This window comes from Rhinolophus sinicus, linkage group LG10, assembly GCF_036562045.2.
Source record: "Rhinolophus sinicus isolate RSC01 linkage group LG10, ASM3656204v1, whole genome shotgun sequence".
In the NCBI taxonomy this organism is placed as follows: Eukaryota; Metazoa; Chordata; class Mammalia; order Chiroptera; family Rhinolophidae; genus Rhinolophus; species Rhinolophus sinicus.
This window is the reverse complement of record NC_133759.1, coordinates 6,958,425-7,497,339: the sequence shown is the minus strand read 5'-3', so window position 1 is coordinate 7,497,339 and position 538,915 is coordinate 6,958,425. Positions and strand designations below refer to the sequence as shown.

Below are 538,915 nucleotides of genomic sequence, written 5' to 3'. Positions count from 1 at the left end.
AATGAAAAATGATAGCTTACACCTCTTGAGTGCTTACTACGTTCCAGGCTCTCTTATAAGTATGTGACACCTAATAACTCATTTAATCCTCATAACAATCCCATATGGTTAGTATTGATGTCTTCATTCTAATTTTACAGGCGAGGAAACAAACAGCAGTTTAGTAACTTACCTAATGTCAGAAAGCCAGTAATCTGCAGAGTGTGGCTTTAAATCAGGCAGCCAGGTGTTAGGGCCACATATTCAACCTCTAGAGCAGGCTGATTGTCTGAAAGAACACTGGACTTAGTTGAAAGCCCTGGTTTGAGGTCTGGCTCTGCTGCTTTCTAGCTGTGTAACCTTAGGAAGTTAAGCTTCAGTCCCCTTATTTATAAACATGAGATAATACAGTCACCAACCTCTGTCATAGTCACTGTTAGGGTGACCTAGAGATAGTATACTGAGGTAGTTAAACTTGGACTCTGGACCTAGACTCCCTGTGTACAAATCTGCGCACTGATACTTAAAAGTTATGTGAGCTTATGAAAGATATTTAATCTCTCTGTACCTCAGTTTCCTCAACTGTAAAATGGATAATAATGGTACCTACCTCATTAGGGTTGTTATGTGAATCAAATGTGTTAAAATACATAAAGTGCTGGGCGGCCGGTTAGCTCAGTTGGTTAGAGCGCAATACTCATAACACCCAGGTCGCCAATTCGATTCCCACGTGGGGCAGTGAGCTGTGCCCTCCACAACTAGACTGAAAAAAACGACTTGACTTGGAGCTGATAGGTCCTGGAAAAACATACTCCACAATTTAAAACAATGTTTTTGTAAAGTGCTTAGGTTGGTGCCTATTAATAATATTAATAATGTTAATAATATTAATTAACTAATACCCAGACTCCAAAGTAGAGTCTACCATTGCAAGCTTGAATTCATTCATCCAACAGATGTTGACTGAGTATCTGCACATCAGAAAGGGCCACACGGGAACACTTGGATGAAGATGAATAAAATAGATTTCCTGTCCTGGTGAATTAGCATTTCTTCACACCAAAACCCACAGATTCTGTCTAGGCATGAACTTAACTGTTGTAGGAAAACACATAGGTGGGAGCTAAACAAAAAGTTACATTGGTCCTTCCTGCTGCCTGGAGTAGCCTGCCCCAAAGCCTGTCCCAGGCTTCATAAATGGAATTGGCTTTGAGCTCCTTGCAAGTCATATGACTAGGGAAATTCAAAAATGTTGGAATCCTCCATTCCCCAATAGAGTCACCATGTTACATGTATCCCAAGCTAGACACCTAGGAGTCAGTCTCTATTATTCCCTTCTTTCTCCCCTCTCAGGCCTACCAGATGCTGCTGCTGCCTCAGAAATGTTTTCATCAGCACTGATGCTCTTCTGGGTCAGTCTCTTTTCCCTGTAAACTGCCACAGCTACCTCCAAGCCCTCCCTCCGCCCCTACTTCAGTCCAAGTGTCACAACTTCGGCACCACCCCCTCCAATTCATACACATCCTCCTGCACCCCTTATACACCTCTCTATTACAACACCCCCCACATACATGGTAATTATTTGTGTGAATGTGGATCTGCCCTAATAGATAGTTTCTCGATGTGCAGGTTCATTCTGTTTCCCCACCTCCAGTAGGAAAGAACATTCCTTCGTGCTCCATAGTAACCAGGGTGGAAAACATAAATCCCAGCATCTCAGGGTTAGAAAGGATCTTAGCACACATCCAGTCTCATGTGTAAGGATATATTCTTGAGGCTCTATAAGTTCACAATAAGACATCTTAAGAGTTATCCAAAAAGAAAGGTTATCCAATATATTTATGATCCATGAAAAGCATGCTATTTATTCATCCAAATTTTGACCAAAATGTTGGGCAGCACACAGACATGAGCAGAGCCCAGTGGCTTACCATTAGAAACTTCCCTCTGGTTTTAACATAAACTTCTTCAGTGGCTTTCCATTGCATTAAAATCCTGAGAATGGCTTTCAAGACTCTCTCTCTCTGTCTCTCTCTCTCTCCCTCTTCCCTCATCATCTGCCTTATTTCTCACTGTGCCCAGCATCACCTGCCTTCTTTGTATCTTGAATTTTCCGCTCTCAGGACCTTCCTCATGCTATTTCCTCTGCCTATCCTAATGTGTAGGTAATATGATTTTCTGCATACAAAATTTGGGAAGATCTACAAATTATTAGAATTAATAATACAGTTCAGCTAGATTACTGGATACAAAATTAATATACAGAAAGGAAGAGCATTCCTGTATACCACTGATCAATTACAAAAGGTGATAGAAAAAAAATCTCAAACAACAAAAGAACAAGACAAACAAATGAGAAACAGAAACTCATAGACACAGACAATAGTTTAGTGGTTACCAGAGGGTAAGGGGGGTGGGGGTGGGGGGTGGGAGATGAAGGTAAGGGGGATCAAATATATGGTGATGGAAGGAGAACTGACTCTGGGTGATGAACACACAATGGGATTTATAGATGATGTAATACAGAATTGTACACCTGAAATCTATGTAATTTTACTAACAATTGTCACCCCAATAAATTTAATTTTAAAAAAAAAATCTCATTCACTACAATGAAACAGTAAAATCAATATGGTACCTAGGAATAAACCCAACAATAGGGTTGTAAGACTCCTATAAAAAGAATATTTTTTTAAATTATGAAACTTTACAACTTCGAGAAGAAAGTATAGGGAGGTATCTTGATGCTTTCAAGGTAGGAATCTCTGGTTGAACTTACCTGGTACCAATAGCTTGTCAAATAAATACACAATTTTTACATACCAATTTTTGTCATAATGTATGATGTTTATGTTAGAATTCCATGAGGAGAGGAAAATATAATTACATGGTTTAGAACTTGAATAGGGTAGGGTCATAGAATTTGAGTCAGAAGGGTTTTTGGGGGTCACTTGGCCCAAACCTTTTTCAGATGAGGTGAGACACATTGAAGACCCACAAAAAAGTAGCAGAAGCCATACTTGAACTCATATTCTGACTCTCAGGAGGGTGTTTGTCACATCCACTCCTTTCATCTTTAAAATGGCGTAGCACAGTGATGCGGCAAATGTTATAGACTAACAACTCAAAAGCCCCTGCTACCTCCTACTTTGGTGACTGGACATTTAAAACACCCACTTGCCCAGACTCCTTTGCAGTTGGGATGGCTATGTGTCTCACCAGATGAAGCTTGCAGGTAAACTTTTATAAAAAAAAAAAATCTCAGCTGCATTTCTTCCACCTCCCTGGAATATGGACACAATGCCTCGAAGTGAAGCAGCCATCTTAAGACAATAGGACAAAAGCCATGAGCTGAGGGTGAACAGTAGAAAAATAGGTGGAGACTAAGTCCTTAACATCCTCCAGCAGCTACATTAATCTTTGACTGCCCACATCTGGACTTCCTATAAAGTGAGAAAAGTAATCCTTGTATCTTAAAGCCATCATTAGTCAATAAATCTCCATTGGTGTAAGCCACCATTAGTCTTTGTTATTTGCGAAATGCAGTCCCACCTTGTAAATGGAGTAAAAGCCCTAGACTACAAATTGAGGAGCCCCATTACAATCCCAGCTCTGCCAGGAACAAGTTGTGTGGCCTTGGGCAAGCCATTTTCCATCCCTGGGCCTCAGGTTCCTCATCTCTACCCGGGGAAGTAGAACAAGATGGTCTCTTCACCGCTTGCTTTCTGTGCTCTCACTCACCGTGCACACTGTGTAGCATGCAGTATGGGACTTCCTTGCCCTCGAAACAAGACTACTTCTTTCAAAGCTCACTAAGTGTTTCCTTGTTCCTGTGACCTCAGGACTAATTGCAAGGGCCTGTCCCTTTTGAGTGGATGTGATAAAACACGTACCTTTGGGGCTTCCCTAAACGTGAGGTCTCCCTCTCTAAGTCCCCGTCCTCTCTTCCTTTGGTTAGTTTCACTTACATACCCTTAGAGAGCACAAAGTGGTTCTACTCTAAAATTGATGGAACTCTGTGCCCACCTCTGCCTAACCCGCTGTGTAATTTCTCCTCTAGGGGCCTCAAATCCATTATTGTGAAATGAGAGGTTTGCAGACCTTCAAAGGGCCCTTCACACCCTGGGCATTCTCGACTCAGTTACACCATTTGAATTTCATCTTACTTTGGGATAGTGTGACCCGGTTTCTAAGTGCTTTCCTCTCTGGTATTGCAGGTTAGGCTTTCTGTAACTCTGACATAGGCAGGGCTAATATTATCATCCCTGTTTTGAAGTTAAGGACACAGATCCAGGCGTGTGGAGCAATATGCCCCAAATCACACAACTACCGTGTTTCCCCAAAAATAAGACCTAAGTGGAAAATAAGCCTAGCATGATTTTTCAGGATGACATCCCCTGAACATATGCCCTAACGCGTCTTTTGGAGCAAAAATTAATATAAGACCTGGTCTTATTTTCAGGGAAACACGGTAGTAATTGGTAGATCTGGGACTGGAAACCACATCTTTGATTCCTTGTTCAGTGCCCTTTGCACTACACCTTGATCTATCTGTCTCTCTCTCTCTCTCTCTCTCTCTCTCTCTCTCTCTCTCCCCTCTCTTTCTTTTTTCTCTCCAGAATCCACTTCCTGGCTACAAGTCATAACTGCTCTCAGCTGTGACATCAAGACTGCTCACTGTAATGCCCTTAGTTCCAGGCACTTAGCAGGCTCAGCAGATACCTGGCTTTGCCCCAGTTCTTCTTCCATCCTCCATTCTGAGACTTCAGTCCCAATAAAGTCTCCTAGTTTCTTCTCAACTCTAACTCCAAGCATCATATGCCATCTAGAGCTCCACTGGGGATCTCAACATTGCGAACCAGAACCCAGCCCATGTGCTTGAGACAACTCTCACTTTGGTGCTCCATCCAACCTCTCGTTTGACATCTGAAGTCCCTAAAGCGATGAGACACGGTCAGAGAAGATGCAAACTGCAAGGCCTTTGAGATTTTCCAGTCCAAAGGCCAAGCAGAAATTGTAAATGAGGAAGCTGATGAGTCATACTAATATAAAAGAGTGGGGTGGGCGCTGTGAGGAGCAGGGGGGCACAACTCCAGCCAATTGTTGCCAGTTGCTGGAAATGTGGGCCCAGGGTGGTCAGAGAAGATGGAGCCACGTTTTTATGTGCAGTAGCCTGGTTGTTGAGTGTCAGCCACTAATTAAACATTTTTTAAAACACTGCAAGGGCCGAATACACCAGTGACTCTTGGCATGCCAAGGTCCAAACACTTCACCCCACAGATAAAGAGGCCAGCATCCTGCAGCACATCAGCAGGAGAGAGGGAGGAGGACCCAAACCTCAGATCTTCCGTTCACAGCTCCCCTTTAGTCACTCAGAAGCTGGAACTTTGTCCTATTCCACAAGCCTCTAGTGAGTGCCTGCTCTAGGAAAGATGTTGTGAGAGGAGACAAAGATGAAGGGATTCTTTTAAAAGATGCCCACCTTAGTTCCTTGTCATTCCTTTACGTCATTTGGAATCAAACATTTAGCAGGTTGGGACAAACTAACTTATATTTAGGAGGGAGCTGCATGTGTTCTTAGAATTTCTGTGGGCACAATCCACACGGACTGAGTTAGGATTCAGGGGACTTTGCAGGGGAGTATTTTCTAAACTTTTTATTTGGAAATAATTTCAAACTTATTAAAAAGTTACAATAAAAAATAGTACATAGAACTCTCATATACCCTTTACCAAGATTCACCTCTTTTAAACATTTTGCCCATTTTCTTTTGTGCTACATACACATACCACACACAAATATTTTTGGAGCCATTTGAGTGTCGATCTCATACATTATGGTTTTTTAACCCTTCTGTGTGTATTTCCAATAATAAGGACATTTCTTATAACCACAACACAGCTATCAACCTCAGTAAATTTAACATTGACCCAAGAGTTCTATCTTACCTACCATCCATATGCCAGTTTTGTCAATTGACCCAATAATGTCCCTTGGAGCATTCTGTTTTCTCCTCCAGAATAGGATCCAGTCCAGGGTCAGAAATCACATTTGGTTGTTATATCTCTGTAGTTTCCATTAATGAAACATTTTCACAGCCTTTTTGTGGGGGTGTATGTGTATGCGTGTGTTTTAGAACATTAACATTTCTGACAAATACAGGTCACATTCTTTTTTTCACTAGAATGTGTCTCATTTCAGGTGTCTGATGTTTTCTCATGGTTAGACTCAGGTTATGTGTCCCAATCTGGAATACCACATAAGTGAGGGCATGTCCTCAGAACATCGTATCAGGAAGCATGTGGTTAATTTTGATTATCGTCTGATTTCTCCAATGTATTCTTACTATCTTTTCCCTTGCAACTAATAAACAATCTGTGGAGAGACACTTTAGACATGCTTATATTCTGCTCCTCATGCAAACTATACCCTAGATTTAGCATCCATGATGATTTTTGCCCAAACCAGTCTTTACTGTGATAGTTGAACAGTGATGATTTTCCACTCCACTTCTCCCTCCACATTTACCTGTTGGCACTAAGCATTTTGCTGCAAACCATGTGCACCCCACTTCTCAAAGGGTGCAGTTTTTATCTCTATCAAGGTAAGGAGATCTGGAATTCCACTAGAAAACAGTCATTTATGTCTCATGGCAGTAAAGGGAAAGGAGAGAGCCTGCCTTTCCTGGTTGTTGAGAGCAGACGAAGGGTGAACTGGGACAGTCACTCCGAGGGTTCCAGATAAAGGAGCGGAGACCTTCAGAGAAGCAAAGTGCACAGAGGCATGTGCAGGGACTTTGCACAGGGTCAGTTTCCAATTCTGTCTCTTCCCCTCACCTGCCTAGTGACCTCCAGCTGCTCGCCTCACTTCTCGTGGGCCTGTTTCCTAACTTGTAATGTGGAATAATTCTTACCTTAGAGGCTCATTGGGAAGATTAAAGGAAACAATATGCTCATATCTTGAGAGGTGTGTATTACATAGACTATGGGGAAATTATGAATTGTTTCATGTCAACAAATGTCTACTGAAAACCTGCCATGTACCAAGGCACTGTGCTTGGAGTCAGAAACTAAATAAATCAGCCCTCACGAAGCTCACAATCCAGAGGAAGAAAAAGACAAACTTAATTCCATTCCCAGATATTTACGCAACAAAATGAAAACGTACATTCCACACAAAGATTTGTTCAAGAATGTTCATGGCACCTTTCTTCTTAAGAGCCCCAAACTGGAAATAGGCATGGCATCCATCAACAGATGAGTGGGTAAACAATTGTCCATCCAGACAGTAGAATACTACTGAGCACTACAGAGGAACAAACTGCTGCTTTTACGTAACACATCTGAACCTCGAAAACGTGCTGAGTGGAAGAAGTCTTACGCAAGAGTACATACCATATGACTTCATTTATAGGAACTTCAGAAGCAGACAAAACAGGAAAAACCATCAGAAGAGTGGCTGCCTGTGATGAAAACAGGCGAGGGGGTTGCTGGGAAGGACAGGAGGGAACTTTCTGAGTGACGAGACAATGTTGTATATGTCCTTAGAGGTTGGATCACACAGGTGTATGTGCTTGCCCGAATTCAACACATGTACACTTCAGATTTGTGTATTTCATTGTATATAAATGTCACATCAACACAGAAAAAATTTTTTAAAGACTGAACTCTGATTAATGGCATACATTCTCAAAGTATTTAGGGTGAAGCTTACTAATGCCTATAATTTACTTTGAAATGTATCAGAAATAATTTGGATTAGTAGAATTATGGGAAGATGGGTAGATATCTTATAAAAGAAGTATTTAGTGTGAATGGTAGAACCAAGATGCTGGATAAATGGCTATTAATTGTAAAATTCTTCCAACTTGGCTGTACATTTGAAATGTTTCATAATAAAACCTTGGGGAAAAGACAATGTTACAGTTCAAGTTGCACTTTGATAAAACGGTGCTTCAGAGAAATAATCAGCTTTCTCTTCTGTGAGAACAGAAGGGGAGAGACGGGGCAGGGGTCAAGGTGAGTCTCAGAGAGGAGTTCTAGGAAATGGGCCTGAAACATAAGATTTTAAAGCAGAGGTGGGGGAAAGGGCATCCCAGTAGAAAAAACAGGGCAGCGGGAAAATGCAAGGCACTTTTGGGAAGCTGCAAGTGAGCAGAGAGAATTTGGGGGCAAAGTGGCAAGAGAGGAAGCCGGTGAGCTGAATTGGGCCCACGATGGGATGCCCTTAACAGGCAGACAAGGGCATCTGGTGATGACTCAATAAACAGTGGGAAGCCACTGAGCACGTGCGTGTGTGTGTGTGTGTGTGTGTGTGTGTGTGTGTGTGTGTAAGGCTTTGTCATCCAGTAGAGGAAGGTGAGGATGTGGCGACCAGCAGTGGGGAAAACAAGGCTTGTGGTAAAATTTTCTACTGTTTTTATTACCAAACTGGCAATTTTTGTGACAGAAAAATAGTCAAGACATGACCTTTTCAGAGGTGAGAAGTCTTTAAATGAGTCAGGAAGCTAATTCAGTTGGTCCCAATTCCCAGCTCTCTGGGAACTTTGATCTCCCTAAAGACTTCCTGTTCCCTTTGAAGCTCTAGGCCATCCACTGACCTTCCCTCTGGCCCTCAGCCACAGGCCAGATGCAATTCACTCTCAGGGCCCTTCAGAAAGATGGGAAACCCAGTTTCGAGTCCTGCTTTAGCTACCTTCCCTCTCTGCACCCCAGACTCCTCATCTGTGAGTTGGTTGTGTTGGCTGCTTGTCCTCCATGCTTCTCCAGTTTCAAGGCTGCTCTACTTGGTCTTCTTGCAAGCAGCCTCCCAGGCTCTCTAGCAAATGCTCATTTTTCCCTTGACTTGCAGACGTCTTTCTGGTCATAGCCTCCACGGTCTTCCCTGTCTTCCCTCTTTCCTCCACATGGGTATCACTGCAGTGTCCAGCTCCAGCTCCTGGCTGATCTGGACTGGGGCTTAAAAGAGCCTGCTGGCAGGTCAGGAGTCTCTAAGCCTCAGGCTAAAGATGTGAAAGGAGTAACAAGTCCCACCTCCCTGGGTTGTGGGGAAGAACAAGAAAATGGGAAAATCCATAGCCATCTGAAAAGCTGTGTGTCACCAGTGAGTGGCATCAAAAGGTCTCACCAGTTGAACACAGCACCTTGAGCTGAGCTGCTGCTGAGCTCCCGGATGGCTCAGTTGGTTGGAGCGCGTCCTCTCAACTACAAGGTTGCCAGTTGGACTCCCGCAAGGGATGGTGGGCTGTGTCCCCTGCAACTAGCAATGGCAACTGGACCTGGACCTGAGCTGCGCCCTCCACAACTAAGATTGAAAGGACAACAACTTGACTTGGAAAAAGTCCTGGAAGTACACACTGTTCCCCAATAAAGTCCTGTGCCCCTTCCCCAATAAAAATCTTTAAAAACAAAAAGAGAATTTTCTTCTAAAAAAAAAAAAAGGTCTCACCCGGTATAGGAGAGAGACATCGTCTGCTGCTATGATTGTCTGCTGCTATGATCAGAGGTCATCTCTCCAGGCCTCGGCTCCCAAGTGTGGCTTCCAACGCTCTCTGAGCAGGCAGCCCATGCACCTTTAGCCTTCTGTGGATACACCCAGCAGCACCCTTTGTGGGTTCAATAAAAGCTTTGGAAGAATGCAGCTCAGATGCCACTCCCAGGAGGCGTTCCCTGACTCTCCTGGGGGAAGGGGTTCATGTTCTGGGGTGATGTGTTCGCCAGATGGTGATTGCCTTTTGCCCTGGTCTGGGACACTTCTGAGTCCTCTGCAGTGTGTGGCGCTGTCTTCACTGGGTCCCTTGAACAGACAACACGGGAGCAGGACTACTGGATCCTCACGGGAGGCTGGGTCCCTTGGGTCCCAATCAGCCTTTGCGAGCCCTTGAGTTGTGGTCAGGCCAACCTTCCCACCCTCAGTGTCTGTGGTGATTTAAAATGTGTTAAAAAATTCTTTGACACTTTTCCCTTTCAAAGGTGGGGTCGAATTCCTCTCCTCTTGGATGTGCGCCAGATGTACAATGTGGCAGAAGCAATGCTATGAGTTTGAAGGCCAAGCCATAAAAGGTTACAGCTTCCTCGTGGCTCCTTTCTCTCCGATTGCTCACTCTGGGGGTAGTCAGTCATCACGTCCTTAGGATAGTGCTGTGGAGAAGCCCCTGGGAGGGAAATGAGTTCTCCCACCAAAGCCAGGCCAGCTTGCCAGGCGTGTGCGTGAGCCATTGTGGAAGGGGGATCCCTCAGATGACTGAGCCCTGGCCAGCGCATGACTGCAACACTTGAGACCACGCCAGCACAGACCAGCCAAGCCAGTCTCGAATTCCTGATCCACAGAAACTATGAGAGATCATAAACATTTTTTGTTGAACTAAGCTACTAAGTTTTGAGGTAATTTGTAGCACAGCAGTAGATAAATGAGGCATCATCCTTCTCTCCACTGTCTCTCTCTAGGCTCCCTATGCTCCAGCCAAACTGAACCACGCACTGTTCAAAACAGCACATTTTTTCTGAGTATCTGCTGTGCGTCTACCCAGGCCACACACAGGGGATGTGGCAGAGAGCGGGCCAGACCAGTGTGGCCTCTGTCTTCATGGCTCACGCACTCCAAAGGTTTATAGATCCTGCTTTGGCTCATAGTGTGTCCCCCATCCAGAAAGCTCACCCCAGCCCACCCTTTCTAACTACATTCTGAACATTTTTGAACTGACCTTTCTTCTTCAGAGCTGCACCCAAATGTTGTCTCCTCCATCGTGAGGCCTTTTCTGATTGTCCCACTGGAAATGCTCTTTCTATCTCTGAACCTCTATGATGCTTTATCTCAGTATGGCCACTGAACATCTTCTGCCTTGTAGTATTATGATTATTTATGTTCATAACCTCCCTAATAGCTGACGTAGGTGCTTTGGAGTGGATGTCGTATTTGTACAGAACTAGTGGACAAAGTGCCATGTGCATAATTGGCATTCCAGAAATGTACCTTATGCAAATGGACACGTGAATGACTTGATCCTCATATAACAAAGACAAGCTAAGTGCCAACAGAGAACAACAAATGCAAAGCTATGAAGGATAGAGGGAGGGAGGAGAGTCCATGCCACTGGGAGAAAGAGCAAGAAAGATACATGAACTAAACTCTGTTATAGATTCTAATAATGTTAATCATGCAACACCTCTGGGATTCTTCTCCTAGGCATGTACTTAGCAGAAATAGATGCATGTGTCCAAAAAAAAAAAAAAAACTTCTAAAATGTTCAGGGCATCTTAAAATGTTCAGAGCCTCATAACAGGCAAAAACTAGAACTAACTTAAAACGCCACAAAGGAAAGAAACTGGACACAAAAGAGTTCATAAATATAAAAATAAGCGATTCCATTTATACAGCATTCAAAGCAGGCAGAATGAATCTATGGTGATAGAATTTAGAACAAGATTATCTCTGGGGTGAAGGTATTGCCTAGGGCCAAGGAGCAGGAGGGAATTTCCTGGGGTGCTGAACTTTCTTGATGTGGGTTGTGGTTAAGTGGGTGTATCCACAGGTAAAATTAATTGAGCTGCACACATATTGTGTTTTACTGTATGTAAATTATATCTTAATCAAACAAAACAAATAAAACATTAGTAACTTTGTGCTCAGCCTGGTGTCTGTCATAGGAGAGACCCATAACACACACATGCTGCGTAAATTAATCAAATCACATCAACCAATAGACCTCATCCTGTTTTAGCTTCTGATTCAGACACCAATTCCGACATGTTTTTTCCCCACACCAGCACGCAAGTGCCCTACAAGTCAATTCAATTCTCACACTGGAGATAGCATCAGATCCCACAGGTTAAGGACTCAATCCTACAGGACTGACTGACCCCCACCCTCTTCAGATGCCAGTCACAAGTCTAGGTTGTCATCTGTGCTTCTGATCGACCAGCTATAGATCGGAGGTTCCAACAGTCCCCTTCTTGGGTTCGATTAATTTGCTAGAGCAACTGACAGAACTCAGGAAAACATTTTACTTACGAGATCACTGGTTTACAATAAAAAGGATATACAAGCATAATTCAGAACAGCCAGATGGAAGAGACGCACAGGGCAAAGTACGTGGGGAGGTTCTCAGGGCTTCCATGCCTCTGAGAGCACTACTTTCCTGGCATTTCCACAAAGCTCTCTGGGTTTGGGGTTTTTATGTAACCAGCCTTATAGGCATGATTGATTAAATCATTGGCCACTAGTGATTGATTCTACCTCCCACCCCTGTTCCCTCCCCTTGAAGGTCAGGGGGTGGGACTGAAAGATCCAACAGTTCAGTTTCCCTGGTAACCAACTTCCATCCTTAGGTGCTTTCCAAAAGTCCCTGCATTATCTAAATTCAGGTGTAGTTGAAGGGGATTTGTTAAGACTATCAAGACACCTTTATCACTCTTATCACTTAGTAAATTCCAAGGGTTTTAGGAGCTTTGTGCCAGGAACAGGGAAGAAGACCAAATATATATTTATTACAAACCACAATATCACAGTGGAAAGTCTCAGTGGGAGGCGGGATTTCAAACAAGTACTGAGCAGCATTTTACTTGCCAAACTTACCGGATGAAGTAAAACTTATCTTCCTTGTTTAAGAAAGAAAGGAAGAAAGGAAGGAAGGAAGAACGAGAAGAAAGCAAGACAAGGCCAAAATGGAGTCACTTTTGCTAAGTCATGTCACCAAACTGAAACTTAATAACAAACCTAATTGCAGTTTCAGCCTCTCCCAGGAGTGGAATTTTATACCAATTCCTCTGGAATTTCCTGATCAACAGGAAAGTGAGGTCATCTGCCTGATAAGACCCCTGCCTTCCCCTAAGGGAAGGTGTCCTTGCCTGAACTAATTCACTCTTAACTTCGTCTCACCCTCTTTCTGCCTATAAAAACTTTCCACCTTGTACAACTGTCATGCAGGGTCCCAGTTCCCGCTCCCCACATAAAAACACAGGATATGGTGAGGCCAAAAGGAACAACAGAGCCCCAGATAGGGGAGTCATACCATTATATTCTCGATGGCGGCTGGTCAAGACCCAGGAAGTAGGATCAACATTATCCACAATGTAACCTGCTTGCTAACTGCACTTGCTAGGTGCAATCCACACTCCACTTCTCCGCCAACAAACCAACCCCTAGCGTAGCCATGGCAGTTACATTAGTGGCTAATGGCTAACTGATTACAGTTGATGGCCACCCAGCCACAGTGGATGACCATCTGATTACAGCTGATGGCCAACTAATAACCGAGCCAGCACCTTTCCACATGAGGCCAAGAACCTGGAAACTGCTCTCTGGGTCTCTGTCCCCACAACAACTAATCAGAGTGCGCTTCTAGTTGCTGAATGTGATGCAGCCTGGTTCATGAACCACTTAATAAAGCCAACTAGATCTTCAAATTTACTTGGCTGAATTTTGTTCTTTTGCATGTTCCTCAATGATAGAGTGGGCATTCAAGCATTAAACTCTTAACATTTTCTTTTAAGTTGTAGTAAAATACACATAATATAAAATTACCATTTTAATCATTTTAAGTGTACAGGTCAGTGACATTAAGTACAATCACATTTTTTGTGCAACCAGAACAGCTATCCATCTTGAGAACTTTTCATCAGCTGTAGCCAGTTAGCCAATTAGCCACTGATAAACTGCCGTGACTGCGTTGGTTGGAGAGTTAGTCGGTTGGCAGGCAGAAAAGCCGATGGCAGGTTGCAGGTCATGTGGCTCCAGCCTCCAGTGAGACTTCCCTATGACTCCCCTACCTATGACTCTGTGGGTGTTCCTTTTTGGCCTCGCCACATCCCGCGTTCTTATGTGGGGAGCAGGACTAGAGACCCCGCAGGCCGCCCCGCACGACACCTTCCTTGAAGGCTTGGGCCCTGACTCCATCTCTCCCCTGGGTAAGAGTAGATAGACTATGTCTTCTCTACACAGAAAAGGGATATAATCTTTGGACAACACCCTTTCTTGGCCTGGAAAGTCCATCATAAGGTGCAAGTAAGCACAGCATGATGAATATAGACAATAATATTGTACTATAACTATATAATGTGATAAATATCATTGTATCAGCAATCATATTACAATATATAAGTGTATCATAGTAACAGATTGTACAGCTTAAACTTACACAATGTTACTCATCAAATTTGTTCTATTAAAGAAAAATAAATCGTAAAAATTAAGAAGAAAGTGTGGGGGCAGGTAAATCGGAGGAGATGAACTCAGGGAGTCTGAGGTCATAGCCAAGAACACACATCTGACTCCTGTGTCATGACAGGCCACGCCCCTCCCTGCCCAAGCCGGTTGGGTAAAAGCCACCTCCAGGCATTCCTCCTGGTACATGTCACCCCAGCACTGATGTCAGTGGGGAAATCCCAGGTAATCGGCACTCACGTGCAGGACCCAGCCTACAGAGAGGGACAAAGCTACCTGGTTTGGCTCTCCAGGGCACTCAGGTGACAAAAACACTGACAGGGGCATGGTTAAGGATTTATGTATGGAAGGAAGTCCCTGTCCCAGAGAACTTGGCTGACATCCACAGGGTGCCATGCAGCAGCCATGTTCTGTACCTACCTGTCCCAGGCCTGAGACCCACAGAAGTGCTCAGAAGCCTTCCTTAAAAGCTTGGGAGAGAAGCCTGGCATTATACATTCCAAAGTCACCCTGCATTTGAGCTCCAGTCCTGCCTCCTTCTTATGAGCTGTGAGGCCTTCAGATGGTGTATGAAACCAGTATGCCCTTGGTAAGTGGGATCAGGGATCCTATCATTATCGTTTCAGCTCTATCGGCAGGGACAGTAGGTCCACCATGGAAGCTTGTGGTTTTTGTCACCTACAATATGCAAAAGAGCAGAAAAGACTCATGGAAAGGAACACAGTCACCAGGGCCATTCTCAGCAGTCAGAAGCAGGTCTCGCCCAGGTCACTTGCTCAAGCTGGGGACGTGTCTCCCTAATTTAGACTGGAAAGTCACTGAGAGGACCCTGTTCAGCCAGTGGGCAAGAAAAATACTCACATTTTGTTCCAAGACAGAATCTCAGGGGGGTGCACTCACTGTGATTCCTCTGACTTCTCCTTGGGCTCTGGGGATGTTGGTTATATCCTCAAGAATAAAGCACTGAGCAAGGACTTTGGGGTCAAAGCATCCAGCCATGAGCACTAGTTCTGACACTAGTGGGTGACCTTCAGCAAGTCAGTTAAACTGTAAAGCCCAAGTTCCTCATCTAGAAATCAAGCAGCCATAAACCCTCCATCTCACAGGGTTAGTGAGAGGATCATGGGAGATAACACGTGAAAGCACTTTGTAGATGACGGAATTCTACACATATGATAGGAGTTACTATTACTAAGTAGCTCCATAGCCAGGTGTTCTGGATTCTGCAATTGGCCCTGCCCCTACTCAGGGTAAGTCCCTTCCCCTCTCTGCCCATTTAAATAGTTGGGCTAGAAGAGGTTCCCTGTTTGATCAAGTCTGACGGTCAATGGTGATCATGGGGGAAATGCAGGGGATGTGAACCTTGCGTGGGAGAGCCACGCGAGGCAAACGAACAGCAGCAACCAGCGTTGAATGACCAAAGGAAGTGACCCCCATGCCGATATGGCATGGAGCCAAGCTTCTGGCAGTGCTGGATTTAAGCGGGGAGGCCCCAACTAGTCAGTCTCAGTTTCCTGAGCAGCTCCAGAACAAAGCGTACCCCCTGAGCAGAAGGCCAAACCCAGGGCAAGGCCTATGTCCCTGCTGCTTGGAAGGGCCACTCTGAGCAGGACCGGTGTCTGCAGGCCAGGCAGACGTTATGTCATTCATGCATCTGGAAACCACAGACCCGCCCTCTCGGGTCCCCAGAGGCTCTCCTGCTCTCTGGCCAGGATCCCTGAGTTCCGTTCTCTCTGTATCCCCAACCCTTCACATTTCAGGCTCCCAAAGAACTGAGTCAGGACCTCCTGGGCTTCCATCCAAGCAGCTAGTTCTAAATTCCCCCACCCCCTTGTCCCTTGGGAGTAAACAATATAACCTCAAACAAAGACCATGGCCTCAGCCTTGAGGAAAATACTGGGCCATGTTGAGTGCTATGTTTGCCATTCATTTCTTCATACCCACACTTTGCTCCACGATAGAACCTGCAGGGGTTATGTTTATTGTAATTCTCCTGTCCCTTCTCTGGGCTTCCAGGCACCATGAATGTTACTCACATTCACCAGGTCAGTAGGGTAGTGGAGCAGGTGTGTTTTAAGATCCCAGCTCTGCCCCCTTATTTAAAAAAAAAAAATTTGGAGGGGCCACCGGATGGTTCAGTTGGTTGCCAACAAGTTTGCCGGTTTGATTCCCACAGGGGATGGTGGGCTGCGCCCCTCTGCAACTAAAGATTGAAAACAGCAACTGGACTTGGAACTGAGCTGCGCCCTCCACCACTAGATTGAAGGACAACTACTTGGAGCTGATGGGCCCTGGAGAAACACACTGTTCCCCAATAAAATTTATTTAAAAAAATTTTTTTTTTAATTTTTCAATTACAGTTGACATATGTACAATATATTAGTTTCAGGTATGAGCTTGGCCCCCTTATTAACTGACAAGTCTCTCAGTCTCTCTGAACCTTAGCTTCTTTGTCTACAAAATAGGGTGGATGATATTGACATCACTCAGTTGTGGTGAGGGTGATATGACTCAGGGCATGTCAGGCAGTCAGGGCACGTTAGATGGCTGCATGCAATGGATGCTCAACAGAGATGACCTTCCTGCTCTCCCTCCCCCTTCCCTTGAACCTCCGTCCTCTGGCCCTGGAGGCTTGCTCCAGCTCTGATTGCCCAGCCTCACCACCGCAGCATCTGATTCAGCAGTCCTGAGCCAGATCCTGAGACGTGTGGTTCTCACAACCCCCCAGGGGCGGCCCAGAGGCCACATTTTGAGCACCACTGTGTTAGACAAAGTGTGTTCGGCCCTCATCTCCCTTTCGAGAAGATGAGGGACTGTGCCCTCTACTCTCAGCCTCGCACACAGGGGAGCTCTGGGATGGACTTGTCAAACATGAAGGACTTCAAGTGTTTATTGGCATGTAATTGACGTACCGTAAAATTCACCTATTTTAAGTGTACAATTTGATGACTTTTAAGATATTTACAGAATTGTGTAATCATCTCCACAAACCAGTTTTAGAACATTCCCACCACCCCCAAAATTTCCCCTGGGCCCATCTGCGGGCAATCCCCATGTCCACCCCCAGCTCCAGGCAACCACTGGTCTGCTTTCTGTCTCTAAGATTGTCTTTTCTAGAAATTTCACATATGCGGACTCATACAATATGTAGTCATTTGTGTCTGGTTCCTTCAATCAGCGTAACATTTTTGAGGTTCCTGTGTTAGGAGTTCGGGCCTTTTCACTGCTTACTAGCCATTGTGTGGGGCGTATCCCAGGTGGTTTATCCACTCACCAATGGTGGACATTTGAGTTGTTTCCAGTGTTGATATTATGAACAATGCTTCTATGAACTTTCATGTACAAGCTGTTGTGGGGACATGCTTTGTTCTCAAATGCTGTTTTTAAAGGTAAACCATAACTTATCAGGTACCCCCCACGCTTCAGGGGGTCTGTGGCCAATGTTAGAAGTGTGAGCAAGAGATCCACTCCACAGGGCTAAGGGGGGGCCCCAGCCTCTGCTTCTGCTGCCAGCAGCCAACCCGTTGAGATCAAACTCAGACCCCTCCCTAGGCCCTGCCAACCATGGCCTCAGCTTACCTACTTGTCATCACCCTTCCTCTCATTACCCCAAATGTTATTCTTTGATTTAGAGCTGGTGATTAAAGGATTTTGCCTTTCAATTAAATTAAACTGCTCACAGCAGCCAGCAGGGAAGAGAATGAAAACAGCATTGACCCAGATCTCTTGCAAGTCCTAGGGCTTCTCATCCTTCCTAAGCATCACTAGGCCTGGGTTGTCCCGCCACCTGGATGAGGAACTGTCTGGTCCAAAGGTAATATCCTCTCTATGTGCACAGTGGTCAGAACCAAACGAGGACCCAGACACTGGCCTCCTACCCCAAAGCCCCCTGATTCTTTGCTGCTATTCTGCTCCCCTGGCATGGTAGGCTTCATGTCGAAAACACCTAGACTCTGTTCCTTATATCTCAGGGACATCCCAGCTGCTGTGCGGGGAAAGTATTTTTCCTGCTCACTTTGGAGCTCTTCCATCTGTCACACGAGGGAGGCACCAGTGCTGTTATTCTATAAACATAGACTGTCTCTTGCAAGGGCCCCAAAGGAATCAATAAAGCAAAGGCTGACTGTCTAAGACCCTGTGCCCTGAGCCAGTGCCCATCTCCAGTTCCAGGAAACCTCTCCCGGGTTTGGGCAGTTTCTGGGCTCAAATCTTAGGCCACGCTACTTGGTAGAGGAGGTTCTGGCCTCAGACCCCAAAGATCTGGGTTTGTGTTTCTGTTTGGACTTGTGGCAGCAGTGACCTTGGGGTCTTTAATGAGGGTGATGCTTTCCATCCTGCCTGCCTCCAGGGACAGCTGAGGGAACAGGAAGAAATACACGGGGTGGATCTTCTGCGGAAGCTCCGAGGGGCTAAGTTGGCCCCAGGTCAGAAGGATTCAGAGAGTGGGAAGACTTTGCTCCTGGCCCAATTGAGGGGGAAACAGGGGTGCTTTCAGGGAAACAGGCTTTCAGGAACTGCCATCATTGACTTGCTCCTCAGATTGGCCAAGTCAAACAGTGGCCCTGTGCCAAGAATTAAAGAGGTGCATCAAAGCGGTGGATTAAAGTTGTGTTTTTAATGTAGTATTGAGAGGTTGAATGACTTAGGCTGAAACTGTTGGGAAATGCTTGTGTATATAGCATGGAAAGGATTATAACAAGTGAATAAGAACAAAGGCCCGGCGTGTGACTCCCAGCCCTGCCACCTACTAGCTGTGTGCCATCTACCTTAGGCAAATTACTGAACATCTCTGGGCCTCAGTTTTCTTATCTATAAAATGGGAGGAATCATCTCACAAGGTTACTGTGAAAATTTAGTGAGTGAATATATGTAAAGTTCTTAGCTCATTAGCTAACAATAACTATGCCCAAAGTGGCAATTTTCTTGTTCATGTTTTATTTTAAATAAAGCATTTTCTGAGTGCCTGCTAGCCATTCAATCATGCATTGGTTTGTGCATTCATTTGTTCATTCAACAGAAACTTTCAAGCACCAGAATCTACGAAATGCGCTAGAAAAAAGAAAGATTTATAAAATGCTTGACCATTTTCAATGCCCTTTTAAATGCATTGCCTTGTTTTACCTTCCCTCATCCTTCAAGACAAGACAAAGGAAACAGAGGCTCTGAAGATGTGGTGATTTGCCCAAGATACCAACTAAAAAGTGCCACCACAGACTGAAACTCAGGTCTTCAGGCATTAAATCCAGTTGACTTTACAGGACACCTCACTGCCAGGACGGGGTAATTAATCCGTGAGTAAGATGGGGCCCCTCTCTGCAAGTCTCCATAACTCACGCTCCCAGAACGCTGGACACCTCCCCTCATTGTCGCCTTTCCTCAGTGCCCTATTGTTCAGACTCACTTCCGTTTTCTAGGAGCCTGCCCGGAACAGGTACTGCATCTGGACGGTGCCCATGTCCATCTGGGTTCTTAGTTGCCAACTGTGGAGCAGGGCCCAGGTCACAGGTGGTGCCCCAGCTGCAAAGAGACTGAGAAAGCAAAGGTCTGGCTTCTATCTGGAGGAGAGGGACTCAGAGTGGGGGAGTCCCAAGCACAGGGGAGTGCTCATAGTTTGGGGTATCCAAAGAGAATGCCACGTGTGCTGTGTCCTGGCCTGAATCTGAATCTGGGTAGATGGGAGACCTATGTACCTTTAGCCCTAATGACAGAGGAAGGAATCCTTCCGGCACAGCCTTAGCACCCTGATGGGGCTCAGAGCCAGGATCCAAGACTTCTTATGGTGATGGAGGCCTTCCAGCTGGTCCTGCCCGGAAGGCCTCACCCTGCATAGGCAGAGACAAAAAGCCTCCTGGCCTTGCCCTGCCCAGCTGCATGGGCAGGATTCACGGAGTCTGGCCACCCCCAGGTGCTGTGGGGCCTCAATACTGAGGGGCAGGGTGTGGCTCCTGCTGGGACACCAGCTTGGGGAAGAGTCACTGAGTCCTACGTTGAGCGTTCCAACAAACAGGGCCCAGCCAAGCTGTGGGTCCATGGAGTAACCCCCCGCCCCATACTCAGGTACCCTAAAAAGTACACAACTCCTCTACCCACCTCAGCTTCTCTAAGATAAACTCTATAGAGAATAGGGAGAGCCAGAGAAACATGAAAAGAATGAGAGAAATGGCAGCTAGGATGAACATAAAATAACCGCATGGACAAGCCTGTGGGGAGGAGGTGCTGTTGGGGTGTGTGAGAAAGCTTTGCAGGGGGAGGATGGAACGGGGTGAAAAGGACCGGCAGGAGTTTGCTTGCAAAGCAGGGGGGAAAGGTGTTTCACATGAGGGAACAGTGAGTTCAGGGACACAGAGCTGTGAACAGGCAAATCACTGAGGAACGCTGAGATTGGCTGGACTAGATGATGGACGGGGGCAGGAAGCAGGCAGAAAAGGCCAGCAGGGCTAAACGGAACATGAGACCTTGCTGTGACCTTCATACAGAAACCAAATTGCTTGGGAAGTAGGCAGGTTTGCATTTGAGAGAGAAATTAGCATATGTGCGGAGAGTTATAGCTGTGTACAGAGTGTCAGCTCTATGCCCAGTGGCATTTTCTCTGCATCACACAATGTGCACATTTTGCAGATGGGGACGTGTCACAGAGCCATGGTTTTTCCATGGTACTAACCCCATGTGAGCAAGGAGCAGGTCAGAAGAGACCTTGGCAGAGCCACACCAGCCCCTTGAGGGTGAGGACTCCTGTCACGTGAAAGGAAGCAAGTTGCAGCTTATGAAAGAGTTCTGTCTTCTGATCTTAAGATTTAAAACCTGGTTCCCCTCTCTGGGTCACTGGAGCACCACCTAAGGTCACAACACCTAGCACCTGAAATGGGCCACCTATTAAGGAATCCCCAGGCTGAAGCTTGTTGGAGGTAGGGTCCACGTACTTGGCAGATACTCGTAATAGCTGTTGGATGAAGTTTTCTGTAAATAATTCTTTTGGTTGTCTCCTGGCTTCAGCCAACACCTTTAGGATGTAACTTTCAGCCTCTCGGGGTCACCAAAGTCAAGTAGAAAAGGAAGGGGCTCCATCCACATACCAAAGAGACTTCCCCAGCAGATGACTCAGGGAGGGAAGACTTCCTGGAGTGAGAGAGGCCTAGGTGACCCAACTAGGGAGGGTAGGAGTGGAGTGGGAGTGGGAGGTGAGCTGGGTGGCAGGAGGGAGGCCACCTGGGGAGGCTACTCAGAGGAAAGAATGTCAGCTCCTCACCTCTCATGCCATGTTTCCTCATCCATGACAGGCAGGTTCTCATAGCTGCCTCAGCAGTCTTCTCTGAGGTCATGCTGTCTGGAGAGGGGAGGGAGAGGAAAGGAAGCAGCCCTGCCTGAGCCAGGGGATGACCCAGGTCCTCTGCTGGGCGGTCACTCTGTACCTTCTCGCTATGCATCAGCCTCAGCGGGTTGCCTGTGCCTGTTTACCCATTTACAAAATGGGCTCAGGAATGGCATTTACCTTATAGGGCTTCTTGAGGACTCGGTGTGAGATGACTTTTGTCATGATTGGATTTTGCCTGTTGTTTTTGTACTCATGTGGAGGAGAGAAGAACCAGACAAAGAACCTGCTGTACTCTAGGTACTGGATTTATGATAATCACACCTGGGCTTTGTGAGTACTTACCGGAACTGTTCTAAATACCTTACACGGGTAAGTCATTTCATTCGCAAACCACCCTGCTATTATCCGCATTTTGCAGATAATGACTCTGAGGTTTCCGTCCACCCATCCCCTCATCCGCTCAGTCGCTTGCCAAATACTGTGTTCACCAGGGGCTCAGTAGCCTGGGCCTTGGGTCAGCCCACACGCATCATCCTGCTTAGACATCCGAGCCAGCCAGATGTCTGGGCAGGTCTCAGAGCCTCCAGACCTGTCGCCGCACCCTGTTTAGCCCGGCCTGGCCACCTTCCCTACCCCGCTGGGTAGCTCAGGAGCTGCTGAGGCTTGCTATTCTTTCCCTGCACGCCCAGCTATTTGGGTGCTGGTAAATGACAGGCCAGTGAGGAGATGCAGCTTCCACTGGCCCAATTGCCCTTGCCCTCCAGGTGCAGTACAGGTGTGGGCAGGGAGCAGGGGACAGAAGGGTGACATCGGGCTCAGAATTGCTGAGACTGGACTACGGCTGAATCTTGGCATTAACTCATCTAGAACTGGGGTCAGGACAACAAAATACCAGTGCTTGTCCAGCTGGACCCAGAGAGAGTCATGCCATCCTTGGAACCTGGAGCTGTCCTCCGCCCAGGTACAGGGACAATTTATCTCATTCTTCAAAGTTAAATCAAGGGGTTCCACCTTCTCTTATTCTGACCTATTCATTCAGGACCTATCACGAGCCCAAGAAAGGGAGGGAAATCAGGACATAAATTCCCAGCATAAATTAGAACATTAAGTCTCATGGGAATTCAGCAATGTTGCAGTCACCCAGAGGTGGCTTCTGGGCTCAAGAAGCTGAAGCCCAAATCCGGAACTAAAAGCCCAAGAGGGGCGGCCTATCCCAGACCTCAGCAAGTCAGAGACACGAGGCAGCTGCTTTTCCCACCGCCCTGTGCTGCTTTGTGTGGGAGGAAGGAAATGTCCTACGTGAAAGTACTTCTAACACAAAAAGAAGGCAAAAATAGGTAAAGAATGCATAAAAGACCCTGAAAATTATCTCCCCCCCCTCCAGGGATCCCTGTGCTCCTTGGTAGGGCAGGCCCAGCATCCTGCAAAAGGAGACAATGGGTCAGGCCGCAGGGTACTTTGTCTCTTCTAGACCCTTTCCTATGGGCCTCTTTACTCCTGGCCTTCTGCACACTCAGGGGTGCAGCCTTCCCCCCTCCTCCCCTGCATGCTCACGCTGGTATCCATGGAAACTCCACCTACCCTGTAACCTGTCAGTCCCATTCACCAGCTTGCAGCCAGAGACCAGGCCTTGACAGTGAGATGGTGGGGGGTAGGGCAGAAGTGACACTGTTGGAGGCTGGGCCCTCATTTTCCTGTGTGGGTGGCCACAGGAGTTCCCGGAGAAGCCTGGAAAGGCCGACACAAAGCTTTGTCCCAGTCACTCACTCCAAAGCTCACCAAGGTCTTCTTGTAACATCCCTTTCTGACTTTGCACCAGTCAGCCACTCTCCAGAAACAGGCTTAGGAGTGTGCGTCAGGAAGGCGGCTTGGAGGCGAGAGGAGAAAGTGAGAAAAGTGTGTTGTCCGAGCCCATCCTTTCTAGATCAGACCTCTAGAGTCCAGAGAAGTTACGCATTTTGCTCAGGGTCACACAGCTAGTTAGTGGCAGAGCCAGAAACGGGATGTAGGCCGTCTTATTTCTTGATTAGAATCTAGCAATTGGTCAGGACCATCCAAGGGGGAAGGGGCCTGGCACTGAAAAGATTGAGACGGATCCCACCCTGTGTCACCCAAAATAAACCACGAATGAAATGTAAAGACACCCAAAAAAAGACCTGATGTTTTTCCATGATGACTACTTTCATGTATTTATTAAAAATATACAGTGATAATCCACCCTCCAGCCCCCCCTTTCTGTTTCCCCTTTTGGTGCCTTTGCTTTGTGGACAATGAAGCACGTGCTTGGTCTCGGCCATTGGGAGCTGCTACCTGAACAAGGAAAAGCTCCAGCTTTGCCTGCACTCAGGGCAGGCGGGATGCCCTTCAGTGCAGCTGGAAGTCACGGCGGAGTGGGGGGCTCCTGCAGAGCTCCCAGCTCCTCCCAGCTAATGTTTCTGAGAAAGGAAAGCGGGAAGGCAGATGATTGAGGCCAACCCGAGGCACCATCGCCATCTGGTGGGATGCCCGGACTAGGGCAGCGGTCGCGGCAGCAAGCCCCGCCCCGCGGAATGAGAGAACAAAGGAAGCCTGTGGCTGGAGGTTCCAGGCAGGGCGATTTGCCCGCAGAAGAGCTGACCCGCTGTGTCCATCCCTGGAAAGGGCTGCCTCCTGGAAAGGGGTGCGCTCCCTCTCCTGGGAGTGGGCAAGCAGGGAGCCCTAGACTGGGCTTTACACGACTTCCAGGCGCCATCACTTGGAAATCAGAACGGCTGAGGTCTTAGGAGCTTAGAATTTTCTAGGTAACCCCCACTGCCAAGCCTACCGCCAGGTCAGTCACAGAGGCTGTTACTGCCTCGCTCCCTGTCGCTCCTCCTACCCCACCCCTGTGGGCAGCCTTTGTTCACCAAGGTCAGCAGTGACTTTCTGGCCGGCGGCGGAGCTTTGCCTTCTCTCTAATCCTCCCGGGGGCTCCACTCCCTGCCCTTGTCCTGCTGCTGACACGCTGTCCTCCCGCAGCTAGCTCTGCTTCCCCGCCCCCACGGCCCCCACTAGGACCTCTCTTCTATAGCTGTCCCTTTAACTGCCATTTGGATGCTTGGGATAAGTTGCTGTCACCAGCCTGGATATTTCTCTGGAGCACCCCTCACGTTCATCACTGAAAACCCAGGCATCCGGACAGGTCACTGTCCAGTCCACCCACCCCAAAAACACAGGAGCTCAGAACCCGTGTCCTCTTCAAACATTTTCTTTTCAAATAATTTCATACTTAGAGTCCCAAGGATAGTACAAAGAACTCCCTTATACCCTTTATCAAGTCATTAATTTTTCATATGTCCCATTTGCTTTCACCTCTCTGTTCTTATCTCTTACACACACACTTACATCGTGGTTTTTTTTTGTAATTAAACCATTTGGAAATACAAAATAGTCCTTAATCTTAACTTCAATGTATTGTTTCCTGAGACTAAGGATATTCTCCTTATATCATTATCAAATTCAGAAAATTTAACATTGAAACAATATTTTAGCCTAATCAAGTCCATATTTCAGTTTTGTCAATTGTCCCCAAAAATGTCCATCACAGCACTTACTTGGTTTGGTCCAGGATGCCACATTTCATTGTCATGTCTCGAGTCTCCTTTAATCTGGAACAGTCCCTCACCCTCTTTGTCCAATATGACGTCGACATAAGAAACGTCCAAACTTGCAGAGAATTTTTGAGTATGAGTCAAAACTGACGACATTGCTGGGAAGATCTCAAATGCTATGAAGAATGATAGTTTGCAGTTTCTTTTATGCATTTTAAATTAAGGAGGACACATAAGGAAAATTACATAAAAGTGGGAGAAAGCAAGGCAGGGATTGGATTACAAAATAGTTAAGATTATGTGCTCTCTTGAGGGTGGTTGCGCCTTCCAGGGGGATTACTTCTGGCATCTCAAAGGTGTGTTAACCTAGATGCACAGAAACAATGGACAGGGCTGGCTCTTAACACCTTCCTCTAAAGAAGCTACCTGCATGGGGTATGACTATGCACCATGACTTGTCCAGTTAGAAGCTTATGATTTACTACAGCACCCCTTTTCATCCCCAAGATGTTTGAAGTTCTCCATGATTAAAAAAACAAAGTCATCTTGTATTAGGTTGGTGCAAAAGTAATTGCAATTTTTGCAATTACATTTAACCTTTTAAACCGCAGTTATTTTTGCACCAACCTAATAGAAATCATAAATATACACGTACACAACAAATGACAAAAAAATCCTATACACAATGAATACTTGGGTCTTGGCTTAGTTTTTCATACATGAACTAGAAAGGTGTGTGTCATATTAAATAATTTGGACAAAAAATGAGTTCATGGTGCAGAAATAATGTTGAAGAATTTAAGTAAAACCTCATCTTGAAAGGTTGAGAAAAAGCATATCTAAACATTTTATGTACAGATATTACTTATGTGCATAAATTAAATATGTATAGATATTACATATGTACTTAAATATGTAGATATTAATTACAAGTAGATAGCTATTTTCACCATAAAACCTAGTTTGTGTGGTCAAATTAATCAAAACCTTTTAATCTCATTAGGAATGAGGAATCTTTGGGAAGGTACTCTAATGTGGGATAAGAGTACAGCCATGTATGTCAACTGTAATTGAAAAAGAAATTATTTTTTAAAACTTAAGAGTATGGCCATACGGTTTTAGATGCAGTTGAAAGTCATCTCTGGGTACATACTCTATGCACTCTCAAAAAAACCATCTGGCAGAGGAAATGGGCTGCTAGGTGAGGGAGAGCTCGAGGGCCTTTGGTACTGCGGACGCAGTCTGTCTTCATAACATTGAAACACGTTAACAGTAATACTCACTGGAGATGGGTATTACGGGGACTTCCTTTTCCTCATATATTTTTTAAAGGCTGGAATACCTTGAGTACAGTTGCAAATCAGAAGGGAACACAATGTCTAAACGAAGCTTGATTTCAGATGGGACGATGGGTGAACTGTTTTAGACGTTAGCACTTGCTACGTGTATGGAAGATTTAATGTATACAGCAAGGAAGACACGTTCTTTTCGATCCCAGACGCCGCTGCATCTTGCAATGCTTTTGCTCCAGTGTTTGGATATTTGGGCAGTAACGCCCCAGCACCACACTTCCCAGTTTCTGTGGCTGTGTGGGCCCATGACTTAACCACCAACTGTCCTATTTCATTCTGTAGCAGCCTGTCTGGCTCCTTCAGAACACAATCTACCCTCCTATCTCCTTTAGGGCCCTTCCTTTGGGCTGATGCTTAATCCATATGAACTGAGATTTTATAAGGGAACGTCAGTGGTTCAGGTAAGCTCCTGCGGTCCCTACTTCATCTTGCAAACCAACCTGAATCACGAGTTTGTTTTTGGACTCAGAGTAATAACTGGAGGTCACTCCAGCATCCCTGAAGCCAGGCCACGTGACAGCCCTTTGGCCTCTTGAGGAAATGAGCCTGCCCCAGGCACTGGTTTTAGAAAGTGTGGTCCCAGAACCTTAAAGGGAAACACAATTCTCTGAATCTATCAAGAATTAGACAGAGAGCATGGGTTTAAGATTGTTTTTATTTTCAGAGCCTGCAACAGTTGGTTAGCAATACTAGCTAAGCTGGTACAATCTGAGGCCATCCCACCTCCCTTTTCAGGGATTCAACAAACAGAATCCCTACAAACAACATTAGAGACCAATTGAAATGTGTCTCAATGTGTGGAGAAAGGTCTTCTCCCTCTCCCCTCCTGCTCCCCTATTCCCCACGTACTTTTTCTAACAAGATTGTTTTATAGCCAAATGCAACTCAAACCCATTAACGCGACAACCAGTCATCTCCAGTATCACTGGTTCCCTCCCCACCCCCAGAATAGGAAGCCGAGGCAAGAGGGGAGAAAACAAACTTGGCTACCCCTCAATGGAGCAAAGATGGTGAGGAGGCCGGCGCCTGAGGGTGGGGAGCAGGAAGCAAACAGGCCTGTCCACACTCAATCAAGTCAGCCCCAGCTCCCAGACGGGAGGTGTTCCTTTGAGACCCCTACTTCCATGGGGTTAGATGAGGAGGCAGCTAATCGGTGATGATGCACCACTCCGTCCCTCAAATTAAAACATGATAAACTCCGAGTTTTACCCTCAAACTCTCTGACGCTGCCTCCTGAGAAACACATTCCACAGATATCTCTATGCTAGGACCCACTCCCTTCTCTTAATGCTCAGGGCTCCCAGCCTCTCTCCCCATCCTTGGATGGGCCAGCCAACACTGATTTAATCCTCCTTGACTCATAAAATGACTATTTTTAGAAAATTCAAAGCTATCAGAGTATCCGAGTAATAGGAAGATACTCAGTGTATACTCCCCTCCCCCATCCCAGAGCCCACCCATCCCTGACACCTCTAGTCTGGGATATCTATGCTACCATGTCCCAACACTGACCTGGGGGTGGCCCAATGGAAGCTGCCAGAAGTGCTTTCCTGTGACTCCTATACCAGCCAACATCACAGAGAACTGGGGCAAAAACGAGCAGGGTCACTCCCCTGACCCCCCAAACAAATCTCAATGGCCTTTGAGGTAGGTCTGGGAGGTGTAGCTTATGTCCTGGAGCCAAGGCCGAGTCCAGTGCCCGCTCCCACCAGTACCTCAGTCCTTTAAATAGCAGCAGCCCCAGTACCACAGCACCTCCTGGGGGTGACAGAGCTCCTAGTTCTGCAAAGAAGACAAGTTTGCCTCTCCTTCCCCTCCCCATTTTTAATTAAAAGCAGAGGTAGTCCTTGGGGTGATGGCAGTATTGTGAATCAACGAAGCAGTTAAATTAAGTCTCCAGGAGTTAAAAAAAAATAATAAAATAAAGTGATTGATGAGGTTGAATAAATTAAAGACATGGGTTATCCCACGAAGACCATCTTCTTCCCAGGCTGTCTTTGGTATTTGGCCAACAGCATTTCCGTCTGTTATTTCTGCACTTCCACTCTCCTACCCCTCCCCTCTTGAGGAGCCGCGCCCAAGGCGCCCCGCGTGATTCCTCCAGCTGTGGGATGAGCTGCCAGAATATCCTGACTTGGTGCTCGGACGTGTGCTGTGGCACGTGACAACCTTGGCAGACTGTCCTGATGCAGGGACGGAAGGGGCGTAGCCAGCAGGAGGCTCTGGGCTCCAACCCTGGGAGTGTGGCAGGTGGGTTTAAGGCAGGAAGCCCCAGGCCCTCTCTCCAAATGTCACACAGCTGGCCCCTTCGCTCTCTTCTCTGCAGCAGAGGAGGGTGGGGGAGGGCCGGCTGCTGTCCTCAGAGCTTCTTCAGGCGGCTGTACATCTCCCTCTTGCTCTTCTCCCCGGCCCAGGTCCGGCTCTTGGTACGGAACTTCTTCAGGTCTTCTTTAAAGTCCTCGTGATGCATGGGCCGGTAGCTGGGGGGCTCACAGTGGGACTGGGGGACAAGAGCGGGTGAGGTCAGGGCACCTCTGCCTCCCTCCCCGCTGGGGCTGCGAGGCTGGGAGCAGTGGTGCAGACCTGGTCGGTGGGTTCTAGGGCCTCATGCAGGGCAAATCCCCAGGGCCCCTGGCAGAAAACCACGACCACCAGACAGATCCACCTGTCCACCCTGGGCTCTCCAGAGAGCCCATCTTACCTGGCACTTCAGAAAGAACTCCTTGTATCCGCCCTTCAGGACATACAGCTCAGGGTAGTGGAGTCGGGGGTACTCATTACCAAGTCGATCTCGCTCTCTCACGTAGCGGCACCTGGGAAGGGGGCCACAGCAAAGTGAGCTCTTCCCGACGACCACGCGGCCAAAGCAGTGCCGGTGGCGGAAGTACTCCTGACACACTTTCCCAACTCTGCATTCATTCATGGAAACAATCAGGGCTGACTTCTGTGTTCCCGGCCAAGTGTGATCTTTAGAACAGTGGCAGAGCCGGTGTCACTGCTTGTATTGGTAGGTAAATGGTCTCTTCCCCAAATTCCCTTTTCCAAGTTAAACAGCCCTGCCCAGCACCCTCCCTGGCACCACCCGCATGCCATCTGCAGTGACAGCCTAAGCCAGCTTCCCACTCATCTCCACCCTGCCACATCCCCAACCTCCTCTGCCGTGTCCCCCTTTCTTCCTGTGGCTTCTCCACAGGCTGAGCCTGCTCCTGCCTCAGGGCAGCTGCTCCGTCCTATGCCTGGACTGAATATTCTGCCCTGGCTGGTGGCTCCTTACTGCCCAACCCTTGGTACGAAAGCCAAAGTCTTTAACAGTGGCCGACACCTTGTGACCCCCATTCTCCCTCACTCCGCTGCAGCCACTGCGGCCCCCTTGCTGTTCCTCCACGCTGCCCGGGAGCTCCCACCTCTGGTCTTCTTTTTCTCAGAAGCACCTTCTAACATATTGCATACTTTACATATTTATGATGTGGCCTGCCTCCTGCCTCCTGCCTCCTCTGAAATGTAAGCCCCTGGAAGGCAGGGATTTATCTGTTTTGTCCACTATTCTCCCCAGTACCTGGGACGGTATCTGGCACAGGAGAGGTAAGTGTCTGTAGAGTGAATACTTCCACTCGAGAATGGACCTCAGGTCTTGTTCAAACCCCACCTCCTGCTCATGGCTTTGTACTAGTGCAGGGCTAGTACTAGTCCTCATCCTTAGGAGACAGCTGCCGAAGGAAGGACCTGGGGAGACGGCCACACACGCCAAGTTCCTGCTGGAGTCGTATGTGTGCCAATGTGGCAAATGTTAACTGATGAAATCAAGTCAAGCACGTGCCTCTTTCTGAGCTTTGAAATGGTTCAAATAAAAAGGGGGCCCAAGAACAGGGCCCTGGGGAGTCTCTCTCGGACCATGCCAGTGGCAGCTGCATTCCTCCCAGCCTACCTTGCTAACCATTGTCCAGCACTTGTCACACTCACCTGTCTCCCTACTGGGACCCTCCCCCCACCCCTGCAGCAGGCGCCCCAGTCCTGCTCACTGCTGTACCTTCACTGCCTCAGTAGAACCTGACATATTCCAGGCGTGCAGTCCTTTCTCAAGGGACACAGATGACAGCTGCGCAGCTGTCTGGCCCCTCCCCTAGCTTTTCAGTATCATCCTTCACTTCTGAGCACGTTTTTCAGCCCCAGTCCTGTCAGCATTAGTGAGAGCGTGGAGCCTCAGAATATCGCTTTAAATCTTAAGTCAGTGTTGTTTTATTGTAATTATACTTCCGCCTATTTTGGTATAAAATAGATCTTCAGGTAATAAATTATAACAGGGCGTTAGATACCAAAACCCGAACAGAGATTCGTGCTAATAAGGGGTATGTGTGGGGGGCAGTTCTCACACCCAATGTTGCAATAACGTGAATGTATATAACCCACTCCTTTTGCAAACATGGGCTTGACAAGTGTTTGAAACATCAAGTTTCACTGTGAGTTCACACTTTTCCGGCATTTGCATATACAGCAACCACATCATACTGAAGGCTGTCACTTGAGAACAGCAGCCCCACGGGTAGAACTAAGGACAGTGAGGGAAACTGTAAGAGCCAGAGTTTAACTCAATATAAAGAAGGTTAAACAGCGAGCCACGCCCCACAGTGGCAAGGACTAACTCAGGAGTGGGGGCAATGGCGCAGAGGCCAGCTCCCAGGGGGTACTGCACAAGCAACTCTAGCTCCACAGCCAGGCTGGACGGAACAAGCCCGCAAGCCTCTCCCAGCTGAAACTGTCACATCAGGCCGAGAAACTGCTCTAGGAAGCTGTTCGTGACATCAAGCAATTGCTAAATAGAGGAGAATTTGAGAAGACATCTATTGCATGTCAATTCACACTATGACAAAACCGTGTGTTTCCAGGCCACGTGTGCAGACTATGGCAGGGCAGTGACGTGTGACACGCAGCAGGATGCTCCGAGGACATGCCACACACCACACGCCACCACGTCCCACAGAAGCACCAGTTCGGGCAAAACTCACATGCGAGGGCCTCGCTCGGAAGAAAACTCGCAGTGGAACACCACGATGACACGCTTGCCGTCCGCGGGCACGATGGGCTTCTTGAGTAAGAAGTCCTCCACCTCTTCTTCCATGTGCAAGTTCACCGCACCCTGTGAAGGTACCACAGACACTTGGTACCTGCAGGTCTCACGCTCGCAGGAACAACTGAGAGGTATCTTTAAACGGGCACGATGCAGACTTTCTGAATACTTTTGGTGAACTTGGGGACTTTCAAAAGCCGTAAGACAGTGGCAAACCCTAACATTGTATTAAAAGTATTCCCGTACCATATTTGAACACTATTTCATTGGTGAACAGCCGAAAACGCACAGTTACTTTCTTCCTGGGAAAGTGTATCCCAACACCCTTCTCCACCAGGTAGCTTAACTCCACCACGTTGCCGGAGAGCCCTGGGGTGTTCAGGCCTGGCTGAAATCAGTGGTAGCACCTCCATGTGCCCTTGCTGGTAATGGTGTGAGGGCCAGAACAGGAATGCCTGCTGTACAAGGTGGCAGAGAGTAGTGGAGGCCAGGGGCATTCCCTCAGGGCACAGGGAGTCAAAAGCCTCTCCCATACTGCTCGCTTACTTCTCATAACCAGCATATGAGCTAAGCAGCAGCCAGGTGTCACCACCCTCCTTTTTAAAAGTCCCAGAGGCCGTCTAGCGCTCCTTCTAAGCCTCCTACCATAGCAGGGCTCACCAGCAAGCCTCAGGAACCCGTACCTTGATGTGGCCGCCCTCATATTCATATGGGTATCGGCAGTCAATGATAACAAACTCTTTAATGAGGTTCGCAAACTTGCCATTCAAAACAGATGCCATCTGTGGAGAGAAAGCCCAGGAGAGTCAGCTTTGGTGGCCAGAACAGCTAGATTCAAATATTCCACGTGAGGAAGCTTCCAAAAGGATGACTTACAATTTCTGGAGAGATGTACTTTAAATCCTGATGCTTCCCGGCAACTGTATGAAAGAGATAACCCTTAAAAAAGAGAGACAGACACTTAGCAAATCTGAAAGCCCATAAATATCAACACAACATTTATACTGCTTCCCTGCTTGGCAAGAGGCAGCATTAAAAACAACAAGCTTTAATCTAATAGGTCATGCTAGTTACTTGTCTAGGCCCTTCATTAATGTCCCAGCATTTGATTTTTGCACAAACCTATAAGGCATATTACTCCCATTTCCAGATGTTAAAGCCCACTAGTCTGCCAGATCTGAATACAGAGAACTCAGGTAATTTCCTTTCCTCTTGCTTTTTTGTTATGAATCCTTATCTCAGTCGCAAAACTGTAACGAACACTTAAAAACACAGTGAGAAATGCACTTCGCTCATGTACTGAGCACCTACTATGCCCAGAACGGTGCTAGGATTGGAGATGGGAAAAATGAGACCCGGCCTGGTCTTGAGGGGGAAGATGGGCACACCAGCAATTACTCATTGTGGCAAGTGCCCGAATCAAGAGCTCACCCATCCCCATGGCCATGTGCAGGGTCAAAAAGTTAGCTAAGTAATGAACAGAAGATTGGTCTGATAACCTTCAAGGCATATGTGGCTAAACAAGCAGCTGCTGCCCCACCCTCATATTCACCATAGCTCAAAGGTGCCAACTCCGCCCCACAGCAAAACCACTGGCCACCAGCAGATCTCCCTCTGCACTGCCCCGGGGGCGTTTCCCTCAATGGCCTAGCTCTTCTGGACAATGGAGGAATTCAGTCTCAGAAAACCTTTTTTAGTTTCCCCCTTCTTCTGCCTCCCCCCACCCCCACTCCGGTTCAAGCCGTTGTTTCTCAGTCTAGTTGTGTAGGACACAGCTCCCTGGCCCATGCTGGTGTTATGAGCCTTGCACTCCCCCGGCTGAAGCAGTCGGCCGGCCGCTCATGGTAGCCCACGGTAGCCCACAGTAGCCCACAGCAGATCACGCCTACCTCCGACTGCTCACAGCAACCCAGCTCCAGGGAGAGCTGTTATTCACAATCTTAGCTGTAGAGGGCGCAGCTCACTGGCCCATGTGGGGATCGAACCCGCAAACTCTGTGTTAGGAACACGGCGCTCCAACCACCTGAGCCACCTTATTTCTCCTTATTTATACTTTTCTATATAATTTTTGTAATCAGAAACACAGCTCCCAGAAAGCCTGGCCCTGGGTTGAAGTCACAGTGGCCCGTGAGCAGCTTCCTACTGAAAACCTCTGATCAGCACCAGTAAGGTCTACAGTCCCAGAGACCAAATTATATTTGATCATGAGTTTGTTTCCTTATCTTTAAAAATTTCAAACCCCAGAAGCCACCTCAAGAAAGGAGGCAGGCTGAGGGGTTCTAGGTAACCCCCACCAGCTGTGCATCACAGCCAGAGGCTTGCATCTGCTTGCAATTACCTTGGAGAAGTCTCCTATAAGGTCCCTTGGGTCATTATCCAAAATGTTCTCAATGGTCCCTTTTGGGGAAGACACCAGGGATAAAGACTGATGTAGAATCTGTAACAAATCAAAGGGAGAAAATGAGGCCAGGGTTCTGAACTGGACTTTTGAAAACACTCACCTGGAACATGTCATACGGAGGAGACTAAAATGTTAATGTCTCTATTTAGCAAATATAGATTTTTCGTATTTGATGGAATCTTCACTGAAAAAAACGGGTTGCTGACTAGGTGTATTATTTCAGTGTCTAACTGAATTGCTCTGAAACTGTTTTCTTTTCTTTTTTAAAAAAGAGGGATTAAAAGTAAGGCTAAGTCTAAAACTGTATTTCTGAGTTCAATTCACTGAGAAGCTCTAGGACTGCCACGAGCACCCCTAGAGGACAGTGTGGTCTTTAAATGCTATTTTCCACTAAGAGGAACCAGGATTTTCAAAAGTGATTGACTCCAGGTTAGAACAAGACAGCTATCAGACCTCTAACGGTATATCAAAAGGGCTAATTGTGGGGAGGTAAGAATTTCTTCAGCATTAAATATAAATAAAAAGATTGATAAGTTGAAATACATTTAAAAATCAAGAAATTCTGTTCATCAAAAGAATATTAGGAGAAAAGGCAAGGCCGAATGGGAAGATTCATCCAATAAAAATTCATTTCTGAATATATATACAGTACCCCCACAAAAGAGACAACCCAGTAGAAAAATGGGCAAAAAATCTTGAATAAGTAACCCAGGGAGGAAAATGTAGGCGCAAGAAAAATGACGATTAGGGGAATGCAAATTAAAACCAGACATCATACACTCACCAGAATGGTTAAAGGGATGGACAGACACCAAATACTGGTAAGGATGTGGGAGAAATGGAACTTGCACACACTGTTGTAAGCACAAACACTTTGGAAAACTATTTGGCTGCATGTTCTAAAGCTAAACACACGAGTAGCCTAGGACCAGCATTTCCATGAGAAATTAAAGTGTATGTTTACAAAAAAGAAAAAACAGTTTATAGCAGCTTTATTCATAGTAACCAAAAGCTATGAACAAATGACCCAAATGTCAATCAATAGTAGAACAGAAAATTGACAGTCTGTTCACGCAATGAAACACGACACAGCAATGAAAAAGAAATACCCCATGGATATACACGACAGGTGATTCTCACATAGACAATGCTGAGCAAGAGTATCCAGACATAAAAAGCAAAACTCAGTGACAGTGTCTGAGGCCAGGTCAGCGTTACCGAGGGTGGAGGCACAGGAGGGGCTCTGGGCCGCTAATGCTCTTTCTTGATCACAGCTGTATTGAGGGGAGTGTGTTCACGTTGTGAAAATTCACCGAGACAGATACACTTACTCGCATGCTTCTCAGTATGTACGGTAAAACACTGCAGTAAGTTCTATTTTGAAAACAAAACCTCAGGAACCAAACTGAGAGGAGTCAGACGTCACAGATCACCTTTGGAAACCCTGGTTAAGTGAAGTAATGAATCCAGGCAACAAGCCTCAGTGGCTGCCTAGCACACTGCACCTCTGGATCAAAGTGAACAAAATCACCCGTGAAATATTCTGGCCGAAGAAATGGAACCTGAATTTGATGGAGCCTATCAAGAGTCTGGGTTTATGGGTAATAGAGGGGAGAGAAGACAAGGTTGGAAGATGCTATGGGACTGTGCAAACCACTGTAGGACACGTCACCTGAGTTCTTCAACAAATAAATTGCAAGAGGGAAACAAAAAGATGGGGCACAGGAACCCAAATAACAAGAGACCTATCAACCAACTGCAATGTACAGACCTTATTGGATCCAGATTTGAAGAAACAGATAGGTATTTAGGAGACAACTGGGGATGATAGTAAGAAAATAAAAAGGCAAATCCCAAATATGGCAAGAGTAAAATGAAATGAATCTTCTTAAATATAGATACATAAACTAGAAGCTTTCTGAAAGGCAACTTATTGACATGTATACAACACAAAGTTTCATAAACGTTCCTGCCCTTTAACCTAGAATTCCACTTGTAATTAGAAGAAATAAAATGGTTGTAAAGTGTTAGGCACCTAGAGCAGATTATACAATGTAAGGCACCAGGCCTAGATGTTTTCTTGGCTGGGATCTAGCTAACCTTTTAAGACAACTGGTATTTTCTCAAACCTTTTCATGCTACAGAAAACATGGGCAGTTTGCTAGTTTCTTTTATAATGCTTAATACCAAACCGTACAATGAAGGAAAAACAGGTATAAATAAAAAGCAATTCTAAGTAAGCCAAACATGACATTTCAAGAAGCAAGATTAGTTTTAAAATCAGGAAACAGACCACAATATATAAACTAGTTAATAAAATGGAGTAATCACAGCTGGGATACAATGTTTTCAAGGCTTTAGTTCATAGAATAAACAGAATTAAGTAATGCAAAAGAGCAGAGGACTTAAGCCCAGGGAACCAAGACTCTTTAACGATAGATTCCTCATCCAAAGAAACGGCTAATGGTCAATAAGAAATGAAGAGATGCTCGGTCTCCCCCTGGAGTCAAGAAATAGACACGAGGTACCACTTTTCACACATCAAAACAGCAAGACCTTCTAGGAAGGATAACATATGACGCTGGGGAGATTTTGGAGAAATGTGTCAATTCATGTTTCTCGTAGACATATGCATTGCTGACTCGTTTTAGAAGGTAGATATAGTGAGTGTACACAGCATTTACCTGAGCAACCCCACTTATTCCCCCCAAAATGAACCTGCAAGGATGGTAAATACTGTAGCTGTTTATAGTGTTAAAAAATCGGAAACAATCTAAATGTTAATCAACAGAAAAATAGCACAGCCATAAAGATTCTCATGCAGCTTTTTAAAAATAATTTACAATTGTCTACTGACCTACAGAGATGTTCATGATCTACTAGTAGAGAAAGTTTCAAAATAACAGGAAATCACATACAACTATGAGAAATGCCATTCATTAACTTGGGTGATTAGAAAGAAATACTGAACCTAACACCAAAGAGGATACATATTTTTTTTTAAGTACAGATGAAGCTTTTATAAAAAATTTTTTAGGCTACACACAAGAGGTCTGAATTAAATAAATGAAAATAAAGGAACCAAAATACCTAAAACTAAGTGACAATGAAAAACACTGTAAAGTTGCAAGACAAATCTAAAGTAATTGGGACACTTATAGATCTAAATAGATCAGGGAAAGAAGATTAAAATAAATGAGTTTAGCCTAAGATTCATGAAGCTGGAGATAGCAACACAGTAAACCCATCACTCTACTCCAGCCAACACCACGAGAAAAATAATGGCCCCATCAGCAAGCGGGGAGCTTAGATGTCTGCCCCTGCCCAGCTGTAACCAAGTGCCCAGTCTCTGCTCCACTGCGATGGTGTGAGTGGGAGCCTTGAACTTGCCTCCTGCCCAGTACCAGTGAAGCTTGCCTCCCCTCTAGGTATCGTTCCAAGGGAGGCTGTGTTGGGGAACCAGAGCTTCCATCCGCACCTGCCCTGCAGTGCCTGAGGCCTAATAAAACAGATTTACCTGGACCACAGTCTCGTGATACCCAAGATATACAGACAGAATTGAAAAATCACTTGTCATACCCAAAACTAGGAAAATCTCAACTTGAACAGGAAAAGACAATCAACAGAAACCAACAACACCACACAGATGTCGGAATTATCTGAGGATTTTAAAGCAGTTTTCATAAAACCGCTTCAACAGGCAATCACAAACATGCTTGAAACAAATGAGAAACACAAAGCAAGTCTCAGCAAAGACAAAGAACCCAATGGAAATTTTAGAACTGGAACATTCCCTCGGGCAAAAAGGAAGCCACAGAACCCACCTCCTGAGGCTTCTCTGGACTGGCTGCCTCTTCGGGACTGGCCCGAACCATGCTCTTCCTCCGCTTCGTGTTTCCAGGCGGGGACTCCTCTTGAGATCGGTCAGGTCTTTTCAACATTGACCGTTGGGTGGAGCTACATGGGGAAGGGGAGTCAAACAGCTTGCATCGATTGCCCTTTGGGGGGAAAAAGAGAGAACCATCTTTCATTACGACCTGCTCACTTGCATGGTAAAGAGAATGGACCTAGGGCTCCGTGGGACGGTTTAAATTCACCCTAAATTAGGAAACAGATGCTGCCCATTCACCTTGTTCCGCCAACTCTTGTAGGGCCTGGCACCGAGCAGACTAAGTAACTGGGACCCCACGAACAGGTACTAGGCTGACATTCTATGGAGGTGAGGAAGACAAGCCACACCCTGAAAAAGCTTCCTGTCTACACAGACCCTAAGAACCAAACAACTGTCACCTCTCAGGCACAACACACCTCTGGCTTCCTCTGCCCCTGTGTGGTTACGTGCACCTTGCTCGAGCATCTCAAACAGATTTTAATACCCCACCTAAACCCAGAAAAGACGTGAGGTAGATTATACTATAAAACAGAGCTAGTAAGGTAGTTCAAACAGTTAAGAGTGTAAGTTTGGGGGGTGTGGGGGTCCGCAGAGGAGCAGGACTTTCGAAATTGTGTTCAGAAGTCTTTCTCCCTATTTGGGTCTTTTTAAGACTCATTTCCCAGAGCCTTGAGGGCAGCCTATCTGACCGGTGGAGACCATGTGACTTCAGCTCTCTACACTCATCCCAGCCTGTCGGTGACTCGGTGTGCCTCGCTCGGCCAGGCATTCCTATGCAGAATGTCCTTTCATACCCCAGGGAGCCAGTCCTTTCCAAGGCCAAATTCAATGCTGCCTCTTCTCTGAAATGTTCCTGATAGTTCCCAGTGGAGTGTGTCACACCCACATGGCATCTCCCAGAGACCAAGGCTTTTCTTCTTTTTCTGAAGTTTATTTCAATGGAACGTTGTTCAGAAAAGCAAGACCAGAGATTTTTCTTTTTACCTAGAAGAACTGGAAGCATTTTTTGGAAGAGGGCCCATTGCTTTCAACAGCAGGGTCTCAGAGGCAATTGTGAGCTTCTCAAGGGCAGAAACCACAACCCCCACATAGGCTCCGGCGACTGTGAACCTGAGTAACTGCCTGTGGAAGGAAAATGCCCACTGTGAAGGGCCCACAGTACTCTACTAGTGACTTGAAATCCACTGTATCAAACTGATGGCCATTTTCCAAGCATTCTCATATTGTGTACAATTTTGTCTTTCAAAAGGACCTAGTAAATTTACTCATAACATTCGTATTGGGGTAGCCTATTTCTTCAAATCTATGCCCATTAACCTACGATAATTTGTAAGTGGCCTTAAGACTACAGTTCATTTGTCCCATATTTGCAGTTCAGGGGCACTGATAGTTACAATGTATGTACAGCTAAGGCTGTGTAACTCTGAACTTGTAGTGTGACAATACAGAACTTTCCCTAGGCGTTTGCATAATAAATTAGATGTACCTGTGTAGGCAGACTTGCTTTTAACCTTCCATTTGAAAGTATCTCTCATGGAAACATGAGTCTATATTATATTGATAGGATGGGTATTTTCCCGGAAAAAAATATAAACATTCTGTGAGTTACCGTTGTTTGTCAAGTGTTGTGCTAGGTGCTCTGAAATATAAATAAACGAGGATGATTTAAAAAAGTTTTTAGACTAAAGGTTTCAGATTAAAAAGACTTGTTTCAAACTAGCTGAACACTATAGCTAGAAACAACTCTGGTCCCTCCTAATTGACACTCCTTATTTCATAGAACAGGAAACTTGCAGACAGAAAAAGTGCATCCCACAAGGTCAGTTTGTAGGTAGCTGAGGTGGGGTCTAAAACCCAGGTCCTGTCATTCCATTCAACTTACGGCTGGCTGTACCCAGCTAACGTGGCAGTTTTGACGGCACAGCTACACCATATGGTACCAGATGTGATGAAGATAGGAGACAGGCTCTCCACACTGCAGGCACTTAACACAGACACACACACACACACAGACACACACACACACACAACCCCCAACAAAATCAAGGAGCAACCTTAAGAGTATCTCTCAAACTGCAAACCTTGGTGTCATTCTCATGGCTTCTCCTTTACCTCTATCCCACCCAAATAGCAGTAATTTTAATTTATGAAGAATCCTTCAATCTGTTCCCTCCTCCCCATGAGTCAGAGTTTTCAGCACTTTTCTGAATGGCCACAGCAGGCTCCTAAGTGGCCTATTTGCGACTGACCCCTCCACTCTTCCAGTTAACACATCCATTCTCCAGGAATCCTAACATTCTTGGGACACCAAGTCCAAACCCCTTAGAATTGGCAGACAACTCACACCCATCATAATCTTGCCCCCCTCTCCCGCCCCCCACACAGGCCCCAACCTCCAGCTTCACTGGGTTCCTGCTGTGTCTTCAAACGAATTGTTCTTTCATAAGAACATCCTGCCCCCAACAAGCTCCCACATACTCTGAGCCCCTGCTGGAACATACTCTCTTTGGGGGATCCACCCCCACCTTGCTCACAGCACTCAGGTGGACACTCCTGCCATTGCCATGTCTACAATGCCCACCTATTAAAATGGGACACACACGACTACATGCTGAGTTTAACAAGTCCACTCTCACAAGACAAGCTGCTGTCTGCTTCACCACTGACGGCTTAATGGAAAAATAACCCACTTCCTGTTGCCTTACTGCTATAAATGTGAAGTTTTAATACTGGGGCTGAATTAAACCAAGCTGTAACGGAGGATGACAGTGGAGGCAAACCCTATTTAGGGCAAGACAACACACAGGTTATAAAAATGACAAATTAAGGCCACTGACTAGAAGCAAAGTCTCAATGTGGAAGCACAGGCTGAGGGTTGGTTCATCTAGCAACCCCACGAATTCCTGGCGGAAGCGAGTGTTGGTGGCCATAGCAAGCTGGCTGCCCCTTCTCAAAATGAGACAACCTCTCAGATCCAGGTGAAACTGAAGTCCAGAGTAGGGCTCTGCTTGGCAAAGGTGTTGTTGAAGCAGAGCTTCTGTTGGCCATGTGAGGACCTGGAACCAACCAGAAGTGAGTCATCCAAGCCTACACTTACGCTGTTAACAGTTACAACCAAACAGCTCAGTCAAGGGCAATTCTAATTTAAATAAAGCAAGAGAAATACAAATGTCTGTCCTAAGCTTAAAGGGACTATGTAAGAACTGTGTGGGTAAGTCTATACAGGAGAAATGGAAAAACACAGAATACATAGGCCTCTCGAGCTTTGCCTTTGCTCGGCGCCCACGCCAATCCCTTTGGAGTGTACTATGTCTTCTAATAAACTATTCTTCCACCACTTTATTTTAAAAACAAACAAACAAACAAACAAACCATAAATATATAAAACCTCAATTATCGACAGGTAATCCTTTTAGCACCCTTAAGCTCCAAAATAATCCTAAACTCCATGTGGGGAATACCTACAAGTAAAATATGATCTTTGAGTGGAAAACAGGTAAAGCAGTGTTCCAGATGTTTGGCAGACTTTGTGTTCAAATACTGAAAACATGGGCAAAATGACAAAATAAGAGTTAGAAAGATGAGAGCCAGAGACCCAGGGAGAGCAGCCAGCCAGCTCCAAACTTGCAAACGCAGCCCTAATTGCTCAGGGTACCCACGTGGGTGTGTGCCCCTCAGCGGCTTCTGAGGGAGATGCTGTGTTTTGAGGCGAACCAAGGCCCCAGCCAGTGAACTCTGCCTCACCCAGTGCCACATCCCACGCTAGCCGCACCTGCAGCCACAGCTTGGAATGCGAAGGTGCCATCAATCACTGTCACTTGTGAGGAACCTCAAGCTGCTTCTTGGTTCCCCTTGTGCAGCATCACTTCCTGGGTGACCACCCGGCCCTCCCTTCCCATACACTGGTATTACTCTCCAACTTTCTGCGCCTTCACTCATCTTTCTGGCTCAAAAACAGCTCTAAGGAAACTTGCTAGCTCCTGCAGTGGCCATCTCAGCTCTGCTGAAGTCCTGTAATGCAAAACAGGGTGTTCCTTGTCCGCATTTAAGAACAAGACTAATTAATTCCTCTTCAAATGAAGCTTTACTGTCCCAACCTGTCAACCAGTCCATAATATCTATCAGGGCTTTGCGTCTCCTTATTCTAGTAATTGTTCTCTGAACGTGCTGTAGTCTTTCCACATTCTCTCAAAATTAAACATGGTGATCCAGCATGTTCTCTCCTTCCCATTCAGAACAGGGCAGGGCTAGCATCTCCCTTTTCTGTTCCGGGCCAGGGATCTCCAGTGAACACCCCTGAGGAAGAGCAGCTGTGTCTGCGGCAGGGCCACCGGCTGGGCGGAGGGGTGTGGATGGTCCTGCAGCAGAAGTCTTTCTCTTTAAGCTGCCTAAGATCATTCCTTTTGTCAGCTACAGATTGTTCACTCATGAAGCTGTCACTTAAAATCTAAGCCAATACCACATCTTACGTAATTTAAGAAGAACCGAATTTCTTAAATTCAGTTTAGCAGATATGCTCCAGTGATCTTAAACCAGAAGTTACCGGAGGTCAGGCTTGTACAGAAAGGACACTGACTGACCTAGAATGGTTGGGATGAACTAGAAATTGTGAAAACAAAAACTGCATCTACATGGCCCAGATTTCTTCACACACCAATAAGGACAAAAAAACTTGAAAAAACAGTGTGCATTAACACCAGAAAACACTAGTGACCAGTCAAGGCCCAGAGACCTAAAGACAGAATCTCAAATGAAACAATGTTTGATTCCTGGGGTGATGTGAGCAGAAGGGTTAGTTTCCGTTTAGTCTGGTCCACTCTGTCCCAGAGGCCCAATCACTCAAGGCTCCCTCTACATACACTGGAACTACTTACCAGGTTTGTAGTTCTTCTCATGACAAGGGGAGCGGTCCAGAGGCTTGCCATGCAGGACGGGGTCTCTTCATCATTCTAAAGAAAGAGAAAAACGTGTTATGAAGATCCATTAGAGATGAGCATGAGTTTCAATGCTTTAGGTATGATTTGGCCCAAAGAATACCAGACAGGAGAGGAGAGGGAGCATCTAATGTTTGCCGCTCTTCCCCGCTCCCCGACATTTTAAGGTGAGAAGAGAATCACACTTTATAGTTGTTATCTGAACATAGCTAAAAGTACCCCGGCCCTGTGTGGAAGGAGGTATCCTCAGCGCTTCAGCTTTAGGCTGTGTGGCTGCTAGCCTACTGTTCTTGTTTCACGTCTCTTGCACAAAAATAGACTATGAGCTCCTTCGGGGTAAGAAGGGACATATCAGTGTCTTCTTTTGAAGTCCCCACAGGATTTAGTCAGGCTAGAAGCACAGTCTCAATAAATTCTCACCAAATGAACAAAAAATATGAGCCAACTCAAGCCCTGGGGAATCGCTGTACTTTTTCACATGACTTCTCCAGGGGTAGTTAGTGGAATGGATAGGAAAACACACATGGTACCTTCAGATTCTCTCCATCGAGAAGGTCCATGAAGCCATCATCCTCATCAGACAAAGTGGCAGCCACAGGTGATTGGGGCATAAAAAGAGGAATGAAATTTCCTGGTTCGCTATTATCTCTTTCATTTGAGGAAAGCTACGAGACAAAATTCATGGCTTGTTAATAAATGATTAATTTTGATTTCCTTGGATGGGTCACTAGTTTTTATGAGGAAAATATACTACATTTGTTATAAGAAGTAAAATTTTAGCAGCAACTAATCAAAGGAATCTGAATCCGAAGGCTATAAATGATGTGAAGTCCACACAAAGACCTGAGTCAGGCCAAGTAGCCTTTACAAGGAATTCTTCCCAGAAGCAATTTGTGTCACAGTGGGATCTGGGAATAGCCTCTGGTGAAACACAAGCTTTGTTTTATCAGACGATTGTAATCGGTGAACACAGAACAATATGAAGTCATGATAATATAACCTGCTGAAATGAGGAAGGGTGAGAAGACAGTCTCCCTGGAGATGACAAAATGGCCTAGAGAATGCTTATGTTACTCCAATTCTGACAGAGGAAAATAAAGGGTGGCCTGGCTCTACAAAAATCTAAAATCTATCCTAGTTCTTTAGACTTAGAATCTAAATGACAGCTGCTCAGTTTCTAACTGAGGAATGACTTGTGCCAGACATTATGATATAATCTTTACACGTACATTCCCATTTAAGCTTCACAACACACTAAAGGTAAGCCTTTTCTTACTGAAATCAGAAAACGAATGCTTAATCAAGGTTACCAAGATCACACAGCTCAGTTGTTGGACTCCAAAGCCCAAGCTTTTCTCCCCACTACACTCTCTACAAGAGAACATACCTGGACTAAAAATGGGGTATCACATTAGGCCACCCTATCTTGATTCTGGGGGAAAACCCCATTATAGAACTAGTATGTATTTAATATAGAAAATTTAAACCACTCATAAATCTACCCTCTAGAGATAAATACTACTGATACGAGCATTGCTGTATTGTATTTCTTTTCCACGTGCTTTTTCAAAGCCAGGTAAAAAGTTCAGAGATAGATTTTTCTTTTCTCCCACAGTAACAAGGTGGTCCCAACGTGAGTCCTACGAACATCCTTCAAATCCAAATCCCTTTGGGGCATGAGTGCATTAATCCTCAAGTGGCCCTTTGGTTTTCTGGGCGGGTCACTCACCTAGGAATCCTGTCTGCAGCTGGCCTACTCTGGTTCAGAAACTAGCTCTCATCACAACACACAAATTCCGGGCTGTTCCTGACCCTCCCCAAGTGCACCTGAGCACGCCCTGGGCACACTGGCAGTTTTGCAGCCAGCAAAACCCAGGGGTAGGTGACTCTATTGTGGGGCGACACCCTCTGAATGCTCACGCCATGTTAGAACATCAGTTTTTGTGACCTAAGGCCTCAGATCCCCAGGTGCAGATCTGCTATAGAAAATGACAGACAAATCTCTGGACAGGACCTAATTCTTTCTCCAAGATTCCTACACCAAGAAGCCATTAGAGGAAAGATAGATGGCACTTGGAGACTAAAAGCAAAGATACAAAACACCCTCTGACATGATCAAAAGCCAAACTGGAAAGATTAACACTGGCTTTCTTTCAGTTTGCACCCTCACTAGCTACAATTAGGGATGGCCAAGAGATCACAGGAAACGCTAGCTTCAAGCACACGTACACTAAACATACTTAGTTTGGTGACCCAGCTGTCAACGGGTTACTGTGTACTTGGGAATCAGGAGGTTGTTAAATCCTAGTCTTCTGTGTATCTGTGTCCTTTGGCAACACTTTCCCAATCTGTAAAATGGAGGAGGGCCAGCTACTTCACAGGCTTATGAAGATTAAAGACAAGAAAACAGAAAAGTGCTCTGTGCAAATGCTGGACAGCAATACTGGCGGAACCCACACCTTAGACTACCAGTCAGTCTGGAAAGTTGCATTTTCAGATGCAAGTTCCCAGGAAAACCTGGACACCAGGTGGTCATTTTGCTCAAGTTGGGCCTCTCTAGTCTATAGCTGTCAGATCACCAGTAGGAAACTCTAAAAGTAGTGACAGTCTCTATCTGGCAAATAAATAACCCTGGGGCAAGTGGACTCAAATGCTTTCAAGCAGCCTACCGGCAGTGGGTTCACTGAAATCCACAACGGTTCTTAATAAACCACCTTTGGGAAAAGCCAAGTGCTCTCTGCTCTCTTCCCGTTCTGGGAAGTACCTCTTAGCACTTAGGATGCATTGTGAAAGAGCAAGTTTTAAGTAAGACATATAATCGCACCATACACACAGAAGAATGACCCAGAATGCCTGCAGATTATTTCCCCAGAATCAACCGGGTCAAATAAGCCTTGCTCAAGTCTAATATTATTTCAAACATACCACCTCTCACTCTGCTTCTACCTCTCTGTTCTGCAGACACAGCAAAACACCAAAAATGTGACCATCTAATTTCAAAAGACAAAGTCAAGGTAAAGACAGCGAGAGCTACTAGAATGTCTTCAACTCCAGGTTAAAGAAGGTGCTTTAATTCTCTTCCCACCAGGAACTTCCCTATGAAAGCCCGAGCACATACCATCCGAGCTGGGGCAGAGTTCTGCCTCTGTGTGAAGAGATCTTTACCCTCCTCAACTCCATGAGAGTGCAGGCAGCCACGAGACGCAGGTCTGATTGGCTTCTTAAACTCAAAGGCTTCCTGCAAGACAGTAGAGTCGAAACATCTTCCGCTGTCCATAGAAACCAGCGCTGGGGCCTCAGCTATAGCTTAGATGAGACAGACAAGGGAGCAGGCACTGATCACCTTCGTAACTGCCTCCAAACTAAGGGTTTACCAACTTCTGATCTAACTCCAACACTGGATCTGTGTAATGAAGAATGTCAATGACTCTGTCAACAGCTAACTTCTAATGCGGCACTTTTTCTCTCACCACACTTTATTTCCTAACAAACACGTGAGTAGCTGCCAAATACACAAAACACTGAGTTATAAGCTGAATCAACAACTTTCTGAAACCTAAAGCAAAGTCCTTTCAATAACTGTGAACGGGAGCTAAAACTTTTCACTCTAGATTTATGTTTGAGGGCTTTATATTTTCCACCTTCTTCCTTCCAACAGGAGATCATTTTTTTCCACTTAAAATTATTGTATTCCATACTAAAAGCAATAGGGAACAAAAAACTACTGGTTTACAACATGGACGAATCTCACATAACGCTGAGTGAAAGAAGTGAGAAGTGATAGAATACACACCGTATGATTCCATTTACTTAAATTTTAAAAGCACTCATAATCCCCTTACCCTAAAATATCCACTTAAGAACTCGTTACTAAGTGCTCAGAACGGTAACCACTAATATCAGAGTACTGTATATGTCAACACAGGACAGTACTTTCTGTGTATTAGCTCATTAACCATCAACTACAGCCTCATCAACACCACTTTACAGAAGACAAAATTAGTCCTTACAGGTTAAGTGATTTCCCTAAGATCTGGCTTCACGGCCAGACAGGACGACTCCAGAGTGAAAGCTCTTTAACCTCTGCCATTTCCCCTCCAGAACAAAGCTCCAAGCAGAGAAGCCAAGTTCGGAGGGGTGCGGGGATGGGAGTGGGGCTGGATCAGGCATGGGTACAGGTTTGGACTGTTTGGTAGAAAGCACTACACAGAGGCTGACACAGCCTTCCAAGCACTCAAGGCAGGCACCCATTTCTGTACCCTTCCTCAGGACACCGCACAGGTTGTTAGAGGAATCATTGGGAGAGTTCGTGGAGGCAGCAGGTTTTATACTAAGTCTGGAAGACTGTAAGGATTGTGAACTATGGCATTTTATCAGGGAATGGAAAAGGGGAGAGAATAGATATGGAAATATAGTGAGAAAGGAGACTGGAAAAGCTGAGCTAATTCATTTAACTATTTTGATGCCCACTCTGTGCAAGGCACCCTGCCAGGTGTGAGAGAAAAGCTAGGCCAAGGCATTCTTGGACTTTTGGGTGGACAACCACAAGCTCCCCCTGTAAGCTACCACTTCAGTTACTCTGAAATTCCCTGGGACTTGTTAGCTCTGTTCTTTCAAATACCGGCAAGCAGCCTTTTCCTAACTTACAACTCACCCCAGGGTCAATGTAAAAAGGAAAGGAGTGCCGGCCTGGTGGCTCAGGTGGTTGGAGCACCATGCTCCTAACGCCAGGTGGCCGTGCCCCTAACTCTGAAGTTGTGGGTTCGATTCCCACCTGGGCCAGTGAGCTGCGCCCTCCACAGCTAAGATTGTGAACAACAGCTCTCCCTGGAGCTGGGCAGCCGTGAGCTGCCGGAGGTTGGCGTGGGCTGCTGTGTGCTGCCATGAGCGGCCAGCAGCCGGCGAGAGCTGCTGTGAGCAGCGGACGGACAACTTGGGGGGGGAGTACATGGCTCATAATACCAGCATGGGCCAGGGAGCTGTGTCCTACACAACTAGACTGAGAAACAACTGCTTAAACCAGGGGGGGGGGGGGAGAGAAGGGGGGACAAAAAAAAGGAAAGGAAGGCCTGGGCAGAACCTTCCAGATAAACTATTCATGGATATAATTACTCCTAAGAGCTACCATCTGTGCAACTCCTACCTGTCAGGAACCATTTGAAATGCTTTATCTACCTTATCTCATTTAATTCCTACAACAGTTCTACAAAGTAGGGTTACTCCTATTTCATAAAGAAACAAAGAAACCTAAAAAAAGAACTCGCCAAGATCACACATCTAGAAAGCAGCAGGATTCAAATCCAAGTTTCTCTGACTCCAACTTTGATGAAAGTTTAGTCTCCCAGAAAGCAGCCCAGACACTTATCTGTAAGCCAATGACACGTGTGGGTTTTACCTCTGCCCTAGGTTAGTAAGAACATGCCACACTCACGTTTTCCTTGTTCTCATCCTGGTCCATCAACAGAAAGACATCATGGTCAAGAGAATCAGAATGGCTCCTCTTCAGCGCTGGGCTACACCCCAAGAGCTTTTGCTATCAAAGTGAAAAAGGAATTAGGGTACATAAGTAAAAATCCAATGGCAACTCAGTTCTCAAATGCAAAAAAAAAAAAAATGGCGGTGATAGAAGGCCTAGCTCCTCACATACCACAGTAAATGTGGCCAGGCCTCTAGCTTGTCAGAACACAAGATATAAGTTCCCACTATATGGGAATTTAACCCCGCAAGGTTGCCAACCCCCACATAACATCATTTGCATAAAAGAACCCCTCCTAGTTTGATAAAACTCTGATAATTAGAGATGATGGGGAAAGCCCACAAGAGGCAATTATTGAAGCTTTAGGAGTATTTGAGTGCTTATGAGTGAGGAAAAGCATTGTCTAAATTAAGGTCTACCATCAAAGTCATGCTGGTATCTAATCGGCAAACAATAGGTATTAGTTCAAATTAAACAAGGGAAATAACTTACAGGTAGGGAATTTATTCTCCTCATAGGATTTTCAAGGCTGCAATGAAATCAGAAGGTAAATAATGACAATAAAGCAAAGAGGTAGTCATATCAGAAGATGCAGTGTCTAACCTACAGTTTGGAGGGTAGTCAAACCTTCCCATTTTAGGCAAGATGGAAGAACAGATTTCTGATGCTGTCCTATTCTCACAAGCACACCTAACACTGGGCTTCAAGGTGAAAAAAACAAACCCAGGTCTTCTCTTAAAATATACACATTCTCTTAAGGCTGTTAGAGTGGGGCAAGAGCTTGGTGAGACGCAAACAGAACATCAAATTACAGCTGTAATAAAGGAAGGGAAGTTCTGAAAACTGCTGACACACACTACTGATTCTCGAAAGATACCAGACTGTTTATAGGATCCAGTTCTACTTGGGACAGCTAAATCCAGAGCGCCAGTCCAGAGCACAACAAATTTCATTTAAAAAATTTAAAAAGTTGTTTCCAAGCATATTTAAAAGCAGTGAGTACATACTTTTCTTTACTGTCCAAGGGCCCAGGAGAATCCAGACAGAAACCTGTGGGAAATAAAAATGTCTCTCAGGAAGTACTACATGAAACACTACTTTGCTATTTAAATAAATAAATAAAATTCGTAGCACTGTTTCTCTGAGCCAGTCAACAAAAACTCAAGGCTTGGACAGTTTGCCAGAATTGAAATTGAGTCCCTACTTGATTGTCAAAAACTTCATATTTGCACAAGTCTCAATATTTCCTGTAGAGCTACCAATCCCCCTTTCCTACTTGCCAATACCATCAAGGAAAACAGGATTTGAAGAGAGTAATTAATCCGAACCTTCTCATGATTGTTTGGTTATTCAGGTAGAGGTTACCCAGTAACTTTCTTTGAGTTCCAACCATGGAAAGAAAAGGTAGGGCCAGTTTTCTGAAATAGTTTTGATTTCAAATAGTTTATCTTGTCAGATCATATGCATAACTTGGGGATTTAGGAAATACAATTACGTCATGACAAGCAAGGCAAGTATTTGTTGCCTTCAACAAAATAACACCAAGTGAGGTGCCCATCTCCCGAAAGGTAGCAGGTGGAGGAGACACGGCTCAGCGCCATCCAGACTCACCAGAGCCAGACTAGCACACACCTTTCCTCCCTGATGTCTAGCTAGCCTGACAAGGAAGTTAGCTGTTAACTCCTGACTAATGTTCTCCCTTGCCACAATGCCACATAAAGTTCCTAGGTGAAAGCACATTTCCTTAAATGCCAAGGACTGCTCCCCACCCAGCAGACACACGATAAATGTGGAGGACTTAAAACAATACCTGAATCAGTTGACTCAGAGGAGCCCATTCTCTGCAAACTGTTGTTTCTCACCTCCAGTGGCTGTTCATACTCACTAAAACCAAAAGAAAGAATTCTCTCTGGATTTCTAGCACATAACTAAAAGGTTACATACAGGACACAGGCCATGAGGTTAGCAAGTAGCCAGGCTACCATCAACTATCATTACTTCTAGACCACACCACAGAACACTGTGCCATCCAGAACACCCAGTTAGCTGGCACTTAAGCATGAAAGATGAGAAAGGAGTGGGTGGGTTGGCCTGGCCTGGGTCACATTGCAGGATAGGACGATGATGAATGTTGGTGTATTTCCTAAAATGAGAGCATGTGCTCTAGGTACTGTGCTAGGAGAAGGGATGAAAAATAGGCCAAGTTCCTGCTTTTAAGAGGTTGGAAAACCCACACATGTGCTCACTTAGGATATGAGATGTCCAAGATAGAAGAGAAAGCAGCTTCACCACAAACACTGTGGGACGTATTTTCTTTCTCTCTCTCTCTCTTTTTTTTTTTTTTTTTTTGCTATAAAGAGAAGTCCAGAGAGCTTTTGAGTATGGAAAGTTGAGTAAAAAGGCCTGGCTTTAGGAATGCATGGGGTGGACATCAGGAAGGTGCAGGGGGGCGAGGGATTGCCATGATTTTGCACAAAGCCCAGGATAGAAAATGCCACGTCCCTTTGTTGAGAAGGAACAAAGCTCACAGGAAACTAAGATCCGGGCGAGGTAATTCTAATTCAGCGAAGGGGGAAGTGAGAGCCTAGGAGGGCCTGCTTTTCCCGCGTGGGGGTAGATTTCAAAGAGCTTCCTGGGACAGCGACAGAAGAAGAGTACAGGGCAATCCGAAAGGGGTGGCTAAGGTGGGGAGCTGGGGCCGCCCCCATACCCTAGCAGGCCTGGCTCGGGACTGAGGGTGGCCCTGGAGGGTCCGAACGGCCTCTCCCGCCCAACATTCCGCCTGGGGGGAGGGTGCACATGGTGAGCCCCCGCCAGACGGGGCCGCCCCCAAGTGGCGAAGAGGTCTGGCCCTTCTCCAGGCCTGATCACCCCAAGAACGGTCTGGGAGGCCAGCGGTCTGCGGCACCGTTCATCTGTCCCTCCTCACCTGCCCAGCCCCTGCAGCTGATCCATGGTGACCGTCAGGTTGGTGACAGGCGACAGGCCTCCGGCGGCTGTAGCGCCAAACAGCGCTTTCACGACGGGCTGTGGCGTGGGAGGGGGGCTGCAGGCGAAGAGCAGGCGGCGGCGGTGCTGGGGCTCCGGGCCCAGTTCCATGGCTGCACCAGGCCTCCCAGGGCTCCCGCTCTCTCTTTCTCCGCCTCCGCCGTGCCCGCCCCGCCCCGCCGGCACTGGCCTCGGCCGCGCGCCCCGCCGCCGACGCCCGCGGGTCAAACACAAACACGACCCCGCGGTTCAGGGGCGCGGCTGCCGCGGGCAAGCTGCGCGGACGGGCGGGTGTCCGGACCCGGCAGGCGCCAGCCACATACACGGGTGCTTCCCTCTCACCCCGCGAGGCCAGCGGGCAGGCGGGCGACCGCAACCTGAAGATTAAATCCAAACAAACGCGGCAGGTCGGGAAGGGAGAGAGCCGAGAGGCAACGGCCCGGGCTCTCACTCTCTTCGCTTCTCTCTCACTCCCTTGCCCAGCCCAGGATCTCAAAGAACCAAGTCGACTTTCACCTCCCGGCTGAGCTGTCGCTGCCAAGAGAAGGCCTTTCGCGGTAATAGCTGCTCACTGGAGACCGCCGCTGCCCCGCCTCCCTTTCCTAGTTGGCGCCAAACGGAATCCACCAATCAATAAGAAACTTCTCCTCCTTGCTCCCGAATGGCAGCTAGGCTGGACCAATAAGAGTGGGAAGGAGGAAGCAGCTCGTGGGACTCTGCGAAGTCACCCGCTTTCCGAAAGGGGCGGGGACTAAGGGAGACCCGAGCTGATCCGAGGGAGATGGGGCTCAGAGGTCAATGAAAACTCCCAGGAGGACCTGCGAGACGCCGGTCGAGACCCAAAGGCCGCTCTTACCGGTTGCATGCTGGGAAACGTAGTTCCCACCCCGCGCGGCAAGCCATTCACCTACCCTCGTTGCGCTACGGCTGCATCGCACCCCCACACCGGCCGCCCCCCCACACACGCTGAGGGAATGTGGAGGCTGGAGAAGGCCGTCGGGCCACAGGAGGCCAGGCCGAGCCCAGCCTTGGCTCGACCTATAACCTTGCAGTATTGTGGGCCTCTCTCTTTCGACCTGGGCCTCCACGCCCCAATTTTATAACGAGGAGGGGAACTGAATACTCGGGGACCCGAGTACTGGGCGCTGCCCCGCCCCCAACGCCAGGTCCCAATTCCAAAGCGCTAACGCTCACGTCAAGCAGGCAATTGAAGACCCTAAGGGCTGTGCTGGCCTCGAACTGCTGACCGCACAAGACTTGAACTCTACGGCCTGGACTGTGGGGCTCAGCATTCTTTGCTCAACTCCATTTTAGCTCTTACTATATTTTCTGAGAATTATTTCCTTCTCTCCCACCCTTTTCTTAACCGAGGAGCTCCTAGATAGCAATACCATATATTTAATAATAGCGAAGACTTATATAGTGCTTATATGCCAGACACTGTTCCAAGTGCTTTATTCATTCATTCCTTAAAACTGCTATGAAAGAGGAATTATCCCCATTTTGCAAGTGACCCTAATTACTTTTCTATCCCCTGCACCAGTGACGGCTCCTACAATGACTGATTTTATAAGAGGTGTATAGGTACAGCAATCAGGCTGCAAGAAGACTTGTCTTCAGACAGCATGTTTAGAGAAAAAAAAACTAGACTGTGTATTTACTTTAGGTGTCTGGTGATTGTGACCACTACCTCTGTTTAGGGGCTACCATTAAATTCATTAAATTTAATGTTTCTTTCAAAAGCTTTTGCTTTCAAAGGTTTGTATTATACACATAATGCAAAATAATTATAGCCTTAGAAAGTATATATATATATACATATATATGTATATATATATTTAGAGATAAGTATAATTTTAAAAATCATCTGTTCAAATATATGGTGATGGAAGGAGAATTGACTCTGGGTGGTGAACACACAATGGGATTTATAGATGATGTAATACAGAGTTGTACACCTGAAATCTATGTAATTTTACTAACAATTGTCACCCCAATAAATTTAAATTTTAAAAAAGTCATCTGTAATTCTACCATCTTCAAAGAAAAAACTGTCAACATTTTGAACTTTTTATATGTGTGTGCATTGTAAATATGCAATCAATATTTGTTTCATGGTTAAAGGAATGGAAAGTCCTCCCTTCTTGCCTGAGCAGACATTCCCTGAGTGGGATGACCCAAGGGGATTAACATACCAAAGCATTTCCACCAGTAGGTCCAAATATTGGAATACAAACTTGGTGTCAGAAATGTCAGAGAACCTTTTTTTTTTTTTTTCCTTTTTAAAGGTTGAAGTGTTGAGTGTGATATTTTATTATGTTTGGGGCCATCTTCAATTGTGAAATGGCGTGAAAGGAAAAGCATAACTTAACTAAACTCTTTTCCCCATTCACTTAGGCATACTCTCACTACGGGAAGGGAAGAGTCTTGCACTGTGAATTGGAAGGTCTGAGTTCTAATTGCTTGTGCCTTGGGGCAAGTCAATTTTTGCCCATTCATTCATTCATTCATTCATTCATTCTCTACTGCCAGCCGACCAGTTTGCTAGATCCAAACAGTCAATACTTCTTTGGAGAACGCCGGGCCATCCTCCTCGCCCCCATACCCACTTCACTCAGCTAACCCCCACCCTTCCCAGGAAAGTTCTACCCTCAGATACCCTAACTGATAACATTGTCCTGTTATTATCCACCTTTCAGGCACCCCATGTTTACTTTTGTTTCTGTGATTATTTAATCGGGGTGAGTCAGCCCGAATGACTGAACCTAAAAGGATAAGGACCCTGCCTTTCCTTTTCTCTAGTACCACCCAGTGCCTGGTTGGGAGACCCCTCAGTACATATGGATTGAATACGTGCTGCAGAGAAAAAGTGGAAATTCTTTGAGAGTGTTTAGTAAGGGAATCTGATAAGGAATCCCTGCGGAAGTGACCAGTAAGGAAGTCCTAAGGATGTGGAAGAGAGTGCTCTGGGCATAGGGATTTGCCCTAAGCAAGGCCTCTGAGGCTAGAAGGAGTCCCCAGTGTGTGGCAGAAAGCAAGCAGTAGAGGAGGTTGGGGAGGCCCAGACTCTGCGGGGCTTTGGAGATGGCATTCTGGAACTTGAACTTTATCTCAAGGACAATGGGAAACAATGGCAAGGTTTACATTTACATGTTTAGAAGATAACCCTGGCTCCAGAGCAGAGAGTTGATTAGAGAGTGACGAGGGTGGCACTGGCACGCTAGTTTGAAAGGGATCCTACAAGATCCAACTATGAGATGGTGGCCACTTGAAGATGATGCAGAGGGGAAAAGCAGGCGTCACTTTCCACTTGTGAGTGGTGACAGAGGTGGACTACAGCTGTGTTTTTCAGTGAGGTACCCCAGCAGAGCTCCTGGCTCTTCCCTGCCACTCCCTGGTAACCACAAAAACTTGGCTTTTAAATCTGCATTATATATTGGAGTGCCCTGTATATTTTGTTTGGAGAAGGCATTCCCCTTGTTAAAAACAAAAGCAAAAAAATCCAAAAAACCCAAACTTTCCCATTAATTTATCAGACTTATTTTCTGTAGAAAAAGAAACATCTCTTTTTTTATTTAATGTTTTACGTGTGCCCATTTTCCTTTCAAAACAATGGCTGACAGGCTGAAGATGAAAACCTTTGGCTCAGAACACTAGTTCCTTCACAGTGAGGCACACTGCGTCACCTCCTTTTTCCCCCAAAAGCACTCAAGCTCCAGCTGCGACCACCCCGCCCTTCCAGAAGCCTCAGGCTATTTAATCCTCTCAGTTGTCACAGTTCCCACGGTCTGCTGTGCCTCCCCTCACTGTGTGCACTACTTGAAATACTTTCCTCCATTAAACTTCTGAAAAATTTCTCTCCTATCTCCTTCTGCTTTGTGAACTTTAGTATTTGGCTCCTTATCACAGTTCCTGCATTCATTCATTCAGCAAATGTTTATTCATTGCGCACTGAGACAAACCCAGTGCTTGAAATAAAATCCCACAATTCCTACCCGGGAGGCTCACATCGGCCAAATACTATCTCACAGAACATTCCTTATAATAATGGAACCATCACCGTGATAATTGCTCTGATAATTTGTGGAGGGTTGGTGGAACCTGGAGGAGGGGAAGGGGGTGGAGATGGGAAAGGCTGGAGGGCTGGAAGAGGGGGGACTTCCCAGAGGAGATTAAAGCTGCTGAAGCTTGAAGGCTGGAAAAGGGGAATTTGAGGCGAGCGAGGTGGGGCGCTTTCTTCCGAAAGGGCCCTCAGAAGTCAGGTAGCGAGCAGAGCATTTTCTGGAAATGACTTCTCAGTCCTAGGAATGGGCACATGGAGTGGTTGTGAGGGACCCAACTGGAAAGGAGGGATAACTCTTGAAGGACTTAGACTGAAAGGTTCAGCTTCATCCTGTGGAGGGTGAGGAGGGTGGGTGATACAGGATCAGAATTGCCGCGGGGTGGATCAATGAGGGTGAGTGGGGAAGCCTGAGGAACAAGGAGGGGGCTAGCTAAAGAGTCCTGGGTGAGAAAACCTGACTGAGGAGGAGGGCCTCAGCAACAGGAGAAAGGGAGGGACTTCCGGAGTCAGAAAGGAGGAGGAGCTCAGTGGAGTTTGATAATTGAGAGTTGCAGGGGGGAGGGGAGGGAGCAGTCAGAAGGATTCCTATGACTTAAGCACCTGGGTTGGCAGGACCATTATTTCAACAACAGGCAGCACAGTTCTTGGAGGAATTTGATGAACTCAGTTTTGTTTTTGTGTACTGTCTGGGATTGGCAAAAAGATCTGGGGTTCATTAGCCTGAGGATGGTAATGTCCACTGAGGGTATGCAAAGAGTGTTTTAGAAGACTTCATCTGGGGAGCATCTGAAGCCTGGATGTAGCAAGAGAGGCCCATGAAGGTGGTGCTGGGGAAAGAACCAAAGGGAGGGAGTAGCCAATCCATGATCCAGAAGTGCACTGAAGGTTGCCAAATGGAAGTCATATAAGTGGGAGGTGAGGAAGTAGCCATAGGAAAGCTCAGAAGGCAAGCGATGGCACAGAAGGTACAGTACGCTTCCGATTCATGCATGAACCAAAAAGCACGTAGACGAACGTTCATAGCCACATTATTCATTTTAGCCCCAAGCAGAGAACAACTCAAATGCCAATCAACAATAGAATGGGTAAATAGAGGTTCTTTAGGAAAGAACTACCCACACTCCTCACAATCGATGAGGAACATAAGCCAAAACCAGAAGAGGACATGCTATTTAATTCCATTGACATAAAGTTTTTAAAAATAGGAAGTCCTGCTTTTTTATCCTTGGAGATAGAAATTAGGGTACTGGTTATCTTTGGGGTGGGTGGTGACTGGAAAAGGACCTGAGGAAGACTTTTGGGAACTTGCCACATTTTTTCTTGATCTGGGTAGTGGTTATGTGAATGTGTTCACTCTGGAAATTCACTGAGCTACACACTCATGATTTGTTTGCTTTTCTGTATGAATAGTATACTTCAATGACATGTTTGTTAATAGTAAAAATTTCCCTTGACCCCACTTTACCCTCCAGCTGTACTCCTTCCCTTCACAGTAAACAAAAAAGTTGTCTCGAATTTCTCTCCTCCCATTTTTCTCTTGAACCCACTGCAATCAGACATTCAACCTCCCTACTCCACAGAAATGGCCTTTGGCAAGTTCTCCAGGGATCTTCATTTTGCTGAATCCAGTGTCCAAACGCTCACCTTGTCTTACTCTGCTCAGCAGCCACCCATGACAGCACTGGATACAGTTGATCACTCCCTTCTAGAAACATTTGCTTCACAGAGCTTTCAGGACACCATTCTCCAGATTTCCCCCCTCTCTCCAGTTGCTCCTTAAAAAAGATGCTATAGAGAGGTTATGATGGAGGAAATTATTTGGCCCCCCAAGGGTGGCAACCAGGCATAGGGATAAAGAACCGCCGTGGATCTCCTGGATAAGCTCTTCTGGGGCATCACGACCTGTTGCCCAGCAGCAGCATAGAGCCTGGCTCATAGTGATAAAGAAAAATGTTTGTGGAGTGAATGAAGACGAAGAATTTGAATGTTATCCTGAAGTCAGAGGCTTATAAGGGTGTCTGAGAACCCATCTTTCCTCCTCCACTTCCCCATGGAAGATGGACTGGATTTATGGCTTGGGGTGGTGAGGCAGGTCCCTAAGGTCCCTTTTCTCTCCTGAAAAGATTGAGGATTTTTCGGCTACTTTTCCCCTTGGTGGGTACTGGTGTAGCACCAGAGGTGGCCGCCAGAGGGCACTTGTTTCCCAGGAGAATATTCTTCTAGAAAGAACCGAGGCGTTTTGGGAGAAAAGACAGCTATAATTAGAGGGACTTGGACCGGAAGCTAAGCACATGTGAAAAACTGAATGCGTGGCAATTGTTGGGGATCTGTTTTCAAGGCCTTTTGCAGGGTGCGACATGCTCAGGGCCAGGAGCCCCAACCCTTTGTTGTTAGCCTCTGCCGGTCCTTTATCTTACGTGTCAGCTTCTTGACCACTATGGGTCTGTTTTACCCCTCAGGAAAATGGGAGGAATGACCCCTGATCAGTCTACCACTTAGAGGCATTAGCAAGAGAGAACAAAGCACGTAGTGTAAATACTTTTTGGGAGTTTGAAATAACTGTACTGAAAAAATGCAAGGGATTGCTGATCCTCGCTCGCGGTCCCCCACGCTCGTCCTGTGCTAATGTGACACTGTTGAGTGTGTGACACTGCAGTCATGTACACTACTGCAAGTGAGTTCCCAGCACTGGGCATTCTGGGAGAGGTGATTCCCCAGCAGGTAGAGGTGATGAAGCCCAAGTTAGGTCAGAGGCAGCAGAGGGCAGGGAAAGCCACAGGGCAATAGAGAGCCACAGTAGGTTCTGGAGCAGGGGGACAGAGGGCTTCATCTCAAAGGGTCAAGTTTACTTATGAGGTTTCCTGGGGTCCTCCTCTGGAAGTCAGAGATCCTGGGGAGCAGCTGAGCTCTTTTTAACAACTTACACCTGAGTGCTGTGCCCCCCCCCACACACAGAATGTGCTAGAAGAAGAGGAAACACGGTGTTGGAGGCTGGAGACCAGCAAGCTGGACTTGTGGTATCATTGTCCTGTCCCAGTCTTTCTCAATCCTGGGCCTCTGGGAGGTGAAATTGTTCCTGGGGTTGCCTCCCATCCTGGTTGAGTTAGAGCCTCTTGCACCATCCTGCTGTTAGCTGGTTGACAAATGCCCACATTAGGCAAGGTGGCGTGTTGGGGGGGATGGCAGGTGGGGAGAAGGGGTCATGGTTTTCCGGACTTATTCTTTTTCAGCCCTGAGTCACACAGGGCACTCGTGATCAGAAGGGCTCTGTACTTGGTTTAATGCTCCATTCTCGAGGTCTTAAAATTCTAAAAACAATTTGAACAAGAACGCCATATTTTCATTCTGCAACTTATATAGCTGGTCCTGGCCAGTGGTAGCTCCATATTTCCCACGACACACGAAGGAGGCCTGGAAATCACTCTGAGAGCAACTCATTTCCCTCTATACTTGTCTAAAGTCTCCCGGTAGTCTTTGCCCCCAGCCTTGAGCAGCTGGAGGGCAAGGGACAGCCACAGGAGGTGGCATAGGGCGGAAGGGGACTGCCAGTCTAGCCCTTCAATGCCCAGTGCAGCAGGTGAAAAAGCTGAGTCTCCAGCGCCTCTTCATGCAATGGGCTGCAGGACAGCTGCAGGGCCGGCCAGGGTGCTGCTACTGGGTGGGGTCAGGGCTGAGGGGGCCAGGGAGCCCATCTGAGAGAGATAGGAAACCCCAGATTCAGCCAGGGAAAACTCCAAACTGGAGCCAGAGTTCTGGGTCCTGCCATCAACTTCGACTTGGCCAAGACCTCCCTCCCAGGGCCACGTCCCACCCTGGGCCCCAGTTTCCTCCCGTGCCAAATGAGTGTGGTGGCCACCCCTGCCACGCCCTCCTCACAGGAGTACTGTGAGCTCAGAGGAGGTGGGTGCACAGGAACCCTTTGTTCCCTGAAGGACCACACACAGGTCACATCCTTGGACTTAGAAGGCCAGACTCTGTAGACATAACACAGCCACCATGAGGCTGTGTGTTGGGGAGTACAGGACACACGTGGCCCAGGTTCTGCCCACAGTGTTGTTACCATGACAGTCCCAGGGATAAGTGTTAGGGTTGCTGCTTTGGTGACAGGATGGGCCCCAGGGGCCCCACTCAGTGCTATTGCCATTGGCAAATTCCTTGGAAGAAAACACTTCAGTGAGGTTGCCTGTGAGCACACAGGTGACCATCCTGGCAGGGGCTCAGTGCCCAATGGAGAGAGACCCCGCTTCACAGGCTGCAGCGGCAGGAGGGGGATCCAGCTGGTCTCTTACTTATGCCAGGGGTTCACACCACACCGCGTGGCTCCCATCAGCCTCAGCCCGACCCTCTACACAGTCCCTGCCACCCATCAGCCCTCCTGGTCTCCCTCCTCGTCCAATCAGAGCTCCCCAGGCTCTTCCCTCGTGCTGCTGGTTTAATCAAGGAGATGGTTTGAATATTTCGAAGATTTATGTGCAATTTTATTACCTCTGCTGTTAGCAGACATGGGAACATAACCTGGGATGTTGACACCTGAAAGAGGGGGGCAAAGAGAGGGAGGCTGAGGACACAGAGAGGATTTGGGGTCCCTGGAATCCTGGAGACCTGGCTCCTCCAATGCTCTCAGGCCCCGTAACTGTACTCTTCACCCCCCTCAAAAAAAAAAAAAATCACATAGCTACATCTTATATGTTTGAACAAATCAGTGAATTTAGTCAATTGTTTGAATGGATTATTGGGAAATTGATGTTTGGTCAGTGACTCCAGGAGATTCTTTTTACCCAATTGATTTCCTTCAAGTGTCGCTGGCACCCCTTGTGCTGGGTAATGTCCTACCTGGGCTGGTTCTGTCATAGGCTCCTCCGGAGTTTGGGAGTCCCAGCCTTTGCAACCTCCTGACTCCCCTACCCCCTCTGCCGTACTCAGGCTGCAAACAAGCCCTCCGTTTTCTGCTCTGGACCCTCCCTAAGACCCTTGGGGACCACTGTCCCCTCTCCTCTGTCACTGCTTCCAACACTGCCCCCTCCCCACCTGTCTCCTCATAGGCCCTGCTGGCCACATGCCTTTGTTCAGGCTGGGCCCAGGCCATGGTTCTCTCTTCCATCTCATGTTGACCCTCCTCCCAGATTCCTCCCCTGCTCTGGCCTCTGTCTGTTACCTTCTTCATGACTTCTTGTGAGGTAGGGGCAGCATTGGTCATGCCTGAACTAGAGTGGCATTGCCACCATAGCTTCACTGTCACCTCAGGGCTGCATGTCTGCCGGACCAGCCGTGTGAAGTTCCAATAGCAGTTCCACCCTCGACCCAAATGATGAGACCTGGCCCTTGGCATCTTACCCTGGCAGTAACAAAAAGGATGGACGGAGGGTGGGGGCCTGGGACATAGAGGGGCCAGGGAAAGCTGGGCCTGGGGTGGAGGCAGAGTACAGAAAGGGACCCCATCCCAGACCTGGCCTCCTCTGGGGGTTCTACAACAGGGGAGGGGAAGGAAAACACAGACCATGTTCTCAGCTGGGATTTTATTGGGTTGGACCAGAGCAGTCCTCAGTGAACGGTTCGAGAAGGGCCTGAGATGGGGACTACAGGACGGGAGTGGTCAACAGAGTTGGCTCCAGGCACTCAGAGCCATCTCAGAAAGCCTTGGACACATGCATTCAGAATGACTACTTTGGATGTATCCATTTGAAATTTTTCATCTTGTGTAAGAATTTTCTTTGGCCTCTGTGGGCTCACATGGCCTGTGGGAGGGGGAGTCAGAGATAGTTGGCATTAGCCAGGGCTAGGGCCTTGGGGCTGGGAGGGTAGGATGGTCCCACTGAGGGTCAAGGTCTAGTATCCTCTAGTATCCTCTCTTCCCTAGGAGGAGGGACAAGAGTGGAGGGTCCAGAGGAGACTGGCAGCAAGGAAATGTTTCAGACTGGCCAGGAGGCTTGGAGGACTGTTCAGCTCTGTTCTGGGCTTGCTGTGTGACCCTGGGCATATTACTTAACCTCTCTGAGCTTTGGTTTTCTCTCCAAGTTAGTGTCTCTACCAGCTCTGATGTTTCTATTGTCCTAAGGCATTGGTTCACAAACTTCGTTGTGCATCAGAATCATTGCAGGGCTCATTAAAAGACAGATTGCTGGGCCCCCACCCCCGGAGTTTCTGAGTCAGTAGGTCTGGAGGGAGGCCCAAGAATTTCCATTTCTAGCAAGTTCCTGGGGGTGCTGATGCTGATGGTCTGGGGCCCACACTTTGAGAACCACTGTTTTAAAGTTTCCTGGGTAACTGCCAGATTATTTATTTTTAGGTTTTAGTTTCCTCACTGTAAAAGTGAATGTTTCTGTGTAGTGTGTACCATGAGTGACCACATGTTTGAAATCTGTAATCCCAGTTCCACTTGCTGATGATACAATCCCCCAGACACTTATTCCTCAGAAGGCCAGTCTGAGTTCAGTCCCGACCCCTGCCAGAGAGATCAGGCTGTGAGGGTGTGGCATGGCTCAGTACCTTACAGAATCTTCCCAGCTGATTTCCATGGACAGACAAGGATGGGAACTCCCTGCCTTGTGGAGACTGAGACTCAGGGTATAGAGTGGTTTGCTCAGGTCACCACAGAGGAGAACAAGGGCTCAGCTAGGAGTCACCTTCTCTGGGTCACTGCTTTCAGGCTCTCAGAAGACTCCTCAGGGCCTGGGAAGAGTGTAGAGGCGCCCAAGATGCCTGTTGAGCAAGTGACAGTCCAGCCCTCCAGCCCTTGCCCTTTATTCTGAAACCTCCCAGCCTGAGTTATGGCTTCTGGGCCCTCTGCCCCTCTGCCCCTTCCCCAGGGGTTTGCTCGTCGCTGCAGACTCTGGGATTCTCAGGTGTGCACGCAGCTGAGGCCCTGCTCATCAGGTCTGAAGCAACACCAGCAGTTTCCCACTTGCTGTGAGAGAGAACAAGTTCAGACCATGGCCACTTGCTTGGTGTAGAAGCAGGGAACACTGGGCTCCTGGAGCAGACCTAGTGGAAGAACAAAGCCAGGGATTCACCGTACAGCCTTGAGATGGGACAGAGCTGGAGTCTGAGGACCTTACCCCAGTGTCCTTGAAGGGCCACTGCTCAGGAGTGGGATTCCCCACCTTGCACTTTGTCTCTTTTATGGTGACGGTCAGTAACTGGGGTTGTGTCCTGTCAAGCAAAGAGACAGTAGGAATCTGAGCCCTCCATAGTTAGCATGTCCATCTGTGAAGGGCACCCAGAGAGCATCGCAGCAGGTGGGGAAGTCAGGGCCTGGAAAGACCCCTGCCACTATCCACCAGCTCCAAACTGAGGTCCAGAGAAGAGAAGCAAATTAGCTGATGCCACACAATCAAGAGTGGCAGAGCAAGGACTTAAAGCCAGGTTCATATTATCCCCATGTTCGGTACTATTTCCACATGTCATGTCACCCATCATACCAGCTGGAAAAACCTTCAGAAAAGTGCAGAGCACTGCCCGAGGAAATGGAAACTGAGGCCCAGAGAGGCTAGCTCCCCCAGCCTATCGGGCAGCAAAACCTTTAGCCCAGTATTCCCTTCAGGTTGTCTGGCTGGGGTGGGCTTGCCCTGGGCCATGCTCCTTTTCATCCAGTCTGGCTAGGGCTGAGCTTCCAGAACACCAAAGGCATACTCTTAGATTGACACTTGGCCTCTGTGACTCATGTCTGAGGAAACAGGTGGTCCCGTCCTGGGGAAAAACCTGACACTAAAGACAGGGTTGGGGAGCTGTCTCCCATCCTGGGGTTGGGTGGGGGGTTCATCACAAAGAATGCCAGCTTGGGGTGACATTGGGGCCGACTTCCTGGAGAGGCTGACTCTGAGTGGAAATGTGACAGGGGCCTACGGCAGTGGACAGTGTTTCTGGCAAGGAGACAGGGCACAGGTCCCAAGCTTGCACAGGTGCATGTGTCTGTGGGGGACAGTGGCCTAGAGCCATCGCAGAGGAAGGAGACCTGACCTTGACCTCACTCACAGAAACTCTGGGAGGGCAGGACTTAGCAGTGAACTTGTGCTTACTCACTGTAATGTTTGTCCCCATGCAAACACTGCAGGGCATATAATTCCCATTCTACAGATGAGGACATCAAGGCCCAGAAAAACAAAGTGACTTGCTCAAAGTCATGCAGCTAGTAAACAATGATGCTTGGGACCCCCCACTTCAAGTCTCCTGGCAGTACAATCTTGCAGGTGAAAGAAAGGTGGAAGTGGGAATTGTCCAATCTGGGCTGGCCCTGAGTCTGGTGCCCTCTCTGACCACAGGGTGTAAGCACATTCTGTCTCTGAATGTGCCTCTGCCTCCATCCAATGCATGGTGGGCATTCCAGTCCCCAGTTTTTGCACAAGAACACTGTGGCTCAGGGAGGGGAGGCAACTTGCCAGAAGTGCAGGTTGAGCCACCTATGCCACCAGGGCCATGCCATGGCACCACTTTTCCTTAGCTGCTTTGCAGAGTTGGCAGTCCACCTGGGGTCCGCTGCAGGGGGTGAACTGTCCGCTTGGTATTTCATGAGCACATGCTCAGCAGTGTCAAGTACAGGTACAGGTACAGCATGCATGCTCACTGCTGCTGTAGTCCTCACAGGTCTCCAGGCAGACCTCCCTGGACTCATTTTATAGCAGAGGGAGGCACAGGGAGATGAAGTAACAAGACCAAGAACAAAAGAGCAAGTTGAGCTGTCTTACATCAGATTGTTTCCCTCTGATCCTGTAGGGGTCACATGTATCCATTGTAAGGTAGGGAGATTCCTGCCGTGGTTAGACTTGAGAGCTTCCCCCAACGCCCAGCATACGATTTGAGATTCTGTAATAAAATATTTTTCTTAAGCGGCCCCTAAGTTCCCCCTCAGAGCTTTATTTGTTTTAAGTTGATCCTGTAAAAATGTGAACAAAGGGTCCAAAGGGTCTTTGGGGACCATCTTGTACAAAACCCTCATTTTAGAGGATTCTGACTCCCTGAGAGATGGCAGCTCATGACCTAAGAAGCCCCAATTTCCCTACCTCCTGTGTTTACTTCTGAAATATTAACCCAAGAGCTCACATTGATAATGTACTAACACTGAACACACACCATATCGCATTTGACCTACACAATAATTCTATAAACAGGACATTGTATTATTATTTGTGTTTTACAGATGAGAAAATTGAGGCGCAGAGTGAGTACACAGGTGCCCAAGGCCACACAGCTGGTTGTGGCAGGGCTGAGACCAGAACCCAGGCAGCTGGGTGCGGGAGCCTGAGCTTTTTAACTGCCAAGCCCTGTGACCATGGCCTTTGGGCACAGAGGGAAAGTGGCCTGCCCACAAAGACAGAGCCTGAGGATGGATGTGGTGTTCCCTGAGAGGATGACCAAACTGTCCACAAGTCCTTTATTTTAGATAAGCTGGCCAACCTGATGAAGGTCATCCCAAGGGCAAGCAAGCCTGAGGGATTGGGTACCTCGACCAGGGCCCACTGGGTTCTTCAGGCTCCAGGGCTCTGGAGAAGGAATGGAGAGAGGCAGCTAAAGTGGGTCTTGTTCCAGATGTGGAAGGGATTCCAGAGTGAGGAGGGGGCCTCCAGCATCTGCTAATCTGCAGAAGGCCTCCCAGAGCTCTTGGCAGCCTCAATGGACCACACTCCCTGACCACACTGTGACAAGCTGAGTCCAGCTCTCAAGACCTGATGTGAAATCTTCACTTTTTCTTTTTTTCCCTTTCTGATCTAGAATCGCCTAGAATGTTCTGATCACCTTGTCAATGAGATAAGACATTGTGAAAAAGGCAAACTGGGTCTGAGTCAGTCTCCCTACCTCACGTGGCAGACACCCACCTACACGTACCCAGTCCTGGATAGGGCTCACTTCTGGAAGCTGGGCAGCCTGGCCCCGGTGCTGTGGCCCAGAGAGGGCAGCCGAGCCCCCTGGATCCACACTTCTGACTTGCAGCAGAGGACCTGCAGAAGCCTCTTGGGCTCTGGCTGATGCCAAGTGAGAGGAGTGTGCAGTGTTGGCCGAGGCAGAATGTTCCCTTCAGCCAGTGGGGGAAAGGGCTCTGAGTGTGCTGGATCTGACCAGAGGAATGCAGGACCGGGCAGGTCTCAAGCCCAGTCTAAGGACTAACACTGATACCTACGTCTCTCCCAGTTTGGCTCTTGGGGACCCTGAAGCCAACTAAAAAAGGTGAAGGGTCCAGGAGAGCTTTTAGGGGTGGCCCTCCTCCCAACCGCTATAAAGGACCTGATGTGCAAGCCCTACTTGATCAAGAGGCCCCTGGGGCAATACATGGACTATGAAACCAAGTTGCACCAAGGCCCATTTCTCCTTCCTTTTCCCAAGGCTGAGTGTGCAACCAGCAGCATTCATCCAGGCTGCCACCTTCCAAGGGGCCCTGTCCAAGTCCCAAAGAGTCCCACAGGCCAACAAACTACTCCAGGTCTCAGGGCCATATGGCCATTCCAAAGACCAGCTACTACTAGAATTTTCCTCATGGCCTCTGGACCCCTTTATTACTTTGGCCCAATATCTCTCCCAGCTGTGCTCTCTCCACTTCCCAGCACCTGCTACTCCAGCCTGGTGTCTCAATGAGAGCTCTGGACAGGGAGTCATTTGGGGTCAAATCAGAGGAGACTTCCTAAAGGCTGTGGAAGCAAAGAGGAGGAGGTTGCTGTCTTTGGTTAGAGGTCAGGGAAGCCTTCCTAAGGTGACGGGCCTACCGAGCAGGGGAATCAGGTGCTGATGGGAGGAGGAGCAGGAAGATCAGAGAGACCTGCGTGGTTAGGGGTGTGTGGCAGCCTGACACCTGGACACGCAGGGCTGCAGGTAAGGGCAAGGGGAGCGACAAGACTCCAGGCCCTGATGCCAGCCCGGGGGTGCCGGCTCCTGAAGGGTAGGGTGAATTGGCCAAATCAGCAGTTTGAAGGAGCCCCGAGACAGTGGTGTGGAGGATGCACTGCGGTCTGGGGAGAGCCTGGAGCCTGGAGAAGGTGGAGTCTGGAGGTTATGGCCTCACATCAGAGGAGAGAAGATGGTGGTAGGCGGCAGGGCAGGGACAGTGTCCCCAGGAAGAAGAAGGAGCAGGTGGGGTGCTCCCCTGGCTTTTACCTCACCAAAATAGCAGGCTAGGTGGCTCAGTGGGGACATATTCATGGGAATCTTGAATTCAGAGATACAGACCAGTTGATATCTGTCCATGAGAACTGGTGTTCTGAGAGGGGATGTCCGCAGGGAGATGTGAGGCCTGGGGAGAGCGGCAGCCCAGGATGCCACTCTGCAAGCCCTCCACACTACAGGGAGGGTCCTGGGAGGAGACAGAGAAGGAGCCACCAGGAGAGCGGCTTCAAGGGGCAACGGGGTGGGGGCAGTTTCAGGAGGACAGAGGGGTCATCAGCATCTGGGTGGATAAAGACAAGGCTTGAGAGTGGCCACTGGATCCAGTGAGGGCTGGCCAGCCTGCAGTGACCTTGATTGTGAGAGAGAGCGGTGGGTCAATGTAGTTATAGATAACACTTCCTCAGGCTTGGCTGGGGAGAGGCCAGGGCCACAGGCCACGTCTGGTGGGAGCTGGGGACAGTTTTAGACTAAAAAGCAGTGGAGAAGAATCTAGGAGAGGGGAGACAGATGCAACTGAGCCCCATCAGAACTGGCTGAGGGCTGGGTCTTGAGGACAGGATGGTGTGGCCTTGAAAGTCTTCCCTGGGATTGGCTGGGTGGGTAAGGCTCTAGAGGGAGGATGGTTACTGTCAGTCATGAATTATACGTTAACTGAGTGCCAGGCAGTGTCCAGAGCTGGGGATTTGGTGGCAAATACACTACACGACCCTGATTGCTGAGGAGGCCACGGTGGGGAAAAGGATGTAGGACAGGCGCCTGGCTTCCTTCCTCTCCCGGAGGACTCAACTCTCTTGAGAAACCCTAGCCAAAACTCCCCGGTGGGGCCCAGGAGAGGCTGAGGCATTGTTAGGGAGATGGAGAAACCATTTCTTCACTTACACAGGAGGCAGACCTTGTCCACTGCCCAGCAAGCCCCATGAGGCAACAGCAAGGGCTGAAGCAAGCCCCAGCCCACATCCTGGCAGGTGGCCAGTGGTGGGCAGTTCAGGAAGGCACCTGGTTGGGCATAAAGGAGGGTCCTGCAGGCTGGGAGGAGGCACACTTGGGGACCATGGAGACCCAGGGCGGCAGCCCCTCCTTGAGGCGGTGGTCACTGTTGCTACTGCTGCTGGGCCTGGCCATGCCTCCAGCCACTGCCCAGACCCTCACCTACAGAGAGGCCGTGCTCCGTGCCGTGGATGGCTTCAACCAGCGGTCCTCAGAAGCTAGTCTCTACCGCCTCCTGGAGCTAGACCAGCAGCCTGACGGAGTGAGTTGGGGAAAGGGGCTGGGGAGGGAGGCCCTGCTTCCACCAGATGCAACCGTACTGCCACTCCTTTTGCTAATTCTGGACCTCTTATCAGGAAGGCACTTCTCTCGTTAAGTAGGATCCTGCCTCTTCCAGGAAGCCTTCCAAAGCTGTGTACCTTCCCAGTATGACAGCTTCCTGCCTTAGAATCTCTACTATGTGGAGAGGTGACCCCCACACCTGCATTCAGGCTTCAGGGACTTCTGGGAATTCCAGGGACAAGAATGGGGTCACTGATTCTGGGATGTGACTTCCCTGTTTTAAGTCTCCTCTGCAATCCATTGTCTCCCACACAGGAAAGGGCTCTGCTCAGCCCTGAGGTTCCAGTGGCAATGTCTTTTCTCCAGGAGGCCCCCAATTTCCCTCAGCCCCCTTAGAGATTGTCTGAGGTTCTCTCCTGCTCTCTGTATGTTTGGTGAGGGCAGGAATGGGCTCTGTCCTCCTCACCTCTGTGCCTCAGCACCAAGCTCAGTGCCAGGCACACAGTAGGAGCTGCTGAAAAGCCGCTCTCTTGGTGGTGGGGGGGGGCAGGGAGACAGATCAGAGATGGCAAGCAGGAGCCCAGCCCATTCTCCCCGCTTTCTCCCCTGGCTAGGATGAGAACCCAAACATCCCGAAGCTTGTGAGCTTCACGGTGAAGGAGACTGTGTGTCCCAGGAGGCCGCGGGGGACACGGCAGCTAACGGAGCAGTGTGACTTCAAGGAGAATGGGGTGAGGCTGGGGACTGGGGTGTGGGGGTGCTGGCGGATGCCTCCCAAGATGCTGAACAATTTTCAGACCCTGGCACTGGGGTGAGGCTGGGAGGTTATGGCTCGGGCTTCCAGTTTGACCTTGAGCCTCCCCTTTTTAGCTGGTGAAACAGTGTGTGGGGACAGTCACTCTGGACCAGGTCGATGGCTACTTTGACATTCGCTGTGAGGAGGTGAGTGGCCCCTTCTGGGTTGCAGGGTCTGACGGGCCATGGTGCATGGAACTTCCTATGGACCAGTTAACCACTGCCCCATCCAGGGCTGAGAAAGCCCCTTCTATCCTGAGCTCTTCCCTCAACCTGCGCCCCAAGCGGACTGGCTCTGCAATCCCTTAGAGCAGTGGTGCTCAAAGTGTGGTCCTCACCTGGGAACTTGTCAGAAATGCAAATTCTCAGTCCCCAGTTAGAATCTGAGTGGAGCCCAGCAGTTTGAATTGAACAAGTCCTGCAGAGGATTCTGACTCTTGCTGAAGCTTGAGAGCCAGTGACTTAGAGTTTTGAGCTTTTCGCTCATGCTCCAGTCTCAGCTTTGCTGTGCTGGGCTTTGTGACCCTGGGAACCCCTCGTCATCTCTGGGCCTCAGTTTCCTCATCTGTTTATGGCTGTAGGGACTTAGCATATGCTCCAGAGTTCATAGCCAGAGGGTGAACTGGGGCCCCAAGGCTCTTAGGGTGGCCCAGGAAGGGAGGTGTCTAGGGGGGAGGGGTCTTGACCTTGGATCCAGGCTCCACAAGGAACCTGTTTCCTCCTGGTACACAGCTCCAGAACGTCAAAATCGGCGGCCGGCTTCGCGAACTCATACGGAACGGTGGGCGGAAGATTGGCCAAGGGATTGAAAACATTGGCAAGAGAATCAAAGATTTTTTTTCAAATGTTGAGCCCGGGGAAGGGTCCTCCTAAGGGCCTGCTTTGCCCTGGCTCAGGTACTGGATTCTGAAAAATAAATTCTTGTAAAAGCAACTTCCTTCAGGCTTCAATTTCACTTGTCTTGCCTCCTCCCACTTAATGTGACAGAGTTTGGGAGGGTGTGTGTGTGTGTGTGTGTGTGTGTGTGTGTGTGTGTGTAGAAGCTGACCCCAAGTTGTCCCAGGCTTGGCCCTGGGGTGATTATGGTTAGTTTGCATACGAAGGCAGCTGGAGGGACAATGCTGGTGTCTTTAGGAATCCACTAACCCTGGGAGGGGCAGCCCCTTCCTAGTCAACAAGGTCCCATGTGTCAGATACAGAAACTAAAAAATGTGGTTAACATTGGACCACTTACATTTAATGTAGTCAGTGACATATTTGGAATATAACCTAATACCTGTAGCTCTTTCTTATTTCTTCAGTTTGTACTTCATTTTTCCCTCTCTCCTTTTTTGCCTTCTTTTGGATTGTTTTTACGATTCTGTTTTATGTCTATTTTCAGCTTACTATTTATACTTCTGTTTAAAATATTTTTAAGTGGTTGTCCTAGGGTTTTAATTAATTACACCTGTATCAAATAACATTATCACTTCATCATGTAGTATTAGGATCTTCTAACAACAACACTGCCCAATGTTTTCCACAAAAACAATGTCCTGTTAGTTAGCAAACCAAAAGATGCCATTTTAGTGCTTCTGCCTCTGTGTTATCAATGGTCTACGGGAGTGACTGATAAATCACAGCAAGACTCAGAGGCCTGTTTGCCAAGCAGTTTCTTGAAACAATGTGGGTGGGCTCGTAAAACTGAATCCCTCTGGCAGTCAAAGAAAACATGCTGCATTTTATAAAGTAAAGAACTCCATGTTCCTTGCACTAAAACTTCCATTGTGTGCCAAACTTGTAACACCCGTTGAAAGATGGTCCTTGTTTGTCTTATAGTAAAAAGAGGCTCACTCCGCTGGGCTCTGGCCCTAAGTGTCCCGCATGGGATCTTTGACCCCTTCTCTCCAGAATAATGGTGGAGTTCAAGGCTGTCTTTTGCAGGTTATAAATGTGCTGTTTCAGCCAACGCTAGCCTTACGATGGTCCTGAAACCAGTTTGTGTCATGTTTCATTTGGAGCACATTCCACACAGCCAGGGAACTGAGCCTGCTGAATGCATTGTGGAAACGGATGTGTTAAGCAGGAGTGACACTTCTCCTGACTGTAAGGGATGCTGCCACTGGGGAAAGGCCATGGTTAGGAAGGACAACGGCAGTGGGACAGGTGCACAAGTGGGAGCCCAGCCACATGGTGGCAGTAACGCAGCACAGAAGGCAAGGGTGGTGGGGGCAGAGATCACCACGCACCAACTAGAGAGCTGGTAGGTGCAGAGGTGCTTAAGGAAACCACCCAGCAGCCTGGACAACTGCTCTCCCTCAGGCCAGTTAGTCTTAAAGAGCCTTTAAATTTACAAGTGTCGGTGACTGACTATACTGACCGGAGCCTGCAGAAGGATGTAGCCACTAGGCAATGGTCCCCCTGTGGCTATGGACACAGCATTTGTCTAGCAGTGCCACCTGGTATAGACCATCTGATATGCAATTACTGGCTTGTCATTGGGCTTTAGTGGACATTGAGAGACTAACCGAGCAAGAGCAGGTATTGTTATGCCCTGACATCCTTATCTGGTGATGGGTATAAAGTGACCCTCCTGGAGCACAAGCCTGGGAGGCTTGTGAACAGCCGCTCAGATGCCATCTCCCAGTCATTCCCCCATCTCTCTTAGGAGAGTGTTGATGAGGTATGCAACTCTCTGCCCCGGCTCCCCACCACCTCCGAGGGTACAGCTATGGACTATAAACCACTCAATTGCAGTCTAGAATTGGCTTCTCAGCAAGAGTGTGTCCTACCATTTGTGATAGAGTCATCCGGTCCTTTCTATTTTGGTGTCCCTTTATATAAGGGCTTGGGGAGCTGGCACCTTTGGCTACTTTTCCTCTTGCTATCTATATAAGTAAGTAATAAACTGCCAGATCTAAAAAGGATTCCATGTTACTTAACCTGACAAATCTGTCAGACCTTTGGCTGGGTCCTGTGCTTGACATATGTCACAATAGATTGGATACAGAAGCAGAAGGGAATCCAGCTTTTTCTATCAAGTTGCACATTAAAGAAATTTACAAAAATGTAAAACAATGCCTCTTTTATCACTAAATTTTTAAAGGAAAATACAGATAGTTTTCATAAAAATATAGTATGTATGTTAACAAGTGATGGATTTGTTATTTCTTTTTTTTTATTGGGGAAGGGGAACAGGACTTTATTGGGGAACAGTGTGTACTTCCAGGACTGTTTTCCAAGTCAAGTTGTTATCCTTTCAATCTTAGTTGTGGAGGGTGCCGTTCAGCTTCAAGTTGTTGTCCTTTCAGTCTTAGTTGTGGGGGCTGCAGCTCAGCTCCAGGTCCAGTTGCCATTTTCTAGTTGCAGGGAGCACAGCCCACCATCCCTTGCGGGAGTCGAACTGGCAACCTTGTGGTTGAGAGGACGCACTCCAACCAACTGAGCCATCTGGGAGCTCAGTGGCAGCTCAGCTCAAGGTGCCGTGTTCAATCTTAGTTGCAGGGGGCGGAGCCCACCATCCATTGCAGGACTCGAGGAATTGAACTGGCAACCTTGTGGTTGAGAGCCCACTGGCCCATGTGGGAATCGAACTGGCATCCTTCGGAGTTAGGAGCATGGAGCTCTAACCGCCTGAGCCACCAGGCCAGCCCAAGTTTAGCACTTTTATGTATACTTGTTAGCCATACATATATCACATGTCTTCCTTTTTGATGTGTCTGTTCAAATTTTGGCCCATTTTTTATTGGGTGTTTGTGTTTATATTATTGAGTTGTGGGAGCTCTTTATATATCCAGGATACTAGTCCTTTGTCATATATTTGCTTTGTGAATATTTTGTCTAGTCTGGAGCTTGCCTATTTGTTTTCTTAATGTCTTTTGATGAGCAGAAGTTTTTACATTTTGATGAAATCTAATTTATTAGCTTTTTAAAAATGTTGCTGCCTAAGAAATCCTTGCTTACCGCCAAGTTGTGAATGAAGATAGTCTACATTTTCTTTTAGAAATTTTATAATTGTAGCTTTACGTTTAGGTGATTTCTTTCTTTTTCTTTCTCTCTTTTTCAGGGAGGGGTATTATAATGGAACACAAAGTGCTTATAGGATGGGATGATGGGGAAGAGAGCTTGAGGAGGGGCCAGAGAGGGCACTGGAGGGGCTCCTTGCTGCGTCTGCTGCTTTCCCAACTACCATGGAGATGAGCATAGAACCTTCTGAAGTCAACTCAAGTTACTGTCACTGATTCCCTACCCTCCGCTTCCCTGGGTAAGGGAGGCACCCCCATTACCCCACCCCACTTCTGCACAGTTTTAACATCTTAAGGGGTCTGCATTTAGAGGCCACTCCCATGAGGCTTTGTGAGGGTGTTCTCCCAGAATTCCTGGTTTTCTGTAGCTGCTTCCGTCATCGTTCCCTCCTCTCCCCTGCTTTGGTGTCCCTACTTTACCCAGTTTCAGAGGGTCCTTTATACCCTGACCCAGTGATACTTCTTTCTAGGCCTTGGGGTAAGAGGTGGGAATTAAGGCCCCCAGAACTGGCTCCCCTAATTTGCATGCTGGGTTCTAGGGTAAGCCTCCAGGAGAGGAGGAGAGGAGGCTGGGGATGAGGCGCAGGCATTTATGAGTCTTAAAGGGACCATGGGCTCTCAGAACCTCAGAATCCAGGACTCATAGTCCTTGGGAGCTCCTGGAGTACTGGGATGAAGGTGAGGTCATATGAGGCATCCAGGGCTCTCGTTTGGGGAGGTGGATCCCACTCTGCACCCTGACGTTGGGTGACTCAAGGGCCCAGCTTCCCCAGGGCCATGTATGTTCAAGAAGAATAAGCCTGAGGGAGAATTTGTGGAATGAGGAATTCATGGGAGAGTGAATTTGGAGATTCCAGTTCCCGAGGATTTTGTGTGGTGAGAGGCTGACAGGTGAGAAAATGTGAGTGTTCTAATAGATGTTGTGAAGAGGTCTGTCTTAAAATACCCATATTTTGCTGGATTTCTGTCACCTGTTCTCAAGCTAAATCTATACTGCTTATATTTTTAATTTGGTATATTTTAATGATAAGTGTTTTATTTGATTTTAAGCAAAATACACAAATGCAGAAATAGAACATGAATATACTTGATTTCAGGTTAAAGCAAATACATACTGTCACCTTCCGTACATACTCATTTTTAAACTTTGGAAGTCACCCTTTTGTAGGAAATAATGGTCAGATGGAACTAGATCTGTGTCTGGGAGACACTAGTTGCATAACACATGGTGTCTATTAGGCTATTTTTTCACCGTCACACTTATCGTAGGAAGATGACCAGTGCCTGAAGTCCAGTCCCGGGCTCCGTCATTTCTGCTCCATTCCTTGTCCACTCTGAGTTCTCTGACAGCCATGAAGTCTTTAAAGCTGCAATTTCTGTTCCTGTGATTCTATGTCGTTTCTGTTGAACCAGCTGGAAGGGCACTGGGGTCACTTTCGTGTACGTGATAGTCTCTGAATGCACATGAGCATTGTCAGTACGGGTGTGTAAAACACGCGTGTCGGCTACGAGGAGCAGTCAGCAGGACGCGAGTGGGCCGAGAAGCCTCACTCACAAGGTCACTTTAGCTCCCCCACTGCAAACCCATCAGTTGAATTTGGGTGCATTTTTAAAGCCATAGCCAGCAGGAGACGGGAGGGCAGGTTTCACCGGGGAAGAGCAGGAAGGCCTTTTTACTACCCGGGGTTTTGCTCCAGGGTTGGTGCTGCTCCCCTCCCGTGTGCCTCCTGGGTCCACACTGCAGTCTGTAGTGCTTTGGTCACGCGTGCACTCAATGCTCCCGTCACCCCGGCCCGACCAGGTGGCGTGGTGCCTTAGGCACCCATATTCAGTAGGGCTGTAAAAATCGGAGTCTCTCCCCTCTGAAAATTCCCCAGCATGCTCAGACAGGCACATAAGGCCTTTCGTTCCCCTCGGGGACAGGGAAACTTGGTGGCCCTCAGAGCAGCTGCGGTTGGGGTAGGAGGAAGGGAGTGCCCGGGAATGTGGAGAACGCTGGTCTGCCAGAAGCGAGGCTCTGCATTCTCACATGTGAGTGGCTGCCTGGGGCTCAGCCAAGGACTCTGGAGCGCTTTCACCCCACAGGCAGCTCTTCAGCATTGCTGACATTGAGTTCAGCTTTGGTGACACCTTGGCCGAGGATCACCTTTCGGCCAGGCTGCAGGGCTGGCTGTCCCAACATTCTTCCCTTTTCCCCTGGAAGAGAGTGAGCAACCACCAAGGCCACACCCAGGGGCTTGTTTCAGTCCTACCCCTCACCACGCAGCCTACAAACTTTTATCAACAGGTGGGACAATGGCTCCATGGGGTGAGAACACATTATATCCCTGGAACTGGCTCTTTTCTTCCAGAAAGCCTTGTCTTTATGACAGCTCCCATCCTCACCACCAGAACTGAGCATGCAGGATGCTTAGGACCCCTGGTGGATTGCCTGTCCCCAAGGAAAGAAGAGAGACAAGAAAAAACTCAAATATGTGATGTGGGTAACAGTAGCATGCCAGTCTTACCGATGAGGAAATTAAAACAGAAATGTAGGTAATTGGCCCATGTTCTCACAACTAATAATTGATGGTGTGTGATTCAGCCTGGGATGCAGGAATTTGGGTCGAAGGGCTTATTCTGTTCAGTTCCTTGCCCACAAGCAACCTAGTCCTTCACATTCCTTTGGTCTCCTAAAATTGAATTCTGGGACACAAGACGTAGGTGTTCGCTGCATTGGACCCATCTGCAGACACCTTCCACGCGGATTCTGAGGTGGAAACCTCCATGACAAGGCACTGCAGAGAGTACCTGGTGGAAACCTGTGCTTCCAGTGCCTAGAAAGGCCCTTCTGGCTTAGAGTTCCTTGTCACGGGGGCTAGGGGTGGGAGGGAAGGAGGAGAAGGGGTGCACGCCTCTGCCACAGCAGAAGTATCCACTAAACTGCTAGGACTGACTGGGTCACTTTGAGCTTCTCATGAGGGCAGATGGCCGGGAAAAGAAAGGAGCTATCTTGCTCACGTAGGTAATTGACCCTGATTATCATGCGTTGCTGAGATTGCTGCTCCCCAAAGGGGAAGGAACAATACATCTGAGCCCAGGGGCTTCTCTGGTGTGCTTCCATACCCAGGGACAACCATCAGTGGGCACTCGCAGTAATCAGCTCTTCGCCAAGGTGAAACCCCTTAGAGATAAGGTCTGTGTTTCCCCAGTAGGTAAGCATCTTAGACCTGTAAATGCTGGCTCTGGGGGAAGGAATTTAATATGGTACGTAAAGGATGGCGATAATAAGACTCAATTGTGGCCTCAGGTCTACTCGCAGTATGGGGAATGTGTTTTTCTCCCCACTAATCTGCTTACATTGAGTCTTCACTAGAGATCAAGGCCCACCAGGAATTTGCTTGGCTCTGTGATATGCACGTGCACGACCAGGGGTGGACAGCCGTGGACCACTTCTGTGTCCCGTCTCTGTCGTCTTGGCCACATTCTTACCCTGACGCTGCACCCAGGAGAAACCCCAGAGCTCCTTACTCCATGTCTCTTATGCTCCTCCCAGGAGCTCCTCTGCTTGTTCAATGCAGGAAGCCCTTCTGGCGATGTGCAAATCTGGACCCACAAAAGAATTCAGTCTCCCTGGTGAATGCTTGACAATGGATGATGGAAACAAGTAGGCACACACCCAGCCTCCTGGCCTCTGGTGGGAGGCAGAGGCCCTCCAGCTAGATTGAGGCCCGTTGTGCACAGTGGTGACGGGCTCACTACCCCATGCTTGGGTTGGCTTTCTCTTCCATTTTACTTCCCCAGTCCCTCCACTCCTGTTTCCTGAGATCCTATTCCGTCCTGCCTGTCAGGAACTTTATATTAGTGACTATGAATTCTACTTATCTTGAACCAGTCCCTGTCTACTCACCACTTCCTTAACATTTAAGTATGTTCAGATTATTACCATTCTGAAAAAATGGTAATCCCATTTTCTAATTCTAATCCCATTTTCTCTCCAGCCACCGTATCTTTTCTTTAACAAACTGGGAAGTAATCCCATTATTCACTCTTTCCTCGTCCCACACATTCCTCAAACCTCTCCAGTCTTGTTTCTGTCCCCACCGCTTAGTGCACAGTATGCTGACAGCACTTATGATCTTTGTTTTTAATCCCCCTTTTCCCCTCAGTCTTTGTTTCTTGCAGCCCCAACAGAATTTGATTACTTTTTTCTTATTCAAACCTTTTCCCTAGACTCTCGATTTTTTCAGCTTCATAATCACCATCAGCTTTCTATAAGATACTTCACAGCTAGGTGCTGGATTCGCTCACATCCATCCCCTCCCTCTTCCTTTTCCTGCTTTGCTTGCCAATCACATCCCTTCCCTTCCCTTCAATCTCTAGTCATTTCACTTTGCTCAGTCACCAAGGACACCTTCTCTGTGACGGCCACATAGGTAGGGACTGAGGGAGACATGGAGCGAGAAATACTCAGAGGGACAGAGTTTTAAGGACTAGATAGGAGACCTGGAGGCATACTAATGGAATAATGACTTCAGGGTACCCCTCTGAGGCTGGTTTTGTATAGATGTAGAGTTGATTTATATGGGAACAATAAAGAGGTATTTTACCCACTTTTAAGACCGTGATTGTGTCCTTTGTGGTAAGGTAACAGATTGTACCAGATATCATACTAACAGAAAAGCAGGGTATTCTATCCTTTTCATCCATTATATTTGAGAACTGACAAAGGCTCCATGTGTGCTCTAACAACAGGGGTCCAAAGTTTGGGGGAGGGTGGGCACAGTAATCTCTGCTTTAGCAGTTATTCTGGCAATCTTTAGCATTCCTTCGTTTGTAAATGAATTGTTCTGATTTCTGTCTTCATGTTTACCTGGTGTTCTCCATGTATGCGTGTCTGTGCCAAATTTTCCCATTTTTGTAGACACCAGTTATATTGGATTAGAGGTCCATCCTACTCCGGTATGACTTCATCGTAACTCATTACATCTGCAATGACCCTACTTCCAAATAAGGTCACATTTTGAGGGACTGTAGGTTAGGACATACGGGTTTTTGAGGGTCACAGTTCAGTTTATAATACCCCGTTTCCCCGAAAATAAGACCTAGCTGGACAATCAGCTTTAATGTGGCTTTTGGATCAAAAATTAATATAAAAAATCATACTACATTATATATATTATATATTATATTCTAAGACCCAGTCTTATATTATAGTAAAATAAGACCCCCATTTTTGCTCCAAAAGATATATTAGAGCTGATTGTCTGGCTAAGTCTTATTTTTGGGGAAACACGGTAGGTATGAAATGGTACCTTTGGGACATTGACTTGTCATGGAAATGGACACCAATGATTCACACCTCCTGGTATCCATGCTTTTATACAGGCCCTTCCCACATGGACTCCGTGCTTGGCCGTGTGACTTGCTTTGACCAAAGGGATGTTAACAAACATGACACAAGCAGAAACTTCATAAGCTTGTGAATGGAGGCCTGCCCTCTTCATGGTATGAAGCAGCTCAGAATGAAAGACCACGTTGGACCCACTGCTGAATGCAGCCACGTGAGTGAGTCCAAGTTAGACCAGTGGGATTACCCCGCCAATGCAAAGACACATATGAATAAATCATTATTGTTTCAAGCCACTAAATTTTGAGGCGGTTCGTCATACAATTGATAACTGTCATCCTCAGCTACAGCAGAGACAGGGCTACCTTTAGTGGCTTTGTGGACATCAGAAAAATATGAGTCATAAAAACATGCCTCTACTGGGCAGATACACCTTTATTCAAATAAAAGGTGCCCCTTCCTTCAGGATGCAGCCCTGTGCCAGGTGCACAGCACGGATTTGAGCCCACACTCAGCGCTGTCCCAGGGGGCCTTTCTGCATGACGCAAGCCGCACACTGTGTGTGAACCTCCTGGAGCTTGCTACACAATTCTCTCTCTGCTTAGCAGAGAGGGAAACTTGGCTTCAGGACAGGTTCAAGTACTCCAGGACAGAGAGAAAGAAGGCACGTGCAGGTGAGGCTCCCAGCGGGAGGATTCGGGAGGTGCTGACTTGTATTGAGAAGACAGGCCACATGTCGCTTATACCGAGTCCCTGCATTTTTCAGGCATGTCAATTAGGCAAGCTCCTCCTTGAAAAAGGATGAATAGTTTTCAGAAAAAAGAGGAGCCATCATCCCTCTGACCCGGCCATGAACATTCCAGAGAAGAGGTAGCTAGAGAGTTAGGTTCTAGAGGCAGCGGCAGTGAGAAGCTAGGCCCCCAGGCAGGTGGCAGTGGCTAGCAGAGATGGCACCATGGGCCCCAGGCCTCTCGGGTCCCAGGAGAAAGCTCTGGACCAGAGGGCTAAGAGAAAGGATGGGCAACGCCCCCAGTCTTCCAGACCCACAGGCCTGCATCAGGCTGGTCCAGGGCCTCCTGGTCCGGCTGCGCAGTGGATGCCGCCCTCGGGACTGTAGCGCACGGGGCCACAGCGCAACTGGGGCTCCTCTTCCTCGTACCAGCGCCGCTCACTGAAGTCAGGGAAGAAGGCTGCAATCTCTCTACTGGCTGAAACCACAGAGTCTATAAGAGGAAGTAAAGAAGAGAAGGGATTCTAATAGGGAGTGTTGAAGGGAGGCAAGAGACGGCAGAGTCAGGTTCAGAAACCTGAGCCTCTACTTCCCTTGTCTGCCCCTCAGTCCTGGGGCCACATCTGCTGAGAAAGCCACAAGGCCAGAAATACAACTGGGGGAAAAGCTCACTGGAAAGACCTGACTCTCAACCCCAGCACATGGCCCGCGCACCGACCCCAAACCATCCTCCTGTTTATGGCTGTGGACAGGGGAGGCCGACTCACCAGAGCCATGGGTGGTGTTCCGGGTGTCGGTGAGGCCAAAACTCCCACGAATTGAATCTGGGGCCACATGGCGTGCTCGAAACACTCTGGTGGGTCCCATTAGCGACCTCCAGAGCTGGATGGCATCCTTGTGGGCAAGGATGTAGGCTCGGATTGGCCCACTGTGAACAAAAGGAGCTCATGGCAGGAATCTGGCTATCGGATTTAGGGGGCATGCCATGAGCAGGGCAGAGATAAAGGCACACTGTACGTCCTGAGAGTTTTCTTGCCTTTTCTAGTAGCTGAGTACCAATGCTGCTTCAAATAGAAGGTGATGGTGGGGGAGGGGGGGGCTACTGCTGATGTACTAGGAAGCCACAGAGATCAGCAGAGTTGCTAGGCAGCATTCAGCAACACTTTTATAGCCACTGGATTGGTGACCACCCTGGGACAGGTGGCCAACAGATCAGTGTTGGCTAGTCAGAGCCCCAAGCCCACGTTTCTTTGGACACTTGACACTGATTACAACTTTACAGAGTGACAAATGAAATTAATGAATCTATACAGGAGTCAGGGAGAGAGGTGTCTTAGTAGATAAAGATGCTGGAACCAAAATTAGAAGTACCTGGCCATGAACTCCACCAGCCGCTGATAGAAAAAACGCCCTGCAAAAAGACAACCTTCATCAAGACCCTGGTGCCCAAGAGAACTTGTAGTACTTCTGTCTCCTAACATGGAGTGATAAAAACTTCTAGAGAAAAGCACAAGGACCTTAGAGACTGACATACCTGGCTCTGCCACTTAAAACCTTTGCAATTTTGGGGGAGTCACTGACTTCCTTAACTCAGTTTCCTAATCTGTGTACTGGGGACATAACACAACCTACCTCGTAGGGCTGTTGGAAGAATGAGATGAAATCATGAGCATTAGGAAATGTCTGACACAGTGAACATTTACTAAATGTTAATTACTGATGTTATCAGGACATAAAACTAAGTTTCTGGTTGGGACTGTGAGGTCGAACCTTCCTAGAAAATATAAAAAACAAGAACCTGATAATCATGAAAAGTTTGTATATCAACAGAGACTTTAGAAGACTGGCTACAATTTTACGGTCGCAAGTAGAGAGCCTGCCTTTGTGTGTCCAGGTAAAGCCTCTTGGGATCAGAAGGCTGTTGATCCTACCTTCATGCTCTTGGTAAAACCTCTGGCAATCTTCTTTTCTCCACAGAAGTTCTCTCATTCGTACAATAAGGAACTTGTTGCTCAGAATCTGCTGATGAACAGCCTGGGAAAACACCACAAAGATAAAAATCAGTCAAAAGGACCATCTGAGTGAACAGGAGACTCGGGCTGACTCAAAGAATCGCGAGGACCCATCGGAGCCCAGGACTTGAGTCTGTCCGTGTGGATCAGAAGAGAAGGTGAGGTGAAGACCTTCAGTCACGTGACCAGAGTGTGTGCGTTGGGTGGAGGGGGCAGGAAGTGCCGTGTTTGCCCCCCATCCTACAGCCCCTTGAGCGCAAGCCTACAGGAAGTAGCACTCAGACCACCATGAGTCTCCTGATAGTGGTCCTGCATTGAGTTTCTCCCACTCTCTGAACCATCACACCTGATAAATTAAAAACACCATAATTTATATGTTACACACTGATCAGAAGCTTCTGAGTTGTTATTCATGGAATGAAGTGCAACCACTTTAGTCCCCTGCTCAAGGCTGCACTTTCTTGCCCTCCGCCTCTTCCGATTCTCTCATCCCACCAGCCCAGCCCACCCGTGCCCCCCCCCCCCAACTCACACACAGTCCTGCCTCAGCACCTCCCTGCGGTGGCACACCTACCCTCCTGTGCATCAGCGGAAGTCCACCTTCCCTTAGTGGCCTGTCCTAGTTCCAACACACACAGGCCACGTTCCCGAAGGCTCTGCTCTTCCCCACAGTGGGCTGGCTTAGCAGGACTGCTAGTACTTACTCAACTGTTGTAGGCAGAATGCCAAAATGACCCTCACCGAGCCCCACTGAGATCCTACCCTAATCTCCAGGACTGTGAATATAATGCAGTGTCATTGGTACATTACACGACAAAAGGGATTTTGCAGGTGTAATTAAGGTCACTATCAGTTGACTTTGCTTTAATCAAAAGGGAGATTATCCAGATGGGCCTATTTAATGACATGAGCTCTTTAAAAGCAGACTTTTATCTGGCTGGGAGTTTAAGTCAGTTTTGTGGCATTCGATGCCCTGTTGCTGTCTTGAAGATGGAGGGGGCCATCTGATAAAGAATGTGAGTGGTCCCTAGAGATAGTAGGCCCCACCTAAAGGCAAGGACATGGGGACCTCAGTCCTATAACCACAGAAATCGAATTCTGCCAGCAACCCAAATGAGTTTGGGAGTGGATTCTTTCCCATACTCTCCAGATTGGGCCCAGTCAGCTGATACCTTGTCTTTGGCCTTGTGAGACCCTAAGGAGAGAACCCAGCCAAGCCTACTATACCTCAGATTCTAACACTGTGAAATAATAAATGTTTTTTAAATTACTAAATTTGTGGTAACTTTTTATGTTTAACAATAGAAAACTAATATACATACACTGTCTTGAGATTGGTTATTCTTAATACTGTATTGGATCCTATTATTTTATATGTGCCCCCATTCTCCAAAAGATTTTTAGTCTCCTTAGGGTCTGAGTCCATGGCTCCTAGCTTTGCCTCCGTGGCATCTAACACAGGATTGTGTTGTCAGTCTTCACAAGTGGCCCTGTGGCACCTGAAGCAGAAGTAGTGCCCAGGGTATATAGAGCAGAGGCTTAGGATTCGTTCTTACCTCCAGAATCAGTGGGTGAGCGACCGCATCAGGCTTGATCAGGGCCAGAGTAAGCTGGAGAGCCTGAGGGCTTCGCAAGATTGAGGTCATCTCGCTCCTGCCACCAGAGCTGGATTAGGGACCCACTGGTGCTGCACTCCCCACCATCCAACTCAGCCTTGCAAGTCAACCAGTGCTGTCACTCCTGACACCCATAAAGCACATGACAGTTACACAGTAAAACTGTATACATTGTTACTAATTACATGTGTACGTTGTGTTTAATGGCCATTTGGACTCATGGGATTGAGGGAAGGGACTGGTAGAAGAGGCATTCAGGTTGCCCTGTGGAGTACATTACCTGTGACTGCAGCTTATGAGTTACCCATTCAAGAGAAATTCAAGTTTAAACAGTACCTAGCTCTCCAATATTCCCTTCCCTTCCTAACTGTCCTTGGTGTTCTCAAGAGGATTTAGTTTACACTTCCCAACAGCCAGGCCACAAGGGCAGACTGTGTTTCCACTCCAAAGGCCCTCTATCCCATAGTGCTTGCCCATCACTTCTAGAATTGGAAGACTGGACAAGAATTGTGATGTTGCCAGGATACCAGAAAGTATGCTGGGTACCATCTCTTAGCTACTCTTACAGATAGTCCTCAATGGCACAGCCTGCAGACATGCAACTCTAAGGTTGGGGACTGGGTGCAACCATGTTGTATCTGAAGCAGCTGACACAAAGGTGTTTGATTAATTTTATAAATGAACCTATATAATCTTATTCTATTCATATTTGTATTTCTAGTGTCTAGCATGGTATAAGAGCTCAATAAATAATTATGGAAATGATATAAAGCATATAGAAGTATTTTATAAACTGAACTAAGAGAATTTGAGGGCTCTTCCAACTATGAAATTATAGCTGCATGTGAGAAACTGATCATCTCTGCAGGACGTAGGACTAGGTCTCAAAAGATGACCTGGTGGAACCCCTATTTGCCAACCAATAGAGAAGGCTTCCATGAACACACACGGGGCAGTCTGGACAACACTGTCCTTTTTCTTAGCCCACAAGTTGCCTGACAGTCACATCAAAGGTGGTGTTATGCCAAGGTCTCTTCTACTCAGGTCCTTTCTGTAGGTTTCAGCTAGATGCGCCACTCGAACCACAAAGCTAAGCCCCGTCTAACCAGTATAAGATCAGCCATCCCAATCTCCCTAATATCCCAGGTAGTAACCCAAAAGCAAGTGGAATCTTTGCCATGTATCTAGGGAGACGTCTTTGACACCTCCCCTCCCTCACCGTCCATATCCACCAGCAAAGTTCTGGCAGTTTTATGTAACCAGCACATCTCAAACAAATCCACACAATTCTCTCCCTCTCAACTGCCATCACCCGAGTCTAGGACACCACCCTCCCTCCCTGGACTTCTGCAACAGTCTCCATCTCTCCTCTTGCCACCCTCTACTATCTGTTCTCCACACAGCAGCCAGAGTGAACTAAAAATGCAAACTGCATCATGTCACTCCCCTCCTTAACCCTTTAAAGTATGATAAAACCCCAAATCCTTATCGTGGCCTACTAGGCTTTGCGTGATCCCATCCCTGCATCCCTCTGGAGCCTCATTTGGAACCCCCCACTCCTGAACTTTCTTTTTCTCCAGCCTCGTGGGCCTTACAGCTCCAAGACTTTCTGGCCTGACAGCCTTTGTGGGAGTTTTCCCAGCCAGGAGGTGCTTCCTCTGGTTTCCTCCTACTCCCACTAGGTCTTACTCACTTTTGTAACACTTTCTCATGGCTCCTTGCACATTTTCTTCAGCTCCTTCTTCCCCATGAAAGCAGGGGGTCTGTTTTGCTCACCATGTATCCTCAGTACCTCCGGAGAGTGCCTGCCACGTAGCTGGCTCGCAACAGTATTTGTTGCACCAACGAATGAATGATCCAGCTATTCGAAGGCCAGGCCGCTAGGGGCCCTCCAGGAGAGGACCTGATTCCTTTCCTAATGCCAGCTAAGTCATGGCTGTCTTGGCTCTTTACAAAAAATGACGACAGCTCGAGAAACCTGCTCAACTTAAAGGTCACTCCATCAGAGAATTACAAATTTTAGAAGCTGCCTGGACATGTGTCCCCACACCTGAGGCACCCATCCCTCTGCTTCCGGGAAGGCAGCAGGCAAGCCCCTAGTCCTCGCCTGCGCTGCGGGGACCTGCAGCCCCTCAATTCAGCCATCGCCCCACAACACCTGACGCCCCGCCCTCTAGCCCCCCAGGCTCACAGTCTCATCTCTTGACACCATCCCCTCGCCCCCTCTCCACTTCTCCAGGCCTGCAGCTGAGCGACGCCTGCCTCTTGGAATCAGGAACCATAGCCCACCCCAGATTCTGGGCTATTCGGAGCCCGGTCCAGCTGGAGTCCGGGTCCACCTGGTCGTCCCGCCGCGGGCCCCGGCCACCAGGCGCCGTGCTAGCTAAGCGGTGCGGCCCGAGCGGGGTCCTTCAGGCGTTCGGCCGGGCAGCGCCCCCGGTCCTTGCGGGGAGGCTGTGGGCCGAGCCGGACGCGGCGGGGGGCGGTGCGTGAGCCCTGCGAGGCGAGCGTGCTGTCACATCCGCCCGGGCTCACGGCCGGGACAGGTTGCAGCAGGAGGGCCGACTACCGGCGGCCCTTGTCTCTCTCCGGCACTCGCCCGAGACCGGACGAGAGGACGAAGCCGCTTCGGGGGCGGGAGGAAAACCGCCCCTCCGAGCCTAGCTTGGGCGCCCTCATGCGGAAAGGAGGACGAGGCCGGGATGCACAGAGAAGAAAGGATGGGCGATCCAGGTGGCAGCCTGGCAGAGGGCAATGCCTTCAGCGGGGCCACCAGAATGCTGCTTGCCTGACTCGATCTCTCTAATTCTCTGCCTCGCACGAGATTGGTGCCCAGTATTTGTCAGAGGTACGCGGAGGACAGAGGCAGGCAGCCGCTGAAAACCTTTGGAGTTCGCAGCGAGTACATAGACACGAGGGAGCATAGCTAATGAGGGCTTGGTGAGGGAGGATTCTTAGCTGGAGTCCAGGTGTACGTAGGGCGTGAGGGCAACTAGTCGTAAGGGCCTTGAATGTGCCGCTAAGGAATTTGAGCAGCAGGTTGTGAAATGGGTTACCCCGGAGTCTATTGAAGCAGCCCAAGGGGGGAAGACTAAGTACTCCTGGTGCGTAGTCTAATGTATGGAGAGGGTACAGCTGTGGCAGGTTGAATAGGTGGTAATTTTTTTTCTTGAAGGGAATCACTGAATTTGAGAAGAGAAAATAAACGAGAACTGTCATCAATTTAAATATTTATTATTATTTTATTATTAGTTTCAGGTGTACAAAACAATGTAACAGACATTTATACCCCTCACAAAGTATAAATGTACCCCCAAGCTACTACCCCTCTGACATCACACACAGCCATTACATTTCCACTGTCTCCCTTCCTTACGCTGTAGTCCACATCCTATGACTATATGTATATATACATTAAATTGTAGTTGACATTCTTTATTACTATTTTTAACTGATTCTAGTGCCTGCATACAGGTGTTGTACTCCTGGAATGTTGGAAGGAGGGTCTGTGGTTCCAGCAGCTTGTTTCCACACGGTGTCTTTAGGAAAGCCCGCTTCTCACCTGTCTGGCTGGTGAAGGCACAGCTCCATTTCTGTCTTCATAGGAGGAGAGTAAATTTACCATGTGCCACTGACCAGACATCTGTTTTTAGTTTTATTTTCCAAGGGCACCAGCTCCAATTGTATTTTCTACCTTTATCTTTATTAACATGCCTTTGGACTACAGGGACTTTGCCCATTCTTAGAACCATGGCAATTAATTCCCCTTCTGTCTCTGTCTCACACACACACTGTAGAAGGCTTTGTCTGCATTTTATAGTTGCTTTGATCATCTCAACAACAACAATAGTGAAAGTAAGAACAAATGCAATTTTAGGAGAAAACCCAGTAAATAACACCGTTTTGCTGAGCTTGTGCTCAGAACCAACAGAAATAGAAGAATGGCAGGCAGGTGGAGGCCAAATATCAGCTCAATACTGATGGAGCTGTTGGAGAACATAGTGTGAGCGCCAAATGCACCTGTCTTCTAACTCTGCTCCCCAAGTTCAATGCCGAGTCTCTTAATAAGTCTCAAAACAACAGCAACAACAAAAAGAATCTAAATAGTTAACAAGACAATAAAATGATCACAGCATTGCCCCACAGCCACAAAACTTAAAAAGCAGGCCAATCCCCAGTTCCTAGCAGATACCAGGCAAAGTTTTGTCCTTGGAAACCTGTCAAAAGACCCTGATACTCAGTGATACCTGAGGGAAGGGGAGTGGGCTGAAAACATCTTGATTCAGTTTCACTGGGACTCCAATAATTCTATACCAGTTGTTCAGAGTCTCCAACTTGTGAGTCTAAACTCAGTTGGAAGAATGACCCATTAAGAGATGAATTATGACCTATGTTCATTGTATCCTGAGGGGCATATACCAGTGTCTAGTCTTGTTTCTAGACAGTGGTATTTAAGATGATACTGCCCTCTTGCAGTGTTCATTTATAGCAGTGGCAGCCCTAAGCGGGTCTTCTTTGATAACCAGGTCTTTCTTTTTCATCCAACATTTTCAAGATTTTAATATCATTTCCCCGCTGGGTCCTCTTTCTGGCACCCCAGGGCTGCTTTGAGGGTGAGCTCTACTGACAGAACTTCCCCAGCCCGCTGTGAGCCGTCTTCATTGGCCACTGCCCTCTGCTGTTGAGTTACTCAGGCCCAGGACAACTGAGAATCACTTTCGGTAGATTTTTTAGCTGAAGCTGCTGTTCTTCTAAAGTTTGTTCCCCCAGGGACCCAGTGAGAATTGAGAACTCTGCCGTGTGTCCCTCAAGACACTGTCCTCAGCTTCTAGGTGTGTCAAAAAAGGAGTAGCATTTCTTTTAGACACTTTTCTTCTGGCATTTTCCTCTGCTGTTCCCTTCCTCCTTTCCAGAAGGCTTACAGAGTTTCTAACATTTTATTGGAGAGAAGAGAGGCCCATGGAGCTGGCTCTTTGCTAGGCTGCAGAGAGGGGAGGAAATGAGTCTCTTTAAGATGACCTCTTAAGAAAATCTGCCTTCCTTTGTTTTCTTTCTTCACTGCTCCTAATCTGATAGAGCAGGTTTCCAAAGCTCTGCTTTTCTTCCTGCACTTCCTGAGCATATGTGATTCCTGAAGACAATGTTCCAGGCCCAGGCTTTCTCATTACGTTCTTAACCTTTGTGGCTGTGGTCATTTCATTGAATGTTTTTTCTACTTCAGTCTAAGAAGATGGCATATTTTATTTGAAATAAGGGCACTGTATTTTTGTTGTTGTTATAAGTAGAACCCACCACCTTTTTACAATTGAAGCTGCTGTGTAAATCTCAGAGCTATAAAACCACGGCCAGAGTTATTGACAAATTGATGAGTAGGTAGAGAGTGACTCTTTATGTAAAAAAGAAAAATGCAGGAGTTCCACAAGTTTTGTCCTTTGGCCGTGAGTTTAGCTCAGAACAGCATAAGGGATGGAATGTGGGCCTGCTAGGCTGGGACTAACAATTTAAAGTTCAGAGCTTACACACTTGTGTCCTTAGCATATGTGGAACTTAATTGTGGTTTAAAGCCCCTGGCCTATCAAACTAGCTAAAAAAAAAAAAGCACAACAGTAGTAAAGAACCAAATAATTGTTTTGCCCCTGATATGTACAAGACCTATCCAGGGAAAGCCTTCCCTATACAGGGAAAGTCAACTCTGTGCCTCAGCAGAGCCTTTCACTGAGATCCCTGCTGCTGCTTAGACTCTGCAGGGGCCCCACAAGGGAATGCAGAGAAGGTCAAGGCCAGTGCTGGTATAGTTAAGGGTCAGACTGCAAACTATTGTGCGCTAAGGCCCAGACCTTAGCCCTTACCTGCTAAAACCATAGTGTTTGCATAAGGAGGGTGCCTTTGCTGGCCCATGTGACCAGCACTGGCTCAGGTCTTCATTCATCCCTGCCTGTAGATAAAATCAGATTTATAGAAACACTTGCCTATGAACAACATGGCCAACATTGAACATGACCAGCCTGGAAAGTGTTAAATGCCACAAGCATTGGTCCCATCACATCATAGCCTCAACATATGGTGATGTTGTGAGCCACACCTTTCCCACCTGGTCTCTCTTTTTTTCATTCTCTGCCATATCAGCAGATCTTAACATTCCTTTGAATAAAACTTATCCTCCACCCCTGTCCAAGGGCAGAGCCTACTCCTGTCAAACTTCCAACACAGAGCAGCAGAACCTGTGGGCCACTGGTTCCCAAGCTGAGGGAGAGAAGAAGGGGCCAAGCTATACCTGCCTGGCTTTCTGTACGCTTCACATACACCTATGTGTTATTTCCTCATCAGTTAATGTGTGCATGTGTATATAAGTGTGTCCCCAACACCATAACCAAAAGTTTTATACAGGGATCTAAGCATGCAATTCGTTCTAATAGAATCCTCACTGTGGAGTTACGTGAAAGTCTCTAAGCCACAGTTACTTTGTCTATGAAATGAGGTTGTACTTGAGTTTGTTGTGAAACTTAAATAAGTTAGGGCTTGTAAGGATTTAGAAACCTTACTGTGGCAAGGCACTTCTCCAGGTATTGTGCTCAGTAAGTTTTCTTCAAATAAAATTCTGAATTTCTTAGGATATGGTTAAAATTTCTCAAACCAGATCCCGATGTAGTGAAAGCCATGTCACTCACATGACACATATTCAGCTCAATAATGATCAAAGTCTTCATGTTGTAACTATTGCTGCTCTGGGGAAACCTATTCCCTCGTTTAGATTTCTGTGGTCACAATCTATACAAGAACAGAAGGAACCCATGGCACACGTTATATAGTTTTGGGATGAGAACATAGAATAGCTGATATTTTTAAAAGATTCTTATTAATCAAGAACATTATTTGCCAGCCAGATTTTTCTCCTGAGAATCATTTATTGAAGAGGCAAATCAATGAGTTTGATCCTAATCAAAGGTTTTCTGTAGCTCTAGCGCTCTCCTCTAATGGGAATATACTTGAAGAGACAGCCGTTACGTTTCACTTGGTCATCTGCGGACTCAGCAACTTCTATAAGGCTTCATGGGAAGTTCAGGAGTTTTCCTGCAAAATAAATATCTGCTTAGAGAAATCAAATTTGGGGAAATTAAGAGAAAAATTACCACACTGGTAACTACACCCAGAATCCAGCAGGAGGAATGCCAAACAATTATTCTGTGAATTAAGGCAGGATAGAGACATCCTAATTTCATTGAAGAAGGAAAAAAGCACAAGAGTGGAAGTGGGCAGAGGAGCGCTAAGAATGCCTCTGTGAGCCTTTCGGACCCCAGGAGAGCCGTGGGGCAGCAAAGGTGGAGGGCAGTCATAAAACTTAAGTTACAATCCAGGAACGTGGACTGTCTCTCCATTTATTTCTATGCTTTTAAATATCCTTTGAGTTTTAAAGTTTTCAGAAGTCTTGAGTGTTTTTAATTCTTACATAGGTTAATTTCCAGATACTTCATAGTTTTTGTTTCTATTTTATTTTCCAGTTGGGTGTTACTGCTGTAGACATGTTATCAATTCTGTAGGTTGATCATGCATCCAGCAGAATTTCAGAACCCCCTTAGCAGTGTTAATGGTCTGTGATTCAACCATCCCTAGATCGCTGATTATAGTATCTTCATTTTTGTCTTAGGCAGACTGAAGTGCCATCTTGTAAACAGACAAAAAAACGGAAAGGCTCAAATAAAATAAAAAGTTCATTGCTTGTTCATGTGCTGGTCCCTGGGGCAGATGCCTTGCATTGGAGGTGTCTTCCAGCCAGTGGTTCAGGGACAGGCTTTGGGATGGTTCATTTTTCATGTCAACTTGTCAGGACCACAGTGCCCAGATAGTTGGTCAAACATTTTGAATATTTCTGTGAAGGTGTTTTTGGATGAGATTAACATTTAAATCAGTGGACTTGGAGTAAAGCACATTGCCCTCCACAATGTGGGTGGGCCTTATCCAATCAATTGAAGGCCTGGATAGAAGAAGAGACTGACTTCCCCAAGCAAAAAGAAATTCTGCCAGAAAGCAGCCTTTGGACACCATTCTATGGATATCCTTAAGTTTAAAAGCATCTCTTCGAAGTTACAAGTTTGAAATGGACATAAGACCAGAGGTTTATTTGACAAGGGTTATGGTCCAGATATAAGAGGAAAGGATTCAGCAGGATTTTCTATGAATTAGCCCAAATCAAAAGAATCTGACAGAAATAGAGCTCATATGTGGTCTCTTTACAATTACCCCAAATCACAAAAATGTCTAAATCTCTTTACGATTTCTCCTTAATGGAACTAGAAAACATTCAGGTTATAGACCTCCAAGTGAGTAATATGTATGCTGGTCTATAAATCAGATGAGCCTTGTAAATTAATTGAGATCGTGTCAGGAGATATTGTCATACAATTATCACAAAATTGTATAATTGTCATTCTATCTGCTTTACCTTCCACCTTCTTTATTTTCTCTTCCAAGATGATTTGTCCCAGTCCCATTTCCATGCCTCCTAACACTATACTAGTCTTTATAGCATCAGTTGAGCTCTTGCTTTGGCCCTGCGACCCTAAATTCAAAGACACAATATCTAGAACAGGGCTAAGTGAGGCCTGGCCCATTCACTTTCAGAATAACCACCACTTCCAATTAGGGTTTTTTTCTCAACATCCCAGAAATTGGACATGGCAGGGAAGAAAAGGGGTGGAATAGGTGTTCTTTACTGCTAAATTATCAAACCAAAATACATTTCTTTCCCCAGAAGATGTTATTTTTAAGATGGCTGGGAAATTTTGAACATGAAGTACTTATTAGACGATGACAGGAACTAGTTAGGTGTAAAATAACATTGTTGGTGTGTAAGGAAGTGTCCGCTCTGAAGTATGGAGGAGTGAAATGATGTAATGTCTGAGATTTGTGTTAATAAATTTCAGCCAAAAAAAAAAAAGAAGAAAAATAGCAGAGGAAGGTAATGTGGCAAACACTTTGCACATTGAAGACTCTACACGATAGGCATATGAGGTTTATTATACTGTTGTGTCTAATTTTATGTATGCTTGAAAATTTTCATAACAAAATACTTAAAACCCCCTACAACACTGAGCTCTTAACTCTATCTGGTTTACTCCTAAAAATTAGAAATAAAAGTGACTTTACTTACACATGGTCCATCGTGCAGTTTCGTTATATTAAGCCCTTCATATCTGAAAGCAATTATATTTTGAAATGATTATTTTTGCTCTATGAGACATCATAATTTATGACTAAGTTTTACTTGATAACCTTTAGCTAAGTCTGAGAAGGAAACATTCTGCTAATAGTGAATTCTTATTTAATATATATTTTTAAAAAATATCTACTATGTAGATCTTTATTTTCAAGGAGATTGAATGTATAAAACATACTCAGCCCTAAATCAAATATAGAAAATTCAAAATAATCTTGAATATTTAAGTAGAAATACAGACTATTAGAAAGAAAATGTGCAATAAAATTAAAGTATGCATTTGATGAAAGTTAAGAAATAAAGTGACCTTAAAGAAATAAAGGTGATTATAAGGGAACAATTGTACATCAACAAATTAGATAACCTAGATGAAATGGAAAACAGTTTGGTGGTTCCACCAAAAGTTACACATAACATTACCATATGACTCAGCAAATTCCACTCCTAGCTATATACCCCAAAACACCGAAAACAGATGCTCAAATAAATACTTGTACATAGATGTTCATAGCAGCATTATTCACAATAGCTAAAAGGTAGAAACAACCCAAATGCCTATTAATGGATAAATGAAAACCAAATTGTGGTATGTATATATAATAGAATATCATGTGAATTTCACTTCAATTAAACATATTCGAGTAGATTCATCACTATGAGACCTTTGGTGAAATCAAGTCATGCCCAGAAAAACAATTTGTTGCTAGAAGACCTGCAAAATACTAAAGAAAGTCTTTCAGGTAAAATAAGAGGACACTAGACAGAAACTCAAATTCACATGAAGAAATAAAGAGAACCAGTAAAGGTAACTACACTGGAAAATATAAAAGACAGTACTTTTGTCTGTAAATCTTTTTTCTTCTATCTGATTTAAAAGACAACTGTACAAAATAGTAATTATAAATCTGCGTTGATGGGCATACAATGTATAGAGACGTGATTTGCATGAGAACAGTACAAAGAAGGGTGGATGGAATGGAGCTCTATAAGAGCAAAGTTTTTAAAATACGTTTGTAATTAATTTGGTGTTAATTCAAACTATATTATTAGGAGTAAAAATTTTACTTGCAATCCCCATGGTAACTGCTAAGAAAATAATTCAAAAATAGAGTCAAAGTGAGTTCTTTGGAAGCCGTCTCTCACGTATCTCCAGCCCTGAGTCTAGATATTGTGAATCCCCCAAGATGTGCATTCTGATTGTCAGACATCTGTACCAGTGATGGAGGCCGACACCAAAGTTGTTTACCTCACAACTCTTTCATGGGTTCTAGCATAATTTTTGCTATTTATGCAGCCAGAAATGCAAAAAAGTCCCATCCTGCCCAGCCAACATCTCTTATCCTGACCAAGATTTATTATTTCTTTTAAGGAGAAACCAAGAAGAGGAAGGGGAGAAAGGCATACATTTACCTACTCTCACGTCTTTGCTTTTCCTTTCTCTTAAGATATTGGACTTAATCTCTAATCTTAGTTACCTAAGGTTGTGGCTTTTCTCCTTAAAGGAGAACACAGATGTCGAGGAATCCCCCCATATCTAGAAGGCAGCTTCCTTGATGAAAACCTCTGTGCCTCACTATCTCTCTTGGACCAGAGAATTGGGCATTTTCCATGAGTATCACCCAAAACTTGTAACACATGATGGGCCCAAAGACTAAACTATATACCGGACTGAAAGCTAAAGAAAGTTGTTTGGGAGAATAATATTCATTCACAGATCAATCAATGAGCCGCTGGGAAGATTCTTCACCCAGCTCCCTCCTGTTCTCCATCAGTCTGTGGCCTGAGGGACTTGAGGATAACCTTCAGGTATGAATACTGTGGCTACTTGCTACTGAGTTCATTCTACTGGATCCTTGTCCAGGCCAGGTACAGCCCCCTCACCTCAGTGGATTTCTGTGTCTGCACTGTGCGAATGGGATCAAATGAGCGTGGAAGGAATGGAGGCGCAAACAGTGGTGTGGTCTGTGAGGGAAGCTCTAACCAGTAGGAAGCGTTCTGGGAGGTCCTTCCTATCCTGTGGGGCCACCTTTAGCCTCCTGACTTGAGAGGAAAAAGAATAAAAGCAAGACTTACAGAATGTTGAAGCACAGATGACATTCACCATTGTAGGTAACCTGGTCGCTGCCACATATGGGTTCACTTGGCTTGATGTAGGAGAAAAACCAGCACTGGTTTATGCTGTGGATGCACTTGACCTAAAGGTGAGACATAGACTGCTGCTTTAGATGCCTTCCTCCAGGTCCTCTGACTGTTATTGCTGGTAGTGGGGCAGGGGGTGGAATAAGGAGCAGCAGACCAGGAGTTGGGAGAGCAGGCTTCAGACGCCTCAGTGTTTGACTCCTGGCACTTTCCACCAACAATACGATACGATACGATACAATACGTAACATAACAGATAATCTGTGGACTTCCCAGTCTGAGCTATAAATTTCTTATTAGTGAAAATCCCTGTCCTACCAACCGCAAATTGATTGTTAGGTTACAGAGGGGAAAATGTCTTTCAAGGTTAAAATTTCCTTATGAACATTACTGAGTAACTTGTATGTGGTGCTTCTGACAGCAGTGGGCTCAAACTTATGTAGAAGGAAGGGGACAAAGTGAATACATTGTGGGACCTTGGTGTGTGGCGGTAGGATGTATGTCTTGGTACATCCCAGCTGCAAGAATGTCCCCTGCAGCATAAGACAGACCTGAATTGGAGCCATGACTTCATCATCCATTTAACGATGCAAAATACTTGCCTTCTATCTCACAAGAGACTTGTATGAACGGGTTGGGATAATGAATGGGAAGAGGGCTCAGGCACATATGAAATGTGCTACACAGAGTTGATGACTCAGCTTTTATTGTGGCGTTATTCCCAGGCAAGTCCCCTCTGGTCCCCACCTCCCCCCATCTCCCAGAAGAAAGATGGGGGCTATCAAGGAAACTGATTTTCTCCCGATTCCTGTTCTTGGGAACCAAGGAAGCAGAACTCACCTTTGTGTCTTCTAAGGGAGCCCCTTCGCCTGTGGGAAGAGGGAACTCTAGAAGACAAAACATTCAGAAGAGTTGTTGCTCTGTCTTCTGCCCTTAGGGAAAATAGCTAGGATGAAGGAGACCCCCCCCCACCCCACCCCCACCCCACCCTGTCAGCACACAGGAAGCGCCAGATCCCATCAGAAGAGGCTGCAAGTCCTCTTTGATGCATGATGCCCTCTAAAGAAGTGAAGACTCCCAAAACTTCTTCCCCTCCCCCTCAGGTAAAATGGAGATCTCCTGGCTCTACCGCTTTACAGGTAAATAACAGCTTCTGCAATCCTTCTCAGCTATTTTCAGAAAACACCCTATAAGTTACAAATTACCATGAAATAGTTATATTGAGATACCTTAAAAGATGCTGGGTTTCGTTAAAACTTTCATAATCTTGATCCAAAACAGTCTTAGCAATTATTCATATATATAATATTATATATAATGATATAGTTATTATAATATATACTATAATCTGATGTAACTATTGTAATATATAATAAGTGTAATATATCATCGGCTCTATTTTATGTGTATCAGCTTTATTAAGATATAATTCACATAACAAAGAATTCACCTATTTAAAGTGTACAGTTCATTGGTTTTTTAGTATATTCAGTTGTGCAGCTATTACCACAATCAGTTTTAGAACATTTTCATATTTCCAGAGAGACACCCTGTACCCATCAGCAGTCACTTCTCATTCCTCCCTCAACACCTGTTCCCTTCCTTCCCGCTCCCCAGACAACCACTAATTTGTTTTCTGTCCTTTCTGGAAACCGTATAAATGGAATCATACAATATGTAGTCTTTTGTGTTATTTCTTTCACTTAGCATGTTTTAAAGGTTTATCCATGTTATAGCATGCATTAGTACTTCATTCCTTTTTATAATTAAATAATATTCCACTGTATGTATATCTCATATTTTATTTATTCATTAACCAGTTAATGGACATTTTCGTTGTTTTCACTGTTTGGCTATTATGAGAAGAGCTGCTGTGAACATTCAACTACACATTTTTGTGTGGCCATGTGTTTTCATTTCTCTTGGGTATATACCTAAGAGTGGAATTGCTGGATCATATGATGACCTTTTGAGGAATTACCAGACTATTTTCCAAAGCAGCTGCACCATTTTACATGCCACCAGCAGTATATGAGGGGTCCAATTTCTCCAGGTTTTTGCTACCACCATTTGCTATTATCTCTTTTTGATTCTAGCCATCCTAGTGGGTATGAAGTGGCATCTCATTATGGTTTTGATATATATTTCTCTACTGACCAATGGTGGTGAGCATGTTTGCATGTGCTTATTGGCCATTTGTGTATCTTCTGTGGAGTAATATCTATTCAGATACTTTGCCTGTTTAAAAATTTTTTGGCTTATTTGTCTTTTTGTTATTGAGTTGTAAGAATTCTTTATGTATTCTGGATAATAGTTCATTATCAGATATTCGCTTTACAAATAATTTCTCCCATTCTCTGGGTAGTCTTTTCACTTTACTGATATCTTTGTTAGTATCATTTGAATCACTAAAGTTTTTTTTGTTTTGATGAAGTCCAGTTTACCTATTTTTTTCTTTTGTTCCTTCTGCCTTTGGTATCATATTTAAGAAGGCTTTGCCTAACCTAAGGTCATGAAAATTCATTCATATTTTCTTCTAATAGTTTTACAATTTTAGCTCTTACATTCAGTTCTGTGATCCATTTTGAGTTAATTTTTGTCTCTGACATGAGAGAGGGGTCCAGTTCATTCTTTTGCATGTGAATATCCAGTTGTCCCAGCATTTGTTGAAAAGACAATTCTTCATCAAATTGTTTTGGAACCTTGTTAAAATTAATTCACCCTAAAAGTAAGATCTTTTTCCCCCCTAGATTCTCAATACTATGCTATTGATCTATATTTCTATCCTTATGCTAATGTCTAGATATCATCAGAGGGATTAAATTTGATAGGGAAGGGAAGGTGTGACGTAATAAGAAATATATTTTTGGTCTCTGTCACCAGATCTTGGCACACAGCTCCTAAAACTCCTGTGATTTCCTGAGCAACAAGAGAGAGTGTCTTTTGTTATTCATAATAAGCCCTTTTCAATCCCACACCTGAGTTTCTGCTGGTAAATGACTCTTGGAGGATGGGGGCTGGTTGCCAGAAGAACCAGCTCTGTGGTTAGAGGGTTGGAATTTTCAGCCCCACCGCTCAACTTGTGGGGAGGGAAGCGGGGCTGGAGGTAGAGTTAATCACCAATGGCCAATGATTTAATCAATCGTGCCTTCAAAATGGATCCTCCATAAAAACCCTAAATGAAAGGGTTTGGAGAGCTTCCAGGCTGGTGAACACAGTGAGGTATGGGAGAGAGTATGGAATCCCTTTGCCTCTTTCCACATACCTTACCCTGTGCATTGCTTCCATTTGGCTATTCCTGAGTTGTGTCCTTTATAATAAGCTGGTAATTGTAAGTAAAACACTTTCCTGAGTTCTGTGAGCCATTCCAGCAAATTATTGAACCTGAAGAGGGAGTCATGGGAACTGCTGATTTATAGCCAGTCAGTCAGAAGTACTGGAGGCCCAGACTTGTGATTGGTGTCTGAAGTAGGGCACAGTCTTGTGGGACTGAGTCCTTAACCTGTGGGGTCTGTGCTAATGCCAGATAGTGAGGGTCGTAATTGAATTAAATTACAGGACACCCGATGGTGTCCACAGAAAACTGGAGAATTACTTGGTGTGGAAACCCCACATATTTGGTATCAGAAGTGTTGTAAACAGAAGGAAATAGTTTTTTCTTTAGTAAAGGAAGGAAAAGGTTTTTTCCCATCAGATATGAGAAGCATGACAAATAGTTTTCAATTTCTTACAGAGCCTCTTAAATGTGAGAGTCTTGGGGGGGGGAAATATACATATATATATATATATTTTTTTTTTTTTTTTGAAAAAATATTTTCAGTGAGAGAGAGCAACAGTGGAAAGTAAGAGATTGAAGGCAAATGAGAAAGAATTTCAGAGTCCAAATGGAAGAAGAATGTGTGGAGACCTTCAGAGATTTCCTACAGTTGGCCATGAACACTGTTTACTCTAAAACCGGCCATTAACCAGAATGATATTTGAGTCTACTTCCATAGAGCCTAATCAAGTTCTTTTTGGGTTGAAGAAATGTAAATATATAGATTCTGGAAACGAACTTTCTAAGATTTGAACATCCTGGATGGTGACCAGGTATTTTGAAACATTCAATGGTCTTGGATTTGGAAGACTTGGATTCAACTCCCAGCTTTGATACCAACGACATTGTGTGAATCTTTCTTTTGGGGAGTTTTAGCTTCTACATCTGTAACATGAGGAATTGGGATTAAATAAACCTGAATGGCACTTCCACTTCTACCTCTAATTTCCCCCATGATCCTGGGTATACTGTAGAAAATGTGGGCAGAGCAAGGATATGTAACTCACCAACTGCAAAGGCAGCCCATGTGGAGATGATCAGAGCAAGGATGGCATTCAAGAAGGCCCCCTTCATGTTGGCGAAAGCTGTGGAAATGTGCAGCTTTTGATAGTAGGACAGAAAATCCAACGTGAAGTACAAATTGTCACAGTGATGTCTCCTTCTTGGTTCATTGACCAAGAAACAAAGTCTACATACCTCAAGTTTGTTCTTTCCTCAGGTGACTTGGAACAAATTCTGCTGGATGCAATTGAATTGCTTAATTCATTTGCCTAGAATAATTAAACATTAGAAAAAAAGGATCTCAAACATAGAATTTTAGAAGATGCCAGAAAAAAAAGTCGTAAAGAATATCTGCAAGCGATCCTTTGATAAAGAATAAGCATCAAGAATTTTTCAAAGAAATGTTTAAAAGTTGGTATTTATCTCTGAGGTAAGAAGGGCGGGCACTCACACCCATATCCCTAATCTTCCATAATGTTATTACTTTGGTGTTAATATTTAGTGTCTTTGCATAGAATTAACCCCTGGTCGTTCATAGAATGTAAAAGAATTTACAAGACTCTACAAAAGTAAGAAAAGATTTATTAAAGTCAAAGAGAGAGAGAGAGAGTTCTGTGTGGGAACTGGCAGAAGTTTTGCCAGGGCAGAGTCTGATAGAGACAGCTGTGCCAACGAGGAGCGCTGGGGTTTTATATTTTTCCATGCTGGATGTAGGGTCCTTGTCAGCTTGTAGGGGGACTGCCGTTACAATTGTCTTCTCCTGGGAACTGTTATCTTCCCATCTATGATAGGTGTTTGTTAGCTTGCAGGGGGTTGCCATTGCAATTGGGAACTGTTCTGTTCCCACCTGTGATGGATGTAAGGTGCTTGTCAGCTTGCAGGTGTTGTGCTAGCCAGGGGATTCAGAGCCAAGCGGTTAATGTTTAGCTCGTTCCTGTTAGTCTGCCTATAAGCTCGCTCCTGTTAACTCTTTACCTGTCCCATCCTGCCAGCTCACAAGCCCGCTCCCATGAACTCTTGTCTCATCCTTTAGTAACTAATAACATTGAAATGAAAAACATAGAGTACCAACTACTTACTTACGTTACTGAAAATGTTATAGTTCAAGCTGATAGACATTATCTGCAGGTTTCTGTACATTTTTCTATATATTTTCCAGGCAAATTATATATCTAGATAATTTTTGCCCAAGACCTGCCTTGAATAAAAACAAATAATAAAGAATATAACCCTTCTCCACCTCAGAAGTTTACAAATCAATAAGGCCAATTTACCTGCTGTGAAGCCTACAGGTGCTCTGAGAAACTGGCTGGACAAGATATTTTTAAATTTTCAGTTTGTTGGTAATTAAATAAGAATGTGTGTGGCTGGTGTAGTGTCTTTTCAAGGTCACGATACCTGGCACTGGCAGAGAGTGAACTTTGAAGTTAGGAAGTGTAGACACAACTCAAACCTATTTCTTCGGACTCCAAATTCTATAATGTCTAAATCTCATGAGTTTCTGTTTCAGTTTTCTGAGGTGGTTTATTGCTCACGATCACTCCAAAATCTAGTTGTTCTTGCCAAACCTGAACCTACTGTTTTAGAGGTATATCATACCCAGTTTTTGAATTTGTACATTTTTATCTGTATTGCAATTATTATATTCAGGATAGCTTCAGATATTTACACAATACTACAAACTGCCACATCTGCGTATGCAGTTATTTTATCGTAATCAAAACTACGTATTCATTTTATTGAAACATTTCATTTAGAATGTTTCTATATTGACTCATAGAATCTCTCCCTTTTTTTAAACTTTCATTTATTTTAAGTGTGTTTTTCCAGGACTCATTAACTCCAAGTCAAGCAGTTGTTTCAACCTAGTTGTGGAGGGTGCAGCTCACAGTGGCCCATGCAGGTATCAAACCGGCAATCTTGTTGCTAAGAGCACTGGTGCTCTAACCAACTGAGCTAACCAGCCCGCTCCAGACTCATAGAATCTTAAAGAAGAAACTTACCTTCTGTGAAATCTATCAGTTTCGGTCTTATTTAGTAGAGTTGAGGAATTCTGGGATGGAGTGCTCATTCCTTTAAATGATAGCTCTCTCTACCACTTGGAACAAAAAAAATCCCTCAAAACACCAACTTCCTTTAAAGGGAAAGTTCAAAGGCTATTGGGTGACATAAATTCCTTAGGTCCCAGTCCTGAATGAAGTCTGAACTGGGACATGACGTAGAGTTCTGAGAGGTCAGTGTACTTTCCCAGAATAGCTCTAATTGACCACAGCGTCTACCATGATAGTCTTCAAATATTTTGCTTTCAATCCCTCTGAATTTGGTGCCCACTTGTATATTTTTAAAGTGACATGCGAACTTCTTCATTATAAGTTTAAATAGTTACAAATAACTGAACTAGTGGCTTATTCTCTGCTGAGATAACCTCTTCAGAGTGATTCCCTGACTCAATACATGATTTCTTCCATTATTCTAATCCCTTATCTCTATTTTAGTGACCTCCACAGAAAATTTAGGAATGCATTTATTTATTTGTTTAGTGTTTATATCCACCATTAGATGAAATAGAAAGCTCTGTAAAGGAATAGGCATTTTCTTGTTGCTACTGTTCTAAACATCTTCTCTTGAGGTTTGAAACTGGGACACCAAAAGTTTGGTGACTTATGGAGGAATCGTAATCATGGTGGAGGAGACATGGCTTAATTCTGACTCTTCTGAAACATTCAAATTTCCCTACATCCTTACCCAAATCCCCAAGGTTGTCCTTATGCTAGGTCGGATACTTGACTGTTTCTCAAAACCAATAAGATCTTTTAAGATATGTTCTCATCCCAGTTTCCTTTTTATTTGCCTGTCCATTCAAACAGGCAATCAGGTGGAAGCCAAGGAAGGAAGGACAGTGCTTGCCTGGGGCTCAGATTTCAGGCAATTTCGTCAGTGCCGCCTGACTGGTTTTTACATGAGTGTTAGAGTCAAGAACTTACTGAGCTTGTTACATCGCAAAAAAATAACAAGGACAGAGTGAAGAGAGCTGAAGACATTTTATTTATTGAATGTTAACTCTAGAATAGGCAGGGTATCATAAATGCTAGTATGTTTTATACATTTCAAAATATCGTTTTAAATAAAATGTCATATGATTCATGAAATTACTAGCACAATGTAATGTTTTAATTAAACAATCACATTAAATTCCCAAAATACTGATCACTGAGAATCAAGAATGTCAGACCTTTTAAGATTGCTGAAACGTTTCCTAGTTCAAACTACTCATTTGACACGTGAACAAACAGACTCAAAGGAGAGAGGCATTGGAAATAAGATACTAAGATTTATTTTCCCTTGCAGATGGCCAGGTTTCAGTGAACCATAGTAAATATTCTTATTTCCTTGTTTCCAGTTGGTGTGAGAAGTTCTCCAGGTCAGGATTTAGGATCGCGTTGGTCACACTTCAGAGCGTCATGTGCACAGACACAGTTGAGAATCATCCATTCTTATACATTCATGAGCTAATGCTTAGAATCCATGGGAAAAACTCTATATTGATATCTTAGAAGCAGGATATTGGTAGAGGACTATGTAGTTAGATCTTCACAAACTGCCCCTCGACATTTATTCTCAGTTGTACTAATTTCAGCCATTTTAGTAGGTGTATAGAGGTATCACATTGTGGTTTTTATTTTTTAAAAAACTTTATAATCTAGGGCCGGCCCGGTGGCTCAGGTGGTTAGAGCTCCGTGCTCCTAACTCCGAAGGCTGCCGGTTCGATTCCCACATGGGCCAGTGGGCTCTCAACTACAAGATTGCCAGTTCAATTCCTTGAGTCCCGCAAGGGATGGTGGGCTCTGCCCCCTGCAACTAAGATTGAAAAAACACGGCACCTTGAGCTGAGCTGCCTCCCGAATGGCTCAGTTGTTGGTTGGAGCACGGGCTCTCAACCACAAGGTTGCCAGTTCAATTCCTTGAGTCCCGCAAAGGATGGTGGGCTGTGCCCCCTGCAACTAGAAAACAGCAACTGCACCTGGAGCTGAGCTGCGCCCTCCACAACTAAGACTGAAAGAACAACAACTTGAAGCTGAACAGAACCCTCCACAACTAAGATTGAAAGGACAACAACTTGACTTGGAGAAAAGTCCTGGAAGTGCACACTGTTCCCCAATAAAGTCCTGTTCCCCTTCCCCAATAAAATCTTAAAAAAAAACACAAAAAACTTTATAATCTAGAGCAGCTTGAGATTCATGGAAGAATTAAGTGCAAAGTACCGAGACTTCCCATAAGCAAGTATCTGTGGGTTATTTTAGTAAACCAGGCATTAGAAAGAGACCAGTTCTCAGCCCAGTCACAGAATAGCCTCTCCTTTCAGGCTTCCTGAAAGTGGTTGTCACCATTAAATACTTCCCTGAATTACACTCACCCACCAGCTACCCAACTAGGCTACTTACTTCCATTCAATTATCAACTCATTAAAACCATCCACATACCCTGGAGGAATTGATGAAGAAACAGAAATGTAAAGATTAAAAAACAAAAGGAAAAATAGCAGGGAGAGAAAAATATGTATAAGGGCAGAAATAACAATAAAAAACTTATCAAAAGGGATCATTTGAATTGCTGAATCCTCCAAACTTACATTCTTACATATTCAGTTATATACTGAAGAAAAGAAAAGGGGCAACCATTGGTCACAAGCACTGTGGGTAAGAGACAGACTTACTGTCTCTTTAATTACATCAGGCTCTGAGACAGAGAAAGAAATGAACAAAACTTCCCTGCAAAAGCCATCAGCAAATGGGAGCTCAAAGATTTTATTCCTTTCAATATAAATAGAAAAATTATAATGTTTCTAATAATTGTGTTGTAAGAAGTAACATTTTTATAGAAGATAGCACAGGAAAATTTAGAATTCTAAATTCTTTTAAAATGAACTTTAACTAGAGTAGGTGTTAAAGAGCAAACAGGTATCCTTAGATTACCCCAAATGAAATCTAAGTTAGGAACAGAAGAGCTCAGACCTGAACTCCCTTCTCAAGTAGAACCCATCCTGCTGAATATTCCACTCTCTCTAAGTTCTCAGAAAGTGATAAGACACAGAATCCCCAAATGTGTGTGCTTATTGAAAGAATATTGGCTCAGTCCCAAAGTACACATTTAATGGAATATGAACACGAGAGATTCTAAATTTGAAAATCATTCAATTTTGGGACTAGAACACAGAGGCATAGAGTTAAGGAGCCGAGATTTTGCCAAATGATAGAAAGATAGCATATTTTAAGGTATTTGAAGACAAGTAGGTGAGAGGGTTGGGGAAGAGAGAAAAAAGGAAGTGAGTAAATGGATAGTTAGAGCCACACAGATTATTAATAATATAGAATCAGAATATTAAGAAGTCTTGGTCTTCTGTAAAAGGAAGAAAGGTAGTTTCTATTCAGGGATCTCCCCCCTCCCCAGTGAATCAATGCTTGACTACCACTAGATGAAAGACTAGATGATGAATAATGGGAATGAAAATAATAATGTGTAAAAAGTATAAGAGAAATCTACAGAAGGAGCCACACTGGAGAGAGAGAACAGGCTATCAGCACTTGAATTAGAGAAAAGGAGTTGAAGAAAAATAAACACACAATAGAAGTGTAGATAGGAATCTGAAACCAAAAAATTGAAGATTAACAGAACAGGATAATTATTAAATGAAATATAATGACTCACTGTATATATAAGCTTAATTTCCAAAGGAACTGGTTTGGTAAAAGGTGCTCCAGGGAAAGGGTGTGTGTGTGTGTGTGATATAAAATGTGTATTTGTTACCGGAGGGTAAAGGGGGTGGGGGATGGGAGATGAGGGTAAGGGGGATCAAATATATGGTGATGGAAGGAGAACTAACTCTGCGTGGTGAACACACAATGGGATTTATTGATGATGTAATACAGAATTGTACACCTGAAATCTATATAATTTTACTAACAATTGTCACCCCAATAAAAAAAACCCGTGTATGTGTCTAAAACAGGAAATCAATGAGCACAGATGTAGAGAGGTGAGGTGATAGTGAATTATTTAAGAGAGAAAGCAAAATGCAATATAAATACACCAGCCCAGATGAGTCCTGGATGAATTTATTATGGTCCATATGGTCTCTGGACTTGATTAAAAATGGAGAAGACCATTTCCCTAAAATCTATATACACTGTCATTCTCCAAAACTTGACAAATTTCTTATGCAAGCCGTGCAGCACTGGCCACTTTGATTGGCATGACTCTGGCATGCACTTTTTATGTCGCAATATCTTAGATTCCCTTAGAGCTTAGCGAAGATGACATGGGCACATCTTGGGTGTGTGTTGGGATAAGGATGATCATAAAAAGCCAAATACAAGGTGGGAAATTCTCAGCTTTCTATGTTGTGTGAAAACAACAGCAACAGCTCTGACGTTATTAGCACGTGTTCAGTTGGCTTTCTTCTAGCCAGTGATTTCATGGTGTTTACCATGTTCATACTTAGTGGCTGATCCTTTCTCAAGCTTACAAATACTTACCGAAGAGGACACAGATAGTATTACAGGCCTATTCCCAGTCACCCAAGTGAATCCTTTTCTCTTTACAAAAAATATATCCAGGCTCACCCCGCCAGAGCCCAGAGGGAAGGTAATAGATACACTAACATATATGAAATATAATCTATGTGATCGCTTTGATTATCTCATCTGAATTAGTTAAATGTCTTGAAATGTCTGTGCTATAATCTCTATTTTGCAGATAGAAATTATAAGAGTAAATATTTTTATCAGAGAAAAGATGAAGATAAGTCAGACAGCACTTTTGCTAGAAGACAAAATAAGTGGTCTCTAAGGCTAATTGAGGGGAACAGCTGAGGTCAGGTCTTTGCAAATGCCAGGAAACAACTCTGTTCCTCCCCACCCCCCACCCCCATGGAAAGCCCAGTCAGCATCTCTTCCAACAGGTCCTCTCACCTGAAATATGTGAATACTCACCTACCGGACCTCTGGTGCTAGGACAGTGGCTCAGGGGTCACAGTGTCTGTGTGTGTGGCGAGGAGCAGCTAAGCTCTGGGTTACAACTTTGGGAATCTCTAACTTCACCTCCTGCCAGAGCTGTGATTATTCTGTCATCTGCAGCAGGAATGACAGTGGCTGCAAGGAGACATCATGCTAATTCTCTAAAAAAGATTTGTCCAAGGTATTATTATTATTGTAAACAATTACCAGTGGTTAATAAAAGTGCCCAAAGAGACTGTCAACATTAACCAGAGGAGAAATTTGCCGGCAATTTCCAGAGTGATGGGAAACAGATATCCTCAGATGCAGTAAATGATTATAGAGAATCTAATTCCACTTTCCAGAGAGAATTACGGGTCCTTTGAGGGATAAATTTCCCTGAATGTGTAATTCCATATACTTCCTCACAAATCTCAGCTACCCAGGCATTTATGATATAAACAGTGAAATAGGAACACACTAAAACACGGTGTGTGATGGAGCTGCCAAGGAGATAGAAGTAAATAAGGACCATTTTCCCACCAATGTAATTTTACAAAAGAGGTAATGTTTGATTATGTCCAAAACTAATTGAGAGGAAAATTAATACAACCACAAGAAAGTAGCTCCTGAATTAAGTATGAAGGAAGTTCTGGGGAGATGGATGTCTACAGCTTCAGCGGAACTGTAGTTTTGAAGAATCTAGGAGTAAAGGCAAACATTGTGTAGGCGACCCTACGAAATATTTTAGAAGTGAAAAGAGGGGGGGTTTTAGTGCTTATCCTAGGCTCTGGTATACATATTTCTTACCAGATCATCCATAGAATTCTCTATATCCTATTCATGATAATTGTACCCATTTTTGCAAGCTACTCCAAGTCTAGATTTTTCTCTCTCTCTCCCTAGAAACAACTACCCACGAGCATCCAAACGTTTATCAATTGTCTATAATTAAGCACTTTCCTAATTTGCATTTCTTCCTCCAGAACAGTAAAAATCTTTTTTTTTACTGAGTTGTTCAGTAGCTGTCAGTAGTCACCTGAGAAAACCCCACAGAGGTATCTTATTTAACTCCATGGGCTCATCAAATATTTATCTGAAAAATGTAGATCTGTTCAGAAAAAGGCAGGAAGTAGGTTGGGATTGTACAGCAATTTTGTATGATATATTTTATATATTTTTGGGTATTTTAGCACATTCTATTGAGCAAAAGTATCTAATTTTACTATATTTTTCCTCATGAAAAGATGGGAAAATATCAAACATGACAAAGCCTCTTTCAACTCATGTATCTGGATTTCTGATTGTTCCGTCATTCTTCATTTGTGTTGGATATGACTCATGTTTATCTTACCCTTTGGAATATTGCTTCTGGAACCAGTGAGCGTGTTTAGAATATGTCTACAATTCATGCACCCTTAAGCGAAGTAATTTTTTCCTACCTTTGTCAATGTCAGGGAAATATTACTTTAAAACAAAATCTCCCAATCCAGCAAACCTCTCTACAGAGGTAAAAGAAAAAGAAAACTTCATTGCTGAATAACCATTAAGCCAGAATGCGATGCATATCTCAAGCAACCCACTAAGAGATTGCAAAGACAAGGAAACCTCACCCTTTTGTATGACCGAGCAGATACAACCCATTACATACATATTCTCCAGAGAAACAATAACTAGTCCTTAACTAAGAGGACCTAATTCCTATACCAACTACGATACATGGTTCATCCTAAATTCACCTGGTAATTGGGGTTACCATCTATGTTAGTTCATTGGTTTTATACAAAGGAAAAATAAACTTCTCACTTTATGACAGGAGATCATTTTGTAAGTGGGAGCAAGGTACTCACCTAAGTTAGGCTCCTACCCTCCCACAGAAACTGGGAGACAGGAGTGCTCTCTCCCTGGATGTTTGCATTTTGAAGAGATGGCTTCCAGGTCCGGGAGAAAGACATTCCTGGGTCGTAAAGCTGGCAAGAGGCTTGCTTATCTTCTAAAAAGATTTATATAGATTTCAAAGAGACAGAGAAAGAATTTACCATTATAAGATTTCTTTTTTAAATATTTTTTCAGTTACAGCTGATACTCATAATTATTTTATATTAGTTTTAGGTGTACAGCACAGTGGATAGACGTTTATATAATTCATGCAGTGATCCCCCGATTAGTCTAGTACCCACCTGGCACTACACATAGTTATTACAATATTATTGACAATGTTCTCTACGCTGTACTTTACATCCCCGTGACTATTCTGTAATTACCAATTTATATTTCTGAATCCCTTCACCTTTTTCACCCAGCTCCCCAATCCCCCTCCCCTCTGGCAACCCTCACTTTGTTCTCTGTATCTCTGAGTTTGTTTCTATTTTGTTTGCTCATTTATTCTGTTCTTTTAGATTCCACATATAAGTGAGATCATATGGTATTTGTCTTAGTCTGACTTATTTCACTTAGCATGATACTCTCTAGGTCCATCCATGTTGTCACAAAATGTGAGATTTCATTCTTTTTTATGGCCAAGTAATATCCCACACAATTATAAGATTTCTAAAGTAAATGCTCTAAGAAAAAGGAAGAAAAGAAAATTGCTTCCTTATTTTCAGCAGGGAAAATGAAGCCTCATGTTTCCTTTGTATTTGCCCTTATATTAAGCAACAGCTCTTCTATGGTTGTTAGTAACCATGGCATTCGGAGTACGTGCAGTTCTCATCAGGTTAGAATGTATTCATCCGTTCCTTCATTCATCATATTGTAATTAAATCTTATGTGTCCAGAAACAAGCCTGGACTATGTTGATTCCTAAGTGAGTCAGAGAGACAGATTCTTTTCATCAAAGAAATCATATTCCATGGAGGGAGAGAGAGAATGAACAGATAAACAAATAAGTTTACTTAATTTATTTACAATTTAATTACAGGGGTTGTCAAGGGCAGTGAGGACAAATAAAACAGCATAAAGAGCCGAACTCGATGGGAAGTATTATTTTAGGAAAAACTTGATGTGGAGATAGTATTTGAGCTGAGATGTGAAATGAAGGCATAGGAACTACAAGAGAAGGTGAGGATCACAAGCAAAGAGAAATCTCGAAGAACTGTGAGAGTTTGGCCTGAGCAAGAGAATAAATATAAGTGACATTTACTTATGCATGAGAACACAGGGAAAATGTACATTTGTGGGAACAAAAGAATTTTGTTTTAAACATGTGAAGTTTGAGATGCCTTTAAACGTTAAAGTACAGCTATTAAGAAGACAATAGGTTCCATAGTTTTAAAAGCATATTCAAGGCCACAGGAGGATGTATAAATATGGGACTCATCAGTATACAGACATCATTTAAACCAAGAATCCAGACATCCTTTTCTACCTCTGATGGAGTGGTTTGTGGAAGACTCGCGCTTCCATGAAAAACAGATTAAAAAGGAAATAAGATTTAAAAAAATCTGTGTGACATCATCAGAGAGCTGCCTGGGCAACTAGAACTTGTGTGGACAGATGCCAAAAGGAAGTGAACTAGAAAGAGGAGCCAGAATTCTTTATCTGATTTTTGCCTGTTGGCTTGGGGCTGTAATAGCACGAGGCAGCCTGGAGATCCAGGCACTAGGAGGTCTGGGCAGAGTTGCTGCCAAGACACAGAGAAATGAGCAAAATAAAACGGCAAAATTGAAATTTGTGGATGGCAAGGAAGCCAGGATTGGGATGGCCAGTACTACAGGGAAAGGAGGCAAAAGGATGAGACCCCCACGTATGATTCGGTTTCTCCTTCTTCTTGAGGCATTTGCCAAATTCTTGGATTACACTGAGCAGGGGAGTAAGAAGTTGGGTAGGAAGCTTCTAAAATGTCCCACAGTCTCTCAGGGCTAAAGAGGAAGACATCGAAATTCAAGACCCAACAAAGTCGAGGGACCCTTAGTAAACACACTCCATTTTGGTTGGGACATCTCAAGACGCATACCAGAAGTCACATGCAGGCGATCCAGAAGTAGGCGGAGACTTAAAATACTGCCAATCTGCCTTCTTTCATCTCAGTCCCGTATCTGATAATGTTTGCACTGTCTCCATGAAGAAGTGGATAAATTTATTACTTCCATAGATCAGTGGAACCCAATTGTGTATCTAGAAACAAACCAACATTTATTACACCCACCTGATTTTTTGACAAAGGTTTTAGAGAAAGAATTACCTTTTCAGTATGTGGTGCAATGTCAGTTGGAAATCCATACAGAAAAAATTAATTCACAATGAATCACAGATTTAAATACCTATGAAAGGTCCAAAATAAAGATTCAAGCCAAAAGTGACTTTGTGGCAGGCAAATGTACCTGAAAAAGTGACAGTACTTCTTTAAAGTAAGAACTTCTGTTTATCAAAAGTTGGCACCAAGGGCACCGGCCCAGTGGCTCAGGCAATTAGAACTCCATGCTCCTAACTCTGAAGGCTGCCGGTTCGATACCCACATGGGCCAGTGGGCTCTCAATCACAAGGTTGTCAGTTCAATTCCTCAAGTCCCACAAGGAATGGTGGGCAGCGCCCCCTGCAACTAAAATTGAACATGGCACCTTGAGCTGAGCTGCATCTGAGCTGCCATTGAGCTCCCGAATGGCTCAGTTGGTTGGAGCACAGCCTCCCAACCACAAGGCTGCTGGTTTGACTCCCGCAAGGGATGGTGGGCTGTGCCCCCTGCAACTAGCAACGGCAACTGCACCTGGAGCTGAGCTGCGCCCTCCACAACTAAGACTGAAAGGACAACAACTTGAAGCTGAACAGCACCCTCCACAACTAAGATTGAAAGGACAACAACTGGACTTGGAAAAAAGCCCTGGAAGTGCACACTGTTCCCCAATAAAGTCCTGTTCCCCTTCCCCAATAAAATCTTAAAAAAAAAAAAAAAAAAAAAACAACAACAAAAAAAAACCTTGGCACCGAGGGGCACAGGGGAATTTTAGGGAATAATGGAAATATATCTTGAGTGTGGTGGTAGTTACACAACTGTGGGGTGAGCGAGGTTAATTCACAGTATTTCTCAGGCAGAGAAATGCTGGCTGTGCTAAGGGTGGAAAGGGATTATACGCCAAGGAAGCCACAGACACTGGTCAACTTGTACCATCAGGATCAGGAGGTTGGGTATTCAACGTGTCTCCTCTGACATTGCTGGAGTATGTGTGTGGGGGGGGAGGAGTGGCCAGAGGACCTGAATAGACATTTCTCCAAAGACGACATACACATGGCTGGCTAATAGACATATGAAAATATGCTCAGCATCCCTAATCATCAGGGAAATGCGAATTAAAACCGCAATAAGATAGATACCACCTCACACATACCAGAATGGCTGTCATCAGTAAATCATCAAGCAGCAAGTGTTGGTGAGGAGGTGGAGAAAAGGGAACCCTCATGCACTATTAATGGGATTGCAAATTGGTGCAACTACTATGGAAAACAGTATGGAGGTTCCTCAAAAAATTAAAAACAGAACTACCTTCTGACCCAGCAATCCCATTTCCGGGTATTTATCCAAAGAAATCCAAAACACTAATTTGAAAAAATACATGCATCCATATATTCATTGCAGTATTATTTACAATAGCCAAGATATGGAATCAACCTAAGTTTCCATTAATAGATGATTGGATAAAGAAGATGTGGTACATATATATGTGACACGGAGTATTATTCAGCCACGGAAGAGAATGACATCTTACCATTTGCTACAACATCGGTAGACCTACAGGGTATTATACTAAGTGAAATAAGTCAGAAAGACAAATACCATATGATCTCACTTATATGTGGGATCTAAAGAACAAAATAAACAAAACAGAAACAAACTCACAGCTACAGAAAACAAACTCATGGTTGCCAGATGGGTGGGGGGTTGGGGAGCTGGGTGAAAAAGGTGAAGGGAATAAGAAGTACAAATTGGTGGTTACAAAATAGTCACGGGGATGTAAAGTACAGCATAGGTAATATAGTCAAAAATATTGTAATGACTATGTATGGTGCCAGGTGGGTACTAGATTTATCAGGGGATTGCTTCATAAGTTATATAATGTCTAACCACTATAATATACACCTGAAACTAATATAATATTGAATGTCAACTGTAAAAAAAGTTAGGGGAAAAAAAGCTGCTGCCTGAAGTTTGGCTTCCAATCAGTCTGTGTCTACGTGCTGACGGAAATCCTCCCCTTTGGGACACTGACAGGTCTTGGCACACCCTCAACTACGAGTTCCCACTGAAAATAAAGTAGGCTGCTTGGACAATCACAAAGGTTTGAGAGACAACCAAGAGCTAGGGCAGGGTTGAACAGGAAGGTTCATCTACAGAAGGCCACTCTGCCAAGACAGGGTGAGGTGGCTGTTTTGTCTGCTGTATATTAATAGAAACCAACACAGAGAGTCAAGGAAAATGAAGAAACAGAGGAATATGTTCCAAATGAAAGAACAAGAGAAAACCTCAGAAAAAGACCTTAATGACATGGAGAGAAGTGATTTACCCGACAAAGAGTTCAGAGTGTAGGTCACAGAGGTGCTCACGCAGCTCGGGAGAAGCACGGATGAACAAAACGAGAATTCCTTGCTTACTTTCAACGTTGATTTAATTCACATTTGTTGGATAACTACAGGGAGGCATAGGCTGGAGGCAGGTAGAGTGAAGAATCCTGAGGTAATTATAGGAATGAGAGAGAGAGAGAGAGAGAATGAGAAACCTAGAGGGAGAGATCCCAGGATGCAGTTTGAAATCACCATTTCCTGCCTTATTGAGGGTAAGAGCACATAGCAACCTGAAAATCAGTTGTCACATTCGATGTCCTGGGCCATTAGAGCTGGAAAGAAGCTGATCACCAAGTTTCAGTCCCATGTGTTTTTTGTCCGTGTATCTGAAGAAAACTTCAGGATGTATATCAAGGCCTAATAAATTCAGACATGAACTTTTTGTTGGTATTAAAAGTAGTGACTAGTCAAGAGCTGGTTCATTCACTTGAACTAGGTAAACCAAAAGCAATTTTATTTTAATTTTATAATTAGTAAAATGGCACAGTTCAGGGAAACTGAAAGACAGGAAGAACTAGAATTACTGATATAAAAGATACCACAAGACTCCCTTTATCTTTAAACCAGGATTTTTTTCTTTATGACAGTTTCTTTCTCCTTAAACCACATTTTCTTCAAACCAGTTTTCTATAAACCTAATTCAACAGAATGAAAAATGTGGTCTCCCCATAGTTGTCAGGTTTGTATCTTATGGGCCTTTCAATGAGAAAAGTTTTCCATTCCAAATTCTGAGGAAGAAGACATTTAATGGTTCCCAACAAGCCCAATCTCATTTTGGATAACACTGTGGGAAAAAATGATACTTCTGAGAACCACTGTTGTGGGTCAGGCTATAGTCAAACAGTTTAAGGAGGGGGCCATCACCACTGAGCCTCCCAGAGGGACTCCTATAGAAAAAGCTGGAATCGGTTGTCAAGTTCTTGGGAGAAAAGTGTTGGGTCACAGGGAAAGGCACTGACTGTAAGAACCACTCAGGCTAGGTCTGTGTCCTTAGCATGAGTCTCCAGGGGGCTGCCTGCTTGGTCCATACTTTCCCCTTGCACTGCAAGTTACATGCACAAAGGCGGAAAGCCAGGGGCTATATTGGTGCTGGGAGACAGGCCCCACTGGCCAGATTCCATGTCCCAAAGTAGACGTATCAACGTGGGAAGCAGAGTCCTTACCTGGTGATTTGGAAGTTAAACAAGGTTCATAGAAACGTGAAGTTGATGAAGTTGATGAATTTGATCCTGACAAGTTCAGCAGCAACTAGAGCTGCCCAAGGTCCTGCATTTATAGTTCACAGTGCAAACAAAAGGCGGTGTGGAAGGCATTTAAACAACCAACACTAACTAGCGAGCGTCTGAGGGATGCCCTCAGCTGTGTGGCTCTGGCCCCAGGACAGCGGCGGAAGTGGAGCGCAGGCTGCGAGTCTGTGCACCTGTAGCCTGTTTCTATCAGAGCCAGATGGGCTGTGGGTAGAAAGTGCTGCAGACTTGGGTCAAGCCTTTAAATTCAGAGCACCCTATAGAGGAGACAGGAGTCTGGGTGTGGGCTCAGGCCACATAAGATGGAGAGCCCATTGCCTGAAGTGCCATTGTTCAAAGTCTTCTCCTTCTTGGATGTATTCGATTTGCTACGGGCTGGCCAAGTGAACAAGGTGAATGGGCTCCACTGTCCACTGCTCTAATTGACCAGTCCTACCCCCACACCCGTCCAGCTTGTCAGTGCTTGCCCAAGACCCCTTTCACTTCCCTCCCTCAGCCTTGGGATGTTGGATACCCAGATTCTACCCTCACCACCTTCCTTTGTTCCTTAAGTTTACCTTGTTCAGGCCTGCCCATTCAGCTCTGATATACTCGTGTCCTTGGGACTCAGTTGCTTCTCTTAGCCAGTTGGAGCACCAGTTTGCAGAAGAGCAGAGTGATACATTGAGTGTTTTGGGGTTAGCATCCTCCACTCCGAGGGCCTCGTATTTTGTTAAATGAAAATGAAAAACTGATCTACAGGAGTTGCCGTGCTGATTAAATGGTTCTTGAGGTTCCCATTTCAAGCCCTAGGAAATCCACTCTGAACTTTCTCAAGAATACTAAGGACCTGTCCTGGCAGTGATGGGCCCCTGCTTTTACCATGTCACTGTTGCCCCAAACTGGGAGGGCTTTGAGAGCTGGGGTGGTGGTGGCTGGGTAACCCGTGTGGGCTTGGCTCCCAGAAGAGATGATAGCAGAGGAGGAGCCCACGTTTGGGAACCAATTGCCTTCTCTCTTCCTTTCTCTCCCCTCAGTACTGGAATAAGGTTGCAGACAGTGATCGCCTGTGGAGGTGAGCAAGCGGAGTGGGTGGGGAGATGGGAAGGCAGGTGTCTCTCAGGGGAGAGGAAGACATCGGTATGGGACCTAGGCTTGTGTGTGGTTGTGTTGTGAGAGGCACGAGTGAAGGTTACTGTGAGTAAAGGGTTCGTGTGGTGTACCAGAGGTGCCAAGGAGGTAAACTGACCGGGGGCAGCCTGACGGACAGGACTGTGCCTCTGTTTCCAGAGACCTGTGTCTGAAGAAATGGAGCTTCTACAACTTCTCCTGTGAGCACTTGGGCCCACAGACATGGAAGCAGTTCTTGCTCAACCAAATAAGGCATGAGCGTCGGATGGAATTGGCACAGCCAGAGGACTTTATCTACAAAAAAGCAACTGGCAACTTAGGTATGGGGACAGGGCACCCTAGAGGAACATGAAAAACTTGTTTTAAGAAATCAACTGTTTTTTCCCATGTTCCCATTCAGTGAAGAGAAAGGGAATTAAAACGTAATGGGACTGGGTTGCTGTGACGACCCTCACTGGTCTCCCTGCTTTCTGCCCGCCCCCCATTGTTCTCTACAATCTGTGTTGCATGGAAAAGCCTGAGTGATCTTTTCACAACATAAATAAAATCAGGTCTTGTTACTCCGTTTTCCCAAAGGCTTCCCATCTCTCCTAGAATAAAAAATTTAATGAAAAAGGAAACTTTTAAATTACAGAAGTTCTAATGCTCACTTTATTTCTCGTACCTTTTTTAAAATTCAGAACAGTTCTCTGATGGAGAGATTTCCCCCCCATTTTATATCTATGAAAACGGAGATTAAAAAGGAAAAAACAAATTGGCCAAGACGTCCCAAGTGCCCAGTCTGCAATGGGAACCCATGTTTGAATAACTCTGAAGCCCAATTTCCATCCTTTTCGTAAAGATTGCAAAAACACTTAAAATCGTCTTTCCAGGATTCTTTTTATTCAATTGGATCATCCCTCAACTATCTGGTGGCCAAGTGTTGTCTGTGTTTCCTTCTAGGAATCTTGGGACCTATAGCTTATCTCTCAGGAAGTGGCCCTTCTATGAATGGACGAGAGAAGTCAGTCATTTGTACGGTGTCTTCGAAGCGCATGCTTTATGCCTGGGATGTGTGGGAGGTGAGTCTGGCCAGTGAGGAGCACATGTAATGCATACCTGTGTCCATCCTGTTACACAGGTGAAGCAGGTGCTGGGAGGAAAGTGCTATTCAGAATTGGTAATAGAAACAAAATTTCAAATTACGTCTTTTAATTGGCACTCTGTGACCTTTTCATTTAGACTACAGACACATAGAGAATTCACTTTGTAATTTGTGTTTCTATATATAAACTTGTGCAAGGACTTCTTTTCTTTTGGTCACGTGGAGTGACTTTGTGAAATAGACAGTTTCTTGGCATTGTGCATCTTCATAGCCTGTTCTATGGTCTCCCTGTCAACAATTGGCATTTGCTATTTTGGCTTTTTCAGGGAGTGGTCTCTAACTCAGATCACCTCCAGGGGGGCACAATGCTTGTCTTATACATCAGGACCACATGAGAGGGAGCACGAAGCACTGGAGAGGGAGTGGAAGACCCCAAGTGTCTCCCAAATTATTGTATTGTCTTGGTTTTCCCCTCTTGGATTTCTCCCTCCTCCCCATAAAAATTGGAGAATGATTCTTTCTAACATAGGTCTTCTGATGTATGATAAATACCCTTTGATGAATATATGAGGTGGCAGGGAAATGATGAGGTAAAGTTTAGAAGGATACTCTTACCTTAAACTTACGCAATGTTGTATGTCAATTACATCTCAACAAAGCTGGGGAAAAGGAAATTAGAAGGGTACTCTCTTGGATAACCTGCTCTAGGGAAACCATTCACCATGTCCCTGAAGGACATTCAAGCAGCCCAGTGGACAAGTCCACGGGACAGAGAACTCAGGCCTCCTGTCTACAGCCAATACCCACTTGCAGACATGTGAGTGAGCCATCTTGGAGGCAAATCCTCCAACCCCAGACAGCCTTCACATTATTGCATCCCCAGCCAACACCTTGCTGCAACCTAATGAGAAACCCTAACCCAGAGCCACCTGGTTCATCCACTTGAATTTTTGACCAATGGAAGTTGTGTGACGTAAGTGTTTATCGCTTTAAGCTGCTACATAATCTGTGATGCAGCTATAGATAACAAATAATAGTTTTTAGTACCTGGAAGTGGGGTGCTGCTGTAACAAAAACCTAGAAAGTGGAAGAAGCTTTGGAAACAGGAAGGGGACAGGAGCCAGAAAGACTCTGAGGAGAGTGCCGGACCTTAAAGAGACTGTTAGCAAAAACCTAATGGCCTACCAAGATTCCGCCAGTGAGAACTTAAGGGAAAGTGTGAAAAATGTTATAGGATGCTGGAGGAAAGGGGGTCCTTCTTACATAGCGGTCCAAGCAAGACCAATCCAGGGTAAATAAATCAATCAATAAATAAGAAAAAAAATATCAATCCAGGGCAATATCAGTAAACCATACTATAAAGTTGAAGCCAAAAGTAGGTAGCTGCAAAATTCTTTGTTGGACCACAGAAAGGTCTAAGGAGGTACCTCAGAACTGTTCAGTCAAGTGATAGGTCTTCTAAGAAGTTTCAGGCAGCCCCAGCAGAAGCCCAAGTTACCAAAAGAATTTATCTCAAAGAATTGTGAGGGTGGATCTTGTCTAATGAGGTAAACTCCAATACGTTTCTTTGGAAAGCCACAAAGTTTTTAAGAGAATTATATTTGCAGAAACACTGCCAGCTTGGGTTTAATGGGGTTGAGATATCACAGAAGGAAAAGGGACTTTTGAATCCCAGACTTTTACAGGCAAGAAGCAGGCTGCAAAAACTAAGCTGCAAAATTGGGCCACCATATATGGAAAGGGATGGAGACTCAGAAGACAGAACTGAGAACCTAGAGAGTAGAGCCAAGAGTCATGAAGAATCTTTCCCAGGCCTTGAATCCCAATCAGCGGACTATCAGCACGTTCTCTATTGGATTTCAAATGTTCTGTGGAGCAGCGATTCCTTCATGCTTCCCTCCCCATTTTCCATTTTCCCCTTTTTTGAATCATCCTATGCCTGCCCTACCCTTGTATTTTGGGGATGTAAGGAAAGATAACTGGTATATTTAGTTTAAAATTTTTCACATCAAGATGAATCTAAAGAGCTTCATCTCTACCTGGACCTAATTCAACAATGAGATCCTAGATTTTGAGATGATGCTGGAATGGTCTGAGCTATTTGGGGGCATTAGGAGATGCTGAGTGTATTTTGCATGTGAGTTATTAGGGGCGACAAGGCGGAGTGTCAGCCAGCCTCTAAGATGGCCCTCAGTATCCCTTGCCCCACAGTATTCATGATCTTATGGAGTCCACTCCCACATTGAATAGAGCTGATCTTTGTAACCAATAGGACATTGTAGAAATGATGGTGTGTAACTTCTGAAGTTATGTCATAAAAGACACTTCCTTCCTCTCTCTTGAGTCATTGGCTCTTGGAAAGCCAACCACAATATTATGAGGACACCGAGAAGCCCAAGAGAGAGGTCTGTGTGGGGAAGAACTGAGGACTCCTGCTAGCAGCCAGCACCAACTTGCCAACCATTTGAGGGAGCCATCTTGAAAGTGGAACTTGGCTTCAACCTCATAAGAGACCCTGAGCGAGAACTACCTAGCCAAGCTGCACCTGAATTTCTAATGAACAAATTGTGAGATAAAAACTTGTTATTTGAAGCCACCCAGTTTGTATTGGATGATTTATTCCACAACAGATAACACTACATAGGCAACCTGTTGTAGTGTTAGGAATCAAAATAGTGATTACATCTGGGGAGAGTGAAAGGGTTAGTACATAGGGCAAGTGTAAGGGGGCTTTAAGAGGGCTTAGAAGGAGTTATAGTGATCACTTTGTAATAACTTACTAAACTTTACATTTATGTTTGTGTTCTTTGATACATTTTACAATTTTAATGAGACTAAAGAAAAGTCTAGAAGGGAAACTCATCTGTCTTGTTTGCAATGTACAAGGTTGATGATGGAATAACGATTATCATGATAGTTGATACCCTTTGAACTCCTACTAGGTACTAGGCAGAGTTCTAAGCATGTTTCCTGTGTTGTGAAATGTAATACAACAGTCAATAAGAAGCCGCAGTGGTAAGTAACTTGCCGAATGTCACACTGTTACTAAGGCAGAACTGATTTGAGCTCAGGGAGTGTGATTGGTCTTTATGCCCGTCAAGTAGTGAGTTCCTGCTTTTGAATATATTGCATAGTTCCTTTTTCATGTTCACTGCCCCTCGAATAATTGAGATATTTAGTAGAATTTTCTTATTCTATTCCCAGAAGAAAGAAAGGGATCTGATTTAGAGGAGGCTTCCAAATAAACACTGGCAGAATGAAAGCACAGTTGGAGTGAAGAGTTCCTTGAACACATATATTGTTACTGTCGTTCTCCAGGGCACTATGATCTGGTCAAGCCCAGTCCAGCCATCTAGCATCAAGCTTCTGGTGACCCTCCCTCAGGTGCATCTTGCATTCACTGTGGATTTGGAGGGAACGGTCAAAGTGTGGAATTGTCAGGATGAGGACGCTCTGGCTGCTCTCACCATGCCTCAGGCCTGTTTTTCCTTGGAAGCCTTTCTCACAAAGGATGGCCCATTCCTGATGGTAAGTGACCCCTGCATGTGGAGGGGGCCCACAAAGCAAAATGCCTGCTGCCTTGACAGGTACTGTGGCCCCCTTACTGTCACATCACATCACAGCCTGTCTTCTTGGAGTCATATCTATGACACCCCCTGGATAATGTACCAATGAGTCATAATACACCGATGAATGTGGCCGCACAAGCCTTTATGCTACCCTGACCTTTTATCTACCGCAGGTACATGTCCACACTTATTCTTAAAACAAAAATGAAAAACATCTTCCTGAATTATTTCACATCTTTCAAGTGTGTATTATTGTACAGTCCATGACTTTGGACAGTGCCTATGGAAGGAGAGATGTGGGTGTGGGGAGACATTGAGAAAAAAGTGTAATGTTGATGTGTTACTGAGTAACTATCTTGGAGAAGAGTGTTTTGGGGCTTAGAAAGGTTTATTTCTTGGGATCATGCCAGCAACCTTGTGGGGCAGGCCGATCAGAGGTTTTAATCTCCATTATGTGAGTGAAGAAATGGTGACACAGCTTGGCAGCTGACGAGGCTGCCTTCTGTGTGCTTTAGGATTTCACGTCTCTTTCCACTGACACGGCAATGGTGCTTTGGTTTCAGGTGGGCAATTCTGAAGGTGACATCTACACACTGACAGTGCCTGAGTTGAGGAGTGTTTCTAAAGTTAATGCATTTAACTACAGTGTTGATTTTCTGCACTGCTCTCCTGACAAGAAATGGATCTTTGCCTCTGGGACACATCAACATATCTTGCCAAAGGTAGATGCTGCCCTGTGTGCTTTAACTTCGGGGGGAGAGGGTCAGCGTTAGGAAGGTGAAGTCAGGAAGTGTTAGAGAAACTACAGAGGACCGGACGGCCTGCCTCCTCCTCTCAAAGGCCATAGCACGCATGGAATCCATTCCTAGGGCCAAGAGACAGTGTTCTTTGAAGCAATCATACCTAGTTACAAAGACAAACCTTATTAATGAAAATTTGCTCATGAAGCCTGAATCAGTCAAAGAGATGGAGGAGGGTGAGCGAGAGCGAGAAATGAAGGTCTCTGGTAACTGGTTCACTTTTGCTTTCCTTACTTTACTTTTATCTACCTTGGCTGGAAAGTACAAAGAAGTCCAGAAGTAAATAAAAATGCATCCACCTCTGATATTACTCTGAGAAAGTGACATTTTGAGCAGGCCATTTTACATGGCATATGCGGACTGGGCACCAGAGAGAAAGGAGCTAAGGGAGGAGACAGCAAAAGCAGAACAGCCCTTGACTAGTTCTCCAAGAAGGGAAAATCTGCTTAGCCAACTGCAACTTGATCAGGGGTCCTATGTGGCCAGCTGATTTGGAACCCCTTGGTATGCCAGAAGAGAAGCTTTGGGGACTCTGCTCCACGTGTGACCATGACAAGCAGGATAGAAAGACAATGAGCGACAGGCAGGGACTACTCAGTGCTCCCTGAGACTCAGAATAAAGCTTTGGCCACAAGCTGAGGATTCTTAAGGCGGCTTTTCTGGAGTCACTCCCGTCCTGAGATGCTATAACTTCCCCCTTCACCTGACTGCATGTGCAATAATCTCTCCATAGGTACTTTTTGTGGAGTGCTTACTGAGGCCGTCAGAAGGCGAAAGCCCTCTGTCTGTCTCTCTCCCGTTTTCATCGTGCTGCAGAGCCTGCTGGGCCCCCAGGAGGGCCAACAGGATAACGCTGATGTTCCGAAGAGCGTCTTTCAGAAAGACGGGGTTTAGCACCTTTGATCTAACACTTGAGAGGACTGGGGGCAGAACAGTCATTCAAGGTAGTCTATGCCATATTGGAAACCTTGTTCCTCCTCCCTATCACTCGTGCACTCATTTTAAGCTATAAATGGATGTTAATAGGTAAATCTGTGTAAAGGGCAGGGATTTCTTTAGCTCGAGGCTAACCCATGCCTGCTTGACTCCAATGCCCACATTTCTGACGTCTGCGCTCCACTGTGCCTTCTTAGGCAGACATGTTTAGATTCCCATCATGCTTTAGGGCCTGGATTCCCTTCCTTCAATGCCTAAGGTATTATTTATTGTCCAAAGCCCTCTGTTCCTGTGTCATAGCACCCACCACCATGATCAATGATGGGTACTTTCAGGCCACTGGCCTAGCCTTCGTTTTCCTCACTGGACTTTCCAAGTCCCATGGAAGTAGGGAGTATAGTTTTTCATTCAGGGAAAGGATATTTTTCTGACTAAATGACCCAAAGTTTGCCTGTATGTGTGTGTATGTGTTTTACATGAAAACAGCACATCAGATCGCAAGTTTCCTGTTGCCAGTTCATATGGAGAGTCCTATTTGGATGGGAGTCGGTGATGGAAATATGATTGTCTTTGAGAGTGGGCCATACTTGTTTCTCTTCACCATCAATGGCCTCCAGCTGCAACAATTTGATGACCACGAGCTGACCATCTGTAACTTATTGGTGGTACGTATGATCTTTCTTCTCCACTTATTAATTGCTCTGATTTTGACTCTGGGCCACTCACTCCCGGGTATCCTTTGAAGGATTCTCTCCATGTCCTCACCACATCCATGGATAACTATCTGCATATGTACATGTGGGAAGAGGAAGGTCGTTACCCATACCTCAAGAGCTGTTTTCACCTGGAACACATAAGGAATGATTACACACCAAGCTGGTAAGCCCTGCTTTGTGACTTTAACTTTTCCTAAAGATTTTAAATTTCTACATAAAAAAAAAGTTAATAAAGGGATAACAGGATTTTTAAAAGATTCTTGGAGGATATATATGAATAAACTTATGCCCAAAAAGAGAATTGCTAGTTCTTGGAGTATGTCCACAGTCCTTGCAATAGATTTCAAAAGGCTTCCCACAATGGCTCTCAATTTATATTCCCATAAGCAGCATATGAAGATTTATATCCTTAACATCTTGTCTTTACCTGTAAGGTTTTTTGTTTGTTTTAGTTCATTAGTCATTTGGGTTGCTTCTTTCATGAGCTGCCTTTATCTTCATTTTACTTATTTTTCTTCTAGATTGCTTGCCTTTATCTAAGTTATTTTTCTTGATATTTTATATACTGTACATAGAAGTCTTGTCTTTCACATACTTCACAAATATTTTCTTCCAGATTACTTGTCCTTATAATGCTTATTTTTGGCAATATCTAACAAAATACATATACATATATCATTTGAACTGCCAATGCCACTAAAAGGAATTTACTCTAACAGTATACCTCCAATGATTAAAATACCTTGTTTATTTATTACAGCATTAGTTGTGATTGCCAAATACTGGATACTACCTAATTGCCCAAACATGAGAGATTGTCTAAATTACTATGGTATATCCACATAATGAAGTATTATGCAGCTATAATTTTTTAAAAGGGGGGAAAAGAATGGGGAAAATCTCTATGTTCAGATAAGAAGTTATTGCCAATGTTTTTGAGGCAAAAATATTTAAAAGTATAGAATTGATATATATATATATATATAACTATACTTAGCAGATTTTCTTTCATATTTTTTGCTCTCTGTATCATAGCTAATAAATCTTAGCCAACTCTAAATCATAAATACTGATTTCTCTTCATGTAAAGTGTCCCATACTGCATAGCTTTGTCTTTTTCCATCTGAATAATTTTTTAAGCAGGGAGATTTTATATTTCCCAAGTAGAATACAGTTGTCCAATACACAGTTTGAGTTTTAACAAAAATATAAAGTCCTGTAATTAAACCACAGAATATGTCTATCACACCCCAATTTTTCTCATGCTCCATTGCCGTCTGTCCCTCCTTCCATCTCAGCACCAGGCAACCACTGGTCTTCTTTCGGTCTCTAAATTTATAAATTAGTTTATATTTTCTAAAATTTTATGTAAATTAAATTATATAGTAGATATGCCTTTGTGTCACCAATGAGCATGGTGTTTTTGAGATTCGCCCATGTTGAGTGTATCAGTGATTCACTCCTTTTCTCTTGCTGCATAGTGTCCCCTTCTATAGCTGTACCACAGTTCACTTTACCAGTTGCGAGACATTTATATTGTGTCTAGTTTGGAATGATTATGACTAAAACTACTGTATCCATTCGTGATAAGATTTTTGTGTATTTACCTGAGAGTGGAACTGTTGGCTCATATGGTATGTTTCACTTTATAAGAAACTGGAAAACTCTTTCCTAGGGAGCTATATATTTTTGCATTCCCACCAACAATGTTTGCGAGTTCCAGTGGTTCCAGTTGGTACTGTTTGGTTTTTGTTTTCTTAACATTTTTTTTTACATTCTAGTGGGTGTGTAGTGATATCTCATTATAGTTGTATTGTATATTTCCCCAATGATATTGAGCAACTTTTCATTTGCTTATTTACCATCCAGATATCTTCTTTGGTGGAGCATTTGTTCAAACCTTTTGGCCATTTTTTAATTGGGTTCTTTTCTTAATACTGAGTTTTAATAGTTCTTTATATATTTGGAATATAAGTCTTTTATCAGATAAGGATTTGCAAATATTTCCTCCCACTCTGGTTTCCTCCCACTCTGGTTTTTTTACTCTACCAACAGTGTCTTTCAAAGAGCAGGTGTTCTAAATTTTGATGAAGTCTAATTCTTCTTATAAAATGATTGGTCTCTGGGTGGTCTATCTAAGAAATCTTTGCCTAACCCAAGGTAACAAAGATTTTCCCCTATGTTTTCCTCCAAAAATTTTATAGTTTTAGGTTTTACATTTAGGTCTGTGATCCATTTTGAATTAAATCTTATTTAGGGCAAGTTAAAGACATAGGTTTATTTATTTCTTTGCATATGGGTATTCAATTATTCAGCACTATTTGTTGGAGAACAAAAAGCTATTCTTTCTCCATTGAATTGCCTCTATACCTTTGTATAGACAAAGGTATAAAAATTGACCATATATGTATAATTTTTATTATTAATTATGTATAATTATTATGTATAATATTAATATGTTAATTGATAACTTTACTGTTATCAATTTCATCCCTGTCTGCTTATATCTTCCTTCCTTCCTTCTGCTTGTTTTTTTTTCTAGTTCTTGAGGTAAAAGCTTAGATTATTGCTTTAAGACCTGTTCTTTTTAAATATCAGCATTTGATGCTCTAAATTCTCCCACTAAGCACTGCTTTATCTGCAACTCACAGATTTTGATTGATTCTTTTCTTTTTCATTCAGTTTTATGTACTTTTAAGTTTCCCTTTTCTCCTTTGACTCGTGTATTATTTATGTTTAATTTTCAAGTGTTTGGATATTTTATTGCTTTCTTTTTTATTGATTTCTAGTTTAAATCAATTACAGTCAGAGAGCATGCTCCATTGCTTCATATGTTCTCTGTTCTTTCACATTTGTTAAAGTCTGTTTTATGACCCAGCATGTGGTCTATCTTGATGAAGTTCCCTGTGAGCTTGAAAAGAATGTGTATCCTGCTCTTGTTGGCTTGGAATGTTCTATAAATGGCAATTGGATCACCTTGGTTGATTATCTTCTTCAGTTCCTCCATATTTTTTCCAATTTTTTTGTCTGATGGTTCTGTCAATTATGAGAGAAGATTTTTAATTTCCTGAGTATAAATGTGGATTTGTCTATTTTTCCTTTCAATTGTTTAAGTTTTTAGTTCATGTATTTTGCAACTCTGTGTGTTGGTGTATTTAGTAGCATTATATCTTTTTTGTTAATTGGCCCTTTTATTTTTGTGTAATGTCCCTCCTTGTCCCTTGCAATTTCCTTTGCGAGAAGTCTACTTTACCTGTTACTAAGTTAGCCACTCCTGGTTTTTCTTGATTAATGTTTGTATGTTACATTGTTTGTCCATTCTTTTATTTCCAATCTATTTATATTATTATAATTGAAGTGAGTTTCTTGTAGACAGGATCTAGTTGGGTTGTGGCATTTACCCACTGTGCCAAGATCTGTCTTTTGTTGGTTTGTTAACTTCTCTTTGTTCAGCATTTTAAAAAATGTTTTGCCACTTCCTTCTGTCTTCTATGGTATCCAATGAGAAGTCCACTGTCATTCAAATTGATCCTCTGCAGATGATGTGTCATTTTTCTCTGGCTGATTTCAAGTTATTTTCTTTGTCTTTAGTTTTCAGAAATTTGGTATGTCTGATGTAGTGTTCTTTGAATTTAACCTGTTTGAGTTTGATCAGCTTTGAATCTGTAGGTTTACCAAATTCAAGGAATTTTCAAGTATGATGATCTCTGCGGTACCTGGAGGGAAGAGGAAGGTGTACCACCTCTACTCACCCTAGTGCAAGGGAGGAGATAGTCAACAGATCTCTACCCCCATAATTTCTGGGCTCCTGGAGAAGAGGGGTAGGGGTACCACCTCATTCATACAGGATGAAAATGAAGGGAAACATGGCTTCTTTTATGGTATTCACCTAGAATAGAACAGGTATAGTCAAAGAGAACAAAATTCCATTTTAAAATAAAAAGCTTCCCTCGTATCATTATTAAATAAGATAACCTGGCAAATCAGAGAGATTGATAATTCTGGCAGTGACATCTCAGAGCAGGTTGGGATTGCTACTCTTACACATGATAATCAGCATACCTTTGCCAGATCTACACAGTTACTCAAAACCAAATCCAAAAGTAACTTCTATGATCAAAAGACCAATTGATTTGGGAAGAATATTTGTATTTTTGTCAGGTTCAAATTTAGTATCATTAACAATGGATATAACTACTTTCCCTTTTGTCCACTGATGGTGTTGTTTTTTTCTGTTGGCAGCTTTTTTACCAAAGCCATATGTGATAACACGAGCGTAGTATGTGTGGTGTCAAGAAGTCGTGAAACCAGCATTCTGGTGATGTATTCTTTGAACATGTAATATGGAAACTAATGCAATTAACCTGGATCATCTTGCTCAATGTAGTAAAGAGAATTCTATTTGCAAACCCAGAATGATTATTTCTGGGATTATACCAGGAAAGACGCAGTAACTTAACTATCTATAGTGAATCTACACTATATGGGTCACACACTATACAGATAGAGTATGGAGAAACATATTCTATGTCCCTTCCATCAAGGAGAGTATAGAATACTAAGGTAGGAAAATATAAATGGTCACACAAGTGTACAATTCCAAACAATTCAAGGGAAGCATATTATGGGGAAAGCGTGTGAATTTAGATTGAGGCTGGTTTAAAAATGAAGGCATCTGTATCAGTCAGTCAGTGAGTGTTCTTGCCTGTAAGCAACCAAAAATAAATTCTGTAAAATTTAAGCAAAAAAGGAATGTATTAGAAAAACAGAGGTTAATATCTAAAAGTAGCTAGAAAAGACTCAGAATATATGTAGATGGGAATAAAAAATGCTCAAAAGGACTAGGAAATTGAAAATACATCAAAGGTTAAATCACATAACTGTCTTGATTTGCATATCACCACAGCCATTGTAAAGGCTATGATAAAGAACTGGGCCCCTGTCCTTGTAGTGAGTTCAGGATTCAGAGTTCTGGGAGAGAATATTAATAAATCAAGCCTATGACACAAGGATCTGCTCTTCTGGCTTTGAGGGAGGGTAAGATTGGAAGAAAGATGATCTAAGGGGATAGATAATACTCTAAATGGGCTGTGATCTCAATGGGAAATCTCTCCAAAGCACATGGGCTGTTTAAGTGTCCACCATCCCCTCTCTGTAGAAATAAGCTTAAAGCTGTGACCAAGACAATAAAGGAAGGGCAGCGCAATGAAGGGTTTATGCAGAAGGACAAGGTTGGGTGGAGAAGATGACATGAGATGCAGTATAAACAGTACCTGAGACAGCTCTGAGATAGTCATGTGTTTGGTTTAGTTCAGAATCAAAGAAAATCTATGTGTCTGAAGTCGAACCGGCAACCTTGTGATTGAGAGGACACGCTCCAACCAACTGAGCATCTGGGAGCTCAGCTGCAGCTCAGCTCAAGGTGCTGTGTTCAATCTTAGTTGCAGGGAGCAGAGCCCACCATCCCTTTCAGAAGTCAAGGAGTCCAACAGCTGCAACCTTGTGGTTGAGAGCCCACCGGGCCATGTGAGAATTGAACCGGCAGCCTTTGGAGTTAGGAACATGGAACTCCAACCGCCTGAGCCACTGGGCCAGCCCCCTACACCTGTGTTTTTAAAAGATCCTTTTCATTGCCATTTAGAAAATTGATTTAAAAGTAGCCATAGGCCCGGTGGCTCAGGCGGTTTAGAGCTCCATACTCCTAACACTGAAGGCTGCCGGTTCGATTCCCACATGGGCCAGTGGGCTCTCAACCACAAGGCTGTCAGTTCAATTCCTCGAGTCCCACAAGGGATGGTGGGCTGTGCCCCCTGCAACTAGCAACAGCAACTGGACCTGGAGCTGAGCTGCGCCACCCACAACTAAGACTAAAAGGACAACAACTTGAAGCTGAATGGCACCCTCCACAACTAAGATTGAAAGGACGACAACTTGACTTGGAAAAAAGGCCTGGAAGTACACACTGTTTCCCAATAAAGTCATGTTACCCTTCAAAAAAAGAAAAAAAAAAAGTAGCCATAGTGACCAAGGAGAGCCAGTTAAGCCATTTCCGTTATTAGAATCTATTCTCTTTGCTATAGATAAAGGTAAAGGGTGGCAGTGGAGACCAAGGTAGAAGAGATAGAGGAAGAAATATGTAAAATTTGTGGAATATATGTGCATGAGCACAAAAAATGTAATTTGTTAGAGGACACCGGAATAAGTAGGATCCCACAGGGTCTGTGATTTCTGAGTAATGTCAGTTAAAAGGAGATAAAATTGAACTACTGTTAGGCTTTCATTTTCCATAAATAAGTGATCAAACTGTGTAGAGAATATTTTCTACACACAGCACCTAAACATTGTTCAGATTTGCAAATGCAAAACAAAACTTTAAAATCCATTGTTAAGGTGGCTGGAATAGAAGAGAAACCTTCTAAGATGGGGAAAAAAATGTAAATCCAGAAAAGTCAACAAACGTTTTTTCCTTCTTTGTCGAATTTTAAAGGACTACTTGATACAATACAGGACCTCTGCCTCATTGGAGGTGAGGTCAGATCTGTAAGATCCAGGACCCTCAGAAAGGTAAACTGAAGGGCAATCTACCCACTGGAGAAGGATGCTAGGGAGAGCTGCTGCCCTCAGCCACAGGTACAGGTAGAATAAAATCAGAGAAACCATTCTCTCCAGAGAATTCCTAACCATAACAATATTCTCCTTGGAGCTGGATTTCATATAAGTCAGGGTCCCAGGACAATATAGATATTATATACAAATTAAGATAATTTGAGGAAAGTATATTAAAGGGACTACTATAATTTGGATTTGGGATGAAAAGAAGTAGAGAAACCACAAATAATGAACCTAGTGTTATTAATATTTTAACCCATCCCTCCAAGGCTATGGCAGCCCATTTCTGACTTGTGTTTGCGAATCCAGACCAGGTTTTGTTTCTGCCTCAGTCACAGGAAGCTCTATTGGTGAGCACTACCTGATGGGAACTAGTTAACCTTCCCCTACAAGTAAGGCAAGGCACTGAAGGCTAATGGCCTATCATCCCTGACCTAGTTAAAGAAGGAGTACTTATTCCTTATCATCTCACCTTTTGTTTCCCTGGGATGGCCTATGCTTAAAGCCACTACTGATGAGTGGGCGCTAACTATAGACTATAAAGAATTAAAGGCTATTCCCGTTATTAGAGCACCTCTACCAGATATCACTTAATGGATGACATTCAAAATATCATAAGGGAATGGTTTCAAGTTACAGATTTGACCTACATGTTTTATTTTGTAAAAATTTCACAGGAGAGAGAGGTGTTCTCCTCTACCATCCATGTATTCTGCTGCACTAATGGCACGTGGAACCAGTCTGGGCCTGCTCGTGACACCCAGCAGATAGATCAACTTGCCCCTGAACCTGATAGCACCAGTTGGGTGATTCCCTGGAGATAAGCAGACCCCCTGCAGATGACCTCTGACTTTACTCTTTTGCTGTGCCTTTTCCTGATCTGAGAGGTCCCTACCCTTACCAGAGTGACTACACATCCACTGGTGTGTCACCCTAGCCTTACATATTAGCTGCCAAAGGTGGGGGGAGGGGAGGAAGGGGGTGGGCAGTCTATGTAATTGTTAACACATCCTGCTGCACTCACCAAGTTTTACAGAGAGTCAGGGACAGACACCAAAGGCACCAGAATATCACTGCTAACTAACCAGATAAGTCAGACTCTTCTCTTTTCCAGATCTAGTCTTCTGGCTCTCCCCTACTAAGTGAGCAGACTGGCTGCAAACTGGCTTCGAAGTCCTGGTTTGTGCTCTTATAGGCTTCTGTATCCTAAAGATGCTCTATCACTGGCTCTGAGCCCAGCATTCTAAAGTAACATACAATGTAGATCATAGAACAGCCCAGGGCCAGGAGATGGTTTATCATATAGATGAGCCAAAGATGGCCTCTGTGTATTGGCCCCTACGTTGTTTATTTCTTCAATGCAGACAGACTCATTACCTCAAAAGCCTGCTGGTGCCAGATTCCAGTTTTTACACATCCAATTATTTTTAAATTGTTTAATTTTTAAAATATTCAAATTCATATTTATTTAAATTCATTTTAAAAATTTAAATCTAAAATTTTATTTTTAAATGTATTTAAATTTTAATATTTATTAAATAATTAAAGTACTTAAAATAATCCAAGCAAGAAGATTTGTAGTCATTTAGAGCCTGCCTCCTTGTCAGACCCTCAGTGAAACTTCTCCTAACAGCCATTTCCTATTGGACTTTCAAGAATTACAACATATAGCATTGATTTGCATTAGCCCACAGACATTTAGACCTAATCTATTTCAGAATAAATATATTGACAGTCCTATGAAACCACTGACAGTCACTCTCATTTGACTCTTCAGTTGTTTATCTACATTGTGTCTTCAAATAGGTTTTCTAGGATAGTATATTTTCTGGCTTTTGGGTATTTCATAGGGTCTTTTTATTGCCCCAACTCATACGGGACAACTAAGCCGGATATGGCATTATCAAGATAACTTCTCTCAAAATCTAGAGATATTACTACACTGTTGTTGAGTAGCTATAGTCTCTGAAATTAATCCTTTAGGCAGTTTGAATATTTTTGTAGCAAATCTGTTTGTTCTGACTGAAATCTTCCACACTTATATGCCATTGACATTGTGTCACAGGATTTTGATGCTTTGTTCACTCTGTTTCTCTTTGTGTTTTAGGTTTGGGTAATTTCTATTGACCTATCTTCAAATTCATTGATTCTCTTTTCAGCTGTGAAAAGTCTATTGATAAATCCATTAAAGGCATTCTTCATCCTCCATTTTCATTTCTAACATTTCCATTTGACTCTATTTTAGTTTCAACATGATGGAAATTCTCACCTGCAGGGATGTAGGCTAGAACACAGACAGACACCCCTGGGCAGGTTACAAAGAAAGTGGGAGCTCAGGAGAGCCAGGTGTGAAGAGAAAATTTCAAGGCCAGTTACAGACACAAAGACCCTGCTGCTGACTGACCATTATCCAAGAGGGCACAATGCCAGGGTTCTAGGAGTTGAAGAGGGTGGAAGTCGGGGATAGAAGCTGGGGGAAACATAAACATGGTCCAATGTGGATTAAAATTTGGGAAATGGGGCGTTATTGGGAGCCCAGTGCTTCTTGTGTTGCCTGATAAAATAAGAGCTAAAGAGCATGATGAGGAGATACTTCTGTGAATACAGCGAAAAGGCCAGGCTGGAAGATAAAGCTTATATCTGTAGGTTATTGTTCTTCCTCACATGCAGCTCCAGAATAAGAGACTCACCCTTCAGTCCAGCAGCTCTGGGGGCAGTGGGGAGACTGCCTCCAGTTGGGGCAGGGGTGTTCCTACAAACTTAAGGTCTGGAAAATTGGTGCTGTGTATGTCAGCCTGACCCGTAAGAAAAAGAGGAAAGGGCCGGGCTGTGTGTGGTAAGCAGTTTACAAAAATAAACATTTATCTCACCCACATATTATCTCAGTTACATCACATAAAAATGGCGATGGAGCCTTAATGGGAGAACATATTTGTTGTGTATACAACTGAGAATGTATTGATAGCTGGAGGATTTTAGGAATTACTACAAATTTATAGATAATAGACAGGGAATCTGGAAGGGAGATAGACTGATTTAGAGTGGGTTGCTCACACAAGGTGATCCCTTGATGACAGGATGCCCATTTTTTAGGAAAGCCCATGAAGAAATGCCCAACTCCCTTAGTAATCAGTGAGTAGGTGAAAAAATAAAGACTGAGATACTACTTTATACTCGTGATTTTGGCAAAAATGGTAGCATCAGATATACTCAGGTGTGGGGAACAGCCACACTCTGCTGACAGGACTGTAAGTGATGCATTGATTCTGGGGGACCATTTGGAGGTCTTTGGTGAAATTTAGTAGTCAGCACATGCCATTGACTCATCAGCCCCACTCCGAGTCATGTGCTTAGAAAAACTTGCACACAGTGGAGCAAGGAGACGTGAAAAGGCAGGCAACAGGAAGGGTGACAGTCAACAGTGACATATGAAAATGACAGGACATCGGACAGCTACATACTTCGATTATATAGATCTCAAACACATACCCCCAAGTGAAAATATCAAACAATGGCATAAAATATTTCAAATTACAAGAGAGGAATTAGGGTTGGGAGGTGCAGGGGACCAAGTATGTGCAAACAGGTAGTCGTATATCCTCCTGAAACACAAAGTGGGGAGCAGATGTCACACACTGTCCACAAAAAATAAATTCGATCTATTTTGGGATAAATGCCCTGTCACTATTTAAAGGACCCCCATTTCCTTCCTTACCAATGTTATGTGTATTACCTATTAATTGCTATTATTGTTATTATTTGGCCTGTTTTTGAGTTATCAGTTCTTAGCCATTGAATAATCTCTCACTGAGACAATATCATGAGTTTTTTATTATTGTCTTAAGATATGCTTAAATACCTGGCAAAATTATTTTCAATATCTTTATAATAATATTATTTCAGATGACTTGTGAATTTTAGAACATTTATAACTTTCTCTCTACCAATATATATTTGTGATTACAGCTGTAACTCACAAAACTTATGAATTAATGTAAGATTAAATGACCTTTACAGTAATAGTATACATATCTTTATAGAAAACTTCATTAATATAAATGTCTATAGTACTACTATAAATTTTGTCTTATACATTTTGAACAATTTCTGTGAAGAATAAGGAAATGTTAAATAGGGTAAATGTCAAGCGGGGCTGTAATGCAGGGAGGCCTGCGGGGTCTCTGCTCCCGCTCCCCACATGAGAACGCAGGATATGGTGAGGCCAAAGAGGAACACCCATGGTGCCATAGGTAGGGGAGTCATACCACTATACTCTCCCTGGTGGCTGGGTTGGAGAAACAGGAAACAGGAGCCACACAATTCTCAACCCTCATTGCTCCGCTTGCAGGCTCAGCCACCATCTTCTTGCTAGCCCCCATTTTCTGCTAGCGTAGCCACAGCAGTTATATTAGTGGCCAATGGCTCACTGGTTACAGCTGACGGCCAACTAGCCACAGCTGATGGCCATGCAATCACGGTTCATGGCCATTTACTACCTGAGCCAGCACCTTTCCATGTGAGGCCAAGAGCCTGGAAACTGCTTTCTGGGGCTCTGTCCCCACAGGGGCAGCCTGCAGGTATCAGCTCCCGCTCCCCACATAAGAATGCAGGACATAGTGAGGACAAAAAAGAACACCCACGGAGCCATAGATAGAGGAGTCACACCACTATAGTCTCGCTGGCGGCTGAGTTGGAGACACAGGAAGCAGGAGCCACACTATCTGCAACCTGTCGTCCACTTCTCTGCAATCTGCAACCCGCACTCCGCCATGCTAACTACAGTCTGCGCTTGCCAGCTACCATCTTCTTGCTAGCCCCCATTTGCTGCTACCATAGCCACAGCAGTTATATTAATGGCCAATGGCTCACTGGTTACAGCTGACAGCCAACTAGCCACAGCTGATGGCCATCCAATCACAGTTGATGGCCATTTACTACCTGAGCCAGCACCTTTCCACGTGAGGCCGAGAGCCTGGAAACTGCACTCCTGGCTCTGTCCCCACAGTAAAATAGCAAAGAAAAAAGAATAAAGAGAAAATTTTTAGAAGGTCCAAGTATAAAAATGAAGAGAGTAGATACATAAGACACATACAGTGTTCCGTGTAAATCTTGCCTAATCTTCTTGAAAATCTTGTGCCTTTGCCTATTTTGGCATCTTTCCACTGTCTTGAAATTAAGTATTTTCTTTTTGTCTCTGTCCACTAAAATTGAAGCTCTTTTAAAGTAGAGCTCTTTGTTTCTGAGACTGCAGTGTGTCTGTCTCATAGGAAATGCTCAGTAAATTCTTAATTAGTAAGTGAAATGATGGAGGGATAACGGGAGCCAATATATCGAGTAGTATAGTGAGAGAGAGTGCAAAGTCAAATATTAGGAAAAGGGTCAAGTACAGAAGAGGGACCATAAAAAGTGGAAACAGATGGCTAACGAAGTAAAGTTAATGGAAATGCGTGAGGAGAGTAAAAATGGAAATCCAAGTGGAACAGATTTTCACACTTAAATGAAAGGAGCCATAGAGTGAGGCAACTGTAGTTAAGATTTAAAGCAAAGCAGGAGTAAATATTAAATAAGAAGGAAAAGTTAATTCAAAGAAATAGAGGTCAGAGAAAGGAATTTTGCAATAGAAAATTTGCTAAGAAGATGAGAGAAGAGAAAGGAAACAAAATAACAGAACAACATCAGAAAAAGTATGAGAGGAAACAGGTTTGTAAAGTGGGAGAGTCAGGGACACACAAAACACAAGAGGAGAAGGGGGCAATTGTCAGAAAGTTAAGCCAATTTAATGAGAGGGGAGATAAATGGGTGGAAAATAGGGCAAGGAAAAGAAATTATAAAGAGAGATGTGCAACTAGCGCTGCAATAGTGGATTAAAGAGACCTACTGACATTAAAGAGATGCAACAAGACGTGAGAATAGGAACATTAAATTGTACCTCCATAATTTCTAAGCCTAGGAAAACCTGGAAAGGAGAGAGCAGAGTGAAATGAGTATAGAGAAGAAGACAACATAAGCAAGCAATGGACGATAAGAATACCTTCGGGAGGAGGGAGAGAGCCTGAGGGAAGGGAAAAAGGGATGAAAGACAGGAATGAAGTCAGCAACAAAGAACCAGCATCCTACAAAGACAGTGATAGTGGGGGGTAAGGTTCAGAAGCCACCTCAAGATGTGCTTCAGTGGTATGCGGATTATTTGAGCTAAGGGCAATGGATACCCTGTGGGCTCAAGAGGAACTTCTGCCCCCCACCTTAATTATCTAGAAGAATTTAAATGAGGAGCTTGACCCACGATAAGAGTTATCACCAGAAAAAACTTTTGACCTTCCTATTTGGTAGGGCAAATTCTAATGACTGCAGTCTCTCTCCCTGCAATGACCTTCTGAAGCCTCAGGGTGCATTACTCATCCCTAGCTCAAAATGTCTTATAGACTCACTTTCCCCTTCTGTCCCTGAAGCTGTCCTGCATGTGGGGTCTCTGATTCTCTCATGTATGTGGGGTTCCCATACATATGTATGTATGTAATTAAATTTGGTCATTTTTCTCTTGTTAATCTGTCTCAGCTCTACTTGATTATTAGACCAGCGGAAAGAACCCTGAGGGTAGAGGAAAGTTTCTTCCTCCCCACAGTAGCAACCCTCAGGCAGTTCACATATGCTCGTGATTTCATCATTCAGAGGTTGGCCTTGTACAGAGAGGCAAAGTGACTGCCCAGAAGTCACAGCCTGGTGGAAGGCAAAGCTGGTTGAACCCAGGGAGACTGGCCCTAGCAACATTGACCAAATTGCTATAAGCCGTCAAAAAAAGACCAAGAAAATTGGAATAGGGGGCTGTCCCGGTGGCTCAGGCGGTTGGAGCTCTGTGCTCCTGCCGTGCAGGGCGTCTGGTGGGGTGTCTGCTCCCGCCCCCCGCAAGAGAACGCAGGATACGATGAGGCCAAAAAGGGACACCCACAGAGCCATAGGTAGGGGAATCATACTAGTATATTCTCGCTGGCGGCACTATAGTCTCACTGGAGGCTGGATCCACACTGTCCTAACTGCAATTCGCGCCATCCTAACTGCAATTCGCGCCATCCTAACTGCAATCCGCGCTTGCCACCCAGCCGCCATCTTCTTGCTAGCCCCCATTTCGCTGCTAGCGTAGCCACAGCAGTTATATTAGTGGCCAATGGCTCACTGGTTACAGCTGACGGCCAACTAGCCACAGCTGATGGCCATCCAATCACAGTTGATGGCCATTTACTACCTGAGCCAGCATCTGTCTATGTGAGGCTGAGAGCCTGGAAACTACTTTTTGGGGCTCTGTCCTCACAGCTCCTAACGCCAAAGGCTGCCAGTTCGATTCCCACATGGGCCAGTGGGCTCTCAACCACAAGGCTGTGGCAGTTGGACTCCTTGACTCCTGCAAGGGATGGTGGGCTCCACCTCCTGCAACTAAGATTGAACACTGAGCTGAGCTGCCACTGAGCTCCCGGATGGCTCAGTTGGTTGGAGTGTGTCCTCTCAACCATAAGGTTGCCGGTTTGATTCCTCGACTCCCTCCAAGGGATGGTGGGCTGTGCCCCCTGCAACTAACAACGGCAACTGGACCTGGAGCTGAGCTGCACCCTCCACAACTAAGAAAGGACAACACCTTGACTTGGAAAAAGTCCTGGAAGTACACACTGTTCCCCAATAAAGTCCTATTCCCCAATAAAGTCCTGTTCCCCTCCCCCAATAAAAAAAAATCTTTAAAAAAATTGGAATAGAGGTCAGAGAACAAAGGTAGAATGATTTATAAAGTGGTTTTCTTTTCTTAATTTTTATTAGGGAATATTGGCAAACAGAGTGTTTTTCCAGAACCCATCAGCTCCAAGTCAAGTAGTTGTCTTCAATCTAGTTGTGGAGGGTGTGGCTCACTGGCCCATGTGGGAATCGAACTGGCGACCTTGGTGTTATGAGCACTGCACTCTAACCAACTGAGCCAACCGGCAGCCCCGATTTATAAAGTTTTGAGATTAAAATGCCTTTTTGAAAAAGAGGAAAGGAAGAGAATAATGGACTTAGGAGGAAAATAGAAGAATGGGTAATCGCTTCTCGGCCTTTTGGCTAAGATCAAGTGTAGAAAAGGAAATACGAGGAAAAAAAACAGGAATGGATAATGAAAAGGAAATGAAGAAAAGAGAATAATGAGAAAAATAGAAAGTACGATGACAAATGAGAAAGATGACAGAGAATACTCAAATAGAAGAAACATGAAAAGAAAAATTTTTCAAAAGGCGTTGACAGATAAATGAGAAAAGGGGCTCTCACAGAAGTGTGTTCCTGTTTCTCCCAGCTGAGGCTTGAGGAGAGGGGCTCACCTGGCTGGTCTCTGCAGCTGAGACCTGACAAGCTGTGGGGGGTGATGGCAGACTCCAGAGTGACAGGACAGGTGGGGTGACCTCATCCCACACTGGGATGTGATTATCCTCTCACCCAAACTGGATCTGACCAGCTCAGGGTGGATGCTTTAAGATGGTAGAAAATTAGCCTATTGTGAATTAGCCTACTAAAACGTGTATTGTGACAATTACATTAGACACAAACTACGTTCTGGGAACACCAGCTTTTCCCGATGTGAATTCTGTGTTAATGAAGTTCTGTGCCATAAACTCAAGATTTAATTCTACTCTGTTGAAACAATAACTTAATAATAGTTGTGAGTCAACCTGATGACGTACAATGTAAAATTTTAAAGAATGAGTAGCTAAGTCATGAAAATATATGAACGATTTAAAGCAAATTGAAATAAAGTCAATTAATGGCATTTAAAATTTCTATCACAATTACTTAAGAGAATATTCATGTATGTGGATAATGACTGAAAAAAACAAGATAATCCTATTTCTGTGGGCAATCCTTAATTTTGTCCACTTAAAACTTTTCTTTAATGATTTTTTTTTAGGCAGTTTTTGTGTTTTCTAAGCCTGGTTGTTGTTTTTTTTAAGATTTTATTGGGGAAGGGGAACAGGACTTTATTGGGGAACAGTATGTACTTCCAGGCCTTTTTTCCAAGTCAAGTTGTTGTCCTTTCAGTCTTAGTTGTGGAGGATGCAGCTCAGCTCCAGGTCCAGTTGCCATTTAGTTGAGAGGACACGCTCCAACCAACTGAGCCATCCGGGAGCTCAGCCACAGCTCAGCTCATGGTGCCATGTTCAACCTTAGTTGCAGGGGGCAGAGCCCACCATCCCTTGCGGGACTCCAGGAGTTGAACTGGCAACCTTGTGGTTGAGAGGACGCGCTCCAACCAACTGAGCCATCTGGGAGCTCAGCGGCAGCTCAGCTCAAGGTGCTGTGTTCAACCTTAGTTGCAGGGGGCACAGCCCACCATCCCTTGCGGGACTCAAGGAGTTGAACTGGCAACCTTGTGGTTATATAATACTCCTACTGGAATGCTGCTTTCAGAATGTATATTTTCCTTTGCAGTTGTTGGAAATTTCTCATTTGGAAGAGTAGCACTATCTTGGATTAACTAGCATAAACTTAATGAGGAAGATAAAATAAAATATTTAAAGATCATGATTTTAAAAGTAGAAAGATATGTTTCTCTGGAAACTCATTTGTTGACTTGGGTAACAGTGACTTCTGAGGCAAAAAGGAAGCTGGAGAAGCCAGCCCTGGGCCTGAAATCTTGGGGAAGATAGGTCGGGAGGGGTGAAGGTTTCAGAGAAAGAGCCATGAGTCCTCTCTTCCTCGTGGCAGCCATTCTCTGTCTGGAGGATGCCTTGCCAGGACGTCAGGTTCCCAGACTCCTGCAGCACTGGCTTACCGCCGGCGCCTGCAAGAGGCTGTGGGTTACACGGCTGTCCCCTTGCCAGCTTGAGGCTTCTGTGGTCACTAATCTCTGGATAATTTTACACCCCCCCCCTTTGCCCTTCCAGCCCCCTCCAACACTTTCATAATCAATCTTCTGTTTGAAACACCCACAGCGGTTTGTTTTCCTGACTAGCCACTCACTGTCACTCTACCTCAACTATCTCCTTAGACATATCTCACATCTAAAACCAGAATTCAGGTTAGAGACAAGGTAAGATTACCCACTAAGCCGGGGGTGTAAAAACTGCGGCCCGCGGGCCAACTGCGGTCCGCAATCCATTGTTAATTGGCCCGCAGCAAATTCCAAAAACATATTTAGTTTACTTAAATAAACCAGGTGAGGCAATACATACTTCACCTCGAGTGAGTGGCCCGGCTGTTTGTGTATTTTACCTCATATGGCCCTTGGTAAAAAACGTTGAAAAAAGTTTGGACACCCCTGCGACTAAGCCCTAGCAATACTGAATTTAGAACCGCTCCTCATTGTTTCAATTGTCTAAAGAGCTCCAGGCACAGGAATATTCAAGGCTTTGATAAATTCCTCACTGTGGCCAGAAGATGGCAGTACGCCACCACCCAACTCACCAACAACCCGCTGGCCAGAGCGGCTTCACAATCCTAGACCCTGCAGGGACTCAATTACCGTCATGGGACATGTCCGCCCACAGGTCAGTCGGTTTCAAGAGCACCTATCAGCCACGTAATCCAAATGCTTATAAATAAAACCCCAAGTCGCAATCAAGAAATAACTTCCTTTCAAACACCATGATATCCTAGTCTGAGATGTCTGGCAAACGTTTGGAATTGAATAAACCATCATCCTTAGTTAGGACAGAACACTTTTAAAGGGAGATCCATGGTCCATGAAGCATCGTCAGTCAGCTAAACCAGGCGGTCTGGGTCTGCATTTGTTCTTGAATGTGTTATCCTAAGGACAGCCTGGGGGAACGGGCACCTGACACACAAAGGCCAGTCACCAGCGCCCAATGGAAAAGCCTGGGGCCGCCAGGCCCACCCCGTGACCCACCAACACAGCCGAGAGCCATCTGTGGGCACTGGCCAATAGGACCCAGAGTCCTGCCCATTCCCAAGGTGTCAAGTGTCTTCCAAGGTAATCCCAACATTTATCAGCATAAATTCAACTGTTACATCTATTAGTAAGTTTCTTCCAATACCAAAAAGATTAATAAAAATATAGCACTTCCGGATCTTCTGTCTGGATATTTACTCCAATATGTAAAAGTTCTTTTAATAAAGGAAGTCACTCCTTCAACATGGTAAGGCCCCCCCCCCCGCCATAATCAGAAGAAACAAAATCCTTTCGTGCCACACATTTGTGGGAAATATAGCAATGAGGGTTCACTTTTGCAATCTCAATCAGAAAAATTAGGAATGTCCTACACTGCAATTGTGGCCAAGACCCAAGTAAACGATCCCAGAGTCCCGCCGGTGTGGGACTGTCCATTCTCAGCCGAGGGGCTGTGATTTCTGGGAAGTTCCTCCTGTCTCTTGTTAGAACAATGGTCTGGAAGGGCTGAGCTGTGAATGACTCAGAGGACGTGCAGTACCCATCCTGCCAAGCGTGCAGGCACATGGTTTTCCTCTCCCCCGAGCCCTCGCCAACCCCTAACAGGCCGCCTGGAACCTGCAGTGGCCTGAGCCTGGAACACAGGGCTTATGGTGCTGAACAAGGCTGCCTCCCTCTCTGTGCCTGAACACCCCAAACTGCACCCCTGCTCCCTGGGATAGTCTCTTTGGGGGATCAACTCTATGGTTTGGCCAAAGCAGCCATGGAGAGTCAGAACCATTCTGAGCTGCTAAAAAACCTGGCTGGAGCACCCAATCAAAGCACCAAAGCTCACATTCTCCCAAATGATGGCACCTGACTGCTGACCTGTTTCTGACTGGGGTCCTGACACTGGGCAGAAATGGGGAGGGAGGGCGTTAGAGCAGCTGTGACTACACTGGCATGGACATACGAATGTGGCTCCTGCTGTCTTAGGGACAAGGACTTTGGGATGGCTTTAGGGCCAGTAAGGAGGGAAGCGGACTCACCTTGGCCTCTGTCTCTTCAAGCCGTCTATGAAGGCCCGAGTGGGGGTGGGGCTTCTGTGTCAGAAGCTGAGAGGCTGGGGGTAAAGGAAGGGCTCTGGGCTATGGGAGTAAGCAGAGAGCCGAGGGGGAGAGACCTGCGAAGACCCTGAGGGCTCTGCGCTGGCCTCTGTTCGGCAGGCTGGTCTCCTGCTGAGGTCCAGGTGGTCTCAGTCAAGGGGGCATCAAGCCCCAGCCCTACAGACCCAGCCAGCAACACAAGACCCCGTAGATAGACAGTCTGGAAGTTCACCAGCTACAAATCAGGAAAACCATCTAAAGGGGCCTTCATGTGGGAGCTCCCACCCAAGATGCGGACTTAGAAGACAACCCAGTATCTAGGAGCCCCTTGGAACTATTGGGGTTTGCGGAGTTCAGACAGGACTATGGTAAAGGGCCCCAAGACCCACTTTGCCTAGGGTTGGCTGCAACGATGTCACCCTTTCCCAGTTACTTTCTAGACAAATGGAACATGAATGGAGGATTCAGAACACTCAACTTGCAGATAAGGCAGCCCCCCCCCGAAGAGACTACAGACCCCCACACACACACATGGATTGCAGGCCTCCCCAGCCCTGTCCTGGATGGGGCTCTCATTTCCTTCATGGAATCTGACCCAGCAAGCCCTGCCTGGGAGCCAGGGAGAGCCCAGCCAGCCCTGCAGTCTGGAGCATTATATGGGGGCCATGAGACCTCCCCCGGCTACACAGCTGGCACCCTCCTACTAAGGGAGGGGCTGGGCTGAGCCCACACATACCAGACGCCACGCAGTGTGTTATCCTTTAATAAAGAACTGGGTCAGTGTGGCCACCATTCTCCCCAAGGCCCCCTGCAGCAGATGCCCCTCACCACTGGCTGCCTCCGAGGCAGGGTGGCCCTGAGGCAGCCAACCAGGCTGAGGGGTCAGTGTGCAGAGGCCTAGGAAAGGCATACATCTCTCGGACCTAGGAACGTGGCAGCAGCAACAAGGCCAGAGGCAGCTAAACTGAGGTCAGGGCTGATGGAGGACAGGACAGGAAGTAGGGGTCCTCCTCCTTCCCCGCGGAATCCCGGTGGGGTGAAGGCCAGTGTTCAGGAACAGTACAGTCTCTCCGGCGGCTGGAGGCCCTTCCAGCCACTCTCTGGAAGCCCTTAGTCCCTGACTCCCCACAGACTAACATCCCACAAACAGCCCACAGGCTCACGGGGCTTGGGGAGCAGGCGGGGTACCACCCCAACGGCCTCACAGCTCCAGGTCTGCGAGGTAAGTCCAGCAGGGCCCAGGCCAGAGCCACCAGGCAACTGTGGGCCACCTTCCACTAACTCTGCTTGTCAGGCACTATAGGCATCTAAGAAGGTGGTCTGTCCCTCAAGGTTCCAGAGTTGCCCAGGCGAGGCTGAGGCAACAGCAGGGCTCGCCGGGTCCCTACAGATCCGTGACTTTGTTTTCCACAGCCGCTGCGATCTGCTGCAGCCGATAGCCCAACTGCATCTTCTGGGCCGTACCATCTTCCTCCAGAGCAGTGATGATCTGAAACACAGAGACCGACGCCGTCAGGGGAGGCCTCCTGCCTCCACGCCTGCCTTTGCCGCAAACTTCAAGGGGCCTCCGCAGTATTGGAGCACAGTGGGGAGTACCACTCACTACTTCCCATGTGACCTCAGGGCTTCAGCGGGAGGGGAGACTCTCAGCAAAGTCACTGTGGGGTTTTAAGGATCAGTGAGGTGGAGACTGAAATACTTAGCACTCATGGTAACAAATATCCACCTCCCCCAGGAAAATCGTTTGGAGTGGAGATCAGCTCCCCACGCCGTGTTGGCCTTCTCCCCACAAACCCCCTAGAAGCCCTGTGCTGGCCAGATACTGGCCAAACATGAACAACAGAACCACAAATGAGGGCCACCACAGAGGGACAGCAGGAACCTGGAGGGGCTCACCCGCCGTGTCTGCACAGGGGACAAGATGCATCACACATCCCCGTCCCCCATGCCCGACGCTGAGGCTCACACCACTCAGAGCAAGTGCCTGCACTTCACACTGAACATTTGTTAAACGACTGTCCTCACTTTAGGCCTGGGCCACGAGGCAGGCTCCTTATCTCTAAACAGCAACGGACACATCGCTGGTTTCCCGCAAATGTCCGCGTGGACGATTCTGGCACATTCAGTAGGCTGACTGGTGGGGCTCTGATCTAGAGGCTCAGTCCAGGAATCCTCCAGAAAGACCCCTCACCGGCTCCACTGTGCCCTCACCCACCCCTGGCACTGTGCCTGGACCCTCCTCTCTCGAAGCCGATGCCGCCCACACCCACAGGGATGGCCGGGCACAGCATCCTGCCACCCGTGGACTTGGGTAGGGATATGAGACACGGCAAGTTCAGGGCAGAGGTGGCAGCTGTGTCCCCCCAGCGCAGTCTACACACCATCTCCAGGCGCTGGTAGGACCCAGCTGCCCACCACCACCATGCCTGGGAGACCTGCTGAGGAGCCCGGATGTGGGGGTGGGGACAGGTAAGAGCACACCAATACCAGAAAGCATGCCTGAAGAATGCTTCCCATGCCCAGCCCCTCCCCTAATCTGTGCTGGGGAGCAGAGCCGGGGGCTCCCGAATGGTCCCCATGAGAGTCACAGGGCCAGATCCCCTGTCACGTCCATCTTCTCAGCCCCCATCAGGGCCCCAGGTTCTGCCCACCTGGTCATAGTATTTGTTGATATACTTGTAGAGTTCATGCAGGGCCACTCGTGCCCCAAGGTCTCCAGAGTAGTTCTAGGGAGGACAGAGAGAGGTGAGAGAAATGAGGGATGCCGCCAGCCACCAGAGGAGGCCCAGGACTTAGGGAAAGTGGAGGAGGGAGAAGGGGGCCTGGGAGATGGAGGAAAGGATGGGCCCCCCTACACATCAGGGGTCACAGGCCAGGCATGCTCAGCTAGGGATGGGTCAGGGCCAAAGGGCCTCCTGGTGAAGACACCCCAGGTAGGCAGTTTCAGCAGGGCCCTGCCTCTCTCCCCCTTGAGGTTCCAGCGGGGACCCTCTGTCATCCCAGGGGACTGCAGAGCCAAGCGAGAGAGATGCCGCTCAGGCTGTGACCCTGCATTGTTCTGCTCTGATCTCACTCAAGTCTTTCCTGAGATGACAGTCAGGCCCCTCTATAGGGACACTTTTGAGCCTCAACCTCCTCGGGACAATGGAGCTGACATCACCTAACTTGTGGAGCTCTTGTGGGGAACAAATGAGAAGACAAAGCGTCCCCCACACAGCAGTACCCCCCAAATCGTAGCTGCTATTATTACTGTAGTTATGATCGTCATCATCATCATTTCAGAAACAGTGTTTATAGGCTCCCTGGGGTTGATGTTCGGGGCTGCTTCCGGCGTAGAAAGGACATGTCTACACCACCAAGGAAATCAAGAGCCATAGGAAGACAAGGCCAGGCTGTCCCGGGTGGTCCTGAGCTGAATCCCAGCCACCTAGCTGCTGTGGGGCTGTCATCCACAGACCCCAACAAGCGCTGCAGGCCTCCCAGCACCCAGCTGGGTCAGGTGAGGTGGCAGCTGCTAGGATAGAACCCCTGCTGCTCTCTGATGAAAAGTTGGGAGTCCTGGTCTTTCAAAATGACAACTGGAACATTCTACTGAGGTACTTCCCTGCAAAGGGAACAGCGTGAAGCGGGAGGGACTCTCAAGGGGGAGGAGGCCTGTGCTTAACCCAACAAGCAGACAGAGGACCGTACCCGGGACAGCTCGGCCAAAACGGAGTTCATCTCTTGATCACTGGCGGGGATGGTCTGTCTGATGTCTGCATAGTACCTGCAAGAGACCATGCGGACAGCAGCCGCTGGGGAAACAACCCCACTCCTCACCCCAGAGGCCCACCCCTGGGCCTCTAACTGTAAACACCCACCAATCCGTCCACTCTGCCCCCTCCAGACCTTTCCCCTGCCCTCGTACCTTTCCACCATCCGTTTGTAACGGGGTATGTCCCGAGCATACAGAAGTTTGTTGATGGGGGAGTCCTGGGCGCCAGCAGGCAAGTAGTGAAAGGGGAAAGGAGAATGAGAGACCCTGGAACGTGATCAACTTTGTTTCCCAGCATTGTTTCAGTTTTAAAACTCAAAGTCCCGACTCCCAGGAGCGCCCTACAGTCCCAGGCAATCGGGATGGCTGGTCACCCTAGGCTATTTCCTTCTGCAAAGATCTCCTCCACGCCCCCATTCCACTGACATCCAGTCTCTGCCTTTGTCCCCTCGAGCTTTTCCCCCAGATTATTCCAAGGTCATTTCTCTGCTCCACATGCCTCCACCTGGATCCAGCAGGTGACTGGCATGCAGGGCAGGAAGGGAACAGTGCCACGTGCAGCCCTGTGCTGCTTCCCCACATGCTGTTTGTTCCCCATGTGATCATTTTAAAAATCAGGAAACTGACCCAGGAGATTAAGTAATTTGCCCAGACTACCTCACTCCTGAGTGACTGAGCTGGGATTTGAAGCAAGTCTCTCAGATCAGAGCCCACAATTTTGACACACCCAGACATCCTCTACTACTGAACTGGGGTCCACGCCCAGCTCTGCCCCAGTGGCTGTGGGCTCTGGGCAGGATGCTTCCCTTCCCTGGACCTGCTGCCTCATCCTGATCCTGCTGGGAGCATGAGGCAAGATCGCGCCACCCGCTGTGAGCAGGAATGGGAGCCCTGGGCCCGAGGAAGGGTGCGTGCCTCCCCAACAACTCTCCATGCGGGACACTTGGCATTCCTGGTTTGGACTATTGCTGAGCTACCCAGGAAGCATTTGCAGTTTGGCTGGAAGGAGGCAGTGTGACGATCAGGCAGAAAACCAGCCACTACACAGCACCCACTGTGGAGGTGGCCACGGGGCCCTGCTGTGGCCCTGCGGTGCTCAGTGCATCGCAGGCAGAACAAGAGCACGCAGAGCAAAAGTCGCCCCCAAAATAGCGCTACACAGTGGAACTTTCCACTTTGTTTCTTCATAGAGGTCATGTATCTCTCAAGAGGTCCCAGGGCAACTGTTCCAGGGACTGGGCTAAGCAGAGCCCCATTCTCAGACCTGAGGATCCCTGCCTGCAGGGCGCCTGAGCAGTCTTAGGGGTTACCCCGTATCTGTCACGGGACTCTCTGGACTCTGACTACGGTGACAACACATGCCACCTTCTGTGTGACCAGATGGCCCTGACCACTTCTCCTCTCTGTTTCTGAGCATCCCTCGTCACACCGCCCTCCATGCCTGGCAGTGTCCTCTCTTCTCTGCACTGGCAGGCAGACACCTCCACCGCCCTTAGGAATCAAACGCACCAGGCAGCCTGGAGCTGCCCTGCAACAGTAGAATCCACATCTCCACCTGGAAACCTCCTGGTGGCCCCACCACCATCTCGGGCTCACCTCCTCCAAGTCTAAACTCACCACAGCCGGAGACCCAGGAATCCCAAGTGACCCTTCCTTCTTCCTCATTCCCCACATTCAACCCACAGCTTCAGCCTGCCCTATACCCCCTCTTGTCCCGCTTAAACCTGGCCACTGCTGGTCCTGAGGACAGCACAGCTCCCTGTCTGGACTCCTGGCTCCAGTCCATCCACTGCACAATTGCCAGAAGACTGAACTTAACACTCAAGTCTAACACCCCTCACCCCCGTCCAGTTCCCAGGCCTGCAATGGATCCCATTGCCACCTCGGGGTAAGCCCTCACCCAGAGGCCCTGCTCTTGCCACCCACAGTCTGCACTGTCTGCCATGTCTTAACCCCATGAATCAGCACACAGCATCCCTGCCCTTGCTCATTCTTGATAACTGAGGCACCGCCACCTCCCAGGGAGCCTGGGGACAAAGCCTGGCCTGGGGCCTGGAGGCAGAGGCCTTGCCTGGCTCTCCTCCTCGATTCTCAGGAAAGCCTGGAATCTGTGCACCTGCATAGCACTGCCCACCCCACGCTGCCCCACCCACCCATGCCCTCTACCCCGACCCACTCACCCGGCCCAGCTTGTGGTCGGCCAGGGTGCAGGCATCCATAAACGTCTGCGCAATGACCAGGAGCACCGCGTCCATGTTGTCGGATGTCTGCACGTCGAACACAAACTGCGGGTTTTTTATTATATTGATCCAGAACCTCAGCGGCAAGCTGCGGACAGGGAAGGCGTCGCCAGTGAGTGTGCTTCAAAGACAAAAGAGAAGGTCCTGCACACCTGGCCTGCCTGGCCCCTCCCCCACCTGTTGGTCTTCCAGATATGGACGGTGTCCTGGTCGGAGATGCCATGCTGCTGGGCTTGCTCGTCCAGCAGGTCAAAGAAGTACTTAACAGCGAGAGGCACAGGGCGGCTGGTGCTGAGAATCACCTGGAACAGGTCATCCACAAACTTCTGCAGGGTGCCCTGCGGGGAGGGGAAGTACAGAGGTGCGGTCAGCAAGGGGACCTCAGCCCCAGCCCAACCTCAGACTCCTTGTGGCACCAGGCCTGTGTGAGCCCCATACCACCCCCAAATCCCACGAGTGACTGTTCTCTACCCAGCCCAGACCTCACTGCCTGTCCTGTCCCTGCCCCACCTTCATGGATAACAGGCGGGTCAGGTAGATCTCAGGGATGGCCTTGGCTCGCTCACGCTCCCCGCTCCGAAGGCTGCCCCTCCGCGGCCTGGGCGGCTCAGGCTCCTCGCTGGGCTTCACCAGGTGCCAAGGCCGGATGCCCCCCTCGTCTACATCCTCCAGCATGGGGGTCCCTGTGCCAAGACCCCACCACTTATCAGCCCTCATCACGTACCCCCTCCCCTGGGTCCTGGGGTCCTGTCAACTCCCAGTAGTGGGGGCACCTGGTGGAGGGCTTCTCTGGGTGGAAGGGAAGTAGACACAGCCCACCCCGAGGTCCAGGCTCTTGCCCATTACTGGGGACTGGGCAAAGCAAGGGCAGAGGGCCATAATTGGGGTGGGAGAGTACTCACTCTCTCCAGGGACATAATCCTGGTTTTCCCGGAGAACATGCTTGGTGAGGCAGGGGACCAGGGCCACAGTTGCTCCGTCGGGGACCTGTTAACCACAGCTGGTGACCCCCTCCATCAGCCACACCCCACCATACCCCTCCTCTGGTTCCCACCCTTCCCACCTTGTAATGCTGCAGAGTGTTCAGGCGCCTCCACAGACCCTGGACCTCAGAAGTCACATCCTCGTCGGAAAGAATGAGATGCCCGGCTACCCCAGAACGCCACTCTGCAAGGGCAAAATGGGGCATGGTCTAGGGCTTCCAGGACACCCTTCCTGCAATGGAACCTGTCTCTTCCTCCACGGGAACACAGGCACCTCCATTAGGGGCAGCCCTACCCAACCTCTCCAAAGACCAGGAGCAGGTCCCCCTCACCAGCTCTGCCCCCACTCATAACATCCCACCCCCACTGGACGATAGCTGCCAGCAGAGATGGTCCAGGACCAGCCCGGCCCTAACTCTGGCTCTGGTCCCCAGGCCACCCTTCCCTTCTGCTCTCACCGACATCCAGGGTGCGGGAGTCTGGCCGCTGGGCGAGAGGCACTCCTTTATAAAGCTGTTCCAGCATCTTCTCCTTGGCCTGGGAGATGGTGTCGCAGTCCAGGACCTTCACAGGCACACCCTGCACTTCTCCGGCCCCAGGCCCCACAGACAGCAGGGCATTTAAGGTCTACATGGGACACATGGGAGCATTCAGGGCTCATGCCACACGTGGGAAGACCAAGACACAAGGCCAAGGACAGGACAACCCCTGAGGAAGCCACTGCCTCTGACCTCCAAACACCAAACAGCCCTAATTCCTGTCTCTTCACCTGCCTGCGTCCCCCAAGGGCAGAGGCTCCCTGGCATAACACACTAGTAAATATCAATGGGGTGAGTGGCAGAAAAATGAGGGAACACAAGTCCCTCTTAACTCGGGTCTCCAGGCTCCTGGCTCAGCTGAGGCACCGGAGGAAAATCCCCAGGAGGAGCAGGTTTGGCAGAGCCTGAAAGGGATTTTCCCAAAGGAACTTGGGGTGGGTCACTAAGGGGAAAGCAAACCCAGAGGGATGTGATGGGCAGGGCTGCCAGAGTGGCTCCCCGCTTGGTGGGCACATCACATTCCTGGCAGGACACTGAGACCCCGGTCAGGCAAACACTCAGGTCCTGGCACCGCAAGGACTTGGGCGAGGGCAGAGCTGGCTATGGCCACCATGACCACACCCCAAGCCTGGGGACCTTCTGACGCCATATCCTCAACCTTCTATCCTGTAAGCTAAAGGCCTCTCTCCCACAGACACAGATACACAATCACACAGGCTCACCCTCCTCACCCTCACCAAGACTGACATTCCAGCACGCGCACACACATTCTCCCTCACCAGGGGACGGTACTCCACATCCTCTCTGAGAAGGCGGTTGTCATTCAGGGTGTATTTGGCTTTGCCAGTCACGCTGTCCACCGGCCCCTTGTCCACTTGATGCTTAATGCCACGGAAGAGCATGTACAGAGGTTCCCCTACTGCGTCCTGGAGAGTGGCAGGCAGTTAGAGCCACCGGGACAGGTGACAGGCATGGGCCCAGGTGTATGGGATACAACCCACACTAGGGAAGGATGCAGAGGGCTTAAGGTGACTGAAGACATGCTGCATGCAGGCTGGGGGCTGCGTGGTTTGCAGTCCTGCCCCTCCCTGGAGGGGAGCCCCATCCACTTCTGCGTCCCTTACCCTGACGAAAGTGTACAGGCAGATGGACATCCAGTTGGTGAGCAGCTTCTCCACCACTGTCTCTGTCCTGGAATGACAGGAAAGGGGGGCTTAGCTGGGGCAGGGTTAGCAGGTGCGTCCACGGGACTCTGTTCTGCAGACCTCCAGGCCCCAGAGGTCCTGACTCCGCTCCTGGCTCCAGCTGTCCGCAGCCACCCGGCCCCCATTGCTACTGACACCCACACAGACCTGCGAAGCATCAGCTTGGGGTTCTTGGCCACATACTGGGCCACCAGGTCACTGAGCAGGGTACGGAGTATGTCAGTGAAGTACTCAAGCTTCCCATGAAGCGCCACGGTGAGCAGAGATGCCACATAGGCACGGTCCCGAGCTGAGAAGGTGCGCTGGCTCTCCAGGGTGTGGATGAACTGGTGCCAGAGAGAGAGAATGGGTGGGAGGGAAGGGCCTATTCCAAAACCAAGGGATGGAGAAGGGGCGGGGCTGGTGTGGGCGGGGCCACGAGGGGGCGGGGCCAGGAGGGCCCAGGCGTGGGGGAGGGTCAGGGGTGGGATCTGCACCTTGGTGAGGAAAAGCTTGCTGTTGAGCAGGTTGGAGAGCTGCCCCAGCCCTTGTTCCACAGTAGGTCGCCTGCTCTCAGGCACACCCAGGTCCCGGTGCAAGGGCGACTCCTGGTGCCCAGGGAAGAAGACCCTCTCAGCATACACCTTGTAGTCAAGGAAGGGGATGCCGCTGCCCAGAAGGTCACTGGTGAGATCTGTCATCTCAGTCATAAGGTCTGTTGAGCAGAAAAGGCCAGGTTTGGGCGCCTGTCCCATGTTATAGGAGCAGGCTTGGGCACAGCCCTGGAGCCTGGGACCCCTTCTCTGCAGCCTCACCTGTGAACTCCTTCTTGCAGCGGTCCCGCACGCTGCTCTCCAGATTCTCCAGCTGGATCTGGACCTTCTTGTAGTCCCTCAGAGCCTGCTTACTCTTCCTCCTGCTCAGCACACCAAGGTCAGGACAGGAAAGGCTAGAGGAGGCCAGAGCCCTTGCTGGTCCCACGTGGCCCAGGCCTGCTTAGGCCTAACCCAGCCATGCCCAACCAAGCCAAGGCCTAGCCCAGAATAATTCAGCCTATCACGTTCGAGACAAGTCACAGCCACCCATGTCCTGTCTAGCCCAGCACAGTTTAGCCCAGGGATCAGCAAACCATAACCAGGTCAAATATACCCCTGACCTGTTTTTGTAAATAAAGATTTATTGGAACACAGCCATGCTCATGTGTTTGCACTATTGTCCAAGGGAGTTTTGTGTTAGAATGGTAGAGTTGAGCAGTTCTAACCAAGACCACCTAGCCAAATATTTACTCTGGCCCTTTATAGGAAATGTTTGTTGACCCCTGGTCTAGTCTGCTTCTCAGTTCAGCCACAGCCCGCTTCCTGCCCCGACCCAGCCCCATCTGCAGCACCCACCTGTACATGAGGACAATGACGATGACACCCAGAGCCAGAAGAGACGTGCCCACCCCCAAGCCCACCTGGGCTGCCATAGGAAAGGCCATAGGGCTCTCGCTATCATACTGCACGAAGCCCAGGGAGAAGCGCAGGTTCCCCATCTGCACCTGTATGGGGAGCCACCTGTGAGCAAGGCTGCAGCACAGGCCCAATGCCCGGCCCAGCCTGGAGCCTGCCCACTGACCGTGAACTCAGGCAAATCATCAGGTGCCTCCCGGAGGGCATGGTGCCGGGGCAAGGGCTGCTCCACAGGAGGCTCGCAGTACAGGTCGCTCCTGGTCAGCGTCTTCACCACGCAGAGGCCGTCCCCTATCATGGCCACAACCTCCTCCTTGGATATTGCAAGGTCCAGATTCTCCCCCTGGAACATGGGGCCACTGATCTATCACTCAGAACTCTTCGCTGAGGGAAGAAGCTGGTGGTCACTCAGATCCTATCTCCCTAATTATGGGCAGGATGGTCCTGAGACTCAGCCGCAGAAGCAGGGCTTACGGTGCCTGAACACCTCAGCCCTGCATGTGGAGTGACAGTCCTGTGGACGTCTTCCATTCTGCGCCCCCATCCTGACCCTTCGCTATCCTTCTTCTTCAAGTCTTACCTTCTCCAGAGCTAAAAGTCTGGAGACTCTAAAGTTGCCCCAAATTCTGCCCAGCTGCCTAGCAAAGCCAGAACCCCTCCTCTGTCTGCTGGCCTGCCAGGTCAGTGATGATGGGTTGTCTACCGATGGCATGTGTCAGAATACGTGCCTAGTGTGTGTCTACGTGAGTCAGGCTGTCAAATGGGAATCAGCCCAGGCACCTACTGTGTACCACGCCACCCACCTACTGCATGTGCCAAACCATTTATATATTGTCATTCTGACGCCTGCCATGGAGTGTGTCGAGACCCAGGCCAAGGACCTAGGCCTCTGCTCTGTGCATCAGGCTAGGCACTCCACCACCCGCCTGCTCAGCTCGCGCCACATGAAGGGCGAGGAGCCAGGTCCATCCTTACTCTGCTGTCATGCCCCCTCTGCCACACACAGCAATACTGTCCGGCAAAGTGAAGCGCCTTGGGTCCAAGTAGGAGCAGTACCTCTACAGAGATCACACTTCCGGGCTTGTGCCGGAATGGCATGGTGGGGTCCTCACGGTTGAGGGGCTTCAGAGTGGGGTCAGCCTCATAGGAGAAGGGTGTGGGGTTCAGCGTAGCAAAGTCAAAGACCAAGTTGTCAAGGATAAATTCCACGCGGACCCAGGGGTCCTCAGGCAGGCCCGGGAGGGCAGGTGTTCGGCACATGATGAGCTGAGAGGAGTTCACATGGCATGGCTCCTCAAACTGGGGCAGTGGGCGGAACGATAGGGGAGGGTCAGCTGAGGGGGCACGCAAAAACAGGGCCCAGTGAAGATGGTACCCGCCACCCACGGCTGTCCACAGGGCGGGGTTGGGTGCGGTGGGCGACACTAGCCCAGCACAGGCAGGGGTATCCGGGTATCCTACGGGTATCCTACGTGATGACCGCCACAGGAGGCTCCAGGGGAGCACGCTGTTTCCGGGATCACGCGGCGCTTCCGCCCGAGCTCCTGGCCCAGCCCAAGTGCTCGTGGGGCCACAGTCACTCGGATTCTTGGCGTCTGTACCACATCCAAATTCTGGCCACGGACCTTTATCTCACGTCCTCCACTGTAACACAGCACGTGAGCCACTCATGGCTTAGGAGAACCAGGCTTTAAAGCCCAGGCCGGTCCCAGTTAGGTTAGCTCATCCCCAGCCCAAAGCCACGTGGTCCCTCTTCCCACCAGCAATAAAGCCCTACGAACCACCCATGTCCTGGATCTGCAAAGACCTCCCTGCCACACGTCATGCAGCCATGCCCTTGGCCCAGTACCTGAGGAAACTCTTGGTGGGGCCAGCAGAAGTGACATTGGGGTCTGATGTGTACTCGAACTGGCTGTGTTGAAGCCTCCGCTCAGTGGCCCCAAACCACACAGCCACAGGGAGCGTGGCAGGCGTGGGGTGTGGGCTGGTCTCACATTGTAGCTGCTCTTCCTGGTACTCCAATAGCCTATGGAAGGGAGGTAGGAGTGGAAGGCAGGCCTGGCTGGCCAGAGTGGGCACAGGAAGGAGAAAGGGACGGTCCCAAGACACAGGACCCATGCAGGCCTCAGCTCACTTCCATTCAGTGCTGACGGCCTTCTCCACAGAGGACCCTGGAAACTGCATTCCCACGACAGCTCCAGGTTCAGGAGGGTCTGGCCACTTTCTGATGAAGCAAACTTGGCCCTCTCCCTGTTTCTGTTCTCCCCAGCATCCCACCCCTCCGTCTTCTCCCTGGAATGCATGGATTTTTATAGAATGAGGAAGCAGGAAGCAGCCCTCACAGGTGACAAGGCTGATCTCCAACTACCACTCGGATGTCCTCCAGTCGTCCAGTCAGGAGCTTGGAGCCGTGCAGGGTGAGACAGGTGCCCCCGGCTCTGGGGCCCCGTGTTGGGAAGATGGAGTACACCTTTGGGTCCTGTGGGAAGGGGGATAGGGAGAGACAGGCATCAGGCCAGAGACAGAGCGGCATGGGAGCTGAGGCAGACAAAAAGACCCTGGGGTGGGGAGCCCAGGAAGGTGAACCCAGATGGGCTGGAAGGAGCCACCAGAGGGGGTGGCCCATCAGCAGCTGAGGTGGTGGAGGGGGGCACAACTCAGCAGTCATGTACCTGGTAGGCAAAGCTGTAGTCTGAGATGCCGCGTCCTCTTCCTGGCACCTCCACTGTGACAGTGCCTTCCACCTCCTCCCCACTGGCCTCAGTGATACACACGAGGCTGTGGGCACAGAGCAGACTGGGGTGCCAGGCCACACCAAGGGCCCCTCAAACTGACCTGGCTGTGCCTCCCTGCCCCACTAAGTCAGGTGGTCTCCCCCCTCCCCATCCTCCACAAGATTGACAGAAATCTTTCTTGCTTTGGAGGGAATTCCTTCTGGCATACCTGGAGGCTCTGGCACCTAAGAATTAACATTTGTGGTTTAATCATCTGAGTCCAACCCCAAGCCCCCCTAACAAGGAGGAATTTCTGTGTGGCACAAATTTACAAAGAAGCCCTTTAAGGCTGGTTGTGGGGGTGAGTTGCTCAGCTAATGAGTGGGTCCAACTGGCCGTCATCAACGTGTGCACAGCACCACTTACAAAGTGGTGGAAATTTGATTTCCTCATGAAAAGAAGTCCCTGAAAGCCTCCAGTCAGGTCTGAGGATAGATGTGAATGGAAAGTGAGCGATCTAAAAAAATGCTGGTTCTTGGCCAGGAAACAGAAGCTTGGGGCAAATTAATTTCCAGAATGTGCAGCCTGTTGTGGCTTAACTTCGTGACATTGTCACGGTCACTGCAAATACTCTGAGGAAATAGAACAAGTGATGTGTAAACTATCCAGGAGAGACTTCAGTCAGAATATATTTTAACCACTTTATAAATCACTTCATAAATTTCTTTAGTTTTATGATTCTAAAATCATTAACAGTCTAGACAGTAAAGTTCTTAGTCACAACACATTGAGGGGGAAAAGCTACATGCTCTAGCAAAGTTTTGTTTAAAACATAGATTACCAGGCCCCAACGCAGGCCCACAGACCCAGGTTTCCACGGCTGAGTCTAAGGATCTGCTTTGCAGTGGCTCTGGACAGGGTGTCCAGGTAACCCTTACATGCAGCCGGGTTTGGGACTTGCTGCTTGTGGGTATCTCCGTGGCGATGTCCCATGTATGCACTTTTGGGACCCTGCAACTGCCAGGCGTGTTCCCATGAGCCAGAACCTCTGTAACCCATGAGCCCTGGGAGGCAGGGATCTCAGGGACTGGATGGAGAAGCCTGGCACTCAGCAGGTGTGCTACACATCTGCCTCTGGGAGGAGCCCGCCTGGGGCAATACTTAGGGGAGAATAGTCAGTCGGTGGGAAGGCCAGCCCCTGAGCATAGCTATCTGGAATCTGAAGACCCTGCTATCACAACTATACCCACGGTCACTCAAAGCCAGGCGAGGACACTTGGGTGCAGCCAGGAAGCGGAACCACCAGACAGCTCTAGGCAGTGGCTGGGCCCCAGGTCCAGGAATGACACCCCCAGCAGCCCAGGCCCGGAAGCTAAAGGTGTGTGCATGACGGCAACCCTAGCACTGAGGCATTGTGACCAGAACCAAAGAATGGGGACAGGGGAGGGCAGATGAGTAGTGGGTATGCAGCCCTGAGCAGGAAAGCCAACCGCAGAGTCCAGCCACTGGCGCGTTGGTCCAGCCAGCTCACCTGCTAGAGACCTCGTACACCTGAGCATCCACCACACAGGGCACACCGGCCACCCTGACCATGTCCTGCACGTCCTGCACATGTTGGCCCAGGTTGGAGCCCCTGATGGTGACACGGGTGCCTCCATCTACAGGCCCAGTCAGTGGCTCCACCTGTTCCAGGACAAGGACGGCTCACTGGCAGCATGGGGAGACAGCCCCAGCCTCCCCGCTTGGGGCCCCCTGGGCCCACAGCAGCCCACCCTCCCTCCAAGGGCAGCAGTGAGGAAGGTACATGCCAGAGTTTCAACACACCGAGTGGATGAGGGGTGCAGGGCACTGGGTGGCCACAGCTTCAGTGTTGCCACAGGCCTCCCGGGCCACACAACGTGAATGTTCCCCCTTGCACCACACACAGTTATACTGGGGCAAGGCAGTTTGGCAGCGGCTGCAGTCCCCGTGTCCCACGGAACAGTCATATAGTACCACTGGGGGTGGCAGAGACAAGTGTGAGAGGCAGGCCTGGAAGAGCCCTATTGCCACCAGCCAGTAGCAGCCCCAGGCAGCTCACCATGCAGCCCCGCGGCACTGTCCACTCGCAGACGACCGGCCCGACGCAGAAACAGCCCCACATGGAGCTCTGGCTGCAGAGCCTCATAGCTGAGCTGGACAAATGGAAGTGGGGTCAGAGTCTAGGGCTAGGGGAGGGGGTGTCAGAGAAAGGACCAAAATGACTCATTGTGGGAACACAAAGTCAGAGGTCAGAGTTGGGGTACAGGGACACCATGGGACCATAGGGTCAGAGGTTAGAGCTACCAAGACTCCTGGGACACATGGTCACAGGCAGAACTGGAATGTAGGGACCCAGTGGGGCCAGGGGCCACAGGGTGGGGAGTCAGAGCTGGGATACAAGGACCCCACGGGACGAGGATCAGAGGTCAGAGATGGAGAACCAAGGGTCACGGGGTCAGAACTTGGGCTGGGATGAGGGTGGTGCAGCCAGCTAAGGGTGGTGGCCAGCCTGTGGCCACCCAGGCACTCATGATCTGCACCTGGTGCGGCTGGCACGTGACACGGCACTGGGTATCTGGAGGCAGCTCACACGCCACCTGGGCCTCAAGCACCACCTCGCGGCCCTCCAGCTCCATCACACACTCGTCTCCTGGGCTATCCTGAGGGCAGAGGACAGGGCTGTGCTGTCGGGTAGCTTCAGGAGCTGGGCCCTGGGTTGGGTCTGAGACCTGGGGCCCTCTTCCTGCTCCCTCATGCTTGTATATGATTTGCCAACAGCCAAGGAGGCCATGACGACACTGCAAGCAAGACACGCTTACCTGGAAGAGGTGCAGGTTCCTGCCCAGCAGCTGGACTTCTCGTTCCACGTGCACAGGCATCAGGGCGGAGCCCTGAACACTCTCCACACAAGGGCAGGAGCTTGCCCCCCAGATCACCTCTTCCTGCAAGCACCAAGAGCGAGGCAGGCTATGGAGCCCACCCTGCCACCCCGTCATTTCCCACACAGAGCCCCAGGGGCCAGGTCGGCATGAAGCTGCAGCCCTCACCCTGCCCCTCGATCCCTGCCGATGCAGGATGCAGAACCGCAAGGTGAGCGAGTGTGCACCTGCCCCAGTGCCCTCCCCTGAGGCCTCCTTCCTGGGCTGGGCCTCACCAGCTCCCAGAGCCCGGGGGTGTCGTACTGGTAGTCGAGGCTGGACAGGAGGATGAGGGGGGCAGGAGGGCCTTCGTGCTCAGCTGAGTCTCCATCACCTGAGAGGAGGGTGGAAGTGGAGAAGGCGGGCGTGTCACCCCCTGTCCACTCGTCCGCCTCGGGCAGCTCGCCGCCTTCTCTCATGAGCCAGTCCAGAGCAGGCTTCGTGGAGCCAGCGGCCCCTGGGAAAGTGGTGGCAGGAGCAGTGCTGGGGGGCTGGTCCAGGGGTACCGCAGAGGGGAAGGCCTCAGGACCGGGGTCTGCAGGGGCAAGGGGCTGTGCTGCTGCATCTGAGGGTGATGGGTGGGAGGCCAAGAGGTCCTCGGGTGTGGCCGTGGGTCCGAAGTCAGTGACAGCAGGGATAGCAGTTCCAGGTCTGTCCGGGGGGCTGGGAGGGACAGGCTCCTCATGGAGCGGTGACTCTGTGGAGGCCGAGGCAGGTGTGGGGCTGGGACCTGCCCATGGCCCCCAGGGGCTGAGCAGGGAAGGCCTGGCCCCAGATGGAACATCTGAGGCTGGGGCTGAGGAGGGAGCCCCAGGCTTCATGGGAAGGGTGTCAGGAGCAGGGCTGACCGTGGCCTTGGGGTCTACAGGTGGGAAAGGAGTGGGTGCATCTCTTGCAGGAGGGGCTGAGGAAAGAAGCGGGCTCTGAGGGGGAGGCAGAGAAAGACGAGAGAGGCCACTCAGCAGGCAGGCGCGGGAGCAGGCAGCAGGCAGGCAAAGGGAGTGTTAAGAGGAAAGGAGACCAAGGAAAGAGAAACAAAAACAGCCCATTAATTCTCCAAAGGAGAAAAGGGGAGGGCAGGCTCCAGGCCTCTGTGCTGAGGTGGGGCACGAGGCCCAGACCTCCCCGCCTCTCAGCTACAAACGTCCTCTCCTAAAACAGGCAGGACGCCGGCAGCCTTCTCCAGTGAGTCCATCACACACAGCAATTCCGGTGCTCACATGGGCAGGCAGGCACACAGACCCCAGGCCATCAGAGAAACCCTTATAAGGGGACCCCAAACACCCCGTGTGGCCCAGCCCAGAGTCACGCTCACCTGTTGGCTGACCACCATGGGCCCGGAATCACACGAGATCTTGTGTGTGCACAGGTACTGCCAGACGCACCAGTTACACCGCCAGCGGCTGCTCACGCAGGCCTGGCACCTGCACAGAGCACAACCATGGGGCAGGGGTCGCCACGGGGCAGCCCTGGGTCTCGGGGACAGGGTGAGGGACTCACTGAGCAGAAGGGTGGAGCTCAGCGATGGCTGCACAGTCATAGAAGGAGAGGGAAGCTTTGGCAATCACGACGGCGCCAAACCTGAGCTCCACACTCACAGGGATGTGGTCTGCAAAAAGGGAGAGGAGGCCAGGGCTAAGGAGTGTGGAGGGGTGCTCAGAACCCGAGCCGATGTCCTGAGACCACACAGAGTATGCACCCCAAATGGGGAAGGCTACCCGAGGTCAGGGGAACACAGTCCATAGAGCACAAAATGGGGACTTTAAGGGAATGGGGCCTAGTGGGGGACTCTGAGAAAGGCGTCGCTTCAGGGCTCTGGATTCACACCTCACCCCGACCACACCCCTTGGAGCAAGATGGGAGGAGGGCAGGGCTCCCAGGCCCTGGGGCTGACCCCTTCCCTCACCCACCGGCTCCTTCCGGCAGCGCTAGGGCCTCACTAGGCTCTGGTGAGGGGCACATCACACCAGAACTGGTCAGCAGGGCAGGACTCTGATGTTCCCCAAAGTGGCAGGAATACGACTCCCCTGGCCACAGGGGTGGCAGGTCAGGTATAGAAAGGAAAACCTGCCAAGAGAGGCCAGGACACATTGTTGGAGCCATTGGGCAGCAGATCAGGGCTCAAGCTTAAGGGGCACCCAATGTGGGCAGGCATCAGCCCCCCCAAGCACCCTCTGGCTGGTTAGTAACAGATGGAGAAAGTGAGGCCCCAAGAGACGTGACTTATGCAAGGCCATGTGGTATTTGGTGCATCCAACACCAAAATCCAAGGTGCCGACCCTTTACCAGAGCCATCCCCACCAGGGCCCCGCCTGCTCTGGTCATTCACCTCCCTCCTCTCCTCTCGGCTGATGTTAGCAGGATTCATAGCTGCCACTTGCAGACAGCTCGGCTCAGGCTGGAAGCTCCACAGCCACCGCTCTGGGCCCTGGCCCCTTGAGCACTCGGAACGGCGACTGCACCTGGACGAGAATGATGAGCGTCCACCTGTGACCCTCACAGGGCCACTGGGAGTTCATGGGGCAGGAACACCTATGCTCCTGGGGACCTGGGCAGGATCCTCAAGGGGGCCATGACACCAGGCTGTGTGTGCCCTGGCAAGGCACCGATACCCAGGGTAGTGACAGAGTAGGTGCTGGGGTCAGGAGTTGAGAGTCCAGGGCCAAGGATCAGGAATCCTGGGCAGGGCAGGTATGTAGGAGCCCTGAGGGCAAGAGGCTGAGGGTGGGGTTGGAGAAGGGGTCAGGAGTCAGCAGAGCACTGACCTGCCGAGGAGCACACACCACCCGCAGTAAGGGTCCCTGTGAGCAAGACAGGACGCGCAGTCCCGGTGCTGGGCACAGGAGGCCACAGGAACCTTGAGAAGCTGTGACAGCAAAGAGGACTTGGAGCCAGCCATCCAAACACCAGGGGCTCACCCTGGCCCCGTCCAAGACCCCCCCACCCCCAGCAGCCAGGCCCCAGCTCCCGCCTGGCACTCACTGTGCTCTGGGTCATGACATAGAGGTGCTCGAATGCCCCATCAAAGGTGAGGTCTCTGCTCACCGCAGACCCCTGCTGGATGCTCTGTGTGATGTATGGTTGGCCATCACTTCCCGGACCCAAGTAGACCTGAGATCAGAGACCACAAGGTCTGGGACCCAAGACCATGGCCACAGGCTCAAGGGGCCCTCTTTCCCCACAATGTACAGGCATATTTCCTCCTAGCAGTACAGGTCACACCACCCAGCCCTGGGGGCAGAAGTGGGGGATCAGATCATAGATGAACACTACCCGGCCTTAGGAAGAAGAGCACAGGTCATCTCTCACAGCCTGGGGCCAGGAGCATGTCAGATCCCACATCCCAGCCCCAGAGGTCACAGGGGAGGTTCTGCCCAGGCTGGGTCACCAACAGCCTGTCCCCTCCAGACACTGGGGTAGGGCCCAGCACTTCCTGTGAACTCACCCTGTGCAGCTGCCCTTGGCTGTCACCCAGGAAAGCAATGGTGTGTCCATCCTCCATGGTGACCGCCACAGCTGTTAGCTGAACCCCTGGCCACTCTAGAACTGGCATGGCTTCCAGGGGGACACGGCTGGCCATGGGGCTGGGTGTGTGGTCTGAGCCACAGGGATAAGCATCCAGAGTGTCCTGTAGGCAGCAGGAAGCACCATAAGGCCCTCCCTGGATAAGCTCCCTGCACCATCCTCCTGGGCGACCCCATCCCCTCCCCCAGGCCCCCTGCCAGCCCTCCCTGAACAATTCTGTCTTTGCAGGGCCTCCTGGGACAGCCTCGTCCCTGCCCCAGGCCCCTTGCCAGCCCTCCCTGACAACATCTCCCACAGTGGCATCCTTAGCCCTGCCTTAGGGGCTTATCTCCAGCTGTCTCGAACAGTCTCCAGCCACTCCTTCCCCTTTTTTTGATCTCCATCTGCCTGGGGCCCCACCTTCACCCATCTCTGGCCTGGGAGCTGCTTCCTGCAGTGTATGCGTAAGAGGAGGCTTCTCCTGGACCGCTTCTCCAAAGCCTCTCTTAAGCTTGCACCCTCATCTCCAAGTCCACTCACCTGGGCCCTGCTACCTCTCACTGACTCACGGGTGCGGCTTCTTCCCTTTTTTTTATCCATCCTGAGGCTAGAGCTAAACAAGTTTCAACCTCACCTGCCCTCTTGCTCAAGAACCTAAAACAATAGGTCCTACCCCTACACACATATTCGAGGTGGCTGTGCCATACCCCAGAACCCCAGACACCGTCTCAGTCCACCTACACAAAGGCTACCCCTTCAGCGTCCAGTACGAGGAGACTGCCATGCTTACCATAGGTCCTATGTGTCTGCCATGCCTCCACGGCCCAGACACCAAGTGTGTAACATCTACCGACCTGACCCGCCCCCACACTACCACCAACTTCCCTCAGACTCTCCAGGCAGCTGCTTGGCAGGGGACTCCTGGCCAGTGGCCTCAAAGATGGGTAAGGGCTGTGGCAGTGCTGGGACTCACCACAGGCAGCTGTGCACAGTCGGAATTGACATCATACTCGATGTAGGCCACCTCGGCCCCGTCCTCGGTGCGGCCCTCCCGAGTGTAGCAGGCATCACGCGTGCGATTCGCAAGGCGGTCCACCTCGTCCAGGGGGAATGCACAGAGGGCAGAAGCTCCAGATGCCCCGGCTGCTGCTGACGGGGGCCGGCCCACAGTGGGGGGAGCGGCCGAGGAAAAGGCTGCGAAGAGCACCTCCCCCCGGGCCACCTCTGGGGATGTGGCCACAGCTGCAGCCTGGATCAGCCCATAGCGGCCACCCTGGCAGGCCAGGGGTAGCTCCACGTAGGAGTAGTAGTGCTGGTCCCGGAGGCACACGCGAGATACATAGGCACGAAAGGCTCTCGACTGAGCCTGCAGGTCCCGACGAAGGAACAGGAAGTAGGCATTGGTGCCACGTGCAAAGGCGCTCACAAAGTGGTGGCTGTACTCAGAGAGGCGGCCCACGGCCAGCTTGGCAGTCTCCTCATAGGAGAAGGCAGCCTGGGGGTCCGGTGGCCGTAAGGCTCGGGTGGTGATGGGAGGGATGCCACCCCCCACACCCCTGCTGGTGTATCCCCGCCCCACGAACAGGAGGGGCTCCCCAGCCAAACCCTGGGCCACCAGTCCCACTGTGCTGACCGCAGGGTCATTGGCAGCCACGTACTGGGTGTCCCCAGGCCGCTCTGGCCGCAGCAGCAGGTGCTCAAGCTGGCCCAGGCGCCGCTGCTCACAGACGCCCTGGTGCACACTCCCGCACACCACCAGGGCCCCTGGGCTCACCAGGAGCAGCTGGTTCAGGTTGTTGGTAGGCTGGGCCTGGGGGCACTCATCGGGCACCACAGGTGGCAGGCAGTCCCTGCTATCTAGCACAGGGCCAGTGGGCACAGCGGCCTCCAGCTGTAGCCCAGGGCTCAGCTGGAATAGGAAGTTGGTGGCTCCTAAGTAGATGGTGCCTGAGGTAGGATCCTGTGCCAAGTGCTGCAGATATGTGCCGTTGGGAGTGAAAGCAGCTGGTGGAGGGGGCTGGAGGGTAAGGACCCACCCGGCCCAGAGCATCTGGAGAAGAGCTGGGCCACGGGCAGGCATGGTCACCTGGCAGGGAGAGAGTTGGAGCAGGGTTCACGTGGGGCCACTGGTGAGGGATAGGGCTATGCCATTGCCAAGATATCCCTCCTAGCCCAGGGGGTGAGGAGAGGACCAGGCTTAGACAGGCACTGGGGACCAGGATGCCCCCAGGATCACACATTAGCAAGGGGTCAGGAGATCTTTTCTGGAAACTTCCACACTGCCCGTCTCTACAAGCACTATTCTCTCAGGGGAGCTGGACCCCACCCCACCCTCACCCTACACTGCGCCGTGTCACCTACCACAGGGTCCAAGGGTGAGAGGCTAAAGGGGCAGATTGTAGGAAACATCCCATCCCCAGGGACCGGGGCTTGGAAGGGGCAGGAGAGTAGAGGACTTGAAGGAGAGGCACAGAGCCCTGAGGACGGAGCAGCGCCCCTTTCATAGACGTCAGTTTCCTGGGCAGAAGGAGGAGGGAGGGCGAGGTCCCAAGAGCCACTCGCAGGTTAGGGCAGGGCAAGAATTGGATGAAGGGCCTTTCAGGCAGGAATCCAGAAGGGTAATAAGCATAGAACCAAAGGGCCAGAGAGAAGAGGGAGGTTAAGGCTGCCAGGGATGGGGCCTGAAAGCCTGGACCCCATCCTGGAGAGCCCCCAGAAAAGATGAAGGTCACACTTCTTCCAGATGCCTCGGTGTGAAGTCAGGCTCACCTGGCAGGGCCGGCTGGGTCAGGCGACAACTGCATGACCTGTGTGAGTCACCTAGCCAAGAAGAAAGCAGAGCATGAAGCTGGTGGCTGGGCTGCAGGCATGTGGAAGCCTCACAGAGGTACCCCCTTCCCGCGGGCCAGCCTGCCGGTGGAACTGGGCCCAGCCTGGCCCTTGGCCACCAAACACATTCCACATGGGACGCCTCCTCAGAGCCCACACAGGGAGGGGGAGGGCAACGGAACCAGGCACCCGCAGGGCCTGGGAAAGGGCAGCTAGGAAGGAGCCCTATGGCTGGCAGGGCCCAGTCAGGCCCCCAACATGGCCATGTCCCCCTGGAGCCCCTTCTTCTCCCTTCTTGGCACTCTCCCATTCTCACCCTCTGTCCAGAGTCCACTCTATCAAGGCACCCAGGTATATACTCTCCATACAGGACAGGGGCTGTCCTAGCCCAAACTGCCACTAGCACATAAGCAGACACATGCTCGCACACACCAAGCATATGCTTCACCCCACCTGCGTGTACACACCCACACACAAGCACATGGGTGCTTACATACAACCACAGATGTGCAGATACAATCTGGACACAGAAACACAGACAGACACACAGATGCTTATACACCTGCACAAAGACACATCCACATAGCGACAACCTCCTTAGACATAAAAACACACAAATCACACAAACATGCACTTTGCACAGGCACATGTCACACCCACCTACCAAAGACATACACACCACCACCACATTCTGACACCCACACATATAGCTCCACGCACACTTCCCTGGTTCAAGCCCTATCCTAGAGGGCTGTGGAAGCCAGGCCATCTCTTGCTATTTCCTCCCCTGAAGGTCAGAGCAGAGCCAGGGCCCTGCGGGGGGGAGGGGGGGGTGCTGTCCTAAAAGAAGTCACCATCAGGCCCAGCTGAGCCCCCCATCCGCAGGAGCTCCCAGAACTTGGGTGCCTGCTCTCTTCACACTCCTCCTTGTAGGCTCCAGCTAAAGCCTGCTGGAACCAGGAAACCATGGCAACACCATCTTCCCCAGCCCCGGGTGGTCCCCAGCCAGGAGCACCAGGAGTTGGTGAAGTGCTGAGACAGGCTATACATTACAGGCCGGGAGACACTTCCCTTACTTGCCTGTGCCCAGGCCACGTTGCCCAGCCCCTCCCGCCATCCATCCAGCTGCCGGTCTGCCTGTGGGAGCGCTTCCCTCAGCCCAGGTCAGCTCCTCCCAGCCCAGGGCCCCATGGGGCGTCCCTGGGGCTGCCCCAGAGTGAGCGGAGCTAGGCGCAAGGCGCAAGGATCGGAGGAGAAGCCAGCAGCCCGGCGGGAGCAGGGGAGCCGTGGCCACAGCTCTGCTGGGCACTGCTCCCGAAATAGCTTGGGGGTTTCCATTTTTAGTGTGCAGAGAACAGGACAGCACTATGGGAGCAAGAACAAGGCCGCCTCTGTTCACCGCCCGAGGGGGTGGGGAAGGGGGCGGCAAGGAGAGTCGTGAACCCGGCGAGAAGCCCAGGACTGTGGCAAAGCCAGGCTTCCCAGGAGCCCCCCACCTTGTTTCCAGGGGTGAGAGAAGAAAGTTTCCTCCTCTTGGAAGGCAGGGTCTGCCTGGGGACTGGCAGAGGCCACCTCCTGCTCAGGGATGCGCCTGGGGCAGACGGCCCATACTTGGACCAACACTCACTCCTTTATTCATTTGCAAACATTTGCTCAGAGCCTACTATGTGCCAAGGTTCTCTACCCCTTAAGGGGAAGCAACCAAGACACTCCCAAATGTAAAATCACAACTGGGTGGCCCACAGGAAGATGGGTGGGATCAGAACAACTCCTGGCTAGGCCAGAGGAGGCTGGAGGCTGACCCACCCTGGGGAAAATGGCAGGCTTCTTCTAGCTCTGAACACGGCCTGGCACCCCTTGCCCTTCCCCACATACCTTGAGTAGGGGAGGAGGAAAAGAAGGACAGTGACAATTTCTCCTCCCTTTTGGGCACTCCTATTTCATTTAACCTCTGCCACAGGCCACAGAGCAGGCCCCAGGCCCTCCCACTTCACGGGAATCCAAGCACATCCCTCCCTCCAGTCTTTGGGGCATCCTAGAGCCTGTGACAAAGGTCAAACCTCTCCAGTGCCCACCCTCTTCCATCCAATCCACGCCAGTGCTCCCCCACACATGCTCCTCATTCCTGCCGGCCTGAACTACAGGCTGTTGCCACTGCCTGGAATGCCCACTCCCTGTCTGTCCCATTAACTTGACTCCCAGCCATCATGTACCAGGGAGCCTTCCGGGCTAGCCCAGCCGGTGGGTGCTGAGTACACTGCAGCTCTGCCTTGGGCTCTATGAGCCTCAGATTCCCCATTTACAGAATAGAAGGCAGGACTGCGTGCTCTGACCACTAAACGTGACACGGTGTGTGCCTGGCACTAGTGGCACCAACCAAGGGCACTTTTGCCCATTCCACCCTCCCACTCTGGACTTGAAGTTGCTTGAAGGCAGGGCATGTGGCTTTTCATCCAGAGGCCCCAGCAACTCAGAACAGGTTAACACAGAGTCGGTGCTCCTGGTATTTTGAAAGAACCCCCTTTTCATAGCCAAGGAAACCTAGCCAATAGGGGAGATACGGGGTTCTCTAAGCTACTTGGCCTCTCCGAGAACAAGGTGTGAGCCCCACTTTTGTTAATGACCGGGCCAGAGAAGGCTGAAAAGGATGGTTTGGAGCCAGGCCTCACGTCCCCAACTTGCACAGCTAGGATCTCCTGCTCACTCGGCAGATCTCAGGCCCCGTCCAGACTCACAGCCACAGACTCTCTGCCTGTGCCCAGGCCTGTGCTGAGGTCTCTTCTGGCCCACCTTTCTGTGGATCTCTTCAGCAGGGCCCAAGGCTGCCTAACTTCTGTCTGCAAAAAGCCAGCACCACCTGGGCCCTCGGGAGGCTGTCCTCACCAACCAAAGGGGCTCACAAACTCTGCCCTTCCACATCTGAAGACGGGTCATCATAAGCAGCCGTCATTTCCGTGTCCCGAGTCCCAGGGATCAGTGAGAAACTGGCCTTTCCTTTCGGCTATCCTGCTGGGCTCCCAGGGTCCAGCCAGGAGAAGAGTTACTCATTGACAGTGCTGGAGCGCACACTGCTCGCCCTGTTGTCAGTGTGTTGACGTGGGGTGGGAGGATCCACCATTTACCCGGCACCCGCGAGGACTCAAGCACCGTCAGTGTACCAAGAAGGGGGGTCCCCCTCTGGGGGTGCGTGGCAGGAGGCTCACAGTCCGCCTTGAGCGCAGCCTGGTATGGCTGCTACTACAAGAAGGGAAGCCTCGACTTCCCATCGGCTGTTCCCCGACCCTCCTCCCTCTTCTCCGGACCGCGGGGCAAGGACCCCACCAGTGGTCCTCGGAGGGCGGGGAAGGGGCCGGCCGGTTCCAGCTGAGGCGGCGGCGAGGAGGGGGCGCGGAGGAGCAGCTCCACCTCCTCTGTCTCCCAATCGCGTTACAGGCGGAGCCGCCAGAGTTTCCCTTCGCGCGAAGAAGTGTGGTCCCAACTCTCAGGACCGAAGCCGCCCACTACTCACCCGGGCTATCCCTGCCCCCGCGGGATTCGAAGCCTCAGGCCCTTCACCCCGGGGTGCGCCGCCGTGCCGGGTCCCCACCGCCCGGCCTGGGTCCCCGCACTCACCACCCGGCTGGGCCCCGCGGGACTAGTGCGCCGAGGCGGGCGCCAGCCGCTCCGGGCTCGGGAATCTGCGCGCGGCGACTTCGCTGCCCGAACCCCCCCCCCCCGGAGGTGGGTCTGACGGAGCCGCAGCTGTTACCCGGAGACCGAGGGGCGGAAAACTGCGCCCGCTGCCCGCCCCTCCCGCCGCGGCGCTGCCACCGCCCCGAACAAAGGAGACAAAGCCGCGTCGTCCGGGCCCGCTCCGCTCCTTCCCCCCCGCGCCCGCCGGGCCGCCCTCCCCCCGCCCGCCGCCCAGGCCAGGCCGGAAGCAGCCGGGAGAGCCGGGCGCGCGCCCCGAGCCGCCCGGGACCCCGCATTCCAGCCCAGCCGGCTCTGAATTTGCAGAGGGCGGGGGACTTGACCCCTCCCCTGTGGGGGGCAGGCACCCGGGCGGTAGCCATGGCAACGCGGGTCGCAGCGGACGGTGGGAGGGAGAGAAGCGGAGCGCGGCAGCCCCACCCCGCCCGGTCCCTGCCGGGCCTTACCTGTGCTGCGCTGGAACTGGAAGTGGGAGCACTCCCAGGACTGGAGGGGCGGGGATGAGGGTCGCGTTCCGCACCCTCAGGTGTGGTAGTGCAGCGCGGTCCTATTCCTGCCCGCCAGCGCCGGGTGGGACCCACGCCCCTCACCTGCCCCGCCTGTTAGCTAGGCACCACCCCTGCCCTCCAGTGCCCCGAGCTTCCTCTTTCCTTACCTGGCTCCCGTAGTCAGCCTCCTCCAACTTTCTTTACCTAGGCGCCTCGTTTCTCCCACTGCACCGGGTCCTGCCCACTGCCCCTACTCCCTGGACTCCCAAACAGCCAACCCCTCCTTCCGGCCCCCACCTCTGGCTGTGCGGGAAGAGCGCAGCTTTTGGGGTTGGGCCTGGGTTTGCGCCATCAGTAAGCTAAGTAACCTGACCCCCGCCCCCGACTATATCCACAAGCCTGTTTGCTCACCGGCAAGTGGAGGTGATACCACACCTAGCCTGGCTGTTACAGGAGGGCTCATCGGCTGTAAAAGTGCACAAGCAAGGGCGCATTTCCTTCGTTTTCTCCCAGGCCTGTACCTGGATCCACCCCAAAGAGAGAAGCTTGGGCAAGTCCAGACTCCCTCACTGACAAATACCTGGGCATTAGGAGGGAGGAACCGCTGAGCCGAAGGGTTCTCTCCAGGGGCCCATTTGTGCCCCCTGCTGGGCCCTTCTCACCTTGGCCTGCCCATTGCAAACTCTGGAGCCAGGACCTGGCCCATCCTATTAGGACTTTTGGAGGACTTTGGCTTAAGGCCATTGGGATGGCTTCCTGGGAGGAAAATTTGTCACATACACATCACTCTGGAAGATCCCAGAGCCTCCCCAGACTGGGAGGAGTCTCAACCACAAAGTTCAGGTCATCCATACCTGCTACTGTCCAAAAAGCTAATACCACACAGGCACCCTCTTCCCAGCTCCCCCCTCCATTAAGAGTCTGCCTTCCCTCTCAGCTACCTCATGCTGCCTTCCTAATTCTCCCTCCTCAACTCTGCAGGTCACTCCCTTTCCTCCACCCCTTCCAGCACCTGGGGCCAGGCACTCAGTACCTGGTCTGCACCAGCATGGCACCTTCTCCCCAGTTCCCTCATCCCTGGCCTCTGACACGAGACCTCAGGTGCCTGCCAATCTGGCACCCCAGGTCTTACGCTCCACACTCCCATACCCATCACCATCTCAGCCAGGTCAGTCGGCCACAGGCTTTCCTGCCTGTGATGCTTGTGGGGAGCCCTTTCCAAGTGGCTGGAATCCTCCCTTCCTTAAATCCATTCACTCAAGTGCACACCCTTTAGGACTTACATCATCCAGAGGGGGACTTGGGACTTCCAAATCCCACGGCGCCCCTCATCTGATATGGCATCTCCTACCCCATTGGAAGGGGAGCGTCCCAAGTGCAGAGGTCGTGTCATCCCGTGCCCTCCTGGCGAACCATTACAAAGAAAACAGCGCCCAGGATGAAGTGACCCAATGACCAAGGGACCAGGTGCTCAGAGGTTCATAGCACATGTGGGGCCACTGCCCAGGCTTGAGCACAGGCTCCAAAAAGCAAGGGCACCTCATGGAAAACACTTCTGCCTCCGAAGGCCTGTGCTGAGCCAGCCTGCAGAAGTCCCCGCCTGCAGACCCTGTATAGCAACTTGGTTCTCTGAAAGGTTCTCGAGGCCCACAGGTCCTCCAACATGCCGGTGGGAGCGCAGAGTGCCTCCCCACTGCTCCTGTTTACTCAAGGATACACGAGGCCATGATGGCCATTTAGCCGGGGAGGTCAAAGTTTGCCCTTTCCCTCTGAAAAGGCAGAGGTCAGTGGTTCTCAGGGCAGTCTGCGTCCATGCCCCCCACTGCACCTCCCACCTCTGGGAGGCCTCTCCCCATCACTGCCTCTCCGTTCACACTGCTGATGGGCTGAGCTCTGCCATCCCTGGGCTGTGTGTGGGAGGATACCCAGCCCTAGTGGCACACCAGTACTGCCCAAAGCACTCTGCACCAGGGAGCCAGATTGGCCACCAATCCCTGTAATTACGTCCCCAGCAATATTTATCAACCCTTCCCCCAATCCCTCTTCCCTGCTCTCCCCTGATGATTGCTCCAGCGTTAGATCCAGGAGGTTCTCCCCACCATGGCCGAGATAGTGATCCAGAAGAGGCGCAGTAACCATGGTCACCAATGAGTGGGAAGCAGGCTAGGTTCCACTCATGGAAATGCCCAGGCCACCTGACACAGGAGGGTTGGGCAAGTGGAGGGCAGGCCAGAAAATCCAAAATGAAAATCCAGGCCTCAAGGATAAGTGTATCCAAAGTGGTCCTGCACCAAGGACAAGACCAATGGAGATGAGAGAGGAACTAAATGGGGTGATCATGGTAATTCCAGGCCCAACCCTCAAGTCCCAAATCTCAATTTTCAACAGACAAAACTCAGTCCAATATAAATTACTTTAAATAATACAAATTCAAAGACATTTTAATTGGACATTAGCACAAAATTTTCATAATTACTGTAAATGAGCGTTGCCTAAAAAGCCAAGTGTGCCTGCTAGTGAGCCACAGAGACGGTATTCAGACTCCGGCTGAGGTTGTGTGCACACCAAAGGCTCACTTCACTGCTGGGATTCTCTAACTCAATCCGCATCCACACCCATCCCGCAGGCCCTCTGGAGGACAGTCCAGGTGCTAGCTGGCCCTAAAAAGCACGTAGAGCACAGGCATGGTGGCCGCAACTGTCAGACAGGTGACCAGCGTGCTGTAGATGGTGTTCCTGTTGACCTGGGCTTCTAGCCTCTGCTCCATGTCCGACAGCGCCAAGATCACGCCCCCCTGCTCCAGCAAGGAGCCAGGCAGCGCCCCATCTGCTGGGTCCACCAGGCCTGGATGTGCCACAGCCTTTGCAAGCTGAACCACCCCAGCTGTTTGGCTGAAAGTCTTTTCCAGGCCGTCAAGCTGCTCTCGTAAACCCTCTAGACAGGAACGGACCTGCCTGGAATGGCTGAGCTGCTCTTTCAAGGCAGCTGAAAGGACATCTGTGTCTCTGTCTCGGGTGGGGGAAGTACCGGCCTGGGACCCAGAGCTCTGCCCTGGCCCGGCTTGCACCAGGTCCCGTAGGTCCGCCATGAGGTCATGGAGGTCCCTCTGCTGGAGGGAGTAGCTGGATGCCTGTTCTCGGATGGCCTCCTGGAGGCTCACAGGCCCCTTCTGTGCCTCCAGGAGCAAGGCCTTCAGCTCCTGTAGCCGCACACGGTTCACGTAGGTGGAACCAGCCACACCAATCAGGGCGCCAAGGACTGACCCAATGAGGGACCAGTTCTTGGTTCTTTCCGCCCGAGTGCGCTCCTTCTCATGACTTGCCCGCACGGCCGCAGAGAAGAGGGAGAACTTCTCTCGCTCCGAGTCTTCGGCACGCACATAGGCCGTGCGAAGTCTCTTCTCCTCCTGCGGAAATGAAGCGGTTTGAGACAGCAGCAATATGACCCTGCAGCTTCAGCTGCCAGCAGATGTCCCACTACCGTGTCCCTGGGGCTCAGCCCCACGCCGGGCACAGATTACGTGCTAATGAATGAAGGCGGCACAAATCTGGTGGTGGGGGGGAGCAGACGGCTATCAGGGGTGGTCGAGATGAGCGGCACTAAGCTCCTACCCGAGCAATCTCAGGAAGTGTCTGGCACTCTTGGGGCCACTCCTCCATGGTGCTCTCTCCTCAGCAATCTGGGGCCCAAATTACACTGCCCTGGACCGTGGACCCCAGTCCTCCAGGCAGGAGGAAGTGGGTGGATGAGCTCTGGAAGCCCGGGGCCCAGTCCCTCCATAGGGACTTCCGGTTTACCTCCTCCCCAGGTCTCCGAACACCAGACAGTCAGGGTTTCCGCCTCACCCCTCCACGACCTGCCAGGCTAGGGTCCCTGTCCAGGTGACGGAGGGCTGCCTGCCAAGGCACCTACCTGCAGCATCCTGTGCTCCAGGGTAGCCAGTTCCAGATACTGGCTGTCCTCTCTGGAGATGCGGTCCAAGCGGTCCCTCACCTCCTTCAGCTTGGCCTGCTGCCTTTCCAAGTCCTCCTGAGCCTCGCGCACGAGCCCCCGAGCCACCATGAACACTTTCTCCGCCTGTGGAGAGAACAAGAGAGGCCATCTGCCCCTTCTCTCCGTACCCACACGGGCTCCGCTCTATTCCCAAGAAGGCTGTGGCTGAGAACAGGGCAGTGGGGTGTCGGTGCAAAGGGTGGAAAGAGAGTCCTTCGGACACATAATCCTGGCTCACCCAGGCCTCCTGAGTGCAGCCCTGGGCCACGCCCATCAGAATCACCGGATTTATCCATTCAAGTTGAAAAAACATGCCCCTGAGAAACGCAAAAACAGCTAGGAATGTACAGTCTTTGTCCACCAAACCCAGCCAACTCTAGTCTGACACAAACATCAGGAAGGAACCTATGAAAGATGTTTCCGTGTGTTACCTAATTTACACCTCATAACAGCCTCCATTTTGCAGATCCAAAAACCCCTGTCTCAACCAAGGTCATAACCTCTAAGGGGAGAGACAGCACTGCACCTCAAAACCTCCAGTTGAAGCCCAGGTTCTTCCCACCTCACGACACTGGCCCAGGCAGAGGCAGGAGTGGGAACAGAGGTGGCAGAATGCATTTCCACTGCCACAAATGACTTAACAAACACAGGCAGCTCTTTCGACCTCACAGAATGACATTTCCCAGGGCCTCTGCCTTCACCAGGGGTGTTTTAATTACACAGCAACCCCCAAACCATCAATGAAGGAAGTGTTTGCTGGCCTGACAGAACGGATGCTAACGTCTAGGGACTCACTGGTACACAGCAACTTGTTTTCGGGGTGGGGGGGGCACAGTTACACAGAGATCTTCACCCCAGCAGGCTGTCATGTGAGCAACAGTCAAATCCCCCTCCTAGTGGTATTTGTTCAAGAAAAGACAAATCACGGCAGCTTCTCAGCCACGTGGCTGGTGACCTGCTTGGCAGGAGCCTCCAGGCCACACTTGCCCAGTCAGAAGGCAGGGTCCACCACTCAGGCTCCCCTCCTCACCTCAGTCACGTTTCCCTGGGCCTCTCGAACCTCATCGAGTCCGACAAACTCTTCATATCTGTCCCACCAAGTCTTGGCTGTGGAGGACGCTCGCTGCTGAATGCCACGGCCCAGGGCTCTTCCCAGCGCTGTGAGGCGGCGGTACGGCCCCAGGGCCACCTCCTCAGGGCCTTTCTCTCTCGGCTGGCTGGGGCCCGGGCTGCAGAGAGTCCTGGTCATAGAATGGTCCCTTCCAAGGAGGCCTCTCCGCACCAGCACAGGGGGCACACCCATGACGTGCTGCATGGCAAACACAGGGCTGCACCCTGTCATCGGGAGATCTGTGGGGCACACCAGGCAGATCAACTCGTGGCTGAGAAAGGCTGGGCATAAGTCAGGTTTCAAGACTGAGGGACAGTTCTGAAACGACTTAACATCTATTAAAAAGTCCAAACTTAGGGCGGCCGGATGGCTCAGTTGGTTAGAGTGCGAGCTCTGAACAATAGGGTTGCTGGTTCGATTCCCGCATGGGATGGTAGGCTGTGCCCCCTGCAACTAAAGATTGAAAAGGGCAACTGGACTTGGAGCTGAGCTGCACCTTCCACAACAAGACTGAAGGACAACGACTTGGAGCTGATGGGCCCTGGAGAAACACACTGTTCCCCAATATTTCCCAATAAAAATAAAAATAAATTAAAAGTCCAAACTTAGTGCTCCTCTGTGCCTAGAGACAGCCAACAGTGTGGTCAGGCTTCTCCCTGGCTGCACCTGGACAAGGGGACACATCAGGAAAGAATATGTGTCAGAAATCACGCCTTCCACCTTCCTCCACGATGCCACACGAACCAGACCCTCCCATTCCACCCACCTTCTCCCCAGCCCCCAGGTCTCTGTTATGACTCGGATAAGAATTCTGATGCCCAGATTTCTGATAATGTCAAAGAAAATTCTCAAACCAGATTTGCACCCATGCTGTCAAAGCCCCACAAAGATTGATAAAGGCTCCCGGGGTTTCGGGGACAGAGGACAACTTTTCTTAGGTTCACACTAACCCTTCTCCACCTGCCCTGCAAGCCCAGACTTTCCAACTGCCGGTCTCACATTTCTCACTTAAGCTTTCTCCCTCCTCTCCAACCTTAGTCACTGCTCAACAGGTTAGGTTTCTTTAATCTTTCCTTTTTCAACTTTGCTTTGATATTTGGGCCCCAACAACGCCTACTTCTCTACCTCAACAGCACAGGGAGTCTCCCATTATCCAGTCAGGCCTTGCCGGAGCCCAAGAGCAGCTGTGACCCAGGAACCCCTGAAGAGAGGGCCACGTGACCCAGGCTCCCGGGCAAACCTGAGCCAGCAGCACCCTCTCCTGGCCGAGCTGCCCCTCCACCCACAAGCCCTACAGTACTGACTCTGGCTGTCAAGAGTGACACCTGGTGGCCAAACAACCAGGCCAGAGAGAGAAAAGCAGAGGAAGCTAGAGACAGGAGGACAAATTGGAGGCACTCCAGTAACAAAGAAAGAGGCTTCCTGATGTAAGGTGATGTGAAACAGAGACCCGCTCAGGACCTCCTACCCACTGAGCTGTGATTAGAGAAGCTCAAGCCCTCTTGAAAACAAAATTGGATAGGGAGGGACATACCTCCTGGACAAAGCGGGCCCGAGCTGAGAGCCATAGAAGGGGGCATCCCTGTTACAGTGGTCCCAAGCTGGTGCTGTACCGGAACCCCTGTGTCCCATTCATAAGGCCAAGGGAGCACAAGTCATGCATGCCCCAATGGCTGGGCATGCCTCCTAGGCCTCCATGCCAGCGCCCACTGCACACAAGCTGTGACCCCACAACGATCCTGCAGGTGTACCCCTCATCAAAGCAAAGCACACAGCCTTACAGCCCTGCCAGCCCAGAGCGCAGTCTCAGCAATGCTCAGCAGAAAGGTGTCTACCTGGGCCACCGCTACTTCCTCAGTCCCCCTGTCAATCCTATCCCACCAAGGCTAATCTCCTGGGGGCCCTGCAAAGCGTCCACCTGGCCAGGCCCGGCAGGTGCTTCTCACATTTCTTCGCCAACCTCTCTGCAGCGTTCAACACCCTGTCTGAAATCACTACCCCTCTAGGCTTCCTCCGACCTTCTCAGCCTCCTTTCCAGGGTCTTCCTCCACCAGCTGCCCACTCTTGGACCCCAGGAAGGATACCTACCCCTGGCAGAGATGACAGCTACAGCCTCCTACGAAGTCTTGGCTTCCTCCCTGCCCTTCACAGCTGTTCTTCACAAGGCAACGAGGGGCTGTTAACTCGTAAGTCAGATCACATCCCTCAGCTCGAAACCCCTAACAGTGCCCATCTCACTGGCATAAACACCAGTCCTGCCAGTGGCCAACAAGCCCCGGTCCTCTCAGCCCTCACCCCCTTCCTTCTCTCCATCCTTCTACTCCACCCCAGCCACCCTACCATGCTGAACACGATCCTGCTTCTTCCTCTGCCTGGGCCACTCTTCCTCCACAATACGGTCGGCTCACCCTGACTTCTATGTCTCTGCTCAGCTATCACCTCTTGGCAAGGCCTTCCCGGACCACTCCCTCCTTGGCCACCTCACCTGCTTGATTTTTCTCCATCAGTCACATATTGCCTTCTCTATTTGTTGCCTAGCCCCTCACTAGAACATAAGCTTGGTGACAGCAGGGCCTTTGCTTCATGAGGGAAGGCGCCAATGACCCCAGTTGTTCCCCCACTCCACACCTCCTCTCAGCCTCCCACCCTCCAGCCCCGGACTGTATCTCGGCTCCTCCCCACTGAGATGTCTCACAATCCCCTCAACTAGCAAAGGGAAGATGTTTCTGGCAGAGGGGGAAAGTGGAAAAGTGCTTGAGGTCATCAAAAACCTGAAAGGCAGCCAGGGCAGCTGGGAAGCAGCTGAGAGGAGTGGATGGAGGAGAGGCTGGACAGGTGGACAGAGGCCAGAGTAAGCAGGCCCTTGACGTCCAAGTTCAGAATCTTGTCCCTCCAAACCCATTCTCTCATTCCATCCAGGTGACCTTCTCCACCAAACGCCCTTCCTCAATCCTTCACTATCTGTACCTCATCCTTACTTGCAGCTAATGGCTTGCTTCATTTTGCACAAAGTAAATATTTAAAAATTGGAAGAGAAGGTCCCACACCTTTGCACCTGCCAGTGTCTGCCCCATTTCTGCACTTTTTCCTCAGCATGAAGAATCCATGCTCCAGGGAAGAGCAAGCTGGGCCCCAGGTCCCATGTCCTCTCCTCCTAAGACAATTGATCTCACACTCCCTTCAGCAACTGCTTTTTCTGCCAAACTCCTTGACAGGTTGTACTGTTTCTAGTTCCTCTTCTCCTGTTTGTAAACCCTCTCTGATCTGGCCTTCACTCCCACCATGCCACTGGGACTGCTCTTGGGCAGGTCACCCCCACGCTGCTAAGTCCCAACAATCAGTTCTGTCCTCACTACTTGCCCTGTCAGTGGCCTGTGCCTCTCGATAGCTTCCGTCTCCTTGCGAGACTTTCTACACTTGGCTTCCGGTCTTCACTCATCCTCCTAACCTTCCCACACAGAGTGCCCTGGGGCTTGGTCCTCAGACGCTTCTCTCATCTAATCCCACGGCTTTAAAACAAATCTACGAGAATGTTCTAAAATTGATTGTAGCATTGGTTGCACAACACTGTAAAATACTAAAACCACTGAACTGTACACATTAAATTGAATCATATGGTATGTAAATTATATCTCAATAAAGCTGTTACTTCAAAATAAAAACCAACTATACTGACTTCTCCAGCCCAGACCTCTCCTCTGAATTCCAGGCTCATTCATCAAACTGGACAATCTACATCTGTGTGTGCAAGGTTAATGGGGATCACAGATTTCCCTGTCAAACTTGCTTTTCCCACAGCCTTTTCCATCTTGGTTGATGGGAACCGCAAGTCCCAATCAGGCCAAAAATCTCTGATCACCCCTGACTCTGCCTTCTCTCCCACCTCACATCCAATCCATTAGCTAATGCCACTTCCTTTCTAAGTCCAGAATCCCTCTTACTCTTGCCCCTGCCACTGCTACCACCTGGTCCCAATGGCCAACATCTGTTGCCTAGATTATTCTAGGAGCCTCCTGACAGGTCTCCCTGCTTCTACTCTTGCCACTAGTGTCTATTGTCAACACAGTGGTCCTTTCAACATGTCTCTCTCTGCTCAAACCCTGCAACGGTTCCCCATTTCTCTCAAGGTAAAAGCCAATCCTTTCCATGGCCTATAGGGCATCCACCTCCTGGCTGTCACTCTTCTCTGACCTCATTTCCCACTCGTCTCTCTTTCCTCACTCCATTGCAGCCACAAGGATGGTTTTCTTCCCCCAGCTTTATTGAGATATAATTGACATATACCATGTAGTATAAGTCAACGAGATGTGATACACTTACCTGCATGTTGCTAAATGTTTCCACAATAGGGTTAGCTAACACATCCTTCAACGCACATAATTACCATGCATGGACTTGATATACCTGGCACACACTAAGCTTCCCCACCTGAGACTTCACGCCGGTGTTCACTATCTGTCCTGCTCAAATGTCATTGCCATCCACCCCCACCCCAGCACTCCTTACCCACCTCCTCTGCTTTATCATTCTCTGCGCACATTATCACATGACCTGGGATATATATTTCACTTATTTACTGGGCTCATGGTCTGTCTCACCCACTAGAATGTCGGCTCTGCCAGGGCAGGCACTGTTTTGTTCACTGCTGCATCCTCAGTGCCTAGGATATTATCTGCATATAGTAAATACTCAACAAAAATGTATTGGATGACTAAACAACTTGCAAAAAGGTGCACCCCGTACTACATTATAAAACCCAAACTCCTTCGGGTGGTCTCCAAAGCTCTAAAACCAGGTGCTCTAGCCCTCGCCCACTTCTGCCACCTCCCTCGCATCTTCCTCCAGTCATGCTGTGCTTTCCACGGTTCCAGGAATGCGCCAAACTTCAAGGCCTTTGCATACGCCCTTCCCTCTACCTGCAGCGCTTTGCCCGCGCAACGTCCCAGGTCTGGTGCTTTCTGGTTAAGCACCCCTCCTGGCTTCCGGAGCCTCCCCTGGCAGGACGACTCCCTAACCCCTCACCCCCGTACCTGGCCAGCCTAGCGCCGGAGCTGCAGCCCCAACCGAACCCCGCCACTCAATTGATCGCTGAGACTTTAGCTCCCGCCTCCAGAGGGCCGCTTCCGGCAGCGCGAGCGCAGCTTCCTGACTAGGAGCCAATCAGCAGGCCCGCATGGAGGTGTAGGTTCAGGGGAGGGACCCGGAGCTCCGCTTCCGGTGGCAGGGTCTGGGGAAGGGGCGGCAGGCGCCATGTCCGGCCGCGAAGGTGAGTGTGAGGGGGTGGCGGGGCGAAGTGACGGGACCCGGTGGGGGCCGGGCTGAGCGTGATCATGTCGCCCATAGGTGGCAAGAAGAAGCCCCTGAAGCAGCCCAAGAAGCAGGCCAAGGAGATGGACGAGGTAAGGGCGGCGCGGAGGCGTGGGCGGGCGCGGAGGGGCTGGGAAGCCCGCCTGGCGTGAACCCGCTCTGCTTCTCCCTAGGATGAGAAGGCATTCAAGCAGAGGCAAAAAGAGGAGCAGAAGAAACTCGAGGAGTTAAAAGCGAAGGCCGCGGGGAAGGGCCCCCTGGGTAAGTGAGGGCTAGGTAGAGCCCAGGCCCTACAAATGTTCTGAGCATCTGTGGACGCGGGCCCGGGGAGGTCCGTTTCCTGCCTGGTTTGGTGAGTGGCGAGGTCTCCGTTCTTGGTGTCCGTCGCGGCGGATGGCCGTGGCCAGGCTTGGATTCGCCGCAGCGGCAAGGGACGGGAGCCAGACCGGGTCTGGAAACGAAGTCTGCCTCCCAGGCAGTCTGGGCTTCCCTTCCTTGGGGAAAAGGCAGAAATGGAAACACAGAAACTCATATATCTTAGGCATAATTCATACAGTTGGGTTTCCAAATGTCCTCCACAGTTTCTTGCCCCAAAGTCATATTTCATTGCTTTTTAACTACTATTGTTAACGCTAGTAAATACTTTTGCATCCTGAGTCTTTTCTGGATGCGCCTAGACTAAAATGTCCAGGTTTCTTGGCAGGCTATTATGCTATATGCTTTTTTTAACCTAATCCCTCACCGTTCTGTCTCTTCTTTTCCTTTATGAGAAATTGATTACATACCAAAGATTTTTCAAGCCCAACAGTCCTGGTGTTTTCTGTGCTTCTTAAATGCTGTTCACATTCATCAAACTAGTGATTTGTCCCCCCCAGTTATGTATGCCCTATTGAATCACTGTGACCTACAAGGGGGGATGATGGAGGCTGGGGTGATGGGAGTGTCATCCAGGGCTTCCCAAGACCTCTTTTCTCCGTGGGTTTGATTCATTATTTATCCACACGGCCCTGGGAATTCTAGCAATTGAGATTCCGTTTTGGAATGATGTGATGAGGTATCTTGCACTTTCCCCGACTGTGTACAGGAGGTCAGTCCTCAGTGAAATCCTATACGACTTGTTTCCACTGAACGTCATCTAATTTAATTTAAGGTTTATTTCGTCACAGCCCTTCAGGATCTTCATTCCTGTATTAGGCATACTTAATTTTACAACTATTTCTTCAGTTACCTACTGTTTGCCAAATATATAGTCATTTGTAAATTGGGTGAAATAAAGGTATTGAGTAAATCAGACTCCAGAAATATAATATGGAAGGTACTGTGGTGTGATGTCGCAGTTAAGAATATGGACTTGGAAGTCAGACTACCCAGGCTGGAATCCTGGCTTCGTCACATATCAGTTTATGACTGAACACCTTAACACTAAGACTTCATTATCTGTAAAATGGGTCGATAAGGGATGAGGATTAAATAAGCCAGTCTGTGAAGTACACAACACAGTGCAGATCCAGACCAGTGTGCAGCCATTTCTTGTGCCCCTGCCTCATCTCATTCTTCTTTTGCCCAGAACAGACAATATTGGTAAAGCTCTATATATACTTATGTTAAAAAGAATGCTCAGTAGAGAGCTTAAGCCTTCCATATCAGGCCCTGGCGCTTCTACCATAGGAACTGTATTTTTCCCTAGCTGAAACTTTTTTTTTTCCTTTGCAGCCACAGGTGGAATTAAGAAATCTGGCAAAAAGTGAGCTGTTCCTTGTGCCTGGAGCAATGGTGATCCTTAATTCCATTCCAGTTTTAACATTTGGATTCCCTGCCATAAGAGCTATTGCCACCTATAGCTAGAATGAAGTGTTTTGGAGTCTGTTGTACATTTAAGAATAAACTTTTGTAAAAAATAATAATAATGCAGTGGCTCACCTGTTTAGTTCTTCTCACTCAGCCATTTCAACCTTAGCTGTGAGGTCAGAGGAAACCCAACCCAGAATCCTAAGTGTGTTCTTCAGTCTTTGTTCTATCCCGAATTCTGTACTGCCTGGAATTAAACCAACTCATTTGAAATGGCTGTCATTTTTGTGTATTGTATACCCGACGGAACATTACATGAGATTAGTGGAAGAATTGGCGCTTTGGAGAGAAAACCCATCTTTCTCTGTTAAGACATCCACGGTGCCATTTGTTTTAATGGGGTAGTTCATCTGTTCATGTAAGGAGTCTGCTGTTTGCAGGCTGGGCTTGTACCAGAGAACAGTTACTGCTGTCAAGGAACTTCTCCATAGTGGGAGGGGAGCAGGACAAGTCCACATGATATGCGTTGTAAAGGCAAGAAAATGGGAAGGGAGATTCCTGAAAGTCTTTAAGAACAAAGCTTACTCTGAAGTCCCCAGGTCTGCATTTCCACTAGAACTCCAGAAATATCCTTCCTAGGTTCTTTTGTCTTATATCCCATATTCAACTCATCAGGAAAATTAAATCTGAGCCCTTCATACTTACTACAATACCACCACCCCCCAATTGTAACCCTAAAATCTCTCACCTGGATTACTGCAGGCACATCCAAATTTGGCTTCCTTCTCCTACCCTTGTTCCCCTACAGTCTCACCTTCACTCAAGACCCAGCGTGATCTTGCTAAATAGTGAAGTTATACTTCATTTCTCCTTGGCTCAGAATTCTTCAATGACTTCTTACAGCAAAAGCCAGAGTCCCTACAGTGAACACTGAACACCACTCCCTGCCCTTTGGTATCTACAGTTCTGTCCCTTGCTCCATTTTGAGCTGCAATGGCCTACATTCCAAGCAAGCTCCTGCCTTACTGTGCTGTCACCAACTCCTTATACCTGTCACTCTTCTGGATACTGGAAAGTCCCTCCCTCCCTTTAGAGAAATGAAACATCACAATAGTGAGCTTTTCCCTGACCACTATAAAGGAGCAGTCCCAGTGTCTCTTACCCTGTTTTCATTTTTCTCTCCTGACATTTGTTATCACCCTTGACTCCAGGAGGAGTAAATTCCTGGATGACAGAGGCCATTCATGTGTGATAAATGCATATGTATTGAAACAATTCAGAGGCACAAATATTTGGATTTCCCTTCCAGCAGCCTTGATACAACTATGGGAATAATACTAATGCCGTATTTCCCTGAGAATAAGACCTAGCCAGACAATCAGCAATAATGCATCTTTTTGGAGCAAAAATTCATAGAAGACCCGGTCTTCTATGAATTTTTGCTCCAAAAGACGTATTAGAGCTGATTGTCCGGCTAGGTCTTATTTTTGGGGAAACACGGTAGTGCTAAACTTTCTTTGAGAATGTTCTTAAAAAGGACTCGAATTAGTCAGATTTTGCTAAGTCAAAACTGGAAAAGGTTTTGACAGATTGAAGTCTGTTTTGAGACTAATGTACTTGACATTAATGGGGGAAAAAGAGCAAAAGCCTGCTTTGGTCCTCTCCTGGAAAGTGGCACAGCCAGCAGCATCTTTGGACTTGATGCATTCCCTGTGGGACCTTGCCAGCTGGCACCCAGCCCTGTGCTACTGAGAACAACTTTGGGAGCCAGCACACTGCCCCTGAGAGTGAAACCTAAAGTCTCCTGACAAATCAAGTGCAATCCTATCTCTACAGGACCAGACACCTGCAGCAATTAAGACTTAAGGATTCGATATTTGGGAAACTACGTGAAGGAAACTAGCAATTACTTCAAAAAACTAAACTCAGTACACCTGAAATTAAAATTACATTGAATGTTAACAGTAACTGAAATAATTTTTTAAAAAACACCTAAACTCAGGTATTCAAGACCCTCTGGATGCTGACAACCATCTCCTTTTCACTTACTGCTTTCACAAATATTCATAGGACATTCACAGGCTATTTGGCATTGAGCATGAAAGGATGAAAGTCTTTCCCCTGTTACTCTCCAACACCCTGTTCCGGTTAACTGTCCTGCACACCACTGCTGCCCAATAAAATCCTGCCAGGCACTCAAGCCCAGCTTGAATCCTTGCTCCTCTGAAGCCTTACGTTCTCTCTGCCATAGATAACGCCTACCTGGCACTTGTATGGCCCCCATTTTGGTATTGTATGCTTGTCTGCCTAGTCTTACGGGCCAGCCTCCTTGCTCACTCTGATAACTCCCACTCAACCTGTAGGACAGCCCAGGGGACCTTCCTTGACACGAACCTCATTCATTTCTACATTACCAGCACTTGGGTAAAACACTAAAGTGCACTCAGAGAACTGAATGAATAATGTTAACGGACTGAGGAGTTACACAGGCACCTTTTCAGGATCACCCTTCCTTAGACTTTCTTCCCATACCTACCTCAAATGCACACATTCAAAATATCTGTTCTCAAACATGCCTGCTCACAACAGTTCTATTCATACTCTTCGTCCAAGCCCACTCTCCCGGACTTCTCCCCAAGAGAACCTGGAGTATGTGAGGGGTGGGTCCGACAGAGGACAACGAGGTTACAGAGACCAAACCCCTAAACGTTGGCTGCCTCAATTCACATGCGCACGTGTGAATGCCATGGCAAACTCCTCCGGCGTGTCCTCCACGAGATGCCGGGAAGGAGGAGCACACACCCGCACGGTGGGGCTGGTGAGCCCGGAACCCGCACTGCTGTAGCTTGGATAGCGCCGCACAGAGCTCGGGGTGCCGACCTACTGAGTCCCAACAGCGAGTAGAGGGGCCAGAGGCGACCGACAAGGGTAGGTACTCAGCGGAGCACCGCGGCGCGCTCGGATGTGTGTCACTGCTCCGCGCCCGCCAGCCGGCAGCTGATTGGCCCGTGGGCTCGGGGGCGTGGCCCCAGCGCCTGAGGCGAGCGGCGGCGCGCGGGAGTTTGTCCAGTTCCTCGGCTTTGCGGCAACCAGGCCGCGCTCGATTCCTTCAGACACTTGCCGGCAGCAGGCATGGCTGGAACCGCTGCGCCGGGCAGCAGGAGGCGGAGCGGGCCCCCGACCTCTAGCTCTGGCCCGCCGCCCAGCATCGGGCATCCTCCGAGCAAGCGGGCCCGCGGCTTCCCAGTGGCCGCAGCTCTGGACCCCGAAGATCCGTTCGGTCCGCACGGGGATTTCACCGCGGACGACCTGGAGGAACTCGACACCCTCGCGTCACAGGCCCTGAGCCAATGCCCGTCCGCTGCTCGGGACGTGTCCAGTGAGTGCGCCCAGGGGTCTTTTTCCCGAGGGTGGTGCAGACTTTGCCAGACGCCCTTGAGGGCTGCGGCTTCGGAACCCCACGGCGACCGCTGTCTTGCATCCACGCCGCCTCTTCACCTTTTAAAAATGTAGGAACAGCTTGATTTAAGCAGCGGTTGTGTTCCACAAAGGTCCTTTGATTTGGGGGAGCGATGGATCAGGAATGTCAAACAACCGATCTGAAATATAGAAAGTTAGGTTAACATTTTACTTTAGCTTCTCAAGTTAGGGTCACCGGGTTCTTAGTTCTAAGCAGAGATCCTGCTTAGGACTCCCACCATCAGACCCATCACTACCTTCGCAGGGAGACCCATTCTTGTGGCCGTTTGGGGAAGTTTTAGATCTAATGAAGACCGCTGTCCCCCTTGAGCCTCATGAGCTTAAGCGGGGTCTGGCAGAGGCAAGAGACGAAAGAAACTTATTATTTTATACAACCAATAAATTGTACCAGGTGTCCAAACCTTAGGAATGGCAGCACACTTAGCAATGAGCAAAAGACTAAAATCCCTTCCTTCATGGAGCTTGCATTCTAGTTGGAGAATGAGTGACATCTTGCGGAGCTCACAAAAAGAGAAAGGTCTTGAGAGCAACTTGCATCTGTACTTGGATGTCTCACAGGCATCTTAAATTCCACACAATTGTTTCATGGAAACCCACTCATCCTCCAGCATCTCCAGCATGGTGCCTGGAAACGCAGACATTCAGAAAACACCCGTCGATGCCCAAATGTTCCACATGACACTGACTAGCACCACTCCCCAGCAAGTGGCACAAGGCGACAGCTCCCTTTCCTTGACTATACATCGAATTCCTTTCCAAACCCTGTAACTTTACTTTCTTAATCTATCTTGGAATCCATCCTCTTTGCATCATCTCTACCATCTCCCTGATCTGTTACCATCACCCCGCCCCTGGACAATAGTCTGCTAAATTGTCTTCCCAGTTCCAGTCTTGAGTCCCTACAAATTAGACTTCCCACCACAGCCAGAGTGATTTGTTTTGAAAAGATCACTGTGTCTCACACAGATACACATGAGCATCCCTACTGAAAGCCCTTTAATGACTTCCCACGGTTTCTAGGATAAAGACCAAAACCCTTATGTGGCCTGCAAGGCCCAGCATAGTCTGTCACTTCCCCTCTTCCTCTCTGGGTTTTAGCCACCCTGACCTTTCATTCCTTGAATTCTCTCTGCTTCTTTATAACACAGAAGCTTTGCACATTGCTGTTTCTTGTATATTGAGTGTTCTTTCCATCTATTCCCCATCCCCACTCATCTGGTTAATTCCTGCTTGTTCTTCAGCTTTTGGCTCAATCATCGTCACTTCCTTAGCCTTCCAATCATTCAGTTGGATCAAATTCCCCTATTATAGGCTTTCCTATATTTGTTCTCTGCAGTTCTCATCACAGTTGTAATTTTACATTTATACATGTGGTTATTTTTTAATGTCCTGTCAGCTCCACAAGCAAAAAGATAATCCATTTTGCTCACCATTGTACCTTTAGAGACTAAATCATGCCTGGCATATTACAGGTGCTCAGTAAATATTGCTGGATGTAAATCACTGAGTTCTGACTAGGGGGATTCCCACAGTGCCTTGCAGCCTTTAGATAAGACTCTTAAAATTGGGTGGGGCATCGGGAGAGGGTGGCAGGATCTATTATTTTAAAGGATCATTTATGAGGTTGAGTCATGTTCTTAGATTAGAAAAGGTCCTATATTGCTTACTAGATCTTTCTCTAATTTGCCTTCAAGAGGGATTCTTTTCAGCATTGTCTGATAAAAGTGGGAAAATGTTGGGTCCTGAAAAGTATGTGGGAACTTTTTTTTACAGGTGTTTATAAGGTTCCCAGGTTAGATGGAATGTCAAAAAATCCTGCAGGGAAAAACAGAGAAAGTGTTCCAGTTAAAGCTAATTTTGAATTGGAGTTACTTCAAGCACAATACAAAGAACTTAAAGAAAAGGTAAATGACTTAACTTGTGGTTTTTATAACTAATTAATTCACTTATGCATGCATTGTACAATAAAATATATAAAACTTTTAAAACTAGAGTCCAGATCCATCCCCATGAAAGGGGAGGAGCGGGAGGCTGGGGAAAGAAAGCCAGAAAATTGAGGCCGAAAGAAACTAAATCCTGAGATTACTAACAGCCAAGGCAGGAAAGGAAACACTGTACACCAGTTCCAAAAAGAGATACAAACTTTCTGTTTTAGCACCAAGATAAATTTATAGCATATTTCTTATATAAAGGATACAGCGTCATAATGGTTGCTATTCAATAGCAGTTTTGCAAAAAAGCAGACATCTTTCATATAACCAAACTGGGTCACTGGGTAAACCAGGAGCAAAATGTGGAATTTTAGTTCTGTAAAGTGTGTGACCCAGATTATTTAAGACCTATGGAGCCTACAGAATCTGCATGCATGAGTGACAAGTGTGTCATTAAGCTGTCTTGCTGAATAACTGCTGTCCCACGAAGGAGCCTAGCAGACCACGGTGACGACTGGTTGGTATGGATATATTTTGAGCACTCACTGGTCTGTAGGACGTGTTTTACATGGGCTTTTTCCATCTCTCCAGGTACATGTTGAAACAAGTACATATATAATTTTCCCTTACAAACTTTTCACAAGATTGATTTGGGATTTACAGATGAAGGCAATGGAAGAAGAAGTCCTCATTAAAAATGGAGAAATTAAAATTTTACGGGACTCACTGCATCAGACTGAATCCACTTTAGAGGAACAGAGAAGATCACATTTCCTTCTTGAGCAGGAGAAAACTCAAGCACTCAGTGACAAAGAAAAAGAATTCTCCAAAAAGGTGACCCAGAGCGTTTGTTTTGATCATTATGGACACCAGCTTTGCCTGCTCACTGAGTTCCTTTAGACACAATGGCCAAAGTTTCATGTAAATCTTCCCGGAAGATTTCAACAGTTGTTTGTCTTAAGTACTTTCTGGTATCAGCTCATTGCATGTACTTTTCTTCAGGCTCTTTTGGCAGATCAGAAACTCACTTGATCTAGCTTAGGCCAAAAGGAAATGCATTGGCTTCCATAACTAAGTCTGGGAAAAACGGTGTTCTATGGCTTCCGCTGAGTCAGGCATTACCAGGACTTCTCTTTATTCTCTGTACTATAGACAGGCTCCATCCTTCTGGTAGAGGATGTGTTCTCCAGAAGCTCCTGGGCTCATATTTCATAGCTTTAGAGCAGACTGAAGATTTGGTCTCCCATCTCCAGTTTTAAAATTCTGGGGGAGTTTTAACATTTAAAATTGGTCTCACCTGAGTCAGGTGCCTGTCCTTGAACCAGTCACTGTAAGCACACAGATGAGAACTCCCATTCATATCACGTAGTCAGAGGTAGGGAAACGATTGTTTCTCAGGGGGGAGATGCTGCTCTGGGAAGGAAACCGTTGGTGTCCAGTGTGTACCACTTTCCTTCAGCACCTCCCAAGGCTTCAGTCCCAAGGACATGGAGTCTTCATTCAGCAAACGTCCCAGAAGTACTACCTGTACCCAGCACTAACAGTGGTAGTTGCCTTTCCATATATGTGATGAAGAGGAAAGGATTTGCTGTCAGACAAACCAGAGTTTGAATCGAGGTTTTGTCACACACAAGTGGTGACCTCAGAGTAATGACTTAAACTCTATGACTCATTTCCCTTATCTGTTCCAGGAGATAACCCGAAGGGCAATTTTGAGACTTAAAACACTGCACTTACTGTGTCTGGTGCTGACCCTGGCATGGGGTGTGCTCAGGGAGTGACACCGATTACTGTGGGTATAGACCCCGAGGGTCAGGGCAGCAGGTCCCCCCACTCTGCATGGGGCTTTGGTAAAGCTCTTCCAGATACTCTGCCCACACTTTCAAGAAGACCTGGAATTGTGCATCACTGTATTCATTAGAAGGCCAACATACGGGGTGGCTGGTTAGCTCAGTTGGTTAGAGCACGATGCTCATAACACCGGGGTTGCCGGTTCGATCCCCACGTGGGCCACTGTGAGCTGCTCCCTCCACTACTAGATTGAAACAATTACTTGACTTGGAACTGATGGGTTCTGGAAAAACACACTTAAATAAATAAAAGTTAAAAAAAAAAAAAAAAAAAGGCCACCATGTTACTGGGAGATAATGGCACCTTGTCAGGCTCTGCGGGGCATTTTACATTCATCATTCTAATTTAATCCCCCCAACTGTGAAGACGGGTATTTATGTTACAGGCAAGCTAAGGTTCAGAGAGCCTGAGTAAATGGTTTTTGAACACTCACAATAGTTCAGGTCAAAATATCTTTCTAGAACAGCATCTGTCTTTCAGAAAGAAGGCTGAAGCTCACTATTTTAGGACATTTATGTCACAGCAGACTTTCTTATTTCTTTCTCATTGTTTTCCATTAGCTTGAGATTTTGAAGCCCAGAGATGTTTTTGTATGTGTGATGCAGCCACTACAAGTATGTTTCTTTTGCCTTCCAGCTCCAATCATTGCAGTCTGAACTGCAGTTTAAAGACGCAGAGATGAACGAATTAAGGACAAAGCTTCAGAGCAGTGAGCGAGCCAATAAATTAGCTGTTCCCTCCACTTCTCACGTCAGGTAATGATGATGCTGGAAGGAGAGTTCTATTTTGCATTGTTTAGTAAAAAGTCTGAAAATGTCAGGCTAGTCCTGAATGGAGGCCATTTAGACTCTGGGCTGGGGCCTAGGTCCTCTTGCTAAAAGCTTCAAAGGTGGTTTGGCTGAGGCCTCACAGCATACAGGCCCCACTCTCTAAGAGTACTTCCTCTGAATGGAACTTTATAAACACATCTCCTAAGGACTAGAAAAGGCTGGAAAGATCATCCCTAAAATTTTGGGGTGGGCCAATCTTCACGTTTATGAAATTTGTTTCTAATAACTGATTTTGCCCCAAGCATAGTGTATTTCAGTCCCAACTACTTAGAATATTTTTTTCCACTTGCTGCCCTGGGACCTTTGTCCAATAGCCCCCGCCTTTGCTACAGATATGATGAGCTTGTTAATGGTCTGTGTCCTGCCCCCGCCTGCCAGAAAAGTCTGCCCCACTGTCAGTATCAGCCTTGAAATTTGGACAGTGCATCAGGGCGGCTTTCTCTGCTATTGAGCATTCTGCAGCCTTTGCTCCTAATGGGCAGAGTGTGAAATTGAACTCTTCCTGCTTTGTGTTGTCCAGGGAAGACAGGAGAACAGAGGGAATCCATCCTCACACCTTCACACATCACTAACTGAAAGGCCTCGGTATGGTCAGATCCGATCAGAGGGTTAAGACTGCTTCTCTAACATAGAGCCCCTGGCACTGAGGAGCTTGCTCAGTGTTGCAAGACACAACACACCTTTTAATAGACCCTCTTTCTACTGAAAAATCTTTGAATACAGTCCCTGACTTAAAAAAGAGGCCATTCCCCAGTGAAAAGATGTTTTGGGGGAATCGGAAATAGTAATGGAATTCTGGCCAATATCTCTGGGTGATTAGAAGAATATAGAAATAAAAGGAAGATATTTTTTAACGGATCAAAATGCCTTGAATTTTACACTGCTGTCTTGATGAAGAATGATAAATATATAGTAGATAAAACCTTTGGTCAAATCACCAAGATATGAAAAGTTTCAAGCTTGTTAGAAGTTTTATAACTAGTTATTTTAAGTGGTTTTAGCAGAATCATTACTTTGCTTACATAGTTCACTTTTTCCAGTCCTAGGAAAATAAAGACAGAAGCATGTTCTCCACAATTTGGAAAACCATCTTTTCCTACAAAGGAGTCTTTTATTGCTAACATGCCCCTTCCCCACCCCTGCCAGACAGAGCCAGGACACAAGTCCCCGGTAGGCAGAGAGGGTAAGTGAGTCTATCCCTCACCTATTGCTGTATAACACATTACCCAAACGTGTGGCTTTAAACAACGAGTATTTATTTTCTCTGGTTTCTGGGGTCGGCAATTCTGACAGGACACAATGGGGCTGGTTTGTCTGTGTGGGGACTGGAATCACTACAGGCTTGCCTGGAGCCGGAGGATCTGTTTCTAGGTGGCTCACTCAATGGCTGGCAACAGAATTCCTCTCCACACGTGGGCCTCTCCCCAGGGCTACTTGGCTGAACTCATAACCTGGTGACCAGCTTCCTTTAGAGCTAGCAGACCCAGAGAGAGCCAGGTAGAAGCTATCCTATTTGTGGCCTAGCCTGAGAAGTCACATGGCATCACTTCTGTCACGTTCTGTTTGTTAGAAGTGAGTCACTGAGTCTGGGCCACATTTAAGGGAAGGAATCTAGGCTGTACTTTTTGAAGGGAATTAAGTGTGTCAAAGAATTTGCAGGCATATGCATATTTTAAAACCTCCACAGTCAGCATCCACTGACGTGACAGAACCACAGCTAGTATCTAGGGACATGTGTTCCTCTCAGAGCCCAGCCTGGACCTTGGACATCCCAGTCCAGACTGATGGAATGCTACTGCTTTCTAGAGAGTTACAGTCTAGCATGAGCAGGTTTTCACTCTGAGGCTGCGTTGTGCCACTGAATCTTATAATTTGGATATATTGCTTCTCTCCTACCACCGTCAGCCTGGCCATAAGTCCCAGTCACACTACTTCCTGGCTTGTGTGATTTGGACAAGTCCTTTACCCTTGTGCCTCAGTTTTCCTATAGAAAACAGAGCTAATGCTAACACCCCCTCGTAGGGTTGCTGTGAGGAACAAGTGAGGAACATGTGTAAAGCTCTTAGCACTGTCTAGAACACAGTAAGCACTATCTAAATGTTAGTGGCTGCTGCTTTTATGTTATTGCCTTATTTTGAAGGGGGGCAAACAGCTTAATTTTCCTTTCCTCTCCTTGTGTGAGTTCCTACTTTACATGAGGAAGGCAAAAGATGTGAGAGCCCTTGAGTTGCTCTGGCTCTTGTTTTGATCCAAGGTTGAAAAAGTAGAACGATCTGTCTTAAACTTGTTGCATTTAAGAGTTTCTGATATGCCTATGCTTTTGTGCTCAGGTTTTGATTCACATTTTACCTAGTTTCAGAGAATAAGGCCCACAGTCTGGGAGGTGCCCCAGGGAAGCAAGAAGAGTCCCAAAAACATGCTGTTGACAGCTGGATGCAAAGATCAAACACTCGAGGTACCAGAACCCCACTCCTGCTGGCTCCGGTGGCCCTCTGCCATGCTGCAGTCGAATTGCCTGGGGTACCGTCCGGGTCTCTAAGGACAGTGGTCAGAGGGTCCAGGGAAGTCATAGTTGTGACTTAAGCAGAAGACTTTAAAATGGAGGGGGCCAAGAGCAGGTGTGTCACAGGGCCTTCAGCACCCATAGGTGCCTATCTCAGTGGGGCGTAGTGGCAGCTTAGAGGACAGTTGGCATCCAAGGAATCCCCCCTTTTTCCTTCTGAGGCCATAGAAAAGGCCTCCCATGTCAGAACTTCTAGAGTTACCTTGTTTTCTGCAGGTTCCATTTTGATAAACCTTCTCCTGAAGCAGCCTCTGATCCCAGGCTCATCGCTAGGTCTGTGCCACCTCCTGAGCAGTTGTTCCGAGGCTCCTTCCAGCACCCTGTTGCAGCCACTGGGGTTGGGCAGGTAAGCATAAGACTCCTAAAAAAAAAACTTTTAGGAAGAAGCTTCCAGGAAGCAAGTCCCTTTCTGGCCTTGGCCAGCCTGGGAGGCCAGTGCCCCAGGCAGGGAAGCTAGAGAGTTTGGCAGGCAGGTTGTTTGGGGCCCTTGACCTTATCTCCATCTCACACTGTGTGTTTTCTTTTGTGTTTGTTGCTAGTTCCTTGCCTGGGATTTCAAGCCTGAGGACCACAGTTTCTCAAGATGGGTCATTTCCCCTCTCGGCCCTTAGAGAAGCACAGAACCTAGCATTTACTGGACTGAATCTGATTGCCAGGAATGAAGGCTCATGTGACAGAGACCCAGCAGAGGGAGGCAGCAGGGCCTTCCCGCTCTGCCAGCATCCTGGGGCTGTGCACCTCCTCCCCCTGGTACAGTGCTTTCTCGGCTTACACTGCCAGGCTTTGCAGGATTTGGCAGTAGCCAAGAGAAGTGGGGAGCCTGGGGACACCCCAATACATTCCTCCCGCAGGAGCTCTGGGGTAGATCCCAGCCCCGAGGACTCACTTTGCAAGCTGGAAGGCTTCTCTGTGGCTTCGCTTAGCCTTCTGCAGCACCTGGTGTGCCACAGCGGAGCGGTCACCTGCCTGTTACTGTCACAAGCCGCAGCGGATTCCGCTGCTGCGGATGGAAACCAGAGCCTAGACTCCCATGGGGACGCGAGCCCCGCCCCAGGGGGGCTTGCTGGTGACCAAGGCCAGCATCCACTATTGAAGATGGTTCTTCGCCTCTTGGTTTTCTCTTCTGCAGCAACAAATCACCTTCACGCCAATGTCGTCAGCCAGTGCCTTAAGGTTTTGGTGAAATTAGCTGAAAACGCTTCCTATGATTGCTTGCCCAGGTATATTGCAGCATGGGAGTCATGATTGTGTGTGGGGCTTACCTGACCTCTTGAGGTTTATCCTGTGGCCCTTGTATTTTGCTCATCTCTTGACTTATCTATACTGTTCAGTTCTAAGCCTTGGTTTAGGTTGTAAAGCTTTGTTCAGGGAGTTCTGAAGTGAGAACCAAGGAAGTGGTTTATTTGGCTTAATTCTGCCTCTGTACAGCAGGTAAGCAAAAGACACACAAGATAAAAGAGAGCGGTTAGCCATGAGGGAAGAGTGTCCTGCCCCCGGGACAGACAAAGGCTATACCAAGAGGCCTTTGAACGTGGGACGTGGATCAGGTGAAGCCCACACGTCACAGCCACGTTTAAGTTTGGTGGGGTTCTCAAAGGAGGGTGTGGGAGGGCATGCAGTGCACAAGCTGACCTTGTTGGGAATCTGCCTGTCATTGTGCCCACCTTCGGCAGGAGCCACCGGTTCCTTAAGGTTTACTGGAAGTGGTAGGGTAGTGAGCCTAGCTCATGAACACTGTTGTCATAAATTCCAAACTTGAGATTCCAGAGCCTCAAGATTGGAAGAAACTAAACACCATCCGGCCCATCCCTTCAACCAGTAACCCCACTGCCCCCTCTGCTTCACCAAACAGGCCAGTTCCTGTCTCGAAATGACTCTGCTGACTGCATGTAACTTTTCATCTCTGAGTTCAGATACCTGTTTCTAAAAATAGTCCCAGATCCTGGTTTCCATCTGAATCTATTCTAGCTGGTCTGGTCTATCAGAGCCGGACCTGGTACACAGAGAGTGTGGGCAGCACGGTAGGCACGGACCATCACCCGAGTGCCTGGCAGGGGCCCAGCTCCGTGGCTGGTTGCTTGTTTCATATTTGTTAAATGAATGAATACCAGGAACCACATTTTTACCACTTTTCTTGGTAGAAACACCATCATTCCATTCCTGTTCAACTTGTCCACAGGACATCAAAACACAGCCATTTAGTGGGTGTTGACCACAGGCCAGACACATGCCTCCCATTCACTAGCTCGTACGACACCCTCGGAGCCCTGCATCTTCACACTAGCACAGAGCCTGGCTCACTGAGCACTGTGTTTGTTGAGTGAATAAGCCCTGTGTTGAGGTAGGAAAAGTTGTCAGATCCCAGAGGGAGCACGCTGGATGGGTTTCAAACCAATTAGGCTCCTGAGCCATGGCCCCTGATCACATCTGATACCACCTTCCACTTTGTGCTTCTCTTCAAAATTCCTTTACACTTGCAAGCTGAACCCCACTACCGCACAGCTTCCTGTCCACCTTGGCATGAAAGCTAGGGACGAGTGCCACCAAGGCTCTAACCCAGCACGCAGTGCAGGCAGGCTGCAGCCTCCACAGGCACGCTTGTCCACCCGGGCCTGAGGGCAGCCTCACCCGTCTTCCTACAGCATCTCTTGTAGACATCGGTCCGGGGTTGTCCCCAGGTACTAGGATGGCAGGGGTTTTGGGGCAAATAGGTCTCATCCCCAACTTCAACCAGAGCAGCATGACTTACCTATTGTGCTTTGCGGGGGGTGCTGCGAAAAAATTCATCTAAAAAGACAGCTCTGATGCTATGAAAACAATTTGGAAACCTCTGTGTTGTATACGAAGATGGATTCTTCATGCAGATAGTTTCAGGGGCTTCAGTGCACTGGTTAGGAGCCACTTCTACCAACCAGGTTGAATTCCAGTTTCCCACAAAGTCCCACTCTCCTGGCGACGGAAAACATTCAGCTTCTTGTCTGCCATGCAGGGATTTGCTCTAAGATGAGTTCACCCCCAATAGTGAGACCTTGCTTCCTAGTGGCATCCTGAGGAATATTCTTAAGCCTCGATGCTGTGCGCCAAGACACTGCAGGTGCGTGAAGGGGGACATGCGCGTACAGCTGTCCCTGCCCCCCCATGAGGCAGTGTAGGTCGGACAAACATCAGTGGTTGTCTTGGGACTTGGTTCCTTGGTAATAGGTGCCCCTCTGCCCTGAGACTTGGGGGAGAGTGTGCCCACCCCAAGTGGGTACCTTCTCATACTTGGTGGCAGAGAAGCTGCTGTTCTTACGTACAAGTGGAGAAAATGGGCTTCCTTTCTTGGCGAGTGGTCTCATAAGATCCCACCATACCGAGTCCACATTTATCATTTCTGGAGCCTGGCCAGTCCTTTGGTGGTGGGCACAGGACACTGCTCTCACCCAAGACCTGCCTCCCTCTTTGGGAGCAGAAGCAGAAAAGTTCAGGAGCAGTGTGGAGGCCAGGCACCCCGGGTCCAGGGAGGCAACCCGCATTTAATGGGTGTTACTGTGCCGAGTGAGGGCCTATCTAAGCCGCAGTGAAGGGTAGCACCCACTCATTCGCGTGAAAGGAGGTGGTAGTCGGCTGGCACTGGAATGCAGGTCTATCTGGACCACATCTCTGTACTGGCCTGAATTCCTGTTCCCTCCAGTGGAAAGGGAGGGTGAATGTGGGACTGGGTGGGAAGTGTCACGTCCTTCTGGGCCCCTGTGTTGTAGGTTCCATTGTGTGCTCCCGGTGCTGCCGCCGTGCCTCAGCCCACAGGCTCCCCTGCCCAGCGTGCTGCTGACAGTGGGGCTCCTGTCCCTGCTCGTGGACCATGAGAAGCTCGTGTCTCAGCTCTGCTCCCACTCGGGTAAAGCGGGCAGGGCGGGCGTCTGGACTCCTGCAGGGTGGAGGGAAGGGTGGCAGCAAGGACAGGGGCTTCTGCAGCTGGTGTTGGCCCTGGGTGAGAAGCGGGGCCCTGAGTGAGAGCGGGGCCTTCTTTTCAGACGGCTGTCTCCTCCTGCTGTTATACACGTACATCACATCACGGCCTGACAAAGTGGCCTCGGACACACAGTGGCTTCAACTAGAGCAAGAGGTAAAAATGCCAGAGCCCCTTCTGTGGACTGTTCCCCACCCCGCCTCACCCCAAGAGCCATTTTCCCTCCTTCCTCTGGAGAGAGGGAGCTTTAATTCATTTTGGTAGCTTATCTAGCCACCAACAAGGTAAACAAACTCATTTGGGGGGGGCTCCACACCACACAGCTACAAAACTGGAGCCCAGGGTATCTTGGCATTTGGCAGGGTTGCCTGATAACTGGTTCTACCCTGACCTTGGAGCCTGGTAGCTGCAGGTGGGCCTGGAGGCACGTGGGTTGTTGGTGAGACACGGGTGTTGGTCCAGAGATTGGTCTGGGAAGGACCCCATTTGTGCAGACAAGCAGTTGCTAAGGCAACTGGAGCTCTTGTAGGAGCCTGAAAAAGGCCTCGCTGTGATGCGTCAGGGTCTCGTTCTGCCACGGATGGAACCGTCTGCTCTTATTCTAGGCCGTGTGGCTCCTGGCCAAGCTCGGTGTGCAAAGCCCCTCCTCCCCTATCACTGGCTCCAACTGCCAGTGCAACGTGGAGGTGAGTGCCTGAGACAGGCAGGGGGCAAAAGCAGGGCAGCTCTGCTGGTGGGTGAGGCGGCCCTGTGCAGGGCCCCGTGCCGCTTCTAAGCCTGGTGCCACCACTCAGAGCCCTCCTCACCTGGCGGGCAGGGGAAGCTCCTGCCTAGCCGAGCAAGTCGTTAGGGTGCAGGAACTGCAAGCCTGACCTCAGTCTGCACCCTCAGGTGGTCAGAGCGCTCACGGCGATGCTACATAGACAGTGGCTGACAGTGCGGAGGGAAGGGGGGCCCCCCAGGACCGAGCAGCAGAGGCGGACAGTGCGGTGTCTGCGGGACACAGTCCTGCTGCTGCACGGCCTGTCCCAGAAGGACACGCTGTTCACAGTGCACTGCGTGGAGGCCCTGCATCAGTACGACCAGGTGATGCCAGGGGTCAGCACGCTGATTCGGGGGCTCCCGGACGTGACGGACTGTGAAGGTGAGCTGGCAGGAGGGTCCCTCCCTGCCCGGGCCCACCTGGGCGCTTTCCTGAAGTTCAGGGATGAGTCCGCCTTCCCGCCTGTTCAGCAGCCCTCCGTCCACCACGCTCTTTGCCAGCACTGGAGTCATTCTTACCTTCCTGCTCCGGTTCTTCTCTGAGCACATCAGGCTGCCTTGCTTGTGTCTGTGGAGTTGGCCTGGCAGAGCCACGGTTTTTTCAGAAACATCCCTGTTTGAATTGCTTTTGTATCACTGCTTGCCGTAGGTGTGGGAGCAAGGCCTGGGCATGGAAGGGACTGGTTAGTTCCTGTGGGCGTGGGGGGAAGAAAGGTGGGACCTCCCCCAGCTCCAGCACCTTCAGGCCTTCCCCACAGAACCCTCTTCTGTCTCCCTCAGAGGCTGCCCTGGATGACCTCTGTGCCACCGAGACCGACGTGGATGACCCAGAGATGGACTGTGGCTGAGGCTGAGAATCGAGCCACCTGGTGGCACCAGCACCACTGTTTTCCTCACCTCCTCAACTGATTAAAAGCAGTGACTGCTGTTTAAGATCTTGCCAGCCTTGTTGTGTTCCCTGAGTCTGATCTGTGTCGGCTGAGTGGGAGGGATGGAGCAGGAACACGACTCAGGGAAGGCTGGGCTCCTTCCTGTCCTAGCTGGAGCCGAGACTGGTCCCCATGGTAACGAATCTGCCTAGAGGAAGAAGCCCTGCCCTGCCTGTGGAATTGTCCTGAGTCATCGCTTTGGGCAGAAGCCATGGGAAGAAAAGTATGACAAGGAAGGAGGCAGCCCTCATCCCAGGCCTAAACCAGGGAGACCTGGGAAAGGGGGGCTAAAGGGTGGGTGCAAAATGGCCATGGCAGGGGCTCCTGACAGGCTTGAGTCCTGGAGCTGGCCTTCCGCAATAGCATGGGCACCGCTGCCGGTGTCCTGACTGGCTGTCTTGCTGCTGAGGGCCCGGCTGCACTGTGCCAGCCAGCAGGCAGGCCCACAGCTGTACATCTGAGGCGGCCTTTGGGGAGTCACAGGTGGGGGGGCTGGGGAGGGAGGAGGCCTGCCGACAAGCAGGGCGGGCCTTGCTCACTCCAGTCCAGTGGGCGGGCTCAGACTAAGTTTCACTTCCCGCCACTGCTGCCAGCAGCAAGAACCAGCCAGTGTGCACCCGAGTCATTGCTGCTTGCCTGCCTGCCGCTTGGTAAGTGAGGACCCCCAAGGGCCTGGGGCAGGGTGGGAAGGCCATGGGTTCCACCCGCCTCTCCCCAGACTCAGCAGGCACTGGGGGGGAACAAACGCCTGACAGTTGAATGTGCTGATCGCACTAAATAGGCCATCCCACCCTCTCTGGCTTCCTGCCTTGAAAATGGGTCCTGGAGCTCACGGCAGTGCCTGCCTTCCCTCTCCTCCCCTCCTTCGATCTTACCACTGTGGCACTCACACCCACTCCCCACCCTGTGCTCCTCCCCAGGCTCAGCGGTAGGTACCCACCATGGCCTCGCAGGCCCTGCCCCAGGAGCCCATGCAGACCCTCATCTTCTTGGACCTGGAGGCCACTGGACTTCCCTTCTCCCAGCCCAAGATCACGGAGCTGTGCCTGCTGGCTGTCCACAGATGTGCCCTGGAGAGCCCTCCCAGCCCTCAGGGGCCTCCTCCCACGGTGCCCCCAACACCCCGAGTGGTGGACAAACTCTCCCTCTGTGTGGCCCCAGGGAAGGCCTGTAACCCCGCAGCCAGCGAGATCACGGGCCTGAGCACAGCTGTGCTGGCAGCCCACGGGCGTCAACACTTCGATGCAGACCTTGTCAAGCTGCTCCGAGCCTTCCTGCAGCGCCAGCCACAGCCCTGGTGCCTCGTGGCACACAACGGTGACCGCTACGACTTCCCCCTGCTGCAGGCGGAGTTGGCCATGCTGGGCTTCTCCAGGGCTCTGGACGACGCCTTCTGTGTGGACAGCATCGCTGCCCTGAAGGCCTTGGAGCAGACTGGCAGCACCCCTGAGCATGGCCCGAGGAAGAGCTACAGCCTGGGCAGCATCTACACACGCCTGTATGGGCAGGTCCCGCTGGACTCGCACACGGCCGAGGGTGACGTCCTAGCCCTGCTCAGCATCTGTCAGTGGAGGCCGCGGGCCCTGCTGCAGTGGGTGGACGCTCACGCCAGGCCCTTCAGCACCGTCAAGCCAATGTACGGGGTCACAGCCTTTATTGGAACCAACTCAAGGCCACCTGCTGCCACAGCCACTACCCTCCTGGCCAGAGGCGGAGGCTCCAGTCCCAACCTCGGGGGGAGCAGGAGGCCCAAGGTCCTACCTCCAGCGAAGGGCCCTGAAGCCTCACCCAGGGAGGGCCTGCTGGCCCCACTGGGCCTGCTGGCCTTCCTCAGCGTGGCAATAGCGACACTGTACGGGCTGTCCCTGGCTACACCTGGGTAATAGGATGAGAAAGAACGTCTGATGAATAAAGACCCCCACAGCACTGTGGTCCCTTGCCTCTACCTTCCTGGGCAGCTTTGCAGCCGCCTGCACCTCTGCCTGCACTCGGGCCGCCGGGGTGGGGGCACCGAGGGCGGTGCGGTCTTTGTCCCTCACCCTCCCCATCAGGATGGTCAGACGTCTGAGGCCAATACAAGCAGGGAAAACAGGGAAATCTAAGTGCTGGATTGAAATGGTACCTGGCCCCCTACCCAATACTTGCAGCCAAGGCTCTGAAGAAAGGGGGCAGCAGCTCCAAATGTCCGCATTTATTATAAACAAGGGTGCAGTCCCCGACTCTCAGAAACATATCAACAGGCACAAAGCTGAGACAGATGGTGAGACAGAAACAGGGACAGAGAACCCCGAGGTATTCATGTCCGGGCCAACAGCCACCCAAGGCCCCCTCCATTTTGGTCCCTTTGCTCCAGACAGTCCATTGGCCCAGGTGTCCCCCTTGCCAGGACAAACTGTGGCTGGGGGTACAGGACCTGGATATACTGTGGGGCTGGTGTGGGGGAAGCAGGGACTACAGAGGTCAGGGGGTCCCTCTCCTCCGGGACCCAGGGGTTTCAGCCTCACAGAAACGATCACATTTTGAAACAGAAAACAGGCCAAATGTTTGGCTAAGAATAAAACAAAAACACTGCAGGAAGGACACCTGAGTGTGTAGGTAGGTGGACAGAGGCCACCCTGCCCACCGCTGGCGGGGGCCAGGGCCAGCCAGGGTAGCCAGAACTGCGGGTGGAAGTGGCCCTCCAGGTGGTCCCAGGGAAGTTGCAGAAACAGTCCAGGCAGACAGCTGTCAGGGTGGGTGGGGCTCTGCCTTAGGTGTTTGGATATCAGGACGCTGCCCACCCTCCACTGGCCATGGCACAGGCTCCAGGGAGCTATGGGGTCAAAACCCAACTTAGCCAGGTCCCAAACCTCACCCACTTGCCTGAATCACAGCTCTGGTTCTTCGAAGGGAAGCACACACGCTGGGGACAAGCTGTGGCCGCAAGCAACGGCCAGCCATTCCACTGAAACCAGAACGTGCGTGCATCTTGCCCAGAGAAAAGCTGTGCAGTCCTAATGTGACAAGCCCCACCTGGTCTCCCTGGGGTGGTCTGGAAAAGAACTCCCACCTCATGCTTTGCATTTTGCTTGAGATTTCAAGGAAGCGTAATTTCAAGTGAGGAAGAGAAAAAGGTGTGGTCCCAGTAACTGGTATGGACTGTCCCACCTGTCAGCACCACCAGAAGCCTTATGTACAAACAGGACACACACACATCCTGCATGGGAGAAAAAGACCGTGCCCACATCCCCATTCACACGCACATCCACACACAGAGTATCAAGTGGCAGCCAGAGATGCAGGGCCGTTCTCAGTGGGCGGCCTTCGGGGGGTCCATATAGGCTGGGTTGTAAGGAGGCTGGCTGGCAGAGTAGGGCATGGCTGCACCTCCTGAAAATAGAGAGGACACCGGTTGGCTGGGGGTACAGCAGGGTCTTTGGGATTAAGCAGAGTCCGAGTTGGCAGTGGTACTCACCAGACAATGTCTCGTGGTAGGCTGGCGGGCCCATGGGCTGGGCCGGGTAGGGTGGTGGGTACTGTGTCGGGTAGGGTGCTGCCGCCAGCCCTGGCTGGGGGGGCATGGGGTGGTAGCCCTGGTACGACGGCCCAGGGTAGCTGGGCGGCACACTTGGAGGCTGAGGGTAAGGGGCGTGCACCACGGTGGTGGATGTGGTGGTGGTCACGACCGCTGTAAAGAGAATCCCCGTCAGGACCCCCAGGCTTGCCCTTCCCCCCAGCTTAGCCGAATCAGGGTCCCAGTCAGCTCCCCTTGCCCCCCTGGGGTCTGTGCACAAGGGCCCAATGGGCATGCTCACGGCGTGGTCGGCGGCACATCTTGTACAAACAGCAGCAGGAGCAGGTGAAGCAGACGATGATGGTGACAACAAAGAGCACAAAGATGGTCAGGCCAATGGCCACAGTCGCCCCGAACCTGCCGAAGAGCCGGGCGTGACCAAGGCCCCCCCATACCCAGGACCAGCAGGCCGCAGCCCACCCACCCCAGGGGGCACCCCTCTTGCTGAAGGAGGTCGGGGAACAGATACAGCAACTTCCGGTGTGTAGTTTGAACCTGTTTCAGTCTCATTTCCTCATGCATAAAATGGGTTGTGAGACTAGGTAAAGCACCCCCCTGGGGTCTGCCCCCCAGTCCCCCCCCTAGGAGTATGGGAGGGCATTTTCTGTGCCTCCCACCATACACACATCTTACCCACCCCACCAACCGTCAGCAGATGGTCACCGAGCACATGCCACAAGCCAGGCACTGTGGTCTGAGCCAAAAACTCAGCGATGGGTGAGACAGACCAACCTGTGGCCTCTGGGAGCCCACAGGCCACTGTAGGAGGCAGATGCTGGAGGTAAAATGACTCAGGAAGCACATGGGACGAAGCTGGGGAGAAGTTCCAGGACAGCAGAGACCAGTGTGGCCAGAACAGCAAGGACAGCAATGCAGCGAACGCAGCCTCTGCGCGTCGCCCCGGGCAGGGCTGTCCCCGAGGTGACCTGAGCCTGCTGGGTGCGAGCACCAAGCCCGCTGTTCACATGCACCTCCGTCTGGGCTTCACAGGGCGGGTAAACTAAGAGCCAGATGGATGACATGGAGGGGCTGGAGGTGCCTTGACTTCTGGAAAAGGAGGCCACTCGGCTTGACCCAGGCCCCTCAGCAAGGATGATGATGGTGGAGGGCCTGCTCTTTGAGAAAGCAGGCCCTGGACCGGAAGTTCACCCAAACTGACTTTCAAGGGCAGAAAGAACCTGTGCTAAGCTCCCCTGCTCCCAGAGGCCAAGCTCTATTCTAATAAAAGGCAAATGCTTAGCAACTGCACCAAGCCCGTTAAACCTGGAAAGAGCCTGGTGAGCTGTCGGGTATCTGCCTCCTGAGGCCCAGGGCAGGGCTGTGGGGGCTTCCACCTCATGCCCAGACCAGCAGCACCCCCTCAGCAGGGCCCTGCGCCACAGCCTAGGGACAGAAGGAGGGCAGACTCTTCACACTCCAGACTCAAAAATAGCCAACAGCATTTGCAAAGCAGGAGTCACTGACTGCTGTGCGGCCAGAACAGGCCCCAAGACAGGACTGTCAGTCAGCTCCTCCCATACCCTCTGCTGACCCAGGGAATGGAGACACACATACATTCAGGGACGATCAATGACAGTGCCCTCATCTTTAATCTCTCCCATCTCCTTCTCTTCCTCACTTTCACTCTGTCACACACACACACACACACACACACACACACACACACAGTATGACACCCAGTCTCACCCCATGTTAGCCTCCACTTTCACTCAGAGTACTGCACCCCCGACTTCCCTCTTTCCATCGTGGGCCACTCAATTTCAATCTCCTCCCCTTTCAGAGAAAAGGAAAGCAAATCTCCTAGGCCCTCCCCTATCGTGACGTCAGCAGCAGGAAGGACAGACAGGGGACCCTCTTAAAGACACAGCGCACCAGGTGCCCAACTGTTCCCAGCTGTGTGATGAGTAGGGAAGGGCCAGGAGTGGGGAGGGAGGCAGGCGCTCAGGCTGTCTTCCCAGGACAATGCCACCACGGGGTGAGGGGTGAGAGAGACACCCAGACTCAGTGTGCCTGAATCACTCCTGCTCAGACCCTGCTCAGCCGGTTCCAGCCACCCTCCTTGACGGGCAACTTCAGCTACCTAGGGCTACAAGCAGGACCTTGGGGCCCCCTCTGCCACCCTGCCAGGTCTGCTCATGTGACTCTCCACTCAAAAGCCTACTATGGCTCCTGTAGCTCTTGGGATCACTCAGGAATTTGCTTTATAATTTATTTGTTACATTGTGTGTGTGTGTGTGTGTGTGTGTGTGTGTGTATACTTTCCTGTACATTATTAAAGTTGACCAGAAAGAAAATCTATTTGTCTCACTAGATAGTAAAGCTTACAATAAGGCAAATTTTTAATCTTTCATTAAAAGTCTAAATACAGTAACACTCCTGTGTGGTCTAGGACTCCCACTTTCCCGCTGTACTCCAGCCACATCACCCTCCTTTCAGCTTTGGAAAGCACCAGGCTGTGTCCTACCTCAGGGCCTTTGCACTTGCAGTTCCTCCTGCCTGGTCTACCTTTGTCTTCCTCCCATCCCCATATCAATTTTTGTTCAGCCTGAAGCTCAAAACATCACTTCCTCAGGGACACATTCCCTGACCATGCAGATGAAATCAGACTTCTTGACATATGCTCTTACAGAATCAAATTCCTGTCTATCTCAGTTTATAAACACTCACTCCATGCGAGCATTTGGTTAACTTGCAGCTAGCCTCTGGCTTGTGGGTTCATGGAGGCATAGACTGTACCTGCTTTGGGCCATCACTGTATCTCCAGCACCTGGCATATAGTAGGTGCTCAGTAAGTCTCTGACAAATGAATACATTCACTCAGGCCCCCATGGCAGCACTAAGCAGGACTGCCAGGCATGATGCTCCAAGGAAGCACAACATTTCAGGGGTGGTTGCAGAGTGTGGCAGGGCCCATGGCCACAACAGGGCATGATACTAACAAAACCGTACCTCTGAGGGGAATGGGGCTTCCCATGGCTGGTGCTACCTCCCAGATCAAGGAGTCTAAAGGCCAAGTTCAGAAGGCAGAATTGGGTGGCCCCCAGCAGGCTGAAGACTCCCAATGTTCAGATTGTGAAAGCGCTGTCTCTGGAGCTTGGACACTAGCTCTCACTATAATGTTGACAAGGCAGTAGACCGGCCATGACACAGCACGTGTGAGAGCCAGCACAGGTTCACCGCGGCCACACCTCACCTAACGGACCTCCGGGCCTTTCCCCTGCACTGTCACAGTGGAGTCGGGGCAGAACAACATGGCTGTCTGGGGCCCATGGCCAGAGACCCTATCACTCAGGTGCCGAAAAACATACCAATCTTGCCCAATCGTCCTGTGAGGCGCAAGGATCTGGGAAGGGACAATGAAATCAGAATCCAAAGAATCACGACAAGGGACCAAGGCAGCTCTGGGGAGGGAACAAGCAGAGAATGCACACGGCCACCAACTATTCAACAGAGCAGGATGGGACTCATCTGCCAAAGTTGGGGTGGGGGTGGAGGGCTGCAGAAGACCTAAGCCAGCCCCAAGCCCACAGGTAACATGGCTTCACTATGGGAAGTACGGTGCCCATGTCAAGGACACCACCCATCCCGGCTACGCCAGGCAGATGTGGGCTCATCTAGATCCCTGCGCTGACCTGGTGCCTTGTTCTTGGGGAACCCAAGGAGTCACCCAGAGGGAGAGCCAAGGGCAAGGATCCAAGAATGAGGAGGAGGAGGGAGTTGGTGGCAGGGAGTGAGGGTGGAGCTGGCACAGGTCCCTGGAGCTCCCAGCTGCGACGCAGGCAGCAGGGGCTGGACACCACCAAGAAGCCAACACTCCAGTAGACAAACAACAGTGCCCTTGGCAGAGGGGCAGCGCACAGATGCTCACCCAAGAGGACATCTCCTTGGGGCTCAGACAGGCAGCCACCTGAGGGCATTCACAGAAGTGTCATTGACAACCCTGTCCTTCTACCCAACTATAACCAGCTCCCCAAGCCCTAAACCTTTATAAGGCAGGCGCTGTGGGAATCACTGGGGCTCTGCTCAAAAAGCAGAGACGGGCAGGGGGAAAATAGGAGGGGACCACTACTTCAGTCATCTGCACTTCCCAGTGGGTGGGCAATACAGCCTGGGTGGGTGGCGTGGGGGGCAAAGCAGGGCAGGGAGGCTGCAGGGCACACCCGCAAGACTCCATGGTGTGCAAACCACGGTGTGCAGTCAGGCTGACCAGGCCTGCTTCTGGGAGTACACCTTGGGGAGGGAGAGGTGACCCAGTCACCTCCCTGCCACCACAGCCCCAGGAAGCCACTTCTCCTCCTGTGCCCCCTCTGGCTGTCCCCTCTCTCCACTTTCCCAGCTCAAGTCCCCACCGTTGCAAAAGTAGCCTTCTTCAACCTGATTCCTCCTCCAACTCCTGTCTTACTTCTCATTCGTTCACGGCCAAGTCTCCACGGAGCTGTCTACACTCACCTCACTGCACACGCTTCCAACTCACTTCAATTTGCTCTACTGGACAGCTCCTGCCAAGGGGGCCATGGCCTCCGTGGTGTGGAAGCCACATTTCCCAACACAGTCCAGGCCGCCTTCCTGTCTCCTCCCCCTCAGGTCCCTGCCGCCAGCCCTCAACGGTTGTTGACCCTCAGATTCAGTCCTCAAAACATTCATCCCACCCAAACCAAGCCCTTCACCCCAAACCAACTCTCCATCCTAAATCCTCATGCTGGGCACGACCTCTGACTCTGTCACTACAGCAGAGACCAGGGCACCCCCGACCCCTTGCCACTCCCTTAGCTCCCTCCCTAACAGACAGTTACTGAATGCCTGGTCTCCAGCTCACTTGGCCTCACCAAGCACAGTCTGCCTCTAGCCTCCAGCACATGGGACTAAGAAGCCATGGCTGCCTCCCGTGGCCGCCTGCCTGGTCTCCTCATCCTCCACGGAGCAGCTAGAGAGGTCTTCTTCCTAAAACACCATTCAGAACCCGCAGTGTCCAGAAGCCTCCGTGGTGTTCACTGTCATCAGGACAAGGCCCCCTCCTGGGCGGCCTGCAGGCCCACACCCTAGACGGCAGACTCCCCTGAGACCATCTGAAAGCCCACAGTTCTGGACATGCAGGGAGGGGTGCTTCAAAAGCTCAGTCTCCATCAGCTGAGGGGGCAGGATCAGCCCCCCGCCGGGAGGGAGCACGGGCTGCACTTCCTGCCCTCCCGCACTCTCAGGACTCCGGCCTCAATTCCCCTGCAGCCAGTGAGGCCCCACACCCGCCCAGGCCCACAGGGCAGGATGGGGCAGGGCAAGAACTGGACACCCACACAGGCCCAGAGCCCAAAGTCTCTTCCCCCAAAGGATCAACCAGGCCTGGGCAGATCTTCTCCTGAGAGGGGCTTCTACACCGACCAGGGCAGGGACAGACAACATGGGGAACAGACTCCACCGGGGAAATTCACACGAGTGGCTGCACAGCCATTCCATCCACATGAGATGTGGAGTCATGAGACCTGTTATGGTGGCAAAAAGACAGGGAAGGAACCTGGCCAAGGAGACTGGAGTTTGGGAGAATGGGTTGTTCCTTGGCCCCGACAGGAGGGCCCTGACATGGTAACCACGACCCATAAACCTGACACAGGTAGGTACTGGGCATCATCAATTGTCTGAGTAGCTTTGCCCCACAATTATCACCCTATCACCATGCACCCGGCATTGCCACAGCCCCTATCACTGCCACCATTGTCACCATTACCCCACCCTTGTACCCACCACCCGTATCCCCATCACATCTCGCTGCCACCATCGCCCCACCACCACCATCTCACCACAACTGCTTCCTATCACCATACACTGCCTGTCACCCCATCACCATACATGTCCCCAGCACCCCCAGCACCATCAGCCTATCCCCACCACCACACACAGCACTGCCACGATCGCCCCATGCCTGTCACTCCCTCGACTCTCCTACACCCATCAGTCACCCAGGCCTACCCCCTCACTTAGGTCAATATGAGCCCCCACCCTTGACCTTTCACATGTCAACCCCCCACCACAGTCACCCCCATTGCCAACACCCCAGCACAATGATAAGGACACAAATTCCAAACATAAGGATCAAGTGTCTTGGTGGTCAGATATGGTAACAACTTCCCTGCCACTCCAGTCCCCACAGCCATCACCCGAGCCCCCCTGAGCCCCCTTGTCACCTCTGCCAGGAAGACGCACCCAGCCTGCAGGTTTTATTTACCCTGACATGGGGTCGCTGTCTATGTCGGAGCGGAACTTCAGCGACTCGGCCAGCTCCCGCACATGGTCTGCGTTCTCCCTGATACTGTCAAAAATGCAAAGAGGAAACCTCACAATTAGCACAACAAGGCCCACCCAGTGTACCAGGAGCAAACAAACACTACATGCGTGCACACACAGGACATGTACATGCGCCAACCCGCTACTGGCGCATGGAGACAGCCCTGGTGGCCCCTGGGGCATAGGTATCACCCCCCCCGGGTCTCAGGCTACAATGCCACACATTCTTCTCAAGTGCACATGGGACAAAAACCAGCACAGGCCACACGTGAGGCCACCAAAAGAGTCTGATGAGATTTGAAGACAGCTGTCCTACAAAGTATCTTCTCCAATCACAAAGGGATGAAGTCAGAAATCAGGAACAGAAGACTAAAAAGCCACAAAGTTAAAAAAAACAAAAAAGGAATGCTAAAAATAACTCATGCCTTGGGAAACTACTAGTTAACATGGCACAAAAAAGAAACAATAACAACAAGAAAAACCCTGTGGGTTTAAAGAAATCCTAAAGGAAATTAAGAAATATGTAAAACTGAATGATAATGAAAATACTAAAGGTCAAATTCGTAAAACACAGCTAATGTAGTTCTTAGAGGGAAATTTGTATCTTAAATACTGAGATGGGGAAAAAGTTATAGGGCAAACCCAAAATGTAATATAAGGAAGGAATTAATCAAAGTAAGTACAAAAATAAAAGAAAAATGGCCACAGAAAATAAGAGATTAACAACACCAAAGCTGGTAGACCTCTGGCAAGACTAATCAAGAAAAGGAGAAATGATACAAAAAGAAAAAAATACAGAATAAAAAAGGGGAAATAACTACAGGAACAAGAGAGATTTTTAAAAAATAATAACCTTGTTAGGATTCTGACTTGAACAAACTACCCACGAAGAAATTTTTGAAACAAGTGAAGTCAACTAAAGACAGACAAGTATTGAAAGCTCTTAATGAATTACTGTTAATTGTGCCATATGTGTCATTGACACAGTGGTTTAATTTCTTTTTAAAGGACTCATTTGTACTAATATAAACTAACAGTTAAGGAGAAATGTTTATGATATCTGGGATTTGTTTTTAAATAATCCAGAAGAAAAGAAAAAGTGGCAGGAGGTGTGTGGAACTGTGTCAGAGTGTTGGTAACCATGGAAGTGGGTGATGGATATACGGAGTTATTCTCTCTGCTTTTGTAGTTATTTGAAAATTTTGGAGTTATTTGAAAGTTAAATGTAAAAATAAATAACATTTCAAAGCCTTAGGAACAACTATACCCTAATAAGTATGAAGGACAACCCATAAAGCTGAGGAGAAAATATTTTTAGAAATCAGTGTGAAGGAGGAAGCATTTGAAATCTTGCTCCCCAGCATGAGGTCTGACAATTAAGTTCCTCAATTAACTTGTTGCAATGATGTTGCTAAACTTTTTTGATATCAGAGGGATTATTCATTATGAATTTGTACCAACTGGACAGTTAACCAAGTTTACTATTTGAAGTGCTGAAACGGCTGTGTGAAAAAGTTAGACAACCTGAACTTTTCACCAACAATTCATGGCTCTTGCATCACGACAACGCACCAGCTCACAGGGCACTGTCTGGGAGGGAGTTTTAAGCCAGTAAATAAACAACTGTATTGGAACACCCTTCCTATTCACCTGATCTGGGCCCCCTATGCTTCTTTCTTTACCTGAACATAAAGGAAATATTGAAAGGAAGACATTTGATGACATTCAGGAAATCAAGGGTAATACGACGACAGCTCTGATGGCCATTCCAGAAAGAGTTCCAAAATTGCTTTGAAAGGCGGACTAGGTGCTGGTGTCAGTGCATAGCTTCCCAAGGGGAGGACTTCGAAGGAGACTGTAGTGATATTCAGCAATGAGGTAGGTAGCATTTTTTCTAGGATGAGTTCGTGAACTTAATTGTCCGACTTCATATGTCGTCAGTTTGGCTCAAATAAACTCTCATACAAACTCTCTTTGAAAAAAGAAAATCAGTGTGCAGGCTTGGCGAGCAATGACACAGGGAAGAGTACCAGGCTGGGATCCAGTGGTGGGATCCAGTGGTGGGATCCAGTGGTGGAAGGCTGGGAAGAAAGATCCGTGGACGTGAGCCTGGCCTCTGAGGCCCTTTTTCTCCGGGGGACATTAGCCAATTTCAAGGGGCAGCTGAGAGGCTAAGAAGAACTTCTTCTTTTTTTTTTAAACGTTTATTTTAAGTGAGTTTTTCCAGGACCCATTAACTCCAAGTCAAGTAGTGGTTTCAATCTAGTTATGGGGGGCACAGCTCACAGTGGCCCCTGTGGGGATCGAACCGGCAACCTCGTTGTTAAGAGCACTGTGCTCTAACCAACTGAACTAACTGGCCACTCCAGGAGAACTTCTGAAAGCTTCAGGTGATAGAGATTAGATACAGAGCCCACCAGGTGGGGAGGCTCTGATGACTGCCACTCACTTGGGCTGGGACCTGAAAAGCTGCATCCCAAGAGGAAGGGAGAAAATTGCCACACAGCATGACTATTTTTGAAGAAAATCCTAACGGTCTCTGGATACAGATTCAATTTATAAAAATTATATCTATGTCAATAAATAATTATATAACAAAAACTTTAAACTGTGCTATTTACAGTACCATCAAAACAATCAAAAACTTAGGGAAAAACACCATGAAAGATATACAAGGCTTTACCATAGAAAACTATAACACATAATTAAGAGAAAATGAAAGAAAACCTAAATACATGGACAGATATGCTGTGTGGATGAATTCGAAAACTCAATATAGTAAAATATCAATTCTACAACAATAGCCTATAAAGTCAATGCAATCTAAGCTGATTTTCATGACAAGCTGATTCTAAAATTTACATGCAAAATAAAAGGCCAAAAATAACTAAAACAATACTGAAGAATATCAAACCTTACTATAAAGCTATAGTAATTATGAGTCTTTTAGCTCAAGGAGACACGAATAGGCCAATGTTAACATAATAGAGGGCCTAAAGACATATCCCTCCATGTTTGGACACTCAATTTATAACAAAGTTGGCACGGCAGAGCGATAGAAAAAAGGTCGTTTTCTCAATAAATGGTGTTGGGTCGACTAGATATTCATATTAAAAAATAAAATTTGATCTCTACTTACATCTACTACTAGCCACATACTTAAAAGAAATGCATACACATGTACACCAAAAAATAAGTACAAGAATGCTCACAGCAGCAGTTTGTAACAGCCAAAAAAATGGATACGCTCCAGAGTTCCACCAACATTAGAATGGAAAAATGACGGTATAAAACTAAATACCACACATCAAGGAAAATGAACAAACACCACACTATGGTGCTTCACATGCAACTCACATGTGAAGAGAAGGAAACCAGATACAGAACAATAGGCAAATACATATGATTTTATTTGTATGTCTATACATGTCTATCTAACAGGTGTAGCAGGTTAATGGATACCTTTACGGTTACCAGAGGGGATGTTAATGGGAAGGCACATGAGGGGGCTTCTGGGGCACTGTGATGTCCTATTTCTTGACCTGGATAAGTGGTAATTACATGGATGTGCTTACTTTGTGATAATTCACTAAACTGTACACTTCAGATTTGTGTAATTTTATTTATATATAATATATAATATATAATAATATATAATATATAATATATAATATATAATATATAATATATAATATATAATATATAATATATAATATATAATATATAATATATAATATATAATATATAATATATAATAAAAGCTCTCAACTTATGAAAGCTTTTTTACTCCCCCTACCAGAAAAGAATTAAACTATATAATTTAGGCATTCATGCTTGGGTGTTACAATTCTAAAGGAAAGCAAGGTTATATAAAAGTTAGAATAACAGTTACCTTTGTGGGGTGAGAGAAGCAACACTATGGGGAGTGAGCTCACAGATGCTTCCGAGTTGCTGGCAATGTTGTATGTATTATATTAACCTGTATGGTGATTACCCAGATATTTGTTTTATGATAAGTCACTGAGCATTTTGTGCACTTTTCTGTATGTGAATTATATTTTACAATATATCAATATAAAAAAAACCTCAATGGATGACTTTAACAGCAGATTAGACACAGTTGAAGAAAGACCTGAGTGAACTGAGAGGTTAGAAGACATTATCCAGAATGCAACATAGAGATAAAAATATGAAAGAGAGACTATTAGAGGTGGACACTGGAGCAGAAGATGTAGCATATGTCTAATTGGAGTTCCAGAAGAAAAAAAGGAAAGGAAGGGTAACATTTAAATAAGTAATGGCAAAGAATTTTCTAGAACTGATGAGACACTAAACCACAGATTTAATAAGCTCAACAAATCCACAGCAACATAGACAAAAAGAAATCCATACCTAGATACATCATAGGATGACTGAAGAACACCAAAGGCAAGAAAAAAAAATCTTTAAACACGCCAGATGTACACACAACATGGGTGGGTTTTAGGAACACTGTACTGAGTGGAAAAAGGAAGGGGGTTCATTGTACCACAAAACAAAATGGACTTTGCAAGAACAGAAACAACCACAAGAATATGGCAGACTGGTTGCCTATAGGGTGACAGAGGAAACGAAACTATCTTGGGAGACTAAAATAAATACATAAGAGGGTGGGGGCCTGGTCTTGTCCAGACAACGACGATCACCTGGCATGAGCTGAGGAGGATGGCCACCTCAATCCCTTACACCTGTGGCCAAACACAAAAGAAACAAAGAATGTGGCAAAGGGAGAGATATGCAGGGGCCTGGAACGTTGGCTTCTATCCATGAAATAGTCTACACCCGAGGTGCAGTGCAAATCCATGGGCCACACCAGTACACAGGCATGGCACCCGATGGGGCATATGCCCATGCACTGTGCCCTTCAGGGCCCACAAGATGGTACCTGCACAAATCACATACAACATCCCCCCCAGGTGCATGTACATACTGCGTGGTACAGTCATGCCAAGGTGCCCACCCTCGGGATATGTTGGTCCAAGTACACACCCAGGGTTGAGTCACAGGACCAGCTGAGGCCACAAACCCCTGAGAAACCTGCTCAGCCCAAGGCTAGGGGAGCTGGAGCCCTCCAGGCAAAGGGAGAGAGAGGCAAGGGACTAAGTGAAGAGGGTCTGGGGAATCCAGCCCAGAACAGAGACTCCCCGACCCAATGCTCCGCCACCATCCAGAGAGGTCTGAAGGGCTGAGGGGAAGGGCTATTTCCCTTCCATGCACACTCCCACTGGGGCAGGCTCCAGCCACCCACCCTGTGACCACGGATGCACCCACCTGCTTTCAAAATCAGCACACCCTTCCTGGTTCCACACAAATTTCTTCAGCACATCAGAGCAGCAGTACTGGCTGTAACAGGTGCCGCAGCAGAAATCAGGACAGGACTTGGGGAAGAGGTTGTATCCACTGGGAGCTATACACACTTCATCCTGGGCTGGAGAATAGAAACACTTGTTCACCTGTGTCCACATGCTGAAGCCTCACACCAGGACTCAGCCATGGCCCAGGCAACACAGCCCTTTCCCCAGCACAGCCAGCAGGCACAAGCATGCTGGGCCATTGCTGAGCCATCCGAGTCACTGGCCACCTCGGGCTACTACCCTAACCATCCTTGCCTCCTCCCCCCCGGGCCACAGCAGATGTACCTAACTGGGCTCTCTCTTTCCCCACCAGTCTGCTTGCCTTCTGAAGGGAGAGTGAACTTTCCAAAGTGTGAGTCTGACTGGGCCACTTCTACTCTCACACCATCCCTGGTTCACACTGCCTTAGGAATAAGTCCAAGTCCGCAAAGCAGAATCCAGACTGCAAAGGGCCTTGAAGGTCACCCCAACTTTTCAGTCCTATCCACATTCTGTCCATATTCTTTGTGTCTTCAAATCTACGTCAAATTTGAAGTATTCTTCGTGTCTTCAAATCCACCCCCACCTTCAAATCTACTCCAGGCCACCCTCTCCAGAAGCCGCCCAAGCTCAGCAGTCACACAGCTGAACAGTAACACTCCCGACCAGCTGCTGGGGACCAGGCACTGGACAGGCCAATTCGTGATCGCCATTCCCTCTCCCCACCACTCAGCCACAGCACCCTCAGCCCCTGCTGGACATTACAATGTCAGGGGCCCAGTGGTCACAGACCACACCCCCACTTAGGCTGTTTCCTGACCAATTCACCATCGTCCACTGTCACACCCACCAGACAAGTGTCCATGCAGCACTTAGTCCTGCACTGGGCCTGCAGTCTGTGCTCTCAGTGGCCAGGCCTCCAAGGCAGTGGAACCATTTCAATCCCCAGAACCACCACAAGGCTCTAGCCCACAGAATTTGAATCTAAGGACATCCCCACAGGCTGGTAAGGATAGAGCTTCAGTCCACAAGGTCATGCTTAGGGGACCTGGCTAACAAGAGTGGAAAGTGACCCAGGGCTTTGGGTGACCACAAGGTTTGCAAACTTCCAGGAAGCTGCTACAGCCATATGTTCCCAAGCATCCTTACGCTACCTTAGCAGAGATCTAGCGCCCACCAGCAGGATGGGAAGTCCAGGACTCTGCCTGGACCCTAAATGGAATCAGCCAGTCCAGCAAGGCGCAGATGACTATGGTGGATTGGGGCTAGGTCTGATGATAAACCTTGTCATGTGGTTGTCACCTGGAAACAGCCCTGGTACAGCACTGGGACTCTAGAGACCCAGCCCAGTCAGTGTATAACGTACCCTGGGGCCATCAGCAGAGCAAGGCCCACTGAGTAACCTGCTTGAGAAGAGATAACAGGAATAGGGTGTGGGGTGTGGGAGGGGTACTTTGTTCTTAGCAGCTCCAGGCAGAACCCTACTCCCAGCAAAGCTGTGGGGCAGAGGTGGGACCACCAACAGGCCTAGCCCAGCCAGCTGTCCACCTGACAGCAGATCTGGTCAGCATGGCCCAAGCTACTGGGAGGCAGAGATGACCCACCACCACCTCTAGCAAGGTTTTTACAGCCTTTAGAGCCACAACCCAGCCCAAGCGTCTAAGCTGAGGCTGAAGACAAACACCAGTGACTCTGTTTGGGCCCAGAGCCCAATGTTCTTTGAACCCCAGAGACTCTGGACAAGGCTCTCCAGATCTCACTGGACCACGGAGCAGGGCTCTGCCTCTTCTTTCCCACCCCAGGTCCTCCAGATTCCTCACAGACCCCAGGAAATAAGGTCCTTCCCCTCCAGGAAGCCACACATCCAGAAGGACCTTTGGCTGCCTGTGGCTGGACAGGAGGGTGCCGTTTCAATTTCTAGCCCTAAAAGGCCCCCAGACTGGCCTTCTTCCCGTCTGTGAATCATTAGTGTACAGCCAACCAATCAACACATACAGTTAGTTGTGTCTCCTCCAGCCGGAGGCCCGCCTCAGCTGCCTCCAGGAACACAAGGGCCTAGGAGGCAGCGGGTGGGGGCAAGGGGGCTCCCAGCCAGTAAACAGAGGCCAATGTAAGACCTCTGATGGAGAGGCCAGGCCTCCCAGCTGCCACCACGCGGGGCTAAGGCCAGGCAGGGAATCCTACTCTAGCTTCTGAGGAGTCAATGCCTTGAAACATCCACCAGAGGGAGGACAGACCCCCCCACCCCCCACCCCCGCCCCCCACCCCCACCTTCACCCCCCCCACACACACACACACAATTCCAGGACAGAACAATGGTGGCAGCTGCCTGGGGTCTGGGCAGTGTCAGTTCAGGCAGGGAGGGGTGCTGGGGGGAGAAGAGGTCAGTCCTGGGGGTTTGCTGACTGCCTCGGATTTATTAGGGGTGGGAGTGCCAGGGTGGGGGCACTGTGGGGATGGTAATGCCGGGGCTCGGTTCAGGTCCGGAGCAGACGTGGCTGGCCCCGTCCCTGGCCGGGACAAACTCCCCCACCCCCAAAGGCTCACCACCCGGAGGCGGCAGCAGCAGCAGCAGGAACAGCAACAGGATCCGTGCCGTGGGGGCCAGAGCGGCCATGGCTGGGCAGACAGACGGATGGACAAACGGACAGAAGCACCAGGGTCTCGGTGCAGCCGCTGCTCCAGGGACCCGCGCGGCCACCCGCTTCTTCGCCACGCCCCGGCGGGTTCCGGGAACCCCGCCCAGGAGGAAGAGGAGGAAGCAGGGTGAGGCAGGGGAGGGGATGCCGACGCCCTCCCAGCGCCCGTGTGGCCCCACACGTCCGGCGTTCGCACGAAATCTCGGGACAGCCCAAGTTGCCTTCTGCTCTCCGGATACTTCCCGGCCCCAACCCCCAGTGGCCGGAGGGGGTCTCGACGGGAACCTGCACCGACACTTGAGCGCCTGCTTTGCGCCGGAGACCGACATAGCCCCTCCCCGCGCCTGGGGCTCGCCTGGGGCTCCTCCAGTGCCCAGCGAATCCTCCCTCTCCAAGAGCTACCTGAGGACCAGGTGACGTGTTGCGACAGTGCCCACAGCACACCTGGGTGCGCAGTAAGCGCCCAATAAATGTTGGTTCCCTTCCGGAAGTCTAATCCGGAGGCCTCCAGGGACCCCAGCTCTGAGCACACAACATCGCCTCTCCCCTGGGGTGAGGCCTGTATTGCTGTGGTCACCAACCCCCCAGTCCAAGCAGGCTCAGCCCGGGACCTGGGCAAGCCTGGCTCAAGTGGCTTGGTCTAAGGGATAGAAACTAGCAGCTCCCAGGCACACACTAGGCTCCTCGGGGTTCAGGGGAGTGCCTGCTGGCACACATCCTTGCCTGCCCCCAGCACGTGCTCGTCACAAGGCAGGGAGATGGAGCAATGGATGACAGTGGTCCTGTCCTGCCTGCACTGTGGGGCACACAGTGGAGTGCTGCCTTACTTTGGGCTGCTGTAACAAAACACCACAGACTCAGTAGTTTATAAACACATTTATTTTGCACAGTTCTGCAGACTAGGAAATCCAAGACCATGGTGCCAGCAGATTGTGTATCTGATGAGTCACCTTCCTGGTTCTAGATGGCCATCTTTTCCCTCTGTTCTCACATGGCTGACAGGCCAAGGGACCTACCTCTCCAGGGCCTCTTTTATAAGGAGACAAAGGAATCCCATTCTTGAGGGCTCCACCCTTCCATCTAAACCCACCTCCAGATATGGACACCCTGGGGATTAGGATTTCAACACACAATCTGGGAAGGGCGGGAACATTAAGTATTCTTTTTTTTTGCAAGCATTTCTTTGCCCAGGATCTCTGACCTGCGCCCACCCAGCACCTGACACATTCAGTACATTATATACTTCAGGCAGCAAACACAAAATGTCACACTAACTGGGCACCCAAGCAATGTGTACACGCTGTGTGCCACCACATGTTCTCACCTGAGGGCAGAGGTATGCTGTGACAGCTTTGATATCGTGGGCTTTTAGCACGAGTTCACCTGTTGTTTTGGTCATTTTTGGCCTGTTGTTTTCTTTCTTTAACAGCACACAGGTGGGAGCAGAGGTGTGAGGATCCAGGTAGGATGAGGGCCCCTCTCTGACACAACTCAGCCGCATCCTGCCTGGCTGCCTCTACCCCCTCACCTCAGTTGAAAAAGGGAATAAAGGAGCCCCTTCAGCCCATGGACCACGTTCCCCAGAGCACTGCCAGAAATCACTCCCCCAGGGGATGGGCTGTCTCAGCCCCCAGTCCTCTGTGTGCCCCCCTCTCAGGCTGAACTGTAGCTGTTTGCGCATCCATCTCCCCAGGAACCCTGTCAACCTTAGCCCAGTGCCCATCCTGTCCCTGTCCTGAGCTGTCTTCTACTTTCCCCTTCAGGTCCACCCTTCACCTATCCTGGGGCTCCCTCTTCTTGGGCTGCTGGTTGAGTTTAGCCAATAGAAGGCAGCCGAAGGAGGTAGGAGGGCAGGAGGAGAGGGCATGGGTGGGGCTGTGCCTTCCCAGTTCTTTCTCCAAAGCTTCTGCAGGCAGTCAGACACACCCCACCCACCCTGCACTCGCACCCACAGCCACACCTGTCACCTGGGTCTTTTTCAGGAGAAATTGGGACTTTATCTTGAGGGTCTGGAAGAATGACTGACTTGAGAGATCCCTCTGGTGGACAGATGATAGGATCTGAAACTGGAGGTTGGGGGCCAGTAGGGAGTTGCCGGGGGGAGCCCCACCAGGATCCAGCAACCCTTCCCCACCTGTCTCTGTGGGCCTAGGGATGGAAAGGGCTCCTACTCATCCGTGCTGCACAAGCCTAGGTGGCCCCCTGAACCTAACCTATAGCTCTGTAAACAGCCCCTTTATTGAACTCGCTTCAAATACCCAGCTCGATAAGAATGACTGTTTTCAGCCAGGACCTTTACATACAGCTGGGGCCAAACTGTAGACAGAAATTCTGCATAGGGCTTGTAGGCAGGAACAACACCCAATGATGAGCAGAAAGCCCAGTGCCCAACGGAGTGTAGATGGCAGGGCCTGGATGCAGCCCACCAGCCCAGGACTGACCCACCGGGCCAGGAGTGGTGAGTGCTAAAGTACAGCACTGTCGGGCCCTTGCCGTTCCTCTCTACCCAGCACCTGAGCCTCAGAAGACAGAAATGCCAGACACATTCCCAAGGACCCGAGGCCAACCAACCAGACACCCCCTCTCTGGAGTTAGCTGGAGCTGGTGACCAGCAGCAGGACAACAGCCGGGCAGCAGCACGCAGTTTCTGGTCCTATGGTGAGGGCTGTGTCCCCTGCTTGCACTGTAGTGGCGGCAGTGGCTGTGCACCAGGCCAAAGCAGAACTTGATTTGGGCTGGGGATGAAGTTAATGTGGCTTCTACATCTTACCCTCCAGCCCCTTTGGTGACTCTGGGAGCTACACAAGTTCTTTTTCATAAATTCCATTCCTGATTAGGATAGGCAGAGTCAGTTTCCTCCAACTGATTGTCACCAGGAAGGGCAGCAGGTCTCCAGGTCAGTGGGGGGGTGTTAGGCGGGGTCTCTAGTCCCACTCCCCGCACCAGAACACAGAATATGTGGAGACCAAAAAGGAATACCAATGGAGCATAGATAGGGGAGTCATACCTCTATATTCTCGTTGGCGGCTGGGTTGGAAACACAGGAAGCAGGAGCCACACGATCCGCAGTCTGCTGTCCGCTTCTCTGCCAACAAACCAACCCCTTGCTACCTGTAATCCGTGCTTGCCAGCTCAGCCATGGCACTTATATCAGTGGCCAATGGCTAACTGGTTACAGCTGATGGCCAACTAGTTACAGCTGATGGCCATCTACTACCCTAGCCATCACCTTTCCATTGGTAGCTCAGGTGAGGCCGAGAGCCTGCAAACTGCTCTCTGGGACTCTGTCCCCACACCTCCTTTCGGGCACCAATGCCTCACTAGCCCAGCAGGATTCCAGGCTTACACATACCCCTAAATCAGAGGGATATGTTGTTAGAAGCCAGAAGAGGAAGACATCCCGCTTATCAGAGTGTACATACTACTCATCAAGACCTTTTAGTGAGCTTCTCAAACCATAAAAAGAATGACAGTGTGGACAAAAAAGAGGCCATGTACTAAACCTGACAAGCTCAGGGAAGGCCTGCATGGCAGGCCCTACAAACTCAGAGACCAAAATGAACCACATACGGATGGTCTGAACACAAAAATTCCTAACTGAAAACGTGTCATGGCGGGTAGTTACATCCTTGACCTGTAGCTTCCTTGACAAAGCTCAGTCTTTAACTTATGTGAGCCTGTTTATTGTCTTTTTGCATCGAAGATAACGTACCCTTGGAATGTCAGAGTAATCCCTTTTTCTGGACTCCTAAGGGTACAACCCCCCATACCAGAGCAAGAGATCACAGAAACCCTCATTATTATCTTGTTCCCCAAGTACCATCATTTGTTCATTGTTAACTATCCTGGACCCACCAATGTAAAAGAAGTATGTGTCTCTTTGTTTTACTTTTCATCCAATCCCAGAGATTTCCCTGCTTTGCTTTCTCCCACCCCCTTAATCTACCACCAATGGATTTTGTGTAACCTTCCTTACACCTCCTCCTTTGATTCTAATGTATAAAATAAGCTGCAAAACTTCCATTGTCTGGAGCATTTTCTTTTTTTTTTTTTTTAATTAAAGTTTATTGGGATGACAATTGTTAGTAAAGTTACATAGATTTCAGGTGTATAATTCTGTAATATATCATCTATATATTACATCGTGTGTTTACCACCCTGAGTCACTCTTTCCATCACTATATATTTGATGGAACATTTTCTTTTTTTTCCTTTCTTCTGCCCCTTCCCCCCACTCCGGTTCAAGCCGTTGTTTCTCAGTCTAGTTGTGTAGGACACAGCTCCCTGGCCCATACTGGTATTATGAGCCTTGTGCTCCCCACCTCTGACGCTCATGCGGACCTCCGACCGGTTGCTCATGGCAGCCCACCTCCAGGGAGAACAGTTTTTCACAATCTTAGCTGTAGAGGGTGCAGCTCACTGGCCCATGTGGGAATCCAACCGGCGACCTCGGTGTTAGAAGCACAACACTCCAACCACCTGAGCCACCAGAGCATTTCTTTAATCCCCTTCTGCTTCCAAGCAATTGTTATCAATTTGACTCAAATAAACTCATTAAACTTCTCTACAGGTGTGGAAGTTTCTTACGTGGACAACAGAAACTACCTTGAGAACCAAAAGGGAGGAATGGGCATCTCAGCAGGAGAGAGAGAGAGAGAGAGAGAGAGAGAGAGGGCTCTCAACCACAAGGTTGCTGGTTCAACTCCTCTCGTCCCGTAAGGGATGGTGAGCAGAGCCCCCTGCGACTAAGATTGAACACGGCACCTTGAGCTGAGCTGCTGCTGAGCTCCTGGATGGCTCAGTTGGTTGGAGCGCGTCCTCTCAACTAAAAGGTTGCCAGTTCGACTCCCCCAAGGGATGGTGGGCTGCGCCCCCTGCAACTAACAACGGCAACTGGACCTGGAGCTGAGCTGCGCCCTCCACAACTAAGACTGAAAGGACAACTTGACTTGGTAAAAAAAAAAAAAAAAGTCCTGGAAGTACACACTGTTCCCCAATAAAAAATCTAAAAAAATAAAATAAAAAAGAGAAAAGAAAAAAAAGAGAAGAGAGGGGGAGGCAATTCCACCCATAGAAATAAAAGCCTTCATACATTGTAAGGAGAGACATTTCCCCTCTTGGGGTTGGTCTGCTCCACATCTTGGAGTGTATCTGCCTTTACTAATAAACCTCTGACTACCCTATTCCTGCACAAGATGCTGTCTCTCAACTGAATTCTTTCCCTTGAGAAGATAAGAGCCAAGGAACATTATCACAACCCAACCCTGTAACATCACCACTGGCGATGTGGTAGAAGAAAATTCAGACTTGTGGAACCTGGGGCTGAAGCAGACCCAGCTCCCTACCACCGTAGTGGATCCTGCCCAGGGTGGCAGTTGCGGGGTTAGGGGTGGGAGGGGCGTTGGGGCAGTGCAGGAGACAATACCGTTTTCAGTTACAACGCAGGGATCACAACAAACACAGCCACCACTGAAACACTATGACGTTACCTCTCTTATCAGCTTAGCAGTCCCCAAGGAGACAGCCTGCCTGCTTACACAGAAGCTATTACATTGGTGCAAAAGTAATTGCGGTTTAAAAGGTTAAAAAAAATTGGAAAATCCGCAATTAATTTTGCACCAAGCTAATAATTTGGACTGAAACCCTTTGGGGTTTTTGAAGAGGAAGAGGAACTGCAGCACAGGATTTTAATTTTGGGAAAATTAAATAACCTGGAAAAAGAGTGGCTACGAGAAATCAGTGAAAGCAAGAATCTTCCACAATCTGTAACCAAAAATGTTGGAGGAAAAATTTTTACATTTGCATTTTACAGATTAGAGTGCTGGTATGAATGGCTTGTGTGTTGTACCAAGACCACCTTATTCTATGATAAGTTGAAATTGATACAGCAGAGTTAGCCCGTCCCTAGGTAGACAGGGAGGTCCCTGGTGGAGTAAACAAAGACAGTCATATCCTAAAACTTCAGGTTTTGAAATCACTCCTTTGTTCCAGGACATAATGTAACAAGGCCTTGAGGTTAATCATAAAATTCATTTTGGCCTGACAAACGGAGCAGATCTGATAGATAAAGAGTGGGTTACTTTGCTAATTCCTTTAGGATGAGCAAGCAGAATGAAACTGGTAGATGAATTTCTTTAGAAGGCGCCAGTTCCCTTCTTCAAACAAGTTCCCTTCTTCAAACAGCTCCCCTTCCCCAAGCAGGCAAGGGAATGTATAAAAGTAAGAGCTTTTGCCTCAGTCATGGGGCACCCCCCATTCGGGACCCCCTCTCGATTGGGAGCTGCAACCTCTTCTCTTGCCTCTAATAAACTATCCTCTTTTTAAAACTTTTTGCCTCTCCCTGGTCCGTGTTTCCATTCTTCGACTTCACAAGACACGATCCCGGCCCGCACTCAGAAACTGCCGGCAGATCCTACATCACCTACATCAAAATGATAGGAAGAAGCAAAAGATTCAAGAGCTGTTGAAGAGGGTTGTGTGCCAGTTATCAAAACTGTGTTTTGATGGGATGTTTATTTTATTTGCAAGATTAGCACTGCAGACTATTCCAGAAGACTTGGATTTACGAGGTGACAGTCTGCTTAAGAATTTAGATACATATAAGATGCATAAGAAGTCTTAACAGTTAACTGATGACATTTTACACCTATTACCAAACATTGACAACTTGAGGTTAACTCAGAGCCATCAAACTGTGGGTCATATGCCACAACATCTACTCCAATGTATTGGGTTTCCTCTGTGGTGTTTCCTGGGCTATGTTAGCAAGAACTTGCCAGTTTTATCCAAATGCAATAACATCAACTCCCGTGTGTGTGTGTGTGTGTGTGTGTGTGTGTGTGTATTTTCTAAATGGTTTAGATTATATTAAAATAAAATTGATTGTAGACACTGAAAAAAAAATTCATAGCTGTTCTTTGTCCCAATCTCCAGACTCCAGAGCTCCTAAAACACTTGGAATTTTACTGTCTTTTGTATGCTAATGAGGTGACTCCAGGTGGGGAGATTCCAGCATCAGGATGGGGTTGATCACCTGAAAGACATTGCTGGGCAGGAACAGAGTTGGAATTTTCAGCCCCACCCCCAACCTGGGAGGGTGGGGGGTGGAAATTGACTTCTATCGCCAAAGGCCGATGATTTAATCTATCATGCCAATGTAATGAAACCTCCATAAAACCCCCTAAACCATGTTCAGGGAGTTTCCAGGTTTGTAAGCACATTGATATACCAACTGGGACAGTGGCAGCTGTGGGCGGCTGGGAAGCTCTGTGTCACCCTCCCTCTCCCTATGCATCTTTTTCATTTAGCTCTTTTTGAGCAGTATCCTTTTTAATACACTGGTAACTGCAAATAAGGTGTTTTCCTGAGTGATGAGTCGGTCCTGTGAATTATCAAACCTGAGGAGGGTGTTAGGAACCCCCAATTTATAGCCAACTGGTCAGAAGTCACAGGTGGCCCTCTTGGGGCTGGCACATGAAGTGGGGGGTGTTACTGTACATAGAAAGAACAGGGGCGGAAGGGGGTTAGAGAGGGGGAGGAAGGGAAGCAAGAAGTGCTAGAAAACAAAGGAGGGAGGAGATGAGATCATTCTGAAGAAAAGGTGCAGATACCAGACCCGGGAAAACTAGACTTTGGTGACCGAGAACAGACCCAGGACGCCATCTTGCCCCTCAAGGTGAATTTTAGCTAATTGTAATGGGTTATAATACTATTAGCATTGCAGGCAGGGAAATAGCTCCACCCCCTTTGTTGCCTTGACAGTTCCGACAAGGGCCAAATAAGGACAAAGGAATCCCACCTCTGATGGGAAGGCGTGCTCAGTGAAGACCCACGTGGCAACGCCTATAACGCCACCCCTAGACCTTGAATATTTTATGTCCTCATTCTAATAAATTCCCAAGCCCCTTTGTTCTTTGGTGCACTTGCTCTTTTCCTAGCCTGCCCGCTCCCAGCAGTTTGGAAGTGTACTACCTTCTTTTCTTTTAATAAATCCACTGCTTGCTTGGCTTATTCGGTGAGTCCTTGAATTCTTTCCAGTAAAGATAAAAAGAACTGTGTTTTCAGCAACACGGGCAGTCTTGTGGGACTGAGCCCTTAACCTGTGGGGTCTGCACTAACTTGGCGGTTGGTGTTAGAACTGAGTTGAATTGTTGGACACCCACTTGGTGTGGGACAATCAGAGAATTGGTTTTTGGTATGAAAATGGAAACACACAATTTTGTGTCTGAAGTGGTGTCAGGAAAACAACACCACGGGTGGCCACTCCGGTGATAGTTCATTGAGGACAAGGTTTTGGGAGACCCAGGGTTTTCACATTGGAATAGCTTGAGGGGCCTGAGCACCAAACAGCTTAAAGAAAGAGACTAACACGGTCAGATTCTTAGCTGCTTATGTCAAGGCACAAACTGAAAACTTTCTCAACTTTGCAAAGGCATCTCCTAGCTCTTGCAGCCAAAAGGACTGAGATAGTCCATCATGAAACCCTAAGGCTGATTCTGTGGGCCCCAGATTAAATATTGGTTGAATTTACAGCCTCACTAAGCCTTTTATGTAAAAGTTAGACACTGTGAAGATTAATAAACAGAAACCTCATTTAAATTGGAGTTAGGATTGCCTGTAGGGAGAGATCTCACACACTACTACTAATTGTCAATTACTTCAAACAGGAAGAGAAATACTTTCCATCGCCAAAAGAAAGATGTTTTTCTACTCCACTGCTCCAGCAGGAAGAAGGAGGGTCTGCTTCTCACCCAGCAACCACTCAGCCAATGAAAAGCCACTACCCTTTGAACTCCCAGTGTCCTCTAGTGGACTCTTTCTTTACAACAACCCCTCTGAACTCCTTACCGCTATAAAAGAATGTTCCTCTCCTTTTTCCTCTGGACTTGCATATGGTTCAACATTAGACTGTATGTTCTAAATTGCAATTCTTTGTTGTTTCCAGGTAAACCCATTTTGCTAGAGAAATATCTGGCTGTCTATTTATTTAAGGTCAACAACCATTATCATGACAGAGTATGTACACAGAGACCCTGGGAAACGACTCCACATGCCTACATCCAGTGGTTAGTTCTCAGTCCTTACCTTCTTTGATCCCCACCCAAGAGTCATCTGACACAGTGGGCCACTACCCCTTCCTTCCACACTCCCCACACTGCTCCTTCTCACACTTCTTTGCTGGCTCTTCCTCATCCCAAGCTCTTAGTGTGGGGGGTCCCCAGCACTCGGTCTGTAGGCCTCATTTCTTCTCTAAGCACATTTCCCTTGGAGAACTTATCCAGGGTTATGGCTGTAAATACAATCCACAATGGTGATGCCATTTCTTATCTCCAGCTCAGGCCTCTTCAGCTCCAGACTTGAAGATGCAACTGTCCTGTTAACATATCCACTTGGATATCTAAGTGGAATTTCATCTTAATGTGCCTTCAGTGGAACTGCTGACCCTCCTGTGGGCTTCTACATGTCCGTAAGTGGTAACCCCATCCCTTGGCATCATGTCTTTCTCATACGTCTTCATCCAAACCATCAGCCAATCTTGGCTCTATCTTCCAAATGTATGCAGAATCTGACCACTTCTCAGCAGCTCCATCACAAGCATCATAGTCTCTCACCTGGATTATCACAGCAGCCTCTGGACAGGTCCCCTGGCTTCTACTTCGCCCCATTGAGGTCTATTCTTGATTCAGCAGCAGCCAGAGGGAGCCTTTAAAAATGTTCATCAGATCAAGTCATTTGGCTCAAAGTCCTTCATGGGCCCCCCATTTCCAAGGCCCCACATCATCTGTCCACCATGACCTCTGACCTGCTCTGTCTTTCTTGCTCCCTCTTCTGCAGCCACTCCAGGCTCCTCTGTGTTCCTGGACTTCACCGGGCTCAGCCTGCCCTCAGAGCCCTGCGCTGGCTGTGTAGTGTGCCACGGCTTCATGTAGGCCTTTGGTAACCTCATTGAGGCCTTCTCACACCCCCTTCCCACACCCTGTCTCAGCTGATATACTACATCTGATATACTACATCTTATCTCTTGACTGTGTCTTCTACCACCAGAACGTCAGCTCTGGGAGAGCAGGCAGTCTGCCCTGCCCGTCATGCTTACTGCTGTCTCCCTACTGCTTAGTACATGATGGACACTTAATGCATTAAGTTAAGGACTTAAACAAAATGAAGTGATATGAAAGAACCCGCAGCAATCAGATTACCACCAACCTCCAGGCCTTCTGCACCTCCTTTGCCCAATGGAGCAAGATACCCCCAGATCTCATGAGGGCGTTACTTTCCAAGGGGGGGCCAATTCTTCTCCTGCCCCTCCTCCCCAACTCTTTGGTATCTCCAGTGCCTCAAACTCGAGATGGATTCCAGCATGTCTGGAGACCTTATGACAAACTCAAACCCAGAGAGGAAGGCATATATATTAAAAGAATTGTAAGACTTTGTTATTGTATGTTGACCAAAGTATGGACACTATGTGGGACAAGACTGGCGTCCTAGACCAAGGAGATAAGACTGTAAGTTTAGGTTGGGCTGAATTTATCAACACAGGTGCACTTGCCAGAAATTCTGGATACAGGTGCTGGCTTAAGCTGCTGGGGTTGTTCCGTGTCTACATGCTTGGCTAAAATGAAGCTGGGTCTTACTACATGCCATGGAGATGCCAAAAGTTCCCTACTAGAATGTATAGGAAAGAATCCAGCAAACAGCGCCTCCGACAAGGGGCTAATATCCAAAATACACAAGGAACTCATGAAACTCAACACCAAGAAAACAAACAACCCAATTGAAAAATGGGCAGAGGACCTGAAGAGACATTTCTCCAAAGAGGACATACAAATGGCAAATAGACATATGAGAAAATGCTCAACATCACTAATCATCAGAGAAATGCAAATAAAAACCACAATGAGATGGCACCTCACCCCAGTCAGAATGGCTATCATCAACAAGACAAATAGTAACAAGTGTTGGAGAGGCTGTGGAGAAAAAGGAACCCTCATACACTGTTGGTGGGAATGCAGACCGGTGCAGCCGTTATGGAAGGCAGTGTGGAGGTTCCTCAAAAAATTACGAATAGAATTACCATATGACCCAGCAATCCCTCTCCTGGGTATCTACCCAAAGAATCTGAAAACATTTATACATAAAGACACGTGCACTCCAATGTTCATTGCAGCTTTGTTTACAGTGGCCAAGACATGGAAACAACCAAAATGTCCTTCGATAGATGAACGGATAAAGAAGTTGTGGTATATATACACAATGGAATACTATTTGGCGGTAAGAAAAGATGATATAGGAACATTTGTGACAACATGGATGGATCTTGAGAGTATAATGCTGAGCGAAATAAGTCAGACAGAAAAAGCAGAGAACTATATGATTTCACTGATATGTGGTATATAAACCAAAAACAACAAAACAACAAGACAAACAAATGAGAAACAAAAACTCATAGACACAGACAATAGTTTAGTGGTTACCAGAGAGTAATGGGGGTGGGGGATGGGAGATGAGGGTAAGGGGGTCAAATATATGGTGATGGAAGGAGAACTGACTCTGGGTAGTGAACACACAATGGGATTTATAGATGATGTAATACAGAATTGTACACCTGAAATCTATGTAACTTTACTAACAATTGTCACCCCAATAAATTATTAAAAAAAAAAAAAAGAATCCAAAGCCTCAGGAAGATTCACTCATTCGTTCAAGATAAATGTTGGACTGAATTGATTAGACAACTCACTTTTTCCCTGAGTCCCTGCAGAGGACCCAGAAGATAGTCCCGTCACCAAGGCCTTAGGCAGATGACTGCTAAGGTGCGTGCGCATCTTTGAAAATGTTCAGTTTGCTATGGCTGCTGTAACAAAGTACCAAAGTACCTGTTGTCTTAAACAACAGGAAGTTATTGTCTCATAGTTCTGGAGGCTGGAGGTTTAAAACCAAGATGTCAGCAGGGCCATGCTCTCTCTTTGAAGATGTCAGGGAATTTTGGATTAAGGCCCACCCCACTCCAGCATGACCTCGTCTTATTACATCTACAATGACCCTATTTCTATATAAGGTCACATTATGAGGTCCTGGGGGTTAGGTCTTCAATGTATAAATTTGGTGGGGGACACAATTCAACCCATAACAAGAGCCTGTCCTCCATGTGTCAGGGATGCTGACTGGAGACACTCTCCTTGGAATGGTCCTTGATTTGCATGCAGATACCAAGACCTGGGTGACAAGGGCCAAGTAGCAGTGTTGAGCTGCCAGAGGAGGGAGTGGCACGGGAACTGACACACAGCAGGAATTACCTGATGTGCAGAACAAAATAACGAGGGCTGACCAACAGAGACATGACTGCAAGCGAGGATTTCTCCCCCATTTCCCAGAGACGATCAGTTCACAAATTCAGGGGCCCCTGAACGAAGTGGGGTGCATACCCTTTCAGGAGGGCCCTGTGAAAATAGCACAGGTTCCTGCTGGCACTTTCCTCACCACCCTTCCCAGAGACCTGTGGCCATTAACCAGGGAGTGGCAGACACTAGTTCTGGCTTGCCACAAAGCCATTTGTCACTTTTAATGAAATTGTTTTGATCAAACACCGATGAGCCCAGCCCCAGTGGATGAGTAACGACTGGGGTAAACCAAACACGGCGACATTCCCGTTTGAAGGTGATCATCTTATTTTATTTATTAATACACAGTATATAATTATTATAAACATAACTCAAATGTTGCTGACATCTGTCTTTGCAACATTTCATTCAATCCAAATATCCTCTGATCCTGCCTGTTTCCTAGCAACCCAAAATGCAACACAATTGTTCAACATGACAACACATAATCGCTCTTTCTAGGTGGTGGTAGAACATTGAACCTGAAGAAAAATTCTGATAGTTACATTTCATTCCTTCTGTTGTTACCTTGCTGCTAAAAACCTTCAAAACCTTTTTCAAAAAGTGCTGAAGCCTCCGAGGTCAGGTGTCCACCCCAGGAACTCAGTGCCAGGACACAGGGTGAGGACCACTGAGCTGCCCATCCTCACCCACCAGGAAGACACTAGTGGCTGATAGCTTTCTGAGTTCTGGGATGAGTCCAGCGGTTTGTCATCCACCGTGACACAGCTGGGGAAGGCAGAACCATAGCTCAGCCCAGCCACAGCCACTCTCCACCCTGACACACCGGGAGAGCCCCAGCTGGGCACCCAGCCATGTCCAGACTCCTCATATCCACAGACAAGCACCCCTGCTACCTGCCCTCCCAACAGCCCAGCTCCAGCGCAGGAGGTAGGTGTAGACATTCCAGTGGAATTCTGAGGCATGGGAAAGGAAAAACCTGCCCCTGTCACCGTCTTCCCCACCTCAGAGGTAGGTGAAAAAATAGGAGCCAACACACCCTCGCCCATGGGGTTGTGTAATCCCTCCATCCTTGACCAAGCCTCTGGTCCCCTTCCCCAAGGATGCCAACATTTGGGACCCACATTTCCAGGGACCCCAGAGTCCTCCCCTTAAAGGTGCTCCACCCCAGAACCCTAGGTTGGCCCAGAGAAAACTGGGGCCCTGCCCATGTGTGCCAGACCCAGGACTCACCCCAGGGCAAGACAGTTTCCTTCCCAGAGAGGGGTAGGACTGGGAGTGGGAGCTGGACCAAGGATCCCAACACAGAGACCACAACATGGCCGTCTACAGAGCTGGCCAGAAAGAACACCTCACAAATGGAAAGCTGGCCACAAGATACAACCTTAGATTAGGATTTCTTTTAAAAATTATTTATTGCAAAGAATGCTGGATACAGTGTGCTGTGTGGCTGAGCTCCAACACCACCCATCCCAGGGAGAGCAGTAAAACATCTCCAACACAAGCATCGATGCTATGGCTAAAACCTGGCCACCAACCAGGTGTTTGCAGCCAGTGCAGAGACCACTCCAGGGCACAGGTGAGGAGGGGCTGCCCCATCCAGGCTGTGACATCAGACTTCCCTCTGCCCTGTCACAATCCTCAGGACACAGAGTGAAAAGGCCTCGCTGGTCTCACCTCAGCCAGCCTGAGGTCCTGGTGAGGTGGTGACATCCAGATAGATGTACACGCACATGGCCCTGACTGAAGGGACCTGCTATGGCTAATAAGTGAGCACGTCCAGATGACCAAAAGTCACCAAGACTCCAGGGCACACAGAAGCAATGGCTGAAGTCCCCATGTCCCAAAGGCAGTGGCCCTGGGTCTAAGGGGCTTGGGGCTCTGATGGGAGGTAAGTCCAGAAGGAGGATCCTGCCCCATCCCCACCTGGACATCTCTCCACCATGTTTGTCTGCAACTGCAGCACATGAGGCTAAGAGACCACGAGCTGGGGCCAGGGAAAGGGACTTCCCTCAGGGACAGGTGGCACCGGGGACTGAGAAAGGTGGGCTGTTCTGCCAGGTCCAGCCTAGGTTGCGGGTACAAAGTGGCCTTGGGATCCTGGGGCCTTGCTTCACCAAGGTCCACCTGTGAAGAGACAGCTGGCATCCGACTGCAAACCCAGACGCGTTCTCACCCAGCCCTCAACCTGCTGGCCAGCCTGGTTGCCCAGCTATAAAATGGAGCCAGAATTCGCTGCCTGGTCTGCCTCTCTGAGCCCAAAAGAACTCAGGGGCATGAGAGATGGCAGATTTCCCGAGGTTATTTTCAACAGGCACCCGTTCACATGAATCAAAAGCTGTGATGTGTCTGGGAAAAATCCCCCGTGGACAAGGCTGCCTCCAGGTGCCAGCCTTCCCCCTGCTCAGTCTCACAGCGGGAGGGCAACAAATGCCACGATGGGCTTTACAGGACCACAGCAAGCTTTTCTCCATCCTTCACGGCAAATACATGTCCCTGCCCCCGTGCACACTCCTGTGTGGACACAGGCTGCCAGGGGCGGGAGGTCGCCCGGAGGGCAGGGCCAGGAGGGGTGATGGGACGGCAGCATCTCCCTTGAGCACTTGGGCATATGCACTGGGAAGGGTAACTCACACAATGCTGTCTTTCCATGGTTTCACCGTGGGAGCAGACGGGAAGGGGCAGCCTTGGCCACCAGCTCCCACAAGTACTCCAGTGTATGCACGCCTGGGAAGGGTCACTGTAAATGCTGTGCTCCCTGCAGGCTTCTGCACATTGCATTGTGCTGAAGTGAGCACACTGCTTTCCTGAGTGGCTCGGACATAAGGGCCATGGCAGAAGCTTTCAGTTCTTGGCAGGGCAGGCTGGGAAGGGCTCTCCTCTGACCGAAGGCCGTGGAGCTTAGGAGCCCACGAAGCCCTTGCCTCTGACTCAAGAAGTGGCCACAGAGAGGACTGCAGGGCGCCTGCAGGGGTCCCCAGGTCCACCCCAGGCAGCCCGGCCATGGTGGGATCCTCATAGCAAGTGCTTTCCATTTCACATTTTAGGGTTTCACACTTCATGAAGCCAACCCGACTGGTGAGCGAGGTGCCCAAAGCTACAACAGGGTCCAGTGCTGGGCAACGTCTCACCAGCCTGGACAGGCACAGTCTGGCTGAGTGATTTTTCAGCAGCAGGTCAGGCACCAGGTACAACCCCATCGCTGTCAACAGGAGGCAGGCAGACGGGGCGGGGGGTTCTGGGCACCACGAGCCACATCCGGCTTTGAGGGTGTTCCTACATGGTGACTGTCATGTGGCCGAGGGGGCTTGGAATGACCTTGTCTGCAGAAATCACCACCTGGCCGGGGTTGCAGTGGCTGAGACAGTCACTGGTGAGCAGGCACTGTGACCAGGGCTTCCTCTGAAGGCCTCGAGATGTCTACATTCTGCACAAAAATAGAAACACAGAACATTCACCCTGAGGCAAGGACAGACACCCGCTGCCCACTGTCTGCTTTCCTCACTGCTGAGGGCATCTGGGCTCACATTCTCACCCCGGGGAGCCCCGGCTATAGGACCGCAGACCCCAACCTTTCCTAACAGCGAGGGTCCAAGAGCCTCTGGATACATGGCTGGTGGACAAAAACAGGAACAAAAATGGGAGCTGAGGATGACCCTGGTCCCCGCTGGCTCCTTGCAAGCAGGTCAGGCATTACCCATAATGAGGCCGTCCCCACCTCCTGCCTCAGGTCTGGGTCAAGTAAGGAGAACACCTGGCTGGGACTTGAATCCTCATCAGTGGGGACAGGGAAGGGGACCAGCTCCTGGGAGTGCCCTCCTCCTGGCTCCAAGTGTTAGTGGACGGTGTCAGATGTAGCCCCAGCAGCCTGGACTCTCCTCTCAGAGCTGGGGCACAGGCCCTCTTGGACCTCCGGACGCCCTCAGCTACAGGTGGCCCCACCAAGCTCTGTCCATAGCCTGTGGAGCGCAGGGTACGTGAGGCTTAAGGAACTGACTGTGTGAGACACGCATAGTCACCACCTGCCAGAGCAGGCCACCAACAACCTGGGCTGCAGCCCGGTGCAATGTGACACGCGCAGATCAGCAGGGGGGGAGACTGTGGCCACACCCCATTCATAGGACCAGCCACAAGAATAGGTGTGGCAGGTACACTTTTCATGAGGGGCAGGCTTCCTAAGTGCCCCTTTTCTACCACAACCCACCTCCAAAGATGGGTCAGCAGCTGCAGATCCTGACCAGCTAAAAGGCCACATCCGGGAACCTGTGGCCAGCATTGGTTTGCCTCTCAGAAGCACCCATGCAGAGTCAGGCAGGGTGGCTGCCAGCCATCCCGTGGCCATGCTGGCTCCTGCCCTGTGGTCCCCCAATGCCTGCCAGGTCCAGGGGCTTCTCTCACTTTCACCCTGCCAGTCAGCACTGGGGCCCAATGCCTTCTGGGCTTTCTTCAACACAAAGGATGCCTGTTAGGATGTCTTCCCCTGTGACCTGTAGAGGCCAGACTGGGCCTGGATCAGACTCTCAGGGAAAATAGGGAAGAGGTCTGCACGGTGACTGGCCCTGGAGAGGAGCAGCAGCTTTGGGAAGACAGACCCACACATCTCTGCCTGAGGGGCTAAAGGCCAAGGTCAGCAGCCCAACGCCTGGCAGGGCCCCAGGGCCCGGCATGCCCCATCGTGGATGCAGTAGGCACAGCTGAGGCCCCAGGAGCCTTCTTGGTACCGTAGACTCTGGGAATAGGGTCTGGAAGGGATGGTCCTGCCCTCAGCGTCAGGGGGGAAAGGTAAGCAACATGGTGGAAGGACACCCCTGCATAGAAAGTGGTTCTGGGCGACACTTTGAGGAGCTTTTTATCTTGAACAAGGAACTGGGGGAGACAGGGTGGCAGACTGCTCTTCTGCAGGAAGGTCTCTGCCCAGTGCCGAGATGCCCTCAGCTTCTTCAGGGCTCAACAAACACAACACCATTTTAATTTTTAAAGATGCTTGAAAAGGTGCTCATGAGTCCTGGGCTGCTAGAAGAATCTCCACCTGTCCCCTTGTCGGCCTCCAGCCTCTTCCTCAGCTGGGAAACCCTCCTTGGCTCAGACTTCTCTGCTGGGACTGCTGGGGAGCCGCCACACCCAGGCTCAGGCGCTTCCTCGCCTGGTGGCTGAGCTCCAAGGATTTCCCCACCTCCTGGGCACCACCACACAGAGCCATAGCCTCACCCTGCAGACAGGAGAGCCTCCTGGGCAGAGAAGTCAAGCTCATTCTGGCAGGCGCCCCAGCTGGCCTGGGCTTGGAAGATGCCGTGTCTGGACACCCCTGGGAAACTGCGGCCACACCCCCAGCAGTGACCCTGTTGGTACCTGAGGCCTGTCCCGGTGTGTGTTCACAGCCACCACGTTCAGGAATATGGACTCCACTTTACAACCTGCCAAAAGGGAAGATGCAAATCCATTTACCCTCCTCAAAGGCAGCAGGAGCCACAGAGGGTAGAACCTTCTCTCTGGAAGAGGCTAGGTATATTGTGGACAGAACAGGTGTCTCAGCCTCACTCTCGTCCCTCCATCTTGGGCAGCGCTGCAGGGCCCCGTGAGGAAGGATGAGGCACCTTGTCAGGCCTATGCTTATCAAGTGCCACTACCCAGCGCAGCCTTGTTGAGGAGTCCAGATACCCAGGCAGGGCCACACTGAGGACCCAGGCTTCCTACCTCGGGGACCGAGGGCCGTCCGAGGAGCAACAGGCCTTGCTCAGCACGGGGCCATTATGCTCAGTCTTCAGGGCCCCCAAAGCATCCATAACCAACCCTGTCACACACAAGGCTGAATCAAATCGTGCCAGGCGCTCAGTGCAATGGGGACCAGGGGGGACCGCACACTGGAATGATATCAGCTGCCATTGAGTGTGTCATCATCCTCCAGAGAGCACGGCCTCCTAACCTGTGCCGAAGGTGAGGCGCCGAGACCCAGGAGCTCATGAGGAAGTTGCCTAAGAATGTCCGGTGGCACAGCCCAAGGCACAGGAGGAACGCAAACCACACTGCACCCAGAATATTTTAAGGTCTAGGTCCTGGGGACCGTGGGGCTTCTGGAAAAACCAATGGAAAAGCCCCTTGTGTGGGTGGGTGATGGTTAAGAAAGGATCACTGGAGAGGCTCCCCGTGGCCACAGAAATGGAAGCAAAAAAAATTGAAAGCAAATTGGGAAAGGTAGAAGGTTGGAGGGAGGAGGAGTGACCTCCTAATGAATTTTCAAGGGATTTGCAGAAAATCAAGGGACTCTGTAAGACAGCCAGAGTCTAGCAACCAGGTCAGTGCAGGAAGCTTCCTTACCGTAAGCCACAGGGGTCAGCTTCAGGACGGTGTGCAGAGGACACTTGAGGTAAGGCAGCTGTTCTGTGGACACAGACGGGGAGGGCTGGCACGCCAGGGATGCCTGGGTGACCGTCCCTCTTGCTCTCTCATACATACACATTCCACCTCCCCGGGGGCAGGGCCCGCACCTGCCGCCTTGTCAAGGAAATAGGCCAGGAGGCAGCGCATCACAGCCTGGTGGCAGATGACCAGCACGTTCTCTTGCCTCTCCAGTTCCATGATGACAGGTTCAAGTCGCTGGACCAGGTCCTCATAGGACTGAAAAGGCAAGCAGGAGGGGTCCCTCAGGCCCAGCTCCAGGGGTAGGGATGGAAACATCCTGGGTAGCGGGCCACCTCCTCACCCTAGGACCCCTCACCACTCAGAAGGCAGGCTCCCGAAGGCATGGGGGTGGGCAGCTCAGTGCTGGGCCTGCCCCTACAGGACTATGACAGCGAGATGTCAGCTGGAGAGGGAAGCTGTGGGTTGAGGATTGGCAGTCTGGGAAGGGATGACCTCCCCCAGCCCAGGGCCAGGTCCTGGGCGGACTAAGGGCTGGGTGGGCCTCAAGCTGCCATCCCAAGGAGCCACCTCTGTGCCCACCCACAGGACCCTTTGCTAAACCCTCAGCTGCTGGAATTCACATGCTGGCAACTGGTGACTAGTGGGTAAGACACTGCTCCCTTCTACCCACAGCAAACAGAATGCACAGAACGAGGCTTGGGTATGGGAAGATGGAGCAAAGACCCCCAAAACTTCCAGAGTACAACCTGTCAGAAATACCTGAGGTCCCAGGAACAACTCTGGGAGGGTCTGGGCTGGGGGTGGTATCTGCAGCTGTAGGGCAGGTGGGACCACCCTGTATCCCCTTCCCCTGGGAAGGGGAAGGCAAAGTTGGGGAGCAATGGGGGCAGGGATCTGATGGGTCTCAGGGTTGGGAGTTCAGTGCCACACTGTCCATCCACCACCCAAGGAGGGGACTACAGCCTAGGCCACACGGCTGGGAAGTGGTGGAGGTGACACATACTCAGCCTGGCCTTCCTCTGAGGCCAGTCCCCCCCTGTAGCCCACGTAGCCCCCGCAGAGCCCCACAGGGCCCTCAGCCGCAGATGGTCCCACTAAGCAGGTAGCTGGGACTAAGCCCCCAAATTCCACCTACCTCCCCTTTGGGGTACCGGTACCGGTACTTGTCCTGGTCCCGCAGGGCAAACTCCAGTGGATAATGATCCTGAATTTCCTCGTAGGTCATTTCCTCACAGACGCCCTAGGGAGACACCACGGTCATCTCACCTGCCATACCAGGCCAGGGAGTCAGCCCTGTGTTGGGGTGAGGGCAGGCAGGAGGGACCAGGTTTACAGGGCATTTCCTGGGCAATGGAGGCCCTCCCAGCCTGGAGCTTAGAACCCCGCTCCTTGGAACAGCTGGCCCTCTGGAACGGGGGGTGGCCCCTTGCTTGTAAAAAGTTATTAGAACAGTCTTTTCACCCATCCACCATCTATCCATCCCAGTTAGTAATGCTAAGTATGTGTCTTTTCTAATGTGTGTTTTGTTTTCTGTGCTGTGGAAATACTACTTCTGAGTACGGATTGTGGTGCAACCTATAAAGCAAGACCTCACTTGTGTCATTCAGGACACACACACACACACACACACACACACACACACACCCATAGATTACCTTATACAAATGCCATTAAAACAAACAAACAAACAAACAAACAAACAAACAGCAGAGAACCCTGGTTGAGAACACTGAAATGTCACGTAAGGGCCAGAGAGGCCCAGAGCGCGTGGGGCCATCACTTCTTTAGCCATGACCAGCCCTGACCGAGCCATATTATGAGCAGCATTACAGACCCTTCCCCGGGCCCCTGTGAAGAGGGACAACCTCCCCCCAATCCACTCTTCTGTCAAGGAGCCCAGGAAGATGTGTCAACTGACCAGTGGCTGTCCTACCGAGGCTCAAGCCACAGACCAGACATGCACAGAGTAAGGAAGGAGCAATAAAACACCCATAATAAAAAACTGCTGGTTTCTGCCTTTGTCCTAGGTTTTTTTCCTAGACAAAGCCTTGGGGGCAAAGTTGTCTATTAAAAAGGAAAGCTAGGGGCCGACCAGGTGGCTCCTAACGCCGATGGCTGCCGATTTGATTCCCATATGGGCCAGTGGGCTCTCAACCATAAGGCTGCCGGTTTGATTCCCACATGGGCCAGTGGGCTCTCAACCATAAGGCTGCCGGTTTGATTCCTTGACTCCCACAAGGGGTGGTGGGCAGCGCCCCTGCAACTAAGATTGAACATGGCACCTTGAGCTGAGCTGCCGTTGAGCTCCCAGATGGCTCAATTTGTTGGAGTGCGTCCTCTCAACCACAAGGTTGCCGGGAACCTCAAGTCCCGCAAGGGATGGTGGGCTGTGCCCCCTGTAACTAGCAACAGTGATTGGACCTGGAGCTGAGCTGCGCCCTCCACAACTAAGACTGAAAGGACAACAACTTGACTTGGAAAAAGTCCTGGAAATACACACTGTTCCCCAATAAAGTTCTGTTCCCCTTCCCCAATAAAAATCTTTAAAAAATAAAAATAAAAAAAGGAAAGATAAAGAGGAAAATTTATAGCTGTAACTGCCTAGATCAAAAAAGAAGTTCCCAAATCAATAACCTAAGCTTCCACCTTAAAATATAGGAAAAAGTAGAGCAAACTAAACCCAAAAGTTACATATATTATACCAAGTGGTCTAATATTCACGTAGTTGGAGTCCAGAGTGGGATAGAAGGCAGAAGAAAATATAGTTGAAGAAATGATGGTTTAACATTTTTTCAAATTTGATATTTAGAAACCCAGAAATCCAAGAATCTCAATAAACTCCAAGCAAGATAAACATAAAGAAAACCATACCAAGGTAAATCATAATCAAACTGCTGAAAATCAGTGATAAAGAGAAAATACTAAAAACAGAGGAAAAAGCTGATATATTATGTACAGAATGAAGATGAGAATGACAACACACTTCTTGTTAGAAACAATGCAACCCAGAAGACAGTGGGACAGCACCTTTTAAATGCTGCAATAAAAGGACACCTGTGCGGAATCATCTCTTTTGCCCCTCCAGGTCTTTCTCCTGCTTCTCCACCTGCTTTCCGCCCCGGGAGGCTGACCCTTGTGGACTGCATCCACAAGGCTCCCATGGCCACTAATTTCTCGTTGGACTAGGTAGGCCATGAGGAACCCTGGCAGGGCGTCACAGGGACAGAGGAGAAAGAGGTTGAGATGTTTATTCCCAGGCTCCCTCCGGAAGGAGTTGCTTTCTGCCATCTAGGTCCTCACCCAAGATCCCATCCCATCAGGCTGCCCCGCTTTCACTGCTTCCTGCCCACAAGTTCCTATATCTTCTCCATCTCCTCTCTCCTCTGCCCCAAGGAAAGCCATGATCCCTGTTGCTGTGAGGTCAGGACAATGCAATGCCTCTTGTGGTTTCCCCATATCCTGCCCACACCTGGTAAACAGTCCCATTATAAACCCTCATTGAATTAACCTAATTGGAGTGGCCATCTGTTTCCTTTTATAGCCCACAAATTCAAAAGTCATGAACTTTTTTAATGACCTTATAACAAAACATCAAAATACAGAAAGAAAAAAGTAAACAAAGCAAAATTGTTTAAAATGCAAGAAAAATTAACAGTCATAATTATAGTGTATCCAACATCTGACTATTGAGTTATGAAGATCAAGCAGACAAAAATTCAATTACTTTGAAGAAAATGCCAGACATGATTCCATTTTACCTGAAATACTTCAATATAAGACTCTCAATGTTAGAATGCTTCATTATCACACATACCCCAAAACCCTGTGACTTGTACAATTGGGCAATGGACATATATTGGATATTGTATCCAATCAAGAGACAACAGACCTTCCTTTCAAATAGCCATGAGATATTTATGAAAATTTACCATGTTCTAGAGAATCAAGAAAGCCTCAATACTCCTGGGGCCCCCAAAGGAGGACCCACGCTTTCCCACAGTCTGCCCCTTTGCCACTGGTGTTGTCTGGCAGGGCTGGGCCCTGGTACCCCTGGGGAGCTTTGCCTTGAGAGAGTTGGCTTCAACCACAGATGTGGCCCCGCCCAGCCCTGTGCCCCCAAAGATTCTGCCAAGATTGCAAGGACAAATGCATGAAAACAGCCCTTTGGCAGATTTGTGTTACTCCAAGATACACATACACGCCTTGCCCCTGGTGGTGTACCCCTAGTCTCTGCTTTGCATGCCCTGGTGTTGACTTGGGTCTGTAGGAATTGTCTGGAAATCATGTATGTAAGTGCGTCCTGTCCTGTAAGTGCCCAGATGGGGCTGCGCGGCCCTGCACTAGTTCCCTCCTGTGTAACCCACACTTCTGAATACAACCGTAATTTATATCCGTGACAAAAATGACAACAACAACAAAAAGAAAGCCTCAATAAATTCCAAAAGGCTGAAATTACAGGTCATGTTCTCCGACTGCAATAAAATCAAGCAGAAAATAACTTTAAATGCTTTCATTATTCAAGAAGACAAAATGACTATAAATGCCCCAGTCAATAAACTCTAGAAGTTAAAAAAACCAAAGGACAGTAAATAGAAGGAAAATAGTATCAATGAAAGCAAAAAATAAATTAGAAAACAGAAAAACAAAAGAATTGATACAATCTGAGATCTGGTTCTTTGGGGGAAAATTCCGTGAGTGACTAATCTCTGACAAATCTAAGTAAGTAAGAAGGAAAAAATTCCACAAAATCAAAAGATGGAAAAGGGGTAATAACAGCTGATACTGAGTATAACTGACTGCTATGTTCTAATTACTTTCAATATCCTGATGAACAAACACATTTTGAAAAAAATAAACATCAAGATGACCCAGGGACGGAGAAGTAAAGAGGAAGTGATAAAGCAGGTGGAGTAAAAGGCTGGTGATAGAATCTTGGGGGTGGGGGGTGCAGACACACCCTAAGGTGACTCCCAGTGAGTCATGTTCTTATATAATCCCCTCCCCTTGAGCGCAGGCAGAATCAGTAACTGGCTTCTAACCAAGAAACTATGGCAAAGACGTCAGTTCTATAACCATGTTATGCCATGTAAGAGTCCATCTTAGCTGCCTATAGAGAGACAGACTCCCTTACTGGCTGTGAAGAATCACGATGCCATTGCCATTGCAAGAGCCACATGCAAGGAACGGTGGGTGCCTCTAGTTGCTAAGAACAGCCTTTGGCTGACAGCTAGAAAGAGACAGGATCTCACTCCTACAATCAATCACAAGGAGATGAATTCTGCCAACGAGAACATGAGCTTGGAAGAAGACCCCGAACCTCAGAGGAATCAAAGCCCTGGCCAACATCACTTTTTTTTTTTTTTTTTTAGATTTTGTTGGGGAAGGGGAACAGAACTTTATTGGGGAACAGTGTGTACTTCCAGGACTAGTTGTGGAGGGTACCATTCAGCTTCTAGTGGTTGTCCTTTCAGTCTTAGTTGTGGAGGGCGCAGTTCAGCTCCAGGTCCAGTTGCCGTTGCTAGTTGCAGGGGGCGCTGCCCACCATCCCTTGTGGGACTCGAGGAATCGAACTGGCAACCTTGTGGTTGAGAGCCTGCGCTCCAACCAACTGAGCCATCTGGGAGGCAGCTCAGCTCAAGGTGCTGCGTTCAAGCTTAGTTGCAGGGGACAGAGCCCACCATCCCTTGCAGGACTCGAGGAGTTGAACCGGCAACCTTGTGATTGAGAGCCCACTGGCCCATGTGGGAATCGAACTGGCAGCCTTCGGAGTTAGGAGCACGGAGCTCCAACCGCCTGAGCCACCGGGCCGGCCCCCAATATCTTGCTTATATCCTGAGAAGACCCTGAGCAGGAACCCAGCCATGCCTTACCAGACTCCTGACCCACAGAAACAGTAAGATAATGTGTGTTGTTTGAAGCCACTAATTTTGTGGTAATTTGGTATGCAGCAATAGAAAATTAGATGCAATGGAAAATATAGTGAACATAGAGGTATTACTATAAAAGTGTTTTTTTTTCATTTGCACTTTTAAAAAGATTTTTATTAAAATATAGCTAACATACAATATATTAATTTAAGGTGTACATTAGTTATTCAACATGTACGAGCATATACCTAAAGAACTGATCACCATAAATCTAGCAACCATCTGACACTGCACAACGCTATCACAGCATTGATTAAATTCCCTATGCTGTACATTACATCCCATGACTTGCTTTTTCCTGGATCCCACTTGTCCCCTCAGCCACCTCACTCACTCTAGTCTCAAGTACCATGTCTGTGGGGAGGAGGCCCAAGCCCCAACCTCCCTTTGGAGCTCAGACTGCCCGTGGACGTCTGCTCTGGAACATCTCCCAGAAGCTCTTCCTTTCGCTCAGTACGTATTTACTGAGCACCTGCCATATGGTGAACAAAGCAGACACAGTTCCTGCCCTCATGGGAGCTCATCACCTTCCTCACCCCAGAACCCCCAGTGACTGGAAGCCTGGAGTCACCCTGGGTGCTTTCCTCCTTTTCACCCCCAATTAGTCATCATCCGTTCTATCACTTTACCAGGACCTCAGTCCGCAGGACGTGGCCCAGCTCCTGATACAGGGCAGGCTCACAGAAATATATAATGAATAAATGAATAAACATCCTTCGAATCCATCTTTGCTTCTTTCACAGCTGCCAGCCAAGTTCCAGAGGTCATCACCTTACAGGCCGCTTACTACAAGCACCTCTAATGAGTCTCCCTTCTCCAGCTTGTCCCCCCACCTCATCCCAACAAAAGCATTCCCTACCCCAGTTGGGGTGATCTTTCTTAGATTCAAATCTGATCTCATTAGCAATTTCCACTTCAGGCAATGGTGGACTAGCTTGTTTCAGACTAACCCTCCAGTGAGATCAACTGGAAAAACAGACAGAAAAAAAATTTTTTTAATCTGTTTGATATCATCATAGAGCTACAAGGCAGAGAGGACTCGAGGAGCCAAGATCTTGGAGTGAAGGGAAGCCCAAAGAGGTGAACCTGATATATAGCATCATTTTTCCCCTTGGGGTTTTATTGGTTCAAAAGTGGCAGTTAAAAGGATGAGAAGCAAGGGGGTGGTGGAAAGGGGGGAAGGGGGTCAAAAGGTACAAACTTCCAGTTATAAGATAAATAAGTCGGGGCCAGCCCGGGGGATCAGGTAGTGCTCCTAATGCCACTGGTTGCCGTCGATTCGATTCCCACATGGGCCAGTGAGCTGCGCCCTCTGCAGCTAAGATTGTGAACAACGGCTCTCCCTGGAGCTGGGCTGCCATGAGCTGCTGTGAGCGGCCGACCGACGACTGGTGACCAACTGCCTCAGTGGCGGAGCTCAAGGCTCACAATACCAGCACGGGCCAGGGAGCTGCGTCCTACACAACTAGACTGAGAAACAATGGCTTGAACCGGAGTGGGGGGCAGGAGGTGGAAGAAGGGGGGGAAAATACAAAAAAGTCCTGAGAATGTAATGTACAGTATGGTTACCATAGTTAACAATACTGTATCATATATTTGAAAATAGCTAAAGAGTAGATCTTAAAAGTTCTCATCACACACACAAAAATTTTGTAACTATGTGAGGTGATAGATATTAACTAAACATGGTGGTATATACATGTATCAAATAATCATGTTGTACAACTTAAACTAATATAATGCTATGTGTCAATTATATCTCAATGCTACGTGTCAATTATATCTCAATGAACCTGGGGGAAAAAGAAAGAATGAGAAGCCAAGTTTGAAGTGGGGACTGAGTGGACAGAAGCTTGGCAGAGCTGTCAGCAATCTCAGGCTGAGGGGACAAAAAGATAAAAGCTTGGGGCTCACAAGTTTTCCACCAGAAAAGTCTAGGAAGACCTAAAATTTGAGTAGCTTCTACAAAAATCAAAATTGGGCTTTAAAACACCTTTATCTCTGAGTAGACTAAGGTAATCTGCCCCAACTGCCTACCAGAAGCAAAAGTTAATCCTCTGGAGAAGAGAACATTAACCGGAACCTCAAATTATCCCCACAATTGTTCATACAAAATGTCCTGCTTGTGTCCACCCAGGGACTCCCCCGCCCCAAAAAACGTCCGGCACTCAATCAAAAATTACCAGGTATGCATATCCAGAATACATAAAGAATCCTAAAAATCAATAAGAAAAAGGTAGACAATCCAATGGGGGGAGGGGAAGAGTAAAACACTTTACAAAAGCTATCAAATGGCCAATAAACATGGTAAAAAACTGCCATAATTAACAGTGTGATACTCGTGCATGAACAGATACATAAATCATATGTAAGAACTTAAAAGTAGGTAAACTAAATCAATAAGAAAAGGATAGATGGATGGTTAGAAGTAAATGAGTTAACTGGGGAAAGATCAGACTTAAGGCTTATGTCAGAACATCAAAATAAATTCTGGCTGATTTAGCTAAACGCAAACGAAGGGAAGGACGGACGGAGTGAGAAACAAGGAAGAAAAGTTAAGGGGAAAGCTTGCCCTAACCTTCAACACTGTCACCGTGGCGTGGCGAGCGCAGCTGTGCCGGGGAGATTTGGGCCGGGGAGGGGCAGAGGTGGGGCTTACCGCATCGATCTCATTAAGGACTTTCCACTGCTCATAAGGCACACCCAGCGCCTCGGCCGTCTGGATTGTCCTTTTCATCTGGCTTGTCCAGACCTTCAGGTCCTTGATGTTCTGATCACGGATGAACTGGGCCAGACTCCTGGCAAACTGAAACACATCACAGGCAAATGCAGACCACACAGGGTCCATGAGGTCACACTCAGTGTCAGAGAGCACAGGATTTGTAAGACACATGCACCAACCTCGCAATGACACCCACACCCACAAGTGCTGTTCTTGCGCATTCTTCCCAGACCCTGATTGAAGTCCCAGTTGTGGTTCATTAGATCCCCTGCCACTGTCCCCTAACCCGACCATGTGCCCTAAGCTGTATGACCTCCCCACTAAGGCCTCACTATCTCCCCTGGACTATAGTGCAGCCATTGGCTGTACTGTAGGGACTCAGAATGTCATGTCCCTCCAAGGAAAGGGTCCCAGCTGGTGACAGCTCACAGGGAAGCCAGAGATCCAGGCATCTGCTTGGTGCTTGGTGACTTTCCCTATATGATGCGGACATTCTAGACAGAAGGAAGGTCATCCATCTTGATGATTACCTAATAGTTGCAAGAGCTGGAGTCCAGCCCCAGTGCACATACATGCACATACCCAGCCACCCAGAGGGACCAATGCACAGACACACACACACTGACCTCCCTGCCCCGGGGGGACAGTCCTGGGTCCCCACCGATCCGGCCCTTGAGGTTGAGCTCACTCTCCCCGTGCCGGCACAGGTAGATGGAGCGGGGCGTGACGTGGATGTTCATGAGGTAATACACGATACGGCTCTGGATGTGGTCAGCCACTCGGTTCACCACATAGCTCTGCCCCACGTCCATGATCTTGATGTAGGACAGATCCCTTTCCAGAGAGAAGGCAGAGAGAAGCCTGAGTGACCAGGGCCCCCGAGGGCACATCCTGCCAGCCACCAGCCTTGACATCACAACACACAGGACTGTCAGCTGGTGTGTAAGTCATGGGGGTGAGATGGGAGCAACACAACACGTGTGACATACAGACAAACCCTATGGGAGGTACTCAACACTCATCACGCTCCCACAGGTGACAGCTAATGCGAGGGGTCAGTCGTGTCACACTGTGACACTCTGCCCAGACCCCTCCTGCCTACCTCTGAGCTCTCAACACACTGTCTGTAAACTAAACAACAGACAGTTTTTTCCAGGATTGACCTGGGAGTAGCTGACAAACGCTCCTCCCCACCACTCTTCCTGTCATCCATCTATGGACCTGGCCTTTCCTGCCCCCGTCAACTCTCCCCTTAGAACCCGGCCCAGGGCATCCATGTGCTGAGTGGCTGCCATGCCCCACACTGGGCAGCAGGCAGGTGAGAAGAAGCACAGGAAGATGGTGTTGGTGGCAGCTGCCGATAAATCCAGCTCAGCCACTTTCCTTATGTGCAAAGCGTTCAGAGACACATCTGTTTGTTTGCAGACGGGGGTGGGGCAGCAGGAGGAAAAGGTGGGGTTTCTCAGGCATTGTACTTGGGTCCATTCCCCCCAGAGCCCTCTGGATGTTCTCATCTGAGTTCTCACTGACTGGACCATGGGACCTCGGTTTAGGTTTAGGGGTGCTATACAGACACCACCACCATTTACTGACAAATCCAATAGGAGCTGCTCCATATAAGCCCATCTATTGTGGCCACATCACAGAACCATGAGGAGAAACGCTGTGCTGTGGAGACCAGGGCACACACGGACAACCACGGAAAGGCCCAGCCACAAGCGTCACGTAGCTCCAACCGGCTGGAGCTGGCTGAGAGTCCAGCTGTACTCACAGCCAGTCCAGAAGTCCAGACCCAGAACCCTGCCCTCCACCGGCCGCTTGTTTTCCTGTTTACATGTATATCCTTAGGTCATTATAAGTGACCTAAGCATAGATTTACAGTCCAACCTTTTTACTCAATGCCTAACATATACTTTTCAGTGTCTCTTTGGTATGGTTTATAATGACTGTGTAACACTTTACCAAGGGATCACACAGTTATTTACTTAACCGCTGCCCCCATTTACGTAAGACAGGATGGCCGACAAGTCAAATGCAGCCCCACAGCCTGTTCTGGTAAACATGGTCAAGCCCATTTGTTGACATGTCATCTACATTCCTTTTGCACTACAACAGCAGAGTTGGCTGCCTGCCCCAAAGCCTAAAATATTCACTACTTGACCCTTTGTATAAAAAATTTGTTGACTGCTGCTGAATGCCCCCATACGGGCAAGACCCCACCCCACCCACCACTCTGCTGCTGGATCTTCCTTTTCAGAGAGGTGGGCAGCTAACAGCACTGGCCACGAGGCATCTTGGGCACCGCTGCCCCCTTCTCAAAACGCAGACTGTGCACGTAAAGAAGAGTATGTCATGTTTGCAAATGCCTGTGGGAAGAGCCTTGATTTTATGACGGAAAAATGGAAAATTCTGATTCTCAGAACTCCAGATAAGACAACAGGGGTTCTGTAAGTCACCTCTAGCCAACGACCTCTGACCCAAGGAAAGAAACAGAGAGAGCAAGGCCATCTCTGCCTGTTGGGGAGGCCCCTCAGCCACCACCATGGGGAGCCCCAAGGAGGCAACCAAGTAGGATCCCCTCCCCGTCCCATGAGGGCAGGACACAGCGCTCTCCTTGCTCACCTGTCCAAGTCCTCATCCAGAGACTCATATGAATTCTCATAGCACTCGATGCGCCTCATGAAATCCTCTGTGGCCTCGTCACTGTCCCGGTTGACATAGTCAGGGCTGCCCAGTTTCACTTGCTGCCGGAGCCACACACAGAACAAAGATACATCAAGGCTGGAGGCCAGACAGGACCAGAGACCAAGGAGAATGCTGGGAAGTGGGGGCGGGGGCTGGGTCGGAGGCCAGGCCAAGGCTGGGGAGAGGGGTGGAGGCCAACCCCCAAAGGGACTGGTCCCATTAGGAAGAGTCCAGCAGCTCCCATACTGGTGCTAAGAGAATATCACTGGGCACCCTGAGGTTGGGGTCCCTCATGTTTGTGGGACAGAGGGAAGTGAGGCCAGAGGGGCGAGGGTCCTGGAAGACCCTCTCCACCTGAGCTATCTCCCCAAACCCAGATGTTCATTCCTTAGATAAACAGGGGGCAGGGGAGAGGGGTCAAGATTCTTCCTCTTTCAAAAATATAAATACCACCTCTCACCCCCACCCTCCTACCTAGGGGCTGAAGCTCCTCTCCCATTATCCAGGGGATTACGAGGGGAAGAGGAGGGAGCAAGAATGAATGCCACACAGCCCCCCATACGAGTGGCCCTCGGGGATTCAGGCTCACCTGACCCAGCATTCTACTGCCTCCCATCCCCACCCCAAGGTTCAGGAAGACCAAATTAAGGCCGGCCCAGGCACCAGTGCAAACCTGGAGAGGGACCTCACTGTCACATGTCACCATGGTTGTATTGCTGTCCCAATAAGGTCAGATGCACCACTCACCACGATGTTAGCAGCTATGACCTCAGGGTCCACACAGATGGACTCAACGAAAAAGGTCTGCAGCAGGGACCAGGGCGAGCAGGAGAGAAGGGACCGCAGACACATTTAGGGCTCTGGGCCTGGCTCCATGGAGCTCCCTACCCCACTGAAGGCCAAGCTGAGCAGTTGCGGCCCTGAGGCCATGCTTTTGGGGATGGGGGGCAGCGTCTAGAAGCCTGGAACCAAAGCAGGTACTGCCCTATCCAGGACTCTCCCACCCAGACTCCGGCCTCCCCAGAAAGAAGATCCCAGGTGGAAAGAAAAAAGACCCCTCTCATCCCAAATCCACTGGAAAGCCTGCCTGCCTGCCTGATGCCCTGCCCACATCAGGAGGCTGTGAAAGAGGCCCCAGAGGGTCCAAACGTTCCATGGCCCAACCGAGGAGGTGAGTCACAAGGTCTCACCTTGTAGCCGTTCTGTTCCCCAAAATTAAAGATGGTCGCTCTCCGGTCTCGGGTGGTATTTGTTGCATCAAAAACCTAGGACCAAACAGGTATTAACTCAGCCTCTGGCCCTGGAGAAGGTAGGAGGCCACCTGCCAGCTGCAGTACAGGGACTGGATTTCTCTCCAAGTCCAGCTGCTGTCTGGGCCACCTGCCTGGACAGTTCTCCCCTTCCTTGGGGAGCAGGCCCCACGGAAGCTGGAAGGAGTGGGTGCCTTGCTCCCGGCAGGGCAGCAAACCCTTGGCATGGAGGACTGTAATCAGCAGTATTCTGCATACAGCAGGTGCTCAGCTCATGTTTGACCAACAGGACTTCCAGTGAAACAAACCGAACCTGGAGAACTGAAGCCACGTTTATTTCCACTCCATCCTGAGACCCCAGAATGGGAACAGAAGCATAAAGACAACAGGAGAGGAAAGGAGAGAAACGGGACATGTCCACAAAGTTCTGTAGGACAGTGACTGACTCAGAAATGGAGAAAACCAAACATAATCCCTTGCCAACCAGAGCACACCTGCTTGTGCAGAATCGGGATGGTTGGCCTTGCAGCCAAGAGCCAGTGGAGCTGCAGACCTGTCCCCACCTCATCCACCAGCCTGGGGCCTGTGCGGGCACCCTCGGGGACAGCCACTCACCCGCCCATCCAAGCAGCTTTTAGAGCATCACTTTTTTTTCAAATTGGGGAATATCGGGGAACAGTGTGTTTTTCCAGGACCCATCAGCTCCAAGTCAAGTCATTTTCAATCCAGTTGTGGAGGGCGCAGCTCACTGGCTCATGTGGGAATCGAACCGGTGACCTTGGTGTTATGAACACTGTACTCTAACCAACTGAGCCAACTGGATGCCCTAGAGCATCACTTTTTCAAAAGAGCTTTCCAGGGCTCACTGGATGCTCTAGCAAAACCGTTACCGTGAAAAACATACTAAATCAAACAGAATAAAAGAAACTTCAAGAAACGAAGATAGGGCATGGCACAGAAGGAAACATCAAAAAACATAATTATTATCTAGAGAAAGATACCAAATGCTCTACTAAACATGAAATAAGATCAGAATTCTAAAACACTGGAATACTCAGAGAATAAGAAACTTGGAAATTAAAATGTGAGCACAGAAATTTTTTTAAAAATTCAAGCAAATACTTGTAAGGTACCATTGAAGAAGTCTCCCTCAATGTAAGCCAAAAAAGACAGAAGGAAAAAATAAAGGGAAAAAGATAGAATGAGGGACAAGCCTAGCATGCAGACACCAACAGTTCTAGAAAAAGAAGCTCTGAAAATGGGAAGGAAGTGAGGCGTCAACTGTCAGAAAGCGGCAGGTTTACCCAAGTAATGAAATGACAATTTCTCTGACCTGCTGGAGAGACTCCTGACGGAAAGGGTCCGGGGACCCAGCGTGGTGAAGAGAAGACTCACTACCAGATACATCACCTTGAAGACTCTATAGGCCTCCCCGGAGGAAGGGCCATGAGAAGCCCCCAGCTCCCTCCAAGAGATGAAGCTTTTAGGAAGATCAGCAAATCCAAATGACATCAGACTTTTCCACAGGCACGCTAGAAGCCATAATACAAGGGAGCAACGTGGAAATTCTAAGGGGAAACTACTTCCCACCTCGAATTCTATACCCAATTATCAAATATAAGGATAAAAAAAGACATTTCTAGACATGTCAGGTCTCGTGAAATTTACTTCCCGAGCACCTTTCTCAGGAAGCTACTGGAGGATGTGCTCCAACAAAACAAGTCAGTAAACCAAGGAAAAGGAAGACAAAGGGGTCCAAGAGCAAGGCATTCAAGTTAGGAGGGAGAAGGGGATTCCCAGGGTGACAGCTGTGCCACAGAACTAGAGGGCAACTGAAATAGATGGAGCTGGGGGACAGGGCCCTATAGGAGGCATGCCTCCAAGAGGAAAAAGGAAGGAAAAAACAGTTTCCAAGTTTGACTGCATAGGGGTGGGGTAGGGTCCTTCCCTGTAGACACCCTTGCTCAGCCTTGCTCAGCCCACCCTTCCATCTGACTAGAGAGGCCAACACAGGTGGAATTCCCTCACCCAGAATTCAACTGGTTCAACAGCCACTCAATGCAGGGCAGGATTATCCCCATACCAGGAGAAATCACATTTGCTAAAGACTTAGGTACCGTGATTCCTCTAACCTGTGAGGTGACTCACAGTGTGAACACTCAGGGGGAAGTCCTGCAGGGTCACACACAACCACAGCCCAGGAGAAATTCCTAGCCCGTAGCCAGCCTCTGGCTTCCTCTGCATAGCAGCTGCAGACTTCCTCCCAGGGGCTGGTGCACACCCTGCCTTCCCCTGCAGATGCCTGATGAGCAAAGCGGTGGATGGGTGTGGGCTCCCACGTCACACCCAGATGTCGCCAGGGTATCACTCACCGCCACATGTCCCCCCTCCTCACTAAGGAACCGCCGGACGTCACGGAGGGCTGCCAGGGCACACTGCCTTTGGAAGAGAAAACACAGCATCAGCCAGCACCCAGACCTTGGCTGGAGGTCAGTGGGTCAGGGACACGTCCTACGCCAGACAGGAGAGAGGACAGCCCCTGGGCCCCCTCTCTCTTTTCAAGGTTTCTCTTCTCTGTCCTTGAGATGATTTTCAAGCTCACTCTGCTCCTGAAGGGTGGAAACCTGTGTTTCTGCCTTTGGGAATACTTTTTGAAATACCACGTTTCTGAACTTTTGCTTCTCATCTTAACATGTACATATCCAGGCAGCCATTTTGCCATGTTCATGATTTCTGAACATGTTGTTCCCTGATTGTCAATAAAAATGCTCTTAAAACCAGACATGTGTGAGTGTCGGGCGCTGGTGGTGGGGAGAAGGGAGACACCAACACTGGCCCCTAGGGCAACATTACACTTAATATCCGATTTTCTTTCCTGGAAGAAAGAACTCCCCAAACCATCCCTTCTGAAGAGGGTGCTTGTCTCTTTCTCTTGCACCCATGTTCACAGACCCTCTGGAAGGCAAAATCCTCATCACGACTGATCCTGACTAGACTGTTCTGAACACCTCGGCCTTTTTGTTGATTGCTGCACAATGGATTGGCACTGCTAACTTGGTGACTCAGGGTAGGGCTCCTATATAGCCTCATGGTGAGACCAGTCGGTCACCAAAGATCGAGTGATTACAGAGTAGAACTTGCAGCGCCACCCACCCACCTCCAGGAAGGGGGTGGGCGGGAGAGTGAATTGAGTTCTATAAAAACTCTTGAACAATGAGAGTTGGCGAGCTTCCAGGTTGCTGACCACACGAAGGTGCTAGGAGGGTGACGTGCCGTAAGAGGGCATAGAAGCTCCGGGCCCTGCCCCCTCCCCTGCCTGGGCATCCCTTCCGTTTGGCTGCTCCCGAGTTGTATCCTTTATCATAAACCTGTAAACATAACTAAAGTATGTTCCTGAGCTCTGTGAACCATTCTAGCAAATTACTGAACCTGAGGAGGAAGCTGTGAAACCGAGGGTCCTTGCCATTCCAATCTGATTTAAAGTGTAGTTTCAAAACTCTTTTATTTCCCTTCTTCTCTTTCTCAGCACACTTCACAGACCTGACCTTAGTCTCTCATCTTGATGACTGTGACCCCTGAGGCAGCGGAAGACAACAGCCCAGTTTTGATTACGAGTCACAGGGTGTATGCCCCTGGCAGGCTAAAGATAACATCTTAACCTAAGTTATGTTTCAGCTCCTGAGCCCTAAGCCAGGAGGTCTCTCTTGGCTACCTCTCCTTGAAACATGCCGGCGGGTTCTGGGCACCAGGAGCTGACCTCCGAGTTGTCCTCAAGACCTGAAGAAATAATTCATTACCCTTACGTCGCCTCTGACCAATCAGTTCCTAACACATCCCTGAACTCTTAGCCCACCATGTCTTGTCATTCTGCCCTATGTAATCACTAACCCACACGCCATCAGCTGGTCAGGTCTTTTAGGGCATGAGCTCACCATCTCCAGCTGGGCCAATTCTAATAAACTAATTCCCTTCTTTACTGCAAAGCCCTGCGCGTGCATTTTTTGGCCAGAGTACACAGGCTGACGAACTTAATTTTTGGGCTTTGGTGATGTCTGTGGGAACCCCAGATTTATAGTGGGTCAGTCAGAAGTATGGGTGGTCCCCTGGAGACTTGGGACTGGTGCTTGAAGTGGAGGCAGTCTAGTGGCACTGAGCCACCCACCTGTGGGAACTGACACTAACCCCAGGTAGGTCGTGCCAGAACAGAATTGAAGTGACTCCATGGGCATCAGCTGGTGTCAAAGGACTGGAGAATTAGTTGGGGTCAGAGAAAAGACCCCAGTGTCCTCAAGCCCTCGTGTGTGGTGACTGAAAAGGCACAGGTATGATTGAGTGTGCACACGTGTGTGTGCATAGGGTATGTGTGCACTCACTCTGCACACAAGGATAGGTTTCGTATGCATGTGTCCAAACATGTGCATACAGGATACGCATGTGTGTGAACACCCACGGGCATACACAAGGGGTGTGACACACACCTTCCTGTAGTATGTGCACACATATGAGTATGCTTGCTGTATATCATGTGTGCATATAGGGTGAGCACAAGTGTGTATATGACCACACATGTGCTGAGAGATATGCAAGTGTGTGTGCAGGTGTATGTACACCCACCTTCATGTGGTGTGAAAAGAGTTAACACAGCAGCCTGAGAACACTGTCCTTTGAAAGGCCTGCTTGCAAGGCTGGCCACTGGCTGGGGTCTGAGAATTTGAACTGTAAGCAGATCCCTACATTGATTAAAAGGAAAAAAAAAACAACGAAAAAAAACACAACTTTCCTTAAACAATAAGTGACTCACTGTGTCTGGACAGTTTACATAGACAATATGGTTTATACTGAACATCTGCTTTCCTTTCGGGATTCTGAAATTCTGGTACGTGCGAGGCACAGGGTGCTATGTGACCAGCCCCCAGTAAAACCCTGGGCCCATGTCTGCAATGAGCTTCCTTAGTAGAGAACACTTCACATGTGTTGTCACAAATCCATGCTGGAGAACTCAGTGCATCCTGTGAGTCCAGGGCAGAGGACTCTTGGAAGCTTGTGCCAGCTTTCCTCTGGACTCCATTCTATGCGTCTTTTCCCTTTGCCAATTTTGCTTTGTATCATTTTACTGATAAATTGTAGCCAGCAGTACCGCCACATGCTGTGATCCTAGCAAATCACTGAAACCGGGGTGGTCTTGGGGACTGCCCCACACCATGTCTGAGTGTGCTCGAGTGTGTATGTGTGTACACAGGTGAGCATGAGTGTGCCCTGTGTGTACATGAGGAATGCAGGTGTGCATGTACTTGTCCTCATGTGCTGTATGCCTGAGAGGATGTGCACGTGTATGTCTCTGAGTATTTATATGTGTCGGTGCACACTCACATGCAGTGTGTGACTGTGCACATGTGTGTACATGGGTATGTGTGTGAGTATGAACCCATGTGCATCCATGGGGGGGTGTACACATGCCCGTGTATGCATATGGGTTTCATGAGTGGCAACAGACTGTGTGCACAAGTATGAATGTGTCTGATGGAGTGTGTACATGTGACCCACATGTGCACACATGATTGTGCCTGCTGTTTGTGACCTCCCACTGTGCCCAGTGGCAAGGACAGACCTCAACATTGTGTAGCTCCAGGGACGTCAACAATGTGTGAGGAGCCCGACCCCTGGGAAATGCAGCCTTCTCTTCCCAGGTTTCCCTTTTTAAAAAGTCTGATTCTTCTATTTTGCCAGTTATCTGTGGGACATTTTGGAATGGTTCATGGGAAAGCGCCATGCTGTCCAGTGGCCAGACCAAGGCTTTGAATACATGAGGGAGGGTTTCTAGGAAGAGCCAGAAGCTGTGCCGGCAGAGCAGCACACATGAACCTGCCGACTTCTACTGCTGCGACCTCTGTTCTAGCTGGGTGGCCTTGGACTGGTTTCCCAACCTCTCTGAGTCTGGGTTCCCCCATTTAAATTAATCCCGACACTACCGTGTTTCCCTGAAAATAAGACTGGGTCTTATATTAATTTTTGCTCCAAAAGATGCATTAGGGTGTATTTTCAGGGGATGTCTTATTTTTTCATGTACAACAAGCTACATTTATTCAAATACAGTCATGTCATCTTCTTCTGGAATATCATCATAACGTACTAAATGCGTCCGTCTGGCTGACGCGCTTAACTGGGGCTTATTTTCGGGGAAACACAGTACTACCTTCGATGGGTGGCCTGAGTGTAATGACTGGTGGGCTCTGGCAATACCAGCTCCTGTGTTCTTCCCACAAACACTTTGGATTCAAGTTCAAACCCTGAGTGATCCCAGGCAATACCATCGCTTTCTGACCTCAACCTCAGTATCTGGACGAGCAAGGCACCACTGCCCACTACAGGGGAAGATCAAACAAGCTAGTGAGTGTCCACAGTTTGAGGCTATTGTAGAATTTGTATTTGATACGACCTCTCACTTACTATTGATTCTGGAGTGATGGTTAGTGGTACCTGGGTTTAGACTCAAGTCTGGGCTCTGTGAAATAACTTAGCTTGTGTGAGACTCCTGAGCCTCAGTTTCCTCATCTGCAAAATGGGGGGAGAGAGACAATGGGCATCGTGGGCCCAGCACACAGTAGGAGTTCAAATATCAGTCCCCTTCCCTTTGTCTGGGTCAATATCACCAGAAGGTCCAGACTTGAGTTCCACCCAGAACGTGGCCATAGAGACCTGAATGTCAGACTCTCCTTCCCTTCTTGGTGCAGCAGCCTGGCCCAGCCCCATTGACCAAGAGCAAAGACCAGCTGAAGGGCCAATACCCAGTGGGGAGCTCCTGCCACCTGGTGGCCACAGAGGGAGCCGGTCGCCCAGTGTCCAGACCCAGGAGGCTTCTGGCCTACGCTGTGCTTGACTTGTTACTAGAGCTGGGCCAACATCTGCTCAGTGCCCTCCCACCACGGCTGGGCCCAGAGCAAGGACAAGGAAGCTTCCTGATCCTTCAGCTGACACCTGCCAAGAAGAGCGTAGCATAGCTCCTCAGATGACCAGCTGGTGCTTGTTCTTCTGGAGAAAGTACTTAGTTCAAGTAGGGGTGTGTGTGGGGGTAAGGGTAGGGCCAGTATCATATGCAAATTTCCACCTCATGAATAACAGCATAAGTGTGAACTAGTCACCCAGCACCTCAAAGCCAAGCCAAGGCCTATCTCACACATGCCAAGAACATGCCAAGCACATGCTAACCATCCTCCAAATACACAGGAGGGGCTTATCCTGGGGCAAGGGAAGGAAGGCCCCAGTTCTGGGCCTGATCCTTCTGGCTTTGTGAAAAGGTGCCACTCCCACTCTGCCCCATCCCTGAGGCCTGTACCCCTGCACCCACTCGGGCTCCCCTCACCATGGAGGGCCTGGCCTCTACGCAGCTGGCCCCTGCCCTGCCCTGGCTAAGCCTCTGCCATCTCCCTGGAGCCCTGTCCTCCCCTCCTACAGGATGTCCTTACCAAGGGCTCATTAACATAAGGGCAGGGCAAGGCCAGACACCAAGAGGTCACACACCCTCTCCCCTTGTCCTCAAACCCATCATCACATGCCCAGCGACACCACACCTGAGAGGTCACAGCCCATCCAGGCAGGGCAAGGCCAGGGCTCAGGAGCAACTGGGTTATTACTAGCAGCTGGGCTGCAGGGGCCCAGGGTCTTCTCTGTAAACACACACACACATACACACTCACTTCCTGATTTTCAAGCCCTCTTCGTTGTCTGGAAGGAAAAACTCAAAAGATTTGTACGTCTTGACCATGTCCCGGCGATACTGGCCAACGTTGAATTCTGGGGGAAAGGAGAGGCTCAGCTTTCACACAACAGCAACCCTTCCCAACTCCTGACCTTGATCCACCCCCCAGGCCCTGTGATAATCTAGCCTTCTCCCTTCTCTCCCCCACCCCACACAGCCCCAATGCCCCCTGGGAAAGCTGAGGCCAAGTCTCACCCCGAGTGGGCACGCCAATCCAGTTCAGATAGCGAGTCAGCTTCTTAGAGATGTAGGTCTTGCCCCTGGCAGGCAGGCCCACCATGACAATGAGTGTCGGGCAGTTGGTCATGCAAACTGAAAGGCAAGGAGCACAGGTCAGACAAGGGCTCGGACCCCTCCCTTTCTGTAGGTTCCTCATCCTCAGGCCACAGGACTGGCAACAGAGGTGCGTCCCGGGCCTCCTCATATGAGACAGCTCCCTAAGCACCCCCAGACCTTGTCTCAAGCTGCTGCTGGCATGTCCCCATTCCCCAGGCCCTTCTGGGCTCCAGCAGAGGCACCAGGATCTCGCCAGCCCTTATCCTTATGTGCACAAGCTATAAAGCTGGACCTGCCACACCCCTGGCTAAACACTGCTGTGGAGTTCCCATGGCAAGCAGGGCAGAGCCAAAACCCAGTGGGGTACTAAACCCTGCCTGTCACCCAGGAATCTAACATATATTCAGTATTCCCGGAAGCTCAGTACCACTGCTTACTCTCCCCCAGGGAGAATTTCTCTTCATCAAACAAAGCGCAGCTCAAAAACTGCTTCTTCCATGAGTCCTTCCTCCACGGCACCTACATGCCCACCTGGTGCATGCTCTCTCTCAATCCTGGTCACCTCACCAAGAAGTCTGCTCCCCGAGACTCATCACTTGGAGTGAAAGCAGCCCTGCAGTGTCTGAGCTATTTTGGATCCTGGGGTCTGGCACAGAGTTGGTGCTCAAAAATTACAGTCAGGATTGGGGAGGGAGGCATCTCAAAACCCACCAGTGTGTGAGGGCCAAAAGGGGGTGGGACCAGAGACCCAGGCCTGTGCCCACAAGGGCAGCCCCTCCACCGCCATCCCATGTGCCACCAAGTCAGTGTGCCAACCAGAGGAGCTGCCAAGGCTAGAGTTGGGGAAGGCCTAGACATAGCCCCCCACCCCCCAATTCCTGGCCTGCAAAACTGCCAGCTTCATGTGATCCAGCTCAGATTTCAGTGTGGTCTCACCTTAGAAGCCTCGGGAAGCTTCCCTACCATCATCCGCAGGTGAAACCTGGCTAGATGAACAGATGTGGAGACATGCCAGTGCCCCTCCTTTGCCAACGTGGCTCTACCTGATAGCACTCCTTAGACTGCCAGGCCCCACCCCTCAGGGTGTCTCCAGCTGGAGCTGCAGCGTAGTGTCCCCAGGCCAGCCCTTGCCTAGGGATCAGGAGTCAGAGAGACCTGGGTTTCTATCATGACTCTGACACTTGCTGGCAACTCTGGGCCTCAGTGTCCTCACCTGTAAAATGGGATGATAATCCCTCAGTGAGGTCTAGCATGATCCCCATGTAAAAGCTACAGTACTTCCAGGAAGCTCTGCCCTGTGCCCTGTGACCCACCTTGGCAGCACGCCAGGCTAAGGACACAGGTGCACCTAAGCACCGACTGCCCTTAGGACTTGGGGCATGGAGGCACCTGTCTGTCCCCATGCAGACCCTGCAGAGAAGGACCTGCTTGCCACTGAGACCACACTGAAAACTGAGCTGGGTTGCATGACCTTTGGGCAAATATGACACACACAGTGAGCCCCAAAGGAGGGGAGGAGGGCATCCCATGGAACAGGTTGACAGTGAGCAAGAGTGAGGAAACTTGCAGAAAAACCTCAGCATTGGCTAAGGGGAGAGAAAAACAAGTTGGGCAAGGCCCTGTGTCCTGAGGGCCGGCAATACTGGGGCCTGTGCTGTTTGCACAATTTCTGGCCGGCTGGCTGGGGCTCTCCAGCAGCTGCAGGGCCGTGCACTGCTACAAACCGTGGGGGAAAACCTGCACCTCTCCTGTTCCCTCTGATGAGGCCACCCCTTGCCACTGCTCCCTGAAGGGTTCTTCCACAACCACGGGCCTGGGGTCCTGCATCCCCTCTGCACATCTTCTATCTTCCCAGAGATGCCCCAGCCTCCTCCCATGGCATTTGCTGACTGCATCTCCCTGCTCCATGCACAGCAGTGGTGGGCAGGCAGGGCAGCAAATCCTGGCTGGGCGCAAAACAAGAGCAATAAATTACCTATTACCTCTGCTCCTCAAGATAAGTTTCCAAGGAAATGACCCAAAAGAAAAATCAAAGTACAACTGTATTCACGACAGCTCTGCTTCTAACCTCCAAACACTGGGAAAGTCCCAGCAGTGGAAGTTGCAAACTAAGGCTCATATGACTTCGCCAGGACACAGAACGTGTGGACCAGGTGAGCTGCGCATGCAGCCGGAACTGCAGCTCTGGGCCCTCAAGGACCCCGGCACTGAGCTACGGGACAGCAGGAAACACTGTTTAGGACACTGGGTATGTGCGGAAGGAAATCTGAAGACATTTCAACTCAGCTTCCCTCGCTAGTTCCTTTTCTTGTTCATTTGCTCGAGGCCACAGGAGCCCTAAGAGCCAAGAGGCCTGAGACAAGCCTGATGCTGGACAGTGACCACTTTCTGATGGTGTCACCACAGGGACAGCCACAAGTCCCTGGAGTGAGTTCCAGAACTGACTCCTGAACTGCACTTGCTCCCACTTCCTTGGACCAGGTTGGGGAAGGAAGAGCTCTTTAAAACAAAGCAAACTTCGGGGTTTCATATGTAGCAGAGCAGCTCCCTCGCTGCGATCTATTGAAAGTCAGCCCTCGACACAAGGGTTTGTAAAAAAACAATAAAAAAATAATAAATAAAATAAAATAAAGCAAACTGGCATCACTGTCCTATTCAGAGGGGACAGAAAGTCATCTTTCCTACTGTCCTGTGTACACAACAGTCATGTCCTTACCCAGGATGAGTCTTGCCACCTTGTGGCTAAGAAAAGCCATCAGACAAATACTGTCCTTTCTTCCGTGCCTCACCTGCCCCCAGAGCTCCTCCAGGTCTGAGTTGAGGGGTCATGATAAGGAAGATAACAGCTTCCACGTGTGGCTCTGAATTTTGTCAAAAGAATTGCTAATGGTGAGCGGGGGTGGGGGAGGCAGGGGACCAGCCTCTGGTTCTAGGAGGCGCTGAGGCAACGCACCACACGGCACAGACCAGCGGTAGGTCCTGCGTCCTCTTCTCTACAAAGCCCTGTGATTAAGTCAACTTGTACCCACCAGCCACCCTCAGGTCTTCACCTGTCCTCGCGGGCCTCCAGCCTAGTCATGAGCTCGCCTCGCAAACGGTGAACTGCTGTATGAACGCAGGCTGGGAACTGGGGGTGCTACACGAACAGGTTCCATGTTCCGTCACTGTTTACTCACTCCCAGCTGTGAACTCTGGGACCCTAGCGTGGGGCCCAAACCCCCACACAATCTGCAGGTCTCATCTTTCTTTGGCCTCTTGGGTGCCACCTCCTCCTCACCCCAAGACAGTGCAATGGCATGAGCCCCTCTGCTCAGGCCAGAGCCCTATTTTAATCGCAGACTTGGAGACTCTGAGGTAGCGAAAAGCAAAGAAAGAGTGGCGGTGATGAAATTACAAAATGTCTGGCTACCCCTTACACAGCACCTACTCGTTAGGAGGTTCACAGCAACTTCACTGAACAGATGGTGAATGTTTTGTTCCACAGATAAGGAAACTGAGGCCTAGAGGGTCAACCCCTTGCCCGAGGTCACACAGCTGAGCCACGCGGCTTGCGTGTTCCTGCCTCCAAAGTCCAGGTTCTTACTCCTCCTCCTTTATGTACTAACAGCGGCCATCTCCTACGTAGTTAGGGCAACACAGCCCTAACTCAGGCTGGCCAGAAGGAGCCTCAGCCTCCACACCTCCAGAAAAGTCTGGAAGGAGGGCTGGCTAGGGCATGGCCACAGCCCCTCCAGACTCAGAGCACCGACTGGAAAGCCATGGCCCTGGGACTAAAAGCATGATCACAGCCTCAGTCCCCAACCAGGACCTATATTATGGTCAGAGCCATGACCACCAGAACATCTGGTCAAAGCCATGGCCATCCCCTGCCAGGACCCCAGTGTGGTAAGAGATACACACACCCCTCCCCCAGGACTCACACCATGGTCAAATCCAAGGCCCTCAGGCTGGTCTCAAAGCACGACAATGATCGAGCACTCTGCCCTCCCTTATCATGCCCAAGCAGAGGTTAGAAATGCAGGGAGACCCTTGCATATACCCAATCTCCTGGCCTCCATTTCCATATCTGTACCAGGAATTGGACTAGATGTTCTGAGGTCCTTGCCAACTTGCAAATTCGTTACAATGTTTCAGTTATTCCTAAAACAAATCTTTGTTTTTCTTGGTAATAAAAAGGTTGCAGATTCATTTAAGGACAAGCAGAGAGTCAACGTAGTGGATTAAACATCTGGAACCCCAGGAAAGATGAGCCCCTTAACAATTCCATGAATTTCAGCTGTCTCCTAGATGTTTCACCCCCCAATTTTACCATTCACCCACAACCCCACATGAATGCTTCCACACCCCTGGACACAAAGATAGGCCCATATGGCAAATGTTCTCACTGTCTATTCTGCTCACATCTGCGCTTCCCTGAAATTGCTCCCAAAGCTCCGGTTAAGGCACAGAAGTGGGTAATGAAGAACTAGCTCCATTCTCCCACTGGAGAACTAGCTCACCCTTGGGCCTTTCAATAATGGTTCTGGGCTCAGGGAAGCCAAGCGATTTCTCTAGGGCCAACACAGCTCAGACACAGTCCAACCACCGGCCCACGCTCTCTGGTCAGCAGAGAGGGTAGGGCTGAGGGTCCGAGTCTGAGGCGGTGGAGACACCGGAGTGCGAAGGGGCTGGGCCCTCCGGAGGCGATGGCAGCCAGATCTAGCCCCCGCCGACCTGAGACATCCCCACATACCTGTCCCCGCCCCCTGCTCTGCCACACCTGTCCCCGGCCACCCACCGGTTCCTGCTCCCCGCCCACCAGTCAAGGCAGCCTCATCTGTCCCTGGTTCCCCACCGGTACCCGGCCCCTTCTCCAAGAGAGACCACTGCCCAGGCCGCCCTATCCACCCATCCCGCTGCACCGCCCTCCCCGCTCCCTGCGGACCCCGCCTCACCACCGCGCTGGCAGGCGTGCAGGGCGGGCCTCCCATTGCTGTATGGTATCCAGATCTTCTTCAGGGGGTTCTGGGTCAGTTCCCGTGGGGACGCCATCCCGGAGCCGGGAGAAGTCGGACTGCTTGGCTTCCAACCCCAGGAAGCTGGGCCAACTCTAGCCACTCGAGGCTCCGCCTCGCGGCCCCGCCCCTCTTCACGCCGCGAAGACGCAAGCCCACCTCCCCGCAGGCCCCGCCCCCAAACGAGTAGGCCCCACCCCAACTGGAAAGGGGCTGGCCCCCGACCACGCATGCCCAACTCACTAAAGAGCCACTTTCAGACCCAGCGGTCCCGCCCTTTATGCCGGGATCCAGGACGCGCATGCCCAACTCCCCCCAGGTTCACGTTCTGGAAGGTGTAGGCCTCACCCTGGGTGAACGAGCCCAGCACACTCAATCCAACTTCGCTGATTAGCATGGGCCTCTCCCAAAGCCTTATCCTGGGCGCCGCTGCCTCGCGCCTAGGGCACCCGAGGTTCCACTCCCTGCCAACCCGGGGAGGAACGGGTTTGCATGCAATAGGGCAGGGCCTACGTGACCCGCAGGGCTTGATTGGTCAGGACTCTAATCACTGGCCTGAGGTCTCAGCTGTCAACTCCGCGAAGCCCGCGGGCTTTGCGCCAGACCTCCACATCTGCTTGGAGTCCCAGGATTCTCCCCCGCATACTGGAGCGACCTGCTCATCTACGCTGAAAAAAGCTCCTTTATCTCATGGACAGATTTCAAAATTGATCGTGTTTCTTTCTTTGCCTTAGCTGTTAGGAAGCTCAGGCTAAACGCCTGACCATCAGGAGCAAGTGAGAGGGACCTTGTAACCGAGCTCTCTGGGGATTCGCTGAGCCCAGGCAGTATCCTACTTCTCACAGGACTTCATTTTTACCAATTAAATTTTAAATCATAAGTTTACACTTTTTTTTGTCAGCCTGTCTGTTAGGAAAATAGAATGTGCATGTCATCAATCTTACAAGATTCTGGTAAAGATTAAATGTATCAATGTCTGAGAAATCCACTCTAAAGCACATCAATGTTATCATTCATTCTATTATTTATCTCCTGTCTCTAAAAATGCAGTGGAGTCAAAGGACAAGGGAGAGATCTGTAAATTCAGAAATCCCTGGGTCACTCCCCTCTCTGTTTCCTCAGCTCAGTCTCTCCAAGTTCTGGACTCTTTTTTTCTGCCCTGGGGTCCCAACCAACACTGCTGGAACCTATGACACTGCTGGAACCTCTCAATCACACTGCTGGAACCTATCACACTGCCCTCTAGCGATGTCCTCCACCCCCCCACACCACCACCACCACCACCACGCACCCCACCCCCGGGCAAAATCATTGCAGCCTCAAGTTCTCTCTGCGCAGGATCCAGGTACTAGGGGCATGGAGAACAAGGCTCCACCCAGTACACCACAGGTGCAGCACCCTCTCCTTCTGCCCTCCTTGCCACACCCCTGCCTTGGGTTAGTCCTCCAAATCACCACCCCGCCCTTCAGAGCCTGGCAAGGACCCTTAAGATGCCTGATACAGATGGCTCACCCAGTTAATAGGAAATGAAGGTTCAGGAAGTACACATGTTGGAAGCCCACCTAGACCCTCCCTGAAACCCACTCTAGCTGCCTCCCCTGGGGAGACCCTGCCTCAGGTAGATTCGCCACTTCCTCCTTCACCGTCCCTCTGCAATGTCCAACCCCACCCCCCTCCACCTCCTGCCCAGCTCTATGAGGACACCCATGGGTGGTTCGAGATTGCAAGATGCCCCTTGTGACCGCTCTCCTGCTTCCTACTCCTCCAAAGCCATTCATTCTGACCCTGACACAGCCAGCTCTCCTGTCAGTCTCCTGTCAGACCTCTGCCAAGGTCATCCTGGGGCTACCCTGGCCTCAGAGACCTTGTTACCACACGCCCACACCCTGTCCAACACCCAGCACTTATTGCATATGCTGCTTCCTCTAACACCAACGGACACCCAGGAACTCCTCAGCCCCTTTGGGATGTTAGTCAAAGGCTCAGGGTAGGGGGCCGCCAGCATAAGGCAGGAGGCCAGGGCCATGTCTGGGAAGCCATCTCCACGCCCAGACAGTCTGAGCCTGGCTTCCTAGGAAAAGCAGTGGCTCTCCAACTCCCACTCTTCTCCAAACAGTCTGACCCTGGGCTGACTCAAACATATCCTCCCTAGTCCCTATATCGAGTGGGAGGCCACACGTCAACAGCAGGAGGAGCCTGGGGCCCCTCCCCAAGGCCACAGTCCACATCTGCTCTGAGAATATTCCCCATCTCCCCTCCCACAGTCCCAATTCTCAGGGAGGAAACTGAGGAACGGGAGCAGGGCCCAGTATCACAGAGCCGGCCCACAGTGCAGGATGGACTCAGCACAACTTCCCGTCTTTCAAAACCTCACCTCCCACACCTGGCACTATCACCACACTTCCACCTCCACACCTGTGGTTTTGCTTGTCCCCTCTATTGAAATGCTCTCCTGGCTTTCTGTTCCTCTCTTGTCAGTAGATGCCCAATAGAAAAACTGGCCCTCATGGCTTTTATCTCCTTGGGGCCATTCCAAAGTGAACCAGCTATCCTGGCCCAGGGGTGGGAAGTAGGCCAGGATGTCAGCATGCATTCATGTGCGAACATGTCCTACTCAGTCTCTCTCCACGAGGAACCTGCCTAGCCTGGCCCTGGTTGCCTCTCATGGTACCTTCTGCACTGACCACTAGTCTTCCTCTCAGTGTCCCAGGCTACAAGCTGTGGGGTGGCTGGAGCCCTCAATCCTCAGTTCTCAAACTCTTCCTTCCTCTATCTGCCAGCCAGTCCTGGCCAAAGCAGCAAGCCACCCTTTGCAGCACAAAGGGCCAGGGACTTCACACCAATGCACGAAAGCATGCATGTGTTCACAGCTGCACGCACACACACTAACAAGCCCTGCATCCTGGCCCACGCAGAGACAGGCTGCAGCGGGCCTGCTGCTCTCTGCTGCCTCCCTTCCCTTTATTCCCCTCCTCCTCTCCCCTCTGCTGCCACTGGAACGTTCAGGGAGTCAGTTCCCAGGAGTTCCAGCTTCCTCTGGCCATTTCTGGTCTCCCTGGACCCAGGGCTCACAGAGGGAGTGAGGTTCCAACTTGGGGACATAAAGCCATGTGATCAAGAAGCCTGGGAACCCTGATCTGCACTTGCTGATTCCAGCCTGGCACAGGACACACAGTAGATGCTAAAAGTGGCTCAAGACAGCCAGGGAACACAGAAAGCCCTCAAAGAGGTTCACAACCAGGACAGAGCACACAATAGGTCATTAGTGCAGCTCTGGATGGAGACAAGGCCCACAGTAGGTGCCCTAGAAATGCTGGTTTAAGGGCTAAAGGCATCTCATAGGAAAAGCTTCCCAAATGAGCCTCTGGAGCTCCCCAAACTGGTGTGACCCCTGAGGGGGGACCTGGACAAACGTGACCTCTTGGAGGCCAGCAAAGGGCCCAGAGGGAGGGCCTTGGGCAGCTCCAGCTGGCTGTCCCTCCCCCTGGGCTGGAGGAAGAAGCTATTTATAGTTCCCCCTTGGCCCAGCCCCCTCTCCCCTGAAAAACGACAATGTTCCCCCTCTTCCAGACTACTGACATACTGATGCCCCTTAGGGCACCCCTGTACCTGCAGAGATCCCCAATAGCCTCCCACCCCTTCCAGTACCCACCCCCACTGTGACCAGATCATTTCCCAGTCCCCCCACCCTCTCTACACCACTCCGAGCCTACCCTGCTTGTTGCTCCCTGACCCGCAGTCCGTCAGGAAGCTGTCTCTTTCCGTGCCTCTGTCCATCCTGCAACCCAACTGGCCTGGGCTACCGCCCCCTGCAGCATGGAGTCCGGCAACCCCGCCCTCTGGCTCTGGAAAGAGCAGCGTGCCCTGTAGCCCCGCCTCTCCAGCCCCGCCCTGGGCCCCGCCTCCCTGGCTGCTTTCAACTGAGATCAACATCAGTGCCCCCACCCTAGGCAGCCACACTCCCGCCAGTATTGCCTCTCTCCAGCCAGAGCTGTCCATACTGCCCAGTGTCTGCCCTCGTCTCCAGCTGGAGTTGTCCACACTGCCCAGCATGCCTGGTCCATCCTCAGGCAAGCCTGTCCACACCGCCCAGAAGATCAGTCCCACCTCAGGCCCAGCAATGGAGTTGCAAGTGTGAGATAAGGCAAAACCTATTCCTTCCACGCCAAGGGACCAGGTCAGTAAAATGGGGAGTGAGCAGAGGGGCAGTGCAGCCAGCTAGGACTCAGCCTCAGGTGTCACTGCCTGGGTACACAGGACAGTGTGACTCTTGGCCTCCCATTCTTTAATCACTACATTTATTGAGTGCTTCCTGCATGCCAGAACTTCATGTACACTTGTCACTCGATGTTCAAAAGAAGCTTGGTGGCATTATTCTGCTTTACAGATAAGGAAACAGGCTGGGAAAGGTGAGCACGCATGCTCAGGACAACTTGATGAGGGAGGAGCAGAGCTGGCGGGAGCCCCAACAGCCTGAGCCTACTGTCCCCTGCGCCATGTGCTTCCAAGGGCCAGGGCTGGGTGTGCAGGGGTGTAGGTAGGACACTGCCTGGCTATGTGCTCTGCATGCTTCATGCAGGTTTGGGGGACAAGCACCTGTTTCTCCCAGCCCCCTCACTTGCCCTCACCTTGCTCACACATTCTTGGAGCTGTCAGATACCAGAGACAAAGCCACACATGCACACACACACGCCGCCCCACACACAGGTAACGCTGCCAAAGCCACAGACTTCCCAGTATGGCCATCTGTGCCTGGAGATACCCCTGACGGCCCCATCCATCTGGGTGGGTGCTACCTCAGGGAGCATAAAACATGTGTGTGACCCTCATCCAGCACTTCCCACACCCCGTGTGGTGACCTGTGGGGGCAAGGCAGACCTGGGGGTCTGCTCTTAGGTGGGCTGGTCCCAGATACAGTGATGGTCTCCTGTGTTGAGATTCCTGAAAGTGGCATGAGAGTGACCAACCACATGTGGTAGTACCCGGATGCTGTGACCGTGGGGCACCCACACATAGTGAGCCTCCACGTGATAGTGACCTTCCATGGTAGTGTCCAAGCTGTCCAGACCCATCGGAAGTCTGTGGAGCTCCCAGACATGGCAAGACTAGATTCTTCTTGGCAGCAACGCGACGTGGCAACATCCAGGCTGTCCAGACACACTGTGACGCAGTCAGACGTGGTGTGACACCACATGGCAGAGAACCCATTTGGCAGTGTCCAGATGTATTGTTCCCAGAAGTAGTATGGCCCAGCTCTGCTACTGCCCTCCAGGTCTCCCCATCCAGGTGGCCCCATCTTTGTGACCCCCTCCCTCAGGCTCAGCGGCGGCCAACACGGGCCAGGATGTCAGCGTTGGCGGCAGCCTGCTCCCTCACCGCTCTGGCCCGGGCCTGTTTCAATAGGATCTGCAAGAGGCCGAGGGGGACATCCAACGAGAGGGTGATGCGTGGGCCGGGGTGGGCTCCAAGGCTGGGGTGACTCCAAGCAGTGGAGGGGCCTGTGGTGCTGGCTGAAGGGCTCTCTGAAGCCACAGGGCAGGGAGTGGCCTGGGGAAAGTTCTGAGGTAGGAGCTGGGAGGTTGCGATAGGGGTTGCAGGGACAGGTGGGACCCTGCTCAACGTCAGGACCGTCAGCACCAGCGCAGCGCACCTGGTCATCGCGTGGTCAGGCTGCGAGGAGAAAACAGGCTCAGGGCAGGGGCTGGGGTCAACTGTGGCTTGGGGACAGACAGATGGGGAAAGACAGGGAGGGAGACCAAGAGACTGAGAGAAAGAGACTGAGAGGTGAAGATTAGAGAGGCCAGGCAAGGGACAGAGAGAGACAGAGACAGAGATGAAGGGACAGGGAGAGAGCCAGAGTGAGACAGAGAAAATCAAGACAGTCAGACAGAGAAGGCACCAGAGAGACAGAAATGAGTGAGACAGAGACATCCAGAGACAGTGTGTGTGAGTGAGTGTGTGTGTGAGTGAGTGTGTGTGTGTGAGTGAGTGTGTGTGTGTGAGTGAGTGTGTGTGTGTGTGTGTGTGGAGGGAGAGAAGATGGGGAGGATAAGGAGAAAGGAATGGAGATGAATGAAAGGGAGGAACAGCAACACAGAGGGAGCCTGGAAGAGAGACAGAAACCAGCCCAGAGACAGACACCGTGATGGAAATAAGGATGCAAAGAGAAAGAGAAACACAGAGGGACAAAAGGGAGCCTGACATCTAAGCAAGAGCGCTTGCAGCAGGTCCAGGACAAGGACAGGGTGGTAATGGGAGTCCCTGAGGAGAAGCAGCCAGAGACCCAGAGCCCCCTCAGGTCCAAAGACCTCCAGTCACCCACACCCCAGGTCCACTCACCCCCAAGGCACTGTCCATCCCACCCTGACCCTAGTCCTACCAGCAGCAGCAGTGTCCTCTGGGGTGTCAGGGCCACCGGGGCTGCGTGGGGCTGGGGCCGGGCGGTGCTATGCTGTGACCTCACTGTCTGTCCCCTTCAGGGTCCTTTTATCTCCCTCAGCCCCCTGGGGTGGGAGCTGGGGCATGTCTCCTGGCATGAGGCAGTCCCCTACCTATGACTCAGCCCCTCCTGGGGGGCAGTGAGGACATATCCTCAGCTCCCACCCTCTGTACTCCTTTCTGGGGACAAGTTGGGGACTAAGGGTCACAGGACAGTGACCAGGGCTAGACAGAGGGACTCTGCACCCATGCAGGATAGTAGTGACCTCCCAGGAAAAACCTGCCTCCCGACATTCCCATCTCCCCAAACAGTCACCACAGGGGCCTTTTAAAACAGCAGCTTTAATGCCCCCCAAGAAACAGCACCATGTCATCACAGGCTCGGGTCAAAGGGCGGGTCAGACGTAGTCACATCCGCTCACTGCCCACAGCCACCCCCACACTGAGTCATCTGCCAGGGAGGCAGGAGCCACAATGGGGGTTTGTCCACAGTGGGGAAGGCGAGACCCACGGGGACCAAGTCACTGAAATAACGGACAGACTCATGCACGCTCACGTGCACACAAGCCTCTAGCACCAAGGAAAGGGACAGCAGGGTCCTGCTGAGATGCCGACTCCTCTGGGGGTCGCTGAACTTCAACTCATCATCTGGGCCTCAGCTCTGGAGAGCACCTGGTAGGGCAGGTTGGGAGCTGTCTGCAGCCACTTGACTTCATCCAATCCCTAGGCCTCAGAGCAGCACTGGGCAAAGGATCAGTGTGGGAAGGAGCTGGGGCCAGCGGGCGTGGGGGCTCTGACCTCAGAGACGGGGTCCGTGTCAGGTCTCTCAAGGAGGGAGCATGGAGGGGACCATACTAGGGATTCCACAGCTGGGTTCTCTATTCCGTTCTTTGGTCTGGGGGTCTGTACCAGGTCCCACAGTTTGAGGGGACTTCTGACCCGGACCCTGACCCAGGACCTGATATGGATAGGCTCAGTGCCCAGCTCCCTACTGAGGTGGGGGATAGGCTCATACCAGTTCCCTGGCTCTGGACCACCCGGGGTGGGCAGCGGCGTTCGCAGGCCTCACGGGTCCCAAAACGGTTGGCATTCCCTCCACAGCCACCGTAGACAAAGGGGTGACAGGACTCTGTGCCACCTGCCACAGCTCGATGGTACCAGCGCAGGGTGTAGGCAGTACAGGAGCCCTCATCCAGCGGAAGCGAACAGGGGTCTGGGCCGATGGGGGGTCAGGAGGTCAGCAGGGGTGGTGGCAGTCAGAGACGACTGGGGTCGACAAGAGGTCAGCAGGGACCAGCTCTGCCTGCCCCTCCCCGAATCCCACTGGGCCAGCCGCCGTTCTTACCGGCACCATCCCAAGCAGTGTCTGGGTCCTGGTAGTCCTCCACAGAATACTCAGAGTAGTCATACTCGTCATCCTCGGGGGGCACCCGGCCTACATGCAGGGTGGGCCAGGTTTGTGCTGCCCTGCCCCAGCCCACAGGGCGGGGCCAGGCAGGCAGCACTGGTCTCTTGAGTGGGCGCACAAGAGTGTCCATGCGTGTGCTCTGCATGCATGAGCTCCCCGCCTGTCTGGGCTCCACCCACACATGCCCTGGGGGGCCAGCTGTCCTCACCTTCCTCCTCTGCATGAGAGACCTGGAGCACAGGCACGAGGCGGCGCTGGGGGCCAGCGGTGTCTGCGGCATAACTCTGGAGGGGTCCTAGAGCAAGGAGCAGGGGGGCACAGGGCCCTGGGGTCACCGTGATGGCCACCCCAGTCCCACCCCACTAAGAGGACCAGATGAGGAAAGTTCCGGGAGCAGAAAATACCAGAAAACTACTCACGTGACCCGGATGCGATAAACTGGCCCTGGCAGGCTGGAAGGGGCAGAGGGGGCAGGGAGAGAGACAATGAGGGACAGGGCAAGAGACAGACGGAAAGAGGTAGGGAGAGAATCACACACACACACACACACACAGGTATTAGAGATACACCAGAGGGACAGCAGGAGGGAGGGACAGAGAGACAGACAGAAGGAGAGAAAGGAAGAGAAGCAGAGGGAGAGAAAGAGGAAGTAAGGCAGCAGGAAACAGAAAGGACGAGAGGGAAGTTGGGAACAGGTCAGCAAAAGGCAAGAGAGAGAGGGAGAGACAGATGGTCAGAAACAGGCAGACATGAGACAGTGAAGGCAGTCGCACACCGAGAGGACACAGGCATCACTCTCTGATGCCCCTCAAGGCCATCAGAGGTCTCCTGGCCCCATGTCAAGCCTCTGGATCAACGTTGCTCCCACCTTCACCCCCTCCACACATGGCCACACTGGGCAACCAGGAACACTACACGTCCATCCACACCTGCCTGCACGTCTCCCTTGGGGAAGTCTTGTCACCATGTTTTCCTGAAGAACGTGCATCCTTCTGTGTATCCATCCATCTCCGTCCATCTTGACTACTTGCCCCCCACCCCGTAAGTTCTGGGGACCCTGCCTGCCCCTGTCTAGGGGTGCTGGGGTGGAGTGAGGATGGGACACAAGAGACTCTGGGTGGGGCCCCACTCACCGCAGTGCTGACTCATCTCCTGACGCACAAAGCCCCGAATGTCATCCTCCTGGGGGCACCAGACCACAGGGATCACCAAGAACCCACAGATCCCGGGAAGGACAAAGGGCCCATGATGCAGCGATCAAGGAGGGACAGCATCGAGTCGGGCCCATGGCCCAAGGGACCAGGGTGTTGGGTGCAGGAGGAGGACCCCCGCCCACCCTGGCCCACACTCACTGTCAGCGCAGCTTCTCCCTTCTCACCACGGGGGCCAGCAGGTCCTGGCCGCCCCTATGTACAACAGGTGGGACCAGGCTGTGACCTCTGATCTCAGGGACACCAGAGGTCATGCCAATCTCTCACCCCGAGCCCAGGGATCCCCACTCACCTGCTCCCCTCTCTCTCCAGGGGCTCCAGGGGTGCCAGGGGCACCTACCACACTCTGTCCAGGGGGACCTCGCTCACCCTGTCAGACAGAAGGCCAAGTGAGCAGGGTCAGAAGTAGGACAAGTTTGGGATTATAGGTTCAGAGGTTGGGGCAGGGATATTGGGAAATAGGTTACAGGGTCAGAGGTCAGTAAAGTTGGAAAGGTCAAGGAGGTTCAGGGGTCAGAAGTCAGTGTCAGGGCCCCTCACCTTCTGGCCTTGAAGTCCTTCAGATCCTTTGGGACCAACACTGCCAGGCGGCCCAGGGGGACCACTAGAGCCTTCATTGCCCTTGGGACCTGGGAGACCCCCAATTCCTAGGGGGCCCTGAAGAGAAACAGGTCAGGGTCATTGATCAAAGTCCCCAAATATGGACCCACTTCCTGAGAACACAATCCCTTCAGTTCACCATTACCTTGGCCTCAACTTACCCGCTCCCCTTTCTCGCCCTGGTCACCCTTGGGTCCTGACTGCCCATCAAAGCCTCGGTCACCCTGGGAACAGAAAGGAGTATGAGAGACCCTCTACCCTAGCCTCCCTCATCTCAATCACCATAAGCCCTCTGACTCAATGGCCACAACCTTCCGTAACCCGAGCACCACCTGCCGTGCTCCCCATGACCCCGATCCCACTGTAACACCCCCTGCCCTATTTCCCCTACACGGACACTCCCCCTCCATTGATCCCCACTCCCCCTCCATCGTAACCCCTTAGCTCTGATGCGCACATCCCCCTGCTCCACCTCCCAGCCCTCTGTGCTAAATCCCACTGCTACCCCAACCCACCCTGAAACCTTAACCTTCCACCACCTTCCTTCACCTGAAACCCCCATGACCCTACCATAACCTTCCTTGCCCACCCTGAACCCCCGATACCCACTGTCGAGAAGCCCCGTACCTTGGGACCGATCAGGCCCTCTTTGCCAGGGGCCCCCGACTGGCCTGGCAAACCCGGCTCCCCCTGGAGAAGAGAACACATTGAGCTCGGCCCTGGCCCACCATCCTTCCCGTTCTGGGTGTGCCCCGACTCACCATATCTCCCTTGCGTCCTGCCAGCCCCGGGCGACCTGGGGAACCTGCTTCTCCCTACAGGCATCAGGTGGAGGGGTCAGCTTTAGACCCCAGGCCCCCCAGCCACCCACATCCCCCCTCACCTCTGTACCTTATCTCCCTTCTCTCCATCGAGGCCACAGGCTCCCTTAACTCCCCGTTCACCCTGAGGGACAAAAGCAGGTGGAAAAGTGACTTCCAGATACCTCACTCTATAACACAAAACCCTTGACCCTGAAACCACTCTCCAAACAGGTCTCAGACACTCCAACCGCTCACCTTCCAACCTCTGACCTAACATCTCACATTCAACCCTGAATACGCCAATATCTGACCCTCAGGTACCTGACCTCTGACCCCAGATACCTCACCTTCCAACATCAGGCCACCTGAACATGAAAAAAACCCAGTCCCCTTCCCACCTTGAGGCCCCGGGGACCCATGAAGCCAATATCTCCTTTTTCTCCTCGGATACCAGGGGCTCCATCCTTTCCTGGGAATCCCTGGGGAGAGGAGTCAATATGAAGTCGGGAGGTCAGTGAGGGATCAAAAGGAATCAGTCTGGATATAATGGACAGGGAACACCACGGGGGTGAAAGCCACCCCTGGAGGCCAGAGTCACTGGAAGGGCAAGGTTTTCCATGGGGTCACGGGTCACCATGGGGAGGAAGGATCATAGGGGTTACTGTGAAGGTAGGGGCACCTGGCTACATGAGAATACCATGAGACTACTGGGTCACTATAAGGGCCAAAGGTCACCGCCTGGGGATAGGGGCCTGTGGGCATCTTACCGGTTCACCAGGAAATCCTGCAGCACCAGGCTCCCCCTGTGGGAAACACAGATCGGGGAGGGCAACCCTTCAGTGTGAATGTCCCAGTGTGACTGTCCCCAATGCTGGCCTGTTGCATGTGCAGCCACTTGGTGACTCTGGGTCAGGGCCCAGGCTGCACAAAGATCCCATGTGAACACACACATGGCCAACAGTGAGGGAGGCTGGAAATCCTCCAACACTCAGAGGACATCCATGGGACACGTGTGTGTGACGTGTGGCTCTGGGTCTGTGCCTGGGGTGGGACTTGCCTTGGGTCCTGTGAGTCCACGTGCTCCTAGCAACCCGGCTGAGCCCTTGTCACCAGGTTCTCCCTTGGTGCCCTGTGGGAGTGACCAGAAGAGGGACATAATCAGGACCAGGCCAGGGGGGCGGCTTGGAGTATGACTGGGACCTGCCACCTGGGGCAGAGCTCCCCAGTGCCACTCCCACCTGCCACCCCCAGTGGTCCCACCCCTCCCAGCCCGTGCTATACAGCAGGGTGAAGCTGGGAGCTGTGGCCCATGGTGTGGTTCATTTCCCCCAGATTCCTGCCCCTCCCTAAACCTGGGCCCCTAACCTCCCTGGAGTACCCCTAATACCCAACAAGCCCGCGTGCAGTTCCCAGAGGGCTTCTCATAGAGCTGCCGTCCGCAGGCTCCCTCATGACCTCACATCAAGGCCCTTGAGGTCTTTGCAAAGGCTCAGCTGCCCCAGTCACTACGGCCTACAGAGCCCCTCCCCTCGGACTCCCAGAAAGCCTCCCTCCCATCCTCCCTTCCCAGCCTCACAGACCCTCCGTACAGCCCTCACAACCCACAGGAACCCCTCCTGGCCCCATATCGAGTACCCCACCCCCTTCCCCGTACCTTCTCTCCAGGGATCCCACTATCACCCCGAGGTCCTTTTTCGCCATCTGTGCCCCGAGGCCCTCGTTCACCCTGGGTCAGGGGTCAGAAGTCAGGGTCAGGGGCTGGAGGTCCCTCACCCTCTGAGGATTGGAGCTCTCAGGTCTCCTGGCCCAGCTCCCATAGGAGTGCCGCCCACACCCAAGGGAGACCCAGTCTGAGCATGGAGCAGACCCACTCACCCTGTCTCCCTTGGCACCCGGTGGCCCCGGAGGCCCCACAGTTACAGCTGAGTCACCCTGAGTGGATGGACAGTCAGGGGTGTCAGGAGTACCCTTAGCCCCTTGCCCCTGCCGTCCCCCACGCCCACACTCACCCTGTCACCCTTCAGCCCTGCGGTTCCAGGGTCACCCTGTTGGGTAGAAGAGTGTGAGTCACCCAAACGGAGAAGTCCCAGGTCCTGAATAACATGACCCATCCCCCACCCCCACTCACCCCAGGAGCCTTTTCTCCTCATACTGACCTTCTCCCCACGTTCCCCCCGGCCGCCTGGGAGGCCCTGTGTGAGAGAAGAAGACTGGGCTAAGGGACTTTGGGGGAACTAGTAGGGAGACAGGTCAGGAAAGGGGCAGGGAGGACTGAGGGGGCTCCAGGGGAATAGAGGAGCCAGTCTGCAAGGTTCAGGGTTGCAAGAAACCATGGCTCCCCACAAGGACCAGAGAGTAGACAGAGAGAACCAGCAGAAGGCACGGATGGTCCCAAGGGCACAGGCAGGTGATGAAGTCACACCACTGGTGCTTTCCCCAAGGGAACCCACCATAAGTCCTCGGGGTCCCTCCTGGCCAGGGCGGCCATCTTCACCCTAGATGGTGACATTACATTCACTGACTCAGAAGTTGGATTCAGAGGCAAGATCTGTAAAAAAGGGAGACCCAGTGTGGCTCCCTACAGTGGGCTATGGCTACAGAGCAAGACGTACGTACCCGGACACCTGGCTCCCCACGCTCGCCGCGGGCCCCAGGCAGCCCTACTCCAGGGTCTCCCTGGAGATCAATAAGACACCAGGGATAAGTGACAAGAATCAGTGGGCAACAGATTCATGAGAGCTCAGTGGAGGTTGGAAGTGGTGACAGGGTCAGTGGAGGCTGGAGGAAGTGACAGGGTCAGTGGAGGTTGAAGGGGGTGACGAGATACAGGAAAGAGCCAGGAGCATGGTCTCATCTACCTTGTCTCCTTTGAGTCCAGAGGCCCCAGGCACTCCCTGTGGACAGAGTGAGGTGACAGTCCCGTACCCCTCAAAGGTGCACACACATACCAAGTAGTGTGGCATAGTCCCCAGCCTAAGTTCTCACATGAACAGACTCCAACACAGGAATCAGACACATGGGGGGTTGGGGCAGTTCTACTCACCGCTGACCCTGGAGGTCCAGGTGGCCCCAACGGACCTGGAGCTCCCTCTCTCCCTGGGGGGCCGGCCAGACCCTAACAGAAAAATAAGGTAAGAAAGGTAGAGAGTGACTTGGGAACTCTCCTCTCCCTCTGCCTCCCAAGACTGGGAGCCCCTGCGACAGGGCCTGGGCCCCCTTCTCCTCATCCACTATTGGATTCAGATGTCCTGAAGGCACCACCTTCCTACACGCTGCTCCCAGCACCCTTACCCGCTCTCCGGGGGCACCTGGCTGACCCATCTCTCCTCGAAGGCCTGGCTGACCAGGAAACCCGACGACACCAGGAGCACCGGGGGGACCAGGGAGGCCCGAGTCTCCCTGGAACAGAGATAGCAAAGGGAGGAGTGGTCCAGCAGCACCCCTTCCCAGGACTAGTCCCAGAATGCCCTCTTCCGGGAGCACCTTTCTCTTTACGAGATGGGCTGCTGCCCAATTCATGAATCGTTCAATAAAACCAAGTAGATCTTTGAAAAAAAAGAATGCCCTCTTCCTCCCACCGCCAGGGGACCCCTGCCCACTGCCCCTACCACTGGGGATAGGGCAGAGACTTACCTTTAGACCTGGAGGACCAGTTTGCCCAGGGGGGCCCTGGACCCCGACTCCTGGGTCACCCTTCAAGGTAAGAGGGGTCAGATCAGGCTCAGGGAGTCTCAGGACCATGACCCCTCACAGGGACACTTTGGGGCACACATACCTTCTGACCCTTGAGTCCTGGAGCGCCTTTAAAACCCTAAAAAAACCAAAGTAAACAGCTCTTGAGAGGGTAGGAACATGTACCCAGAGCTTAGATATGACCTTAAAATAGTCCCAGGTGAGTGCAGATGTGATCGCAGACACATGGAAAGTCAGAAATGTGACCAAGGATTGGCTCACGGGAATTCAGAGGTGGCCATGGTTTCACGAGGGCACAGACAGAGGGACGTTCAGGCCTGACCACAGACACATGGAGCTCACACATGAGCACCGAGCACCGACATGTGGGACCGTGCATGTGAGTGCAGATACAGGAGGGGGGACTCAGACACGTCCCATCCCCGGGAGCTCAGGTGTGACCACAGACATGAAGTCAGATCTATGGAGCACAGAGAGGACGGGAAAAGGTGCAGCATAAACATGACCAAGGAGGCACACAAGACTCCGCTGGGTCCTGAGACCTGGGAAATCAGACAGGAGCACACGTGTGCTCACACAGGGTAAGGAACAGAATGAGGATTGGCACATGGAAGCAAAGATGGAGCCCCAGCCCTGGGAGTGTGTGCTTCCGGGAGCAGGACCCTGAATGCAGGGATGGGCGGCCAGGCTCTGGTTCAGACAGGTGCATGGGCCTAGGAATGGTCCCATATGTCCCTAACTGCACTCCTCAACCCAGGCTCAGACTTGCCCAGACCACAGACTCACATCTTCCCCAGGGTCTCCGGGCTCCCCTGCACGGCCGGCTTCACCCTGCACAGAAAGTGTGGTGAGGGGGTCTGGCCACGCAACTTCACCCCTCCCTGCCCAGAGCTCAGGCCCTCGGACCAGGCCCACCTCACCTTCTCACCCCGTGGCCCTGGCAGTCCTCGGTCACCTTTGGCTCCCTGTAGAGATGGGTTAGGAGGCAACATGGGGCATCAGGGACAAGACAGAGGAGACTCAAGGAGGATGGCATGAAGCCTGGGGTCAAATGGGGGACATGTTGTGGACGTTGACAGTCATGAGGGAGGGTGCACTATGCTTCTGGACGTTCCACACTCACCGGCTCTCCCACCAGGTCTCCAGCAAGGCCTCCAGGGGCTCCCTGTGAGGGAGAGGGCTCAGTGGGGTTCCTTGGCCCCACCACTTGGCCCCTCTTCCCAGGCCCCCCACACACTCACCTTCTCTCCCTTGGCTCCAGGGGGCCCGACCACAGTCTGTGGGGAATGTCTAGTGAGTTACCTTGCTTCCTGCCGTATCTCCCCAATCCCGCTGCCCCCTGCCCTCTTGGATGAGAGGTTCAAACTAGGCTGGAGGTGGGGTCAAAAATCACCTGTCCAGGGGCCCCCATGGGTCCAGGTTCTCCTTTAGATCCGACAGGGCCGGGCAGACCTGGTGACCCCTGTGGCAGAGCAGCATGAGGAACTCAGTGCTTCTCCACCGCACTCTCCCCGTGTCCCAGCCCTCCCCTTCTCTTCCTCCTCCAGGCGCCCCATCACAGGCCTGCAGCATGCTCCCCTCAACACACACCGGCACACCAGGGGCTCCTCTGTCTCCATCTTTTCCACTGGCACCATCACGACCTGGGGCGCCCGGCTTCCCTGTCTCCCCCTGAGCAGGAAGAGCTCTGTCAGGGGCCTGCCCGTCGCCCCCCAACCTCTGCAGCCCAGCCCTGACCCTCAGAACTCACCACTTGTCCAGGCAAACCTGGTGCCCCCTGAGGACCCTGAGGGACAGAAGTTAAATGTCAGGGAGACACAGGAGAACACGGGACTCAGCGGACAGGGACACGGTGTCCCTGCTGGGGCCAGAAGGGACTCACTCACCACAAGGCCTGAAGAACCAGGGGGGCCGGGAAGTCCCACAGGTCCAGTAGGTCCAGGCAGGCCCTGGGAGAAGAAAAAGTTCAGGGCAGTGCCAACCCTGCCTGGCTCCCTGTGACTCTGACCCACGAGCTGGGCCACTCACCCGTCCTGGTGGTCCTGTCTCTCCAGGCTCCCCCTGTCAAAAACCCAGAGACTGAGTGAGGCCCCAGATGGACAGGAGGCTCCTCAGCCCGGGCCATAAGCAGAGCCCCCAGGGATGGGACACCTTGGTGCGCAGCCTCATTGCAAGGCACTGACATCCCAGGAGGTTGGCAGATGTTATCCTGGTGCAGACATGGCTCGAAGGAGCCTCCTCCTCCTTCCAACCACATACCTGCACACATCTGTACTCACCTTCAGGCCAGAAGGTCCCTGGGGTCCCGAGGGGCCAGCGAGACCCTAGAGAAAAGTGTCAAGGGCAGGGGATAAGGGTCAGAGTTATCTGTCTGGGCTCAGAGATTAACATAAACAAGGCCTGGCTCATCAATGGGGACCAACACCTGTCCCACCCCCACGAGCCAGTGCTCTGTCACTCACCGGGGCACCTGGTGGTCCAGGGTCTCCATGGCCACCCTGTTGGAGAGAGAAAGAGTCTGATAAGGGGGAGCCAGACCCACCCCACCAGAAAAATTGAGGCAGTACTGCCCATGGTGGGGGTTGGGCACAGGATGGGAGCATAAGGGATGAGGATTCTGGGGTACTCACCGCCGGGCCAGGGGCCCCCCTTGGACCTTGCAGACCCTGGATAGAAAAGGGAGCGGCTGAGCCTCAATCTGGGCCTTACTTGGATCTCTTTCCGCCCCCTAGAGGCCTTTGCCTGGGGGGCCCATTTCTGTGTCCCCATTGCTCCTTGGCACAGGTCACCCATAGCCATGGACTGCCCCTCATGGATGACACACATATTCCTGTGTGCACACACACAGCCACCTCCCAGACATCATGCAGCTGCACTCGCACCCGGGCACACAGGCACACACCCGTCCCTGGTCACTGAGCACAGTGGGGAGCAGCTTTCCCCAGAACCTGGACCGAGCTGGTCCTGCCACCACTCACCGGCTTCCCTTCAGGCCCAGCCACGCCGCGCTCCCCTGGTAGACCCTGCAGAGAAGAGGTTTCAGGCCGCACTCTCCTTGCCCCCCACCCCAGCTCCCCCCAGACAGGCCATGCACACTCCAGTCCAGACAACGCAAGTAAGAGCCATGTGCTGGCACACATGTGCCAGCGGACAAGGACTCACCGGGCTGCCACTATGACCACTCTGTCCAGGCTCTCCCCGGTCTCCTTTGATGCCTGGCACACCCTGCAGGCGGAGTGTCATGCTTGAACCCCCAGGCACTGCCATGTGCCCACATACACCCCACCCTGGTTTGCCCCCATAGAGGAGAGGGAGGCCTCACCCTGTCTCCTTTGGGGCCTCGGTCGCCATCACTGCCTGGCTCCCCCTGTGGGGATGACATGTCAAGCCAGGCCCTGGTGCCATGGCAAGGGGTGGCCTCCAGGTTGATCCCACACACTGACCTTAGCGCCCTTGAGTCCAGGGAATCCAGGACCTGGCTCGTCTACAGCCACCTACAAGCACAAGGTCATAGGGGAGAGAGATGTGTCTGTCACAGAGGCATGGAAGGGTCATCCCAGATCCCAGGATCCTAGAGGGTTATGGGGTCTGAGACCACGTGGAGTTTCTGGGGCCTTCACTAATGGTGGCTTCCTAGTGACAGCCAGTCGCAGGCCTAGTGCAGGGCTAGGGTGATCACCTTGGGGCCAGGGGGGCCGGGGGGGCCAGGGATTCCAGGAGGGCCATCTCTGCCCTGTAGAAAAGAAGGAGACAGGTGGCTGGGCCAGCACAGCCTCCAGGTCATCCCACCTCATGAAGCCCCTCACAGCTCACCTGTTCTCCGCGTTCTCCTTTCTCTCCCCGTTCTCCCTGGAGTGCAGAGAGCAGAGTGGGGGTTATGTTTGTGTGGAGTCCAGCTCTTCCCGACTCCACTTCCCTGGCCCTCCCAGCCAGCCCCCAGGCTCACCCTCTCTCCTGGCCTTCCTGGCTCTCCCACACCCCCAGCCGAGCCTGGGAGCCCAGGAATACCAGGCTTTCCAGGCTCCCCAGCCAGGCCAGGAGGCCCAGGGGAGCCCCTCTCCCCAAGGGCCAGGCCAGGTGGCCCCTGAGGGCCTGGGTCTCCACGATCTCCCTTTGGCCCACGGTCACCAGAAAAGCCGATTGGTCCCTGGAGGAACAGAAGAGTGGAAGCTGGTGGCTGTACAAGCACACCCTCCACAGGGCACCCGCTACTGAGCAGTCAGCACACACCTCCTTGCCTGGGGGGCCCCGCTCGCCTGGGTCCCCCTTGGGGCCACGCCGCCGGTCAGGCACTGGCAGGAAGCTGCCTGAGCTCTCGTCCCAGGTCTCCACAATCTCCCGCAGGGCAGACGCCTGAGTGACAGCAGCGGTGGGAGGAACATGGCCCATTACTGCAGCCCCCCATGCCCTGGCCCAGCCCCATGAGGCCTCTACCAGCGCCCATGCCCAGCCCCCAAACAACCTACCTTGATGCCAATGTTTTCCAGCAACCGCTCCACATTCTGGAAACACAAGCTGAATAAGGGGTTGTCGACAGAGAAGCCCTGCCTCTGCCCCACACTGTCCCCAGAAATAGCCTCCATGCCCTCTTCCTCAGGCCTCCTACCAGAAGACCCTTAACCCTTGGTTGAAGAGGCTCGAGGCGCCTGGAGCCCCTCCCTGGCACGCCCCCAATGCCCAGTCTCCCCTGAGTAGACTACAGGAATCCCAGTCGGGCAGACAGCCCAGTACATGGGACAGAACATGTGGGGTCTCATAGCAAGAGGCAGGGGAATAGAGAGGTGGCCCCTGGAGGCACGCACACGAGTCAAGGACCAGCTCCCCAGCTCCACTCACCGTCACACTCCCAGGCTCTCCTCTCAGGCCGCGCTCTCCAGGGAGGCCCTGGAGACACCAAGACAGAAGCTGCTGGACCCAGCTTGTGGGGCATGTATGTGTATATGTGGGTGCTGTGGCTACCTGGGCATGGGAAAAGGGGGGTGCCTCACCTGTTCACCTTTGGATCCACTGTCCCCGCGGTCACCCTGAGAACAAATAATGATCAGGTCGGGGAATGCCCCTCACCACACCCCCTATTCAGCATATGCACACTCACCTTGGGGCCCAGACTTCCTGGAACACCAGGAAAACCCTGCAATATGACAGGACACAAAGGGTCACACAGGACCATGGCATGCTGGGAGGGTATCTGGTGGGAACACAATAGCCCCTGTTGCTCCCAAGTCCTAACGTGACCCTGGACACTCACCTGGCCAGGAGGGCCGACCTGCCCTGGGAGGCCTGGGGGGCCCGGGAGTCCAGGGCTACCAGGAGCTCCACGCTCACCCTTGGGGCCATCGTGACCCTGTGGAGGATGCAGCCAGCATCAGGACCCTGAGACCTCAGAAAAGATTGAAGCCATATATCACAGGGTCAGGGTCATAGGTTAGAGGTTACAGAAGACTCCAGCACTCACTTCTCTCCCAGGGGCGCCCGAATCTCCCTTCTCTCCCTATGGAAGACAAAGGTGCTTCAGACACGGCCCCGATTTGAGGCCAGAGAAGATTCCAAATGAGGGGCTTTACCTTTCTCCCGTCTTCTCCGGGGTCCCCAGGTTCTCCCTGCGGGCAGAGGACTCATATCAGCCCAAACGTTCACTGGCATCTGGCTACAAGACGCTGTCTTGGTGGATCTCAGGTGACGAACTGACTGTAGCTCCAAGCCCGTGTGTGTCTCAGAGCACGACGGTGACCCTCTGAGCGAGCTGTGCACACCTGAGGGTGTGCCTGCATGCTCTCCTCGCCTCCACCCTTAACTGCACGTCCACCTGTCTCTGGCTTCTGAGATGGAACCCCACATCTATGCATCTCTGGGGGCGCTGAGTGTCCACGTGTCCTGGGTCTGTATATATCAGCACGTGTACCTGTGCATGGGTCTTTGTGTCCTGGTAGGTGACACTGGGTAGGTGTCTCAGTCTGTCTGCACGTCTTGATCTGTGTCTGCATATGGGCAGGGGCTTATAAGGTTTGCACAGATGGACATGTGTCTGCATGCCCCTGGTGCCTTGAGAACTGTCTGTGTGACTTGACTGCAAGTCTTGTGTGTATCTTAATATGTGTGGCCGTATGTATGCGAGTGACTGTGGATATAAATGCATGTGTCAGTATGTCCCAGAAAACGTCACATGTCAGAGCCTGGGATATATGTCTCATCATGTCTCAACACAGGTCCACGTGTGGCCGTGTGTGCGGCCGTGTCTTAGCATGTATCTGTGTCTGGGCGGAGGTGTTTGTGTGTCAACATGTCTCCACGTGTCCCTGATGCGGCTTTACCCGTGTCTGCACCTGTCAGTCTGTGTCTATAGCTCCTCACCTGTGCTGCGGGGTGGGTTATTTTAGCATGAGTCTGCCCATCTGAGCACAAGCCAGCATGTCCACCTAACTCACTGTGTCTGCGAGGCTGCTTGTGTGCGCGCGGACGAGTGTTTCAGAATGTGTCTGTGTGTCTGCACAAGGTCGCGGGTGTTGGGCTGTCTCGGCAAGTGTCTGCATGTGAGCCCCATGTGTATGTATGCCTCTGGGCTGTGCCCATGTGCTGGCATCTGTCAGCCGGTTTGCTGTGTCTGCTCTGGACACTCACGTTTTTCCCATTCAGGCCTGGCTTGCCATCGTCGCCTGGCTTTCCCTGTGGAAACAGATCATTGTTCAGGAGGCAGGATTGGGGTGAGGGCAGTAAGGAGGCATGAAAGCTAGGACTTACCAGTGCTCCAGGGGGGCCGGGGGGGCCAGGAGGTCCCTGTTCTCCTCGGAGGCCCGGAAGCCCCTGGAAAAAGTCTTTGCTAGGATTGAGGGGAACACTGAGATACACCCTGGGCATACCCATGGACTTGGAGGACCCCACTAAGAGTAGAGACCCCCAGAATTGGGAGGTGCCATTGATATCCCCTGAGGCAGAGACCCCAAGGGTTAGGGGGCCCCTGCTGAAATTCTTGAGGGAAGAGCCCCCAGGACTTGGGAGGAGGACTACTAACACCCCCAGGGCAGAGAAAGTCAAAAAGTGGGACCCTGCTAAAACCTGCCTGCCAGGGACTGGGACCCCTCCCAAGGACAGGCCTGGACCAGCTCCCCTTACTCCCGCTGATGCTGTGACTCTGATGACCTGAATGCAATTTTCGCTGAACCCCTGAGCTGCCCTGCACCCTCACCTCTCCCCTTACTTACATCTCTTCCTGGGTCCCCGGCTTTGCCTGTAGCACCCTGAGGAGAGACCCAAAGTCAGGGAGTCAACAGTGGTCATGGGGTCAGGGGTACTGCCTGCTGACAGGGCCACTAGTTCCTGTGAACACAAGGCCTGCAAGGCAGTAACCCCCCACCCAGGCAGGGCTCTAGAAGACACACATAACCCATCTGGCCCAAAGCGCATCAAGACCAAGAAAAGCCAGGTGAGGATGGAGTCAAGAGAAGGGGTGAGGGGAGGGGTGTGACCAGGCAGTGACCAGCGTGACTCACATGAAGCCCAGGCGGGCCAGGGGTTCCTGGTTTCCCATCTAGCCCACTGCGGCCATCCAGGCCAGGGGGGCCCCTGTCACCCTGAGGAAAACAAAGTGGTGAGCGGCCTCAAAGAATGAGATGGCCCACGGTCAGAAATCAACACAACCTCTCACCTTTTCTCCTGCTGGGCCTCGGACACCTGGGTCCCCCTGGAAGAAAAAAGATCAGTGAGAGGTGAGGGCAAGATAGGGAGGTAGGCTGGTGGAGCAAAGTACATCACTCACCTGTGGGCCTGGGGGCCCCCGAAGTCCATCAATGCCCTGAGGATGGGGAAGGAAGAAATCAGAGCAGGCTTTCCCAGGCCCACACCTCCCCATGGGACCAACCACACTCACCCTCTCCCCAGAGGTTCCAGGGGGGCCGGGGTCACCCTTGGGTCCCCGAGGACCCTCCTGTCCACGGTCCCCAGGCTCTCCCTGTGGCAAAGACAAGCTTGTTGAGGAAACAGCACTCGGGTCACAGGCACGCCCAAGGCAGAGCCTGCCATGCAGACAATGGGATGCCTTCCTGTGCTCACAGCTTCACTCCACCCACACACCCTGATACCTTCTCTCTGGCTCCAAGTCCCGTGTCCACCTGTGGGGGAAATGACCAGTGAGATGAATGGCTCCACAAGGGGGAGTGGGCTGGTGAGGGCAGATGGGGTCCTGAGGGGCTGTGGGATCAACAAAGATACCAGCTGGCAATGGGGGGAAGTGGGAGCCAGCAGAAGGAATGAGGGGACACAGTGTGGAGCCAACTGGGGCAGGAGAGGGAGATGACAGAGGACCAGACCCAGATCAACCCTTACCTGACGTCCAGGGGGTCCTGGAGGTCCCTGGGAAAGAAAATAATTGTCAACAGGAGCCCTGAGGTCCTAGGGCACGGCTCAGGTTTGCCCTCCCAGATTCTCTGCAGCACCCCAATGCCAAGCCCCAGGAGGCAGGTCAGGCCTGGAGGCGGCCATCAGTGCTCCCCACCTTGATCTCGGCTCCCTAGTATATGGGTGCTGAACACTAGAAATCTCCATCCCTCCTGAGCCCAGAACACCAGCACTACTCACCGGCTCCCCACGGTCACCCTTGGGTCCAGCTGGTCCAGGGCTGCCCTGCAGGAAGTCAGAGGGTCAGGGACAAAATTTAGGCAGCAGTTTTGGGGACCTGTGGACGTACCCTAAGGACTCATGGGGATCCTGGTAACCTTTGGGGGTTGAGAGGAAGGGGTCACAGGAAGTGAGGATTGTGAGGATATAGCATTATAAGGTTGGGGTGGCAGGGTCAGGGGCTGGGAATTGGAGTGTTGGAGGTTGAAGATGAGGTTAAGGTCAGGGGTCAGAGGTTAAGACTCACATTTCGTCCATCCTCTCCAGGTTCTCCCTGGTCTCCCTTCTCACCCACAGGTCCCCGAACTCCAGGTGTCCCCTGGGAAGAACAGCTGGTCTGAGACAAACCCTCCCAGCATTCTGCAGCCTTCCCCATGACCCCTCATATTGTCCCAGCTTCCCCGTTACCCCAAAAACCATGCCAGAGTTTCCCATCACCACCACATGCCTCCCTGCAGACTTCCCATCACCCTTTCTCTCCTCAGAGTGTCCTATCACCTTCATGCCCACCTCCTAGAGGTTCTCCCATCACCCCCTTACTTCTCCCTGCCAAGCCTCACCCGAACGCCACGCTCGCCAGCTTTTCCAGGCAAACCTGGGTCACCCTGGTGATGGACAGAAAGCCACACTGAGCAGGTGAGTTAGGCTCAGACTAACTCAGGGAGTGGGGACAGAGAAGGGCCTGGGCACCAGCTGGGCAGGATGCAGGGGGTTGGACTGAATGACCTGCCCAGGGATCACAGTTCAAGGGTAAAGAATCAGAAAGCACATTGAAAAAGAATCTCACCGGGGGGCCCTCATCACCTTTCTCTCCAGCTTCACCCTATGAGACATGAAAGTCAGCCCTGGTCCCAAGACCCCCAGTGATGCCGGCAACACCCTACTCCTCATCCCCAAGGACTCCCCCAATCTGGCCCTCTTACATCTCGTCCTCGGGGGCCGACAGGTCCTGCGGGGCCGGGCCGCCCAGGGTCTCCCTTCTCTCCAGGAGGCCCTGAGTCACCCTGTGGAGGACGCAAGACATAGTGGCCAGCCCTTGAGGAAAAGTGAGCCCAGAAACCTTGACATTACTGTACCTGTACCCAAAGTCACAGGTACTCACTGGAGGTCCTGCTCTGCCAGTGAGGCCAATGGGGCCCTGCAGGACATGGGGAGGAGAGACAAGACTTAGTTGGGGCTCCCAGGCAGCACCTCATCTTCTTCTGTCACACTCCCTATCCCCATATTTATTCACCCGGTTTCCAGGGTCTCCCTTGGGGCCAGGGTCTCCAGGAAGAACCAAGCCAGGTGCGCCCTGTGGGTAGAAGGATTGAAAGTCAGGGGGGCAAGACCTTTACCTGTTCTGCGCCCCCAAGCACTTTCCCTATACTCACTGGCTCCCCTTTGACTCCGGTAGCTCCTTTGGGTCCAGTGGGCCCCACCTCTCCCTGGAGGTGGAAAAACCGTCAGCACCAGCCCCAGGTTCCATGACCCTCCCCGCACAGCAATCATGCCACCGCCCTCATGACCCCCGGGGCCTCCAGGCAGCCCTCATGGCCTTGACCTCAGCTGTGTAGGCCTCCCTTCATTCTCTCCAGATTTACCTTCTCTCCTTTGACTCCATCACCAGTAGGTCCCTGAAAACAAACAGGACAGACACAGCTTGGCCCGGCCTGGGGATCACAGTACTACAGCCTTGATTGGGGATGGGGTTATATAGAACTGGAGGTTACAGAGTTCGATCTCTGCACAGAGCTCAGTCACCGCTGGGAGCTAGGCAGGGGTTACACGGAGTTCATGACCTGTATCGTGGGTCACGGGGTCAAAGATCATACCAGGGACCGAGAGGCATGTTATAGCCTAAGGAGAGTCACAGAGCTCAGAGCACACCAGGGTCCCAAGGTTATGGAGACACTGGCTTCCAGGTGGGTCACTACTGCCTGAGGGGCTGTGCTGTGCTCAGAGCCCCATTCCCCCCTCACTCACCACAGCAGGGTCCCCAGGGCGGCCAGGCTCCCCCTGTGGAGAAAGGATAGAGGCAGGGATGGGTCAGAGACCCATGTAGGAACCCAAGGTCCCAGTGTCTCACCTGCCACAATCCCTGCTATAGAGGTGAGACTGTACCCCAGCCCAGGACCCACCTTCTCTCCTCGGCGGCCAGTGGGTCCTGGTGGCCCCTGCACGTGGAGAAAGCGTGAGCCCAGGGGAGGAGGAACACGTGAAAGCCTCACTCCTGGTCCCACCACAGCCACAAACTCACTTCAGGACCCTCAACTCCAGGATGCCCAGCAACTCCCGGCAGCCCCTGGGGACAAGGAGCAGAAATGCTGAATCAGGCGGTGGGGGCAGGGCAATTGTGGCAAACAAGGGCTAGAGGTTGGGAGTGGGACAGGACAGGGGTCACGGAAGATCAGGGTTTAGGTCAGCAGGGGTCTAACTTAGCAGGAAGGTTCAAAGCCCTGGTCAGTGGAAGTCAAGGTCGGTTCTGCAGGGTGAGAAAGCTAAAAGTACGTCCTTGGGGTTGAAGATTAAAACCTGCATCAGCAGGAATTAGGAGTCATGTGAGGAGAGGTCAAGGGGCAGGGGCAGTGGAGGTCAAGGGCAAAAATCAGAAGTAGGAGGGGCCCAGAGCGCAGGTCAGCGGGCACTGGCGTTGGGGTCAGTGGGCTCACCTGGGGTCCTCCTGGGCCAGGATTGCCGCGTTCACCCTGATGGAGTAGAGTGGGTCAGAGCTGAGTCTGGTTCCAGACCCCTCAGGGCCCTGAGAGCCCCCAGGCTGCACTTACCTTCTCTCCTGTCTCACCCACGGCCCCTTGCAATCCTCGGTCACCCTGAGGGGAGAGAGACAGAAGAGGGGGGCCTTCACTGTTGAACCCCAGACTAGGTGTTTCAGACTCTGGCCATCCCTCCTCTGAAACCAGAACCTCTGGCTGAAGAGAACCCTTATCTCCTGACCCTCCCACCTCCGCTAATCCTATAGAGGTCCCAGTGTGTCACCCTCATACCAGACCTCTCTTAAAATGGCACTTACTTTGGGGCCGACGTCTCCAGGAGGTCCCCGTAGGCCCTGGAAGGGGTTCAGAGGTTTGGGGTTGAGCATAAGGATGGAGTAAAAGGTTGATGGCTGCGGGTTGGGGCTGGAGCTATGCCCACCACACTCAGAAGCCCTGGTCCTATACTCACCCGCTCACCCGGGGGCCCAGGTTGTCCTGGGAGGCCTGGGGCTCCATCCTCACAGTCTCCCTGAAGGAGAAACAGATGAACAGAAGGCTCTGCACCTCAGCACCCAGAGCCCCACGCCCCAGAACTGGGACACCAAGAGCTAAGGTCTCTTACCTTTTCTCCTTTCTTTCCAGGGGGGCCAGCTGGGCCTGGGAGTCCGGGGCTTCCAGGAAAACCCTAGGAGGAGGTGAGTAAAAATGTGAGCCCCCTACTGGCCCAGCACCCATCCACTGCCCCAGCAGAGCCCCTAGCCCCTCTGTTTACACCACTGAGCATGGTCCCCAGGGCCTCACCGGCAGCCCGGGATCCCCTGCAGCACCGCCGACAATATCTGGTCCAGGGGGACCCTGGGAGAGAATAGCAGGTCAGGAATAGTGGCAGGGAGAATCAGACTCCAAGCCACCCCCTGCCTACCTTGCCCCTCACTTACCGGCTCCCCACGATCGCCTTTGTCACCCTGGAAGACAGATCATGACCCCATGACCCTGGACCACACCTCCACTCCCCAAGATACCAGGAGGAACGAGGGTCATAGGGTCCATTAGATCACAAAGGTCATGGAGGAACTGAGGAGTCATGGGGGGTCAGGGGTTCACAGGGGCTCAGAGCAACCAGTAGGGTTCAAATGGAGTCACCAGGTCACTGGATCACATGGAGGTCATAAGACCATATGGGGGTCATGTTGTCACCTTCACAGCTGTTCCAGGAAGTCCTGGGGGACCACGGGGTCCTGGGTCTCCCAATGGGCCATGAGATCCAGGAGGGCCCTGATCGAAGAGATAAAGTATAAAAAAAACACCCCACAGACCCCTCCTTTCTCCATGCTTCCTATTGGTACCCCTACCACACATCACTTGCCCCCACATACCCTAGAACTTACCGGAGGTCCAGGGTCCCCTTTCAGCCCAGGAAGCCCTGGGCCATCACCCCCAGTGACTCGTCCAGGCTCTCCCTACAAGGACAGAGAACAGTGGGCAGGGTTCAGGGTATGGCAGCTTTGAGGTGGGAGAAGCCCCGAGAGGTGCCCGTTACTCCTTATCACACCTCAGGCCCTGCACGGAGTCTGGCCTGGGGTAAGCCTGCTCCTCCCTGGGACATCCTGACTCCCTCCCTTCCCCTTTCACCTACCGGCTCCCCCTTCGGGCCTTGAGGCCCTCGCTCTCCCTGAGGACAAAACAGAGCAAAGGATGTTGCTTGGTCTCAAGTGCATCTCAGGGTGGGCCCCTACGGGCCAAAACTGCCCCACCACCCCAGGTCTTCACTCTGCAGAAAGAACTCTGGGAAGATGCTGGGAGAGCAAAGAAGGAACAGCAAACTTACCGGTTCACCACGAGAGCCGGGCCACCCTGGGGAGCCCTGTAAATGGAGGCCAGAGTCAGGACAGTCAGACCGCCCCACCCACTGAAGCCAAGTGCTCCACCACGTGACCTACAAGGGCCAGCCTCACTCACCTTTGGGCCAGGCGTTCCAGGAGTCCCAGGGAGGCCGGGGCTGCCTGGATCCCCATCTGCCCCAGGGTAGCCCTAAGGAGGCAAAGAGGTCAGGGTAGGAAGGGACCCTTCCTCAGTGTCCCTGACTTGCTGGAGGAGCCCAGACTATAGGGCCATAGGCCCCCAAGTGTTGTTGGGGGTAGAGCAGCGGAACAGAGACATGGCCTCTTTGAGCTGGATGGAGCCTGAACCAGACCAGGCCAGTGATGAGGCAGGGGGCCTCTCCACCTCAAGGACTTAGAACTCCCACCCAGGCTCTCCAGGGACTCTCAAAACCCCTCTGGCCTTCCTACTTCAGACCCTTCCCCAGTCTCTGGTGGGCTTTATAGTGTCCAGTTCAGCTTCTAGAAATACCCTGGAGTGTGGTTCTAACTCTGCTCTTTCCTTCTCTTCTAAAACTCCTGAGGAAACATCGAGGAGTGCCTTAGGGGAACCACAGTGGTCTCCACACTCACCTTCTCGCCCTTTGCAATGGAACTTCCTGGGGGCCCCTGGGGGCCAGGAGCACCGATCCTGCCCTGAGCAGAGAGAACAGGTAAGGAGGTTGTATATGCCAGTCAGGGCAGAGAAGACAGGTGTGGGGAGGCACTCACCGGGAGGCCGGGGGTGCCAGGAGGCCCAGCTTGTCCTTTCAGGCCCTAGGAAGGGTGGTCAGTGAGCCCTGTGCTGCCAGCCTTCCCCCTGCCCCCTGACCCCCAACCCATTCTCTACTCCCCACCACGGCCACTCACCATCTCTCCGGGTTCCCCCTTCTGGCCCTGGGGAAAGATTTTGGACAAGGGTCAGAGTGGCTAACCATAGGTGTGTCCCTTGCCCACCCCTTAACCCTGGACACTTACCTTTGGACAATGCACCGAGCAAGGCTCTGTCTGTGGCTGTGGACACAGGGTCTGCTTGAGGCCAGGCAGTTCTACCAAGAGCCCCCAGGCCCCCTCCTCTTCATGCCCTAGTCCCCCAGAAGCCCCTTCCAAACCAGAATGACCAGAGCTACCTGACACAGGATTGTTGCCAAACTATTGACTGCCTGATCCAAGCTTGGACCATCATCCACGGCAAAAAAGGTCTGGACAGGGAGCATGCCTGGCACCGAACGACGCAGCTGTTCTGGGTCAGCTCCCACCAGGCCCAGGATCATCACTTTCAGCCCTAAGGAGGGGTCCAGCAGCTTGCATGACAACCCTGCTGGGGCCAGCCCTGTGCCAGCTTCCACGTCCACCAGCCCTACTCCTCACCAGCAGCCTGGGCTTCGCGGATAGGGTTGAAGATATCACCTCTCAAGGGCTCATCTACTAGCAGAACCATCACCCCTGGCACTTGCCGGCGGCGTCCAGGAGCATCTGGTGCCAACAGGTATCTGTGAGCTGCGCTCACGGCTGTGCCTGGTAGGAAAGTCATGTCAGAACCTAGGGGCACTGAGCTCCCAATGAAAAAGCCCCAAGAGTCCGTGTCCACTGCAGTCCTTACCCAGATTGTTCCCATTTGGGTCAATGTAGGGGATATTACGGATTTTCTGCAGGATGACGCCAGGGTCATGGGAGCTGTTCAGTGGGAATAGCGGGGAGGGCCGGTGATTGTAGGACAGGAGGCCAACCTGGGGGGGAGGGACACAGAACCTGGGGAGGATGACAGAGTAGGGATGGGGGACACAGAGCCTGGGGTGGGGGAAGTGGAGACACAGAGCCTGGGTACATGACGAAACCCGAACTATTAGGGGCAGCAGTGATGGAAGGATAGGGAGCCAAGCAGCAGATTCGATCTGGAGCCTGGGGAAGGACTGGCAGAAAGCCTGGGCCAATGGTAGGGTACGGAGATTGTAGCTACTGTGGAGCCCAGAGTGGAGAAGGGCAGGGACAAGTAGGGGTATGGCTGCCTCTAGGGCCAAACCTGGACTGCATGTGGCCCAAGGGGCCCAAGTGCAGACACCAGACGCCCAAGAGCTCGCTTTACAGCCTCTGAACGATCAGCATTGTCCCGAGTGGTGTGCAGCAGGAACACCACGTCCATCAGGCCCTGGGGACACACTGCAGGGAGGGGGCTGAGTTACTAAGCGGTCAGCCCATCTAACTACACCCTTACGCCCCTCCCACTGTGCCCACCATACTTGGGCTCTGTGTGACAGTGGCCTTAGGACCCTGTACACCCTCCCGGATGGGTGTCAGGGTGAAGATGTAGTCGATGCCAGGCTCTAGCCCTGTCACCTGCTGGGAGCTCGAGATTCCTGGAAGTGTCTGTGAGGCCCCAGGCATTTCTGCAGAGGACAGAACTCAGTGAAACAGGTGGACCTCCACGCAGTCCCACTGCCAGCCCACCCCGACCCTGGCCTCCCCTTCACCTTGGCCAGGGCGTCTTAGTGGCTGCCAGGATAGGATGTAGCTTGATACACCAGACACTGGGGTCCAGGCCAGAGTCACTGAGTCAACTGAGGTGTCTACCACACGTAGTTCAGTGCTTGGGACACGAGGTGACTCTGAAGGCGAGATTAAAGACCAGGGATCAGAATCTGTCCTGAGAATCCAGAGGGGAGAGATCTAAGGAGATCCTGGGGCAGGTTCATTTTAGTGAAGGAAGTGTCATGGTAAGTCATACGGAGGTCACCCCAGGATCAGACATGATAGAGTGGCTACAGCAGGAGTGCAGGAAATCAGGGGGGTCACCAGTGGGGGGAAGAGCACACCAGGGAAGGGGGCCCTCTGGGCTCACCAGTGTATGCAGTCACTTCGGTGGGGGGCCCTTCTCCAGCCGGCCACAAGACACTCAGCCATATGCGGTATGGGGTGGCTGGCTCCAGCCCGTCCAGTTCATAGCTGCTGAGCTCTGGCCCCAGAACCCGGGACTGTTCCTGGCCACCTGGGGCAAATGTGAGGGTCGGGGCTGGAGGCACGTGGGAGGATGCTACAGCCCGGCATTAACGGACACGCCCACCTCACTGACCCTCACCTACCTTAGTGACGATGACCCCACCAGCCTCACTGACTGACCCTTGATAACCAGTTCCACCCTCCTGACTGATAGTCCCCATCCTCACTGACCCATTTTACTGACTCTGCCCAAATGACCCTCATCGATCTCACCCACCTGGTTGACTAATCTCCGGAAGGTCGCAGACCCAACTGACAGACCCTGCCCACTTTCACTGACCTCGCCCACTTGGCGACCCCGCCCACGGCCCTATCCCCAGTGGTCCCTAACCCCTACGGGGGCACTTCTTACCCTCAGGTCGCCAACGCAGACGGTAGCCGTGTGCCCCGGACACCGGTTGCCAGCGCAACCTCAGCGAGTGCTCCCCTCGCTGCACTACACGAAGGGTCTCCAGGGCCGGCGGAACTTCAGGCGCTTGAGAGAAAGCACAGAAATTAGGGAGGCTTCGTTCCCACTAGTCCCTCCGCCAATCCCAGACCAACCCTGGAACACGCACCGCCTCTGCCTATTCCAGGTTTTAGGCCCTCAGACCCCGCCCCCACAGGTTTACTACCAATCTCTGGTCCCTATTCCAAACCCCGCCTCCAAACCGTCCAGGCCACCAATCCAAGGCTCGCCCCAAACCAAGCTCCGCCTACGTGTGGTGACGACAATGGAGACAGGTGCTCCCTCACGGTCCCCGACCAGTGCAGTCACTCGCACCGAGTAGCTGACTCCGCCTTCCAGGCCCCGTATTTCTGCGGAGTCCGTGTTTCCGGGGAGCATCTGTTGTCTCGTGGGGCCACCTGGCCAGGCGAACATGGGGCAACGGTTAGGGGTGGGGGTAGCTGACCAGAGGGGACAGTCCTGAGCAGGGAGGACAAAGGCGGGGTTAAGGAAGCATACCTTCACTCTGGCCCCAGGCCAGTCTGTAGGCTGTGGCTCCAGGGACCCCCACCCAGGTGATCCTCAGAACATCACTGGAAGCATTCAGGATCTGCAGCTTTGACACACTGCCCACGGGCACCGGGTCTGGGGGCAGAGGCAGGGTAAGGCGTCAGGGACCACCAGATGGCTGACACAAAACAGAGTGGTAGTGCAGGCATGGGCAATACAGGGAGGTCTGAAGTTCAGCACGAGGTTAGTGTGGACAGATCAGTGTCGGAAAGCCATGAGAGGGAGGAGGTGAGGTCAGTGCCTTGGGGCAGGCAGTGTGGTCACTGTGGGTGGACACTTAGTCAATGTGGGGTCAGTGTGGGAAGAGAAGTTACTGAGTAGTGATGGAGTGGGCAGCTGGAGCAGTCAGGAATACACAGCGGGGGGGGGTAGCCAGTGAGATGTGGGTAGCATCTGACCAGGGTCCACTCACCAGTCTTCACAACTAGAGAAGCAGGGGTCCCCTCCACACCAGCCACGTGGGCCCACACGTGCACCAGGTACTCAGTACCTGGCTCCAGCCCATCCAGTTCAGCCATCGTGGCTTCGCCAGAAACCAACTGCGATTTCTCTGGGCCTGAAAGTGAGGATGGAGGCAGCTCCAGGGCTAGTCAGACTTTGCCCTCCAGTGCCCCACCCGGACCCCTTAGAAACTCCCAGCCACCATTCCACCCAGAACCCCCATGACCCTCCAAAACCTCTGGTCCCCTCCAAAACCTATGGCCCTTACCATGGCCTGAGCGCCAGGAGACCTTGTATCCCGTGGCACCAGGAAACCTGTTCCAGGCAATGGTGACAGATGAGCTGCTAGTTTGAGTCACATGGACGTTCCTCACTGGGCCCAGTGGGTCTGCAGGAAGAGGTAATGGGGAGTCTGATGGGGGAGGCAGCAGAAGGTCTGGCGGGGGTGGTATTGGAGGCCATCGAATAGGGGAAGACTATCAAAGCCTAATAGGAGGCAGGTATCTGAGAGAGAAGGTAGTGAATGGGTCAGGTGGGGGAAGAAGTGGGGGTTCTGATAGAGGGGATAGCAGGAATCTGAGGTGATAGGTGATAGGAATCTGAGAGCAAGGGAGTCTGACAGAGAAGGTAATAGGGTTCCTATGGAGGTAATAGGAGGCAGTGAGGGGGTCTGACAAAGGAGAAAGTGTAAGTCTAAAATGAAAGTCGGGTCCAGCAGAAAAGGCAGTGGGGGCCTGAGAGATAAGAGGGTGGAAATTCTAAAGCAAAGATAGTGGGGTCACAGGCAGAAGAGGCAGAAGAATCTGACCCAAGCAGGGGCTTAGGAGGAGGCAAGGGAGACTGAAGGGAGAAGCAGGCCTCTGAGGGAGGAGGCAGTGGGACTCTGAAGGGGGAGACTGGCGTTTTGAGGAGAAGCAAGGGTCTGAGATGGGAGGCCTGGGGGTCTGAAAGGGCACTGGAGGTAGAGAGCCAAGGGGCAGGGGCAGGCCCTGACCAGTCTGAGCCACGACGACCACAGGGGGGCCCTCCTCTCTCCCTCGCAGTGCTGACACAGACACCTGGTAGGAGGTCCCAGGCCGCAGCCCCATGATATCTGTGGCAGTAGATTCCCGGGGCAGTGTCTGGCTGGATTCTGGACCTAGGGTCAGAGGGAAGTGTTGGCATGGCACCTGCCTGCCCCTCTATCGTTCCCCTCAGCAACCTTCCCACTCACCCTATACTGACCACTGTCTGTCCTCCAGCTAATCCGAAATCCACTGGCTCCAGGAACAGGTCCCCAGGCCACCCTTACTCGCGTTGCATCTGATGCCACGACCCGCAGCCCTGGGATGGCAAGTGAGGTTTCCGGCTCTGGGGGTTAAAACAAGAGGTCAGTGGTCAAGACTAGGACTGAGTGAGGGAGGCAGTTGTCCCCCACAAGCCTCCTGCAGTGCTCACCCCTGCGGACAGTGAGGATGCTGACACCACCCTCATGGGCGCCAACTCGAGCGGACACCCGCACAGTGTAGCTCAGCCCAGCCCGGACATCATCCAAGTCAAAGGCGGTCTGACTCCCAGGAAGCACCAGGGTCCGCTCAACCCCTAAGGGAGAAGGCAAGGTAAGGGAGCAGAGGTCAGTGAGACATCGGGATGTGGGACACAGACAGTCAGTGATGGACAGAGACACAGAATGAAAAGGACCAGTGAGGGATGGGACATGGGATGAAAAGGATGGGAGATGAGGTCATCGGAAAAAAGAAGTCAGTGGGGACAGTGACACAGGTTTACAAGGGCCAGTGATGAATGGGGACACAGGGTCATGGGGGTCAGGGGACAGGGACATGGGATGTAGGATGACAGAAATCAGTGGGCAGCTATATGAGTTGACAGGTTTTTGACAGCAATGTGACAGGGTCAGTACTGGATGGAGACATGGGATGAGAGGTCACAGTAGACAGTGGTCACAGCTAGGGTAAAAGGAGGGCAGGGATTGAGCTTGTAGTTGTGGAGAAGGGTGAAAGCCATGGACAGGGATATGGGGCAGGGAGTGGAGGCAGAGCTGGGTGGGGCAGAGCAGCGGGCAGCAGATCCTGTGACTGGTCTGGACTCTGCTGTCTTGAGAGGCGAATAGGGCAGGAGACAGGAAGAGGCTGTGGAGACGCAGGAGTGGAAGGAGATGCGGGGAGGGTACAATCTGACCCCGAGGGCTGGAATTTTAATGTGTGTGTCAGGAGGTGCTGGCTGTGTCCACCTCACCCTGGATGCTGCGTACAGTGATGCGGTACTCGGTGGCACCGGGAACTGGGCTCCAGGACACTCGCACCCGTTGCCCAGGCAGCTCGGTCGCCTGTAGGTCTGTTACCGGGCCCACGGGCTGCTCTGGCCCTAGTGGGGAGCACAGCATGAGAGGTAGCCTGGGTTCCCTGTAGCTTCCCCTCTCACCTGGCCAGGACCACCGAGTCCTCACCAGTGGGGACCACAGTTGCAGGTGTGGCCACCTCCCGGCCCTCCAGCAGAGTGTAGAGCGTGAGGCGATACTCAGTGCCTGGCTGCAGCCCATCCAACTGGTAGCGGGTCACATCAGAGGGCAGTACCACCTTCTGTGGTACCTCTAAGACTGCAAGATGACAGGGTGAGGCAGCTGAAGCCACACCCCCGACCCTGCCTGCCCACCGTCCCCCCTGCACTGACCACTCTCACGCCGCCACTCCAGCCGGTAGCCACGGGCCTCAGGCACCACGTTCCAGGAAAGAAGGATGGATGTTGGTCCCAGGATGACCGGGCGCAGTGTCTGCTCAATGGAAGTTTCTGCCCAGGGTACATGGGATGTCAGTGGCCTCCGTGCCCTGTCTGCCTGCCCACCCAGCCTAAAGAAAGCACCGGGCTTTCTTACCAGTGCGGGCAGTCAGCGAGGTGGCAGACCCCACGCTACGGCCAAGCAGGGCACTCACGGTCACCTCATAGTCTGTGCCAGGCTCCAGGTCACGCAGCAACACTGAACCCTGCCCAGGGCCCAGCTCCTGCTGCTGCGTGACCCCACCTGTTTGGGGGTGGGGCAGAGTGTTCAGTGGGTCTTGCAGACTCAGGACTCTACAGTCCTGTCTGAGGTGCAGGGACTCCCTTCAACCCACATCTCTCACTCACCAATGAGGACCCGCCATGTCACACGGTAGCCAGTTGCACCTGGCACATTCCGCCAGGCCACCAGGAGGCTGTGGGCTGTTGTGTTCTGGATGGTCAGCTCCGGCCCCTCAAGGGCAGCTGGGGGAAAGTCCCACCAGGGATCAGTGGAGTCAGGAGTGGGGAGGGGTTACTGGGGTGGGTGGTTAGGTGGGTGGGGTCAGAGATTAGCAGAATTGCTCACTAGTCCGAGCTGTCCCGCTCACGGCCTCCCCGATGCTGTTGGCGTAGAGGGCAACGACAGTTACTTGGTACTCGGTCAGTGGCCGGAGACCCTGCAGCCGTGTGCTGGTCTCACCAGCTGGGACGCTCACCTGCCCAGGGTCAGAGGTCACTTCATTGTACCCAGCCAAGCCCCCAGCCCTCCCCCTATGGCTCCTGACATCGTTACCTCCCGCCGTTCACTCGGCACTGGCTGTCCCAGCCCTGTCAGGGGAGTGTACTGGACCTTGTAACCAGTCACAGGCCCGCTGGCTGCTGTCCACTGTACTTTCAAGGATTGACTGCCTGGCTCAGACAGCACCAGGTCTCGTGGGCCAGAGGTCGCGTCATCAGCTGAGACAGGGGGAATCAGGCAGGAGGATGAGGGGTCAGCACTTAAGATGTGGATTGGAGTCAAAGGTCAGGAGCACAGAGGGTAGGGGAGCACCTCTAGGGCAGGATCAGAGGACAGCACCCCAAGCTTGGTGTCAGGAGCACACGGGATGGGGTTGGGGTTGGAGGTCCTGGTCAGGGCACACAGGATAGGCAGGAACTCACGGGGCAGGGTCACAGGCACACCACCAGCAGTTGTGCATACTCTCCTGGAAACGAGGGGCAGCAGCGTCCTCAAGATGCTGAAGTCATTGACGAAGAAGAAGAAATCGCTGGTGGGCTGTGAGGCAACTCTCTTCAGCTCCTGGGGGTCAGCATTCTTGATCCCTGAGGTGACATCCAATCAGGGCTCAGCGGCCCACATGTCCTCTGACTGGTCCCTGCCCCAGCCAACCCGTCACCCCACCTGCGTACTCACCCACAGCAAACAGCTTGACCCCCTGCCCCTTCAGCCTCTGGGCAGCTGTGTCCACCAGGTCCTGGGACTTCCCATCTGTGATGAGGATGCAGACCTGGGCAGGCGCAGGGGGCAAGTTAGGGCTGCCTCAGGCACTTAACCTGGGGTCACCTTGGGAGGCATGGTAGGGTGAGAGATCACCTTGGGGACACCAGGTCGGGCCAGCTGGGGCAGGAAGACATGATCAGCCACATGAAGAATCGCAGCCCCTGTGCGCGTGTTGCCCCCCTTGTAGCTGAGTTCACGGATGGCACGGATCACATCACCCCCTGAGCCAAGCGTATCCAGGCCAAACTCTGTCCTGTGGGAAGCAGGGATGTGGCAACAGGCTAGGGGCCAGGAGCTTTGCTGGCCCTGGTCTCCAGGGAGGCCTCTGGGGTGAGGGTTGTGAGTATCAGGGCCCCGTGAAGGTCCTCTTGGTCCTGTGATTCCTGCTCTCCACCTCTGAAGCCCCCAAGTTAACCAACTCCTCAAGTGTCCCTTTGTGTCCTGCCTGTGGCTGGGCCTGGGCAGGCCTGCAGCCCTTGGGGCTCCCAGCCTGGGGCAGGGGCGGGGCAGGATGTCTGATTAATTAAATAAGTGTAGGAGGAAGGGCCCAGTTGTAGGGAGGTGGATATTAGCCAGACAGGAAGGCCCTCTAGTGAGTGGAGAGGCAGAAGGCACCAAGGGGCCAGAACACAGGGAGTCCAGCAACCATGAGGCATCTGGGGCCCCTGGGCCCCCCTGAGCTCTCCATGTTCAGATCAGGTAGCACAGCCTTTGTCTTTGGTAGGGCACTAGTCTGGAGCTGCCTCAGGTGCCAGGGCTCTACCTAGGAGATCTCTGCCCTGTCTCAAGAGGAGGTCCTGGCGGGGCTCTGGGTTCCCCAAAGCCTGGGTCTTGGTGGATTTTCGCACCTATCTGGGGGAGGGACCCTGGGGGCAGCTCTGGGCCCCCAGCTCCAGCACCACTCACCGTGGGTCGTCACTGTACTGCACTGCAGCGAAGCGAACACCCTGTGCACTGGCTGCTCCGGAGAAGGGCAGCACCAGCCCCTCAAGGAAACCACGCACTTCGCGGAAGTTGCTGCGGCCGATGGACGAGGAGCCGTCCAGCAGGAACACGATGTCAGCCGCATAAAGGCGCGTGCAGGTCACTTTGGGGATGGGGGAAGGAGCGATCACGACCTCTTCTTGGAGCCCATCCCCCTTCACGCTCCCCTCCCCCTCCCGGCACTGTGGTCCCTTCGGACGAGTTGCTGGGGACCGGGGAGTAGCCCTTATCTGCTCTGCAGACAGGCTCCGGCCAGCTCGGGCCTGTGCGCCTTGGAGGAGCCGAGATGGTGGCCACAGGCGACTCCGTGGAGCATTGGTGGGGAGGGAGAGTCGCCTGAGCCGGGGGTGTATCTGGGACTGAGGTTGGCCTCGGGGGCTCAGCGCAGAGTGACATAGGGAAGGGGACCCAGCGCGCATCTGGGGAGTTAGCCTTTGGGTCTGAATAGGCTGGGGTGCCGTTTGGGAGACGCAGCGCGGGTTGCGGAGCGTTTGGGGAGTCCGAGGAAAGTCAGGAGGCCTGCACGCGGGGTCGTGTTGCGGGGCATCCCAGATGGAGGCCGAGTGCAGCCGCGGGTGACAGAGTGCAGTGTCCTGGACGGGGTCCTTCCTAGTCGTGCCCACCTCTTTCCCTGTGCTGGGCCCGCGCTTGGGGCGCCCCTGCCAGGATCCCGGCGCAGAGCGTGGCCACCAGGAGCGGCAGCTTCATCCTGGGTGTGGTAAACGGTCAGCCAGGACCCCCGCCTCTGCCCCTCGGCTCCCGCAGCCTTGGCAGGTCCGCGCCCCGCGCTCCCGGCCCCCAGTCCCGGGCTTGCCTGCGGGTCCGCCGGCTCCCTCCGCCAGCCGCCGCCGCAGTCCCGCGGCCACAGCAGAGAAAAGTCCCTAATCCTGGGGGGCGGAGCGGCAGGCGGGGACCCAGGGGCCCGCCTCCACCCACCGTCCCAGAGGTCGCCGCCCCCACCACCCCTCCCCTGGACAGACGATCTGACTCCACTTAAATGTAAAGACCCCACCTCCTATGGCTTCTGGGAATCCCCCAGAAGGTTCTCTACAGATGCTGAGGGAGCCCCTTCCAACCTCATCTAGGGTCAGAGGTCTTGGCTGCTTTAGGTCAAACGGAGTGATTAGTGAAGTGACTGCTGGAGGCTGGAGTTTCCATAGGTTCCTGGGGACCAAAGAGGCAGCAGGATGGGGTGGGGTGGGGGTTTGAGGCTGCAGCTGGAGATGACTCACCCCCCACCCTATGCGGGTGCCCAGACGAGCCCTCGGGCCATGAGTCCCGCCGGCCACTCCTGTGATTCAGCTATCGCTCTGTCTGTTGGGTCTCCTGTACCACACCCTGGTCCCCTTTTCAAGCTGAGCAGCCCCCAGCAAATAAGGGCTCTGGGCTCATCCCAGGGAAATCCACTGAGCTGCCCCCAAGTAATGTCCAACCCCCCCCATCTGGAGGGGGAAGTTAGGAGGAGGGAATCTGTGTCATGTTTACGCATACGTGTCCATCCCAGTGTCCTGCACCCCCTACTATGCCCTGAACCAGTCCCAGGCAGATGCCATCCAGCTGTGCCTGCAGGGAGGGGCTACCGGTGAGTGGAGGGTGGGACCACACACAGCTCATTTCTCAGGAATTCACCCCCTCCTGCCTACAACCCCTCTCATGGGCCTGTCCTGCCCCAAGCCAGGTCCCCTACCTACACCTCCTCATTCTGGCCTGCCTGAGTCCCCTCCTTCAATCTCATCTCCTTGAAGACCTGCTTCTACCCATCATCCCACCAGGCCCAGAAGTCACCCTGGGCCCCTCTCTTCACTGCCCTCACAGTCCACCTACGGCTTCCACCTTCATAACCCTTGCCCCATTCATCTCCCCTTAACCAGCCTGACTTCCCACCCACATGTCCCTCAACTGGCTTCTGTGACCGTGGATGGAGCCCCTCCAACACACCTCCAGATCAGGACCGCTATCGTGAGATGAGTCTAAAGCAGAGACTCTCAAGAATGCAGGCCCCGATTTTTTCTTTTTCTTTTCTGCCAGTCCTGGATAATTCTGGCAGCTCAGGAAATACATCTACCCTCCCCACTGCTACCGGGCCCTTCCAACATGCTTGGCCCCACAGCCTCCCCTGGGGATCCACAGGCTGAGTGGGGAGAGATGCGGACAGCACTTCTGTTAAAGTTGTCTTCCCTGGACTCCTCCAGGGCCTGAGGTTTGGGGTATAGCCATAGCTGGGAGCAATGAAGTCCATCTATACTGTTCTATTGCCCAGAGGCGGGAGCTACTTTTCTCACTGACCCATCCCCCTAATTATCCTGGGATGCCGTGCTATGACTCATAGACCCAGAACCTTTTCCTAGCACCCTCCACCCCTCGAAGCTGTCCTACAGGTGAGGGCAGCAGAGAACCAGACATTTCTCCTTACAGAGGCAGTCAGTCACCAACACCCTCCCCTTCTCTCGCACGCGAGCGGGGGTGAGAGCAGGGCAGAACTGGCATGTACATTATGGACATAAGTGTGGGTCCAGCCTGTAGGGGAAACTAGAGGCTGAGCGGAGAGGGTGTTCAGGAAAACCTCATCAGAACCATGAGGGGTCTCCAAAAGAAAGGAGGGCCGCCTGCTGTGACGGGGGTCACTCAAAAAGTGCTGAAAGAGGCTGTTGGGGTGGTAGAAGCACGGCTGGGGCCGCATGCAGGTCTGGAGCTCCCAGGAGGCTCAGGTGCAGGGCTATGGTCCTCCGAGGCCCCTGGCTCCAGCCTCCTGGCGGGCACAGGTCCTAGGACAGCCCCAGAGGCAGCTCCCTCCATCAGGGCAGGGGGGCCCGGAGCTGTTCTTTTCCTTCCCAAGCTGGCTTCAGTCACCGCCTCTGCCAGATTGCACCATATCTATTTCCAACGGGGGCCCCTTTTCAGGATTCCAGCCCCATATCCCACTGTCCTGGGCACTCCAAATTTCTCCCAGAACTGCGAGCAAAAGCTGGGCAGGCCAAGCTCCGCTCCTCTCACCTTCCATTCCCCTAGGTACCCCAGCGCTGTTGGGGATGCTGTCCTGCTTGTGTCCCCCACAGCCCACTCTACCTCTTCCTACAGCCATGACCTCTGCTCCGCCATAGTGCAGCTCACCAGGTTGCCACCAAATCTGGCCTGAGTCCCCATGCTAAACTTCAGGCTGACCAAGTCACTTTTCCTGGTAACTTCCAATGCGCCTCTGCCACACGCTTCTGCATCACATTCCATGGCTTGGCATGAAGCTCTTGTGTCTAGCACACCTGGAGCCTGAGGGTCATGCCTGGGCTTAGAAATGAAGCCCCAACCTGATTGCAGAGGGTTAGGGGCGCAGGAAGAGGGGCCTACCTGCCCACCTGCCTTACAGACCAGTGCCCAAGGGTGGCAGGGGGCTAGACAGCTGAGCGTTCCACCAGGTCCTCGCTGCCTCTGGAAGATGGGGAGGAGACGGTGGGGCCAGCAGCTCAGGACTTGCCTGGGAGAGACCTAGTCAAGGGAGGGGGCTCAGGCCCCACTGAGCTCAGGGCTATTCTTGGAACCTGAGTCAGCAGCAAATCAAATCGAGGCAAAGGATTCTTGCCTTGCCTGTCCAGGCAGCAGTTAGAAACCCAATGGGAACATTATGCTCCAGGCTGTCCTCCTCCCAGAATCCAGAGTAAACATATGAAGGTGGCTTCCTCAGGGACAGTCCTTGGTCCATCCAGGGGACCTGGGACAGCCAGATGATTGCACAGTGCACACAATAAGGGGATTCCCACCTGAGGCCCCTGAGGCCCCAGGCTTAGACTGCTACCAGGGCAAAGGCTGGGCCTGCAGTTGCCATGGACGCCACCTCATTCTTGGGACAGACTGGCCAGGGGCATTCCCCACGTGGCTAAGTGGAAACATCTGGCCTGAGCTCCCTGCAGGCATCAAAGGCTTCCGGCCTCCACGCTGCACCCCCACGCTTGCCCCTGGCTGAGGACACATCAGCCTGTGGGAAGGCAGAAGGATCCCAGAGGTACAGAACTGGGGGGGGGAAGTCCCTACTCCCCCATCCACTGCCCAGTGGACTCCATGCCAAAGCCAAGAGAGGGACAACACAGTTCTCAACACAGGCCTTTATTGGTGGTAATCTGTAGCACAGGTTTGAAGAGCCCAGGTGGCTTGTTTCTGGTGGGGGGACCATGCACACTGGCCCCGCCCTCTTGCCCGCACAGGCTTCCAGCCTAGAAGCGCAGCCAGAACATGCCGCTACGGATCCGGTTGTAGTCTGGGAGCTGCTCAATGGGGCCTGTGGGGATAGGGTGGGGTGTCAGGGTGGGGTACCTGGCTGGTACAGGGACACCTGGCCCTGTGCCGCACCCAATTCAGAGCTGCCCAGAGCAGCACAAGACAGGCTTTGAGTGGAAAGAAGGAAAAGAACATTCCTCTAGGGGTGCTGAGCCTGTCCCTGCATGCTCTGGCCCTCAGAGCCCCACCCCACACATGGAGGTGTCCGTTACCTGGCGGGTGCGGGGTACCGATGGAGGCACCTTGGCAGGGAGTCAGGGAGCTGCTGGGACAGGTTTTCTGAGCAAGAACTCCCTGGCAGCCAGACTACTGGGCAGAGACTCCTAGGGGCCTCAACTTGCTGCTCCCACTGTAGGCTGGGGGGTGGGGAGGCCAAGAGAAGGGCCCAAAGAGAAAGACAAAAAAGCAGGCCTTCTCAGTCACTTACCCAGTGCAGCGAGTGCTGGACACTGGTCGTAGAAGTACTTGGTGCAGACCTCACGCACGGCATGGGCATCCACCTCCTGCAGGGGGAAGCACAGGGCACACTGACTGACAGGCACCAGGGCCACCTCTGCCATCAACACTACCCAGCTGACTGGTATCTTCCACGGGGACCATGGAGCTGCCCCCTCGTCCCAAAGGGGCAAGGCAGCAGGGCTCTTTCATCCCCAGTGCCTGTGCCTGCCTGGCCCCCCTCCCCCCGGCCAGTTACACCAGCCCTGCAAACGATGCTGCCTAGGATACCGGGGATGCCTACAGAGGAGCCTCCGCTGTCGGGCCTCAACTCCCCGCCCTCTACGAGTCTGCTCGGTCAAAAGTCCAGAACCTCTCCCAGGGGTCCACGTTACCGCGATCCGGCTTTCCCACTCGGTCAGGGGGATGCGGCGGCCATAGGTCAGGAGACTCCGTCCGATGTCCTCACACACGGGAGTGGTGCCTGTGAGGGTGGGGGAGGCTTACGTGTCCACCCGGTCCAGACCCGGACCACTGGCACCCACTCAGCCTCAGCTTCAGGCTGACACCTGGATCGTGGCCTGACCGCTGCTCACAACCCATTACTGCAGCAATGGGCTGTTGCCCTGGCCACACACACCTGTATCGGAAGCTCTAAGCCTCTATGGGTGGGGTGGGAGGGTATGGAGTGACCTCCAAAGTGTTCCTTTCCAATTTTGGTTAGGAATGCTGGCCACACGGGGCTGTCACTGCCAGGAGGTACCCACCCCACCCGCCCCCAGGGGCTGCAGGACTCACCATCCAGGTGAGACACCAGGGCATTTCTGAGGATGTTCTTGCCCCGAAGCACCTCACTCTCCGTGGCGCTGGTGCAGAGGCGCATCCTAGAGCAGGGGGCGGGGTGCGCTCTCTGAGGGGGCTGCCTCTCCGGCCTGCTCCAAGGCCCCCCCCACCCGGCACTACGGGGCCGGCACTCACCACTGGCCTTGCAGGAAGAAAATCATGTCATCGACACTCATTCGGTCGCAGACGAAGTGTGCGCCTAGCAAGCCCGTCTCTGCGTAGCAGATATTGAAGGTCTGGAAACTCTGGCACAGCTTGTTGGCCACGGCGACAGAAGCCAGTGGGCTGGACATGTGCTGCCAGGGGAAGGGTAGTCAGCACCCACCCTTCTGTCTGCGGCCCACACCCTGAGCCCCATAGGACAAGAGCACACAGTCCCAGAACCCACTCTTCTCTGAAGGCAAGGCCCTGGCACTCACCACGCCACCACCGTAAGTGCAGTCATAGTGGCCGATGATGGCATTGGCCACTTGGAGGGCCACATTGTCCGGGTTGGCCCAGCCAGGCCCCTCCACTGCAATGGCCACATGGGCCAAAGGCAGGGCATCATCACGGTGGCAGATCTGAAAAGTATATGGCAAGACTGAGGGACAGCCAGACAGCCCAGGTGAACAGAAAAGGTGCCAGGTGTGGGCGGAGTGTGCGCATACAAGTGTGAACACGTGTGCTTATGGGGAAGCAGCCACGGGACCCCTTCCCACGTCCTGAGGCATCTCTGGAGTCGTGAAGCTACCCATGCACACATGGGTCCTCCCAGAGGCCCCGGCGGAGAGCACTACCCCTGCCCACCGGGCAGCCCACCTGGCTGCCAGTGAAGCGGCATGGAGCGAAAGCGGGCACAGCATCCTCTGCGTAAGTCCCAGACACGCTGCCGAAGTGCTTCTGGGCGAGGTCCACCAGCTGCCGGTGCTCCACCCCTGCCGAGACAGAGCAGTGTTACTGGCCAGCCAGGGTCCGAGGCACAGAGTAGGGGCATCACGCACAAGAGTAGGACCCCCTGTGTGTTTTGGCGGGAGACAGTAGAAGGAAGACTTGACATCAGGACAGGGTGAGGGAAGGAGATCCCCCACAGACAAACTGCTTCCTGGGCAGGGCTGGCACCGCAGGGCTGAACAGCTCCCATCACCTCAGCCACAGGAAACAGCTGAGACTCAAAAGGGGCTCCGAAGTGATGCGTTCTCACTGGCATCAAGGACAAGATGGGCTCCCTGGACACAGGCCACCTGCCCTACCTCAAGCAGATCCTGGCAGCTGCCCGTGAGGGGCGGCGAGTGAGAAGGCATGAGGAAGTGCTACTGCAGGGCTGTGACTAGCTCTGGGGTCCCTTGAAGCCTGGGGACATCTACCAGTACCATTACGAACTCACGCCTTCAGGACCCCTGCTGGACCTTACTTCCTCTCTCAACAGGAGGTCTGTGCTGCCCCAGCACCCTGCCCGTTGGGCACTGGGGCCGTGGGCGGCCTTCCCAAGCACAGCCCACTAGGTGCCTGTGCCTTCCCTTCTGAGCTCAGATCCTCTTGGGCTCCAGTCTGATATGCCAGTAGCTCCAACTGCTCTTGGTCCCCAGGCTCGATGGCCCCAAAGCCACCAATCGTGCTCCTCCTATCAACCTTTCTCACCCACTCAGTTGCCGAGGCCATAAGCCGGGGAAGCATCCCTGACCCTGCTCCCACCCCCACTCCCACGTCCAGACCTCCATCAAGTTTCCATCTATACAACCATCTTGAGTCCACCTACTTCTTTCCCTCCATCTCCTGGCAGGACCCTCCCTGGTCTGCTTGTCTCCGCTCTGGCCCCCCCCGTAGCAGCAGAGCAAGCCTTAAAACATACATCCGGCCATGACCCTGTCCTTCCCCTCTGCTCAGGTGCACCACTCCCCACCTAAGTCCCACCATTCCGTAGGCCTCTGTTCAAACGACATGTGCTTCAAAAGCAGCCCCTTAACCTCCAAATCTGAGTCCCCTGTTAAAATTCCCCTACCAACCTGTGCCTTTCTTTCAAGGCACTTTCTAGTCTGTCATCAAATGTGCATCATCACACATTCAAAGCCTGATTTGCTTAATGGCAAGGCCACGAGGAACAGGCCTGGGAGTTTGAATCTCCCACCAGCCTCTAAACTGGGTCTCCTTAAGACCAGTGAGGCTGAGAAAGGCCTGTACTGGGGAAACATCCTGTGTGGCCAGTCCCAGTGGCGGCGGCAGTGCAGAATCCCTCCCCACCTCAGAGGGCAGAGGAGAGAGGCTATTCCCTTCAAGGACAGGGCAGGAACTGGGTCCCCAGGGTAGAAGATCCCCTATGGTCAGAACCAGGAGACCTGGGCCCTGGTGACCAAGGCCGGTGACTACTCACTCTTTACCAAAGGGGTTCAACGAGCCCATCACTCACCTCCAGCCGCTGCTAGCACCATGCGAGGGGCCTTGTAATGCTGGCCGAGGTACTCAGTCAGGTCAGCACGAGACAGCTTCCTGCACGACATACAGCCAAGGGGTCAATACCTCCCCCAAACCAGAGTGATCTGGGTCACACAAGGCAGGGCTGAGCAGACAAGGAGAGACATGGCTTCTCTAGAGAGAGCAAGCCCTAGCACACTGCTCGATCCCTTCCCCATCAATGCCACCCACCCCTCCGGGGCCCAGCCGCCGCCTGGTCCCACCTCACATCTGACCTCAGGACAGGCTCATAGCCCTCGTGAGTGGGGTGCAAGCTAACACTGGGGGGCTCTTGAGGGGCAGCATTAGAGCTCGTCCCACTAGAGGACAAGAAGCCACATGGATGGGATACCTAGACCCTCCCGCACTCAGGTTGTCAAGACATGCGTAGAAACGTATCCTAAAACAAAGCCCTGAACTGGAGCAAAGACCCCACAGGAATTAGAAGATTCATAGGTGACCACATGGCAACACAGAAAACGTCTCCAGTTGTGTGAATTAGGAAAATGAACAGCACAGGCAGGTAACCAAGTAAAACCAAACCCGTGTGGACGTGGCCTGGCTAGGCCAGAATGGGGGCACGAATTCCACCCCGAGCACAGCCCGCTCTCACCTGACGTTCTCACTGGGCCCCTCCACCGCCTGGGCGAGAGGAGTGCCCTGGAACGCCGTGGCGTGCAGGTAGTCAAAGACCACGTCCCGCATGGATGCGTCGTTCTCCTGCAGCTCCCGCAGGATCACATCACGCCCCTTCTCAATTTGGGAGTCCTCCAGGCTGCAGTTCTGCACAATGTCCGCCAGGAGCTCCACAGCTGGATGCAAGGGCAGGTTTGGGCACCAGACGGGCCACCGGAGACCAGTAACAGCCCAACCCCCCCAGGCCTGGCACCCCGGTTGCCTTGCGGCAAGGCCATACACCAAGGGTAACCTCCTTCTTCGGCCATGCCAGGGGCTCCTGCCTGCCTGTCCTCTGCACCCCTGCAGTGCCGTCCCCAGCCCAGGCATCACCTTTCGGCAGGTCCTTGGCCAGCGCCTTGATGTAGTAAGCCGTGTGCTCCCGAGTGCTGTAGGCATTGAGATGGGCCCCCATGCTCTCCACCTCCTTCTCCAAGGCATTGCCAGGCCGATTCTTTGTTCCCTGGAACCAGACATCGACAGGGCCGATCAGGAGTCACTGGAGAGCACAGGACCCTCAGGCTCAAGTCTCCGCAGAACCAGTGACCACAGGTAACCCCCTCAGCAAATAGGATGGGGCTGCAGGGCCCAGTGTGTGTGCTCCCCAAGTGCTGAGCAGGCCTTGGGCTGACCAGGGCCACAGCATCACGGGCCAAAAGAAGGGAGAGAGCCGAGGGCTCGGAAAGAAGGGCATGACCAAAGCAGGCATCTCCTGAGATCCAGAGCGCCCCGAACAGCCTGACCTGACTACCAGCACTCCCCCTCCCCGACAGTCGTGGTCAGGCAAGCTCACCGTCCAGGTGATGCTGCCACGACCCACTCCCCCAACATGCATGACTGTGTGCGCGCGCGTGCACACATAGGCACATGCATGTGCGCCATGGCCTCTGTGGGACCGAACCCTGGTCCTGTGCGTGTGGCAGTGGTGCTGTCCACTGGCACACACACGTGTGATGCTGCAGCTGGCGAGGCTGCCTGCTCCTGCTCTATACCCCTGCCCACCCCGTGTCATTTAAAAGACTCAGGCTCTACTCCGCGCCCACACAGGCTGACTGAGGGGCTAGTGATGGTTGTCTCCACCCTCCCGAAAGCTCAGCACTCACTTGTACAAACAAGACGTGCCCAGGCAGTTCACCAGAGCACAGCACGGTACAAGAACGCACGCCCACCCACGTCTGTGGGCGTGTTCTGATGCACGGTCTCACTACGGGTGCCCCGCAAGTCCACAGCAGTGCATGCATACGACACAGGCCTGGCCTTTCTGGTGAAGAGCGGGGCTCCTGTGGCTCCCTGGGGTTTTTCTGACTTGGGGGCCAGTGCAGGGGCTCACCAGCTAGCAGACAGGCACTCACTCAGGTGCAGCTAAGCCCACACAGCTCCTTCCAGAAAGGCCAGCCAGACATTGCCCCCCAGCTGAAGCCCCTAACTCAGGAGGCCGACTTTTCTAACCTGCATCCTCAGGAGGAACAGGTAGCCCCAAGCCCAGGGGAGACACAGGACTTCAGGAGCCTCACCTTGAAAGCCAGATGCTCCACAAAGTAGCCGGCCCCATTGTTCTTCTCGGTCTCATACCGGCTGCCGACGTCAATCCACACCCCCACCTGGACAGCAAGCCACAGATAAAGGAAACAAACCACCCCAGCCCCACTTACCACCCACCCTGGCTGATTCAGCAAAAGCCCAGGACCCCCAGCCACACAGGCCAAAGCTGAGGCTCATGGTCCCAGGGTGGGGGACAGCTGTCTCCAAATAGGACCCCGGTGCTTGGAGTTACACAGGGCACCACTGGCTGAATGGCTAGTCACACTGTATCACCTCATCACCTCTCCTTCCTGCTGTACTTCCTGACTAGTTGTAAAGGATGCCCAAGTTTCTAACTGTGCATGTTTACCTGGTCCTATCACCACATGAAATTCTAAAATTCAGTCTCTTTTTTCAGTTTATTGTTTTTTCTAGGCAAGCAACACATTATTTGCAAACAACGTATTTTCTCCTTTCATTATTAAGGAAGGAGGCTATTGATTTAGACACTGAACATTTTATCATATCAAGGAAGTAGCCTTCATTCACACTTAAAAAAAGTTTTTAATCAGACCTGAACACCTAACACTGCCAAGTGTCTCCTTGGCGCGCAATGAGAGAATCTTATAATTTTTTAAATAGCTTCCTGGTGTGCTTGAAACAAATGACACCACTTACCCCACACGGTCACACAGATTTACTCTTTTAATTTACTATTTGTTCATAGTGGATTTAAAAATTTCCCATCTACTTTCCTAAGGGATGCTAAGAATGTGTCACAAATTCTTCCATAAACATCTATTTCACACCTAACATAGTGGAGAGCAAGATGCATTTTACAATCCATGGTCTCCTGTGATTATAACTGACAGCATTCTTTCTCTGGCACTGGAGCACAGCAATGCTCCTTGCAAACTAGAGCATCTTACAGTCCATGAAATACAGCATTTCTACAGGTGTCATGTAATTAGGAAGTTGCCCATCATCTTTTGCTGTGTTCAGTAACATCTCAAAGGATATTATTAGTTCCTGAAAAACTAAAAGAACTTGCCAATAAAACCACTTAGCCCTAGAATTTAAGTTGGGGATAAGTGGGAAATTTATTTCTTGAGACTATTCTCAGCTATTCATATATCAAGCCAAGATTCTATTCCTTTGTATTTTTTAGAAAATTATCCATTTCACTAGAATCTTCAAATGTATTTCCTCTGCAACCTGAACGGACATTTCTCCAAGAAGACATACAGCTGGTCAATAGATATATGAAAAGATGCTCAACATCCCTAATCATCAGGGAAATGCAAATTAAACCCACAATCAGATATCTCCTCACACCTGTCAGGGTAGCTATCATCAATAATCAACAAACAAGTGATTAATCAACAAACAAGTGTTCCCACATCCTAAGGAACAAGTTACCCTAGGATATGGAGAAAAGGGAACCCTCGTGCACTGTGGGATTGCAAATTGGTGCAGCCACTATGAGAAACAGGGTGGAGGTTCCTCAAAACATTAAAAATAGACTGACCAAATGATCCAGCAATTCCACTTCTGGATATTTATCCAAGAAAATAAAAAACACTGATTCAAAAAGATATGGTGTGATTACAAAATAGGGTGAATGTTTAAATAAAACTATTATAGTAAAAAACACATTGCCATTAATTCCTCTCAAAATACTCCCCCTCGCTTCAAACACGCTTATCCCATCATTCTTGCCACTTTCTGTAGCAATTCTGGAAGTCCTCCTTCATGAGTGTCTTTAGTTGCACTGTCGTGGCTGCCTCGATGTCCTGAGTTGATTCAAAACGTTTACTTTTCATGGTCATTTTGACTTTGGGGAAGAGCCAGAAGTTGCATGGTGCCAGATCCGGGGAATAAAGTGGATGAGGACAAACCCTAATGCTTTTATTTGACAGAAATTGTCATATACCAGAAGCGATGTGTGACCACACAGAGCTCTGCCACGATGGAGGATGAAACCATTTGCCCATTTCTATTTGCTAATCACATCACTTCTTAAATGCTCTAATAAGGGCTTAGTTAGAGTTCACCATCTTTCCTGGGTACAAACTCAGCTTGCACAATTCCATAAAGATCAAAAAACACAATTAACATCATCTTGATGTTAGGTCTTGATTGACGCATTTTTTTCGCACGAGGAGAACTGGGTGATTTCCACTGAGAATTCTGAACCTTGATCTCAGGATCGTAACCATAGACCCAAGTTTCATCTCCTGTGATGATGCTTTAAAAAGCCAGGGGGAGCCAGTTGGCTAAGTTGGTTAAGAGTGAGGTGCTCTTAACAATAAGGTTGCTGGTTTGATCCCCACATGGGACATTGTGAGCTGCATCCTCCACAGCTAAACTGAAACAACTACTTGACTTGGAGCTGATGGATCCTAGAAAAACACACTTAAAACACATAAAAGTTTAAAAAAAAAAAGCAAAAATTTCAATCACTGACTAAAAAAAAAAAAAGCTGGAACCTGAAGCAGCACAATCACACAACTAACGAAATTGACAAACGCTATTGCTTTTTGTTCAACAGTTTAAACGCGTGAAACAAATTTCATGTTACTCACTTCATTTTCAAATCTGTTGTTAAAATACTTTGAATGGAACTGTAAGAGATGTTCAGATCCTCAGAAATTTCTAATAGTCAATTGTCTGCTTGATCGTATCATTGCACTTACTCTTTCAATATTCTCTTGGGTTTTTGATGTCCCGAGAGGATGTCCCAATCTCTCGTCTTCAACTGATTCATAACCATTAACGAAATCGCCTGAACCACTTGTAAACCATCTTCATGGTCAAGGCAGTATCACCATAAACTATTTTAACATTTTATGTGTTTCTTTACCGCTTTTTTGCAGTTTGAAACAAAATTTCACGTTAATGCGTTGTCTGTGATTCACGATTTATAGCACACTTTAAAACACATCTCTCAACCATAGCTCACACCCGACTGACTGCACCGAATAGGATGAAACTTGTCATACACTGTTACTAAGATTCGACGCACCACTTCCCATATTAAAGATCCCTTTCTGCTGGACAGCACTTGGCAGGAGCATTCACCGTAGTTTTTGATCACACCTCGTACATGCGCCCCTATGTTCACTGCAGCACTATTTACAACAGCCAAGATATGGAAGCAACCCAAGTGCCCATCAACATACAACTGAATAAAGATGATGTGGTACATACATACAATAGAATATTACTCTGCTATGAAAGGAATGAAACCTTACCATTTGCGACAGCATGGACAGATCTACAGGGTATTATGGTAAGTGAACTAAGTCAAATAAACACTATATGATCTTATATGTAGAATCTAAAGAACAAAATAAATGAACACACAAAACAAATAAAACAAATATATTTCCTCCGCAATGCATGACTGGTCTAGTGAGGAGATTAGGACTTTGAGCTGTGAGGCTGGTAGTCAAGTGATGTCTCTGAACCCTCTTTTTCTTACTATAAAATGGAGACAGAATTGCTCCTCTTGTATCGGTTGCTTAAGAAAAAGCTGGAAAAAAACTTGGCCTCCTGCTTGGCAAGCATCATATGCTAAATGAGTGTTGACTACAGTGAGGATTGCCACCCCGACCCCCGAAATCAAGGTGGGGCTGGAGTTGAGGTTGGGGTAGGAGGGTCAATCCAGCCGTGAATGAGCAGGAGTCTGACCCAAACCACAGAGAGCTCAAGCCCAAGGTCACCCCCAGACCTGGGAAAACTCCAGGTCCACTATGGAGGACCCCTCTCGACAGCGGGACGCCACTCACCGTGCAGGTAGCATGGGAGGACTGCTCCGAGGCCACTCGCAGCCCGTTGTCCAGCAGGCTGACCTGCGTCTCTGGCACGCTCTGAAGGGCCTGGGCGAAGGTGGCGGTGCCCCGCAAGGCAGGCGACTTCAGCAGGGCCGGGTGCTGGAACGAGGTGGCTGGGACTGAGTACTGGGTTGGGGGATCGCCCCTCAGCAACCAGGCCCGCAGGGGGATCCCCATACCCGCCCCCAGGCCCGCCGAGAGACTCCCATCCCCGTCCTAGGCCGTGACCTTCCCACGGCTCTGACCCCGCGACCTCCCGAATCTCGACTCGCTGCCCCTAACATCCCATTCCCTGTCCGCGTCCCGAAGCCCCACATCCCAGAGCCCCGCGCTCTTGCTGCCACCTCACCGAGCGGCGGGTGCGCAGGAGCACTCGCGTCCCTGCATTGGCCGCCCGGCAAACCGCGGAAGCCGCCATCTTCTAGTCCAGTCGGCCCTGGGCCGCGCCACGCATGCGTAAAGTGGACGCGGCGGCGCCCGAGGCGCAAGCGCAGTACCGCAGCCTTGGCGCTCGGCCGCCCCCTGGCGGAAGCTGAGGATATTCACTCCTGGCTAGTGTCTGGTTTTGTCCGCGCATCCACAGGTACCTGCGCGCATCAGTCCACCTAGCTCCCTATTGGCCCGCGTGGGTCTGTCTGAGGTCCAGTCCGTCTTCCCTTTTCACCAGTGGGAGGCAGAGTGCGCGATATTTCTCGCGATCCGCGGGTGCCTCGGTTCCACTGCGTACCCAGAGCGGCCTGGCGGGCGGTGGGGGGCTCATCCTGGGGCTAAGAGGAAGGCTGCTGCAAGTCACGGTTTTCTCTTTAAAAGAATGAAGTAAATTCAAACGGTTGACATGGAAGGAGTTGAAAAGGATTCCTTATTTGGAAAACAAAACACACAAGCAACAAGACCTGGGTCTTTTCTCATAGTTTGCAAAAACACATTCCCCTTTCCTTCTGAGCCCTCACTGGCAGCATTCTTCAAGTTCAGGTTTCCGCTAACGGTTGAAGGTGTGGGGGAGGAGAGAAATTCCCCTTTCCCTATTCTGATTCTTTAGGCTGGTGGAAAAATCAACAAGAGACAGATTGACAAGAGAAAATCAAGCTCAATTTTGTGTGCACAGGAACGTTACATCATGAGAGGTTCAGAGATAGAAAGGGAAAATGGGTGTACAAGGCATTCTGAGCTAGGGATGAGTAATGCATCTTGAATCTTCAGATTGTCATTGCAGGGTGAGACATAGCAGTGATTAGTAGTTTGCCCTGCCATATAGATAGGTCAACAAAGGTTATCTCTGATAATTTCTTATTATGGGCAAGGTTCCTCATTCAAATTCCTCTAGATAGTTGTGGGGGAGGAGTAAAAGTTTCGCTTGAGTCCACAGGGCCTCAGTTGACTTTAGCTCAAAATAATCCACGTACCACTGAGGCATATCTTGGGGGGCTCATTCTGAACCCACACAAAGGCAATTTGGGCTTTTTCTGTTATGCTCATTGATATTCTTCCAGCCTTTGCTCACTGCCCAATTCCAGAGCTATTTCCACATTTAAAAAATTTGTTGCAGCGGTACCTCACTCTTTTTTTTTTTTTTTTTTTTTTTTTTTAAGATTTTATTGGGGAAGGGGAACAGGACTTTATTGGGGAACAGTGTGTACTTCCAGGACTTTTTTCCAAGTCAAGTTGTTGTCCTTTCAATCTCAGTTGTGGAGTGTGCTGTTCAGCTTCAAGTTGTTGTCTTTTCAGTCTTAGTTGTGGAGGGTGCAGCTCAGCTCCAGGTCCAGTTGCCGTTTTTTTTTTTTCTAGTTGCAGGGGGCACAGCCCACCATCCCTTGCGGGAGTCGAACCGGCAACCTTGTGGTTGAGAGGACACGCTGCTCCAACCAACTGAGCCATCCAGGAGGCAGCTCAGCTCAAGGTGCCGTGTTCAATCTTAGTTGCAGGGGGCGGTGCCCACCATCCCTTGCGGGACTCGAGTTGAACCGGCAACCTTGTGTTGAGAGCCCAGTGGCCCATGTGGGAATCGAACCGGCAGCCTTCGGACTTAGGAGCAGGGAGCTCTAACCGCCTGAGCCACCGGGCCGGCCCGGTACCTCACTCTTGATACCAACATCTATATGTTTTCTATTGCTGCCATAACAAATTATCACACATTTAATGGCTTAGAACAACACATGTATTATCTCACAGTTTTATAGGCCTGGAGTCCAATGTGGATCTCATTGGGCTAAAATCAAGGCATCAACAGGGCTGTGTTCCTTTCTGGAGGCCCTAAGGGAGAATATGTCCTTTGTCATTCAGGTTGTTGGCAGAATGACCTGTGGTTTGTAGGACTGGGTTTCCTGTTTTCTTCCTGGCTGCTACCTGAGGTCACGTCACCGGCTTCTAGAGGCCACCTGAATTCCTTGGCTCTTTCCACCATCTTCAAAGCTAGCAGCAGAGGATCAAGTACTTTGAATCTGTGTTCCTTTTCTGCTTTGAAGAGCTCATGTGATTATTTTAGGCCTACCAAAATAATCCAGAATAATCTCCCTATTTTAAATTCTTTAACCTTAATTCCACCTGCAAAGTTCTTTTTGCCATGTACTGTAACATACCCACAGATTCCACACCTTCCCTAGGAGGCATCGACTCCTGCCCCTCCCCAGCCTGCTCCCTCCTGCTTTCCAGAGCTTCTTCTTTCCCCTGAAATCCCTACCACTTTATAGTTCCTGGAACAGGTCAAGGTCTCTTCCCCCACCAGGCCCTAGTCCTTCTGACTGGAACACTCCCTTTCCTCTCATCACCCCATTCATCCTTCAGGTCCCAGCAATCAGCCCATACCTGCCCCACCCTGACTGGGCCAGCACACCTCTCTGCAGAGTAATTGACTTCTTGAGTCTATTTCACCACCAACACCACCACACTCCCCTATTTGTGAGCGGGTGAGGGAGGAGCCAGTAGTGTTCTGCGCACCAGCAGATCCTGGCATCCACAATAGGGCTAGCAAACAGTAGGTGCTCATTAAACCTTGTATAGAAGTGGGCCTAATAAGAGGCTGATGAAGTTCAATCTTGAATGCCCTTTACTTCCTGGCTTTGGGAGGGGGCCCCAGTATTGTCCATAGGATCAAGTATTTTTAGAAAACTTGCAAAACTAAGATAACCTAACTGCATCCAGTTAGGACTTGTGTCCTTTTTCCACTTGGATTCTCCTCTATCCCACTTCCCTTTATGTGGGGACATTGGAGAGGCTGTGACATTTTTGGGGTCCAGCCAAGCGGAAGGTGAGTTGGAGATTGTCCCAGACTGGGTTCTCTGGGCAACAGACTCCAAGAGGGAGATCTGGGTGTTTACCAGGGAGCCCTTTAAGATGGGCTGGCCCGGTGGCTCAGGTGGTTGGAGCTCCGTGCTCCTAATGCCGAAGGCTGCCAGTTCGATTCCCACATGGGCCAGTGGGCTCTCAACCACAAAGTTGTTGGCAGTTGGACTCTGCAACTAGCAACTAGCAACGGGCAACTGGACCTGAAGCTGAGCTGCGCCCTCCACAACTAAGATTGAAAGGACAACTTGACTTGGAAAAAGTCTTGGAAGTACACACTGTTCCCCAGTAAAGTCCTGTTCCCCTTCCCCAATAAAATCTTGAAAAAAAAAAAAAAAAGATTGGCACCTGAGGGAGGGAGAAACCAGTTGTGATGGGGCTCTCCCCTGCTGAGGCAGACCTGTCCTCTTGCTACCTTATCAGGTGCTGGCAGAAGCAGGCTTTCCTTGAAAGGGGACATGGGCAGCACATTTCTAATGCTGTTCAGAGGGAAATATTTCTGCGGTTTGCTCCACTCCAGCGCATGGTTAGCTCATTATTTCTGTCCTGGTGTAGGAATGGCTTCCAGGGACCTCCTGTTGGGTCAGCACTCCTGGTCAGGACAGAAGTGCAAGATCCTACTGCATTTAGAACCTGCCCCACAGTGTCCAGTGCTAGAAAAACTGTGGGCCAGAGAGGGAAAACAAGGTTTGAAATGTGTGGATCCAGAAGCCCATCTGTGGAAAATTCTTCCAAATCATTCAGCATGTATATGAAAGAAAGTTGGTGACGATTTGTCAAAATTGAAAACAATCCAGGCCATTTATGTGACACCATCAATAACAAATTGAGAAAAATAGAGAAACAAATTTTCTAAACTATTAATAACTAAAACACAAATCGCAATCAACCACGTTAGAAAGAAGACCGAATTATCTTTTCTGTTCTCTGTATGGAAAATATTTAATTACAAAATCCTTACCCTACATAGAGGCCATCAGAGTGAGCAGTCAGAAAATGTAGGGGAAAAAGTATTACAGAAACGTATCAAGAAGTCACCACAAATGTTATTGTTCTGGAGTTGGCACTGTAGTATTTGTCAACTTTATAACATTGGTAACTTCTCATTTCTCATTATTTTAATTCACTTGTTTCTATTTTTGAATTCATAATGTTCTATGGTTTTTATAAAACAGAGACTAAAAATGCATAGGCCTCAGTATCCACTCAACCTGGATTGCCTGTGGCAGAAGGGAAGAGGGTGAGGACCCTTTGGGGAAGTTCAGCCTGCATGCCACTTCTGGAGGCCTTGAAGCAAGGGCCACTCGGGCACCAGAGCACGTTTGAGACACCGTAAGGATGAAGGCAGCCAGGGCTCACCCTCCAGCCCCCACCCCCAGCGCAGGCCCTGAAGCCTAATCTGACTCAGCCAGGTTATCACTACTGGGCAGCACTCCCTGGAAGTCTGACCTGATGGTCAGATTTTCTGCCACCACACTGGGGGCCCCTGAGGCGCCCCAGAAGAGCCGTTGTATTTGTGGGTGGGACCTTAGGGAGGAGAGGTTAGTTGGTGGGGGCAATGGAGCCGTGTGAGCCAGCTTGAGCCCCAACTGCCCACCTATCCTGGGCACTGAGGCCTCAACAGGTCTGCTGGCTCTCAAAGTACAAAGGGGTCCGGGGCCAGGCTGGCCTGGGAGAACAGGCACACAGGCCCAGCCTGGCCCAGAGCCTCAGGCCACCCCCACCCCGCTGGCCACCAAGCAGAGAGAGGCACGTGTTGGGTCACCCATTGGAGGTGGGAGTCCCCTTTATTTGCATTGGCTGCTGGGTGGCTAGATGCTGCAGGTGGCCCTCGATTTGGACAAGGAGGGCATCCAGCATGTGCAAGACCCCGATGAGTAGGGTTCGGTCTGAGATCAGGGTGTGCCGTTTCCAGGATCCCGGGGGGCCAGTGGTTGCTTTCGGATGTTGAGGCTAGGACCAAGAGGCAGGAGTGACAGCGGAGGGATGGGACAGAAGTTGACAAGGGAGAAGGGCCTGGGAAGGGGGGCTGAGGGCGATGAGGGATCTGCTGTGGACTACAGTGGCCATGGGGCCCATGGGGGTGGGACGAAGAATAGGGATATTAAAGGGAGACGGATGGGGGCAGGTACTGGCCATGAGGAATGGCCAGGGGCTGATGGGTGTGCTCAGATGTAGGGACCTTGGGGTGTGAGCGGTGGGCAGCAGGAGGCCCCCAGGACATGGGTAGGAGGATATGAGTTCACTGGGTATAAGTGGACGTAGGGGGCTGTGGGGGACGGAGCAGTGCTGTGCTCACCTCGCTCTTGGCGGCCTGCGAGCGCCTCCTCTGCAGCAGCTTACGGCTGATCAGCAGCAGCAACGCGGTGGAGGTGAGTGTGACCCCAGCCAAAGGGTAGATGTGGTTCCCCCCCAGTCCCATCCAGTGGCCAGGGCAGCCCAGGCTGGCCCTGCAACCCTCCAGGCTGTTTGGCTGGCACCCCCAGGGCTGTAAGTCCAGCCCCACCTGGTACCACAGTGGCCGTGACCAGGCATAGCTCGGGGAAGGCATCGCCAGGGGGAGCAGCAAAAGCAGGAAGGATGGCGTGCACAGCATGACTGCGCAAGTGCCAGGCGGAACCTGGGTGCCTAGCAACGGGCAACACAACCCCTCCCCCAGAGGCAGCAGGTTCCAGTTGGGCCCATGGCCTTTCAGGAGGTGCAGCCTGGCTAGAAAATGCAGTGGGGGTGGGAGTGGGGATACAGTTCCAGGCCTGGGAGGATGGCATGGCAGGCGTGGGGCCCAGGACTGAAAGAGCACCTCCTCCCACCCTCACCTCTGCACCTAACACCCAAGCCCTACAATTCTAACCCCACTGCCCCTAATGCTGCTGTCTAGCTCAGAGCTGCTCAGGGGTCCCCTACGCCCAGCCTACCCTTCAGTCTGCATCACAGCAGAGTGAACGCTCAAAAACGTGGGGCCCCTCACTCTCTAAATAAAGCCTGAAGGCTCATCCGGGCCTCTGGCGCCCTTTGGTCTTCCCTCCCGCCTCCCCTGGGATGCTGCACCTACCTGAGTTCCCTACACCAGGAACACATCCTTGACTCCTAAAAAGGCACCTCTCATGCCTGGACTTTCAGCTCAAATGTTACCTGCTCCCTGAGCCTCCTTCCCACAACCGTCTTGGGCAATACAATCCGTCCTCTCTGTTTATTTTCTTCAAAGCATTGCAACTTCTTGTTTGAGGTCCACCTTCTACTCCAGCACATAAGCTTCACTCAACCAATATTTACCAAGCACTGCCATGTGCCAGGGCACCATTCTTGATGCGGGACATGGGGTGACAGAGTAGACAAAAAGCCCCAACTTCCTGGGCTGAGGTTCTGGGGGTGGGGAGAGGACAGATGAGTGGTGAACACAGCGCAGGGCACATATACACTGAGACAGAAACAGCTGGGTAAGGGTGACTCAGTGACAGGGAGGGTGGGGCAGCATCCGTTGGCCAGCACTGTTGCGAGCATTTGGTGCCATTTCCTCATTGAATGCTCACTGAGCAACCCAGGAGGTGGGCACTCTTACCATTCTTGCTCTGATGAGGAGACACCAAAGCCCAGGAAGGTTCTAGCGTCCTCCATACCCCAATCACTCAGAGTATCAGCTGGCCTGAAGGCCCACTGCTGCCCTCTGGGCCACATGCCCCAATGTTGGCATTTTGTGGCAGAACTCAGCCCATGCTTTGTGGTTGACTGACTGGCAAAGCCGAGGTGCTCTAATTACACAAAGAGGTGTTCTCCCAAGTCAGTCACGTGAATTCTTACTTCTAAATGCAGAGCAGCAGTACCTGTGAACACCTGAGCGTCCTTAGCTGGCCGCTCAGGTGTTCACGCTACATTCTCCAGGGGCTGCCCCGTGGCACCTGGCCTGCTCTGGCCCTTATCAGGTGTCCCTGAGAACAGATCGTTCTTGAAAAGCAGCTCTGATCCCAACTACTTCACCAAGAACAGGTGCTGAGGGCTGTGTGGCTGGGGACAAACTTGAACCTGGGAGCTTCCTCCTGGGCCTGGCCCCAAGCTCTCCCTCCTACTCTAGACTCTCCCTGCCTGACCCTGCCCTCCCCAAGCCTTCCGTTCCCACCCCACCCCAACCGCTGCTGACTTCTGATTCCAGTTGCCACTTGGGGCATAAGAAGGGTCAGGAGCCAGGGCTATAGACAGCCCAGCCCCCACCAAGCCACAGCAGAGCCTGGTATTGGCAAATGAGTCTTTATTCCTGAGGGTGAAAACACTCATACTCCCCTGACCTGGCCAGGGCCCCATCCCAGGCCTAGAGCACTGCGCTTGGAGTCTCAGGACCTCCCTCCCTGAGTTGTGTCTGTGTGTGTGTACTGAGGGGACTCCTGGGTGACATCTGGAGGCGGCGCAGGAGTGGGTTCTCATGGGTGCCCCATCATACCCTCCAGAAGTGGGCAGTCTCAGGCAGTAAGGCAGCATGGTCAAAGTTTGGTAACCTGAGCAGGCAGACGAAGGGAGGCTCCCGTCAGTTACCCAAGGGCATATCAGCCCTCCCCCCTGGACAGCAACCCCTGCTCCAGGAGAAGCTTCATCTAAAGGCAAGAGGGCATGCCACTGGGGTCAGAGGCATCCAGGAAGGGCGGGGACTCCTGGAGCTGGGATCAGGGTGGGGAAAAGCAGTAGATAAACAAACAGAGCTCAGTGGACCAGAGCTCATCTCACCAACACAGGGCTGACTTGGTTGGACCTCGGGTGTTGGAGGGCAAAGATGACAGCGTCGTGGACAGAGGCAAAGAGATGCTGCTTAGTGATGGATGCATCAAGAACTGCCCAGCCTCGAGCTGGGCGACCACAGGAGCTGTGGGCGAGGAGTAGGTCTCCCCTGACGCAGAGCACCACCAGGAATCCCACCCCCACTCAGCAGCAGAATGCCCTGAGTCACACACGTCACCCCAACTTCCACCCGAGGCTCCAGCTCAACCCTCCCTCACTCTTGACTCTTGACTTCTGCCTCCCAGAAAACCTGTGACCTCCAGTTTCAGAGAAAAACTTTTTCCTTGTGCTGTCTGGCAGAGCCCCACCCTCTTCCTGAAACACTCTTGTGGGCCCCCAACCCCACCCCTACGCACTGTGGCAGGCGGCCATGTACACCTCCACCTCGATCTCCCGGAAGTCACGGAAAATCTGCAGCAGAAAAGAGGGCCGGATTCAGACGGATGCTCAGGGGCTCCCAGGGGGGGATTCAGGCAGAGGGGGAGAAAGGGAGCTTAGAGGGGAAGCTCAGAGGGTTTGGGGGTCAGAAGGCTTAGGTGCTCTTAGAGTTAGTTATTGGGTCAAGGTAGAGGCTCGAGGGGCCTTGTCCTCCCCCAACCCCTTACATTCTTCAGGCTCTTGAGGCACACAGTATCCACAAAGGAGAGGGCGCCCAGGTCCAAGACGAGGCTGTGGAAGCCCGGCTGAGACAGGCCCAGGGCCTTCAGTGTGAGCAGATCTGGGGCCTTGCCATCTTCTTGGCCATGGGCTGCTGTATCCTCTAGCTTACTCTCTGCGCTCGCCTGCTGGGGAACCAGACACACTGCAAGGGCCGCCCATGAGGGGACAAAGGCAGAGAATATGCAGACATGTAGGGACACACAGGGTCAGACATGGAGCAAGCATATAAACATAAACACAGAGGGGGCATGTAGGGGACACATGAGGATGTGGACATGGGGAGCCTCCTGGATGCAGACAGGAGGGACACCCAGATATGTATATCCTGCTATTACCTCCTGGGCCAGGCTTAATAGGGACACTTAAGAAGGGAGGGTGCTGGAAGACTGTGCCCCATCCTCAGTCAGCCGGGTGGAGTGGGTTGGGGGCCAAGGGACAGACCAGAAGAGACACGCACACACGTGCACACACAGGCACCTCAGCACCCTGCCTGGGTCTCTAATTGAGCTTGGCATCCCCTTTGATCATTTCCACCCCCCACCCCCATGAGCACAGCCTGTGGGGGCTTGTGGACTCCCAAATTCAAGGTCTTCATCAAGGCCTCAGATCACAGACAAGAAGCCACAGTAGAATTCTATGGCACATCACTAGAGATTCTTCTGTCGAGTATCTGATCTCTCATCCCATGCCTCCTGCCACTGGCACAACCACCTTGAACCCACAGGGGCAGGTCCATGACTTTCCTCACAGGAAATGTCTGGATCTCTGACAATCTCTGCAGTTCATGGCTGGCCCGTCTGTCAGCCTCACCTTGGCCTTGGAGCCCTCCACATTGTTGCTCTCAATGTCTCCGTCACTGGTGTTGACATTGGAAGCGGAAGTGCACTTGGAGGCAGCAGTCTAGGCCAGGGAAGAGGGGGACAGAAGAGAGTTGTCCCAGCTGCCATATAATAGCCGTGCCAGGCAGACCCAGTGTCTCGCCCTGGCTTTGGACAGTTAGGCAGGCCAAGAACCAAAGCTTGGGAGTGGGGCCAGGCTGAGGCTGTAGGGTTTTGACCAGCTTTCGGAACAGCCATAGATGGAAGAGGACTGTGATGGTTCACGCTGTCAGTGGCTCAGAAGGTGGGAGAAAAACAAAACCCGCCAAGAGCAGACTTGCCAAGGGAGTAAAGCAGGGTTCCTGGGGGCAGCAGGGAGAAAGGAGAAGGGGTAAAGAATGAGGACGAGCAGTCCGGAGCCCAGGAGGCTGGGAGGAAGGCTGGGTGGGGTCAGCAGCAGGACAGGGGCAGGAGTCACTGCTCAAAGGGGCCCCTGCCTGTTTCTGGAGCTTCTCCTTCTGCATTCGCTTCAGCTTTAGCTCCTGCTTCCTCAGCAGCTTCTTCTTCTGGGAGATGAGGTGGTCGACATCCACACCGCACTGGAGGCAAATGTCAGGGAAGGAGATGTGGGCACTCTGGGGAGGCGAGGGACCCTCTCACACTCTCCCTGGGGACCCCGGCCTCACCCTCTGCTTCAGCGCGTCACTGTAGAGCTCGGCATTGGCAAAGCACATGGTGGCTGAGGAGCGGAACACCTTCACGCCTGGAACCTCCCTGGCCTGGGGGTGGGACAGGGTGGGGGTGGCTGAGCCCTCTCTCTCTGCTGGCTGCACCTTGTTCTCCTGCCTTTCCTCCCCCGTGTGCCCCAGTACCTGCCACCCCAACCCTCTGCTCCCCAGCCAGCACGGCCGTGTCACCCTGACTTCTTGTCCTGCTCCCACCCTCCGCCCAGGCCCTCGGCTGCCTGTCAGGCTTCCCCCGTACATCCTACACCTCTCCCTCCCCATCTCCCACCACCCACGCTAGGTTTCCGTGGCTTTTAGCTCTCCCCTTGGGTCTCTGACCCGGCCCTGTGATCTGCTTTCTGTGTGCTCCACGCAGCCAGAGCCCCTCCTCAGCTGCCATGCCAACCACGTCTTCCCCAGCTCCCACCCCATTCAGGGCACAGCCCAGGTTTCTGCTCAGTGTTCAGGCCTGTACATTGTGCCACCCCTGTATCTCCCTTTCCATCCATCTGAGCTGCTCCCCCTCGTGACCTTCTGTCACTCTGCCTGATCATACTGTGCTCAGCCTTCAAGGCTCCATGTCAGGGGGATGGGCTTGTTTATTGCAGAGACCCCACCTCTGTTCCCAGTGCTTGGCAAGGAGGCCCACGAATGATAGAGATTTAATGACTCCATCAGATCAAGAAACAGCCTCCCTGGCACCCCGTGCCCCAGGATTCTGCACCTCAGACATTCCTGACCCAGGGCTGCTAGGCAGGATGGGGCTTGTACTGCTGGCTCCAAGACAGCTTGTCCTGGCCCCTAGGTCCATCTCTGTCCACTCTTCCCCTGTCCCTTCCTAGTCCCTCCTACTCTGAGTTAGGGTCCTAGACCCAAATTCCTCCCCTGAAATTCCAAGGCCCAAAGTGCCCCTAACCCCTGCTGTCCTTATCGGGCGTGGAAGGGACTGACAAAGGCACTTTCTGCCTCTGACAAAGGCCCTTTCTGCCTCTGTCCCACCACATCCACGCCTTCTTCCTGCTCAGCCCTGCCACTCACCTCTGAGAACTCTGCCACGTCTCTGTAAATATCTGTGTCTGGCACCTGCCCCAGGACAGAATAGTGGGGCCTGTGAAGGAAATTTTGAGCGTGGTGGGGGGGGCATGAGGAAAGGGGGCGATGAGGGGGTACTAGGAGCCTAGGGTAACCCCCGAGATGTGGGAAAGCTGGGGGGAGCCAGTGTGGACCTCATCCCTCACCACTGGAAGGGGGGAACAAGAGGCGTGACTCACAGCTGCATGCGGACCACCAGTAGCAGCAGGGAGAAGACCACTGCCACTGCCAGGCCCAGGTCCAGGTTCAGCAGGATGGTGGCTACAAAGGTCACCAGCCAGATGAGCTAAAAACAGAAAGGCAGCAGTCAACAGGGTCTAGAGGGGCCTGGAGCTGAAGGCCCCTGTTTCCGCCGGGCTCCGAGGCCTCTCACCAGATCCACACGATTTGCCTTCCAGAGGGAGCATATGTCGGTGAACTGCTTCAGCATGCCCTTTAGGTTCACAATAATGGTGGCTGCCAGGACTGCCTGCGGGGCGGGGGGCGGTGTCACCGGGGCTGCTGAAAGGTGCCCAGATGCTCACAACCCTGACCCCCAGCGTGGGCCGGACTGAACCCAAGCACCTGGGCAGAATCCCAAACGACCCAACCACCACCTCCCCCGAACCTGACAACTTGGATCTCACTCTGACAGGTTCTAACTCCTGACCCTTGGCTGCAAATCTCACCCCAAAGATCTCAACCTTGAAAAACAGGGCATGACTTTATATCCCTTCCCCTTACCTGGGACCTGACTGATCTGAGCCCTTGGCCTGACCAAGGCCCTTAAACCTGTTTGGGCAGAGATGGGAACTCACCTTGGGCAGGTCTTGGAAGAGTTCCCCAAGTTTGACTATGATAATGAGGATGAAGAGGGAGGAGACGGCTCCGGCCACCTGTAGGGCGGAGGGAGGAAGGTGAGCGTGGGTGGGATCACCTGAAGCAGTTTGTGTGAACACAGGTGTGCTGCCCGCCCACACCTGAGGCTCACCTGTGTTGCCCCAGTGCTCTCCTGTACCAGGCTCCGAGACATGGAGCAGCTCACAGGGAAGCACTGGAAGATGCCCCGATGAGGTTACTGAGACCGAGGGCCACCAGCTCCTGTTGGGGGAGCCCAGGTGTGAGGAGACTTCACCAGCAGTGCCTGGTCACTGTGCCACTGTGTCTAGGCCTACACATTGCCACTCAGTAGCATCCAGAGACTTGTCTGCGGTCCCAGGTGTCCTCCTCTCCCACCCTCAGACCCCCACATGGCCCAGAACACCTGTTTGCTGCTGTTTCCCTCCATCCCACCTGTAACTCTATCCCCCCAGGCCCTGGGGTCTCTTGTATGCCAGGTTGTCCCCTACATGTCCCACCTCCTGTCCCTCAGACCTGATTGCTGTCCACTCGGTAGCCATGCCTCAAGGCGAAGATCTTCCCCAGCGAGATGGCAATAGCAAAGCCAACCACAGCAATGGTGAAGGCCTTTCCCACAAGCTCTGCGAACAGCTGGGGGCTGGGGGCCACTGGGGGAGCCAGCCTGTGAGGGACATTGTGAGGCCAAAGGAAGCTGCTGGGCCTGGCCACCCTCCCGCCCTGACCTCCAGGGGCCAGAGCTCACCCTGCAGGGATGTGGCCCACAACATCCACCCCGAATCGGTGCTTCAGGCCGACACCGTACGAGATGCCTGTGGCCCCAATGAGCTGGGGAGAGAAGACAGGGTCAGAGGAGGGAGGCGCTGGCAACACAGGAGGGGGATGGTTGGTGGGGGGGATGGAGAAACCACTCTGGGGATGAAGAAGGACGGGAGGCCCGAAGCAGAACCTTCAGAGGAGTAAGGGGAAATCGGCGACAGGGTGAGAAACAGACACCACCGTTTGGGGAAAGAGGAGACGCTGACGGGGTGGGAAGATGCCAACATGGGGCTTTCTGCTGTGCCCCCCCCAGGAACTCTCACCAGTGCCCATTCCAATTAATCTTTAAATACCTGGGGGACGCCCACAAGGATATAGGCTCACTTGCCCCTTTCCCCTGCCTGCCCCCCCCAGACTCCTAACCGTGAACAGTTCCCCAGGAAGCGGCAGGGGCAGGTGTCGCTGCAGCTTGTCATTCAACAGCTTCACCAGCACAAGGGCCACCCCTGCCACAATTGCGGTGACCACGGTGCCAATCACGCTCTGGGGCAGCTTCTGGCAGACCTCTACCACTGTCTGAGGGGAGGCGGGGTCACAGCCAGCACTCAAGGTCATGGGGCAATTCCCCCATCGCCCCCCTCACTCACATAGATGAGGGACAATGGCCCAGACGTGCTGCTCAGATGAAGGCCAAACACATACTTGAGTTGCGAGACGAAGACCTGCACAGACGCGGCTGTGGTGTAGCCACGGACCAGAGGCTCTGACAGATAGGTGACGACGAAGCCGAAATGGACCAGACCCAGCCCCACCTGTGGGGTGGCCAGGGGCAGTCAGGGGATTCCCGGGGTGGCTGGAGCAGAGCCCAGAGCAGGGGGGATCCGAGGGGGATGGGATGAGGAAGACGGTGACAGTCAGACCCTCAGGGGAACTGGCAGACAGGGGTGGGCATGGGGTTGGCCGTGGGGTGGGGTCCCACATTCCTGTCTGCTTTGTACCTGGAAGAGGCCCACCAGGACACTGAGTGTGGAGGCCAGCTGTACCCGGGCAGCGTCTCTGGCAGCCTCATCGACTGTGGAGTTCGAGCCCTGCAGGAAGGCCTCGTCTGGGGCCAAGGATTCTGTCACACTGCCTACCATCACGGACATGACAGCAAAGGTGCCTGCAGGGACCCGTCAGGGCATGTCTCAATGGGAGAGGACACTGCCCTACCCTGGAGTCCTGATCTTAAGAGAGAGGCCAGGAGACGTCCAGTTCTAGACAAATGTCCTCAGACTACGCTGTGCCATACAGGCAGTGCTGAGCTCAAGGGCTCCTGAGGGTGCGAGAAATGTTGGCATCAGCTGCCTCGCCCACTGTATCCATTGGCTCAGGACCTCTCCTCTTGTGAAAGGTGGAAGGGGGCACAGCCTGTTTCAGGCTCTCAGGCCCTGCCAAGTATGGGCCCCTCAAATTGCTTCACCCACCTGCATCCTCCTGGACCTGCAGCCCCTCGCTCAGAGGTCTAGTCCTGCCTGGGAATGACCCTTGGGCCAGTCTCCCAGGGGCCCAGTACCAATGCTGACTTCTTCCCTAAGTCCCCTTGCCCTGCTCAGCCCTCCCTCACCCTGTCCTCCATGGGGGATACGGGCATTCTCCTGCAAGACTGGGCCTGGCTCCACTCACCCACAGAGATGTGTCGGGAAGTGCCAAACAGGAAGTAGATAAAGACAGGGTAGAAGGAGCTGTAGAGGCCAAACACGGGGGGCAGTCCAGCCAGGAGGGCATAGGCCAGGCCTGGAGGTGGAATGGTAGCAATGGAGACTTGGAGGCCAGGCCTTGAAAGGATGAGGGAATCCCAGCTCTCGGTCATAGGCCATAGTTCCAGGGGCAGGGGGCATGGCTGCAGGGATTCTTTTTGGGGGGGTTGGGTGGGGGACTTCAAGCGCAGGACCTCGAAGGGTCCCAAAAGCTGAAGGTACAGCCTCTGGATCAGAGCTGGCTCACCCTGCGGTAGCTGCATAATGGCCACACTCAGGCCAGACAAGAGGTCGCCCAGGAGCCACTCACGCACAGGATACCGGGGTAGCCAGACCAAAACCGGGAGGTGCTGGAGCAGAAGGGCTCGGGCCCGAGCATGGGAACACCTAGGGATACAAGGGCAGGTATTAAGTACGTGGGCTACCTAAGTCCTGCCCGTGTCCCCTTCTCCCTCACCCGCTCAGCCTTACTGCAACCAGGTTCGCCACTGGCGGGTCCCAGTTGCTGCGCCCCAGCGCCCCAGCTCCTCCAGCTGTTCCTGGTTCAACAGTGGCCGCTCCACCTTGTAGTCACGCCTCCTCAGCTCCATTGTCTCTGTCGTGGCCAGCAGTACCTGTGTGTCCCTCGGTCTGGGGTGGCAAGACCAGAGACACAGTGAGGGCACCCCTGGCCCAACCTCCCCCACATCTCCACCTCAGGCCAGAGTCACTGAGTCAACTGAGGTGTCTACCACACGTAGTTCAGTGCTTGGGACACGAGGTGACTCTGAAGGCGAGATTAAAGACCAGGGATCAGAATCTGTCCTGAGAATCCAGAGGGGAGAGATCTAAGGAGATCCTGGGGCAGGTTCATTTTAGTGAAGGAAGTGTCATGGTAAGTCATACGGAGGTCACCCCAGGATCAGACGTGATAGAGTGGCTACAGCAGGAGTGCAGGAAATCAGGGGGGTCACCAGTGGGGGGAAGAGCACACCAGGGAAGGGGGCCCTCTGGGCTCACCAGTGTATGCAGTCACTTCGGTGGGGGGCCCTTCTCCAGCCGGCCACAAGACACTCAGCCATATGCGGTATGGGGTGGCTGGCTCCAGCCCGTCCAGTTCATAGCTGCTGAGCTCTGGCCCCAGAACCCGGGACTGTTCCTGGCCACCTGGGGCAAATGTGAGGGTCGGGGCTGGAGGCACGTGGGAGGATGCTACAGCCCGGCATTAACGGACACGCCCACCTCACTGACCCTCACCTACCTTAGTGACGATGACCCCACCAGCCTCACTGACTGACCCTTGATAACCAGTTCCACCCTCCTGACTGATAGTCCCCATCCTCACTGACCCATTTTACTGACTCTGCCCAAATGACCCTCATCGATCTCACCCACCTGGTTGACTAATCTCCGGAAGGTCGCAGACCCAACTGACAGACCCTGCCCACTTTCACTGACCTCGCCCACTTGGCGACCCCGCCCACGGCCCTATCCCCAGTGGTCCCTAACCCCTACCGGGGGCACTTCTTACCCTCAGGTCGCCAACGCAGACGGTAGCCGTGTGCCCCGGACACCGGTTGCCAGCGCAACCTCAGCGAGTGCTCCCCTCGCTGCACTACACGAAGGGTCTCCAGGGCCGGCGGAACTTCAGGCGCTTGAGAGAAAGCACAGAAATTAGGGAGGCTTCGTTCCCACTAGTCCCTCCGCCAATCCCAGACCAACCCTGGAACACGCACCGCCTCTGCCTATTCCAGGTTTTAGGCCCTCAGACCCCGCCCCCACAGGTTTACTACCAATCTCTGGTCCCTATTCCAAACCCCGCCTCCAAACCGTCCAGGCCACCAATCCAAGGCTCGCCCCAAACCAAGCTCCGCCTACGTGTGGTGACGACAATGGAGACAGGTGCTCCTCACGGTCCCCGACCAGTGCAGTCACTGCACCGAGTAGCTGACTCCGCCTTCCAGGCCCCGTATTTCTGCGGAGTCCGTGTTTCCGGGGAGCATCTGTTGTCTCGTGGGGCCACCTGGCCAGGCGAACATGGGGCAACGGTTAGGGGTGGGGGTAGCTGACCAGAGGGGACAGTCCTGAGCAGGGAGGACAAAGGCGGGGTTAAGGAAGCATACCTTCACTCTGGCCCCAGGCCAGTCTGTAGGCTGTGGCTCCAGGGACCCCCACCCAGGTGATCCTCAGAACATCACTGGAAGCATTCAGGATCTGCAGCTTTGACACACTGCCCACGGGCACCGGGTCTGGGGGCAGAGGCAGGGTAAGGCGTCAGGGACCACCAGATGGCTGACACAAAACAGAGTGGTAGTGCAGGCATGGGCAATACAGGGAGGTCTGAAGTTCAGCACGGGGTTAGTGTGGACAGATCAGTGTCGGAAAGCCATGAGAGGGAGGAGGTGAGGTCAGTGCCTTGGGGCAGGCAGTGTGGTCACTGTGGGTGGACACTTAGTCAATGTGGGGTCAGTGTGGGAAGAGAAGTTACTGAGTAGTGATGGAGTGGGCAGCTGGAGCAGTCAGGAATACACAGCGGGGGGGGTAGCCAGTGAGATGTGGGTAGCATCTGGCCAGGGTCCACTCACCGGTCTTCACAACCAGAGAAGCAGGGGTCCCCTCCACACCAGCCACGTGGGCCCACACGTGCACCAGGTACTCAGTACCTGGCTCCAGCCCATCCAGTTCAGCCATCGTGGCTTCGCCAGAAACCAACTGCGATTTCTCTGGGCCTGAAAGTGAGGATGGAGGCAGCTCCAGGGCTAGTCAGACTTTGCCCTCCAGTGCCCCACCCGGACCCCTTAGAAACTCCCAGCCACCATTCCACCCAGAACCCCCATGACCCTCCAAAACCTCTGGTCCCCTCCAAAACCTATGGCCCTTACCATGGCCTGAGCGCCAGGAGACCTTGTATCCCGTGGCACCAGGAAACCTGTTCCAGGCAATGGTGACAGATGAGCTGCTAGTTTGAGTCACATGGACGTTCCTCACTGGGCCCAGTGGGTCTGCAGGAAGAGGTAATGGGGAGTCTGATGGGGGAGGCAGCAGAAGGTCTGGCGGGGGTGGTATTGGAGGCCATCGAATAGGGGAAGACTATCAAAGCCTAATAGGAGGCAGGTATCTGAGAGAGAAGGTAGTGAATGGGTCAGGTGGGGGAAGAAGTGGGGGTTCTGATAGAGGGGATAGTAGGAATCTGAGGTGATAGGTGATAGGAATCTGAGAGCAAGGGAGTCTGACAGAGAAGGTAATAGGGTTCCTATGGAGGTAATAGGAGGCAGTGAGGGGGTCTGACAAAGGAGAAAGTGTAAGTCTAAAATGAAAGTCGGGTCCAGCAGAAAAGGCAGTGGGGGCCTGAGAGATAAGAGGGTGGAAATTCTAAAGCAAAGATAGTGGGGTCACAGGCAGAAGAGGCAGAAGAATCTGACCCAAGCAGGGGCTTAGGAGGAGGCAAGGGAGACTGAAGGGAGAAGCAGGCCTCTGAGGGAGGAGGCAGTGGGACTCTGAAGGGGGAGACTGGCGTTCTGAGGAGAAGCAAGGGTCTGAGATGGGAGGCCTGGGGGTCTGAAAGGGCACTGGAGGTAGAGAGCCAAGGGGCAGGGGCAGGCCCTGACCAGTCTGAGCCACGACGACCACAGGGGGGCCCTCCTCTCTCCCTCGCAGTGCTGACACAGACACCTGGTAGGAGGTCCCAGGCCGCAGCCCCATGATATCTGTGGCAGTAGATTCCCGGGGCAGTGTCTGGCTGGATTCTGGACCTAGGGTCAGAGGGAAGTGTTGGCATGGCACCTGCCTGCCCCTCTATCGTTCCCCTCAGCAACCTTCCCACTCACCCTATACTGACCACTGTCTGTCCTCCAGCTAATCCGAAATCCACTGGCTCCAGGAACAGGTCCCCAGGCCACCCTTACTCGCGTTGCATCTGATGCCACGACCCGCAGCCCTGGGATGGCAAGTGAGGTTTCCGGCTCTGGGGGTTAAAAACAAGAGGTCAGTGGTCAAGACTAGGACTGAGTGAGGGAGGCAGTTGTCCCCCACAAGCCTCCTGCAGTGCTCACCCCTGCGGACAGTGAGGATGCTGACACCACCCTCGCGGGCGCCAACTCGAGCGGACACCCGCACAGTGTAGCTCAGCCCAGCCCGGACATCATCCAAGTCAAAGGCGGTCTGACTCCCAGGAAGCACCAGGGTCCGCTCAACCCCTAAGGGAGAAGGCAAGGTAAGGGAGCAGAGGTCAGTGAGACATCGGGATGTGGGACACAGACAGTCAGTGATGGACAGAGACACAGAATGAAAAGGACCAGTGAGGGATGGGACATGGGATGAAAAGGATGGGAGATGAGGTCATCGGAAAAAAGAAGTCAGTGGGGACAGTGACACAGGTTTACAAGGGCCAGTGATGAATGGGGACACAGGGTCATGGGGGTCAGGGGACAGGGACATGGGATGTAGGATGACAGAAATCAGTGGGCAGCTATATGAGTTGACAGGTTTTTGACAGCAATGTGACAGGGTCAGTACTGGATGGAGACATGGGATGAGAGGTCACAGTAGACAGTGGTCACAGCTAGGGTAAAAGGAGGGCAGGGATTGAGCTTGTAGTTGTGGAGAAGGGTGAAAGCCATGGACAGGGATATGGGGCAGGGAGTGGAGGCAGAGCTGGGTGGGGCAGAGCAGCGGGCAGCAGATCCTGTGACTGGTCTGGACTCTGCTGTCTTGAGAGGCGAATAGAGCAGGAGACAGGAAGAGGCTGTGGAGACGCAGGAGTGGAAGGAGATGCGGGGAGGGTACAATCTGACCCCGAGGGCTGGAATTTTAATGTGTGTGTCAGGAGGTGCTGGCTGTGTCCACCTCACCCTGGATGCTGCGTACAGTGATGCGGTACTCGGTGGCACCGGGAACTGGGCTCCAGGGCACTGCACCGTTGCCCAGGCAGCTCGGTCGCCTGTAGGTCTGTTACCGGGCCCACGGGCTGCTCTGGCCCTAGTGGGGAGCACAGCATGAGAGGTAGCCTGGGTTCCCTGTAGCTTCCCCTCTCACCTGGCCAGGACCACCGAGTCCTCACCAGTGGGGACCACAGTTGCAGGTGTGGCCACCTCCCGGCCCTCCAGCAGAGTGTAGAGCGTGAGGCGATACTCAGTGCCTGGCTGCAGCCCATCCAACTGGTAGCGGGTCACATCAGAGGGCAGTACCACCTTCTGTGGTACCTCTAAGACTGCAAGATGACAGGGTGAGGCAGCTCAAGCCACCCCGACCCTGGCCTCCCCTTCACCTTGGCCAGGGCGTCTTAGTGGCTGCCAGGATAGGATGTAGCTTGATACACCAGACACTGGGGTCCAGGCCAGAGTCACTGTGGGGACAGAGCCCCAGAGAGCAGTTTCTAGGCTCTCGGCCTCACGTGGAAAGGTGCTGGCTCAGGTAGTAGATGGCCATCAACTGTGATTGGATGGCCATCAGCTATAACTAGTTAACCATCAGCTGTTACTGGTTAGCCATTAGCCACTAATATAACTGCCATGGCTATGCTAGAGGGTTGGCTGGTTGGTTGGTTGGGAGCGGAGAAGCGCGGATTTCAGCTAGCAAGTGGGGGTGGGTTGGTTGGCAGAGAAACGGATGGTGGATTGCAGATCATGTGGATCGTACTTCCTGTGTCTCTCCCGGACACCAATGAGACTGAGGTGCAGGAAGACCCCTCGTTGGGGTATTGGCGGATGTTTGCTTTCATCTCGACCAGCCAGCCGCCAGCGAGAATATAGTGGTATGACTCCCCTATTATGGCTCCGTGGGTGTTCCTATTTGGCCTCACTATAGCTGCATTTCTTGTGCGGGGAGCAGGAGCTGAGATCCTGCAAGTCACCCCCCTGACTTTTCTAGGCCCCAAGATCTAGGTAGGTCTAGCTCCCAGCTGGCCTCTCAGGCCCCACACCCATGCTCAGGCAGAGACAGTATCTGTACTTTGGCTGGTGGAAGCGTCTCGCTAGGTTAAAGTCCCCCACAAAGAGACAGCAGGATGAGCACAGACCACACCTCCAGCCCAGGTGTGGCTGCTTAGCCCCAGAGTGTTCTACAGGACAGGTCCCAGGCTGAGTGCCCCTCCCAGTCTCCCCCCCATCCCCCCAGCCCTCTGCTCTTCCCCAGCCAATCCCTGTCCAGTCTGAGTCCTTACCCAGCTGCTACATGAGCCCCTGTGCTGGCTGTCTGAGAACACATAAAAGGACGGGGTCCAGCAAACCAGGGGTACAATTCTTCAGGCACACCCCTCTTCAGATGAGCCCCTCTCCTCTAAGATTACCCCTGAGCCTCCAGCCCCAGGGTCCAGGTTGTAGCCAAGCTCAGTCTAATCTGGGAAAGCCAGGGGATGGCTCTCATCTGGAGAGAAAGGGGTCTCACCTGGAGGGAGAGGCTTCCACCTGGAAAGAGCAGCTCCCACCTGAAGAGGGAGATCTCACCAGGGAATAGATCTCAGGGCAATCTCACCTGGGCGGAAGCTCTCACCTGGGGGAAAGCTGCTCTGGTAGATCTCACCTGGGAAGAGGAGCTCTTAGAGAGGGTGCTTTTACCTGGCGGGAAGCTTTCACCATCTGGGAAAGTTTTCACCTGCCAGTGAAGTTCTGATCTGGAGCATACTCTCACCTAAGGGAACCTCTGACCTGCGGGGAGGCTCCCACCTAGCATGGGAGAAAGCTCTCACCTGGGGGAAAGCTGCTCTGGTAGATCTCACCTGGGAAGAGGAGCTCTTAGAGAGGGTGCTTTTACCTGGCGGGAAGCTTTCACCATCTGGGAAAGTTTTCACCTGCCAGTGAAGTTCTGATCTGGAGCATACTCTCACCTAAGGGAACCTCTGACCTGCGGGGAGGCTCCCACCTAGCATGGGAGAAAGCTCTCACCTGGGAATAGATCTCACAGGGACATCTTACCTGGAGAAAAGTCTCCCCTGCTGAGAAAGCTTTCAACTGTCAGACGAGTTCTGATCTGTAGGTAGCTCTGACCCTTGGGAAGGATCCCACTCAAGGAGCAGGAACTCACCTGGGAAGGGCCTGTAACCTTGGTGTCCCGATTGGTAGAGGAAGTGGAGTGGGTACCAGGAAAACCCTCAGAGACTTGACATCGCTGTCTCACAGAGATCTTTGAGGCCCTCGCCCCTCCTCCTTGAGTCACTCAGGTCTTCTAAAGGGACTTCCCCCCCCGCCCCCGCCGTGCTTGGAGGGCGGGACATAGGTCCTTGGCTCCTCCCTCTTGTACAGCACATGGTCAGAACCCGAGCGCTCATTCCCGGATCAGTACTACAGCTGGGTGACTCAGACCACCGCCATGAACTCTCGCCACCAAGGCGCCCCACCCGCGCACCTCCTGGGCGGGGGCTCCTCCGCTCGGAGCCGCGTCCCTGCGGCCCACCGCTGGCCCTCAGGCGGCGCTCGAGCGGCTTTCCGCACAGAACTCAGGGGCTGGGACCGAGCCTGCTCCCGCCCGGTCCCTCGCTGCAGTTGGGCAGCCTCCAGCCGAAAATTGGCAAAGAGGTAAACCGAGGCGTTGCAACCGGGAAATGGCTGCTCCTGACTTGGCGGTACCCCTTGCGAAGTAACTCGGGCCGCGCGCCTGAGCGGGGGCCATGGCGCGGCCCGCGCCTCGCGGATACGGGGATCTGGGGCTGCGCCTGCACTCACCCTGACGTTTCTGACAGCCCCATGGCCGGCCCGTTGCCAGGTGCCCGCAGTTCTAACAGCTCAGGCTTGGGGCCGCTACCTGCCGAAAGGCGGGTCTGGGACAGGGGCCAGGTCTGCGGCAGGCACCCAACGACCAATTCCCAGGCAGGACGGGGAAGGCTTGGGCCAATCAGAGCGCTCGGGCGGGGCCTAAGTGACGTTTTGTGGGCGGGGAGAACCCCGTGGAAAAAAATTTAACCCCTTCTTCCCCTTCGACCTCGCTTCTGCCGCCCAAGGTGGCTCGCCCAGCAATCCTGCCTGAAACTGGTGGAACTGCAGAACTGGGACGCACGGCCCCAGGTCCCTGAACCAGATCTTGACTTCTTGCGGAGGTTCCCTGTGGGATGAGGAGGGGACACCCCCAAGTGGGCAGGATGCCTGGGGGCGCGACTAGTGATCCGAGCCTTAGCTCTCTGTGGAGGATATCCGGGTCCATGGGGCCTGTCATGCCTCTGAAGACGCCACTCTCAGGCTTTTCCCCTGAGATCGGGCATGTCTCTGAGACCCAAGGTGCCCAAAGCCTCTCTTCAACTCTGGACACCCAGAACTGAAATGAGTCTGAGGTTCCCCTCCTCCACACATAGCACAGCCCAACCATCTTGCCCCAACCCCAAGGTTTCAGCCAGAGCGGAGCCGTGGAAGAACGCGACATCGCTGCTGCCGGCTCCAAGTCCGACAGGCTGGTAGGGGTCAGAGCTATCAATAGTCTGAAGGGTTAGCAAGGACAAAGTTTCTAGGGTTAGTTTGACCCCCGGCCAGGGCAAATGCCAGGTTAAAGCTGCAGCCCTGAAGACTCAGGACGTTGCTGCCTTGAAGGAGGGGCATTCCCTTGGGACCTTACTCCCTGCACCTGTGCTCACACTTCAGGCCCCAATCACAAGGTGATAGGCCAGAATTCAGAGTGAAAGATGGGAACCTGGTCCAAATCTCCGATGAAATAGGCTATAAATAGCTGGATATTCTTGGGGGTGGAGGTGGGGCGGGGGGGTAAGACAGTGCTCAGATTTCTCCCAAAGGTCAGCTTGATTTGAATCATTCATAGACATCCTCTGATCCCACCAAACAGAAAGAGGCAATAAACATTTTCTATAGAAGTTTATTCCCAAAACAGAGCGCGGCTTCACGGAACAATTTACACAGACAGGAAAGGGGGCCATGGGGCTAGAGGGGGTGACCCCCAGAGAGGGGCATCTACAGAACCTAGGACATAGCAAGGACATCTCTCTCTCCCCAACAGTGGACCCCTCAACCCTTCAAGGGCTGGGGTCACTCTGGGTAAGGAGAGCTGCAGTCCTGGCTGGCAGGATTTGGCACCAGTCAGTAATGTAGAACTATTATTCTCCTTGAAACTGCCTCCCAAAAGTATGCATAGGGGAGGGGTGTCTGCACACACTCCCCCGCCCCCGCCGTGCTTGGAGGGCGGGACATAGGTCCTTGGCTCCTCCCTCTTGTACAGCACATGGTCAGAACCCGAGCGCTCATTCCCGGATCAGTACTACAGCTGGGTGACTCAGACCACCGCCATGAACTCTCGCCACCAAGGCGCCCCACCCGCGCACCTCCTGGGCGGGGGCTCCTCCGCTCGGAGCCGCGTCCCTGCGGCCCACCGCTGGCCCTCAGGCGGCGCTCGAGCGGCTTTCCGCACAGAACTCAGGGGCTGGGACCGAGCCTGCTCCCGCCCGGTCCCTCGCTGCAGTTGGGCAGCCTCCAGCCGAAAATTGGCAAAGAGGTAAACCGAGGCGTTGCAACCGGGAAATGGCTGCTCCTGACTTGGCGGTACCCCTTGCGAAGTAACTCGGGCCGCGCGCCTGAGCGGGGGCCATGGCGCGGCCCGCGCCTCGCGGATACGGGGATCTGGGGCTGCGCCTGCACTCACCCTGACGTTTCTGACAGCCCCATGGCCGGCCCGTTGCCAGGTGCCCGCAGTTCTAACAGCTCAGGCTTGGGGCCGCTACCTGCCGAAAGGCGGGTCTGGGACAGGGGCCAGGTCTGCGGCAGGCACCCAACGACCAATTCCCAGGCAGGACGGGGAAGGCTTGGGCCAATCAGAGCGCTCGGGCGGGGCCTAAGTGACGTTTTGTGGGCGGGGAGAACCCCGTGGAAAAAAATTTAACCCCTTCTTCCCCTTCGACCTCGCTTCTGCCGCCCAAGGTGGCTCGCCCAGCAATCCTGCCTGAAACTGGTGGAACTGCAGAACTGGGACGCACGGCCCCAGGTCCCTGAACCAGATCTTGACTTCTTGCGGAGGTTCCCTGTGGGATGAGGAGGGGACACCCCCAAGTGGGCAGGATGCCTGGGGGCGCGACTAGTGATCCGAGCCTTAGCTCTCTGTGGAGGATATCCGGGTCCATGGGGCCTGTCATGCCTCTGAAGACGCCACTCTCAGGCTTTTCCCCTGAGATCGGGCATGTCTCTGAGACCCAAGGTGCCCAAAGCCTCTCTTCAACTCTGGACACCCAGAACTGAAATGAGTCTGAGGTTCCCCTCCTCCACACATAGCACAGCCCAACCATCTTGCCCCAACCCCAAGGTTTCAGCCAGAGCGGAGCCGTGGAAGAACGCGACATCGCTGCTGCCGGCTCCAAGTCCGACAGGCTGGTAGGGGTCAGAGCTATCAATAGTCTGAAGGGTTAGCAAGGACAAAGTTTCTAGGGTTAGTTTGACCCCCGGCCAGGGCAAATGCCAGGTTAAAGCTGCAGCCCTGAAGACTCAGGACGTTGCTGCCTTGAAGGAGGGGCATTCCCTTGGGACCTTACTCCCTGCACCTGTGCTCACACTTCAGGCCCCAATCACAAGGTGATAGGCCAGAATTCAGAGTGAAAGATGGGAACCTGGTCCAAATCTCCGATGAAATAGGCTATAAATAGCTGGATATTCTTGGGGGTGGAGGTGGGGCGGGGGGGTAAGACAGTGCTCAGATTTCTCCCAAAGGTCAGCTTGATTTGAATCATTCATAGCCATCCTCTGATCCCACCAAACAGAAAGAGGCAATAAACATTTTCTATAGAAGTTTATTCCCAAAACAGAGCGCGGCTTCACGGAACAATTTACACAGACAGGAAAGGGGGCCATGGGGCTAGAGGGGGTGACCCCCAGAGAGGGGCATCTACAGAACCTAGGACATAGCAAGGACATCTCTCTCTCCCCAACAGTGGACCCCTCAACCCTTCAAGGGCTGGGGTCACTCTGGGTAAGGAGAGCTGCAGTCCTGGCTGGCAGGATTTGGCACCAGTCAGTAATGTAGAACTTTTAATCTCCTTGGAAACTGCCTCCCAAAAGTATGCATAGGGGAGGGGGTGTCTGCACACACTCCCCCCGCCCCCGCCCCGCAATCCTACACCACCACTGTTCCCAGTGGTCAGAGGATGCCTTCTGGGTCTGCTGTTCAGCAGGGGAGCAGGGGACTCAGGGCTGACCTTTGGCCTGGGAGAGCTAGGGGTTAGAAACCCCTCCATATGGCCAGGCCCAGGGTCCTCACAGGTGGGTCCTCCAAGCTCCTCTCCCACTGTCTCTACTTTTCACTTGTAAACAAAGGGAAAAAAACATTCTCAACTGTAAACAAAGTATAAAAATTCAAAGTTTTAAGGTGTAAACAAAGTTTTAAAGTGTTTTAAATCTGGACCTGTAAACAAAGTAACAATAAAAGTCCCCAGTTTTAGACATCAGACAAAGTAATAAAAGAGTTTTGTGAACAGGTCGTAACAGTCGTTTTTCCCTTTAAAAGAGAATAAAGGAGAGGTGGAACTGCGTCTATTCCTGCAGCCCAGGTACCTAGGGCCAGGGCGGTTCCTGTAAACTTGGGAGGCAGTGGCACCTACAGTCTGTGTCTCCAATTCCCTTGTTTCTGCTCCCTTTGCTCTCCCTCCTACCTCACTCTTCAGAATAAATTCTAGCAGGGGGCAGTGTCAGGGAATCAAATGGCACCACAGACAACTTTTGCGTACAGCCGGGGCTGGGGCTGAATCAAGACCCCTGGGCCCACCCTTTGCAGGGAATGTCTGATTAGAGGCCTGAGCCTCTCCCCGTGGGAGAAAGGGAAGCCTTGCTCTGTAAACATGACATCTGCTGCTCCACCAGCACCCACAGCATCAGTCGTAGGTCATAAGGCAGTAAGTGGCAAGGACTCCACATAATAAACATCCACGTCCATGGGGAGGGGCAGCATGAGTGAGCCCAAGAGGAGGTCAGAGGACCCCTCTTTCCAAGACCAACCCCCAGTCCCAGAAGTTTGGCCCTTGGGGCATCCAAGAAAAAGCAAAGATCGGTTCTGTACTTTGGGTTCTGACAATATTCAGATCAACCTGGGGGCGGGGGCAGGGGAGGGTGCATTTGCCTGAATCTACCCCAGTAAGATGAGAGAAAAGAGCATATGATTTGCCAGGAACCCAAATGGGGCCAAACTCTGCACCTCTTTCCCTCTGTCCCCCTCCCTCTCCCAGCCCAGTCTCAGAACCCCAGGTGACAGAAAAGCTGAAAAATAACATAAGCATATCTCTCTGGTTACAAAGGTACAAAAACGTATAAAAGTCCTCCCTTCAGTTCCCTCGCCCTGCACACCTGTTCCACACATGCTCACACGCTCACGGACGAGCATGGACACTCAGCACTGCGGCAACAGGGCGAGCGGGGGGCTGCCTTGGGATCAGCACGACTTCTGGAGTTTCTTCTGTTGGCCCAAATCCTCCATCACCCTCGGCTGTTCCTCGGCTTGTCCGTCTCTCCCTCAGGAGTGACCTTCACTTCTGGGAACTCTGCAGAGTTGAATGAGGACATCAAAGGCGGTTGCTGAGAGGGCTCTGAGTCAGGTAGCTCTGGACTCCCCCCACCTACCTTCACCTGCCCCATCACCTTTGCCACTCAGTCCCTAGCCCCCTTATGTCCATTTTGGGGTTCTCCAATCCCTTCGCCCATTCTGGGCCCCCCAGACCCATCAGCAAGGCCCCTTGGCAGGCCACCAATGTCTTTTCTCTAAGCACTTAGCAAGCATCTACTATGTATAGACATTACATTAGACACCCTACAGATTCTGTCTCAAAAATCCCTGTATCTCAGACATATTTTGCAGATGAGGAAACTGAAGCTCAGAGAGGCAAGTGTGACTCCAGAGCCTGAACCCTTGCTCAGTGCCCCCAGCTTCTCCCTGCCTCCTGCCCCCACCCCCCACCCGCTGGCCACCAAGCAGAGAGGCACGTGTTGGGTCACCCATTGGAGGTGGGAGTCCCCTTTATTTGCATTGGCTGCTGGGTGGCTAGATGCTGCAGGTGGCCCTCGATCTGGCCAAGGAGGGCATCCAGCATGCGCAAGACCCCGATGAGTAGGGTTCGGTCTGAGATCAGGGTGTGCCGTTTCCAGGATCCCGGGGGGCCAGTGGTTGCTTTGGATGTTGAGGCTAGGACAAAGACGCAGGAGTGACAGCGGAGGGGTGGGACAGAAGTTGACAAGGGAGAAGGGCCTGGGAAGGGGGGCTGAGGGCGATGAGGGATCTGCTGTGGACTACAGTGGCCATGGGGCCCATGGGGGTGGGACGAAGAATAGGGATATTAAAGGGAGACGGATGGGGGCAGGTACTGGCCATGAGGAATGGCCAGGGGCTGATGGGTGTGCTCGGATGTAGGGACCTTGGGGTGTGAGCGGTGGGCAGCAGGAGGCCCCCAGGACATGGGTAGGAGGATATGAGTTCACTGGGTATAAGTGGATGTAGGGGGCTGTGGGGGACGGAGCAGTGCTGTGCTCACCTCGCTCTTGGCGGCCTGCGAGCGCCTCCTCTGCAGCAGCTTACGGCTGATCAGCAGCAGCAACGCGGTGGAGGTGAGTGTGACCCCAGCCAAAGGGTAGATGTGGTTCCCCCCCAGTCCCATCCAGTGGCCAGGGCAGCCCAGGCTGGCCCTGCAACCCTCCAGGCTGTTTGGCTGGCACCCCCAGGGCTGTAAGTCCAGCCCCACCTGGTACCACAGTGGCCGTGACCAGGCATAGCTCGGGGAAGGCATCGCCAGGGGGAGCAGCAAAAGCAGGAAGGATGGCGTGCACAGCATGACTGCGCAAGTGCCAGGCGGAACCTGGGTGCCTAGCAACAGGCAACACAACCCCTCCCCCAGAGGCAGCAGGTTCCAGTTGGGCCCATGGCCTTTCAGGAGGTGCAGCCTGGCCAGAAAATGCAGTGGGGGTGGGAGTGGGGATACAGTTCCAGGCCTGGGAGGATGGCATGGCAGGCGTGGGGCCCAGGACTGAAAGAGCACCTCCTCCCACCCTCACCTCTGCACCTAACACCCAAGCCCTACAATTCTAACCCCACTGCCCCTAATGCTGCTGTCTAGCTCAGAGCTGCTCAGGGGTCCCCTACGCCCAGCCTACCCTTCAGTCTGCATCACAGCAGAGTGAACGCTCAAAAACGTGGGGCCCCTCACTCTCTAAATAAAGCCTGAAGGCTCATCCGGGCCTCTGGCGCCCTTTGGTCTTCCCTCCCGCCTCCCCTGGGATGCTGCACCTACCTGAGTTCCCTACACCAGGAACACATCCTTGACTCCTAAAAAGGCACCTCTCATGCCTGGACTTTCAGCTCAAATGTTACCTGCTCCCTGAGCCTCCTTCCCACAACCGTCTTGGGCAATACAATCCGTCCTCTCTGTTTATTTTCTTCAAAGCATTGCAACTTCTTGTTTGAGGTCCACCTTCTACTCCAGCACATAAGCTTCACTCAACCAATATTTACCAAGCACTGCCATGTGCCAGGGCACCATTCTTGATGCGGGACATGGGGTGACAGAGTAGACAAAAAGCCCCAACTTCCTGGGCTGAGGTTCTGGGGGTGGGGAGAGGACAGATGAGTGGTGAACACAGCGCAGGGCACATATACACTGAGACAGAAACAGCTGGGTAAGGGTGACTCAGTGACAGGGAGGGTGGGGCAGCATCCGTTGGCCAGCACTGTTGCGAGCATTTGGTGCCATTTCCTCATTGAATGCTCACTGAGCAACCCAGGAGGTGGGCACTCTTACCATTCTTGCTCTGATGAGGAGACACCAAAGCCCAGGAAGGTTCTAGCGTCCTCCATACCCCAATCACTCAGAGTATCAGCTGGCCTGAAGGCCCACTGCTGCCCTCTGGGCCACATGCCCCAATGTTGGCATTTTGTGGCAGAACTCAGCCCATGCTTTGTGGTTGACTGACTGGCAAAGCCGAGGTGCTCTAATTACACAAAGAGGTGTTCTCCCAAGTCAGTCACGTGAATTCTTACTTCTAAATGCAGAGCAGCAGTACCTGTGAACACCTGGGCGTGCTTAGCTGGCCGCTCAGGTGTTCACGCTACATTCTCCAGGGGCTGCCCCGTGGCACCTGGCCTGCTCTGGCCCTTATCAGGTGTCCCTGAGAACAGATCGTTCTTGAAAAGCAGCTCTGATCCCAACTACTTCACCAAGAACAGGTGCTGAGGGCTGTGTGGCTGGGGACAAACTTGAACCTGGGAGCTTCCTCCTGGGCCTGGCCCCAAGCTCTCCCTCCTACTCTAGACTCTCCCTGCCTGACCCTGCCCTCCCCAAGCCTTCCGTTCCCACCCCACCCCAACCGCTGCTGACTTCTGATTCCAGTTGCCACTTGGGGCATAAGAAGGGTCAGGAGCCAGGGCTATAGACAGCCCAGCCCCCACCAAGCCACAGCAGAGCCTGGTATTGGCAAATGAGTCTTTATTCCTGAGGGTGAAAACACTCATACTCCCCTGACCTGGCCAGGGCCCCATCCCAGGCCTAGAGCACTGCGCTTGGAGTCTCAGGACCTCCCTCCCTGAGTTGTGTCTGTGTGTGTGTACTGAGGGGACTCCTGGGTGACATCTGGAGGCGGCGCAGGAATGGGTTCTCACGGGTGCCCCATCATACCCTCCAGAAGTGGGCAGTCTCAGGCAGTAAGGCAGCATGGTCAAAGTTTGGTAACCTGAGCAGGCAGACGAAGGGAGGCTCCCGTCAGTTACCCAAGGGCATATCAGCCCTCCCCCCTGGACAGCAACCCCTGCTCCAGGAGAAGCTTCATCTAAAGGCAAGAGGGCATGCCACTGGGGTCAGAGGCATCCAGGAAGGGCGGGGACTCCTGGAGCTGGGATCAGGGTGGGGAAAAGCAGTAGATAAACAAACAGAGCTCAGTGGACCAGAGCTCATCTCACCAACACAGGGCTGACTTGGTTGGACCTCGGGTGTTGGAGGGCAAAGATGACAGCGTCGTGGACAGAGGCAAAGAGATGCTGCTTAGTGATGGATGCATCGAAGAACTGCCCAGCCTCGAGCTGGGCGACCACAGGAGCTGTGGGCGAGGAGTAGGTCTCCCCTGACGCAGAGCACCACCAGGAATCCCACCCCCACTCAGCAGCAGAATGCCCTGAGTCACACACGTCACCCCAACTTCCACCCGAGGCTCCAGCTCAACCCTCCCTCACTCTTGACTCTTGACTTCTGCCTCCCAGAAAACCTGTGACCTCCAGTTTCAGAGAAAAACTTTTTCCTTGTGCTGTCTGGCAGAGCCCCACCCTCTTCCTGAAACACTCTTGTGGGCCCCCAACCCCACCCCTACGCACTGTGGCAGGCGGCCATGTACACCTCCACCTCGATCTCCCGGAAGTCACGGAAAATCTGCAGCAGAAAAGAGGGCCGGATTCAGACGGATGCTCAGGGGCTCCCAGGGGGGGATTCAGGCAGAGGGGGAGAAAGGGAGCTTAGAGGGGAAGCTCAGAGGGTTTGGGGGTCAGAAGGCTTAGGTGCTCTTAGAGTTAGTTATTGGGTCAAGGTAGAGGCTCGAGGGGCCTTGTCCTCCCCCAACCCCTTACATTCTTCAGGCTCTTGAGGCACACAGTATCCACAAAGGAGAGGGCGCCCAGGTCCAAGACGAGGCTGTGGAAGCCCGGCTGAGACAGGCCCAGGGCCTTCAGTGTGAGCAGATCTGGGGCCTTGCCATCTTCTTGGCCATGGGCTGCTGTATCCTCTAGCTTACTCTCTGCGCTCGCCTGCTGGGGAACCAGACACACTGCAAGGGCCGCCCATGAGGGGACAAAGGCAGAGAATATGCAGACATGTAGGGACACACAGGGTCAGACATGGAGCAAGCATATAAACATAAACACAGAGGGGGCATGTAGGGGACACATGAGGATGTGGACATGGGGAGCCTCCTGGATGCAGACAGGAGGGACACCCAGATATGTATATCCTGCTATTACCTCCTGGGCCAGGCTTAATAGGGACACTTAAGAAGGGAGGGTGCTGGAAGACTGTGCCCCATCCTCAGTCAGCCGGGTGGAGTGGGTTGGGGGCCAAGGGACAGACCAGAAGAGACACGCACACACGTGCACACACAGGCACCTCAGCACCCTGCCTGGGTCTCTAATTGAGCTTGGCATCCCCTTTGATCATTTCCACCCCCCACCCCCATGAGCACAGCCTGTGGGGGCTTGTGGACTCCCAAATTCAAGGTCTTCATCAAGGCCTCAGATCACAGACAAGAAGCCACAGTAGAATTCTATGGCACATCACTAGAGATTCTTCTGTCGAGTATCTGATCTCTCATCCCATGCCTCCTGCCACTGGCACAACCACCTTGAACCCACAGGGGCAGGTCCATGACTTTCCTCACAGGAAATGTCTGGATCTCTGACAATCTCTGCAGTTCATGGCTGGCCCGTCTGTCAGCCTCACCTTGGCCTTGGAGCCCTCCACATTGTTGCTCTCAATGTCTCCGTCACTGGTGTTGACATTGGAAGCGGAAGTGCACTTGGAGGCAGCAGTCTAGGCCAGGGAAGAGGGGGACAGAAGAGAGTTGTCCCAGCTGCCATATAATAGCCGTGCCAGGCAGACCCAGTGTCTCGCCCTGGCTTTGGACAGTTAGGCAGGCCAAGAACCAAAGCTTGGGAGTGGGGCCAGGCTGAGGCTGTAGGGTTTTGACCAGCTTTCGGAACAGCCATAGATGGAAGAGGACTGTGATGGTTCACGCTGTCAGTGGCTCAGAAGGTGGGAGAAAAACAAAACCCGCCAAGAGCAGACTTGCCAAGGGAGTAAAGCGGGGTTCCTGGGGGCAGCAGGGAGAAAGGAGAAGGGGTAAAGAATGAGGACGAGCAGTCCGGAGCCCAGGAGGCTGGGAGGAAGGCTGGGTGGGGTCAGCAGCAGGACAGGGGCAGGAGTCACTGCTCAAAGGGGCCCCTGCCTGTTTCTGGAGCTTCTCCTTCTGCATTCGCTTCAGCTTTAGCTCCTGCTTCCTCAGCAGCTTCTTCTTCTGGGAGATGAGGTGGTCGACATCCACACCGCACTGGAGGCAAATGTCAGGGAAGGAGATGTGGGCACTCTGGGGAGGCGAGGGACCTCTCACACTCTCCCTGGGGACCCCGGCCTCACCCTCTGCTTCAGCGCGTCACTGTAGAGCTCGGCATTGGCAAAGCACATGGTGGCTGAGGAGCGGAACACCTTCACGCCTGGAACCTCCCTGGCCTGGGGGTGGGACAGGGTGGGGGTGGCTGAGCCCTCTCTCTCTGCTGGCTGCACCTTGTTCTCCTGCCTTTCCTCCCCCGTGTGCCCCAGTACCTGCCACCCCAACCCTCTGCTCCCCAGCCAGCACGGCCGTGTCACCCTGACTTCTTGTCCTGCTCCCACCCTCCGCCCAGGCCCTCGGCTACCTGTCAGGCTTCCCCCGTACATCCTACACCTCTCCCTCCCCATCTCCCACCACCCACGCTAGGTTTCCGTGGCTTTTAGCTCTCCCCTTGGGTCTCTGACCCGGCCCTGTGGTCTGCTTTCTGTGTGCTCCACGCAGCCAGAGCCCCTCCTCAGCTGCCATGCCAACCACGTCTTCCCCAGCTCCCACCCCATTCAGGGCACAGCCCAGGTTTCTGCTCAGTGTTCAGGCCTGTACATTGTGCCACCCCTGTATCTCCCTTTCCATCCATCTGAGCTGCTCCCCCTCGTGACCTTCTGTCACTCTGCCTGATCATACTGTGCTCAGCCTTCAAGGCTCCATGTCAGGGGATGGGCTTGTTTATTCAGAGACCCCACCTCTGTTCCCAGTGCTTGGCAAGGAGGCCCACGAATGATAGAGATTTAATGACTCCATCAGATCAAGAAACAGCCTCCCTGGCACCCCGTGCCCCAGGATTCTGCACCTCAGACATTCCTGACCCAGGGCTGCTAGGCAGGATGGGGCTTGTACTGCTGGCTCCAAGACAGCTTGTCCTGGCCCCTAGGTCCATCTCTGTCCACTCTTCCCCTGTCCCTTCCTAGTCCCTCCTACTCTGAGTTAGGGTCCTAGACCCAAATTCCTCCCCTGAAATTCCAAGGCCCAAAGTGCCCCTAACCCCTGCTGTCCTTATCGGGCGTGGAAGGGACTGACAAAGGCACTTTCTGCCTCTGACAAAGGCCCTTTCTGCCTCTGTCCCACCACATCCACGCCTTCTTCCTGCTCAGCCCTGCCACTCACCTCTGAGAACTCTGCCACGTCTCTGTAAATATCTGTGTCTGGCACCTGCCCCAGGACAGAATAGTGGGGCCTGTGAAGGAAATTTTGAGCGTGGTGGGGGGGGCATGAGGAAAGGGGGCGATGAGGGGGTACTAGGAGCCTAGGGTAACCCCCGAGATGTGGGAAAGCTGGGGGGAGCCAGTGTGGACCTCATCCCTCACCACTGGAAGCGGGGAACAAGAGGCGTGACTCACAGCTGCATTCGGACCACCAGTAGCAGCAGGGAGAAGACCACTGCCACTGCCAGGCCCAGGTCCAGGTTCAGCAGGATGGTGGCTACAAAGGTCACCAGCCAGATGAGCTAAAAACAGAAAGGCAGCAGTCAACAGGGTCTAGAGGGGCCTGGAGCTGAAGGCCCCTGTTTCCGCCGGGCTCCGAGGCCTCTCACCAGATCCACACGATTTGCCTTCCAGAGGGAGCATATGTCGGTGAACTGCTTCAGCATGCCCTTTAGGTTCACAATAATGGTGGCTGCCAGGACTGCCTGCGGGGCGGGGGGCGGTGTCACCGGGGCTGCTGAAAGGTGCCCAGATGCTCACAACCCTGACCCCCAGCGTGGGCCGGACTGAACCCAAGCACCTGGGCAGAATCCCAAACGACCCAACCACCACCTCCCCCGAACCTGACAACTTGGATCTCACTCTGACAGGTTCTAACTCCTGACCCTTGGCTGCAAATCTCACCCCAAAGATCTCAACCTTGAAAAACAGGGCATGACTTTATATCCCTTCCCCTTACCTGGGACCTGACTGATCTGAGCCCTTGGCCTGACCAAGGCCCTTAAACCTGTTTGGGCAGAGATGGGAACTCACCTTGGGCAGGTCTTGGAAGAGTTCCCCAAGTTTGACTATGATAATGAGGATGAAGAGGGAGGAGACGGCTCCGGCCACCTGTAGGGCGGAGGGAGGAAGGTGAGCGTGGGTGGGATCACCTGAAGCAGTTTGTGTGAACACAGGTGTGCTGCCCGCCCACACCTGAGGCTCACCTGTGTGTTGCCCCCAGTGCTCTCCTGTACCAGGCTCCGAGACATGGAGCAGCTCACAGGGAAGCACTGGAAGATGCCCCCGATGAGGTTACTGAGACCGAGGGCCACCAGCTCCTGTTGGGGGAGCCCAGGTGTGAGGAGACTTCACCAGCAGTGCCTGGTCACTGTGCCACTGTGTCTAGGCCTACACATTGCCACTCAGTAGCATCCAGAGACTTGTCTGCGGTCCCAGGTGTCCTCCTCTCCCACCCTCAGACCCCCACATGGCCCAGAACACCTGTTTGCTGCTGTTTCCCTCCATCCCACCTGTAACTCTATCCCCCCAGGCCCTGGGGTCTCTTGTATGCCAGGTTGCCCCCTACATGTCCCACCTCCTGTCCCTCAGACCTGATTGCTGTCCACTCGGTAGCCATGCCTCAAGGCGAAGATCTTCCCCAGCGAGATGGCAATAGCAAAGCCAACCACAGCAATGGTGAAGGCCTTTCCCACAAGCTCTGCGAACAGCTGGGGGCTGGGGGCCACTGGGGGAGCCAGCCTGTGAGGGACATTGTGAGGCCAAAGGAAGCTGCTGGGCCTGGCCACCCTCCCGCCCTGACCTCCAGGGGCCAGAGCTCACCCTGCAGGGATGTGGCCCACAACATCCACCCCGAATCGGTGCTTCAGGCCGACACCGTACGAGATGCCTGTGGCCCCAATGAGCTGGGGAGAGAAGACAGGGTCAGAGGAGGGAGGCGCTGGCAACACAGGAGGGGGATGGTCGGTGGGGGGGATGGAGAAACCACTCTGGGGATGAAGAGGGACGGGAGGCCCGAAGCAGAACCTTCAGAGGAGTAAGGGGAAATTGGCGACAGGGTGAGAAACAGACACCACCGTTTGGGGAAAGAGGAGACGCTGACGGGGTGGGAAGATGCCAACATGGGGCTTTCTGCTGTGCCCCCCCCAGGAACTCTCACCAGTGCCCATTCCAATTAATCTTTAAATACCTGGGGGACGCCCACAAGGATATAGGCTCACTTGCCCCTTTCCCTCGCCCTGCACACCTGTTCCACACATGCTCACACGCTCACGGACGAGCATGGACACTCAGCACTGCGGCAACAGGGCGGGGGGGCTGCCTTGGGATCAGCACGACTTCTGGAGTTTCTTCTGTTGGCCCAAATCCTCCATCACCCTCGGCTGTTCCTCGGCTTGTCCGTCTCTCCCTCAGGAGTGACCTTCACTTCTGGGAACTCTGCAGAGTTGAATGAGGACATCAAAGGCGGTTGCTGAGAGGGCTCTGAGTCAGGTAGCTCTGGACTCCCCCCACCTACCTTCACCTGCCCCATCACCTTTGCCACTCAGTCCCTAGCCCCCTTATGTCCATTTTGGGGTTCTCCAATCCCTTCGCCCATTCTGGGCCCCCCAGACCCATCAGCAAGGCCCCTTGGCAGGCCACCAATGTCTTTTCTCTAAGCACTTAGCAAGCATCTACTATGTATAGACATTACATTAGACACCCTACAGATTCTGTCTCAAAAATCCCTGTATCTCAGACATATTTTGCAGATGAGGAAACTGAAGCTCAGAGAGGCAAGTGTGACTCCAGAGCCTGAACCCTTGCTCAGTGCCCCCAGCTTCTCCCTGCCTCCTGCCCCCACCCCCCACCCCCGCCAATAGCCGGACACCCAGGCTAGGCTGCAAGAGGATCCAGGTGGTTGGTGCTCACAGCTCCTTCTTACTCTCACCCCTCCATCCTTCCAGAGCCCTGGGCACCAGGCCCCCAAATCCTTTGCCTCTCTCTCCTTCCTTTCTCTTCCCCCAACTCTGCTCAGATTCTGTTGGTCCCCCTCCTCGCAAAGCCCTCTCACTCTACAGACCTCCACAGAGCCTGACCTAGCTATTCCTCCTCCTTAAAACTGAGCTCTCCCTTTGGCTTCCAAGGTCTGGCAACTCCTGGTTCCTCCCCACTCCCTCTCTGACTCCTGTGTATCCACCTGCTTCCTGGGAATGTCTGCTATCCCCTACCCCGCAGATGCCTGACAGGCACCTGAGATGTACCAGGTCCCCACTCACTTCCTGTGTGCCCAACCCCACAGTGCCCAGAGGCAGGAGGAGCTTAATATTGACTGAATAAATGAATGGTCTACCATCAAAGTTAGCTCTTCAGCCTGGAATATGAGACACCCATATCCTGGCACTACTTCTGACCCCTTCTTATCCCACACTTACGCCTTAAACACAGCCTCCCGAGCAGGCTCCTCCTCTCCTCCCTGTCCCTCCTGCTTGGTTCCTGCCCTCCCCCCTCCACTAGCCTAAGTCCTTTCGGAAGGTACCATCTTTCCTCCTTAGCCCAGGAGGGACAGGGGAGGGTGGCTGGGCCCAATCATACAGTCAGCAAGCCCATGTTCATCACAGTCCCACTTCCTACCAGATTTCTGCCCTCAGCCTGTGGCCCCCTTGCTGTGCTGAGCCTGGGGGAGCCCACACTGTCTGCCAACCCACACCATTCTGTGCAGAACACAGGGCAGAGTGCACAGCAGGCTGCCCTGAGCTGATGAGGATGTGAGCAGGTGGCTGGACCCTGCTTACTCTGAGTCTGGCGACAGCTCCGAGATGCTGTGGGACGTGGCTGAGCGTGGTGTGGAGGGGCCAAGGGCAGAGGCTGTGGCAGAAGGCGTGGCAGTGGTGTGAGGGCCGGAGGGCGTGCTTGAGGACTGCACAGAGGAGAGAGCCGAGGAGTTGAAGGAGGCAAGGATAGAGGAGAGAATGTCCAGCTGCTCTGTGGAGGGGCCATGGCTAGGACCACTGGCTGAGTCCTCCCGAACTCTAAGCAGCTGCGGGGGTGGCCCAAGGCCTTCTCGTGAGGGGTGCCGGCTAGGCACGTGGTCCAGCCGCTCCCCTGAGTTCGATCTCCTGGACAGAGAGTCCAGGGGCCGGGATGGCAAGAGGGGGTCCCTTGAGAGTTGCCGCTGAGGAGACAGGGGCAGAGGTGGGGGCTGTGGGTCGAGGTCCCGGACACTGTGGGGTAGGGGGAGTGTGCTTAACCACTCGCAGGGGGCCCCTAGGTCCAGCGCATCTCGTGACCTAAAGCGGCCGGCCAAGGTGCCAGGGTAGTCCCTGGGTGGCTGCCTCCGTGGTAGGGTGCTGCCCCGATCCCTGGGCTCCAGGCGGCCTGGCACAGTATCCAGGCGTTCCTGGGAACCTGGCCGACTCAGGGGACGCAGAATAGGGGCAGGGGCCTCCTCCAGTCTCTCACGGCTCAGTTGCCGCCGGAGAAGCAGGTCCAGCTGTTCACGGGAGGAGTAGCGGCTAGCTGGCTGCGAAAGGCTGCCTGTGCCCCCTCCAGCATAGATGCGACCATAGGAGGCAGCTGGCACAGCACGGTGACCCAAGGTGGCTGCACGACACCAGGACAACTCAGGGGCGCCTCGGGTCTGAGGCACCAATGGGCACTGCAATCGATTCTTCAGGATGCCTGTGAGGGAACAAATGGGGGACAGGTGTATAGGGGGCGGGCAGGAACCCCCTGGGTCTAGAAACACAGCAGCCCTGGGATCCCTGTGTCACAGGACTGGGGGCAGAAACCCCTGGAGGAGGGTCAGAGGCAGCTCCTAGGAATTCCAGAGAGGCGACAGGATGGGACAATAATCTCCTCGGTCGGGATAGGGCAGTCCCCATGTACATGGGTAGGGGCAAACCTCCCCTGGAGGTCAGAGGGAGGGGCCGCCCCCAGGTTCTGGTGATACAGCTACGACTGAAGGGCAGGAATTCCCTGGGATGGGGCAGGGGCAGTGCCTGGGGGTCTCTGTGAAACAGGAGTGAGGACAGAAACCCCTTGAGTTGGGGCAGAGACAACCTCTTAGGGTTCTTGTAAGGCAAGGTAGGGGGCGGAAACCCTCCAGATTAGAGCAGGAGTTCTGAGATGGGGGTACAGCACCCCCTAGGGTCCCCACAAAGCAGACTGGGATTGGGGGAGGGGGAGGGATCCCCTGGGTTGGGGCAGGAGTGGTCCCTGGGGTCCCTGAAGTATCGGCCACGGTCAGGGACCACACCTTTCCGCTGGCGCTGGGCCCGGCCCAGGGAGGTTTCGTCGCCACTGGTCAGGGCCAGGTCCGGCTGGTTGTTGTTGGCGGCATCCTTGCTGCTGTCCAGCCCCAGGCGCCTTTCGGAGCCCCAGGTCTGTAGAGCACAGGGAGCAGCCTCATATTCCCCAAGGGCTGGCCAGTAGGACAGGAGGTCATTGCCATCCACATCTGTGGAGCCAGGGCAGGTTACAGGAGCCTCTGGGTTGACCCCAGTGACTCATGCCCCTGTGACCCAGATTCAGTGACCCCTGACCCAAATAACTCCTGAAACCCTGGCTGTTCTCACTGAGCATAGGTAGGAACAGATCCATGGAACCATGCAGGGAGGGGTTGCTGATAACCCGCACTCTCTACTGGAGGTGGACAGAGACTGGGGGTGGGGGAACCTGATGGCTGAGGGCGGAACCCCAAACCTCAGGGAAGACCAGAGGCTGGAGGGGTGACATGTCATCCTACAACATCCCTGACCTTGCACTTTTGTTGCCTGGGCTGTTCCTGGGTCTCCAGCCAGGAGAACACAGCTGGGAGGCTGGAGGGCAAAAGGGGTGTGGGGGCCCAATAATGACCCAGGTTCCCAGTAGGTTGGTCCCAGGAATCCTCAGGGGATAGCAGGGTCCCTGGGTCACACCCAAATGGAATATGGAATGTCCTTTGGTCACCTATGGGGTCACCTTTGGGGTGGGTGAGGAGCCTCTCACTCTGGGCTGCCCGGCGGAGTGGACGCTGGAAACGCCCCCGTGTCCGGCCATTGTCCTCGCTTTCTGAGGATGGGATGGACAGACTTCTCTCCTCCTCCAAGGACAGGTCACTGTCAGAGTCGGAGTCTGCTCCTGGAGGCAGGAAGGTCAGAAGGAGGAAGGCCTAGCAGTGGCTTGGGGAGGTGAGGGACTTGGGGAGTCTTGAGGGTGGCTGCCGAGAGGGGGCTGGGGACCTGGGGAGAGCTTGGAGTGGGGGTAGAAACAGAAGGGCTAGGTGGGGTTGGGTGCCTCCTGGGGCAATAACCTGGGGGGAGCCAGCCTCATTGCAGTCAGCCGCTGCTCCCAATTCGGGGCAGAAGAAAGGGGAATTGGGGAGAGATCCTCTGCCTCCCTCCTCCCTGACCCAGGCCCCCACCTCCACCAGCATCTCGATGGAACATGGCCACATCCAGGTCAGTGGGGCCAGCGTGAGCCTGGAGACTATGGTCAGTGTGGTCAGCAGTCGAGCCATGTCGAACCAGGACATTGTCCCTGGAAATGCAGGAGCCCCCCACCCCATCAAAGAGGCATGTAATGGGGTGCTTTGGAGGCTGGGGTTTCTGTGCATGCAGGAGCGAGGCAGGAGGCGTCTGGGGCAGAGGCAGCAACAGATGGCCGAGATGGGGCCTGATAACGCCCACCCCTGGTAAAGTGGGGCTGCCTGAGCTGTGCGTCCCCAGCACGATGAGACCCTCTGCTCACCTGAGGCAGCCACGGCCCCGCTGGCTGTCTTGGTCCTGGGTCCGGCCGGAGCGGGCACTGCTCACGGAGGAGACGGTGGAGGCGCCCAGAGTGATGCGGATGAGGCCGCTCTCCTCAAAGAGCGCTGTGTTGTTGTAAGCCCCAGGCCCCTGAGGGTGGGGGCCGGAGTGTGAGCCAGCCCTGGAGAAGCCTCACACCCTGGCCTCCCGGGGCCTCCACCCTGACTCCCCAGCCCTGAGAGCCCCTCACCGGCCCAGGTGCTGGTCTGGCCTCCTCCGGTGCTGCCTTCCTGCCCAAACAGGCTGGTGTCCAGGCGGCCCGGGCATCTGCATTCAGGACACAGAAGAGCAGCAACACTGCCAGGCCCTGCAGGTGAGCAAGGGTCAACGGGAGATCAGAAATGAGTCAGAGAAGGTCAGAGAAGGGCCCCCAGGGGGTCAGCAAGGCAGTGAGAGGTCAGAGTGGCACGAGTGACTGGAGTCAGTGAGGCTCAGTCTGGGATCAACACCCAGCCTGGCGTCCGGCGTCCAGCAGGAGTAAGTCCCAGGCCAAAGCCCTGCCCAGGGCGGGAACCCCCTGCTGAAGCCCCAGCGGGTCCAAGGTGAGGGACGGATGCCAGCGTTACCTGGAGCCCACAAAGTCCGGCATGGAGGTAGTGGAAGGCCAGGATGCTGTGGTTGACCGCCAGGAGACCAAAGAGCCACGAGGCACTGACCAGTAGAAGGAGCAGAAAGGAGCTACGAAGGGTCCTACCAAGGGAACATGGAAGGACACAGGAGGACACGCTGTGCAGGGGAGTCACACAGGGCTCATGCAGGGGACACAGAAGGAAAGGAATTTACATAGGAACATGGAGGTCTCAGGATGACACTAGGGGAGATGGCAGGTCACAGAAAGAACCAGGTACTCAGAGAGCCATGAGGGGACATGGGGAAAACACAGGAAGGGGGAGCATGTGAGAAACCATGGAAGACAGATGGGAACACGTGGGAAGGCAGCAGGGAAGAGGCATATGTGGGGCCACAGTATGGCAAGGGCACCAGAGAGGGAACTGCAGGCCATGGCAGGTGTGACTTCCGCCCGCTACCCAGTATCTGGCACCCAGCCTGCACCAGAGATGCTCTGGAGACCCCAGTCCCTACCCAGGAGGGGTGAGAGCCTCCCATGCCCCCCATCCAGCCAACTCACAGCACAGAGTTCTTCTTGGTCTCCCTCTGTCCAGTAGAGCAGGATGTGCGGGCAGCAAGGAGGAACATGGTCCCATTCATCTGGACCCACAGCCAGACATGTGGAGCGGGGGGCAGGGAAGACAGAGAAAGAGATGGTGAGAGACAGACAGAGACCAAAACTCACAGAGACCAAAACTCACAGAGTGAGGCAGAACCAGAGAAACATACACACACACACACACACACACACACACACTAGAGATAAGGAACAAAAAGAGACATAGCAACTTAGAATCATAGAAGTCAGAGACAGGAAACCAGAGAGACACTGAGAGGTGGAGAGACAGAAGAGAAGAGAGATGCAGGGAGGCAGAGGCAGGGAGAGGCAGCCATATCTGACCCCATGCCTCCATCTCCACGCTAGCTGACTGGGGAACAGAAGTAGAGGCTGAGCCCAGGAAGCTTGCGGATTGTCACCTGGAACCCCTCAGCTGACAGCACCACACCTGCTGCAGGGCCCCCTTCCACTTCCAACGGGAACACACAGGTGGTACCGAGTGCAGGGCACTCACCACGATGACAAGGACCACAGGGCCTGCGAAGCTCCAGATGAGGGGTTCATGGACCGAGATCCAACAGAAGTCGGGGTTCCCATAGCCCTCTGGATCCAGGCCAACAGCAAGGCCTGGCAGGGGAGAGAGAGCAGGACGGAAGGGGTGTGTTCCGGAGCAGCTGAGCCCTCAGTATGGAGAGAAGCTGGGGCTGAGAGCAGGCCTCTCCCAGAGCAGAGGGCATGGGGGTGCTGAGGTTGGGGTCATGATCAGGATTGGGGGCAGGGGCAGGGGGCAGGCTATGTGATGGAAGGAGATCGGGGTCACAGACGGGATGGGCCAGTGAGCAGGGCCCTCACCCAGCAGCACAGCAGGGACGCCCCAGCCTAGGGCATGGTAGAAGCGCATGGCGCCGCGGTCCACGTTGCGGGGCTCAACCTGCATGCGGTAGAGATGCAGCCCCTGCACGAGGAGCCAGGCGAAGGTGCCGAGGAAGAAGTAGTGCAGGAGGATGGCGACTGCGGTGCACAGCAGCTGAAGGCAGGGCAGGGGTGTCAGGACCTCTCCTGCCTCGCCCGCCTCAGACCCCCACAGGCATCTGCTCCCCACCTCTGACCCCTAAACCACAGCACCTTACCCCAGGATCCTGCCCCAAACCCTGGCCCCACCTGGAGCACCCCTGACCTCTGACCCCAGGCCTTCTTGGGCCAGCTGAGGTTATCAGGATGCCGGTCCCCTGACCCTGACCCTGCACCTGGTTTTGGGTCCTGTGGATCCCCAGCAGGAAGAGGAGCTCTGCCACGCCCAGGGCGGTGGCCACGTTGGCATGGATCCCACGCATGTTGGACTTGAGGCTGCGCAGGCTCAGCAGGATGACAGCAGTCAGCAGCAGTGTGGCCACAGACACGGCCACAACCACGTGGGTGAACACAGCCAGCAGTTCCAGGTCGCCCTCTAGCCGCTATGGGAACAGGATGGTGGCTGGTGTTGGGCACCCCTGCCCTTAGACCCTCCCACTTCCTCGGGACCCTGAACACAGCCCCACCTCACGGGGGGAGGCGTCCATGAGGACCCCAAAGGTCCCTGTCCGGCTGCAGCGACACCGTGCGTGGGACCCATTCCTGTGCACCAGCTCGCAGTCCCGTGCTGTCCACATGCCATGCTCGTCCGTCCTGCAGCCACAGGGCAGTTAGACCTACCACCCGCTCTGAGGAGGGCCCCATCGCCAGGCAGGGGTTTGTGAGAGGCGGTGGCAAGGGCTGAGGGGATCTGAGTTGGGGAGCAGCATTCCTCATGGGTCTGGGTGCACAGGGGCTGGGCCTCCCAGGGGCTAACAGGGGACTAAGGGTTTCCAGAGTGGAGGTCCTCACGGGCCAGGTGGCTCCCACTGCACGCAGATGGCCTTGCTCCGATTCGCCGTCTGCAGCAGGCGGAATTCGAGGCTGATCGGGGACTCCAGGACACCCCTTAGGAAATTGCGTCCATGGAACACAGCCACGCTGACCACCGGGGAGTTCATAACAGGGTTCTGGGGGAGCCTGAGGAGACACCCCACCTGGGCTTGGACACTGCGACCTCCCTAACCTCTATCCGCCTGCTTTACTGTCTTCATGCCACTTGCCATGGCTAAGCCACGGTCTGGGAGGTTCCTGAGTGGATGCTATTTCTGAGAACCCCTTCAGCTCTGCTGGGCTGCTTCAAAACCAAGGGTCTATGGCCTAGCTAGGGCGTCACGGTTCTGTAGGAATGGCAGGTTCTCTCAGCCAAGGGGTTTCAGACCCACTGCCCACACTGGGGCTTGAGGCCTGAGCAGCTCCACACTATTTGTCTCAAACTTCCCTCCCTGCCACCCCCGTCTGACTGACCTCCATCAGCCGGCCTATTTCTGCCTGTCTGTCAGCCAGTTTGCCTGTCTGCCCGGCGCCTACATCTCCTGTATGTGACTGCCCCATCGTGGCTCCAGGTCTCTCTGCCACTCTGCACAATTCCACAGAACACCTTTGCCGTGGAAGCTGGCCAGCATGGACAAGACTCCTTAGAACTGTGCATAGGACCATCTGTGTGCCTGTGAACCTGCTCATCTGCCCTCCAAAACTGGGGTGCTAGACTGGGTATAAGCTTGCAGGAAGCTCAGGGTGAGGGGCCTAGGAGTAACTCCACTGTGTACCTGGCGCCCCGGCGCTCAGCCTGGAACTGGGCAGGGAGCAGCCCTCCCAAGGTACGGTAAACGAGGAGGATGATGATGGAGATCCCAGGCTCGGGCTCGGGCTCCGGGGGAGCTGGTGGGGGCGTCACACTGGAGGTGGTGGAGTTTTCCATGTTGCTCCTGCTTGTGGGCAGAACTGCCAGGGGAGGGGAGGAGCCACTGTCAGCGACCTCCAACCCCGAGCACCCACAAACCCAACTCTGAACCCAACCCTTCAGTTCCAGAACTGGGGGACAGGGCGAGCAGGAGCCCATGAAGGGAACATGGGCTTCCAGGACTAGATCCCAACTATCAGGCCTGGAGAGGTCATCTGTGGTGAGAGAGTGCTGTGGCCAGGTGTGGGGGGAGAGTTGACGTGAGAAGAGTCTCTCACAGGGTCTGACATGGGAGAGGTCTGGCAAGGGGAGAAATGCAGGAGGGCGACATGATATCTGGCTTGGCGGTGGGGGGCGGGGCTAGGAAACGGGACCTGGCCCAGGCGTCACCAAGGGCTCTCACCTTCAGGTGGGGACGGCCGTGGGGACTGGGAAGGCAGCAGCACATGGGTATGAGGATCCCAGGCATCCTGGCCTCGGAAGAGGTTGCTGTGATAACGAGGGTAGCGACGGGTCCCCCGGGTCAGACTGGGGTGCTCCATGCGGTCAATGCTGAGCACTGGCCGGAAGAGGGGTGAGACCATGAAGGACCTCCTCCCTGTGCGGAGGGTCCCACTCCCTCCTACCCCTATCCCATACCCGAGGCCCACACCCCACAGCCTCCTTGCTACCAGCACAGAGCCTGTCCCTGCAAAGCGCTGAGCATGGCAACCCAGCCTCCTGCCATTAAGGTTGACATCGGTAGCCACCAGCCCCAGAACTCCAGGTCTTTGTCCTTTCACAGCCCCCCCCCCACCCGCCCCCTTCTCCCCCCCCGACCAACACATACTGATGTTGGGTGTCACCAGCCCCACGGGATTCAGGTATGTGAGTTCCATATTCCTTGCAAGCGTGGCCGCATACTCCTCCAGATGCTGCACCAGCCCTGCACTGCCAGGGGAGGCGCCGGGGGCTCGCTGCCCCAATGCTGCCCACAAGTCCCCCGTCTCTGGAGCAAGCAGTGCAGAGCCGGCCCACAGCAGATTCTGGGAGGAGGGGAAAGTGGGCTCAGCCAGGTGAGGATGTGTGCGGGGACAGGGCAGGCCTGAGGGGTTTGGTCAGGTGCTCAGAGGGGCCCCAGCTGGCAAGGGGGTGGGTCTGGAGAGGACGAGGGAAGAGGCAGAGCCCAGAGCCTTCACTTCCCCGGGGCCTATAGGGGCCTGACTGGGGGAGCCAGGGCTCAGGGTCCAGGGCCAAGGGGGCGGGAACACAGGGTACAGCCCCACCTCATTGAAGTGAGCGTCCTGTGTGGCTGTCAGCCCAAAGCCCTGCTGGTGGCTCTCAAAGGCCAACAGGTGGGCCAGCAGGCGGGCAGTGACTCGGACGTCTTGGCTAAAGTAGTGGTCAGTATGGCCGGTCACCTCCCGCAGCCTCTGAGCCAGCTTCTTGGCCTCCACGGTATCCAATGCTGTCTTGTTCAGCTCTAGGCCATCCAGCTGCCAGGACAAAGATGTGGGTGGTCACTATGGTCCTTTAGGCCTTTCTCAAAAGCCGCACAGGAAGGGTTAGGCCAGGTTAAAGGGCAACCAGGAAAAGCCCAGGTCAAGGGCTGGGGCATGATGTCTGGGGCCTACCACAGGCCTGGGGAAGTTGAGGCCAGGGCTGGGGCCGGGGCCAGGCAGGTCTTGAGTGCAGGGCATGGTCTGGGCAGTCTCACCAGCAGATTGAGTTCTCGAAAGGCAGGGGAGGTACAGTTGAAGAGGTCGGGCTCCAGCCAACCCTGGTCCTCATCGCATAGCCGCACAGCAGCACCTGGAGCAGGCAAGACCTGGTCAGACCTGGGGCCTGTGAGAAGGTGACCACAGCACCTTCTCCCACCCCAGGAGGAACTGTGAGGCAGAGACCAGAGGACTAGGCATCTGTGGCTGGAACCCTGGAGGGGCAGCCCCCGCCTCCAGCCCAGGCAGGCCCCAGCTGCTTGTCAGTCAGTTCCCGAAGGGTCTGCAGACCACATCCACTACAAAGGTGTACACAAGGGCAGGGCTGTGCATATACCTGCGCTTGCACACGAGCACACATGCGCACACACACACACACACACACACACAAAGGCCAGGAGAGGTTCACGGATATGTGGCCCAGGGCAAACGCACACACACTCACACACTCCAATGCTCACATCTGCACACACATAGGTGCATAGACCAGAACAAACATACAGATACAAGGATCTCTCATACACACACACACAGACACGCTGACACAGACCAGGTTCTCCAGGAGTGTTTTGTGACCAAAGCGTGGGGGTGGAAGTTATCACACAAGTTTTAACTGCCCCAGTGATGACTTCCCTGCCGTTTCTCCATAGGCTGTGGGATTGGGATGGGGTTTGCGTAAGAATTGATCTGGGCCCATAGCCATTAGCCAAGAGGGTCCCTACCTTAAACACAGAACCCCCTCCCCTCAAAACAGACTCACAGACGTGTGTGCAGGCACAGAAAGACACACACACGAGCATGCATACACAAACAATCTATCCAGCCACTGCAGGGGACCTCAGGCAACGGGGAGGGCTTGGCGGGGACCTCAGGCAGTGGGGAGGAGTCTGTAGGGTCCTCAAACGGTGTGTGTGGGGGTCGTTCTTGACCTCAGACAGTAGGGAGAGGCCTGCAGGGACCTCAGGAACTGACGAGGTGTCTGCAAGGACCTTAGGAAGTGGGGAGGGATCTTCAGGGTACTCAGACAGTGGGGAGGGGTCTCTGAGGACCTTAGGCATCAGAGAAAGGCCCCTGGGGTCAGTCCTCAGACAGCAGGAAGGGGCGTCCAGGGACTTCAAGCAGTTGGGAGTAGCTTTTAGAAACCTCAGGCAGTGGGAGGGGTCTGCAGGGACCAGGCAGCAGGAGGGATTTGCAAAAGCTCTGGCAGTGGGAGGGGGCAGCGCACCTGAGCAAACACGTACCCCTTACCTGCACCCCGCAATCCTGCCCAGAAGCCAAGAGAAACAGACGGAGGCTCAGTGAGGTGTGTGGGGGGACCCAGAGCCCCTAGGAGGTAGTGAGGGGCCCACACGGACCCCTACCCCACTCCCACCCCTTTGCAGGAACAAGGCCACCCAACTCAGGAAAAGAGGTGGCTCCAGCAGTCAAAGGACAGGCCCACCCCTACCCTCAGCTTTGTGCCTGCCCCCCAGGTACTCACCCAGGGCCCCCCGAGGACAGGGCACTGAGGCCAACATGCCAAATTTGGTCTGGGGCCACCACACGCCAGACCTCAGGGACTTGGGGCAGGCATCATAGAGCACTAGGGAGAAAGGAGGTGCTCAGCCAAATGGCCAGGGGCTGGGACAAAGTGACAGTCACACCCACTGTCCCTCCACCACCCAACCCAGGCCCACTGCGCACCATTCCCCTGCTGGCCTCACGGGAGCTGGCCTGTCAGGTTCTGTGACAGGTCATCAAAGTACTTGGGGCAAATGTGGGGATCCCCTGGGTGTCAGCGTCTCCTCAGAGAAGGCTCCCGCAGTTCCTACCCAAAGAACTAAGAATGCCATGAAACTCGGCGCAGGCAGCATGCCAGAGCTAGTCTCCTATGTGTGGAGCTGGGTGGAGCCTGCTCACCTTGGCAGCCACTGGCTGTCACCTCTGCAAAAGGACTGTCACAGCTGTTACACTGGCGGCCAAGGGCTCCTGGGCGACAGGAACACTGCCCGCTGTGGGGGGCACATGAACGCGAGGTGGAGCCCACAGGGTAGCAGTCACACGGGAGGCATGAGTCGCTGCCCCGCGGTCGGTAGTGGAACTCCTGTTTGAGAATGGGTCGGGGGCCTGAGGTGAGAGGTCAGAGCTTGGGGAATAAGAGGAATCAAGGAAAGGTCAAGAGAACGCTCCTCACAGGCCAGGAGGAAGACTGGGCCTCCAATAAAACTTAAGGGAGGGGTTAGATGTCAGACAAGAGATAGCAGTTAGGTCTAAGGACAGGGGTAAGAGGTCAAGGCCTGAGGCGGGGGCAGAGGTCAGCAAGCCAGATAAGAATCGCAATCCATGGCTAGGTCAGGGTTCAAAGGTCAGGGGTCAGAGGCCAGGCGCACCTTGCAGTGACACTGCCCATTTGTCTTGTTGCAGTTGGGGTCAAAGCCCTTATGAACATCGCAGTTGCAGGGGCCACAGGTTGGGCTTCCCCACCAGCCCCGCGGGCACTGCTGGTCCATCCTGGGGGTGGACAGGCAGGTGAGGTGCCTCCATGATATCTCAGTGACCCCCACTACTTCCCACCAGGTCTTCCCATCATCTCAGCCTCCAACCCCTTACCTGTGCTCACAGTGGTGCCCGAAATAGCCACCGGCACAGTCACAGGTATAGCCATGGGGGGCTTCTGGGAGGTGCCGGCATGACCCCTGGTTCTGACAAGGGTTCAAGATGCAGGCGTCCACACAGCCTGGGCCATAGTAACCTGCAGGTTAGGTGAGAGCTCAGGATACTGGCCACAGAGCATGAGAGAGAACAGGTACCTGTCCTTCTCAGTCCCCTCCTCTAGGCTTTCCAGGTGCCCCGGTCTTCACCATGAGCCCCAGGTTTCCACCCAGATCACACCACTCCCCCTAGTCCCCACCTGGCCAGCATTTGCAGGAAAAGGTCTGCCAGAGGTCTCGGCAGTCAGCATGGGGTGGGCAGGGCCCGGATGCACAGGCGTTGGTCATGACACAGCCAGGTTCCACGTTCACTCGCTGGCTGGGGGGAAGCAGGGCCGGGGACCCCGAAGGCGTGGAGCCGAGCCATACCCCCTATGGACACAGCCAGCCAGGGATGAGACCCATGTCAAAACACCTCAGCCCCAAGCCCTACAGAGCCAACCATCTGGTCTGATAACTCCTGACATGCAGTCTCCCAAAAAATACCAGACCCTGACCCCAATATCCCCAATTCAGTCCCCCCATGGGATCCCTAATTGTGCTGTCCCTGACACATCACCTCTAAGGACCCTTGATAATCTAAGCTAGACTCTCACTTTCAACAGCACACAAAGGCTTGACCTGTCTCTGATGGCTCTGGGTCCCCACCCCACGCCACCCCCAACCCCATCCCTCATATGAATGCAGCTTTTCAGGTCCCAAGGCCCCCTGATCTCTGACCACTCGCAATGCCCCATATCATGTTCCCATGCTGACCCCCACCTGAACACAGCCAACCAGACCCTGAGGAACCTCCTCTTCACCGCTGGGGGCCAGGCCTCCCACGTGCAGTCGCTTTACTTTCAGGCCCTGCAGCTCACTCCCTACTGCCATGGTGTCCTGGGGGAAAGGGACAGTTAGCACTGGGGGTGAGGGTGGGGGGCTGATGGAACCCTACCCTAGCCCAGAGTCAGTCTTGGCCTTGTCCTAGCCCTGCATGGCCATACTTTGTCCCTCTGTACCAAGGGAATGGTTGGGAGTGAGCTGCTCCCGAAGACAGAGGGCCTGTGGGAGTATGGGGGATGGATGACAGGAAGGTTTCAGTCTCGATCTGGCCTCAGACAGGCGCTGAAATCCCATGATTCTGAGCCAGGGAGATCGGGGCAGAGACCAGAAGGGGTTTCCAGAAGTTAGGCAAAGTGATGGCTGCAACGGTACCTCAAGACCAGGCCAGAAATTTGGGTAGCCTCCCTGACATGAGGAGAGCTTGGGAATGGACCAGCCTGGCTGGCAGGGTAGGAGGAGGTGGGAGACTATCAGATTATGGGCAGGGGAGGGAGTTGAGAGGGGCTGGACTAGAGATGGGATCAAATGAGGTGGTCTGATTGGAAGACAAAACGGACTACCCCAGGGTCAGAGGTCAGACCTGGAAGAGGCTAAAGTCCAGTGAGACCATGAGCACATGGTGGCCCCGCCGGCCACCTGGCTCCTCTTGCAACTCCAGCCGCAGATCATGCCACCGGCCATCACTGACAGTCACCTGGTCCAGGAGGAGGTGGGCAGCATGGCCAGAGCCCCTGGTCACCGTCACAGACAGCAACCCCCGATCCAGCTGTGGGTAGAGAGGCACAGCCCTGGGGTCAGAGCCCCAAGTTAGGCTGGAGCTGAGTCAGGAGGTGAAATCAGGGGGCTCAGAGGTCAAGAATATCAGAATAGCAGGAGCAAGACTATATCTGGCACATAGGGCACTGTGCCCAGGGACATTATGTTGCTGAGAGAGAGGTTAGAGGGTAGAGGTCAGGACCAGAGGTCGTGGATTGGTGCATCTAGCACAAGAGAGTTATCGGTGTCCTGCATACATCATGGTGGGAAAGAGGATCAAGGGCCAGGGTGCAGAGCAAGGTCCATTATGGTCATACACCTGGCAGAGAACTACGCTGTGTGACCAAGCCTGAACTCACAGTAATGTTGCTGGTGGTGTTATCGATTGAGACCTGAGGGTCTAGGGAGGGGCAGGAGGACAGACACACCTGACAGAGGAGCGTGTTGTGTGTCCCAGCCTGCACTTGCATCAGGACCCCCTGCGTCGCCCGTGTCCGAAATGCCAGCCCCAGGTACCACGGCACAGACACGGCCATGTCATTTCCAAAGTCCCATCTCAGTGTGCCGTTGCCACGGAAATGGTGGGGATGGGCCATGGCTGAGGGGATGAAAGGAGCAGGGTCACAGGCCCCGCCTCAGGACCAGAACTCACCCTGCCGGCCCCTCCTGCCCCATGTGGCCACTCACTGAGCCGACAGTCTTTGCCACCAAAGCCCACAGGGCAGTCGCAGCTGAAGCCGCCCCAGCGCTCTGAGCAGAAGCCACTGTTCTTGCACGGGTTTGAGTCGCAAAAGTGCAGCTTGGCCTGGCAGCCTGGGAGAGGAAGGCACATGAAGGATATGAGACATGGGGTGGGGCACAAGTGCTGGACAGAACATAGAGGTTCAGAGGGGCCGAAAGTGGCCATGATCTCAGTCCCATGTTCTCTCAGGGGCCCTAAAGGCTGGTCTGTGATGAGGGGTGAAGTCAGCTTTGTAGTCTCACCATGTAGTCATCCACCCTCCCTATGATGCGGACAGAGCCTACCTGCCATAGTGCCATTGTTGGCAACAAAGGCCGCCATGTCCATTCGGCGGCCGTCAATGTGCAGGTCCCGCATGCAACCGACGAAATCCTTGTGGGACACAGGGAAGTTTTCGGGGAGGTTGGGGACACCCCCCAGGAGCAGAGGGCCCGTCAGGTCCAGGGACCTGGGAGACAGAGGTCCTAGTCATTGGTGGAACTGGGGCCAGGGTAGGATTGCTCTTGGGGGCCATAGGAAGGCAGGACTCAGAGGGTAAGGTGATTCAGGAGGGAGGGTGAGGCCAGGTTGGGGGAGCAGCTGGGGCTTTACTTTAGCTGGAGATGCAAAGGAGAGCTCATGGTGGGCAGATGGTCTGGGGAAAGGTAGAAGAGCTGGGGTTGAGAGATAGGATGAAAGGGTGAGGCATGTGGACACCTGGGGTAGGGTGAGAAGAAGTGAAAGTGAAGTGGGGTTTCAGGGTCCCAGTGGGGAGAGGAAAACCTGGTGGTTTGGGGAAGGATGGGGAGCTTGGCAGGCTGGAGTGAGAAGTGGGGTATGTGAAGGGGTGGGGTGGGCTCTGGCAGGCAGAGGGCAGGGGATCAGGGGCTGGGGGGGACCTCACTTCTTGGAGCTGGTTTGGACGCCAGCAGCTGCACAGGAGTAGTTGCCAATCTCAGCACCAAACTGAAGAGCCACGGCCACGTCACAGTCATCCACGCTCAGCACAGCCACCTTGTCCTTGGAGGGGCCCTGAGCACCCCCCAGGGCATCTGTCCGGGGCTAGAGACCCAGGCACACCACTCAACAGGACCCCCAGGGTAACCACTGAGGGTAGAACCTGGCATCCCAGCTCCCCCCATACTCCCAGGCCAAGGATGGTGCCCACCTTGTTGTAGTATCTCAGATGCACTGTGTGCCACTGCCCGTCACTCAGGCCCCCTGGAACTGTGGGACTGACCACTGTGTTGGACTCACCTGTTGGGGGGATGCATGTGGAGGGTTGTCTGGAGCTGCTAAGTTGCCCCTCCCAGTCATGTAGGCACAGATACGCCCAGGGTGACCCTGGGTGCATCAGATCACTGGCCCCCTACTGGTACCCACACTGGCTGGACCAGAGTGCCTTTGGACAGACAGGAGAAGCACACCCCCACAGGGAATGGCCATGGGATCAGGTCCTCACTGATGTCTGGCATGGAGGTATGTGTTCAGGTGTGCAGTGAGGCAAACCCAAGGGAACCCAGGGCTTGCACCATCCCCATCTCGCCCACACATGCACCCACTCAACCACACACAGCCCCATGCCACTCACCTGTGGAATATGTGAGTCGCACTTGCCCAGCCACAAGCTCGAGGGCCAGGAAATCGTGCTTCTCATTCAGGCGCCCATTGTAGAAGAGTAGCCCACTTGGCTGGACAGTTGCGAACCTGGGTGGGGTGGTCAGGGTGCGTCACAAGCTGGACACCTCACACCCACCATCCCTGCAACAAGAAGTTTCCAGGGGCGCCCACCCTGGCTGGGATAATAGAGGAAGTGATGAGAGAGGTGGGGGGGAGGGGGAAGGCAAATGCAGTGAAGCTCTGAGACTTCTGGCCGGGCATCAGGGATGGGGCGGTGTCCTGTGGGACGTCAGGATGCGACAGTCAGGAATCGGAGTGGGGTCATGTAAGTAGTAGGGAGGGCGTGGAAGTGCGCAGAGACACGGGGCGGACACCTACGAGAGGGACAGCGTGAGGTGGAAGCGCTGCCGCAGGCCACGAAACATGACGAAGGAACTCGGCGGGAAGGAGCGTGCTGCCACCTCGCAGCGCGGGCCCTCGAAGGCGCCGCCTGTCGGGCACTGGCAGCGGAAGCCGCCGTCCGGCGCATCGGCACAGGTGCCCCCATTGCGGCAGATGCCAGGTACACAGCGTCCGGCCTCCGTGTCCAGCTCGCAGTCTTCTCCTAGGGTCAGACCGAGGTCAGAGGTTGTCACAACCACAGGTGCCCTGTCCCTCCCATGGTCCCGCCCAGACCACTACCACAGACCCTCAAGCCCTGCCCTGCCCACGGCCACGCCTCCTTCACAGCCTCAGCCCCACCTAAGGCCTGTAAGTCCTTCGTGGCCCTAGGCTGTCCCTGGGCCAGGATCTACGACTTCTGGTCTCACCGTGCCCAACCTGAACTCAGTTGGCTCAAGTGATGTGCCGTCCTCACTTATATTGTGGTTCCGTCCTCACGCTCTGCCTGAGGTTCCTCCAGCTCCGGCCAGACAGGTCCCCAGCCCCATGCCCTGCTCACCTGTGAAGCGCGGGCGGCAGACGCAGGTGTAGCCGCCCTCACGCCTTGCGCAGGCGCCGCCGTTGCGGCATGGGTTGGAGTAGCAGAGGTCGAGCTCGGTCTCGCAGAAGTCTCCGGTGAAGCCCAGCGGGCAGCGGCAGCGCAGGCCTGCGATGGGCTGGATGGGTCGAAAGAGCGTGGAGGCTGAGGCCAGGAAGGGCGCAGACGAGTCAAAACGCAGCACTGACACGCACTTCATGTAGTTCTCACAGGGTTCCCGCAGGCACACGTTGTCGTCGAAGGGCAGCACATCCAGAAGTGAGCGGGCGGCAAGCGCTGCACGGCGCACGTACAGCTGCTCCTGCAGCTCCTCGGAGCTGAACCAGGGACCCGCAGCGCCAGCCCCGGCCCCGCGCGGCGCCAGCGCCGAGAAGCTCACATTGAGCACGGTGCCCCCCACGTCCGTGTCGTTCTGGATATTGAAGATGAAGACATCCTCAGCAGGGGTGGCAAGTACCGCAGCCACGCCTTCCAAAAAGTGGCCCAACAGTGGCGATAGGAAGCGCTCCTGCCACATGTTCTCCAAGCGCACGGTCAAGCTGTTGGCCAGCAACTCCTCCGTGATGATGACCACACGCAGCACACACTGTGCCGTCACACTGTGCAACCCATCTGCGAGCAGGGGTAGAGGCAGTGGTCAGTCTGGGATCAGCAGCTGCCCTCCCTGGGGCACAAGAGGTCTGGGACCAGTGACTGCCCAGTCCTCCAGCACCTAAGTCAGCAATCTGACCCTGCCAGGACACCAGGGGGTCTGGGACTTGTTACCACCAGCTCCTCCAGGGTCTGTAGGGAGCTCATCCAAGCCCGTGTGGTGGGAGGCCACAAACTGTTAACAAGTTGCTGCTTCCCCTCCCCTCCCTCCAACACAAGGAGGTGCCTGAGCCAGAGATCAACCAACCCTTCCCCGCACCCCACACAGTGCCCATGGGTCAACAAGCCATTCTTCCAACACAACACGAGAAGGGCCCTAAGTGGTCGTTAATCCATCCTTCCCCAAGTTATCATGGTCAGCAGGCCACGCCCACTCAGGACACTGAGGAACCAGGGCCACTGACCACCCATCCTCCCGCACTGCAGAACCAGCGAAACATCCCCTCCAAAACAGGGATCACCCTTCCCCTATCTCTGGTCAGCAAACTACTTTCCCATGGTACTGGAAGGGGCCCTGGCCTCGGGACCACTCAACCCCACTCCCTGGGTTGGCAAGATCCCTCTCTCAAGGAGGGTCTTGCACCCTGACTTCCTCCACCTTCAGCATTCTTGGGTCAGTAAGCTGCCCATCCCCCCGGACAGACCTGGATCCTGCGATCTGAGTGGCCACCCTCAGAAATGAGGACGAGGTGCTTCTATGCCTTGTCCCCAGAACCTAGCACACATTGGGTCATCAATGAAGGTTGGTTGTTGAGTGAACTGAAGGCTAAATGGAGGCTGTGCTTCTTTGGCGGTGCCAGGAATCCATGCTCCAGAATTGGGGAATGGACACTAGTAAAGCCTGCCTGCCAACTTCTGTAGCCTTCAGTAGACAGGATTGCAGGAGCCTCTCCCACCTGCACCCTCCTATTAGGGAGGGCTTTGTGCAAGCCTGGGGTTGTGGTGGCAGGAAAGAGGCAGGTGGGCCTCTGGACATTTTCCCAAAGGGCAGGGCCTCTGTCAGTCCCTTGGATAGTAGCCAGATTAGTGTGGGCCCACTCTCTGCCTGAAGCCGCCTGAGTAAGTGGCTGTTCCTGACCATTAAACTATTGGCTTCCCTCTCCTGCACAGATGGGGGAGGATCAGACTGGACCCAAAGTAACCCATCATCTGAACAGAGGTGTGGTGTGGGCTGACTGGTCTATGCTGGCTTACCCTGCAACCTCCAGAGAATTACCGCAGGACCTCCAGCCTTTCAGAGGGAGAGGGGCTATCAGATAGTTCATACAGTCTTTATGGGGTCTGCTGAATGCCTTAGACTCTTTGGGGTTCTGTAGAGACTTTCCAAGAATCTAAGCAGGGACTATGTGAACCTAACCTAAGGGATTCTTGGAAGGCTTGGAAATCCCTCTTTGGTTTGAGGTGCCCTGTGGGAGCCCCTGAGGCCCTGACAGATTGAGGTCACTGGGCTACTTTCCTGCCCCCACCCCTCACCTGTGACAGTCACCAACATGGAGGCCACGAGAGGGCGGTTGTTGTCTAGCTTGCGGCTGAGTCGAAGCTCCCCGCTGGTCTGGTTGACCACCAACAGCTGCAGCTCATTGCCCCGCTCAAAGGAGTAGAAGAGGTGGTCAGAGACATCGGGGTCGTAAGCTGGGATGCGCCCAATGATGCCCGAGGGGAAGGTGTCTGAGCGGTTAGATACATAGTTATTGAAGAGGATCTGGAAGTTGTTGAGCACAGGGCTATTGTCATTCTGGTCAACCAGGCGGATGTGCACAGTGGCCCGACTCACCAGAGGGGCGGACGTGGCCTGCACCACAATCACATATTCCTGGCGAGCCTCATAGTCCAGATCAATGAGTGCTGTCAACTCTCCAGAGAAGATGTCCATTTGGAATAGCTCGGGGATGTTCCCCTCCACAATCTGGTACATTATATGGGCATTGGGCCCTTCGTCGGGGTCCACTGCAGTGATCTGGGCCACCACCGAACCCACAATGCTGTTCTCCTTCACTCGTACCTCAAACTCCTCAGCTGGGAAGACAGGTGCATTGTCATTCACATCCTGCACCGTCACCTGGATGCTGACTGGAGTCCGCAGGGGGGGCATGCCTCGGTCCACGGCGTAGGCAGTAAGTTCATACACGGGCATGGCCTCCCGATCCAGCCGCCTCACTGTGCGGACAATGCCCGAGGTGGGCTCAATGGTAAAATCTCCATCCCCATCTTCCCCATTCTGGAAAGTGTACTGGACCCGGCCATTGGCATGAGCATCCCGGTCAGTGGCTGAGATCTGCAGAACACTGGTGAAAGGTGGGGCATCCTCAGAGACCAAGCCCGTGTAGTGGGAGGCCACAAACTGTGGCGCATTATCATTCACATCATTGACCATCACCTCCACATAAGTGGTGTCTGCCTTCTGCGGGATGCCATTGTCTCGAGCTGTAATAGCCAGCGTGTAGGTCACCTGATCCTCATAGTCCAGCGGGGCCTGTAGTGTAATGGCCCCTGAGTCTGCATCAATGCGGAACTGGGGCAGGTTGTCCTCCAGTAGATAGGTGATACGAGCATTCTCACCCACGTCATCGTCAGAGGCACTGATGACCACCACGGTGCTGCCCACTGGCCGATCCTCATTCACATTCACAGAGTAGTGGGCACTTTGGAAGACAGGCCGGTGAGTGTTGGCGTCTGTGATGTTGATGTGCACATAGCAATGATCGTGAAGGGCACGGTCAGATGCAGTTAGCACCAGCTTGAAGTAGCGTTCCTGCTTGTAATCCAGTGGCAGAGCCAGTGTCACCAGACCTACACCACCCTGGGTGCTGATGGCAAAGCGATTCCGAGTGTTGCCGCCTGTGATCTGGTAGCTGATGGCACTGTTGGCATCACGGTCTACAGCAGTCACGCTGACCACACTGGTGCCCACAGCTGCATCCTCATTCAGCCGTAGGTGGTATTCCTTCATCGTGAACTCAGGCCGATTGTCATTAACATCCAGCACAGTCACTGTGACGCTGGCTGAGGCTGAGAGTGGGGGTAAGCCATGGTCTCGGGCTTCCACACCAAAGAAGTAATGCTCCACAGACTCACGGTCCAGGGGACCACTCACAGAGACCCAGCCAGTGGCACTGTTTATCACAAAGGGTGTATCAGGTGCCACACCAGTAAGGGAGTACTCCAGTCTGGCATTCTCCCCATGGTCAGCATCCACTGCCTGAATGTGGATGACTGAGTGGCCCAGGGGTGCATTTTCCAGGACAGAGACCTGGAAGGGCGTGCTGACAAAGATTGGAGTATGGTCATTGATGTCCACCACCTGGATGCTGGCCAGGCCGGTGTTGTTGGACAGTGGGGGCCGGCCTGCATCCTGCGCCCGGATGCGCAAGGCGTACTCTCGTTCTGCCTCAAAGTCCAGAGGTGCCACCACCTGGATCTCGCCCGTGAGGCTGTCGATGGCAAAGTGGCCGCGGCTATTGCCGCTGATGATGTTGTAGTGCACCAATCCGTTGGCGTCCTTGTCTCGGTCGGTGGCCGTGACGCGTAGCACCACCGTATGGGGGCGCACATCCTCGCGCACCTGCGCCACGTAACGCTTCTCGCTGAACTGAGGCGCGTTGTCGTTTTCATCCAGCACGGTTATGTGCACACGCACGGTGGCAGAGCGCGGCCCAGGCTCTTGGCCCTGGTCGCTGGCTTCCACCACCAGCTCATAGCTTTCCATGTGCTCTCGGTCCACGCGACCGCTGGTGCTGATGAGGCCTGAGCGCGGATCAATCTCGAAGGCGGCGGCAGCTGCGGCACGCGCAGCTGGCGGCCCCACGAAGCGGTAACGCAGGTTGGCATTGGGGGGCGCGTCGCCGTCTGTGGCACGCAACTGTAGGATTGGGTAGCCCTCCTCCACGTTCTCACGGAGCGTCTCCCGGTACTGCACCTGCTCAAACACCGGCGCGTGGTCGTTGCGGTCGGCCACTGTAACTGCCACCATGGTGGTGGCCGAGAGGCGCGGCGAGCCGTGGTCCTGCGCCGTCACGCGCAGGTAGTGGCGCTCTATGTTCTCGCGGTCCAGAGCCGCCTCCGTGCGGATGAGGCCGCTCTGAGGGTCGATGCTGAACAGCTCCAGCGAGCGGCTGTTCATGAGCGCAGCGAGCGTGTATATTAGGCGTCCGGCCTCGCCCGCGTCCGGGTCCTGCGCTACTACACGTAGCACCGCGGTGCCGGCCGCCTCGTTCTCGGGCACTAGCGCCTGGTAGTTGTACTGCGGAAACTGCGGGTGGCGGTTCGCGGCGCGACGGGGGCGGACCCTGCTGGCTGTGGGTATTCTCCAGGCTCCTGGCCCGGCCGGGACTCCCGGGGGGCGCGGCCCGGCGAGCTGCGGAAGGAAGCGGCGGCGGAAGAGACGGCGGGAGCGCATGCGCTTGGGCGTCGGCTCGGGAGCTGTCCGATAATCGCGCGGTGCTGAACCAGATGCTGGAGCTGTCCTCGCCGTGCGCGGTGCTGAAGCCAGCCCGGGGCCAGATCCCGCAGCTCCCGGAAGACAGCCCGCTCGGGAAACTGTCCTCTCGGCTCGGGATGTCGTGGTTTTCTCACTCTGACCTCTGTGCCCGAGCGCCCACAATTCCCCGCAGCAGCGTGTGGTTCCCACTTTTTTGGGGAAGCCTCTCTCAGCATTCTTTTGGGAGGACACCGGCTTAAAACCACGGGGCCGAACTAGAAGGTCTGAAGGGAAGGGCGAGCTATTCTCTGGGTCCTGGACCTCTGGGGACAGAGTCTCTGGCGACAAACTAGCTCTTCGTAAGGGTCCTGTTCGCCCGCAAGAGGAGACCTCTGGGCGCCAACATAACAGAGACCCTGGGCCCTGTCCTCTCTCTCGCCCGCGGCTGCCTAATGCCTGGACCCCGTATTCCGCCCCCAGCCCTGCGTCCGGCTGCTCAGGGGACCCACGACCACTCTGGGCGCTTTGCCTTCCCCCTCGAAGCCCCACGAAGATAGGCTCCCTGACTCCCAGGCCAGGCTCTCCATCCTCTCGGGCCCCGGGTGGCTCGGGACAAAGAGCTAAGGCTTCGTCGCCGATCCGCGCCCCTGGCCCTGTAGCGGCAGCTACTCCCGGGTCCCAGCCTTGGCTCCCGCCGTCCCCCAGCTCCTCCCGGCTGAGAGGGAACAAAGACAGGAGAAGTAGCACGAGTAGCGGGGTCGTCGGCCCCCTGAGACCCCACCACGGCGGCTGCCTCGCCATCACCCCTCGCCTCCCCACACGGCCTCCACCGCCCCCCGCCCTGGTCCGGGCCTTGGGCCCGCCCCACCGCTGGGGCCCTCTCCCAGGCCTCTGCCGCCGCCCCGGTCCCCCGCCTCTCGGCCTGTAGTTCCGCGCCACCGCCGCCACCCTTTGGGCACCATCTAATCCGCGGCCAGAACCCCTTTGGCGTGCAGTCCCGGCTTTTGCCTCCCCCACCACAGCATCCCCGACGCTGCTGCTGCCTCCTGTCGCTCCAACATGGCTCCCGGCCGCTGCGATGGTTCGTTCCACCTCCGCCCGAAGCTCCAAATCCGGTGGTACAGCCCGTCGCGCATGGCAGCTCTGACTATAGAAGCTGTTTCCGCCATCTTTATTAAGGGCAAAGTATAAGTGCTGCCCATGGTGCTGAACAGGGAGCGGAGGTTTGCGGCTCTTGGATCCACCCTTCCTGTTGGCGGCCACCGCCTTCACCCGCCTCTCCTTCTAGGGCGCTGCCCCAGCTCCGTCTCCCAGCCTTTCTTCCGCTTGCGGGTCTCTTGTCCCCCTTCCTGAGCACTAGTTCCGAACCCTGTCCCGGATTTTGTTCTGAAACTTTGGTGCACAGTGAGTGTACTCTTGACTGTTTGGCGGGGTGTGGGTACTATACGGAATGCTGGGGGCAGAGGGGATGATGGCTAGATGGGTACCTGGGGCGCCAGAAGCCCAAACAATAGCTTTAACTATTCGATCGGTGAGTTTTAGCTCATGAAATATGTCTCGACCCTTTCCTAGTTCGGAGTGCCCCTGCGGAGCAGGGCGGGAGGTGACCAGCCCGAGGTGGAAGCAGAGGCCAAACTGTCCTGCCTTGACGGCTCCGGGCGGTCTCCCAGGGCTGGGAGGCTCCTCCACTGGAGGCTAACCTTCCCCGCCCGAGTCGCGGGTCTCGAGTGCTTTGGGATGCCACGTGGAGGCCGGCATTGCCACACGGCTGCGGCCCGGGATCCTCCTTTCGCCCGCTATGACCGCGTCCCTTAACCCCTTGAAGGGACTAACGGAAGCTCCCTCCTCCTCCCGCGGTTCAATTCAGTTCTCCCCACGTTGCGCAACTCCTGGCACAAGTCGGTCCCGGCTGGCCAATGGGCAGGCGCCGCGGAATAGACGACACTGAATACGAGGGGGCGGTGGGTGAACGCAAAGCGTTCCAATCCGAATGTCGCCGTCTCTATTGGCACAATGGGAGGCTCCGCCCCGATGGCGGACTTATTGTCTGGAGGGAGGGGGCTCCACGGGTTCCAGGATAGCCCCGAGGGATGATAATCCAGGAAGCGCTCTAAGGGTTGGCCTGCAAAGGCAGCAGCGATCACTGACTGCAATGCCACGTGCAGAGGGTGCGGGCGTCCCAGGACCGAGAAAAGAGGAAGGAGTCAGGTCCGGGGCTTAGAACACCCCAAGGGGCGCGGCTCCTGCTTCCAACAAGTAGAGAACTTCGGGCTAAGGCCTCTGGCCCACCCCAAATGGTACATAGGACATCACCATCAACCAATCCGACGGCGCATTCATTGGCCTCTGGACTGCTGTGTCTCCAGGAGACGGAGTTCCCTCAAGTTTCACCTCCAGGGCGCCCCACGTGGCTACCGCGAGCCAGCGGATGGGCCAAAGTGTTGCCCTCTCCGGCCTCAGAATCTGAGGACCTAACGTTGGAGCTTTGCGCTGGATACATGGTCTGGGTTCCTACGGGCGTGAGGGTGGAACATCTACAGAGAGGCTGAAGGCGGGGAATTCCATTGGTTGGGTCCTAGTCATTGCAGGCTCTGGAAGAGGGAGGCGGAGAACGTGAGTTTGACTGTACACATGCCCTCTGGTTCCACAATCTAGGAGTGGAGGGCACAAAAATTTACAACAACGAAGGATGGAGACAGGCAGAGAACTAGGGGAATGCGTTCTGGGGTCCCAGAGGAGGCACCTGAGACACCTTAGCTCTCTGGAAAGGCTTCCCGCAGAAGATGCCTGAGTGGAGCCTTGAATGACCTAGAGGAGGTATCCTTGGTCTTGGAGGCTCTGTTGGCAAATGTGCAGAGATGTAAAGGGACCATGGCCGGAGGAAATCAAGCTCTGCTCTCTCCACTAGGGTTAGCACCGGGCTCAACTGGTGCTCCTTGTACAGACAAGACGGAGACCTCTCCTTGACACCCCTGACTTGCTACTGCAGATGGTTCTCTCTGGCTTCCTGCTGTTCCTGCCTTCACCGTTGTCCTCCCATTGCTGTCCTTCCCATTTGCACTCACCTCTATGCCTCACCCCCAGTGGCAGCTTCTAATGCCCCCTGTAAAGACAAACCCAAGTATTGGTGAGAGTTCCTCCAAGTCCAGCCTTGCCCCTACCTCCTAGGAACATAGCAAGACCCCTACATGGTTCATCTTCAGTCTCTTCTCATCGGCTCCAAGCCCAGAGACCTAGATTTGAGGTTGCTATGGGGCAGAGGGAGAGCAGGACAGAAGACCAGAGGGCAAAGTCTTGGCAGAAACTGCCCTCCAGGACATCTAGGCCTCTTTCCTCCTGCGTTGTCCTCCCTACCCTGTGTTTGCTCCCTCCTTCCTCCTAGTCAGGGGTACATTGCTGGAAGAGCAGGCCAGAAGATATGGCCAACCCATCCATCTCAAATTATCCAACAGTAGTTTGGTCTCACTAAGATCTCTAATCCATCATTCATCACTTCCTCGGTTCCTTGCCCTTACCACTAGCCTTATAGAATCCAGTCCTTTCACAACTCTCCTGCCCTACTCTTCCTAGACAAACATGCTGGGCTAAAATCTAACCCCACTTAAAACAGACTGTTTGTGAATCCCTCACCTCTGGAGCAGCAGAACATTGCTAGAGAAAAACATTCTACACTCATGAGCACAAGCCTAAATATTTATATAGGAGAGCTAAATAAAAAAAAAAAGATATGAGGTTTGGAAAGGAAAAAATATATAACTCATACTCAGACAACAGGATTGTGTATGTAAAAAAATCCAAAAGTACCTACAGATAAGTTGTTGAGTTAGTTTAGCAGTCATTGGACACACAAGGTCAATATGTAAAAAATCAGTTGTAATTGCTACATATCAGCAACAGCTAGAAAATGAAAAATTTTAAAATGATGTCATTTTACAATAGCATCAAGTAACATAAAAAGCCAGGATTAAATCTAATGAAACATGTGCAATGATTCTACACACACACACACACACACACACACACAAATTGAAAGAATAAAGTCATAAATGAAGTGAAAAACTATGTTCAAATGTTGGAAGATTCAGTATTGTAAAGATGCCAATTGTTCCTAAATTGATATTTAATGCAACTCCAATAACAATCCATATATATACATATATATAAAACATAGTGTGTGTGTGTGTGTTCACGCACTGACAAAGTAGATTCTAAAATGTATGAGGGCTAGGAATACCCAAGACAGTCTTGAAGAAAATCAAAGTAGGACAACTTCCTCTACGGGATATCAAGAAAGCTACAAAACCTAAGACTGTCTGGTGCTGGTGTGAGAATAAACAGATAAGTGGAATAAAATCTAGAGAGAGGCATAAAGATATGTGGAGACTTGAATTCTGACAAGGGTGGCTCTTAAAAGCCCATAAGAGGAAGGGATGGGCTTGTCAATAAATGGTGCTGGCTCAGTTAGATATCTATGTAGAAAAAATGAAATGAGGCCCCCCCTTCATACTACCCACATAATCAATTCCAGATAGATTTTACATCTGAACAGGAAATAACTTTTTGAAGAAAATACAGAAGCTCTAAATGAGTTAAGCAACGGTTTTTTAACAGGACACAAAATGCAGTAACCATAACACAAAATACTGAAAGACTGGATTACATTATAATTAAGAACTTCCTTTCATCACAAGATAACGTTAAGAATGAGAGAAGATATTGTAAGGTATACAACCTAAGGACTCATATCCTGAATACATACTATAAGTCCATAAAAGATAACCCAGCAGATGAGTGGGCAAGAGACTTGAACAAGCACTTTACAAAAGAGAAGATCCAAATAGATGGTGAACTAATGAAAAGGTGCTCAACATCTTTAGTTATCAGCGAAATACAAATTTAAAAATAAATATTATATCAGAATGACTAAAATAAAAATGACCAAGTTTTGGGAAAGATACGGAGGAGCTGGAACTCTGACACTACTGGAGCGTATGTTGGTACAATTACTTTGGAAAACTTTGGGAGTATCTGCCTGTGACCCTGCGATTATACTCTTGAGAACATAGCCCCCAATATAATGCATATGTGCAAAAAAAGACACGTATAACAATGTTACTGACAGCACTATGCATAAGACAAAAATTGGAAACAACTGAAAGCATCAACAGTGGATAAATGAGGGTATGTCCCCTATAACATTGGGAATGAAAGCACTGCAACCACGTACTATGACACAGATGAATCTCAAAAACGTAATGGTGAGTGAAAAAGCCAGACACAAGAGTTTATGATTTCACTTATACAAAGTTCAAAATCAGGCAAAATTTATCTGTAATTACCTTTAGGTACGAGGCCTGGGAAGAGGAGGGAGTTGGGGATTAAGAGGGGGTGCACAAGTGGACTTTGGGGATTTGTGGTGTTCTATTTCTTGACCTGGGTGATGGTTATATTAGCATTCTATTTCATAATTCATGAAGCTGTACTCTCTGTATACTCTACTTTTCAGTGTGATTCTTCCATAAAAACAAGAGAAAAAAGATTGTCCCCACCTAGTCGGAGCCTCATTCTGTATCTTTTGGGAACTGGGCAGGCAGGTGATCTTCACCCAGCCCCTTACCCTGGAGTTGCTGTATACACATGCAGCCTGTGGTCATTGGGGCATATCCCACAGACATGGTGCCAGCACCCATTTCTAGTCCAGGGGTCAGCCCAAACCCCAGCCCTCATTGCCCCTCAAAATTTCTTGAGTTTTTTGTTGTTTTCTTAACCCCACCCAAATACTCCCCTTTGAGTGGCTTAGTTCTCTGCCTTTTCTCCTGCCTAGACACATCCCACACCTACTGTCATTCCAGGGTGTTCCCTGAGTTCTCCGGCTAATTCTTTCCCCAGATTGTGTTTGTAATCTTGTGTTGTGAGACCATCACCAAGGTGTTTGCTGAGGGGGTCCTGGAGTTCTGGGCCCCCTCAGAGTGTGTTTTTGCTCTCAGGGGCCAGCATTTATTTAACTTTGACAGCTGGGCTCCTGCATCCTTTACAAACATGAGCAAGTGCCCCTGGGACAACTGTGTGGAAGCGGGGTGGGGGGCAGTAGCTTCTGGTCCTCCTGTCAAAGGCACCACACTCTTCATCATAGGTGCCAGCCCTGGGACAGATGGAACAGCAGAACCCAGCTCTTCCCACGAGGTCAGTGTATGCATCACAGGGAACAGAGAAGCCACAGAGGCTGTAAATATTCCTGCCTCAGCTTCCCGAGGACCTGTGCTTTCCTCTGAATTAGTTTCTCAGAATTGTGTTTGTCTGACATCAGCACTCCAATGAGAAACGAACCATGACTTGAAGTGTTTCATTGATTCTAGATGCAAAAGGGAGGCGGAATGCCTCCAGGATGAAGGGTGACCAGGTTGTACCACTGGGAGCTTTACCAGGGCCATTTTGTCAGCCCCTCCTCCAGGTGAGGCTGTGTGGTTAACTTTCTGAGTCAATAGTTAAGGATGGACGCCTCCCTATCAGCCTCCTGGGCTTTGTTCCCATGGGTTCCCTGGCACGTGTTCCTTCCTCCGCTTCCTAAGGACCAGTTTCCTGGCGACCCCATCCCTAGCCCTGGCCTCTCTGTGCTTCACTGCATGAGTCTTGTTGGGAGACTAATAGCCACGTCTTCAGCATCCTAGTGAGAAAAGAAGTCACGACCAAAGTCACAGTACCAGCGACTCTGGATGTATGGAATTGTGATAAGCATCATCTTGGATAAAAAATAAAGGGAACTAGGTGGCTGGATGGTTAGAGCAGTGCTCATAACACCAAGACCGCCAGTTCGATTCCCACATGGACCAGTGAACTGCACCCTCCACAACTAGATTGAAAACAATGACCTGACATGGAGCTGATGGGTCCTGGAAAAACACACTGTTCCCCAGTAATCCCCAATTAAAAAAAAAAAAATACAGGGAACTGACGAAAACCACTCTGACTGGTGTCTGCCAGTGGGTTCTGTACTCTCCTCTCCCACTTACGGCAAGAGCTTTTAATGAAGTTTTTGCCAAACAGCCCCTAATTTCCTCTCAAACAGTAGTGCAAATCTAACCCCACTTGTTGAATCTTTATGCCCTACATAATTATCAAATTTCTGCTGAAGCAAAATGAGGAGATCTTGCTGGGCCCCCTGACAAGTGAGGAAGGGAAGCCGAGTGCATTCTGAGGCCAGAGCTGGGGTAGGGTTTCATTGGGGGTGGGGAGAGGGCATTCAAGGCAAAGAAAGATTTTTAAGTGAAGTGTGGAAGGGCAGTCACTTGCAAATGGACGAAAGGGCACTTGTTGGCTGTGGCCCAGAAGTGGGAACTCAGGGAAGAGAGGCTGGAACAGGACTCCAGGGACCCTGAAGGAGGCCTGTTGGGGACCATCACCTCCACGGATGGAGACCAGGGCAAGCTAGTGATGAGGTCCTGAGGCCCCAATGCCCCTGCCACCCTCTCCCATCACTGCCCAGGACCACACAGGGAAGCCTTCCCAGAGGCCTGTGATTTATTTCCAAAGGTGAGCTGCAGCACATAGGAAAATACACATGGCTTTTCAGTCTACATTTTTACAGAGAAAATAGATTTCTGTCATTGGCTTTCTCAGTGCCATCACCCCATTCTGTGAGGCTCAAGGATAGGCTGGCCTGCCTCCAAGATTCTGCTTTCAAAGCAGCAGCTTGGCCAAGACCCCTGGGGGTGGGAGTTGAGGGGGCAGCAACCCCCATGAAGGCTGGGGGAGCACACAAGCAGCACGTACTGCAAAGCTAAGGCAAAGAACAGAGCTGGCAGGGGGTCTCCCCTCCCCCCAAGGACATGGCTTGCTGAGGCCCAGGACACAGACGAGGCAGGGTGGGGGTGGGGGCTCTGGCCCCCACCTGGAGCAGCAGCTGGACTCTGAGTGCGCATGTGTACATGGGGGACAGGGAGACATGCTGAAGCAGCTACTGAGAGATGGAGGGGCTTCAGATCACACATTCCCTGTGCCCCAGCATCGCTCCCAGAATGTGGTCCCCAATCCTGTACTTGGCCCCTGGCATTAGCCCTACTTCAGGTGGGGGCCCTGCTCAAGTCCCTTCCATCTCCCACCCCCACACACGCTGTCAGTGCAAAACATTCTTAGGGCCAAGCCCCAAGGCCCCTGCACCCTGCCCAGGGCTGCAGGGAAGGGAGGAAAGGAAGGTGCTAGCTGGGGGCCTCGCCCAGCTCCGGGAACTCCTTGCACATCTCTCGGACAATCATGCGATCCATCTGGCACTGGGGTGAGGCATCCTCCTCGGTCAGGATGCGCCGCAGTGTGGCCTGCAGGTCAGGGAGCCGGTGACGGTGCTGCAGGTAGGGCGTGGAGCGGACCACGGCGTGCATCAGTGAGAGGTACTCCATGCGCAGCTGGGGGAAGAGCAGGCAAGCTCAGGGACAGACCAGCACTGCCTCACGGCAGCCACACAAACCAGCTCACACCAGCGAAAGTCTGGGTCGCGTCCTCCGCACCCAGAATGTACTTGGCACACAACCGGACCTTTGATAGTTGTCGAGTAAGTAAGTAAGTGAATGAATGAATCAGCCCAGACTTAGTCAGTCCTAGAGTGTGGCTGGCCCGAGGGAGTCCTGGCTCAGAGAGGTGGCAAGGAGAAGAGGAGCCCTGGCCTCCTTTAATGCTGGGCCCTCGCGGCGCCAGTCTGTAGTCACAGGCCCTCTGCTTCTCACCCTGGAAGATCTCATTCGCACCCATTGCTTTTAATGTGACCCAAACTCATACCCCCGGCCTAGGCCTCTCCTGTGAGCCCCGGGTGAGAATACGCAGCCACCCACTTGCCACCTCCTGCATAGCTCCGACCTCAAACACCTATGTCCACCATCACACTCATAACCTTCCCCATCTTCCCAAAGCAGAAGGCGTTCTCATGCAGGTGTCCTTTTGGATTAGTCTCTCCCCACACCCTGAGCTCAACCCATCACCGAGACCTGCCCGTTATCTTACCTTCTACATATGCCCTGAATCCATCTCCAATCCCCCTCCGCCCCAACTCTCCCTCCCAGCACCTCAGGTTAAAGAGCTCCAACCGCCCTCCACTCAGACACCCAAGCTGCTCCTTGCCCTCACTGAGACCCCCCAATCCCTGACCTGACCCCAGCATTTTCTCTCAGTCTGTGCCCCTCCCCAGCCCTCATTTCTCTCTTTACCTTTGATTAGAGGAGACAATACCAAAACCAGCGTTAGGCAGCATCGCCCTACTGACTCCCAGCCCTGGTCAGACCTAAGTGCCTGCAAATGAAATGCTGGAGTCCAAACAGCAGACATCTGCAGAGCCGTGTGCAAGCCTCCACCTCATTCCCTACCACAGACCTCCGCCGGACAGACAGCCACTCCCTGGGACTACCGCCACTTTCTCGGTTCTGTTCGCTGCCCCATGAAGCACCACTGCCCACCTTCTCTGTTTTCCAAACCTAGACTGCCCGGTCAGCTGGCCTTGTGCTTCATGGTGAAAACAAGCAATCTTCCCGAAAGCCCTGTCTTCTCTCGGCATCTGCATCTCCTCTGTTCCTACTGGAATGAACTGCCCTGGCTCCTGCCAGGGGCCATCCCCTGACGATGTGGGCCCAAACCCTCCCCCCACTGCCTCATCCCTTGCTTTCAGCCATGGCCCCCTCTCCGCAACACATGAGCCCCTTCTCTATGCTTTCTGGTTGGTCCCCTCTGGCTCAGAGACGTGCATCACCATCTCCCACCTTAAAACACTCTCCCTAACCCTATGTCTCCGGCCAGCAACCCCCCCTTTTGCTGCTCTGCTTCACAGAAACTCACACGCATTGTCTCCATTGACTTCTTCCAACCCCCGTCTAGTTTTACTCCCTTCCAACTTCAAATGCTCTCTTAAACTTTCCACTCAGACTCTCTTGCTTCCATTCCAGACGTGACATGTCAGTCACCACTGACCTCTGTGTGGCACAACCAATGGCCAATTCTCAGCCCTCATCTTACTCAGGCTCCTAACTGTGGAGATGGCTCATCTCTCTCCTCCTCTAAACACATGGCTTTGGGCTCCTGTTCGCTTGGTTTTCCTCCTGGGTTTCTCCCTACTTGCTGTACTGGGCCCCGGACTGAGGTCTGAGCTTCCTTGTGACCCGCCCATTACCGTTCCCTAGGTGATCGCCCTGTCACAGGCTTCCTACCACATCAATGCACAGACAACCGCAAAGCTGTCTCTCCAGTCTCGACTCCTGCCTCCCTGCCATCCTCTGTACCTGGATGTCTAGCAGGCATCTTCTCAACCTTGACACATCAAAACACAGCTGTCTTTCCCAAAGGCTCCTCCCCATCTCAGCAATCTGCACTCCATCCACCTGGTTGCTCAGACAGATGTGGCAGCGAGCTCTGCCAGACCGACTTCCAACACACCCAACCCGGAGCCCTTCCCCCTCCGCGTCCGGCCCCTGACAGCTGGCCCCTGACAGCTGCGGCTGCTTCCTCACGCCTCCGCTTCTGTTGTGCCCGCTCCCATCGTCACCATTCCGTCTGGGATGCGCATCAGGTCACTCCCCCTTCCTCGGGCTGCAGCTCAACACCCCACTTGCTCTTCCCTCACCTCCCACTGCTCCCTCCAGACCACCCACCTCCACATCGCCTCACAGCGGCTCCTGTGGGTCCTGGTACACCCATCACAGCTCCTGTGTGGCCTCCCACACCTCATCTCCAGTGTTGTCTCCTCCCATTTTGGGGATGGGGATGAGCGTCCCCATCCCCCATCTCCAGTGTCATGTCCCCCATTTTCAGTTTCGACACAGCTACCGTCCCCGCTGCAGCCACCTCCCAGCACCTTGTCTCCAGGTGACAGGTCCGCGATGTGCCGCACGGTGATGTCTATGAGGACCATCATATCTGTGTGGTAGAAGATGGCAGCCGTGGTGGGGCTGGCAAACACATCCTGCAGGAACTTGAGGATGGAGTGCGGCGGCTGCGGCTCGTGCTTGAAGATGCGCACGGGGTCATCTAGGAGGCGGGGCAAGAGGCCTCAGGGCGGTCCTCAGAGGGGCCCCAGAGCCACCCAGGGAGGGATGGGGGTCATGGAGTCACAGGACAGCGAAGTGGCACCCCCAGATTCCGGGGCCCTCACCCCCTCTGTTCAGGAGCAAGAGCAGCTTCTCGGAGAAGATCTTGACATTGGTGTGCTTGCTCAGTGCGGCCATGATGACGTTCTGGTCGGGGGCTGAGGAAGGACATGGGTGGAGGCGTGAGCACAGGTGCTAAGCCTGGAGAGCCCCCAGCTGGTCAGCCACCTCCCGGCCGGGCCCGACCCCCAGCCCCACCTGGCAGGTGCAAGTTGAGAGCCAGAAGCAGGTTCATGCACAGATCCGGCAGCTGCTCTGTAGTGTCCAAGGGCAGCCCGTCCTCCACGATGCTCAGCAGAAACTGGGCGAAGGGTGTGCCCAGGTGCTCTGGGAAGGGAGCACATGGAAGTCTGCAGCCCCACTCCCCTCCCCCACACCACCCAGCCTCCCAGGATTTCTGTGAGCCCTGGAGACACCCAGTCCTTGTCACCCAGGCTATGGCCAGTGGGTCCCCAGGCCCTCAGGCCATGGGTCCAAGCTCTAGCTGGCTCTGCGCTCCCCACAGTAAGCTGGTCAGCAACCAGCCTTCTTACCATAGTGCGCGTACGGCACTGCCTCCCCCATGGAGAAGACCATGGCCAGGATGAGGGCGGAATAACAGAGTTTCTGGTGGTCTGGGGGGGCAAGGCAGGCAGTCAGAGCCCCTCAGGATGGTGGGAACCCCCCCAGAGGGCAGGAAACTCCCCTCGCCTCACCCTGCGTGTCTGTCTGCATGTCCCGTGCCAGCTCCACAGGCAGCACAGATGACACGAGTGTGGAGATGATGGCTGCATCCAGGCTGCACATGGCACCAAAGCACTTGAGGAGCAGCAGCCGCAGGGACACCCGGTGCTCCTGGCAGGGGACCGTTTGCTCAGTGCCTGGAACTCCCACATCGACCCAGGTCCTTCCATGCTCCCTCCCCTCTGTCTCGCACATACCATTTGGTAGTAGGCCACCAAGGCCAACACAGACTCAAACTCGTTTCTCTTACACATTTTCTTGCAAACTTCAGGGTCTGCGTCAGTCTGTGGGGAGGAGGAAGTGTGAAAGTCACTCAATGTGAGCCGTGCGGACACACGTGAGTAAACTAAGTACAGGGAGGGGAGACTCCTGAGCACTAGAAGATGGTGCAGGGTGAGGGTGCTGCTCTGGATACTGGGGACAGCTGTGGGCCCCGCCCCGCACCAGAATGTGCAGCAGCTCCTCCAGGTAGCAACGGATGACACCCTCATCCTCGTACAGGGCCCAGCTGCGCTGCTGGGCATCATCCTTCCGCCGAGCCAGGTCTGTGAAGATCACCTCCAGCCGCTGCTGGTCATGGCAGACCTGCCCTGAGGGCAGGGCAGTGCTCAGGTCCTGGGGGAGGGCAAGGCATGGCTCAGCACACTCCCTGCCCATCACCATCTCCAGGAAGCCCCCAAGGCCTGGAGCGCAACCCACACCGAGGTCATGGGCATGAGCTCTAGGCCGGCATCTGGCAAGGGGCCCTGGCCTCACCTACCACAGCTGCCCCTAGTCAGTATCCTCCTAGGACCTGTGAGGGGGCCACACTTGGGTTCTCTCACCTCCTCCCCAATGCTCCCCCTTAAGCTCCCACTCAAGACCTGTTCCCGTGACCCATCCCTCAACGTCACGGCTTCCAAAGGCACCAGCCCGGTTCTATTTCCCTCTCCAAGTAACTCCACCGCCCACAGTCCTGATAACCTCCTGGGACAGGTTTCTGCATAAAACGCATGAGAGGTGTTTTCTAGCAACTTGCCTGTCACCCCAGACCTGGATAATCCTCCATGAGGAGAGTCATGGACTGTCACTGCCTGAATGAGACTCTGACACCCCACCCTCCAACCCGAGCTGCAGGAGCCCTGGAGGTCCCCTGGCCTCTCTGGCCCCCACTGTGTAGACTGGGTTTGTTGCCCTCTGATCCTGCTCCCTGACCAGTGCCCACCCCAGGATGCCCACACCTCACTCACGTTTGAGTCAGCACTTAGGCCTCCATCATAGCTCTCGAAGCACCCATTTCTCTCCACTGCCAAGGTCAGCAAGGCACTGCCCTCACTCATGCCCTATGTCCATTCCTTCCCTGCAGCCAGAGACAACTCTTGGCCACCCACATCTGGTCTCACCTGTCACCTGCCCCAGGTCTCACTTCCTCCCACCCCACTTGTTCCCTCACTCCCTGTGACCCAGCCACGCTGGCCTTGTCCCACTTCCTCCTGTGAGCCAAGCTTGGTCCTGCCTCATGCTCTTTGTCCAGGCTGAGCCCCTGCCTGGCACGATCTTCCTCCCTCTCTCCTTCAGGGATCAGCTCAAACGTTTCCCAGCACCCAGAATAATGGAAGCCCAGAGCCGGAGATCAACAAATACCTGTCACGTAAAGGCTGGACACCAGTGTGAGGGTGGGAATGGGGCAGGGGTGGCAGGACGGCCGGAGGATGGGGAGGCCCCTGGCCCTGCTGCCCACCCTCACCTTGCCTTCTACCAGCGAGAGGAGGACCTGCTCCATGATAGGTGAGCTGGCTGGCACGGAGGCCTGGATGTGGCCCACCACAACGCCAATGGCCACGCGGCATAGCTCGTGGCTCAGGCCGGTGTTTCTCCGCACGAGCTCCATCAGCTCTGCCCCGATGGTCTTGGGCACAGCTGTCTCCGCCACCGCCTTCTCCTCTGTGGTCCCGAGGCTCAGCGCACCCAGGCCCTCTAGCTCATCAGGGGCCGAGGTTGTATCTGCTACCTCCTCTGTAGGGGATTCAGCGGCTGGCACCTTGGAGGGAGGGGGCTGAGCCTGGGACACAGTGGTATGGGTGCCTCGTCGGGGTACAGGTGGGGGGGTGGGTGAGCAGCTGGGACCTGGCTCAGATGAGCTGGAGGCAGTGTAGATCGTGTCAAGGGAGGTGCTGCTGACTGAGGAGCCACTGGACACAGAACTGCCCCCGGATAGCGTGGTGTTGCGGCCGCCTGTGGGCAGAGTGGACACTGTGCTAGGGCAGTCCCCTGGGGGCCCCTACCCCTCCAAGCCCAGAGCTCCTGTCCCCTAGTACAGGACCTAATTCTTCTGCCAGATCCTCCCTACCAGGCCAAGCCCCAGTTGCCCCACCATATGCCATCTTCCCGCCAAGCCTGGCACCTCCAACTCCCTAACACAGCAGAACGACCATTCCAAGCACAGGGGCCCTCCCATCCTCCCAACCCCGCCTTCTCACCACTCCCCGAGGCCACCAGGGCCTCACGATCTCGGCGCTTCACAGGTGGGGGTGGTGTGGCAGGTGCTGCTCGGCGAGGCTGTGGTGGGATCTGGGAGAACACAAGTGGGACCTGAGAGGACAGGCTGCCATGTGGGGAGCCAGCCTGGCTAGGGCCCTGAGCTCCCCGCAGGCTCTGCGCTATATCGCTGACCCGAGGGGACCCTTTGAGCTTCTGGACAAAGCCTTAGGCCCCATCCACGCCCTCCCCCAGGATGTTCTCACCATGTACCTGGTAGAGGCCTCCGTCTGCCCCAAGATACTCAGAACTGGGCAGGCTGTGCTGCCGCTCGAACCCAGCTCGACACACCCCATTGGGCTGCCTGGCAGCAGCGGCATCCAGATGGTGGTCACTGGTGGACGGGGTCATAGCTGCAGGGCTGGAGGCGGAGGGGCCCCTGCGGGACAAAGTCTCTTTCCGGTGGTAGATTAGCTTCCTGATGAAGGGCCAGCGAGATTATTGGGGGTGTTACCTCACACTTGCCCTGTGGAATGCTGGGCCTCCCACAGCCCAGGCCACTCCCACCTCCCTCATACTCCGCTCCACTCTGCACCATCACCAACCCTGCCCTCTGTGCCTCCGGGTGCCCACTGAAGGAGCCCACCCCACATGCTACCTGGGAGGTGCCCTCCACACTCACTGGAGGACCCCGCGCTGCTCCAGGCTGTACTTGCCACCATCCCGCATGGCTGCATTGTGCACGGCCTCAATGGCCCGGTCAATGGCTTGGAGGACATCCTGCTCCAGGCCCTGAGAGGAGGGGGAAGGGTGGACAGTAGAGCTGGGGGCCAAGTGAGGCTACTGAGCCCAGGCCTAGCCCAGGATGGAGCCCGGGGCAGACAGAGGACCACTGCAGCTGAAGCCTGGAATGCTAGATGTGAACGCAGAAAGCTGAGTTAGACTATGAAACGGGGTTCTCAAACTGCGTCACTCGGGGAGCTGGGGCATGGCATAGTGGTGCCCGCTCAGGATTTTACCCCATAATAAGAGTCTCTGAAAACCAGAGGCCTAGAGCCAAAACACAGCCCAGGGACCCGCAGCTTGAGGCCAGGAGTACACACCTAGTTCATTCCCAGGCTTGACTCAGCTCAGGCCGAGCGGCCAGCAGGCAGCCTCCACTGCCTGGAACCCTTAACAAATCCCCCTGGATCTTGCTGATCCTTCACAAAACCAAGGTCACTGCAGAACAGCCCTGTCCTCAGAGAGTCTTCTGCAGGCCTTAGTGGCTGAGGACGGGCAAGGAGAGCTCCTCTCCCCACCACTGCTGCCAGCCCTCATCCCTATCCCTCCTCAAGCTGTTCCAGGAATCTTCCAGACCTGCCCCAAGAAGCAGCGGTTCTTGGTGGCAAAGGATGGATGTGAGAAAGGGGCCTGGCCCCTGCCTCAGATTCTGTGTTGCCATCCCCAGAAACTCAGGGGTCCAATCTACCCAGCCTGCCTGGCATGGGGTGGGGAGTAGCGGGGTGGCAGCTGTGGAACCAGCCAGCCTTACCCCTCCCCTGTGCCTGGCACACATGGTCCATCGGGCTACACAGGAGCCTCAGAACTGAGGTGATGTCATTCCAGAGCAGGTTTGAAAAGCTTCCCTGACAGGGACAGACAGATGGACACAGAGGTTAGCAAAGCCCTGCAGGTAGCATCGGGTGTGCCAGAGTGCAGGGAGACAGGAGACAGAAAGACACCCATACACACAGAAAGTAAGAAAGACAGAGAGAGGGGGGGGCGGGGAGAGATAGGCAGAGGGAGACAACGCAGAAAGAAATTGAGAGCCGGAGACAGAGACAGGGAGAGAGTTGGAGGAAGAAAGACACACACAGGTGGAGAGTCAGAATGACACAGAGATAGAGAGAGTTAGGGAGACTGAGGCAGGGAGATATGCAGAAAGAAACCAATACAGAGAACACGGCAGCTCTCTACCTTCCCCAAAAACCCAGCCCTAGCGGCCCTGGCTTGGGGAGGGGACTCACAGGCCCCTGTGGAAGCGGCAGGGACTTTCCTCAGAGGCCTCCAACAACCCTCCAGGCCAAGAGGCTGGGTCTGATATGCTCTCTCTAGCCCAGCCGCCCTGATGACCAGCACTCCTCACTGTCACTCCAGGCACTCCGAGATGGATGGGATCGGGCTGAGGGTCCAGGGCCCAGGGCCCATCCCCTCTGGTAAAATCAGAGGACAGCTCCAAATTTATCCTGTTATTTCTGTCCTGAACTGGGCTGGGACAGGATGGGGCGGGGGTACCTGGCACAGGCCAGCCTTGGAGACTCAAGGCCTTCCTTCCCACTGTGGTAAGAATAGAACAGCTGGAGACACTGCACCCAGCCCCCACAGCAGGACTATACTGGGGAAACAGGAACTGGGGCTGCAGCCTCCATTGGAAGGAAATGGGGCCATAGTCAGACCAGTGGGAGCCATGGGGAGGTCTCATTTCCTCACAATGGGAGCAGTCCCCACTCCAGGAAAAGGAGGGATGGAGTTCCCTTACTTTCTGAGAAAGGAAATCTGAAAAGTCAGGACCTGAGGCTTGGGGGGTGGGGGTGGGGGTAGGGGAAGTAGTGCCAGGAAATGTCAGCAGGGGCTGGGATCCTTGGTTCAAAGTAGGTGGGTGAGTGGTCTTAGGAAGAGCTTGGAAGGTGGCTGAATACAGGGTAGTGAAAGATACTGAGGTCTCAGGGCTTTGGGGGGGTCATATAGGGGATGGGGGTGCCTATGGCTCCAGGGTCCAAGTTAGAGGGTGAGGACATGGAGGGTGGCTGGGGAAATAGGTGGTGTCCAGCGTGGCCAGGTCTCAGTGGAGTAAGCAATGGCTCCAGTTGGGGGTCTGAGGGTGGAAATCAAGAGTGTGGAATCCTGGAGACCCTAAGATTAAGGGTCTGGAGTCTCAGGGATCTGAGGAACTGGTCAGAATTCGGTGGGGCTGGAATCTCAGGGCTGACTCTTGAACTCTATTCAGATGGGGGTTCAGATATTCGGTCCTAATGGGACTGGGATCCCAAGGAATCTCGTCCCAGAATTAGGCTTTTGGAAGGTCTGGCGTCCTCAGAGTTGGCTGTCAAGGGCCTGGTCTTATGTAGGGGTGCGAACTCTTGGGGTGCCAGTCCTCGTGGGTCTGGGGTCTCAGGGTCAGGTTCTCAAACTCCCTATCTGCTGAGGTCCCGGTGGGCCTGGGGTTCCGGGGTCAGTCCTGCAAGCCTGTAATGGGGCCCACCTTAGGGGTCCACGGAGGCCCGGCGGAGAGGAGCACACTCACCTGCAGGCGGCGCAGGTAGGCGGGCGGCACGTAGCCCGTCTCGCCACTGCGCGCCCGCGCCGCCAGCCACCAGTGCGCGCTGCTGCGCTCCAGCACCAGGAAGGTCTCGCCTGCCGCGAACGCCAGTGCGTTGGGCTCCGCCGAGCGGAACGCGTACAGCGCGCGGTACATGGGGCCGAACAGGGCCGCGATGGGGCAGGCAAGGCGGCCGGGGCTGCGGAACCAGGTCGCCAGGCCGCGAGCGCCGCGGCCGCCCGCCCCGTGACACATGACGCGTGCGCGCGCCCGCCCGCCGTAGCCCCGCCCCCTAATGTGTCGGCCCACGCACGCAAGCGCAGCGCCCCCTGGCGGCCCCAAGCGGCTCGAGAGTCCGCCGTCTCTTCGGCCCCCGGCGTCTCCAACTCCAGGTCTCTGGCTCCTCGCCCCAGTCCCCTCCCCAGGGCCCCAGCCTTAGTTTCTCCTGCCCGGCCCTCATGTCCCCCGCTCAAGCCCAAGTGCTGCGGCCCGTCCTACCTCCCGAAGGAGCGCTCGGCCGGCAGTCCAACGGCAGAGCCTGTGTCCCGCGCATCCCTGCCACCTCGGGGGGGTGGGTCCCGACCTAACAGTAAGGACGGCTACCCCATGAGGGTAATCCAGTTGGGTCTCGCTATTCCGACACCTGGAAGCGCCCGCGGAGGCCGGGTCTCCTCGGTGTTTTTTAGGTTTCATGACTCCTCTTCACCAAGTGCCAGCTCCATCCAGCCGCATTCCTAGCCAGTGGTGCGCAGTAGGGAGCAAGAGTGAGGAGGGGGCCGTACGGACGGAAACCAGGTAGGGCCCGCATTCTCGCTCCTCACCCAGCCTCCCCTCTTCTGCCACTAGCTGCTTCTCTTCCTAGCGTGCGTCTTTGCGTGGTCTGCTTCCTCTGCCTGGGACACAACACGCACTTCCCTCCCTCACAGAATATGAGCGCTCCCACACCTATCAATCGCTTTCACATTGCTCTGTGCTGTTCTTTTTATAGGACTTCCAACTCCAAATTATCTTCTTTCCGATGCTCCCTTCTGAGAGCAGTCAGGAGGGCTGGTTGAGGGTTGGGAATAGGGTGCCATGCGGCTTTCAGAGCTCGTTTGACCCACCCACTTTCCAGTCAGTCCTGACCTGGAGATTTTCAAGTCCAATGAAGGAAGGTGGGGAAACCCTGGAGAGAGGCCCTAAGGGTCCTAGGGAGAGGGTCTCTGAGGAGTCCCCCATTCCTGGTCCAGCCTACGTTCCCTACTGGAAGCCTGGCCCAGGGAGCAGGGGATGGAGGCACAACCGGGCCAGTGTATGCAGTTGGCCTGTTTTGGGACATAGTGGACATGGGCAGAGCGGGCTTCGGAAAGGAAGTGCTGGGAAGTTCAAGACGGGTGAAGCTGCTACACCTGGACATCCAGAACCTACCTTTCTGGCAACAGGTCTGTGCCCTACCCCCTGGTGTCTGGTTCTGCAGTTCAAGAACCTCCTGCCATATTTCCTCTTCCAGAAACTCTCCTAACACAGCAATAGCTGCCCTCTTAGGGTCTGCCCTGACTGGAGCTGCATGAAGGATGAGACTGGCACAGTTGCAGTGGGGCCAAGGGCTGGGTAGTAGTGGTGACAGGTGGTATGGCCAAGAGAACCAGCCTGCACAGAACACCCCCTCATTGAACCCACCTCCTGGGACCCTTTACCACAGAGCCCATGGCTGCCAATGGACCAGAGCCTAGTGGCTACCAGAGGCCCAAGTATTGGTTCCTGGACGCCTGACATCACAATGTCCAGCCAATTAGCTGCCGCCAGTGGTATAGCAGCTAGACCTAAGGTTTGGCACACCTGCCGCTCAACTTTGGCTTAAGCTGCATGAGGGCAGGGAAAGACCTGTGTCAAGTGTAGCTCTTTGCTGTAGTTCTCGGGACACTAGGCCAGCACAGACCCACAGGAACCTGGCTAAGGTTATGTGTATGGGGTTCCTTTCGGGGTGTCCTAAGGGTGTTAGATTAGGGGACTGAGGACCAATCCAAGAGGCTGTGGTGACTTTTAAGATCCATGGGGTGGGGAATACTGCTGGGCCAAGGTGGAGGTCATGACATGTGTGACACACCTTCTGAAGTTTGGCTGCCTGCCTCTGGCAAGAAAGACAGCAGCACTGTGTACAATTAACAAAAAGACTTGTATTAGAACATTTACACTCAGGGAAGAAAGAGGTATCTGCATCATCAAATGTGGAATGTTGAAGAAACAGTTAAAATAAATAAAGACTCCGAGCACAGCTGGGGCTGGCTCAGACTGGGACTCACAGGGACCTCTGCACATCAGCTCCAGGCTGCAGAGGCCACCACCTGGCCATACTGGCCTCCCCGACGCAGCACAGCTGTGTCTGGGACAGAGTATCTCAAGTGCCGGTGCAGCCAGCAAGCTCACTCCCCACTTTCCTCGCTGATCTCTGTGACAATGTCTATCAGGCTCTGGAGCCCGAAGATATAGCCAGCGTCCTGGCCCTCGTGTACCACGCTGTCCTCGCCGTACAGCCGGCAGGTGGTGTGCGCAAAGTCGATCATGCGCACATCCACTGAGCTGGTGCCAATGGGCTTGAAGGCATAGGCCCCAGCAGACTCGTCGGCTGACTCCTCTGACAGGTCCTCCAAGTCCTCAGCATCTGAGTCCAGGGCCACCTCAGGCCGCTCCTTGCCATCGTAGATGACTAGCAGGGAGCTTGAATAGAAGCGGTAAGACTCCTGTCGCTCCAACACAGCCTTGAGCTCAGTCAGCTTCTTAAGGACAGGGCCAAGGAGCTCACGGCGCAGGTACCGCCCGTTGTGGAAGAACTGGAAGAGTGCCTCCTTGAAGCCTTGCACTGACAGCTTTCGTCCATGGTATTTGTTCATGAACATTAGCTGCCCACTGCCCGCCTGGTACACCTGTGGGATGGACAGCAGCAGGTCAGGCGCTGACAGCCAGCTCAGAGCCTGGACCCTGGGGAGTGGTAGTGATAGGATAGCCTTGGATCAGATCCTTTAACTTGTTGGGTACACCAGTCATAGGAGACACTGTCCTCTCCATTCAGCACCCATCAGGATACAGCCCTCTGACTTGGGTTCTGTCCCCAGCACCCTGGTCAGTGTATGGTGGGTGGAGAGGAACTAACTCTTTCCTTTCTCTTCTTCCTGTCCCCAGACTCTGGACTCAGCCAGCCAGGCTAGCCCCAACGGGCATCACCCAGGCATGCTTTCTTTACTAACCAAAAAGTGCCACATTCAGTCAGATCTGGCATCTTTTGAGAAAACAGGAATTATACCAGGGCAGGGCAGTGGCAGCTAATGGCTAACCCAGCCAGCCCACGCCACGCACCAGCACCCCCTCACCTGCATGCCACACACGCGTACACCAATGACCGCAGAAGTGCTCTGCTGGCATTTGCGGATCTGGTTGGCTGCCTTCTCTTCTGAAGCATCATCACCATGCTGGCGTGTACCCATCTTGAGGTCCAGGACACAAGGGACCTCATATCGGGAAGTCAGGTTCTCCAGTAAAATAAATTCTGAGTGGTTAAGGAAAATGCCCCTCCAAAGAGGACGTGATGCCAAGTCCACAGAGGGTTCTATCAGTGCTGCCATCTCCCACACAGGGAGCCCAAAGCTGACTAGAGAAGGCTAAAAGGCACCTTCAGTTCTTGCCCAAGAACAGCCTGGGTCTGGACTTAACACAGGCCTGGGCTCCCCCAGCCTGGGAGAGAAACACCATTTCCTGAACTCAGCAACGTGTGGGACCATGTCCTAAATTACAAATAGAACATCAAGTAAGTTCAGTAAATCTTGTAGCCTTAAATATGAACTGGAAATATTAGTATGAATGCATGAAAAGTTCTTTTAAAAATAAATGTATTTCCCAGCTGTGTGCACTGAAAGGTCTAGAAACAATGACCAAAATATAATAGATGTACCATGTTTCCCCCAAAATAAGACCTAGCCGGACAATCAGCTCTAATTAAAAATTAATACAAGACCCGGTCTTATTTTACTATAAGACCGGGTCTTGTATTAATTTTTGCTCCAAAAGACGCATGAGACCTGATGGTCCGGCTAGGTCTTATTTTCGGGGAAACAGTATGAGTGCCCCCAGCCAGCCCAGACTAATGCTCCTAGAGCAGGGACTGGTGAACTGCAGCCCCCTGCTCCTCGTTGTTGTACAGCCTGTAAGCTAGGAATGGGTCTTACGTTTTTAAGAAGTCAAAAGATATACATACTGTGGGTGCCAAAAAAATGTGTACAAGAGGACACTTTGGTCAATGTTGCTCAAGCAGTAGTTCGCCATAATCAGAAGTGTCTGGAAGCAGATGGTAACCACTTTGAGCACTCTTGTAAATGCAGAAGTCAAATGTGACTTGCAGTCATCTTTTTTTGATATTAAGTATTACATTAATAGTTTTTTCCTTTCTTAAAACATGTATACATTTTTTCGGCCCCCTCTGTATATGTAAAAAAAATACTTCATGACACATGAAAATTAAATGAAATTAAAATCTGTGACCATAGTTTTATTGGAATACGGGCACACTTACTCATTTATTATCTATGGCTGCTTGCTTTCATGTTACAATGGCAGAGTTGTGACAAGAGAGTATGTGGCCTGCAAAGCCTAAAATATTTACTATTTGTCCCTTTACTGAAAAGGTTTGCAATCCCTGCCTTAGAGGAATGACTAAATTCACATCTGGAGTGGAAACATAACACAACCCTGGACCATCTTTTCATACCAGAAAGTAAGAGAGCTATCACAGACTATTGTGATTATGTCAAAATGACTCAAGAGCTTATTTTAAAAGGCTCCCAACTGGCCAAACATGAGAATATGAGCATCAATAAAGATAACTACAATGGACTAAAAACATTCGAATATGTTTAAATTTATGGATTCATGATGCTAAAAAACTCACTGGTCACCTTTGGAGGATGTTGAGAAACCTACTCATTACTCCAAATACATAGTAAATAAAGGAAAAATTTAACCTGCCTTTCCTATATAAACAATACCTCAGGATAAGCACACAGCTGATGAGGAAAGGTTTTTCTTTACAGAAGGATTCCAGCTAATGAATGAATGACAAAATTAGAAAATCACCTAGTAAAAAAATGGATCTAAGGCAATGACAATACACAAGAGAAAAGACAAAACACTGTGCTTCCCGATGGACAAGTACAAGACCACCTCTGGGAGACTCTTGCCCCTCATCCCTCCCAAAATTGAACCTAAATCTGATCAAGACTGTAGATCAAATTATCAACTTAATGGAAACAGAGAAGGCAGAGTAACATGTAAAAGACACCACAGGGATGTAATCAGTAAAATCCAGATGGTGGGAAACTCTAGAAGACCCAGTTTCTTAGGCAAGAAATTTCCAAGAAGAAAACACAAGGGTATTTAAAAAGACTTAAAACATTTCAACCAAATGTAACATGTGAACCTCATTTGGATCCCCAAAGAAACTATCAATATAAGCATATCTATGAGACAATTAGGAAAAGATGGACACAAACTAGGTTATTTCCCAGTAAGGAATATTGTCCATTTTTTAAGGAGTAATGGTATTAATGTTTTAAAATACGCTTATCTTTTAGCGATGCATGCTGAGGTGTACACAGATGGAATGACATGCTGGGACCTGCCTTCAGAAATAGTTCAGCTGCAAGGCGCTCAGTGTATAGAGACAGTGTTGACACGAGACTGACACAACTGGGTTAACTGCCGAACCTGGGTGACCGGTACTTAAAGGTTCAACATATTCTATTTTTAATGTTTAAATTTGTCCATAATAAAAACTTTAAAAAAGCATAAATACAACACAACACTCAACTCTGAGGAATTTATTCCCCATAAGATTAAAAAACAAAACAAGAAATCAATGATGCATAGCTTAATGGGTAAGAAGGGATAAAAAAAAAAAAAGGCCCTGTGCTTTCTTCCCGTGCCAGTCGGGTGAACCACAGGATTGAAAGGTCAACACCTGGCTCTTGACAGTACTGTTTGGGGACTTCTGCAGGAGTTTGAAACTAGCCCCTTACACTCTAAGCTTAAGCCCCCCTGATGCAAGTTGGTCCCTCCATGAGAAGCCCCATAACCCCTGGGACCCATCAACCCCCTTCCCCACCACCTGTACTCCTAGACCAGCCTTTAGCCCTGAGGGAAGTGATATCTGCCCATGGTTATCATACAGGGTGTCCAGGTGCCATCATGATGAAAAAAACCCAACCCTTTTCTCCAAGCTCCGAGAGTCTCCCCATTTACCCTCCCCGACCAGAGATGCCCTGTGAACAAAGGATACTGTACTGGTTCCGGTGTTTTGCATTCTCCTTCATTCTCTGTAACTGTTGCTGGTGACACTTCATGCTCCAAGGGTTATAGTGTTTAAGTTGGGAACTTATGTTCCCCTTTTTCTCTACACTGTAGTACAAGACTTCAGATTTCTTTAGCCACTCAAATTCTTCTTCTAACTTATGGCTACAAAGAGATAAGGAACCAATAAATCACAATGTCTTATCAAAATTCAGAGCCAAAGAAGCACAAAGGAACTTACTGGAGTGATGGAAAGTTTGATATTTGTATCTTGATGTGGTGGTTTCATTGTACACACATCAAACACTTAAATGGGTACATTTTATTGGGTATATATTATACCTCAAGAAAGGTGATTTTTTTTTTTTTAAATTAAGGGGCCAGCTCACTATTTTTCTACAGTAAGGAGAACCTACGATGCAAGAAAGCCTCTGCCTCCACTTCCGACATATAAGGCAGCCTTCATTGCCCTTTTCTTCTAGGCAGAACCACCCCTGGTTTCTAGTACATCCAGGTTCCCTGACTCTAAATGCTGGAGACTTTGAATTGCTGGAAAATGTGAATTGCAATTCCGCAGGAATAAGTCAACCTACTTAGATTACACATACTTCAATTTATATTTTTACAGCTCTGCAGAGTTTTGGGGATGCACAGTGGACCATTTCGTCTACTATCTGAACCAGATGGTTGTCCTGGTCACTGCTATAGCCCCATGATGCAGGACAGGGTCTGGCACAGGTCAGGTGCAGAAGCAAAGAATGACTGAAATTCTTTTACAGCTGCCACTGCAGCTATTTACCCAAAATAACATGATTTAATGCAGTCAATTAAAGAGAAGTGGGGCATGCCATGTGGAAAACTGACCACTGAGTGATAAGGCACCTACTAAGTCTATCTATCATGTGAGTCCTTAGGTCCAGGGAACTGAGATGTAACAAAGGTCCCCCGAGTGCTCCCCTCCCACAGAGTCCAGGGTTCCCCTTTCAGTTTATACCCACCTCTTCATCTTCTCCTCTTTCCAGTGCTGCCGCACCCAGTCCTTGGGGGTCTTTTCCGTTTCTAGGACATGATGTTTTTTGTTTGTCCACCTTAGGAGCTTACTTTTTGGTTCACAGTCTGAACTGTCTACACTGTCCACAGTTCCATGGTCCCCTTTTAATGGATATGCTATTAAACACAAGTTTCTGTCTTCATCTTCTTCAAAGCACACAGATACCACACCTGGAAGAGGGTGAGGAGCAGAGAGGACTTTTAATTCCACAGGAACAGAGAGCACTTTCAATTCCACATGTGTTATAAATAACATGATTGTAACGTTTGTGTTTTTTCTTACCCCATTCCTTAGTCTCTATGTTGCCAGAGGCCCCAAACTCATCTGCAAACCTAACAAATATCAGAACAGCTAGAAAAGATGACACCATACAAGACAAGCGATTAGGGAGCAAACATGGCCGAGTCTTCCTCTCTGATGCACTCAACAAGGCAAGAGCCAAAGAATTACAAGACACATTTTTCCATCATTGAAAATGTTTATTAATTTTTATGTAATTCTTCTAATCCTAAGAGAGATGTAAAAACATTTGCTCTTTGTATCTTGTGGGAGTTTTTAATGCCCTAAACAAACTCCAATGGCCCTGAGGCTTGCTTTAAAGCAGAGCCTGAACACAGGGGGCAGGGAACAGAGGTTCTGAGGGGTAAGAAGCATCCAAGGATAAGGGGAGACTGGGCAAGCGGAACAAAATAAAGGAGCAAACAAAACAAACCACACAGCACAACAGACACCCTAGCAAAGGCTTTTTGCAGCACCCCCCACACCAGTGGGCACCCCAAGTCTTTTGTCCTTAAATGTTAACTTTATTGGTCTTTGCAGTCTCATGTCACAAAAGAACAAAATGAACACAAGGCAAATAGGGCTGGGCTGGGAGCACGGACGCGTGGTGGCCTTGAAAGCAGCTCTCCCCCTCCAGTCTCTAGAACCTGCCATGTGTAATTAGTCAGTCTCTGAGGGGGCTGTCAGGTGGCAGCATTTCAGCAGGTGCCGACGAGTGCCTTACAGCCGACTGGCTGAACACCTTTCCTCCCAGGCCTCTCTGGCTGGGGATCACTCAGTTTGCTCAGTCCTTGCTGCCCGCCCGCTGCTGGGGAATGCGTGCTCACAGAGAGACGACACTGCTCTGGGTGCAGAGGAGCCGGGGTGGGGAATTCAGGGGATCACACTTCCCTGTGGCCACGGGGAAAGAACCAGGGGGAGAATGGGGGCAGGGGCGGCCAGCTAACAAGGGGCCTTTGGCTTTGTCCTGGAAAAAACAACAGAGAAGGACCAAGTGAGGGCCCCCAACTCCCCCACCCCCACCGCAACACACATGCATATTCAGAATACAGACGTGCCCAGTACATTCTGTCTTCAAAGAGTATGTTTAAATAGTCCCAGAAGAACCTAAAGTGTTCAACAGTCTTTTGTATAACTAGGCAATGCAAAATTTAAATTATTTTCCTTATTGGATTCTTCCTTGATCTACAAAGGATCCAGCCTCCCCAGGAAAGATCACACCACGCTGGTGGCTGCTGCTATCCCCCAAAATGCATTCTAAAAAGGAAGAAAGAGTCACCATATGTGAATCAAAGGGTTGCTGTTAACGTTGCAATTTTGGGGACATTCCGTAATAGCAATGGGCTTCAGCTAATCAACACAGGCCTCCCACTCCTGCATTCCATCTGACTCAACCCTGCTCCCGAGCCTACCTAATCACCAGGGCTTCTGGTTTCCTGGAGGACAAAAAGCAGGCGTCAAGTATTCTGTGTAAAATCCTCCCAAAGTCTTCCCCCACTGTGCCCCCATGTGGGCAATGGGTTACTGTGATCAAGAGACACCTGAACATAAAACACAACTACACTTCCACCAAAAATAAACTCAAAACAAATCCACAAAAGAGAATTGAGCAATCTTACCAGGGCTTGAAAACTGAGGGTGTGAGGTGCTGGGCTGAGAGCCAAGAGGAGAAGGAGGGAAGAGGGAAAACACAGAATGAGGGGGTGGGGGCCCCGGGGATGGCTGCCATGGAAGGCCGCTGACGCCTCGCATGTCCTCGCCAGGCGACGCCTACAGCAGCTGGGGGCTCACCTTTGTATTGGGGAGTGAATTTGCGCATCTCAGCTGGGAGAGTCTCGTAGAACTGGTGCTCCCTCGGCACCAGGGGCTTGCACAGTGTCGTCTCGTTGAAGCGGAGCACACAGGAGTGCCCCCCAACCTGGTGGACAAAGGGCTCCAGCAGGACGCCCATGGTGCGGGGCTCCACGTCCATGGCCCTGAAAGCTGGGCTCATCCTCCAGGCGCAGGCGGCAGGGAGAGGGGGAGGCGGCGGGATCCAGCGGCCAGCGATTCCTCTGTCTGCTGTCTGTCTATCCGTGTGTCCGTCTGTCTGGCTTCGGCTCCTCGGTTGTGCGGGCTAGGACGCTCTGCCGGAAGCAAACAGTGACAGAAGTTGGAAGCGGCCTGGGAACCAACAGCCTCAGAGCGGTAGCCCTGCTCCTTCAGCAGAGACAAACAGACTGAGCTCACTCGGGGCCCCGCCTACATGGCCCCCTCTGGCCCCGCCTCCTCCCTCAGAAAAACAGCCGGAGCTCTCGCGGGGGCGGGGCCGGATGCCCACAGGCGAGGACTGGCTCCAGGTGCATCTGCACAGCCGGTGCCTTAGAACGCCACAGCTGCCCGCAAAACGCGAAGCCACCCCCAAGTAGTCACAATTTCCAACCTAATACTCGGATTAAATCTGACCATTTCTAAGTAAAATCGTTAAACTTAAGATGGTGAATGCCCAAATCTCTGTTAATTTTATGTGTGTATATATATACACACACACACACATATATTTTAATAAACTTTATTTTTTAGTTTTACATTCATAGCAAAATGAGGAAGACAGAGATTTCCCACATAATTCCCTGCCCCCACACATGCACAACCTCCTCCATTATCAATAGCCCGGAGTGCAGTACATTTGTTACAATGATGAAGACCCTACATCATCATAGTTTACATTAGGGTTCACTCTTAGCCATGAATTATGTTTTTATAAAATATATTTAAAGGGAAAACCTGTTTACACACCATCAAGATTCACTCCCCCAGGGTGTCCACACACACCACTCCTGCCCCCAGGCCAAAGACAAGCCCCATTAACCGTATTAGCAGTGGAGTTTGGGCCTAGCTTTAATGATTAACCTCTGTATCTAAAAACAACTGATCAAGGGTGGCTAACTCCCTTTAAAATGATACACAGTGTTCTAGGTCACGGACTATTTTTATCAGTTCTATCCTGATCGCCAAAAGCTGGGGCACACCTTTAAACCAAAGCTATACTCCCGGGGCAATCCCCACGCTCACCCACTCTGAGGTCCAGGGCCTTACATCAGACTTCCCATTCCCAAACGCACTGGATCTCAGCAAAACCCACCTCTATGGTCTGTTATCTGTTTCTATCTATAACTTATAACCCTGTATGTAATGCTGGTAGTCTGGTAGAGTCACTACCAGCATTACATACAGGACTTGGGCTACACTACAGTATCTATATAGGGTTTCTTACTGGGAACTCTTCTGGTTTTCTTGACTCCAACCGAGATGGTGGTGGTGAGAATGGCCTGCTGGATATGTGCCCACAGTCCTCTACGGTGGGTAAAGCACGTATTATGTGCTAGGCTCATTACAGGAGCGCACCTCATTTGGTCCTTATGATACTTTCTAAGAGGTAGACACTATTCTCCCTGTTGTAAACAATGAAGCTGATTTGGGGAGGTGAAGAAACTAATCCAGGGCAAGAGACAATAAGCCACAGCTCCCAAATGAACCTCCATGTGCTGGAGGGGTCTCTGGCTCTTCTTCTGCCTTAGTATAGCGCTCCTATGTGCACGGGACATTTAGCTTGTTCTGTCAGCGTGCTTTCACCATGTATTCATAGTTCCCATTTATAAAATAGTCATGTGCCACTTGACAATGGGGGTACATTCTGAGAAATGCGTGTTTAGGTGATTTTGTCACTGCAAACAGCATAGTATGTACTTACACAAACCTAGATAGCACAGCCTATTACACACTTAGGCTGTATGATATATAGCCTATTGCTCCTAGGCTACAAGCCTGTACAGCAAGCATGTTACTGTACAAAACAATGTAAGACTAAATCAAGCACAAGAGAAAATGATGCAATCAAGAGAAGCAGTAAACACGAGATGTGAGGCTGCTGCTGGCCTGACATGGCATACTGTTTTACAGCAAACCTGTTGTTTTTAGAAGTAGAAAGAGTACACTCGAAAATAATGATAAAAGTATAGTACAGTAAATATATAAACTGTACTCGAGAGCTGTTCCCATTTATAAAATAGTGACATAGTCATTATCATTATCAAGTACTATGTACTGTACATAATTGTATTGTATGTGCTACACTTTTATACGACTGGCGGTGCAGGTTTGTTTCCACCAGCATCACCACAAACATGTAATGTGTTGTGTACGTTAATGCAGCTACAAGGTCACTAGGCAGTGGGAAATTTTCAGCTCCCTTTTAATCTTATGGGACCACCATCATGTATGTGGTCTGTTGTTGACTGAAATGCCGTTACACAGCCTATGACTGTGGGCCTCTTTTAAAGAGTTTAAGCTGTTGTTAATTTCTTCCTTTCACAGGAACTGACTGTGGGCCCCAATTGGACTCAAGGACCAAGAATCAATGAGTTTCCCTATATACAAAGAGCAGAAAACCAAAGGTCCTGATTTCTCACCTGGCACTACCCTGTCATCAGCAGAGAAGCCCTCAGGAGGGCATGTGCAGAGAAGAGTCCCATGATACAACACAGGCAATCAGTTCTAAGAATGTGTACATTCCAGCAATTCCAGATTCGCTCCAGAAGGTGGAGCTCTGAGATGCTTGGCTACACAAGCCCCTTCTCTAGGTCTATAGAGACCAGTTCATACTAGTCTATTGAAAAGACCTCTTTAGTAAGAGCAACACCAAAGGAAAACTACTAACTCATGGGTGGCCAAGCACGAACCAGAAACCATAATTATTAAACTGTGAAAGCACAAGACACTCATGGGCCAGGCTTTAGAAACACAATCTAAACCTTCTATAAAACTGCTTTTGTTATTAGAGTAATGCTAACAATGATACAAAATCCCTTTCTAATTCTTTTAAAGATTCCTCAAATGTATTCAATTAAGTAGGAAAATCTCTCTCCAGGCATCTTATCCATCCCCACTTCCAATGACAAATCTAAAACAAAACCCAGTCCTTCGTGGCAGCTCTCTAGAGTACAGTTCGTGGGTGTGGCTGGAGCCTGAAAGGCCCAGTTAGCGTCCCCACCTCCTTCTCCCAGGTCCCCAGTGTGTTCAGTAGCTGCTGGGTATGATGTGGCACCTTGCCACCCTCCCCTAGCACCCAACTCTGGCAGTCCACAGGGCACTGCTCCCCACAGAAGAATTAGCTTGAGTAGAGAGGCAAGAAAAATAGGGCTCATTCTCGCTTGAGCCAAGTCTGATGACAGAGGAAACTCCCAAATGTGAGGCGGAATTCGGGAGACAATAGATTATCTTATAGTGAGATAGAGCCAGATTCTAGTCACAAGTTCTGCCAATCAATTACTTGGACAAAGTCTCCAATTCCCTGACTCCCTTTAAGTTTTACATTTTATAGAACTGTTTTCTGGTTTGTAGAACGGAAAGGAGAGGCCTGGAGTAGGCAGTGCTAACCAGTGAGTGGTAACCAGTAGTTTGTTTTAATCAAAAAGGAAAATCCAGTAAATATCAATTTACTACACATAGTAAGGTGAGTCCTTTTTGTGATTATTTTATTTCAATTATGTTCCATCTCTCAATTTGAATGTAAGTGTGGCTTCACTGTAAAACATATTTCTCAGGGTGGCCAGATTGCTCAGCTTGTACAATGTGGTTGCTGGTTCAATTCCCACCTGGGACGGTGGACTGTGCCCCTGCAACCAAGATTGAAAACAGCGACTGGACTTGGAGCTGAGCTGCGCCCTCCACAACTAGACTGAAGGACAACGACTTGGAGCTGATGGGCCCTGGAAAAACAAACTGCTCCCCAATATTCCCCAATAAAAAATTAAAAAACAACAAGTAAACATATTTCTCATGTTTAGGATTGCAGATAAAGAAGTAGGGCTTCTGTTCTCTCCTTACAACTCCTATCCCTGTGGGAAAATGAAGCATCAACTTCCTCTCTAGTAGCCTCAAAAGAAAAGCACCCAAAGCAGCTGCTCTGTTTCTCCTGCTACTCTCTCTCTGTTCCACATGCAGTTTGAGCAGTGGGACCTTTTAATGGTTTTTAAACATCTGAGGTCTAAGGCCCAGTTTCCCAGGAATCCTAGAGTAGTTCTAGTTACTGTGAAGTCCATGCTATGTATGGATGGACCCTGCACCTAGGGAGATAGGGAATAACCATAAAACACTGGCTTCAGATTTTATATTAGCTTTCTATATTGCCTCACACATTTGTCCATGAAACTATGAACAGGTAAGGAACAGAGAGAGCATGATTCATCCTAGGCTAGGACATAGCTTTCCCCCACAGCCATCCCCCTAAATCTATCAAACTGGTTTAAGGATCTGCTGGAAACAATACCTTAATATTCTTACCTTTTAAAATACTACAAATAAAACAGCTATGACTCATGAACGCCCCTGGGCCCTTAGCTCACACATCATGAATTTAGTTAATGAGGCTACAAAATGGGATCTGCTGGGGCCACTTTGCCTTAAGAACAGCCCCAGGTTGGGGTAGTCACAGGGGATGATGGCGTCAGGTACACAGCCTGATGGTGGAAAAACAACCCTCACCACCCCGCACCTCCTCTCCGTGAGCCCTAGAACCACCGCCCGGCATCTGCACACATCCACACACACCCCACGACTCTTCCACCAGCTCAGTCCCCGGATCTCTCAAACACAGTTTCTTATAAAGTTAAACATAAACATGTTTATGTTAAACATAAACATATACAGCAATCTTCCTCATAGGTATTTACCTAAGAGAAATAAAAACAAATGTCCACACAAAGACTTGTACATGAATGTTCATAGCTGCATTATTCACAATAGCCAAAAGGTGGAAACAGCCGAAACGTCCATCAAATGGATGAATGAATAAACAAATTGTGGTATATCTGTATACTAGCATATTATTCAGCAAAAGGAATGTATTGATACATGCAACAACAAAGATTAATCACAAAAGCATTATGTTAAGTGAAAAAAGTCAGTCACAAAAGACTATATATACTGTATAATTTCACGTATATGAAATTCTAGAAAAAGCAAAACTAAGTACCAGAAAGCAAATAAGCAGTTGCCAGGGGGCAAAGAGGAGGGGAATAGGATTGACTGCAAAGGGGCCCAAGAGAGCTTTTAGGGTTCTTTTGAACCCCTAAATGAAATGTTCTATGCTGTGACTGGGACAGTGATCATAAACTTGTCAAAGCTCATCGAATTATAGACTTAAAATCGATGAATCTTATTGTATACAAATTATATTCAATAAAAGGATTAAATATTTACTTACACATTTTAGAATTTATAAAAATTTCATAATTATATATAATCAGAAAAGACTATACTTAAAAAGACCACCATAGCTGTGTAATACTGTCTACATGCAAATGCACTGCTGAATTTACTTTCCCATCCTTTCTAACTGGGCTCATTTGCCTCACACTGAGCATCCTGAGTCACTAGGACCAAGGTCAGCCTGAGTCACCATCTCAGTCAAATCAAGGGCTTCTTTCTTTCTGTGAAGGTACCCCCTGATTGCTAAGTTTTCCCTCATAAATCTATGAAATCCACTGCTAACCCTAAAGCCATCTGATCACTTGGAATAATTTTTATCAGGGTATTAATACTAGCAGATTTCTACCAGTTGCATGGTTATTTTCTTCAATTCTTGTAAAGCCAAAGCAAAAGCATCCTTTACACACAAACAAGCAGAATGGAAGCATAAAGGTTCAATAGGCCTTTCTGTAAAACACCAATCCAAAGAGAAGAAAAATCAACATCAAATCTGCGCCAATATGGCTTCCTAGCTATTTCTCCAACATGTCAGCATACACCCACCTCAGGGCCTTTATACTTGCCACTCCCTCTGCTTGTATCCCCATTGGCTCACTCCTACCTCCTCCAGCTCTTCATGCAAATGTCACCTGTTTAATGAGGTCTTTCTCATCCACCCCACCTGAAACAGCCACATCTCCCCACCCCCATGCCCTCATCCAACCCCGCTTGTTTTTCTCCTTAGCACTTAACCACCATCTAACATACTGCCTATTTCTTATGTGTCTTGTTTATTTCCCGTCTCACCCACCCTGCCTCCACCACAAAACCAAGTCCATCAAGTCAGAGACCAGGCGCCCTACAGCATATGCCTCAAATCACTCCTGCACCATGAACACCTGCTGCACACAGGGCATGAGAACTCAAAGGCACCCACTGCGCTTGTCCAAACAACTGGTGCAGGTTTGCATAATCGCAGTGGGTGCCTTTGAGTTCTCGTGCCCCGTGTGCAGCAGGTGTTCATGGTGCAGGAGTGATTTGAGGCATATGCTGTAGGGCGTACAATCAGAGGTGAGTACAATTATGAAAACGAGGCATGTCACACACCTTACAAAATGCATTCTGAGCACAGACTGGTACTTATTTTGTATTTATAATCTCCCACCTTATCAAGGCTGCATTAACTGTGGAGTAAAAATGAAGGACCCGCACCTGAACACTCATCTGAGACCTGCTGGTGTGGAAACACTTCATGTAAACAAAGCCTAAGCTCTTAATGTAATGACAACCAATCTCCTGGAATAGTGTCTCTTACAGAAACTCAGACAAGAAAAGAATGTTCACTGAAGAATAAACTTTAAAAATGTAGAAACGGCAACTGGACCTGGAGCTCAGCTGCACCCTCCACAACTAAGATTGAAAGGAAAACAACTTGACTTGGAAAAAAAGGCCTGGAAGTACACACTGTTCCCCAATAAAGTCCTGTTCCCCTTCCCCAATAAAATTAAAAAAAAAAAAAAGTTACAACTGTAAATTTTACGTTATATATAGTTCACCATACACACAAAAAAACCTAAAAACAAAAGCAGCAGCTATTCCCAGGGGTCACGGCTGCCCACCCACTTCCAAGGCCCTACAGTCAGTACATAGAAAACCTCCAATGTCTTAAAGTCTTACAGCTCGTGTGTGAAAAGAAACTTGATAACAGGTTTCCCAGATCTGACAACTATCCTAAAAATTTACTTGACATATGATGACTTGTGGAGCTGAAAGAAACTTTTGTTAAGTTGTCAATAATAGAAAGCAGATGGAGAACCACCACCCTAGAGTGATGGTGTGACCTTTCTATAGACAAATAATGGCACTGCTGTCCTAGAAAGAGGCAGTTAAAATGCCACCCCAAAATGTAAGGAAAAAAGTATTATAGTATGTTGTTTGCTTTTTGAAATGTGTAACTTTTAGCCATTTCTTTTTTCAACTTAAAATGTTCACTGTTACCTAATTATTTCCATAATTGTAAATTCTTTTGTTGAAAGATAACATTTATGATTATATAATTATAAATTATATATTTATGTATAAATTATATATTTCTATTACATTATATAAACTTCAAGCACCACAAAACCTGGATCTGCCTGTACTAAGTGGTAGGGTGGTTATTCCCGTCTCCAGTTTTCTGAGTGTTCCAAACTTCTTGAAATGTTCTCAAACTCAAAGCATATGTTATCTTTATAATTAGGAGGATGTTAGGGGAAAAAGGAAAATATTTCACTAAGACGGAAATGGGAAAACCCAGATGGCTGCTCAGCTCTTGAAGATTTTGTGCACGCACGCACACACACACCAATGATCCTATCCACACTGCATGCTCAGAGCTCCACTCCACGATGGAGACCCTGGGAGACGGACCATGTGGAAACAAGTGAGGCTAACAACCCAACACATCATGTCCTTAACATGCATACAAAATGCTGGAAGGTTAGAGAAGGAAGTGACCAACTGCTCAGCCTTCAATGACAGTGGGATACAACCATGCCAGAGGTGAGAGCGACTCCTTCACTCTCACAACAGCCCTCTGGAGAAGACACTATGATTACCTCCCTTACAGAAGTGTACACTGTGGCACCATGAGGTCAGTGTATCACCAAAGCCTCATCAGGAAAAGCAACAGGTACCTGAGATGCAGGAGTCACTGCCAAGTATGGTGGAATCAGTCCTAACCTCAAAGGAGCTGTAGCTTGGCTGGCTGGCTGGCTGGCTGGGTCACCACCATGCCACAGCAGGTGCTGGCTCTGCCAAAGCAGCAGTGCCAGAGACAAGACACGGAAGCCCTGCATCGACTTGACACAGGTGCCTGCAGTCCATCACTAATCGTTGATTTTCTCCCTCAGGTATGAGTGGAACTATTTCATGAAAGTCACAGTAATGCAGCCCCTTCCCCCCACGCTGAGGGACAAATAAAACAGCAGATTCTGTTCCAAATATCTGAAGCTTTTCAGAAACATCAGCCTCTGATGTTTCTCCTCTCTACAACCGCCAGCACGACCACATTTGCCCCTTCTCTGCCTCATCAGACCAGATTTCTGGAATGACAGACTAAAGGGCCCTAAGAATGGAGGGGGACAGGGAGGAGGAGCTTTCAAGATGCCCAGAAATACGTTCATCAGTTTTACCGCTAGAACTACAATTTTAGCAATTTAAAAGCTTTCTCTAGCTTAAACTGTGTCACTACTCCCGTAAGGAAACCTAAATTATTAATTCTAAGGTGTTACATGTCCTCTTTATGAGAATATCATTTTTTTTTAATAAATAAATGTATTCCATACACATACCAAGATTTTTCAGTCCTTCTTAGAAAGCCTGTTACTCCTCTTCAAGGGCAAATCTCCATTTTCAGTCTCTTCCTCCTTGGTACAGCCTACGACTCACACCACCTTGTAGGTAACACACATAACAGGAACACGCAGAAGTGACCCTCTCAAATTATGGCCGAAATTGCTCTGAAGTCTCAATATATAGGGGACATTCCTACTTTGGTTCTCTCACTGCCAACAATGAACAATCCCTTAGCTTCAGGCACGATTATATGCTCCTGGCCTGTGGTCAGTGTTTACCTTGCTCAGCTCTCAGCCAGTTCCCAAATGAGATGACACATGAACTCATCCTCTTAAACAAAGGGTGCCCAAAATGTTTCAGTCCTCATGGGCAAGCACAGAATCCAGGCAGCCCTAACCTGCCCAGTCCAGCACTGACCCCTAGAGTCTACACCTGCTGGTGGAGGGACCTACGTGTGCCCTGCATTGCACTAAATCCTGTGCCCAGGGGGCACAATTTCCTTTGTGTCCTCACAACACCTCACTCAGGTAAACACTCCCCTCAAAGGCCTACGAAACATCCCAGGCTCAAAACATCAATCTGGCAGCTTTCATCACCCAACCACTCTAAGTACAGTCGTGTTCTTCAACTAGCCAGGAAAAGAACAAGATACGGGAGCGAGAAAATTCCTGACATTACACAAGTCAAGCATTATGTTTAACACAGGACCATTTGCCAATCATCCTCTAGGAGTCTGCGATTTCTTTCCAAAATAAGGCATAGCAAAATGTAAGAAAACTTCGTTGGGGAAAGCAAGTTCAGCTGCACCCATAGTGCTGAAGCAAATCACACACTGATCCCTTCAGAATCACCTGGCTTATGAGGACAGTGACTTCAGTCAATCAAGAGCACATCTGAGGACTGGGAGGGAAGGTCAAAGGGGCACTTCCCCTTTGTGCCATCTTACCACTCTGTTCCCTCTCTTTGGAGCTATACAAGGAGCCTAAGGTACTTTCAAAGTAAAAACATTCTTTGAGAGTGAGAGAAATCATTCCTGGGAGAGGGGCAGCCTGCCCCTTCCTATCCCAGCCCTCACCTGCCTCAGATCTGCTGGAAACACCCACTAGTTTTTGGGGGCCCAGAGTGTCAGCTGCTAACTGGCACTCCTGCAAGGTCCACCCTTCCAAATGCCCAAGGACTCTGCATCCTGGGCTTGTAGTCCTCCCCTGGTCTCCAGAGCAGGTGCAGCAATACCAATCAACTTGTAAGGTTCTCAGGCATGCAACACTGGGAAGGTGGATATTTTATCCATGAAGTCAGAGACAGCTAGGAAAATAGTGTGTTGCGGTGGACGCACTTACATATGAGGGGAAGAAGGTCAAGCACTCAAGAAGGAACAGATAGCTGGGAGCAGTGACACTGAAGCTTGAAAACAGATTTGGGAATTACCTACAAAGGAGACAGAAGGCGCCCCAAGACTAATGTGCAAAGAAAGACGAGCTCTGGGTCAAAGCCCCTGTAACTGGGAACTGCCCATGAGCAGAGGGGGCGATGTCACTGAGAGAGGAGGTCAATAAAGAGACAAGCAGGCAGAGCTCCTTCACCTCTTGGAGGCCAAAGGTGACTCTCCTTCCAGTTCCACACAGAAAATCTAGGGCTCATACCCTTTAAACCATATGACACAGAGGGAGGGGGAGCATCATGTACTGTGTGGCTCTTTGGGGCCCTGACAGCCCTCAGAGTTCAGTTTGGGGCTCATTTTTGAATGAGCCTTGGCAGTTCCTTCACTGAAAAGATATACAGGAATGACCCCTGTCAAACCCCAGACATCAGATTCAAAAGGTCTCAAGCACCAAAGCCAGCAGATGGGAAACTCTACAGGACAAATGACAGACAGTTGCTTCAACAGATAAATTATAAAAACAGAGCATATATAAATTTAAGAAACAAAAGAGTCACTTAATCAAATGCAATGTGTAGACTTTATTTGGATCCCAATTTGAACAAACCAACTGTAAAAAAATAATGAGATAACTGGGAACATTTGAACATGACTTTTTTTAAAATTAAGGAATTATCATTGTTCTTCAGGCGGAATAATGATGTTACAGATATGGTGGGTAGCCCCTTGTCTCTCAGAGACACTCAATGAAACACTTATGGATAAAATACATTTGGGGTATAAGCTTCCTAAAAAATTCAGCATTTTTTTTAAGTGGGTGGGGGAAGGCAGGGTGTAGATGAAACAAGACTGGCTAAGAGTTGATAACTGTGGAATCTGGTGATGGGTGACAGACCCAAACCAACTGTGCATCATCTTAGAAGACTGTCTTTTCCTTCAAACTCTGAGGTGGCCTCTAAACTAAATTTTTGGTGAAAAGCACCATTCCTTGCCATTGGAACATACTGCAAAATGCTAGTTATATTTGTCACTCTTCTTACTCGGTATGCAAATATGAAGAAATATAATTTAAAAAACAAAAACATGCTTTAAAATATAATCACAGGAGGGTAATCGTCTACTTACTTTCTATTATGCAAAAATATGTTCAATTTGTTTAAGGTGATTATCCAACTACATAAAATAACTTCACTTAAAGGGAAAATTCTTCCCCAGTGTACCCTTTTTATGAGCCAAACAATGGAAAATTTTCACCTCAGCAAGCTGGCCTCAGAGAGGCTCAGGCTCATCTCGGTTGCCTGGATACCAGTGCATCTCCAGTGCTCGGAGAAGACCCTGGTACCTTTCTGCAAGGGAGACTGGATAACGTTCATCAGTAAGCCTTGTTCCTTCCTCACACATTCCACTGCTCTGACAGATACAGGGCTGGTACACAGGTATACAGTGTACTGGGCAGTCACCTTCCAAGCCTTCAAGCAGACAAGAAGTCTATTACATTTGCTAAACTGGTTTTTACAATCATATCAACTATAATCTCTGTTCTCATCCACTTTGATTTCTAACAAATCCTGTGAATTCGATTCTAAAATCACAAAGCAGGTAAACCAACTGGAGTAACAGTTAACAGTTCAAATGACTTTTTCTCCAAAGAAAGTTACTAAGCGATCAACTGGCCTATTATGTCAAATATGATAAAGTATTAATTTTTCCTGGTTTCTAATTATAACAATGGCTAAAGTTAGAATAACAACACCACCCTGAAACTTCTCTTTAAATACTTAACAGCAGGTTACAGCGTGCAATTACACAAACTCCACAGCAGCAACCAATGTAAATAAGCATCTTAGTTCACTTAAAATGTTACCCTGCTAAAAATGCAAATATAGCAAATATTTTAAATACTAGAATTCATCAAAATTACTGTAATCATAGTGCTTTATAAAAACTATCATAAAACTGGTTATCTGCAACATTTTTGTTACCACTTTTCAAAAGCTCAGTACTTTTTCTAAAAATTATTCTTCCAGATGACTTTTATCCTTGTTCAATGTACATTTTGCTATCAAAATGTTTCATTCCAAGCAGTAACTAGTTCTATTTCCCCTGGCATTTACGAGCACTAGATTTTACTGGTTTCTACATTTTATTTCCACAACATTTGGATTAATTTTTCTGCTAGTGCAGCTTTTTAATAAATGAGAATTGTAAAATGAAACATCATTAGGATGCAAAAGACAAAAGCAGTCTGTAATCAAATGTGAAAGAAATGAAAGCTCCACCCACAGTGAAGTTATCACTATAAAGAAGGCGTCCTCTGATCCATTTTAAGACTTATGGATAATAAGGTTAGGTGTGCAGATTTCCCCACCAGATACCAGCTGATACCAGCTGACGGACCCAACCGCCACTCAACACTCAAAATGGCTGCACATCTGCCGGCCCCAGGTAATAGTACCTGAGACGTTAGGTTGACTCTTTCACCCAAACACTCAAGGAGAACCCGCTCAATGACCCGGGAGATCGTGGACGTCAATGTCCTGGGGAGACGATGACCCGGGGGAATCTTTCCTCCCCAAAGACCCGAGATTTCCTCAATGACCGGGGTATATTCTGCATCCCCCAAATATCCAGGAAATCCCTTTCAATGACCAGGGAAGATCCTGCCCCTCAAAAACAAGACAGATCTTCTCTCCCAATAACCTGAAGAAAAACGTCTCTCTCAAATGACCTGGGGAAATCTGGCCCCACCAAAGACCCTGGGAGACCTCCCCTCCCCGCCATAACAGCGGGAACCCCTCCCCAAATAACCTACGGATACCTCTAATAACCAGAGACCTCGCCCCACAAAAGCTCGGAGCAACCATCCCTTTAAGCGCCCGGAGCGGAGGAGCGGCAGGCACCGTAAGGCTGGCTTTACCTGCGGCCTCAGTCTTGTCCCGCGGCGCTTCCGTCCTATTGTTTCTCTCCCATCAAGATGGCGTCGGCCGCATCGGGCCCCGCCCCCCGCGCCTCGCTCCCAGCGACCCTCGCTATTGGCTCACACCGGGAGCCCCGCCCGCGGATTGGGCAGCCTGAAAAGCGCTGTTGCTAGGGCGCTGGGATTCTCTGCGGCAGCTTCCGGGAGGGGCGGGGTACGGGGCGGGGTATGGGCGGGGCCAGAGAGCGGGGCGGAGCCTTGTCTGCCTCCCTAAGGAGGGTGGCCAACGAGGTCAGGTGAGTGGTGGGTGGACTGATGGCTTCGGGCTGATGGCTGCAATGTGGGATGCCTGGGGGATGGATGGATCAACTGACTGTACCATTTTCCCCCGAGTCTGAGGTGTTTCCCAGGATGTGGGACTTTCAGTGCTAACATTGAGACAGTTAGCAGCAAACTGGGAATCTGGTCACCCTAGCAGATGGATGGATATAGAACTGGATGTGGATGGATGGAAAGATGGACTAAAACAGTGGCTGTAGACAGTGGATAAAGGAGTGTATGTATGTACAGGTGGACAGATGACTGGATGAAGATGGGTGGACAAATGACTAAATACAGAGGGGTGGACACAGGAATGGTTGCAGTTTTTGTGACTGGTGGATGACCCAGTGCCTGACCCAAGTCCCACCAAGCTCCATCTCTCCTCTCTTGGAAGCACCTTCCCTGTGTGGCTTTCAGTGTTCCTTGCCCTCCTAGTTTCCTCTGACCTTACTGGTTCCTCCTCTTTGCCTCTTCTCTCTCCATCTACACTATTTCCCTCATAATCTCATCCAGGTTCATGGCTTCAAATTCCATGTCAATTACTCCCAAAGGTGTATGTCCAGTCCAGGCCCTTCCTGAATGCCAAACTCAGTGTCCAGCTGTGGACTAGGCATCTGCACTGTGACTTCCACTTGGCATCTCAAACTCAACTTGTGCCACTCTAGTTCTGGTTCATCCCTCAAACCCACCTCCCACAGCTCAAGCGATAGCAGTTTAGTCCTTCCTGTTGCTCAGGCTAAATGCCTCGGGAGTAATTGACATGGAATCTGAAGCCATGAACCTCATGACGACTTACATTCAATGCGCCAGGAAATCTGTTGCTTCCTTTGCATCATCTACCCAGAATGAAACCAGGTCCAGGCCACCACCATCTGTCCCCAGGGCAATGTCACAGCCACTTACCAGTCTCCTGCTGCTGCCTTTGCCATCTTCAGTCTGTTCTCTGCCCACCAGCCTGTGAATGCATAAAGCCTAACCCCTCATGCCCTGCTCAGAACCCTGCAGTAACAGCTCCCAAAGAAAAGCCAGGGCTGCATGGGCCCCGTGATTCCTCATCATCTCTCTGACTACATCTCCTCGTTCACCTCCAGCCCCACAGCTCAGCCTCCCAGAGTTACTCGCGTGTCATACCCATGCACTCTCCTGGCTCAAGGAAGGGGCTTCTGTTGTTCTCCATACCTGGAATGCACTTTCACAGATTTCCACAGGACTGCACCCCAATGCCTTCAGAGCCCCTCATTTCAGACTGCAACCTGCACCTTTCGGTTCTCAGCACTCAGGATCTCCTAGATCCCCTTACTCTGCTCCACTTTTTTCTCCATAGCTGTAACCACCTCCTCATTTATGTAGGTATTTATTATCCTCGTACAGCATTGCCTGGCTTCCTCCACTAGAACAAGAGCTCTGTGAGGTGGAAATCTTTGTATTGTTCATGGATGTATCCTAAGTACCTCAAACACCAAGTAAGTTCCAGAAATACCTGCTGACTGACTGAATAAAATGAATGCCATGTGGTGTTAAGTGATAAGTGTATGGAAAACAATTAAAATGTGGCAGCAGGAGGTTGGGCAGGAGGAGAGTGCCCAGATCAAGGCCCAAAAGGCCCTCCACCCAGCATGACTGCTAGGAGGCCCAGCCCATCTCCTGCTCCTGTTCCCCACCTGTGACTTCAGGACCTGCAGTAGGTGCTGTAAACACAGAAAAAAAGCCTAACAGGCACCAGTCATTCAGGCCCTCACAGACAGGGACTGTCCCACTTCCTCTGCCCACCCAATGTCCCATTTCAGTGCTCCCATGTATAGGGTGGAGGCTGGATAGGGCAAGGTCTCCCTGGGCAGTCCCAGCATTAATTCACTCTTCCATTCATTCCATAAGTGCTTACCAAGGGCTGACCCGGCCTAGACACTGGGCACAGGGCAAGAAAGGACACGACAAAAATTTGAATGATTTGTGGAGTCCCTGCCCTCCAGTGAGGAGTGTGGGTTGGGGGTGGGGTAAAGTATGGACAAAACAAACAATAAAAGAACAAATAATTATGGGCAGTGTGAATACAATAGAGAGAAGGAACTAAGCTGATATGCCCAGTATGGTGTCTATGTTCAAGGTAGCAGAAAAAGTGTATCTGAGAAAAGAACATCTGCGTCAAAGGCACTTGCTGAGTGGGAAGATCTCAGAGAAGCCATTCCTGACAGAAAGTACAGCCACTGAAAAGAACCCAAGAAAAGAACGCATTCGGCATGTTAGAGGAATGTGAAAAAGGTGTTTGGGTCTAATGGAGGAAAGATCTCAGAGCTCAGTGGAAAGCTCAAAAGACTGAGGGAACAGATAAGAGATGTGGAGGCCAAATCCAGGAATCCTGATGTGCAAACCTGATGTCCAAAAGGAGAGAAAAGGATGGATAAAATAGAGGCACCAACCAACCAAATTACAGAAAAAAAACTTTGCTGACATAAAGAGAAGCTGTGGGGCCGGCCCGGTGGCTCGGGCGCTTGGAGCTCCATGCTCCTAACTCTGAAGGCTGCCGGTTCGATTCCCACATGGGCCAGTGGGCTCTCAACCACAAGGTTGCTAGTTTACCTCCTCGAGTCCCACAAGGGATGATGGACTCCGCCCCCTGCAGCTAAAGATTGAACACGGCACCTTGAGTTGAGCTGCCTCCCAGATGGCTCAGTTGGTTGGAGCACGTCCTCTCAACCACAAGGTTGCAGTTCGACTCCCGCAAGGGATGGTGGGCTGTGCCCCCTGCAACTAGCAATGGCAACTGGACCTGGAGCTGAGCTGCACCCTCCACAACTAAGACTGAAAGAACATGAAAGAACAACAACTTGAAGCTGAATGGTACCCTCCACAACTAAGATTGAAAGGATAACAACTTGACTTGGGGAAAAAAAAATGATTGTAAATCTGGAAAATCCAAAGGACTTTCTCGAAAACTACTACAATTAATGAGAAAATGTTAAAGTATAAACACAAGAAAATATCTTAAAAATAATAGCATTTATTACAAAAGCCCCTGGAAATAAATAAAAATGAGAAAAAAATATTCGATTAAAAACAAAACTATAAAATATTTAGGAATAAATTTATTTTAAAAAGTATAGAAACTGTACTAGGTGGGAAACCTACAAAAAATCTTAAGGACAATGAAACCTATAGAATATTATTAAAAGATAAAGTATGAACAAATGGAAAGACATGCTAAATTCATGGTGTAGTCTGTGGTCCAGATCTCAACCCTCAGCTGAGTCTTTCCCTGGGAATGGTCCTCAGCAGAAGGCAGCCACCTATCCAAGGTTAACCACTCCCACTCTCAAGATCACCTTGTGCGCTTCCAGCTACTACCTGTCCTACAGAAGTAACTGTTATTCTGACTTCTATTACCATACAGAAATTTCCCCCATTTTAAATTTCATATAAATTGAATCATACAATAGGTACTTTTTTTGTGTCTGGATTTTTCATTCAACATTATGTCTTTGAGATTCTTCCACGATAGTGTGTATTGCGATAGTTTTCTCTTTTTCATTTCTGTATAGTATTCCATTATATGACTATACTACAAGTTATCAATCCATTCTACTGTTGATAGGCATCTAGATTGATTCCAGATTTTGGTTACCGTGAATATAGTTTCCATGGATGTTTCTTTACATGTCTTTGGTGAACACAACCATTCATTTCTGTTGCATATAACTCAGGCTTTTTGGACCTTTCACTGCCATCCTTAGCTTCTTGGTGTTTGTCTTCATGCTTGTGGACCCAGCATTGCAAGATAGCTGCAGTCTCTCCAGACATCACATTAGTATTCAAAGCAGGAGGAAGATTGGCACCAGTCACATCTATCGCTTTATTAGGTAGGCAAACACTTCCCAGAATTCCTCGCAGACTTCCATTTATTTCTCATTGACTAAAACTGTGTCATCCGTGGCCACCCCTAAGTGCAAGGAGGCTGAGAGGTCAGGACATGGGGTCAAGATTGGTCCATCACTTGAGACTGGACATGTGCCACCCTGGACAAACTCTGGATTTGTTAGCAAAGACGAAGGAGGAAAAAATATTGGGAGGCAATCAACAGAACCTCACATATGAAAAGATGTTCAGACTCACCAGAAAACAAGAAATGCAAATCTAAATGAAAAATGTAACAATGGCAAAACTGTGGAGAGAGTAAACTGATGAGCGGTTGCCAGGCATTAGATGGGGAGGGAATAATGGATAGGGAGCACAGGGATTTTTTTTAGGGCAGTAAAACTATTCTGCATGATACTGTAATGGTGGATATTGGTCATTAGACATTTGCCAAAACCCACGGAATGTACTACACAAAGAATGGACTTCATGTAAGCTATAGACTTTGGGTGATGATGTGTCAACATTAGTTCACTGATAGAAATAAATGTACCACACTGATGCAGGATGCTGATGGTGAAGGAGGCTGTGTGGTGGGGGTGGAGGGGGAAATGGGAACTCTCTGTACTTTCTGCTCAATTTTGCTGAGAACCTAAAACTGCTTTAAAAAGGAAAGTCTATTAATTTTTTTAAAGAGTAACAATAAGTCACTTTCTGTTTTGTAGACTAGCAAAAGTTAAAAAGAGCTGTACCAACACTTGCTGTCAGGGGTGTAAGGAAACGGATTTGTCTAAACATTGTTGGCAAGGGAAGATCAGTTACAGCCTTTCTGGAAAGCAATCAGGCAAATTCCAGTAAGATAAAAATGCATATACTTTTGGACCCTATAATCCAAATCTTGGGATTCTCACTTATAGAAATCAAAGCGCTGAGATGTGAGCTGTATGGTCAGGGATATTTATTGCTGCATCATGAGTAGTGGGGAAAAAAAACTGCAAAGTGATGACCCACCCATAAGGGCACTTTCAGTAGTTCCATACTGTTACAGTTACCACCAGTTACCACCCTATGTTGTATAACAAATTATCTAAATTTAGTGGCTTGAAACCGTAACACTTATTTTGCTCACTGGTCTGTCATCTGGTCAGGAGTCAGTGAAGACTACTCTGCTGCAGGGGTCTGAACAGCTTGAAAGCTGAGGCTGGAATCTGAAGGCTCCTCACTTAAGTCTGGCGTTACTGACTGGCAGCTGAGACGTTAGCTGGGGCTTGAACACCCACATGTGGCTGCTCCTTGCACCCTGGGCTTCCTCATAACATGGTGGCAAGGTTCCAAAGAGGATTGTCCCAAGAGAGAGGAGGCCAGCTGGAAGCTGTATCATCTTTCCAGCTTAGACTTAGTTAGAAGTCACAGTGTCATTTCTGCCTCATTCTATTCATTAGAGGCAAAGCCACTAAAGCCGGGCTATATCCAAGCAGAGGGAAATTAGACCCCACTTTTTGTGGGAGAAGTATCAACAAGTGTGTAGACTGAAAGATTTTATGTCATCAAAAAGAAGGAATAATACCATTTGAGTTGGAGGACTTGCCCCAAAGTTGCGATGAGTGAGAAACATAAGATGCAGAAAATTGTGTACAAAATGATCTAAATATGTACAACAGAAAAACTGCTCTGTAGCTGTATACATATAATTATATAAGCAAGGAAAAATATAGGGAACATATATCTTGTAACTATGGGTTCCAGAGAGTGATGGTGAGGGAAGGCAGGGGTAAGCAAAAGAGGAAAAGATAAAAAGACTGCTAAAAACCAGCAGTTAGAATGGGTTCCCCCTTCTGCATGTGACTATAGGTGTATATTTAATTGTACGAAGAAAGTGATTTTTTAGAGGCATGTTGAGATGATAAAAGCAATCAAGAAAATCAAGGATGTAGTGACCACGTGACCTGAAAACTCAAGATAGGGTGCTGACACTGTGCTTCGTCTGAGTCTCGTTTTGTGTGTTTGGCCTGTGAGAATCTTTCAGCACAATGTCTTCGCTTTATGCACCTTTCTGTATCTGTTATATTCCATACTTAAATTTTTTTTCAATTAAAAAAAGGAAAGAAAAGCAAACTTTATAGAAGGTTCCCAGTGAGCCATGGAACAGGGACTCTAGCGGGACCACTGGACAGTCAGCTCAGCAGAGTGTTCCAGATGGAGGTCCCAGTGAGCAGCATGGAGGTAACACCCAGAGCCATGCTGTCCCCGAAAGAATCTCCCTGGAGGGGGACAGAAGAACCCAGAGTGGAGCCCTGGGCAACTCCAACATTTAACTGTAGTCTGGGTAAAGCTGGCAATGGAGGTGGGAAGCAAACCAGGAGAATTGGATATCCCTGAGTTGGTCCTTGAAGCAGGAGGGAGGCATCCACCACTTGGGACGAGATTCCAGGGAGCCTGCAAGTACACTGGCTCTGCCTGTGGAAGTCACTGGGGCTGCAGGAGAAGATGTGGTGAGAATGGGAGGTGAGGAAGGAACAGCAGGAAAGTCTCAAGGCTTTTCCCATGAAGAGAGAAAAATGTGGCAAGAGCTCAAGGAGGATGTGGGGAGCAGAGGAGCTTTTGACCTATTGCTTCTGTTTTCTCCCTAAAAACAAAGCGAGGCCGTTGCTGAGGGGGGCAGGGGTGCAAGAGGTTTGAGGATGGGCCCCGGGCCAGGCAGCAAGCCCTGTGAGGAGCCTGGAGATGAAGGACGGCAGGGAGGTACTGAGCAGAGAGCTGGCTTCATGGATGTATGATAAGTAACCAGGTCCCAGGCAGGAACGGGCCAGGGCAAAAGAGGTTGTCAAAGCCCCGGGGGGGGGGGGGGGGCAAGAATTGGACCAACAGTTCAAAGTGGCCCTTTTGCGCTGGAGATGAAAGTTGCCTGGGTGTGTGTGTGTGGGCAGTTGCTGCTCCCTGCCACACTTTGTCTCTCCCACGCAGCCCTGGCTGGAGCCAGGAGAGGGATAGGGGTGGGAGTGCGCGGGTAGAGTTGTCTGGGATCAGGCACGTCTGCACATCCCTTTTCCTGCCTGTTTCCTAAACCGAGCTGGCCCTTCTGGCCTAACCCCACGCCCTCTGGCCTGGAGTCCTGCCAGGGCTCCCAGCATAGGGAACATGATGTGATGTTCCCACCAGGGCAGGGGTGCCTCCCAACACCCCCACAGCCCCCGCCCTCCACACCCACAGCCCTGGGAAGTTGGCCAGGAGGGGAGGAGCTGACTGCCAATGATTCTGGCGGGGTTTTTTTACCCAGAACAAAAGGCAGCAAAATTATCAAGACAAGGATCTCACAGGGCCAGGCTGGCGGCAGCTAGAGCACATCCTGGACTCACACACCCTGTCCCTGGCACAATCGCCAATCAGGCAGTGAAGAGGTGGGGCACTCTGGGAAATCCCTGTTGTGCTGGAAAGCCCGCCTGGTCTCAGCAGGCCGCACTCCAGCACTCTTAACGGACCTTTGCCTGCACGTTGTAAACTTGGCCTAGAACCAGTTCCTGGATGCAAGGCTAGCCCTCGGGTTATAAACCCAGCTTTACCCATTTATTGGGGATGAAACTAATCCACTCCATTTTCAGTTGTGAGGCCAGCTGTCTGTCAGGAGGTGGGGGCTCTTTTGGTGTGAGCCAAAGATGCCAAAGGCTTAAAGTGCCCACAGGGGGAGAGACCACACCAGCCACTGGATCCCAGCCCCCTATGTGTTAATAGCTGGTCCGTGGCTCAGTCTAGGCAAGTGAGGGGCTGGGCTGCAAACCCACTAGGCCAATGCCTGCAGGCAAGGCCAAGGGAAGGGGGCACTGGGTGTGTGTGTGTGTGGGGGGGGGGTTGTAGAGGCCTCCCACAAACCTGCCTCCTTTACAGATGAGCAAGCAAAACAGAGGCCCTGGCTGAGGGCTCCAACTCACCTTCATCTGCCCGGCCTCAGGCAGGAGGAGCTGCCAGCTGGGTGGAACCATCTTGAATTCTGAGGCAGGGTAGATATGGGCATTTTGTATGTTCACCCACAATGCGGCCCAGACTTCAGGGTCTTGGGGGCATGTGCTCTCTACCCCCCAGCTCCATCCTGGTTTGGGAAGCACTCTGGTTCCCAGGGCTGCATCTGCAGGGGAAACAGCCCCTTGTCTGGGGTCCAGCCGATTCCTGGGGGCGTCTGAGCCTGTGTGGCCTCACTTCTCACTCCGTGCATGAGGCCGGCTGCACAGCTCTGGGGCAGGACACTAGCGTTCAAGGCAGCTCGCTTGCTGTTCCGACTTCCCCAGAACTTAGGCACATGTGCCCCAAAGGCCTCTCCTCTCCTGCCCAACAGGCCCGAGACTCAGCTTCAGGTCCCCTGCTCCTCCCGCTGCCGGGTTGGGCTCATGGCAGGCATGGGAGTGCGTACTGCAGGTGTCCCGGCCTGTTCTGGCCATTCATTTTCAGAATGAAAACGTCGAGTTTAACTATGCTTGGATGTCATGCTGGACAGTGCTGTTTTGCTTATGTGGTGGGTCTGGACTTAAGCTCTTTTTACCTGTTTGCTAGTTCTGGTAGCCATGTTACAGAGAAGAAAATGATACACGTCATATTGTCAGACAGGAGATGATTTCTGCTGGGCTTCATTGGTGAGTGTATCTTCCTGGCAATGGATGTACTGATGCCCTTGCACACCATCCCCAACAACTCAAAGCTGGGATGGTTAATTTTATGTGTCAACTTGATTGGGCCACGGGCTGCCCACAGATATTTGGTCAAACATTGTTCTGAGAGTGTCCATAAGGGTGATTTTGGATAATATTAACATTTAAATCAATAGACTGAGTAAAGCAGATTGCCCTCCTATGTGGGTGGGCAGCCTCTAATCAGTTGAAGACCCGAATAGAACAAAAAGGCTGACTTTCCCCCAAGTAAGAGAGAATTTTCCTGCCTGACTGCCTTCGACTGGGACACTATCTCTTCCTGGATCTGGAGCCCGCCGGCCTTTGGACAGGAACTGCACTATTGGCTCTTCTGGTTCTCAGGCCTTCAGACTCAGACTGGAATTAAACCATTGGCTTCCCAGGGTCTCCAGCTTGCCAACTAACCCTGCAGATCTTGGGACTTGCCTGCCTCCATAAATGCATGAGCCAGTTCTTTATAATAACAAATCTCTTTACACACACCCCCCCTATTGGTTCTGTTTCTTTGGAGAACCCTACCTAATACATATGCCCAGGCCTCTTCTCTCATTTCCAAGAACTCACACCCCAACCCCAACAGATGAGGGCTATGATGGCCTGTAGCCCTGAAATGAGAGGACAAACACATGACACAGGCTGCACCAGAAAGTCAGACATGATTTGTCAGCCTTTATTAAGCCTTGATTTGTCAACCAAGAGCAAAGCCAAGCCCTGGAGTTTCCTTTTAAAAAACCCAACCTTATTTATGGCAAACAATGATTTAATTATATGTTCAATACTACAGAGCAAGAATTAATCATTTCCCAATCACTTATTCTTCTGAGATTAAAATACAAGTGTAAAACAGGTTAAAATAAGATTCTCCCCAATGATTTAAATTGAAAGACATTTCAAACACTACGTGTAGAACTCAGGACCAAAAAAAGACCTTAAAACATTTTTACCTTTGAGGTAGCACAATAATGCTGAATTAGATTTCTTTTAATACAATGAGCTTAAGAAAACAATGAGGAGTCTACCTTTTGCTCAAGGTGGGCTAAATGGTTTTCTGCAAATCCCCCATGAGGTTAGTGACAGTTTTCTCTTTTTTTTTTTAATTTTTTAAAAAGTATAAAGATAGCCCTGCAGTGTGTAAAAGGAAACCCATGGGAAGGCTGCTTCCCATAAAATAGACATTAGAATCATTGAGGAACGTCAGCAGTCAAGACAGGAGGAACAAGAGGTAATTGTAGTGAAAAACCAAAATAACTTGTATCTTGGCAAGATTGGTTTACAAGTGCATGTCAAAAACAAAAATTCCAACATCAGCCAACTGAAAACAAAAGATAAAAGATGACATTCATGGGTCTTTTTTCTCTTTCTCTGTGCAAAAAATGCTCTTGCAATTTTTCTAAACGAGAGAGATTGGTTTGTACACTGTGACACAAACTGGAGATGCTGTGTGCCCAGGGTGTTTGCCAACGGCACCACTGATGACTCTGCATTGTGAGCAGAGAATCTGGGTGATAAGAGGATGAACATGACCTCTACTGGCTGGAGAACCATTCCTTGCAACTTTGCTGCTGACTTCGCTCATTAAACTACTCAAAGAAAAACTCCACCCTGCTTTCTGAGAACCTACAGCAATTATATATAACACCGTTATATATAAGGACTGTCGAGTAAAGGGACAGAACACATGAACCCTTCCTTCAGAGACCACAACCAAAAGAGAGTGGATGTGATAAACTGGGGCCAGAAGGGAGGATAATACTGCAGGTTGGATCTCAAGGCTCTCAGGAACATTTTCCACCATCCGAAATCAAAAGCAAAGCCAGAAAAAGGCATGAAGCTCTAACCCACAGAAGAGAAGAATATGAAACAATTAACACAGGGATGTCTTCCCAACACACCCTCAACAATCAGTGCAGGGCTTGCCTGGCACATGTGGACACCAGAGCCTCGAGGTGAACTTGTCTGCCACCTTTGATTTCCCATCCTGCACAGAGACCTGGAACTCTGTCCGGCTCTTGGCACCTTGGTAATGGCTGTGTCCTATTTCACTTACACTGGTCCCTTTAAAGTCTCCCTTCCTCAAGCCAGACCTCCAAGGGGCCCTGTATGCAGTGAGGGGATAGACCGATCATCTATACGTCGGTGTGTAACTAGATCAGGAGGACTTACACCTGATGAATTCTACTCTGTAAAACAGCAACCATCAGTGAGTTGGGCGTATCCAAGAGGCTTCTGTGAAGGGGAAGACAGAACTGGCAAGTGCAAGAAGGCAGGACGAGAAGGCTTCTCCCTAGCAGCGTGCAGGAGTGACTCTAGCAGAGTTCACAGCCAGTCCTAATAATGCTGGCATGGGGGGGCAAAGGGAGCATCAGCTTGGTGTTTAAACAGAGGCCTCACAGAGTCTGGGGCTAGACCTCTGTGTCACTCTTGAAGCCCAATGTACCTGTTCCCTTTGTAAGAAACTGGTGTGGTTCTTTCAGCTAAAGTGCAAGGTCTGCTTTCTTAACTTATTTGATAATAAAGCAACACCACAGAAAAGAAGAACCTTGAAAAATAATGGGAAAAACCACATGGGCTTTCCCAGTGCTAGCTGCCTGTTTGGAGTATTAGTTACAACCTTTCACAATTCCGAGCCGTAGTGCAGGCTACCTAGAGCAGTCTGAAAAAGACTCCTGCTTTCACTCCACGGAGCACAAGAAAAGGGGAGAACTCACCAGGGCTGCGGTGACTCACCACTCTGGAAATCTCTCGACCATACTGTCTGGTAAAAAACAGAGAGCCTGACCTATGTGGCCAATGGAAGGTGACCATGTGCGCTCCATCATTATCCACATGGGAATGAGTCAAGCCCCAGCACGTGATCTCTTAGGGATTTATTAAGTTATACAAGTTTTAAAAAATCATATTGTAAAGGGCCTCCTGATTCAATATAAACTTGGCTATGACATTCAAATTTACCTTTATGCAAATTTCACATTGCACTTTTAATATTTGATTCTAAGTAATTCTGAAGAAAAAAATTTCATTCTGAAATGTATCTAATTAGGATAATTCATCAGAATTCTGCCTGATTATAATTAAAAGGTTAAAAAAGTTTTAAAATACAGGCTAAATTACTTTCCCCTGGAATTAACAATTGAAACCACAAATATCCTAACATCTTAATTAGAAAGGTCTTCACAATAATTCTATAAAATTGTAAATGATGCCAAGTTTTGAAAACTAACAAAAGAGTTGATCTTTAGGATGAATGCCCGAGTCAGCTGACAAACTGATAACATATGAACACGTCCAAGGGGAATTCCCTAAATAGAGAAATATTTTTTTAATTTCAAAAAAATAGCTGCTTCTTCTTTAAAGAGTTTAAAAATCGATGGTTCAGCAGCAAGGCTATGTAATAACTCTGGAGTAGAAGGAAAGGGCACTCTTTGTAGGACAAACTCTTGTTGGCACACTGCCATTATCCAGTTGCGACAACTGGAAACAAGAGGCGGCAAGAATTATCCAGGAAAGTATTTGGGTCAGGCACCTCCAGACCCTGGCGCCTTATAAATGGACAGCAATTCATTCATGCAAATGGCACAGAGATTAAACAAAATAAAACAAAATCTACTAAAACAAAATAAACCCCCCAACCCAGAAAGCCTTCCCTGGCTTTCTGCTACCTGAAGAATGTGCTGAACCCAAACTGTCTGCTTGAACATGGGTCCGAATGACGGATCAGTGTGCTTTGGGTGCTGACCTGCTGGGCCCTGGGCAGGGCCCTCCCTAAGCGTCCCCGTGAGTTTGGAGACAGCTGTCATGTGTGTAGCTTTCAGCAGAAAGTATAATGCCACAGGAATACACACCTCCATCATATCTGCCACCATTTTCCACTGTAAAACCAAAGGCTACAATTGTGAACAAATGTGGACTTTCTCAAAGAACAAATGAGGAGATCGAAGGTTATAACATTTCCTCCCTTGAGAAAGGTTGGGGGAGGGTGTCTACAGTTATACAACAGGTTTATGCAGACCTGTGGTAACTTCCAAAAGCAACAGTAGCAGCAAGAGAGGAAAGGAAGATGTTTACCCTTTGGACTTTGTATCAGGCACTTAAATTGTTGGAGAGACATGCCATTTTGAACCAAAGATGTGAAAACTGGGTTGGAATAATCAATACAAATGGTTTAATGATGGGCTGTCAGAGCAAAGTGGGGGTGTGGGTCAAACTTCTACCCATCCTTTAGTGCTGACTTTCAAGTTTTCTAAATGCCCATGGCCACACGTAATGGCAGCAGAGGTGGCAACAGCAGGAACAGTTCTGTCGTGTCTGTTTTCTGTGTGTGTTCTGTGGCTGACCGGAAGGTGTTGGTGTCACACTGAGAAGGCTCTGGGGTGCGGCACACCTACTGCCCAGGATCGATCAGATCCATGCTGGAGCCGAACATCTTCACCAGCTGTTCCTCGTAGTGTGAGATGTTCCTCTTCATGATGTCCATGCAGGGCCCCAGAAGCCTCTCAAATGCTTGTACATCCATAACTGCATTGTTAAAAAGATGGGGGAGAGAATGAATTCTCTACACCAACGATTCAAAGTCATTTCCCTCGTGCAAACCTTTCCTTAAATACAGACACTCACGTGATAGGAGATTAGACTTTGGGATACAGGGCACTTGGAAAAATTGCATAAAGTATTTTTCTTACCTAAGCATTTGACATCTCCCACTGCATAAGCCGAAGCAGCTCTCGGTTTATTGGTGACCAGCGCAAGCTCTCCAAAGTATTGCCCCTTATGGCAGCGGGCAATCTCAACCTCCTCGTTCCCACCATCCTTGTTTGCTTTAGTCTAGAGCAGGTAGAGAACATGACCGGGGCTGACTCCAGCAGCACAGCTGGGCATGTCCAGTTGCACACACTTGCATTCCTTTATCAGTACACTTAACACAATTACTGAGAACTCATTTGCAGAGACTCTTGACGTGCATGTAAACTGAATGGGCAATCTCAGTGGTCTGGTTTCATCAGGGAGCTCACTTTCACCGGTGCTTCAGCTGAGCCCTAACACCTTTCAGGTAATAGCTAAATTATCAAGAGGGAAGGTGCAGACCGTTTTCTTTTGAAGATTTATATATATTAATAACATTATATATTATATTTCTAATATAATATATAATTAATATATTATAATATATTACATAATAATATTATATTATAATGTTAATATATTAACATATAATCATACATATATACATATGAATACTCTCCATTTGGTAGATGCTGACTTCTGAGGCACGGGGTGGAAAAGACAAGGTCTTTTGCTACTTTCTAAATAATGTCAATGCTTTCCTTAAGAGTCACAATCCTGGGCTGCTACGTTTTGATTTGAGACCACGCCTTTCTCGGACAATACTTTACAGTGACAAATCTTTTTCGGTACTGTTTACATCTACTGTCTGCATTTTTAAAGAAGAGTCAAGTACCTAAATTTTTTTTTTTTTTTTAAGCAGTGGCCCATGCGGGGATCGAACCAGCAACCTTGGTGTTATTAGCACCAACTGAGTTAACCAGCCACCCCCAAGCCACCTAAATATTTTTAAAAATAATGTTCAACCTTGAACTTTGGTGGTTTAATTCTGTACTAAGAAATCAAGCAGGTTGTAATTTGTGCTTATCAAATTACTGAAAATAATGTACTATATTGTATTTATTATCTACAGTTTCCTTTCTTTTTTTTTTTTAACAAATCACTCTGCTAAGCTAAGCAATAACATGTTTAAGTATAAATTTATTTAGAATTTATTATTAAGAATTAGTCTCAATCTCTAAGAGCTACCTTATGTTATGGGCAGATAGATAATTTTTTAAGGTTAATTTAGAAAAATAAACAAAAGTCCCACACTAGCTTACATGGTGTGAACTTTTCTCCTTCCACACTTCTGCCCTGACCTGTTTGCTCTTAAGCCAATCTGCCCCATTCCAGCCAATGGTCTCTTTCTTATCTCTGGAGCATTCTGTGGGACTACACACGTTAGTGCCCAACTAGGCCCTTCTCTAGAGCAGCACTTATCAGACCATCACGCCAACAGCAGCCCCCTGGGGGTTCTGTTACAAGGTAGATTCTGATTCAGTAGGTCTGAGGCGGAGCCCAAGACTGCATTTCTGACCAACTTTCCCAAGTCCCCACCCAATGTCACAGTGATGCTGATCCTACACACCCAAAACTATGCTGTGTGTCAATGAATATTTGAGAAATGTACAAATATATCAGTAGGCCAAAAACTATAAGTAAAAGAACACAGAAGTTTCAAACTATTGTTTCATGTGAAGCAACAGATCTATTTTTAATTAGGAATCAAACTATCTTATAAGCGGTAATCATCATATTTTTCTTTCTTCCTTCATACTTAAATTTTACTAAAGATATTCTGTAAAAGGTTTCATAACAGGTTGATTTAGTATTACATATAACTATTCTAACTATTCATAAATTCTGTAGTCAAAAAAATTGAAAGAGGGAAATCTGGTGATGACAGATTTATGGTTAGAATCATAGGTCATCAGTTTTCTAGGTCTCCCTATCCATCAAAGGGCCAGAATAATAATTGTCCTAGGGACCCTCCCAGTGCTCTAAAAAGGTAGCTATTTTCATATTCAACACCTACACGTATTTTTAAATTATATAGTTCCCCTATTTTCTACTAGGGTGTTTATCTTTTCATTGATTTGTAGGCCAGTATTTCTCATATCATTGGTTACGTAACAGAGGCAAAGGCAACAGGAACAAGAAGAAATATACTAAATCCCTACCAATGGATGGGCTTAAACACGAGTCTTTGCCCGTCACACACCTTATCTAACAATGATGGCTTTGGTACACTAAACACACTTCACATTACTTAAACAAACAGTTACTTTCTGTGCATACACGCGGCATCTGCATTTTCCCTGGCATACCTTGCATCATCACACATAAACTCACCTTGCTTCTAATCAAGATGCTCACTTCGCCAGACTCTATAATGTAAAAGCTTTCAGCCTTTTCACCCTGAAAAGGGAAAGGAGGTCGTGTAAGATCCATACATATGTATTGAAGAGGGACACAGAAATAGATCATTTTGTCACTGCCTGAGCTCTGATTTGTATTTATTTTCCCACGCTACAAGTCAATCAATGGCTAACAGAACAGAATGAGTGGATCCTGATCACAGGGGTCAGTCCAATATGACTGACACACATCCCTCACTTCCTAACATGGTCTCTTGACATTTTTCTCCAGGAATATGCCCAGGCTGCCAACCGCACAGAGCATCGCTATTCTTGCTGCTCACGTTGGTCCACCATTGAAACATGTGACAAGGAATCAGTAGCCAAAACTGCTACACATAGTATCAAGGCGGCTCCTGGCTACGCCTGGGTCATGGGGCCCAGGGATAATCTGGACCATCAAATGGAGCCCTCCAGAGGACAGCGTGGACCTGGAGAATGCCCAGCCTTGGTTAGGAAGGAGCTCTGATGTCACCCTCATGAGCCTCAGGCTTTTCTTCCGCTTGTTTTGATTTTAACCCACTTAGCTGAACCAGTCATTCAGGTAACTCAACAAATAATTAAGTACTTACTATGTGCAAGGCACAGTTCTAGGAATTTGAGATATATCAGTGGACAAAACAAATATCTTACCCTTGTGGAACATAGTCTGGTAGGGTAAATAAACCGTAAGCTATCAATATACTGAATCAATAAATTATGCTGTTGTGTAGAAGTGCTATGGGAAAAAAGTAGAGCAGGGAAGGTGGGATCTGGCGTGCTGTGGGAGGAGGTGGCTTCATTGAGAAGGTGAGATCTCAGCAAAGGCTGGAAGGAGGGGAGAGTTAGGCAAGCAGGTATGGGAGAAAAGGCTTTCAGGCATACTTCAGACTCTGCGCCCTCACTCTTAACCTCTGAAGCAGTGACCATCTACACTGGATAATTCAATACTAACCATGTACTCTCATTCCATTTGGGTCTTAGGTCTTCAGTGAGAATCTACACTTCTTTTGAGCATTCATAAGACTTCATATCCTTTGACCACCATACAGCACTCCAAGTGGGCAACATACCAAGCTGAGGTTGACGTTCCTGAGTTAATCTAGTGCCAGGTCATCATATAATAATCACTGCTCCTTGTGAGTGAAAGCCACAGCCTTATAAAGGGGTGTCTAGGGCTTTCTGTGCTGCTATGTTAGGTAGCCACCCTACATCAGAGAGCCAAATCACCATGAATGAAGTTATAGCATTACACAAATAGCTGCACGACAGGAGTTGAGGGAGGGTGGGGAGCCATGAAAGAAACTAAAAAAATCACACAAACATAAAAATTTGTGTTGATAAACTTGAAAAGATGTAATAAAAGGAACCCTGAAGGGACAGCTGGCCAGGAATTCCCCTGACAGCATGTGTGGTCTGGAGAACATCCGGAGACAGGCTGAGATGCATGTTAGGATCCCACGATCCCCTGCAATAGGCAGTGGATTCTATTCCTCTGCTGTCTCTGGACCCCAGCGGGTCATCTGTGTTAGGCACAGTACCCTCCTCAGACCCAACCCACACGTAAAGAACTGGGCTGCAGGAAAAAGGAAGTGGCATGTTGGTACTAAAGAATCACAGTAGTCAGAGCACAAGTGTCCAAGGCGACTTGAAGTAGGAATCAAAGTGCTGTAGGCCATCACCGATCTTCAGACTTGTAGGAAACTTTCTAGTTTTTAAAATGCCCATAATGTAAAAGAAGAAAGGCTAAGAAGTCAAGAGCTAAGAATCCAACTCAAGAGAATAGGAAAAAAAAAAAAAAAAAAATAGAAGAAAGGAAATAAGACAGAAAGTAATGAAACAGAAAACAAACATTCAATAGAATTAGTAAAAGTAAAAGTTGGTTCTTGAAAAAGACTGAAAGAATTGATAAGATCCTGGCAAGACTGAGCAAAAAACAAGAGAAGGCACAAAATAGCATTAGAAATGAAAACGAGAACGTCATTCTAGATGCTATAGATATATAAAAAATACTAATAGGAACACTATAAACAACTTTATACCACTAACATTGAATTTTAGATAAAACAAATAAATTCCTAAAAAATAGATCTTACCAAACACAAAGAAGAAATGGAAAATCTTAATAGTTTAACAATTAAAATAATGTAATCTGTAGTTGAAATCTTCTCATACACACAAAAAAACACTGGCTCCATAAAATATCCAAGAAATTCTAGTTTTACACAAACTCTTCAGATAATAAAAAGAGAACAGAATCCCAATTTACATTATGAGTCTAACATTATCTTGATATCAAAATATGACAAGACATTATAAGAAAGGAAAATTATAGACAAGTCTCTCTTGGGAAGATACTTGTAGACACAAAATCTTAAACAAAATATTAGCAAACTGAATTCATCAATATATAAAAAGGATACTAAACAATAGCCAAGTTGGTTTTTTATCTCAGCAACATAAGATTGCTTTAAGATTTGAAAATGAAATCACTGAAACTGTTCATACTAGCTAAAAACTAGAAACATCCCAAATGTCCATCAACATATTTTCAGGATAAAAAAAAAACTCAGGAAACTGAAACAGAAGGGATCTTCCCAACCTGATTAAGGGCATTTTTTAAAAACCTACTGTTAACATGATACTTAATGGTGAACAAATGAATGCTTTCCTCCTAAGATCAAGAACAACACAAAGCTGTCTGCTTTCACCATTTCTATCCAATACTGTACTGGAGGTCCTACCCAATGCAATTAGGAAAAAAAATAAAGTAAAAAAGGCATACAGACTAGAAAAGAAGTAGAACTGTCTTTGTTCATAGACAAAATAATCATGAATGTAGAAAATCCCAAGGAAGCTACAAAAAAGCTATTAGGACTAATAAATGAGCTTAGCAAGGTTGTAGATACCACAGGATCAATATATAAAATTTGATTGTATTTCTACGTACTAGCAATAAATAACTGGAAACTGAAGGAAAAAAACTTCCACTTACAATAGTGTTAAAAATATGAAATAGCCAGGGCTAAATTCAACAGAGATGTGCAAACTGCTAAATATTACAGAAAAAAGTTAAAGACGACCTAAATAAATGGAGATGTACTGTGCTCACGAACCAAGTCCCTGCAGTGTACGAGCCTGGCAATAAGCTTTTCTGACTGACATTTCTAAGCAATGTAAGTGACGGACAGTGAGCTTCCGATTGCTGAGGTATCCATTTCAAAGACACGTATCTCAAACAAACATATTGCCAGCTACATAACTAGATAAAGAGCCAGGCTAGCCTCATCCATGAAGTTCCCCTTTTAGAAAGCCCTGGGTAACCTAGAAAACTGGCCACTTGAGTGACCCCACGTTTCCCCTCCTGAGCCTTAATTCCGGCTTTAATGTTTTAAATTTGCCAATAAAGAGTGAACCCACTAAACCCTAGTCACCCCACCCTTATTCCCAATAATGGCAGAACCCCAGGTCCCCATGCTTGCTCTCTATCTGTGACCTTGCTGTGTGGCCCTGGCCATGTCGTGTAACCTCTAAGACCTATGCGTTATAAATCTTGTTTTTTCAAAGTTCCCTGATAGTTGTTGCTGAGGTGCATCTTGTAATCATAAGAGCCACAAGGGGTGGTCCAGCCACAACACCAGCTCTGGTTAGGGAAATGTCTGTGGAGGCTCGCCCCAGTACCGGCCCAGGTTAGTGCCCAGGCATTCCTAGCCAACAGCATCACCACTGTTAGGCTGAGACTGACACAGAACACTCACTATTGTTAAGAGGTCAGTTTCTCTAAAATTGAACTAGAGATTCAACATAATCCCAATAAAAACATCTCGCAGGCTTTTTGGGTAGAAATTGATAAGTTGGTTCTAAAATTTATACTGAAATGCAAAGAGCATAAAATAGTCAAAATACTTATGAAAAGGAATAAAAATTTGGAGGGCTTACACTATCTGATTTTAAGATTTATTTTATAAAGCTACTGTAATCAAGACATGCAGTATTGGCAGAGACAGACATACAGATCAACAGAACGAAAAAGAGACCAGAACATACATGGCCAATTGGATTTTCAATAAAGTGGGATGGGATAGGCAATGGGATAGGATAATCTCTCCAACAAATGGTGATGGAACGACTGGACATCCATATGCAAAACCTAACCTTACATTGTATACAAAAATTAACTCAAAATTGATCATAGGTCTAAATTTAAGAGCTAAAACTACGAAACATCTAGAACTGTACTGCTTAATATAGCAGCCACTAGTCACAGGTAGCTATTGGGCACGTGAAATGTAGTTTGCATAGATTAAATGTGCTTAAGTGTAAAACACATATCAGGTTTTGAAGACTGAGTTACCCTCCTCCAAAAAGAGGAATGTAAAACATCTCATTATTAAACTTTTATATCATTTAGATGTTAAACTAGTAATATTTTAGATATATTAGGTTAAACAAGACATATTAAATTTACCTGTTTTATTTTATGTGGCTCACATATTTCTATTGAATGATTCTGGTCTAGAAGTAACCATAGGAGAAAATCTTATTGATCTTGCAAAGATATTTTTAAATAGAGCACAAAAAGAATGAATTACAAGAGAGAAAAAAAAGACAAACTAGACTTGCCAAAATTAAAATCTTTTGCTTTTTAAAAGCTACTATTAAGAAAATGAGTGCTCGCTTTGGCAGCACATATACTAAAATTGGAACGATACAGAGAAGATTAGCATGGCCCCTGCGCAAGGATGACACGCAAATTCGTGAAGCGCTCCATATTTAAAAAAAAAAAAGAAAAAAGAAAATGAAGAGAGAAGCCACAGCCACAGCCACAGATTTAGAGAAATATCTGCAAATCATTTGTCTGATGAAGGATTTGTATTCAGAATATATAAAGGACTCTTACAACTCAAGAAGCCAAATGACCTAATTTTAAATAGGGCAAAACATTTGCACAGATACTTCACCAAAAAAAACACATGGATAGCAAGCAATCACAGGAAAACATGCTCAACACCATCAGACATTAGGTAAATCCAAATTCAAACCAAAATCATATACCACTTCATACCCACTAGAATGGCTAAAATTAAACACTGTTGAAACTGTGTTGATGAGTATGCAGGGCAACTGAAACTCATAAAACACTGCTAGGGCAAGTGCAAAACGGTACTACCGTCTATAAAAACAATCTGGAAGTTTGCTAAACATGCATTTACCACATGTCTCAGCAATTCCATAAAAACATATGCCCACACAAAGACTTATATGCGAATGTTCATTGCAGCTTTATTCATAATTACCAAAAGTTGGAATGCTCCAATGTCCCTCAACAGGTGAATGGAAAGACAAAGTATGGTACATCCATATAATAAAATATTACTCAGCAATAAAAAGGAATGATCTGCTGATACATACCACAACACGGATAAATCTCAAAAACATTATGCTAACAGAAAGAAGTCAGACACAAAAGACAGCTCATGATATGATTTCATGTATATGAAATTCTAGAAACGGAATTTCTATAGTGATAGAAGGCAGATCAGCAGTTTTCAGGAGTCAGGGGGGTTGGGAGGAGACTGACTGAAAATACGAATGAGGAAACCTCTGGAGGTGCTGGAAATGCTGCACATTATGACTGCAGCGGTGCTCTTGTCAGAGAGATGAACATCGATGAGCTTAAGAAGACTCTGCAGGAAGAGGGCCCTAGTACCTTGCAACACGAGCTCTCAAAAGTGAGAGGACAAATGATGCACTAGTTCTTCAGGAGGTGACTTCCAGGAAAGGAGCTGCACAAGGTCCCCACTCACCTGAGCGATTATACGCTCTCCATCCTTATAGGTCTTCTCTCCTATTACATCCACAATCTTCATTCGTTCTGACACCTGAAACAACAGACATACTCACCAATGGTAAGGGAAAGACCTCAACTGAAAGTCACAAATAGTATCTATACAACACAAAAATGGGTTAAAATAGTATGATTTGAAAACCTAACAATAGAATATTTTTGAATTGAACCGGGAACCTTGGAGTTATACACACCATGCTCTAACCAACTGAGCTAACCAGCCACCCCAACAATAGAATGTGTTTAACAGCTTTTCTTTTTTTTTAAATTGGGGAATTTTGGGGAAGTGTTTTTCCAGGACCCATCTAAGTCAAGTCGTTGTTTTCAATCTAGTTGTGGAGAGTGCAGCTCACTGGCCCATGTGGGAATCAAACCGGCGACCTTGGTGTTATGCACACTGCGCTCTAACCAAATGAACCAACCGGCCGCCCTTAACAGTGTTTCTTAAAACCCCGTATATAGAGTCTTAATCAAACAGACTTTACCTCTAGAGATTTAAGGAGGGGAACAGATTCAATGAATGATTCAAACATCCTCCGCTTTTTTGCATTGTTTTTCACTATGATTCTTCTAAAAGTCACACGGTCCTACAAGAAAGAATATGAAAATTCTGGTAAATGCTTATGTAAGAGAGTATCGATGGTCTAATCAACGGGCCACAGCAAACATTAGAGGACTATAAAAGGTACTAGGTTAACTGAGTGTTTAATGATTACTTCAGTCTGAATCATCATTGGAAGAAAAAGACCTGTAGCCTGAGCCAGACAATGTCCCACAAGTCGTTGCTTGCTGTCTAGTACTCAATGGGTGCCACCTATGGGTCATAAATAGAATACAAAATGAAAATCCCATCAAACATTTGTGAGCTCAGTCACTGTTCAATATGAAAAGATGTACATTCATAAAAAGGAGGTAAAATAATCAGATGGTTTTTGCCCTCAAGGGCTTTACAACTTCAATGAGGAGACAATACAAAACACACAGGAATAAAAAAAATGTGCAGTTCAAGACAGCATATGAAATGTACTAGGCGAACTATAGACACAAAATGAGTGCCACAAGAATTCTGAGGAGGGAGACAGATCACAGCAGGCTGGAGTGATCAAGAATTTTGTTGCAATAATATAAATTGTCTGGGACTTCAAGAAGGGCCGCCCCTTTTTTAAATTTAAATTAACAGAAAGATAAGAGGGAACTCAAGATGGAAGGCAGGCAGGCATGTGAAAGCCATGGATTCAGAATGCGGAGACTTAACTAGAGCTACAGCCAGGCACCTCTCAGATATGTGTACACATATGTGGGGAGGGTCGTACAGCCAGGAGAATGTTGATTGATTAGTTTTGGGCTCCTAAATGGGTAAGCAGTTATCTGTATCTAAGTTAACTGTACCTTTCTTCCATCTCAGTCTGTCAGGAATGGAAAGATTTTTTTTTTGGGCGGGGGGGAGAAGAAATGACATCCTAAAGGATGGCAGGATGAAAAACAGCAAGCGGGTAAAGGCAAGTTTAGCTGTAGGTTTCTTATTTTAGCATTCTTAATGATGTGGTGGAAAAAACACATAGAAGAACAAACTGGCTCACGTTCCATCAGCTACAGAATCCCCAGGCCCCATCCTACGCCATGTTTCATCTGTCTGACGAGAGAAGTAACCTACTGAGCCCTATACTCCTAGAGGGAGCGATGGCAGACTCTTACTCTCCCTCCCTAAACTGCTGTACAAATGTCTGTTCTCCAACATTTCACCAGATTCTGCCCTATTTTCTTCACCTGTCTGCTTGAAAACAGCCATTCAATCTCTGATTGCTCTCATGGGCTGCATCGCATGCTGCGACTTTTTTTGAAGTCCAAGGTTAGGAATGTATCACTTAAAATGCTACTATCATACTTTGGACTATTACTCCGTTACCTTTAGAATTCAGTTTCTACATGTTTTCTGGGCCAATCTAGGCCAAGAGTGCTGTGGAAACAGGACAGTCAAGACAGAGGAAATGAGAATCCTAAAGTTTTCTTCCTTACGTTTGAGTAGGCAACATCAAAAACAATATTTTTTACATTCACCTATCATATTGTAAAGATTACTACAATTGCAATAGCAAACTGTGTTTCCAGCTGAAGCTGAAGAGAAAACCACCGCTCTCTCTCAAAGTGACTTGTCTATTCATGTCCCAACCCTTTCTATGCATGCTTGCACACTTTCAAGAACTCTAGTGCTATGCAAGGCCAGTTCCTGTGACTGCGGAGAGTATGAAGACGCACCTGACACCAACCCAGCTTTCAGGGAACTTCCAATGGAGTCCTGAAGAGGAAACTCCCACCGTGAAATGGCAGCTCCTTCAGGCAGCAAGTGTCCAGAGTTAAGGAAACAGCCGTGATGTTCCAAAGATAAAAGGAATGCTGCCCTTTCCTGAGACACAGGAGTCCCCTAAGAAAGTGCTGTGACTTTCCCTCAGCAAGACAGAATGGGAGCAGAGACTATGAGTAGAGGCCATGGTGGCAGCCGTTTCCAGTAAGAGCAAGAATGGAGAATCCAATTTCAGAAACTCAATGACAACACCAGATCTCCCTGCTTTGGCTCCAGTAGGCATTTCCAAGGCCTTGGAAAGCACAAGAAGTTAGGCGGCAGATGACACTCTGGGACTCACTTTCCGGGAGGTGGTAATGAAGCTTTGGGATGGTTTGGGCTGTGAAGCAAGTGAACAAAGCAGGAGAAAAGCAGAGGCCCAAAAGGGCATCATGATAAGTCACTTAAGACAGCAGGGAGAGGAAGAAAAGAGAGCAAATGATAAGGCTGGGAAGCAGAAAGGCAGGGCAGGAATCCCAGGAGAGGGAACCTCCGGAAGAGAAGGGTGGTGAGGAGCACACGACAACCGTGGGGAGCAGATGTCACCATGTGCAGCACTGATCTGGTGCCAGGAGCTGCTTCTCTTATGTCCATCTAGTATTTAATTCTCATACCCTAACCAACAAGACAGGTGGTTTTACAGTTGTTGTTTTTTAAATTTCTAATGAGACTGTCTCTTTGACTTAGAGATTATTTAGGATGTGTTATTTAATTTCCAAGTGTTTGGAGATTTTCCTGTTATCTCTTGTTATGTCTACCTTGGTGAGCATTCCATGGCTTGAAAAGAAAGTGTATTCTACTGTTGTTATGTGGAATGTTCTATAATTTCAATTAGAACCTTTTGGTTGATGGTGTTAAGTTCTTGTATGTCCTTCCTGATTTTCTGTCTAGTCGTTCTATCAATTGTTGAGAGAGGGATGTTGAAGTCTGAAACTATGAGTGTAGATTTGTCTGTCCTTTCAGATCTATCACTTGTTTTACACATTTTGAAATTCTGTTGTTTGCTATATACATATTTAGGATTGCTGTGTTTTCTTGACAGATTAACCTTTTCATTATTATGTAACATTCCTCTTTGTCCCTAGTGATTTTCTTTGCTGTGAAATCTACTTTATCTGATACTAATATAATTATTCTGGCTTTCTTCTGGTTAATGTTTGCGTGGTATATCTATTTATATCCTTTTACTTTCAACCTACCTATATCATTATATTTGAGTTTCTTGTAGATAGCATACAGTTGGGTCATTTAAAAATATCTATTTTACCAGTCTCTGTCATTTAATTGGTATATTTAGATCATCTATATTTACAGTTATTATTCATATATGAGAGCTTAAGTATACCATTTTACTGTTGTTCCGGTTTTTTGTTCCTCTGTTTTCCTTTTCCTGCTTTCCTGTGGGTAATGTGAACAGTTTTTGAACTCCATTTTGCTTTAGAGAGCTTGTGAACACATCTCTTTGTACTGATTATTTTAGTGGTTGCTCTAGATATTATATAGGTAACGTCACAGTCTACTAGTGTCAACCTTTTAGTAGTTCGAGTAAAATGTAGAAGCTTTACTTTCATTTAGGTCTCTTCACTCTCCCCCCTTTAGAGTAAAATTGTCTTAAATATTTCCTCCACATACACTGAGAACCACATAGACAATGTAATAATTTTGTTTCAACCATCTAACAACTTAGAAAACTCAAGAGGAAGATAGGCTTTTATGTCTCCCTATCTGTTTGCTTTTTCTGTTGTTCTTTCTTCACTTTTAATGTTCCAAACTTCCTTCTTTTATCATTTCCTCTCTGTATTTCCTTCTGCATCATTTCCTTTAGCCATTCTTTTAAGGTTGGCCTGCTGGTAACAGTCTCTTAGTTTCCTTTTATCTGAGAATATCTTTATTTCTGAACGATATTCTCACTAGCTACAGAGTGCTGAGCTGACAGTTCTTCTCTTTTAGCACTTAAAAAATGCTGTGCCACTTCCTTCTGGTCTCCATGGATAGGAAAACCAATGTCAAATTGTCGTTCCCCTATAGGTAATGAATTGTTTTTCTCTAGCTGCTTTCAATTTTTTTTCTGTCTTTAGTTTTTTGAAGTTTGATTGTGATGTGTCTTGGCATAGATTTCTTTCGGTTTATACACTTCATAGCTCACTCAGCTTCTTGAATCTGTAGATTTATTAGCTTTCACCAAATTCGGGAAGTTTTCAACTATTATTTCTTTGAATAATTTTTTAGCTCTATACTTTTTCTCCTTCCATTCTGGGACTCTGATGATACAAATACTGTATCTTTTGGAATATCCCACAGGCTCCGTTCACTTCATTTCAGTCTATTTTCTTTCTGTTGTTCAGATCGGATAATTTCTATTGTTCTATCTTAAAGTTCACCAATCTTTCCTCTCTCATATTCATTTGACTATTGAGCCCATCCAGTGAATTTTTATTTTGGTTATTGTATTTCCCAGTTCTAAAATTTCCATTTGGAGCTTCTTTCTGTCTTCTTTTTCTCCACTGAGACCTTCTATTTTTTTTTTCCATTTGTTTCAAGTGTGTTCATAATTGCCTGTTAAAACATTTTTATGATGGCTGCTTTAAAATCCTTACTTCCAATATCTGTGTCATCTTGTTGGCATTTGTTAATTGTCTTTTCTCTTTCTGGTTGAGAACGTCCTTGTTCTTGGTACAAGTGACTTTCTACTGTACCCTGGGCAATTTGGGTATTATGTTGTGAAACTCTGTATCCTATCTCATCTTTTTTTGTGGAGTAGTCATGCTGTTTAGATATAGCATGCATGCAAATGTGGGAGTACACGTTCACCTCCGCTCTGGACCCCATTGACACTACCCTGGGCAGGGAAAGTGGAGTACCAATTAGTGATACCACACATCACCTCATTTTGCCCCTTTGAGGCTGGGTGAGGCTGGAAGTCCAGCTTCCTGCTAGCCCCAGTGACACTATGTGAAGATATAAGGTTGGTGCAAAAGTAATTGTGGTTTTTACAATTATTTTTAACCTTTTAAACCACAATTACTTTTGCACCAACCTAACAGAAGCAGTTTTTCTTTGGTATTTAGCTGGAGTAGGGTGGTATTATAAAAAAAAGGTTTTCTGTTCTGCTAGGCTGCCCTTTTCCTAGACCTTTGGGTAAAGGGAGCAGAGTTTTCCTGGGGTTGTTTTTGTATGTACCTGTTGCTGGATGTGGCTTGTAGGCCTTTCCAGCACCCCATCTGAGATATATGGGAAGCAATAAGAAAACCCAGGGAACTCACTTTTATATCCTTCCTTAAGTCCCAAGACCCTAGTCAGTTTGCCTTCTCCTTTCCATCTTTTAGGATCTGCCTACGTTTGTTAGTTGTATGATATGTAGAGTTTTTTAGTTTTAAGAGGGAAGACTAGTGAGGAATGTGGTCGTTCCATCTTGGCTTAGACCAGTAGTTGGCATCAATGCCTTTTAAAACGAAGTTTATTTTCCCCCATTATTTACTGATCTGCCCTTGAGTTTTTCAGTCATTGAGTCCCCAAAGTGTGTGACGTGTTCTTAAGCCACTGTATCACTCATCTCTCAGGAGCATTTCTGATTCTTCTTAAATCACAGTAAAGTGCTCTATTATGTCTTTAAAATGGGTCTTCATTTGAGGAAATATGTCGATAATTCTATGGTATACATTTAATTCTGCTTGTAAGGTGAACAGAAACAGATTACCATAGATGTCAACATTTTGAAAGTGAAATTTGGAATTTGTACAAGAGGAAGATTATTTAGTTTAAGAAGGAAGAGAGATATATTTTGAAGGCGTGATGCTGAAGAAAGCAAGGTTGGGTCATGTATAATAAAGGACATAGGGATCACAGTCGTGCTATGCCTAAGATATTCTAGGAAAGTTCTCTTTCCCAGAATATGGCCACAAGCCTTTCTAATCATCTAAATCTATTGGATTTGGCATGGACCAATATACAAGTGGATTGCTGAACACAGAGAAAAGTTAGTCCTGGGACAGCTAGAGATGAAAAACACTGTAGAGCTTTCATTGACACTTAGTTTTCTGGGCTGTCTCTTATATAAAGAGTTATCCCCTCCCCCACCACTTGTCTCATAAAAACAAACAGGAAAATGTATTAAGAGCTGACAAGACTGCAAGGTCATAAGACGCAGTTTTTTCCCTATAATTTGGAGTAAATGGTTTATTGACAAATCATTTTAGAGAAATAGAAAAACACATTGGTACAAGACCTTCCACAATGTCTTTCAGATAACTGGCTATAAAATATAGTGTTAATGAACATCCCAAGGATAGAGACCCAGAAGTAAGGGGAATGAACACTGTGCCATGCAAGGGGAACCATTTCTCTACTCACCAGTCCCCAAAGGGAGCCTTCTGAAGTGGCGACAATGGTAGCAGCTCTCGGAGTGTTGTACATCAGAGCTAGTTCTCCAAAACTGCCACGGTTGTCATACTGACCAACAGAGCGGGTTTGATTATCTTTTGTTACTAAAATATCATAAGTTCCCCTGCAAGTATAACAAGAAACAATTTTATTACTTCTAATAATAAATTTAAGAACTGGCAGGCGGTACATGAATAGAAGGTACATATGATATAAAACATTGCTACAGGGGATTCCCAACAGATTTTTGCATTTTGACTTTGTATTCTGTGACCTTGCTAAACTCAAATATTAATTCTAGTAGCTTTTTTGTAGCACTCTTGGGATTTGTAGACGGTCATGTCATTTACAAAGACAGTTTTACTTCTTCCTTTCCAGTCTATATGCCCTTCTTCCCTCCTGCCTTTTCTTTTCCTTCATTTTCTTTGCCTTGTTGCATTGGCTAGGACTACATAAAATATTGAATAGAAGTGGTTAGCGCAAGTATCACTGTCTTGTTCTCCATCTTAAGGGGAAAACATTCAGTCTTTTACCATTAAGTATGATGTTAGCTGTAGGTTTTTTATAAATGCCTTTAATCAGGTTGGAGAAAAGTTCCCTCTGTTCCTAGGGTGTGGAGAGTTTTCAATCAAGAAAAGGCACTGAATTTTGTCAAATGCTTTTCTGCAGGTATTTAAATGACTGTATGGGTTTTCTTTTGTAGTCTGTTGAAAACTAGGATGTAGAACTGATTAAAATAAAGACACTAAAAATATAAAATTTCTATCTGTTGATTGATAATGATTGCTAAATAATATTCACAACTGACAACTATTTGGAGAAACAGGCACCCGCAGTATACGACTGAGGCAAACGTAAATGTTTCTAAGTTTCTGCAAGATAATTAACAACATATAGCAAATTCCTTACAGAGACCCTTTGACACAGCAATTCCCTTTCTAGTAGGCATTCTAAAGTAGATAATCAATCAAAGATACTGAAAAAGATTTAACTGCAGGGATGCTCACCAGGTAATATTATAACAGCAAAAATTACAATTTAATCTGCTAACAATACGGGATAGGCCAAACATATGTCTATATTCACATTATGCAGTCAATATAAATGATGACAGAATAATACTGCATCCCATGGCAAGCCACTTAAAAAAGAGATTTTAAATATCAGGCCACACAACGATGAATGACTCAACATAAAAAGTATATATATGTAAATGTAATAAAGATTTAACCCCATTTTTGATGTTTGATGGCAATCACTTTCAAACCCTACCACTCCAATCCTCCTTCCTCTTCTGTCTCACATCAGGGAAAACTGATAAGAAAGCCTCGGTGCTCCCTCCTTTGTCATTAGTGAGAAATTCAAACATCTTAAGTACCAGCCCATACACAAGAGGACCCTCAACCCAGCCCCACCTTCTAACCATCATGAAATTCCAAGCCAGGCACCCCTCCTTGCTGTCTCAAGCCAGTTGTGGACCTCTCGGGAGCCTACCTTGCTCTTTCTAAAAAGCCTCATTACCTGAGTAAGAAACCTTTTCATTCCCTCTTAGTGTTTGTACGGCATCATCAGTCTCAGCATCTGAACCCAACGTGGGGTAATGAATTTGACCACAACCGTAAAACATAGAAAAAAAACGCAAGGATACATTCTGGTAATGAAATTATGGCCAAATTACTTTCTTTCCTGTTTTTATTTTCTAAATTTCCTCTAAAGAGCCTCCACCTGTCTGGTAAAATCACTAAGCATCATATGTCACACATGAAGCAGGGAATAAAACCAGTCACTCAAGTATCACTTATGTAGCACCAAGTCTGCTCTTAAGGGAGCTCACCACTCAATAGGGAAACTGACCTGTACTAGACCTGGTGGACAAGGCAAAAGTAAGGAGACCATGAATGGGAAACAGAATTCAGAGTAAGTTCACTTATGTGTTGTTAGTCTCTCCTCTAGGAGACACTAGCTACTTAATTTTGGGAATGACACAAATCCTTTCAGACAGCCACACAGCAGTCCTTCCTAACCTCTCCCACTCAGGTTCTCTTCCAAATAACGGGACATATTTTTATCACTGTTGTTACCACATTATGTAATAATTATCTGTTTAAGGGTCTGTCTCTCCAACAAGATAGTAAGTTTTTCGAGGTCAGGAATTGTATCTTTTTACTTGAATAACAGTCTTCCCAATTGTTAATAATCCCTTTAATGGCATAACAAAAGATAACCCCTCTCATTTACACATATAGCAAATCATTCTCTTTGCGGACAGGCATTTCAACTTTTAAGCTATGGGTGCAGGTGGGTGCCTATTCCCAGACTACAGGTGGCTACTGGGATTCCTGAGTTGGTAGGGAATTCATGGCAGAGCAAGGGAGAAAGGTCGCAGCTAGAGGTGGTAATATAACGTAAAAAATTATTCTGTGACTACTTATAGAATTCTATGTAGGAAGCATGAGCATAACAAATAAAACAGTCTTTAAGAAGGTATTATTTACATTATCTTTACTCTTTAAATAAAACATTTCTTCTAATTATAATACTGTCACAGATATCAAGGAGAACATTTTCCGTTTAAGAATCTGAATGAGCAAAGGCTTGACAAGAAAGGGGACCAACTGAATCTAGTATAGCTACTTGATGGAGATGAAAAGAACCTCAAAAATCAGGGAGACAACTGGAAAAATTTGAATAAATCCGTAGAGTAGATGATAGTACTGTATAAATGTTAATTTCTGATTTTTATAATTGTTCTGTACTTATGTCAAAGAAATGTTCTATTTTAGGAAATATACACTGAAATAATCAGATATAAAAGGGCCTTATACCTGTAACTTATTTACTCTCAGACAATTAATAAAGCAAACATGACAAAACATTAACCTGGGGAACCTAGGTTTATGAGATTTTTTTGTACTATTTGTACAACATTTCTATAACTCTGAAATTACTTTAAAAGAAAAAATTGAAAAATAATGGAAGTTATTGGGTGAGGCAACACCTTACTGATCTTAAACTCTGGTGAGGGTGTTCCTTTCAGGACTGAGAAGGAGGTCATAAGGGGCCCCCCAGATGATACTAACAGTTCAAGAAGTTAGGACACACTAAGGCGACGAGGTCAAACCCACATATTTCATGGTCCCCAACATAGTTTATATGTGGAACAGAGCCAGAAGGGGCCAGGGGCACGGATGTTGAGGTAGGTTACTCGTGTGTAAAATTAGGCTGGGACTGAAAGATCCAAAGGATAATATAGCGTCACAGCTATTCTTCAGGAAATCAACCCACTTGAATACTGGCAAATAACATGTTTACAAAGCACACCTTGCACATCTCATCTAATTGTAAAGGAGACTTTCTGCTATAAACAGTGGCAACCCACGTCTGGGCTGTACTGAGGACTCAGGACAGCAGTGGACAGAGACAGGCAAGTTTTGGGAAGCTCGTCCACTTGGCTATGGCTAAGTCCTCCTGGGCTGCGCAAAGCACAGGGTAAAGCGCTTGTCCTGATCATGAATCTTACTAAGCATAGCCGCACAATTGCAAAGCTCCAACTCCTACCGTTCTATAACATAAAAGTTGTCTCCGTCATCTCCTTGGTCAATAACATGCTCGTCAACTTTGACTGTCCTTTCAAACATGGCATCGAGGACTTGAGAAAGCTGTTCCTGCAGGGTACACACAAGGAGAAAAGATGGCTTTTACATTTGCTGGGGGAAAAAAACGACTATGCTTGCCTCACTTTGTGACCACACAGTGCAAGTCCCCAAATCTGACTGTTCCCCATATTCAAGCAGTAACCTAAAGGCTGTCTGAAACAAATGCTTTCCTGTGACCATTCAGCCTTGTACCTCCATGTACACAGCATAGTTGCCAAGTTTTTTGAGACAGTATTGCTTTGAAAAAACGTTCCATATTTTACAAAAACATTCTTATTTTTCTAAGCAAAAACAGGTATCTAAATCATGGGGCCCATTCTGCCAGCCATACGCATGTGACTGTCACCGGCCCTGATGTCACCGTGTCGTGTGACGGTGCCAACTTCCTACCGGTGTTACTCTTACCAGGATCCTCAGAACTAGGGGCTGGGGCGGCTTCAGAGGTGGTCTTTCAGAGCAGGACAACTGCTCTGAAGAGCCAAGCACATCACTTCACCTCTCTGAACCCAGTGTTTTCCTATGCAAAAAGGGGTTTAATACATGTTTCTCGTTCATCAATTTTTATGACTACAGGAGAAAAATCTAAGGAAAGCAGTTATTACACAACAAGTACTCAATAAATGAGATTTATTATCCGACAGCTAACACTGCTTCAATCATTTATATACAACATATACAATTACTTACCAATATTACCAGCCATAACCAGAAGATAACAGTGCCAATAAGTATAATAAAACAAAACAGTGCCATTAAATTAGAAGAAAACAATGGTCTCAGTCCGGGGCCAGGGTGCCTCTGTGAGGCAGGGCGATCAGCGACTCTTAGGGGCACTAAACAATACCAGCTCCAACTCAAAGAAAGACTTTCTCTTTGGAGGAATGTGCACTGAAGACCTGGTGAGGAAAGAACTTGACTGCTCACAATTCTGTGTGATTTAGTGTTCTGCCAGTGTGGCCATGCTACCTAAAATAATTATCAACCAAACGCACCTCTTTAGTTCCACAGTTCCATGTGTGTTGAATACTGCACAAGCTGACAAATACTAAAAAGGGAGGCTTGCTACTCATGTGCCACCCACATTCATGTAAAATGTGAGCTCAGTGCTGCCAGAAATCTCATGTTTAAATATAGTCACCTGCCGCATAACGACATTTCGGTCAACGACAGACCGCATATACCACGGTGCTCCCATGATTACAATGCAGCTGAAAAATCCCTATTGCCTAGTGAGGTTGTAGTTTTTGTAACAATGTAATGCAACACATCACTCACGCGCTTGTGGTGACGCTGGTGGAAACAAATCAATTGCGCTGCCAGCTGTATAGCACATACAATTATGTGCAGTACATAATATTTGATAATAAATGACCATGTTACTGGTTTATGTATTTACTATTATGTACTACACTTTTTATCATTAGAGTGTACTCTTTCTACTTATAAAAAAAAGTTTGTTATAACATAGTATGCCATATTACGTTGGCAGCGGCTTATATGTCTCACGTTTACTGTGTCTCTTAACTGCATCATTTTCTCTTGTGCATGATTTTATCTCATTTAGATATGAATATTTTTAGATAGCAAATACCACTGTGTTATAATTCCTTCCAGTATTCAGTACAGTAACAGGTTTGTAGCCTAGAAGCAATAGGCTATATACACCATATACCCAGGTGTGCAGTAGGCTACACCCTTTAGGTTTGTGTAAGCGCACTATGATGTTCACACAATTATGAAATTGCCTAACAATGCACTTCCCAGAACGAATGTATCCCCATCGTTAAGTGACGCATGACTGTATTGGTAACAAATTCCAATGTTCATGTACAATACAGACCAAACACACACACCTATACCTGGCTGTATCTGGCCTGTGGGCTGTCTGTTGGCAGCCTCTTATTCTGAGGAATTCTTCTTCTGGCCTGGACTCTAAAAACATCAGTGTCATGAGATAAAGAACAAAGTGCTGGGGGAGCATTCTAGGTTTGAGGGGACTAAAATGACACCATGACAACCAAAAACAACATGTGATTCAGGATGGAAAAATAAAAAAGCTATAGAGAACTTTACTGGGAAAATCTGAATATGGACAGTAGGTTAGGTAATATTATTACACCAATGTTAAATTTCTTGGGTTTAATAATAGCATTATGTCAATGTAAGAAAATATCCACGTTCTTGGAAAATACATCTTAAGGTATTTAGTGGCTAAGAGTCATGACGTCCTAAACATATTTATAAATAGCTCAGAACAAAAGAAAGAAGCTGTTCATATGTACTTATAGTACGTACACACATGAGTAAATATGGCAAAATGTTAACAACTGGTCAGTCTAGGTAAAGGGTATATGAGTGTTCATGGTCCTATATTTTTGTAAATTTGAAAATCTAAAAACAGAAACTTGGGGAATAAATTTTTAAAAATTGAAACAAATACACTCAGCAGAATGACTAAAATTTAAAAAGACAGACAACATCAAATGTTGGTAAGGACATGGAGCAGCTGGGAATCTCATATACCACTGGAAGGAATGCAAACTGGTACAACCACTTTGAAAAAGACCTGGAAGATTTTTATAAAATCAAACATATACCTACTCTATGACTCAGCAATTTTGCCCTCAGGTATTTTATTGAAGAGAAATGGGGAAAAAAGGTTCACAAAAAGACTTGTAGAAAACGTCCATAGCATTATTCATAAGAGCTCAAATTGAGAAACAGACCAAGTCTCCATCAACAGAAAAACAGATAAGCAAATTGGTATTTTTATATAATGGAATACTACTCAGCAATTAAAAGGAATGAATTAATATTACCAACAATAAGATATGCTCACATCATGGATCCCATGATATGATGCTCTGAAAAGGACACAGAATAATTTCGGTGGTAGTCTGGCCAAAAATGTATAACCACATTCCAATCATGAGAAAACATCAGACAAATTCAAATTGAGGTATGTTCTGTAAGATAACTAACCAGTATTTTTCAAAGTATCAATATCATGAAAGACTAGAAAGAACTGAAAACTCACAAGTTGGAGGAGACTAAGGAGAAATAATAACTAAACACAATGTGGGCTTCTGGATTAGATCCTTAATCAGGAAAAAAACAAAAAAAACATTAGCGAGAAAAGTGGTGAAATTTGCATTAAGTTTGTAATTTAATAGTTTTTTTTTTTTAAGATTCTTTTATCGGGGAAGGGGAACAGGACTTTATTTGGGAACAGTGTATACTTCCAGGACTTTTTTCAAGTTAAGTTGTTGTCCTTTCAATCTTAGTTGTGGAGGGAGCAACTCAGCTCCAGGTCCAGTTGCTGTTGTTAGTTGCAGGGGGTGCAGCCCACCATCTCTTGCAGGAGTTGAACCGGCAACCTTCGGCATTAGGAGTACGAAGCTCCAACCACCTGAGCCACCAGGCCGGCCCTTAATAGTATTACAACAACATTAACTTCCTGGTTTTCATAACTATACTTAGGTTATGTAAGATGTAATATTGGAGGAAGCTGGTTGAGGAGTATATGGGATCTCCATTATTTTTGCAACTTTTTTTATGAGTTTAAAACTAATTCAAAATAAAAAGTGAAAAAAGAAAAAGGAATGAATTACTAATATAAGCAACAACATGGATAAACCTCAAAAACATTGTGCTGAGTGAAAGAAGTCTCACACAAAATATTACTGTATGATTCCACTTATATGAAATTGTGGAACAGGCAAAGTAATTTATAAATTACTTTGTAAATTATAAATTATAAAGTTAGTAAATTATAAATTTAGATAAATCAAAATAGTAGTTGCCCTTAGGGGGAGGGAGGCAAGAGCTGATCATGAAGGAGCTTGAGGGAACTTTCTGGATTGGTGGCAATGTTCTGTATCTTGATAGGAGTTTGGATTACCTAAGTTCATGCATTTGTCAAACCTCAGAAAGTGCACACTTAAAATTTGTGTATTTCATTGCATGTAAACTTTACATAAGAAAATTATACATAAGAAAATTATAAACAAATATTGAACTCTAGTTCATGACGTGCATGCCAAAATATTTAAGGGAAAATATTCTGGTATCTGCAATTTACTCTAAAATGCACACCCCAAAATAAGATGGGTTAATGTAGGAAGAGCCAGCATACAGCTGCCTGTTTCTGTAAATAATGATTTATTGGAACACAATCACAACCTTTCATTTACATATTGTCTATGGCTACTTTCCTGCTGCAATAAAAGAGTTGAGTAGTTGTGACAGAAATACTTACTATCTGGTTCTTTAAGAAAAAGTTTGCCAACCCCTTTGCTGAGGGATGGATAGATGGTATATAACACAGTAAGCATGATAAAAGGTTAATCAAGGCAGTGAATAAATTAGGGGTCCATTAAATTCTTTCAACTTTGTTGTATTTGAATATTTTCATGATAAAATGTTAGAAAAATATAATTAAATCTGAAAATTCAGTTATAATTTTTCAACACTAAAATGGTAAAATGGCATTCTCCAACACTGAGAAAACTCTGAGTATTAAATTGACATAGCAACTTCCCTTAGAACATCTGATTGGTATTAAATTTACAAGGGATTTTATTCACAGTAGATAAAAGAAGCAAATCCCCTTTGCATTGATACAGATGGGTCTTCCAGAGAAAACAGCTGACGCAAACCAGTATTTCTCACAACCAGCCTTTCCTCGAGCGCATGGTCCTTGTTTCATTTATTCAGCCTGAGATTAATAAAATTCTGATTAAAGTTCTGGGCATTCCTGTAGCCACACAGCTACCAAACAGACTGGTTTATGGACACCAGGGACGACTGCTTCCCTTGACCAGCCGGATTCCCAGGAAGTGCTGGGGGTGTCTTCAGAAGACTTACGTGCAGGAGCTGGGTCGCAGGAGAACTCGAACGCATCCTTTCTTTCTCTGCACATTCAGGGACTCCCTGAATGTAGGCCCAGCACCTCAGCCATTCATGTGGCTTCAGCATGAGGCCCCCAAAGTAGAGAAGAAACAGGAAATTTGAAGATTCTCTGTCTTTAGGAGGAAGCCCCTGCTTTCTATCTCCACCAAGGAGGGCAGACAAGCCCATGCAAAGATCAGACACACAGCACTCTGTGTGTACCCCAGGCCTGAGGTCTTGCTGAGAAGTAATCACGAGAGCTGCACCACACCTAAGGGCTCAGACGCAGTCATGCACTTCCAGTGGGTTAACTGATACCGATGAAGAGAGCTTCACACTGAAATCTTTGGAGAAATTATTCTGCAGCATGAATCTAAACTCTTCGAATTAAGCCAGAGTCACGCAAACCTGAGAATTTCCTTTTTACGTGGCTAAACGGGCAAGGTCCTCGAATGGTACTGTCTGGGAGGAAGTGCCAAAGCAGTTCTGAGAAATACTAAAGTCATCTGAAAAGTTCATTATGGGTTATCGTGGTCAACACAATGCAAACATTTGTAAGATGAATCTAAAGTTTTATGCCTCATTTGGCTGTGGCTAAGACACTAAAAACTAAGTGACAAACAGGAAGAAAGCTAAAAGACAAAAATATTTTAAAAATCAATGTTACCTTATGACACCATGGATGGACCTAGAGGGTATTATGCTAAGTGAAATAAGTCAGAGAAAGACAAATATCATATAATTTCACTTATTTGTGGAATCTAAAAATCAAAATAAATGAACAAAACAGAAACAGCCTCACAGATACAGAGACCAAACTGATAGTTGCCAGGTGGGAGGAGGATTGGGAATGGGTGAAAAAGGTGAAGGGATTAGGAAGTACAAATTGGCAGTTACAAAATAGTCACAGGGATGTGCAGCACAGGGGATATAGTCAATATTGTAACAACTGTAAGGTGCCAGGTGGGTGACTTATCGAGGGGATCACTTCATAAGTTATATAAATGTCTAACAACTATGTGGTACACCTGAAACTAATATAATATTAAATGTCAAATGTAATTGAAAAAATATATTTTTTAAAATCAATGTTACCTGATCAAGATTTTTGAAAAGAAGAATATCTTTGCAAGCTTCCTGAAGTCTGCATCTTTGTTGATCAGTTTTAGGATGAATCACCTGCCAATCCAAGTAAAACCAAGACAATTTTAAATTCCATTTAAAAATCTTACTTTGCTTACAAATTAGTATATTTCTTTCTCCTAAAACGTGGGAAAAATTGGGCTGGACTGGTGGCTCAGGCGGTTAGAGCTCCATGCTCCTAACTCCGAAGGCTGCCGGTTCGATTCCCACATGGGCCAGTGGGCTCTCAGCCACATGGTTGCCAGTTCTATTCCTCGAGTCCCGCAAGGGATGGTGGGCTCCGCCCCCTGCAACTAAGATTGAACACGGCACCTTGAACTGAGCTGCCGCTGAGCTCCTGGATGGCTCAGTTGGTTGGAGCACGTCCTCTCAACCACAAGGTTGCCAGTTTGACTCCCGCAAGGGATGGTGGACTGTGCCCCCTGCAACTAGCAAAGGCAACTGGACCTGGAGCTGAGCTGCGCCCTCCACAACTAAGACTGAAAGGACAACAACTTGAAGCTGAATGGCACCCTCCACAACTAAGATTGAAAGGGCAACAACTTGACTTGGAAAAAAGGCCTGGAAATACACACTGTTCCCCAAAAAAGTCCTCTTCCCCTTCCCCAATAAAATCTTAAAACAAACAAACAAACAAAAAAACCTACTCTCACCAAATTAAGCCAATGAGAATTTTAAAAAAAAGTGGGAAAAATTAAGAGCATATTTGCTATAATTTTAATTCTACACAAATGCCAAGCAGTGCCCTGGTTGTGGAGGGCAATACAATAGGAGGTGAAGAGCACCCACCCTTGAGCCACCCACTGGCTGTGTGGCTGCCAGCAAGTCAGCTACCCCTTGGGAGCACCCGAGTCCTCATCCATAAAGCAGAGGGTTATAGATTTGCTCATTTAACAAATATTAGATGTCTACTAGGTGCCAGGCACTGTCCTACCTCTGGGGACACAGCAGTGAACACACAAAAATATCTGCCCTCACGTTCAATAAATACATAAAATATGTTAAGCGTGATAAGGCTAAGGAGAAAAATAAGGTAGGGAAGGGTGATAAAACGTGTGCATGTGTGTGTCAGATGCAGCCTGAGATGACGTCTGTGTAAAGAGCTCAGGGAAGTGAGGACAACTTGAGGCAGTGAGTCATGAGGACCATCCCTATGGGAAGAGCACCTCAAGGAGCGGAAACATCCAGTAGAAAGAAGGCGTATGGTAGGGGAATAGCATGTTTGAGAAATAACCAGGAAACAGGTGTGACTGATGCAGAGCGAGGGGGAAAGATCAGGAAGAGACCAGGTTGGGGGAGTTGGGAGCGGGGGGGTGACGCCCAAATCACAGAGGGTATTATAGGTCACAGAACTGGATGGAACTTTTCTCTAGTGACACGAAAGCAATTTGAGAGTTGTGGCTGAGGAAGAAGAGAGATCTGACTCATGTTTTGAAAGGCTCGCACTGGCTGCTCTGTAAAGAACAGCCTTGAGGGAAGACAGTGGAAGCCAGGAAGCTACTGTTGTGTTATCCCAGTGCCAGATGGTGGTGGTTAGGACCAGGGTGTAGTGATAAATGTGCTGAGAAGTAGAGGAATTTGGGGTTATGTTTTGAAGACTGAGCCCATTGGATGTGCTGAAAAATTGAATGTGGGTATAAAAAACTGAAAGGAACCAAGGGTGACCCTAAAGTTTGGTCCTGAGCAACTGCCATGAACTGAGCTGAAGACTGTGGTTGGAGAAGAATGTTTAAAGGGAAATAATCAGGAGCTCATGTTAAATGGTTATACAAGCTAGAGTTCAAACATCAACAACTTATTACATTACTATTATTAGTGGTAACTATAAAATTAAAATTGTCATAAGGATTAAATGAGTTAATACATGCAGTGTTTAAAACAGTACCTGACATTTAGTAGGTGCTCAAAAACTATTACTATTATTATATTCAATATTTATTGAACTACAGAAAGTAATTATTGCCGTTAAAATTGCGAGACCTATCAAGCTCCTTCCTAAGTATTGTCTTCACCCTAAAAAAAGTCTTCACTTAATCTAACCAGAAATAACATATCAAAGGTGTTAAATATGTTGAATTTGTGATATTAAAAAGTTAGTAAAAAACCATTTTAACTTTTTTTTTTAAATAGAGGATCTTTTATTTTATTTTATTGGGGAATATTGGGGAACTGTGTTTCTCTAGGGCCCATCAGCCCCAAGTCAAGTCGTTGTCCTCAATCTAGTTGTGGAGGGCGCAGCTCAGCTCCAAGTCCAGTCGCCATTTTCAATATTAGTTGCAGGGGGCACAGCCCACCATCCCACGTGGGAATTGAACTGGCAGCCTTTTTGTTGAGAGCTTGCGCTCTAACCAACTGAGCCATCTGGCCTCCCCTCCACCAGCAGCTCAGCGGCAGCTCGTTGTCTTCAATCTAGTTGTGGAGGGCGCAGCTCACTGGCCCATGTGGGAATCAAACTGGCAACCCTGTTGTTCAGAGCTCACGCTCTAACCAACTGAGCCATCCGGCTGCCCATTTTAACTTTTAAAAGTCATCAAGAATTCCACAATATCCAGAATTTAAAAAAATTTTATATCTACATATCTATTATATTCACACAATGGTAGCATTTTATTATTAGAATATTTCAGAAATCTTTCATAGGCTACTACTCATTTTAAGGCTAACCTGAAAAATCATTAAAGTTTCTTTTGTTAACATCCATCTTTTTAAAATTATGCTTCATAGTTACTTTTATAGAAATAATTTGTTAATTGTACAAGAGTTTAAAAACCTGAGTTTTTTAAAAAGAACTTTTGTACAAATAAATAAGTGGATTTGTATAACTGTTTGTACAAATAAATAAGTGGATAGATCGCTATTACCGCACTGTAATAAATATCTCCATTTGTACCTCCTTAGGAAGAATCCAACTGTTTGTCAGGAATGAATTCTTCTTCAGGTAACTGCTGAGTCAGTTGGTTTGACAATGTTTAAGGCTTTGACAGCTACGCACCCCTTCTCACCAATACCTCAAATGGCATCTTGTTGAGATTTTAATTCGTATGTATTTTAATTATCAGCATCATTAGATGTGGTGAGTAGAGGGGGTGAGTGGGGAATACAATTCTACCTAATACCTTGGCTGCAGTTCTTACCCTGGGATCAGTATCTTCCTCTTCCTCGTCAGGGTTGAAGGCCTCAGCACAGACTAAATTTGAAGAGGAAAAAATAAAGAGAAAAATGAATAAAACAGATGTGTGCTTTTACTAGAAAAATAGGAAGTGAACACAATTTCTTTTTATTCACTGCTTGTGAAAGCTGTAATGATTTTTTTTAATCCCTTCTCTGAATTGATAAATACATTCAGTACCTACTAATGCCAGGCATTCTGTTAGGTGCTGAAAAGCCAGCTTTCTAGGGGTTGGTTGTCTCAAAGAGGAGAGATGATACTCTTTGAGACAACCAACCCCTAGAAGATGATAAAACATACCATCTTCTGAATCCTATGGGAGTGGCAAGGACACGCAAGGACATGCTTTCTCTGCAGTTATGAAGCAGGGATGGAAAACTACAAAGTACAATGTATGCAATATAAACACATGAGCATGGAACAATGATGAAAAGAATCAATTAAAATAGCTCAACATCATTATGAATGACTTAAAAATAAGAATGAACTTTAAACAAAATAAATACTATGTATCAGGCTCTCTTCTAGGTACAATATTATATAAACCTAAAACCAACTTGATTTTCTTTGGAGGTAACCTGTGTTTCTGCTAGTTGCCTGCAGGTCTTGCCTTTGTCATAATTCAAAGATTTAAAAAACATTCACTGAACAACTGTTTAATATAGCAAATATCAGACATAATGTAAGTATCCATGAAAATAATACAGCTATAAGAAAGAACAGTGAGGTCTAGGGAAAACCAAAAAAAGCAAGGTAACAGTACATTTAGTATGCCATCCCTTCCATCAGAAAGGACTTCCATGAGAAAGCAGGAGAACTAAGAATGGTGGAGGGGGATAAAAATATAAATATGAATACATATACAAAAAATTTTATTTATTTTTCCAAAAGTAAACAGGATAAACCAGAAAGTAATGGTAGCAGAAACAAAAAAAAGAAGGTATAGGGAAAGGAATAAGACTTCTCTGAGGACATTCTTTTATAGTTTTGACATTAAGTCATGTTAAATGTTTTATATAAAATATTAAATTAAATTGATAAGGATGGAGGGACCCAACAACTGAATAGAAAGATAAACGAATGAACCTAACCACACATCTGGCTGATAACATAAACCACAGCGAAGGAAAAGAGAATTATTCTAAGTAGCTTCTTAAAGTAGTACTCTGACCATCCACCCTCAATGGGGTATGTTCCAATGACAAAAAAGAACTGTTGCTGACTGGCACAGCAATTCCAAAACTCTTCTGTATGTATTACAGTGGGGAGTAAATAAGTACACACACTGATGTTTTCACTGGAGAGAAGAGGGATACAAACATGAAATAGAAGGATTAGGACTGGCAATGTCAGTATAAGTCACCATTTAAAAATCTTACTCTTAGGTGTTAGTGGCAAAGACACAATGTATTATATAGAGAATAAAAAATTGATTGATTTCACTAACAAAACTGATTGGCTAGGAACAATCTAGCTGTGATCAGTGGTATTGCCCAGAATATAGCAAACCTGTTCCTTCTTCACAATACAGGGGAAATTTCTCTTTTAATAAATCCTCAATTATTCGCAATACCTGTGTGACCTGGAGGGATTTACCACAAATCTCCACCTTCTCCTCTGCATGATGGAGCTAACAGGAGTGATTCCCCTCTGAGGCCTGTCATACGGATTCAAGTAGGCAAGTGCCTGACACACAGTAAGAATATAGTGAGTCCCAACTCTTTGAACTGTAACTATTATCACTTCTGTTCTATTTGTTCTGGTTTTCAGAAATATTATTATCTTGGTTCTATTCTCTATCTCAGCTCTTTCAACAACTACCCTTTCAAGGCTGCCCTCCACCACAGATTTTGCCCTTAACGATTCTGCTTTTTTGGCCTTCTCTATGTATTTAACTTCTGCTTATTTTGTTTAGTTTCCTTACAATCTTTTTCTTCATCATGCCCATTTCCTTTTTCATCTCGGCCTATTATTTTCTTGGCTTTTACCCAGAACTCATAGAGGCAATGATTTTTTGCATTCTATAAGCATTTTGTAGTGGACCATTCTAGTCTTCATTCCTCTACTATCCTTAATCTGCCAAGTTCACTCACAGGCTCTGCATTATTTGTTAAGGATTATTTCTCATTTGTTAGCAGGCAAGGAGTATAAATGGTTTTTGACCCTATACTCAATTTGTGTGATGGCTGAAAAATCCTATATACAAGGTGTGATAAAAAACTACGGTGAATGTTTAAATAAAAAAATTTATTACAGTACTTTTATTGTACACATTGCTATTAATCCCCCTCACTTTGAGCACACTTATCCTATGGTTCTTGCCACTTTCTGAAGCAGTGCTGGAAGGCCTCTTTCATGAATGTCTTTAGTTGCGCTGTCGTGGCTGCCTCAATGTCCTGAATCCTTTTGACTTTAGGGAAGAGCCAGAAGTCACATGGTGCCAGATCCGGTGAATAAGGTAGATGAGGACACACCGTAATGTTTTTATTTGACAGAAATTGCCGTGCCAAATGCGATGTGTGACATGGAGCATGTCATGATGGAGGGTGATTTATGTCACACTTTAAAACATACCTTCTCCCAACTGTAGCTCACACCCGACTGACTGCACTGAACAAGATGAAACTTGTCACACACTAAGGTTCGACATGCTGCTTCCCGTATTGAAGATGACTGCCTTTCCGTTGGATGGCACTTGACAGCAGCATTCACTGTATTTTTTGATCACACCTCATATCTACAACTAGGGGACAAGTGGATACATACCACTCTCAATGTAACTCCTGGTTTCTTAGGGACATTTACTCACTGCAGCCCTGGTCTAGCTGTATCCCAGCTTCCTGTTCCTCACTGATTCTCTTAACTAATGGGATACCTGAAAAATGGTGACTCCCAGCATGTCCTATAAACAGGACTCCCTTCCCTGCCCAGCCTATAATACTCTACACTTGTGTGGACCACATCTCCTGTGCCATGATGCCATTAATACTCTGCCCAACAGGGTCCCAGTATTCTTAAATAGAGAAAACTGAGGGAGAAGGGAGTAAGAGGCCAGACACCATCCTAGTCCCTAGAACAGCATCAGGTGACACTCTGCAGAGGGCTGTCCAGGCCCTGGCTGGTTTCAGTGTCCGTTTCCGGTAGCTGAGCCAAGGAAGTGACAAAGGGATGTAGCTAATGACTAATTATCTTTCTCCAAGCCACTCCTGCTTCTACAAGAGAAAATCAGGGTGTTTATCTCAGATCTGGCCGAAAGAGTAAGGCAGACACATGGCTGAGTTCCTAGACGTCATTGTTACTACGCTTTGCATCTTCACGGGTATTTTGCAGGCGGCTGAGGAAGTGCACTGAGGGCAGCTAACCAGACACTACGTTCCCCGGCAAGCCTCTTCTCTCTGCTCCGATGAGTGCTGGCGTTATCAGCCCAGTTTTTGAAACTAGACATTTGGAATTCACCATGACTTCCTTCTTTCTCCTCTTACCCAATGAATACATCAAATTCTACTTCAGAAATATTCTCATTTTGACCTTTATTCAGTCTACTCCAATTGCTACTCTTTAGTCCATGACTTCAAAATGTCTTCTTAGAAAAATGCATTTAAAAAAACCCTTCATTTTGGAGACAGGTGGGTACATGGGTACTATTATACTTTTTCTAGTTTTGCCTCTATATGAAAATTTTCGTTTAAAATAGTAAGTCTTCAATGATGAGACTGAATTTTACTGACAAGGACACTTAGTCTTGGGCTAGCCTATCGCCAGGTTTGCTTTTCCTCTGATTTTAGAGGAAAGTACTTTAGCAACTTAACTCATTTTTATATTTTTAGGCATAATGTAACTGAGGCAGCAAATGTTACAGTCTTCAAGTCTTAAGGTACAGAACTATGATTTAAACAGAGTAATTTTCATTAAAAATTATTAATATGCTTCTGTTTGTGGGAAAACATTGTCTTTATTTTTCAAAACTGGTAATTGCTTCCCTTTTGTTTTGAACTGCGGACTCACCACCCTTTGTTCTCTTCCTCTGTTTACACCCAACCTCTCTACTTCTTCCTGATCTTGATCCCAAATTATTTTCCTCATTTTCTGTACAAAAATGTACTTTTAAGTGTCTATGTGATTGCTGCCTTTACGTTCTACACATCAGGGAGCTTGTCTCAGTGCACAAGTTACCTGAGAAATGGTGACTCCCATTTCTGGGGGAGGCTGTGCGATCTCCTAGTGTAGCCTCAAGAACGCCACTGAGGGCATGGGATGCTCAAGGCCTACTGAAAACGAAGACTAAGAGCAGCACAGCCCATTGTTCGCAGGAATTGATTTTGCTGCAGGTCTCCAGCAGATGTCACTAACCAGTAATATGAAACTACAAAGTGACAATAGATTATCCAGCACAATTTTTCTTCTTTCAAATTTTAATTGGTGCTTCCTTCATCCAGAAATGTGAATCGTTAAAATGTGCTGTGAGAGAAAACCCTTTCATTTCTACAAAGAAATGAGCAGATCCTGGTCACAGGCCGGAGGCCCTGTGCTGTCCTGCCAGGCTCCACGAGGAGTTGATACAGCCTGGGTGAAGGAGCCTGCTTGGGCTGCCATAACAAAACACCACAGATTAGTGGCTTCCACAACAGAAATTTATTTTCTCACAGTTCTGGAGGCTGGGAGCTCAAGCTCAAGGTACTAGCAGGTTTTGTTTTCCCTGAGGCCTCATTCCTTGACTTGCAGATGGATGGATGTCTTCTTGCTCTGTCCTCACATGGCCTTTTCTCTGAGCTTGCACTCCTTGTGTCTCTTCTTTTTTACAGGACTCCAGTCCTACTGAATTAGGGCCCCACTTATGTGACCTCATCTAACCTTAATTAACCCTATCTCTAAGTAGAATCACCTTGGGGTTAGACCTCAACATATAAATTTGAGGAGGACACAATTCAATCCATACCATTGGGTTTCAAAGTTATTTTAAGCAATGTTTAGTAATATTTCAGCTGAAGACAGCTATGGATGAAAAAAATACTGAATACTGTGAAAGGATATAAAGACAAAAATCACTATTTAAGTACATTTTAAGTAGGAAAGCCCTATAAGGCAGGAATGTCTGGTGAAGGGCACCTTCATGCAGAAATGAGTGACTGACATGGCACCAGATTCTCAGCAGACTGTTCTGTTGACTGTATTACAGTTATCACTCGAGTTATGTATTCCCTGCCTAAATGTGGCATGATGCCAACACACAAATTTCCAATTAATGTGCTTTGAAGCTTCAACATACATTTAATAAAGGGTTTTTTTGGATGACGTTTTATTAATTAACAGAATCACACTAACATTTCAAACTCAAAGATAGTTAATAGTTAACACTAACTCAGGACTGCTTCAAGAAAGCTGCCTTTAAAGAATTCATAAACTCTCTTCATTCGATAGAGAGAGACTTTCTGCTACAACTTAGAAGTTGGAAGGCACAGCTTTTCAAGCCCAGTGCTTGCAAGGGAGAGGCAGCCTCGACAGGGAAAGAGCTCCTCTTTGAAGCTACACACACTGAGCTTGGATCCATCCATCCATTCTTTCTCCATATTCGCAATCCTTGGTCTCTTCAGTGGTTAAAAGGGGATAACAATATTAGAACCATATGAAGGGTTAATAATAGGAGGTGACATTTAAATCACAAGGCTGGGCTCACAGAAGACACTCAGTAACTGCTCGCTCTCCTATGCTGCTTTATGTTCCAATTATTGTCAGAGACCCTGAGTTGTTGAAATCTTTTCTACAGTCTCTGACACAGGACGCATGTCCCCACCCACTAGTCTTTGCTGAAGTCTTTGGATCACATCAGGAGCCCCATGCCTCACCTCTTTTCAACCTTATTTTATGTCCTCCCCCACAGCCAGGCCCAGTTCATCCCCCTCTGAATGCTAAGACATTCTTCCAAGTAGAATGCATCCTTCCTGGTACTAGCCAAGTTCACACCAGAGGACGACCATGGGAACACAGGGAGGAAGACAGGACCCTTGGAACAGAGGAGGCCAAGGAACAGAAGGGCCAGACACTGAAGGATTATCTATATGGGAATAACAAGGAACATCCTGGAGATTGCGAGAGGACTGAAACGAGGAGGGGCAGTGGCTGGTAGAATATAACAATGTGAGGTTTGAAGCGGAGAATTTTAGGGAGGACAGAAAAGAGAATGATTTGGAAGCAGCAATGAGGAACACGAGAAACACTGACCCATCTCCTGTCAGCGTTACAAGGAAGGTGGAAGAGAAAAGAGCCACCGTTTGAGAAACCTGCGGGGTAAGGCAAGCTTCAGCCAGAGCACGAAGATGAAGGCTGCACTCAGAGAACAGACTGAGAATTTAGAGGAATTTAGAGGATTTACCTGAACACTGACCAAGCGTTCCAAAGGGTACAAGAAAGGATCCTTAGAGATGGGAAGGGTAGTACCTAGGACTCATGCTACCTCTGGGCACAGTATCACCTTGACTGTTGCAAGTTACTTAACCTCTGCTTTGCCCCAGTTTCCTCCTCTGTACAATGGGGATATTTACAGCATGTACCTCACCGTGTTAATGTAAGAATTATATTCAACAATACAAGAAGGCATTGAGAAAGACTTTAAAACTGTGCACCTAGCACATAATCTGGATGAGGCTATTTTCTCTCTTGCACATTCATTTGGGATTCTTTTAAGAATCTTTTATTTTCACTTAACATTTGGATATTAAAACATTTTAAATCTTCAGTAAGATGGTAAAATCTAAGGGGGAGGAATAATAACAGGTACTTGTCTGAGTCTTCCACAGTTCAAGGACTGAACCACACTGACAGAGCCCAAGCTGCAGTTCATGAACTGACACCATCTGTGACCTCTGGAGATGTCACTATATTCTCCATCTCCCACATCTGTCCTACAGACGTCAAGGGGTATTACTAATCTGGGGAAAAAGCGATGCAGGGCAGGGATGAACAGAAATGGGAGATAATCATTCATGGGCCTTGCGCCAACCTTAATCCTTACTCTATTTCTTTTCTGAAAATAACTTCTCTATACGTAAGAACACATTCTTCAATCTCCTTTCAACAGACTTTGGTGTACAACCTTACCAAAGGCTTTCTGAAAACATAATAAGCTGATTTTTGTCAAAGGAAAGGATTGAGGGAGAGAAAAGGGCAAATGGAAAGGTAAGAAACCTTCCCTGAACAAGGAGATGTGAAAGAATAATGTGACACCTACAGCTTGCAGAGCAATTTTGAATCACATTAACGTCCCAACTGTACAACCAAATAAACTCTAGATGTATCCAAAATTCAAACAATTTTTATGAAAATCTTTTACAAAATATATTTATCAGCTCTATGAAAAAAAAGGAGAACTTTTCAGCTTAGGAGCAATCATGAAAAAAAAAAAAGAAGAGGACATATATATTCAATAAATATTTGCTGTGTCTGCTATGTGCCAGGCAGTGTTCAAGGTACCAGTTACATAATAAAAGTTTTGAATCAATAAAAGATAGTAAAATTTAAATAGCACATCCAATGTGGAACACTTTGCATTAAAAATTTCAAATGGTTAAAAATCATGATAGAAATTTACTCAAACTTATAAAAAATAATCTAGGCCATTTACAGTTAAAAGGGAAAAATATTAACAAACTGGTCCCATATAAGAAAACAAAACCAGATTTCCCATGTCTGGAAAACATTAATTTTTGTTAATAATCAAAAGGATGCCAAATAAAACAATCTGGGAGGTTCTATTTTACATCTAAACTCAATGAACAGGCACCGTACATATTAGTGAGATGGTTTTGGAAAAGACCATCTGCAGTCTATTCTGTAGCCTTGTCTCTAGAAAGTGACAAACAGAAAAAGCCAATGCAATGTTCGGTCTCTAACCAGGGAATGCCACTCCCAACACTGTAACTAAGGAAATAATTTAAGTGGCTCAAAAATGTATATAAGTTAATGGCAACATAATCTAGAAAACCAGAAACAGTAACATGAAAAGAAATTTTTAGAAACCATAATTACGAACATGGAAAAATATTAATGACATAAATGAGACAAATTATAGCAACATAAAAATATATCCATATATATTCAGAACTTAAAATGAAACAGTGAAGAAATCACAGATGATTTTAATATGTTTTGAATACTATTAAATTTTCTTTTTATTAAAAGGATCAGTTTGTTTTTATTTAAGATAATCTTATATTAAAATAGCTACTTGGCAGTATGTTATGAAAGAGAACACATACCTGACACTCGCCGATCAAATCTACCAGGAATTGGAACTGCAAAACAAAAAAGCAACATTTAGTCATCATTATGTCTCATGACCCCGTTTTTATCCTCCATTTTTGCAAAGATCTTTGACAACAGAACTAAGCACCTCAATACCAAGTGGTGGGTCAATTCACACTCTTCCATAATCAACCATAGATAGTAGTTCAACATGATCATATAAAGATAATATAGAAACTAATATGTCTTTTTTAAAACAAGCTCTTTATAACCTCAATGTACTCAAAGTGGCAATTTTATTTCTGTTCACATCCATTTTCAATCTAATTTATATCATACCAATGAATAAGAAGTCTAACAAATTTATTGGAAATGTTATATCAAAATTAAATTTTTTCTTTAATATTCTTGAGAGATAAACCCAAGACCTGCTAGATAATAGCATTTAAATTTCATTTTAAAATAATTTAACGAGCATTACACTAAAATGAAAAATAAATTAAGCATTAAGTTATACTCTACCTTAATATGGGGTGGATTTTCTCCTGTCATGGTTAGTGTATTAATCAGAAAAATGTACATGTCTTTATGTTGGGGAAAAAAACACACAAAAATTTTCTCTTTGCTATTTTTTTCTACTTTCCACCTATCATTCCATGGTTATCTAAATTCTCGCTACTAAACTATATCATTTGAATAAGGGGTTTTTTTGTTTTCTGTTTTTTTACCTTCAAAGCTTAATCTGATTGTTTTTATTAAAATATCTTCTCAGGGCCAGCCTGGTGGCTCAGGCATTTAGAGCTCCATGCTCCTAACTCCGAAGGCTGCCGGTTCGATTCCCACATGGGCCAATAGGCTCTCAACCACAAGGTTGCCAGTTCAATTCCTCGAGTCCTGCAAGGGATGGTGGGCTCCGTCCCTGCAACTAAAATTGAACACGGCACCTTGAGCTGAGCTGGCTTCTGGAAGGCTCAGTTGGATGGAGCGCGGGCTCTCAACTACAAGGTTGCCGGTTTCGATTCCCGCAAGGGATGGTGGGCTGCGCCCCCTGCAACTAGCAAAGGGCAACTGGACTGGGAGCTGAACTGCACCCTCCACAACTAAGACTGAAAGGACAACAACTTGACTTGGAAAAAAGTCCTGGAAGTACACACTGTTCCCCAATAAAGTCCTGTTCCTCTTCCCCAATTAAAAAAATATATATATCTTCTCACCCTTCAAAAGAGAGAAATTTGAGTATTAGTGAAAAACAAATAAAATATGGCTCAAAGAGCCAAACTCAACTAATGTGAGGCCTCTGAAACAAAAATAGACCCAGGAAAGAGGTAAATGTTCATTCATCATAATAGGACTAGAATTATCTTGTGTAGTATGGGGTCAGTCATGTTGTTACTAGAACAAACAGGCAAAAAAATCAAAAGAAAACTCCAGCCATTACTGAAAGTATCTACACGAGTTCTTCACGGCTTCACTGCTTCTCATTGAGAGTGGATGAATCAAAATTAATCCACCCACCAGCAAAGAAAGATGATAAATTCAGTTCAACGAATATATATAGGTAGGGTACCTAGTATGTGCCATGAACTACAGTAGACTATTTTATAGACATAAGTGAACCAAAGAAAGACCTCTGATTTCATGGAGCTTGCATTCTAGCTTGAGGGATGTGGGAGAGTTTCCTATGATCATTTGAAACACAAGTCCCTCTCACTCAGGTAGACAGATGAACTGTACACCAGCATAAGTCCTTAGCCCAGGCCTCATGGATTTCCATAATTGAAGCCCCACTAAACATTAGTATACAACCTAAAATGACAAAACATACATTGAAACCATTTAGCATGGGTACTACCAAAGGATACCTCAAACAAAGGATTAGATATCAAGATTATAGAACTATTATAAAGTAAGAACAGTATATTTAAACAATTAAAGACATAAAAGGAATCAAAAGTATAAAGAGAAAGAATAAGATACAACCATGGAGTCTTGAAAAAACAACAACAAAAACTTGAACTTCTAGGGGGAAAAATTCAGTCATTGAAATTAAAAACTGTAATGCAAAGCACTTTCTCTCAGTATATAACACATAAAAATGCTGGAAAAGTCATTTTAAAACACCACTACCAACAACCTACCACAATATTGATTTAAAGGTACAAATTTAAATGAAAGGGGAAATTAGAAAATACCTTGAGACGAATGAAAAAGCACAATATACCAGAACTTATGGGATGCACTGAAAGCAGTACTAAGGGGAATTTATAGCTGTAAATGCCTACATTTAAGAAGATCTCAAATTAATCACCGAATTATACACATTAAAGAAGCAGAAAAAAAAAGAGCAAACTAAACTCAAAGCTAGCAGAAAGAAGGAAAGTAAGAGTGGAGATAAACTATAAAATAGAGTACAGAGAAAAATACAAAAAATAAATAAAATTAAAAGTTGATTCTTTGAAAAGATCAACAAAATCAACAAACTGTTCGCTAGATTAACTAAAAAAAAGATGACTGACATTACTAAAATCAGAAATAAAATTGGGGATGTTACTACTGAATATACAGAAATGAAAAGGATTATAAGAGAATACTGTGAAAAACAGTATGACAACAAATTGGATAGCCTCAAAGAAATAAACAAATTTTACAAACACACAAACTTCCAAAAGTAACTCAAAAAGAAACAAAATCTTAACAGACCTATAACAAGGAAGGAGATAGAATCAGTATCAAAAACCTCCTAACAAAGAAAAGCCCAGGACCAGATGTCTTCACTAGTAAATTCTGCTAAACATTTAAACAATCAAGACTAACCCTTCTCAAAGTCTTCCAAAAAACGGAAGAGGAGGGAACACTTCCTAACTCATTTTATGAGGCTAGCATTACCCTGATACCAAAGCCAGACAAAGACACTGTAAGTAAAATATCCATGATGAATATAAATATAAAAATCCTCAAAAAATGCTAGCATACCAAATCCAGCAACATATTAAAGGGATTATACAACATTACCAAGTGGCATTTATTCCAGGAATGCAAGGGTGGTTTACATAAGAATATTAAACAATATACACCACATTAATAGAATGAAGGGGGAAACAAACTACATGATCATCTCAATGATTCAGAAAAGCACTTGACAAAACCCAATACTCATGGTAAAAAAAAGAAAAAGAATAAACTAGAAATACAAGAGAACTTCCTCAATATGTTAAAGGTACATATGAAAAACCCACAGCTAACACCACACTCGATAGTAAAAGGCTGAAAACTTTCTCCCTAAGATTGGGAACAAGACAGAATGCCTGTTTTTGCCACTTCTGTTCAATATACTACTGGAAATTCTAGCCAAAACAATTAGGCAAAAATAAATAAATAAAAGGCATCCAAATTGGAAAGATAAAAACTAAAATTATCTGTTTGCAGAATGACATGATCTTATATGAAGAAAACCTTACAGAATCCACAGATGTGATAAAATTTCACTTTTATTCTGTTGTCAAATCATATTTTTATATAAATTCAAAGTAAATTAAATGCATGCATAGTCTTAAAATAAACAATTTGTTGAAACTCACTAAATTTGCTTCACAATATACTGACCTAAAATTTTAAAATGCAAACTTAAAAGCACTATTTTTATTTATCATGCACAAAAGACAAAATGTTTTTTTAAAATTCTTAATGTGTTCCCTGTTGCTAGGGCCTACTAGTTTTAAAGCAGCTTTCTCTCTAAAATCAGTTTTTCTCTATATTGTCCTTCTTTATTAATTTCTCTATCCTTGAACTACATAAAAATCACTCAATATTGGTGTTGTCAAATACATATTCCTTCATTCAACAAATAATTACTGAGCTCTTCCATGACAGGCACTACGCTATCCAGAGGGGAAATAAGTGATCCAGATATGGCCCCTGCCCACAAAAGTCTTAAGAGCTGCCTGAGTGACCCAAAATAATCACATCATAATCAAGATAGTGTGATATACACTACAACATACGTGAGTATAGTGTGCTCTGTGCACACACAGGAAGAGCGTCTAGAGAGAAGTAAGGAAAGTCCCTGGTCTAGAGAAAGTAAGGTCTAAACATGGTTGGGCTGGAAGGTAAGTGAGCTTGTGATTTCAGAAAATGAAAGGAGTATAATACGAGCATGAGCAACATGGGGGAAAAGCCCAGAGAGGAGGGAAAGAGGTGAGCAAAGGTATTTTGGAAGCCATCCTGGCAGAGAAATATTCAAACCCAGAAGTCTGGAGAATAGCGACCAAGGCTTGATGGAGAGGAAGTATTATTAACCAAGAGCAGAAGAAAGAAAGAACGCTCCATCTCAGTACCAGGGAGTGGCAGGAAAGTCGTGCAGGACAGAATACCTGTCCTCCTGTTCAGCAGACTCCACCTGTGGGTTCTCTGCTTCCCCACAGCCCTGTCAGCTGTACGACCACTGGAAAGAGGATCGGGGACTTGGACACCCCACACGAGGTGGAAGTGAACAGAAACCACTGGGAAATGTTCCCTGTGAGGGGATTAGCTGTGGACACAGCACTTCTGTTACAACATGAGGGGCCTGGAGCACAAGGCGTCATCGTAGACGGGATTTTATAAAGATCCTGACTACAGCTAGGGGAGGAAGGTCGTGGCGTAGGTTAGAGGTGTGGCTGCGGACAGGAAACACTGGAATCTGTACAGTTTAGTGACAGACTCAATGTTTACTCCACAAGTGGCAATAGAATCAAATGTTATCCCTACAATTATAAAAGACAAAGTATTCAATATGGATATCATTCAATCTGTAAAGAAGGGTGCTGTCATGGATTCCAAAGTCATAAAATGTCAGCATTGCAAAGTATAAAGTCATCTGCTCTGGCCATGGCAAGTAGGTTTCATCTCCCGTGGAACTCTAACTGATGTCACTGGCTCAGCTGATTCATCCCTGGCTCTTTCGTTTCTTTCATTACTCACATCTCCTTCATTAACTGCTCCGTCTGTTCTCCCTCCCACTTTATTTCCTGAATCAGTCTACTTTTCTCCACCTCCATTGTTACCTAGTCTGAAGCACATCACTGCTTGCCTGGATGACTGCAACAGCCTCCAAACTCATCTTCCCACTGCCAATCTTGCTCCTGTCAATTTTTTCTCCACACAGTTATCAGCGTGATCTTAAAATTTTGGAAGACAATTTGGCAGTTTCTGTCAAAATTTTAAATGTGAACTGCATCTGACCTAGGAACAATTCCACTTCTATGAATATGTTCTAAACAAAATTCATATAGATTTACACACACACACACACACACACACACACACAATCACTATAGTATTGTATGTAATAGCAAAAGAAAAAAAGTGGAAATAAAAATTGTCTAAAAAAACAAATTACGAAATACTGGTGCAGCTAAAGTATGAACCTCTAATGCAATCATTAAAATGGATGCGACAGACCCATATGAACTGAGACAGGGAGACCTTCAAGATGTATTGTTATGTGGAAAAAAATTGCATAAGCACAGTAAATACAATCCTAACTTTCTAAAAATTTTGTCTTTAATCAAACTATTACATGTCACAAATTTAAAAGCTAAACAGTACTAGAAGGCTATAATTAAGAAAACAACATCAACAAAACACATCTAATCCTTCTCTAATCTCTCTCTCCCCACTCCCAATTCCTATTATTTTGGATTTTCTGTCCCTTACAGCCATACCTACTCCTAATCAATACAGAAGCCAAAAGCAAATTCTCCCTATAAAGATGCAAAGAATGCTGGAAATTGTAGAGATGCAGTAACATCTAATATTTATGTGGCAGGATCTGGCCTAACACGTCATAGGTATTAAGTCACTTAATTCTCACACACACTTCACGAGGTACTACTTAATAAAAACTCTAAGGCAAGGAAGGTTAAATAACTCGCTCTAACTAAATAGCTCTAAATTACTAACAAAGGTGGAATCAGACGAGATGGCAGGCAGTCTTAGCTTCATAGCCCGTGCTCTCAGCCACACAGGTAGCTGTGGAGGAGAACATCCAGAATAACCCCAGGGATGCTAGCAGGTAACTGGGTAACACTCGCATCCACGGTACTTTATGAAAGCACCTTCTTTCTTGAAATGACTAAAATATCTTTTAAAATGAAGTTAAAAGTCACCATTAGAAATCTGTATCTGGAGTTCTGATTGAATAATTTCACAGTCAAGCTCAGATTATCAAATTTTAGTACTTTCAAACTACAGTAGCCCCCCCTTTTGTTTTCCATGGTTTCAGTTACCCATGGACCCCAGTCTGAAAATATTAAATGGAAAATTCCAGAAATAAACAGTTCGTAAGATTTAAATTGCACACAGTTCTGAGTAGCATGATGAAATCTAAAGCCTTCCCGATCCTTCCTGCCAGGAACGTGAATCATCCCTTTGACCAGCGTATCCACGCTGTATGTGCTACCCACCCGTTAGTCACTGAGTTGCCATCTTGGTGATCAGGTAGCTGTGGAGGTACTACAGAGACTGTGTTCAAATAACCTTTATAATAAGAAGGCCAATGCCACATCACAGTACCTATGTCAATCACCTCGCTCCATCTCATCGCGCAAGCTATGTATCTCACAGCTCCACAAGGGTGAGTACAGTACAATAAGGTATTTTGAGAGCGACCACATAACATTGATTACAGAATATTGCTACAATTGTTCTATTTTACTATTATTGTTAATCTCTTACTGTGTCTAATTTATAAAGTAAACTTTACCATAGGTATGTATATATAGGAAAAAAAGATAGTTTGTATAGGATTTCATACTATCCAGTTTCTGGCATTCACTGGGGTCTTGGAATGTATCCCCTTTGAATAAGGAGGACAACTGTAATCAAAATTTACTGAGGAACCAAGTCCCAACGGAGTATTTTTCTAATTTAAAATGAATTTATTTAAGTATGAAAGGAAAGTAGAAGTAACAGTACTGGGTAATAGATAAAAGTCTCAGCCTGGAGCTGCAAGAGCTGGGGACAGGAGGACAAACAAAAAGCCACTTTTCTTAAATAACAGCTTATTTTTATTAAAGTCACAGCTTTATAGAGATATAATTCACACACCACACAGTTTACAATTTAAGATGTACAACAGTTTTTAGTTTTATTCACAGAATTGTGTCTCCATTACTACAATCAATTTTAGAATATTTTCATCACCTCAAAAAGAAACCCCTTACCCATCAGCACTCACTCATTTCCCCCAACCCCCTTAGGCCTCGGCAACCACTAAATTGCTTTCTGTCTCTATAGATTTACATATTTTGGACATTTCATATAAATGAGATATAATACGTGGCCTTTTGTAGCATGTATCAGCACTTCATTTTTTTTTGTTGTCAAATAATATTCCATTATGTGGCTAAAACACATTTTGTAAATCCATCCATCAGCTGGTGGACATATGGGTTGTTTCCACTTTTTCGCTATTAAAAATAACGCTACTATGAACATGAACATGCCTGTTTTGTGGATATGTTTTCATTTCTCTTGCGTATATACCTAAGAGTGGAATTTCTGGGTCATACTCTATGTTTAACCTTTTGAAGAACTGCCAGACTGCTTTTCAGCAGTGTATGAGGGTTCCAATTTTTCTGACTCCTGGCCAACACTTGTTGCTGTCTTTTTTATTATAACAAGTGGGTATAAAATATAGCTCATAGTTTTGATTTGCATTTCTAATGGCTGATGTAAACTGTTTTATTTATTACTGCTAAAAATCCTTATTTTTGAAGAACTAACAGAATTTCATTCATGATCATCTTAAAGAAATCATCTCTGCCCCTGCGACCTGATGGTGAAAAACAATTCTCAAGTTCATAATCCGTAAGTCAGTCTGGACTTCACAATCATTTAAATAGGGCATATAGAAATATGTGCAAGAATTTAACCATACAAACCTACTTCTAGGATTTCGTCAAGGAAATGACTGTAAATGTGTATTAAAACATATGCAGGGATGGCAGTGTTCAGCAGCCTGAGTCCAATAACAGCTGACTTCAAGTAAATTATACATCATTTATATGATGAAATAGTCTGTAGATTTTAAGTAGATATTAAGTACTGTACTAAAATGGAGAAAATATTTAAAAGATATTAAAAATATTCAGGATATACTATAAATACAAAAATCAGATTAAAAATCGGAATATACAATATGATTACATTTGTAAAATACACACACATACAGAGAGAGAGAGAATGAGAATGAGAATGAATGAATGGCAGGCAGACAGGCAGAGAAAAAAGTCCAGAAAGTTATATATCCATGTCAAAACTGGTGATCCGCATGCCGTATTTTTGATATTCTTTTTGCTTAAGTATAATCTGTAACTTTTAAAAGCCATTTAAAAACAGCTGTTAACATTTTTATTGAATGCTTTTCCTTTAGCTCCTCACACCTGAACCAACGCGCTGATTTTTTTATACATGTCCATGTATATGAATATACTGCACTGTCTTATATACAGAGGCTGGTCTCAGTGAGGCTTCCTTTCATGTGCTCCTGACAGAGGTATTCCTGAGTTTACTTTGCTCTGGAACTGTCCTTTCAGCTACAATATCCTGCAAACTGCTGCTGAGTAATCTTCTCCCACTAGTCTCACTTTAAATCTAACATTAGAATAAAAATTGTAAGATATGAAGTTGTGCTATGCAATATGATAGCCAATAGTCATATAAAGCTATTTAAATCAATTTTAAATTAAATAAAATTAAAAGTGCAGTCCTTTAGTTGCACTAGGAAGGAGAAAAACAATTCTCAAGTCTGTAATCAGCAAACCAGTCTGGACTTCACAATCATTGTACTCTTGCTGGCTTTGGATCTTTGTTCTTCGATGAAGTAAGAATCTGTTATAATAACTGATAATAAACAGGTTTTAACCAGAAAGAATAAAGGCAAAATTTTTGTTAATCTATTAGTAAAGACATCTACATGGACACATTCATTATCACTGGTTAAATAAAGGCTTATCCTGGACATATTCATTTGCCTTGAAAAATGTATTATGTTTCCAGTAGGATGAGATGTGACAAAAACCATCACCTCACAAGTAACCATAACTCACCATAATAAAAATCAGTAGTTGTTCAATTGGTTCATAACTTATGTTCTGCTACCATTACCTTTCCACTCCTTGATGGTTAGTGTGCTAATACTATTTAGAACTCCAGAGCAAAACCTCAGACACAGGTGATTTTTAAGACTCACCTTATAAACCTGAATATACATTATTCTCAGTACAATGGTGATCTGCTCTCTGCATCTATTTCCCTCTCTCCCACCATTCCAAAATACTCTGAAAATATTTCTGGCTGCCACACTGGCCTTCTCGCCAAGTTCTCTCTCCCCAAGTTCCCTCTCACTTCCAGGTCTCCTCCGAGAATGCTTTCCCCACTACTTTGCTTCGTTAACTCCTATTTTAAATGTTGAAATTAAGATAGTCCACCTCTCTCTGGGTCACCGCTTCAGGAAAGCCTTACTTGACACGCCTAATGAGGTCAAATCCCTATTACAGTCTCTGAGAAAACCAAGTACGTACCTTTCCTTCCAAGCAGTGATGCCACAAGTGCTAGAATGATCTAAGTGGTCATTTGGTTGATGCTGGTTTCCCCCCACAGGACTGAGATCTTCCCAAGGAAAAGAACTGAATCTGTTTTTGCTTATCAGTGTATTACTAATGCTTGGCACGTGACAGATCTTCAGCATGTATCTTTTTTTTTTTTTTTTAAGATTTTATTGGGGAAGGGGAACAGGACTTTATTGGGGAACAGTGTGCACTTCAGGACTTTTTTCCAAGTTGTTGTCCTTTCAATCTTAGTTGTGGAGGGTGCCGTTCAGCTTCAAGTTGTTGTCCTTTCAGTCTTAGTTGTGGAGGGCACAGCTCAGCTCCAGGTCCAGTTGCTGCTGCCAGTTGCAGGGGGCACAGCCCACCATCCCTTGGATGGGGAGTCGAACCGAGCATGTATCTTATAACTCAACAACAAAACGACAAATGATCCAATTAAAAAAATGAGCAAAGCACTTGAATAGATATATCTCCAAAGAATACACACGAACAACAAACAAGCACATGAAAAGATGTCATCATTGGTCATTAAGAAAATGAAAATCAAACCTCAATGATATATCATTCCACACCCACAAACACAGCATCAATCCAAAAAGAAGGAAAATGAATGTCGGCAAGGAGAGAAATAGGAACCCTTGAACACTGCTGGTGGGAATGCGAAGTGGTGTGGTTGCTGTGGCAAACCATTTGGTGGCTCCTCAAAAAGGTATAGAGAGAGGGGCGGCCGGATGGCTCAGTAGGTTAGAGTGTGAGCTTGGAACAACAGGGCTGCCGGTTCAGTTCCCACATGGGCCAGTGAGCTGCACCCTCCACAACTAGATTGAAGACAACGAGCTACCGCTGAGCTGCCAGGGCTGGGGGACGGGGGGCAGATGGCTTAATTGGTTAGAGCACGAGCTCTCAACAACAAGGTTGCCAGTTCAATTCCCACATGGGATTGAACACGGGATGATGGGCTGCACCCCCTGCAACTAAAGATTGAGGGCAGTGCCTGGACTTGGAGCTGAGCTGCGCCCTCCACAACTAGATTGAAGGACGACTTGGAGCTGATGGGCCCTGGAGAAACACACTGTTCCTCAATATTCCCCAGTAAAATAAAAAATAAAAAGTATAGAGAATTACCAAATGGCCCAGCAATTCCACTCCTACTAAGTACCGTGTCTCCCCAAAAATAAGATTGGGTCTTATATTAATTTTTGCTCCAAAAGACACATTAGGGCATATTTTCAGGGGATGTCTTATTTTTTCATGTGCAACAATCTACATTTATTCAAATAGAGTCCTGTCATCTTCTTCTGGAACACCGTCATAATGTACTAAATGTTTCCGTCTAGCTGACAATCTTAACTGGGGCTTATATTTGGGGTAGATCTTATTTTTGCGGAAACACGGTATATACTCAGAAGAACTGAAAACAGGAACTCAAATAGATACTTGTTCATTAATGTTCATAATTGCACTATTCACAATAGCCAAATTTGGAAACAGCCCCAAATGTCCATCAATGGATGAACAGATAAACAAATTACAATATATCCAGGTAGTAAAATATTATTCAGTCATAAAAAGGAATGAAGTACTGACGCATGATACAACTTGGATGAACCTCGGAAAAATGTTAAAGAAGCCAGACACAAAAGCTCAAATACTGTACGATTCATATTCTGAATATGAATTATTTATTGGATACAGGGTGTTCCTTTAAAATGATGGAAAATTTTTGAAACCAGAGACACGGTGGTTGTACAACACTGTGAATGCACTAAATGCTAAATGAACTGTACAGTTTAAAACTGTTAATTGTATGTTATGTGAATTTCATCTCAATTTAAAAAATTATGGTAAGTGAAAGAAGTCAGGCTCAAATGACCACATATTATATGATTCTATTTATGTGAAATGCCCAAAACAGGCAAAACTAGAGAGAGAGGAAGTAGATTAGAGATTGGCTGGGGTAGAAGCAGGGACTGCAACAGGGCACAAGGGATCTTTTGTGGGTAATGAAACGTTCTAAAATTGTGGTGATACATTTATCCATAAAGACGTGTGCTCCAATGTTCACTGCAGCATTACTCACAGCGGCCAAGACATGGAAACCAAAGTGTCCTTCGATAGATGAATGGATAAAGAAGTTGTGGTATATATACACAATGGAATACTATTCGACGGTAAGAAAAGATGAAATAGGACCATTTGTGACAACATGGATGGATCTTGAGATTATAATGCTAAGCGAAATAAGTCAGACAGAAAAAGCAGAGAATCATATGATTTCACTGATATGTGGTATATAAACCAAAAACAACAAAAGAACAAGATAAACAAATGAAGAAACAAAAAATCATAGACAGTTTAGGGGTTACCAGAGGGTAAGGTGTGCGGGGGGCTCTAGAAGAGGGTAAACAGGGTCTAATACATGGTGATGGAAAGAGAACTGACTGGGTGGTGAACACACAGTGTGATATATAGATGATGTATTACAGAAGTGTACACCTGAAATCTATGTAACTTTACTAACAACTGTCACCCCAACAAACTTTAATTTAAAAAAAAAATTGTGGTGATAGCTGCACAACTCTGTAAATTTACTAAAAATAACTGAATTGTACACTTAAAATGGGTGAATTTTATGGTATTATAAATTACACCTCAATAAAGTTCTTAAAAAAAACTATTAAAGTCCTCAGCCATGATTCATCTCAGTATTAAATACAAAGAGAATGGGAAGGAAATGAAACAGAGTAAAGAGCAGAAAAAATATGTAACTTTTTCATTCAATAAATGTTTACTGAACTCCTACCTATATGCTAGACACTGGGATTAGAGAGCAAAACCATCTGTCCTCATGGAGTCTATAGTTGTGGTGACAAACAATAAATAAAAACATCCTATAATAAGGCAAAGACCCAATAGGTTCTGAACTATGTTAATGGGGGAAAAAATTCACCATACCCTTTATTCATTTGGGTGACAGGCAGCTGTAAAACAAAAAAGGTTTTACTACTCTATTTAAAGCATTATGTTCTAGTTAAACTTAAAATTTAACTCTGTAATACGCTTGTTTTTAAACTCTAAGAACTTGTAAACATAGTTGTCTTCCACAGACAGCAAAAACTTGTCTAATCTTGTGTTAGTCAGAGTAATCAAATTGGGCATAACACTCTATACCGTGTTTCCCCGAAAGTAAGACCTAGCAGAACAATCAACTCTAATGCGTCTTTTGGAGCAAAAATTAATATAAGACCCGGTATTATGTATTATAGTATATTATATCATATTATATTATATTATACCCGGTTTTATATTATAGTAAAATAAGACCAGGTATTATATTGTATTATACCCAGTCTTATATTATAGTAAAATAAGACCGGGTCTTATACTAATTTTTGCTCCAAAAGATGCATTTGGGCTGATTAGAGTCCGGCTAGGTCTTATTTTCGGGGAAACACAGTACATATAAAAGCACAAAGAACTAAAGATAAGAGACAAGGACATGGGGTATAATTAATTCTGATTGGAAAAGAAGAGGAGGTACCTTTTCCGACTTCTGGATATAGAAGACAAAAATACATTTCAGCAGAGATTTGGGATTCACAGAAGTCTCCCTTGAGATTAACAAAACTGCCTGCAATCTCCACAAAGAGTTATGCCATTTAGGCAGCTGCTATGAGCCATGTTAAAGGTTCTAAGTAAAGCCGGATAAGATAATAGGGAAGTTATCAAGAATGTTAACAGTGAAGGGTCACTGAGTAGGGTAGGTATTCAACTGACTTTACAATCCTTTCTCTGCACCCAAAAGGTGAACTGGATTTTGGTTTCCACTTTCTTTTAAGAAAGGTACATTTTGAATCTTGATTTAAGTTTGGCCTTTTTGCTGATTTTAAACTCTGCAATGCCTTGTTCCATTTATATTTCCATAAAGTTCCGTAAGTCTGATGTGCACCAGAGTGGAGAACCATTGCTATAAATTCATAACATAAAATCATAGTAGTCCAGAGCTTACTCGGCCTTGAAATTGGGATAGCTCTCCAGTAGTCTATATTAGGAAACACCCAGTTCTTTTTAGTTTTCTTTTTTTTTTTAAATAAAGTCTAGATAAGAATCGGATCATTTACGTAAAATTAATTTTGATTCAATTTTCTGTGCTTCATCTTGTCACCGGAAGCTCACAGGGATGTCCAAGAAAGGACTCAACCTGGAGCAGCAGTGACCAGGTTCTTGTCTTCACATGCGAAAGAATTCAAGTGCAAGACAGATGCCGGAAAAGCACAGGAAGTTTATTGAAATGAAAGTACACACTTGAGAGGGAAGTGCGGTTCGTGAACTCAGAGCGAGTCATCCGTTTTAATTTTCTAATTTCAAGCTTTGTGTTTTGTAAACATTTAATTATGAATATATATACCATTTAAGATTTCCCCCCCTATTCCTGCCCCCCCCCAGTCCGGTTCAAACCGTTGTTTCTCAGTCTAGTGTGTAGGACACAGCTCCCTGGCCCACGCTGGTATTAGGAGCCTTGCGCTGCCCTCGGTCGCCGACCGCTCACAGCAGCTCACGGCAGATCTTGCTGGCCGCCGGCCACTCACAATGGTTGCCGGCACAGTAACTCCCGGCTGCCCACTGCAGCTCACGGCGCTCAGCTCCAGGGAGAGCCGTTGTTCACAATCTTAGCTGTAGAGGGAGCAGCTCACTGGCCCATGTGGGGAATCGAACTGGTGACCTCGGCGTTAGGAGCAAGGCCACCACCTGAGCCACCAGGCCAGCCCCATTTAAGATTTTTGTTTCTTTTGAAAGCACTAGCATTTAGAGGTGCTATGCTACTTAGGAACTGGAAGATTCTTAGTCCTCCACATACATAAATGCTGCAAGTCAGAAGAAGGGGGAGTCATTTTCCATTCTAATTAGTTCATAAACATTATTAATTGCAGCGAAGAGGTACCACCGAACAGACTCTGCTATCTCAGCTGCCCTCTGCCCTGATGCAAAGGTGTGAAAAGGCAAATCAGGCTTCTTTATATTGCTTTTCATGCCAGTCATACAGGTGGGCACTTCCACATTTATCCACATGCAAGGCATCCTTTCCAACAGAAATCAGCCTCAGAAAACTGAAAGCCAAGATCTAAACGAATAATATTCTTTGCACAAGGAATATCTGTCATATTTTCAAATGACAAAAGCTGTACTACCAACCTTTAGTTGAACTGTCGTTCTACAATGTAAGTCATTCATTCTTAATATTTGATAAGACTGGAGAACAAGGCAAGTGTGAGTCATAAGATGTGAAGTCAAAAGACAGGTATACATTCTAGCTTCAGAACTTAATCTAATATTAGAGTCCCAGAGCTTTCTCCTGTGGAGGAAATCATCACATCATGTTGCTTGTTTGCTTGCTGCCGCCCCCACCAGATGATAAGCTGGTGGATTTCGCAGGCAGGAACACTCCTGTCCTCCTCTGTATCACAGCACCCAACAGAGTGAACATCTGCCCAAAGCAGGAACACAGAGGGAAGGCTGAAGCCGGCGACAGTGTTCAGCCACCCTTCCCGTGGCACCACTCCGTACCCCCTCCTCCTTCTAGCTAGGTAACTGGACTTATCCTTTAAGAGTGGCCTCCTCCAGGGGCAGGGGCGGCCGGATGGCTCAGTTGGTTAGAGCGTGAGCTCTGAACAACAAAGTTGCCGGTTCAATTGCCGCATGGGATGGTGGGCTGCGCCCCCTGCAACTAAGATTGAAAATGGCAACTGGACTTGGAGCTGAGCTGCGCCCTCCACAACTAGACTGAAGGACAACGACTTGGAGCTGATGGGCCCTGGAAAAACACACTGTTCCCCAATTAAAAAAAAAAAAAAAGAGTGGCCTCTTTCAAACTTGAAGTCTTTGTCCAAACTTGAAGTTTTTGTTGGGCTTCACTCCCAACCCTGCCCCTGCCCAACCCACTTCCAATGTGGCCATAGGATGGGGCCCATGATCCAAGCTGGTCCAGCTGGGCATCCAAGCTGGGCAAATCACAGTGTTCCCACTGTCCCAGATAACATGCTCCAGAATGGGAACCTGACGCAAGCCAAGCCATGCGAGGTCTTTCACTGGCATATTCCAAATTGAGGACATTAATACAGTCAGGTTCCCTGTATTTCAGGGATATGAATTCTAAGATCAATAGAAAAGACTTCCCAACCGGTTATAGTTATCACACCAGACACTACAGAAGGTATAAGTCATACACTACAAGTATTTTCAATTTTCACCACCCTTGAAAAGTATCAAGAATCCCCAAGAATCCCCCTTTTAAGAATGAAAATATTGAAGGTTGGTGCTATGACAGACCAAGGATATAAACTCAGGTCTACCTGATTCCTGCATAAGACTGTTTCTAGTGAATCTAATTAACGTGAGTCAGTCATCAAGGGACTGATCATATATGGGTGTATTTAAGCAGTTACTTTCTGGACCTGAAAAAAGCAAAACAGAAAAACAAACCTTAGAAGTGGTGACTCAATTCAAGAAAAACAGTGCTTTTTTATAACATTCCTGCTAGCTCCTAACACTAACTCTTTCACTTGGTCAGCTCCGGTCCTAATCATCACTCATTGGTATCGTTACAAGGGGGCCTCACAGCACCCACCACACCCTGCTTCAGCCCAGCTCTCCACACTGCTTGCCAAGGGTGCAAACACGATGATATCCCTGCCCTTTATAAAGCTTTTCAATGGGTCTCCAACCCACAGCATTTCCCAAACTTGTGTGGCCACAGAATCATTTTAAAATTGATAGAACACCAGCTGGCACTCACAACATCTATTGAGCGCTTGGATTAGAACAGAGAGAAAAAGATGACCTCAGTAATTGATGCAAAACAAAAAAAATTGAACTTTATAATCAAATTTTAAAAAAGATTAGAAAAATTAAGCTATTTTCATTTTCTTACAAACAAAATTTCATGTTACATTTAGAACCCAAGACACATGTCACGGACTAGTAATTAAATGGAAATCACACATCATGCTGGTTAGTAAATGTGAGTCATGCAGTAACATGCAGACCCCAAGTCACGTGTGTGCCCATGATACCCCAGAATTCTTAACTTTTAGATTTATATAAATGTGTTTAGAATGTCTTACTTTTATATTTAAGAAATATATTTTAGAAGAAAAGTTACTCAGTTGTAGCTTTTTTTTTTAAGTCCTACAACATCTATCACATTCAGCAGATGGCAAGATAACCTGGGGGTATGTGAAATGCACAATGTATCACAGCTGCTCTCCAGGTCATGTTGTTCAGGAAAGAGTGCTATACAGTACACTGCCTTGTGTTTTAAGAACGAGAAGAAGGAATCGAAATAGACGCATCTCATTTGTGTGTGTGTGAATGTGTGTGTATTTTTTAAACAAAATGATACATCATTTAAAAAAAGTTAAATGTCAGTTCTTAGCTTTGGCTATCCATGAGAATCACCTGGAAACTTGTAAAAAATACTGATGCTTGGATTTCACTCTCCTCCATTCCCCTCCCAAATTATGAATTAATTTCTTGGATGCAGGGTTTGAGCATCAGTATTTTTCAAAAGCTTCCAAGGCTGAAAATCATTGCTACAGGGGAGGGAGGAAATCAAGTGGAGGCGACAAGGGGAGAAGTCAGACTTCTCTGACTTTGAAATCACGTAAATATTTTACATCCTTATAAAATTAAACCTGAAAAACAATCCCCCAAATATAAGACAAACTACCTGTCTACTGAATTGGGAGGAGAAGCACACGAAGAACTATTTTAAGTGACTTGATTGGACATCCTAGTGGGATGATATCCCAAAAATAACAAGAACTTAAGAAAATCTTAGTTTTCAGAAATCGTACTGTTAGGGAGCATTTGAGATCTTGCTTTTCAGCATATGTATTTAGTTTTGGCTCAAATAAACTCTTATAAAATTTTTTTAAAAGAATGAAATAATATTAGTCTTATGATTCTGAGACTGTTAGGTGTGCATTTTGGGATGAAGAAAATGAGAAATTATGTTATTGAATACCGGGATTTTCTGGCATTAGAGAAAGGACATACATTAAGTTGAGTAAAAATGCTCTCGTCCTGAATTTAACTAGAAATATAACTAACCCCAGGAGCAATGAGCACCCCTACCATCCAGATTGTGGTCTCCACTATTTTTGCCTAAAAGGAAATAGCACCCCTTGAAGAAATTGCTGATTCCTGGTCTGGAGCTAAAGATATAATAAAACTGGAAAATCTTCTACCAAAAATAAAGCATGTATAAAAGACTCCAAGGGTCATGTCATAACAAATTAGGTGGATACTTGAAGAGGTTCCCACTACACAAATACGGGATAACATGAGCATCAAATAAGAACAAAATGGCAATGGCCTAAAACAGTCAGACACAGTTAAATCCTTCAGTGAGTTTATATTGATTTTTTTTTTTTTTTTTTTTTTTAGATTTCATTGGTCATCTTTGGAAGATGTTAGAAAACCAACTTATTATTCTGAAAATAGGTAAATAAAAGAAAAGACTCAAGCATTTATCCTTATTTTCCTGAATAAACTAATTCCACAGGGTAACCTGAGAGTTAATAAAGGGAAGTTTTTCTTTACAAAATATTCTAGCTCATGAATGAGGAAGGAATGATAGAATTAGAACAACACCATTTGCAACGCCAGTGAATTAATGGATATAGTTTAAGCAATATCAACATGATCACCAGCATCATAAACGAGAGATCAGTCAGCTTTGTTATGTGCCTTCGAATAGAAAACGCATCAACAGCTATGAAATAGTTGGCGGGGACAAACCTGAATCTGAACAAGCCTGTACAGCAACGGTTTTCAACTTCAGGGTACATGAGAATCGTCTGGATGACTAGTCAAAACACAAACTGCAGGGACCCATCCTTAGAGTTTCTGGTTGAATAGGCCTGGAGTAAGGCCAAGAATCTAACAAATTTCCCAGGTTGATGCTAATGCTTCTGATCCTAGAACCTAACTTTGAGAACCAATGTTCTAGATCTAATACGAATTTAGAGGAAAAATGGGACAAAGAAACTCTGATACAAACATGGGATGCAATCGGCAAACTCTACATTGTAAAAAAATCTATAAAAATTTTCTTCTACAAATAAGTTTCAAAGGAAGAGAGAGAGAGATCCTAGAGATTAAAAGAGACTTAGACAAAGCAGCCAAATGTAACCTATGAGCCTTATTTGGGGATGTATGGAGAAGTTTGAACAGATTGAATAAATATTCAATCTAAGGAATTATTGTTAATTATCTTATATGTAATAAAAGGTTTGTGGGTATATTTTTTAAACTTGTCATAAGAGATATAAACTTAAATACTTACGAATAAAATTATTTCTGGAATTTTTTCTAACAATCTGGAAAGAAGGAAGTTTGACTAGAAACGATTCTTGAGCTGGGGTCAGCTCATGCCAGGTCAGGAAAACTGATTTTGAGAATCTTTTCCCAATTACTTCTTCAGTGAAATTGTGTTGGTAGCTTGAAACTGGCATGGTAAATACACGGGTAAATACTCCCCAACGGGAATTGGCTAACACTACAAATCAGAACCTATTGCCATTCTATCACTGGCCATGAGTTAATGACGTTGGGTGTTGAGTAGATGGAAGTTTATTACATTATTCTTCTAACTATTGTCAATAATTGACATTTTCCATCATACAAAAGGTAGAAAAGAAAACCATCATTTCTGGGAGGGGAGGTGGAACCAGTGGACAGGGTGATTCTGATACTGGTAGTTCATTTACCCACTCTTTGCAAAGTGCTGCCCTAACACATACATTCAGCCAGTAAACACAGTCACTTATTCTGAAATAACCACTGTCACCCATAACCCCCTGCCCTATAACACTAGTAGGTTTGACATCTCTCTGCTCCTAAAGTACTCCCTGCCTAAAAGACCTATCACCAATTCAGCTCCAACATCCCAGATTCAGAGAAGACAGCTCCATTCCAAGGGCTGAGCACTTCTCTACCAGAACACACACAAATCTCGTGTCTACTACATCACATTAAAAGTTCCCTTCCTGCCACTTTTTGTCTAGTACAGACCTTAGCACATATACACACTAAATATAAATGGACTGAATAAATGATTTTCTTTTACCCAGTCTGGAAAGGAATAAAAGCCATGTCCCCTTCTGGTGTATATCCTCTCATCAACTCACATCTGGCCACCAATTTAAGTAGAATTATAATAGAAATATAAAACTATCCTCATACTAACCAGTGTACTTCAATGTAATTCTGACACTAACCACCCAGAGTATCATCAGACTCCACAGTTAAGACATGGTCCCCAATACTTCAAATACCAGCTGCACTTTGGAGGTCCCTGGGCCTCCCACATTTCTAACCAACGGGCTATAAATTCAGAGGTTCCCACAACTCCTCAGGTTTGATTTGCTAGAACAACTCACAAAACTATGGAAAGCACTACACTTACAATTACAGGTTTATTATAAATGGGTACAAATCAGTACCAGTCAAATGAAGAAGCACATAGGTGAGGTCTAGGGCCTGAGCACTGAGTTTCCACGTCCTCTCCTCATGGAATCAGGGCACGTCACTCTCTAGCACATAAATGTGTTCACCAACCAGGAAGTCAAAACTCCATCGAGCTTTGGTGTTCAGAGTTTTTGTTGGGGTTTTATTCCATAGTCATGATTGATTGAATCATGGGCCGTAAGTAAACTCAAGCTCCAGCCTTCCTCCTTCCCCCAGAGGTCAGACTAGCTCAAAGCCCCAATCCTCTAATTGCTGGTTGCTCTATGGTGACCAGGCCCCATCCTGAACCACCTCATTAACATAAAGTCAGATGTGATCCAAGGTGCTCATGAATAACAAAAAGACTCCTATCTCTTAGGAAATTCTAAGAGTTTTAGAAGCTCTGTGCCAGGAATCTGGGACAGAGGCCAGGCACATTCTTTATTGTATAACAAAAACAAACTGTTAAAACTCCCTAGCTAATTTACAAAAATAAAGAGAAACATAAAAAAAGATATCCAAGGCCACTGTTGCCCACTCATTTTAGGGGCACTAAATCCCATTCTTATTTATTAGCATTTCAGATAATATTGATCTACTAGACTACACAATATTTTAAAAATTTAGTGTGCATTCAAGTTAACCGTAATCCGAGAATTATCTAGTGATCCCGAGAAAAAAACCCGGGAGCATCACCAACCAGATGTGGCTTCTCTCTTGTGAGTTAAGAAATCAACCCATGAGTTGAGCATTAGACACTTGGTCTGGTAATGGCAAGACTAATAACCTACCCTGCCAATGCTCATGGATTCACCAAACAAAAACGCCTCAATAATCTTTCCCAAAGAGCCATTAAAAACATCACAAAAGGGGATAATGTCTATATACAGCATGAAGCCTATCCTCTTCTCATAATTTTACTTTTCTTTAAAAATACTGGATGCCTCAAAAAACAAAAGTGCTTAATAATAACATTGCAAACTGAACAATAATTCTCCAGCCACTAGTTTATCCAAAACAATCTTTATCCAAATTTCTACATTATTAGTCACTGTCTTCACACATGATATCTTGTGGGTAGCACATCTTAAACTGTTGCTGACAAATTCCCATGGCGTGGACTGAGAAAAACTCAAGCCATCTATTTATAGATTCATTTAAATGGAACCTCAAATGCAAAAGAAATAATATAAACTAAAAGTTTTAGTTACCAGGCTCTGAACACTCCTAACCTTTTTTTTTTTTTTTTATTAAATTTATTGGGGTGACAATTGTTAGTAAAATTACATAGATTTCAGGTGTACAATTCTGTATTACATCATCTATAAATCCCATTGTGTGTTCATCACCCAGAGTCAGTTCTCCTTCCATCACCATATATTCGATCCCCCTTACCCTCATCTCCCACCCCCCACCCCCCACCCCCCTTACCCTCTGGCAACCACTAAACTATTATCTGTGTCTATGAGTTTCTGTTTCTCATTTGTTTGTCTTGTTCTTTTGTCCTAACCTTTTTTTAATTCCAAAGAGTCATACACTAAATTTTACACTAAACAAGAAAAATTACATGAGAAATATGTATTGTGAAAATACAATATACGAGAACAGTCCTGGCAGACCACATGTCTTTAGAGACAAAAACAAATAGCTATGCCAGTACTTATTTTCATTCCTGGAGCCGCATCATTTAAAATGATTACAAAAGGACTCTTTCATGAGCAAAATATTGCCCCTATTATTTTCCTTCAAGTTGCTTTCTATTTGAATAGAAGTCTTGATCCATTTTTACTGTGTAAACATTTAATCTTGAAAAAATCTCTCATCCTTCAACAGCTGTAAACTAAGGATATTCTGTGCCAAAGACAATGAAAGCAAGCTCTTCAGTCTCCACAATGGTCCAATATGCCCAACCAGTCCTTGTCCACATATTATGCTCTGATGATCCCAAATGCATTTGGTCCTTCAAATGAGAACATTTCAAAGTCTGCCTGCAGATTATAGAAAATGCATAAGCAAAGCTCCGTTTTTGTATTAACACTAGAGTGAATCTTTTGTGTTCCGTGAATAAGTGTCCTCTAATTTTTTTAATAATCATATTTCCTTAGGAAGGGCCACCAGACAGACAGAGCCCACCTTTTCGCTTGTGTTTGGAAAATAATTTCTTCCACACAACCCATTCTCATCGTCACTTTCAAAATGGGCAGGAGGGTTGTGAGTTTTACCACCATCCGGCGGTGAAAGCTTGGAAGGAAGGAGAAGGCTGCATACGTTTTAGCTGCACAGTGGAGAACGGGGTCCCTCAGGAGCAGCGACTCCAACACATTCTCACACCCGGAAGCTGAGAAGTCACCCCAGGGAAGACAGGCCCCAGGAGCCCCACCAAGATCACAGACGTGTTAATCATAATGTGATGAAAACAGGATTTACAAGGTCTCTCTCAAAGCAAAAACTAGGACCAGGAGAAGCGGTGATTGATTCATAGCCCCACATAACTTACTTTCTATTTGGCTGTTCGTGCTTTTCTGTAATAAACAGTTTGTGAGCAGATCACTGAAGGACATCATTCTTTTTCACAAATTAAAAATATTTTAACATCAGAAGCAGAGCAAAAGAAGCAGCAGGAATCTTCTGCATTTTCAATTAAGCATCTCCATCAAAAAACCAATCCAACGATAACTAAATAACTTAACTGTTGATTTTAAATAACTGGCTATCTCCAGAAACCAAGTGACTATTACATTATTACAATACTTTAGATATTTTTTCATCATAATGCTGATTTTTAATTGGTTTCATGTTTTCAAGAAAGTAACTAAGAAGTTTATAAGAGCAACAAATGAAAATTTCCAAACAATTAAGTCATCCAGAAATAACAGCTCATCTCTCCTCACATATTGAAGTTTTGAGATTTGAAAGAGGTCTCAATAAGCGGCCTTTTCCTTAATTTCTAGATAAAAGATTCTGTAAAAGAAACCCCCCAAAAAGGTCTAAATTATATAAACCTTTAAAAGAAATGCATTTGTTTCTCTTTCATATATCCATGGCATTCAACATGGCCACTAGACAGATAAGTCAGAAAAATCAATAATTTGTTTCAAAGAGATAATTTTCCCTTAGCTTAAACATTCACATTTATCAGATTTAAGTAAGTAAAAGAGAAGGCCTTGAATCAAGGCCATAAAAGAGTAAAACCTTAAATTACCCTTTAAATAACTGCTAAGACAAATAACATTTCTTTCCAATTTTTGAATACGAGACGTCCGCACTTATTCCCTCCGTTCTAACCACTCGCCCTTTCTAGGACCTTGCTCCGTTAGCCGCTACTCTCCGCTGGCTCCTTCCCCTTGGCACATGAGCATGACTCTACCTTAAGCAGAAACATTCCCTCACGTCGACCTCTCTTTAAGCTACCACCCAGTCAGTTCTTCACTTCACAAATATTCCCCACCCCTTGTCTGAATCTTCTGCAGGCGGACACACACACACACACACACACACACACTCTCTCTCTCTCTCACCCACCGACAACACACCTCTTCCACCACACAACCCAACTGGAGCCTCAATCTCTGAGAAGTACCACTGAGTCCAACCACGTCATCACTGGCCTGACCTGACTTGCCCTCTCCATTGCTTCCAACACTACTGACCAACCATAGACCCTTAGCGCTCATCTCTGTGCTCCCACCCTGTGCCCTGCGGTATCAGTCTCCAAAATCAGCTCCTCGGCCATTCATTCACTCATTTACTCAACAAGAGATTTTGAAGTATACTCTATGCGTCAGGCTAAATGCTAAGCACTGAGAAAAAACAAAGAACAAGACACAAAGCTCCTCTTGTCACAGAGCTTCTGTTCTATTGAGAGAAAAACAACAAAAAACGAGAATTTTAAATCATTACTAGAGCTCTAAAGTAACCACTTGGGGTGCTATTGAGCCCCAACAACAGAGGGACCCACTCTAGGCAGGAAAAGCTTCCCCAAAGCTGAGGCCTAAAGGAAGAGAGGAGCCAGCTGGTCAGAGCCAGGGGAGAGAGATTCAGAAGGGCCAACAGCAACCACAGACTACTTGGGGGGAGAAAGAGCCCGGCAAGTGTAGAAACAAGCTTAGCCGGCAGGAAGGGGTAGGGCTGGAGAGAGACAGCAGGGACCAAGTCTTGCAGGGCTGTGGAAGATACGTGGATTTCATTCCACTTGCAATGAGGGGATTGAAGCTGAAGAGTGAAGTGATCGAATCTCCACTGTTAAAAAAATCTCTCTGGCTACCGGGTGGAGAATGGATTGGAGAGGGCAAGGCATCTAGGATAAGAAACTCCTGTGGTTGTCCAAGCAAAAGAGGAGAGCTAGGGTACGGACAAAGAAAAGGCAGATGGGTGTTTACACCCAAAGAACAGCAACAAAAGAAAAACTAAGATTAATTGGGCTTTATCAAAATTTAGAACTTGTGTGCTTTAAGAATGTAAAAATACAACAAATGGGAGAAAATATTTGCAAATCACATATCGGGTAAGGGACTAGTGTTCAAAACATAAAGAACCCTTACAATTCCACAACAAAAAGACAAATAATCCAATTTAAAAATGGACAAAGGGCTTGGATAGACATTTCTCCAAAGATGATATACAAATGGACAACAAGCACATGGAAAAATGTTAAACATTAGTCATTAGGGAAATGCGAATCAAAACCACAATAAGACACCACTCCACACTCATCATCAAAAAGACAAGTGTGGGTGGGGCAGGGGTGGCCGGATGGCTCAGTTGGTTAAAGCGCGAGCTCTTAACAACAAGGTTGCCAGTTCGATTCAGCAATAAAAAAGAATGAAGTACTGAGACATGCTAAAATGTAGATGAACCTTGAAAGCATTATGCTAAGTGACAGAAGCAAGACAAAACATCACATATTGTATAATTCCATTTGCCAGAACAGGTAATCCACAGAGCTAGAACGCAGACTGGTGGTTGCCGGAGGCGGGGGAAGAGCAGCAGAGAACAGGGAGAAACTGCGTGATGGGTGACCGCTTTTACTTTGGAGTGATGGAAATATTTCAGACCTGGATAGAAGTGGTTGTTGTACAACACTGTGAATGTACTAAATGCCTGTTCACTTTAAAATGGTGAATTTTATGTTATGTGACTTTCACTGCAAAGAATTTTTTTAAAAGACAGTAACAAGTGTTAGACAGGATGTGGAGAAACTGGAACCCTCATACATTCCTGGTGGGAATGTAAAATTGTGCACTTTGGAAAAGTTAAACATAGAATTACCATATGACCCAGCAATTCCACTCCTAAGCATATACCCAAGAGAAATGAAAAGAATACTTTAGAATGGGAAAACAGTAAAGCTTATGTACATTCTACCACAATAAAAAAATTCCTTATGACAACTATGTAGAGAAATTTTTAAATGCTGTAAACACAGAACCGGTTCAAACTGGTCCTATCCAGTTTCTAGTAAGATACAGAACCAAATCTTCTGCCTTAGGAGTAACACTGGTGAACACCACTCACAAGTAATATTTGTGAACCATGAACTGCTCCCTGCCACGGAACCAAAAGACTGGCACATGACCAGAACGGCGGGACATCACCATAATCCTTTTAGACACTAAGAGTCCATTGTTGAAACCCCTTAAGGTCCGGCCCTGAGCCCTGGATGGGGGAGGCTGATTCGAACCTTGCCTCCTGTCTCCTTGCCAGCCAAACTCTCAAATAAAAGCTTTTCTTTTCTCAAAAGCCGGTGCCATAGTTTTGGCTTCTATGTGTATCTGGCAGCCAGCCACTGCTCGGTAACATGCTTACAGCCTTTTTTGTAAAAAATAAAGAATAAGGCAAGAAAAAAACAGAAGGCAGTCCAGGCATGAAGTAATATGAATAGTGTGATGGCAGTAACTCCAGCCTAGAGTCAAATCCTGCCTATTGTATGATGTGGGTAATCTCTAGGCCCCAATTTCCTCACCTGTAAGATGGAGATAATTACAATTCCTACCTTAAAGAATTTGAAAGATTGAATGAGATAATACAAATAAACTGCTGAACACTAGTACAGCATGAAGGCTTAATAAATGCCAGTTAGCCTTACTGCACAACTGTATTGATGGTTACAAGATGTAAAACGTATGCCCATGATATGAAGAAACTGGTTACCTCTTAATCTAGTTGATGGGATACACAGGGTGTCCACTTTGTAAACAATGAAGCAGCACATTTAGGATTTGTGCACCTTTTTGCGTTTTACTTAAAAAAAAAGTTTACTTAACTGAAAAGATGATTGCACAACACTGTGAATGTACTTAATGCCACTGAATTGCACACTTAAAAACTGTCAAAATGGAAAATTTTACATTATGTATATTTTATCACAATTTAAAAAAGGGGAAAAAAACGTGTAGAGAATAGATAGAGGAGAGATGAGCTCAGCTGGATCCAACTGTAAAGCAATAAAAGCCAAACCCAAGGCAGAGACAATGGGAAAGGAAAAGATGGGAGAGGCAGGCGATAGAGATAGAAAGAGAGAGAGAGAGATAGAGATGAGATAGGGACAGAGATAGGGACAGAGACAGAAAAAGAGATAGACTCACTCCTGGGTTTCTTGCTTCAGGAATTAGAGGACACAGAGCGGTGTGACAGGGAAGCTAACGACACTGGTTTTAGGCATTCGGAGTTTGACAGATGACTGAAAGGTGACCAGCTGGCAAGATGAGCATCAATAGGTGTCTCAGCAGAGAAAGTTCTGACCTGGAGTTTTGATTTTGAAGATTCAGACTCAAGGCAGTAAAAACTGCTCAGGAAGAGAGCTGCTCACTGAGGGAGAAAAAGTAAACTAAATTCCAGGGATTACCAACCAGTATTTAAAGGGCAGAAAGGAGGCCAAGTGGTGGACGGAAACCCAAGGAAATGATGACATGGATGCCAACAAGGGAGAGAGTTTCAACAGGGGGTGTTCAACAGTGTCAAAATCCTGCTGAGATGCAGACCTGTGAAATGCAGGAATATTATTAGCCATTCCCAAATAAGTGTGGACCAACTCCTACATGCAGTAAAAAATGCTGGGGGAAAATCCTCAGGAATCCACTAAAAAACTATTCGAACTAATGAACAAGTTCAGTAAGGTTGCAAAATACAAGATCAATATATAAAAAATTAACTATATTCCTATACACTTGTAATGAGCAATCTGAAAATGAAATTAAGAAAACAGTTTCCTTTACAATAGCATCAAAAGGAATAAATTACTGAGGAATATATTTAACAAATTTAACAAAAGTTCAAAACCTATACTTTAAAACTACAGAGTACAATTGTTCTTTAATTTCCAAATTAAAGATCTAAACAAATGGAAAAACATCCCACATTCATAGATGAGAAGACTTGACACTGTTAAAAGGGCAATACTCTCCAAATTAATCCACATATTCAATGTAATCCCTAGCAAAATCCTAGTTGGATTCTATGCAGAAATTGACAAGCTAATCCTAAAATTCATATAGAAAGTTAAAGGACCCAACATAGCCAAAATAATTTTTTAAAAGAACAAAGTTGGAGAACTCACACTCCCTGATTCAAAAACTACTATAAATCTACAGTAATCAAGACAGCGTAGTAGTGTCATACAGACAGATATATAGATCAGTGGAATAGAATTGGGAGTCAGAAACAATACTCTCCAAATCACATTTACAGTTAATTGACTTTCAACAAGAGTACAAGACAATTAAATGGGAAAAGAATAAATAATGCTGTAACAACTAGATATCCACACATAAAAGATAAAGTACCTCACACCTTATACGATAAATAATTCAAAATGTACCAATGGCCTAAACGTAAGAGCTAAAACTATAAAACAAAGAAGAAAACACAAAGGTTAATCGTCAAGGCCTTGGATTTGGCAATGGATTTGACACCTAAAGCACAAACAAAAGAAAACAATACATTGGACACCATTGAAATTAAAAACTTTTGTGCTTCAAAAGACAGTATCAAAAATGTGAAAAGAAAAGAAAAATGTGAAAAGACAACCCAATGAATGAGAAAATATTTGTAAATCATATATTTGATAAAGAACTTGTTTATAATATATAAAGAAGCTTTGCAACTCAATAATAAAAAGACAAATAACCCAATTAAAAAGTGGACAAAAAACCTGACTAGACATTTCTCCAAGCTACACAAATGACCAACAAACACATGAAAAGATGCTCAACATCATTAGGGAACTGCAAAGCAGAACTACAATGAGGTATTACTTCCCACCCACTAGGTTGGCTACAATAAAAACGTAAGTGTTGACAAGAATGTGGAGGAATTAGAGCCCTCAATACACTGCTGTTTAGAATGTAAGCTGGTGCAGCCATTTTTGGAACAGTCTGTCAACTCCTCAAAAGGCTACTACGCGGCCCAACAATTCTACTCCTAGGTATATATATACACACACGTAAGAGAAATGAAAATATGTATCTACACAAAAACTTGTACATATGAATGTTCAGAACAGCATTATTCATAATAGTCAAAAAGTGGAAACTGGGGCGGCCGGATGGCTCAGTTGGTTAGGGCACGAGCTCTCAACAACAAGGTTGCCGGTTCAATTTCCACATGGGATGGTGGGCTGCACCCCCTACAACTAAAAACTGAAAACAGCAACTGGACTTGGAGCTGAGCTGCGCCCTCCACAACTAGATTGAAGGACAAAGACTTGGAGCTGATGGACCTGGAGAAACACACTGTCCCTGAATATTCCCCAATAAAATTTAAAAAAAAGAAAAAGTGGAAACCACCTAAATGTCCATCAACTGAAAAATCAATAAACAAAATGTGGTGTATGCACACAGGGGGAAAATATTCAGCATAAAAAAGAAATAAAGTACTAATATATGCTACAACATTGATGAACTTTGAAAACATCATGTTACGTGAAAAAAGCCAGGAAGCATAAAACCATATATTGTTTTATTTGAGTTATATGAAATATCCATGGTAGACAAACCTATAGAGACAGAAAGCAGAGATTACTGGTTGCCTATGGCTAAAGGGAATGGGGGTGTTAGCAAGTGATGTCTAAAGTGTACGGGGTTTCTCATTGGGGTGATGAAAATGTTCTGAAATGGACTGTGGTGATGGTTGCATATATCTGTGAGCATACGTAATCCACTGGATTATATGCTTTAAATGGGTGAATTACATGTTATGTAAATTCAATCTCCATTAACTTTACCAAAAAATAAATAAGAAATAAATAATAAAATAAAATAAAATGCTGGGAGGCCCACAAATATAAATGTTTTATACTTACAGAAGTGAATCAAGTCTGAATTAATTTATTGTTCTTGTGAGGATTCGGTTAGAGTAACTTACTAATAAATCTGAACTCTTTAGGCTTTCCCAAGAGTTAAATACTCATCAAAATACGTCATACTTGGTGTGCTGTTTGATATCAAAACTGTTCAAAGAAACTCTATACTCATTAAACAGTAACTCCCCATTACCTGCTCCACCAGTCCCTGGTAACCTCTTTCTATTTTCTGTCTCTATGAATTTGCCTATTTTAGGTACCTCATATAAGCGGAATCGTACAATGTTTGTCCTTTTGTGTCTAGCAAATAGAGTAGCATAATATTTTCAAGGTTCATCCATGTTATAGCATGCATCCGAGTTTCATTCCTTTTTAAGAATGAATAGTATTACATTGTACGTACCATAGACCACATTTAGTTCATCCATCCATCAGTTGATAGGACACTACCTTTTGGCTATAGTGGATAATGCTGCAATGAACACTGGCATACAAGCATCTTTTTGACTCCGTTATCAATTCCGGTGGGTATATACATAGCAGTGGAATTACTTGATCATATGGTAATTCTGTTTAACTTTTTGAGGAACCACCAAACTGTTTTCCATAGCAGTCAGACCAATTTACATTCCCACCAGCAATGAGTAAGGGTTCCAACTGCTCTACATCCTCACCAACACTTGCTATTTTCTCTTTTTTCGTAACAGCCATCCTGAGTGTGAAGTGGTATTTCATTGTGTGCAATGCTTTAGTCTATTATTTGTAAACAGATGTTCACCTTGTGTTGATTTCTATAATTATATGTAGCACAGCCATTTAAGAGATACAAACAAAACACATTTAAATGCTAGAAAAATAAAGCACAGGGTTACAAAGATCTGGGTCCACTCAATTTTGTAAAAGATATCAAAAATAACAAAGAATGAAGACATAACACAAAATTCATCAACTCCATTTTATTCATCTGGGACTGATTTCTAAAGTTTTATGTAAATAAAAACTGTTGCAATTGGTGTCCATGCTCACCAGATGGGAGGGAGGTTGGGTGAAAAAGGTGAAAGGGATTAAGAAGTACAAATTGCCAGTTATAAAAATAGTCACGGGGATATAAAGAACAGCACAGAGAATATAGTCAATAATATTGTGGTAACTATTCATATATATGGTGGCAGATGGGTATTAGACGTATGGGGTGATCACTTTACCCCATATTGTATGCCAACTGTAATTGAAAAATAAATTTTAAAAAAGAAACAAAAGACCAGAAAAAAAAACTGTCACAAAGCACGTTACAGCTTTGTGATTTGTAGATATGACAATGAAACAAACGTAGGAGTCATTCCTAAAATAAAGCTTTTAAAAACACATTTACCCCTGGGAAACTGTTGTCACTGCCCCGTTTTAAAGATAAGTACATCTGAAACCAAACAGGTTTGACAACTTGTCTTAGACCACAAAGCAAATCTGTGGCAGAGATTTGGGAAATAACAATTTCTGATTCCCAGGTTTAGGGTGAAAAACCCAATAATTTAATGTGCAATAAGTTAAGGGAAGCATGGAAGAGCAATTTCTACTCTTAACATGAATAAACTCAGGGAAGTTGTCTAGAACACTGAAGCTTACAACAGCAACAACCAATAATTAACTCCTTGCCATCATGACTTAATGTGGATTCAACTCAGAACTAGTTTTTCTTTTTCAGTATGGTCTAATAACACTGTTTCTAACTTTGTCTCTCAAATGTTTTCATTGTTTTGTTAAATTTTGGCTGTTCAAAAGTAGGTAAGTCTATTGTTAAATTGACAAAGCCTATGTTGAAGCAACCAAGGTATATGGAATTGCTTTTCGACAACCTTGATGAAATCAGACATAGAAAATGTTCCTTGTTTTCTTTCCTGCACCCCATACGCTAAACAAGACAGTTACTGTTTACCCTCACCAAATTTGATCCAATTCTTTTAGCCAAATTACAAACTATAAATATTCCCAGGGTCCGTATTTTAAGAAATGCATACTCAAGCAGGCAGGGGTAAAATGACCTTACTGGGATTTGCTTTAAAAAAAAAACTTCAGCAAAAGAAAAAAAAAAAAAGGATACTACAGATGAACCATTTGTGACACATTTAAACTGTTGCATGTGGGTGATGGCACCTAGGGGTTCATTTCATCTTTTCTAATTTTGTCTATGCTTGAAGTTTTCTCCCAGTAACTTTTCACCAAATAATTTTCCAAATAGTTATCGTCCTGGTTATTCAACACGAGTCAGGGGATGTTCTTGTCTTCGGAACGAAACCGTGCGAAGGGTCTCTAGCCGAGGCGAGGGCTCCTCCAGCAAAGCGAACGCGAGCTCCGCGCCACCACGCGGGCCAAAGGAGCGCACGTTTCCTTCGAGGCTGAATTAGACAACTCACTCCGTGCGCTCCTAGGCTCGGGGCACCGAGGAGCTCAATTTGCAAGAGGCGCACGCGAGGCTCACGCCGGCGGCTCGGGGAGCCCCGACATACTCCGCTCCAAGGTCTCCGCCCAGGGTAGTTGGCTTGGACCCTCGCAGCCCCTCTAGCCCTCCAACACCCTCTGCCCCGCTCCCTCCGTCCCCCCACCCGCAAACCTCGGCCCGGCCCGCCGCCTACCGTCCAGGTCCTCATCGTCCTCGGTCTCGCTGTCCCCGTTCTCGTCGGCGACAAGGCCAGGGCTGGGCTCTAGACCCTGGCAGCCGGAAGGAGGGGAGGCGGGCGGGCTGGAGGCTTGGGCGCGGGCCTCGCGCAGGCGGGTGAAATAGTCCACCGCGAAGTCGACGAGGTCGGGCGGCTGCTGCCGCAGCACCTCCACCGTGTAGCCCTGCAGCAGCTCCGTGAGCCCCCGCGGGATCTGGATGTGGCTCATGCCGGCGGCGACCGCGAGGACTGGCTGGCGGGTCCGGGCCGCCGGCGGCCACTGCCTCCGCGCTCCCTCACGCCCGCCTCTCGCCCCGCGCCCGCGAGGTCTCCTCACGCGCGACCCCGGTCAGGCCTTCCTCGCGCCGCGCCGCCCTTCGGCCGGCTGTGTGTTTCCGGGCCGCACGATCCTACCCTAGCTACCACCGGCCTGGTACCGCTGTCACTGGGCAGCCGCCGCCGCCGCCGCGGGGACCGACGAGCTGGCAGGCGGGACGGCGGAGCAGGAGCCCGGGTTGTGACGCACGCGGGCGCGGGCGTGCGCGCCCCCGCCGAGCGCCGGCCCTCAGTGCGCGTGCGCCGCTGAGCCGCCCGCCCGCTCTGGCCAGTCCCTGGTTGAGGAGCTGGAATGAGTGATCTACCGGCCAAGCGGAGTCGTCAGTGCCTCTTACCTAGTCATGAAGACCTTTCATTTATTCTTTCAATACACGCTCAGAGCCTCTTGTTTGCCAGCACTTACTAGGCGTCAGAGACACAGTCCAGAGCAAGATGCAGGAACACATTACCTCCTCAGTGTGGTTCTGGCTGTGGTGGGGAGCACGAGGGCCCACTTTAGGGGTGACACATTCAAGTTGACTCTGAGGCCTGAGCAGGATTGGACCACAAGAAGATCAGGAGGAAAGCCATCTGAGCATAGTGGGCAGTGAGAGCAAAGGCATGGACCAGCCCGGCCACTGGGTGGAATGGTGGAATGACCGTAAGACCCTCAGAAGTCTGGCAGGAGGTCTGTGAGATGTCAAACGGTGAAGGCCTTGAAGATAGTAGGAGTTTCAATGACACAGTAATTTGGGAGCCACAGGCAAAGAAAGAAGCTGAGGAGCTCACTAGGACAAGCATGTACCTTGAGAAAAGGGAATAAGGCCCATAGCAAGAACCACCTCTGTGCCTGTTCACCCTCTTGAGCACTCCCACCGGAATTCCCAGGACTAGGTCGGCACCCCATCTCTCCCCACACTCCACGCTGGGTCCTGGGCCAGCACTGCTTGATGGTGTTGAGCAGACCATAAAAGCATTGTTATCCTTTGCCCCTGGGGAGGGACACAGGAAAACTGGAGGGGCCAGTTTATTTCCCAAGTTGCCTTCTTCACCCACACCAGATTGGAAGGGAATAGAAAATGCTGGAGACCTCCCTGGGGTGTCCATGCCACAGCCTAGGCACTGACCAAAGGCCCAGTGGATATAGGACAGAGTCCTCCCTCTCCTTGCTGGGCCCCACCAGAAAATGAATTGCTATAGGCTTGGGAACCTGAAAGGCACTTGGGATGGTTAAGCTGCACTTGGTAATTAACCAGTATTAATTAAAATCACTAGGACCTCTCATGTTGGCTTGGCCCACACCCAGGAGCTCAGTGCTGCTGGGAATGGAGCTGCTGGAAGCAGGAGCACCCGATCCCCACTGGAAGCCATCCAGGCTCTAGGCCAGGCAGTCCTGTGATTTCAAACAGCCGTGTCTCCCTGGTCAAGTTTCTTGACCCCTGGAAGGAGTCTTGGACCACCAACTTCGTAAGGGGAGGGGTAGTGTCCAACTTATGCTTTTCTGGGTCCTTACTGCACACTCTTGGAGAGGGTTTACTGAATAAATGAATGATAAATTTCCACACAGCAAGCAGAGCCAATTAAACTGCTCTCCTGACCTCAGTCTCTAAATGACTGTGTTTCCCCGAAAATAAGACCTAACCGGAAAATAAGCCCTAGCATGATTTTTCAGGATGACATCCCCTAATGCATCTTTTGGAGCAAAAATTAATATAAGACCCGGTTTTATTTTCGGGGAAACACGGTAGGATCCTTTGCTGCAAAGCTGTGCTTCTGCTCTCAGAATACAAAGCCTTCACTAAGGCCAGGCAGTGAAGGGTTGGAGGGGCAGAGTTCCTCTGCTCTTGGATAGACAGACCCTTCTAAGTTTTCCAGGAGTCAGGCCACACCCAGGAAACTGGGGTGTGACCTGCATTGCACTGCCACACCTGGGGATGTGTCCTACTTCAAACAATCCTACAACCAACCCTTTGGAGAGGCAAATTCACAGCTGCACTCCCTGGTTTGCCCATTTGTCAGGTTTTATATGTTTTAAGGGGGAGACAGGCATCTGTAAAGTTAGGACTCTGACCTCAATTACAAAATAGGGTAGAGGGAGGCTACTCCAGGGCTGACAGCAGAGCTGGGTGTGGGTAGGTTCTCCCACTTGCTCCAGGCAACCCCCATCAGCCTCTGCCAGAAGCAGGCTGGTCTGCCTCTCTTGTTCTCAGATGCCCCACAGCTTGGTCAGCTAGCCAGCCAGCAAAGGCATCTTTGCACTTAGAGGGAATGAGGCTCCTTACCTGTCTCCACAGACTAGCCTCAGAGTAAGTCTCCAGGCCCAACCTTTGACCCAGTTATATTCTACTTTGTGGCTCCCCTCCCCTAGCACCTGGTCCCCAGAGCAGGGATCCATCTCTGCCCCTTCTGGGAAACCCTTCAGTAGGAAGGGGAGTCCCAAGGGCCTTCATGAATGCCCAGTTGAGCTGGCCAAAGAAGGGGTCCCTGAAGTAAAAGAGAATACCAAGGTCCTGAACCCCACAATTTCTACCCTTGCCCTCCTTGAACTGCCTTCATTCAAGCCTGTCCAGCTGTACCACTGGGGGTTACCATGGCAACCAAACCCACATGCTGCCAGGAACTGGGAAACAGCTGTAAGTGATGATAGATGGAAAAGATCAAGAGTAGAGAACCTCAAAAGCAGGAGACATATATATGGACAGTGGTAGAGAAGATAAGTCCCCACAGCCCTGATGGGAGCTCAACTCCAACCCACTCCTATTCACTACCCAGCAGGAAGTCAACATCTTGCACAGACTGCCACAACACCAACCAGAGGCAGACATGGACACAATGGGACCAATATTCAGAGACGTTTACAACTATGAATGCAGAGTAACACAGGTGGGGCACATATTTAACCTGACAGCAATGGGTCTGGTGAAAATAAAAATGGGTAGGGTACCAACTACTATTTTCAATGAAATTGTGGATTTCATGTGCTCTTGATAGGGTCATTATTTAAAAGGTTTTTTTCTCCACTCTTTTCAGCAAGAATAGATGCCCAGACTTCCCCCAGATTCCTCTGGAGGCCTGCTCTTGGCCCACACCCCCTAGTTTACACATCTTCTGCCCTCCAGTGCCCTCTGCCTACTGAAGGGGGCCAGAAGGACTCAGCCCCAGGGGGTACACCTCCCTCTTCTCTGCCCAAAAGGGCTGCTTCTCTAAATCACTCCAGTCCTGTACTTGTCTCCTGGGACCTGTTAGTCACCTGATCACTTCTGCATGCCAGCCCCCTGATGAGTCCTCACAGGTCATTTAGTATGACCACCATCAGTTTCTATTTTGTCTTAGAAGTGTCCACGAGCCTCTAGTGGGCAGAAGGAATTGCGGAAGTGGGCAATGTTTCCTCTGCCTTCTTCAGCATTCATAATGCCTCCCCTACGAGGCCACTGCCTTTGGTCCAGGAAGGCCGGTCTATTTTAACAAGTGTCCTTGCTCCAAAGAGCAGTAAATTTCTGGGCTACCTATTTCTGTACCTGTGAGCCACCCCACTCTGCAGGACAGTGTCCTAAGAAAGCATCAGTCTCTGCAGTGGACCTAGAGTCTGTCTCTGAGATACCTCAGGGCAAAGAGAGAACCCAGGAAGCAAGGGAGAGCCTGGCTGGCGAGCCACAGGCCTGCATGTTGACCAGAGCAGAGAAAACAGAAAAGGGAGCCCTCTGGGAGCATCAGGCCCTGGGGCCTTGCCAGTGCCTGTTGGGACTCTGTGTGCCACCCCTGGCCTGATTCACAGGCCAGTTGCTTGGCTTTGAGCCTGCAGTACAGACAAGCCTCTTGGAGCTTATGTCCAGTGGCCCTGGGACAGCCTCCGATTGCATCACAAGCCTTTCTTCAGACATCACTCTATTATCTCCATTCTGTTATCAACTTGCCAATGATCTTGGCAGATCAATTTACCCTGTCTGAGCCTTAGCTTCCACATCTGAAAGTGGGGTAAAAATCCCTACCCATTAAACAATGAGTTATATGGGGATAAAGAGATGAGAATGAACCCTTGAAGACATTAGAAAGGGCGTAGGGGGTTCCAGCCTCAAAAGAACTGTGGGGAAAGAGCTGTGAGTAGAGACGGTATGTAAGGACAGCAGATGTGATGTTACAATTGCTTCTAATAGGCTGCTGTTCCAACAACGTGCTCTCTGTCCTTCACCTTTGACCCAGTTATATTCTACTTTGTGGCTGGGTGAGGCTGTTACCACCAGCTGATTGTTTTAACTGTCTAGCTTCTACTTAAGGCTTTCTGTGACAATCAGACAAATCGCTGGGGAGGGCCCCAATCTCTCCCCTACCCTTACTCTCCTCAGGGAGAGAAGAGATATATCAGGAACAGGTGGCATTTCAAAGTGCATCATAAAAATGAAGTGCCAGCCAGGAGGGAGTTACTCACCATCTGCTCTGCTCCCCTCACAAATATGCCTCCAGAGGTTTCCCTATTTGACTTAACATCTATTGAACATCCACAGGAGTAAAAGAATCTACCACCACTAACATCAAGGAGCCAAAATATTGCATTTTAAAATAGAAACTATTTCAAAGGGCAAAGTATCCAGAAGCACAGAACGTAAAAGTGATCTGGAGCCAAGGGACTAGCTGGCATTTCACTGGAATGCAAATGAACTCCCAGGGGCTTGGAGCAAAGGCTGAGGTTTCAGGACCCGCTCAAAAACTGGGTGGTGCTGAGAAGAGCTTCGGGAGACACATACGGTATGTGGTCGCCCTGAAATCAAAAAGATTAAACAGACATCCTGCAGCATGAGAGGGGCACTGACTTAATCTTCCCAGGCAGAGGGCACACACTTTTTGTCTCTAAAAAATGTTATTTTTTGACTTGACTATCATTCCTATCTGGTCATCCAGAAATATTTTCCCAGGAATAAAGCTTCCTTCCTTAAATCCCCAAATCTTCAGCTTCCTGCCAGGTTGGCCACACCACTCCCAGATGGGTGTGGGTCCCTGCCCCACTCACCCATTTACATAGCGTGGTGGCTCTAAAGCCAAAGTCCACGGGTCTCTGTGCAACTGCAGCGAGGCGGGAAGTGTCAGAGCAACAGTGACCGTGACTACTAGATGGGACATTGCCAGAGAAGCCCAGCTCGGGAACCTCCACCCCCACCAGACGAGGACTAGCCTGTGACTCTCCACTCTCACCTTCTCGGGCAGCACGCGGGCATCATCCTCAGCCTGCTGGGTGAAGCCAGGCTGCTGACATCAGATCACCAAAGCCCACAGGACAACTCAGGACTGCTTTTGGCCTTTTAGGACAACTGACCTGTTAGCTCAGCACCTACTGTGTTTCCCTGAAAATAAGACCGGGTCTTACATTAAGATTTGCTTCAAAAGACGCATTAGGGCTTATGTTCAGGGGATGTCATCCTGAAAAATCATGCTAGGGCTTATTTTCCACTTAGGTCTTATTTTCGGGAAAACACGGTATGTGGTTGAGGGCAGAGGGGCAAGGAATGACCGGACGAGCTGCAGCCTAGGGCTGTGGGGCCTGCATGCCAGGCTTGCACTGAGGGCTGTGGGAACAGTTACCAACCAAGTCGCCCAGCCCCACCCCACCCCACCCTCCCTCAAGCAGCTGAGGCTGGAGCAGTCAGGGAAGGCTGGGCTGGCCAAAACTTCCCCCTTTCTCTTACTGGAGCCCCTGTCTGAAGGCATCAGGGAAAGACACTGAATCCCTGGCGGCCTCTACCAAGGCCACAGGCTGCCTGCTAAAATGACCCAGAATCAAAAGGAAAAAAGTCTCACACAATGCAAAAATTAAAAATGTATTTATTGTTTCCTGTTAATATGGGGGGGGGGGGGTCTCATGAGAAAAGAGCATGCAAAAAGAGCCTTCTATTCCCTGCCTGGGCTTTCTCACTTATCCCAGCAGACTGGGATTGTTGATTCAAAACTCTCTCCTCACTGTGTAGGAGGGAAAGCTCTCCACTGTCTCCTGGGAAATTAGGCCACTCTAGTTTCCATTTTAATTATTTGTATGCCTAAAAAAGGAAAAATCAACCCTACTGTTTTCAGGCTATCTGTGCCTACAGTTGCTCAGTCCATCTGACAGACAGACGTGGGTCTCAAGGCCACATGCCCACGTGCAGGCCAGGATAGGCTAGTACCCTGGAAGTCTGGTGGGTGTTCCTGGCTAGGGATCAAAGAGGACCCCAGCTCCTGGTCAGCTGGTTGAAAACCTGCATAGTGCATCCAGGGATAGGTTGAGAGTTCCTCTTTCAAGATGAGTATTTTGGGTGCAGTAGGGATAGTAGTCAACCAGTCGACATACTCTAGCCACAAGTGGTATCTGGTCTGGGAGCTAGTTAGTCCATCTCCCTCTGAGATCCCTTACATTGACAAGAGTGAATTCAAGTTTCAAAACAGCACATCAAGTTATACCAGGTAGAGGGTGTCATTAAGGCAAACACGGTCTCAACAAGTCCATGCACAGAGCTCTGATCCCACTATCCCCCTCCCTTCACCCTGCCGGATGACCTAGTCCTGCCCACTGCTCCTCTTCGGTAACAGCTTCCAGCATCCAGAGCCTTGAGCAGCCTTCAGCCTCACAAGTTGGGGGCGGCCCAATTAAGGAACTTCATGGCAACTTCAAAGCCAAGGAAACAGGCCTGACAAGGGGTTGGAAGAAGAGAAAAGGCAGCAGGGGTTGTGACTATTCAGAGAAGCCAGCACCGTGCTTGGCTGGCCCAACAGGACCAGACCCCTCTGAGACCTCACTCCCACCCCAGGTCAGGGAATCAAGCTGTGCTTTCTCATTCCCAAGAGGGGAAGAAAATGTATGTCTCACAACTGCCCACTTCTGATAGCCAGGTCAGAAAATCATGGCCCCTCACCTCAGAGAATCGCAAAGGCAAATCTTCCTGACAGTTTCAGGAGGACAGGGAGAAAATTAAGAGGCTCTGGCTGAGGGTGGAGTTTTGGGTAAACTGAGCCCCCCCACATCGAATCCCAGGAGCAAGAAAAAGTCAGCCCATCTGCACCCTGCTCTGAACCCCGAAGGGAAAAAGAACAGCCCCTGCAAGCCACTCACCGCGTTGGCTGGGAAAGCGCGGATCATTACTGCGTTGAAGCCCTTGTACAAGGATGTGATGCCTTCATCCCGGATCAGCTCTCTCAGCACATCTTTGAAACCATTAGGATATTTCCCAGGAGGTGCTGTGGGCAGAACCAACTGTTAAGGCTTCAGGAAGCTTCCTGACCTGACCACGGAGACACACATGAGCACAATCTTGTAGTCAAATCTTCCTGCAGGGTCACAGCACCAGGGAGAGGACATACTGTGAGTCATCTGGGACCAGTCCACAGACAACACAATTCACCTTGGGACAAAGACACAAATGGCTGGATTACTGGTGCCGAGGGAATGAATCCTGGTTCTGCTCATGTGGGAAACGGAGAATTGATTTGACTTCTTGTCTCACTGATTTTGTGTTTAGGCCGACATGAAAAGGAGTCTAGGTTCCTAGAACACAAATGACTGCAAGGGAGACGCTGGGCAGACAGACGCTGTGGGTGCGCTGTGGAGAGTGAGTACCCCTTGGGCCCTACGAGCTCCGCACCCCAGGGGCAGCCAGTTCCTGGACCTACTCCACCCCCACCCACCCCACTACCCTCCACTAACCAGTCTGGAAGCGGGACTTCAGCACGTCTGGGGGGATTGCCACAGCCCAGTTGAAGATCCCTGCGACGCCCCCAGCCACCAGAATCCGAGGCACGCTGAGCTCACTGACACTGCAGAACACCAACCACAGGCAGACAAAGGCTGTGAGGGTGGCCTTCAGACCATCTCTCCAGTGGCAGACAGGGCAGTTACAGAGAAGGAGAAAGCCCAAGGCCAGGGATCCTGTGACATGGCAGCTGCCACTCCTTGGAGGAGGGTTCCTGCACTTGTTTCAAATGCTTGCTCCGTTGGATGAGGCACAGAGTAAGAGATGTCAGCTGGGCCTCAGCAGCAACAAGAGGAAAGGGGACATGGAGCCAGCAGCCAGTCCCACTTCTGCCTCCAGACCCACTCCCAGGAAAGGGCAACCTACCCATGACTTCTAAGTTCTTCTGTTCTCCTCACCTCTTTCCCTCTGGAGTGAGGATATTTTTCAGCCACTCGTATGTCATGAAATACATCCCACTGGCTGGAACATCTATTAATCGTAAGAAAGAGGTAAATTAAATGATATAAAATACTCACAGATTTCTTGAACTTAACAGAGCCACGCTTGGCACTGGATCCCTCCAGGTTTCCTGAGAAGTTCCTCGGCATCACTTCCCACTTGCAGTAACCACTTTGCAGTGACCAGATGCTGCCCTGGGGCAAGCACTGGTGTGAGTGCGAACACACATGCCATCATTTCATCTCCAAAGTCCCTCCGGAATGGTCCCACTGACATGCCCACTCCGAGCAGCTATAACCACAGCAAGTATCTGGCCTTTCTCTAAGCTGCCATCTCAGGACAAGGGTGGGGCCGTCTCTGCTTCTCCTACTGCCACCCCAGCAGGACATGCCTCTAGAAACCAGAGAGAGCCCCACTGTTCCTAAGTCACTCTTTCTTCCCACTCATCCCTCCAGCCACAATTTCTACCGACTTGCCACTCCCCTCCAACTGCCACTGTCATGACTTCTATCCTTGAGGGCCAGTCTACTAGAAAAATGGAAGGTTCCCCCCATCTTCATTTGTGTCTCTGATGGACAGAGGTGAGACTGCCTAAAACCAGGATACACGGCGCCAGCCTTGTCAGAGCTGTGGCACATATGGTGCCAAGGCTAATCTGGCGATCCAGGTAAGACCATCCATAGCAAGTCCATCTCAGGTAAGCCTCCCAGGGTGACCTCAGGTGGAGGGCCTCAAAGTTTACCTCGCATGAGGGTGAGGACCGTCCCCTTGTAGATGCCTCGGATGCCAGATTCCTGGTACAGCTTCTTTGCACAGTCCAAGGTACCATTGTATTTGGTTTCCCCTGAAGAAGCCTGGATCTGGGAGGGAGGGAAGAGTCAGCAAGCCAGCAAGAGCATCAAAATCAACAGACTCGGCGGGTTACAGAAGATGACAAAGTGAGTATAGAAGTGGTCATTATGCATTAGACCAATGAAAGATTTGACTGTCAAATCGATTAGTTATGTGGAACATATAACACTGGTGGAAGTCACTATGGAATAAGACGAGGTGAAAATATCACAAAATATACAGTGACTAGAAAAAATAATTCAACAGAGCAATTGGAGAGTAAGCTGAGGAACTCTCCCAAATACAAGAGCATTCCCACTAAAGCTAGTTGAAGGTCTAGAAAGGAGGAGACAAATGCTTCAGTCATTCACTTACTCTGTTTCAACAAATATCCATTGAGCACCAACTTCATTCCAAGCCCTAACTGATCAGGATGCTTGGTTAAGAAAAGGTGAACTGGAAATTGCATTCAGAGGTCTAAGTGCCTGGATAGAGGTCCTGGGCAGAGCCAGGAGAGGGCCAAGGAGAGACCCCCATCCCAGCCTCAGCGACCCAGGGCCTAAGAGCCAAGAACCTGAGGGAAGGCAGAGGTAATCACAGATATGATCTCAGACACAGCCTCGTGCAGGATCCACAACAGGTACAGAGCCAAAAGGAACTCACAACACAGAGGGCATCAACCAAAGAGCAATTAAAGTGGGAAAAAGAGTTCAGTGTTGACAGCTCCAAGGAGAAACACTTACAAAATAAAAATATAAGTCCAATAATTTTTCTTACATACCAGCATTAACCAGTCAAAAAATAATGGAAAAGAATCCCATTCAAAATAGCAATAAAATATATGTGCATCAAGCAATAGGATTTACATATATAAAACTCTAAAACATCCCCAAGGGACATAAAAGAAGAGGTAGATATGCAGAGAGTCATAATGCTGATTAGGAAAAGTTTCCAATCAGAAAGATGTCAATTTTTCTAAAAATGATAAATTTAAGACAATGTCAATTGAGTACCAATGGCTTTTTTTGGTATAACTTCCCCAAATGATCCAGGCACGTGGGAACCTGGTAGTGTGAGGAACAGCAGGGAGGACCATGTGACCAGAGGACCCAGTGACATGGGGAGCCAAAGAGGCTCGGGTATAGAACTGACAGTCGTCTTCTCACTGTCATGTACGGTATAGGTTGTATGCAGGGAAACAAGTGAGGATGTCCTCACAGTGGTCCTGGCCAGTGAGGAAGGTGACCTGGAGCGATGTGGGTGCAATGGAGTTGATGAGAAGGAATAGATTTGGGATATATTGAAAGTCAACTTAAGTGTTCAACAGATGGGCTATGTACAGTAGGAGAAAGAGAGGAATGTAGGTTTTAGGGCTGAGCAACTAGAAGAATAGCATTGCTACCAACTGAGCTGCAGAAGGTTGCAGGCCAAGGCAGTATTGGGGAACACCAGTTCAGTTTAGCACATGGTGACTTTGAGGTGCCTATGAGCATCCATATGGAAATGTTGGATAAACTAGTCTGGAGTTCAGGAAAAGTCTGAGTTGGCGATAAACACTGGAGAATCATCAGCATATAGATGGTGTCTAAGTCATGATACAAGAAGAGAAAAATCATCAAGAAAATCAGTGTAATAGGACGGAGCCCTGTACACATTAACATTGAAAGATCAAGAAGATGACGGTGAATCAACAGAGTCAGAGGAGCAGCCAAGCAGGCAGGAGGAAAATGAAGACAGAGGCCATGAGAAGACAGCTCTTCAAAGGAGAGGAGGGGATCAACTGAGTCAAATTCTATTGATGGATCAAGAAAGATGAGGACCGGTATTGAACATGGCACCTTGAGCTGAGCTGCCTCCCAGATGGCTCAGTTGGTTGGAGCGCATCCTCTCAACCACAAGGTTGCCAGTTCGATTCCTCAACTCCTGCACGGGATGGTGGGCAGTGCCCCCTGCAACTAAGATTGAACACGGCACCTTGAGCTGAGCTGCCACTGAGCTCCTGGATGGCTCAGTTGGTTGGAGTGCATCCTCTCAACCACAAGGTTGCCGGTTCGACTCCCACAAGGGATGGTGGGCTGTGCCCCCTGCAACTAGAAAAAAAACGGCAACTGGACCTGGAGCTGAGCTGCGCCCTCCACAACTAAGACTGAAAACACAACAACTTGAACCTGAATGGCACCCTCCACAACTAAGATTGAAAGAACAACAACTTGACTTGGAAAAAAGTCCTGGAAGTACACAGTGTTTTCTAATAAACAGTGTGTTTAAACTATTAGGAATAGTCCTGTTCCCCTTCCCCAATAAAATCTTAAAAAAAAAAAAAAAAGAAAGAAAGATGAGGACCAAGAACTGAATATCGGGCTTAGTATAAAGGTCACTGGTGACCTTGACAAAAGTACTTTTGTTGGAGTTGTGAGGCAAAAACCAGACTGAAGTGGGTTTAGCAATTAGAGAAGAGGAATAGAGACAATGACAAGAGAAAAAAAAACTTTTTCACAGAGTTTTGATGTAAGGGGGTACAAAGACATGAAGCATAGAAATTGATATGGGAAGTAGAATAGAGAGAAGTTTGTGTTTTTAAGGTGAAAATACAAGAATGTTTATGCTTCTGTTGCTGGTGAGGACAATCCAGCGCAGAACAAAAACTGATATTGAAAGAGAAAGACAGAAAAATTGTTGAAGCGAGTCTGTGGGTGGGCAAGACAGGATGGGATGGGGTCCAGGACACAAATAGGAGGTGGGGTCAGGCAGAAGCATGGGCCGTCCTTGTTGGAAACAAGTTGGGCAGCCACGGATGTAACAGCAGCTTCCAGTGGTGCGTAGAAGTGATGGAGGGCGTCTGGTGAAGTCTTCTTCTGGCAGTTTCGTGTTCTGAGTGAAGTAGGAAGCCAGGTCATCCACTGAGGATGGGGGTTTGAGAAGAGAGGAGAGGTATAAAATAGTCACTTAGCAGAGCAGAGGCGTGTAAGACAAGCGTATGAATACGGACTCTCATTTAGGAGCAGAAAAGGACTTCAGGCATAAAGCAGAAAGAAGAATCCACGAGGGAAAAGACTGAGGGACAAGGCTACTGAAAACAGACATTCCCGCAGTCAAAATCAATAAACAGACTTCCTTTTCTTGTAGGGAAGTACTTTTCTCTATTCCTCCTGCTAAGTACAACAAAAATACTAGACATTATTTTTTAAACAAACATAAGAAGACTCCGAAAGTTTGGAGAACAGAAGGCAGACTCGTGAGGGACCTTGGGACTTGAGGAATGACATACATGGTGGCGAGTTCCTGGGATTTTCTTTTTGATATATCTCAGACTTGGAGCTGAAGAAACTGGCAGTCCAGAAATGTCAACAGACACAGACAAAAAAGAATCCTCAACAGCCTGTATTCTCTAGACAGATGACCAGAAAACGGACAGCCTAGAAAGACAGAAAACCTTTAGACAATAAACACTCGATTACAGCCAAACACCACAGGAAAAACTGTGGCCTTACCCCCATCCACGCCAGCAAGGACCAAGTGTGGAGCCCAACTTCTACCCTTTCAGGGCTGTAATAAGGCACCTACCATGCTGCCAGGGTGGAGTGAGAGAAGGCCAAGTAGGGAACTAGGACTTTCGTCCCTTATGGCCAGTGATCAGAGTCCTCCCATCCTGTGGTGTCAGTAGAGACACTGAACTCCCATACCCACCCACCAGTAAAAAGAAGTGCCCTACCCTCAGGTGTCAATAGAGGCTGAATGAGGAACCAAGACTTCTACCTCTACGTGGCAGTAACGAGGCAGCATCTTGCCCTTCCCTGCTGGAGTGGTGTCAGAAAAAGCCAGCTAAAACAGAAAGTAAAAGCCAGAGTCTCAACATAATATGCAATTATCCAGGTTTCAGTTGAAAATCCTTCATCATACCCCAAATCAGGAAGATCCCAAATTGAAAGAAAAAAGACAAGCAATAGATGCCAACACCAAGATGACAAGAGATGTGAAGAGATGTCTGACAAAGATATTTAAGCCGCCATGGTAAAAATCCTTCAATATGCAAGTATAAATATGCCTGAAACAGATTGAAAAAAATACAAAGCCAAAGCAAAGAAATAAAGTCTCAGCACAAAAAGAGAAGATATAAAGATGAAACAAATGAAAATTTTAGAACTGAAAAATACAACCAAAATAAAAACCTCAGCGGATGGCTCGCTCAACAGCAGAATAAAGAGAAAAGAAGAAAAAAATCAGTGAACTAGAACAGAGCAATGGAAAACACCCAATATGAACCACAGAAAGAAAATAGACTGAAATGAATTGAACAGAACCTCAAGGACCTGTGGGACTGTAACAAAAAAATCTAATATTTGTGTCCTTGGAGTCCCAGAAGGAGAGGAGAAAAGGAGGGACTAAAAAAGTACTCAAAGAAATAACTGTTGAAAACTTCAAAAATTGAGCAAAACATAAACATAGACTCAAGAAGCTGAGTGAGGGGCCGGCCAGGTGGCTCTGGCGGTTGGAGTTCTGTGCTCCTAAAGCCGATGGCTGCCGGTTTGATTCCCATATGGGCCAGTGGGCTCCCAACCACAAACAAGATGCCGGTTTGATTCCTCAACTATCGTTAAGCTGAACTGCCGCTGAGCTCCCGGATGGCTCAGTTGGTAGGAGCGCGTCCTCTCAACAACAAGGTGGCCTGTTCAACTCCCACAAGGGATGGTGGGCTGCGCCCCCTGCAACTAAGATTGAAAGGACAACAACTTGACTTGGAAACAATCCTGGAAGTACACACTGTTCCCCTATAAAGTCCTGTTCTCCTTCCCCAATAAAATCTTAAAAAAAAAAGCTGAGTGAACACTAAACAGAATAAACCCATGCCAAGACACATCACAAATAAGCTTCTGAAAACTAAAGATAAAAAGAAAAATTTTTAAGAGTAGACTTCTACAGGGATCTTACCTATAGAAAAAAACAATTAGAATGACAGCAAAACCCAGGCAGGGCAGAAGAAAATGGCATAACATCTTTCGGGGGCTGAAAGAAAAGAACTGTCAACCCAGAATCCTATGGCCTGCGAAAATATCCTTCAGGAATAAAGGGGGGAAATCAGGCATTCTCAGATAAAGGAAACCTAAGAGAATTTGTCACCAGCAGACCTACCCGAAAAGAATGGCTAAAATAAGTTCTCTAAATAGAAAGAAAACAATAAAAGAAGAAACGCTGGAACGTCAGGTAGGAAGAAAGAATACGTTAAGCAAAAATATGGGCTATTACATAATGATAATATTAGGGACATTACATAGTGATAAAAGGCCCATTCCATCAGGAAGACACAGCAATACTAAATGTATATACATGAAACAAAACAGCTGCAAACTATGTGAAGCAAAACTGGGAGAATTAAAAGGAGAAACAGACAAACTCACAATTATATGTGAAAATTTCAAATCCAGTATCTACTTAGCAGCCATTATCTGTATTCATATGTAGACCAAGTGTTAAACATAATTATTGTTGGGCATTTGAACTTTGTATTTCTTTAATAGAAAATAATGCTGTTATTAAACATCTTTATAAATGGGAGGGGGGATTAAAGTTCTAAATAAATGGAGAGACATATCATGTCCATGGATTGATAGACTCAAAATAATAAGTGTCAATTCTGCCTAAATTGCCCGATAGGTTTAACATATTTCTATCAAAATCTCAGCAAGATTTTTCTCAATTTTATAAATTATCCTAAAATTTATATGGAAATGCAAAGGAATTAGAATAGCTAGAACATTTAAAAAAAATAATAATAAAGTGGAAGGGATCAGGCTACTCAATTTCAAGACTAATTTATGGCTATCCTAAACAAGACTGTGTAGTATTAGTGGAGGGATAGACATATATACATCAACGAAAGAACATAGAGAACCCAGAAATAGACTCACACAAATATGCTCAGCTGATTTTTAACAAAGGTGCAAACACAATTCAGTGGAAGATAAGTCTTTTCCACAAATGGTACTGGTATAATTGGACATCTATAAGGAAAAGAAAGAAAAATAGGACTCTGACCTAATTCTTACACATTATGCAAAAATTAACTCATGATTGGGTCACATATTTAAATGTAAAAGGTGAAACTATGAACAAAGCTTTGAGGAAAAAAATAGGGGGGAAAATCTTTAAGATCTCAGGCTAGGTAAAGAGTTCTTAGACCCTAAATGCCCTAAACACCCAAAGCCCAATCCACAAAAGAAAAATTAATAAACTGAAATTCATCAAAATTAAAAATGTTTGCTCCAGAGACTCTATTAAGAGGATGAAAAGACAAACTATAGACTGGGAGAAAAATATTTGCTAACCACATATCTAACAGAGCACTATTATCTAGAATAATGAACTCCCAAAACTCAACAATAAAAAAACCCCAAATAATCCAATTAGAAAATGGGCAAAAAACATGAACAGACATTTCACCAAATAGGATATACAGATAGCCAATAAGCACACGAAAAAAAGTTCAACATCTTCAACTATTAGGGAAATACAAATTAAAAGGAGATATCACTATTCACCTAGCAGAATAGCTAAAATTAAAAGTAGTGACACCAAATGGTGATGAGAATGCAGAGAAACTGGATCACTCAGACATTGCTCACTGCTGGAAGAATGTAAAATGGTACAGCCACTCTAAAAACAGTTTGGTAGTTTCTTTAAAAACTAAACATGCAACTACTACATGACTCAGCAACCATACTCCTGGGCATTTATCCCAGAGAAACGAGGACTTATTTTCTCAGGAAAATCTCTATCCATGAATGTTTACAGCATCTTTATTTATAATAGCCCCAAATTGGAAACAACCCACGTGTCCTTCAATGGATGAAAAGTTAAACATATTGCAGTATATCCACACCAGGAACTACTTAAAAGGAATGAGCTATTCGTACGTGTGACAATATGAATGAATCTCCAGAAAATTATGTTGAGTTTAAAAAGCCAATCTGAAAAGTTTACATACTGTATGATTCCACTGACATAACATTCTTGAAATTTCAAAATTATAGATATGGAATACAGATGAATGGTTGCTGGGGTGGTTAAGGACTGGAGGGGGGAAGGGAAGTGGATGTGGCTATAAAAGGGATCCTCGGCCTGATGGAAATATTCCATATTTTGATAGTATCAGTGTCAACATCCTGGTGTGATATTGTACTATAGTTTTACAAGATGTTACCACTGTAGGAAAAGTGGGTAAACATTACATGGGATCTCTTTGTATTATTTCTTTCCTTTTTTCCCCTTTGTATTATTTCTTACAACTATATCTGAATCTATAATTATCTCAAAATAAAAAGTTTAATTTAAAAAATACACAAAATTGAATAACAGATGTAAACCATGAAAAGACTTGCTGCATATGAATAATTAATAACCTTAATATGTCCAAGGGTTTTATAAATCAATTTAGAAAAAAAAATGAGCAAAGAACACAAACAGGCATGTCACAAAGGAAAAATACAAGCAACTAATATTCATCAAAATAATTAACCTCACCACCAATTAAAAGCATAAAAAATGAAAACAATACAAATTTTTCACCTAGCCGACTGGCAGAGATTGTAAATTAGATGCTGCAGAGTCTGCTGGAAATGGGCACTCTTGTATACTAATGACAGGAATAGAAAGTGATAGGCCTTTGTAGAAGGGCCATTTAGTAATGTGTATTAAAAACCTTAAAAAGTATACCGCTTTAAACATACTAATTCCAACTCTAGACATTCATCCTAAGAAAGTAATCAGGCATGTGTACAAAATCTTATTTACAAAGATGTTCGCTATGGCATATAATTTGTCATACCCCCAGATAAGGGCAGATTGGGTAAATAACAGCCATGTAATGAAATAAGATGCAGAAAATGATGCTTGAAAAAAATAATAGAAAAATATTATGTCAAGTGAAAAAAGTTCGTTACAAAACTAACTCAATTTTATTTCAAAGATAACATTTCTTAACATACATATTTACCAGAAAGACTAGAAGAATTCACACACAACATAACAGTGGTTACCTCAGCAGTATCATTGGTAATAAATACAAATAATTTTTTTCCTTTGTGCTTCTCTGCACAATCGAAATTTTCTAACAGGAATTAATTGTGTGTTACATTACTTCAGCCATTTGAAGAAAAATGTGGTAACATTCCTTTTTTAAAAGGAATACTGTGTGGTAAGCCAGGCAGCCCGCTTACCCTTTGCCTACCAACAGGCCAGGAGCTCTAAGGTCACTAAGTCTGAGGGCAGTAGGTACAGAGAGCAGATGTTGGGCAAGAGCAGCTTCCCTTTCACCTGAAGTAGATGCTAATAAGAGTGGCTGTGTATGGATTGACACAGCACAGATGTGACATTTTGATGGGTCCGTTCTTGATTCTACTATGATTGCTTCCATAATCCTGAAAACCCTGAAAGGGTTTTGCACACCCGACCTGAAGCCTTTATAAAGGGTGAAGGGACATAAACATTCACACAAAATTATACACTGAATGGCAAGAGCTAGCCGTCCCCCCTCACATCACATCCCCCACCCCAGCTCACACCCTAACCTGTAACAAGCACTTGATCCGTTCTCCAGGGGTCATGATTCCTGTGGTGAATACGCCAGATAACATCCCAGCTGCAAATAGTTGGGGGTAGCTGTATTGAAAACAAAAACCGGAGGCAAGCACCTGTGACTACCCACCCAGGACAGGCAATTCCAGCAGAGGATGACTTTGTAAGAAAAATAAACACTTGGTCTGGGCTAAGCCCAGCACAAATGAATCATATTTCACACAAAGCCAAGTTCCGGGTACTATATTCTGATGTCAAACTTCCCAGAGCAGGGGTCTTAGTGCCAAGAGCCAAACGAGGCCCATCTTCTCACTCTGATGGCCTCACCCCTGGGAGAAGCTTTACGGTGAGATATGGTTTCCTTCCCTGAGCCTGCATGGACAATGGCTATGGCCACGTTTCCAGGCCTCTCTGAGCCTTGCTTCCCCATCTGTAAAATTCAGGGTTGTTATGGAAAAAAGCCTCTAACCCAGGATCTGGAATGCTGTCGACCCCAGCTCCCCTCCAATCACACCTCAGGATCACCAAGGGCCAGAGAACATTTTAAGCCAAGGTTCAAGCAGGATAGGACAGCATCAAGGCCGGGGGAACAGCTGTGGCCACCTCCACAAGCTGAGGGGCAGCCAGGCCAGTTGTAAGGAATGTGCTAGAAGATGCTGAGAAAGGGCCAAACAGGGATGGTACCCAGACAGGCATGACCCATGGGACATTCGGACTGCCAATAGTCAAACACAGCTTCAAAGGACCCTACACACACCCACATTTGGGGCCACGTGTGGCTGTTCACAGAAGCTGGGCACCTTCGGAGGGTCACAAGGACACCAGAAATAGAGTGTCCCATTGCAAACATCTCTATGTACATCCTAGACCCTTCCTCAGCCTGCTGTGGCCTGAAGTAGTGACAGAAAACAACCACCTGGCACTGTGGGCTACCTCCCCTGAGTTCCTGGATCCCACACCTGAGCAGCCTGTGTGTGTCCTGTGCTACCTGCAGTCCCTCCCAAAGGTCACCTTGCACAGCTCAGACTGAGAGCCCTTAACACCCCGTTTCCACTCAGAATTCCCCTGCATCCCAAGCAGTCTGTTTTCATTAACTACTACTATGTCAATCCTGAGCTGTAATTCTCACTCACCTGCCTCGTCATAGCCAAATCCAACTTCTTAAAGTTTATTGAAAGGAAAGACACTAATTTATTTCTCTTTAACAGAGAAACAAATATCTGTAATGATTACAATCATGTTAGAAAAATGAAGGGAAAGAAAAGTGGGAATCTCCCTTTTCCCAACTAGGTGATGGAAAACATGGCTGCCACTGTCATTACTGCAGCAGCAGGTACTGCTCTGGGCACCTGACATGCAGTGTAGCATTCAGACCTCTCAACACCTTCAGGGCTGGGAATACTAATATCCCCAGTAAGCGATACTACCTCACAGGAGGAATGATGACAACCTGGTAAAGGGTGAGGGGCTTTTTCCCTTTTCGGTTCACAGGGCAAAAGAAATTCCAGTAGCTCCCTCATGCGGAGTCCCAGGAGCCAGCCTCGGAACCCAGGAGGACAGCCACTGCCTTTCCTCCAACCCATACCACACCATGCGGGGAGCATCAAGTGCCCAAGCCTGTAAGTCCTCACCTGAGCACATCCTCTGGGTGTTTCTGTTGCAGTTTCTTCCCCAAACCAAACCCAAAGAAGCACACAGCAAACATGGGGGTGACCCCAATGATGGGGGCAGCCATGCCCCGATACAGCCCGAAGATGCCCTGTAAGGAATCACAGAAGCAGAAGCTGTTTACAAACACTACCACCCTTTACACCGCTGAAAAAGAGAAGCAGCGTGTGTCTACTCACCAGAGGCTTCCTTCCTTCACCTCCCCGCCAAGCAAGGAGAGCTTTTAAAAGGATGAAAACTACCACATTTATCAGAAATAGTTGTCCTCTTATATACTGCTGGAGAAAATAGAAAACAGCTTCCATTCTGGAAGAACATCTGGCAATATGTAGTATACCCTGCTATCAGGAAATTCTCAGTCTAGAAATTTATTCTAAGGAAATACTCAGAGACCTAAAAAAACAAGACATCTCAGGCATTTATCAGAGGCCAAAATTTTGGAATGAATCTAAAAGTTCCCAAATAGGAGATAAATGAGACAAATTACGGGAATTCCATGGATGGACTATCACATAGCCATAAAGTCACATTGTAACATGAAAAGAGACTATTAAATGAAAAAAGGAAAACCAAAAAGCAGGCTACAAAACAGGATGTACAGTGTGATCTGACTTCCTTGGGGTGAGATTACAGGCGATTAAGGAATTTTTGTATTTTTCCAAGTATTAAAACATGGGATTTGTATCATTAGAAACAATGGTAAGACTGCACATCAATTTTCACTAGTACAGTTTAGTAACGAAAGCAACTATGTAGCGGCAATAAAACAACAGTAAGACAGAAAGATATCCCAGCCAAACAAGTTTAGTAAACCAAGGGAGAGGAAGGGCTGGGACCTGGGAGAGGAAAGATTCGGCCCAAGGGGGGTGAAGGGGATTTCCAGGATGGTACTGGGTGCCTCGGGCCAGTCCATAGGGGAGTAGGAGGAGGGGGTCTCCTGGAGGCATGTTTCCAAGAAAAACAAAGCGAAACAACATACATTGGAAGCACAGATTATTACTGTTTAGGCAGTGTGGAAAACCAAACAGAAAAGTATTCTACAGAGCAGAATGGGTACAGGATGACAGAGACGGTTCCAAGAAACACAAGTAACAGAAATTGACATAATTATTAACCCAACCTCAAGAAAAACAAAAAGTTGCCCAAGAAATGAAACGCACATCACAGTACATGACTTAGTAAACAGAGAGAAACATACATGAAGTGGTAATCATGAAAACAGTGAATTGGATTCAATCACAAAGTGTGATAAAATTATATAGGCAGGGCTGAAAGAGGGGATAAGTAACGTAAGAGTTAAAATCATCTACCACAAAAAGGAAGCTAAAACATATAAAAATGTATAAAATATAGTAGTAAACATGTATTATGTAGCTCTGTAGAAACAGCATCAACACTGAAAGCTCAAAGTAGTCGCCCTTGGAGCATGGGGAGTGGGGCGTGGGAAGAGATCGCTTTGCTACTTTGTTACAAGCCTTTCGGTAACAAACTAAGTGTTTGTATCACTTTAATACAAACAAAGGAATAACTTTAAAAACAAATACAAAAAAGTGAAAGCTGCTCCTTACAGAGAGAGCAGCAGGAGTGAACAGTGCGACTGCACACTGGGAGATCCAGGCCCAGGTTGGAGAAACGGCTGCACTGCAGACCCCAGGCATTTACAACCAATCTACTTTGCAGAGCTAAAGGGACACAGCTGTACTTGTCAGCACTCCTCTTGGATGCTGCAAAAGTCACACACTACTACAGGCTATAAGCAGCTCCCCCAAGATAAAGTGCAGAGGCAGTGCACAGGAAAGGCTGAATAGGACAAAGAAGGTTCTGAGGGGGGTCTACAAAGGCAGCAAGGGACAAAGTCCTTCCAAAGCCCCTCTCACAGCTTCCCACCTGACTCAGAAGGATGCTGGGGTCCCTAGGGGCCAAGGCCACGCCTTTGAACAACACGTCTAGCCTTTCTTCACAGCGCTGGCCCACCCAGTTCCATGGAGTACAACCAAGACCTCTGTCTGGCAGCTCCGGAAAGCAGAGCTAAGTCTGGCATAGTAGAAACTAGGGGCACGCACAGATATGGACTAAGGAAGCCTAGTGAGCAACTCTGCAGGGAGTTGGGTTTACACAAGCCATTCTTACTAGGTCCCCAGCACCCCGCACATTGTCCAGACACTAAACAGTGCTCAATAATGTTTGTTGAGGCAGGGACATGTAAACCTTCCTCTCTTCCAGAAGGGCAGAGGACTCTGAGCTGACCTGAAGCCTAAAGCCTTCCTCGGACACTGATGAGACTCTGTCCAGGGAGGAACAGACAAAAGAAGGAGCTCCTTATGGAGGAAAAGGCAGCACCATTTCACTCGTGGGTGCAAAACCTTCCTCGGACGCTTGGGTCCTGCAGGAACCCTGGGAAACAACTTCTCCCCCAAGGCTGAGCCTATCAGCATCAGCATATCTGAGTGACACCTGCTTCTCAGTTTCTGTATATTTAATAAAGACTATGTATTTAATAAGGCATTTATTCATATGACTTATTTTAGGAAGCAAAGAAAAAGTGCTTAACAAGGGCTTTTCACACATGTGCTAATGGAGTAATAAATGTCACTAGTAATTAAAACTTTTTAAAAATCCCATGTTTTCACTCCAGGAGCTATCTGAAAAATTAGTATGTAATCTGGTAGCTCCAAACCAATTTAGTGTCCTTGTCTAGGGGTTTGAAGACTCTTCTGGCCTCTCTCACTATTCCTCAGACTTTATGGGAACTTCCGCCACCAATCTCTGTCAAATTGATTGATCCAGATTTGCCTTTTCTTCCATTTTGAGTCTCCAAATATTCCTCAGTAATTCCCTGTGGTCTAAACTCTGCCTTCCAAAGGAGAGAATCATTTTATCAGCTTCAGTCATCTATAAAACAGAAGCTGGAACAAGCAAAGACTCCAGAACGATGACAATCGGAGGGCATAGGATGGCATGGTGAGAGAGCCGCTGCTGTGGGGCAGAACTGTCCCCGCGAGGGAGTAACGGATGCACCCTGTGAATGTATTCCTCTGAGTAAGAGAAATGCCCAGCACCGAGTATCATACCTCTCTAACAAGAGTCTTCCGGAAACAGTCAAAGGTCCCAGAATACATGGGAGGCTGTCCAGGCAAACTCGCGGGCTGCGTCTGCAGTCGGACCTGAAATCAGAAGTTAAAATACAGTCATCTCCCAAAATCAAAACTGCCTGTGGGTAGCAATGGCCTAACTGTCGGCCAAACAGAACAGAGAAAAGCCACACCCGAGTACGTCTTCAGCACTCACTTACCCTGCTGGATTCAGACTTCTCTTTCCTTCAATTTATTCAAACCCTGCACTCCCAAGTCATTAGTAGCAGGCTTTTAGAGAGCAATGCTTCCTCTGGTTGCCTCATCCACTTACTTTCAATATTTATTTCTCATCTAATGGATCCCCTATGCCCCATGGGATAGGTATTCCCAATTTACAGATGAGGAGACTGGGTCTAGTGAGGTCCAGTGACACGCCAGTCACTAGCCGATGCAAAGCTTAGCTCAAGCCACCACCCGCTCCCATCCGTAGTGGCATGTTGGTTAGGTGATCAACAAACGCATTTTGGAGTGAGGTGGATTTAACCCTACTTTTCTTGGTCCTCGTCCTTCTTGATCTTTTGGTGTAGCCAATGCTTCAAACTGTCTCTCTTTTAAACCTCCCCTCTTAGTACTTCCTTTGTCTCCTTTTCTACTCCAGGCATTGTCCAAGGCTTAGCACCCTACTCCTCCGGTCCACCATTCCTTTCAGAAAACCCAGATTCCAGGGCTTCGGCTGCTGTTCAGCGATGACTAACACTGGGCCATCTCCAGATTTTCTCTCCCCACCTTTAGGGCTACATTGCCAACTGCCTGGAGAAGCTCTCCCTACTGAAATCACCTCCAGAATCTCAGCCTCCTATGAATGTCCCATGTGTGCCAGAGCCGCCTAACTACCCTCTTTCTCAGGATCTGAAACCCTGGCATCACCTCTGGCTACTTCCCGCTGCTCTTCCTGCTTTTATCACATGAGGACCAAGTCTACTGGAGTAGTCCTTCAAGATGCTTCCAGAATCTTCATTTCTTTCTCTCTGGGTCTGAGTCTTCTCCTAGGCCACGTCCTCACCCATCCGTACCCAGTATGGTGGTTTTCAATTATGTCCACTAATTCTTTGACACTCTTCCCATTCAAAAGGGAAGTCCTAATTTCCCACCTCTTGAATGTGGGCCAGACTCAGTGACTCACTTCTATTAAATAGAATGTGGTGGTATTGATGCTATGTGATTTTTTCAAGATGATAAAAGGTCAGCTTCTGCCTGTTTCCATCTCAGGTTATTTGCTTTGGGGAAAGGCAGCCACCATGTCATCAGGACACTCAAGCAGCCTGGAGAGGCCATGTGCAGAAGAAAGAAGACCTGATAACAGCCAGCACCAACTTGCCAGCATATGAATGAACCCCATTGGAAGCCAGTCTTTCAGATGAGGGCAGTCCCAGCCAACATGTTTATCTTTGGTCCAGTATTGTTTTTTCAAACAGCTTTATTAAGATAGAATTCACATATCATAAAATTCACTAAAGTATACATAGTTCAACGGTTTTTAGTATATTCACAGTTGTGCAACCTTCATTACAATAAATTTCATCACCCCAAAAAGAAACACCACATCCATTTGTAGTCACTCCCCTTCCAATCTCCTCTCAGTCCCTGGCAATCATTAAATTACTTTCTATCTTTATGGATTTGCCTATTCTGTGTATTTAATATAAATGAAATCATACAATATGTGGTCTTTCACACCTGGCTTCTTTTACTTAGCATAATGTTTTGAAAGTTCATCTATGTTGTAGACTGTATGAGTCCTTCATTCCTTTTTATTGGTGAATAACATTCCGTTGTACTACATTTGTTTATCTTTTCATCTGATACTGGACATCTGCATTTTTTCCACTTTTTGATTATTAGGAATAATGGGGCTATAAACATTTGTGTACAGGTTTTTATGGGGACATCTGTTTTCAATTCTCTTGGGTATTGCATTGGTCAGGATTCTCCAAAGACACAGAACCAACAGGATATGGAGATTGATTTACTTATTTATTTATATTTGTTATAAGGAACTGGTTCCACACAATTACAGAGGCAGGCAAAGCGCAAGATCTGCAGTCAGCAAGCCGGAGTCCCAGGAAAGCTGGAACCATATTGCAATAAAAGCAGACACTCAGACAGATGGAAGAGAATTGAGAGCCCAGGAATAAGCCCACACATATAAAAACAATTAACTTACAATGTAGGAGCCAAGAACATACAATTAAGAACGGACAGTCACTGCAATAAATTGTTTTGGGAAAACTGTACAGCCACATGCAAAAGAATAAAACTAGACCACGATCTTACATCATATGCAAAAATTAACTCAAAACTAATTAAAGACTGGAACATAATACCTGAAACTATAAAATTCCTAGAACATAGGCAGTAAGCTGCTTGACACGGGTCATAGGGAGGGATGTTTTGGTGGATCTGATTCCAAAGGCAAGGAAACTAAAGCAAAAATAAACAAATGGGACTAAATCAAAGTAAAAAGCTTCTGCACAACAAAGGAAACCAGCATCAAAACAAAAAAGCAACCCACTGAAAGGGAGAAGATATTTATAAATCATAGATCCCGTAAGGGGTTCAAATCCAAAATATATAAAGAACTCATACAACTCAACAACAAAAAAACAACCCGATTAAAAGATGGACAAAGGATCTGAATAGACATCTTTCCAAAGACCTACAGATGGCCCACAGGCACAAGAAAAGATGTTCATCATCACTAATTATTAGGGAAATGAAAATCAAAATCACCAAGAAAAATTACCTCATATCTGTTAGAATGGCTCTTATCAAAAGACAAGAAATAACAAGTGCTGGTGAGGATATGCAGACAAGGGAACGCTTGCACACTATTGCGGGATTGCACACTGGTGCAGCCACCGTGGAAAACAGGGGGGAGATGCCTCAAAAATGTGAGAATAGAATTACCATAAGATTCAGCAATTTCACTTCTGGGTATACATCCAAAGAATATGAAAACATGAATTCAAAAAGATATATGCACCCCTACATTCATTGCAGCATTATTTACAATAACCAAGATCTGTAAACAACCTAAGTATCCATCAATGGATGAATGGATAAAGATGTGATATATGTATATAGATGTATACAAGTGGGCACTTTGTATATAGATGTATACAAGTGGGCACTTTGTTCAACGTTGCTCAAGCAGTAGTTCGCTGTAATCAGAAGTGTCTGGATGCTGATGGTAATCACTTTGAGCACCTCTTGTAATTGCAGAAGTCAAACGTGACTTGTATTCATCTTTTGTTCTCAGCATATATTGAGTATTACAATTTTGATACACTTTTCCTTTCTTAAAATGTGTATACTTTTTTTTTTTTTGGCATCCTCTGTATATAATAGACTACTCAGCCATAAAAAAAGAATAAAATCTTGCCATTTGCAATAACATGGATGGACCTTGAGGGCATAATGCTAAGTGAAGTCAGAAATAGATACCATATGATTTCACTCAGATGTGGAATCTAAAAACAAAACAAAACAAAACAAATAACCAAAACAAACTCATAGATACAGAGAACAGATTGGTGTTTACCAGAGGAAAAGGGAGTTGGGGCAAGGGGGAGAAGTAAAGGGGGTCAATTGCATGGTGATGGATAGTAACTAGATTTTTGGGGGTGAGCACTTTGTAGTGTATACAGATGTTGAATTATGATGTTGTATACCTGAAACTTTTTTTTTTTTAAGTAGGAAAAGAGACCAGACAACTCTTTCCCCTTACTTGACAGTGCTGCTTAGAATAACCACTGTCCGGGAAGCACTAATACACTAACTCAGCATATATCATCAGCTGAATAAATATCTGATTTCATGTTTCACAATGCCCTAACCAGACTGGTTCCATTAATCCCGGTCTTGCTAGGAATGAGCCCAGCTCCTCTCCTAGATGTAAGGCAGCAAAGAGCTTGTTGCCCAAACAGGCAAAGAGGAAGTGCCCCAAAGCTATTTTGCTGTGGAGGAAACCTGATCTGACGTTCTAATAAGATCCCTACACAGGCTTCCCTCACTATGAGATTCATGTCTGCTCCCCACAGGACCACAATGGCCTTGATCTGTCAATTTTCTCCAACAGTGTATCCAGAAATAGGGTGAGAAAACTAGGATGAAGCTTTAAATGCTAGCTAAGTCACAGGGTGTGGACTTTAACCTAAGGCAAGGCCTGGCTGAAAGTGCTGCAGAGAGGAGTTCAGGCAGGCTGTGATGTGAGGAAGACCAGGGAACAAGCCCTGAGGAGTTTCCTTCTTTCCAGAGCCTCAGTTTGACCACGGGGTCCTCACCTGGGAGTGGTGAGGGTCAGCCTGGTACTGGGCAAAGTCGGTCACTGCCTTTCCTTGGCAGGTGCTTAGTCACTGAGGACACCATCGCTTCCCACAGGAGACCACTCAGGCTAACATAGGATGACAGGCTGAAGATAGCCAAGCCCCTCTCCGGCAGGGAAAGGTGCAAAGAAGATGGTAAAGAGGCACTCTGGCCCCAGAGGCATGTGTCAAAAGACATCTCTAGAATAACCGTGCCTCTGTCTTTAGCTCTCTTCCTGAGGCGGGCTTTACAGGTGACCTGTTTCAACCTTGCTGGTAATGTTAGGGTTTGTTGAAGTCAGAGTTTTGGGGAGGCGCTTTTTCTTTCCCATCTCCAAAGTGGCGCAAGGTCAGGAGAGGCTCCGGGACAGAGCTTTAAATCAGAGCCCTTGCTGCACTGTGAGAGGCTGCTCCCTCTGCACGATTCAGCTCTCTGCGGGCGAGGAACAGCGCCCGCAAACCCCAAAACGGGAGAAAGGGCGAGCCTCTAAAGTTCTCACGCAAGCTCCCAGGGCCCCCTTTCTGTCCGGAGCCGCGCCTCGAGGGAGAACCTGCTTTCTGCGCCCCGCACGGGCCTCATCCCCCCCAGCCTCCTCGCACCTTGACGGTGTCCAGCGGATGCCCAACGAACACGAGGCACATGCCGCCAAAGCCGCCGGCCAGCAGGTTCTTCAGTGGGCTGATGGGCTTCGCCTGGTCTGCCATGGTCGCTGTGTCCGTGAGTGTACCTGTATGTTCGCCGCCGCGTAGCTCCACTGCCCAAGTCGCAGCGCCGGCGCCGCTGACCTTTCACCCACTTTCTCGTGGGCGGGGCCGGACCCCGGGACAGGTCGGGAGGCGGGCCTAGACTGTCCTGCCTAGACTGTCCTGCCTGGCTTCCGCCTGGAGGGCAGCTTCCTGCCGCGGCCCCGCCCCGACGGGCGTGGCTTGAGGGAGCTTGACAGGCCGTGACGCTGTCTGGGCGGAGTTTGGATGTGCCAACGGTTGGATTTACTCCTCCAAGAAGTATTTCCAGACTTAAATGTTTCCTTCTCTGTGCTCCCATTCCTCCATTCACTCAACAGAAGTCGATTGCGCTCTGCTGTGTGTCAGGCGCCCATCCAAGTGCTGGAAGCACAGCTGGTAGCACAGCACATGGGTCCCTGTCCTTGTGGAGCTTACAGACTGTAACAAAAATAAGTAAGTGGGAAACGCATAGTGTATCAAGTGGTGATTACTGCTACGGAGAAAAATAAACCCGGAAAGAGGGTTAGAGAGTTGGGGCAGGAAGCAGAGTAATTTGCAATTTTAATTAGGAGAGTGAAGGTTTCATTGAGAAGGTGACTGGATTCTATCTAAGGAGGTGAGGGAGTGAGTTCTGTCCATAGATACCAGGTAGAGTTTGAGGGGCATTCCAGGCAGAGGAAAGAAAATGTGGGCGGGCCAGTTTGATTCCCACATGGGCCAGTGAGCTGCGCCCTCTAGAGCTAAGATTGTGAACAAGGCTCTCCCTGGAGCTGGGCTGCCATGAGCAGCCAGAGGTCGGCATGGGCTGCTGTGTGCTGCCGTGGGCTACCATGTGCTGCCATCAGCAGCCAGTGGCCGGCGTGAGTGGCCGGCAGCCATCATGAGTGGCTGGTAGCTGGCGAAAGCTGCCGTGAGGGGCCAATGGATGACCGGCGACCAAATGCCTCAGCCCAGGGGAGGGCAAGGCTCATAATACCAGCATCACCAAGAGAGCTGTGTCCTACACAACTAGACTGAGAAACAACAGCTTGAACCGAGTGTGGGGAGGAGGCAGAAGGGGGCGGGAGAAAATGCAAAAGTCCTGAGATGGTCTGTGCCTGGCCGGTTTGAAAAACTACAGAGAGTTCATTGTGGCTAGAGCGGAGTGAGGGAGAGCAAGAACAGCAGCTAATAAAGACTGGAACATGGAGGTGATGGTAGCATACAAAGCAAACTTCGTGTGTCACTGTGGGGGCAGAGCCCCAGAAAGCAGTTTCCAGGCTCTCGGCCTCACATAAATAGGTGCTGGCTCAGGTAATAAATGGCCATCAACTGTGATTGCATGGCCATCAGCTGTGGATAGTTGGCCATCAGCTGTAACCAGTGAGCCATTGGCCACTAATATAACTGCCGTGGCTATGCTAGCAGAAAAATGGGGGCTAGCAAGAAGATGGTGGCTGAGCCTGCAAGCGGCGCAGTGAGGGTTGAGAATTGTGTGGCTCCTGTTTCCTGTTTCTCCAACCCAGCCGCCAGTGAGAATACAGTGGTATGATTCCCCTACCTATGGCTCCATGGGTGTTCCTTTTTGGCCTCACCATATCCTGCGTTCTCTTGCGGGGAGCGGGACCAGAGACCCCGCAGGCCTCCCTGCATGACAAATGGCGCACGACAGTCACTGTGAGGAGGACATCAGCTTCTCTGAAGCAGATGGGAGCCATTCAGGAGTTTTGAACAGGGGAATGACATAGTCTGACTTATGAGTTAACAGGAGCCCTCTGCTGGGTGAGAATAGACTGTAGAGAGCAAGGAGGACGCAGGGAGCCTTGAGGAAGCTAAAGATCACTGTCAGAGATGCTGGCTTGGATCAGAGCATTGCAGAGGGGGTGGTGAGGAGTATTGCATTCTGGATATGTCTGAAGAAAGAACCTAAACGAATTGTTAATGAATAGAATATAACGTTTGTAAGTGAGGAGTTAAGGATAATGCTAATGTTTTTGCCTTATTGACTCTAGGTGCACGGTATGCAGGTATTCATATTACTTTCATCATTTCCAGGATCAGGATTGGGATCCGGAAGTGACTGGGCCTGATTGGTCCAGAGACCTGTAGGGGAATGGAGGGCAAGGCGATTGGGGCAATGCCCAAAACCCTGTCTACTCTGTACTATAGGCTTTTTCTAGAAGGTGATAGGGAACCATGGAAGAATTCTTTAAGCACAGTAGTGACCTGATTAGATTTGCTTTAGAAAATCTATTTTAGATGGATGAATTTGTTTTCGGAGAGACTGGAAGCAGGGAGACCAGTTAAGAGAGAATTACAGCAGTCCAGGCAAGAGGCAGTGAAGGAGTGAACTGAGGCAGGGATCATAGAAGGATGGAAAAGGAGATAGAACCCCAGAGGCATTACCAGAAAACCTATAGCAGATTTGAGACATATTGCAGTGCCCATGGCACATCTGGGGACATAGCTGGTTAGTGTCGGGTACACAGTTTGGGAACCAGGAGAGAGATAAAGGCCAGAGACAGAAGCTAGGAAGATTTCATCATAAAGACACATATGTAACCCCTGGAAGACTGTATCATGGGAGAGGGGCCGCATGAAAGGAGCCCCCAAAGCAGAGGTTGCTATTAGAATTTCGGAGAAAAACTAAGAGAAAATGGTGCCTTTGAGTCCAAGGGATGAAAGAGTCAAATGCTGGGTCAAGCTAAGGAATTTTAAGTGCTCATGAGGTTTAACTAGTCATCACTGATGACATTTAGAAGACACTTGCCAGAAGTGTTGGCATGTGCTGGGTCTAATAATGAACAGGCAGCAAGAAGGCAGAGACACTGACAGTCAGTTACTGGTTCAAGGAGCTTGGTAGGGAGGGGAAAGGAACAAAGAGTTAAAGAAGGGTTTAGATTTCAGTGTTTGTTTAAGATGGGACCAGCTGAGGGAAACGTCAAGAAAGGACAGAAAGCACAGCTGATAAGGCAGGGTCCCTGAGGTGGTGGGGTGGTATCTGCTTTGTGTGGCCTCCCCTGGCAAGCTGCTTCTAAATGCCCTGGGATCTCCAGGGCTCTCACTCTGAATATCTGGAATTGAGTCCCGGCACAAGAGTCTTTAAAACTCGGTGACTGAGTTTGAGAAGCACTCATTGTTAAGAATTTCCGGGGGTGGGGGGGGAGGTGAGGGTAAGGGGGATCGAATATATGGTGATGGAAGAACTTACTCTGGGTGATGAACATACAATGGGATTTATAGATGATGTAATACAGAATTGTACACCTGAAATCTATGTAATTTTACTAACAATTGTCACCCCAATAAATTTAATTAAAAAAAAAGAATTTCCAAGATAGAAGTGTTCAAGTTTGGCAAGGAGATAGCCCACAAGTTGTAAAGTAAGGTTGCATAATACCTGAAACACAGGTACAAGATGATTGTTGTTGAGTGAGGTATAAACTAGGTCCCTGTCCTCAATGGGCTTCAGTCTGGCTGGGGAGAAGAATCTCAGACATTGGAACAAGAAGGAGCTGTTAGGAGAGCGCTCAGGTGCAAAGCAGGTTGTCAGTTCTGGTTGAAGCCTGACGTTTCCTCCTGACTTCCTACCCCAGTGAATACTTTTGTCTTTGTTTCCCACAGATTATGGGGAATTTTCACCATGGGAGGGCAGTACTGTGTTAGTGTCCAGGGCACACATTTACCGAGCACCTCTGATTTGTAAAACTGCTCATTGCTAGGTTGACCTCAGGAGTTTTATTGGACAGAAGGCGCAAGAGTCACAATTTTGTAGTGGGACCTTGTTTCTTTTATTTATATTTTGTAACAGCTGGCTGCAGAAGAGGAGCTAATTTAGAGTCAGTTTGCACTCAGAGCAATTTCAGGACAGATGGTATTTGATATAGAACAGCCCTCCTGGTAAACCATCCAGTAAACCTAGGCACCTCCATGACAGACCTCAATGTGGACTCAACTCAAGCCCACCAGTAAACGTAACCAATAATCCACTATACAAATGGTCTTCCTGCTTCCTGATGTGGCTAGCCTTACACACCGCTAGGAAACTTATCTGAAATTTAATCTACGTCATTCCCTGGCCAAAAAAGCTCCTCAGTTCTTCATTGCATCAGAATAAACTACAAATAGCTCAGGGGCAATCAGAGCTTTTCATAGTTTCATGCTAGTTTACTTCTTCAACTTTGTTTTCCCCTAGACTATATCTTCATCTCTGAGCAAACTGAGCTTCTCCTGATTTACCATACAGATCTGCTTCTTAACTGCCCCTTTCCACATAGTTTCCTCTTTAGCACAGGTGTTTTTACTCTCTCCATTCTGTAACATGTTGATACAAGAGGTGTATCTGAGTTGCTACCATATGCTAGACATTGTCCAATCAGTGGTTCTTAGCCATTTGGGGGGAGGAGAATCCCTGGCTCCCTCTCCCCAGAAAAATGAACATATGCATATGTACCTCCAGGTTTGCTTTCAACTGCATGGGAACTTGAAGCCATCCTTGGACTCCAGATGAGAAATCTTGTTCCTAGACCATGGGAATCAAACATGAAAAAGGGGATAATTTTCCCAATGTCTATCCTTCCTTTCTTCTCTTTCCTTCTTTCTTAGCTCAAATTCCAAGTCTGGGCTGAAATCTCTCCGATTTCTGTGCTTCTCATCGGCTCCAATCCTGACTCTCTAGCTGCCCAAAGAGATCTTGAACTCACTACACCTGAAAGTAAGTGATATCCAGGAAAAAGGAGCCCTCAAGAAATCTTGAATTCTAAAAATACTACACAGGTAAGCTGAATTAAACTATGAACACTCCTAGAAAGCTGAATGGTCAACCTGATATATTCTCTTAAAAATGCAATGTGAAAAAAAAAGCTGAAAAATAAGAGCATACTTATAGCACAGATGATCAATTCAGAAGTTCCAACACCTCTCTAATAGGAGTTCCAATAGGAAAGGACAGAGAGTAAAGAAAGGATATAAACAAAGAAATAAAAAAGAAAATATCTCATATAGGAAATTCAAATTTTTCAACTGAAAAGGGCCAAATGAGTACCAAACAGGATGAATAAAAAAGACATCTATTTGGACTGTGGCAAAATTTCAGAACAAAAGGGATGAGAAAAGAATCTTCAAAGCTTTTAAAGAGGAAAAGTAGGCTATCAAGTAAGGAATGAGAATCAAAACACAGCAAATTTCTCATTCATTATGCTGACTGAAAGACAACAACAAAAAATAACTTCTAACTTGTAAGGTAAAATAGTTTTGAACCTAGAATCCTATATCCAGCCAAAGTAGCATTCAAGTGGGAGGAAGCAACAAGCACACTTTCAACCATGAAGAGAAAAATTTAGAAAGTTTGCTACCTACAGACCTTTTCTGAAAGAATTATTCAAGGATATACTACAGCCAAAGAAATAAATCCAACAAAGAAAACATGGTAAGCAAAGAAACTTGTGAAACTTATAGTTATCTTAATGACCATTGATGTTAAAAATAAGAATCTGGTACAAACAAATTCTAGAAGATTCACATGAGAGGTAGCACCTGGGTCATATCCAACAGATTTCTGAATATGGTTGCTTTCACTGTTACCCATTTCTAAATTTTAGAGGCTAGCATAACCCTGATGCCACAATCAGACAAGGACAGCATTCACATGTGAAAAGGAAATCAGAGACTACTATCACTAGATACAGGAATACAGAAGTATTAAAAAATATTAGCAAGTCAATTCCAGCAAAGTTTTAAATGGGTAAGGTGTTGTAACCAAGCAGGGTTTAAAATCAGCAAATTGCCCTAATGTGATCACAAAACTAACATGGTAAAGGATGAAAATCCTATGATCATCTTAACAAATACTGAAAAACATGTGATATTTGTGGTAGACACGGAATTGTACCACCTAGAACCTCCTTCAAGGAAGGCCTGGCTGCCCAGCTATGGGGCCTATGGTAGCAGACAGCCTCCAGCTCTCAGTCCTTCAGGATATGCCTCAGCTTCAGAGTGCAGCTTTCTGTCGGGTCACACCCTCCTCAAGAAAGCCCATACCAAGTGACTGAGCCCACACCTTCCTCAAGACAACCCACACCCAGTGAGTAGAGATATAAATGCCTGGTAGGGCTGACCTGATGTGGGACACTCTGCCTGGCTCAGTGTGAGACACTCTGACGGACACAGCAGAGCTCTCTGCTAGATGGATGGAGGCTTCATCGGAGGCCTCTGCCCAATTCTGCTTCCTGCTCCTGCCCTTTACATATGTTGGTCCCTAATAAATATCTTGCTCTCCAAACTCCATCTCAACATTTGCTTCCTGCAAGGTTGATTCCAACCTGCAATGATAGATTTCAACATCATTGTTTATCGACAACAACAACAACAAAAAACCCCATAAAACTCCCTTGTAATGGAAGTAAACTCCCTTGTAATGGATAAAGAATAACTATCTTTTTTTTTTTAAGCAAACTGGTAACTATCATATTTTTCTTAGCAAAAATATTTAATGGTGAAATTTTAGAAACTTTCCTATTAAGATAGGAACAAAAGTAAAGATGCTTTTGATCCTGATTACTGCTTAACGTTTTACTGGACATAGGTAGCCAGTGCAATAAGACCAATAGGAAGGGAGGGAGGGAAAGAAGAAAGTAGGAAAGGAAGGGGGCAGCCGGTTGGTTCATTTGGTTAGAGTGCAGTGCTCATAACACCAACATCGCTGGTTCGATTCCCACATGGGCCAGTGAGCTGCACCCTCCACAACTAGAGTGAAAACAACGACTGACTCGACTTGACTTGGAGCTGATGGGTCCTGGAAAAACACACTGTTCCCCAATATTCCCCAATAAAAAATTTTTTTTTAAAATAGTAGGAAAGGAAGGAAGAAAGAAAGATGACGAGGGAAGGGGGAAAAGAGGGAGGGAGGTAAGAAAAAAAAAGGATAGATGAAAATTTTAAATATTAAAAATGAAGAGTCCAAAATATCACTATTTTCAGGTGATCCAAATGCTTAATTTGAAAATTCAAGAGATTGCTTCTCAGCCTGTTGGCTAAGATCAAGTATGAAAATTCAAGAGAATCAGTTGAGGACCCATTAAAACTAATAAGCAAGTTTAGTAGGAAGACAGACACAAGACAATATCTAGAAAGAAATAGCTTTTTGATACATTAACAATAACCTATTAGAAAACAAAAAAGAATCCTATGCAGAATAATAACAAAACCCATAATAGATCTAGGACTACACCAAAGATCCATGTGAATAAAACTATAAAAACTCAAATGCGTAACAGAAAAACAAAATAAGTATAAAGATATATTCCTCGGTTGTAAAAACGCAATATTGAGGACATCAGTACTACTCTTAAGTTAATCTTAGAAATTCAGTGCTCCCCAATGGATTAAAAAAAAAAAAAAGAAACATGTCAACCTGAATCTAAGGTTTATACAAAAGAAAAACTGTATATCAAAAACAAACCATGAAGCTGTAAGTAAAACTTTGTGGTACTGGTGCTGGAATAGGCAAACAGACCCTCAAAACAACTGAGAGTCCAGAGAACAGATCCATATATACACGGGAACTTAGATCATCATAAAGATGCTTTTCTAAACAGTGGATCAAGAATGAACATTCAATAAATGGTGTTGGGACAACTGACTCTCTACACATCCTACCAAACATAAATTCTGGATGGATTTAAGAGCTCAACCTAAAAAACAACAATATAAAATATAAGCATTTTGTACATGTCCTTCCATGACCCTTTCTATACATCTACAAATATATTTACATCTAATAGGTATACACACAAACACATTTACACAAAACCTTTTTCATTAATAAAAAGCTATTGTAAATATAATTCCGCTTTTTTACTCAGTGAAAGGTGCTATTATCCCCATTTCGCAAATGAGAAATCTAAGTCATAAAGAGGTAAGTTTCCTTATGCAAGGTCACTCAGCTAGGAAGTTGCCAAACTGGGATTCTCACTCTGGCTATCTGGCTCCAGACCCTACCTTCTGTAGGCCTTTAAGGCCAAAGCCTGTGAGAGAGAGCTTTGGAGAGTTTTGAACAAGGAAATGACATGTTTTATGCTTTAAAAAGATCTCTTTAAACAACGGAGAGAACAGACTCAGAAGAGCAAGGGTGGGTAGATGCATGGAAACTACCTTAGTTAAGCGACCTGCTCACATCCAGGGACATATTGTGATGGCTTGCTCTGGAGCATCAGGTGGTGGGAAGTGCCTAATCAGGACATATTGTGGAGGTATGGCACATAGGAATTGCTTATGGATTGAATGTGGAATTTGAAAGGGAAAGAAGAGTCATGGGAGACTGGTGAATTTTTGGTCTGAGTAAATAGTGAGAGATAATGACATCACTGAGCTCAGAAACACTGGGCAGGGGAGTGGGGGGGAAATGCCAAGTTTGGAGATAAAATTGAGTTTTGTTTGGGACATGTTAAATCTGAGTGCTAACATGACATCCAAGTAGGGGTGTTCAATGGACAGTTGAATGTATTGAGTGTGGAGTTCAGGGGATTAGGTAGGGCTAGAAATAAAAGCCTAGAAGTCATCTGTGTATTGGAGGTACATACTTAGTTAGGCAAAGAGATTGGATAAGGTCATTAGAGAGTGAGTGTAGATGGAGCAGAAGCTGAAGATGGAGCCCACTGACTCTCCTGTGCAGTACTCCTCACAGCAATTTCATACTAACTTAAATATTCCTCTAATTTCTGCATCCCCTACTAGGCCAAAGCTCTTTGACTGCAGGGACCATGGTCTCCTTCCCTCACCTTTATATCTAACAACATGGTGCCTGGCCTTTAGCTGGGCTCAAAGAATCAAAGGCATTTTTCAAAGGTGATTTGGCTGTATCTATCACAACATAAACTGAGCATAGAAGTTTACTCACTAATTCCATTTCATTTTCCAAAAATTCCGAACCATTTTCACATCTATGCAAACAGTAGCACATCCAAGGGTGTTCACTGCAGCACTAGTTGTCATTTCACCTGAGTAAAAATTAGAAACAGATGAGCTGCAAAAGGAGCATGGTGAGATGACAGTATAATCACACTAGAAAATACTGAAGATGTGGGTAGGCTCAGGAGCCAGATGGCCAGGGTTAGAAGCTTAGCTTGGCCACTTCCTAACTTTAGAGCAATTACCACACCTTCCTGTGTCTTAGTTTGCTCACTTGTAAATTGGGAATAATAATAGGACCTTCTACTAAATGAAGAAAGCAGGATGATATTTATACTAGCCTGTTAAATTTTTTAGAACTTTGTATAAATATATGTGCATAGCTATAATTATAGATATGTATGTAGATGCACAGAAAAGGGTCCTGGAAAGATGTGCACCAAACTCTGGAAAATGGCAGCAATCCTGGATAGGGTAGAGAGTTGGAGTGGGTTAATGGGAATATTCACATGTTGCTATCAACACTGTTGCATAAATTGTTCACAACTTTAACGTATCAATATATTACCGTGTAATTAAAATCAATAAAGGCAAAGATGAAAGACATATGTATGATATATATGTAACATATATGTGACAGATTACATTTTCCAAAGATGGCCATACCAACATGTATCCCATTCCATATGCTCTTCTTACGGTGTGATATCATGTTGGTATTCCTCCATCAGGGGTAGGGTTTCATTTCCTCTCCTTGAACCTGAGAGGACCTTTGCTTGGACCAATAAGATGTGGTAGAAATAATGCTGTGTCACTTCAAAGGCTAAGTCATAAAAGGAGATATGGCTTCCACTTGGTTCTCTCTAAGGCGCTTATCCTTGGAACCCAGCCACCGTATTTCCAGAAAAACAAGGTCACATGGACAGGTTATGTATACGTGTTCTGACTGACAGCCCCAGCAAGGCCACTACCAGATGCACGAGTAAATAACTATTCTAGCTCTCAGACTTTGAATCTTCTGGCTGAGGCCCCAGACACTGAGGAGCTGAAATAAACCATTCCCACTGTAAACTGTCCAGATTCCTGTCCCACAGAAACCATGAGAGACTTTAGATTTATATATTTTACACACATATATATTTTGAAAATGGAATAGCACATTGTTTCACATCCTATTCTTATCACCTAAGAATGTATCACAAATACCTTTCCTTGTAAAGAGGGGCCTTTGTATAGCATGATTATTACTGGCTTTCTTTATTGTATATTTTACCATAACTTAACAAACCCTTACTTTTGGATGCTTGGGATGCTGCAAACTTTTTCCTGTTAGAATCACCATTCCAAAGCACATATATGTGCACAAATTTTTATGTGTATCCTTAAATGTTTTGGCTTAATTTTTAAATCTACTTCCTGGGGAGAGATTGCCACTAGTTAAAAATATTATCATCAACCCAATAAATGGTTATTTAATGGAGTAATACTGAAAACAAGGTTGGATCTGTGCCCTTAAGAAACTCACCTTCACCAGGGGAAAGACACATGAACAAATAAATACATAGGATTCCAATATATTGTACATGCACCAGTGTGCTCGTGACCTCATTTTCTATTTAGCAAATGCAATAATGCTACAGAAAGACTGATTGTTCCCCGTATTCACCGGAGAGAATTTATTACCAGCAACCCAAAGTGAGAGCTTCTAATTGACATTTCATTTGCAGAAAATATAATTTGGGCCCTTTGCTAGTATATTTTAAAGGGATATGTTTTCTCAAAGCAAATGTATTAAGGTACACTGGATGATAGACTTTTATGTTGCTAAATACCAAATTCATAATCCTACAATATATTACTCATTACTATTAATTTTCACTCCAAATTAATTTGGGGCTTTCCAGTATGTGTTTGATTGCATCTGATTTTGGTACATGTTCTGTGTTAAAACTGGAAGCTGAAACCCATATGTAAGAAACACATGAGTGCATACAAAAAGCAAGCACTAAATAAGAGAGCCCGTTACACATCATTTGTCTCGAATATCAGTACATACACGACTGGTGTACGGGTGGAAATCGTTTGGATTATCTACGGACTTGCACATCCCAATACGCTGCCTAACATCACCAGCTTCACACTGGCGTTTGCACTTGTGCAGCAGCAACCTGAGTGAGCCTCCGTGGCTCGCTCTATCCATAACACTTGACAACAGGTCCTAGTAGGTAGTAGAAGTCATAACTGGCACTTCTTATACTGTTTGAAGAAACTGGGCAGCAAGGCAATTAAGAGTCAGCCTTGTACAGTCACTGGAAAGCCGAAGAACTGGGCGGCGAATCCAGCTGAGGAGAGGGGAGTGAAAACCCGGCGAGGTCCTGCGGATCAGGGGCCAACAGGCCACAACCTGAGCGTAGGCGGAATGCCGGCCCGGCGCGCGGACCCGAAGGCCCTGTTCTCCTTCGTCCAGCGAGCCGAAGGGAAACAACAGTCCTTTACCAATTCCACCGACGTCAGGATGTCTTCCCGGTACCCGACACTCGAGTTTACAAACAGTGAAGTGAGGAGTCCATCAGAAAAACGCGGGTTAAAAATATCCTGGCGGGCAGCGCTGGGAGGCGAAAGCCGGAAGCGATGCTGTGACTACGCTCCAGTAAGCCGAGCCCTCTCCTCTGCTGCCGCTCGCAGCCCTCCGCGCCGGCCGTGCCCTGGTCAGACCCCGGGAGCGAGCGCCGGGACACCGCAAAGCGCCAGCAGAGGGGTACTATTACCCAGCGCACGCCTCGACCCCTGCGACCGCGGGTCGACCCCGGCCCGGAAGTGACGCAAGCACGCCGAGCACTTCCGGAGCGGCGGAGACGGCTCCGCTGGAGGAAGCGACGCGGGCCTTGACCGGCGTCGGCCTGCCGCCTCCGCTGCCGCTGCCGCCGCGCTTGGGTCTGATCCCTCTGGCCCCGCCCAACCCGGTCTGGCCCGTCCGGGCTCAGCGGCCGCGGGGTCGCGCCTTCCGGTAAGTGTGAAGCGCAAGTCGTGGCCTTGTTTACCCGGCGGGTCGGGGGAGGGGGTGGGCTTTCCGTGCGCCTCCCTAGCCCGGCCGGGGCTCCGCCTTCGTCGCCGCCCGCGAGGCCCCGGCGTCCGCGGTCGCCGGTACAGTCTCAGCGCCCCCCGCCGTCCGCAGACGGGCGGCTGAAGGCTACGGCCGGGGCGGCCGAGCGCCTGGCGTCTCCGTTATTCCTCCTCCCGCCGTCTTCTCAGCTCGCGGAGAGGTCGGAGGCCATCGCCTCTGACCGACTGGCGCCGGCCTATCTGGGCCCTCCCCACCAGGCGCGCCGGGGAAACGCGCCACCTCCGGGGCTCCCCGCTCAGGTCATTACGGGGAGCTCTCCTAGGGCCGCCCGCGCGGTTAGTTAACGCCCGCTTCTGAAGGGTCCCCCAGCGCGTGAGTTCCGTGTCCTCGCGGATATCCCGGCGCCTCGGCAGGGACCAGTGGCCCAGGAGCTGCGCCGCGGAGGTAGCCGCGGGAGAGGCAGCCGCCTTCACGGATGACTTCATCTCAGTACTGGTTGTTGCTCTGTCCCGTAGAACTTTGTCACAGTGGACATATTCTATACCTTTGCTGTTAAGTGGGGTAGCCACTAGCCACACGTAACCATTGTGGCTAGTGTGACTGAAAAACCAAATTTTAAATTGTATTTAAGTTTTAACTTAACCACTTGTGGCTAGTGGCTACCTTATTTGACAGTACGGACATTAGCGTAGGGTTTTGAAACCAAGTTGCTGGTTCATATTTTTGTATCAAGTAGTTCCCTTTGGAAATGTCGGCTTAGTAAAGGACCATTCGGTGCTAAATACTATATCTGAAGTAAACACCGTCAGATTCACACAAAAAGTCTGTTTTATTCTTGTCGACTTTAAAACTGACTCGTCTTCAGTGTGGCTCCCTTAGTCCAGGGTGGGTGTCAGGTCTTCTGAACACATAACTTTGTGGGGAAAAGTAATTTCTTTTACTCCTTTTCGGACTGGGATGTAGGGATAATATTTAACATCTAAGAAATTAAAAGCATTGTCATCATTTCTGCTAATAAGGCAATAACATACTGTCCCCTTTGAGCTATGTCAGCACTAGGAATATTTAACTTTGGCAAGATTGAAAATTAAGTGTTTATTTAAATCTGGACCTAGAACACCCAGTAAGCACGAATGGCCTTCTCTTTTTTCAAGTTCCCCTTTAGGAGAGGAGCCTTGATTCTTGAATATTTAGTTGGTGAGAAGCCTGGGCAGCCTCTAAACCCAAATCCTGGGGAGAAGTCCAAAGAAAGTGAAAACATGCTCTTTTGCTGTGATTCTGGAGGTAGCTTTGTGGATAGTGTTAGGCTCTCTGGAAGGGTAATAGGGAATTATGAATCACCATAGGTCATGGATCTGGTGGAATTATGACACTGGGCTCTTCTGTTTGCTAGCAGTGTGGTCCTGGGGAAGTTACTTAACCTTTGTGAACTTGTGCTTCCTCATTTGTAAGAACAGGATGATAGCCACTTTGTGGGGTTCTGAAGATTTAATAAGAATGAATCTGACCTGAAATTGGCTCCCATTGCATGAGAGCTATTATTGGTAGTGATAGTTTGTAGATGGGAGCAATATTCATAGATTCTATTTGCCCCGTAAATAGTATCTTACATAAACACATAGGCAAAAGAAAAAAGGTAAAAAAAATCAATTTTCCCTCTGCCATTTTGAAAATAATCTTCTGCAATCGTTGTTTGGACTTTGATATCCAGTTAGTTTATATTTGCCTATGTTTGGAAGTTAATAAGCTCAGGTTTTCCAAGAAATTGTAAAGGATAAAAAAAATAGACATAAAATTTTCAATTGAGTAAGCAGATAGTAATTGTCTAGTCTGGGATAGCGGGATCTGTATCTTTGAGAAAGTCAGGTGGCCCTTGAGCATGTCAGAAGAGAGGTGAGAAATGGGTGTTAATATTGCCTGGTGGCATCCTGTATGGAACTTTTTTTTATTTGAAACTAATTTTTTCATGAGTATAGTGAGATCTGAAATCTTGCCAGTATTCTGTGTTAGATTGCCACAGTGGAGGTGATTTGATAGTAAAAGTTCTGTTTCAAGTCAGTTACAATTTACTTTGTCAACCTCCAACACTCAGGATTGAAATTGTGGTAAATTCAGGGATTCTGAACAAGAGGAAATAGGGGTAAGGTGGTGGGCTTTCAAACTGAGGGAAGGAATTGGGTATCCATTTCCATCACCAGTATCCCAGGTAAAGTTGTCAGCTGTTTACTTTGAATACTTTTTTTTTTTAGACAGCCATGTAACTCTTGTCAATATAATTATGACAGGGATTTCTGTGGGACATATAAGAAAATACAGCTGACCCTTGGACAGCGTGGGGGTTAGGGGTGCTGACTTCCTGCGCAATTGAAAATCTGTGACTACCTTTGATTCCCCCCAAAACTGAACTACTAATAATAGCCTGCTATTGACCAGAAGCCTTAAAACAGTCAATTAACACATTTTGTATGATATATATATATATAATGCTATATTATTACAATAAAGTAAGCTAGAGGAAAAAAATTTAAGAAAACATTAAGGAAGAGAAAATACATTTACAGTATTTATTGAAAAAAATCCACACATAAGTGGACCTGCGCATCTCAAACCTATGTTGTTCAAGAGTCAGCTGTAGTTTCATATTTACCCTGGACCCTTGCTGCTTGTCCTTTCAAATGTCTTTGCTTTTTAAAAAATACATACAAAAGTAGGATATCAGTTTAAAAATATGTAACTAGAATTCTCTCTCTTCATTTTAGATGGAAATTATATGACAGACTATTTGGGTGACATCTTCCTGAAAGATCTTCAAGAATTGCAGGTATTTTTTATTTCAAAACTAACGTTTTCTCCTAAAAGAAAAATACCACAGTTAAGTTCAGTTGTGAGTAGGTGGTTCTATCATATAATATAATTTGTTGAAAGTCAAATTGCAAATATTATATTTACTGCCTTCTCATTGATGTGATTTTTTTTAAAAAATGGGTATTTATAGTTATCATCAAACTTAAAGTTCATTATATGATTTTTCATTATATCGTTAAAAGGCGGCTCTGCAGTCCTGTAGACTGCTTACATATTTAGTATATATTCATTTTTATTCTTTGTTTTAATTATGGTTGATTTTTTTGAGATATTTTCTACTTCAGATAGACTCAACATTTATATTTAATCCAGATTTAGTTATTAAAATTATTTACATACCATTCAATCCAAATGCTCTTGCATTTTAAGGTTCTGTTAGTTTTTAGGTTTAAGTCACTATTTGATACTGTTCCTTGAGATGCAGTTAGTAGTTTTGATTGTTTTCTTTTCTCAACTAGTGTTCTGGATTCATTTATATGTAATTGAGTAGCATTTTGACATGTGAAGATTTTTCAGTAGCTGTTTCCATTTAAACTCATTTCTTTACCCTAAATACATTCTGATTTTCCCTAGCTTTGATCCTTTCACTATTGGGTCAGTTCTTTGCCTGTAAGAACCCCCTTTTAAAGGATCAGTAGAACTCTTTAAAACTGAGAAATCAATTAACTTTGCAGACTAGAGGAGAATGTTGAAGAACGATGTGGGTTTTACTTTTTCTTCACTAACAATACACCTGTTTTCCAGATATCTTAGAGCAGTGTCTGTGAAAGATTAATATTCTTTTCCTGCATATTGTAGTGGGAAGGAACTGTGTCCCTATTTACTGTCTGTGTCACCACTAAGTGGGGCATGATTAGCAAAGAGATTTTAAACCTTGGTAGTTCAAACCTTTAGATTGCTCCCGTGGTGGGCATCCAGCTGTGGGATGTGCTTCTCTGGTAAAGACTGGCAGGAAGGACAAGTCCATGGGAATCGGACTCATTGACATGGAGCAGACGGCCTCACTCTGTCATGTGAAGTTAGCATTGTCAGCTGCTTCTTCCCCTCCAGGAAAGGGTTTCCCCTTGATAAGCCTGGGCAGGAAGATGATGATGAGGTTACCTGTATGGGACGAGAGCTGGGAACAGGCCATAGTAGGGTGAGGGCCAGGGCTATGCCATTTTGATTTTTGAATGGTTTCTGTTAGAACTTCTCACAGGGCGAGTAACACTTTTTTTTTCTTTTTCTCCTTTAGAAGACAAAAACACGAATGCATTTGAGAAAGTGGTAAAGTTTGGGGGGAGGGGAAAAACCCTGCTTTCCTGATCTGCAACTTGGCTGGATGCTAAGATGTCCGTGGACATGAATAGCCAGGGGTCTGATAGCAATGAGGAGGACTATGACCCCAATTGTGAGGAAGAGGAAGAGGACGAGGACCCTGGTGACATAGAAGACTATTACGTGGGAGTAGCCAGCGATGTGGAGCAGCAGGGGGCCGACGCTTTTGATCCTGAGGAGTACCAGTTCACCTGCTTGACCTACAAGGAGTCCGAGGGTGCCCTCAATGACCACATGACCAGCTTAGCCTCTGTCCTAAAGGTGAGCCTTACTATCAGTTCCAAGTGGAATCCCCCCAATTAAAGCTAAATGTGAGCTGTTGTTAACCACCATTTCCTCCAGACTGGCTGAATGGCCCTGTAGCTTGGAATCAAACTTAAGTATACGTTGCATCATTTGGACACATTTGATGCATTTATTTTGTTTTCTAACATATGTGTATTTACGGACTGCTAAGAATTAGAAAGGAGGGGTGGGGTGGATACAGGAGATAATAGTTCAGAGTACGAGTAGCAGAATTGCATAGATTAACATTTGTTTCAGAAAGTAAGTCTTACGAAACTTTAGTAGGTAAGGTAATGATAAGCATCAGATCACCATCTTCTACACAACCATGTGTGAGTAACTGGTAAATGTTTTGAGAAGTACCTAGATCCTCAGTTTGCCCTGAATAATCTGTGTCTCTGGGGGTAATGAGCTCATTTGTTTCATATACTGATGACTAATGCTTAATGTTGAAAGAGATTTTCGTAATAATTGTAAGAATAAAGTTCTCATAGCTTGTATTTAACTGATTTTGGGGCGGGGATATTTATATTTAAAAGAATTTTAAAAGAATTAATAAAATTGGTTATTCCAGCAAGACTCTTATTTTTAACAGTTGAACTGGCGTACTTTGCAATGTCTTGCCCCTTGGGCCAGTCATTGCCCTGGCTGTGTATGTTTTGTAGCCTGTGATATTGCAGCAGTACATAGTACATTCACATAGAACTGTGTACGGTGGGTATTCTTATGGCCATTTGGACAATTTCCCACCACGTTTCTCTGATGTTGGTCATTATATAAATGGGGACATTTCTCTTACTTTACTGTTTTCCCTGACCTTCCTTCTGGAACTATTATATGGATTTTTGTTGCCTGCCCAAATAGAAGATCAGGGGCACATTGGCATAATTTCAACCAAATAATTTTCTTGTTGGTATTTAAAGGAAAATAACTAAGGTGTGCAATGTGTGATTTCTAGGACAGTTGCTTTATCTACTAGTTTAGGGATTTTTTTTCCCCTGGTGGCCAGCAAAGGCTAATACCTTGGATTTAGATACTCAGGGCTTTATCAGCAACAAGCTAGAAGCTGAAAGCTAGAACTTTATTGTAATTCACTCGTCGAAGTGATTGCAGACTTCCTCTCTTGTGCTCAGCAGAAAACCTGAAGAAAGACCCGTTGGAACCTCTGGGTTTGGGATTTCTGCACCACAGCTCAGCAAAGCTGCTGGGACCTCTGTTTCCAGACAGCATCTCCCTAGTGGCAAAGAGGCAGCAGGTCTCTTCCTCATCATGTACACCTCTCCCTATCTGGTCCACTAGTTTCTTTTGGTTTAATCATATTGTCAGGTTATACGCATTGTTGGTGTTTAAAAATTAGAAAAGGAATTGGCAGATGTGCAGCTATGCATTGGACAGTATCAGTCGACCGAGTTCATCAGGATGTTTGTATCTGTGCATAGCAATTCTCCGTTGTCAAGCCCTCTGTGCTGACTTTCCTACCCTGCTAGAGACAGCTGAGGGACTGAAGCACCTGTCTTTCCTCCTTTTTTCCTCTATTGTAAAATACACATACGTGAAATTTACCGTTTTACATTCTTCCTTATTAGACTGACATATGGTCAGCCCTCTAATAAACCTTCTCCTCCTAGAAAGCCCTTCTTACCTCTCAGTACTCTCATGGCTCCCTTAAAGTCTTGCTTGTGCTTTCCCTGAGCTTTTCCTGGAGACGCCCTAGAACACAGTGGTCGTGCCCGCCTTTGGTCTCAGTGCCCAGACGTTACAGCTCATGCGTATTAGATCATATACTGTAGGCTGACTGCTTTATGTTGTTTTACTTTTTCCACATATTTTTGCATGATCTCTCCAACTAGATTGTTACTTCTTGGAGGGCAGAAACTGCTTTATACCTGCCCTCCCCCATTATTCCTGTCACAGTGTTTCATCTAATTATTCCTGTCCTAATGTTTCATCTAATTTCTTGGATACTTGCGGATTTTGCTGACTGTTGATGACAGTCGTTGATGCTATTGGTGTGAGCTAGATTTCCTAGTCCCTAGTCCCTGCTAGGAGATGTGACGTGTGTGGTTTAAAGTTATGTAGGCTTTTGAAAAGCTGTGTATGAACAAAAGCTATCTGAGTTTGAGGAGTGGCTTGAATTTTTCACTGATAACTCATGTCCGTGTTACTCATCTTGTGTGTGCTGGCAGTTGCCTATGGATGAGCCATAGTCTAGCATAAAGTTAGCCTTTTATTGCCTTTTGGGATTTGATGTAAAAAAAATCCCCAATTGTTTGAGACACTGGGCTTTCGGTTTAGTGAGGGCATTTGGTGTGAGACGGTAACTTCCTGTATGTGTTCTGGGACTGGTCCATGAGTAAGACTGAGAAAGGAAAATGCCCAGAAAAATCAGATCAAGGCTGAGCACAGACAACAGAAAACGCTTATCTGTGACTGAGGGGAAACTACTGGTGTTCAAATAATGGCAAAACAAGAAGCATTCTTTTTAGAATGAGCTATCCTATGCAAATGTAATAGTCATCGGAGATGAGATGATTGCCAAGTGAAGTGTTGTGTTGTAGGAGGGAGAAAATCTCTGACAGTTTTTTAGTGATCACGTATGAGTCTTCAAAGAAAACCAAGTTACCTTTTTTACACACTACATTTTTATATGAAACTTGCACAAAGATTATTGTTACTATAGGTGAGAGAGGTCCTTTCTAGTAGCAACAGGCATTTTTACTGCAGTATGTGCAGTAGTTAGCTAAGAAGAATTTTTGTCATTCAGTGAATCCTCTTAGTACTACTGTTCCATGAAGCTCATGAGGCATTTGCTATCAAATAGCTGCCCCTCAGGACAGGGCTCAGCCATGGTAGAGCCCTAGACGGAGCCCAGGCTGCTTTCGTTGGTGACAGGCCAGAAGTGGGTGCCGCATGGGGTGCTCCTTCTCTCAGCAGCGAGTTAGGGGTGTGGGCTGGAGAGGCGGAATGTTGTTCAGGGCCCCACCCAATTGCTTAAGAAGGGAGAAGAAATAGTTTACTTTGCGCCAGATCTAGTCCCTGGAGTACAGTGAACTATCTGAGCTTTGTGTTGACAGGAGAACCTTGAAGGTGTGGTAGAAGGGCCGAGCAGGGAACAGAAGTCCAGACCCCAGGGGTCGATAAGCATGGGGGTAGGAAAGTTACCTTCTGGGCTGGAGTAGGAGACTGAATGGATAGGCGAAAAGGAATAAAGCACGGCAGAGCATGAATGCGGACTGAAGTGGCTTTACCACTGGAAGCAAGGAACAGAGTTTGTAAACTTCAGCGCTGAACTGCGCTGCTCACTTCTCAAGCCTCATATTCCCCGGATAGGATTAGAGAAATAAGCTGGTATTGGTGTTTTTACTACAATTCTTCTTGCTTTATGAATTGCTGTGTTAACTGAAGTAGAGCTGGAAAAATGTTACCTAGAACACGATTCTGCCGCCCTCTTGAATTTATTTTAAAATCTAGTGTTTGTTACTCAGCAAAATGTGGCTGGAAAATGTCTCAGGGTCTTCGGTGGATCATTTTTCCCCTTTGTGAATGAATCATAGTGAGTTTTCAGGGCTTCTGATTCAAGTGCAGAAGTCTTTATAGTCCCATGTTCAAAACAACCTGATTTCTATGCATTTGTCACTTGTAACATGAGCAATTGACGTTCTTAACACAAAGTACCTTATATTTAGTCTTTTTCTTAAGTGGCACCAAGTTTGTGTATAATACCTGGCAAAGACTTTAATTTTATTTATTAAATTAACTTTTTTATGTCCTGATGTAGCTGACTTTTAAGACCATTTTTATTTATATATTTATTAACTAAGTAATGGTTTTTTTTTGTTACTACTCATGGGAAAGTATCTTTAAGCTGGGCATAGTAACTGAGTGTTTGTGAGCTGAGCAGCTATCCGATTTCTATTTTTACGACCTGATGTCAGTTTTCTTTGCATGCTTGTATCTCAGTAGAATCTAGATTAAATTCCTGTGTTCCAAATAGTTGGTTTTTATTGGTTATGTTGACATACTTCACGATGCTGTATAGTTTGTAAGTCTGATGTGTGTTTTACTCATGTATAAATTTATTTTTTAAAGGGAGATGAGAAATGTCCAGAGTGACATTGAGAATTGTCTAAGTTCAGCTAGTGCTAAAGCTGTCCCTATCTCGCCAGCTTAGAAAGGTTATTGTCATCACTGACTGTGTGCTTACTGTGTACTTGGCACCACACACAACAGCTCACCACCTTCCAGAAAAGGAGCTCTTCATCAGATTCAAGGCCAGCTTTCATTCTGGTCTTTCTATTGTGCTTTTACACCACCTCAGCAACCTTGTAAACCATGTGTAATCAAGGGGTGATTCTAATGCCATACTTGTGTTCTTATGCTGAATTTATTTATATTACTTTTTTTGTTGTTGAGCTGTTACTACAATATTAAGTATCATTCATAATTCCATTAACCTAAAATAAAAGTTTTCTTCCTTATAATCCTTCAGGTATTGTCCATATTCATACATAATGTTACTGCACTGTAATTCATTCCTTCATTCAACCAATATTTATTGAGCACCTACTATGTGCCAGGTACTGGAGCAATAGCTGTGAACAAAACAGACAAAAATCCCTAACTTGGTCGGCATTACATTCTAGTAATCATTATGTACATGTATTTTCATGTACACTTGAAACATTTCGTTGTTTTTACTTCATTCTCATAAATTACTTTAAATGACCGTATAGCATATACCATCTTATTCTTGAACCAAAACTTGCTGCAGCTTTCTGCATTGGGCATGTCGGTGAGTACTTACATGTTACAGTTGTGGGGCACTGGTTATATTGCTGTGAGCATTTTCGTGGATGTGGCCTTTGTGTGCATTGGGACTTGGCCAGAGCCTGTGCTCGTGGTCAGATGACTGGTTTCCAGTCCCTTTTCTGCCTACTTGGGCAAGTTTCTCAACATCTCCAAACTTCAGTGTTCTCATCTATAAAATGATGATAATACCTCCTTCACAGCTTCAAAATGAAGTAATGTGTGTCAAGTGCCTGGCACATGAGTATGCAAATGCTGGATCACAGTGGAGGCAGGGCAAGAGCAGAACAGTGGGAATGTTGCTTTCACGTGTTTGCTGTGGTTCCTTCAAAGCACCTTAGGATTGTGTGCTTTGAGTCACGGTAGGAGCCACATGGAGGAAGGTTCTACGTGACATGTTGTTGACTGATGCCTGAGTATGCATGTAGTAGTTGGGTTGTGTACTTTGGATTCCTTTGCCTTTATCTGAAGCATCTGGGGCCCACTGATAAGAAAAGTAAAACTAACATAAAATGAATGTTGAATTGGGACCGGGAAAAGAATACAGGGTCATATAGCCTGTCGTTTTTACATTTCTGGTTGACTACTGTGTTTGGGCTGTGACCTCATTGACAGCACTATGTAATGAAGTGTTTAGTTGATTTCAGGGGTCTTTGTTGTTGAGGCACCCCCCCAATTTAATTTTTGCTCTGTCCCAATATCTCTCTCTCTCTCTCTCTCCCCCCCTCCCTCTCTCCCTCCTTTTCTTTGTCCCTACTACTCTAGGAAAAATTTGAAGGATTAGATTTTTCTGCCCAAAAGAGCGAAGAGTTGTAGGAAAGATTTGAGAAAGGTACAGAGTAAGATAGCGGAAGTTTCTTATGTTGTTCCTCCTGAAATGTGTCTGCCCTGTGGCTTGATTACTTAATCTGACATGAGTTTTCAGAATTTGTAGCTTAGGTTGTGTTCCCTTTTCTCTGAACTATCACAAATCTTTATAAACATGAAATGGTTTTACGTAATAACCACAAGTTATCAACCATAAATTAGAGAAAATACAGGTGGGATGAGGGAGAGGTTTGTTTGGAGATTTTAACAGGAGAACAGAGCTGTTCTTATAATCGTGAACATAGAGTGGCCCCTGTATCTGGGAAAGTTGCTCTCTTTGACTAGCAGTTTCTTTCCTGGCCAGTATATGCTCTACCCAACTCATTTATCTCCTATTTTAAGCTTTTACCAGTCTTTTAAATGCTCTCATCATCGTTTTCCAGAGTCTGCAGATAACCTTGCCTCCTTTTGCTCCAAAATAACTGCAGTACCGTCAAACTTAGCTTCCTGGATTCTCTATCTTAATTGGTGATACCACCATTCACCAAGCTGGAAACTGAAGATTTACCCTTGACTCCCTTTTCCCATGAAGCCCTCCTTGATCCCCAGGCAGAATCAGATACTCTTGTCTCTGTAGCACTGTATGCATGTTTCTTGGTATGTACTTGTGCTGATTGGAAATTAGTTGTTTGTAAACTTGAACTCTTTGAGATAGAGGTCCACATTTTTTTCTTCGTATAATAGCACCTAGAAAAATGCCTGGTTATTTTTTTGTTTTCATTAAGTGTTGCTTGTTGATCTGATTGTGTAAGTCCAGTCAATAAATGCAAACTTTGAGAAATAACCCCAAAGCTCTATTTTTGTATGCTCCCATTTGCAAATAGAGGACATGCTTGTCAAAGGGCTTCCATGAAGCCAGCTGATTTCTAAGTTGAGACAGGGTATTACCCAATGGATGTGTGGTTCCCGGTGTGGGTGCATCTCAGAATTAGTTTCGGCAGTTCTCATACAGAAGCCTAACCTTTATGCAGACGTAATGAAACGTCTCTAATGGAACTCAGAGGTGAAGCAAGATATTTTCCATTATATTCACATGGAAGTACAAAAAAACTGAAATGATTCAGGCTTTCGAAGTGAGGAGAGAGGAGTACGTCCTTTCTTTGGTGGCTGAAAGGATGTGCCCACCATTCAGTGGACTGGTTTTGTAACCGGGGGTGGGGGGGTGGGGGGTAGGATAGCTACTGCCCAACTATACTTTCAAATTGGATAGGTTTCCTGTAATATTTTTGATGTCTAAATGTAACTCCATATTTCATTGATTGTCAAGATGAAAGTGGGTTCTTATGTCCATGTTGATAATACGAGTAAGTAGCTGTAAAAATGACTAATGGTGTCTGCAATCATAAATACAGTGTGAATGTTTTAAAAGTTTTGAATTGTATGACACTTGTAGTAGAGCACATTGAATCTTTTTGGCTAGCTTATTTATGTTGGCTTCTACTTCAAGCTGGTTGGCTGCCCTCACATACCTTTGTCCCCCTCCATTTGTTTTTGTTTGGTGTTCAGATGTCTTTAGCAGTTTTGTTTGTAATAGCCA

At 49.0% G+C, this 538,915-nt stretch overlaps 24 protein-coding genes, 3 long non-coding RNA genes, 1 other non-coding gene and 2 pseudogenes across 64 annotated transcripts; 9 read left to right on the top strand and 21 right to left on the bottom strand.

Annotated features, from left to right (window-relative positions):
* Positions 1-27,015: 27,015 nt before the first annotated feature.
* CDC25A (cell division cycle 25A) lies at positions 27,016-51,612 on the bottom strand. 2 transcript variants are annotated; one of them, XM_019723959.2, is made up of 15 exons: positions 51,070-51,612; positions 49,951-50,024; positions 49,148-49,190; positions 48,633-48,669; positions 48,096-48,197; positions 45,783-45,902; positions 43,195-43,329; positions 42,605-42,679; positions 37,663-37,836; positions 33,776-33,874; positions 32,314-32,376; positions 32,121-32,219; positions 31,376-31,506; positions 29,074-29,185; positions 27,016-28,872 (listed from the first exon to the last, which is right to left on the bottom strand). In XM_019723959.2, exons 1-15 carry the CDS (start codon positions 51,237-51,239, stop codon positions 28,732-28,734), a joined length of 1,575 nt encoding a protein of 524 aa, XP_019579518.2. In that variant the 5' UTR covers positions 51,240-51,612; the 3' UTR covers positions 27,016-28,731. The 2 variants fall into 2 exon arrangements, with proteins under 2 accessions (XP_019579518.2, XP_019579519.2); XM_019723960.2 differs by lacking the exon at positions 45,783-45,902.
* Positions 51,613-67,302: 15,690 nt separating this feature from the next.
* Positions 67,303-69,276, top strand: CAMP (cathelicidin antimicrobial peptide). The gene is made up of 4 exons (XM_019723709.2): positions 67,303-67,528; positions 68,163-68,279; positions 68,419-68,490; positions 69,076-69,276. Exons 1-4 carry the CDS (start codon positions 67,331-67,333, stop codon positions 69,214-69,216), a joined length of 528 nt encoding a protein of 175 aa, XP_019579268.2. The 5' UTR covers positions 67,303-67,330; the 3' UTR covers positions 69,217-69,276.
* Positions 69,277-78,093: 8,817 nt separating this feature from the next.
* On the bottom strand, positions 78,094-84,629 carry NME6 (NME/NM23 nucleoside diphosphate kinase 6). 6 transcript variants are annotated; one of them, XM_019723952.2, is made up of 6 exons: positions 84,324-84,629; positions 81,975-82,158; positions 80,338-80,440; positions 79,778-79,817; positions 79,174-79,334; positions 78,094-78,899 (listed from the first exon to the last, which is right to left on the bottom strand). In XM_019723952.2, exons 2-6 carry the CDS (start codon positions 82,062-82,064, stop codon positions 78,733-78,735), a joined length of 561 nt encoding a protein of 186 aa, XP_019579511.2. In that variant the 5' UTR covers positions 82,065-82,158; positions 84,324-84,629; the 3' UTR covers positions 78,094-78,732. The 6 variants fall into 6 exon arrangements, with proteins under 6 accessions (XP_019579511.2, XP_019579513.2, XP_019579514.2 ...); XM_019723954.2 differs by having other exon boundaries at positions 83,728-84,624; XM_019723955.2 differs by having other exon boundaries at positions 81,975-82,071; positions 84,324-84,624.
* Positions 84,630-88,999: 4,370 nt separating this feature from the next.
* On the bottom strand, positions 89,000-99,967 carry SPINK8 (serine peptidase inhibitor Kazal type 8 (putative)). Of its 2 annotated transcripts, XM_019723957.2 has the most exons (7): positions 99,709-99,967; positions 97,901-97,974; positions 97,711-97,788; positions 94,228-94,274; positions 93,322-93,443; positions 91,183-91,225; positions 89,000-89,105 (listed from the first exon to the last, which is right to left on the bottom strand). In XM_019723957.2, exons 3-7 carry the CDS (start codon positions 97,775-97,777, stop codon positions 89,094-89,096), a joined length of 291 nt encoding a protein of 96 aa, XP_019579516.1. In that variant the 5' UTR covers positions 97,778-97,788; positions 97,901-97,974; positions 99,709-99,967; the 3' UTR covers positions 89,000-89,093. The 2 variants fall into 2 exon arrangements, with proteins under 2 accessions (XP_019579516.1, XP_074168510.1); XM_074312409.1 differs by having other exon boundaries at positions 97,711-97,974; positions 99,709-99,965.
* A 13,807-nt stretch (positions 99,968-113,774) lies between these two features.
* Positions 113,775-125,123, top strand: FBXW12 (F-box and WD repeat domain containing 12). Its single transcript, XM_019723951.2, has 8 exons — positions 113,775-113,929; positions 114,552-114,670; positions 118,012-118,221; positions 118,826-118,984; positions 119,796-120,006; positions 120,485-120,663; positions 120,744-120,877; positions 124,957-125,123. Exons 1-8 carry the CDS (start codon positions 113,875-113,877, stop codon positions 125,054-125,056), a joined length of 1,167 nt encoding a protein of 388 aa, XP_019579510.2. The 5' UTR covers positions 113,775-113,874; the 3' UTR covers positions 125,057-125,123.
* A 14,890-nt stretch (positions 125,124-140,013) lies between these two features.
* PLXNB1 (plexin B1) lies at positions 140,014-166,097 on the bottom strand. 8 transcript variants are annotated; one of them, XR_012489572.1, is made up of 39 exons: positions 165,016-165,151; positions 161,344-161,394; positions 159,548-160,660; positions 158,516-158,698; positions 158,053-158,181; positions 157,836-157,936; positions 157,400-157,532; positions 156,981-157,137; positions 156,571-156,679; positions 156,386-156,494; positions 155,307-155,993; positions 154,972-155,094; positions 154,693-154,812; positions 154,212-154,305; positions 153,956-154,128; positions 153,663-153,814; positions 152,090-152,195; positions 151,760-151,896; positions 151,267-151,443; positions 150,890-151,061; positions 150,474-150,716; positions 149,584-149,760; positions 149,358-149,506; positions 148,782-148,882; positions 148,464-148,681; positions 148,135-148,313; positions 147,907-147,973; positions 147,562-147,708; positions 146,702-146,870; positions 146,324-146,427; positions 146,163-146,247; positions 145,771-145,943; positions 145,438-145,598; positions 145,201-145,348; positions 143,174-143,238; positions 142,957-143,032; positions 141,918-141,992; positions 140,137-140,755; positions 140,014-140,096 (listed from the first exon to the last, which is right to left on the bottom strand). XR_012489572.1 is itself a non-coding variant. In XM_074312395.1 (38 exons), exons 3-38 carry the CDS (start codon positions 160,652-160,654, stop codon positions 140,651-140,653), a joined length of 6,411 nt encoding a protein of 2,136 aa, XP_074168496.1. In that variant the 5' UTR covers positions 160,655-160,660; positions 161,344-161,394; positions 165,993-166,097; the 3' UTR covers positions 140,014-140,650. The 8 variants fall into 8 exon arrangements, 7 of the variants coding, with proteins under 7 accessions (XP_074168496.1, XP_074168492.1, XP_074168493.1 ...); XM_074312395.1 differs by lacking the exon at positions 165,016-165,151 and adding an exon at positions 165,993-166,097 and having other exon boundaries at positions 140,014-140,755; XM_074312391.1 differs by lacking the exon at positions 165,016-165,151 and adding an exon at positions 165,749-165,863 and having other exon boundaries at positions 140,014-140,755.
* A 1,907-nt stretch (positions 166,098-168,004) lies between these two features.
* On the bottom strand, positions 168,005-175,844 carry CCDC51 (coiled-coil domain containing 51). 8 transcript variants are annotated; one of them, XM_074312400.1, is made up of 4 exons: positions 175,716-175,844; positions 170,605-171,351; positions 169,494-169,658; positions 168,005-168,987 (listed from the first exon to the last, which is right to left on the bottom strand). In XM_074312400.1, the coding sequence occupies exons 2-4, from the start codon at positions 170,914-170,916 to the stop codon at positions 168,232-168,234; spliced, it is 1,233 nt and encodes a 410-aa protein (XP_074168501.1). In that variant the 5' UTR covers positions 170,917-171,351; positions 175,716-175,844; the 3' UTR covers positions 168,005-168,231. The 8 variants fall into 8 exon arrangements, with proteins under 8 accessions (XP_074168501.1, XP_019579494.2, XP_019579498.2 ...); XM_019723935.2 differs by having other exon boundaries at positions 170,605-170,924; positions 175,716-175,840; XM_019723939.2 differs by having other exon boundaries at positions 170,605-170,924; positions 175,602-175,733.
* Positions 175,845-175,869: 25 nt separating this feature from the next.
* LOC141567157 (uncharacterized) lies at positions 175,870-178,057 on the top strand. The gene is made up of 4 exons (XR_012489573.1): positions 175,870-175,951; positions 176,029-176,084; positions 176,166-176,253; positions 177,706-178,057. It is a non-coding gene; the product is annotated as an uncharacterized LOC141567157 (long non-coding RNA).
* A 2,753-nt stretch (positions 178,058-180,810) lies between these two features.
* On the top strand, positions 180,811-194,086 carry ATRIP (ATR interacting protein). 6 transcript variants are annotated; one of them, XR_002136689.2, is made up of 13 exons: positions 180,811-181,159; positions 183,034-183,164; positions 183,783-184,025; positions 185,679-185,797; positions 186,913-187,055; positions 188,226-188,327; positions 188,652-188,781; positions 188,975-189,655; positions 192,176-192,312; positions 192,449-192,540; positions 192,990-193,070; positions 193,436-193,528; positions 193,927-194,086. XR_002136689.2 is itself a non-coding variant. In XM_019723931.2 (13 exons), the coding sequence occupies exons 1-13, from the start codon at positions 180,913-180,915 to the stop codon at positions 193,992-193,994; spliced, it is 2,355 nt and encodes a 784-aa protein (XP_019579490.2). In that variant the 5' UTR covers positions 180,811-180,912; the 3' UTR covers positions 193,995-194,086. The 6 variants fall into 6 exon arrangements, 5 of the variants coding, with proteins under 5 accessions (XP_019579490.2, XP_019579489.2, XP_074168499.1 ...); XM_019723931.2 differs by having other exon boundaries at positions 183,855-184,025; positions 193,276-193,528; XM_019723930.2 differs by having other exon boundaries at positions 193,276-193,528.
* Positions 184,017-191,615, bottom strand: LOC141567158 (uncharacterized). The gene is made up of 3 exons (XR_012489575.1): positions 191,185-191,615; positions 188,638-188,796; positions 184,017-185,265 (listed from the first exon to the last, which is right to left on the bottom strand). It is a non-coding gene; the product is annotated as an uncharacterized LOC141567158 (long non-coding RNA).
* A 55-nt stretch (positions 194,087-194,141) lies between the features above and the next one.
* TREX1 (three prime repair exonuclease 1) lies at positions 194,142-196,006 on the top strand. Its single transcript, XM_074312405.1, has 2 exons — positions 194,142-194,725; positions 194,996-196,006. The coding sequence occupies exon 2, from the start codon at positions 195,017-195,019 to the stop codon at positions 195,956-195,958; it is 942 nt and encodes a 313-aa protein (XP_074168506.1). The 5' UTR covers positions 194,142-194,725; positions 194,996-195,016; the 3' UTR covers positions 195,959-196,006.
* Positions 196,007-196,251: 245 nt separating this feature from the next.
* Positions 196,252-212,259, bottom strand: SHISA5 (shisa family member 5). Of its 3 annotated transcripts, XM_019723941.2 has the most exons (6): positions 211,824-212,259; positions 209,215-209,371; positions 203,846-203,929; positions 197,870-197,985; positions 197,530-197,742; positions 196,252-197,444 (listed from the first exon to the last, which is right to left on the bottom strand). In XM_019723941.2, the coding sequence occupies exons 1-6, from the start codon at positions 212,242-212,244 to the stop codon at positions 197,365-197,367; spliced, it is 1,071 nt and encodes a 356-aa protein (XP_019579500.2). In that variant the 5' UTR covers positions 212,245-212,259; the 3' UTR covers positions 196,252-197,364. The 3 variants fall into 3 exon arrangements, with proteins under 3 accessions (XP_019579500.2, XP_019579501.2, XP_019579502.1); XM_019723942.2 differs by lacking the exon at positions 203,846-203,929; XM_019723943.2 differs by lacking the exons at positions 203,846-203,929; positions 209,215-209,371; positions 211,824-212,259 and adding an exon at positions 199,315-202,272.
* A 2,023-nt stretch (positions 212,260-214,282) lies between these two features.
* Positions 214,283-218,544, top strand: LOC141567209 (poly(A) polymerase alpha-like; annotated as a pseudogene).
* A 7,105-nt stretch (positions 218,545-225,649) lies between these two features.
* PFKFB4 (6-phosphofructo-2-kinase/fructose-2,6-biphosphatase 4) lies at positions 225,650-260,059 on the bottom strand. Of its 3 annotated transcripts, none has more exons than XM_019723933.2 (14): positions 259,937-260,059; positions 251,149-251,265; positions 250,892-250,988; positions 245,570-245,636; positions 243,138-243,212; positions 242,695-242,751; positions 241,885-242,006; positions 239,889-240,096; positions 239,200-239,346; positions 231,749-231,853; positions 230,739-230,868; positions 230,569-230,631; positions 229,603-229,667; positions 225,650-227,680 (listed from the first exon to the last, which is right to left on the bottom strand). In XM_019723933.2, the coding sequence occupies exons 1-14, from the start codon at positions 259,998-260,000 to the stop codon at positions 227,621-227,623; spliced, it is 1,377 nt and encodes a 458-aa protein (XP_019579492.1). In that variant the 5' UTR covers positions 260,001-260,059; the 3' UTR covers positions 225,650-227,620. The 3 variants fall into 3 exon arrangements, with proteins under 3 accessions (XP_019579492.1, XP_019579491.1, XP_019579493.1); XM_019723932.2 differs by lacking the exon at positions 259,937-260,059 and adding an exon at positions 256,164-256,358; XM_019723934.2 differs by lacking the exons at positions 242,695-242,751; positions 259,937-260,059 and adding an exon at positions 256,164-256,359.
* A 440-nt stretch (positions 260,060-260,499) lies between these two features.
* On the bottom strand, positions 260,500-262,134 carry UCN2 (urocortin 2). The gene has a single exon (XM_074312179.1). It carries the CDS (start codon positions 261,879-261,881, stop codon positions 261,543-261,545), a length of 339 nt encoding a protein of 112 aa, XP_074168280.1. The 5' UTR covers positions 261,882-262,134; the 3' UTR covers positions 260,500-261,542.
* An 850-nt stretch (positions 262,135-262,984) lies between these two features.
* LOC109443487 (uncharacterized) lies at positions 262,985-294,070 on the bottom strand. The gene is made up of 118 exons (XM_019723923.2): positions 293,839-294,070; positions 293,138-293,318; positions 292,325-292,484; positions 292,145-292,238; positions 291,892-292,053; positions 291,524-291,687; positions 291,317-291,446; positions 291,097-291,213; positions 290,846-290,992; positions 290,644-290,760; positions 290,420-290,569; positions 290,209-290,337; positions 289,411-289,554; positions 289,198-289,323; positions 288,968-289,111; positions 288,242-288,361; positions 287,945-288,088; positions 287,482-287,607; positions 287,235-287,381; positions 286,888-287,010; positions 286,378-286,524; positions 286,010-286,144; positions 285,779-285,925; positions 285,562-285,698; positions 285,142-285,268; positions 284,910-285,056; positions 284,669-284,823; positions 284,517-284,552; positions 284,409-284,435; positions 284,271-284,315; positions 284,133-284,195; positions 283,639-283,710; positions 283,508-283,543; positions 283,316-283,351; positions 283,068-283,139; positions 282,877-282,954; positions 282,618-282,644; positions 282,481-282,534; positions 282,302-282,364; positions 282,149-282,208; positions 281,997-282,032; positions 281,752-281,796; positions 281,638-281,673; positions 281,226-281,270; positions 281,107-281,142; positions 280,952-280,984; positions 280,570-280,602; positions 280,360-280,413; positions 280,221-280,280; positions 280,089-280,124; positions 279,910-279,990; positions 279,774-279,809; positions 279,547-279,591; positions 279,234-279,305; positions 278,948-278,992; positions 278,696-278,722; positions 278,452-278,481; positions 278,241-278,321; positions 278,130-278,165; positions 278,019-278,054; positions 277,864-277,944; positions 277,576-277,611; positions 277,115-277,177; positions 276,995-277,039; positions 275,941-275,976; positions 275,832-275,867; positions 275,625-275,720; positions 275,472-275,507; positions 275,365-275,400; positions 275,213-275,260; positions 274,843-274,878; positions 274,607-274,729; positions 274,323-274,523; positions 274,190-274,225; positions 274,056-274,109; positions 273,820-273,870; positions 273,699-273,743; positions 273,539-273,601; positions 273,355-273,399; positions 273,007-273,042; positions 272,839-272,874; positions 272,656-272,700; positions 272,405-272,437; positions 272,263-272,325; positions 272,127-272,162; positions 271,967-272,047; positions 271,770-271,838; positions 271,618-271,653; positions 271,500-271,541; positions 271,297-271,341; positions 271,163-271,207; positions 270,459-270,494; positions 270,317-270,376; positions 269,975-270,082; positions 269,727-269,798; positions 269,542-269,577; positions 269,300-269,359; positions 269,134-269,178; positions 268,840-268,875; positions 268,693-268,728; positions 268,559-268,615; positions 268,338-268,409; positions 267,741-267,812; positions 267,451-267,486; positions 267,082-267,162; positions 266,772-266,825; positions 266,642-266,695; positions 266,508-266,570; positions 266,042-266,104; positions 265,821-265,937; positions 265,573-265,650; positions 265,422-265,475; positions 265,203-265,251; positions 264,489-264,521; positions 264,278-264,364; positions 264,007-264,096; positions 263,677-263,874; positions 262,985-263,333 (listed from the first exon to the last, which is right to left on the bottom strand). Exons 1-118 carry the CDS (start codon positions 293,921-293,923, stop codon positions 263,317-263,319), a joined length of 8,775 nt encoding a protein of 2,924 aa, XP_019579482.2. The 5' UTR covers positions 293,924-294,070; the 3' UTR covers positions 262,985-263,316.
* Positions 294,071-297,294: 3,224 nt separating this feature from the next.
* On the bottom strand, positions 297,295-307,730 carry UQCRC1 (ubiquinol-cytochrome c reductase core protein 1). Its single transcript, XM_019723927.2, has 13 exons — positions 307,571-307,730; positions 307,177-307,320; positions 303,379-303,465; positions 302,198-302,327; positions 301,803-302,001; positions 301,146-301,225; positions 299,561-299,676; positions 299,179-299,322; positions 298,895-299,055; positions 298,715-298,800; positions 298,312-298,400; positions 297,909-297,984; positions 297,295-297,482 (listed from the first exon to the last, which is right to left on the bottom strand). Exons 1-13 carry the CDS (start codon positions 307,637-307,639, stop codon positions 297,418-297,420), a joined length of 1,446 nt encoding a protein of 481 aa, XP_019579486.1. The 5' UTR covers positions 307,640-307,730; the 3' UTR covers positions 297,295-297,417.
* A 301-nt stretch (positions 307,731-308,031) lies between these two features.
* Positions 308,032-314,589, bottom strand: TMEM89 (transmembrane protein 89). Its single transcript, XM_019723928.2, has 4 exons — positions 312,800-314,589; positions 310,849-312,453; positions 309,294-309,672; positions 308,032-308,773 (listed from the first exon to the last, which is right to left on the bottom strand). The coding sequence occupies exons 1-2, from the start codon at positions 313,094-313,096 to the stop codon at positions 312,262-312,264; spliced, it is 489 nt and encodes a 162-aa protein (XP_019579487.1). The 5' UTR covers positions 313,097-314,589; the 3' UTR covers positions 308,032-308,773; positions 309,294-309,672; positions 310,849-312,261.
* A 139-nt stretch (positions 314,590-314,728) lies between these two features.
* LOC141567154 (solute carrier family 26 member 6-like) lies at positions 314,729-329,950 on the bottom strand. Its single transcript, XM_074312385.1, is given in 23 exon segments — positions 314,729-314,987; positions 315,214-315,314; positions 315,317-315,349; positions 315,621-315,675; positions 315,870-316,046; positions 316,735-316,824; positions 317,240-317,341; positions 317,429-317,521; positions 318,506-318,575; positions 318,739-318,845; positions 318,933-319,028; positions 319,357-319,434; positions 319,530-319,606; positions 319,609-319,639; positions 319,913-320,060; positions 320,142-320,224; positions 320,579-320,731; positions 320,803-320,967; positions 321,154-321,317; positions 321,821-321,931; positions 322,142-322,281; positions 322,366-322,524; positions 329,532-329,950. Coding segments are annotated over 23 exon segments (2,271 nt in total). The 5' UTR covers positions 329,555-329,950; the 3' UTR covers positions 314,729-314,972.
* Positions 322,590-329,478, bottom strand: LOC141567185 (collagen alpha-1(VII) chain-like). The gene is given in 18 exon segments (XM_074312717.1): positions 322,590-322,660; positions 322,894-323,040; positions 323,405-323,527; positions 323,752-323,784; positions 323,787-323,810; positions 323,813-323,896; positions 323,997-324,122; positions 324,459-324,602; positions 324,756-324,875; positions 325,482-325,625; positions 325,712-325,837; positions 325,926-326,069; positions 326,724-326,788; positions 326,790-326,850; positions 326,933-327,082; positions 328,345-328,392; positions 328,559-328,588; positions 329,436-329,478. Coding segments are annotated over 18 exon segments (1,683 nt in total).
* A 4,818-nt stretch (positions 329,951-334,768) lies between the features above and the next one.
* LOC141567155 (transmembrane protein 89-like) lies at positions 334,769-336,834 on the bottom strand. Its single transcript, XM_074312389.1, has 2 exons — positions 335,311-336,834; positions 334,769-334,959 (listed from the first exon to the last, which is right to left on the bottom strand). The coding sequence occupies exons 1-2, from the start codon at positions 335,600-335,602 to the stop codon at positions 334,769-334,771; spliced, it is 483 nt and encodes a 160-aa protein (XP_074168490.1). The 5' UTR covers positions 335,603-336,834.
* Positions 336,835-337,234: 400 nt separating this feature from the next.
* Positions 337,235-343,110, bottom strand: LOC141567208 (solute carrier family 26 member 6-like). Its single transcript, XM_074312827.1, has 15 exons — positions 343,052-343,110; positions 342,650-342,853; positions 342,421-342,568; positions 342,034-342,147; positions 341,861-341,938; positions 341,437-341,532; positions 341,243-341,349; positions 341,010-341,079; positions 339,935-340,027; positions 339,747-339,848; positions 339,242-339,331; positions 338,377-338,553; positions 338,128-338,182; positions 337,720-337,856; positions 337,235-337,493 (listed from the first exon to the last, which is right to left on the bottom strand). Exons 1-15 carry the CDS (start codon positions 343,108-343,110, stop codon positions 337,479-337,481), a joined length of 1,545 nt encoding a protein of 514 aa, XP_074168928.1. The 3' UTR covers positions 337,235-337,478.
* On the bottom strand, positions 343,062-366,901 carry CELSR3 (cadherin EGF LAG seven-pass G-type receptor 3). Of its 3 annotated transcripts, none has more exons than XM_074312382.1 (36): positions 362,970-366,901; positions 360,807-361,457; positions 360,245-360,470; positions 359,838-359,953; positions 359,415-359,503; positions 359,151-359,308; positions 358,552-358,715; positions 358,213-358,338; positions 357,954-358,123; positions 357,350-357,535; positions 356,707-356,823; positions 356,145-356,316; positions 355,844-355,985; positions 355,624-355,744; positions 355,154-355,337; positions 354,735-354,836; positions 354,503-354,517; positions 353,254-353,348; positions 352,823-353,032; positions 352,387-352,582; positions 351,961-352,116; positions 351,424-351,598; positions 350,627-350,794; positions 350,302-350,428; positions 350,011-350,217; positions 349,616-349,790; positions 349,278-349,390; positions 348,725-348,804; positions 348,162-348,285; positions 347,786-347,902; positions 347,537-347,685; positions 347,211-347,326; positions 346,757-346,927; positions 346,065-346,265; positions 344,602-345,487; positions 343,062-343,264 (listed from the first exon to the last, which is right to left on the bottom strand). In XM_074312382.1, the coding sequence occupies exons 1-36, from the start codon at positions 366,712-366,714 to the stop codon at positions 343,237-343,239; spliced, it is 9,978 nt and encodes a 3,325-aa protein (XP_074168483.1). In that variant the 5' UTR covers positions 366,715-366,901; the 3' UTR covers positions 343,062-343,236. The 3 variants fall into 3 exon arrangements, with proteins under 3 accessions (XP_074168483.1, XP_074168484.1, XP_074168485.1); XM_074312383.1 differs by having other exon boundaries at positions 346,769-346,927; XM_074312384.1 differs by having other exon boundaries at positions 357,464-357,535.
* A 57-nt stretch (positions 366,902-366,958) lies between these two features.
* Positions 366,959-371,457, top strand: LOC141567156 (uncharacterized). The gene is made up of 2 exons (XR_012489571.1): positions 366,959-367,317; positions 367,486-371,457. It is a non-coding gene; the product is annotated as an uncharacterized LOC141567156 (long non-coding RNA).
* Positions 371,458-373,417: 1,960 nt separating this feature from the next.
* On the bottom strand, positions 373,418-384,334 carry NCKIPSD (NCK interacting protein with SH3 domain). 4 transcript variants are annotated; one of them, XM_074312386.1, is made up of 13 exons: positions 384,013-384,334; positions 380,896-381,005; positions 380,487-380,691; positions 380,216-380,306; positions 379,483-379,970; positions 378,201-378,371; positions 377,954-378,040; positions 377,729-377,867; positions 377,567-377,647; positions 377,232-377,360; positions 377,039-377,131; positions 376,742-376,914; positions 373,418-374,312 (listed from the first exon to the last, which is right to left on the bottom strand). In XM_074312386.1, exons 1-13 carry the CDS (start codon positions 384,205-384,207, stop codon positions 374,109-374,111), a joined length of 2,166 nt encoding a protein of 721 aa, XP_074168487.1. In that variant the 5' UTR covers positions 384,208-384,334; the 3' UTR covers positions 373,418-374,108. The 4 variants fall into 4 exon arrangements, with proteins under 4 accessions (XP_074168487.1, XP_019579480.2, XP_019579481.2 ...); XM_019723921.2 differs by lacking the exon at positions 384,013-384,334 and adding an exon at positions 383,500-383,783; XM_019723922.2 differs by lacking the exon at positions 384,013-384,334 and adding an exon at positions 383,500-383,765 and having other exon boundaries at positions 380,872-381,005.
* Positions 384,335-385,650: 1,316 nt separating this feature from the next.
* On the bottom strand, positions 385,651-406,141 carry IP6K2 (inositol hexakisphosphate kinase 2). Of its 2 annotated transcripts, none has more exons than XM_019723918.2 (6): positions 406,027-406,141; positions 392,951-393,285; positions 390,828-391,050; positions 389,819-389,994; positions 386,862-387,037; positions 385,651-386,417 (listed from the first exon to the last, which is right to left on the bottom strand). In XM_019723918.2, exons 2-6 carry the CDS (start codon positions 393,150-393,152, stop codon positions 385,917-385,919), a joined length of 1,278 nt encoding a protein of 425 aa, XP_019579477.1. In that variant the 5' UTR covers positions 393,153-393,285; positions 406,027-406,141; the 3' UTR covers positions 385,651-385,916. The 2 variants fall into 2 exon arrangements, with proteins under 2 accessions (XP_019579477.1, XP_019579478.2); XM_019723919.2 differs by having other exon boundaries at positions 405,928-406,046.
* A 9,380-nt stretch (positions 406,142-415,521) lies between these two features.
* On the bottom strand, positions 415,522-488,118 carry PRKAR2A (protein kinase cAMP-dependent type II regulatory subunit alpha). The gene is made up of 11 exons (XM_019723700.2): positions 487,563-488,118; positions 455,550-455,585; positions 447,263-447,315; positions 444,081-444,164; positions 437,998-438,104; positions 434,410-434,563; positions 428,204-428,305; positions 427,678-427,752; positions 421,827-421,892; positions 419,552-419,693; positions 415,522-419,387 (listed from the first exon to the last, which is right to left on the bottom strand). Exons 1-11 carry the CDS (start codon positions 487,813-487,815, stop codon positions 419,254-419,256), a joined length of 1,206 nt encoding a protein of 401 aa, XP_019579259.2. The 5' UTR covers positions 487,816-488,118; the 3' UTR covers positions 415,522-419,253.
* On the top strand, positions 426,541-426,647 carry LOC141567394 (U6 spliceosomal RNA). Its single transcript, XR_012489978.1, has one exon. It is a non-coding gene; the product is annotated as a U6 spliceosomal RNA (small nuclear RNA).
* Positions 488,119-493,698: 5,580 nt separating the features above from the next.
* Positions 493,699-515,401, bottom strand: SLC25A20 (solute carrier family 25 member 20). The gene is made up of 9 exons (XM_019723916.2): positions 515,163-515,401; positions 510,196-510,288; positions 507,088-507,215; positions 505,450-505,540; positions 496,797-496,914; positions 496,012-496,084; positions 495,568-495,677; positions 494,977-495,101; positions 493,699-494,554 (listed from the first exon to the last, which is right to left on the bottom strand). The coding sequence occupies exons 1-9, from the start codon at positions 515,265-515,267 to the stop codon at positions 494,492-494,494; spliced, it is 906 nt and encodes a 301-aa protein (XP_019579475.2). The 5' UTR covers positions 515,268-515,401; the 3' UTR covers positions 493,699-494,491.
* Positions 515,402-526,867: 11,466 nt separating this feature from the next.
* On the top strand, positions 526,868-531,794 carry LOC141567152 (E3 ubiquitin-protein ligase ARIH2 pseudogene; annotated as a pseudogene).
* The last annotated feature ends 7,121 nt before the right edge of the window (positions 531,795-538,915 follow it).

Excerpts from the sequence above, each read along its gene's own strand:
- TREX1 (XM_074312405.1), top strand. The coding sequence starts at position 195,017 with ATGGCCTCGCAGGCCCTGCCCCAGGAGCCCATGCAGACCCTCATCTTC.
- PFKFB4 (XM_019723932.2), bottom strand. The coding sequence starts at position 256,260 with ATGGCGTCCCCACGGGAACTGACCCAGAACCCCCTGAAGAAGATCTGG. Across the intron at positions 242,752-243,137 it reads GGGAACAGAACGGCTACAAG|ACCTTTTTCGTTGAGTCCAT; the intron begins GTGAGACCTTGT and ends TCCCTGCTGCAG. Across the intron at positions 231,854-239,199 it reads TCCTTAATGAGATCGATGCG|GGCGTCTGTGAGGAAATGAC; the intron begins GTAAGCCCCACC and ends GTGTCTCCCTAG.
- TMEM89 (XM_019723928.2), bottom strand. The coding sequence starts at position 313,096 with ATGCTGTGCACGCCATCCTTCCTGCTTTTGCTGCTCCCCCTGGCGATG. Across the intron at positions 312,454-312,799 it reads CGCAGGCCGCCAAGAGCGAG|CCTCAACATCCGAAAGCAAC; the intron begins GTGAGCACAGCA and ends TCTTGGTCCTAG.
- CDC25A (XM_019723959.2), bottom strand. The coding sequence starts at position 51,239 with ATGGAACTGGGCCCGGAGCCCCAGCACCGCCGCCGCCTGCTCTTCGCC. Across the intron at positions 45,903-48,095 it reads AGGATGAGAACAAGGAAAAC|GAAGCCTTTGAGTTTAAGAA; the intron begins GTGAGTGTGGCA and ends ACTGTCTTGCAG. Across the intron at positions 29,186-31,375 it reads TCCGAGCGAGGCCCTCGCAT|GTGCCGCTACGTGAGAGAGC; the intron begins GTGAGTTTTGCC and ends CCCCCTTCCCAG.
- UQCRC1 (XM_019723927.2), bottom strand. The coding sequence starts at position 307,639 with ATGGCGGCTTCCGCGGTTTGCCGGGCGGCCAATGCAGGGACGCGAGTG. Across the intron at positions 299,677-301,145 it reads GGTGCTAGCAGCGGCTGGAG|GGGTGGAGCACCGGCAGCTG; the intron begins GTGAGTGATGGG and ends CTGTCTCGGCAG. Across the intron at positions 297,483-297,908 it reads TCCAGCACTCGCTGCACTGG|GCCCCATTGAGCAGCTCCCA; the intron begins GTAAGTGACTGA and ends CTATCCCCACAG.
- LOC109443487 (XM_019723923.2), bottom strand. The coding sequence starts at position 293,923 with ATGAAGCTGCCGCTCCTGGTGGCCACGCTCTGCGCCGGGATCCTGGCA. Across the intron at positions 288,362-288,967 it reads GGTCGTCGTGGCTCAGACTG|ACCCACTGGGCCCAGTGAGG; the intron begins GTCAGGGCCTGC and ends CTCTTCCTGCAG. Across the intron at positions 282,209-282,301 it reads CTGGAAAGAAAGGAGAAAAG|GGAGACTGTGAGGATGGAGC; the intron begins GTAAGAGACCTT and ends TTTCTCCTTCAG.
- PLXNB1 (XM_074312395.1), bottom strand. The coding sequence starts at position 160,654 with ATGCCTGCCCGTGGCCCAGCTCTTCTCCAGATGCTCTGGGCCGGGTGG. Across the intron at positions 151,062-151,266 it reads CCCACCAAGAGTTTCCTCAG|TGGAGGACGTGAGATAAAGG; the intron begins GTACTGGGCCAA and ends GCTGTGTTACAG. Across the intron at positions 148,883-149,357 it reads GTCATTGTCCTCATGTACAG|GAGGAAGAGTAAGCAGGCTC; the intron begins GTGGGTGCTGCA and ends TGTGCTGAGCAG.
- CELSR3 (XM_074312382.1), bottom strand. The coding sequence starts at position 366,714 with ATGGCGAGGCAGCCGCCGTGGTGGGGTCTCAGGGGGCCGACGACCCCG. Across the intron at positions 359,954-360,244 it reads CACCTCACGCTGTCCCTCTC|GTTCGCAACTGTCCAGCCAA; the intron begins GTAGGTGTCCGC and ends CACCCCACCCAG. Across the intron at positions 349,791-350,010 it reads TCCACAGGACCCAAAACCAG|CTGCTGTGCACCGCAGTCGC; the intron begins GTGCAGGGTCAG and ends CCCTGCCTTCAG.
- LOC141567155 (XM_074312389.1), bottom strand. The coding sequence starts at position 335,602 with ATGCTGTGCACGCCATCCTTCCTGCTTTTGCTGCTCCCCCTGGCGATG. Across the intron at positions 334,960-335,310 it reads GCGCTCGCAGGCCGCCAAGA|CCTCAACATCCAAAGCAACC; the intron begins GCGAGGTGAGCA and ends TCTTTGTCCTAG.
- ATRIP (XM_019723930.2), top strand. The coding sequence starts at position 180,913 with ATGGCTGGAACCGCTGCGCCGGGCAGCAGGAGGCGGAGCGGGCCCCCG. Across the intron at positions 188,782-188,974 it reads CAGCCACTGGGGTTGGGCAG|TTCCTTGCCTGGGATTTCAA; the intron begins GTAAGCATAAGA and ends GTTTGTTGCTAG. Across the intron at positions 192,313-192,448 it reads TCAGCTCTGCTCCCACTCGG|ACGGCTGTCTCCTCCTGCTG; the intron begins GTAAAGCGGGCA and ends CCTTCTTTTCAG.
- SPINK8 (XM_019723957.2), bottom strand. The coding sequence starts at position 97,777 with ATGAAGGGGGCCTTCTTGAATGCCATCCTTGCTCTGATCATCTCCACA. Across the intron at positions 94,275-97,710 it reads ATGGGCTGCCTTTGCAGTTG|AGTTCCCTCTTCCCACAGGC; the intron begins GTGAGTTACATA and ends TTTGTCTTCTAG. Across the intron at positions 93,444-94,227 it reads CTCCCTTAGAAGACACAAAG|GTCAAGTGCATCCACAGCAT; the intron begins GTGAGTTCTGCT and ends TCTCACCTTTAG.
- IP6K2 (XM_019723918.2), bottom strand. The coding sequence starts at position 393,152 with ATGAGCCCAGCTTTCAGGGCCATGGACGTGGAGCCCCGCACCATGGGC. Across the intron at positions 391,051-392,950 it reads ATTCACTCCCCAATACAAAG|GTGTGGTATCTGTGTGCTTT; the intron begins GTGAGCCCCCAG and ends ACCCTCTTCCAG. Across the intron at positions 387,038-389,818 it reads AAAACACCGGAACCAGTACA|AATTTATTTTACTGGAGAAC; the intron begins GTATCCTTTGTT and ends TTAACCACTCAG.
- CAMP (XM_019723709.2), top strand. The coding sequence starts at position 67,331 with ATGGAGACCCAGGGCGGCAGCCCCTCCTTGAGGCGGTGGTCACTGTTG. Across the intron at positions 68,280-68,418 it reads GTGACTTCAAGGAGAATGGG|CTGGTGAAACAGTGTGTGGG; the intron begins GTGAGGCTGGGG and ends TCCCCTTTTTAG. Across the intron at positions 68,491-69,075 it reads TTGACATTCGCTGTGAGGAG|CTCCAGAACGTCAAAATCGG; the intron begins GTGAGTGGCCCC and ends CCTGGTACACAG.
- NCKIPSD (XM_019723921.2), bottom strand. The coding sequence starts at position 383,769 with ATGTGTCACGGGGCGGGCGGCCGCGGCGCTCGCGGCCTGGCGACCTGG. Across the intron at positions 377,648-377,728 it reads CATGCAGACAGACACGCAGG|ACCACCAGAAACTCTGTTAT; the intron begins GTGAGGCGAGGG and ends TTGCCCCCCCAG. Across the intron at positions 377,132-377,231 it reads TCTCAACTTGCACCTGCCAG|CCCCCGACCAGAACGTCATC; the intron begins GTGGGGCTGGGG and ends GTCCTTCCTCAG.
- CCDC51 (XM_074312400.1), bottom strand. The coding sequence starts at position 170,916 with ATGACAGGGTGCAGCCCTGTGTTTGCCATGCAGCACGTCATGGGTGTG. Across the intron at positions 169,659-170,604 it reads CCCAGGGAAACGTGACTGAG|GCGGAGAAAGTGTTCATGGT; the intron begins GTGAGGAGGGGA and ends TTCTCTCCACAG. Across the intron at positions 168,988-169,493 it reads TGGAGCACAGGATGCTGCAG|GAGGAGAAGAGACTTCGCAC; the intron begins GTAGGTGCCTTG and ends TCATTTCCGCAG.
- NME6 (XM_019723952.2), bottom strand. The coding sequence starts at position 82,064 with ATGACCTCAATCTTGCGAAGCCCTCAGGCTCTCCAGCTTACTCTGGCC. Across the intron at positions 80,441-81,974 it reads CTCACCCACTGATTCTGGAG|GCTGTTCATCAGCAGATTCT; the intron begins GTAAGAACGAAT and ends GTGTTTTCCCAG. Across the intron at positions 79,335-79,777 it reads CTGGTGGAGTTCATGGCCAG|TGGGCCAATCCGAGCCTACA; the intron begins GTACTTCTAATT and ends TTTTGTTCACAG.
- SHISA5 (XM_019723941.2), bottom strand. The coding sequence starts at position 212,244 with ATGTCGGTCTCCGGCGCAAAGCAGGCGCTCAAGTGTCGGTGCAGGTTC. Across the intron at positions 209,372-211,823 it reads GCTGCTGCCGCCTCCGGGTG|CCCAGGATGAAGTGTGTATA; the intron begins GTGAGCCTTTGG and ends TCTATTCTCCAG. Across the intron at positions 197,986-203,845 it reads GACAGCGACCCCATGTCAGG|GTTCGGGGCGACTGTGGCCA; the intron begins GTAAATAAAACC and ends GCTCTTCGGCAG.
- SLC25A20 (XM_019723916.2), bottom strand. The coding sequence starts at position 515,267 with ATGGCAGACCAGGCGAAGCCCATCAGCCCACTGAAGAACCTGCTGGCC. Across the intron at positions 505,541-507,087 it reads CACCCAGAGGATGTGCTCAG|CTACCCCCAACTATTTGCAG; the intron begins GTGAGGACTTAC and ends TTTTCAATACAG. Across the intron at positions 494,555-494,976 it reads GCGCTTTCCCAGCCAACGCG|GCCTGTTTCCTTGGCTTTGA; the intron begins GTGAGTGGCTTG and ends ACCCCTTGTCAG.
- FBXW12 (XM_019723951.2), top strand. The coding sequence starts at position 113,875 with ATGGAATTGGCACAGCCAGAGGACTTTATCTACAAAAAAGCAACTGGC. Across the intron at positions 114,671-118,011 it reads ATGCCTGGGATGTGTGGGAG|GGCACTATGATCTGGTCAAG; the intron begins GTGAGTCTGGCC and ends GTCGTTCTCCAG. Across the intron at positions 118,222-118,825 it reads AGGATGGCCCATTCCTGATG|GTGGGCAATTCTGAAGGTGA; the intron begins GTAAGTGACCCC and ends CTTTGGTTTCAG.
- PRKAR2A (XM_019723700.2), bottom strand. The coding sequence starts at position 487,815 with ATGAGCCACATCCAGATCCCGCGGGGGCTCACGGAGCTGCTGCAGGGC. Across the intron at positions 455,586-487,562 it reads GGACGATGAGGACCTGGACG|TTCCAATTCCTGGTAGATTT; the intron begins GTAGGCGGCGGG and ends TTTGTTTTGCAG. Across the intron at positions 428,306-434,409 it reads AAGGCTCCCTTTGGGGACTG|GACCGTGTGACTTTTAGAAG; the intron begins GTGAGTAGAGAA and ends TCTTTCTTGTAG.
- UCN2 (XM_074312179.1), bottom strand. The coding sequence starts at position 261,881 with ATGACCAGGTGCGCTGCGCTGGTGCTGACGGTCCTGACGTTGAGCAGG.
- LOC141567208 (XM_074312827.1), bottom strand. The coding sequence starts at position 343,110 with ATGCTCGTCCGTGAGCGTGTGAGCATGTGTGGAACAGGTGTGCAGGGC. Across the intron at positions 342,148-342,420 it reads ACCGAGTGGACAGCAATCAG|GAGCTGGTGGCCCTCGGTCT; the intron begins GTCTGAGGGACA and ends CTCCCCCAACAG. Across the intron at positions 341,080-341,242 it reads CTGGTGGTCCGAATGCAGCT|GCCCCACTATTCTGTCCTGG; the intron begins GTGAGTCACGCC and ends TTTCCTTCACAG.